At 47.9% G+C, this 561,742-nt stretch overlaps 19 protein-coding genes, 2 long non-coding RNA genes, 1 other non-coding gene and 2 pseudogenes across 89 annotated transcripts; 9 read left to right on the top strand and 15 right to left on the bottom strand.

Moving 5' to 3' along the window:
• Nucleotides 1-1,087: 1,087 nt before the first annotated feature.
• LOC128314997 (translation initiation factor IF-2-like) lies at nt 1,088-16,464 on the bottom strand. The gene is made up of 4 exons (XM_053220296.1): nt 16,452-16,464; nt 13,152-14,323; nt 8,557-8,670; nt 1,088-3,208 (listed from the first exon to the last, which is right to left on the bottom strand). Exons 1-3 carry the CDS (start codon nt 16,462-16,464, stop codon nt 8,581-8,583), a joined length of 1,275 nt encoding a protein of 424 aa, XP_053076271.1. The 3' UTR covers nt 1,088-3,208; nt 8,557-8,580.
• Nucleotides 13,493-83,370, top strand: DAG1 (dystroglycan 1). 5 transcript variants are annotated; one of them, XM_053219374.1, is made up of 4 exons: nt 13,493-13,637; nt 20,982-21,040; nt 62,759-63,143; nt 78,555-83,370. In XM_053219374.1, the coding sequence occupies exons 3-4, from the start codon at nt 62,868-62,870 to the stop codon at nt 80,955-80,957; spliced, it is 2,679 nt and encodes an 892-aa protein (XP_053075349.1). In that variant the 5' UTR covers nt 13,493-13,637; nt 20,982-21,040; nt 62,759-62,867; the 3' UTR covers nt 80,958-83,370. The 5 variants fall into 5 exon arrangements, with proteins under 5 accessions (XP_053075349.1, XP_053075351.1, XP_026894523.1 ...); XM_027038722.2 differs by having other exon boundaries at nt 13,631-13,807; XM_053219373.1 differs by lacking the exon at nt 13,493-13,637 and adding an exon at nt 13,849-13,948.
• A 5,439-nt stretch (nt 83,371-88,809) lies between these two features.
• LOC128314905 (uncharacterized) lies at nt 88,810-92,392 on the bottom strand. The gene is made up of 2 exons (XR_008297147.1): nt 92,006-92,392; nt 88,810-91,667 (listed from the first exon to the last, which is right to left on the bottom strand). It is a non-coding gene; the product is annotated as an uncharacterized LOC128314905 (long non-coding RNA).
• A 222-nt stretch (nt 92,393-92,614) lies between these two features.
• BSN (bassoon presynaptic cytomatrix protein) lies at nt 92,615-187,278 on the top strand. 2 transcript variants are annotated; one of them, XM_053219352.1, is made up of 12 exons: nt 92,615-92,889; nt 146,853-147,249; nt 158,431-159,315; nt 166,517-166,963; nt 167,364-174,011; nt 176,301-178,377; nt 178,666-179,465; nt 179,599-179,698; nt 180,247-180,378; nt 180,635-180,689; nt 181,043-181,135; nt 183,268-187,278. In XM_053219352.1, the coding sequence occupies exons 1-10, from the start codon at nt 92,648-92,650 to the stop codon at nt 180,673-180,675; spliced, it is 11,769 nt and encodes a 3,922-aa protein (XP_053075327.1). In that variant the 5' UTR covers nt 92,615-92,647; the 3' UTR covers nt 180,676-180,689; nt 181,043-181,135; nt 183,268-187,278. The 2 variants fall into 2 exon arrangements, with proteins under 2 accessions (XP_053075327.1, XP_026894524.1); XM_027038723.2 differs by having other exon boundaries at nt 146,841-147,249.
• TRNAN-GUU (transfer RNA asparagine (anticodon GUU)) lies at nt 100,687-100,759 on the bottom strand. Its single transcript has one exon. It is a non-coding gene; the product is annotated as a tRNA-Asn (tRNA).
• Nucleotides 187,279-189,376: 2,098 nt separating the features above from the next.
• Nucleotides 189,377-198,490, top strand: APEH (acylaminoacyl-peptide hydrolase). The gene is made up of 22 exons (XM_027038732.2): nt 189,377-189,527; nt 189,603-189,735; nt 190,304-190,430; nt 190,837-190,930; nt 191,037-191,112; nt 191,202-191,365; nt 191,533-191,670; nt 191,768-191,859; nt 191,937-191,977; nt 192,062-192,183; nt 192,724-192,784; nt 193,979-194,076; nt 194,710-194,761; nt 195,586-195,674; nt 196,126-196,264; nt 196,775-196,858; nt 196,939-197,019; nt 197,363-197,451; nt 197,540-197,730; nt 197,839-197,941; nt 198,027-198,133; nt 198,223-198,490. Exons 1-22 carry the CDS (start codon nt 189,516-189,518, stop codon nt 198,326-198,328), a joined length of 2,199 nt encoding a protein of 732 aa, XP_026894533.2. The 5' UTR covers nt 189,377-189,515; the 3' UTR covers nt 198,329-198,490.
• A 405-nt stretch (nt 198,491-198,895) lies between these two features.
• On the bottom strand, nt 198,896-203,816 carry MST1 (macrophage stimulating 1). 6 transcript variants are annotated; one of them, XM_027038733.2, is made up of 18 exons: nt 203,483-203,816; nt 202,701-202,848; nt 202,516-202,628; nt 202,318-202,432; nt 202,100-202,236; nt 201,901-202,021; nt 201,643-201,761; nt 201,294-201,462; nt 200,991-201,121; nt 200,806-200,908; nt 200,543-200,679; nt 200,422-200,457; nt 200,214-200,334; nt 199,970-200,047; nt 199,691-199,837; nt 199,503-199,609; nt 199,261-199,400; nt 198,896-199,133 (listed from the first exon to the last, which is right to left on the bottom strand). In XM_027038733.2, the coding sequence occupies exons 1-18, from the start codon at nt 203,574-203,576 to the stop codon at nt 198,972-198,974; spliced, it is 2,178 nt and encodes a 725-aa protein (XP_026894534.2). In that variant the 5' UTR covers nt 203,577-203,816; the 3' UTR covers nt 198,896-198,971. The 6 variants fall into 6 exon arrangements, with proteins under 6 accessions (XP_026894534.2, XP_026894535.2, XP_053075343.1 ...); XM_027038734.2 differs by having other exon boundaries at nt 200,806-200,927; nt 200,991-201,024; XM_053219368.1 differs by having other exon boundaries at nt 201,294-201,478; nt 201,905-202,021.
• A 99-nt stretch (nt 203,817-203,915) lies between these two features.
• RNF123 (ring finger protein 123) lies at nt 203,916-234,956 on the top strand. 11 transcript variants are annotated; one of them, XM_027038729.2, is made up of 39 exons: nt 204,330-204,465; nt 205,948-206,065; nt 206,347-206,431; nt 209,037-209,116; nt 209,262-209,356; nt 209,746-209,800; nt 209,922-210,007; nt 210,279-210,365; nt 210,593-210,660; nt 210,857-210,982; nt 211,365-211,479; nt 211,558-211,662; nt 212,081-212,206; nt 212,358-212,450; nt 212,523-212,596; nt 213,391-213,508; nt 213,702-213,801; nt 214,033-214,094; nt 214,278-214,349; nt 214,568-214,688; nt 215,319-215,420; nt 216,640-216,746; nt 216,991-217,189; nt 217,527-217,672; nt 217,961-218,044; nt 218,835-218,942; nt 226,424-226,601; nt 227,475-227,549; nt 227,699-227,786; nt 227,880-227,967; nt 228,055-228,139; nt 229,469-229,608; nt 229,708-229,896; nt 229,989-230,064; nt 230,276-230,360; nt 233,940-234,082; nt 234,232-234,326; nt 234,455-234,540; nt 234,617-234,956. In XM_027038729.2, the coding sequence occupies exons 2-39, from the start codon at nt 205,984-205,986 to the stop codon at nt 234,735-234,737; spliced, it is 3,945 nt and encodes a 1,314-aa protein (XP_026894530.1). In that variant the 5' UTR covers nt 204,330-204,465; nt 205,948-205,983; the 3' UTR covers nt 234,738-234,956. The 11 variants fall into 11 exon arrangements, 10 of the variants coding, with proteins under 10 accessions (XP_053075332.1, XP_053075334.1, XP_053075329.1 ...); XM_053219361.1 differs by having other exon boundaries at nt 212,033-212,206; XM_053219360.1 differs by having other exon boundaries at nt 204,328-204,465; nt 212,033-212,206; nt 234,232-234,540.
• On the bottom strand, nt 230,806-233,945 carry AMIGO3 (adhesion molecule with Ig like domain 3). 2 transcript variants are annotated; one of them, XM_053219369.1, is made up of 2 exons: nt 233,283-233,945; nt 230,806-233,111 (listed from the first exon to the last, which is right to left on the bottom strand). In XM_053219369.1, the coding sequence occupies exons 1-2, from the start codon at nt 233,318-233,320 to the stop codon at nt 231,698-231,700; spliced, it is 1,452 nt and encodes a 483-aa protein (XP_053075344.1). In that variant the 5' UTR covers nt 233,321-233,945; the 3' UTR covers nt 230,806-231,697. The 2 variants fall into 2 exon arrangements, with proteins under 2 accessions (XP_053075344.1, XP_014932554.2); XM_015077068.3 differs by having other exon boundaries at nt 230,809-233,945.
• GMPPB (GDP-mannose pyrophosphorylase B) lies at nt 234,926-237,482 on the bottom strand. 2 transcript variants are annotated; one of them, XM_053219372.1, is made up of 10 exons: nt 237,344-237,482; nt 237,049-237,182; nt 236,854-236,934; nt 236,714-236,762; nt 236,437-236,579; nt 236,063-236,221; nt 235,898-235,976; nt 235,696-235,823; nt 235,387-235,569; nt 234,926-235,304 (listed from the first exon to the last, which is right to left on the bottom strand). In XM_053219372.1, exons 2-10 carry the CDS (start codon nt 237,175-237,177, stop codon nt 235,173-235,175), a joined length of 1,083 nt encoding a protein of 360 aa, XP_053075347.1. In that variant the 5' UTR covers nt 237,178-237,182; nt 237,344-237,482; the 3' UTR covers nt 234,926-235,172. The 2 variants fall into 2 exon arrangements, with proteins under 2 accessions (XP_053075347.1, XP_053075346.1); XM_053219371.1 differs by having other exon boundaries at nt 237,299-237,438.
• A 292-nt stretch (nt 237,483-237,774) lies between these two features.
• Nucleotides 237,775-298,281, bottom strand: IP6K1 (inositol hexakisphosphate kinase 1). Of its 2 annotated transcripts, none has more exons than XM_027038738.2 (6): nt 298,143-298,281; nt 259,439-259,789; nt 249,420-249,630; nt 244,733-244,914; nt 241,586-241,761; nt 237,775-241,230 (listed from the first exon to the last, which is right to left on the bottom strand). In XM_027038738.2, the coding sequence occupies exons 2-6, from the start codon at nt 259,659-259,661 to the stop codon at nt 240,697-240,699; spliced, it is 1,326 nt and encodes a 441-aa protein (XP_026894539.1). In that variant the 5' UTR covers nt 259,662-259,789; nt 298,143-298,281; the 3' UTR covers nt 237,775-240,696. The 2 variants fall into 2 exon arrangements, with proteins under 2 accessions (XP_026894539.1, XP_053075345.1); XM_053219370.1 differs by lacking the exon at nt 298,143-298,281 and adding an exon at nt 289,930-291,020.
• Nucleotides 248,885-255,914, top strand: LOC113593603 (aminoacyl tRNA synthase complex-interacting multifunctional protein 2-like; annotated as a pseudogene).
• A 2,183-nt stretch (nt 298,282-300,464) lies between the features above and the next one.
• On the bottom strand, nt 300,465-311,514 carry CDHR4 (cadherin related family member 4). Of its 12 annotated transcripts, none has more exons than XM_027038741.2 (19): nt 308,602-311,514; nt 308,069-308,253; nt 307,782-307,944; nt 307,614-307,705; nt 306,988-307,098; nt 305,297-305,400; nt 304,966-305,102; nt 304,499-304,682; nt 304,247-304,400; nt 303,897-303,990; nt 303,389-303,592; nt 303,169-303,308; nt 302,797-302,947; nt 302,497-302,717; nt 302,125-302,267; nt 301,570-301,626; nt 301,378-301,468; nt 301,123-301,153; nt 300,465-300,626 (listed from the first exon to the last, which is right to left on the bottom strand). In XM_027038741.2, exons 1-19 carry the CDS (start codon nt 308,648-308,650, stop codon nt 300,571-300,573), a joined length of 2,367 nt encoding a protein of 788 aa, XP_026894542.1. In that variant the 5' UTR covers nt 308,651-311,514; the 3' UTR covers nt 300,465-300,570. The 12 variants fall into 12 exon arrangements, 9 of the variants coding, with proteins under 9 accessions (XP_026894542.1, XP_014932562.1, XP_026894543.1 ...); XM_015077076.3 differs by having other exon boundaries at nt 301,123-301,150; XM_027038742.2 differs by having other exon boundaries at nt 300,468-301,153; nt 302,203-302,267.
• Nucleotides 311,515-311,707: 193 nt separating this feature from the next.
• UBA7 (ubiquitin like modifier activating enzyme 7) lies at nt 311,708-323,173 on the bottom strand. Of its 6 annotated transcripts, none has more exons than XM_053219363.1 (24): nt 322,936-323,172; nt 322,683-322,851; nt 322,446-322,580; nt 322,241-322,347; nt 321,814-321,904; nt 321,611-321,740; nt 321,310-321,407; nt 321,078-321,224; nt 320,464-320,646; nt 320,178-320,285; nt 319,940-320,020; nt 319,704-319,859; nt 319,446-319,611; nt 319,160-319,365; nt 318,997-319,061; nt 318,471-318,654; nt 318,323-318,397; nt 317,893-318,076; nt 317,334-317,416; nt 316,960-317,052; nt 316,682-316,873; nt 315,058-315,156; nt 314,880-314,980; nt 311,708-311,895 (listed from the first exon to the last, which is right to left on the bottom strand). In XM_053219363.1, the coding sequence occupies exons 1-24, from the start codon at nt 322,989-322,991 to the stop codon at nt 311,853-311,855; spliced, it is 2,952 nt and encodes a 983-aa protein (XP_053075338.1). In that variant the 5' UTR covers nt 322,992-323,172; the 3' UTR covers nt 311,708-311,852. The 6 variants fall into 6 exon arrangements, 4 of the variants coding, with proteins under 4 accessions (XP_053075338.1, XP_014932558.2, XP_014932560.2 ...); XM_015077072.3 differs by lacking the exon at nt 311,708-311,895 and adding an exon at nt 314,171-314,387; XM_015077074.3 differs by lacking the exons at nt 311,708-311,895; nt 320,464-320,646 and adding an exon at nt 314,171-314,387.
• Nucleotides 312,185-313,997, top strand: INKA1 (inka box actin regulator 1). 2 transcript variants are annotated; one of them, XM_027038744.2, is made up of 2 exons: nt 312,185-312,412; nt 313,162-313,997. In XM_027038744.2, the coding sequence occupies exons 1-2, from the start codon at nt 312,200-312,202 to the stop codon at nt 313,951-313,953; spliced, it is 1,005 nt and encodes a 334-aa protein (XP_026894545.1). In that variant the 5' UTR covers nt 312,185-312,199; the 3' UTR covers nt 313,954-313,997. The 2 variants fall into 2 exon arrangements, with proteins under 2 accessions (XP_026894545.1, XP_026894546.1); XM_027038745.2 differs by having other exon boundaries at nt 312,269-312,490.
• A 5,850-nt stretch (nt 323,174-329,023) lies between the features above and the next one.
• Nucleotides 329,024-352,095, bottom strand: TRAIP (TRAF interacting protein). Its single transcript, XM_015076978.3, has 15 exons — nt 350,923-352,095; nt 344,325-344,382; nt 343,722-343,805; nt 341,399-341,438; nt 340,684-340,811; nt 339,364-339,458; nt 338,759-338,872; nt 337,688-337,775; nt 336,976-337,065; nt 336,490-336,578; nt 332,302-332,457; nt 330,418-330,466; nt 329,990-330,139; nt 329,820-329,870; nt 329,024-329,609 (listed from the first exon to the last, which is right to left on the bottom strand). Exons 1-15 carry the CDS (start codon nt 351,018-351,020, stop codon nt 329,490-329,492), a joined length of 1,410 nt encoding a protein of 469 aa, XP_014932464.2. The 5' UTR covers nt 351,021-352,095; the 3' UTR covers nt 329,024-329,489.
• LOC106979273 (small nuclear ribonucleoprotein G-like) lies at nt 349,126-349,635 on the top strand (annotated as a pseudogene).
• Nucleotides 352,096-352,500: 405 nt separating the features above from the next.
• CAMKV (CaM kinase like vesicle associated) lies at nt 352,501-367,766 on the bottom strand. Of its 2 annotated transcripts, none has more exons than XM_053219351.1 (11): nt 367,745-367,766; nt 356,872-356,980; nt 356,630-356,761; nt 356,375-356,449; nt 356,023-356,161; nt 355,767-355,887; nt 355,535-355,610; nt 355,312-355,448; nt 355,073-355,151; nt 354,751-354,838; nt 352,501-354,452 (listed from the first exon to the last, which is right to left on the bottom strand). In XM_053219351.1, the coding sequence occupies exons 2-11, from the start codon at nt 356,964-356,966 to the stop codon at nt 353,871-353,873; spliced, it is 1,524 nt and encodes a 507-aa protein (XP_053075326.1). In that variant the 5' UTR covers nt 356,967-356,980; nt 367,745-367,766; the 3' UTR covers nt 352,501-353,870. The 2 variants fall into 2 exon arrangements, with proteins under 2 accessions (XP_053075326.1, XP_026894548.1); XM_027038747.2 differs by lacking the exon at nt 367,745-367,766 and adding an exon at nt 364,156-364,487.
• Nucleotides 367,741-371,629, bottom strand: LOC106979282 (uncharacterized). Its single transcript, XM_015077125.3, has one exon. It carries the CDS (start codon nt 371,485-371,487, stop codon nt 367,741-367,743), a length of 3,747 nt encoding a protein of 1,248 aa, XP_014932611.2. The 5' UTR covers nt 371,488-371,629.
• An 8,176-nt stretch (nt 371,630-379,805) lies between these two features.
• MST1R (macrophage stimulating 1 receptor) lies at nt 379,806-393,523 on the bottom strand. Of its 12 annotated transcripts, none has more exons than XM_015076979.3 (20): nt 392,008-393,521; nt 388,979-389,167; nt 388,770-388,898; nt 388,422-388,592; nt 387,957-388,117; nt 387,428-387,593; nt 387,178-387,314; nt 386,586-386,747; nt 386,396-386,489; nt 386,028-386,240; nt 385,781-385,927; nt 385,539-385,701; nt 385,291-385,392; nt 385,009-385,215; nt 384,566-384,646; nt 384,233-384,414; nt 384,040-384,149; nt 383,609-383,774; nt 383,065-383,201; nt 379,806-380,578 (listed from the first exon to the last, which is right to left on the bottom strand). In XM_015076979.3, the coding sequence occupies exons 1-20, from the start codon at nt 393,238-393,240 to the stop codon at nt 380,323-380,325; spliced, it is 4,206 nt and encodes a 1,401-aa protein (XP_014932465.3). In that variant the 5' UTR covers nt 393,241-393,521; the 3' UTR covers nt 379,806-380,322. The 12 variants fall into 12 exon arrangements, 11 of the variants coding, with proteins under 11 accessions (XP_014932465.3, XP_026894554.2, XP_026894557.2 ...); XM_027038753.2 differs by having other exon boundaries at nt 385,009-385,212; XM_027038756.2 differs by having other exon boundaries at nt 385,315-385,392.
• Nucleotides 393,524-397,450: 3,927 nt separating this feature from the next.
• Nucleotides 397,451-410,732, bottom strand: MON1A (MON1 homolog A, secretory trafficking associated). Of its 3 annotated transcripts, none has more exons than XM_015077077.3 (6): nt 410,449-410,729; nt 401,781-401,920; nt 400,010-400,495; nt 398,694-399,459; nt 397,838-397,985; nt 397,451-397,738 (listed from the first exon to the last, which is right to left on the bottom strand). In XM_015077077.3, exons 2-6 carry the CDS (start codon nt 401,905-401,907, stop codon nt 397,598-397,600), a joined length of 1,668 nt encoding a protein of 555 aa, XP_014932563.1. In that variant the 5' UTR covers nt 401,908-401,920; nt 410,449-410,729; the 3' UTR covers nt 397,451-397,597. The 3 variants fall into 3 exon arrangements, with proteins under 3 accessions (XP_014932563.1, XP_053075323.1, XP_053075324.1); XM_053219348.1 differs by lacking the exon at nt 410,449-410,729 and adding an exon at nt 408,971-410,414; XM_053219349.1 differs by lacking the exon at nt 400,010-400,495 and having other exon boundaries at nt 410,449-410,732.
• Nucleotides 410,733-415,621: 4,889 nt separating this feature from the next.
• LOC113593560 (uncharacterized) lies at nt 415,622-416,767 on the bottom strand. The gene is made up of 2 exons (XR_003413788.2): nt 416,571-416,767; nt 415,622-415,812 (listed from the first exon to the last, which is right to left on the bottom strand). It is a non-coding gene; the product is annotated as an uncharacterized LOC113593560 (long non-coding RNA).
• Nucleotides 416,768-416,800: 33 nt separating this feature from the next.
• On the top strand, nt 416,801-521,086 carry RBM6 (RNA binding motif protein 6). 13 transcript variants are annotated; one of them, XM_027038761.2, is made up of 23 exons: nt 416,801-416,967; nt 417,736-417,841; nt 436,755-436,832; nt 437,929-438,037; nt 442,120-443,398; nt 444,817-444,906; nt 446,374-446,443; nt 464,614-464,687; nt 498,577-498,651; nt 504,708-504,768; nt 506,567-506,842; nt 507,673-507,833; nt 508,851-508,948; nt 509,622-509,664; nt 509,740-509,821; nt 510,068-510,153; nt 510,699-510,845; nt 511,918-512,013; nt 513,399-513,659; nt 515,377-515,451; nt 516,907-517,004; nt 519,967-520,096; nt 520,837-521,086. In XM_027038761.2, exons 3-23 carry the CDS (start codon nt 436,820-436,822, stop codon nt 520,960-520,962), a joined length of 3,450 nt encoding a protein of 1,149 aa, XP_026894562.1. In that variant the 5' UTR covers nt 416,801-416,967; nt 417,736-417,841; nt 436,755-436,819; the 3' UTR covers nt 520,963-521,086. The 13 variants fall into 13 exon arrangements, with proteins under 13 accessions (XP_026894562.1, XP_026894563.1, XP_026894565.1 ...); XM_053219340.1 differs by lacking the exon at nt 416,801-416,967 and adding an exon at nt 416,998-417,427; XM_027038762.2 differs by lacking the exon at nt 417,736-417,841.
• Nucleotides 521,087-526,580: 5,494 nt separating this feature from the next.
• RBM5 (RNA binding motif protein 5) lies at nt 526,581-552,754 on the top strand. Of its 2 annotated transcripts, XM_027038766.2 has the most exons (25): nt 526,581-526,718; nt 528,085-528,155; nt 529,805-529,970; nt 530,747-530,902; nt 534,959-535,028; nt 535,517-535,590; nt 538,057-538,140; nt 539,524-539,584; nt 540,221-540,286; nt 540,546-540,706; nt 541,301-541,398; nt 542,002-542,089; nt 542,250-542,327; nt 542,409-542,481; nt 543,790-543,875; nt 544,275-544,359; nt 544,575-544,666; nt 547,285-547,446; nt 547,906-548,055; nt 548,141-548,212; nt 548,837-549,016; nt 549,302-549,376; nt 550,869-550,966; nt 551,045-551,174; nt 552,108-552,754. In XM_027038766.2, the coding sequence occupies exons 2-25, from the start codon at nt 528,139-528,141 to the stop codon at nt 552,231-552,233; spliced, it is 2,448 nt and encodes an 815-aa protein (XP_026894567.1). In that variant the 5' UTR covers nt 526,581-526,718; nt 528,085-528,138; the 3' UTR covers nt 552,234-552,754. The 2 variants fall into 2 exon arrangements, with proteins under 2 accessions (XP_026894567.1, XP_053075322.1); XM_053219347.1 differs by lacking the exon at nt 529,805-529,970 and having other exon boundaries at nt 526,672-526,718.
• The last annotated feature ends 8,988 nt before the right edge of the window (nt 552,755-561,742 follow it).

Here is a 561,742-nt window from a genome sequence, read left to right as displayed (position 1 = left end):
CACCTACTGGGGAAATGGAGAGTCACCCCATTAGAATCAGGCTTCTGTACTCAAGGCTGGTGTGGGTGGCATAGGCTGGAGGTGGGCTCTGGATGTCCAGAATGGTATTCCTCACCTGAGCTTTGGACCTTCAACTTGCCAAAGGTCTTTTCCAGACATTATGTCTTAGCATTACCAAGGTAACTATTGTATTAAGAATCTCATCAATAATCAGAAACAAGGAGACTATGACAGTTTTCTCATTGCATGGTCCACACCTGAACTCTGGAAATAGCTGCCTGAAAGAGTCTCTTACAAGCCAACTCTCTGCCCCGTCCTTCTAAACTTCTGTTTGATTTAGGCCTTTTGAGAACCTGCTGAAAGCCAACCTCCTCCAAGATTGTGCCGTGTATATGTGTGCACCTGCATGCGTACACACACACACACACACACACACACACACACACACACACATCTACTTTCTCTTTCTCACATACACAAGTTGCTTTTGCTTGTAATGTTTGGGGATCCAGAAAGAGTAAGTAGGTATAAACTTGTATTGAATGAATGGCACCTCAGTCCAATGGCATAGTGGGTCTCCAATAGCAATCAAGTTTCTGATCCAGGTGGGGAATGTTCCTGGCAACACTGAATGAACAAAGCAGGATAAGAATGGTAACAATAGGGCACCTGGGTGGCTCAGTTGGTTGAGATTTGTGGTCTCTTTCTCTCTCAAAATAAATAAATACATTTTTAAAAGTTAAAAAAAAAGAAGACTAACAGTGATAACCACTAGCACTTATCTAGCATTTACTATGTGCCAGACACTGTTCTCTTGATGCTTGTATTCTTCACTCAATCCACTTCTCTTCAAGGTAGAAGTCATTACTCTCGTATTACAGGTAAGAAAGCTGAGTGGGAAGGTGAATGACTTGCCCAAGGCCACACAGCAAGTGAGTCGCCATACCAGGGTTCAATTCTGGCAGAAGGATACCACATTGTGTATACAATCTGGTATCAACCTTATGATTTTTTTATTTAATGAATCTTTAAAATAGACATACCACAGTGAACAAAGGCTCTGTTCTCATGGAGTTTTTATTCTAGTAGAGGAGATAAGACAAATCAATTAGTTTACATATAATGTCTAGTAGTGGTAAGTACTCTGAACAAAATGGCAAGAAACACATCCAGCATACTCTCTCCAGGATTCAGCCAGGGCACTTTATTAAAGGTCTCCCGGATCCTAGGGCAGACAGAAGTTGTTTCCCTCCCTTCCTGCCTACTATGCATCCAAAGTTGCTGGTTGACAGCAGGAGGTAACAAGAAATGATTAACAAGGGCAGGCTCTGCTTTGAGGTGGCTACACTGGGCAGCTTACCAAAAAGCTCCAAATTATTGGAAGAAGGATTTAGTTTCAAGATGAACCAATTGGGAGGGCTATGCTGGGTGGGCAGTCAAAGTTGGGAGGGCATGAGACTCGGGCAGGACCCAGAACTATGGGCATGATTTGGATTTATGCTACACTTAGCCCAAGGCCGGATATGTAGCAAGTGCTAAGTAAATGTGTCAAATGACTGTTAGAACCAATAAATGAAAAGAAAAACAGAAGGTGTGTTGATAAGTGTATGTGTGATTGAGAGGCCTCAAAAGCTCCCAGAGGCCCATGTATTGACTGCCAGACTCATCTGGGTGGGAGGAAGGTAGGCTGATAATAGATACTGTTGGGAAGCTGAGGAAGCCTAGTGTGAGTGGGACAGCCCAGCTCTGGTGAGTTCAGGTCTAGATTCTCAGCTGGGTTTAAAGATGTTCTTTCTTTTATAGTCTCCAGTAGGATGACTTGAAATAGCTCCAAGGAGATGGCAGAGCAGATGGGCCCCTAGAAGCTCCCCTAGTCCAACTTCTCAGGCTCTAGAGGGCAGTGCAAGTCAAGATGGCCTGGAGATGACCCATGACTCACAGCCAGCAGAGGCAGAAACAGACTGGAATTTCACTGACCTTAATTAAGCACACTCCAGAAGCTCCAAGCCTGATTAGGATCGATCGATCTATCTATCTATCTATCTATCTATCTATCTATCATCTATCTACCATCTATCTATATTTTTGAAGAGAGAGAATGTGTTAGTAGATGAGAGGGGCAGAGGCAGAGAGAAAATCCCAAGCAGGCTCCTTGTCCAGTGTGAAGCCCCACACTGGGCTAGATCTCGTGACCTTGGGATCATGACCTGACCCTAATTTAAGAGTTGGAGATTCAACCAACAGAGCCACCCAGGCATCCCAGAATCCTTTTAAATTATAGGCAAGATTGTGTGTGTGTAGGGAGTGATTGTCTGGGAAAAGTGTTAATAGCCTTTTCAGATTATGAAATTAAGGAAGGTTGGGGACCTTTGCCACAGGCTCTGTCCCATACAAGACCTAAGCTGCCTCCCCAAACGTTGACATGCAGCCCCACCTCCTCCCTTGGGGCCTGCCGTTGAGTACTCAGTCACCCCATCCAGGACTCTCTCTGTGTCCAATCAGAGGGATGGCAAGATACAAGACTTTTTCCTGTCCTTAGGGGTTGCTGGGCACAGCTGGGAGCTTGGAGCAGCTTCCTGCAGCTGCTGGGGACAGGAAGCCAAGGAATGTGTATGCTTCTCTGGCTTTCCTGGGACCCAACTGTCCTGCCACTGAAGTCACTGGTCTCTACCAGGCCCCACTTCAGGCCTCACTGTGGGTACATTTTATCCCATTATGAAAGGAATCTGGGACAGATGACTCCAGTGTTGGGCAATGAAGGTCCAGCAGGAGGCTGCCCAGCTGCCTGTCTTGTTAGTTCCCCTATCTCCTTCCCTGAGCTCCCCCTACTTGACCCCCATTCCAGAGCATTCTGCTCAGAGCCAGGCAAGTTCCAGCAAAGTCTAGGATGCCTGGTCAGGGCCTGCTTGGGCAGTCACCTTTGCCCCATTCTTGTCCATCTGGCCAGGCCTAGACAGGCTCTGCCACTGTTGAACCCCTCCCGGGAATTTACCAAGCCAGCAGGAAACTCAGCTGCTCCCTTCCCCAGAGTCAGCTGCAGTGACCCCTGCTCCAGGTGGCCTTCTCAGACCAGGCAGGTTGCTTGACTCCCCTCCACGTACCTTGTTTCCTGCATGCAGCTTTCCCCACTAAGGAGTGGGAATACACACTTCTTAGTTGTCCCGGCTGTGACTTCTAACTTTTCTGCCTTTGGTCTTCTATTGCATTTCTGGGGACAGAGTAGATGTTCAGTAAAGGGCTTTGTGAGTTGACTTGGTTACTTCCCTGCCCTCCACCCAGGTCCTTACCCTTTTACAATCAAGGACTCAAGTGAGTTTAAATGCCAGAGCTGCATAACCCGATAATCCTGCAGAAATGTATAATCGGGCTACCCTGAGAATACCTCTGTCCAGTCACTGTGCCCCCAGGCCCTTTCACTGCTCTTTGAAATGGGCTAGCTGATCTGGAGGCCTCTGCCTTGTCTTCCAACCTCTTCACCACCCCCACTCCCCTTACTCTCATAGCTCAACAGTGTCAAGACCCCACCAAGGTGAGGCCAAGGGGCCACTGGCCATGTGCACTAGGGAGGAAGACAGGGGCCTGGCCATGTTTCTCCCAAATCTGTAGGCCCATCTCCTGAGTCCAAGGCCTCTGGGTCCTGGGCTCCAGAGGTAAATGGGTCCAGCTAGTTGAAGTTTGGATACAGCTGTATCCATTTGTTCACTCATTCGGCAAACATCAGTGGAGTCCTCATCCCTGGGCCAGGCACAGTGAAGGCTATAAAGGTGAACACAGATCCATAGCTTGGGCACTTACTGTGTAACCTCTGGTAAGTGACTTAAATCTTGGGCCTCAGTTTCCTCATTTGCAACCTGGGGCCAAAAACTGCCATGGACGGTTATTAGGAGGTACAGAGAGATTTTGTGTGTCCAGGGGTGCAGGACGGAGCTCAATGATGGTAGATGTTATTATCAAAGTCCATCTTAACCCTCTAGGAGCTTGGGGTCTCATAGAGACAACGAGAAGTCAGATGCTGGGAAGCCTTGTGGGTGTTGTTCTTGAGTAGGATAAGCAGGACTTGGGTAGGTGGAGGAAGAGGGGCCCTCACAGGTGGTACTCTGCAGGGAGTTGAGGAAAGGGGATGAGGCAGGTCCCTATTGCCCAGGGTGGTATAGAGTGGGGCTTAAATTTATTCTGCAGGTAGCTGGGAATCCTGAAGTTATACTGGCTCTGGAGTTTGGACTCTAAAATGCCAATTGGATTCTCTGGGAGGTCTCTGCAGAAAGCTCCAGGAGGCCTCATTTTTAATCAAATGTCCATTCATTCCAATTTTATTAGGTACATTCTAAGTGCCCGGCCGTGTCTCAAATGATAGAAGTTCCCATGATGGAGGGAGGGAGTAGACAGACACAGGTTGTCCAGTCTGCTAGGGATAAACTTTATTTTTTAAAAATTTTATTCTTTTAAGTAGGCTTCATGCCCAATGTGGGGCCCAACGTGGGGCCCAACGCAGGGCCCAAACTCATGACCCTGAGATCAAGACCAGTGCTCACACATGCTCGCTCTCTGTAAAATTAAGATAAAGAGGGGCGCCTGGGTGGCTCAGTCGGTTGAGCATCCGACTTCAGCTCAGGTCATGATCTCACAGTCTGTGAGTTCGAGCCCCGCGTCGGGCTCTGTGCTGACAGCTCAGAGCCTAGAGCCTGTTTCAGATTCTGTGTCCCTCTCTCTGCCCCTTCCCCGCCATGCTCTGTCTCTCTCTGTCTCTCAAATATGAATAAACGTTAAAAAAAATTAAAAAAAAAAGATAAAGAAATAAAAGAGTAACTAAAAAAAAAAAAAAAAAAAAGACCTAAGTTGAGATCAGGAGTTGGATGCTTTTAGAAGTTTATTTATTTTTATTTTTGAGAGAGACAGAGAGAGAGAGAGCACCAGAAGGGAGAGAGAGAGAGGGAGACAGAGAATGGCAAGTAGGCTCTGCGCTGTCACCAAGAGCCCTATGTGGGCTTGAATTCGTGAGTTGTGAGATCATGACCTGAGCTGAAACCAAGAGTCGGATGCCTAACTGACAGAGCCCCTCAGGAGCCCAGGAATTGGATGTTTAATGGACTGAGCCACCCAGGCACCCCTGCTAGTGATAAACTTTAAATCTGATATAATAATATGGTGGGCTCAGCAGGTATCCAGAGCAAGGACACTTGTCCAGGCTAGACACTGAGACAGGGGATGAGCAGGAATGAGGTAGGCCAAGTGGGAAAAGAATGCTGTGGGCAGAAGTGGTGCATGTAGGAGGGCTTGAGAGGAGCTGACAGATGCCTGGCATGTTTGTAGCAACTGAAAGAGGCTCCACGTGACCTGAGTCATGTGCAAAGAATAAACTGGGGTAGGGGTGCCTGCCTGATTGGCTCAGTAGATAGAGCATGTGACTCTTGATCTCAAGGTGGGTCTTGAGTTCAAGCCCCACATTGGGTCTAGAGTCTACTAAAAAAAAAACAAACAAACAAACCTGGAGTAACAAAAAAACATGGGGGGGGTAGGTATTAAGAGAAATGGAAGTGGAGATGGGATATATGGGGAGGATGTAGGGTGGAGAGGTGGGGGTGGGTGGGTAAAGTTTTGACGGGGAGGGGCCAAAAGCTGGGCAGGTGAGAGGTAGTGAGGAGTCCCTATCCTCCAGCAGCAGAAAGTCAGGCAGAGAGCCCTGAGTAGGACAGGTAGATTTGGGTTTTGAGGTTTGCTCTGGCTGCTCCAACATGAGGACTGGGTTAACAGGTGGTGCTGAAAGCAGCCTCTAGCAGAGGACAAAGTCCCACAGCCCTTCCTCCCTGCAGCCCCCTCCCATTGTTCTATGGGAAGACCAAGGCCCAAGAAGACAAAGGGGACGTGTGGGATAGGTGCTGGTGCCTCACCCTCAGGCTGACAGGAGGCCAGGGGATCTTGGCTCTGGAGGAGCCTGGGAGAAATGGCAGCTGTTGCTTCTTGCAAAGGTGCAGGTGGCCCACAGCTGTGGTGGATCTCTAGGACTAGAGGTCACTGACATCTGAAAGACAGGGCTGTGGGTGGGCCTGCAGGGCCATCAAGACAGGGGAGGAGGAGGTGATCCTGGCAATTCAGACTGTGGCAGTGCCTTGCAGTAGTCCAGCTGTCAGGGAACAGCTGCAGGCCCAGAAGAGGGAGGGAGCCAGGGCAGCAGCAGGTGAAGAAGCTCCCTGGTTTCTGGGCCATGGGAATGGAGAATGGCAGCCAGTGAAGAGATGGGGGATGGGGATGGGATTGGGGGAAGGGAGCATCTGCTTGCTCCTTTGCATTCAGATGAGACTGGAAATCTACAGGGAAGGAAATGCTGGGTTAGGGACAGGAGCTAGGGAGGGAGCCAAGTGCTCTCCTACCCCTTCTATAGGTTTCCCCCAAGACCATCCTCCTAGGTTGCATTGCCTTCCTCAGGACCCCTCTGGAACCCTAGCCCACACTAGTCCCTGGGTTGCTTTTTCCCTCTCCTCTCCGCCTCAGCTCCTTATATGCACCCATATCCTGGGCCCTTCTAGGAAGGAAAGGAAACAACCATGGGCCTTTTGTTAAACTTTGGTTCACAAGGATCAGAAAGGGAAAAGGTCTGGAGAGGGAAAGGGGTTTGCCCAAGTGGCCAGTCAGAGGCAGGCCCCAGTGCCCCTGCCTGGGTGCACCCAGCCCTCAGGGCCTCAACTCTGGACTGCCCACTAGTACCCACGCACCTTAAAACAAGGAGGCCTGAAGTTACCTGCCTCCTGTGAGCTGAGGGGACTCACTGGGGGGTGGGATTGGTCCCAGTGTTTGTGGGTGCAGTAAAGAGGCCTGTAAAGAGGCCCCCTTTTTGGCCCACCTCAACACCAGGGCCACTGACATTGAACTAATTACCAAGGGTCCCAGGCAGCAGAGTACCAGGAAGTTTCAGGCAGAAGGAGGGTAGGGGGTCAGCTGAGGCCAGCCTTCTTTTTGGGGCCCCTCCAACATGGCATGAGCAGCTGCTGGGCCCTGGCTCTGAGGCCCAGGATATCCCTGTCCAGAGCAGCCTTCCCTCTACCCTCAAGTCCTCACCTTTGTATTATACCAGCTGCCACAATCACTTATGTGCCTGGGGGCATGGAGATGGGATGGGGGAGACAGATGAAATGTTTTCTTTCTTTTTTTTTTTTAATGAATGTTTCTTTTCACCTCTGAGGAAACTCTCCACCTGTCATGAATGGGTCTTTATATGGGACATGTCAATGCCTCTGCAGAGAGCCATCACCATGCTTGCAACAAGCCATGCCCATACCCAGAGCTCTGACTTTAAGCTGGGGTATCTCTTACCTCAAGGGCCCATGCTGAGCCCAGCCTCCAGTGCTTCCCACTGCAGGCCTTCCTGGTCTCTGGGGTCCCTTGTCAGGTTCAGCCTACTGATCCCTGCTGATGGACATAGACCCTCTCCTGTGCATTCATGGGTGACCCCAGCCAGGACCTCAGTCCAGTTTGGGTAAATGGCAACAGCAGAGATGGACCTTTGAAGGTCACTGGCCTTGAGCAGAGAGCAGGAGGGAGATGGATGGGACAGCTGACCAGGGCCTTCCTTGCCTGCCAGATGATACCCTACCAGTCCCCAGTGCCTTCTTTGTACCTGTGCCTGGCAGCATCCCAGGGGAGTTGGGTGAGAAACTGCCCTGGAACCTGTCCTGTGTGGCGGGACCTTCCCCCTATACTCCTCACTTCCTGCTCACCCTCATCCCCTCTTCTACTCTCTCCCACCTCCACCTTGGCCCAGCCCATGGACTTCCCTCCAACCAGGAGTTGGTAGTAGGCTCTGTTCTGCAGGGGGGCTCTGCAGGGTCTCTCTAAAGCTCTGACCTGCAGCATGTACCAGGAACTGCCCAAACCCAAGGGAGCGGACATTGTTCCCTCCCCCTCCTCCTTCTCTGAAGCTGGAAGGAGGAGTGCCACCTCTCTGCATTCCCCGAGAAGGTGGAGGCAGGGAAAGTGAGAAATGTTCTCTCTAAATGCTTGTTCAGACTTGACTTCTGTGGCGCCTGGTGCCCCTCCCCCACAAGTCCCCTTTTCTGCCCCTACCCCTGCCTGCTCCCTCACCTCTCTTTCCCCACCTTCCAGGGACAGGCGGGGCTCTGGGGGCTGGGGCCAAGCCATTGCCCCCCCCCCCCCCATTCCTCACCCTGCCACATTCCTTCCAGGAGGCCTGAGGGCACCATCCCCACTCCCCTCCTTCTTGCTCCCACCCTTCAGCTTCCATGTCCCTTGCTCCTGGGATCCTATACTCGTGGCAAAGCCCAACCTGGTTAAATCCAGCTCTGGCGCCTACCCTCCCACCACTTGTTCTTTGTCCTTTGTTCACTGTTCCATTCACTGCTCAGACCATGGCTACCTCCAAGGTTCTCAGACCTGCCTGGCCACTTCTTCCTCTGCCTTTACCATGGCCATTCCCTAGGGTTTTCTAGGGCTCCCTCATCCACCTCCTGCAGGATTCACTTCCCTGGTGCGCTGGACCACAGAGCAGACTCTGGCCCATCCTGGCATTCCCATCCCCTGATTATTATATTTTCATTTACTTACTAATTTAATCTTCATCCTGTTACACTAGAGTTTGGGCTCCACAACAGCAGTGCTTGTTCCTCTCAACCCTGGTTGTGTTCTCAGCATACAATAGACTCCATAAATATCTGTGGACTGACAACACATGGATGGGTGTTTCATCTTGGCCCTGACTCAGCCACATAAAGGGATCTTCTGTCACTTTCAGTGAGCAAGCAGGTCTAAAGTCCACACATGGGGTCACTTGATGATGGGATGACCAAAAGGCTCAGAAAAGGCAAGTGACTTATATAAGATCACACAGTGAACTTAGCTCTGGGGCCCAGCAAGAACTTATGCTTCATATGGACACAATGCAAAGTTTGGCTGAGGAGCTAATGTTCACTCTTTATCCTTTTATTAGCTTCCCTCAAATTGGCCACAGGAATCCTTCTCATTCTTTCCAGAAATGTTGGGGATTCCCCAGACCACAGTTGGGGCTCCTAGAGGCCCTGGCTCTCTCTGTCAGAACTCAGCCTAAAGCAAAGACTGTCTACTAGGGTCCAACACTTTCCAGTGTTTCAAGGGCATACCTAACAGACATAATACCAGAATGAAAATCAGTGATGTTGGGTAGCCCATTAATGTCTCTTGAATAGGGGCCACTAAGGGGAGCCCAGGCTGATGAGAGAAACAGGCCCAGATCTTAGGCCAGCTCTGAGTGGAAGAGGTGTTCCTGTCCTGGGGGAGCCAGTGGCAGAGCCCTGAGCCAGATCTGGACACATGGCTGAGAGCAGAGAAGGGAATGTCAACCTGGCTGAACCAGAACAGTATCTTATCGGTAGCTTCCCCAACAACTGGGGGCTAGCTGATCAGTGACCGAAGAGAATTAACAAATAAGACCTTCAGTTTGCTTGCTTCCACTGGCTGCCTAGCCAGACCGGACCTAATCTGGTGTTAGCCCAGTGTTCAAGGCCATAAGCCCAGTGTTTTGGGAACTGTTGCCCAAAGTCAGCCTTGGAGGATTGTCTTATTTCAGAGCCAGCAGGGAGTGGGATGTAGCTGAGACATGTGTGTCCACCCAGGAGGAAGAGGCGACTTTATTCATTCACTCAACACACATTCTTGCTGTGGGGTTTGTGTCCCCATAGGATGTTTATTTGTGGAAGGCCAGGTGTGGAAGCTGCCACCTGGATGACTGGAAGAAGGCCCTGTGCCAGTCAGGTATAAAAGGGTCTGGTGGAAGTGCTGGAGTGGAGGGCCCTGCAAGAGAGGAACTGGCTCCTGGGAAGGCTGGTGGTGGCCGGCAAACACTCCTACTGGCACTTTCTCCCGGATGAACTTATCAGCCCTTTCTTCCAGAGCTGCTAGACAATCTGTCTTCTGTTAAATCCAGACAAAAGGGATCCCTCCCTTGCCCTGACTTGGCTGGCCCTGCTTGGGCATTTGGGTCAGGAGCCTCCATCCTCAGCCAGCTCTGCCCCTTGCCCCTCTTCACTGGGTCTGGGGGAGTATCAGGAGCAGGAGCCTCCCTCCCTCTGGAAGAGTCTGAAGCTGGGCACCAGCCCTTAGCCTTCAGTTCCTTGGCAACAAGCCAGAATAAAAGTCCTGGAATCCTAGGACCAAAAGAAAGTTTGGTCCGTGTTGGTGTCTATTGGGTTTTGTCTGAGCTAGAATCAAGGCTTTAGGTAAGATCATATTGGCTCCAGGTAAACACTGGGACATCTTCCTTGGGCTTTACACAGGGTTTGGACCCTTGGTGATGACTACCAGACAGGAAGTGAGGAAAGCAACATCTCCGGATTTTCTTCCCAACCAGAAATTGAGTCGCTAGTAAATGCGAGCTGTTAGGTAATGGTTGCGATGTAGGGCCAAGCAGGTTGGTCTCTGGCCTCAAGGGCTCATACTCCAGTGGGAGAGACAAACCTTAATCAGATAATTTTTTTGGAGCCTCTGGCTTAGGGTCTAAGTGGAGGAAGCACTGGAGGCTGAAGGGCCAGGAGAGTTGAGCTGTCAGGTCTGAAGAGCCCCATTCTCAGCATCTTGATCAATCCCCACCCCCCCCCCCCCCCAGCCCATACCACATGGGCTTCTTCGACAGCTGTTCTTGGGTGTTCTCTGGGCCTCACTTTTGGCCATGCCCTCAAACTGGCTGCGAGCACCAAGCCTGACCTAGGGTGGCCTAGGCCTTCCTGGGATTCCAGAATAGCGCCCAAGAGTGAGTCACTGGGGACCTTGTGCTGAGCCCTAGGGTGGGTTATGCACTTTTCCCTGGGAGGGGAAAGGCTTTGAGACTCTCAGGACTACAGAGAGTAACAGGCTTTGACTTTACAGCCCCCACTTAACCTAGGGGCTCATAAAGATAGCTGTCTACTTCCCTCTTTACTTTCTTATGGCCTTTGGGGGTGAGGGGATGCTGATTGGGCTCTAGCTGGGGCTAGTTAGGCCCCAAAAGGCTGGTCAACTCTGGCCAGCCAGGACGCCTGCCTTTTAGAGTCTGAAGGAACAGGGGGTTGGGGAGCAATCCAACTCTAGACAAAAATGAAGAAAGCTAGTGGTGAGGCCCAGAGTTTAGAGGCTAGAGGGAGGAAAACCTGTGAGATGTGCCAGGACTGAAGGGCTACGGAAGGGGGAGAGCATTAGGGTCAGTGCCTCTAACTGAACCCCAAACTTAGAGAGGCAAAGATTGGAAAGGATTTGGTTGTGAGGGCTTCAGGCACACTCTGGTTGTTGCGCCATCCTTCCAGGACTAGGAAAGTCTTAATCCACCTTCTGGCACCAATTGGTTGAGGTCCCTTCCTTGGTCAGAAATCTGGGGGGTGCTTAGGCATGGGACACTGGCACTCTGGAGGCCAGAATAAGGCCTGGTGTTTCATTTAGGAAGATCAGGGCCAAAAGGGAAGAAGTGGAGTTACTCTGGCAGCCATGGATGATCAGTGAGGACTAGAATGGCCAGCAGCTTCTGTGCAGATGGTAGGAGGGCTGTGCCTCAGGAGGTCAGCACTCACTGCTGTCTTTTGCTTTGGAAAAACATAACATATACCTATACAGTGGGCACTAAAATACCCAGCAGAACCTAGGGCTACAAAGCAGTGCCTGGTGTATGTTGGAGGAGGGGAGGGGTGAGTGCGGAGACTTGGTAAAATGAAGGAGTGAATGAAAGAATGTATTTTATTTAGAAACCCAAAAGCAGCAGAATTTTAAATTTGGATTTGAGAGGCCACTAATTTTTTAGTTTTAACATGTAAAGGATGGTTTTGGGGCCTTTCCCCTGGGTTTTAGTTCCTTTTCTAATCTATGTGAATGAGGTTTGGAGCTTATGCATTTAAGTATAAAGAATCACAGGGGCGCTTGGCTGGCACAGTTGGTAGAACATGAGACTCTTGATCCCGGGGTTGTGAGTTCGAGCCCCACTTTGGATACAGAGATTACTTAAAAAAAACACAAAACACAAAAAACACTGAGCCTGGGTGGCTCAGTGGGTTGACCATCCAACTTTGGCTCAGGTCATGATCTTGTTTTTTGTGGGTTCCAGCCCTGGGTAGGGCTCTGTGCTGACAGCTCAGAGCCTGGAGCCAGCTTCAGATTCTTTTATTTATTTTTTATTTTTATTTAATGTTTTTAAATGTTTATTTTTAAAACAGAGACAGAGAGAGAGAGAGAGAGAGAGAGAGAAATGAAGCAGGTTCCAGACTCTGAGCTGTCAGCATAGAGCTCAATGTGAGGCTCAAACTCACAAACCACAGATCATGACCTCAGCTGAAGTCGGACACTTAACTGACTGAGCCACCCAGATGCCCTCTGCTTCAGATTCTGTGTCTCCCTCTCTCTCTCTCTCTGCCCCTGCCCTGCTCTCCCTCTCTCAGAAATAAATATTATTTTTAAAAAATCTTAAAATCAGACAGGTATGTGTATTTCAGAGATGAGACTTTCCTTTCAGCTCTCTGAGATTTATTTTTCCTAGACACTCCTTAAGGAGGAGAAAGCAGGGGAGACCCAGACTTTTCTGGATGCAGGGAGGACCCCCCGGCAGGCAGCAGCCAGTTCTGTGTTCAGAATGTGCTCTCTGACAAAAGTGTAGGCTTGGAATTCCAGCCTGGACACAGGCCCAGGAGGGAATGGACATATCCTGACTACGGTTTGGTAGCGAAACAGAGCAGAGCTCACCATGAGTCCCATCCCAACCCATCCAGTAATTATTCAGGTCCAGTGACTGTCAGGTCTGGGGACTTGGGGGTAGGAGGCCATAGGTAAACCCTGGGGGGAGAGCACCTTTAGGACCCTCCCCTTGAAGGGAGGAGGACCTCATCGGTAACCTCCGCTCCTTATTCCCTCACCCCCTGAAAGAATGCGGGCCACAAGTAGCGAGTGACCAGCGCCAGCGGGTCAGAGCTATTCCTGGCACCAGGAGAGGCAACGGATTCCGGAGTTCAGGGCGGGGGGAGGGGACGGGGGTCAGGCCTGAAGCGTTTCCCGGACGTCCTCGCGGGAAGGGTTAGGCCTTTGGAGAGCCGCCAGCTTCCCGCCCTTCCGGCCCTCGCCTCAGTTTCCCCATCCGCGTAAGGGCCACGCAACAGGGTAGTCATCCTTAGCAATTTAGAGGACGCTTTCTGATTGTTTTCATGGCTTAGAAATACCTCTCGATTTGCGTTCCAGGGAAATCGGAGGGCCAAACGATAGGTGGTCAGTTGTGGCAGGGCCAGTTCTCGAGCCTGACCACCCTGGGTCGGTTGGGAGCGTCTCAGAGGCCCCAATGCCTGAGGTTGGCGGGACGCCCCTCCCCCACTACCAGCCCAGAGGGCTGGGGGCAATCCGGACGGGCCGGGGCGTGTCCCGGGGACGGACGCTACTGGCCGGGGGCAGGGCTTCCAGGATAGGGCGTGTCCTCTTGGACAGGGGCGTGGCGGGCCAATGAGCGGAGCGGCGCGGATGAAGGCGGGGCCTGTGCGCGGGTGCGGCGCGCTGCGGGGCGGCGGACGCAGGCAGAAGCGGGCGTCGCGCGGACTGCCGGTCGGCGCCGCGCGGAGCTGGCCGCGGGATTGGCTGCGGCACTCGCGTGTCAGGCGGTTGCTAGGTTCCGGCCGCGCGCCCCGCCCTCGCGCTCGGCGCCCTCTCACCGCCCGGTACGTGCTCGCGCGGAGGCTGCGGTGCGGCGCTCGCGCTCCTCGGGCTCGGCTACGGCAGCGGCGGCGACGGCAGCTTGGCGCCGAGTCCCCGGGGAGCGGCGGCGGCGGCGCGGCGTCTTGCGGCCGGGAGGAGCAAGCACCTGCCGCGGCCCGCCCGCCGGCGCTCGGTGAGTGCGCTGCCGGTCCACTGCTGCCGAGCTTAGCAGCCCAGGCCCCTATCCCCGTGGCCGGCCGAGCCTTCCGAGGAACACCTGCTGCTGCTCGCGGTTTGGCCCGGGATAGGGACACGGTCGCGGACGTCCTTGCGGGTGAGGCAGCGGCGCGGCACGGAGAGAGCCGCCCCCCTCTTCTCGGTCCCTCGGGCGAAGGCTCAGGGCGTTCCGCGGCGGGGCCCGGGCTGCTTGCCGCGGCGATGGGCCAGGCCTCAGCCCGGCCCGCGCTCCGGGGAACGCGGGGCCTGCGCGTTGGCTGCAGGCGTGTGCGGCCTTCGGGCCGCCCCCTGGTCCTCCAAAGAGGGTCGCGCGGCTCAGTTGGGTGGAAGCCTGAGGATGGGGCATTGACCCCCCCCGCAGGAGGCGGGGAAGGGCGCTGCAGCAGCTGGTACCTGAGCTTTGGGGTCCCCCCTCCTGCCCCCGCCTCCACACACACTCTTGAGCTTCTTTGGGAGCCGCTTGTCTTTTCACCTTTTTACTTGGTGTTTGGAAAACCAGATTCACCCGCGGGTGTATTTGTAAAGTGTCTCCAGAGAAAATGCTGTCTTTGCTTAGAATCCTGCTATAAATTCCAAGTTAATTTCGTACAAACTCAAGTGCTGATTAAAAATGGATATTTTGTTCTCTATGACATGTGAAGCTTTTAGATTTGTAAACCGACTTCTGGATTAGTTTTAATGATGATCGTGAAGTTTGCCTTGGTGAAAGCTAGAGCCTGGGACAGCAAGCACGTTTATAGCCTAGAGTTCTAACTTAAGAGCCAGGCCTGCCATTTCCCTAAATAAGCAAGGAGAAACGATTCCTGGCATGGAACCCAGATTCAGTGCAGGGAGGGTGGTGTTTATAGGACAGAAGTCCAGATAAAGAGTTAGATGTGCTACCAGGTGTTTTGGAGTTTGTGTAGATGGAATATTGTAACTTTATCAGGTTGTTCTATGCTTAGTGCTCAGAGATAACGATACTTTTGGAATGTCCCTGTTTTAAAAAGGATTCATCCTTGGAGGCATAAAAGTCTCTAGTTGGAGTGTGGAGTTGAATTGGACTTTGTTTGCTGTGGAGCCAAGGCATAAGAGTTCATGGCCTGTATGTTTAAAGGAGGCAGAGGAGCCATTTCTTGGAGAAATCAGATTTGAGGAGAGTATGATGCATAGTGTGAACCTATTCAAAGCCTGTGGGATACTGTATGAAAGGAAGAGTAAGCAGTACTATATAAGCAACAAACACCTGGTTGGAACATAAAAGCTCTTGCAGATATGAGCTGCGGTTGAAAGAGGAAGAAAGCAAGTCTTCCCTGTTTTGAAAAGTTGATTTGACAAAATGCATTCATTCATTTAACTAATATTTGGCTTCACTACTTGCCTGGTTTTGTGGTAGGTTCAGGGGACCCATGTAAAAGCAGCTGGCTCTGCTCTGAAGGAACTCCGTTTCAGGGACAGTGAGGATTAGGGAACCAATGATTGATAGTATCTGCCCACTAAGTGTGCTCACATGGTGCTTTGAGAGCCTGAGGAGAGAGGGAATTCCTAAACCGAGCATTGCAGGGCCAGCAGGAATTAGCTGGGGGACAGCAAGGTCTGGACACAGGGAACCACATGTACATGTGCTCCTAAAATAGCACCTGTGAGTTCTCCAGCTTGGCAAGTGGGAGCTATAGGCCTTTCTTGTGCTCAGGAGTTCAGACTTTATACTCCGGGTGCAGAAGCCTGAGAAGGCTTTTAAATTAGTGGAGTGGCATGGTTCAGACCCATGTTTAGAAAGATCTTGGCTGGTGACTACATAGGTGGTGCAGGGAGGGGAGGGGTTCAGGAACTCTGGTCGTGAGGTCAGCCAGTAGAGGAGAGATGAGGAGGGAGGAGGAGCCAGCTGAGAGGCTGAAAAGGTTGAGCAGAGGGAATGCCAAGCTGGGGTTGGTGGGGGTTGGGGTGGGGGAGCAGGTAGGAGAAGGAACCTGCAATCAGGAATGTGTGGGTCAGAAAACTAAGCATGACCGAAGATTTAACTATGTCTTCTGCAAGTTTGCTGGTGTCTATTAAACGTTGAGAATGATGGGGTATGGTGGACCCTGGGGCCACTTTGACGGAGATTGGGAAAGAAGAGGCATGGCATTTGATTTTTTAAAAACCTTCTCTCTCCCTTGAACTTAGGGCATTGCATTTCCTGTTCTTATTGTATTGATTTTAGAGTAGAGGTGTGTTCATTCTTGTTGATGCAGAGGAGAGTATGTTCAGTCCTTTACTTCACAATTGTTCAGCCTTTCTTGCTTTCTAGGTTAGCGATATGTTGGAACTATATCAGCCATAGTCAAAGGTTCTGGTTCTGTTCTGTGTGCACCATTGCTAATGGTTATAAGAATCCTTTATATTGACTGTCGAAACAGAGTCACAGATGAAGGAATGTTCCCAAGGTCATACAGCTGTCATGTGGTAGAGTCACAGGTGGCTATGCCCACCTGCATTTGTGTTGTATCAAACTGATAATGGTAGCCTTGATTGGGTGCTTCTCTGGCGAAGACCAAGCCCAGGTGTCTGGTGGTAGGCACAATGCCAGGGTGATATGGGAGAGTTGGTCAGGGACTCCACACAGAATTCCAGAAACATACTGTGAGGGACCATTCTTAGAAATCAGGGTTTGTCTGAGCCTTCCTGGGCCTGTGCTGGTTGCTCTGGGCACCGTGCTGAAGTAAGCCAAGGATCTTGGGTCTTAGGCTGGCAAGGGCAGACTTTAGGGGAAGACTTCATTTGAGCTGGACCTTCAAGAAAGGTTAGTGGTTTGATTGGTGAAGGAGTTGATGGCAGGAAGATCACAACTCTGGAAGGAAAAGAGGTGGAACAGAGGCAAGGCGTGGGAGAGAGAAGACTGGCCACCTTTTCTGTATGTTCTGGAAGGTTGGGTTGGAACCAGAATGCTACATGGAGGAATTTAGAGTTATGTAGGAACAGGGATCCTTGAAGGTCTTGGAGCACAGCTGTGGTGGTTTTATGAAATGAGCCCCGGGATGCCTGGCTGGCTCAGTTAGTGGAACATGCGACTTTTGATCTTGGGGTTGTGAGTTCGATGGGCATAAGTTTACTTTAAAAAAATTTATTTTATCAGGGCGCCTGGGTGGCTCAGTCAGTTGGGCATCCGACTTTGGCTCAGGTCATGATCTCACGGTTTGTGGATTTGAGCCCCACGTCGGGCTCTGTGCTGACAGCTCAGAGTCTGGAGCCTGCTTTGGATTGTGACTCTCTCTCTCTCTGCCCTCCTCCCCTCTGTCTCTCTCTAAAATAAACATTAAAGAAACTTATTTTATTTTTCAATAATTCTTTTTTTTTTAATTAAAAAATTTTTTTAACATTTTATTTTTTTGAGAGACAGAGCACAAGCAGGGGAGGGGCAAAGAGAGGGAGACACAGAATCCAAAGCAGGCTCCGGGCTCTGAGCTGTCAGCACAGAGCCCGATGTAGGGCTCGAGCTCATGAACGTGAGACCATGACCTGAGCTGAAATCAGATGCCTAACTGACTGAGCCACTCAGGCGCTCCCCCCCCCCCAAAATTTAGTTTTTAAATATTAAAGAAGAGAAAGTTAGCTTCCAGTATGAGTTTGGAGACTGGACTGGAGGCAAGTTGGTTACTGCTGTGTTCCAGTAGGGAGATAGGGGACCTGAACAAGAATAGTGGTCAGCAGGGGAATGAAGGGGGAGAAAGAAGGTTCAAGATGAGTCAGTTCAGCAGACATTAGGGACCTGAATGGTGCTGGTACCATCAGGGATTTACCATTGAGTAGAAGGGGCAGAAGGTGGCAATGGAAAGATGGAGGAGTAAGGCAGCATCAGCTAAGTACTGGTGAGGACTTGCGAGAATCGGAATAAAGAGGGGCCCTTAGACTGCCAAAAGGGGAGAAGGATTGAGTCTGTGGCAGGCAGGCAAGATGAGGGGCTGTTCTTGGGTGAGCTAAAAAAGGTGGAGGAGGTAAAGACCAGGCTCTGCCTAAGGACCAAGGAGTAGATAGGCTGGAGCCAAATGAAGTATCCCTTGGGGAAAAGTGGGGCAAAAGACTGACCTGAAGGCTGAGGTGGGTCAGTAGGGTATCTCTGGAAGTTCTGAGTGGGATAGTGCTTGTGTTCCAGTTTTGACACAGGTTGCAGGGGGTGCAATTGCTGGAGGTAGAAAAGGTGGTCAAAAGAAATGGCGAGGAAGGGATGTACTTAGGGAGGAGAAACCATGATTTGTTGACCCACTTGGTGGGTAGGGGACTAGTGTGTTTTAAAATGTCTACAGTTTGGGAGACTCAGAATCATAGCAGGGATGATGTGGCTTTTGGCTGGATTCATTGAAAAATTGTCATTGACTTGCAGACTTGACCTGCGCAGGGCAAACTAAAGGTAGCCCGTGATAGTGTGAAGTTGATCCCCCTTTACCTTGCTTGCCTTTTTGAGTTGAGTTTATTTTGGTCATAGCCTTCTTGATAAGAGGTGTACAACTAGCCTAGTGGAATGGCAAGTGGTGATAGACCCATTTAGTGGATGGGTAAGAATAAGAGTGAGGCCTTGTGAGGTTTTTCCTAGCCTGTATAGGAAGTCAGTGATGAGAAGTTTGGTTCAATATGCAGGTCCTCTGGGTGTGTTGTTTAGATTGGAGCCACTACAGAGTGTGACTGCTTGGAGGCTAGAGGCTTCCAGAGTATTCAGAGAAGTAAGAAATGCTGGTTTCATTGTGGGGGCCCAAATGGGGACTATAGAGTATTGAACTCCAAGGGAACTCGAGTGAGAATAAATTCAGGTAGTGTGTTGTTCTTCAGTGTGTCCTGTGTATTGGTTAAGGATTTCTCTGTCCTTTTCTGGAGTTTTCTCTCTCCTCCCCATTAAAGAGTGTATCTGTGCCTTTGCCAGTGTTTCTGTGCTGTTGCTTCTTAAGCCTCCATCTTTTTCTGCTTTTTCTGTGTTGACATTCTAGGCCTGGAGTAAGGTGATAGTGGTTTTGAATACACAAGTGATTAATCTAGTTATTTCCCAGTGGGTCTTTTTGTGTCTATGCCTCTGGATAATAATTTAAAACAGTCTTCCTACGAGTCACATAACCTGCTTTGCCTTTTGACCGTTCTATTTCACTCTGATCATTAGTCAGTAATACTGCTCAGATAGCAATTTCTATAAATAGGATTTTAGAGTAGTTTACAAAATTACACCAGCCAGAGGGCTTAATTTAGCTTTAATGAATAGGGTTTCCTATTTTCCTATTTCTTGTGTTTGATAGCTAAGCATTTTCTTAACTTTGCTCTGGGTCTAGGCTGGAAAGATGGATGGGATGCAGTGGTACAATATCATAAACTGAAGATGTCTAAGTTGATGAAGCTGTTCTGTGTTCTCTGTTGGAGTAAATTAAATCTGAAAGAAACTTTAGCAGTATGCTGATTTAATTTATACTTATATTTTATTGTAATTAAAAATTTTGGGGGCACCTGGGGTGGCTCAGTCGGTTAAGTGTCCAAGTTTGGCTCAGGTCATGATCTTGCGGTTCTTGAGTTTGAGCCCTGCTTCGGGCTCTGTGCAGACATCTCAGAGCCTGGAGCCTGCTTCGGATTCTTTATCTTCCCTCTGCTCTTCCCCCACTCGCCCTCTGTCTCTCTCTCAAAAATAAATAAGCATTAAAAAAAAAAAATTAAAGGGATGACTGGGTGGCTCAGTTGGGTGGACATCTGACTTCGGCTTGGGTCATGATCTCAGTTTGTGAGTCTGAGCCCCACATCAGGTTCTGTGCTGATAGCCTGGAGCCTGCTTCGGATTCTGTGTCTCCCTCTCTCTGCTCCTCCCCCACTTGCTCTCTGTCTCTCTCTGACTCTCAAAAATCAATAAGTTTATTTATTTAAGCAGTCTCTGCACCTAACATGGGCCTCGAAATTAGTACCCTGAGATCAAGAGCTGCATGCTCTATGGACTGAGCCAGCCAGGTGCCTGGGTTTATACTTTGGCTTTATTTTTTCTAAAGTTTATTTATTTTTGAGAGAGAAAGTGCACATGTGCACATGTGAGTGAGTGGGGGAGAGGCAGAGAGTGAGGGGGAGAAAGAGAATCCCAAGCAGGCTACCCACTGTCAGCGTGGAGCCCAGTGTGGGGCATGAACCCACAAATTGTGAGATCATGACCTGAGCTGAAGTCAGGAGTTGAATGCTTAGCTGACTGAATCATCCAGGTGCCTCTACTTCTGTTTTATTTATTTTTTTTAATTTTAATTTAAATTTTTAAATTTTTTTTAATGTTTATTATTTTGAGAGAGAGAGAGAGAGAGAGAGACAGTGTGAGCGGGGGAGGGGTAGAGAGAGAGGGAGGCACAGAATCTGAAGCAGGCTTCAGGCTCCGGGCTGTCAGCACAGAGCCCGACATGGGGCATGAACCCATGAACCACGAGATCACGACCTGAGCCGAAGTTGGACACTTAACCATCTGAGCCACCCAGGTGCCCCTCTACTTCTGTTTTAAAAGCAGGCTCATAGGGGTGCCTGGGTGGCTCAGCTGGTTAAACATCTGACTTGGGTTCAGGTCATGATCTCACAGTTGGTGAGTTCAAGCCCTGTGTTGGGCTCTGTGCTGACAGCTCAGGGCCTAGAGCCTGCCTCAGATTCTGTGTGTGTGTGTCTCTGCTCCTCCTCGCTCGTGCTCTCTCTCAAAAATAAATTAACATTAAAAAATAAAATCAGGCTCATAGTGGGAACAATCAACTGAATATAAAAAAATCACTTTTATGGCTGACTTTGTCCTACACATCATGGGGTACGTTTAATAGCCCTGAGGTTAAAATACCACTGTCTAAATTTTAGATATTGGAATTGTTTATTATAATTATTTTAATTAAGTGATCTCCATGCACAACACGGGACTCAAACTCATGACCTTCAGATCAAGAGTTGCATGCTCTACTGATTGAGCTAGCCAGGTGCCCCTATTGGAATTATTTCTGTCTTTGAAATTGTTTACAGTTTTTGGTACTGGTTTAATTCTACAGAAAACATTTAGTTTGTCACTCTTTGACAAAGAAAGGTGACTGATTGGTGGGGTGGGCAGGAGACTGAGTGGCATTCCCCACTTCCTTTGGTGTAATTCTTTTTTGGTTGTGGGCATTCACCAATATTGGATCCTTCTTTTCCTGCAGGGCCTCTGCTCTTCAGGAAGATAAAAGACTTTTAAAGCAGCCTAGCACTAGAAGGCAAGGTAAGGTACTTGAAAAGAGATTGCTGCAAAAGAAAGATGATTGGTACTTGCATTCTTGGCAAAATGATTATGGGATTTTAAGACACTATAGTGGGGAAAAAGCTGTATCAAGTAATACATATAGTTAAAATAAGAAATTTTGAAAATGAAAAGAAAGGAAAAATCCTTTGTCCCCCAAGTTTAGTCTTTCTTTTTTTTTTTTTTTTTAAGTTTTATTTAATCTTTGCACCACACGTGGAGCTTGAACCCACAACCCCAAGATCAAGAGTCTCATGCTCTTCCAACTGAGCCAGCCAGACACCTGTAGTCAGTCTTTATTTTATTTTTAAAAATTTATTATTTTTAAATTAATCACACCCAATCTGGGGCTTGAACTCAGAACCTCAGGATCAAGAGTTGCTTGCTCCACTGACTGAGCCAGCCAGGCACCCACTAGTCTCTCTTTAAATAGGAAATGCCAACCCATGGTACAAACTCAGAAAGTTCAAAAGGATTATGCAAGGGAAAGCTTCTACCCATCCCTTTGGTCCCCAGTTCTCCCTAGGAGCAGCCATTATTCCCTGAGACCTGGGTGTCTTCCAGAGACCTTGGGCAGCACTTTTACGGAGTTTAGGTTAGAGCATAGACTCCATTTTTATCCTGCTTTTTTCTTAGCATTATAGCATGAGCTGTGTTTTAGATATACAACATTTGTAATGGCTAACCTGTTCGTAGTTCTTAGATAGTTGTTTCTTACTTTGATTATAATACGTAATGTTGCTATTAACATTTTTGGGCATTAAGCTTTTTTGGAATCTTTTTTTTTTTTTTTAAGAATTTCATTATTAAAAAAAAAAATAATCTCTACACTCAGTGTGGAGCTCGAATTCAACCCAAGAGCTGCATGCCCCACTGACTTTAGCTAGTCAAGCACCCCTAGAATCTTTTTTATCACCATATTAAATATAAAGCTTTTGAAAAAAGTGAGACATGACTTACAGTTTTGTAGGAGCACATCTGTATTGTAGGAGCACATCTGTAATGTCAAGTGAGGCTGGTTTGTATTCGTTTTTATTTTTAAGCATGGTGTATGTTTTCCCTGGTCCCTTTTCTGTGACTTGTATGGATATGTGATTTTTATAGCCATGCAGAGGCCCAGGCTCAATGTTCTCTGCCATTGGGCGTAGGTGTAGCCACAGATTCAGTCTTCCTGAGGCGGTCCCAGCTCTCAGATACCCTAAGTATAGGGGAGGGTGCCATCAAGGGGAGCTCAAGGACAAGTGAGACACTTGGAAGGATGTGTCATATTCAGGGGAACAATGACCAGTGCCCAGCTTGGCACTTGCTCTTCATTTCTATGGATGTTGAGTTTTTGTATGTGGAGTATGGGGATCTACAAACAAGAAGCATCTCTTACAGAGTTCTTTCTTTTTTCTTTAATTTATTATTATTAATAACATTTTTAATGTATGTTTATTTTTGAGAGGGAGAGAGAGAGAGAGAGAGAGAGAGACAGGACAAGTGGGGGAAGGGCAGAGAGAGAGAGAGAGAGAGAGACACGCAGAGTCTGAAGCAGGCTCCAGGCTCAGAACTGTCAGCACAGAGCCCAACATAGGGCTTGAATCCACAAACCGTGAGATCATGATCTGAGCCAGAGTCGGGTGTTTAACCAATTGAGCCACCCCGGCACCCCGAATTATTATTATTTTTTAAGTAAGCCCTACACCTAACGTGGGGCTTGAACTCATGACCTGAGATCAAGGGTCACTTGCTCTACTGATTGAGCCAGTCGGGTGCCCCAGAGTTCTTTCTAATAGTTGGTATCTAGGAGCACCTGGGTGGTTCAGTTGATTAAGCACCCAACTCTTGGTATTAGCTCAGGTCATGATCTCATGGTTGTGGGATCAAGCCCCACATTGGGGCTTGGATTTCTTGAATTCCTGCTTGGAATTCTCTCTCTCTCTCTCTCTCTCTCTCTCTCTCTCTCTCTCTCAAAATAAATAAGTAAACATTAAAAAAGTAATAATGGTATCTACTGAAATAGGTTAGTGGACTTGGAGATGTTTGTTTTTGCAAATGATATGGTCGTTTCTATTTTACCTCTCTCTGTGCTGGGAGCATTTCCCTCCAAGCATCCTAGGGATTGATAAGGGATTACTTAAGATTCCCAAGGCTGTCTATAGCAGAAGTGAACCAGTTCTGCCTTGGTTGTCATACATGCCTCTCTTAATTAGCTCAGTTCTCTAGGACTGGGTTGATACTTCAGCCAATTTTTGCCAAGAAAAATTATACAGTGAATAATGGAATTCCAAATAGCATTTCCTTTTTATTTGGCTATTAATCAGAACCTGGGACACCATCCATTTTCTGGGCCCTTATTTTACTATGGAATGCTTCCATAAAACACGCATCTCTCATCACTATAAATGTCACGTGTATACTCCTGTTTGGGCTGGTAGGTTATCTTTGCATCATAACTGCCCTGACCTCAGGGAGCCTTGCTTACTGGATTTTTTAATAGTGGAGACCAGCCTGATGAGTGGTCCTTGAGCAGGGGTGGGTTCTGCATCTTGTGGAAAATTAGGAAATGTAGAGAACTTTGCTCTACCTGTTATGTTAAGCATGCCTGAATAAGTGTCTTATATTTTTAGACTGAGCAGTGTTGGGAAGATTGAATTGCCTGAGCAGAGAAATTTGGTGGGAGGAGACTAGAAGAGAAGCTCTTTATTAAAGATCTAAAAATAGAATTCATTAAAGTCTCAAATAGGTAACAGTAGGATTCCTGTCTTACTCTCTCCTCTGGATTTGTGCTACCAGCTGTTGCTTCTGCTTACCTGGAAAAGATCACAATATTTTGTCAGAAGGGTCAACAGTATAGACTTAAAATACTGTGTTTGCCAGTCTGAAGATGTGCTTTTTCCAGTTTTAAAGTACTTTAAAAAGCGACTGGATTCTTTGGCGCTGGGAAGAAATTCTTAGCAGGAAAAGTTGATTCTTTTCCTTGGAATGCCCGCCCTGAGCTGAAGGGCCTGTGGGGTCCCCTCTCCCTTCAAAGCCTTGAGTTTTTTTCCTTCTGGTTAGGCATTGATGACGAGAGAGGGGACTCTTGTGTAAGGCATCTAATTTGCCCATCTAATGCTACCTTAATCAGATGGGACCTCAGGTCTCCCTTCTGATTTTTTAAAGAGGGGTTTCTTTTTGAATCAAAAAGGTGGAAAGGAAAATGGCTGCTCATGTGCCTGTGGTGCCCCGGGCTGCCTTTGCCCTTTTCCTCTGTGTGAGGGGGTGAAGGAATATCCTTGTCTCCCCTCTTCTCTCCTGCCATGAGCTTCCAGGGAGAATGGGGCTCATTGTGGGCTGTGCCTGCAGGCACAGTGTCAGGTCTGCTGTGGCTTCTGTCTGGTCTGCTGTGGTTTCTGGGTGCTGAGGGCCCAGCAAGTAGTCATTTCCTCACATGCTGCCCTGCTGTTCAGGACTGTTCTGAGGCATGGTGCATGTGTTTTGTTTGCTCCTAGGTCTGTCCTCTGATTTTGTCACGTCTTGATAAACATTCTTGTGGACCCTTTTGCAGGCCTGAGCTCACTCTTGCAACAGATTTGAGGCCATATTTGGAGAGGCAGGCCTGTTGCTCCCAAGGGTGGCTTAGTGCCTGGTCACAAGAGGCTAGGCACTCTCTCCAGGCCTTTCTTATGTTTGGAATCCTCTGGGAAGCATAGGATTAATCCATTTGTGAATGAAATAGGCTTTAAATTTTTAAAAATTTATTTTGGCCTTCAATTGTATCTCAATAAGGCTGGAAAAAATTTGTTTTAGCTTTAATCAACTATAGAACTTATTCAAGATGTGAAATGCTAGAGTATGATTCTCCAGGTAGGGGAAGCCAGAGGGACTCAGCTTTTTAAAAAACAGGTTTGTTTTGGACGTGGATACTCTCTCCTGATACCAAAGTGCCTTACCCATCAGGCGGTTCTTTTTTATTTTTTTAATGTTTATTTTTTGAAAGAGAGAGACAGAGCATGAGTGGAGGAGGAGCAGAGAGAGAGGGAGACACAGAGCTTGAAGCAGGCTCCAGGTTCTGAGCTGTCAGCATAGAGCCCAGTGCAGGGCTTGAACTCACAAACCGCGGGATCATGACCTGAGCCGAAGTCGGATGCTTAACTGACTGAGCCGCCCAGGTGCCCCCATCAGGCGGTTCTTTTGACCCTAGACCAGTGTGTCCTTGGGGAAAAAAAAGTATGAGGTACTTCTGTTTTTTGTGAGTGGACAGATAGAGGCTGCTTCTTTTTCAGGGGTGTTAGTTTCAGATGGGGAGCCAGATGTATGGTCAGCTGTTGTGCATTAGCAGGTTCTGTAAGGATCAGGTGAGTGAGCTGGTGATGGTAGGAGGATGGAAAAGCCCTGGTCACGCCCTCCTGGAGTTGGCAGAGGGCTTTTCTACATGAAGTCTATATGATTGCATGGATGGCTGCTAATTTTGTTCCATTAAAACCCAGATAGGGAGATTATTCGGAATGGTACTGGAAAGGTCATTTGAGTAAAAAAATTCCATTCTTTCCATGATGCTTCAGTATGTCTGATTTCTTCGTCTTCTGTGGAAGTGTCCTCTGAAAGGAGCAGCTGGCACTGGCACTACCCTGGGTGTTTGCCTTCCTCCTACCTTTTGTTTTTTTTCTTTTATTAGAGGGGGACAAAATCTAGTCTATTTTATCCTTCTGACTGGGCAAAATGATAGGTTTCTTTTCTCTGTTTTAGGATTGGGGGTGGCGTTTTGTTTTTATCAAATAAAAGAATAAAACATACTTACCATGCTGAGATCACACTGTCAATACCAGCACTTGTTATAAGATGGTATTGAGTTCTAATGGAGAACTCTTCTTTCAGATAGTGCCTGCTCATACATAGTGTTTTGGGTCATGAGTTCCCAAGAGGTGAGGTCTACCCACTGAAGGTTCTTACACTTTGGCAAGACCAGCAAGAGTTTGGCACAACCAGCAAGAGTTTGGCACAAGTGTGATGAGGTTGGACAAAGAAAACTGAGTATTCTCAGCAGTAGAAACAGGGGCCTGAGGAAGGAACCTACCAGATGTACTGAGTCCCCTGGGACCCTTGCATCCTAATATGGCCTAAGTAAGGCCCTTGACCTCTCTGCTTCAGTAAAACTGGGACAGTATCCTTCCCATAGGCTGCTGAGAAGGAAATAAAGGTTGACTAGTAATGTTCCCTGTACTGTTCTGTAATGGCTACTTGTTAATATTACATTTATCCTTTTCCTTTCCGGTGTAAATTAGGACTCTGATATTTAACAAAGGCTGGTTATGTTTCTTAGGTTGAGTTACGGGTTCAGGGGTGTTTTTTTATTATGTTTCACAATTACAAATATAATAGGTGATTTTAGATGTAGCTAGCATTTGATAGAATCAAACAAACCTAGATACAAGCCCATTGGTACCTCCCAGGAAGCAGCTCTACCTTGACTGCTCACTCATCTGTGGGGTTTTGAGTGCTACGGTGTCTTGTTGGGGTGTCTTGTTGGGGCGGGTGGTCCTTGGAGGCATTGGCCTCTGTCAAGATGAGTAAGAGGATGAAAATACTTTGAGGACCAAGGTCTCTCTCTGTTAACTAGACAGCCTTGTTTAGATTTTTTTTTTAAAGTAACCTCCACACCCAGTGTGGGGCTCAAACTCATGACCCAAGATCAAGAGTTGCATACTCTACTGGCTGAGCTAGCCAGGCGTCCCAACATTGTTTAGATTTTTAAGAAGTTTCTTCAGAGGTTGTTTGTGCCCAGGTTTGTTTTCTTGAATCTTACCAGTGAAGTAGAAGGAGCATAGGCTGACAAGGTTGTTGCATGTGAGTTGAGTGACTGGAAGTGCTTTGTTTCTTTTTCTGTACGCTGTTTATATCTTTTCAAGCTATCAGCAGCAGTGCATGCCTTAGAGTGAAAGCCCTTGGTTTTCAAAGGACTAGACGTGTACTTATTTTTTCCCCTCATGACCATATGACCTCCTGACTGGGTAACTTATTAAACTTTGGCTTTGCAGCCAACTTGCATTTTAAGAGACCAGGAGTTAGTGAGTGAGTGCTCCTGGTTATATGCTGGCAGCAGCAGATTCTATACCTGGAACATGTAATTCAGTAAGCTATAGGGTTGGAATTCTTTAGAACAGGAATTTTGAGGTGTTCTTATAATTATCATTGTTTTGGTTAATAGGAACAACTTAGTATGGAATGTTTGAACCTTACTCTGTAAAGTCAACATCTCCCTGGAAACCAGAACTGTTTTGGGCTTCCTTGACTCCTAGAGGGACAAATTGAGTACAAATTCTTTGGGGTGTGATGGGGCGAGGGTACAACCAACAGTGCCGAACTTCTAAGCAGAGAATAATTTTCCTAAAGGTAAAAATCGGGTTCCAGCCTCCAAGTGATGTAGGTAGGCACTGTGTTTTATGATTCTGTGTTGGGTGGGAGCTGCCTCTGGGTTCCCAGTGGGGCAGTCTCCACATGATTTCCAGATACTGGAGGCATCTGGTTTCTGACCTTTGTGTTAGAGGCACATGAGGGTAGAGCTGTAGGCTGTTATCAGATAAGAAAATGACATGATACCACCAGAGGGGAGTTGAAAATAAAGCTCTAAATGCTCACTCTAAATCCTCTGATAGGCTAGAGGGGAAGCAGAGCCCACAGGGTTGCTCCCAGCCTGGGAGTAGTTCTGGACGGTGCTGAACAGGCAGTCCAGAGAAGGCCACTGTATAGGCTGATTCTCAATAGAATAGAAGAAACCCCAGTATTGAAGCAAGTCCATTTCTACTGTAGGCACTCCAGACTCCTTGTCATTTTGGAGGGATTACTGACCTTGGCAGTTTTATTTCACATTTGGGTCTGAGGTGGAGAAACCAGGACACCCAGTAGTGTTCATAGCAATGCCCATGTTCTTAAGCTGGTCGGCTCATGTAGGTTGTCTGAGGCACAGAAACTACACTCATATGAGATTATGGGTGACTGGAATATTTGTATTTTGTGTATATATTTAAAAAATTTTTTTAAATGTTTATTTATTTATTTTGAGAGAGTGAGAGAGCAGGGGAGGGGCAGAGAGAGAGGGAGAGAGAATCCCAGTCAAGCTTTGCCCTGTCAGCACAGGGCCCTTTGTGGGGCTCAATCTAACGAACCCTGAGATTGTGACCTGAGCTGAAATCATGAGTTGGACAGTCAGCCGACTGGGCCACCCAGACGCCCCTGTATATATATATTTTAAAGTGTTTATTCTGTGTCAGGTCCTTATTGTAAGTGTTTTACATGCATTAGCACACCTAATGAATCTATGGTTATAATTGGAAAAAGTTAAAGACAAAAGGAATTTGATTTAGGAAGTGTTTAAGGTTAAATACTATTAAGCAGCCTTGTAAGACAGGCTAGCCTATGGACTGTGGAAAAGACTGTCAGCTGGCATTCAGTGGGCAGGCCCTGTTGGTGCTGGGTTTCAGTTCTTTCATTTGCAGGTGGTTTTTTAGTTCCTGTCATGTCCTGGGCACTGTGCTAGGCTCTCGGGATGGATCTAGTGATGGGTGAGACAGGTATGGGCCCTGCCCTACTGAGGCAAAAGAGGAAGGAGAAGTGAAGATTATTTCTTCTCAGTTGGTATTTTTTAGAAGAAAGTGTGTTTTGGAGAGGCTGAAGGTCACACCCCCGAAGTGAGCATAGGCAGTCAGTATGCCTCTGATTCATCTTGGGGGGAGGGGGGGGCTAGACCCATCTCAGAGAGTGATATGAGGCATCAGGAAGAGGACTTTGGAGAGCCTGGGAGGCAGTTCTAGGTGATGATGATGATGATGATGGAGGTGGTGGTGGTAGTGGTGATATTTTTACTGTAGTTGACACACAGTGTTACATTAGTTTCTGTGGAAACTAATCACTGTGTACAACACAGTGATTGGATAATTGCAGTTCTAGATTATTTTCAAAGCCAGACTGACATTTGGGCACACACAGATATGTCTGTGACCTGTTGAGCCAGTTCCTGGCGCTGATGCCATGCCTTAGGTGATCCTGGTAGGGCCTGCAAAATGGTGTTTCAGAGATTGGCCGAAGTGAACCATGGAAGCCCTCTTGGTTTGGTAGTGATTTGGATAAGGATGTGGGGGGGAATTTGGGGGTTAATTGAGGAAGCTGCAGGACCAAATGGGAGGGGGATTAGAGAAGATGAACCCTGGAAAGGAGAGGGGAGGGAGAAGATAACAGTGAGCAGAGGAACTTTGTTAAGTTTGCTCTGTTAATCTCCAAGTTGGAGGAGATGGGAGGCCAGGGGGACAGCAAGGGGTGGGATCTAGAAACCATTGTGGGGTCAAGTCGGCTAGGAGTAGGGATGGGAGACTTTGACCAGCCCTAAAATGATGGATTTATGGTGTAGATAGAGGTAGCTTCTGAACAGAAACTAAGGCAGTGAGGTTGGTCTAGGCCAGAGCTGAGGAATAGTGGAATCTGAAAGGCAGTGTTGGTGTGCTTTACCAGGGGAGCAAGTTAAAACCCTTCAGGCTGTGAGAGTCAGGAAAATCGGCAGTGGAAGGAGTAATGCCTGGAGGAGACGTGGGGATTTTTGGTTCCCCAGTTAAAAATAAACAATTTATCTCTGAGAACTGGTTGAGAGATGGATAAAGGAGCCACACAGGTGGCTGCAACATCAGCTTAATAACTAACAACTGTTGGAGAGCATAGCACCAGGGGAGTGGCCACTGGGGGTTCCTCATGCCGAACCCCAGAATTGGAGGTACCCACCTAGTTGGCTGTGGGGCTAACCTCTGTGTTCACTCTTCCTGTCTTTCTTTCTACATGTTCTGCTTTACACAGTCTTCAAACTCTTCCAGGGTTGGTTTGGTTTTATGATTATTTCATCTTTTGTTTGTTTGTTTGTTTGTTTGGAGAGAGAGAGAGGGAATATCTTAAGCAGGCTCCATGTTCAGCACAGGGCTTGACTGGGAGCTTGACATGGGGCTCAGTCTTAACGACCATGATAAGCTCATGACCTGAGCCCAAATCAAGAGTCAGATACTTAACTGAGCCACCCAGGCGCACCTGTTTACTTCATCTTATTGTTATTATTTTTTTTTTTTTGCATTTTTGCAAATTCTTTAATATCTGGCTTGTAGAAGACAGCTGAATTCTTATATTGTTTCTGCATTCATTCTGTTGCAATATCACTTTACCTTATTAAAACTATATATGTATGTATATACATATATATGTATATTTATGTATATGTATACATATGTGTATGTGTATAACATACGTATGTATACTTAAAGGAGGCTCCACACCCGAGGTGGGGCTTGAACTCAAGACCTCGACATCAAGAGTTCTACCAACTGAGTCAGCCAGGTGCCCCTAAAAATATTTTATTAACCTCTTTTTTAAACTTTACTAGTGTAAAATAAAACAAAAATAGAGAAAACAACCTCTCCCCCCCCAAAAAAATATAGCTTAGTGAATTATAAGGTTAAGAAATAGAGCTTTGCTGGCCCTACCAGAGACCTCTTGGTGGGTCCCATCCCTGCTACAGCCCTTCATTTCTTACCTTCCAAAGGTGACCCCCAACCTGTTTTTTTGTATCCATTTCCTTACATTTATTTTTGGTTTTATCTTCCACATGTGTATCCTTAGGCACTGTAGTTTAGTTTAATTTTATCTTTTCTTTTTTTTTAAGTAAGCTCCACACCCAGCATGGGGCTTGAACTCACAACCCTGAGATCAAGTGTTGCATGCTCAACTGACTGAGCCAGCCAGGTGCCCCAGTTTTGACCATTTTTAAAACTTGGTATGTCTTCTAAGTTTCTTTAATCTACAGATTCCCCCTCTATCCCCTTTCCTTGCAATTATCTGCTGAAAACCCTGGACACTTAAATTTGTGGAGTCTTCCCACAGTCCAAATTTTTGTTTAAGTTTTTTTTTTTTAATTTGTTTTTAATGTTTATTTATTTTTGAGAGAGAGAGTGTGAGCGAGAGCATGCACAAGTGGAGGAAGGGCAGAGAGAGAGGGAGACACAGAATCCAAAGCAGGCTCCAGGCTTCTGGCTCCCAGCTGTCAGCACAGAGCCCGATGCAGGGCTCAAACTCATGAACTGTGAGATCATGACCTGAGCCAAAGTTGGACGCTTAACTGACTGAGCCACCTAGGTGCCCCTCCCACAGTCCAAATTTAGCAGATGGTGTCTCAGGGTGCAGGCCACCCATGCTCTTCTTTGCATTTCCTGTGAATCGATGACTGGATCCAAAGGCCGATCAGCCTCAGGTTTGGACCTTTGGCATGGCTGGAGGGCTGCTTTCCTCTTGTTCCACATTGCTCATTGCTGGTACCCAGAGCACCACTTCTGTGGGAGGACGAGGGCCTGAGGAGAGGCCGGGCCCAGCCCAGCCTCTCACTGTCTCTGTAGTCCTTGTCAAACCAGTCTCTCCAGAACCCATGTGACAGGTGTTGCAAGAGGAAGAGCCTGATGTCTCCTCTGGCTTAATTCACCAAAGTGGACTCACAGCAACATCCACCTCTCAGGCCCTCCCTTCCCTCTAACTCCCAATGTTCCTGCCTTTCCCTGTCTGTCCATCATTTTATCCCCTATTTTCAACTTTCCTTCCTTCCTTTCCCCCTTTGTTTATATGGTGTTCTGATGGGAAAAGAGCTGTTTGAGGCTGAGGAGAGGGAATCTCATACTATTTGCTCACCGTCTGGGGGACTGTCGAAACCTCTGTTTACTCATCTGTAAAATGAAGGTGTTGATCCTGATGATTTAAATGGTTGCCTCATACTCTGTCCCATGAGTGTTGTGTTTTACAAATTTTCTCTGTGTTTGAAAGCTGTTTCAGATGATTTTCTTCTTGGGGGGCACAACCCCAGTGGTAAGGAAATGGAAAAATCTGGGTAGGGCATAGAGAGCAGCCAGAATCCCGTCTTTTCCTCATATCTGTGCCATTGGGCCAGTGGGCCGGGGGAACAGTGGAAGGCTCTGTGGGCTGTGGTCGTGGCCTCACATGCTGGTATCAAGCTCTGGGTACAGAAACCTGCCTTTCAGAATAGGGAAGTGTGCCAGCTGCCAGTGCTGCAACTGTGCCGGTAGGTGGCTAAAGCTGTGGGCGTGTGGAGGGCCAGAGATTGTTTCATTGTGAGACTAGGCGTAGGCTCCAGGCCCAGGAACTTGTCAGCTGGCCCTGGCTTTCTTGTTTGCAGGCCCCACTCAGCTTCCCTCAGAATTTGATGGGCAGCCCAAGCCTATGTTTGATGCGGGGGTGACTCTGTGCTCACCTCAGAGACAGCAGCTGCCTGATCCACCTTTGCTGTGAGGATCTGGAGGTAAAGGGCTGTACTAGTGGCTGGCCTACACCTTTGTATATACTGAGCTCATTGCCCTTCAAGTGGGAATTGCTACTGAGGAAAGGTATCATGTGCCGTCCTGGGGTTTATCTGGCCTTTCCCTAGTGCTGAGACACTTAACACGTGCATGTGGTGTTTTGTTTGGTGTTACTATTTCACACATTTAAAATTTCGTTTATGTTATACTTCATTTCAAAGCCAAATAAATTCAGATTTTTGTGTTGTTCTGTCCACTAAGATTGCTTAGGCCTAAGGAAGTAGACCAGGTTTTGTTTTCTTGTTTTGAATCCCAAGTTTTCTGAGAGTTTGTCCTTTTGGGAGGAGAATGTAAGGAATTCCAGTCAGGGAGGTGTGGGCTGTGCTGAAGGAAGGGCTGCAGAGGCTGCCTAGCAGTGCTCAGGAGCTGCCCATGGGAGTGGGTATCAGGCAGCCAGCAGCAGGCATGGCAGTGAGGGGAATGCCAAATCTCCCGTATGAGTGATCTTTACTATTACATTTAAAAATGGAATTATTCATGTTTTGATGAGGGCATAATTATGGCTACTTGCTTAGGGTGGTAAAGCAGGAGTTAAAGCCATGTTTCCTAGTGCTGGCTGCTCTGTTGGTGTTTGCTATCTATGATCAGCTAGCAGTGAAAGTAGTTAGGAGGCCCTGCTTTCCCCTGAGGTGTCAGCAGGTAGCAGGCGCTGGCCAATTTATCCTAGGCCAGAGCTGAATTTTCTCATTCTTGAGTCTTTGAAAATATATTCTTTTATAGATAAAGCTGTTTCACTGAATCACCTGGTAACTAGTAGCATTTAATTTTTTTTGATGTCACCAATTTTTTAAAAATTGAAGCATTATTTATACATGTAGCAAAATGCATAAATCATAGATGTACAACTCAACACATTTTTACGTACTGTATACGCCACTGAGATCAAGATCTAGAACATTTCCAGAAGGTTCCATTGTGCCTTTCCCCAATCAGCATCTCCCCCAAAGTAACCACTCTTCTTTTGTTTTGTTTTAAGGTTTGTTTATTTTGAGAGAGCGCAGGCAAGCAAGGGAGGGGCAGAGAGGGAGACAGAGAATCCCAAGCAGGCTCCATGTTGTCAGGGCATAGCTCCATACGGGGCTCAACCCGCGAACCAGGAGATCATGATCTGAGCCGAAATCAAGAGATGCTCAACAGATTGAGCCACCCAGGTGCCCCTTCACTAAAGTAACCACTCTTCTAACCTCTGTCCTTAAGCTTAGTTTTCCTGTTCTTGATCTTCATGTAAGTGGAATGAATAGAACGTGTGCGTACTGTCATTTGTTTTTTTTCTTGCTAAACATTAGGTCTATGGCGTCTGTGTGGTTCTATACAGCATTTTGTTCTCTTTTGTCGTATAGTATTTCACACGAATATATCACAGTTTACTGCTTTTCCTGTTGGTAAACATTTGGGCTGTGTCTAGTTTTTGACATCCTGAATAATACTGATGTAAATGTTCTTGTTCCTGTCTTCTGTTGGTATATACTAAGAATGAGTTGTGGATATATTTGATGTTTTAATAACTGGGGATTTTGTTTATATGCCTCTTGTTGTCTTTTATTTTTGAACTTTTTATTATGGGGAATTTCAAGTACACTCTTAATGACTAGCTTAGTGACTAGCGTAGCATAATATTCACGTTTCTAACTTTTGCCCCACCTCACATAATTTTGAAGCAAGTCTCAGATATCCGGTCATTTCATCCCTCAATAGTTTGGTGTCTGGCTCTAGAAGATAACATAACCATAGCATCTGCTAAAGGGCTTCGTGTTCCTTCTTTCTGGTCCTGGTGTTTTTCTCCAGGGTTTGTATCATTGTCCTCATGGTGGGGTGTGGCTCCCAGTTCCTGTTACTCCTCATCCTGGTGAAGTTGCCTAGGTCACTTGGTTTTTCCAGGCAGCCTTCGAACCAAGAACTAGCATGATAGAGAGTTGGGAAGGTCATCTTAGGAGTTTGGAATGTCAGTCACGGTTCTGGGTACCACTTTCTGTTGGGTTAATTATCCACATGTATAACTTAGGCAGATCTGAGAGAAAGAGGAGAGTGGAGTAGTGAGTACTTCTGTAGTTAGGCGCATGGCTGCCTGTCCCAGATGGCTGCATTGGCCTGGGATAGATGGCTCTTTCCCCAGGGCCCCAAGAGAGGAGGGTGCTACCTCCAGGACAGCTGGTCTCCAGCATTCCTGTCAGGCCCTGCCCTTCAGTTGAAGGACAGCAGGCATCAAACTTAGATTTGGAAGTAATGATTAGAGAAAGTTAATGTTTTTCAGAACAGTGAAACTACAGTATGAAGGTTAGACTCGGGAGCCCCAAAATACTCTCTAGCTTCCCTCTCCTCTCCTTGTGTTCAGCAGTTATGCCTGTGTTTCCCTGCTCTGACCCTGGAGTTGTTCTGGGGTGGGCTCAGGAGGTACCCTGGTCTGGAGGGCTGGTCCAGGGAAGAAACAATGGGAGCAAAGAACACCACAGATACCTTATTATTTGGAGTCATTCGCCCATAAATTCTCCATAGCAATTTTCCTCTGAGGTAGTCAAGTTTGACTAGAAAAACATAGCACCATGTTTTGATTCATTAGTCATCTAGATGCTCACCCTCCCATACTGTTGCACTGGCTGACCGTGAAGTACCACTACTCCCAGTTTGAGTTTATGACACCTGCTACCCACCGTGCCCAATATTCAAGGAATACGAGAGGGACAAATGGCTTTCTCATGCTGTTTCAACCTGTCCCATTCTCCTTCCTCTTCCTTCTTATGTTGTTAATGAAGGAGTTTGCCAATAACTTAGTTTTAGGGAAAGTGAGGGAAAAGTCACTTCTATCTTTAGGTGGGAATGTAAATTGAAGGCATTTTGCCAATATCTGTCAGTTCGAATGTATGTAACTTTTGACCCAGTAATTTCACATCTAGAATTTTATGCTCAGATTTCCTCCCAGAAGAATGCAACTATGAGAGTCAGAGCACCCTTGAGAGCAAAAGAGGCAGGATACTTAGACACTTAAATGTGCCGCAAGCAGCAAGGGTGAGTGTGAGGTGGGTCCAGCCACTGGGGCTGAGGTCTCCCAGTTCTAGTAAATTTGAAAAGTAACAATTATGAAATATGTGATTCCATTTGAGCTTTAAGAATGAATTAAAGAGAGATGTACTTGTGTATGGGTTTAGAGACAAATTAAATGTGTCATTTGTGGATAGCTGCTGAGGAAACCCAGCCTGCTCACCTGAGGCTGGGAAGGAAGCCTGCTTTTCACTTTTGTCCTGTTGTATTATTAGAATTTGTTTTACCCCCATAGGAATTACTTGTATTGCATTAAGCCCAAAGGTAAGGACCAGACAGCTGATGGCATCTTTGTGAGCTTGCCATGTATCTTCTGGATTGTGATCGGGAATTGTTAGTAGGGAATATGACTGAGAAACACTGGGTTAAGCCTGCCCAGACCTTGCGTTTAGCTCTGGGACCTCTGAACTTGGTGATGGTCTGGTTGGGGTTTTTTCCTCCAGGAGGGAAGGCTCCTGGGAAGGAAAGATGAAACTATTTTTAATCTTAAGCAAACATAACCCAGTGTAGTAATTGCAGGCCCCAGCGTGACATTTTCTTCCATTATAACCCAAGTCACTTTTAAAACAAAGTCCTTTTTTGTGTTATTTTGTGTTGTAGTGTTTCTGGAAGAAAATGCTTTTAAGATACCTTTATTTCCTCTTACAAACGTGGACGGCTTGGGGACCTGGTGGGATGTGTGTTTTGAATCATGCAGTCTGGGCATTTGGTGCCTGGACCCTGGAATGCTAGTGGGCAGGGTGCTAGGGTGTAAAGTAAGTGGTGGGGTTAGGGTTTCATAGGTTGTCACAGTTTATAGAGCTCATCTGCAGACTTCTGCACCTCTTCTGCACCACAACTGTTGGTGAATATTGCTGCTTTGCCAGGGAAGAACTGAGGTCTTGAGAGGGGAGGTGGAACATGCACCACATTCCTTTTTCTTACCACTTATTGTCTATCCATTTCACGTGGCATAGCATATATTTCTGTAATATTTATGTATGTACGTATGTATGTACGTTTGTTTATTTAGTTAAGTCTCTACATCCAGCATGGGACTCGAGCTCACAACCCTGAGATCACGAGTCGTATGTTCTTTGGATGTGAGCCAGCCAGGTACCCCTAACTTTCAAATTTTGGTATAATTTCAGACTTACAGAAAAATTGCAAGAATAGTATTAGGAACACCTAAAAACGCTTTCCTTTGAATCGCCATTTGTTTATATTTTGCCTTGTTAGCTTTATTGTTGTTCCCTCCGTTTTCTATCTATACATTTTTTTTCCTGAACCATTTGTATGATTGGCAAACGTCACATCCCTTTATTCCAAAATTCTTTTTTTACTCTGAAATTTATTTTTTTATTTTATTTTTTTTACGTTTATTTATTTTTGAGGGACAGAGAGCACAAGTGGGGGAGGAGCAGAGATAGAAGGAGGCACAGAATCCGAAACAGGCTTCAGGCTCTGAACTGTCAGCCCAGAGTCCGATGCAGGGCTCAAACTCATAAACTGTGAGATCATGACCTGAACCAAAGTCGGATGCTTAACCGACTGAGCCACCCAGGTGCCCCACTCCGAAATTCTTAATTATGTATTTCCTAGGAATAAGGACATTCTCTTACTACAGATCATCTGTCAAAATCAGCACATGTAAGGGGCACCTGAATGGTTCAGTCGGTTACATGTCTGACTTCAGCTTGGGTCATGATCTCCTGACTTGCGAGTTCGAGCCCTGGTTTGGGCTCTGTGCTGACAGCTCAGAGTCTGAAGCCTGCTTCTGATTCTGTGTCTCCCTCTCTCAGCCCCTCCCTTGCTCATGCTCCCTCTCTCTCTTTCTCTCTCTCTCTCTCTCTCTCACTCTCACTCACTCAAAAATAGATAGACATTAAGAAAAAATCAGGACATTTAAGGGGCACCTGGATGACTCATTTGGTTAAACACCCAACTCTTGATCTTGGCTCAGGTCATGATCTCATGGTTTGTGAGTTCAAGCCCTGTTTTGGGCTCTGATGGCATAGAACCTGCTTGGGATTCTATCTCTCCCTCTCTCTCTGCCCCTCACTTGCTTTGTTCTCTCTTTCTCTGTCTCTCTCTGCCTCTTTCTAAATAAATAAATAAATAAATAAATAAATAAATAAACAAACCTTAAAAAGATTAAAAAAAAAATTAGGACATTTAACATTGGTGTACCTATTTTATAGTCCGTATTCAGATTTCCAAAGTTGTTTTAGTAGTACCTTTGATTGTCCCATATGAGTAGGTATGAGATGCAGCTTGTTTTTTTTGGTTTTTTTTTTTTTTTTTTAGATTCTCAAGTTAGTTAACATGCAGTGTAGTCTTGGCTTTAGGAGTAGAACCCAGTGATTCATCACTTACATATAACACCCAGTGCTCATCCCAAAAGGTGCCCTCCTTAGTATCTATCACCCATTTAACCTACCCCCATCAACCCTCAGTTTGTTCTCTGTATTTAAGAGTCTCTTATGGTTTGCCTCCCTCTCTGTTTTTATCTTATTTTTCTTCCCTTCCCCTATGTTCATCTTTAAGTTTCTCAAATTCCACATATGAGTGAAAGCATATGACATCTGTCTTTCTCTGACTTACTTATTTTGCTTAGCATAATATTCTCCAGTTCCATCCATATTGTTGCAGATGGCAAGATTTCATTCTTTTTCATCTCCAAGTAGTATTCCATTGCATATATATATATATATACACATCTTAAAAAAATTTTTTTTTCAATATATGAAATTTATTGTCAAATTGGTTTCCATACAACACCCAGTGCTCATCCCAAAAGGTGCCCTCCTCAATACCCATCACCCACCCCCCATCAACCTTCAGTTTGTTCTCAGTTTTTAAGAGTTTCTTATGCTTTGGCTTTCTCCCACTCTAACCTCTTTTTATTTTTTTTTTATTTTTATTTTTTTTAAAATTTTTTTTTTTTTTAACGTTTATTTTTGAGACACAGAGAGAGCATGAACGGGGGAGGGTCAGAGAGAGGGAGACACAGAATCTGAAACAGGCTCCAGGCTCTGAGCTGTCAGCACAGAGCCCGACGCGGGGCTCTAACTCACGGACCGTGAAATCATGACGTGAGCCGAAGTCGGCCGCCTAACCGACTGAGCCACCCAGGCGCCCCTCTAACCTCTTTTTAAAAAAATATTTTTTTAATGTTTATTTTTGAGAGAGACAGAGTGTGAGTGGGAGAGGGGCAGAGAAAGAGGGAGACAAAGAATCTGGAGCAGGCTCCAGGCTTGGAGCTGTCAGCACAGAGGCTGACACGGGTCTTGAACCCACAAACTGTGAGATCATGACCTGAGTCGAATTCGGACTGAGCCACTTGGGCGCCCCTATACCGCATCTTCTTTTTTAAAAAAAAATTTTTTTTTTAATGTTTATTTATTTTTGAGAGACAGAGCATGAGCAGGAGAGGGCGGAGAGGGAGACCCAGAAAATGAAGCAGGCTCTAGGCTCTGAGCTGTCAGCACAGAGCCTGATGCAGGGCTCGAACTCACGAGCCGTGAGATTATGACCTGAGCCGAAGTCGGACGCTCAACCGACTGAGCCACTCAGGCACCCCTATACCACATCTTCTTAATCCATTCATTGGTTGTTGGACATCTGGGCTCTTTCCATAATTTGGCTTTTGTTGATAGTGCTGCTATAAACATTGGGGTGCATGTGCCCCTTTGAATCAGCATTTTTGTATTTATCCTTTGGATAAATTCCTGGTAGTGTGATTTTTGGGTCGTAGGGTAGTTCTATTTTTAATTATTTGAGGAACCTCCACACTGTTTTCCAGAGTGGCTATGCCAGTTTGCATTCCTGCCAACAGTGCAATAAAGTTCCCCTTTCTCCACATCCTTACCAACATCTGTTGTTTCCTGTGTTGTTAATTTTAACCATTCTTTTTTTTAAATATAATTTATTGTCAAATTGGTTTCCTTTTTTTTTTTTAATTTATAATTTTAACCATTCTGACCAGTGTGAGGTGGTATCTCATTGTGGTTTGAGATACAGCTTGTTTTGATGATCACCTCTGGTTAAGGATGTACCTGGCAGTTTTCTCTACTGTAAAGTTGCTGTTTTTCCCTTTGCCATTAATAAGTAATTTATGGTGGGACACTTTGAGACTGTGTAGATATTCTCTTCTTCATTGGACTTTGACCTCCTACTTTCAGGATCCATTGATGCTTCTAAGGTCATTCCTTCTGTATTGGTGTCATTTATTCTAGAAGAGCTCCCCCCTCCCCCCCCGCCATATATTTATTCATTGGTTATTTGGTTTATTAGTTCATATGGGTAACTTACTGTGATTCTTTTCATTATTTATTTTGATGTCCAGATTGTCCCAGGTTTGGTTATGGGAGTTTCTTCAGGCTGGCTCTTATGTTCTATTTATGTATGTATGTATGTATGTATGTATGTATGAGAGAGAGAGCAGAGGAGGGGCAGAGAGAGAGTGGGGGACAGAGAATCCCAAGCAGGCCCTGCGCTGACAGCAGAGCTGGATGTAGGGCTCGAACTCACAAACTGTGAGATCGTGACCTGAGCCAAAGTCGGATACATAACCGACTGAGACACCTAGGTGCCCCTCTTGTGTTCTTTTGACATGTCTCCATCATTGTTTGAGTACTCTCTGACTTGCTGATGCAACAAGATGTTCCAGCTTCCTTACCCTAGCCTCATATCAACCCTTTCCACTAGAAGCCTTGGTGCCTTTTAGTTGAAACCAAGATACAGATGCATGGTACATCTTTTTATTTACAGAAAGTCTTGTAAAACTAATTTAATACAGTTACTTATCATGTTGCAGTTGAATAAAAGAGTTTCATGAATGTCCAGTTTTTGATTTTTGTTATAAGTGGAGTAAGTGAACAAGAGTAAGATGGACTTTAGCAACGAGAGAAGGCCCTCTCTGCTCAAAAATAATTTATTACTACTTAATTGGTAGGGAAATTGTTAGAACCATTGAACTGATCTCTAAAGAAGAAGGATATACCTGGGTGTCGATACCAGGGACCCTAAAATCCAGCTCCCCAGGCAGTGCTCATGACTGTTGTCAGAGCTCTGAAGTGATGGTGCAGTGTCTCTTGAAGTGGTAGAGCACATGTATCTTGTGTTTCCTGTGGTCTTTGACATAATTCTCTCCCAGGCAGGTACAAGTGTCATGGGAAGACATGGGTTTGACCTGTGTCGTCCCTATGTCATCATTGGACTATGTGGGCGAATCAAATCTGAGAATTTAATGAGGGCTGAGTTTGGCAGGTTTTCTGAGGAAGTAACATTTGGGGGTCTAGGAGGTGGAGGGTGAGAGGAAGCTAGGAAAAACTCCACTAAGCGAACACTTATGAGTACTTCTTTTTGTGCCAGGCAGTGAGGGTGGACCTGATCCATGGGCAGCTGTCATGAGCTGCCTGGAATACCAGAGCCATGTGATGGCAGTTGTGGCTTGGGCATGTTAATCTGATGAACTGGGCCTTGGGTGCTGGCTTTGCCTCTTATTGTCTGTGGATTTCCATTTTTTTCATATCGCAAAGGAGACGTTAGGTGTTCAGTAGGGTCGCTATGAGGATCCAGGGTCACGTGTCAGTCTTCAGGTGTTGCAGCATCCAGAACACAACACTCCTCATTATTGAGGAGTTGAGTGCAGGGTAAACCATAGTAATTAAAAGAGGCAGTCTTTATAGAGTGCTTCGTCTGTGCAGGCACTGGGCTGAGACCTGATGTATCACCCTCAGTTCATCCTGACCGTGGCAAGTCAGTGACAGCATGGTCCCCATTTCACTGATGAGAAAACAAGCCTAGGTAGCACCTGGAGGTCCATTCAAAGGCTTGGGCTCATGCCACAGAATCAGAGTGGAGCCAGACACTGCTGCAGCCTCTGAGAGCTAGAGGAAGACTGGGGTCAAGGAGACTGGAGAGAGAACAACTCCAGTACCACTCCTGGGTGTTCACTGTGGTACTAGGACTGCCTCTGAGCAGCATTGATTTGTGAGGGGGCCAGGACATGTGGGAAAAACTTTGTAGAGGTTCTGGAATTGTAGGTCTGAGGCCCCAGTGAGAATTTCAGTACTGCAGTCCTTGCCCTCATCAGGATTGTTCAGATGTGGTGGGTCGAGGGTAAATTCCTACGTTTCCGCGTCCTCTTCCTCAGATGCAGCAGTTTCTAGTTCCTTCAGTATCTTGTGGTTTGGGCCCCAAGCCATACAGTCCACATCCTCTGTTCTATTTCAGAGCTGCTGTGTCTTTAGAGCAAGGTTTACAGTAGGTTGGAATCTATACCCCTAGTCAGTGACATCAGAATCTTTGGAGTGAGACCCAGGCATTAGTTTTCTAAGTCTCCTGGCCAGGGGATTTTAGTGTGCAGCCAAGGTCTAGAGCCACTGCTCCAGAGCTTAGCAGAGCTTGTATCCTTGGTTGAAGTAAGAAACTTAGCCTGTCTCATGGAGGTGGAACTGGGCATTGAGAAGGTGTTGATAAACCTGCCTGTTAGATGTACCAAAGCTCATCTGAGGAAGATCGTCACTGAGGAAGCCAGCTTCAGTTGGCCTTGGGTGGCCAGTGCATCAAAAAGGGATGTCTTCTCCCTTCTTCCTGAATAAGTCTTATGCTTGACACTGGAAATGTCCAGCTGTTTTTGAAGTGGTAAAGCAAAGGGAAAGAATGAACTTTGGTGTAATGCCACATTTGAGGTAAAATTGATTTGTATTTGTTGAACACCTGTCTCATTGAAGGGTTGGGTGGCATGCCATGGGTGTAAGCAGTCCAGGTTAAGTGGAGCACACTTGTGCTGTCAGAACGCCTGTGGCTCTGTGTTCAGGAGCATGTGCTGTGGAGTGTACTCATCATTAAATGAGTGGCAGAGATTGGACATGCTTGGATAGGAGGAAAAGCACTCCTGGGGAGGTGAAAGAAGAGCAGTCCTTGGGAGAAGACGACTTGGAGCTCAGTCCTGAAGATAATGAGAGAACCAGAAGGTTCAGTAGACATCTCAGCACTGGGCAGTGATGCAGTGTCCTGGCTTGTGGAGGAGGGGAGCCCAGAGCAGAGGACCAGAGGTCAGTTATGAACCAGGAATCTTGGACAAGGCATTAGCCAAAGCCAGTGGCGGGGAGCGTGAAGAGATGACAAGTGAGGCAGGAGGGACCCAGAAGGTGGGAAGGAGGTAAGGATCTAGTGCAAACTCTTTCAGGTCTTTGACCTATTTTTGAACTTGACTGGAAGGCTTGGTCTTGACTCACATCATTGGATGGTAACAGTGAGCCCATCTCCCAGGGAAGGCCAAGCGAAAAGCAAGTGTCTGCCTGGATCCTCCTGTCCCTGTCCTTCCCGGTTTCTTGGAAGGACTGAGAGTGGTCTAGGAAATAGAGGCCATACTCTGAGGCCTTGGCTTTCCTTGATTGGTGCTGACCTACATTTTCCTCCACCGTGGCCAGGCCTTGCTGTTTGTTTCCCACTGAACCAGTCTGAGCTCAGGACCCAGGTAAATTAGGCCCTGATCTGGCCCCCAGTGGACACTCAGTCTAGTGGGACAAGTGTTTATTGGGAAAAAAGAGAGGCTCATATAACTTTTTCTTGAGACTTTAATCTTCTAAGTAAGAGCAAGCATTTACATTTTATATTGTTCTTCATTTATGGAGAGATTGAAACACAAATGGAATGGAGTTGGAATTAAAGAGCAGATGGGGGAAGGTAGGACAGTATCTGATACTAAGTAGGTGGTCAAAATTTGTTGAATAAAAATGATCAAGAACCTACAATTCGTATCATGTATTATCTTATTAGAGCAAGGTGCTTATGGAGAAGGAAAAGTAATTACTGCAGAAGCAAACAGTATTGTTTCTGTGATATTTATCCAGTTGTCTTTCATCTAGAGAGCAAAACAAATACCAAGTATCATTATTCAATTTGCCATTTGCCCAAATTGTATCCGTCCATGCTGTTGATTGTTGTTGGTGTTATTTCATTCTGTATTTGCCTAAAAACAAGGTTTCTGAGACAGACTTAGATTTATTAAAAAGTTAAAAAAAACCCTGTTCAGCCAAAAAATTTGCTGTTGCTCCATTGCACCCACTGTGGTTCTACTCTCTGGAGTATTGGGACCTCTGATAGTTACTGGTCTCTTGCCTGTCCCAATACCCAGAGGACAGGTTCTGTTGGGCAGGACCACTGCTTTCCTGTTGAGGCGTAGATGAAGTTAGAACATGTTCACTCTCCTAAGAATGTTTTGGAAATGATTTTTTTAAAGCCTACTGTGTCCAGGGGTGCCTGGGTGACACAGTTGTTGAAGTGTCCGACTCAATCTCAGCTCAGGTATTGATCTCAAGAGTTGTGAGTTCAGGCCCTGCGTTGGGCTCCATATTGGGTGTGGAGCCTACTTATAAAAAAGAGGGGGGGGGGTACCTGATTGGCTCAGTCAGAGGAGTGTGTGACTCCTGATTTCAGGGTCGTGAGTTCAAACCCCACGTTGGGTATAGAGATTACTTAAAATTAAATCCAAAATACAAACAAAAAACTAAAAACTCAACCAAAGCCTGCTGTGTCCAGGCTTATAAGTGCTGCACACTGACCATTTGCAGGCCTTGGTACCCCAGGTGCTGCACTCAGTGCTGTGGAGTCCTCTAGCAAGGCATGCGTCACGGGGAAGTAACAGTACCAGACAGGTGCACACTGGTCCTGCGTGAGGTGCTCATTGAGTCGTGGAGGTTGAACCTTGTCACTTCCTTGGCCCCATGTCAGTGACAAATTCAATACTTAGTAGTCTATAAAAGCAAATGATAGCCAAGATCCCTGGATGCATTACAAGTAATCTAAAAAATGGATTTGCAGACATTAAATTAGCCTTCTGCGAATTACCTATAGTTGTTTACTTTATAGGGTGGACCGTCCCAGAAGCTGCTGCTCTGATTTGCAGCTTTACCAACCCCTGGAGTTTGAGAGGTGGAAACTTTGGTGTCAAGAGCATGCTGTGTGACTTCCTGTGTCTTAGCCTTTGTGCATGTAGAGAGCTTGAGTGGCTTTTCAAGGTGTCTGTGGACTGTGAGAGCTTTATTATAATAAAAAAAAATAAAAGACAGAACTCTAGCTCTCTAGATAAATAAATGTAACTGGTGAATTTGCTATATTTTTAGTTCTTTGTCCCAAAGAAATGTAGATTTTCCTGTAAGCATTTGTTTTGTTAAACATAGCAGTTAATGATCTAAGGCTATCAGAGGACTGGAGGGCTGCTCTCTCCCTTGGGGTAAAAATCATCTCTAAGGAACCTGTGGCATTCTGTTTGCTCCCTCTCCAGTTCTAAGGGCAGGTTGATGGGTGGGACATTTACTTGGGTTTGTAACAGTCAGCGAGATCCAGAGGGTTCCTGCAGAGGGATTGACAGAGAGAGAGAGAGAGAGAGCAAGAGAGAGAGAGAGAGCGGGCTAAGGTTTTTGTGGTCTTTTTCTCAACCAGGTAAGCAATGTCTCAAGGCCAGCTGGTCTTACTGCCTCAGGATAAACAGGTTGGCAGGGGTGTGGAGGGTACTCTCACTATTCCCTGTGGTTGCTGCTTTGACTGTTTTGTCTCTGCATCTCCTACTCCCCCATATAGAGATCTTATCAAGGGATAACTAGGTGGAGGGACAAATCCTGTCCCTCCAAAAACAGTCAAGCTCTGCAGGGCAGCTTAGTCTGAGAAGATAGCATCGCAGCTCTGTCTAGTTTACTCATACTCTCTTGCCTGTGACCCTTCCTGGTCTTTCCTCTTACTGACCAAGCAGGTGTTTTTTGTTTGTTTGTTTTGTTTTTGTTTTTTGTTTTGTTTTGTTTTTCTCCTGACAAAGCAAATTCTGAGTATGTAGGGCAGTGGCTGTTCCCATAGGGCTCTTTGAAGGGCCAGCCAGGTAGTGGGGCTATGTTGCCATGAAATCCTTGACGGTGTCCTTTTGATCCCTGCATGAAACAAATACAAAGAGGAGGTTCCTGACTCTTAATTAGGTCTATTCTTTTTTTTTTTTTTTTAACGTTTATTTATTTTTGACACAGAGAGAGTTAGAGCATGAACGGGGTGGGTCAAAGAGAGAGGAAGACACAGAATCTGAAACAGGCTCCAAGCTCTGAGCCGTCAGCACAGAGCCCAACGCGGGGCTCGAACCCATGAACTGCGAGATCGTGACCTGAGCTGAAGTCGGATGCTTAGCTGACTGAGCCACCCAGGCGCCCCAATTAGGTCTATTCTTAAGACCACAGAACTTTTGATTTAAGATTCATTGGCCTGGTGTACAACGAGAAGATAGAAGATAAATTTTCTGCTTACAAATGAGGCCTTTTAAGTAGTCAGTTCCCAGTCCAGATAACTACATAGAGCCTGGGAAGGGTAGGGTGCCTGTGCGCTCACTTTATAAATATTTATTTATTTATTAAGTTTATTTATTTTGGGAGAGAGAGCGTGAGCATGGGAGGGGCAGAGAGAGAGAGCCCAACAGGAGGCTGGAACTCAGCAAGCTGAGAGATCATGACCCGAGCCGAGATCAAGAGTTGGATGCTTAACTGACTGAGCCATGAGCCACCCAGACATCCCTATTTATTTATTTAGTCAGTCAGTCAGTCATTTCTGTGCCCAACATGGGGCCTCCAACTCACGACCCCAAGATTGAGAGTCTCATGCTTTTCCATCTGAGCCAGCCAGGCACCCCTGTATATGTTCACTTTAGAAGTGAAGCCAGTTGAAGATTCATGGGAAATAAAGGTAAAACATCTGAAAAATTAAGCTGGGGCTGGTGGGATCTCTGTCTTCCAGAGCTGTAGGAATCCATCTGTGCCTGATAATGGCCCAGTTTGGAAATTAAGGAGATCCCAACTCTGAAAGAAGAAAGCACCTTTCATACATCAGGAGATTCTGGCCTCCACTGAAAAGTGCTTTGTAGTTGCCACTTTCTCCCCAGTCCTTGGGGATATGTAAATTATAGTTGCACTTTTGTGATAAGATGGGAGATCTCTGGCATTTGTCCTTACCTTATCCCTTTTTGCTTTCAATTTTTAATCCTTAGGTTCTAAAATACAGGAATTAATTTTCAAATAATGACTACTGAGTGAAAGTGCACTTTTGCCTTTGTGCTAAGGGAATGATCAGAGTCTGTAAAAAGAGGAGGTAGAGACCTCGGGAGGTGAGGACAAGGGCATCTTCAAGGATTTCTTTAATTTTGCTAGCCTGGGTATAAATTCAATGTGACAGATGCCAGCTGGGGATCACCTGGAGCTCGGAGGAAGAGGCAAGCACTTGGGAGTAACAGGTTTTCTCCATCATACCTGGTGTGGAGGTGCCTGAACTAGACACATTTCTCTGAGTCTAAGGAGAAAGGAGATTTAGATTCTCTGAATCTCCTTGAGAGCAACCCAAGCATCCTCTTCTGGGAGACACTAGCAATGCAGGTGCTCACAAGGCCTGGCCCAGTTTTGCCTTCACCAGTTTACTGGGAGCTGGTGCCCCTCTAGGCAAGCCTGATTGCGAGGTCAGTGTGTCAGGCATCCCTGTCCTGCTCGGCATTGTCCTTGCCTCACTGCCTGATGGGAGAGTAGCCGTGGCTTTGCAGAGGAGGGGTTCCAAGAGTCTGCAAGGCCATCTTTTGGCCGTTTTCCTGTAGCCTTCAGAAGCACACCTCTAAAGCCTACCAGCGAAGTTTGTAATGATTTAGATTTTGTAGCTGTTGTAAGGCGAGGTGGGTAGAAAAGCCAATTAGAGCCATATGTGGGAGGGAAGGAATCCAGCTAGCAAAAAAGCCTGAGCAAATGGAGTGGGTGCTAGTTGTGTCTTGTCCTTTTATAAACAAGATTTGTTGGTCTGGCAGTTTCTGGCATGGTTGAAATATTCTTGATGGTTGAGCCTTAAGAATGTGGCCCAAAACAAGAATGCAGCCAAAGCAGGTCACAACTTTAAACACTGAAGTTTGAAGTATTTGCCTAAACACTTGGTGCTGTGGCAACCTTACAGGAAGGGTGCAAGAACTCCCGTTCACCAGGGCGAGGACACCCCTCTTAGGCACCTGTATTGTGAGGAGGCTGTTGGCAGGGCCAAGGGCTGTGGTAAGGAGGGATCTGAGTAGGGAGCTGGGGATGGCTGGGACCACTCTGGTATTTCATCTCACTCCTCTGTTTTGGAGTTTGATTAGCCAGTGAGGTCAGAAGGCATACTTTCTCTCAACTTAATTCATGAAGTCAGATTAGCATATTAGTTGTGAGCTATGGCACTTATTTGTAATCTTGTATAATGGGAAAAAAATCAGAAAACTCAGTTTTTAACTTCAAAGTGTGAAATCAGGTGATGACTGCTTTTGTGAGTCATTTCAGGGATTTAATGGAAACCATTTCCCTGTGCTCTGATGTCTGCCAGAGTGCCTGCTTGGTGCTAGGCATCTACTGTGAGAGAGGGCAGCAGAGGACATGCTGCCGAGACCCCAGCAGTGGACCCCTTCTGACTCTTTTGCTCTCTGGGCAGCCCTCGGCATCCAGCTTTGACCTGGACAGACATTGACCAGCTGCCCTCACAGCATAGTTCCACTCTACCTTTGTGCTGAGATGGGGAGGGGTTTGGATAGCCAGGGGAAGTTTGGGGAGACAGAAGGAAACTTTTTAGTTTCCAGTAAGCACTTACTTGGTGTTTGTAAATTTGCCTATTTATAATACATAAGTACTTAATTTTATTAGCTCTTGTGTTTTATGACTTAGTAATATATGTAAAGCTTAATTGAATATTTTTCTATGAAATTTGGGAAGGCTGCATGCATAGCAAATGAAGCTTCACACCTAGCCCAGGGTAGGTAGTCGGTAAATATGCACTGAAGTGTAATTATTGTTGGGCTGTCTTGAGATAATTGTAATTTGCTTTAATTGGGTTCTTGGATGCCACACGGGTATGCGGATGTGGTAATTCATTCTCACTTGGATATTGCTGAGTCTGGCTGCCCTCCTCTCACATTTACTCTCCACTTCCCAGTCCAGCTGCTACAGCCAGATGATCCTTGTTTTTGGGCTCAGTTTACCCTTTTCTTTTTTTAAAAAAAATTTTAAACATTTACTTATTATTTTTGAGAGAGAGACAGAGCATGAGTTGGGGAGGGGCAGAAAGAGGGAGACACAGAATCTGAAGCAGGCTTCAGGCTCTGAGCTGTCAGCACAGAGCCCGACGTGGGGCTCAAACTCACAAACTGTGAGGCCATGACCTGAGCTGCAGTCGGACGCTCAACTGACAGAGCCATCCAGGCGCCCCATCAGTTTACCCTTTTCTGTCTTCCGTGCCCTACCTGGGCATCAATGATTAAGACGGGACCTAAGCCTTATAAGTGTTTTTTCTGAAGTCTAATTAGTATGACTCTGAATAATGTGTTTTTTTAAAAAAAGATTATAATTGTGGTAAAAATACATAAAATTTACCATCTGACCCATTAAAGCCTTTTTTTTTTTTAAGTTTATTTATTTATTTTGAGAGAGAGGGAGCATGCACGCACACATGCAAGCAGGGGAGGGGTAGAGAGAGAGGGAGAAAGAGACTCTCCAGCAGGCTCTGCCGTGCTTTCAGCATGCAGTCCATTGCGGGGCTTGATCCCACAAATGATGAGATCATGACCTGAGCCGACATCAATAGTCAGATGCTTAACTGACTGAGCCACCCAGGTGCCCCATTAAAGTATTTTTTAATTGTGATAAAAAACATCTAACAGGATTTACCATCTTAACCATTGTTGAGTGTGAAGTTCAATGGTGAGTAATGTTTAACAGCAAGTGGCATACTGAGGTCAGTAGAGTGTAGAATGAACGGTTTTCTCAGTGAGTTTTGTCACAGAAGATGTGAAAAATTGACCCAGATGAAAAACCACAGTCTGGTGGAAAATGGCCTGCAGCCCTGGATTTTTGAACCTTGTCCTTCTTCTCTTCCTCTAGGACATGTTTGTACCTGAGTGAGTTTGTACCCAGGTATTAAACCTTTGCTTCCTTCCTGCCTTTGTTGAAAAAACCAAACCACCATCAGCAGAAACCATTGCCCTTCCTGTACCTCCCTCTACTTTTGGTATCTGTGATAAGTGAGAATTTGCAAGAGTTTTCCAAGTGAGAACAGTGTCGAAGCAGCTTTTCTGATAGATGATTGTATAGTGTTTGCCTTTCAGAGATGGTAAGTTTTTTCTCCCACATATTTTTACTTTAAGTCTCTTGCTGTGTGTGTAACCCTAGACTCCTTTGGTGGGTTCTCCAGCTCCTTGATGGTGTCTCTCTGGGTCTGCCCCCATACCTCTAGTGATATTCCCGCAGTGCACAAGTCAGTCAGGAACTTGCCTCATGTTTAGGAGTCCTCATCTGCTTCTGGAGCTGTCAGTGCTTTTGAGGTGACACCTTGAATCTTCTGACGTGGTTCAACACCTTCTTCATCTGGTGCCAAGGAGTGAAAAAGGCCCATTTTTAACTGAAAGCAGAGAAAGCTGCCCGTCTTTGGTATTTGGATCCCAAATAAACAATTACTTCACACTATTGTTTTCCACTGTGTGAAGTACATCCTGTTGGCCATCAGAGCAGTTAAAAAAAATGTATTTTTTTAATGTTTATTTTGAGAGAGAGAGAGAGAGACAGAGACAGAGACAGAGCACGAGTGGGGGAGGGGTAGAGGAAGAAGGAGACACAGAATCCAAATCAGGCTCCAGGCTCCCAGCTGTCAGCACAGAGCCCAATGCAGAGCTCGAACCCATTAACTGTGAGATCATGACCTGAGCTGAAGTCAGATGCTTAACCGACTGAGCCACCCAGGCACCCCTCAGTTTGAGCAGTTTTAAACTAGTTAACCCTGTAGAATTTTTATATTAACGTTAGACTGACATTTGACATTTTAATTTCTGAGTGTCTGAACCCTAAAGTGGTTGTTTCAGTTAGGTTTTTGCTTTTGACTTTTTCAAAACCATTTGAACTTTATTATCTCAGTTTGGTTTAAAAAGAAAATCTCATTTTCCTTAAATTATTTATTTATTTATTTATTTGGGAGAGTGTGTGAGCGGAGGATAGGGGCAGAGAGAGAGAGAGAATTTTTTTTTTAAGTTTATTCATTTTGAGAGAGAGAAACCATGGGGGTGGGGCTGAGAGAGAGGGGGACAGAAAATCTGAAGCAGGCTCCACGCTGACAGCAGAGAGCCTGACGTGGGGCTCAAACCTGTGAACCACAAGATCATGACCTGAGTCATGCTTAACTGACTGAGCCATCCAGGCACCCTGAGAGAATCTTAAGCAGGCCTCATGCTCAGTGCAGAGCGCATTGTGGGGCTCGGTCCCACAACCCTGGGATCATGACCTGAGCCTAAATCAAGAGTCAGATGCTCAACCGACTAAGGCACCCAGGCACCCCTCCTTAAATGTTTTAATTACTATGGTGAAAAGAAGCAGTTTGAGAGTTTAAGTACTATTTTTAGGTAACCTAGCTATTTGAGAGTGGTGGTTCCTGGGAGTGGTGGGGTGGGCTGCCTCTGCATCAGACTCATCTTGTGTGGTTAATAATGGGTTGAATCTCACAACTTTTCCTTCATTCTTAGAGAGCAGAAACTACTAGGGAGCTGTTCTTTCAGAATTTTAGTTAAGATATCTTAGTTTCATTCTCTGTGGGCTTTTCTGCATATGAGGAAACATTTAAGTTTACTATGAATTGAGTTGGTGCCACATACGCATTTGTTCTTCGTGTTTACTGAGTGGAAAGCATTTACTGACTGAGCTTCCTGTGTGCATGGGACATTCATTAGCTCTGGGGAGGCAGCCTGAGCAGAAGAGAGTTGTTTCTTTCCTGGAGCCAGGCTTCCATTGGAATATTCTAGTTTCCAGGGACCAAGACTGTCTGGACAGAGTAGGGTCATAAGAGCTTGTTCCTCATGGATGCATGTCCTTCCCTGTCCCACCCTCACACAAGGCATGTGCTTTAGTCATATATAGATAGGGGTTAGTATCAGTGACAGAAAGGGCCAGAAGGATTCTTTCCTGCTAAACTCGGTCCTTGGAAGCTTGGGGTCCTCACCTGTCACTGTATAATGCTTTTGATTCCCTAGTTGTGTTCCTGCTGATTGATTTGGTAAACTTGAAATACACCTGGCTCCAGGGCAGATATTATGTATTTTGGTATACAAAAGATAACACCTCTTAGGCATTGCTGAAAACTTGACTTTTTATTTCTGTGCATCACTGGAGAGTCCCCAAGGTCATGGTTGGAGAAAGGAAGTGTTGGTGTGGCCATTGGCAGATGCAGAGGATTACCAGCTCCAACCCCAACTAGATTTGGTTCCTCTGAGTGAGGGCACTTATCTGAAATGGGTCGCAGGGTCTGGGGCCCCCTGGGCTTCCTACCTCAGCCTGTCCTTTCGCTGTTGGGGACCCATGCCCCAGGAGCCTGGTGGAGGTCCCCTGCTCAGATATTCTTCATCTACCCCATAACAAGCTCTGTGGTGCTGTTTGGTGCTGAATGTTCACCTGGCCCAGGGAGGGGTGTGATAGGTACCTAGGGTACCATGGGCTCTCTTCCCTGGTGCTAGTGGGCAGGAGGATAGGCCTTTGCCAAGAGAAGAGGGAGAGGGCAGACTCATTGGCTGCTCTAGGATAGCAGTGTCCCAAAGGGCTATGCTGTGTCCAGGCTTTGCAGGTTATAACACTTTTAAGGTTTTTCTGCTCCCTAGGGTGAATTGTCTGGGACTAAGGGATGGAACTGCCTGGCAGCTATGCCCATTTTTCACACTGTATGTTACGACTGTTGAGCATGTGTTCAGAGAACAGGGGCTTCCACTAAGCTCTGGGAAGGTCCCTCTTCACAGAGTTGTATTTCACTGGGGTCAAGGGCAGCACTGAGCTCAGACTTAGTGGCAGACACTGCACTGGGTACTGGTACAGAGGAATGAGTTACCCATACCCACTACCCATTTTTTGGTAGGAGATCTTGGGCAGCTTCTGTTAGCCAGAAGGTTGTGAGTTCAGCTGAGACATACATATTCTTGGGCTTCCCTGAGCACTTCCTGTGTTCTAGAGGATATAATGTGAGTGCATGTATGCAGTATTAAAATGAGTGGCTGTGTCAGGAAGACTGGGTGATTCTGTCTGTAGTCTTTCTCTGGTTCCAGAGCACCTTCTCCATATTTTGGCCACAGGCTCTGTGTGAGTGACCATGGTTGAATGTTACCTCTCTTTGGGCCTTGTTCCCTGAAAAAAATGAAGAGGAGGATCTCTGGAGTGCCTCCATCTCTGAATGACCAAGTGTGTGAGTAAGAGACTATGTAAAGACCTTCCAGTGGGATGTCCTAGTTTGGGTGTTTGAATGCAGCCTGCCAAGTTCCTAGCACGGGGAGATGTGACCCTTGCTTATAGGAATCCAGCATCAGAAAGACACAAGGCTGCTTTTTGCCAAGTTTGAAAAAGATCTTTTCTCCCTAGTGCATGGAAAACCAACATACAGCCTCTGGAGTTGTGCCCTGGACATCGTCTGCTTGCTAAATGCAGAGGCACTTAGTCATACCCATGAAACAGATACTTCACATCATCATGTGTCCGCAGATAGCAGACTGAGCTTATGTTCCGGGTAGGACAGGGTGTGTCTCGTTCTGTTGCTGTTTTCAAATAAGCTGAGAATTTTTAAAGGGAGAATCCGATTAGGAAAGTAAAAGATCAACTGGGTCTAAGAAGTAGACAAATAAGTAAATTAAAGAGTAAAGAGATAGGAAGAAGCTAAAAAAACCATTCTTGTAGCCTCCCCATTCATTCATTAGGTGTGTATCTGGAACTATGTGTGATTAGCATGGGTCAGTGACTGTGACAAATGTGTCCCTGCCCCTCCACATCTTACAGTCTTGTAGGGTATTGGTCAAGCTGAGCCATTTACTCAATAAGAATTAAAATGTGTAATAAAGGAAAGGCCATTAAGAGAAGCGGTATGCAACAATAAACTCCAAAATTACAATTTAAAATAGTACAAAACAGGGACTCCTGGATGGCTTAGTCGGTTGGGCATCTGACTTCAGCTCAGGTCATGATCTCAGCCTGTGGGATCAAGCCCCGTGTCGGGCTCTGTGATGACAGCTCAGAGTCTGGAGCCTGCTTCGGATTCTGTGTCCCTCTCTGTCTGCCCCTTCCCCATTCACACTCTGTCTCTTTCTCTCAAAAATAAATAAACATTAAAAAATAAAATAGTATGAAACAAAAGACAGACATTTTTAAAAGTTAAGTGATAAACTAAGCTATAAAAGGGGTATGAAGGCACAGACTGTTACGAAACTGGGAGACACAAAAACACAGAAAAGAGTTCAAAGACAAACCTTTAACTTGGGGCACTTGATAGGGATCTGAGTAGAAGACCTTTACCCAGAGTACAGTGAACCTGGGTATCGAGGAGTCAAGAGTGGTTCCTTCTTTGCCTTTCCTGGTAGAGGACCCTGCAGCAGTCACTGGGAGTTAAGTGGTTTTTGGAGCCGATGCCCACAGGGCCCCAGCTTCTAAGTCCCTGGTCATTTGGTGTTCCCTTGAAGAAGTGTGGCACTTAACACTGTTGGTAAGTCTATAATGGGCAAAAGTGACCCAGCCATCTAGTGGTGGCTGGGAAGAGAAGTCCCTATTGAGGAATGGGTCTGAAATCCCATGAGAGCTGCCTGGTCACCTGTGGCCTTGGGATAGAACAAGGTAGTGGAAACAGGAAGGAGGACAGTGTTATATTTGTTATTTATCTAGCACTGATGAGAGTGTGGGATCATGCCAAATGATAAAACATCTTCATTAATTTTCTAAGGTAGGTGAATTTCAAATCCTTTTTCATACCTTTGCAGAGCAGCTCTATGTGTTTTTCTGAGCCTTGAGGAAACAAGTGCTGTCTTAGAAACTAGGAATATGTAAACCTGAGTGACATGTACACCGGGAGGTAGAGGTGGACAGTGATGAGGTTGGGACAGGGCAGTAACCCCAGGGGCTGCAATCTGGATGCTGTTCAGAATATGCCAGACACATGAATGAGGACAGGGCTTTTCAGTCCTGAGAAGGTGGTGAAGAAGACACAGAGAGGTGAAATGGAGCAGGAGTGCTGCTCTATTGTTTGCTCTGTTGTTTGCTGCTCTCTTGTAGCGCTGCTCTACTGTTTTAGAATTTTTATTAGTTTGAAATGATGGTAAGAGCCAAGACCTTTACCTTCACATGTTTTCAAGTCCTTAGCAGAGAACGTAGATCAACATTACACATAACCTGAGTATATCTGCCACTGAGCTTTTTTTTTATACCTTAATGTTCTATCGTATTTTTTTTAATGTTTATTTTTGAGAGAGAGAGAATGTGCGCAAGTGGGGGAGGGGCAGAGAGAGAGAGTGAGGATCCAAAGCAGGCTCGCTCAAATTCATGAACTGATCATGATCATGACCTGAGCCGAAGTCGGGTGCTTGACTGACTGAGCCACCCATGTGTCTCTTTGTTGTATTTTTTGTAAGGTCCTATTTTAGGAAGGAAAGCAGTTATCAATTTGGAGACCCTTGTAAATCCCTCCTTTTCCCTTAGCCCTCTCTTTCTAGAGTGACCATGATTCTGAACTTGGCCCTGAAGATCATGTGCATGATTTTATTTATTACAAACATATGAATGTATAAACTATATATAAACATTTTGCATAAATAGTATTTACATCTTTATGCAATGGGCATTTTCTGCTAAACATTTTTTGAGGTTTATCAATTTTGTTTCTTAAATTTTAGTTCATTTTAATTGTCCTACTGAGTTCCCATGGCGTGAAGTGCCTGTTGATGCTTTCTCAGTTGATGGACGTTGGCATTGTTTCTAGCATTTCAGTGTTCACTCTATCTCTGTATGTATGTGTGCATACATGTATCTCTGCCTGTATATTCCTCAGGGTGTGTGTCTAGGAGTGGAAGGGCCCAGCTGTGTGGTGTGTTCTCTGTTTCATCCCCTCCATGATACAACATTTGAACATTTTCACCCATTCACATTGGCATGGAATGGTTTTTCATGTTGCTTTAATTTTTTCCCCCCTGATTATTAGTGAGGTTGAACCATCTTTTTGTATGTTGACTGCTATTTAGGTTTTTTCTGTGAGTTTACTTCTTTTGCCTTCAACCAATTTTTATTGTTTTAGGGCACTTGATATATTTTGATGGAGATCCTTTAGCCATCATATGCATTGGAAAAGCTCTCTCCCAGGCTGGGGTTGGTCCTTCTAACTTTCTTTATGATGTCCTTTACTGTATAGAAATTTAAAATTCAAAATTTTTTTTTAATGTTCTAACTTTTGGTTCTTTCTTTAAAAAATTTTTTTTAAGTTTACTTACTTATTGAGAGAGAAAGAGAGGGGAGGGGCAGAGAGAGAGAAAGAGAATCCCAGGCCCAGCCTGATGTGGGGTTCGAACTCACGAACCATGAAATCATGACCTGAGCTGAAACCAAGAGTCAGACACATTACTGACTGACCCACACAGGCACCCCTAAAATTCAAATTCTAATTTATCTTTTTTTTTTTAAGATTAAAAAAAGTTTTTGAGATAATTGTGGATTTACATGGCAGTTGTTAAATAATACAGAGATCCTATGTATGCTTTATATCCAGCTTCCCCCCGTGGTAACCTCTTGCAAAACTATAGTACAGCATTACAACCAGGATACTAACATTAATACATCAGAATACAGAATGTGTTCATTACCACAGGATCCCTCACTTGGCCCTTTTATAGCTATACCTATTTCCTTCATGCCCTGAGCACCTCTTAAACCCCTGCAATCACTAATCTGTTCTCCATTTCTATAATTTTGTCACTTCAAGAACATTATAGGGGTCGTGGTGGGGAAAAAAATATTATAAAAATATAATGTATATAATATGTATATGTAATGTATGTATAAAAATATAGTATGTATTCCCTTGAGATTCATCCAAGTTGTCGAGTGGATCAATCAATAGCTCATTCCTTTTTTATTGTTCTTCAGTATTCCATGATATGGATATGCCATAGCTTGTTTAACCATTCATCCATTGAAGGACAGACATCTGGATTGCGCTATTGGTTGAAAAAGCTGTTTTCCCCCATTGAATTGCTTTTGTATCTTTGTCAAAAATCAGTTGAGGGGCACCTGGGTGGCTCAGTTGAGCATCCAACTCTTGATTTCAACTCAGGTCAAGATCCCAGGGTGGTGGGATTGAGCCCCACATCTGCCTCTGTGCTGAGCATGGAGTCTGCTTGGGATTCTCTCTCTTTCTCTCTCTCTCAATCTAAAATAAAAAAAAAAATAAATAAATACTCTATTTCTGGGTTCTCAATTCTGTTCCACTGATTTATGTTAGTCCCTCCACTAATAGCAGTCTTGATTTTTGTAACTAGCTAAGTTTTGATACTAGGTAGAATAATTCTTTTTTCTTCTTTTTCAAAATTATTTTTGGCTGTTATATCTCCTTTGCCTCTCCATATAAATTTGAGAATAGTCTTGTCTATGTCTACAAAATTTCTTTCTAGAATTTTGATAGGGATTTCATTAAACCTTAAATTAGTTTCCTAGGGCTACTGTAAACAATTACCACAACCTTAGTGGCTTAGGTAATATACATTTATTTTCTCACAACTCTGGAGACCAGAAGTCCAAAATCAAGGAGTTGGCAAGGGCTGTGCTCTGTCTGCGGACTCTGGAGATGAGTTTATTCCTTGTCTATTCTATTTTCTGGTAGCTGCTGGTATTCCTTGGCTTGTGGCCACATCACTCCAATATTCTCTTCCTCAATTTTCACATCTCCTTCTCCCTCTGTGGTGTGTATAGTCTTGCTCTGCCTCTCTCTTATAATGACAGTTGTGGTTGGATTTAAGGTCCACCTGGGCGGGCGCCTGGGTGGCTCAGTTGGTTGAACGTCCCACATTGGGTCAGGTCCTGATCTCAGTTTGTGAGTTTGAGCCCCACATTGGGCTTGCTGTTGTCAGTGCAGAGCCCCCTTTGGATCCTCTCTTCCCTTCTCTGTCTGCCCCTCCCCTGGTCGCACTCTCACTCTCAAAAGAAAGTAAATTAAAAAAAAAAAAAAAGTCCACCTGGGTAATCTCCCTAGGTCAAGATTCTTTTTTAAAAAAATTTTTTAATGTTTATTTATTTTTGAGACGGCGCAAGAGACAGAGTGCAAGTGGCGGAGGGGCAGAGAGAGAGGGAGACACAGAATCTGAAGCAGGCTCCAGGCTCTGAGCTGTCAGCACAGAGCCTGATGCGGGGCTGTAATTCACAAACTGTGAGATCATGACCTGAGCCAAAGTCAGACACTTAAGCTACTCAGGCTCCCTCCTTTTTTTTTTTAATATTTATTTATTTATTTATTTATTAAAAAAATTTTTTTTTAACATTTGTTTATTTTTGAGACAGAGAGAGACAGAGCATGAATGGGGGAGGGGCAGAGAGAGAGGGAGACACAGATTCGGAAGCAGGCTCCAGGCTCTGAGCCATCAGCCCAGAGCCCAACGCGGGGCTCGAACTCACGGACCGCGAGATCCTGACCTGAGCTGAAGTCGGACGCTTAACCGACAGAGCCACCCAGGCGCCCAATGTTTGTTTGTTTTTGAGAGAGGCTGTGTGTGTGTGTGTGTGCGCGCGCGTGCGCACGCTCACACACAGAGGAAGGACAGAGAGGGAGAGAGAGAATTCCAAGCAGGCTCCACACTGCCAGCACAGAGTCCGACATGGGACTTGGTCCCACAAACTATGAGATCATTACCTGAGTCAGTTCCATTACCTGAGTAAGGAACCCCACAATTTTGTATTTTGTTCTGCAACTCTAGTTCTGTTTTGCCTGACCTTTTGTTGTTGTTGTTGTTTTCTATTTTTTTTTTTTTTTTTTGAGAGAGAGAGAGCACAAGTGGGGTGAGGGGCAGAGGTAGAGAGAGAATCTTAAGCAGTCTCCACACTAAGTGTGGAGCCTGATTGGGGCTCAATCCCATGATCCTGGGATCATGACCTGAGCCAAAATCAAGAGGTGGATGCTTAACTGACTGAGCCACGTAGACACCCCATAACCTGGCTTTTTCGGATACTCTAGGATTTATCTTATTTATGATGGAGAAGGGAGAGAGGACCCTAATTGTATTTGGTTTTCTACATGAATGACCACTGGTCCGGGTGCCTTTGAACAGCTTCTTTGCAAGCTGATTTTGGGCTTTCCCTCTAGTTCCTCAGTCCACTTCTACTCTGCTGCTGACAGGGGAGGGTAAGGGAGGTGTACTGCCTCATTACTGGAAAGTAGAGGTAGAAGTCCAGGTTCCTTACTCACCTTTTTTTTTTTTAACTTTTTATTTATTTTTGAGAAAGATGTGAGCAGGGGAGGGGCAGAGAGAGAGGGAGACACAGAATCTGAAGCAGGCTGCAGGCTCTGAGCTGTCAGCACGGAGCCCGATGCGGGGCTCGAACTCACGAGCTGTGAGATCATGACCTGAGCCGAAGTCGGGACGCTTAACCGACTGAGCCACCCAGTCACCTTTTTTTTTTTTTTTAACTGAAGTATAATTAACTAACATACAGTGTTCTGTTAGTTTCAGGCATACAGTATAGTGATTCAACAATTGTATACCTTCCTCAGTGCTCACCACAATAAGTGTAGTCACCATATATTATTACAGTATTATTGACTATATTCCCTATGCTGTACTTTTTATCTCCATGACTTATTTATTTTATAACTGGAAGTTTGTACCTCTTAATCACCTTTATCTATTTTCCCCATTCCCCCACTTACTTCCCCTCTGGCAACTATCAGTTCTCTATATTTAAGAGTCTGCTTTTTGTTTGTTTGCCCCACTCAGCCTTTTTCAACACCTGAGGACTCGTAAAGTCCTTTTTAACTGCTGGGTGGGGGTGGGAATTCTAGTTCCTTAGGCCTCTTTATCACTGAGCACTGGTGAAAGTTCTGGCACCATCCCTGCAGGTAGGGGGAGACACTCCTGTTATATTGCTTGGATGGGCATAGAAATCTTGGTTCGGTTCCCATTGAAACCTAGGGACTAGAGGAGTAGGAGGGTGGTGCATTGTTAACTGGCCAGTGGGGATGAAAGTCCCAGCTCCTTACTTGGCCTGCTCTGACACTGCCCCAGTGGGGATATTAGGGAGCCTTATTACAGCATCATGAGGGTGGAAGTCTTAGGCTCTCCACTTGGCCTTTACTGGCACGGGTGGGAGTGGGGCCACAGTTTTTTTCTGTGGTGTTTGGCCAGAATAGAGCCTTTATTGTCTAAATGTTTTCTGTCTTGCTAGGCTACTCCCTTCCTGCTCCTTTGGCTAAAGAGAGCAGACTTTTGTTGGGACTGTTTTTTGTGTCATCTGTTGGCATTTCTAGGTTGCCAGCCTCTTCAGCTTCAATTCTGGGATATATGAGGCAAAAAGAAAACCCAGGGAACTCACCACAGTGTTTTTCCTTGAGTCCTGGGGTCCCTCATTGGTCTGCCTTCTTCTCTTAACTTTTTAGAGTCTGATGTTTATTTTGTATATACTGTCTAGGATTTTTTGTTGTGTTTAGTGGGAAATGGGAAAAAATACATCTATCTCATAATTCTTAGAAGTGGTAGTACAGTTTTTTTTTTTTATGCTTTTTTTTTTTAATTTTTTTTTCAATGTTTATTTATTTTTGCAACAGAGAGAGACAGCATGAACGGGGGAGGGGCAGAAAGAGAGGGAGACACAGAATCGGAAACAGGCTCCAGGCTCTGAGCCATCAGCCCAGAGCCTGACGCGGGGCTCGAATTCCCGGACCGCGAGATCGTGACCTGGCTGAAGTCGGACGCTTAACCGACTGCGCCACCCAGGCGCCCCTTATGCTTTGTTTTTTAATGTCTTGTTAAATGTAATCATTCTTTATCCTGACATTTATTTCACTATATTGTAAAATTTTTAAAGTTCTCCTTTTTTACATTTGTGTATGTAATCCACCTGGGATTTATCTTATTTACGATGGAGAAGGGAGAGAGGACCTAACTGTATTTGGTTTTCTACATAAATGACGACTGGTCATTTGAATAGCTCCTTTGCAAGCTGATTTTGGGCTTTTCCTCTGGTTTCAGAGTCCACTTCTACTCTGCCGCTATAATACTGCTTTAAATACAGTAGCTTTATGATAAGTCTTTGGTAGGTTAGGACTCCCAGCCTTCAAAATTGTTTTACTTGGGTTTTGGCTGTCTCATGAATTTTAGTTCAAAAACAAAGTAAGAATGGGAATGGCAAAATCAGTAACAACACAAACAAAACACAAAAAACCCAAACTATTGGAATTGGTTTGGATTTGATTGACCTCACAGTACACACTGCCCATTTCAGTGGCCTTTTTTTTTTTTTAAGTAATACTTTTTACTTTGTATTATCCTGGTCAGAAAACATTATGTAGCCCCTGGGCCGCTTGGCTCAGGTCAGGGCTTAATTCTTTTCTAGAATGGGAAATTGCTTGTTATGGCTGTGGTCACCTTGAGGACACCCAGCAAGTCCCTCAGTGCATCTATGTGGCTGACAGCCTTGGAGCAAATGTTCTGAGCTGCCTGCACTGAAGTGGGTGAGGGGTTTGAGGGACAATGTGCAGGGTTCTAATTTCTCTTTTGGGGGTGGGGGGCAAGAGGCCAAATAAGTTTTGTTTAGGGGCACGGAGTTTGCAAATATGTTTTTGATAAACAAATCCTATGATTAGTGTTTGGGGTGTGAGGAGTGGGCAGTTGCTGAACTTGTCTGTGCAAATTCTTGTTTTTTGGTTTTTGGTTTTTTTAGTCTCTTCAAAAGCATTGTTTTAAGACAGTAATAATTGTTACATTTGCCACATTGTTTGATCTCCACGTACACGCACAGCATTTTTTCCCCTTGAAACATTTCAAAGTAAATTGCAGAGATTTTTGATACTTCAGCTGTAAATCCTTCAAAATTGAGGACAGTCTCTTATAGAACCACCCCACCATTGTCTCACCTAAGAACATTAACAATAAATCCAGTCTCCAGCCCAGCGACGCAATTCCCAGTTACTCCTTTTGAAGCTGGGCTTATGTGTTTTCTGTTTTTTGGGGTTTAAAAAAATTTTTTTGTTTTAAGTAAATTCAGATCCAGTCAAGATACACACTCTACATCTGGTTTCTGTTCCTAAATCTAGAACAGCCCCCTTGTGTTTAGGGGTGTCAGCATTTGGACAGACCAGGCCAGTTATCTTGTAGAAGGTCCACATTCTAGACTTGTCTGATTGTGTCTTTATGACTCCTGTGTTTGCTGTAAACAGGGAGTTAGGTCTAGAGCAGCATTGCCCAACAGCAGTATACATGATGTGAACCACACACGTGATTTAATATGTTCTGGTAGCCACATTAAAAAAATGTTTCTTTATTTATTAAAAAAATTTTTTTAAATGTTTATTTATTTTTGAGACAGAGAGAGACAGAGCATGAACGGAGGGGAGGGTCAGAGAGAGAGGGAGACACAGAATTTGAAGCAGGCTCCAGGCTCTGAGCTGTCAGCACAGAGCCCATTGTGGAGCTTGAACTCATGAACCGCGAGATCATGACCTGAGCCAAAGTTGGACACTTAACCGACTGAGCCACCCAGGTGCCCTGAAAAAAATATGTTTAAATAAGAAGATGCAATTGGGGGATGCCTGGGTGGCTCATTTTGTTAAGCATCCCACTCTGGGTATCAACTCAGGTCTTTTTTTTTTTTTTTTTCCGACTCAGGTCTTAATCTCATGGTTTGTGAGATCGAGCCCCGAGTGGGGCTTTGCACTGACAGCATGGAGCCCACTTGGGATTCTCTCTCTCCATTTTCTCTCTCCCCTTCCCTGCTCGCACATGTGCATGTGCACACTCCCTGTCTCTCTCAAATAAAAGAAGATGGGATTTATTTCAGTAATGTGTTTCATTTCCCACATTTCTTTATTATTTATCATTTATTAATATTCATTATTTTCTTTATTTTTTAAAGTTTACTTATTTTGAGAGAGCGAGCACACACACAGCGGGGGAGGGGCAGAGAGGGAGACAGAGAATCCCAAGCAGGCTCTGTGCTATCACGACATGGGGCTCGAACTCACAAAACTGGGAGATTATTACCTGAGCCGAAATCGAGAGACACTCAACCAATTGAGCCACCCAGGTGCTGCTGTGCTAACTTTTAAAAACCCAGTATGTATTTTACTGGGCCAGCCACATTTCTAGTGCTCAGTGGCCACATGTTGCTGATGCCTTTGAACTGGACAGCACAGGGTGAGACTTGATCCAAGTCAGGGTAGATATTTTTGGCAAGAACACTTAAAGGGTAATAACTGCCTGTGTACAACTTTGAAACCATGGGGTTTGCTAAAGTCTGAGTCTACTCTTCTTCTCTTTCAGGCCCTGGGATGGAGCCGGTGTGCAGAGGGCGGTGAGGACCCAGCTCTGGGACCACATCACTTGCCTCCTTTCTTAGTGAAACTGTTGGCTTGAGTAGCCTCAGGCTCGGATGAGGATGTCTTCGGGCCTCTCGCTGCTGCTCCCCCTCTGGGGGAGGACCTTTCTTCTTCTGCTCACTGTGGCCGTGGCTCAGTCCCATTGGCCTTCGGAGGCCAGCAGGGACTGGGAGAACCAGCTTGAGGCGTCCATGCACTCAGTGCTTTCAGACCTTCACGAGGCTGTTCGCACAGTGGTGGGCATTCCTGATGGCACGGCTGTCGTTGGGCGCTCATTTCGAGTGACCATTCCAATGGATTTAATTGCTTCCAATGGAGAACTCATCAAGGTGAGATTGGATATAAAACTTACGTAAACGAGGGAGAATTCTCATCTGCATTTTAGTTGTTTTTTGTTTTTTTTAGTTTTAGTTTTCCATTCTAAGCTCCAGCAACTCTGAGCTCAGTTCTTCTAGGACCTGTGCAGTTACCTTAAGAGAGGGACAACCACTGATGTTTATAAGAGGGTTCCCAGATATCCTAGAATAGCATCCTAATCTTTTATTCTTGCTCTCATTTTGAAGGTGTTACCATTAAAAAGCCTTTGCATCTGTGGTTTGGAAGATTCTTGGTCATCAGGTTAGGATTTGATGGAAGAGCTTTGTGTGTAGGCAGAGGTCTTGACCTATCTTTAACCATGGGATTAAACCCAAGAAATAAGAACTGTTAAATGATTTGAACCTATTTTCTTTTTAAAGTTTTTATTTTTATTTGAGAGAGAGCGAGCACATGTGTTGGGGAGGGGCAGAGGGAGAAGAAGAGAGAGAATCTTAAGCAGGCTCCATGTTCAGTCAGGAGCCCGGTGTGGGACTCGATCCCATGACCCTGGGATCATGACCTGAGCCGAAAACAAGAGTTGGACACTCAACCAGTTTGTTTTGCTCACAATTTTGTGGCCAGGAATTCCAGGATTCGGAACTCATCTGGGAACCTCATTTCTGCTTCACATTGCACTAGCTAGAATGGCTCATCTGGGGCTGGAGGATCCATTTCCAAGATGTTGTTTTGTTTGTTTTTTTTTTTTAAATGCTTACTTATTTTTGAGAGAGAGTGTGTGTGCAAGAGCTGGGGAGGGGCAGAGAGAGGGAGACAGAGGATCCAAAGAGGGCTCTGTGTTGACAGCAAGAGAGCCTGATGCAGGGCTCAAACTCACAAACCATGAGATCATGACCTGAGCCGAAGTCGCTTAACTGACTGAGCCACCCAGTGCCTCCTAAGATGGTTTATTAATGGCTGGCAAGTTGGTGCTGCCTGTTGACAGGGAGCTTAGCTGGGGCTGTTGGTTAGGGTCCTAGGTTCCTCTCCATGTAGACCTTTTCATGAGCTGCTTGGATTTCCTTATAGCACAATAACTGGGTTCGAAGATTGGGTATTCCAAGAAACAGGAAGTGGAAGCTGCCAGTCTTTTAAGGCCTGGCTTGGTAACTTGCATAGCAACACTTCCATTGTACTCATTGGTCAAAGCACACACAGCCTTCGGTGGGTCCTTATCCTCTTTCCCCTCCCTGACCCATAAGCCCCAGGCATCTAGATTAGAAATGGTCACAAATGCTATGGCCACTCTTTCCATTGAGAGGTGAGTCTGTGCCCCTTTCCCTTGAATCTGGGCAGACTCACTCCTTACCCGCACCTTCTTTGTGCTCCTTTCCTTTTCCCTGTTGGCCCCCTTCTCTTTAGTTCATGGCTTGTTCCCAGGGTGGGCCTTGTGATCTCAAAGGTGGTCATATTTCTGAAGATCCTGGCTTACTTGCACAGAGCTCTTTCTAGTTTGCAGAAGATTTCCATGTAATCTTTGTAATGCCTCTGGAAGCCACAAGCTAGTTTGACCATTAGAAAAAGAAGAGTGGCAGTTTTGGAAGTACAGTCCTTGCCCAACTTCAAGTTTGAGCTTTTGAATATCCAAACCCTGCAGTGGTTGCCCTTGTTCAGTGGCCATTAGAATGTTTGACATGCATTAGTTTTGACGAGAGGTGCCTTGAATCAATATAGTGAGCTGGGTATTTGCTGTATCTGGCAGAGAGACATTTAACAGGCTTATTCATCAGGGGAGTAAAGAGATTTTACTGGGAAAACAGGAGTTTATCTGAGCACATTTATTTGTAGAAAGCAGACCATTTAGTAGCTGATTAGCCTGTGGAAGAACAGATGAAAATGTGTGATTCTTCTACCATCAGAGCTGTGTGGGGTGGGAAATCAGATCAGAAAGCCTGACTTCATCTCTGGAGCTTCCATTTCCCTGTATGTAAAACAAGATTGATAAATCTTTATATAAAAAGAGTTGAGGGGCGCCTGGGTGGCTCAGTCGTTTGGGCGTCCGACTTTGGCCGAGGTCATGATCTCACGGTTCATGGGTTTGGGCCCCGCATCAGGCTCTGTGCTGACAGCTTAGAGCCTGGAGCCTGCTTTGAATTCTGTGTCTCCCTCTCTCTCTGCCCCTTCCCTGCTCACACACGCTCTCTGTCTCTCAAAAATAAATAAACATTGAAAAAAAAAAAGTTGAGGTTTTTTTTTCTTATTATAACAATGATCTATAAATGTGTGTTGTAGGGGCACCTGGGGGGGGGGGGGCTCAGTTGAGCATCCAATGCTTTATTTCTGCTAAGGTCATGATCCCAGGATGGTGGAATCCAGCCCATGTTGGGCTCGGCGCTCAGCGTGAATCCTGCTTAAGTTCTCTCTCTCTGTCTTTCTCTCCCCGCCTCCCTCCCACCCCCCACGCTTGCACTCTGTCTCTAAAATCAAAACAAAAACAAGTGATTTAAAAAAATGTATTCTTTGGGAATGTGGCTTTTATTTATTTTTAATTAAAAAATGTTTATTCATTTTTGAGAGAGAGGGAGAGAGAGAGAATGAGCGGGGGAGGGGCAGAGACAGAGGGAGACACAGAATCCAAAACAGGCTTCAGGCTCTGAGCTGTCAGTACAGAGCCCGATGTGGGGCTCAAACTCACAAATTGTGAGATCATGACCTGAGTTGAAGTCGGATGCTTCACCGACTGAGCCACCCAGGCACCCCTTTAGTTTTTTTTTTTTTATGTTTATTTATCTTTGAGATAGAGACAAAGAGGGGGACAGAGGATTTGAATTGGAATGGCTTTGGAGCTTGAACTTACGAACCATGAGATCATTACCTGAGCCAAAGTTGGATGCTCAACCGACTGAGCCACCCAGGCACCATGACTTGCCCAGTATTCTTATGTATGTGAGGAATATTTCAGATCTTGGTCCCAAGGAGTGTTCTTGGGGTGACCTCCAAATTATATCCATCACTATTACCATCATCCAAGCTACCACTTATTTCTTCCCAGGCTGTCTCCCTCTGATCTTGACCCTTTCGTCTGTTTTCCACACTGAGGCAAGAGAGATGTCCTTATCTTTGTAAAGCTTGAATCTGCAAACACCTCCCCTTCCCCCAACCATTACTGAGCTGCACTTAGGATCAAGCCCCACATGATCTGGCCTCTGGTCTCCTCTCTCTCTCTCCTTTCCCTTCAGTGACTGTAAATCTCCTTTGGATTGTCAAAGCCTATGAGACTAAGCTTGTCCAAGCCTCATGTGGGGTTCTCAGGTGAGGGTTGGTCTTCCAGCCATTTTGGATGTGGTCAAATTGCCTAATGAGAACTCAAAGGCAGAACAGGGGCCTGTCCTGCAATCTGATGAGATTTGATAGTGTGGTTGTCATATTTGCTGTGACTAGTCAGGGGATATACATGGGGATTGGTGGTGGACTAATTCAGTGTTCGCAGTAGATTAAGCAATAGTCTATTGAAGGGATAGAAAAGTCCGTCACATTCTAAGTGAGCTGCCCTGGCCGCCTGCCCAAGTCTTGTTTGACCTGTGTGTGTCAAACCTGTGTGGGTATGCTGACTATTTCAGAAGTTTGTGGCAACTCTAGGAGTCACAGCAGAGGTTTGTACTGCTTCACATTAGCCAAGCGTGCTAATCAGGTGACATCAGCTTCCCAAAGCAAGGGCTTCCCTGTACTTTACGCACCAGGCAGAAAGGTAAAAGAAGAGGGGACCCACCTGTCTGGAGGAGGTAGCCTTGAAGTCCTAGACTCTCTGCTTTGCCCCACATCTGATACTTTTTAATGTCCAGACAGCCCTTGTCCGGTTTCAGCTTGGCCTGCACCCATTGCTTCTCCTGCTGTTCTGTAGCTCTGCCTCAAGAATTGATTTGCTGCTATTGACCTCAACTTAATTCCCAGATCGATTCCATTGACCTGATGATGCAAGAAGGGGCTCTGAGCTGCCTCCAGGCCCAGTGGCCAGCATGACCTTCTGGAGAGACTTGTGCCTTGGAGCTCTCTTCTCTCCTGTGGGCTTAGGACACTCTAAAGCAGGTGGTCTTTGCATGTGCTCTCTTGGACCACTCTGGATACCTGTATGCAAAGCTCACCCCAGGTTGACTGTCCTTTGCTCTCACAGCTGCCTGTGAACCCTAGAGCACCCTCCCTCTTCACCAGGGTTTGTGGGAATGGGTCCCACAGAAGCCAGCTTGGCCTTTGTTGGATAGATCATTGGCTGTCCCGAGCTGGCCACAGTGTAAGTTACCCGTCTCGACTCTTGCCTCCCTCAGGATTGGTGCCAGCTCCCTGCAGGTACCTCTCCTCTGACTTGAGTGAGCGAGGGACAGGCTGAGAAAGCTGATGATGTGCCGAGAGATGCTCTTACCACTCCTTTCTGGGGTGGTCAGGAGAGACATCTTTTGTGTCTCAGAATGATTGGCTGCCCCTTCAGAGCCCCCTCAGATGTCTCATTTTGGTAGAGCCTGCAAGGTTGGCTTTTCATTCCTGCTTCCCCTTATCCTCCTTGCCTGGAGACAATGTGGACTTTCCCTCAGCCCAAGATGTCTGCAGACTGGGAGCAGCCCTTCCTGGGACTGTGCTCTCAGCTGCTGGCATGGGCCCCCAATTGTTCCCCTGAGAACAATGGGTACTCTTTTTTGGCCAGGAAGGGGAACTCATGAAAGGACCGTTTCTTTGGATGCTTGAGAGCTTTGTGGCAACCCCGCCTGCATGAGATGAACTGCAGTTTCTTCCTGCCTGGAGTGGGTGTTCCCTGGCTCTGAATGGACCTCTTGTGAACACAGCACACCGGGAAATGCGGGTTGGCGAGGGAAGGCATCTTTGGGGGTGGGTTGAAGAATGACATTTGCCCAGATGCATCAACTCAAATACTTACTGAAATGTAGACTTCTATGTTTAAAAAAAAAATTTACTGACAAGGGCTGAAAGAACATGACAAAGTAAAAATAGATAACATTGGGATTGAGGAACTGATTCTGAGCATTTTATTAATGGCTGTAACTATGCTAAGCTCTTCCTTACTTTTGGGGAAAAGAGATTAATTTTTGTTTCTAGATGGGAACAGTTAACATCAAATAAAATGCTTCATAATTCAGACCTGAAGGGCACTGGCTGAGCTGAACAGGTTGTGTTCAGAATGTGATCCTGTGGCCTTTGTGGCAAGAGCCATGTGTTGGTTTGAGGCTTGCATGTCTAGCAGCAGGATCAATGATTGTCTTTCATGGGTATGGCTCTGCTTTAACTCAGCAAAGCAAAGGCCCCTCGCACCCACTTCCCCTATGGTTGCTCACCTTATGTGGGGACAAAGTTTTGGCTCTTTGACCTCAAGCCAGAGGCTCTTCCTGTTGACCTGTGCCATCTCCCTGCAGCCCATCCATGTGACTGTCCACATGTGACTGTGGCTGAACTTGGCCACAGAGTAGATTTGTTATAGTTCATGGCCTAGACACAGGATCACTCTGATGTGAATCAGCACCATGGGGGCCTCTGAAACTTAACTGGAGGCTCAGACTCCATCAGAGGGACCATTTCCTATCTCCCTAAGCAGAGGAGCCCACACTGTAGGCCTGCCCAAAAGATGCCTTGACCACCTTATGTGCAAGTGCCTCCAAGGTATTGCATACGGTACCCAGCCACAGATGGCTCTGGGTTGGCCCAGCCTTGCAACTAGCCTGAGGAATGGGGAGTTGAAACGTCAAGAGCCAGTGACCAGGTCTGAGGGAAGCAGGGACTTTGCCAGGAAAGGCTGCTAGAGGCCTAAGGAGTGGGGTGTCCCAGGGCAGCAGTCTGTACCACTTTGAAATGGACCACTGAGAAGACCCTCTGGCATCTGTGGGGGATGCAGGGAAGGTCCCAGCCTGAACTCCTGGGGCTGTCCTGTCTAGAAGTGTTGGTTGGAAGGTGCCACCACTTAGGGCCCAAAGGACCCTCCTAAAAGTTTGTAATGTGAAGGAATTTTTTCCAGATGCAGGTTTCTCAATCATAATTCCCTAGATCCCTCTTGGCTGGCCAGAATCACCTCACCCTGGGGTAACAGTGCTTACCCATCTTTCTGAAGTCTTTGCCATGTAAGTCCTACAACTCCTACATAGGTAACGTAACACCTTGTGGGTTCTGAATGATAAAGCTTAGGTTTTCTTGGTTTCAGAAGCGAGTGGTCATAATTAATTAGGCTCTAGTGAGAGTCTAGTTCTTTAGTTTAAAAAAATTTTTTTTTCAACATTTATTTATTTTTGGGACAGAGAGAGACAGAGCATGAACGGGGGAGGGGTAGAGAGAGAGAGGGAGACACAGAATCGGAAACAGGCTCCAGGCTCTGAGCCATCAGCCCAGAGCCTGACGCGGGGCTCGAACTCACGGACCGCGAGATCGTGACCTGGCTGAAGTCGGACGCTCAACCGACTGCGCCACCCAGGTGCCCTCTAGTTCTTTAGTTTTGCCTTTCAACTATGCCTAACTGGCTGGCACATACTGTGGGTGGAAACTTGCTTGTTTGTTTAAGTTTTTAATTTTTCTTCCAGTATAGTTATCATACAGTGTTATATTAGTTTCAGGTGTATGATATAGTGATTCAACACTTCTATACATTACTCAGAGCTCATCATAAAGTGTTACTCTTTAATCCCTATCACTGGTTTTACCCACCCCCCCCACCCACCTCCCCTCTGGTAGCCATCAGTTCTCCATAGTTAAGAGTTTGTGTCTTGGTTTGCCTCTCTCTTTTTTCCTTTGTTTTGTTGATTAAATGCCACATATGTGATTTCATATCGTCTTTGTCTTTCTCTGACTGACTTATTTCACTTAGCATTATACTCGTTAGCTCCCTCCATGTCGTTGCAAATGCCAAGATGGTCCATTGTATAGATACACCACTTCTTCTTTATCTGTTCTTCTATTGATGGACACTTGGGCTGCTTCCATAATTTGGCTATTGTAAATAATGCTGCAATAAACCTAGGAGTGCATATATCCCTTTGAATTAGTGTTTTTGTATTTTTTTGGGTAAATACCAAGTAGTGCGATTACTGGATTGTAGAGTAGTTTTATTTTTAACTTAAAAAAAATTTTTTTTAATGTTTATTTATTTATTTTGAGGTGAGGGAGGGGGTGTGGGAAGCGCACAAGCAGGGGAGGGGCAGAGAGAAGGAGAGACAGAATCCCAAGCAGGCTCTGCACCATCAGCACAGAGCCCAGTTTGGGGCTCAAACTCACAAACCGTGAGATCATGACCTGAGCCGAAGTCAAGAGTTGGATGCTTAACTGACTATGCCACCCGGTGCCCCTATTTTTAACTTTTTGAGGAACCTCCATACTGTTTTTCAGAGTGGCTGCACCAGTTTGCATTTCCACCAACAGTGCACGAGATTTCCTTTTTCTCCACATCCTCGCCAATACTTGTTTTTTGTGTTTTTGATTTTAGCCATTCTAACAGGTATGAGGCGATACCTCAATTTAGTTTTGATTTGTATTTCCCTGATGATGAGTGATGTTGAGCATTTGTCTGATGGCCATCGGGATGTCTTCTTTGAAGAAATGTGTGTTCATCTCTTCTGCCCTTTTTTAAATTAGATTATTTGTTTTTTGGGTGTTGAGTTGTATAAGTTTCTTTTTACATTTTAGATGCTAACCGTTCATCAGATATGTCATTTGTGTATATCTTCTCCCATTCAGTAGGTTGCCTTTTAGTTTTATTATTTCCTTCACTGTGTAGAAGCTTTTTATTTTGATGTAGTTCCAATAGTTTATTTTTGCTTTGTTTCCCTTGCCTCAGGAGACATATCTAGAAAAATATTGCTACAGCTAATGTCATAAATTACTACCTGGGCTCACTTCTAGGATTTTTATGGTTTCAGGTCTCACATTTAGGTCTTTAATCCATTTTGAGTTTATTTTTGTGTGTGGTATAAGAAGGTGGTCTAGTTTCATTTTTTTGTATGTAGATGACCAGTTTTCCTAATACCATTTGTTGGAGAGACTGTCTTTTTCCCATTGGATATTCTTTCTTCTTGTTGAAGATTAATTGACCATATAATTTGGGTTTATTTCTGGGTTTTCTGTTCTGTTCCATTGATCTATGTGTCTGTCTTTATGCCAGTACTACACTGTTTGATTACTACAGCTTTGTAATGTAACTCAGGAATTGTGATGCGTCCACTTTGCTTTTCTTTTTCAAGGTTGCTTTGGCGTTCAGGGTCTTATGTGGTTCCATACAGATTTAAGGATTGTTTGTTCTAGTTCCATGAAAAATGCTGTTGGTCTTTTGAAAGGAATTGCATTAAATCAGTAGATTGCTTTGGGTTGTACAGACATTTTAATGATGTTTGTCCTTCTAATCTGTGAGCATGGAATGTCTTTCCATTTCTTTGTGTTGTCCGCAGTTTCTTTCATCAATGTTTTATAATTTTCAGAGTAGAGGTCTTTGATCTCTGGTTAAGTTTATTCCTAGATATTTTATTATTTTGGGTACAATTGTAAATAGGATTGTTTTTTTTTTACTAACATTTTTTACTTATTTTTGAGAGAGCACAAGTGGGGGAGGGGCAGATAAAAAGGGGGGCAGAAGATCCAAAGCGGGCTCTGCGCTGACAGCAGCCAGCCCGATATGGGACTTGAACTCACAAACCATGAGATCGTGACCTGAGCTGAAGACAGACGCTCAAACGACTGAACTGCCCAGGTGCCCAAACGGGATTGTGTTTTCTTAATTTCTCTTCATTCTGCTTCATTATTAGTGTACAGGAAGGAATGCAACAGATTTCTCTACACTGATTTTGTATCCTGTGACTTTACTGAATTCATTTATCAGTTCTAGTAGTTTTTGGTGGAGTCTTCAGGGTTTTCTGTAGTTATCGTGTCATCTGCAAATAGTGAAAATTTTTTTTTCTTTTTGTTGTCTTTTTAAAAAAATATTTTTTAGGGGCGCCTGGGTGGCTCAGTCAGTTAAGCGGCCGACTTCAGCTCAGGTCATGATCTCGTGGTCCGTGAGTTCGAGCCCTGCGTTGGGCTCTGTGCTGACAGCTCAGAGCCTGGAGTCTGTTTCAGATTCTGTGTCTCCCTCTCTCTGACCCTCCCCCGTTCATGCTCTGTCTCTCTCTATCTCAAAAATAAGTAAACATTAAAAAAAAATTAAAAAACATATTTTTTAGTGTTTATTTTTGAGAGAGAGAGACAGAGTGTGAGTGGGGGAGGGGCAGAGAGAGAGAGAGACAGACAGAATCCAAAGTAGGCTCCAGGCTCTGAGCTATCAGCACAGAGCTCAGTGTGGGGCTCAAACCCACAGACTGAGATCATGACCTGCACCCAAGTCAGATGCTTAACCGACTGAGCCACCCAGATGCCCCCTCTTTTTGTTGTCTGATTGCTGTGGGTAGGACTTCCAGTACAATGTTGAATAAAAATTGTGAGAGTAGGCATCCTTGTCTTGTTCCTGACTTTAGGAGAAAATGTTGAATAAAAATTGTGAGAGTAGGCATCCTTGTCTTGTTCCTGACTTTAGGAGAAAAGCTCTCAGTTTTTCTCCATTGAATATGATGTTTGCTGTGGGTTTTTCGTATTAAGACCTGTATTATGCTGAGGTTATGTTCCATTTAGACCTACTTTGTTGAGGGTTTCTGTCAAGAATGTTGAGGGTTTTTGGGGTGTTGTATGGAAAGCAATTTGGCAGTAAATTTCATATTAAAAAAAAGAATGTTGAGGGTTTTTATCATGAATGGATGTTGTGTCTTGTCACATGCTTTTTCTGCATGTTGAAATGATCATGTGGTTTTTATCTTTTCTTTTATTGATGTGACATATCACATTGATTAATTTGAGAATATTGAACCACCTTTGCATCCTGGGTGATTGTGGTGAATTTTTTTAATGTATTGTTGGATTCAGTTTGCTAGTATTTTCTTGGGGATTTTTGTATCTATGTTTATCAGAGATATTAGCCTATGTAGTTCTCTTTTTTTGTGTGGTGGCTTTATCTGGTTTTGGTATTAGAAACTTGCTTTTTGAGTGAGGGATTAAGTACTGGAAGTTCCTCTGCCCTTTGCTCTCTCTCCAGGTTTAGAAGGATACTAATTTGGGGTGAGAGATGTTACTTGTGTTCCATGGTGTTTAGAACAGGTGCTGTATCTTTATCAAACTTGATGTTTGACGTTCTGTGTGAGAGAGGGCACCAGCGAAACAGTTGGAGACAGTGTCCCAGAGCTGAACAGGGAGTCAGTTACTAGTCATCTATTAGTGTAGACTAAAGAGTGGCCAGAACCTTCATGTTTGTCAGTTCCCCAGTCATTAGTTGTGGTGGTTCATTGTGGGTATTGCTGGGTAACCTTTGGAACTCCATATGGGTCTGCCCAAGTTTTGTGGTTTTGATTCTTAATGTTTTTGGATGCACTTTATGGATCAATACTTCTTTTTTATTATTATTATTTTTTAAGTTTATTTATTTATTTTAAGAGAAAGTGCAAGCAGGGGAAGAGCAGAGAGAGAGGGGAGAGTGAGAATCTCAAGCAGGCTCCACGCTACCAGTGCGGAACAATGATGTCAGGTTCGAACTCACGAATTGTGAGATCATGACGTGAGCTGAAGTCAGATGTTTGAGTGAGCCACCTAGGCGCCCCTGGATCAAGAGTTCTAAAACTCCGTGTATGGCTATTGGAGATCTTGTTTTCCTCACTGGTGGGCTTGCTTTCCATCTCAGAAGCGTGTCCTTTCTGAGGGTTGCTGAAAGATTTCTGGCTATTTCTATGTGAGCCTGTAAGCTAGAGCCTGTGATCTTCAGCTTTCCTCCTGCAGTTTCTGCCTCCTATGGGTGTTCCCACTAACAGCCTGAAGACTTCTTTCCAAGGTGGCTGCTTCATAAGGCCAGCAGGCCTTGCCTCCCCCAACTCAAAGACAGTGTTGGTATTTTGGCTGAGTGACCTGAAACCCTGGGGGAGTTCCATGGCCTGGACCAGCCTGTCACCCAAACATATGTGCTGGCACTGATGAGCAGCTCACAAGAGCTCTGATTCCTGCCTCTTGTCTGCCATTCCTAGTATGGCAGCCATTAAGGGTTAGTTGTAGGTGGTACGGCTAGGGCAGAGTCTATGGCCATACCATCCTGAACGTGCCCAATCTCGTCTGATCTCAGAAGCTATGCAGGGTCGGGCCTGGTTAGTACTTGGATGGGAGACAGCTAGGGCAGAAATCTTCCTATGAGTATCTCTAAGGTTAGTGAGAATCTCATGTGCAAATGTATCAGGATGGAGCACCCCTGTTTGAGACTGAAGAGCTGGATGCTGGTCTTTGGGTTGTCCCTGCAGCAAGTTCTCCTCTACCCCACACCCCTCAGGGTTTTCATCCACTCCTGACAGATAGGTCTTAAGAGGCAAGCAAGTCCCTGAGGGTCCCTGGGCTTTGTTCCCCTGTAGGAAGGATCCTGGCTTCCCCTTCCTGTAGCCTCCCCACTTCTCTTTGATGCTTTGAGCTTCTGCTCTGGGGGATGAACAGGGAGAAATGGCCACAGTGTATGCTGGGTCCAAGGCCAGAAGGAAGACTGGGAGTGGACCCTGGACATGTCAGTGCAGATGCCTCACAATACATACTGGGTCCTCTCTCGGCCCAGGAGTGTGCGGGGAACCAGCACCCACAGAGAATCCAATGTGTGCCTGGCCCTGTGATTGTGGCAAATGATGGCATAATTTTCTTCTTTTTGCAGATGAGAAAACTGAGGCTGAGGTTGGGTCAAGCCTCAGCCTAGCTGGAGCTGGAGTTCAGCCAAGGACTCCTGGAGATGGGGCTTCTTGTCAGATCATCTGCTGTTATAGGAAGAGTCCTGGCTTGTCATAGGGGCAGCATCTCTCAGGAGTAACTTTTATAACCTGCTTCGCCCTTAGGCCTTAAGAGAAAAAGTGTGTAGAACCTGGAAGTTTTGAAAGCTTGGAAGGATGTGTGGAATTCCCATGGGCTGAAGGCCTCCTGCTTTGTCAGCGTAGAGCAGGTGCTGCATTACAGAGCATTCCCTGAACTGGGTGCCCTCAGGAGCAAGGGGCTGTTAGTGGAATCCTTCAGGGTCTGTGGACAGTGCCAGACCTTGAGGCATGTTCAGACTTCCTAGATCAGGGGCTTTCCCCAAATAGCCTTGAGAATACAGAGATGCCAGCTTGCCTGTGACTTGGCTAGGTTCCTTGTGGAGTTCATTTGTTTTGCTTCATGTGGCCCTTTATTAAAGCAAATCATTGCCACCCAAAGTGCTGCCTGGGCCTGACATTCCCAGTACCAGGATGCTCAGAGATGCATGGATTTTAGACCATTCAGTTTGGTACCTTTCCTTCCTGTATGAGGAGTACCTAAGGCCCTGGGGACTGCCTGCTTTAGGGCTAGAGATCCACATTGGACACCTGTCCTGTGGCCGGGGCATGGCTAGCACCCCAGGATCCTGAGGAGCCAGAATCTGCAGAAAGGAAGGCAGGAATGTGGGTTGGAGAGGCTATTATATGTTATTAACGTGTGATAATGTTAGTTGGCATAGTTTAAATAAGTATACGTATTCCAACAGTGGCTGTGTGGGAACCTTGGCCGAAGAGTGGCTTGGGGCTTATTCCTTAGGAAATGTCTGGCAGCAGAGCTGTGGCCCTTGGGGTCAGCAGAATAGGAATTGAGCCAGGCTGGGAAGCTTGAGGAGGTGGGGCCCTTCTCTGTTTTCTCTGTTATAAAGTGCCCTTGTATCTCTAGTGAGAGACTTGGAAAAGCACTGGGCTATGTACTCATCTGTGCTGATGGAATACATAGGGCTGGGCACAGGCACAGATGCCTGGCTACTCAGGAATGTCCCAGGGGCCTGGCCAGCCAGTTGGTACCCACTTCCAGAGCCTATCCTGGTCTCTCCTGGCTCTGTTTGGTCTTCTCTACAGGTGACTTCTCCTTGGATGACTTCACCTTGAGCTCTTTTCTAGGCCCTCCCTCTGCTAGGTGTGCTCTTATCCCAGTGGTGGCCATTGGGATGGAATGGGGTTAGGAAACATAATGGAGTGGCTGGAAACCAGGCTATACTCTGGCTCACCTACTGTCTGCCTCTCAGGGCCATAAGTCATACCCCACCTTTGTAAAACATCTCATGGTTCCCTGACTACTCTATTTAGGCCTTAAAGATTTGCTTCCTGTTTTTTGCAAAATGAGACATTTAGCCTTTGCTTTATATGTTTATATATGGATGTGACAGTTTTCATATTTAATATAACTGAAAAAAAAGTGAAGCATAGACTTTTAAGCAAAACATTTGAAGTAAGTATTTTTGTAGCTAAAAAAGGTTTTAAAGGAAAAATATATTTAGCATTTTTCATGGATTTCAAGATACCCATATTTACAGATATTTTACCATTTCAGATATTTTACCACTGTGTTTGCAGTGGATGGTGAAGGACAGGAAGGGGGGTTCTTAGTGGTGCATTAATTAGATAGTGGTCACAAAAGAAATGCTGTTCACAGGGGCGCCTGGGTGGCTCAGTCAGTTAAGCGTCCAACTTTGGCTCAGGTTCTCACAGTTCTTGGATTCAAGCCCTGCGTCGGGCTCTGTGCTGACAGCTCAGAGCCTGGAGCCTACTTCGGATTCTGTGTCCTGCTCTCTCTCTCTCTCTATGCCCCTCCTCCACTCGCACTCTGTTTCTCTCTCTCAAAAACGAATAAACATTGTGGGGGGGGGCGTGTAAAAAGCTGTTCGTATACCCTCAGTAATCTCAGTGGCTCAGACAGCAGTCAGTAAAGGACAACCCCAATAATAGTAACTTCTAATAATGTCTGATGTCTTCTCATGGGTTTTTGCTGGAAGTAGGAAATCTGTTTATAGGGAGGTAAGTATCTGGTCACTGATAAGATTGGTGGAATGACATGCTGCCTGAACACTGGGTCCTGGCTGGGAAGATCAGGTATGAGCTCTGGGTCTCCTTCCCAATCAGGTACCTGACTCTTGGCGGGAGGAAGCCTGAGGAACCAGAGCCCCTATGGAGCCCTGCAGGCATGACTCTGGTCTTCCTGCTGTGGGAAGAGAAACATTTTATTATCCCTCTGCTGACAAGCAATGGCCATGAAGGACAATTCCTGGTGCCAAGGCTAGCAGTAAGACATGTCTGTTGGCCAGTGTTGTCTCTGAGCTTAGTGGAATGGTATAGTGGAGCTAAGAGTGCCTTTGGTTAGATCAGAGAGTGGGTGCCACCTTTCTGGCATTGGGGGCAGGAATAGGTGTTTCCTAAAGGTGAGAGTAATTGTGGATAGGGCCTGGGCAAGAGGCAAGTCTTGTTTCCCTTTGTCAACTGATGGTTGAAATTTCTCTGGCAGCATTCCTTTGCGTACCTTGATTATTACCAGTCATGCCCCTTTAGAAATGGACTTCTACCCTAAAATAGGAGCACCTGGGAGGTGCTGTTGGGTGGAATAAGGGGTGAGCTCCTCAGGCCTGCCTTTGTGACTGGGCTGTCCAAGGTCAGACATGGGTTCTGTAGATTTCCCAAACTTAAGTTGACTATAGAACTCTCCCTTAGGCCAGAGCTCCTTGGAATCTTTGATAAACACTTCCAGAATAATTGTTTCCAGTACCTAACCCTGGGTGTTGCAATTTTTCTTGAGTTTTAAAAAGCAGGGTTAATTAAGGCATTATATACAGGGGCACCTGGGTGGTTCAGTTGGTTAAGCGTCCAACTCTTGGTCTCATCTCAGGTCTTGATCTCAGAGTCATGAGTTTGGGCCCCGCGTTGGGCTCTGTGCTGGGCGTGAAGCCTACTTTAAAAAAAAAAACACCAAACATTAGATACCGCTAACTGTATTTGCTACCCAAATGCATCCCACTCTACTTGAACGCGCGTCCCACTGACGTGGTTGTACAGTTGAGGCATCTGGAGACATTGAGCTGTCTCTTGCACCCAGGCCCACATGCATTTCCACCCTGGGCAGGAAGGGCATACGACTTGAGCAAAATTGTGTCTGTAGAGGGCAGGGAGAAGGCTGAGATGAGGTTGAAAGGAGTGCTGAGGGATGAGACACTTGCACCTGATTCTGCAAGCCAAGTGGGTAAGTAGGTGGCAGGGTATATATCACTGTTGTAAAAACCTGCAACATTTCTTGAGCTCCATGGCATCTGCTCTCTGGGATGAGACGCGTGTTTGAGTGCCACCAGTGCTGTCTCCCCACAGTGTGGCCTTGGGCAAATCATTTGCATTCCAAGCTAGCCTATCTGGCAGCCCCAGTCTTTCGTGACAGGTGAATGAGAGCTCCAGGAGAGGAATTGGTCCCCCCCCCCCCCCCCCCCCGCAGAAATTCTCAATTCTACCTTAAGCCTGTCACACAATTCAGGCTGGGTCCATGATGAACTGTTGTGATCATTGTCAGGTTATTCATTGACAGTACCACTTAACTCATGCTGGTATCTCTTTTAGGTGTCCACAGCAGGGAAGGAGGCCCTGCCATCCTGGCTGCACTGGGACCCACAGAGCCACACCCTGGAGGGCCTCCCTCTTGACACCGATAAGGGTGTGCATTACATTTCAGTGAGCACTGCACGGCTGGGGGCCAATGGGAGCCATGTTCCCCAGACCTCCAGCGTGTTCTCTATTGAGGTATACCCTGAAGACCACTGTGAGCCGCAGTCTGTGCGGGCGGCATCACCAGACCCTGCTGAGGTGGTGTCATCTACCTGTGCTGCCGATGAGCCTGTGACTGTTCTGACGGTCATTCTGGATGCTGACCTCACCAAGATGACCCCAAAGCAAAGGATTGACCTCCTGCACAGGATGCAGAGCTTCTCAGAAGTGGAGCTTCACAACATGAAGTTGGTACCAGTGGTGAATAATAGACTGTTTGACATGTCAGCCTTCATGGCTGGCCCAGGAAATGCGAAAAAGGTGGTAGAGAATGGGGCCCTCCTCTCTTGGAAGCTGGGCTGCTCCCTGAACCAGAACAATGTGCCTGATATTCGTGGTGTGGAGGCCCCTGCCAGAGAGGGCACTATGTCCGCCCAGCTTGGCTACCCTGTGGTGGGTTGGCATATAGCCAACAAGAAGCCCCCTCTTCCCAAACGCATCCGGAGGCAGATCCATGCCACACCCACACCTGTCACTGCCATTGGGCCTCCAACCACGGCCATCCAGGAGCCACCATCCAGGATTGTGCCTACCCCCACATCTCCAGCCATTGCTCCTCCAACAGAGACCATGGCTCCTCCAGTCAGAGATCCTGTTCCTGGAAAGCCCACAGTCACCATTCGGACTCGAGGTGCCATTATTCAGACCCCAACCTTAGGCCCCATCCAGCCCACTCGGGTGTCAGAAGCTGGCACCACAGTTCCTGGCCAGATCCGCCCAACGATGACCATTCCTGGCTATGTGGAGCCTACAGCAGTCGCCACCCCTCCCACGACTACCACCAAGAAGCCACGGATATCCACACCAAAACCAGCCACGCCTTCTACTGACTCCTCAACCACCACAACTCGAAGGCCTACCAAAAAGCCACGGACGCCCCGCCCGGTGCCACGGGTCACCACCAAAGTTCCCATAACCAGATTGGAAACCGCCTCCCCGCCTACTCGCATCCGCACCACCACGAGTGGGCTTCCCCGTGGAGCAGAACCCAACCAGCGGCCAGAGCTCAAGAACCATATCGACAGGGTCGATGCCTGGGTTGGCACCTACTTTGAGGTGAAGATCCCATCAGACACCTTCTATGACAATGAGGACACCACCACTGATAAGCTGAAACTGACTCTGAAGCTTCGGGAGCAGCAGCTGGTAGGTGAGAAGTCTTGGGTACAGTTCAACAGCAACAGCCAGCTCATGTATGGCTTGCCTGACAGCAGCCACGTGGGCAAGCACGAGTACTTTATGCACGCCACAGACAAAGGGGGCCTATCAGCTGTGGATGCTTTTGAGATCCATGTCCACAAGCGCCCTCAAGGAGACAGGGCTCCTGCACGGTTCAAGGCCAAGTTTATGGGTGACCCAGCACCAGTGGTGAATGACATCCACAAGAAGATCGCCCTGGTGAAGAAGCTAGCCTTTGCTTTTGGGGACCGCAACTGTAGCACCATCACTCTGCAGAATATCACCCGGGGCTCCATCGTGGTGGAGTGGACCAACAACACATTGCCCCTGGAGCCCTGCCCCAAGGAGCGGATCATGGGGCTGAGCCGGAGGATTGCTGAAGATGACGGGAAACCTCGGGCTGCCTTCTCCAACGCCTTGGAGCCTGACTTCAAGGCCACGAGCATTGCTGTGACAGGCTCAGGCAGCTGCCGGCATCTACAGTTTATCCCTGTGGCACCACCCAAGAGGGTGCCCTCAGAGGCACCGCCCACAGACGTGCCGGATAGGGACCCTGAGAAGAGCAGTGAGGATGACGTTTACCTGCACACGGTCATTCCAGCCGTGGTGGTTGCAGCCATCCTGCTCATTGCCGGCATCATTGCCATGATCTGCTATCGAAAGAAGCGGAAGGGCAAGCTCACCCTCGAGGACCAGGCCACCTTCATCAAGAAGGGGGTGCCTATCATCTTTGCGGACGAGCTGGATGACTCCAAGCCACCACCCTCCTCCAGCATGCCACTTATCCTGCAGGAGGAGAAAGCCCCTCTCCCCCCTCCTGAGTACCCCAACCAGAGCGTGCCCGAGACCACTCCTCTGAACCAGGACACCGTGGGAGAGTACACGCCCCTGCGGGATGAGGATCCCAATGCGCCTCCTTACCAGCCCCCCCCACCCTTCACGGCCCCCATGGAGGGCAAGGGCTCTCGTCCCAAGAACATGACCCCATACCGGTCGCCCCCTCCCTACGTGCCCCCTTAACCCACAAGCGCCTGGATGGAGGCAGGGGTAGGGCAGGGCCCTGGAGACAACACGGTGTTGTCTGTGGAGACCGGTGGCCTGCAGACCATCGCCCACTGGGAGCCGACACCTGACCTAGCACACACTGACGCGAGGCCTGGACAAGCCCGCCCTCTCTGGTCCTCCTAAACCCCAAAGCAGCTGGAGAGGCTTTGGGGACATTTTTACTTTTATTTTTTGCCTAACAGCTTTTTGTTTGTTCATAGAAAATTCTTCGCTGCGGTTTTGATGGCTGGCTCTGAAAGCACTGTTTGGAGTAGAGGTAGATGGAGCGGGGCCGTGAATGAACTCGCAGGCAGTGCCGGGCAGCTTCCCGGCTCTCTGCGTTTTGCCTTTAACACTAACTGTACTGTTTTTTCTATTCACGTGTGTCTAGCTGCAGGATGTAACATGGAAAACAGTAGCTAAAGATTAAATTCAAAGGACTTTCAGAAGTTAAGGTTAAGTTTTTACATTTAATCTGCTGTTTACCTAAACTTGTATGTATAATTTTTGGGTGGGTATGGGAAATTGCTTTGCTAAAAATAAGCTCCCAGGGTGTTTCAAACTTAGAGAAGACCAAGGGACAGTATTTTTTATCAAAGGAATCCTATTTTTTCACACTATGTAAACTTGGTTGCTCTGATACCCCGGAGCCTGACTGGGGGCCTCCTGGCCCTGGCTCTGGGGCCAGGGTCCTGGTGCTGGGCTTGCTCTCCCGCTATTGCCAGGGGCTGGAAGCCGGAGGGGCCTCCTGGCCGTGGACATCCACACCCCTACCCCATGCACGCTGGTGGCCCCCCACCAAAGGGTCTTCATTTCCATGGAAAGAGGACTCCTAAGAGGCAGTGGTGGCCGTGGCCCCCAACCTAGGTGCTCCAGGGTGGGCCAGCTGCTCGTGGCGGGGTGGCTGGGGAGGTCGAGGGACTCGACCACATCAACCTATTTTCTTTTACCCTTCTTCTGTGTGTTTTTTTCCCCTTCCTAAAAGGAATATCATGGCTTCTGAAACACTCAGTGGGGGACATTTTGGTGAAGATGCAATATTTTTATGTCATGTGATGCTCTTTCCTCACTTGACCTTGGCCGCTTTGTCCCAACAGTCCACAGCCCCACCCTGTCCCACCCCACCCCTCTTCTCTGGCACTCCAGTTCCGGGCCTTGGGCTGGGAGAGGTCTGGTGGCTGGGGAGGAGTGCCAGCAATAGTTCATAGTAAAAATCTGTGGGCTCTCAAAGCTAATTTTTTACTAAAGTTTTTATACAGCCTCAAATTGTTTTATTAAAAAAAAAGATTAAAAACGGTGATGCTTACAGCAGTTTGTACAAGCTCTTAGTGTTGATTCCATGGAACTGATGGCTTTGCTCATTTTGATTTTTTTCCCCTTCTTTTCGTAACAGTTTAAATTCTGGAATTACACTGGGCTTCTTTTGCCTTTTTTAGCAGAACGTCCGTCCGTCCATCTGCATCTCTGTCCCATGACTCAGGGGTGCCCACTCTGCTTTGATTCTCCTCCTTTGGAAGAAACCATTTTGAGCATGACTTTTCTTGATGTCTAAGGGTTATTTTGGGTACCTTTTAGGGAGGAATGCCTTTTGCAATAATGTTTCCCTTCCTTGATGGAAGGCTGGTGGGTGGACCCAGGCTCCCTTTGCAAACCGAGCAGCCACTTCTAAGCCATATCGACAGTTTTGCAGAGGATTTGTGTGTGCTGCCTCAGGAGGGGAGAGCCGGTCAGAAAGGAGGGGTCTCCAGCCTGCCCTTCTCAGAAGGGCATTCCCTTTGCACCTTTTCCCACAGGGCCCAGCCTCTCTCCCCTGCTCAGCCCCTGGTAGGGTACTCAAGTGAGCAGTGCCCCAGTTGGGAGAGCCTGTTGATGAGGGCTCATTGGACCTCTGGTGACTGGGTCTCGTGCCTCTGAGCCCTGATCCAAGCCAGAGTTTCTTCCCCACTGCCCAGAGTCAGGAGCACAAGCAGGGTCTGACCTGGTGAGATTATTTTTGATGACCTCGTCAAAAAATAAACAATTCCCAGTGTTCCAGGTGAGGGCTTTGAAAGGCCTTCCAAACAGCTCCGTTGCTCCTAGCAACCCCACCATCGGGCACTGCCACGCAGAGATGTGGCTGGCCCAGAATGGCCTGTTGCCATAGCAACTGGAGGCGATGGGGCAGTGAACAGAATAACAACAGCAACAATGCCCTTGCAGGCAGCCTCCTCCCCTGAGCGCCGGGCTGGCGACGGCCGTTGGACTCTGTGAGACAGAGAGCCAATCTCGCATTCAAGTGTTCACCAACCACTGACATGTTTTTATTTCCTTCTATATGATTTTAAGATGTGTTTTCTGCATTCTGTATAGAAACATATCAAACTAAATAAAAGCAGTGTCTTTATTACAATGCCATTGCCTCCAAGCATCTATTTCCCTGGCCCCTACATTGTTCTAGGATGTGAATGGGGTGTGGGACTGATGTCCATTTGACAGAGGGAAGAGAGGACCCATCCACGCCCATTCAGAGGACTTGGAGGTGGTCTTCGAGCAGCTAACCTGATAGCCTCCATAACCTTACCATTTTTGTGCCCCTGGGAGGGGTGAGAGTGTGCCTCAGAGCTCTGCTAACACATGAGCCCTCCTTAGCCCCTCTAATGCCTGAGTGAGCAGAGCTTCAGCTTCCTCATCTGGCAGGATGGTGGGAAAGGTCCTGCCTGTCATAGGCTGTTTGCCCCTGAGTGAGTAAGCCCCCTGCAATGCCACCCCAGCTCTTGCCCCAACTGTCTTGTGGGCTTGGGGCTGGCCAGTCTCCTAGGTAGTTTCAAGGCAGGTTTGGCCTTCGCTTTTTAGTGGGAAGAAGGGGAGAATGGTTTCTGGCCACACTGTTATGCCCTGGTGGGGCCCAGAGATACTGGGGGCCTGCCCCTATGTGTCCTGCCCAGGATGGACAGACCAGCTGGGTAGGCTTAGCATGACTCAGTGCCCAGGAAAAGGCTGGGTTGTCCTGGGACACTGCCCAGGGTGTGGGAAGCAGGGGACATAGCAGCTGTGTCCAGTAGCAGGATCAGGGGCCATTGGTCACAGAACAGCTGGTACCTCTTCTGGGCTTGCTCGTCCCCCTCCCCCCACCCCCGGGGTCCTCACTATCTCCACCTATAGCCCCCAGGCTGTTTCTCTGCTCATAATCTTCAAGACTTGGAGCTGAGACCAGTCTCACTGTAGGTGGAGCTGAGTTCCAACAACTACTTGTGGAATACCACAATGGTAAGTGCGAGAAAAGGCTGTCCCTGGTTCAGGGACACATGCTTCACCCCCTAGTCCTAGCAGCAGGGGCTCAGGAAATAACCCTGCCCTTGCTCTCTTGGCCTCAGGAAGTTCTGTTTAATGTTTAACCTGAAGCCACTGGGTTATGAGTGGACTCACTGCTTTGAATTCAACCAAAGGGATCCCTGGTTTCAGCAGAGAATGGTAAGCTCAGCAGGGTCAGGAAGAAGAGAAGCCACAAGGGCCTCTGGCCTCTTCTTTGGGAATATCTGATATTTGGACTGGAAGACCCCTGCTCCCCAGCACTCCCGCAAAGTCTCTCTAACTCCTTGGTAGGAGTGGGACTGTACTCAGGTCTTCTGAACTGGAGAGAGGGTGGTGGAAGAAAGGGGCAGGAAGGAGGGGACACAGTTGGGGAGGGGACAGACCCACAGGAATCTGCCTTCCCACCTGCCTCTGATCAAGGGCAAGTTCCTGGGATCCCTCTGGCCTGGCTTCCTTATCTGTAAGGTGGGGGACAGCGCTGATCTCCAAAGGGTTCTGAGACCCTGGGAATTAGGATAAAGAGCCACTCCAAACACGTCTGCCTATAGAAGGGACAGAATCTAAGTGAGGCTAGAAAGATCTGCATTCTCTCCCAATGTAAAGGTCTGACCCAAGGCTGTTGGCGGGAAATATTGGGATGTCTAGGAGTTCCTGGGCAGCCCAGAATACCCATTAGTATGGTGGGAAGACTCCACATGACTCATCCTATTGCAGCCCCCAGCCTGGCCTCCACTTGTTCCCAGGCTAAACAAGCTCCTGGGAGAGGCCCTTCCCAGCTCCTCTAAAGCATGGAAGGCCCCCCTCTAGTGCCAGTCTTTTGAGGGTGAGGATCACGCCTCTCTATAGATCACTATATCTTAATAATAATAGTGGACTAATGACTTAACTCTTTTCCTGCTTTGCTTACCTTCTTGATCACCATCATGAGGTAAGGTGATTAAGGCCCAAAGAGGACAAGCATTCAGGTCCTGTGGCTAGTGCAAGGCAGGTTCAACACTGGTTCAAACACTTAATTTTTTTTCTGATTGTAAAATTTTGTTAATATTGTAGGGCAGCAAATAATTATTTGAAGTCCCCTCCCACCCCACTGGAAGGTGCTGGATACCATTTCCCTTATGGGAACCCTATAGAAGACCCAGAGAAGATAGGGCAAGGCATTTGAAGCTGGGGTTCCCATCCGCTGGGATTGCGGTGGGCCCGCCTATGAGCAGCCTGGGGTGAGGGCAGCATGAGACTTGGCCACTGGGGCTTTCACTAGCTCTACTGCCCCCAGCTTTGGTGAAGATGACTCTGAAGCTGGGATGGAGCGAAGTTGGTCCGTTTGGAAGGTTCCGTGTGGCCAGGACGATGCCCCTAGGTGCCCCTAGGTTGGTTCGGGGCCGTGATGAGGGCTGCCCTCAACCTTCGTTGTGGCTTCCAGGCTCCCTCACCCTCACGTGAGCCCACCAGAGTCGCAGGAGTCGTCGCCAGTCGCTCTGGGCCCAGGAGGCAGACGGTACCCAAGGGCTCCCACCAGGTGGCGCCAGAGGCCGGGGTAAGCCTGGCCGGCTGTAGGAGGGACTCAGGCCTCCCGGGGGGCACCCGGCAGAACCCCGCCTCGAACCGAGCTGAGGCGGCCCCAGAGTGGACTAAAGCCTACTGGAGGGCACGGCAGAGCGGGGCTATGGGCAGGGCCCAAGCCAGAAAGGAAGCGGCCGGACCGGGGGTACAACCGGTCTTTTTTCACTCAGCCACCACTGCACAGCCCCTGAAGACACTGGGACGAGTATAGCCGGGGTCCCGAGCCTGTCCTTTGCCGGTGCCGCTCTCCTTCGGAAAGGGAATCTGGCAGGGAATAGGAGGTGCGAATCTGGGGCCCAGGCTTCGGGATGGCCCTTGAATTCAGATGTACGTAGACAGGAACCAAAAAGTACACTTTTTTTTTTTTTTTTTTTTTTTTTTTGCGCACTCCCTTGCCTTAGGTTTTGTGTGTGGTGCCTGCACACAGTAGGACTCAGCGCTCAATGGATGCTTCCCAAGTCACCCCTTCCTCCAGCCTCAGAGCTACTGAGCGCATAACCTAAAGTACTATGGGGTCTGAGGGGGTCCTGAATGGAAGTAGGGCATCTTCAGTTGCGTGGTTGGGGGTCCCCCACTTGCCACTTGACATAAGAAGCAGACAGGGATGGAGCAGGAGATGATTGACTTTCTCTGGGTTGACCCTGGAGTAGGAGCACCCTGAAGCCCCAGGGAATACCTTAGGCAAAGTGCTTCCACAGCCCTGGGCACACACTAAGACAGCTGGGAACATCCAGTTGGCAGCTGGCCAAGGTTCCTAGGGTTGGAGTCTTCTTTCCTCATGGTGTCACAACCTCAGTCTGTAGAGGGCGGAGCCCAAGTTTGGGACTTTTGGAGATGGCTGGGAGCTAGGTCAGGCCAGGCCCTTTTCCAGGGATCACTTCTCACTTCACTGCCTACTTCCCTCAGCACCTCTGTCGCAAAAGGTGAAGAAAGGCCCTGGGTAGTGAGGCAGGGGTGGAGACGTCCTGTTGGGAGGTGGCAGCAGCCTGGCTCTGGATGTGCCTGGGGAGGATCAGCTTTGTCCTGGATGAACTCACCCTCAGGGAACATGGGCCTTGTTGGGTTGGGCAAGGAGTTGGGCTTGGGGGATACTGAGGGGGATGGAGTCCTCCTCTTGTTTGAAGAGCACATGGTGTACAAGCATTTGGTTAGGAGTTGGGCAGCTCTGCCTTCTCGTGTCCCATACAGCGATTAGTGTGAAATGAGAGGCTGAGGAGGCATCCATTGTGACCTGACTCAGCAACCATCGTGCCCCTTAAGCCCTGCCCTGGCTCAAGGCAGCCTATCAGCTTACTTCTGGACATCCAACCTCCTCAGTGAAGCCTTGGGCCAGCCAGGCCTAGGAGAGGGACATAGCCACCCTGTGAGCCCCAAGAAGATCCCTGGAGCAGATCAAGTCATAGGGGTGGGCTTGGTTGGAGTAAGCAAAGATGGGAGGGTGGGGGAGGCTCAGCTGAACACATGACCTTTCTGCTCTTTTGGTGGCAAACACCAATGTCTTCTGTCTAGGCTTACTAGGAATTCCTCAGTCTACACTGTCAGCTGTCAGAAAGACCACCTTCACAGAAAGCAATGGCCATGCCACGCCTCCCAGCTGGAAGAGTTATTAATACATAACTAGCAGAGGTAACCCAGATGTTGTTGCCCAACTGATACTTGCTGCTTCCCAAAACTGGGGGAGTCAGGGAGGACTCCCCTCAGGCAACCCTGATGCCCGAGTGTGTTTCACTCCTCACAGTTCTTTGGCCATGCCCACTGCTATAAGGATGGACAGTGGTCCTGAACTGAGGGTCAGCAGTGATGACCTCCAGGTTCAGGGCCTGGTTTGAGGAGCAGCCAGATAAAGATCAGATTTGGAGACTGCAAGCTCAGTGAGGGTAGAGGAGGCTCAACATTCCTGCTTTCTGCTGTATCCTGGAGCTAGAATAATGCCATCCTTGTCCTAGGGCTCAAAAGTACCAAGTTTAAGTGGAATTTAAACTTAATGGAATTGAAATCACCCACTCTAGCAGAGGCGTAAGAGACTATGGATCTTTTAACTTGTCACCAAGCTTTTTCTTCACCATCAGAGACCCCGCCCCATTCTGTCCATCTTTCCTGGAAGGCAGGAACTCTTTTGGTGGTTCCTGGAAGCTTCCTGGGTACTCCTTAAAGATGACAGGGCAGAAAAGCCCTATCACAATCTACTCTGATCGGGACAACGACGAAGCTCAGTGGAGAGAGTGGCTGGGTCCTGAAGACTGAAGTCTCTGGTGGTAAAGAGTGATTCTCAGTAATATGTTTGGGTTTGTCATAGTAGAGACACACAGGGGTCAGGAAGTAGGGTACTGTCTAAGAGACTTCCCCGAAGGCATGTGGAACAGAGTCTGATGGAGGGGCTGAGCAAGCTGCCCATTCCCCTGCACTGTCTGAGTCATGTCTGGGGTGAAGTCTGAACCTCTGTTGCCTGTGGGAGGACATGTGAGCTGGTTAGGAGAGGACATATAAGCATGACTCTCCACTTGGGCCTGTTCCCCACCCCTGCACCCACCTTCCTATCCACGGAACAGAGGTAGGTGAAGGGAACTACATGGGAACTGGGATCCTGGTGGGAAGGATTGCAGTAGGGATCAAGGCAGCATTTTGTATCCTTTATGGGAAATTATTTGTGTGCCTGTCTCTCTCCTATCAACTGACTTCCTTGAGGCCAGGTCTCAGTCTTCTCTGGACCTGGCACCAAGGAGTTGTTTATGCACTGGCTGAGGGATGAGTGCATGCACGCATTAATGAGATAGGCAAAGCCAGCCTGGAGGCCTGTCTGGGGGAGTGCCGAGGGGCAAGGAAAGCAGCATGTTTTGACTTGGACGCTTATAACTTGGAGAAACTGTGTCTTCGTTATTTTTTCTTGTCATAACAAGCCTTTGGAAGCACATAACTCTAATAGCAATGGGGCTTAATTAGCTTTCTTGGGAGCAATGCATGGGCGGTGGGGTTAGGCTGGTGGTAAACATTTCTGATGATTTTTTACTGGCTTTTTGCACATAACGCAAATAAAGATTTGCACATTACGATAGGAAAGGAATTATGCAGACAATACTCCAAGCAAATTCTATACCTTCCAGCTTTGTTCCCTTTTCCTACTCTACCACAGCCAGCTGGAGACCTTAGTATACAAACAAGTTTGTCCAGGCCAGCCTAGGTGGGCTGCTGAGCAGGGCGAAGAGCAGGTCTCTTGTTTGTAGCTTTATACCAGCCTGAGGCTTGCTTGGGAGCTGCCTTATTCCTCATGTAGTGAGTAGTGCTGACAAGCCTCAGCCAGTGGAGAAACGCTCTGTTTCCTTGGGCTTCTTTCCTTCCTCTTCAGTGCTGTTTCTCCATCCCAGAGGAAGACTGGGGACAGGGAGCCACATTCCTGAGTTGCCTCTCTTTGGGAGGGGAGACAGGCCTCAGCAGCAGCAGCAGCAGCAGCAGCAGCAGCACAACAAAAAGAAGAGTGCAGAGCCAAGGGGGCTCTGTAGATAGGAGCCAGCTCTCCCAGCCTCTCTGGAATAATCCGAAGCCTGCGATAGTTTGCCTTCTTCTTCATCCTCGGCAGCATCTTCATCTTTGGATCCTGAGCCTCCCTGTGGAGGTTGCCACACTAAAAGTAGCCACCTGGGGTGAAGTGGACCGTGTGTGGGGAAGCAGAGAAGCCCCAGAGTCTGCACTCTGCCCCTCTTTACCTTCCCGGGGCTCATCTGCATGTTGCCTTGCCTGTGGCCCAGCTGGCATCCAGGTGCCTCTCTTCATTCTCCCAAGATTTGCCTTCCCATGACTAAGCATCTCCTCAAATTCCAGTAGTGAGCTGGCTCTGACTGGGCCTTTCCCTACCTGGATGGATTTTTCAGATTCCCTTTTCCCTCTAGTATTTCACAAGCATTTGAGAGCACAGGCTGAAGAAGAAAGTGGACGTGTATCCATCCATCAGTTCTGTTGTGGCATGAGAAATGACTGTTTTCCCATCTGTCCTTTCTCCAAAATTACTGCCATGTGTCACATGTCACAGTGAAGTGGGAAGAAGATACCTTTGGCAAGTGAAGTTTAGGGGGCTGGGAAATTTCTGCAGGGCCTCTAGGTGCATCCTGTTCCAGGCTGGGAAGCAACTGGATCCAGGAAGGAATGGTACCAGACACACCACACAGCTGGTTTGCACAAACTGAGAGATTTGTTTGTTCACTAGTCATAAAGATAAGCCTAGTGAATTTTCCTAGGTGAGTGTAGACAGCTCATCTATGACCCCTCCACCAGGAGAAAGTCTGGACCCAGTCTTAGCACCTTCCCTGTTACTTATTACATCAATAACCTAAATGTGGTGATACAAGTGCTACAGCCAAAGATCCCTCTGGGGTGCTTTTAAGCCTGGTGGCTGGTGAACCCCTTAGAAGTTCAGGTGAGGGAAATGCTCAGAGTTATATGGAGAACCCAGCCCAACCATTAGCCCCTGAGGCCCCACTGAAGCCCAGCGCAGGGGATAGGACAAGTCAGACAAAGTCCTTCTGTTGAGGAGCCCCTGCTCTAGGTCAAGGGGAAGAAAACAGCCCCTGAACAGTGAATTAAAATGGGAGACTGAATCAGAGGTCCAGACAACCAGAGGCCAGCACCATCTCACAGCCAGCAGGAGTCCCTGGGCTGAATGCCAGGGCTGGATGTGGACAGAACAGGCATGTTTCTGGGTATGCTTTTCAGAGGAAGTGGAACTGAGAGTTTGAATGCAAGGTAGGGGCACCGCTAACCCACACTTCCAGGTCTCCTGGGTCTACTGTACTGTGTCCTCTGTCACTAAGGCAGCAGAGATCCTAGAGGTCTGCTAACAGCTAGGAATCCACTCTGAGGAGAGCAACTCCCTAGGCCTGCTGGCTGAGTAGGGCTAATTACCCCCACTGGAACCAGGGGCATGTTGATTTAAATCTGGAAAGCCATAGCTCCTTTGGCTTCTACAAAAATAGAAAACAAACATCCTTCTTTCCCCCACTTCCAAGTAGCCCAAACCACACTGATAGGTATCTGTGAAGCCAGAAGAGCCTGGGTTGAGCCAAGGTGAGGTCACTGGCCTGCCCATAGTGCTTGTGTTCGTGTTCTTCCCCAGGAGAGAAGGTATGGCATAAAACTCCCAAATCCCGGACCACCCACCACCGAGACAACTAATAATAAAGTTGGTTATGTGTATGCCAATCACTTGACTTTGTGTTTTAACTACATCAGCCACTTCACCCTCACAATCCCTGTGTGAGAGGCTAATATTATCATGACTTTGCAGGCTAGGAAATGGAAGGTTGGCAAGCCTAAGTTAGTTGTCTAAGTCCTACCTGGGAGGTGGCAGAGCTGAGATGAGGATTCTTGGGGAGCCTAGATGTGCACACATAGTCATCAGACACTCATAAAGATGAATCAACCCAGGAGGAAACACAGTAAGGGCCATGATAACACAGGCAGAGAGGCCCTCATCATTCCAGGCAGTCAGCGTCAGGCAGTTGGGGAGTCCAGGCTTCATGGAAGTTCCATCCTAAGGCCTGGGAAGAGCAACTAAGAGTGCATGGGGAAGGTCTGGCCAAGGTCTGTCCATCTGCCTGGCTATCAGTGTTCACTGGGATCCTCAGATTACTCCAGGTGAGGTTGGAACTGCTGATATCCCATGTGACATATTCCTCACCATTAGGAGAATTAAATGGGTTCTTCTACACAGTCATGATTTATGGAGCCAGGAATAGTTTGGAATTTAGTCTGCATCTTCTAGGAAATATTCACCCTTGGGAAAGCAAAGGTTTGTGTGAGAAGCCATGAGGCAGAGCATCCTGAGTAGCATGCAAATACTGAAATCTGTAAAAGTGAGGTAACAGAAAAGTAATTTGGTGAGCTCTCAGGTTAATGCAGAAGCAGACTGCAGCCTCTCATGTAGACAGTCTCGGGAGCCACAGCTCAAGGCCTCTGAGAAATATCAATTCCTCTTTCCCATCCTCAAGGTCACTGTCCCAGGGCCTACCGAGGAGGCCTTCCATCTGGCTTTAGGCCAGTCCTGACACACCCTCCACCTTTCCCAGAGATACTTCCCGAGACTCCTGTCCCTTGGGACCAGGCCCTCAGCTTGAATTCCAAATAGTTCCCATCGCCATCTGGATAAAGTCTCCACTCCCCCAGCTGGCCTTCGGGACCCTCACCATCCGGCCCCATCGCCGACCATCCTGTCTCCATCCTTCCATGACCTCTGAACATCCTCGTTCACTTGTCTAACTCCTAAACATTCTCTGAGGCCACACTCTGTGGCCCGTCTCTGAGGCCTGTCCCCACGAAGCCGGCTGGCTGGCTGGTAAACGAGGTTACCCAAAGGAGAGCCTCTACTTCCAAGTTTCCCGGGACAGGAAGTGCCCCTGGCACGAGGGCAGGGCACGGCGTGACGCCCTCAGGGCCGCTTCTTGTGGCAGGTGCCCTTCCATCCTGGTTCAGTGTGGGACGCTACCGCCAACTCCCGCTAGGCTCCAGGTAGCACACGCTGGCTGTGTCGGCTTCGGAGGGCGCATGCGCTGGCGCGGTGGCTGTTTCCCGGCGACCCCGCCGCCGGCTTGTGGACACGCGTCCTCGCAGCCTGGCTGGATCGCGCGCGCGCGCTCGGGAGGCGGGGGGTTGGGGGGAGGCGTGTGCAGGGAAGGGGAGCGCGGGCCGCGCATGCGCATGCGCAGCGGCAAGCGGCGGCGCGAGCCGAGCTGGGAGATGGCGGCGGCGGCGGCGGCGCCGAGCGTGTGAGCAGCCGCCCGGGAGCCGCCGGCCCGGGCCCAGCACGACCCCGACCCCGCCCGCCCGCCATGGGCAACGAGGCCAGCCTGGAGGGCGGCGCTGGCGACGGGCCACTGCCGCCCGGAGGCCCGGGCCCCGGCCCCGGCCCCGGCCCCGGCCCCGGCGCAGGGAAGCCGCCTTCAGCACCTGCTGGCGGCGGACAGCTCCCCGCTGCTGGCGCGGCGAGGGCGACCGCAGGACCACCGGGCCCAAGTCCTGGCCCAGGCCCCGGCGCGGGCCCTGGCCCTGGCCCTGGCCCAGGTCCCGGAAGGTAAGCGCGCGTCGCGGCGCCCGGAGTGGTGGGGGGGGGGGGGTAGCTGCAGCTTGAGTTCGGGGCCGGAGCCCGCGACCCCTCGATGTAGTCTGGACAGCGAGGTTCGGACGTCCGGCCACACTTTGAACCCAGTCAGATTGTCGTGAGTCTGGTGGTCGCAGGAAGTGGCCCTCCTTTTCAATCCGCCCTGCCTTGGTAAGGCAGGATGGTGAGTGAGCGCAGGGTCAGTCGGGGCCTGCAGACCATGACTCCGTCACGAACCCCAAATTTGCTTCCCCCCAACGCTGGGCTCAGGAGGGGCTTATGTAACCTCAGCCTAGTCCCTCTGCACTGGCGAGCAGTGGGATGGAAAACGTCTTCCTTGTCTGCTGGTGTCTGCATGTGTCCATTGTGTTGGGCCAAGGAAAGAGCACAATGGGAGTGGCTGTCAGGGAAGATAAGTGTCACTGCGAGAAACAGAGAGATAAGGAAATAGTTGAACCATGAACTTGGTCATGCGCTTTTCTCAGGCATTTAGTCACCATAATCACCTTTGGAGGAAGGAAAAATGCCACCAGACACCAAAAAGTATTTATTTAGCTCAAAATACAAACAGGGTCATGTGCTTTCACCAAGGTTTAGTGAAACACTCTGGGGTGAGGCAAAAATGCTATTGAATCATCTATCACCAAATATGTTCCTGTTGCCTTATGATTTCCATTACCACCTCAAAACCAGGGAAAAACGGAAATCCACATAGAATGCTTTCAACAGAACATATCTGATCAAATACTGTGAAACCAGCTTGTTTAAAATGTATGCCAACTGAAGTCCTACAAAAACACTCAAGTGGTAGTGAATGCAGTGGAAGGGAATGCCAATATATGATAGATTGATTAGTAGACTGAAAACTCAGGAAAGATACAAAGAGACAACAGGATAAAATGGAAGGCATTATCTTTCCACCAAATGGGACTAGGGAGTAGAAAAACCTGGGGTAGGGGGTGGGGGGTGCCGTGCTTCTGGCTCCATGAGAGTCTGCTGATAATTTTGCCTTGGCTTTTCTGTGTGGGAACACATAAACTGTGAGGGAGCATAATTTTTGATTCTTTGGCTGCCCAGCTGTGCCTCTCATGTGTTTATTTCCTCAGAAGTTATTTCTTAGACAACTAATCGTAATGAAAGGCTCTTAATAGCCTGAAACCTGACACAGACAGGTCAGCCTGTGAGCACCCCCTTTAAAGGGGAAATTTGCCCATTTTACATTAGCTATTACAGTAATGCATTTGGTTAGCATACGGTTCTTAGCACTGCAAATACTGTCCATTTTGCTGCGTGTTGAGCTGCTGTTTGAGTTTTAGCTTGAGGGAGCCTCACCCAGGCTATAGAGCTCTCTGTCCAGGGGAAGGCGTCTCCAGATGAATGGAAAAACACCTTGTTATTGGTAGTTCTCTGTATGGGGAATTTGACGTTTCTCTTCTGGTAACCAAACAGGATGCTCTGTTTATAGTTTATCTGATGCTGCAGAGCCAAGCATATGAGATTTTGGAAAGATCTGGGCAGCTCAGAAGGACAGGAAGGAGGCTGGTGTCTACTCCTCCAATTCCTTTCATTTCTACCCCATCTGTGCATTCTGGGGAACCATGGGCTCCTGCTCCATTTAGCAGTCACATAATATTGCTCCTGGCTGTGGGCAAGGTTCACACATGGGCCTGTGGTGATAAGGTCCTATGGCTGTCAAGCTCAGGGCAAGCTAGCTACTTGTCACCAAAGCTCAGGTGACCAAAGCCCCTTAGGAGACAGGATATACTGCTCCAGCTGATATTCAGCTTGTTACAGAATCTGAGATGAGTGGCGCCTCCATGGTATGTCTCTCCTTCAGCATTAGACTGGCTTCTACTTCTCACTAGAGCGTCTCAGGTACCTGATGCCAAATTTAGCATGTTCTGTTCAGAGATGCTGATGAATAGATTGGCCCATTGATGAAGAAAAAGCCCCGTGGCATAGGCTTTTGGGCATTCAGGAAAGAGCAGCGGCACAGTTTCAAGCAAGCTTGTGAATTTGAGGGGTGGAAAGCTTCATAGAGGTAGGTGGAGGGTCACATAAGGGGGAAATCATTTTGCTAACCCCACAGGGGAATGGAACTGAGGTTCTGGGGGAGTTGATTCCTGGCTCTTTCCTGTTGCGTTATCACCCCTTACTACCCCAGAATTAGTCTTTTCATCCTCATACTGAGCTGACTTGGGTGCTGTGAGGGCACAGTTCCACCAATTATGATGGAAGAGCCTGACTTGAATGCTGTAAGTAGCAGCACCACCACACCCACAGTGCAGCCTCTTAGCCCATTTCGATGATATGGCATTTTGGGCATCGGATAGTTCCTCAAGGCCAGGGGCTCTCTGTTTCTGGTCTCAGGGTCACGTGTACAGTTATATAGCTTGTGCCTTTCTCAAGAAGTGCCAAATCAGGGAAGGCTGAATTCTGTCTCAAACTCTACTCTCTGAGCTGTATGCCCTGGTGTGGGCTGCATCCTCCTAGAGAAAAAGACACTTATCACTCATTCATTCATTCACTTATTTTTATGCCTGTTGTACAGTGAAGTGCTCAGATTGATGGGATTTAATATATATATATATATATATATATATATATACACCCATGACACCACCAGTTCAAGATGAAACTTTATCAATACCCCCAGAAAGCATCTTTTATTTTTTTATTAAAAAAAATTTTTTTTTAACGTTTATTTATTTTTGAGAGAGAGAGACAGAGCATGAATGGGGGAGGGTCAGAGAGAGGGAGACACAGAATCTGAAACAGGCTCCAGGCTCTGAGCTGTCAGCACAGAGCCTGACGCGGGACTCGAACTCATGGACTGCGAGATCATGACCTGAGCCGAAGTTGGCCGCTTAACCGACTGAGCCACCCAGGCGCCCCCAGAAAGCATCTTTTAAAAAAATTGCACAAAGGAGCCACATAAACCAGTGGCAACCTGTGTAATCTATACCAGCCCTGTGGACTTTACATGTTCTGACATTTGCAAATTGATCTTCACTCAATACAGCCAAGGTGTATTTACTAGTATCAAGAGCAAGCACTGTTCTGGGCTTTGTGGAGGGTCTGGAAGGATATACGATGCTCCCCTGTCCTCTAGCACCTCACAGTCTGGTTGGTCAGACAGCTCTCGAAAAGCCAAATCATGGAGTCTCAGTCTGAGCAGCTCAGACTGAGAAGGCTCGGTGTCCGAGCAGCTCAGTGTCTGAGAAATGCCAAATAGACAGTGTTTATAGAAGGGTTGTCAAGTGAGAAGAGTGGAGAGGCAGAGCCAAGTCTCAAAGGAGAAATCTAAGGCATGCTGGAAAAATGGTGGGGTTATGAGAGATGGAGAGAAGGAGACAGCACGAGGAGTGTGGTCTACATAGGCTGGAACAGTGAGAATGGGGCCAAGGGCAGGAGTGTGGAGGAGAGCTGGGGTAAACCAGGTGAGGCCCTTTTCTCTCATTACCCGTCAAAATCCATGATCAATGCCCAGGTTGCCTCTCACTCACTTCCAGCTCAAATATTGTAGAGACATCTTTAGTCAAAGGCAGCTGGCACACAGAACTTGCCCGTGGGCTGGAAGGTGAGTGAGGCTGCTCTGAGAACCACATCCTGAATTCCTTTCTCAAAATGGGTTTGTCATAATTCTATCTCAATAAGAAAATAAAAATAAAAAGTTTGTCAGGTACAGTATATCTGCTCTGGGATTAACCAGACTTGTTATACTATATCAGCTAACAGTGAGTCTCTAGTAAAATCTGGGACTAATTTGTAAGGATGAAATGAAAGGATATAATTGCCAGGTTTAGAAATAATGGCCCTTTGTCATTTAGAGATCACCTTTGGCCCCAGGGCTGGATTCTCATGGAGGCATGCCAGGGAGATTATACTAAAGTGACCTAACATCTGAATGGTGATGATGTCAAAATTTCACCCAAAGGGGCAACCATTTTTCATCTTTTGCCAGGGAGAAAGGAGCAGCTTTGAAAATATAGCTTTTCCCAGCATTAGTAAGACCAATAAATTGCTGCTAAAAAAAAAAAAAAAAAAGTTGGGGAAGAAAGGCCATCTGTTTTCTTTTTAACTTTTTATTATGGAAAATTTCAAATCTACATAAAAGTTGAGAGAATAAGCTAATGAACTCTCATGTTCCCATTGCCCAGCCACAGTTATCACCAACTCATGGCTAGTCAAGTTTGTATCTTCTTCACCTGCCATCCCCCATGGAGGCCATTTCCAGACATCTTAATATTTCATCTTCTATGTTTCAGTGTCTGTTTCTAAGAAATAAGGGCTTTGTGTGAACATTACCACAACACCATGATTGCATCTAAACAGGGTAACAATTTCTTTTTTTTGAATTTTAATATTTTTTTAATTTTTTAAAGTTTACTTATTTTGAGAGAGAGAGAGAGAGAGAGAGAGAGAGAGAATCCCCAGCAGGCTCTGCACTGTTAGCACAAAGCCTGACATGGGGCCTGAACCCACGAATCATGAGCTCTTGACTCAAGTCAAAGTCAAGAGTCAAGCACTTAACCGACTAAGCCACCCAGGCGCCCCTGAATTTTAATTTTTTTAAAGTAATCTCTGCACCCTTTGTGGGGCTTTAACTCATGACCCCCAGATCAAGAGATATATGCTTTACCAACTGAGCCAGTCAGATGCCCAATAACAGTCCCTTCTTAATCTCAGCAAATATCCAGTCAGGGTTCAGGTTTTCTGATTATCTTATGAATTTATTTTTCCAGTTGGTTTGTTTGAATTGTGATCTAAATAGGGTCTACACATTGCATTTGTTTGATACATTTCTTGAGTTTCTTTAAATCTGTAGATGCCATTTTCTTTTTTCCCCCTTGAAGTTTATGATTGGAGAACTGTCATTTGTCCTCTGTTTCTCACATTCTGGGTTATGCTGATTGTGTCTCTGTGGTGTCATGTGAGATATTCCTCTGTCCCATATTTTTACTGTAAGCTGGGATTGTATCTAGAAGCCATTCAGATTCTAATTTCATTCTTTTGGCCAAGAAATTCTAGCTTTTTAATTTTATTTTTACTTAATTTTATTTTATTTGAGAAAGAGAGGGAGAGAGAGGGAGAGAGGGAGAGAGAGACAGCACAAGTCAGGGAGAGGGGCATAGGGAGAGGAAGAGAGTATCTTAAGCAGGCTCCATGCTCAGCTCTGAGCCTGATGCACGGCTCAGTCCCTCAATCCTGGGATCATGACCTGAGCTGAAATCAAGAGTCAGATGTTCAACTGACTGAGCCTCCCAGGCATCAAGAAATTCTAGCTTTCAAAAAAATTTTTTTAACGTTTTTTATTTGTTTTTGAGAGACAGAGACAGAGTGTGAGCAGGGGAGGGGCAGAGAGAGATGGAGACAGAATCTGAAGCAGGCTCCAGGCTCTGAGCTGTCAGCACAGAGCCCAACGTGGGGCTTGAACCCACAAACCGTGAGATCATGACCTGAGTTGAAGTTGGACACTTAACTTACTGAGCCACCCAGGTGCCCCTAGCTTTTTAAAAAAGAGTTTGTTGAGGTCTTTAGACATGAAGGGTCTAGAGCCAGACCTTGGACTAGTTTGGGAGCCAAAGAATGATGCAATGGGTCACTTTTCTGTTCTTTTTTTCTAAAGTTCTCCTTTCTCTTAGTAAGTTTGGTTCTGAGTTTAAGAAGGCAAAGCTTTCAGAGCCTGTGGGTCATGCCTTTACACCCAGCTATGGGGAGCCCTCACTGTATATTTAAGTAGTAGGCTGCTAGGATATAGGGTTTGGGGCTTCAATAAACCCTCTCTCTTCTCAGAGGTGCTGCATGTCTCAATAGTGCCCTTTCTTCCCATTAGTGATGGAAGTGGGGAGAGACAGGCCCTTCCATTGGGGGCTATTTGAGGGGAAATCTGTTCCTGGAAGCTGTAGCCCATGTGCAGCAGGCTGGGGCTGACTGGGGAGGTAGGTTGGCAAAACTGTCACAACGGTTATAACTACTCTTACTGGATATCTGCTTCACCATGGACATTCTGCTCAGTGTTTTGCACACACCTGTTCCTCACTCCACTTGCCTGGCCATTCAGCTCCTGTAGGCCCCGTCTGTCCAGGGCTTACTCATCCTTCCTGCCTGGGGACTTACTTTTTACAATGGTGAAAAGGTAGCTGAGACCTGCATGCCTACAGCAAGGGCCAAGTGTCACTTTAGGACTTGAGGCTCTCCTGGTGAGCTGGGACAGTCTAGCCATATGGGGACTCCTGCCTGGGCCTCTCAGTTGGTGCCAGGGGTATGTCACACTGGCATTGATATTTCATTGCTTGCTTAGGCTCCTTTCCAGCCTTGAGGACCCTCTCCTTCTCCAGTCACCAGCGTAGTGGTGGAAGCTGGTCATAGCTGGGGAATGACTTGGAACCATGGCCTCTGGGGTTGCACCTGTGGTAGGGTAGATGGAATTCTGGTGTCCCACTCTCTGTGGTTCCCTTCCTGCAGATGGGGCCTCTGGTGGGTGTCTCTTGCCCCGTGGCATGCCCTCAGCTCATAAGTCATATACATTAAGTTCTGGTAATCTGTGCCTGTGGGATGGAACTGGTAAGCGTGCACCCTGATTCATCTGTGCTGTACTTTGAGCTCCAGGCTGGTCACAGCCCTGCTGTGATCTCCCCATCTGTTCTTTGCTCTTATGGGCATCTAGGCTTCTTAAGAGAGCTTTGCTTTAGAAGAGACCCCTTACCTGGTACCCCCACTTCTTTCTAGCAATAAGGTCACATGGAGGCATATTAGGAGCCTCTAGAGAACTCTAGGTCACCCTGGGATCAAATCCAGAACTGTTTGGGCAGGCTGGCTGCCCCTGAAGTGTGTGGGGCTGCTGTTAGGGCCCAAGGTGAATTTTCCCTGAGGGGAAGTAGAAAGGTTAGCTTCTGGGTCTTGGCCCCAACCATTGAGGAGAATAAAAGCCTCAGCAGCATCTCAGACAAGGATCACCCAGAGGTGATTTCCAGGACCCAGTCCAGTGGACTGCCCCTGGACCCAGAGTTGCTCTCCAGTGCCATTGGCTCAGGGAGGGAGCTATACTTTCCCAGGATGCTGGAAGAATCAGTAAGGCATTTGGGTGCTTTGGAAGAAAAGGGGGTAAGGAAATTCCTTGATAGTCACACCTGTAAATTTGACACATTTGTAATGTATCAGGTAGGTAATATGGGTTGTCTGCCTTTTTTGTATATGGGGTAGTTGTGAGAGTTTCTACAATTAAGTTCTACTTAGAATAGGAGGATTTTATTATTTATTTATTTATTTATTTATTTATTCATTTATTTATTTATTTTCAGAGAGAGAGGGAGCAAGTGCAAGCAGGGAAGAGGCAGAGGGGGAGGGAGAGAGAGACTGTTAAGCAGGCTCCACACTCAGTGAGAAGGTGGACGCAGGGCTCGATCTCATGACCGGGAGATCATGACCGGAGTGGAAATCAAGAGTTGGACGCTTAACCAACTGAGCCACCCAGGCACCCCAGTAATAGGAGGATTTTAAAGTGAAAAATGTGGGGTGCCTGGGTGGCTCAGTCAGTTAAGTGTCCGACTTTGGCTTATGTCGCAATCTCGCGGTTTGTGAGTTCAAGCCCCATGTCGGGCTCTGTGCTGACAGCTCAGAACCTGGAGCCTGCTTTGGATTCTGTGTCTCCCTCTCTCTCTGTCCCTCCCCCACTCATGCTCTGTCTCTCTCTCTCAAAAATAAATAAATAAACATTTAAAAATTTAACAAAAATAAAGTGAAAAAAATATTTTAAAGGAGACTTCACACCCGACATGGGGCTTGAACTCACGACCCTGAGATTAACAGTCTCATGTCCTACCAACTGAGCCAGCCAGGCCCCCCTTACAGTGAAATTTTATCCATGTATTCAGGAAACTGTTCGCTGAATACCTACTAGATGCTTAGCCCTGGGTGAAATGTGAGGAACAAAGGAAGGAGCACGACATGGGCTGTACCCTCAAGGAGCTTCCAACCTGGTGGGAGAGAAAGAGGCACTTGTTTCGATTTTTACCCTGAACTTCCTTAAATTAGAGTTTGCTCCTGCTTTTTCTTTGTCTCACAGAGGTAAGATAAATGAGCGCATGATTAGAAGGGGTTGGATTATTTCATATTCTAAAATAGTAGAGCATATATTTGTATGGTATTTTACAGCTTACAAAACACATTCACAACATTAACTTACTCTGTTGGGAACTCCAGAGGCCTAATATGAGAGATTTAGAAGAACAGCCAGCTAGCTGACTTTAGCAAACTGAAATGCCATACACCAAGCACAGCTGGAGAACTGCATCACTTCCTTGCCTCCTGCTCCGAGAAGATGGAAAATTTAGCAAGAGGATGGGGAGGGCTTTGAGGATGAGAAGAGGATCAGGAAGTAGGACATTTGAACAAAGGACAGCATAGGGTGGGGTGGGGAATGAAGAATACTGGAAGCCTCCTGGGTAGGGGTCAGAAACTCAGGTTTTAATCAATCCTGACATTGCCCCAATCTGGCCGTACATATAGTAGGTCCTCACTATTTCTCATCTGTAAAAGGAGAGATTTAACTAGATGTTCTCCAAGGTCCCCTCCATCTCTGACAGCTTATTTTTGTTAGATGAGTAAGAAGGAAGGGTGATGCTTCCTGCTGTTCCTCAGCCCCACTGTGGAGAGAAAATAGGTACATCATGCAGCCTTTAGGTTAATTAGAAGAGATTTAAATGAAGAGGTTGGCTCTTCCTCCGTGCTCCAAAGATCTTTCAGGGTGGACAAGATGACCTCACAATCAAGCCTGGAGCCAGAAGAGGGACTGGCTGGTGCCTTGCACAGGAAGGGACTCTTGAAAAGCTACTGGCTTCCTTCTACTGGGTTGGCCGGCAAGTCAGCCAGGCTCCTACCTGGGCCTGCGGAGCCTGATGCAGGCTCCGTGCTTCCAGCCGTGCATGGCCACTTGCCTCCTGAGTGTTGTTCCATCCATATCCCTCAGGTGCACTGGCACCTGGTTTGCCCCCTCCAGTGGGCAGTTGTATAGAGTCCTCCATTTGGAGGTGATGGACGTGGTGCTCTCTGCGGTTTCTCCTGCAGCTCTATAGGTTCTGTGGGCTCAGGCCAGGTCTCCACCAACATCAAGGTCTGACATGTGAGGCCACTTCCTTCAGGAGCATGGTTTAGCCTCAGCGGGTGTTGTGTTTGCTCTGCCCTCCTTTTATTTTGAGCATCTAATCCAACCTCTAGTGGATGCCAACATGTCTGCTTCCATGTTCTCTGAAGGCAGGAGCTCTGCCTTGGTGTGAACACCCAGTGATCAGTGGCCTCTGGTCCCTTCTAGGCAGATGACTCCATTGTTGGAAAGTTCTTTTGGTTTGTCTGAAATGGGCTTCCTTACACCTCCTGTCTCTTGGCCTGGCCCTGCCCTCTGGCACAGACAGCTTATCTGCTCGCAGGTTTAGGAGGAGCTCACTATGCTCTCATCTTCTCAACTCTGAGGTTCTTCTCTATACTTGACTTCTCTAGCTCCTGTGCTGGGATGTGACTCTGGGACCCTTGCCGACCTGGGATGTGCTGCCCAAGGCTCTCAATATCTTGAAGACAGGGAGGTTCAGAGAACAGGACCCAGGGCTCAGTATGTCACATGGACTGAGTGACACCATCTGAAGGATGACTAGCCTTCACTTGCCAGCCTAAGAACACCATCATCCACCTTCCTGAGTGCTCTCTGGCACTACACCCCATACTTGGTCCAGCCTCATGCTGGGCATCTCAGCATGAAGGCTGGATTCCCTCCATCTTGGGCTTGTGCAACCTGAGTGTGAATCTGTGGGGGCCTGCATGGGTCCCTGCTATGTCTTCTTTCACTGTACTTGGAGATCCCTTCCAACCTAGTGAGACCCTTTGGATCCTGACTCTGTCTCCTGAAATAAGGGTAATAACTAAGACAGTGTACTTGTTTTAGGAATGTTGCTGGGAGAACTTCTCCCCTTTTATGGCCCTGTGAGCCCACTTTCCAAATCCCTGTATCTAACTTTGAGTGGCCAGTGTTAAGCCCTCCAGGCCAAAACCTTGCCAGCTCTGGTTTGAGGTGGTGTCAGCTGAAGGTAGTGGTAGAGCTGGGTTGGACTGGAGAGGCAACCACCCCTTGCACTCTAGCCATGGAATCCTCTGTGCACTGCAGAGGAAACTCTTTTGCGGGCCTGTTCTTCTCTGGTCAGCCATATCATTCTGGCCTCTTTTTGGGGTACACTGCCCTTTGGCTCTTTAGGGTAGATGTCCTTAGGAACAGTAAACACTCTGGAAATGAAAATTGTAAACACATGTAAAAGGAGAAAAGATGGTATGTATGGTGAACCTCTTCCTGTAAACCCATCACCCAACTTCAACCATGATCAGTGTTTTACTATCTTGTTTCATCTATATTTCTCCAGCTTTCTTTTTTTAGACTGGATTATTTTCTTTCTTTCTTTCTTTCTTTCTTTCTTTCTTTCTTTCTTTCTTTCTTCCTTCCTTCCTTCCTTCCTTCCTTCCTTCCTTCCTTCCTTCCTTCCTTCCTTCCTTCCTTTCTCCCTCTCCCTCCCTTGTTCCCTCTCTTCCTTCCTTCCCTCACTTTATTCCCTTCCTTCCTTCCTTTTTCATTTATTTAAATCCAAGTTAGTTAACATATAGTGTAATATTGGTTTCAGGAACAGAATATAGTGATTCATTACTTGCATGTAACACCCAGTGCTCATCCCAGCAAGTGCCCTCCTTAATGCCCATCACCCATTTAGCCCATCCCCCTACCCACCTCCCCTCCAGCAACCCTCAGTTTGTTCTGTGTTTAAGTCTTTCTTATGGTTTGCCTCCCTTTCTGTTTTTATCTTATTTTTCCTTCCCTTCCCCTGTGTTCATCTGTTTTGTTTCTTAAATTCCACACAAGTGAAATCATATATTTGTCTTTCTCTGACTGACTTATTTCACTTAGCATAATAGACTGTAATTCCATCCATGTTGTTACAAATGGCAAGATTTCATTCTTTTTGATTGCTGAGTAATAGTCCATTGTATGTATATACCACATCTTCTTTATCCATTCATCAGTCAATGGACATTTGGGCTCTTTCCATTATTTGGCTATTGTTGATAGTGTTGCTATAAACATTGGGGTGCAGGTGCCCCTTCAAATCAGCATTTTTGTATCCATTTTTGTTTTGAGAGAGAGAGAGTTTATTTTTGAGAGAGAGGAAGAGAAACAGAGCGTGAGCAGGGCAGGAGCAGAGAGAGAGAGGTAGACACAGAATCTGAAGCAGGCTCCAGGCTCCGAGCTGTCAGCACAGAGCCCGATGCAGGGCTCGAACTCACGAATCGTGAGATCATGACCTGAGCCAAAGTCAGCTACTTAACTGACTGAGGCACCCAGATGCCCCTCTTTAATTAAACAAAAATTTTTTAATGTTTATTTATTTTTGAGGGACAGAGACAGAGAGAGACAGAGCATGAACAGGAGAGGGGCAGAGAGAGAGGGAGACACAGAATCTATCAGCCCAGAGCCCGATGCAGGACTCAAACTCATGAACTGTGAGATTATGACCTGAGATGAAGTTGGACAATTAACCAACTGAGCCATCCAGGCACCCCAACATTTTTGTATCCTTTAGGTAAATACTTAATAGTGCAGTTTCTGGGTTGTAAGGTAGTTCTATTTTTAATTAAAAAAATTTTTTTTAATATTTATTTATTTTTGAAAGTGAGAGACAGAATGAATGGGGGAGGGACAAAGAAGGAGGGAGACACAGATTCTTCAGATTCTGAAGCGGGCTCCAGACTCCAAGCTGTCAGCACAGAGCCCGACGTGGGGCTTGAACTGTGAGATCATGACCTGAGCTGAAGTCAAGAGTCAGACACTTAACTGACTGAGCCACCCAGGTGCCCCTCTAGTTTTGATTTTTTGAAGAACCTCCATTATTTTCCAGGGTGGCTGCAGCAATTTGTATTCCTACCAACAGTGCAAAAGTGTTCCCTTTTCTAGACTGGAGTATTTTCTTTTTTCTTTTTTTAATGTTTTTATTTATATTTGAGAGAGAGTGAGAAAGAAAGTGCACGTGTGCACACAAGAGAGCTGGGGAGGGACAGAGAGAGAAAATCTGAAGCAGGCCTTGCATTGACGACAGAGAGCCAGATACAGGGCTCAAACTCAGGAACCATGAGATCATTTCCTGAGCCAAAGTTGGATGCTTAACAGACTGAGCCATCTAGGCACCCCTAGAGTATTTTCAATCAAAATACAATATCATTTCACTCATAAATACTTTAGGATGTACCTCTAGTTAAGAGCTGTTTTTATTTTAATCCAATGACATTATCACAGCCAACAAAGTTGAGTATAATTTCTTATATAACTTAATACTGAATCCATGTTCAATTTTACTTGAGTATCTCAAAAATGGCTTTTTAGGGTTGTTTTGTTCAAATCAAGATCCAAACAAACATTGCATATATATAGAATATTATACATATACATACACACATGTATATGTAATGTATATATGTATATTGGTTTCAAAATAATAATATATATATTTTAACTAACAATAATACTAGTGAATGTAATTTAAGATTTCCTTGTGGTTTCGTTTGTCCTTAGTTTATTTCTTTCCAGGGATGTGTAGTCCAAATTCTGTGTTTTAGAGTTAGTAGAAATAACTCTTCTCAGTGAGGTTATGCCATTAAGAAGATATGCAGTTAAGCTCTTTTTTTCCAGTTTGTGTTCAGTTTGTAAGGGTTGCTTTTTGATCACTTATCTGTTGCTATGATCATACTGCACAGTAAATCAGTCAACACTCAGTGGCTTCAAACAGCAATTTTTTATTCTCACTCGTGCATCTTCATGCTGGCTAGAATTCACTGATCTAGGCTGGGCTCTGGGCTGCAGTTGAGTCCAGGTCTGCTCCACATTTTCTTCCTGTGGTGATGACAGACATGCAAGAGGGCATGCCTAACCACACACACACACACACACACACACACACACACACACACGCACATGCACACACACACACTTCAGACCTCTGCTTAAAATGACACACCTGCTAATATTACTTTAGTCAAAGCAACTCATTCTTTTTAAGTGTTCTTTATTTATTTTGAGAGAGAGAGAGAGAGAGAGAGCATGAGCAGGGGATGGGCAGAAAGAGAAAGAGAGAGAGAGAGAATCCCAAGTAGGCTCTGCACTGACAGAGTGGGGCTTGAACCCAGGAACCATGCGATAATGACTTGAGGCAAAACCAAGAGTTGACTGAGCCATCCATGTGCCCCCACAGCAATTCATATTTAAGCCCAGAGTTAAGGGGTAGTCTTGCAGTTACTGTGACCATATAAGAAATTACCCTAAAGCTTAGTGGCATCAAACCACCACTATTGCGTTCGTAGACTCTATAGGTCAGGAACTCAGGCAGGGCACATAGGATGGCTTATTTCTGCTCTACAGTGTCTGGAGCTTCAGCTAAGAAGACTCAAAGGCTGGGGGAATGGAATCATCTGAATTGTCTTCCTCACTTACAGTCTTACAGTTGATTCTTGCTAGTAGCTGGGAGCCTCAGTGCTTCTCCACATGGGCTAGTTTCAGTTTCCTCTCAACATGGTTTCTGGGTTTCAGGGTTGTCCTAAGAGAAAGAGAGAGAGAGAGAGGAAACCAACTGGAGGATGTACTGCCTTTTATCATTAGTCTCAAGAGACATTTATTGTTATTTTTGCCACATTCTATTCATTGAGATGGTTCTAAAGTCCTATCCAATTTTTAAAAAAAGTTTTTGATGTTTATTCATTTTTGAGAGAGAGAGACACAAAGTGTGAGCAGGGGAGGGGCAGAGAGAGAGGAAGACTCAGAATCCAAAGAAGGCTCCAGGCTCTGAGCTGTCAGCACAGAGCCTGATGTGGGGCCTGAACCCACGAGTCGTGAGATCATGTCCTGAGCCGAAGTCAGATGCCCAACCGACTGAGCCACCCAGACGCCCCAAGTCCTATCCAATTTTGAGAGGAGGAGATATCGGCTCCAGCTCTTGACTGGGAATTTCCAGTTTCTAAAAGAGCTTGTGGGACTGGAAATCTTGTGAAGGCCATTTTTGGAAAATAGAGTCTGTCACATTCTGGAAAAATATACTTCACCCTCAGTGGGCAGAATTGCAAAGTCACATGGCAAAGAGCAGAAATCGGCTGAGAACAACAGTGCCATCTACCATATTTTTTCTTTCTAATTTAATTTTTTTTAATTGTGTAAAACTTTCATGTGATTTCAAATAAACCAAATGTACCTAGAAACCGAATGTATCTAGTTCTATCTTGTTCTTTTCCACCTTGTTTTCTTCCTTCTCTGATAAGAATTCACCTTTATCAGTTATTTTTCCATTGTTCCCTTTTGAAAATATAAGGAAAATACACACTTATTTACCTCTCTCTCTCTCTCTCTCTCTATATATATATATATGTGTGTGTGTGTGTGTGTGTGTATGTATATACATATATGTGTGTGTATATATATATATATATATATATATATATATATATATATATAGTAGCAAACTCTGAACCCAGTTCTGAAAATTTTTTTTCCACATAATATATTCTGAAGATCACCCTGTAGCAGAATGGAGAAATCTTCCTGATTGCTTTTTTTTTTCTTTTGCATCTGCACAGTGCTCTATCACGTGAGTGTGCCATAGCTGATGTATGGATATTGGCCTGTGGCCAGACTTTGCTCTTACAAGTAGCACCACATTGAGGGACCCGGTGTATGTGTCATTTTGTATTTTTACTGGTGTATCTGTGGAGTAATGTATCCATGGGATGATTTCCTGGTGTATCTTATGGGATATTTTGTATTTTTCCCAGGGTATCTCTGGGTTAGTTTCCTATGAGATGCTGAAACAAGATGGTAAATGCACATTTTGCTATGTATGCCAAACCTGAGGGGGAAGGGTAGAGGTGGGGTGCTAGTGAGGGGCTTGGACAGTGTTCAGGTATGAGAGGATGGTCACTGGACCAGGATGGGGGGGGGGTGGCAGGGAGTAAGGAGAGGGAGAAAGAGCTAAAAAGTGCTCAACTTCTGAATATATGCTGAATGTAGAGCCAGAGGCATGCTGAACGGCTGGGTTTGACAAGTTAGAGAAAGAGGAGTCAGGAAGACCCCTGGGTTCTGGCCTGAGCATGTGGTGTACACTGGGGACAACTGGATGGGGCCTAAGAGGAGGAGTTTGTTCCTGGACAAGTTGTGTTTTAGAGACACCCAAATGAGATATTAGGTAGGCAGCTGAATATTCAAGTCTGGGCTGGGAAAATAAAGTAGCACCTCACGTGCAAATGCATTAATATTAATGCCACTGGTTTCTACAAGTACGCTGAGAAAGAGATAAGGAGGAGGAAAAAATTGAGGCAATACCGGGGTTACAAGAGGGCAAGTCAAGTACATTGAATTTAACAAATTTTTATCAAATGAAATGCTGGAAATGAGAGCCCTCAACATGAGGCCTGGTATTAATTACCAACTGGTTGCCCGGTCCCTGCCCAGCCCTGAAGATATAAAGGTGAACAGGTAGATTACCATCCCTATTTCCTACTACAGAGCATACTTGAATTAAACTTGGTTAAGAGTTTGGTCCCTGCCCTCTGGGAGCTCTGATTGAATATGGGGATGCCTGGGGGGCTCAGAGGAACCACGGTGGTCCATCTTTCTCATCTTCACATATAGCTGCTAAAACATACGGAATTTGGGCCTGAAACTGGAGAGTTCACTTGAAAGGGCTGGCCCATCCCAGAGGTTTTCAGCCCAGGGGTTTCAGCCCACACCACCAGAGCCATAGAAAACACCTGCTTGCAATGGAGTGTCATTTTGCCTCTTAAACCGCATTTGTGTTCATGAAACTCTAGGAATTTTGGGCAGTGGTGTGGGACAGGGTTCCCTTGGTAGATTTTGGGGATTGGGAAGAGGGCAGGAGGGAGGGAGCTTCAGGTGTCAGGCTGCTGGTCTTGAGCGGTGATCTGCCAGTGGGCACCCAGGGCAGAGACACCAGTGTGACTCTGGGATGTGGGATGTGGGATTTGGGCCCAGGGCTCTGGAGGCAGGCTGTGACACACAGAGCTGGCTCAGAAGCCAGTGGACTGGACTGGAGTAGGGCTTTCCCAGGGTCCAGGGGCCCTGCTTCCCTCGTGTACTGAAAGGAGTTTTACAAATGATAGTGCTTAGCGCTGACTGCCAGGGGCAGAGGGGTTTCCTGCCAGGATGCTTTTGGGCCTGTGATGTAGGCCGAGCCTATGGAAGAAGGGCAGCTTGCTCTAGGTGCTCCCGACAGGCCAGGTCTGCCACACTGTCCCCTACCCTTCCCCTAACTCCCCTGCTTTGTCAGGGTATATAGTGGAGCCCACCCAAGGGTTCCTGCTCTCATTGGTACTTGACATCTCCTTGGCCACAGTTTCTGCACTGTTCCTACCCAGGTGCTCAGTCAGGCATGATGAGCCCTGGGAAATCCATCTAGGGCTCCAGGGACAGGTGTCACACAACCGTCTCCTGAATGTTGAGTGAGGAAAGGGAAAATGTTCTCCCTGTCCTCAAGTGGGAAAGCCTGGTGGGGACTCTTGGGGGTGACACTGCCCCCTTTCAATTACCAAGACCCTGGCTTACTGCTCTGGGTCTGCCTAGTGGTGCCGAGAACCTGTTTTCAGAGGCACGAAGAAAGAAGAAACTAGAAGCTTCGCCCTTTGGGAAAACATCTTTTGTTCCCTGTACTTCCTTATGAGCACTTACTCTGGGATTCCCAGGCCTGTGAAATGGAGGGGCAGTGACCCCAGAAGTAATCAAGGCTAAACCTCCTGGCAAAGTTTTCAGGGGACATGGGCCCTAGTTAGGCTCCTCCAGCTTCCTTTCCCTTAGTCGCTGCTGGTAGCTCCGGAAAAAACAAGCTGTTCCGATAAAGGCAAGCATTGCTTTTGAAAAGATAGTAATTGATAGTAATTAGTAGTAATTGATTTTGCTTATACAGTGATTTCCCCTCTGTGTAGCTCTGGCCAATAGAGGGTCAGGAACACTGGTGGGTGATAGAAAGACTGAGGCCAGAGAGCTTCTTTCTAAGAACCTCATAGCAAGGCCTGGCAGGACCGGGAGGAGGGATCTGGGTTTCCCAGCCCTGGCCTCTGCTTGGTGGATCACCCTGGCCACTTTGAGATGAGGAAACTTTCATGTATCCAGTGAAAAGATTGGACATCTGATGTGAAGACTGGTCTACTTGGCACCATCCCTGCCCCTGGATAGAGTGGGCTGCCGCTGGGGAGCGGTTGTCCCCAACAAATTAATTTCTCCAAAGACCCTGCTTTATCCCCAGAGAAGGATTTCCTTCCCAAAGATGCAGACTCATTGTTTGAGAGTGTTGTTTCTTTGTCCAGCATCTTTGTTCACTGTTTATTTTTGTACAGCGTGTTCATTCAACAAGCACTCCCTAGTCCTGCTGTGGAGCAGGGTCTGTGCAGATGCTGAGTTCACAGAGGAAATGCAGTCGCTGGCCTGAGTGGATCCCGCAGTCTAGGTGAGCAGGAAGGGCTCACCCAAAGCCACCAAAAGGAGCACCAAAACTTCTCTGGTATCCCCAACCCCTTCATGTTGTAGGGAGTTGCCCAGAACCTCAGATGATGGCTGCTTGTCCACACATGCACACACATGCACACACACACACACACACACACACACACACACACACATACACACACCCAGACACCCTGATTCCTTCTGGGGCTTCAGGGACAAGCTAATGGTCCAATCCTTTTTTTTTTTTAATTTTTAAAGTTTTATTTATTTAAGTCATCTCTTCACCCAGTGTGGGGCTTGAACTCATAACCTTGAGATCAAGAGTTGCATGCTCTTCTGACTGAGCCAGCCAGGTGCCCCCAGTGGACATTTCCCTGTTTGAGCTACCTACACCTCCCTGTGGACTTCTCATCATACTTCTCTTCTGCAAATTCCCTTCCTGGTTTCTGTAGCACTTCCTTGTTTACTTGTTGGTCTCTGTGACACCCTTGCGCTGCCTACCTGAGGTTCCCAGGACTCAGTCCTGAGCCATGTTTCTTCTCCCTCTCACAGGGCCCACCCAGGGCTTCTGCATGACAGGTGCTGCCTGCTGACAGCTCCCTAAACCCTCTCCAGCTCATTTTGTCCACCTTCCAGTGGGAGCCTCCATATGGGCACCCCTAGCCATGTCCTATGCACGGTACCACACTTCCCTGCTCTCCTCTCCCCTTTGGCTGGAATAGGACTTAACGTTGGGTTTGTAGGTTCTCTTTTTTTGGGAAAACCTGAACCCATACAAAAATGGAATTAATCTGTCATAAAGTATTTTTTTGAAGACAGGAATGTTGATGATTTTCTTTGGTGTCCACAAAAGATCTCAAAATCTTTTCTTTGGGAATGGAGCCTCTTCCCAGCCTCAGGCCTGGAGTCCCTAGGGCCATGAGGCCAGTGGGACCAGCTGAGCAGGGTGTGGATGCTCAAAGACCCCATTGGTCTGGCTAAATTCGCCAAGGGAGGGGAATCATGGGGTGGGGGAGATACTGGAGGTGAATTAGGGAGTGGGAGCAGGAAAGCCTGCATGTGGTGGCTTCCCTCAGATGACCATGACACCATGATCACAGTGCTAACTGCATTGTTGCTTAGCATGACAGGGGAGAAAGTTTACTATGTTCTCATCCCAGACTAGATCACAGAGGTGCCCTAGGCCACTGAATACCCAGCAGGGAGGGGCATAGTGGGGACCCCACGAATGGTGATGGACACTTAGGTGTGACTTTGGGAAGGAGTATTGCTTGGAGGTGGGGCCCCACCCCTCTTTGGGTCCTGTTACACCATGTGCTTCTCAGTGGTCTTGCCCAAGCAGGACTCTGATTGCCACTGAGTCTTGTTCTTTGTCTTTGTTCCCATGTTCTTTTCTTGGCATTGTTTTTTTTTTTTTTTTTTATTAATTTTTACTGTTTATTCATTTTTTAAAAAAATTTTTTTGGGGCGCCTGGGTGGCTCAGTCGGTTGGGCGGCCGGCTTCGGCTCAGGTCACGATCTCGCGGTCCGTGAGTTCGAGCCCCGCGTCGGGCTCTGTGCCGACAGCTCAGAGCCTGGAGCCTGTTTCAGATTCTGTGTCTCCCTCTCTCTGACCCTCTCTGACCCTCCCCCGTTCATGCTCTGTCTCAAAAATAAATAAACGTTAAAAAAGGGTCAGAGAGAGGGAGACACAGAATCTGAAACAGGCTCCAGGCTCTGAGCTGTCGGCACAGAGCCCGACGCGGGGCTCGAACTCACGGACCGCGAGATCGTGACCTGAGCCGAAGCCGGCCGCCCAACCGACTGAGCCACCCAGGCGCCCCTGTTTATTCATTTTTGAAAGAGAGATACAGACAGGCAGAGTGTGAGTGGGGGAGGGGCAGAGAGAGAGGGAGAGACACAGAATCCGAAGCAGGCTCCAGGCTCTGAGCTGTCAGCACAGAGCTTGATGCAGGGCTCAAACCCATGAACCATGAGATCAGGACCCGAGCGGAACGAAGTTGGATGCTTAACCAACTGAGCCACCCAGGTGACCCTCCTGGCATTGTTGTTTTTACATTACTCTCCTGACTTCTGATATGTTTAGGCACTTTTCAATTTTAACTATATTGATGAGACCCTTCTGGAATTTTTTAAAAAATGTTTTTTATTTATTTTTGAGACAGAGAGAGACAGCATGAGTAGGGGAGGGTCAGAGAGAGAGGCAGACACAGAATCTGAAGCAGGCTCCAGGCTCCGAGCTGTCAGCACAGAGCCCAATGCAGGGCTCGAACTCACAGATTGTGAGATCATGACCTGAGCCCAAGTCGGATGCTCAACCGACTGAGCCACCTAGGTGCCCCCCTTCTGGAATTTTTTAAAAGTTTTAGTTTACTTATTAAGTAATTTCTACACTCAACGTGGGGCTTGAACTCATGACCCCCAGGATCAAGAGTCTCATACTCTTCTGACTGAGTCAGCCAGGCACCTGTGGAATTTTTAAAAATTATACACCAAGACATAAGCATATTATTGATGTGAATATTTAAACAATCCAGTCATTGAGTAAAACTTCTATTTCCCCCTATCTTTCCTTGCATTATTACTTTTCTATGCATATTTCTAAGATCTTCCTCCATGTACATCCCTGAATCTATTGTGTACTTACACACAAACTTTGTTTTAGTAGCTCAGTTTTATTTTCTATATTAACAAAAATTTAATCATCAAACAAAACTTGTAGACCCTGAGTGCCCCAGGGCCATTACAGTCAAAATATTAGGTCACAATAATAAAGTAGCAACTACTCCAGAAATCCAGTGCTCTGGGGAGGAGTGTGCTGCCTAGGAGGGGACACAAAGTTAGGCTTAGCCCCCTTTCCCCTGCTGAGGGTTAATGAAAGATGGGGGCACAAAATTCTGCTAGGTCTGCACCACCAGAGGAAGCTGGCCAAAACAGGAGGGGATGGAAATTCAGAGTTAGCCAGGGTCTTCAGCAGTCAGATAGCCAGGACACTGCTGTTCAAGTTGAACAATTCCTCCTCCTCTTCTTCCTCCTCCTCCTCCTCCCCCTCCTCCTCCTCCTCTTCCTCCTCCTCCTTCATCTCCTTCTTCTCCTCCTCCTCCTCCTCCTCCTTCTTCTCCTTCTTCCTCTTCCTCCTCCTCCTCTCCTCCTCTCCTCCTCCTCTCTTCCTCCTCCTCTCCTCCTCCTCTCCTCCTCCTTCTCCTCCTCTTCTCTTCCTCTTCTTCCTCCTTCTCCTCCTCCTCTTCCTTCTCCTCCTCCTCCTTCTCTTCCTCCTGCTTCTCCTCCTTCTTGTCCTCCTCCCTCTCCTCCTTCTCCTTCTACTCCTTTTCCTCCTTCTCCTCCTCCTCCTCTTCCTCCTCCTCCTCCTCCTCCTCCTCCTCCTCTTCCTCCTCCTCCTCTTCCTCCTCCTCCTCTTCCTCCTCCTCCTCCTTCTCCTTCTCTTTCCCTTTGTCCTTCCCCTTCCCTTTTTCCCTTTCCTTCTTTTTACATTGAACTCCTTATCTGGCCCTTGGAGTTCAGCCTTTAGGGTCAGAGACTGGACAGCAATCTCTGTCTTCATGGGTAATAGGAAAGGCATGATGAGGGTGGATTGGAGCAGTGGGGTTACCCAGACCTCTAGCTGATGGGCACTGCTTCTCTTTCAGGCCCTGGTGCACGGGGTGCCTGCTGGATCTGGGGAGTACCACTGATTGTGGCATCTTCTCTTGTGACGCTGGGGTCTCTGGTATCCCTTGGGCTACCAGGGGCACTGGGGTCCCCAGGGCCACCTGGCCTGCCCTATCTCTTGGTGTCATCTGTTACACCCACTGCACTGGCTGGGGCACTTGTGCCTTCCTTAGCTCCACTCATAGCTCCTCCACCATCCGCCTTAGACCCCATCGTGAATCCGCCCATCCTCTCCACCCATCCTCTCTACTGGCTGCCAAAGGACTGACACATACTTTTTTTTAAAGAAATGGGATCACATTGAATACATTGTTTTACAGCCAGCTTTTTTCACAGAACAACATAGGGAAACATTTCTCCCTACTCTCCCACTTCTCAAAGAATCAGCAGTTTTGGGTCCCCCATAACTTTTTGTCACCTTGTCACTTCTTGAATTGGAGCAACCCATACTGCCTTTTGGAGGCTGTTGTCCACTCCTGTGCCTCAGGCATATCTCCAGGCAAGCTACCAGACCCTTTGTCATAGCTGGACACCTACTTGCTTAACCTTTGAGGGGAACTGAACTGAAGCAGCACCCTGCAGGGTAGGATACCGGCTTTGTCCCCGAGGCTCTGCCTCTGAACTTCAGAGAGTTTCCTCTGAAGGTTCTGGTCTTTCTGGCCAGGGCCATCTCCTGTATGCAGGCGTCTATGCAGAATTCCTTTTTCTTCCCCTGTATGTGGTATGAATTCACGTTTCTTTATTTATAACTTCTTCAGATTGCATTGCTTAGATTCCCAGTCATCTGAGCAGAAGACTGCATAGCGTGGCCACTTGCAGCATGAGGAATCATCTGTGGTTGGCATCTTACCTTTCCTCTTGGCTCCAGATGGTGCCCTATATTAGAACACACTGATTATATGCCCCTCCAGAGGCTCAACCCCAAATCTGAAGGGGGTGGACCCCATCTCTCTGTCCTCTTCCTTACTATGGGTTTGGTGTTTGAAATTTGAAGGTTTTTTTCTAGCGCGACCCAGCTCCACCTTGAATCAGACCTCCACTTCAGGGCAGGATAGTGCTTGGAGTCATTCATTCATTCAGTGAATATTTACTGAGCACATACCACATGCCAAGTACTATTGTAGGCAATCCTCACTGTTGGCTACTGATCATGTCCTGCTCCCAAATTTCTTTTTTGTCTTACAGGTCTTCCCGCTGCTTGTGGAAGACTTTTGCCTCTAAATTTGCCCTAAGTACATGATTGTGAATTTCCAACCAATCAAATCACAAGAATTTTCCCCTGGGTTTTTACTCAAGGTCTACCCTACTAGGTAGGAACATTTTAATCTCCTATGAAATGCCAAATGCCTAGGAGTCATGTTTTCTAGGGACTGGCTTTGGTGTGTTTCTGAAGAGGCACTTAGTTTTATAGGGTTAGGGGTGTGAGAGCAGGGCTTGGGACTCATAAGTGCCCAGGTCAGTTCCTAGACTCACTGCCCATTCTCCTAGCTCCTTTTAGTGGCTTTGTTTCTTTAATCTCTAGTTTTCAAATTTGAAAAAAATGGAAATGATAAGAGCGCCTACCCTGCATGGTTGGTAGGAGGTTGATTATGTGAAGAGGGAACCTGGCACATAGAGTGAGCTGAGGACACAGTAGGTAGCTGCTGGGGGTGATGGTGTTACTGTTTTGACTCCCAGGAACAAAAGGCATTGAAATCATTAACTATTTCTTCAACCAAAGTTTTAATATATATTTATGCCACTTTTTATTTTTTAATTTTATGAATGCTTAATACATTAGCACAGAAGTACAAGCTTACAGTTTAGAAATGGTTATTGCATATTTGAGAGTACAGGTCCAGATGTAATTTTTAAACTTTTTTTTTTTTGAGATATAATTCACATACCATAAAATTCACCCATTTAAAGTGTATCATTCCCTGGGCTTTATTTTTTTTTAAATTTTTTTAATGTTTATTTATTTTTGAGACAGAGACAGAGCATGAGTGAGGGAGGGTCAGAGAGAGAGGGAGACACAGAATCTGAAACAGGGTCCAGGCTCTGAGTTGTCAGCACAGAGCCCAATGCGGGGCTCGAACTCACGGACCGCGAGACCATGACCTGAGCTGAAGTCAGCCGCTTACCCAACTGAGCCACCCAGGCGCCCCATTCCCTGGGTTTTAGTACAGAGTTGTGTAATCTACAAAACTACAATCCAAGTTCACAATATTTTCATCACACCAAAAAGAAACCTCAAATCTATTAGCAGCCACTCTCATTCTCCACCCCACCCCACCCCCACCCAGCTTAGGCCACGACCAATCTATTATCTGTCTCTGTCAATTTGCCTGTTGTGAACATTTCATGCAATGGAACAGTGTAATATTTTTGTGTGTGTCTGGTTTCTTTCATTTAGCATGTTTTCAAGGCTCATTCACAATGTAGAGCGTATCAGTAAATCATTGCTTTTTGTTGCCCAGTAATGTTCTATTGTATGGGTGAATGACATTTTATTCTTCAGTTCTTGTACTTTTGGGTTACTTCTACTTTTTGGCTTTGGCTCTTATAAATAATTCTACTGTGACTATTTTAGTACAGGTTTTTCTGTAGACATGTTTTAATTTCATTGGGACAGGTTCCTAGGAGTAAAGTTGTTGGGTCATATGGTAACTCTGCATTTCACATGAAGAACTGGACTGTTTTCCAAAGCAACTGCACCATTTTACGTTCCAACCAACAATGAATGATGGTTCCATTTTTTTTCCCACATCCTTGTCAACACTTGTCATTATCTTTCTTTTTTCTTTTAGCCATCCTATTGAGTGTGAAGTGGTATCCACTGCAGTTTTGATTTGCACTTCCCTCATGAGTTGACCATATCTTCATGTGCTTATTGTCTATTTCTGGATCTTCTTTAGAGAAACATCTATTCAAATCCTATGCCTATTTTTGTAATCGAGTTGCCTTTTAATTGTTGAGTTGTGAAAGTTCTTTACCTTTTCTAAATAGTAGACTCTCATCAGATAATTGATTTGCAAATATCCTCTCCTGTTCTGTGGTTTGTCTTTTTACCTTGCAAATGATACATTTGCAGTACAAAAGTTTTAAATTTTTATACAGTCCAGTTTACCTTTTTTGTTGTTGTTTGTGCTTTTGGTTTCATATCTAAGAAACTGTTGCCCAACCCAAAGTCACGAAGATTTACTCATGTTTTCCTCTAAGAGTTTCATAGTTTTAACACTTACATTTAGGTCAATGATCCATTTGAGTTAATTTTTAAGTATGGTGTGAGCTAGGAGTCCAACTTCATTTTTTTGCATGTGGATATTCAGTTGTCCCAGCACCATTTATTGAAAAGACTATTTTTTTCTCTATTTTTTCTATTGTATTTTCTTGGCATCCTTATCAATAGGAGAGGAAGAAAGACAGAGGAGCAGTCAGAACACACACACTTATCTGGAGTGCCTGGGTGGCTCAGTCCATTGAGCATCCTATTCTCAACTTCTGCTCAGGTCATGATCTCACCGCCCCCCACATCCAGTTCTGCACTAACACTGGGGAGCCTGCTTGGGATTCTCTTTCTCTGCCCCTCCCCCACATGTGCAGTGCACGCAGCAGTCTCTCTCTCTCAAATAAATAAACTTAAAAAAAAAAGAACACACACGCTTATCAAGTAAGTTTGCCATCCTATATGGGCACAGCTTATGGTGTCTCAAAACAATTACAATAGTAACATCAAAGGTCACCGATCACCATAACAAATATAATAACGAAAAGTTTGAAATATCGTAAGAGTTACCAAAATGTGACACAGAGGCACAATGTGAGCAAAGGCTGTGCAAAAATTGTGCCAGTAGAATTGGTCAATGCAGGGTTGCTACAAATCTTCATTTGTTAAAAAAAAAAAAAAAAAAGGCAATACCTGTGAAGTACAGTGAAATGAGGTATGCCTGTATGTAGGAAAGTGTTGTTTAATTTACATTTATTTGTGAATTCCCCCCATTTCTTTCTGTTATTGATTTCTAGCTTAATTATGTTGTGTTCAGAGAACAAACTTTGTATGATTTCAATTCTTTTGGATTTATTGAGACTTGTTTTATGGCCTTGCCTATGGTCTAACCTGTAGAATGTTCCATGTGCACTTGAGAAGAATGTACATTCTGCTGTTGTTGGGTGGAGTGTTTGATAGATGTTTGTTAGATCGAGTTGCTTTATAGTGTTGTTCAAGTCCTGTATTTTCTTGTTGATCCTTTGCCAAGTTGTTCTGTCCATTATTAATAAGTATTGGTATTGAAGTCTTCAATTATTGTTGTTGAATTTTCTATTTCTCCCTTTAATTCTGTCAGTTTATGCTTCATGTATTTTGATGCTTAGGTATATATTTATTTATTTATAATTGTATGTAACTATATATATTATATATTGATAATAGATAATTATAATAATTGTATATACACTTAATCTTTCTAATGAATTGGCCTTTTTCTCAATCTTTATCTTCAGTAACTTCTTTTTGTTCTAAAGTTTTGTCTGATATTAATATAGCCTCTTATGGTTGCTGTTTGCATGGTAATCTTTTAATCTTTTCCCATTAAAAAAAATTCAAACTGGGGCACCTGGGAGGTTCAGTTGGTTAAGCGTCTGACTTTGGTTCAGGTCATGATCTCATGGTTCTTGGGTTTGAGCCCCATGTCAGGCTCTGTGCTAGCAGCTCAAAGCCTGGAGCCTGCTTTGGATTCTGTGTCTCCTTCACTCTCTGTTCTTCCCCTGCTCTTACTCTGTCTCTCTTGCTCTCAAAAATAAATAAAAGATTTAAAAAATTTTAAACTATTTGTACCTTTGAATCTAAAATGTGTCTCATATATAGGATTTAGTTGGATTTTTTAATCCAGTCTGAGAATCTCTGTCTTTTGGTTAGATTCTTTAATCAACTTTTATTTAAATAATGTTATTGATATGGTTGGATTTACATCTGCTAATTTGCTTTTTGTTCTCTTTTTGTCTCTTGCTTTTTTATTCTTCTCTTTCTCCTTTACGGCCTTCTTTTGTATTAAATGGACACTTTCTCTAGTGTAACATTTTAATTCCTGTGATGATTTTGTCTATATTTTAAAATTATTTGCCTAGCAGTCCCTCCAAGGTTACAATATCCAAGCGTCCAACTCTTGATTTTGGATTGGGTCATGATCTCACAGTCTGTGGATCAAGCCTCGCGTCAGGCTCTACACTGACAGCATGGAGCCTGCTTGGAATTCTCTCTCTCCCTCTCTCTCTGCCTGTCTCCCACTAGCTCTCTCTCTCTCTCAAAATAAATAATAATAAATAAACTTAAAAATAATAAAAAAGGTTACAAGATTCTTCTTAGTCTGTCAGAATCTACTTCAGATTTATGCTGACTTAATTCCACTGAAATTCAGAAACCTTATTCATATATAGTCCCATTACTTCCTCCCTTTTTCTGTGTGCTGTTATTGTTATACATATTACATCTATGTGTTACAAACACTGTTATCATCTTAATAATTATTCTATAAAATATTATTAATGTTATATATAACTTAAATAAGATCTTTTAAAGAAGCTGAGAGAAAAAAGGAGAGCAAGTATATATTTGTGGGGTTTGTTATATAAATTTTCCTATTTACCATTTCTGATTCTCCTCGTTTTTTCCTGTGGATTCAAGTTACTATCTAATGTCATTTCCTTATTCCATTACAGCTTTGTTCCCACCCACCTGCTTTGTGCTCTTTTTGTCAAACATGCTACATTCCTGTATGTGATGAGCTCAACAGTACATACACACACACACACACACACACACACACACACACACACACACAGACTCACTGAGTTTATCTAATTGCCTTTTAATCAGTTAAGAGAGCAAAAGAGAAGAAGTATGCAATTATACTTTCTTTTATACTTACCTACATAATTACTTGCACCAGCACTCTTTGTTTTTTTGTGTAGATTCAAATTACTGTGTGGTGTCACTTGCTGTCTGCCTGAGGAACTTCCTTTATTATTTCTTTCCAGCCCCCAACCCAGCTTTTTTGAAGTATAATTGACCTTTATTATTTCTTGTAAAGCAATTTGCTATTGACAATTTTTTTGGCTTTTGTTTATCTGAGAATGTCTTTATTTTTACCTCCTTTAAGAATTTATTTTTCCAGAGATTTTTTTAAAGTTTATTTATTTATTGAGGGAGAGAGAGAGAGGGAGAGGAGAGAGAGACAGAGAGAGAGAGAGAGAGAGAGAGAGAGAGAGAGAGAGAGAGAGAGAGAGAATCCCAAGCAGGTTTTGCACTGACAGTGCAGACAGTTTGACACGGGGCTCAAACTCATGAACTGTGAAATCATGACCTGAGCCGAAGTCAAGAGTCAGACGCTTAACCAACTGAGCCACCTGGGTGCCCCACTTTTTCCAGAGATTTTTAAGGTCATTTCTGTTTGTTATCAAAAAGATTGTTGGCTCTGATAAGGTTGAGAACCAAAGACGTAGAGTAATATTATGAAATGATGAAATGGCAACACATTTCCTATTCATAATTTTTATTTTTATTTTTTTAAGTTTTATTTACTTTGAGGGGGGAAAGGGGGGGAGACAGAGAGAGAGAGAGAGAGAGAGAGAGAGAGAGAGAGAGAAGGAGAATCCCAAGCAGGCTCTGCACTAACAGTGCAGAGCCAGATGCAGGGCTCATTCCCGTGAACTGTGAGATCATGACCTGAGCCGAAATATAGAGTTGAATTCCTAACCAACGTAGCCACCCAGGTGCTCCTGTTCACAGTTTTTAAAAATGGCAAGCCAATGGAGTAGAATAATTTGAGACCTATTTGACTTTTTTTAAAATTAAGATTATTGTAGATTCACATGCACTGGTAAGAAGTAATACAGAGACCGCCCTTTCACAATTTCCCTGGTTTCTCCCAGTGGTAACATTTTGCAGAGCTACAATATAATATCACAACCAAAATATTGACATTTCTATAATCCACACCAATCCTATTCAGTTTCCCCTAGGTTTACTTGTACTCGTGTGTGTGTGTGTGTGTGTGTGTGTGTGTGTGTGCTTATTAAGTTGTGTACCATTTTATCACCTGTGTAGATTGAGCCTCATACCACAGTCAAGATCCTGAACAGTTCCAGCTACAAGGTTCTCTAGCGTTGTCCGTTTACCACTATACCCACCTCCTTCCCACCTCTTTCCTTCACTCCATCACTACTCCCTGTCCACCAATCTGTCCTCATTTACAAAGATTTGACATTTCAAAAATGTTACATAAGCAGAATCATACAGTATGTAACCTTTTGGAGTTGGCTTTTTTCACTCAGCATAATTCTCTAGAGATTTACCCAAGTTATCCCTATTCATAGTTCATTCCTTTTTATTGCTGAATAATATTTCATGGTCTGTGTATACCACAGCTTATGCAAACCATTCACTGTTGAAGGACGTCTGGGCTGACTCCAGTTTTGGTGTATTACAAATAAAGCTTTTATGAACATTCATGCTCAGGTTTTTATGGGAGCATAAGTCTTCATTTCCGTGGGATAAATGCCCAGGAGTGCAATTGCTGGGTCATGTTTTGGTTGCATGCTTAATTTTTAAAAAAACTGCCAAACTGTTTTTCAGAGTGGCTGCACCACTTACATTTCCACCAACAATGTATGAATGATCTAGTTTCTTTGCATCCTCGCCAGCATATGGTATCAGAATTATTTTTTATTTTAGTTATTCTGATATTTATTGCGGTTTTAATTTGCATTTCCCTAGTGGGTAGTAATGCTGGACATCTTTTCATGTGCTTATTTCCTGTTTGTATATCCCCTTTGGTATATAGTCTATTCAGATCTTTTGCCCATTTTCGTTTTCTTTTCTTTTTTTTTAATGTTTATTTATTTTTAAGAGCACAAGAGAGGAAGAGGCGGAGAGAGGGGGACAGAGGATCCAAAGCGGGCTCTGTGCTGACAGAACCCAATGTGGAGCTCATACTCACCAACTACAGGATCATGACCTGAGCTGAAGTCAGATGCTCAACCAAATAGCCACCCAGGCACCCCTCTTTTGCCTATTTTCTGGTTAATTTGTTTTCTTCTGTTGAGTTTTTTTTTTAACGTTTTATTTATTTTTGAGACAGGGAGAGACAGAGCATGAACAGGGGAGGGTCAGAGAGAGGGAGACAGAATCTGAAACAGGCTCCAGGCTCTGAGCTGTCAGCACAGAGCCTGACGCGGGGCTCGAACTCATGGACCGCGAGATCATGACCTGAGCCAAAGTCGGCCGCTTAACCGACTGAGCCACCCAGATGCCCCTCTTCTGTTGAGTTTAAAAAAAATTTTTTTTCTTTAATGTTTATTTATTCTTGACGGGGAGAGATACAGAGTGTGAGCGGGGGAGGGGCAGAGAGACAGGGAGACACAGAATCCAAAACAGGCTTCAGGCTCTGAGCTGTCAGCACAGAGCCCAATGTGGGGCTTGAACTCACGAGCTGTGAGATGTCAGATGTCCAACCGACTGAGCCACCCAGGCGCCCCTCTTCTGTTGAGTTTTGAGAGTTCTTTATATATTCTGGACTCTAGTCCTTTACTGGTGTATGTGATTTCATATACTTTCTCCCACTCTGTATCTTGTCTTTTTAATTCCCTTCACATGGCCTTTAACAAAGCAAAACTTTTTATCAGTTTTTCCTATAATGGATCATACTTGTAGTATCAAGTCTGAGAACTCTTTGCCTAGCCTAGATCCTGAAGATTTTCCTGACATATAAGTCTGTTACCCATTGTGAGTGAATTTTTGTATTCATGGCTTAGGCCAAGGTTCTCCTTCTTTTCCCTTTCTCTCTCTCCCTCTCTCCCTCCCTTCCTTCCTTCTTCCATCTCTCTCTCTTTCTTTCTTTCTTTCTTTCTTCCTTTCTTTCTTTCTTTCTTTCTTTCCCTCTCTGCCTTCCTTCCTTCCTCCCTTACTCTCTCCCTCCCTCCCTCCCTCCCTCCCTCCTTTTTCCTTCTTTTTCTTTTCTTTCTCTCTTCTCTTTCTCTCTTTTCTTTTCTTTCTTTCTTTCTTTCTTTCTTTCTTTCTTTCTTTCTTTCTTTCTTTCTTTCTTTCTTTCTTTCTTGTCTATGGATGTCTGATTGCTCCAACACCATTTGTGGAAAAAGCTATCCTTCCTCCATTGAGTTTCATGCAACTTTGTAAAAAATCAGTTGAACAAATTTGTGCGGATCTATTTCTGAATCCTCTATTCTATCCTATTGATTTATGTGTCTATAATTCTACCAATATCATACTCTTGATTACTGTAGCTATATAGTAAGCCTTAATATTGGGTAGATTAATTCCTTGCACTTCTTTGACAAGTTTATTTTAGCGTTCTAGAGCCTATGCTTTTCCATATAAATTTTAGAATAAATTTGTGTATGTCTATAAAAACCTTCCTGGGATTTTAATAGGAATTGCATTAAATCTATAGGTCAATGTTGAGTCTTCTAGTTCATGAACATACTATGCCTTTCTATTTATTTAGGTCTTCTTTGACTTCTTTCATCAGCATTTTGTAATCTTTGACATGCAGATCCTATATATGTGTTTTGAACGTATACCTGAGTATTGAATTTTCTTTGGAGTGTGTTTATGTGTGGTAATGTGTGTTTAGTTTTGATTTTTTTAGAGTAAGCTCTGTGCCCAACATGAGGCTTGAACTCATGACTCCAAGATCAAGAGTCACATGCTCTACCGATTGAGCCAGCCAGGCATGCTTGCTTTTGATTTCTTCATGTTCATTGAAGATTGAATGAAAATCATATAGAAATATGATTGATTTTTATGTGTTTATTTTGTATCCAGTCACCTTCCTGAACTCAAGTTCTGTGATTTTTTTTTTTTTTTGGTAGATTCTTTGAGATTTTCTATATAGACAATCATGTCGTCTGCAAATATATACAATTTTATTTCTTCCTTTCCAGTTTGTACACCCTTTATTCCTTTTATCTGCCTTATTGCAGCAGCTAGAACTTACAGTTCTGTGTTGCCTATCAGTAGTAGGAGAGTGGCTGGAGGGGAGGGTTGGGCTGAGGGATCTCTGGACACCAGGTTATGTGGGGTGGTGAGGGCCAGAGACCAGAGGGTTTGGAATGGCAGGCAGGGTTTGGACTTGAGCCTAAAGGTGGCGGAGGAACTGTTGAAGGTTGGTGAGGTTTGTTAGGAAAATTCTTTGGCCACTTTATGTGACATGCATGGAGGAGGGGAACCTGGAGTCCTGAGAATTAAGTGGAGTCTGTAGTCACAGCCCAGAGCCCCACCTTGGAGCCAGTGACAGAGATTGTTGAACATGGGTCTAAGACAGAAGAATGGCCCACAGGGAATGAGGAAGGAGTAGATGAGGGGCCATCTTCAAGACTGGGTCAAGGCAGGACAAGAAGCCCCAGTCCATTTTTCCCTTAGCCCTTGTGATATAGTCATTGACCAATGGCAGACACCAATGCTATACCAGAGAAACCCCTCTGGGTTTCAGACAGAGTGGGTTCTCCAAGAGGAAAGTAGGTAGTAAGGGCCCTGGGCTCCAGAAAAAGGAAGCCAGAGGGTGGGTGGCCCGGAAATATGGCCAGAAAAATTGGAGGAACAGAGGAGGTAGTCTGCAGTGCAGGTAGCAATTACTAGCTGCCTAAATATCCACATGAGACCTTCTTCCTAAAGGTTGTGCAGAAGTTCAGGAAGTCCTTACCTGCACTCGTAGGCATGAAGTCTCCAATGGGCTCAACTCTGCTTTTCTTTCCAAGGCCTCATGAAATGTGTGAGTGACCAGAATCCCAGAAAGATCTTTAATAAGAGCAAGGTTTCTTGGAGGTTGGTCTTCTGTAACACCTCTTCCAGTGCTACCTTGTGACTTTGTGTCTTGGCTAAGAAGTTTAAGGATGAAGCCAAGTTTAGAGCTGGCAAACAGAGCCCAAGGGTCTGGTGGTAGTGCCTGGAGCAGATTCCCCTTGATATCATTTTCCTCTCTGAAGTCCCTCTGTGGTGTCTCTTTCTGAGGGAAAGCTGAATCTCAATCTAACCTGGTTTATGTCTAGTCTCGGGATGATACCAGAACAGTTTTTCAAGTTTTTTTTTTTTTTAAATGTATCACTAGCGCGGTTTTCTTCTAAAGAATTTATTCTTTTATTTTTTAATAGGAGGTAGTTATTAGATTTCTGAAAACTGTGGGATTTGTTTAAATGAGTCACAGCATTTGGCTGAAATAGAGAGGACTCCATCTGTTGCCTTTGCGTGGTCTCCAGTTCTGTTCTGTGTGACTGAGCTATAAGGGAAGCAGGAGAACGTGGTGTTCCGTGAGCTCACCACGACTGGCCCTGCCTATCAGACACAAGCCTGACCAAGTAAAGATATGGGGAAGTGGACCCTGTTTCCTGAGAGCTTTTCAATTTGAGATCCCAGCAATTAGCACTGTGTTTGGGTGAGAGGGGGTAGGGGCCAGCAGCCAAAGGACCCTTGTCCACTGACCTCTGTCAGCTCTTACATTAGAGTGCCCTTGAGTTTATTCTCAGATGTCAGAAAGGGGAGCATCCACTGCAGGGATGGTTTCCTCAGAGCTTCCTGGCCTGCTGAGCCCTGATGCTCTCCTCCATGTCCCTGGTGGGAGAGCAAGACAACTCATTCTGACTGAATTGGCTCTCTGAGGACAGGTGGCAATGCTTCAGGTCTGGAGGGGTCATGGGAGCATGAAACTATATGGGGGAAGGGGCACATGTTTGGGGAAAGAGACCTAGGTACCATGGCTTAGCTTTATGCCGGTGATTTCCTCTCTTTAAATCTTGGCTTCCTCACCTGAGCCTCCTCTGCAGAGCTCTTGGGAGGGTAACTGAAACGATGAATGTGAAGGGTCTGTCACGTGCTAGAAATGACCAGTTTTCTCGCCCCTCCCCCACCCTGGTCCACCTTGCTCTCTTCTGTGCACTGTCCTCTTTCATCAGTGACAGATCGTTCTGGTGTGCAGAGTGAAAGAAGAGGTGTGCTGTGAGTCAGGGGCACAGCACAGAAGATGCTGACATCCCACGCAGCTCCCTGCAGAGGGGCGGTAGCGCTGCGGGTGGAGGAGCCTCGAGCTCAATCAGCAGATTGGCCTGACCCACTTGGCCGCTCACGTACTTGCCTCTCACTGGGCAGCTGGGGCCTGGCCTTCCACACCTATAGGAGGGGCTGTGCCCATCAAGTCACGCCCCCTCCACTGCTGACTCCTCCAGGACGACCAGTCGGGGACTCTGGAGGGGCAGGGGCGCTGCTCTGCAGCTTTCCTGTTCTGCTCTGGTCCCCAAGACATTGTTCTCTGAGCTGTCACAGAAAGTGCTCTTGCCTCCATGACTCACTCTCTCTACCTCTAGGTAGTGTGCTGCCTGGCCAGTGTGGGGCCTCAGTGGACTCCTCCTCCTGTGGGGCCAGTTGAAGAGGCTGTGTGGCCCTGGGAGCAGATGCCACCAGCTTTGCCTGTTTCCTCCTTCAGTTTCTGTACTACACGGGGTGTACCACGGGAGTTGCCTGTTGAGGTTGCCACTCTAGGCGACACGGGCCTGTCAGATTACACCATGATTACTGACTTAGCAAGTGACCAGAGCCTTGTCCAAGGGGACCCCTGTGTGTGAGTAGTGCTGAGTGGCCCCTGCTGCATTGCTGGAGATGGCCCAGAAGCTATTCCCTGCAATGATGCCAGTAGCTCTGAAGGTCCAAGGAAACAGATTTCCTGGTGACCATTCTTGTAGCAGATCTTTGGTGAGCCGTGGCTGCTGTCACTCTGTGCCTAAGCTCAAGAACCAGCTCAGCCCAAATAGGCGATTGGCTGACCTTGCTGGCTCCCAGCTAGCGTAGAATCCCCCACACCCAGACAGCGCTGTATTTTGGGTTGGGTCTTTCCCTTTCCTGGTATATCCATGAAGCAGCTTTTCCTTCCCAGCAACCAGCACCGGCTTGCTTTGACCCTGTGAGTTGGTTTGAATCACTGGCCTCCGAGTAGGCCTATACTGGCCTTCCTGAATCCTCTAGCTTTCTTCATTAGGAATTAGGGAATTCCTTCCTTCAGTAAGAATTAGGCTTAACAATTCTGCCCCTGACTTTGTTTCCCTGACGATGATCCTAGGGATCATCCTATGGCAGTCTGCAGACACCTTCCTTTCCACAACAATGGAGAATTCCGTTATTGTGGCTGGAGCACAGTTTTATTCAACTAATGCACACCAAAGACATTGTGGTTGTTTCCTGAGTTTTACCCTTACAAATAGTTCTGCCATGTGTGCATGTGTCGTTTGTATTTTTGTACCTGGACCTTATAAGCTTGGGTCCATGTTCAGTTTGTGTCACAACTTCCAGAGAGGAAGCATGATATTTTTTTTAGCATTTAGGATCTTCAAGCCACTGTGCTACAGATAATTAAAAGACCAATAAGTGAAGTTCATTTAGAAGGGAAACAAATTGGAAGTGATTTAACTTGGGGGAAAAGGCTAGGTAAATACTCATCGGGTGCGGTAGAAGCGTCCAGGGTAACTAGAAGGCCCGACAGATGGTGGGAGGAGAGCAGGACTGTGAAGACTTCTGGCATTTCTCAGTGTTGGGTCAGGGAAGGAACAGGCACCCACAGGTTCCGTGGTGGATTAGCTGGGACCTGCCTCACTGCGGACAATGTGGCCAGAGGTGGCTCTCTGCAGCCCAGTAGAGGTGATCTCTGATTTTCCTCAGGGAGTCTTTTTTCCCCTCCCCCATCTCTTTCTTTGTTGTAGTGAAATTCCAATAACATAAAATTAACTATTTTTTTAAATGTTTATTTATATTTTGAGAGAGAGAGAGACAGACAGAGTGCTAGTGGGGTAGAGGCAGAGAGAGAGGGAGACACAGAATGCGAAGCAGGCTCCAGGCTCCGAGCTGTCAGCACAGAGCCTGACGTGGGGCTTGAACCCATGGACCGTGAGATCATGACCTGAGCCAAAGACAGACACTTAACCGACTGAGCCACCCAGGTGCCCCTAAAATTAACTATTTAAAAAATTTTTTTAACGTTTATTTATTTTTGAGACAGAGAGAGACAGAGCATGAACGGGGGAGGGTCAGAAAGAGAGAGGGAGACACAGAATCCGAAACAGGCTCCAGGCTCTGAGCTGTCAGCACAGAGCCCGACGTGGGGCTTGAACTCACGGACCGCGAGATCATGACCTGAGCCGAAGTCGGCCGCTTAACCGACTGAGCCACCCAGGCGCCCCTAAAATTAACTATTTTAAAGTGTACCACTCAGTGGCATTTAGTACATTCACAATGTTGTGCAACCACCACTTCTACCTAGTTCTCGAATACATTCATCACCCCATACCCATTAAGCAGCTGCTCCCCATCTCTTCTGGCCGTCAGCTCCAGGCAACCACTAGTCTGCTTTCTGTCTCTACCAATTTACTTCTTCTGGATGTTTCATATAAATGAAATCATAAAATATGTGTCCTTTTGTGTCTGGCCTCTTTCTCTTAGCATAATGTTTTCAAGGCTCATCCACATTGTAGCATTGTAGTATTTCATTCCTTTTGTTTTGTTTATTGAGGTAAACTATACATCACATAAAATTTACCACTTTCACGGGCTCCTGGGTGGCTCAGTCGGTTAAGCATCTGACTTCGGCTCAGGTCATGATCTGAGTTCGTTGAGTTCGAGCCCCGCGTTGGGCTCTGTGCTGACAGCTTGGAGCCTGGAACCTGCTTCGGATTCTGTGTGTATCTCTCTCTCTCTCTGCCCCTCCTCCTCTAGCACTCTGTCTCTCTCTTTCTCAAAAATAAATAAGCCTTAAATTTTTTTTACTATTTTCGTCATTAGTAAGTGTACAATTCGTCAGCATGAAGTGCATTCAGTGTTGTGTAACCACCACCACCATCCGTCTCCACAACTCTTTCCTCTTCTCAAACAGAAACTGTGCCCATTAAACTAGTTCCCCAGACCCCTCCCCACCCCCTGATAACCACTGTTCTTCTTTCTGTCTCTGTGAATCTGATTATCCTAGATACCTCATATCAGGGCAGTCATATAATATTTGTCCTTTTATATCTGACATCTTAGTTAGCATAATGTTCTCAAGGTTCATCCAGTGGTAGCATGTGTCAGAATTGCATTTCTTTTTTTTTTTTTAATGTTTATTTATTCTTAGAGAGAGAGAGAGAGAGTGAGCAGGGGAGGGGCAGAGAGAAAGAGGGAGACAGAGTCCAAAGCAGGCTCCAGGCTCTGAGCTGTCAGCACAGAGTTCCATGCGGGGCCCTGCACCCGCAAACCGGGAGATCATGACCTGAGTGGAAGTCAGACGCTTAACCAACTGAGTCACCCAAGAGCCTCAGAATTGCATTTCTTTTGAAGGCTGAATGATATTCCATTGTGTGTACATGCCACATTTTGTTTTGTCATCTGTTGACATTTCATCTGTTGGACATTTGGGTTCCTTCCACCTTTTGGCTATTGTGAATAGAATACAGGGATTCTTGCATCTCAGCAGCCTGAGAAGACACATGGATGGGCACTGAGACGGGATGCCAAAGCTTGGGAAGGAGTCTGGAAGCAGGGTCTGCTCCCACGTACCAGGCTTCCCAGCCCGACTTCTACGCATCCCCCTCCCTCCAGGCTTAGTGGCCTGCTGGCGGCTCCCTGCCTGCAACACACACTCGCTACAAAGCCTAAGCCCCTGACATTTCTTCCCCTGGGATGCCCCTCCCTGGGCCTCAGCTTGGCCCCTCCCAGGATGTTTGCATGACTCTGCTCAGGTGTCCCTCCTCCAGAAGTGCCCCCCCCACAACTCAGAGTCGTCTTTCTCCTTCCTTATTTCTTAGTATACTTCCTTGTTCTTATTATACTCTGGATAAATCAGACCTACCTGTTTATCTTGGTCTTTGCCTGTCTCCTGTACCATAAGGCAAGTTCCGGCCTTGTCTGCCTTGCTCACTGCTAGTAACCAGTGTCTCTAGTGCGTCCAGTGCCAGGCACCCTGTAGCTCTTGATAAGGATCTGGTGTTCACCGAAGCCTCCCACTTGTGCCATTCTGGCTGCCATTGGAGCCCTAATCCCTTCTGTCACTCCCTTTTGTATTTGGACCTGTATTCATCACATCCTCTATCCCAGATACCCCACCCTGTTCTCTGGAACCCCAAACTACCCTGGACCCCCAGCACCTTCCCCAGACGTTCTTTCCACCTTCTGCCAGGTGAGAGCCTGGCTATGCCTGAGTACAGCATTGCCCTCACCCTGCAACAGGCGTCCAGGTTCACATTCACTTGCTTGCTCCCCCTAGCTAGGGGGTCTTTGGGTCTGCTACACAAGCCTGGCCCTCAGACCTGGGTCTTTGCTGTCCTGTCAGCCATAGGCCATATGGTTCTACCTCTGTCTCTCCCTCAGCAATGCTGGACTTCTATTACTTCCCACTTCCCTAAAGACTTTGGCATCAAAATCCCAGGCTTCCTGCCCACTCTCCTTGCTTCAAGCCAGGGAAGGAAGGAAGGGAGGAAGGAAGGGCTAATGTTTTCCTCAGTGCCTACTGTGCACCTGGCACCGCTCTCCGTCAGGCTGGGGTGACCCTGGCCCCGCTGTTGGCTCAGTCTGGCCCAGGCAGTCTAGGCATTGTGACTCAGGGCTGGGCTAGTCCCTCAGGGCATTTGGCCTTCCCCTTGGGAGCTGGCCTCCTTGACAGTGTCTTACTCATTACACAATGGCTCGCCATGTGCCGTGAAGAGTGTGATCACAGGTGCTCACATGTGCTCACATGAGTGTGCATGTGCACACACACAGACCGGAGCGTGCATAGCCCTGTACACACATGCGAGCACGTGTGCACATGCCACATTCACACGGTGTCTTGTCGTGCTTTTTTCTCAGCTCTTAATCACCACTCTCAGACCCACAGGCAGGTATTTTCCCTATGAGAACATCTATCTTGATGGTGTTGAAGCCCGAGCAGCTGAGTTTAATGCTCTCAACATGTGAAAATGTGTCAGGTAGGAACACAGGCATCCCTGACCTTCTGTTGCCCAGACACAGAGCCCTGGAAAGGGGAGGAAGGGGAAGAGAATAGCAGAGGGAATCTGCTGGTGGTTGGCCAGAAGGAGGACCTCTCCTGGCCAAAGGTGGCTCTAGCCTCCTGAAAGGGACTAATGCTTTTTGGATGGGGGTTTGGGCCTTAGACTAGGCTGTGGGGCCTCCTGAGAGAGTTAGTTCCCCCCCGAACAGGCTGAGCAGTGAGGGGGGAGTGAGCATCAGCCCTTGAGCCAGGAGGGGAGGATGGGAAGTAGGAGTGGTGAGGGGGACACCTCCTGCAGGAAGTCCTCCAGCCTCTCACCTTGCTGGGGAATCTCTAATAGTGGGAGGCAAGCTCCCCGAGGGGCTGACAGGTGAGTCTCCCACAAGAGGGATCTTGAAAGGAACCCCCAGCACCTTCTGGATCCTCACAATGTACGGGAGGAGAGGCAGGAGCCAAAGTGCTTCAGGTAGATAGCAGACTTCTGAGTTAGACCCATAGGAAGTGAGAGGTGAGCAAAACTGCAGGGTAAAGACTGCGGAATTGGTGCAAACAGAAAATGAGCCACAGTCCGTGGACATTTGTCTGCAACAGGTCTAACAGGGCAGGTAGAACAATGGATGCAATAATGTTGAAGGCTGGAAGGGTACTGGGTGGCTTTCTTTTTAAATATCCTTTAATGTCATAGTGGGAATTACTTAGAGGAGGGTATGTTTTTCCCGCTGGAATCTTGAGTCTCACTTACCATCTCTAGATGCCATTCTTTGTCGTTCTGATTTTCTCACACAGGCCCTGTAAAGAATTGCATTCTGTAGATGGACACTTGCTCGGCACTGGCCCCCTCTGGGTCTGGGCATTTGGCCTTGGAGGGGAGAGAGGATGGGAGAGAGGGAGACCGGACCAGGGAGGCGCCCACAGGAGTTGTCCTGCCTGGGGCTGGAGGAGTCTGCAGGAAAGCATGGCGAATTTCAGGGGTTGGGAGCTCTGGGGAAGGCCCTGTCGAGGACAGAGTGCTTGAGCTGGGTTTTGAAGGTTGAATGGGTTTTAAGGAAAGGACCTTCTAGAAAGAGAGCAGAACACAAACTAGGAGAAGTGATGGTCAGGTGAGGAGCCTCCAGACTCCCTGCCTGAAGGCAGCGCCAGAAAAGGAAGCGGCAGAGATAGGAGAGACCCCATGGTGGAGTGCTTTGAGGGCAGAGGGGCTTTGAGGGCAAAGGGTGGGGTGCTTTGAGGGCACAGCAGCCTGCAGGGCTGCTGTGCGGTGACCCAGCGACACAGGGTGGGGCTGGTGGCATTTTCCTCTCTCTGGACAGGAAGAGTGAGTACTTAGCACAGGTGGCTTGTGTGAGGCTCTGGGGCTGTGATTGTGTAGTTGCCACAGAAAATCCAGGCTGCTTTCTTTTTTTTAATTTTAATTTTAATTTTTTAATGTTTATTTTTGAGAGAGAGAGAGACAAAGCGCGAGCAGGGAAGGAGCAGAGAGACACAGAATCTGAAGCAGACTCCAGGCTCTGAGCTATCAGCACAGAGCCCGATGCAGGGCTCGAACTCATGAACTATTAGATCATGACCTGAGCTGAAGTCTGATGCTTAACCGACTGAGCCACCCAGGTGCTTCCAGGCTGCTTTCAAGTGGGCTTTCTGAACAACACTCCTGAGCTGGGCCTGCCCTGTGTCTCTGTCCCAGACCTCAGACACCTTTGTCCCCCGCCATGCAGACTGTCTATCATCAGCTGGAGAAGTCTATAGGCCCCAGGATTGTGGCAACACATCCTCCTCCTCCACGGCCAGTGTGTCAGCCACTGCGGCCACAGAGGACCACCCATTCCCTAATCATTTACCTCAGTTCATTGGTCTTTCAGTCCACAAACACTTACTGAGCCCTGCTCTGTTCCAGGCTCTGTGCTGGGCTCCAAGGACCCTCATGGTGACTGTGTGTGGATGAAAGACAGATGACCACTTTTCTCTGGAACCCTCTTTCCTCCCCCCTGTCTTCCTCCATGGTTTTCTCTGATTCTGCCAGTCCACATTCATTTCTTTCTCTGGGGCCTCCTGAGGACCCTACACCCACCCCACCACACACACACACACACACACACACACACACACACACACGCACATTTAAGTTCTAATTACTTTGTGTATGGTATGTGGAGTTTTATGTGTGAGAACACTTGCTTTGAATTCTTTTAATTGTAATAAATTTGAAATTGTAAAAGGTATTGTTCAGAGGATTTCATTCTCATGTTATAACCTGTCACATCTAGTGCCAAGACTGCCTGGCCCCACACCAGGGCTGCTGGCCCTTTGTCCAAGGGCAGGATTCTTTAGCTGTTGGAATAGCCCTGGCCAAGAGCTAGCACAGGGACCTGGGCTATGGGGGTAACTGACAGAGGGATGAGTGCCAACAGGGTGGCTCTGGGAGGTGAGTGGGGGTGGGACCCCTTGTGATGATTTAACTCAGAGCTGAAACTAAGGGCCATGGATAATTCCCAATCATAATTCTCTTTTTAGGTCACTGACAAGTTTTCCCTTTTTCTTGTATAGAAACATAAAAAGCAAGAAAGGTATTGCTAGTAAAAAAAAGTTTTTAGGGGCGCCTGGGTGGCTCAGTCTGTTGAGCGTCCCGATTTTGGCTCAGGTCATGATCTTGCAGTTCGTGAGTTTAAGCCCTGCGTGGGGCTTGCTGCTTTCAGCCCAGAGCCCGTTTTGGATCTTCTGTCCCCCTCTCTCTCTGTCCTTCTCCTGCTCGTGCTCTCTCTTTCTCAAAAATAAATTTTAAAAAAACATTTAAAAAAGTTTATAAATTTTTAAATAAAAAAAATAGCAGTTCTGATTTCTGGACAGGGAGATTTTTTTAACATGGAGTGGGCAGACATTACTTTGGTATTTCTTTCTCTCCCAAAATACCCAATAGACATAGTTTTTGGATACTACCAGCTTCCCATGAGAGAGGAATCAAGAGGTCTCAGCCAGGTGGGGTTTCCTTAGGAGTCTGGAGGAATAAGCTCTGGGAAGCCTCATACCTTGGGGTGTTTCCAGGTCTAGCAGAGAGCACCGTACCCAGCAGGTGTTCACCCAATTCATGTATTAATGATGCAGATGCTGGGATATCTTGCTAACTGCATTGCTGGCCCTTGTCTTCCTGTGCTTGGAGCAGGGCTGGGTGTGAAGTAGGCCCTTAGCCATCTTTGTGGACTGAGGCTGTGTCCTGGCAACCCCCAAGGGCAGGCTGAGTGCTAAGTCCTCAGCCGTAGGTCTGAAGACTGGGCAGGAATTTGTGGAGTGTTCTGGCTTCTGCCCTACTGGGATTGGCATGGGAGAGTTGGGCCTGTGGCCTCCACAGTCGCAAAGACTTGTGGTTTTCTCTTAACTATCTCAACTTTCTGGTTTCAGCAGATTTTGGAAGAGAGCTAATAAGCACAACACTATCCCCTTGGTAAAAGGCTGTAGTAGTAGAATTTGCAGGAGCTAGAAGCTGGGAAAAGCTGGCTCAGCTTTATGTAATGACTTCTGACTCCTGATTAGAGCTTCCTAGCCTTAGGAGTACTCCCCCTGAGCCAGAAAACTGGGGCACTTCACATCTCAAAATTGTTCCCATGCAGGGTCCTAATGCAGGTGTCTATAAGCCTGGAGCTGGGTGGGGGGCAGGAGCCTCAGTGGCTTTGGCTGGATCAGAACTCCTAGGCCACATTTGGGAGCCATGGCACTTCCAGAAGACAGGGTCAGTAAATGTGAACAGAGGACCAGCACTGGGGCTGAGGCTTTTGAGAAGACTGTGGAGAAAGGACTAAGAATTTGCCTGTGTGGCCATGTGTCCCCTCAGGAAGCTGAGCCAGGTAGGGGAGTCCATGGGGGTGTCCGACTGGCCTGGAGGCACTCTTGAAGAGGGCTGGAAAAGCCAGGAAGTTCCTTGAAGTGCAAATGCTGTGGATAATGTAAGGCTTGGTGTAGGGGTATACTGTGATTTGCCCAGACAAGTGTCAGGGTCCTGGGCTCAGTTTTTATGGTGCTCAAAGGGACGGGTCCTAAGGTTGGTCCCCTTTTTTCTTCTGGTGTCCCAGGTAGGGTCCCTGGGAAAGCCTGGGAGGTGATGAGGAGAGTCCTTCAAGGAGCTGCTGACCTGGGGCTTAGCTCTGGGTGGGGACTCTGGTCTGGCCTCTCCCTGTCTCCTCTTCCTTTCTCTGGCCCTTTGAGCTCCCAGCATGGGCCCCCACCTCCCCTGGTTCTGTCAGGAGTCTCCTGTTGATGAGCTCTTACCCAGGTCTGTGAAATATGTGGGAAAAAAGGCATCAGGGCACTGAAAACAGTAACACTTCCCTCCTACTGATTTCTAGCTCAAGAAGCCAGCTCCTTTATGTACTGTAGTAAAACCCAACCTTTGGATCTCTTCCTCTTGGAATTTGTGATAATTGGCTAAACCAGATCTTTGTAAACTGTGAATGATGTAAATATGACTGATTAATTCACCTAAAAGAAGTTGCTTGTTTCAAGCCTTAGCAGGGTCATTTCCTACAAACCTTGCCCAATTACAAATTATTTTTCATCAATTGATTAAAAGAGCCTGTGGAACCTCTGTGTCCTTTGGCAAACACATTAGATTCTGGGCACCCCTGCCCTCATAGAGGGCTCAGTCTGAACTGAAAGACAGATAGTAAACGGTGCCTTGCAGGGGGGTGGCCTTGGGACTGGGCTTGGGGGCACATGTATAGGGAGGGAGGCCCAGGATGCTCCACATCTAAAGCTGGGTTTGAATGGCACTGAGGAGGTGTTCAGTTGTGCCTCTGGAAAGCCTGTGGGCATGGACACAGGAAAGCTGCTGCTAGCTTGTCAAGAGCTCCCAAGCCTCAGGCACTTGTCCTGGGGGCATGTGCGTGACAGGCCGGTGTGATAGGCTTGGGCCTGCTGGTCCCAGGCCAGGTTAGTCATTGAGGAATTTGGTTCCTAGGAGCTTCTGAAATCAAACAAAAATGCTCATGAATGTGTACTTTTTTTCTTCTTAGGGATGAAATCTAAGGTTTTGTTTTATTTTAATTTTTTTATTTTTTAAAGATTTCATTTTTAGGTATTACACTCAATGTGGGATTTGAACTCACAACCCCAAGATTTAGAGTTGCATGCATGCTTTACTGAGTGAGCCAGCCAGGCATGCCCTAAATCTAAGGTTTTAAATTCGATTTATAAAGGGGCCCATGCTTTAGAAAAGTTAGAACTTGCACAGTGGAAAGCCAGAGAAAAATGGTATTTGTTTTCGGTTGTAAAATGTCTTCTAGTCAAATATGATGAATTAAAAGAATCTCCTGTTCATTCTCCTTATTGAACTAACGAAAAACTATTGCACTGCAGAGGAAAGTGTTAATATACCTATAAGGGGAGCTAGCCCATCAGGCTGGCCCAGAACTCACCACAATAAGAGTTGATACCAGAAAGCAGAGGGGCTGGACCTGCAAAGTCTTCAGGGAAAGAAAGCATAAATCTAGAATTTTTAAATTTTTTAAATCTTTTTTATTTTAGAGGGAGCACAAGTGGGGGAGAGGGGCAGAGAGAGAGAGAGAATCTCCACACTGAACGTGGAGCCCGACACAGGGCTCGATCTCAAGACTGTGAGATCATGACCTGAGCTAAAATCAAGAGCCAGACGCTTAACTGACTAAGCCATCCAGGTGCCCCTAAACCTAGAATTTTATATCCAGACAAACTGTTGTTCAAGTTTAATGACCACAAAGATACTTTTAGATATTGAAGAGCTAGAGAATGTGGTTCCTATGAGCCCTTTTTAAATGAATGAATGAACAAAAATTTCTAGAGAGAAACTCCTTAAGAATGATGAAGGTATGATGAAAGGACTAGTAACCCCTCAATAGAGTCCTTAGAGCAGGAGGATGGTGTCTGCCACCATGTGCCTCAGGCAAGCCATCAGCCACACAATGCCCCCTGCCACAAGCACCATGGTACAAGAGACGTTCCCAGTTACACCAAGCTTCTGGCATTCGCTGCCCTAGCTGACTGATGCCTACATACAGCTGCCGTGGCTCTGGGAAAGCCATGGGATGGAGGTGAAAATGGGGCTGAAGGGAAGGTCATAGGTAAACACCACATGTATTCTCTGGTCTCTTTCTTGCGGGGATGGATTTGTCCTGAGTTGGGCCTGGCCCAGCTCTCAGTGAGACACTCCAGGATGTTGGGTGTCACTTTAGGCAGCTCTAAGGGTCTGGTTTTGTTTTACATCACGGATGACAGTTCTATGGCCCTACTCCCAGGTTCATGACAGACCTTACTAAGTGATGGCAACAGTCTTTCCCACAGATCTTTCCCAAGCCCAGTGCTCTATGCAGTCACTATCACTTAACAGGGTTAGAGGAAAGTTACCCTTATTTCCCATCCTTGTTCTGGATTCTGGAGATGGGCTGGATCTAAAGGGAACCAAGACCAAATGGGATTGTTCTGAGAGATGCTCAGAACATGTGGGCCCCAGGGCTGGGGAATGGGGTCCCCAGGGCCTGCTTTCCTCACAGTTGTGGACCGGCCCCCACCTTGCTGCCAGTGCTGGTGGTCTCTCCTCTCATGCTGGCAGCTCCCCTGGCCCATGCTGGATGGCAGCAGCTTGCACTCCTACTGGTCCCTCTCGTCACCCTCTCTGCCATCCTGACCCACCTGGCGAATCATCCCAAACTCTCCCTCAGCATCAGCAAAGCAGTCACAGCTCACTGCCTTAAACATGTTCTCTGCTGGCCCAGATGGACTGGCCTGGCACCAGCTGAAGCTTGTTGTTTGGTCCCAGGAAGAGTTCCAACTGCTAGATGTTCCTAAGTGGAAACGATGAGTGGAGGTGGTGGGGATCTTCACATGGGTTTGTCTGCTCAGGGGTGTGAGTACGTGTATGCCCAAGTGCACAAGTATATACTGGCTGCGGGGGCTGTCACCAGGATGGCAAGGTGCTTTGTCCTCATTTGTAGGAGAGGAGCTAATTCCCTGGGGTCTCTTGGGTCTTGGAACCTTACCTTCATAGTGGGGCAGGAGCTTCAAGGGGCTGGAAGTTAGGAGGGGAGGATGTCGGCCTCTTGGGGAGCTCTGCGTGTAGTATGACACCCTACCACCACCACCCAGGAACCCTGTGGGTGGTACCTTCCCTCCCCAGCCAGCAGGGCATCCCCTGGCTTCAAGAGAGCAACTCAGAGGCTCTGAGCCTGTGGTCTGGGTTTCCTGTCCCATGAAAGGCTCTGAGTGCTGTAGCTGAGTGTTATGGAGACCCTCACCTCTGTGCTGTTGGTCTCAGCAGAGCAAATTCTTTTTGGTTGATAGGTGGTCAGGAAGGGGCCTTCCTGACACTGACCTAAGTCCACCTTCAATGGGGCAGGTCTGGGGGCAGGAGAGAATCTGGTCTGGACCACCAACAGACTCCTTTTAAGATTGGGAGATTAAGAATTTCCTTAGCAGGGGGGGCGCCTGGGTGGCTCAGTCGGTTCAGTGTCCAAGTCTTGATTTCGTCTCAGGTCGTGATCCCAGGGTCGTGGGATCGAGCCCTGTGTCGGGTTCTGTGCTGAGCATGGAGCCAGCTTGGTATTCTATCTCTCTCCCTCTGCCCCTCTCCCCCACTTGTGCTCTCTCTCTCTCTCTCTAAAAAAAAAAAAAAAAAATTAAAAATAAAAGAATTTCCTCAGCAGAGCCTCCAAACTGGGGCACACGTGCCAAGAAGGGGAGGGAGATGAGGCAGCCAACTAAAGCTGTGAAAACATTTATATCCTATCTCATCCTTTCAAACTTTTCCATTTGGGGAGGTGTGTTTTATCAGTAATATATGTGTACGTAATCGGTGGATAAGTATTCATATGTTGGGGGTATGCAAACATACTTTATTGATAGGGATGCATGATCAGAAAGGCAGAAGGCCACTGGCCTGGAAACTGGGTAGGTCAAGAAGCTTTTTTTGTGTGTGGAAACTGGATTGTTTTTTCTAAAGTCAAACTTTCTGTGTTCTCCCATCCATTCATGAGAGAATTGCTCCAGAACCCACGACCTGATCGTGCTTCCCAAGATTCTGCAACCCTGAGGCGCCTAGCTGGCTCAGTCAGCAGTGCATACAACTCTTGATCTGGGTCGGGGTTGTGAGTTCAAGCCCCACGTTGGGTGTGGAGATTACTTAAAAAAAAAAATACACAGAAAAACCCAAACCAAGATTCTGCAACCCTTGCTTCTCTGCCTGAATCCACAGGTACCAGTGGGTGGCCCAGTGGCCCTTCCTGGCATGGGCCTGAAAGGAGAGGATCCTCCCACAGCATCTGCCCAGTCATAATTGCCTATTACAGAAAGGTCAGCCATGAATTTATCAAAACCTTGTTTGAAGCTGTGGGACCTCTTCCGGCTGCTCTGACTCAAGAAAAACAGTTTCCCTAAGTTCAATCCCCTCCTGGTGAACAAAGACAGTCATTTATTGGTGTGAAGTATTTCTTTTTTAAATATTCAACTGGAGGCGGTGGGGGGCATGCTCTAGAATGCTGCCATGTGGAACCCAGCCTGGTTTTCCCTCTGGAGCCCGCACTGTCTCCCTGCCTCCCTGCTTCTCCTTCTGTTAGTCTGCTTCAGCCTGAGCAGGTCCTCTCTGAGCACAGCTGCCGCAGTGGCTCTAGGCTCCTCCCCACTGTGGACCTGGGCAGCCACATCTCTCCCTGTTAGCCCTGACCTTACGGATGTACCTGGTGGCTGGGGCATCTTTGGTCAGTGGAGCTTGTTGGCTTCATGCCTTTCCTGGGATATCTGACAGCGGCGAGCCCAGGTCTGACCAGCACAGTCTGGATCATTTCTCCCAGTGGTGGTCATGGTATGGGACAGGAGGCTACTGGGGTACTGAGGAGTGCCGAGGGGGATGCCAACTGAATTGGCTCTGTGCCCCTCCCCAACAGCACCCATGTGGCCAGGGGGGTGGTCCTTCCAGCCCTGCTAAACAGCTTCAAGACTTGTTTCTGATCAGTCAATAGCCTTTAGTGCTGAAAGGGAGGAAAGCTGGTAGAAATCCAGCTATTTTTACCCCCTCTACCTTTCTTGGCTATCTTTTAAAAATATGTATCCCTGGATAAGCCATTTTTAGTCTTCCCTGCTTGGCTTCCAGCCACTCCTTCATATCTCTGCTCTCTCCCTCCTTCTCACCTACTTGTCCTCCTGTGTCTCCTCTGCTTTATGGCAGTGTCCTTCTTCCCTCCTTGCTCACCTGTGCTTATCGCAACCCTCACCAAGCAAGAGCGGTCCCTGGGGCTTTTGGGAGGACCATTGGCCTCATGGAGCCTCACTGCTGATGGTCCAGATCCATGAAACCAGGTCTTCTGTGGGGCTGAGCTGTGTCCTACCTGTGGACGTTTCCCTCCCCCTTTCCTTCCTCTCTCCCTTCTCTACCCAGTGGAGACCTTTATTAAGGAGGGCCGCCTGAAGAGGCCCAGGGCTACCCCAGCCATCCTGGTCTCTATGAGACTTGCATCCAGGGATGTGTCACAGATGGAGCTCCTGCATCTCCTGCAAGAGACGGGTGGGTCCTGTGTTGAACAGGATGGGGAGCCAGCCCTTCTCAGGTCGGTCTGGGTGGGAGAGGGCCTGGGCAGTCACAGGGTGCGGCCCTCATTGGTATAGACTTTTCTTCTGTGGCTTCTCCAGTGTTGCAGCCTTCAGGCACAGAGATTCTTCACAGCAGGTTGTTGAATGCTCCTCCTCTGGGAGCTTCTCAAACCCTGGGAGGAGGTTGTGTCTTTTTGTTCTTTCTCTGACTTCTCCGTTTCTGGCATCTCTTCTGCTCCCATAAACGTTGGTGCTCCCCACAAATCTTTCCTAGACCACTGCTCCCGTGTGATCTCTGAGGCTTGCCTGTGAATCGAACCCTTAACTCTCCCCAATAGAAATATCTAGACTTTTCTGAATTGAATCCAAGCCCCGACCCATCTCCTGATACCTCTTGTACCTACCTCCCCACCTCAACAAAACCAGATCCAACTTCATGATTTTGCCATTTTATTCCCCATTCTCTGCTCACTGACTGGCTTCTGTTCCTGGACCCCCAGTCTCAGTCAAAAGGACCATTCCTCCTCAGACCTCAAGCCAGAATACCTCTGCTGAAACTTCCCTCCCTCTCACCCCATGGACTGTCTCTTGGGCTATTGCCGATTTTTCAGTTTCCCTGCCTCTACTGTCTCCTTGACACACAGCCAGAGCACTCTCTTGTTTGAAAACCTTAGAGGCCCTATTATTCCCCTGGCCTTTCCCTTTTTAGCTCTAAGCTTGCCCATAGTTCAGGAAGTTCAGACCACAGGATTGCTGGGAGCTGTTCTAGGTGCAGGGGATAGCACTGGCTTAAACCTGCCGTGCCTGCCCCCCACAGCCACCCAGCCTGAGCATGCTCTGTCATGTCTCTGAGCCTTTTCATGTGCTCTCACCTCTGCCTACCTTGCCCTTTCACCTCAAGGAGAAGCCTCATCAGACTTCTGTCCCTTCCCTGGACCGTGTGGAGGCATGTCGTGCGGTGATTTGTTTGCACATCCGTCTCCCCTCTAGACTGTAGGCTCCCAGAGGACTGGATCCCTGTCTGATTCACTTTTTTAAAAATGTATTTCAATTAAATATTGAATAGGTATTTCTAAAGAATGTAAGAGTACTTATAAAATATGTATAAGATGTAAAGGATACAATACAATACAATGAACACCTGTAGACCCACCTTCCATTGTCAGAGACATAGTTTGTTCATACCGTCAGTACCTATCACGGGGCCTGGAACTATTCCAGGGGTCAGCAGGTGTTTGTGAATGACTACATGCCTGAATGAATGAATGAATGAATGTTAGTTTTCTCTGTGAATCTCTCAGCGTTGCTGGGCAAACTCCATGTGAAGTGGTCCCAACTGAATCGTGTTGCTGCCTGAGGTCAGTCCCACCCTGTGAGCTCGCTGAACCACTTACACATCTTTCCATTTACTTTGCATATGTTTATTGAGGGCTTGCTCAGTACCAAGAGTGGTGGGAGGACTGGGCTGCAGTGGGGAGCAAAACGTCAGAGACCTTCTCCTAGGGAGCTTCCACTTAACCAGCTCTTCAGAAGAGAAAAAAATAATCCAAAGAGCCCAAAGTGCAGTGCTGCCTACCTGTCCACAGCCTCACTGCGCTCCCGAGAGTGACAATGTGTGACAGTGGTTAAGGACAGGGACTGCAGGCCTTGATAAAAGTCATGATGGCTTTGCAAGTTATATAACTCCTATGTGTAGCAGTTTCCTTGTCTGTAAAATGGGCAAAATGGGTCCTGTCCTGTGGATTTGCTATGAGGCATAAAGGAGTTAATATGTGATAGGTGCCTGGCACACAGTGGGGCTCACAGTAAGGCTCAGTTGGCATCACCACCACCATGGTGAGCAGAGTATTCTGTATGGTGGGACCGGGGGTGCAACCAATAACCAGAGAGGACTCCACTATCATATCTGCAGCTCTCTCCAGCATGAGCTCAGATCCAGGGAAGGGCCGAGTGCCATGCTAGTCACGTGCCATGCCTTGTTTCCTCAGCTCTAACACACTTTTGGGCCACATTTGCTTTTCTGAGTCATGATGTGCCTACAGCCAATCTATTCTGGAAACACCAGTTGTGTGTCCAGTGTGTGCTAGGCACTGTGCTGGGCTCTGGGATGCAGCTATGGAGGTAGCACACAGAGGCCCTGCCCACAGAGCTGACGGTCTAATGCGGGGATCACAGAGGATACACAAAAGCAATACATATGATGAGTTGGAAGGTACTCAATGCCATGGAGAACAAAGAGGCAGGAGAGACAGAAGCTACGTTTTATTTTTTTTAAGTTTATTTATTTATTTGTTAGCAATCTGTACACCCAACGTGGGGCTCGAACTCATGCCCAGAGAGCAAAAGTCACATGCTCTTCCAACTAGCCAGGTGTCCCAGAAGCTTCATTTTAAATAGATCAGGGAGAGTGTCCCTGAAAGGATGCCACCAGCGCAAAGACTTGAGGGAGTGCAAATGCCTGCAGATGTGGATGCCCAGAGGAGAGTGGCCTGGCCTAAGGGAAGTAGAAGGAGGGAGGGAGAGAATAGTAGGGGATGGGGCCAGGGGGAAAGGGGCTGTATCTCGTGGGCTTGCAGGGGCCATTGTAAAGCCTTTGGATTTTCTTCTGGGAGGGAAAAGAAGTGTTGGAGGGTTTAGACAGAGGAGGGAAGTGGCTAATTTATGTGTGTAGAGGAGTATCCTGGCTGCCATGCAGAGAAGACCACAGAGGGGTGAGTGAAAGCAGCCTGGCTTGTGCAGAACTGAAAAAAAGAGGGGACGGTGGGGAGAGAGGAGGCAGTGGGAGTGGCCAGACTCTGAAGCCAACAAGATTTACTGATGATTGACGTGGATGCAGAAGAAGGGGTCAGAGATGGCGCCAATGGGAGGCTGGGAAACGCACATATAGGGGAAGATAAGAGCTCAGCTTGGACACTTCAGGTTTAGGATGCCTATGCATATGACATCTCAGTCAAGATGCAGAGTCTGCAGTTAGACCAGTGACAGGTTCAGGGAAGAGGACTGGGCCAGAGACACATATTTGGTAGTTGTCACTGGGAAGTGGGATTTCAAGCCTTGAGTCTGGGTGGGCTTTGAGACCCAGGATCGTGTGTACTCAGAGAAGACCAGGTTCCTCCAGTGTAAGGAGCAGGGTTCTGGGAATGGGAGAGAGTTTAAACAGGTGTGGCCAGGAGGGAGGAGGAAACCTGGGAGAAGGAGGTGTTCCAGAAGGCAAGTGGAAAACTTATCTCAGGAAGGAGGGAGCACTCAGCAGTATCCTATGGTGCTGCTGAAGTGAGATGAGAGATTGAGAAGGGATTGTTGGATTGATAATGTGGAGGCCGTTGGTGACTATGACCATAGCGGTTTCTGTAGAAGGGTGTGCAAAAGCCAGGTTGGACTGGGTTGAGAGGAAGGGAGGGGAGGAGCAGAGAAATGGGGCAGTAGCTAAAGGGGAAAGTGGGTCAAAGTTATTTAATTAATTAATTAATTAATTTTGCGGATGGGAGAAGCATGTTTGCATGGTTATTGAAATCATCCAATAGAGAGGGGAAATGGTTGATGAAGGAGAGGAGGTGGTTTGTGAAGGTAAGAAGTGGGCTTTGGGAACAAGAGACTGGCAAATATTGGGGGACAGACGTCGAGCGGCTGTGGATGTGCAAATTCTCCTCTAGTAGCTCCCACTTTCTTGGTGAGATGGCATGCAGGTTGTCAGTGACAGTTAAGAGAGGGAGAGACATACTGGAGACTTGAAGATCATGGAGAAGGGGTGAGGAATCATCCAGGAGGATGGAAAAGAGAAGGGATCGCGGACAAGCAGCTTGATCGCCAGGTGTCTCCTACAGCCACCGTGTTGGTGCGTGCACACGCATCAGGCCCAGGTGCAGGGAGCCCTTGCAGGACAGAATTTGCTGGGCCACAGAAGGCATTGTTTGCTTAGTCATTGTCACTCTGGCTGAGCTGAAAGTTAACTTGAATCTGGATCTCTGTCACACAAATTTTGTCCCCAGAAAGACTACATGGTGATACAACATTGAATTAAAATGCAACTGTGTACACAGAAGATTGCCTGTCACAGACCAGGCAACTCACAGACAGTAGAGATGGCTACATTCCTCAGAAAAAAAACTTCAGACCTTACACAGCCTGGGAAAGGGACTGCAGCCCCTCCCTCCACATGGTATAAAGGGCTCTCAGTAGCTTCTGATCAGCTTTCAGGGGCTCCTTTTTTTTTTTTTTCCTTTTAATTTTAATTCCAGTATAGTTAACATACAGTCAGGTGCTGCTTTTAAATTCCAGCCCCAAATCATTCAAGTAAAAAATGAAATTATAAATTAACCAAGTGGGAATCTTTCTTTACCATGCCTAGAAATTAGTCTGCTGGAAGGCCGTGGAGCCTAGGTTCCAAGTGTGGCCCAGAGATGCTGTGGCCACAAATACTGGGCCTCACAGCTGGTGGCAAGATGGCCCAGGGGGGCTAGACTCTCAGGTTCTGGAGATCCTATTGAAGACGAAAGTGGCAGGTCCGTGAGATGGGATGGATGGGTAGGTATATGCTGTTGTTGGTTGATGAAAGAAATGTTTGATAGACATGTAATAGTGTTTCTTTTTTCTGGAAGAGTCTTTATTAGACCGAAGGTGTGGCTCTCCCCCCACTGTTCCTCAGAAGGGAGGAAGAATTGCAGACAGTCTTGGAGGAGGCCTCCCCAAGGTGGGCTCCTCGCCCCCTGCCCCCCTCCCCCCCCGTCTGAAATGGCTTGTTTTAAGACATCCTACCAGTTGGCCCCTGAATCTTTTTTGCAAGCAGATGGCTTTCATCTAGGGGCAGCAAACTCAGAATCCCCTCCTGTCAGTCAGTCAGACCCTAGGAGGACACAGGGCACTAGGGCAGATGGCGCCAGGGTGGCCTCCCTGCAGGCAGCTGTGGTCCAGCCTCCACAGTGGCGCTCAGCCAGTCTGTCCTGTCTCCTGGGTGCCAGTATCCACCCAGATGAATACACACTGGAACAAGGATAGAATTTCAGGGAAGCCATATAAAACATTGCCTTTGGCTTTTTGTGCTCATCTTCTTTCAAATTGGAAAAGGAAAATGGGGAAAAGGAAAATAAGGAAATTGAGTTTAGCTTAACTTTCTACCTTACTGAACTACTCAATTCTGCGGGCTTCCCTGCAGCTGCGCCAGGTCAGAATGGAGATGGGGGTCAGGTACATTGGATTTCTCCTCAGTGGTTCCTCAAGGGCTGGATCCTAGGACCGCAACCCCACCCAGCCTGGTACTAGCGGAAGAGTAACACTTCACCCATCTCGATGGACTTGGTCTAGCATCAGGCCTGCTGGTGAGCTGCCAGAAAGTAGGTTCCTTTGTCACTGCTGGAGATGGCATTAACTAGGTAGGCATTGGGATGCCTCCCCCACCCATCTCCAACTGTCTGGGGTCAGCCTTTGAAGGGAACAAACCAGAACAGACCTGCCAGAGCAATAGCTCTGAACTTGTGCTGTATGTTGGGATCACCTGGGGAGGGAAAAATACTAATACCAGGGTCCTGCCCCCACAGATTCTTTTTTATTTATCTTTTATTTTTGAGAGACAGAGAAAGACAAAGTGTGAGTGGGGGAGAGGCAGAACGAGAGGGAGACACAGAATCCAAAGAAGGCTCCAGGCTCTGAGCTGTCAGCACAGAGCTGATGCAGGGCTCGAACCCACAAACTGCGAGATCATGACCTGAGCCGAAATTGGATGCTCAACCCAGCACCTCAGGTGCCCCTGCCCCCACAGATTCTGATGTAATTTGTCTGGGGTATAATCTGAGAATCAGAAATTTAAAAATAACTCCAGGTGTTTCTAACATATAGGTTTAGAGCCTTGGTTCTTAAAGTGTGGTCTGCAGACCACAGTATAGGTATCACCTTAGAGATTCTTAAAAATGCAAACCTCACACTAGACTTGCTGAATCTGAATCTGTACTTCATCAGGATGTAGGAGGGGAACTCAAGATTCTACCACATGACCTGGTGCTCAGGGTTCAAATGGGAGACGCTTGTCAGCGCTCAGCACGGGACACAATCAGCACTCAGCAAATGATAGCTGTGATGATGCCACTGGGCAGGAAGAGGAGAGCGGAATGGGGCTCGGCAGGGTCACCGAGCTTGATAGAGCCCCCTGCAGGCTGCTTCTCTGAGAAGTGTCTCTAACATAGTGATTTTCAATGTCATTTCAGCGTTTCCAGGAGACTGGACCCCAAGGAGCCCCCGGGTAGCCAGAGAGCAGCTTCCCCAACCCCGAAGCAGGCTTCTGCTACTGCTCCCGGCCGCGAGAGCCCCCGGGAGACGAGGGCACAGGGCCCAGCAGGCCAGGAGGCTGATGGCCCGCGCAGGACACTGCAGGTAGACAGCAGGACGCAGAGATCAGGGCGGTCGCCCTCTGTGTCACCGGACAGAGGCAGCACCCCCACATCACCCTACTCCGTCCCCCAGATCGCCCCCCTTCCCAGCAGCACGCTGTGTCCCATATGTAAGACCTCGGACCTCACGTCGACCCCCAGCCAGCCAAACTTCAACACCTGCACCCAGTGTCACAACAAGGTCTGCAACCAGTGTGGGTTCAACCCCAACCCTCACCTCACCCAGGTAACCACTTTCTGCGCCGGCTTCCCCCACCTACCTTCCCATGCCTCCCTCGGTTCCCTTCCCCTCTTTAACCAACTCTCTTTTCCTGGTTGTTTCCCTGAGCCACCAGCATTTGTGTCTTCCTGGCTCAAGATGTGGTAGCAGAGAACAGGCCTGGCCGCAGACCTCCTGAGGGATTCCTGCACCTCCTGAAAGCTTGGGCAGAGTCCCAGAGTAGAAGATGCTTTTGTAGCTGGTGTGAGTTTGACCCAGAAAAATGGCCTTAGAGAGGGCCAAAGACAGGCTTCTGGGCAACTTTTCTCAATGGATACTCATTTGGAGAGGGCTATAAATAGCCACAGGCTGGAGGGGAGGCAGATTTCCCTGGCTCCAGGCCAGCCTCTTTCCCTGACAGTGGGCACTGGAGGGGGATGCTGGTGAGGGAAGCAAGGTTTTAGGAGAGGCAGGAAACAGCCTTCCAGTTGGGCTCTGGGAAGCTTCTCCTCTGGACTTTCATTCCAGTTAGCTGGGCCTGAGATGACAGAAAAGCTAGCCATCCCCAGAGAAACAACCTCAGGGTAGAGACCCAGGCTGGGAGCCAAGCATTCACAATGGGTGATGGTGTCCTATACTCACTGAGCAGTTACTGAAGGGCCATTTCCATGAGATTGGCCTCCTTTGTGCCCCGGGTCCACAGCCCCATCCTGGCTTTGTTCAGGATGCTTTGAGTTGCTGTGGGATGCTCAGCCAAAACCCTGAAGGCTCTTTTTGGGGACCTGGAGGCTGGGTGCCCCAGTGTACTAGTGGAACTGGGGCCATGCCTCTGAAATGAACTGAGTGGGCTTGCCAGCTTCCTCCCTCTCCTCTGGGGTAACCCATAGAAGTCTCTAGTTCCTCCTCCAGGGCTCTGCCCTTGGGCAGGATGGAGCATGGCCGGGCTATAGGCACAGGCATGGCCGCCTCTGGGATTATCAGCAGCAGGAGCCATTTGGACCTCGTGGGTGGGGGAGATGAGTGAGAATAATTGTTCACAGGTCGGGGTCTATTTGTGACATGAGGTGCTGTGGGTGTGGGATGTGTGGTTTGCGAGAGGTAAGTGTGAGATTCCAAGGAAGGAGCTGCCGTTGTGGGGAGATGACTCAGTACGTTTGGAGTTGCTCCTGGAGTGTGGGGGCTTCCTTGAGGAGGCGTGCACACTCGTGATTATTACATCTGTGATTAGAAACAGGCCCATCCCTGAGCTGATCAGTTAGGTAAGTGTTTGCTCTTCAGTACTTAGAACAGTGTGATCCACACCAAAGAAACTCACCTGTGTGTTTGTGCCAGCACAAACCAGAAGCCAGAAGCCCTGGCCCCCCAGGAGTAAGGTTTGACAGGCAGGGGTGAGACGCTGCGGTGGCCCCTTTGTGGTGTTGCCCCTCTGGGTTTTAGCCTCCCTGAGATGCTCATTTGAGCTATAGGACCTGAAGGGCAGAGGTCAAGGGAGAGCCACATATGGGGCACTGGTTTCCTGGTGGGCACCCAGCCCTTGCCACACAACAGGCTCCCCCAAGCCCAGGACCTTGGGTGACGTGGGAAGGGAGCCAGCCTTTAATGTGCCAGGAAAAACAGCAGAGTGGGAGGACCTTGGCCACACTCAGTCCATCTGCCTCGTTGTGCCGGGAAGAAGCCGAGGCTCAGGGCCAGGAAGGAAGGGGCCTCAGACTTAACTGCAGATTCACAGTGTTTGGTGAAGAGCAGTCCTCTCAGCCAGGTGCTTCAAGCAAATCTGAGCCAGACAAATGCATTGGTTCTTTGCTGGGAGGCTTCTCAGGCCTTCAGCACCCTGAACGGCACCATGGAGCTCCAAGACAGAGCTGTAGCCAGCAGCCTTTCCCAGACTTGCTTTCTCAGAACATTAGGGGCCGCTGTTCCATGGCATCAGTTTGGGAGATGCTGACCTAGTCCATTCTCCAGGTTCTCGGAACCTGGTGGATGCCCTTTTCTGACAGGGTCTCCAAGCAGAACCTTTTCTTCTCCAGAGCTGGCTTTCAGTGGTGTTCCAGTCAAGGAGAAAGAGCCCTCAGCACATTTTCCTGAGAGGCTGGCAGAACGTAATTCTCGAGTCAGAGCGGTTGTCCATTGTCACTCTGCTAAAAGCAGATTCACCTTCCTGGTCCTTTTGCACAGAAAGAGAAACCCAGTTTGCAGGTTTTGTTCACGCACCTGCTGATCCGCCCTGGTCACACCATACCTGTCCTGACACACCTCCTAACTTGATGTTTTGCCAGCCAAGAAGGCCGTTTCTGGGATTACCCTGGTGTCTGTGGGCTGGGCTCCTGCCTGGCCTGAGATGCTGGGCAGGGTCAGGGGCTGGTTCTGAAGTAGGGTGTGTCTAGGTGGCAGGGCGTTCAGGCAAAGCGACCTTTCCCAGGACACCCAGGTCCAAGACTCTCTTCTCAGCAGGGGCCCTGCTACGGTGCAAGAAGAGGTGGTGCTGGTTCCAGCACCAGATGCACTGCAGACACTGGCCACTGGGGGGCATACTGGGGACCTTGTCTGCAGGGTGGGGCTGTGTGTCTGAAACTGCTTAGTGCAGTGATGCTGCGGTGGCGGGGCTGAGGAGGCCTGGGTCCCACATTCTGCCTTGAAGCTCACCGAAGCTCATCAGGGCATGTCAACATTGAGGCTGCATGGAAGTCAGGGAAGGAGCTCAGGGCACTCTCTGTTTATAGACAAGGAGACGAAGTCTTGGGAAGTCTTGGCTTATTCAGGGTCATTTTGGAGCAATAGACCTGGGGATCCAGAATCAGTGGCTAGGTCTCCAGTTTTCCCTCAGGGACTCTCAGCACCATTTTCCCTGTCCACAGTCCACTCTTCCTCCTCTTCTTGAGGAGAGTTCAGAACAAACAAGGCCATCTCAGCCACTCTTTGTGGTGAGGCCATTTCTTTCTGGAGTTTTGTGGTCCTGGAGCTCAGGGCAGGTGAATAATTTACCCTGTTTGAAATTGTGGCAAAAGACTGGGGGTTTCCTTGTGGGGTCTGAACATCTCTCACCACCCACAAGAGACCGTCCCTGTGAGGAGGAGCACTGATCAGGAGGCCAGAGGCATTAGGATGTAAGCCCATTCAGTACCAGTGATAGGGAAAAGACAGGAAGATTGTTCTCTTCTCTCCCTGGATGTGGGTCCTGAGAAAAGTACCTTAACTTCCCAAATGTCTGATTTCTCTAAAGGAGAGGCAGAGGGCCAGGGACCAGCCTCGGTGGCTTTGCTGATGCCTCATGCCAGCTCAGGCCTATTAGCCCACCTCTCTACTCTTCAATGACTTAATGTTCAGGCCTGCCACCCCTTTCTCCTGCAGGAGGGAGGCCCTTGTTGCACAAATCAGGCTCTATTCTGATAGGGGGGATGGGAGACAAGGCATGGTTGTGAGCCTGCTGGGTGGAATCTGGGAGGTGAGGTTTGGGTGGGCAGTGGGGGTGGGAGTGAGCTGCTAGAGAATACGAGTGATGGCCAGGGGCCATCAGCAGCACGTCCTGGCCTGGACTTCCTCCAGATGTGCGTCTGGCCTCACCCGGGGAAGAGCGTCACAAGAGCACGTGCTGGTGCAGACGCAGGGCTGGCTGCATGCCTGTGCTTCCAGATCTGATTGGCAGAAGCGTCCCAGAGCACCAGCTACAGTGCAGCGCAGGCTGCCCCTGGGAGGCCCACCGTCTGCCCCAGTGGGGAGCCATAGAGCTGCTACCCCATCTCTAGCCTTCCAGGTTCAGACAGCTCATCTGAGCTCATCTGCCTCCCATCTCCCTTGCCCTAGTCGGAATTGCTCAGAAGCCCCTCTGAAAAACTACAGAAGAATGATCATGGTCTTTCTTTGCCTGTCCTAAGGTCTAGACTTTGCCGAGACCAACCCAAGGATGTTTAATCCACTGTGCACTGGCCTCCCCCCTAACCTGCTCCATCAGCACTTACCCATGGGCTAAGTAAGGGCTCAGGCACTTACCCATGGTGGGCGGTGTGGAGAAGGGAGGGAGATGAAGCAATGGCCATAAGCCTTTCCTCTACTGCCTGCATCCCACTCCTTTCCGGCAAGGGCCGGAGCACCAGATGGCCCGGGGGAGGTGCTGTGAGTGCCGCACCGGATCCCTCCGCTGCAGCCACCAGCCTTGCCCCCTTCCCTCTGCTCCTCCATGGCCACGCTGCCTCCTGGGCCGGTAGGGAATGAGGAGCAGGTGTTAGGAGGACATAGATCAGCAGTGGGCTGAGGAAAGGCAAAGTTGTCTCCCTCCTCCCTGGGCCTAGGAGGAGGTGGTGTCTGCACACATGCCCAGGCTTCCCTTCTCCACCGCTAAGCCAAATGGAAGTTGGTCTCCAGGGGGCAGGCCCTTTGGGAAACCTTTCTCCCACAGTACATCCAGTCCTTGAGCAGCTTGCCTTCCAGAAGCCAAACAGTCTTCAAGTCAATAGGGAAATACCTACCAAGCTTCAGTCAGTCCTGGGCAGCCAGCCCTGCTGCCAGTCCGTGCTCCCAGGAGGCAGGACTCTTGGCCTCCTTGCTGGGACCACTGCGGGGCAGAGGCCAGAGCCACTGGGTACATGCAGAAGAGACAGCTGTGTGGGAGTGGGAGCTGTTTCATAGCTGGAGCTGTCAGGCATGGCACTCCAACTTTTAGCTACAAAGGGGGCTGTACAGTTATCTAAGAATGAATGTGAAATTAATTCAGAGCAGAAACCTGAGATTTTATTCTCAAAACACCTGCTCCTATATGTGTGGGCAAAAGAAACAGAATGAGAAGAGAATTGAGTAAAAATTGAGAAAAAAAAAGAGAAATAAATAAAGTGGGAACAGGGAGAAGGAACAGGGGGGAGAGACAGGAAAGGGAGGTGACAGAGAAAGCCAGAGGCAGGAAGAGGCAGGAGAGCTCAGTGAAGTAACCAGATGCTGGCTGGTCACCTTGGGCAGGTCTGCCTGTACCCACTGTCAGATGGTGGCCCTTTCCCTTCTTCCCATCCTTTCCTTCCCCTGCAAATACTTTTGAGCCCTTATGTTAAGCCAGGAACTGTCCTTGACACTGGAGAATCAGGCAGAGCTGAAGTATGTTGCTCAGCCCTGTGGAGCCCGCAAGCCAGAGGGAGAGGCGGCCCTTCCGCCAGTAACCGCCCAAGCAAACACACAGTCACACCTAGGGGTCAGGTGTGCGGAGGACCAGGAGGGAGGCTGGGGTGTTTGATATGCTGCTGCACCAAGACTCTTGGGGGCTTCTACAAGGAAGAGACATTAGACTGGAGTTGGCCTAGGGACAGGTGGGGCCCAGGGAGGCCTGAGGGGAAGTGCATGGGAACAAGCCAGGGCTGGGTGGCTGGAGTGCCGTGAGCAGGCCCAAAGGGCAGGCAGATCCTGCTGGGGTCTCTAGATGGGCTTCCAAAGATTTTGAAAAGTGGCAGTGGGAAGGTCAGATGTGCATTTAAAAACACCTCTTTAGAAATAGATAACGGCGATGGTTGTACATTATAAATGTAATTAATGCCATTGAATTGTACACTTAAAATGGTTAAATGGCCAATTTTATGTTATATTTATTTTATCACAAAACTCTCAACAACAACACCCCACTCCTCTGACTGCTGGGTGGAGAAGAGCCCATGCGGTGGGGCTGGATCCCCAGAGCAGGCTGGGGCTGGGGTGGTGGGAGTGAAGAACCTTGAAAGACTCCTGGTGGATTTCAGAAGCTAGATAGACAGATTTTGGAAATGTGTTGCACATGGGGGTTAGGGGATAGAGATGGAGAATTTTTCCATTTGGGCCACGTCAGGTTGGAGGTGCCTGTGAGCATCTAAGTGGGGTTCAGTAGGCTGACAAATCTAAGACCCTGGCATGCAGCAGACAAGTCAGGGCCAGAGAACTTTGAAATTCACAGGCATATTGACATCAGCATACTTCCCACTAAACACTTCAGTAAGCATATCATTAACTTGAGTTTAGTATGGGGGGGTGGGGTTAAGTAAAATGTACATGTATTGTAATGTTTAGAGCCCAAGTGTACCATTCAGTGAGCTTTGACAAAAGCATGGAGCTGTGTCAGCCAAACCCCTCTATCAAGGTAGACGTCCTCATCACCCTAGAAAGTCCCTTCAGGCCCCATTCCTGTCCATCCCCACCCTTCCTCCAGACACAACAGTTGTTCTGATTTTTATCCACCATAAACAAGTTTTGCCTATTCTAGAGCCCCGTATAAATGGAATTGCACAGAATGTGCTCTTTTTCGCTCTTTTACTCAGCACAGCGTTTTTTGAGGGCCGTCTATGTGGCCAAGTCTTGAGAGGCCTGACCGAGCAGGAAAGGAGAGAACACAAGACAGTGGTGTGCACAGGAAAGGTGCGCAGACAGAGGAGGGCTCCGAAAAGCAAGAGACAATGGCACTGGAGTTCTGAGAGGCAAGGGCTGCACAGGAATGTGGGGGGTGGAGTGTGGTTGAAAGAGCGGAGCCCCCAAAGAGGCAGGTCTAGATCCTCAGTGTGGAGGAAGAAGCCTATTGTGTGGCTCCTCTTGACGACATTGGAAGCAGGGCAGCGGTTTGAGCCAGAAAGCAAGGGAGGGGGACAGGCAGGGAGAGGGACACGAGAAATTGAACAAGCCATTGTGGACAAAAGCCTCCTGGGGAGATGGAGTGAATTAGTTAACCGGGCAGATATGGGGGTCCAGGAGAAGTTAGACGCAAGTTAATTTACAGCGGAGCCCGTCCGCCTGGTGCCCATTTATCTGTTTGGGTGTAGGCCCGGGGAAAAAAGGTATCTGGCTGGATCCAGTTCTGAAGCAGACATAGACCAAGAGAGCACAGACATTTAGCAGAGTGACTGCATGACAGACCATAGATTCAGCTGGTCAGGAAGACACGTGAAGGCAGAGGGCCTGTGGAAGAACAGAAAGCAGAAGCTCAGGGCAAGTAAGTTCAAGTAAGGGAGCAGCTGAGAAAGGCTCTTCTTGGGATGAAAGTCCCTTCGGAGCCAGAACCCATAAGGCCCTGCTTTTCTGAATCCCCAGCAGGCTCCTGGCAGGGCAGGAAGCGGCTCCCTGAGGGAAGCCACTTTCCTGTAGCTTCTGCTTCCCCCACTTCCAAAGCAGCTCTTGGCCTGCACACCACACTGAGCCTCCCCATTCCTATTGCTGCTCGGGCCCCACTGGGCTGGGATGCACAGGTGTCCCGCCTCTGAGATGACAAGATGGGTTTCCTTGCTGGCAAGAAGGGTCAGCCTGACAAAAGCTAGTGTCTGACAGAGCCATCCACATCAGTGCAGCCCTGGGCAGTCCCCTTAGCTCACCTCTGGTTCTTGGGACGTGAGTTCTGTGGCGGATAGCCTGCTCATCTCCTGGCCAGGTGCCAGGTCAGGCTCATGGAGGTACTGGACAGCATGACTCTAGGACAGGTTTCCCGTCACACTAGTAGAAGGCCATTCATTCATTGTGATTCTGGTGGGCAGCTGGATTGGAGGCTTCCAAGAAGCCACAGACACTGAATACAGTTAGATGAGGAAGGCTCTCACTGCTCTGGTCCCAGGGCTGACGAGTCTGCCACAGGCCTGGCCATGTATGCCCAGCCTAGGTGGGCAAGTGAGCTGGGGTGCATGGCCATCTATCTCCCTGTCCAGTAGACAGCATCCACCCCCCTAACACAGGGATGAGGACCTTGGAGGAGGGAGGAAGAGGCTAAGGCTGAACCCCTCCGATCAAGCTCCTGATGATCAGTGGGGGAAGCAGAGGGAAGTCTTGCTGGGCTCAGAGTGCTCCCCTCCCAGTGTCCTCCCTGGGAGGCCTTTCTGCCTGGGCCTGAGTCTGGGTGGGGCTGGGAGAGGGCGTGGTCAAGGCTCCTTGCCATCTAGAAGAGGCTGGATAGAAATAGCTGTGCCCATCTGGGCGATGAGTCACTGAGGGGCGTTTTAGCTGTTTCTTGGAGAGGTTCTATTTTAGGTGAATGCCTGTGACAGCCTGGGTGACGGAGGCTGGGTAAGGGAAGGTTCTGGTGGTGAGTGCAGGAGTTTTAGCACATGCCCTTATTCAACCCTGTCCAGAACCTGAAGGAGGGTCACTCTGAAGTCCCAGGATAAGGAGTTTTACATTCCAGACTCCTCTTGTCACAAGTCCCACCTCAGGGCATGCTATACCTGTGCAAGCGCACAGTGGAAATGGAGCCTGGGGTGTGCACTGGGCACCCACCCCAGAAAGTGGGTCTGTGACAGCTGCCCTGGGCCAGGGCCTGGGGCTCCCCTCAGAAGGCTAATCCCCTCCGGGGGACCATCTGAGGGTGAGCAGAAATAGCCTGCCCCTGGGAGCTCCCATTTTGATGGGAAGTGAGCCCTCCCCACCCAAGAGTAACTTTCTAAAGTGTCTTTGGACTGAGTCCCAGAGACCCAAATTGTTTCCTCTGAGGCTCTCTCTGTCCAAAAGTAGACAAAGCTCCCTTGGGTCTTCAAAAATACATAGGGTGAGTTGACAGTTCCCATCTGGGGGGGATGGCTTCACACCCCAGTGCTGTGGCATCACTGTTCTTAGGGTTTCTGGAACTGGGCTTGGCCTTTGAGGGCTCTGCCAGTGTTTTGCAGAGGGGACTTCTAAACCCATGACTTGACCTGCATGAGGTTGAGTGGCCTTTGGAAGAGGCAGGAATGCAGAAGGCACCAGACTCCAGGCCATAGCTCAGGAGCTGGGCTGGGCTGGCAGGGCTGGTCTCACCCACAACACCACTTCCTGGCTGGGTAACCACAAGAGTATGTGGTTAAATTAGATCAGACCTTGATTTTCTCTACTGTGAAAACTAAATGACAATGTGAACTGTGAACATGCCCTGTGTGGTCCTGGGCACAAGGGGGTGCTCACCAAAGTGCAGTGTTCCCCACTCCTTGGATGCTGCTTTTGGCCTGCTAGGCAAGACAGCCAAACCCAAGCTCTCCAGCTGGCAAGTCAGCTAAAGCAGCAGCTGCATAGCCCTGTGGCCTCAAGGAAGAGAGCAGGACTGGAGGTACTCCTAAGGGTGGACAGAAAGGGCTTTTTGCCTCAGGAACTGGATTGGACCTTTCCCTGGTGACTGGGCCACCATGGTGCTTTCAAAGGCTCTGGCTACAAGCACAGATGGAGCAGCCTTGGCCTGCAGCCTCAGTTCTGGTTGGAGAGGAGGAGCCTCTTCACCGGGGCACCAAATCTCCAGTCTCATGGCTTTGGCTTTGTGGGAACTGTGCCCCCCGCCCCCTGTTAATAGGTTGTTGGGATTAATCCCACAAGAAGTCTCTCTGGAATGAGCCCTGTTCTGTACTACACACTGTGCACAGTCCTGAGAACACCTCAACCAGAACTCACAAGCTAGGTGGGGAGAAAGGAGACACCCAAGGAAACAAATTGGTAGATACTTCGGGAAAGAGTAAGCACTGTGAAGAAGATGAAGTGGGTGATTCGATACAGAGTGCCTGGTGGGGGAGGCGTATGTTAGATTGTGTGGCCAGAGAGGGCCCTGATGGGGAGATCTGAGGCCTATATAGCTAGCTGGTCTGGGGGCAGAGAAAATTGTGAGGGCTGAGGCCCTGGTTACAGAAGTGAGCTTAGGGGACTACTTGGCAGAACAGGAGGCCCAGAATCTCTGGGGTAAGACCACTAAGGGGGGATGGCAAGGAAGGAGGCCAGAGAGAGGAATGCGCTGGAGTAGATTGTGGGATCTTATGGGCCCTGGTGAGTTCCCATGGCACACATGATGGGAATCCACTAAGGGATTTGAGCCTGTAATTGATAGGCTCTGGTTTGTATGTAGATTTTTTGAGAGAAAAATATTATTGGCTCATGCACCTGGAAGTCCAAGGGCAGACTTAAGGTATAGCTGAATCCAGGGAATTAAATGAACTCATCAGATCTGCTCCTCTCTCCTTACCTTGGTCCGCTTCTGACTGTCTATTGATGTTATCCTTAGCATCTCGCTGCATGTGGGGAAAGAGGGCTGCTGGCCACTCTAAGGCTACTTTTCTCTATGAGTAATTCCAAAGGAAAAAAGCCCCTCTTTCTTCTATTGTTCATTTACCAAGGGCTCTAATCAGCCCTGTTTGCAAGGTCACATACCTGTCCCTGCGCCCCTTGCTGAAACCAGTGATTGGCCCAACCTGAGTCATGCGCTCACTTTATTCAGGGAAGGGGTTGATGCAGAGAGAAACTACATGTCCATCACATAAATAGCAGCACATGATTTTTTGTTTTGGAGGCACAGATTATCCCATTTTCTTAAAAAATGTGTCTTGCTTAAGGAAACTTTTTCATTCTACTTACATCATCACTTACATTGCATTATTTTGCTGTCAAGATTGTTCATGTATATCTTGTGTCCTCAGCTAGACTCTAAGCTCCTCCAGGACAGGGAGGAAATTAAAAAAAAACAAACACGTTTATTTCTGAAAGAGAGAGAGAGAGAGAGAGAGAGAGAGAGAGAGAGAGAGAGAGAGAGACCAAGCATGAGCCGGGGAGGGGCAGAGAGAGAGGGAGACACAGAATCCGAAGTAGGTTCCAGGCTCTGAGCTGTCAGTGCAGAGCCTGACGTGGGGCTCAAATTCATGAGCTATGAGATCATGGCCTGAGCTGAAGTTGGACATTTAACTGACTGGGCCACCCAGGTGCCCCGGTTTCTTTTCTTTTCTATGCCTCCCTCTCCCTCCTGTTACTTTTCACTTATTTATTCATTCTGCAAGTTTTTAATTGAATATCTATTGCATACCAGGCACTGTACTAAGGCCATCCTTTTCTTCCTGGTTTAAAAGATCACTCTGGCTGCTGTCTGGAAATGGCCCAAAACAGGCAGCAGGGGAAAGAGAGTGACCAATTGGAGGCTTTTGGGGTCATTGGTGAGGCAGGGCATGGAGATGGAATAATGTACACAGATCAGAGGTACAGCCAGTGGGTGGTGGGGAAGACTCTTGAGCAGGAGGGTCTGGCAGGCAGCAGATTGGTGGTTGGGGGGTGGGGAGTGTGTGTGACTGCCCCTGTTCTGCTCCAGGCAGCTGGCAGCTCCCAGAGGTCAGGGCAGGTGCCATCAGCCCCTTCAGCTTTGCCTCCTGGCAGCCCAGAAACACCTGAGTGGTGCTTGCTGCTCCTGCCTATGCTTGGAGCTGGCCCTGGCTGCTGGGGGGCCTGCAGCGACCTGAGCTATGGGCACTGTCAGTCCCGACCACCCCGATGACCATGATACTTCCTCCTCAGGTGAAGGAGTGGCTCTGTCTGAACTGCCAGATGCAGAGGGCTCTGGGGATGGACATGACCACTGCGCCTCGCTCCAAGAGCCAGCAGCAACTGCACTCCCCGGCTCTGTCTCCTGCCCAGTCCCCAGCCAAACAGCCCCTGGGGAAGCCGGAGCAAGAGAGATCGCAGGGCCCAGGGGCACCACAGCCAGGCCTCCGCCAGGCTGAGACAGCCAGGGCCACCTCAGTGCCGGGGTCTGCCCAAGCAGCTGCCCCTCCAGAGGTGGGGAGGGCGTCTCCTCAGCCTCCTCTCCCCATCAAGCCTTCCACAGCGGATCCCAGGCCACCTGCAGGAGAGGCCCTGGCCAAAAGTGCCACCACAGTGCCCTCTGGGCCTGGTGCTGCTGAGCAGACCCAGGAGGGCCTCACTGGGAAGCTATTTGGCCTTGGAGCATCACTGCTGACCCAGGCGAGTACCCTCATGTCTGTGCAGCCCGAGGCTGAGCCCCAGGGCCAGGTGGCTCCCAGCAAAGGGCCACCTAAGATTGTCTTCAGTGATGCCAGCAAGGAGGCTGGCCCAAGACCCCCAGGCTCAGGACCTGGGCCTGGGCCAGCACCTGGAGCCAAAATTGAGCCTGGAGCCAGACCAGGTCCTGGATCGGGGCCTGGAGCCCTGGCAAGAACTGGGGGAACAACCAGTCCAAAACATGGCAGAGTGGAACACCAGGCAGCGACCAAGGCTACTGCCAAGCCAAAGACCACGCCGAAGGAAAGGGCCACTTGCCCACTGTGCCAAGCTGAGCTCAACGTGGGCAGCAAGGGCCCAGCCAACTATAACACCTGCACCACCTGCAAGCTCCAGGTGTGCAACCTGTGTGGCTTCAACCCAACGCCCCACCTGGTAGAGGTAAGAGAGCTGGACCAAGACCTGGAGTAATGGGGGGCCTGGGAGGCATGGGAGCCAGAAAGGGCTACAGAGAGCCAGGTCTTCAGCACTTGTGGGGCCCCTACACAGGTACAGAGGGGCTGTACTCCCTTTTCTATCCCTGCCCCAGGCTTGTTGTTCTTCTCAGAAAACTAACTGGCACAGCGGATGGGGTAATGGTGCCCGCTGCCTCTGACTGTCTAACCGGTGCCCTGAGGCCAGTCCTAGAGGTAGCTAGGCTCAGAGCACCCTGAACTGGCCTCCTCATTCCCAGCTATCCTGGGCATGGCCTGGATGGAAGATGCCAACCTCCCCTGCTCAGGTGGGAAGAACCTGAGGTCCCACCCTGCCCTCCGTCTATGACCCACACAGGGGGTTGAAGGGCTGTTAGGCACAGGGCTATGCCCCATTGCCCCAGGCTCCAGCCAGGTGGTATCCTCCCTCCATCCCCTCTTCTGAGGTCATGGGTATTGACGTCTACTTGTCAGAGCTAGTCTTTGGGCCACATATTTTCCTTTGGCTGGGCCTAGTTCTTCCTGGGGCTGCATGTGGGGATGCTCAGGGATGTTCTCTCAAACAGGGAAGTTTGAGAGAGTTCTGGGGTTAGGGCCTATCTCTCTGCATCCTTGCTCCAGGGAAGGGTTCTGGGCGCTGTGCAGAGCTGGATAGAAAAGAATAGGAGGCCCAGTGTTCTCTCAAAGCTTGGAGCCCACCTGGCAGGCTCAGAAGATACAGAGGTACCTGGGCAGAGTTGGATGAGCCTGGGCCTGGAGGCTGCTTCTGCTCCTCCCCTTACTCACTCTGCCCTGCCCACAGGGCCATCCATGTGAACCCTACCTTGGCTGCCTTGGGCATAGCTGGTGTGTCCCATTCCCTTAAATGCCCTTAGGGTCAAGATGAATGATTGGCTCATCTTAACAGACAGATATACCCCCAGCTATGTCACATCAGGAGATGATCAAGCCAAAGCCCTTCCTCCTGGACACAGGCAGCCACCTGAGTCCTTGGGGATTCTAGGCAGAGCCATGCACGGTCAGTGGTGGGGCAGGGAGTCTCTGGCACCTTGTTCTGATTTGCTTTGAGTCAGGCCTCCACTGGAGCAGCCCACTGTGGTAAAGAAGACTGCTTTGGCTGTCACAGGCCATATTTTCCAACATGCAGAAAGAGGCAGCTCTAAGCAAGAAAAGTGACCTCCTCACATGATGCCCATGTGGCCCTCGAGGCCCCATACTGCCACCTATCTCCTTAGATCCAAGGGCTCACTGGAGGACAGTTGGCCTGGCTGACTAGGGTGGGGAGGGGACACCAAGGGGCCACCAGAGAGCCAGAGGAGCTCCAGTCCAGAGACTACCAGGCACACACTGGCTGTCAGTTGAGTGGGGCACCCTGATCCTGAGGGACTGTGAGCCCTGTTGGACTACTGAGCTGGTGCAGCCTGGGGGATCCTTGTCCCTGAGAGACCTCCTGGCCCACATTTCCTCACTCAGCAAGACATGCACAGAGAGAAGGGGAAAACTGTCTCAGTTCAAGAGTGTAAATGTTCCTGACAACTCCTTCCAGCAGCCCCTGGGCCAGGCCAGAGGAAGTGCTGATTCTGCCCAAACATGTCTCAGTCACATGCTGACTCTTGGATGAGCATCTGGATTCTGATCCAAGCCTCTCCTTAGCCATTTGGTTGTCACCTTCCTGGGTTCCAGAGCTTCTGCTTCTTGATAGCCAACATTGCCCCCTGCCCTACCCCCTCCATGTCCTTCTGTCTCCATGTCCTGCCCCACTGCCACTTCCTTGGCCAACTTCTTGATAGCCAACATTGCCCCCATGCCCTACCTCCTCCATGTCCTGCTATCTCCATGTCCTGCCCCACTGCCACTTCCTTGGCCAGAACCACCCTTGTCACCACAGGATCTGATGGGTTCCATGGGCCTGACAGCAAACTTCTGGGTGTTTAGCACCTCCCCACCCCAGGGCCTCTTGCTCCTAATAGCAGTCAGAGGGTAGCCCAGCTTCTCCAACTCCTTTCTCCTTATGGCTCTACTTATTAATGCAGCTGTCCCCAGAGGGGTCCTGGGGAATGTGTGAGTAGACAGCCATGATGCCCCCCTCCTGTGGTTCCTGGTACCACCGTTGCTTTTCTTCACTGTAACCAGGCCATGGACCGTCTTTGATCTCACCTCAGCAAATGGCTACTTGACATTCGGCGCAATTGTGTGCTTCCCTATGACCTACTTTGTGTGAGAGACCTACTGTCTCTCCCACATCTTGCTAACTGAGGCCAGCCTGCCAGGCTCAGGATGACTGTGTGTCTCTGTGTACAATGTGAGCCAGAGGGACCCTGTCTGCATGTAGGCCGGGGGCTTGAGGGAGGGATGGACCAGGGCAGTCCCACTGCCACTTCCCCACAGGCCTGTTAGACCTGCTGTGACTCCACCTAAGATGAGAGTCAACGGTCTGGGCTGCTAGGTTGGGGATTTTCCTCAACATCTTGGAGCTATAAAACCTTTTACCTTCTTCCTAGACAGGGAGTCCAGAGCAGACAATGAAGGAAGCAGTAAAACTAGATCCCTTTTTGCTCTGAAATTCCCTCTGAAAAAATAACCATAGTGCTATTTAGTGAGTCATTTCATAATTAAGAGTTGTTGATTCCAAATTTTTTTACCTATTTATCTTTTGAAGGATAATAGTACTCTCTGGCTTAATTTTTAATTGGCTTTCAGTTCAAAATAGAGTTTGTGAAGAAATTAGTGGAATTGGAAATGTTACAGTAACACCACCAGTTTCTGATCTTATTAGAATTGCCAAAATACCAGCCATACCCTTGAGAAGTTGGGCCTCCCTGGGGAAAGGGCCCGGCACCTGTGATATGCGGGGCTGGGCTGGGCTTATTTGGGGAAGGGGTTCCATTGGGGGCACCAAGTGAGAGGCCAGCAGCTGCCTCTGGCAATAGTGGTCTCAGGAAGCCCTGTCTCCTCTGTGTGGAATGGGGGTGATAGCACTCCCTCTTAGGTTTCTGGGAGAACTAGTTGAGATGCCATACTTCAGATACTTATGCAAGGTCCAACACACAGCCAGATTGGAACCAGCATGTCCTAACAGGGAGTCTCTATGCAGGGAAGAAAGAGTCTCCTCTGGCCCCCAACTATCTGAGTGTGAGTCAATCCTGTGACCAGTGTAAGACCCTGGTCTCATGAAGGATGCCCCATGGGGAATGGACACATTTGGTACTGGAGCATGAGGAGAGCACAACCCAGCCAGAAAGAAATATGTTGGGGATATCAGAGAGGATTCCTCTTATTGGAGGCAGAGGCCCAAAAAGGAGAAGCTTAAGGATGTCCAGAGACAGGATGGGGCAGGGTCATAGCATCAGGAGAACGGCAGCACCAGTGACAGCCATGCCTATAGTCCAGGGTCTGGCCATGCCTATTGGGCCCTTTATGTCCAGGCATCCTTTCTCTGAATTTCTCATCTACTGCCCCTGGTCTTGCAGTGAGGCTGGGGGTATGTTGGGCCCAGCAGCTGGCCATGGGCTGTTGGTCAGGCTGGTGTCACGTGATCAGACTGACACAGGCCAGCTCCACATACACAGAGATTGTGTTCTGCAGGGTCATTCAGACAATGGCAGGCAGTGCAAGAAGGATGCCCAACATGCACTGCAGCCTCGCTGGGCAACCTTGGCCCTTGAGGCACAGTAGCCAGTGATCCTGGAAGGCAGCAGGGCTCATCCACCCGTGGAGTACTCCACCAACTCACTTCCCCTTCTTCACCTTGACCCCATCTCCCACCATTAGGTGGTGCTTACCCTGGGGCATTCCTAGCTGCCCCCAGAAAGGAACTGGACAGAGGGAGGCAAGGCAGAAGTGGTCATCAAGTGTCCCACTGTCCATTCCTAAGTCCCAGACCACCCCCTGCCCACTTGCCAAGGGGTCAGGCAAAGGGGAAGAGAAAGTAGCAGCTCCCTGGGGCTGGCTGGGGGCGGGGTTGGGAGAGTACAAGAAAGGGTGTACAGGTAAATGAATGAATGAGGGAATAAACATGGATGAGTGAATGAACGAACAAGGGGAAAAATGGAATGAATGAGCAGGGGGCGGGGTGAGGGAGGGCATGCTGTCAGGGGGCAGAGATGAGAACTGAGTGAATAAAAGGGCGCCTGGGTGGCTCAGTCAGTTAAGCCAGCTTAGATCATGATCTTATGGTTGGTGGGTTTGAACCCTGCATCAGACTCTGTGCTGACAGCTCAGAGCCTGGAGATTGCTTCAGATTCTGTGACTCCCTCTCTTTCTCTGCCCCTCTCCTGCTCATGCTCTGTCTCCCTCTCTTAAGAAGAAATTTTTTTTTAAATAAAAAAAAAAAAAAAAGAACTGAGTGAATAAAGAAATCAGGACCTGTGCTCCAGCCCTCAGGCATAGAACCTCCTCATGGCCAGCCTCCTACCCCATCCCTATTCTCCAGAAACTTAGGTCTGTGCCAAGTCTCCTCAGACTCCACCCGAACAGGCCCCAGTGCCCTGCACCCTTCTCCCCGCTCCCAAAGAGCTGGCAAAGGGCCTCCAGCAGCCAGGTCCAGTGTTTATTTTTAGCCTTTACCTCACATGCCTCCCCCTGCCTGCCTTCCCTCCCTCCCTGGCCGCCTGTTATAGCAGAGCCAGGAGCAAGAGGCCCAACTGGGCAGCCCATTCTGCAGCCTGGCTGTCTCTATGAATAAGCGTGGGAAGGAACAAAACCCTGTGGAGCATGTGACCACAGGTGACATGCTCTGCTGAGGGCTGGGCCTCTGGGCTCAGGTAAGCAGGCTGCCACACAGGCTGGCTTTGAACACTTGGCATTAGGTCTGCCTCCATCCAGAGCATCTTTCCAAGGTGCCCTTCACTGGCACTGCTTCACTGGGACTGTTGCTTCTGGGGTGGGGTCTGCAGGCCAGAGGCAGGGGTCAGAGGTTTGCCAAGCCCCTAAGGTGAGCCAGGGCAGGTGATCTGACCTCGAGAGACCTAAGCTGGAATGGCTGTGTGCAGGGTCCCAAAGTGGAGCCAGAACAGTGTTGCCATAGGCCAGCCCCCGGTCTGGGCCCAGATCCTAACCCCATCATGCTGATCCTGGGGGGCTTTTCTCATTTCCAAAACTCTCTTGGCCTCTGCCTACACCCCTCTTATGTCTCCAGGGTCTTTTTGTCATGTCATAATCCTCTTTGAGGTGGGGGGATTTCCACTGTGTCCCTAGGTGATGTTAGAGGCATTGGGGGCTCGGCTCAGGCTGAGCATCTGTGCTCTTCCGTGCCCCATCTCAGGGCTTGAGCTCAGCCTGCCTAGCATTCTCCCCAGGCACCTCTAGGGGTGACTAAGCCAAGTGAGCCCAAGACCCAACAAGTAGCCAGCACCCATTGCTTCATAGGGGTTTGTGTCAGGAATGCATAGAGGACCAGATAAGGTCAAAGGGAGTTAGTCGTGGTGCTAGGGCCAGGGAACAGGGTGAGTAGATGTAGGACCTCTGAAGGGTCACCCTCCATAGCTGGGCCCCTCTGCTTAGGGGCTGTGTGTAGGATTGGGCCTCAGGGCAGAGTCAGAGCTCCAGTCTCAGCAATCTCAAGGCTCTGAGTAACAAGCCTGTGGATCGGGCCTATCCTTAACACACACCAAGGGCCTGCCACCTGCCTGGTCTGGCCTCTGCTGGCGCCCAGGGCAGAGATGTGGTATGTAGCCCTGCAGGCAGGAAACCAGGGCAGAATCATTGATATGGCATCTGCCATGGTGGCCTGAGGATACCAGGCTGAGGGCAGGCCCTCTGGGGGTACTGTGGGAGTACAGATCCAAGGATCTGCCACATGTGCTAGGGTCTGACCTGGGCACAGGGCAGTGTGTGAAGTAAGGGTGCTGAGGCTGCCAGCCCACTTTAGGCTGGCGAGGGCCACAGGCTACCTCCTTGCCCTGTCTTCTGGCTCTGTGATCCTGTGGTTCTGGGTCTTGTGGTTCTCCTAATGGCCCATCCTAGTGGCCAAGCTGCTAGTGGGAGTCTGAGTGTCTGGGCACCTGAGAGGACCAGCAGCAGGAGGGTCAGAGTACCAAGGCTCTTCCCCCTCCTCCAGGGTGAGAGCAGACATAAGTGTGTGGTTATCCTCTTTTCCGCCTCACTCTGTGGGCCAGGGTGGGGCTTCCAGTCTTGCCAAGGAAGAGCCCTGACTCTGGAGGAAGTTCCTGGGAGACACGCCCCTGTCAGCCTCTGACCTGCTGCAGGAATCACCCATGCAGGGCCTGGGATGTTCAGACCTCACTCCTGTGCAGACAGCTGGAGCTGGGGAAGTAGACTTGGTTTCTGGTGTTCTAGGAACTTTGCCACTGATATCCACGTCATACTTGGATGACCAACTTGGGGCTGTGGTCTCCAGGAAGGCTACATGCCAGCCCCTGTGTCTGTCTTAATCATGGCTGTGTCTCCAGTCCCCAGCACTGAACCTGACAGAGGGGATTACCCTGAGAGTAGTGGACTGACGGTTGAGTGTTTGTTCCCCACCCAGATCTGGAGGAAGCAGGGCCCTTGGTCTAAGTGCCGGCACACACAGTCCCCATCGGAACAGTCCAGAGCCCTGGGGGCAGGAGGAGGCTTCCACCTGAGGGTCTTTGCTGGCCTTGGACAAGGTGACTTGGGCTGGGGGGTATAAGCAGAGGGGACTGCTTGGCCCCATCCTCCCAGCAGGGCTTCTTTCAGATGCCTCCCCTGGCCCCAGGAGCCTGTGGCCTCCCAGCACAGCCCTTACTTGGGAAGAGTGTGGGGAGGATGGTGTCTGAGGCCTGAGGGCTAGGAGGCCAGGGAGGAGCTGGGCACCTAGGAGGCGCTCCCTGTCTGAGGCTACTCCTGGTTTGCATGGGCTCTGGACTGATGGACTCCACACCAACTCCCCCTCTTCTCCAGACTCATGTGCTACCTAGTCTCCTCCTTTTCTTGCCAGGTGAAAAAGCTCTCTACAGGGTAATGAAGAGATCCTTCTTTTTGGTTTATCATTTGAACTCTGAAGGATGGGGAAGTCTGTCATTTGGGGGCAACAAATCTATTAGTCATTTTCTCCTTGTGCCTTTGGGGTCATGCTTTAGAAAACTTTCTCCTGCTTACACTTACAGAAATAGTCATAGAAATACTCTTTGAGTACTTCAGTGTCTTTGTGATTTTCATCAACCCCCTCCCCTCCCATTTCCTTACAGAAAACCGAGTGGCTCTGTCTCAACTGCCAAACTAAGCGGCTACTAGAGGGCAGCCTGGGAGAGCCGACCCCCCTGCCGCTGCCCACCTCACAGCAGCCCCCCTCGGGGGCCCCTCTCCGTGCAGCTGGAGCAGCCCCTCTGAAGCAGAAAGGGCCACAGGGGCTGGGCCAGCCATCGGGCCCCCTGCCTGCCAAGGCCAGTCCCCTGCCCACCAAGGCCAGCCCCCAGGCCAAGCCCCTCAAGGCTTCTGAGCCTAGCAGGACCCTGAGTAGTGCCCAGGAAAAGAAGACAGGAATCCCAGCTAAAACCGAGCCTGGGCCGAAACCACCTCCGGAGACTACCCTGCCCCCTGGGACTCCTAAAGCAAAGACGGGGACCCGGAGGACTGAACCTGCCACGCCTGTCGTCAAGGCTGTTCCAGAAGCCCCCAAGGGTGGGGAGGCAGAGGTCAGTCCCATTCACTTCCCAGGGACCTTAGCTCTCAGGTGGGATGGTCTAGAGAAGGGCTTGGTTCCTGGAGCAGGTCCCTTGGGGCCACAGAGGTGGTAAGGGATGCCTGGATGAGACCCTAGTGGGCCTGGAGCCTATGAGTTATAGGCTGGTCCTATGTCTGGCACTTGGTTGAATGCTTGGGTGGATTTTGCTACCATTAGATCTAATAAAGCTTCTCTTTGAGAATCTAGGGCTGCTTGGGGTTTTTAAGTCCAGAGAAATGGAAGGTGGTGGGCCCTCCCCTGGGAGGTGGAGGACCCCTTCCTCAGGGCCCTGGGATTGACAGAGAGGGCTGGGCTTCTCCAGTGAGCTGTCTGCCATGGGGAGTCAGTGTCTGCTTCTCACCCTGCTACAGGAGCTGGCAGGCAAGCCTTATTCTCAGGACCTGTCTCGGAGCCCACAGAGCCTCAGTGACACAGGCTATTCGTCCGACGGCATCTCCAGCTCCCAGAGCGAGATCACAGGCGTTGTACAGCAGGAGGTAGAGCAGCTGGACAGCGCAGGGGTGACAGGGCCTCGCCCGCCCAGCCCCTCCGAGCTCCACAAGGTGGGGAGCAGCCTGCGGCCTTCGCTGGAGGCCCAGGGCCCAGCCCCCAGGGGCGAGCAGAGCAAGCCACCCAGGAGCAGTGGTGAGGAGCAGAAACGGAGGCCCCACTCCTTGTCCATCATGCCTGAGGCCTATGACTCCGATGAGGAACTGGAGGATATCTTGGAGGAGGAGGAAGACTCTTTGGAGTGGGGGCACCAGAGGGAGCAGCAGGACACAGCCGAGTCATCAGATGACTTTGGCAGCCAGTTGAGGCACGACTACGTGGAGGACAGCAGTGAGGGTGGCCTGTCCCCTCTCCCACCCCAGCCCCCAGCCCGGGCAGCAGAACTGACCGACGAGGAGTTCATGCGACGACAGATACTGGAGATGAGCGCCGAAGAAGACAACCTGGAAGAGGATGACGTTGCCCCCTCTGGGCATGGCCTGGCCAAACATGGCACCCAGAAGGGTGGCCCCAGGCCCCGGCCTGAGCCCAGCCAAGACCCAGCAGTGCTGCCCAAGAGACGTCTGCCACATAACGCCACCACAGGCTACGAGGAGCTGCTCTCTGAGGGAGGCCCAGCCGAGGCCAGCGATGGCACTGGGGCCCTACAGGGGGGGCTCCGCCGCTTCAAGACCATTGAGCTTAATAGCACGGGCAGCTATGGCCATGAGCTGGACCTGGGCCAAGGTCCCGACCCCAGCCTGGAGCGGGAGCCGGAGCTGGAAATGGAGAGCCTGACAGGCTCGCCAGAGGACCGCTCCCGTGGGGAGCACTCCTCCACACTGCCTGCCTCCACACCCAGCTACACTTCGGGCACCTCTCCCACCTCCCTGTCCTCCCTGGAGGAGGACAGCGATAGCAGCCCCAGCCGCCGGCAGCGACTAGAAGAAGCAAAGCAGCAGCGCAAGGCTCGGCACCGCTCACATGGGCCCCTGCTGCCCACCATCGAGGACTCCTCGGAGGAGGAGGAGCTGCGGGAGGAGGAGGAGCTGCTACGGGAGCAGGAGAAGATGCGGGAGGTGGAACAGCAGCGTATCCGCAGCACGGCCCGCAAGACACGGCGAGACAAGGAAGAACTGCGGGCCCAGCGGCGGCGCGAGCGCTCCAAGACCCCCCCGAGCAACCTGTCCCCCATCGAGGATGCCTCCCCGACTGAGGAGCTGAGGCAGGCAGCTGAGATGGAGGAGCTCCATCGCTCCTCCTGCTCTGAGTACTCACCCTCCCCTTCCCTTGACTCGGAGGCTGAAGCCCTGGATGGCGGCCCCACCCGGCTCTACAAGTCAGGCAGTGAGTATAACCTGCCCACCTTCATGTCCCTCTACTCGCCAACTGAGACGCCCTCAGGCAGCTCCACCACTCCCAGCTCCAGCCGGCCCCTGAAGAGCGCAGAGGAGGCCTATGAGGAGATGATGCGCAAGGCCGAGCTGCTCCAGCGGCAACAGGGCCAGGTGGCAGGTGGCCCCTCTCAGCCCACTGGTACCCGGAGCCAGTGTGCCTTTGAGTACCAGGACACCCCCGACCAGGACTATGGCAGGGCTGCACAGCCTGCCCCTCAGGGCACACCGGCCAGCCTGGGGACAGCCGTGTATGAGGAGATCCTTCAGACATCACAGAGCATTGCCCGCATGCGGCAGGCCTCCTCCCGGGACTTGGCCTTTGCGGAGGACAAGAAGAAGGAGAAGCAGTTTCTGAATGCCGACAGTGCGTACATGGACCCAATGAAGCAAAATGGCGGCCCACTCACCCCTGGTACCAGTCCCACCCAGCTGGCTGCCCCTGTGTCCTTCTCCACCTCCACCTCCTCAGATAGCAGTGGTGGCCGAGTCATTCCTGATGTCCGTGTTACTCAGCATTTTGCAAAGGAGCCTCAGGACCCCCTCAAGCTTCACAGCTCTCCTGCCTCCCCCAGCTCTGCCTCCAAGGAGGTAGGCATATCCTTTTCCCAGGGCCCTGGCACCCCAGCCACCACAGCTGTGGCTCCTTGTCCAGCCAGCCTGTCACGAGGTTATATGACTCCAACCTCCCCAGCAGGCTCTGAGCGCAGCCCTTCACCGTCTGCTGTAGGCCACAGCTATGGACAGAGCCCAGCCACTGCGAACTACGGGTCCCAAACTGAGGAGATACCCCAGGCCCTCAGTGGCGCCACTGCCAGTGGACGGGCTGCCAGAGACAAGCCCCTGAGTGTGAGTGATGGCGAGAGCGGCCCCCACAAGGCCTCCCGGGGGTATTCCTACTTCGCAGGCTCCAGCCCACCTCTCTCTCCATCTTCTCCTTCAGAGAGTCCCACATTCTCCCCTGGCAAGCTGGGCCCAAGGGCCACAGCCGAGTTCTCTACACAGACGCCAAGCCCGACCCCTGCCTCGGACATGCCTCGGAGCCCTGGTGCCCCGACCCCAACACCCATGGTGGCTCAGGGCACACAAACGCCACACCGGCCCAGCACACCTCGCCTGGTGTGGCAGCAGCCCTCTCAGGAGGCCCCTTTCATGGTCATCACTCTGGCATCAGATGCCTCCAGCCAGACCAGGATGGTACATGCCAGTGCTTCCACCTCCCCGGTGTGTTCGCCCACTGACACCCAGCCCACCACCCACAGCTATAGCCAGACAACACCTCCGAGTATGTCCCAGCTGCCCCCAGAGCCACCTGGGCCACCTGGCTTCCCGCGGGCACCCAGTGCTGGCGTGGATGGGCCCTTGGCAGTCTATGGCTGGGGCGCCCTCCCTGCTGAGAACATCTCCCTGTGCCGGATCTCCTCTGTCCCTGGAACGTCTAGGGTGGAGCCAGGCCCTAGGCCTCCAGGCAGTGCCGTGGTAGACCTTCGCACAGCTGTCAAGCCTACTCCTATCATCCTTACTGACCAGGGCATGGACCTGACTTCTCTTGCCGTGGAAGCGAGGAAGTACGGCCTTGCCCTGGATCCAATCCCAGGACGGCAGTCGACTGCTGTACAGCCTTTGGTCATCAACCTCAATGCCCAGGAGCAGACCCATGCCTTCCTCAGCACCGCCACCACCGTGAGCATCACCATGGCCTCATCTGTGCTCATGGCTCAGCAAAAGCAGCCTGTGGTCTATGGAGACCCCTTCCAGAGCCGGCTTGACTTTGGTCAGGGTGCGGGTAGCCCTGTGTGCCTGGCCCAGGTCAAGCAGGTAGAGCAGGCCGTCCAGACAGCCCCATACCGAGGCGGGCCCCGTGGAAGACCTAGGGAGACCAAGTTTGCCAGGTATAACCTGCCCAACCAGGTAGCACCTCTGGCCAGAAGGGACGTTTTAATCACTCAGATGGGCAGTGCCCAGAGTGTTGGCCTCAAATCGGGCCCAGTGGCAGAGCCTGGTGCCGAACCCCACCGGGCTGCCCCTGCAGAGCTGCGGTCACACGCTGCTCCAGGTGCCAGGAAGCCACACACAGTGGTGGTGCAGATGGGAGAGGGCACAGCAGGCACTGTGACCACACTGCTCCCAGAGGAACCTGCAGGTGCCCTGGACCTCACTGGGATGAGGCCTGAGAGCCAGATGGCATGCTGTGACATGGTCTACAAGTTCCCCTTTGGCAGTAGCTGCACAGGCACCTTCCACCCCACCCCCAGCGCTCCTGAGAAGAGTGTGTCAGACGTTGCCCTACCTGGCCAGAGCAGCGGCCCCTTCTACAGTCCCCGGGACCCTGAGCCTCCTGAACCCCCCACCTACCGGGCACAGGGGGTAGTGGGGCCTGGGCCCCACGAGGAGCAGAGGCCCTACCCACAGGGCCTCCATGGCAGGCTATACTCCTCCATGTCTGACACCAATTTGGCAGAGGCTAGCCTCAACTACCATGCCCACAGGATTGGGCAGCTCTTCCAGGGCCCTGGACGAGATTCAGCTGTGGATCTCAGCTCGCTGAAGCATTCCTACAGCCTGGGCTTTGTGGATGGACGCTACCTTGGGCAGGGCTTGCAGTATGGCTCGTACACAGACCTGCGTCACCCCACAGACGTTTTGACTCACCCACTTCCCATGAGGCGCTACAGTTCAGTGTCAAACATCTACTCAGACCACAGGTATGGCCCACGGGGAGATGCAGCTGGCTTCCAGGAGGCCAGTCTGGCCCAGTACAGTGCCACCACTGCCCGTGAGATCAGCCGCATGTGTGCTGCCCTCAACTCCATGGACCAGTATGGAGGGCGGCATGGCAGTGGTGGTGGTGGCCCTGACCTCATGCAGTATCAGCCCCAGCCCGGGCCTGGGCTCAGCGCTCCCCAGGGTCTGGCTCCCCTCAGACCTGGCCTCCTTGGGAACCCCACCTTCCCAGAGGGCCACCCAAGTCCTGGGAACCTGGCCCAGTACAGGCCTACGGTAGGCCAGGGAACAGCAGTCAGACAGCTGCTGCCATCCACAGCCACCGTGCGTGCAGCCGACGGCATGATCTACTCGACTATCAACACTCCAATTGCTGCAACACTGCCCATAACCACCCAGCCCGCCTCAGTACTGCGGCCCATGGTGCGCCGTGGCATGTACAGGCCTTACGTGTCGGGTGGGGTCACAGCTGTGCCACTCACCAGCCTGACACGCATGCCCGTGATTGCCCCCCGGATACCTCTTGGGCCCACAGGGCTGTACCGATATCCTGCACCAAGTAGATTCCCCGCTGCTTCCAGCATTCCACCTGCTGAGGGTCCTGTGTACCTGGGGAAACCTGCTGCTGCTAAGGCCCCAGGGGCTGGGGGTCCACCAAGGCCAGAGCTGCCAACAGGGGCAGCTCGGGAAGAGCCTCTTTCCACAGCCACCCCTGCTGCCGCCAAAGAGGCTGTAGCAGCCCCACCCCCAGCCCCAGCCCCTCTGGCCAGCCAGAAGCCACAGGTAGATGCTGCTCCCGGGGGCGGCAGCGGGGCCCTCAGCCGGCCAGGGCTGGAGAAGGAGGAAGCTGCGCAGGAGGAGCGACAGCGGAAACAGCAGGAGCAGCTGCTGCAGCTGGAGCGGGAGCGGGTGGAGTTGGAGAAGCTGCGGCAACTGCGGCTGCAGGAGGAGCTGGAGCGGGAGCGGGTGGAGCTGCAGCGACACCGTGAGGAAGAGCAGCTCCTGGTGCAGCGGGAGCTGCAGGAGCTGCAGACCATTAAGCACCATGTGCTGCAGCAGCAACAGGAGGAACGGCAGGCCCAGTTCGCCCTGCAGAGGGAGCAGCTGGCACAGCAGCGTCTGCAGCTGGAGCAGATCCAGCAGCTGCAGCAGCAGCTGCAGCAGCAGCTAGAGGAACAGAAGCAGCGGCAGAAGACCCCCTTCCCCGTGGCCTGTGAGGCACCTGGCCGAGGGCCTCCCCCAGCTGCCACGGAGCTGGCTCAGAATGGCCAGTACTGGCCACCCCTGACCCACACAGCCTTCATCGCCGTGGCAGGGCCGGAGGGGCCTGGGCAGCCTCGGGAGCCCGGGCTGCATCGGGGCCTCCCTAGCTCTGCCTCGGACATGTCACTGCAGACAGAGGAGCCGTGGGAGGCAGGCCGCAGCGGCCTCAAGAAGCGGCACTCTATGCCTCGCCTGCGGGACGCCTGCGAGCCAGAGTCAGGGCCCGAGCCCTGCGCAGTCAGGAGGATTGCAGACAGCAGCGTGCAGACAGACGAGGAGGATGGGGAGGGCCGCTACCTCCTGAGCCGGCGGCGCCGGGTGCGGCGGAGTGCGGACTGCAGCGTGCAGACTGATGACGAGGACAGTGCCGAGTGGGAGCAGCCGGTGCGCCGCCGCCGGTCCCGGCTTTCCCGCCACTCGGATTCCGGCTCCGACAGCAAGCATGATGCTGCCGCCTCATCGTCCCCTGCAACCGCTGCTGCGAGGGCCACGAGCAGCGTGGGCATCCAGACCATCAGTGACTGCTCTGTGCAGACGGAGCCTGACCAGCTGCCCAGAGTCTCTCCAGCCATCCACATCACAGCCGCTACTGACCCCAAGGTGGAGATCGTCAGGTACATCTCGGCGCCAGAGAAGACTGGACGCGGGGAGAGCCTGGCCTGCCAGACGGAGCCTGAGGGGCAGGCCCAGGGTGTGGTTGGGCCGCAGCTTGTAGGGCCAACTGCCATCAGCCCCTACCTGCCTGGCATCCAGATCGTCACCCCAGGGCCCCTCGGCAGATTCGAAAAAAAGAAGCCAGATCCCCTGGAGATTGGATACCAGGCCCAGCTGCCCCCGGAGTCCCTGTCACAGCTCGTGAGCCGCCAGCCTCCCAAGTCCCCCCAGGTCCTCTACTCACCGGTCTCACCCCTGTCCCCACACCGGCTCCTGGACACCTCCTTTGCTTCCAGTGAGAGGCTGAACAAGGCTCACGTGAGTCCCCAGAAGCACTTCACGGCTGACAGCGCTCTCCGCCAGCAGACGCTGCCTCGCCCCATGAAGACCCTGCAGCGGTCCTTGTCTGACCCTAAGCCCCTCAGCCCCACCGCCGAGGAGTCTACCAAAGAGAGGTTCTCCCTCTACCAGCACCAGGGGGGACTGGGTAGCCAGGTATGGGCACAGGGGCTGGTCCAGGGTGGGACAGGGGTCTCTGTCTAGCCTGGGGGCCCCACAGGGAGGGGTTTCTCCTGGGGTGGGGGTGGAGTCACCTCCAGCTCCAGAGGCCCAGAGGAAGGAGTTGAGGATGAGGACTGGATCTTCCTTGATGCACACCTGGTGGAGCCAGAAGCCTGGCAAGGACATCTGGGCAAATACAGACTCACACACTGGCCCCCACAGCCACCCATCCAGACACTGCTAGAAACTTCAGCCTCTCCTCAGCACTGCCTCTTCACAGCCCATATCTGGTCCAGTCCCTACCGTGTCCCCCCGCCAGTCTGGGCCTCTCCCATTCCAAACCTCTACCGTGGATGTTTCCTTAGAAAATCAGTAACATAGACCTGGCTGGGCTGCTCCCTACTCCCCATCCCTGGCCTGGTTTCCATGGCCCCACAGGAAGTCCAAGCCCCTTGGCCTAGCATTCAAGGTCCATCCCAGTGGGCTGCAGCATCTCTCGGTCTCATCTTGTCCCCTGTCACTATCTGGCCCTCAGTAAATCTGCTCCCTGTCTGCTCCCCTAGGCAGGGAACCCTGGAACATCAATGTGCCCTTGCCTGTGGCTTTAGTTGCCAACGATATCCTGGGACTGGGCGAGGTGGCCTGCTGTGGGCTGCCATGCAAGGGAAGATAGGAGTTGCAGGGGCCTTCTGCCAAGGATTTTGAGTGCCAGACTAAAGAGCACGGGCTTTTCTTGTAGGCCCTTGGAGCTTCTGGAGGTTTGGGGCAGGTGAGACAGGCAAGATGGGTATTTTAGAAAGCTTCCTGGGCAGAATGTGGGTAGATAGGCTGAAGGGAAAGACTGCACAGTGGCCCTGGGGAAAGGGGTAGGAACCAGGTATGTTTTCTGGGCGTGATGCAGAGAGGAGAGGGTGAGGCCTCAAGGTGGGGTGGTGGAGGTGATGAGCTTGGGTAATGGAGAGCCCTGGGGTATGCAGTCCAGAGAGCGTGGGGGTGGGATCAGGAGTCTAGGCTGGCAGGGAGTGCAGGCCAGAGAGGCAGGCCGCCCTGGCTCCAGGCCAGGGTGGGCACAGAAGTTCCATGGGCCGGCAGTATGGTGCCATGCCATGATGAGCCCTCAAGGTGTGCAGCCAAAATAACAAAAGATGAACAATAGAATGAGGAGTTGAATAAGCGAAATGTATTGTGAAAGGCCCACCCATTGTTCTGAGGCTCTGGGACACACTATCATTTTCTTTGTGACAGATGGTGAGTGTGGGTGGGAGGTTTTTATGTAGTTTCTTGGCAAGGTAAAACGCAAGAAGCCCAATGTCCGGGCCTAGTGTATTTTGGGGATTTGGGTGGTCCATAAAAGCCCAGAGTCCCAGGGCACTCTGGGAAGGCTAGGAACTAGAGACAAAGGACCCAAGGTAGACCTTCCATCACCATCCAGTGATGTGGACCTTCAGGTAATGTGAACGGCAGGTGAGGAGAACTGCAGAGAGGGCAGGGTTAGGGAGTCTGGACCAGGAAGCAACACAGCCAGAGACAGGTTGGAGAGGCCCTGCAGGGTAGCTGGTAGTCTCAGAGAGTGGTGGGCCAACAGGTATGTGGAGGGAGCTGGGGGCCAGGCCAAGAGCACAGTCCAGAGAGTTTGGCAGAGGGTGGTGTAGGGCAGCTGGGAGAAGAGGGTGGACCAGGCGGCTGAGCTGCATGTCACTTAAAACAGCTGTAGGACGGGGCAGGAAAAGACCCAGAGCCTGCAGTAACTGACAGCCTGTGCCCCTTCTCATGATCCTCTGGGGATCCTGGTGGGCACCCAGGGACCACTCCATTCCTGTCCATGGCCCTCTATTGCCCTGGTCCCCACCAGCTTCTAGACCTGAAACCAGAGCCAGACTGTACTGTCCTCACCTCAGGACACTCAGTGGGAGAGAGAGGGTGGCAAGCCCACTGGATATGGGCAGGGTCCTCAGGGCCACTGTATGCTAGAAGTTCTCAGAGGCAGGCTAGTCCTAGAGACCAGCACAGAGGGGCATCTGCTCCACCCCTCCCCTGCTGCCTGGAGTGCTGGGAGAGAGAAGGCCTGTAAAACGGTCACAGGCCAGTGATGATGTCCACTGGGGGCGGGGGGGAGGGGGCGGCGGGCGGGGAGGCAGTCCTCAAGGCTGCCTGGTGAATCAGAGCACCAACTATATGGAGCCCAGCCTCTGCCCCAACCCAGGCCAGGGCTCTTCTACCTTTGCCCCACCAAGTCACCCACACCTTGGGTCTCAGTGCTGCCCGCCCTTCCCTCTGTCTCAGGTGTCGGCGCTGCCACCCAACGGCCTGGTCCGCAAGGTGAAGCGGACACTGCCCAGCCCCCCTCCAGAGGAGGCTCACCTGCCCCTGGCTGGCCAGGCCCCCCCACAGCTGTATGCGGCCAGCCTGCTGCAGCATGGGCTGGCGGGGCCCACCGCTGTCCCTGCCACCAAGGCCAGCCTGCTCCGGGAGCTGGACCGGGACCTGCGGCTGGTGGAGCATGAGTCCACCAAGCTGCGCAAGAAGCAAGCGGAGCTGGACGAGGAGGAGAAGGAGATCGACGCCAAGCTCAAGTACCTGGAGCTGGGTATCACACAGCGTAAAGAGTCTTTGGCCAAAGACCGGGGTGGCCGTGACTACCCGCCCTTGCGTGGTCTCGGTGAGCATCGTGACTACTTATCAGACAGCGAGCTCAACCAGCTGCGGCTCCAGGGCTGTGCCACTCCTGCCGGCCAGTATGCTGACTTCCCTGTCACTGCCGCTGCTCCTGCCACCCCCTCTGGCCCTACTGCCTTCCAACAGCCCCGATTCCCACCTCCAGCCCCACAGTACACTGCAGGCAGTGGTGGGCCAACTCAGAACGGATTCCCAGCCCATCAACCACCCACCTACCCTGGCCCCGGCACATACCCAGCACCTGCCTTTCCTCCTGGCACCAGTTACCCAGCTGAGCCTAGCCTGCCAAGCCAGCAGGCTTTCCGTCCCACAGGCCACTATACAGCCCAAACACCCATGCCAACCACACAGAGCACTCTTTTCCCAGTCCCAGCTGACAGCCGTGCCCCCCACCAGAAGCCACGCCAGACGTCACTAGCCGACTTGGAACAGAAGGTGCCCACTAACTATGAGGTGATTGCCAGCCCAGTTGTGGCCATGTCTTCAGCCCCACCTGAAACCAGCTATAGTGGCCCAGCAGTAAGCAGCAGCTATGATCAAGGCAAGGCTGCTGAGCTGCCCCGGGCCGGGGACCGTAGTGGTGTGAGCCTGAGCTCAGCCTCCACCTACCCCTCTGACTCCCACTACACCAGCCTGGAGCAGAATGTCCCTCGGAACTATGTGATGATTGATGACATCAGTGAGCTGACCAAGGATAGTATCTCCACTACCCCTGATAGCCAGCGAGTAGAGCCCCTGGGGCCAAGCAGCAGCGGGCGTCCAGGGAAAGAGCCGGGAGAACCCAGCATCCTTGAGGGGACTGCATTGCCCTGCTGCTACACCAGAGGGGAGGAGGAATCTGAAGAGGACTCTTATGATCCCCGTGGGAAGAGTGGCCATCACCGGAATCTGGAGAGCAATGGCCGACCAGCCAGTGCCCACTACTACAGTGACAGCGACTACAGACATGGAACTCGAGCAGAGAAGTATGGTCCAGGTCCCATGGGGCCTAAGCATCCCTCCAAGAGCCTGGCACCAGCTGCTATCTCCTCAAAACGTAGCAAGCACCGGAAGCAGGGCATGGAGCAAAAGATCTCCAAATTCTCACCTATCGAAGAGGCCAAGGATGTGGAATCTGACCTGGCCTCCTACCCCTCCCCTGCAGTCAGCAGCAGCCTAGCCTCTCGGGGCAGGAAGTTCCAGGATGAAATCACCTATGGGCTCAAGAAGAATGTGTATGAGCAGCAGAGGTACTATGGGGTGTCCAGCCGGGACCCAGTGGAGGAAGATGACCGCATGTATGGAGGGAGTGGCCGGTCCCGGGTGGCATCTGCATATAGTGGGGAGAAACTGTCCGGCCATGACTTCAGCAGCCGGGGCAAGGGATATGAACGGGAACGGGAAGCCATGGAGAGACTCCAAAAAGCGGGCCCCAAGCCCTCGTCCCTGAGCATGGCCCATGGCCGGTCCCGGCCCCCCATGCGGAGCCAGGCCTCTGAAGAGGAGAGCCCCGTCAGCCCCTTGGGGCGGCCCCGCCCTGCCGGCGGCACCCTCCCTCCTGGGGACACCTGCCCACAGTTCTGCTCCAGCCACTCCATGCCTGACGTCCAGGAGCACGTCAAGGATGGGCCTCGGGCCCACACATATAAGCGTGAGGAGGGCTACATCCTGGATGACTCCCACTGCGTAGTTTCCGACAGCGAAGGTAATGGCAGCCAGGGGTGATTTCTGCAGCCGCTCAGCACCCGGGGGGCCTGCCCGCCCATGGGGCCCTGGGCCCTGAGATGTCCCAGGGGGGCCTGGCTTGGCGCCTCATCCAGTGGGCTGCTCCACCTGCGCCCTGGCCCTGGTTGTGGGGGGGATGGGCTGGGGGCCTAGTGTTTATTGCTTGTGGCTGTGGTGCCCACTCTCTGGTTTCCTTGCATGGCTTCAGCTGGGCCTCCCCCTGCGGCCAGCCCAGGGGTTGATGGTGTTCTGTTTTTGGTCTCTGAAGCGTATCACCTGGGCCAGGAGGAGACAGACTGGTTTGATAAGCCCCGGGATGCCCGCTCTGACCGGTTCAGGCACCACGGGGGCCATGCAGTCTCCTCCTCCTCCCAGAAGCGAGGCCCTGCCAGGCACAGCTACCACGACTACGATGAGCCCCCCGAGGAGGGCCTGTGGCCACATGATGAGGGTGGCCCGAGCCGCCACACCTCAGCCAAGGAACACCGGCACCACAGTGACCACGGGCGGCACTCAGGCCGCCACACTGGTGAGGAGCCGGGCCGGCGTGCTGCCAAACCACACACTCGGGACCTGGGCCGCCATGAGGCCCGGCCTCACCCTCAGCCCAGCCCTGCCCCGGCCATGCAGAAGAAGGGTCAGCCTGGGTACCCCAGCTCTGCTGAATATTCACAGCCATCCCGTGCTCCATCAGCATACCATCATGCCTCTGACAGCAAGAAGGGCTCCCGGCAGGCCCACTCGGGGCCCACTGCACCACAGCCAAAGCCAGAACCCCAGCTGCAGTCACAAGGTCGGCAGGCAGCTCCTGGGCCACAGCAATCACAGCCGCCACCATCAAGGCAGACACCCTCGGCAACAGCATCACGCCAGCCACAGCAGCAGCAGCAGCAGCAGCAGCAGCAGCAGCAGCAGCAGCTACAGCCCCCTCAGCAGGCCCCAGCGCAGGCTCGGCTGCAGCAACAGGGCCAGCAAGCTACCCGGGGCCCAGCCTCTGCTGCCAGCCAGCCAGCAGGGAAGGCTCAGCCAGGCCCCCCAACAGTCACAGGCTCCCAGCCAGCAGGACCGGTAAGTAGGGCTCCAGTGCATGGATCCTACCCAGGGTGTATACTGCGGCCGCAGCTTGGACGTGCCCTTGGTTCCAGGCTGGGCAAGGGCAGAATCCACGCACAGTATCTGAGCTATGGGTTCTGTGTTGCAGCCACGGGCAGAGCAGGCAAATGGCTCTAAAGGGACAGCTAAAGCACCCCAACAGGGGAGGCCTCCTCAGGCCCAGCCACCACCAGGACCTGGACCTGCAGGTGAGCCTATATTTTGGTGCCCTCGGCCACGGCCCAGAATTCCTGGTCTGCCCTCTCCCTACACCCATGGGCGTCCTGAGCTCCCCTGCATTGCCACCCGCACTGCTCCCTGCGAAGGTGCCCAGGGGGCTGCAGACCTTTGCAGTAGGAAACAAGCTTGGGGTTAGAATGAGCCAGTTGGGGTCACCAGCACTGGGGACTTTGGGCCCAGGCAGCTCTGGTCAGGGAACCTGAGTACAGGGCCAGGACCACAGCTTCTTACTGTCTCTTTCCTTCCCCTTCTCTCCTCCCATCTGTCTTTCCATCCTCCTCTTCTCCTTCCTTGCTTTCCTCAACTTCCCTTTTTCTGCCTGCTCCAACCCCTTTCCTTCATGTTCTCTCTCTCTCTCTCTCTCTCTCTCTCTCTCTCTCTCTCTCTCTCTCTCTCTCTCTTTCATTTCTCTCTCCTCCCCCTCACTCTCCAACCTCACAACTGCCTGTATTCAGATTCCCTCAGGGCTGCTCTCCCACTCAAGCCTGTCTCCTGATGGTGGTTTCTTTCCCCCTAGGCATGAAGGCCGGAGCCAGGCCTGGAGGGACCCCAGGGGCTCCTGCCGGCCAGCCAGGCGCCGATGGTGAGAGTGTGCTCTCCAAAATCCTCCCTGGTGGGGCAGCAGAGCAGGCTGGCAAGCTGACAGAAGGTAGGCACTGCCTACAGCCAGGTCCATGGTGGGCGGCAGCTCCAGGGCCCTACTCTGGCAGAGGCTACGTCTGGGAAATGATTCCAGGCTCGGTCAGCCAGACATAGGCCAGCCTGAACATCCACCTGCTGCTGCCCAGTGGCTCTCTGGGTGGTCCTTGCCCCTTGGGGTGGGCTTGGCTTCACTGTGCCAAATAGCCCCAGCCAGGAAGGAGTCGAGTCCAATTTCCTGATGCCTCTCTTTTTCTTTGTCACAGCTGTCTCTGCTTTTGGCAAAAAGTTCTCCTCATTCTGGTGACCATGCCCTGCAGGGTAAGTATGGGCTGCCTGTACCCAGCCTCCCTTTGCATGGGGGGTCCTGAGGAGTCCTCTAGGAGGAGTCTGGTCTTTAGCAGTGGTGATGTGGCCAGAGCTGCAGTATTCTCTCCTGTGAGTGTGGGAGGAGGAAGAGGAAAAGGAGGAACCCAATGCATAGAGGCCTTAATGTGGGGCCAACTCCACAGGGGTCTTGGGAAAGGGAAGCTAGGGCCAACACTCCCTTGTCCTTCTCCACCACCCCTACCACCCCTCCCGGGGCTCTCACAACTTTGAACTGGCTTTAGTTTGTAGGTAGGGCCCCCTGGGATACAGCTCCTCCTCAGCCTTTCTCTGTAAATGCTCCACAGGCTCTTGAAGAGACGAAAGGAGATGATATCATTGCTGTGGAAAAATCTCTGGAGTCAGAGGCCTGGGCACAGCTCTGGACTCTGCGTATAACAGTGAGTGTCAGGTCCATGGTAGGGCGGGGCAGAGGAAGGGGTGAAGGTCCAAGGCCTGGCTGACCAGACCCATGTAGCTCCTACAAATGTGAGCTGGGAGGAGGCTGGTGGACTTCCTTCAGCTGTGATGGGCCTCGCAGCTACCCGAGGGCCAGAGACCACCAAGCTGGCTGAGATGACTCAGGCAGTAACCTCAGGGAAGGACCCAGCAAAGCCAACCATCTCCCACAACTTCGGGTCTGTGTTCTGGGCACTGATTCCAAAGCCCTTTCCCTGAGGCCTCGTGCTGGTGACTTTGCTCCAGACAGTCTGGTGAGGCCTGAGTCCCCAATGCTGCAGACCGTAGTAGCCATGAGCATGAACTTAAGACACTGTTGGCTTTCACAGGCTGAGCTCATGACCTGCAAGATGGAAGAGCAAAATGAGAAGTGAGGCAGACAGGAAGAGGACAGAGAGGAGAGGGAGGTCACTGGACAGGCAGTCTCAGCCCCTAGCCAGGTCAGCCCAGGGAGAGAGTGGAAGGGCCTCTGCGCAGGGGCCGTAGCTCTGCCTGGGCTGCAGTGGCCAACACGGGATGAGAAGCCTTCTCCTGGAACCCTCTCTGGTCCCAGCCCAGCCTCTGTGGCAGAGGAGGAGGTAGCGCATCGTCCAGGATGGCAGGGAGGGTAGCCTGGCTAGTGGCGCTGCTCTGTGCACGGCCAAGGGCCACCTTCTACCATTCCATAAACCTGGGGCCTTCTCCCTCCCCTTTCTTCACCACCTCTCAGGTTGAGTTTAGAGGTTTGTGTGCTTCTCGTGGTGAGCAGGCAGGTGTGTGGCAGGGCCAGAGAGTCAGCGAACAAATCACAAGGGAGCCCAGGCCAGGGCTGCTTGTAGGAAGGAGCTGGGTGTAGTGGCAGAAGGGCTGCCTGTCTCTGGAGGAACAGTGGGGGCCCTAGAAACGTCCGGTCTCTCATCCACTTAGCCGTTTATTCCACAAATGTTTGTCAAGTCCTAGGCAGGTGCCAGGCCCTGTTCCAGGTGCGAGGGATACAGCAGGAGATAAAACCAGGTCCCTGCCCTCCAAAGTGGACAGTCCATTTAAGGGGGACAGAGAAAAAATAAGTTAAAAAAAAAAACACTAAAGGTTAAAAGGTAATTTCTGAAGGTGGTAAGTGTTATGAAGCCAGTGAAGCAGGGTTGTGGGGCAGGGGGTCTGCTCTAAAGAAAGTAGTCAGTGTGAGGTAAGGCTTGAGGAGGGACGATGTTGGGATGGGACAGGTGGGCCTTCAGGCCAGACAAACGGCCAGCAGAGCCAGAGCCACAGCAAGGGGAGAGACGGTCAGGGTGAAGTCTGAGGGGGTGAGAGCCAGCTCGGGTGGGCTTTGTAGGCCAAAGTAAAGAGCCTGGAATTTGTTTTAATTACAGTAGCCACAGTGCAGCACCCCCAGCGTTCTTCCTGCCTTCACCCCACTACAGCGGGCTCCCTGCTGCTTTCCCGCCCAGCTGGATGTTTCCTTGGAGTTGCCCTGGAACAGATGTGAAATCAGAAATTGTGCTGAAGGGAAGGAAGGGCAGCCCATGGGCTGGGTTCACGGCAGAACCTACCTTGGGTTTAGGGCTAGGGCTGTGTCACTGAGGAGCGAAAGGAACCACGGGCGTGGTTCTATTCTGCGTCCTGCCACACAGCCTGGGTGGGCCAGTGACACCACTAACTTTGTAGTTAAAGGAATCTCCCTCAGGTTCTGGTATCTGGCTAATGATTGGGCTGCACGGCCAGCACTTCTCTGAGTGCCCATCTCCCGGTGTCTTCTATGGCCATTTCAGAAGCGGGCTGGGAGAGGTGGGCCATTTTAAACAAAATCCCATCTCCCTCACGCTCAAGAAACTTCTGTTATATTCAAGAAATGTCCCTTCCTGGCCACCTGGATACGCCTTGCTTCCTGTCCTTGTCTTCGTGACCTCAAAATTGCCCAAGCACCCATCTCCCCAAGACTCAATGGGTAGGGACCCCCTGGGTGAGGAAAAGTTGGTCCATCAGCACATGGGCAAATCACCAAGAGGAGGGCAGGGATGGAAAGCAGCTGTCCACAGCTCTTGACAAAATCCTTCTTTCTTTCCTTCTTTCCCCCTTCCTCTTTTTCTCCTCTAAGCATCTGCAATCTGGCAAACCCTTGGCCCAAAGACTCACACGAGGTGGGACGTGGCAGGCAGGCCTCCGTTGAGAACGGGATGTTTTCTAACAGCAGCTGTCTGGGTGAAGCATCTGCTGGACACGTTGAGACCACTGGCCCCGGGGGACCCGTGATTGTCTTTCCAGAGACACTGCTCTCCTCAGGGCGCCACCTTCAAGGAATAGCCTTCGCTGGGAGGGAGGAGCCTTCTCCGGACACCCTGCCACCTCGGCAGTCCTGCTGCTCTTCCCACAGCCGCCTTTCTGCGGCCCGGCCAGCCAGGCTTCCTATGCGTTATACACAGAGTTTGGGCACAGGCTGCCTCTTTTTGACGGACACTGCCCTCCCTCCATGATGCCAGAAGTTTTTCCACAGCCTTGGAGAGGGGCTTTGACTGAGGGCTGGGGGCCCCGGGCTCCGTTTCCTTCACATTCCAGCTGGCCCGGATCCCTCTGTGGCCACAGGGCCCTGCTCCCCTCACCCTGCCCTCTGGGTGACATCGGAGCAGACTTCCATGTGGCCAGCATGGGGTTGGGAGAACTTTACAAATATTAGGACCTAACACTGTCTCATCGCTGAAATAAGAGGCCATAGCACCGAAAAGCAGCGTGGGCACTGGCTGAGGCTTCTCCCAGCCCATGGGTGGCAGCATGCTAGCACGCCTGCCACCATCTCAAAGCCATCCGCCCCCCCCCCCCCCCGAACTCCCCAGCCATTGTGAGCATCCCAGCGACACCGCCATCATCTTGAGCAGCCAGCTCCTTGTTCATACACCTGGGGATTTCTTTTGATTTCAAGAACAGCCTTAATCATTTCAGTTTGATTTACGTGTATACCTCATAAGCAGTTTTCTTTTGTTTCTCTTTCTCCCCCTTCTTTTTCTTTGCTCGCCTCCTTGCCTCTCCCCTCCACCACCACCTGTGACCGATGGTTTGGTTTCCTCTCTGCTCTGCCCCTGATCAGCACAGGGAGAATGTTGACTCAGAAGCAATAGGGGGCAGCAGGCCACCAAGAGCACAACCCCAGGGCGAGGTCTAGGAAGGCCCCTCAGCCCGCCTCTGTTTACTGTGCAATCCAGTCCTTCTTAAGCCATCACCAGTGGGCATGCTCAGAGCAGAGGGGCCAGGGCTTCTGCCATGCGAGGGCAGGGCCCAGAGCCCTGTGCTGGGGAGTATGGCACCGTCCATCCACCTGGCGTACTGGGCGGCATTCCTCCCCAAGGCCCTTACCTTGGGGGCCTCCCTTCCTCTTGGGCACCCCCACCAGTCTCATCTCTAACGTTCTATGCAATGAAATATAAACCCTCAAAGACAACTGTTAATATTTAATAAATTCCATGTTATGTATAAGGAGTTAATTGCAAACATGCAATTGAGAAACTGGATAGATAAGCTCATATCAAACACCCCCCCCCCCCGCCCCCTGCTCCCACTGTGTGTGTGAAATTCTCAGTCTGTGGCATGTTTGACCTGTGGCAGGACTCGCTGCTGCCAGGTGAGTCACCGCCTGTCCTGCAGTGGAGCATGCACAGCTCGCAGCCTTTTTGCACGATTTCATCCATTTTAACTGCTCCACCCTCTTGCTTGGGAGTTCTTTTTGCCTCAGAACCTCTCCTTCAGGAGTGCTTCTAGCTGACTTCTGCACGAGCTAGTGAGGACCTGCTGGAATTGTTGCCTGAGTGTGCAGGCTGCGGGGCGGGCAGAGCAGGGCCTCGCACACCTTGCAGGTTTCTCGGACCAGGATAGCAGGTGAAAAGAAGCCTTTGGAGTAGACATGCTGCTGGAGCCCACACAGGAGTGTGTGGGTGAACATTCTGAAGGTTTGCTGTATGATTTCCATCTGTAAGTCACTCCCCCTCTTATCCCATCCCTGAGCCAGAGGCGTCTGGCCACCCCTTTCAGTGGGACATGGCTCAGGCACAGAGCTGGGCTATGTCTTTGGCCAGAGACACAGAGGCAGGGTCTGGCTATGTCCTAGGGACCCCAGATCCTGACTGTACCTGCTCCGTGCCTCTTCTTTGTAGCTCGGTGGGGGCTCCAAGGTCTGTGAGCCAAGAGATCTAGGCTGGGACAAGGGGATCAGCAAGTGCTCAGTAAGAGCTAGGTCTCTGGCACTTGTGGCAAGGACAGCTAACAATGTCATCTTGGACCAGAGCAGGTGTTCACATAGACAGTGGCTTCACGCTGAGTTTCTTGGGAAGCTTTTCAATAGCAAAATTCACAGAAGGTTCTTTTGTGACCCTCTTTCCATCTGTCTCCAGGACCTAAACTCCCTGCCCCCCCCCTCATCTCTGAAGCCCAAGTATCGTACTGCTTGTCAGCTTCTCTGTGACTGAGCCGGGAGTGCAGCAGGCAGTGGCTGTCCAACCCCTCGAGGCCTGGCCTTCCTCCAGTTTGCTCTGGTTTGCACCATGCATTTCTCAGGGGTCCACATTTCTCATACTTTCCTATAAGGTCTACACAGCCCTTCAGAGGGGGATCCTGGCCTACCTCTGGCAGCTGTGGATGGGGCAGGAGGCTGTTGACCTCTGTTTTGGGCCTGTGACCCTGGTCCTCCTGGATTTGGGCTTCGCCCATCCCCCAGGACACCTGCCTCATCCCAGCGATCAGGCCTGGGCTGTAAGAGCCCCATCTGAGCAAGGGCTAAGGGAGGCCACTATTCATCACCTTTGACTACCCAGGGCCAAGTCCGTGTGGGGATGTGCCTGTGGCTGGACATATGGGGGACCAAGGCAGTAATCCTTCCCACTAAAGGCCAGGGGGTGGGACCAGGAACAGGGAGCAAGCAGGGAGAGGACAGCAGGTCAGCCTCCATCGGGCCCAGTCTTAGGCTCTACAATGTTGACTTTTCAGCAAATTTCCTTTGTGACCAAGCCTTCTGAGTTTGAAATTTCTGACATCTGCCACTCCCCACTGTACCCCCAGGACACATCTGTATCCATCACCCCTTGTGAAGGTGGCTGGAGCAGGCCCCTCTGGGCCACAAGTGTCCCAGCCCTTGTGTAGATGCAGCTGTGACTCTGGAGGCACTGCAGCCAGAGACGGAGGGACCAGCATTTGGTACCTTGGCAGTGGGGGAGCATCGAGCCCATCTCCAAATGGGCAGAGTTTCTGGGATGTGGTCTAGGCCTTCTCCATACCTGCTTCCCCAGTGTCATGAGCAAGGGCATTGTCTCTGCCCACTCCAGGGCCTAATGCACTCACTTCACAGCGACAGTCCCCTCCCACCCACCCACTTAGTCCTTGGGAAGAGAATGTGGTCTCAGGGCCCATGATGAGAGGGCAGCAGTGGCAGTAACTATGGCCTGTCTTGTGGAACCTGTGTGGAGTTTTCTAGGCAGATCCTTTGCCATGGCAGCATGGCCCTTCCCCTGCCCTCATGCCACCCTCCCCCCATCTGTAAATACTTGTCATCGTGGACTCCGACAGGGTCAGAGGGACAGGCCTGACCAACTGAAACTCCTCAGAGATATCATCTCTGTCTCCCTGGGTACCAGCAGCCCTGCTGCCACGTGCACTGGGGTGGCGCTGGAGAGCCATGGAAATCGTGAGATAACTGTGTGTGTATGCATGTGAACAAGCGTGTGAATGTGTATGTGTGTGCGTGTCTGCCCCACTCAGCCTCTGGGATCAAATCAGCTCCTGCTCTCCAAGCGCAGTGCCCTGGAGAGTGGTGGCTGCCCAAAGCCTTTTCTCTGCTAGCTTCCATGTCTTGTTTTTGCTTTCCCCTCACTCCTTCCCTCCCTTCCTTCTTGCCTCTCTCCCTTTCTTTCCTTCTCTCCTTGGAGGGGGGGAAGAGTGCTGTACAAAGTGAAACAAACAAGTTTACAGTTGTAAGTGCAATGACCCGAGTCCTCCACATGACCTTGTGAATTGTGTGCCGTCCTCCTGTGCTCTGTGAGAACTCGTGGTACTTCAGTGTCCCTCCCCCTGTATTGTGACAAGGTAATTCTGTGGTATCAGAATAAAAGGACTTGATATAAACAACCTACAGACTGTCTCTGGGATGGTTTCTGAAATGGTAAGGCTTAGCCAGAGGAACAAAGCCTCAAACTTGTGACAGTCCTGTTTACAGTTAAAGGGAGAAGAGTAAAAGGGGTATGTTGTAGAAGTGTTGGCAAGGCCACAGCTAAGTCTACACCAAGCTGGCCAAAAACAACGGGTCCTCCACAAACATGCTCAGGGCAGGTCCCAGGTTTGGACCTGGAGGGAGCAGTTAGTTCACTGTGCAGGTGTTGAGGGATGGTGCCTCCAAGGCGGGTACGTCCAGCCTGTGCCTCTTTCTGGCCCCGGTTCCTGGTTAGCCAGGTGAGCAGGTGCTGCCCCCTGGTGCTGCCAACAAGCACCACACCTATCTACCTTGCTATGTCTACTCCCAACTCCTCAACTCTTGCAGGCTGCCAGACCTTAGTTCTTTCCCAACAGCATGGGTGAACCTCCTTACTAGAGTAACCCAGAGCTGCTAGAAAATTCTTAAGATACAGATAAAGGAAAAGAGTATCAGCCTCACCTCTGACCTTCCTCCAGAGTTAGTATGTTAACATATGTCCTTACTTCCTGTTTTTCTTTTTCATTTTAAACAGAAGCCAGAAGGTGCAGTACCTTCTGTTTTCTAGCCTCCTGTTTATTTCTACATGTTCATCCCAGGTACTTAGACATTTATTCTCCAATGCCCAGCCTCCAGAGAGTTGCATGATGAATTTATAGCCAGTCTACAGTACACACCCTGAAGGCTGGGCACCACAGTCCCGATTTTCCTTAAAATAATAAATAACACTGTGATGAACATCTTAGTTTTCAACCTTTCCACTCAGCTTGGTGGTTGCGGTCACTCTTTCCTCTCAGTTCTGGCCTTGACAGGCTTGTACAAACTCGGTGGTCACAAGTGCAAGTGGTCTCAGAAAGTAGGGACTGTTCTTACTTAACTAGTCCAATGTGGTTGATGGGGAAGGGGAAGCTGCAGTCCAGGCAAGTGGGGATCTCAGAGGCAAGGCAGAGTGCAGGAAGCCTGGTCCCTGAGGTGTGGAAGACCACCCAGGCTCAGGGTATATGGAGTAGGGGACATCCCTACTAGCCTGACTGCTGCCCAGTCTCTCCCGCCCTCCTCTGCCATCATAACCCACCCAGTCCTGTGCCACTGCACTGAGGGAGCCTACCTGCCCAGGTTCTCCTGTCCACGGGAAGTTTTCTGGTTCTGGGTGCGGCCTGACCCCCATCAGGCCCTCTGCACCCAAAAGTTTTGGATGAGGCCTGGGGAGGTAAGATCCACCCACCCTCTCATGATCCCCAGTAAGGTGCCACTGAGCAGGGCGGTTGAGGGCTGCAAGGACAGATAGCTCTTAGAGTAAGCCTGGTGGCCGATAAGCCCAGGCGACACCCGGAGAGCTCAGCATCCGCCCTTCTTTAACCCGCACCCCAGGGCTCTGCGCGCTCCGCCACAGGAGTGCACCTCGGTCCTTCTCTCCGCATCTACCTGGGAGCCCCTCCAGAACAGGGACTGGTACCTGCTGGTGAATGTTTGCTTCGTAATGGACCAGGAGGAACAGTCAGCCCCAGGGCCGCGGAAGATGCCTGCTGGGGCCAGCTTCAGCCCCTACCTCACCTCTCCTGGACACGCCCTCTTCGCCTTTTCGTGGATCCGACCCTTATTTGGCTCTGCCCCGTCCCGGCCCGCCCTTATCTTCAAAGATCTGTTGATCCGCGTCCCCCCCCCCCCCCCCAAGGCCCTGTCCTTCTTAGGGCCCACCCCCGTCCGACCTAGCTTCTTTCACCTCACTGGCTATTCCCGACTCAGACCTCACCTCCTCGCTCGAGCCACGTAACTGCTCACAGGCCCCGCACTGCCTACAGATCGATCCTGTATTCCGTTTCCTAGAGCCAGCCCCTCTACTCAGAGACTTCATTTCCTCCTCTCCTAGTACCAGGTCTGGGATTTGGCCTCAGACCAGTTCGCCCTCCCGGAAATGCCTGTTCCTTTCCTCCAGATACCTGCCCCCACCCTCCCGGACTCCCGGGTCCAAAGCTCAGACGACTCACAGAACTCGCGTCCTCACCCTTGAGGTTCCGCCCCTCTGCTTAGGGTCCTCGCCCATTCGTCAGAACACCCGCCCCTCCCACTATGCTCGGTGGCTCAACAGGCGGGGCCGTTCCTGGCTCCGCCCCCCGGAGCCTCACTTCCGGGCGCCAGCACGCGCCGCCCCGTCCCGCCCCGGCGGCCGAGCGGTAATCATGGAGCGCCAGGTGAGGGCTCGGCCCGCGGTGCCCGTGGCCCCTGCAGCCCGAGCCGGGCCTGACCCTGGTGTGTCCCCTGCGCAGGTGCTGCTGAACGAGCCCGAGGAGGCGGCGGCGCTGTACCGGGGTCTTAGCCGCCAACCCGCGCTGAGCGCCGCCTGCCTGGGCCCGGATGTCACCACGCAGTACGGGGGCCGCTATCGGACGGTGCACACCGGTGTGTGTATGGAGGGGAATCGAGTGGCAGGCCCATTCCGGGGCCGTGCGCTCTCGTGGAGAGAAGGGAGATGTGGAGGGCTTTATGCTTGACAGTGCACACGAGTGTGTGGAAGAAGACAGGGCTTGGAGAACGTGGACTTAGGGGTGGGAGGGTGCACCCCTCAGAGGACCCTACATACAGGTGTATGGGGGACGCTGCTCGGTGTGTTCTGGCATAGTGCCCTTGATTGCATGAGTTGAGCGTGTGGGAGTAGAATTCAGACCGGGATACATGGTGTGGGCCTTGTAGGCTCACCCCCTCAACCTATCCCCTACACGTGCCAGGCTCCTGTCAAGTTCTAGAGTGGAGGTGGTGGCTACTGGGAGCAGTAGTGATTTCTGTCTTGACATGCCATCGGCTCAGGCCTACACCTGAGTTGTGGCCAAGTGTTGTCCATCCTGCATCCAGTATATCTGGAGACAGACTGGGGAGGTGGGCTGGGCCTTCCTAGGGTGGGGGCAGTGTTGAGAGGAGCCTGTGCTGGGACTGGTCAGTCTTGTTAGCAGTCTCATGCCTGTCCTCACAGAGTGGACACAGAGGGACCTGGAACGCATGGAGAACATCCGATTTTGCCGCCAGTACCTGGTGTTCCACGACGGGGATTCAGTGGTGTTCTCAGGGCCTGCAGGCAACAGTGTGGAGACCCGCGGGGAGTAAGTTTGAGGGAAGAAGCTTGTGGGCAAAACCATAGCCATCTGCAAACCTTTAATGAAAGCCTTGTGTACCATGTGTCTTGGTGCAGGTAGGGCCCTGAAGGGAGGCCAGGAGCCAGGTTCTTGCCCCTTGTAAGCTCAGTAACATGGCCTGATAAGCACTGGAGGCTTTGTCCACATTTGGGCCCGGACTAGAGCCCATGGAGCTTCAGGGAGGCTGGGGAGAGTACAGCCTCTGCACCAGGCAGGAGAGGCAAGGCCAGCTGCCATGGTGGAGCTAGAAGGGCTGCAGGGGCTGATGTGGGACCAAAGTGTCAAGAATCTTGTCTAAGAGGTTGTGGTCAATAAGGGGGCAGGATGGGGCTATCACTGTATAATCCCGAACTGCTACCTGTGTTCTCTTCAGGCTGCTGAGCAGAGACTCTCCTTCAGGTGCCATGAAAGCTGTGCTGCGCAAGGCTGGAGGCACGAGCCCTGGGGAGGAGAAACAGTTCCTGGAGGTGAGTCTGCATGAGACCAGGTCGTGGGCAACTGGGGGCTCAGTCCCACAGATGAGGTTCTGTTGTGGGGAGGGGGACAGGTAACCTGATGCCCAGATGTCCTCAGGTCTGGGAGAAGAACCGGAAGCTCAAGAGCTTCAACCTGTCGCTGCTGGAGAAACATGGGCTTGTGTATGAGGACGGTGAGACAGCTGGCTGGTGAGCAGACAGGGTGGACAGGAGGGGCAGCCATAGCCCAGGGCTCCCCCTCATCAGCCTTCCTTGCACCCAGACTGCTTTGGCTGCCTGTCCTGGTCGCACTCGGAGACACACTTGTTGTATGTGGCAGAGAAGAAGCGCCCCAAGGCTGAGTCCTTCTTTCAGACAAAAGCCTTGGACATCAGTGGCAGCGATGATGAAATGGCCAGGCCGAAGAAGCCAGACCAGGCTGTCAAGGTGCTCATGTTCATGGCCAGTCCAAGAAGGCCCTTCTGGGCAGCCTAGGGCTCAGCGTGCTCCCTGCCCACATTGTGCCTGCCAGAACTGGGGGAAGTGGGGGGGGGAGCGCTGACTTCTAGGGGGCAGGCAAGACAGGCTGGGCATTGAGTGTCTTGTGTTCTTAGGGGGATCAGTTTGTGTTTTACGAAGACTGGGGAGAAAACATGGTTTCCAAAAGCACTCCTGTGCTCTGCGTGCTGGATGTTGAGAGCGGCAACATCTCTGTGCTTGAGGGGGTCCCTGAGAGTGTGTCCCCTGGACAGGTTAGCACTGACTTGGCCTACCCCACTCCTGGAGTCTGGAGGGCCCTGCTTGAGCCACTGCTCCTTGTTCACACTTGCCCTGGGGTTTTGTTTACAGGCATTCTGGGCCCCTGGAGACACAGGTGTGGTGTTTGTAGGTTGGTGGCATGAGCCCTTCAGGCTGGGCATCCGCTTCTGCACCAATCGCAGGTGAGGAAGCAGAGCAGGACAGGGGGCCTCACAGCTCAGGCTGGTTCTGAAGCTGAGTGTCTCTCTGGTGGTTCCAGGTCAGCCCTTTACTACGTGGACCTCACCGGGGGTCAGTGTGGTAAGTGCTGGTGCCCACCTGTGCTTTGTTGACACACGCTGGCCTTGCCAGCCTGCATGATGCTCACATTTTCATCTGGTCTAGAGCTTCTCTCAGATGACTCTTTGGCTGTGTCCTCTCCCCGGCTGAGCCCAGACCAGTGTCGCGTCATCTACCTGCAGTACCCATCTCTGGTCCCCCATCATCAATGTAGTCAGCTATGTCTGGTGAGCTGGAGGTGGGCGGGGAGCGGTCAGCAAGAGGAAGGGATGGTGGATGAGAGCAGAAGGGTCAGCTTCATCTCCTCATGGGCCCCTCATGGGCACCCTCTGTCCTGGGTGCTGTGATGGTGTGAGTTCTGCCTGTCTTCCCAGGGCCAGTCCCTGGAGGCTAAGCATGCTGGCATTGCGGGTGGGGGGGGGGGGGGGGGCTTTGCTGTCAGGACTCACCACCTTGGAGCACCCTCTGTCTACGAGAATGCTCCTCCTTTTTCTTCTCATCGGCCAGGCTCTGCAAGGGGCTAGGATAAAGTGTGCAGTTAGAATCTTAGTCCTTCCCCAAGAAGAGCTCTGGGCTCCCTGTGAAAGTCAGAGGCCCCTCCAGATGTCTGTCCAGGTCACCAGAAAGGAGATACATTGGGCTTGTCTCAGGTCCTCCCCTCCCCTGAGGCTACCCAGGGTTATCAGAGAAGAGGATGGGTACAGAGCTCTGGGCCCTCAGGACGCTGCCAGTCCCTTGGTGGGCCTGACCAGGGTGTTCTCTTGCAGTACGACTGGTATACCAAGGTGACTTCAGTGGTGGTGGACGTCGTGCCTCGGCAGCTGGGAGGTAAGGGGTGTGTCTTTGGGTGGATGCAGTGAAGCCTGCAGTTCTGTTTTCCCTCCATCTGTCATTTGCATGCAGGGCCAGCTGCCTCAGCTCTTCTTTCCAGGGTTCCGTCTGAAGTATCCCTCCCTGTCGGGCCAGCCCCATGACCAGCCTGCACAGGGAGTGGGGCCATCACCATAGGGAGCGGTTCTGATAGAAGGAAGTCAGCTGGACCAAAGCTGAGATCAGAGTGGCCCAAGCTGGCAGGGGATTTAGATGGTTTCATCCCCGTGCTGCAGCTCCTCGGTAGACCTTATGTTTCCAGTGGCTGGTTAAATCCTCTGTTCCAGTGGGGTCTCAGAAAGTGCACTAGGTTGGAATGTGCAACTTGAAATGCTCCAAGCTCAAGGGTACTGCATTGTTCCACTCCCAGTCCCCACCCTAGCGTTTGTCCCATCCAAGCCTTTGAGTCAGTGGGGTCTCTGGGTGGGTGGCTCTTGGCCAACAGGGTCTGGTCACAGTCTCAAGTGTTCACTGCTTTGTTTGGGATCCTGAACCATCCCAAGGACCTGAGGGGTTATAGTCTCTTTGTTCAGGACACCTGCTCAGTTCCAGGGGTCCAGTGAACAAGATATGTTGTCTTTATCTTCTTTTGGGGTTGCAGGGATACAGTGGTGGGGATCTGGTCTGAATCCCAGCTCTGTTCCTTATTAGCTATGGGTCCTTGGGTGGTGTCCTCACCTCTTTGAGCTTCATTTATTATCTGTGTGGGGATGGATCTGTGCTTCTTTATAGCATTGTAGTGAGGGTTAAATGAGTGATGTTGAAGTATGGAATTTATTCAGCCCTCTTTGCCAGGCACTCTGCTAAACACCATAATGGACAGAAAGGTGTCATCTTGGTTACAGCACTTGGTCCCTATCAGAGACCCAATAAGAGCAGTTCATAGGAGAGCCAGTGCTTTTCTTCCAAGCAGCTATGGTTTCTCTCAGAAGCTCTTGAACTCTGCCTCTCCTGGGTCCTCAGAGGTGTCCACCCCCAGCCCCCTCTTCAGGCACCCCCTCATCACCTAGGGTATCCCCATGTGTAAGACTGCCATTCTGTCACAGCTGCAGGGGCCTCTTGTGAATTCCTCAGCAGCCCAGCCTGCCTCATAGTCTTGACCTCCCATACCTCCACTGCCAGATATAGCCCTCAGCCCTCCCATCTTTGCAGAGGACTTCTCTGGGATCTACTGCAGCCTTCTGCCTTTGGGATGCTGGTCAGCTGACAGCCAGAGAGTGGTTTTTGACTCAGCTCAGCGTAGCCGGCAGGTAAGGGGCCCTGTGTTGAGAGGCAGACTCTCTGACCAACCTCCAGGAGCCCTGGGCCTGGGGCATAGCATATGCACACTGCTAGCTGGAATTCCTAGCCATAAGGTCTTGCGAGTTCCTTCCCTGCCTGCCCCTGTCCTGGATTTACTTTTTCTTGAGGAGGCTGCTGCCTGCCCTGGTGCCCCATGACAGAACCCTTGGCCTTTCCTCCTGAGGCAAATGTGTGATTCCCCTTCTCCCAGGCATTTCCAGCTGGAGAACAAGGGGGCTGCCACTAGGGTGGGTCCCCAAACACTATACAGGGAACTGACAGAGATGGGACAGAGGCTTTCTCCCAGGAATTGGGTGGAGACACCTACAGTGTGCCAGACTTTTGAGTGTGATATCATTTGTTCCTCGTGCTACTTCAGGGGCTCGGAGGCATTCCTTGCCTTGCCCAGAGTCAGGCAGCAAGTTGTGATGGGGCTGGGATTTGAGTCCAGGCCTTCAAGCCACTACTTACTGCACTGAGGAGCTGTTGCCATAATTGCTTACAGCCCTGCCCTGGCCCACAGGTCCCTAAGAGAGGAGGTGGGAGAGGGACTCATAGGGCTCTTGGATGTGGTGCCACATGTGGGCTCCCCTTTGCTTCAGGACCTGTTTGTTGTGGACACCCAGATGGGCACTGTGACCTCCCTGACAGCTGGTGAGCAGGGCTGGTGAGCAAGCCAGCCAGGCCAGGGGTGGGACTGGGACTCCAGCACATGGGGCAGTAGTGGCACTCTGGGCCACTCTGCACCGCTGACTGTTCTGCAGCCTTTACTGCATCTCTCAAGGACCCTGACCATGCAGGACCTTCCCAGCCAACAGAGTGCCTCCCTTCTCCACTCTGCTCTGCACATCCCGGCCCTGCTTCCGCACACCCCTGCTCCTCAAACCTACAAAGTTTTCTCTTGCCAAGATCTTCCAGAGTCATCCTTCCCTGGCCTCCAAAACCTCAGAGGCGGCTCTGCCATCCCAAGGCCCATGAGGAACCCTGTGTTGGCTCCCTCATCTTCCTCTTATGTGGGCCTGTGACGCTGCCACTAAAATGTCTTTTGAGTTCTATGCCTGCCCTGACAATAGTCATTCCTCCACAAAGCTTTCAAAGTATTGTTCCTAAACTGTATTGCATGATACACTCCCTGCTTAAGAATCTCCTTGGACCCCACTGCCCAGAATCAGCAGCACTCCAACCCCCCAGGCCTAGCTGCCAGCCTTGAAGACTGTAGTCATTAAGTGGTGGGTGGACATGCCATGGAAGTCTGTTGTGTCCCCAGATCTGGCAGTCCCTGGGCTTAGTTAGCATCTGCTGGATGAACAAGGGACTAAGCAGGAGGCTCGCCCATGGCTATGTGCAGTAGGGTGTCCTTTTGTGGGTATCCCTTTGTTTCTCAAGGTAAAAGGGACACCTTGGAATACAGCCACCAGCCTGGGACTCTGGTTATGCAGGGAGTGGGTGGGAAAGGTGGTAGCATCTGCCTTCTCCAGGGGGCTCTGGTGGAAGCTGGAAGCTGCTGGCAATTGACCGGGACCTCATGGTGGCACAGTTCTCCACGCCCAGCCTGCCCCCAAGCCTGGTGAGTGTTGGTGGGCCCCAGACCAGGAGGTGAGGGTTCTGAGTAGGCAGAGCTCCCTAGGTCAGAGAACTGGCCTGAGTCTGACTATGGCTGGTTAGCATTTGAGAGACCGAGACGCAGGCCCAGGATGGTCCACAAGGTCTGGCACCCATTGGAACTACCAGGTGTAGGTCTGCTCTATAAAGAACAGGGTGCCTGGGAAAGTGGCCAATACTCTGACGTAGCAGAGCACAAGGAGACAGTAGAACCTAAAGGCTCAGAAGGGAGGTGTGTGCGTGTTTGTGCCTCTGTATATACCAGCTCAAAACAGGAGTCTCTCTGGAGGATATACCCTCTGGAGGTGGGTAGAAGGCCCAAGCATAGTGAGAGCTGCCCACCTCCCACCCTGGGCAGAGGTAGAAGGGCAGGGAGGCAGCCAGACCACCTATGACACACTCTTTCCCCTTGGCAGAAAGTTGGGTTCCTGCCTCCTGCAGGGAAGGAGCAGGCAGTATTGTGGGTGTCCCTGGAGGAGGCTGAGCCTATTCCGGACATCTCCTGGGCCATCCGGGTACTGCAGCCACCGCCAGAGCAAGAGAATGTGCAGTATGGTGAGCTGGGCCATGGCAGAGGGACACCTTCTCCAAGTTCCCCAGCACACGGCTTCTGTGGTCACCGTTCTTGCCTCCGGTCTCACATTGTGGGGTTTCTTGGGATTACCTCTAAGAGATTTTCTGTTCCTCTTAGGCATGGTTATGGGGAATAGCATCTGGGTATCTGGACACCTACTCTGGGTATCTTGACACCTACTCTGGGTATCAGGGCTGGGCATCACCAGGCCAAATCCTCTGCGGTAGGGAAACCAAGGCTCAAAGAAGACAGGCCTTATTTGAGGTCTCTGGCCACCCCTCATCCAAAATGCTGTTCCAACTGATTGGGGTCCTTGATTAGGGCAGGAGTGTGACTCCTGGGGTCCAAGTGTCAGTGCAGGCTACCTTGGCCAGATCACTCTTCCAGAGGTCAGCCCCAGCTACAGCTACAGCTCAGGTAGCTGCAGCTACAGCTCAGGAAGCCCCTGGGCAGCAGGACTGGCTCTGCTGACTGCTGTCTTTTCCCTGCAGTTGGCCTTGACTTTGAAGCAATCCTTCTACAGCCCAGCAACCCTCCAGATAAGACCCAAGTGCCCATGGTCGTCATGCCCCATGGTAGGCACCTGGTCTAGGAGCCCCTGCCCTCTCATCACTCGTCCTAGCTGGCTCTTTCACCCTCTGCTCCATGTCTGCAGGGGGACCTCATTCATCCTTTGTCACTGCCTGGATGCTGTTCCCAGCCATGCTTTGCAAAATGGGTTTTGCAGTACTCTTAGGTGAGTGAGCAGGGCGCTGTGGTGGTGGTAAGGCTGTGGAGGGTGATGGAGTGGTCTGGTTTGTACAAGCATCATAGGTACCACCCTAGTGTCCAGGCTTCTCTGCAGCCTGGACCTGGCAACCATCACCAGGAACTGGCGTGGCCCAGCCTCAGGCTCCATGGGGACTTCCATGGAAAGTGCTGTGGTCACTGGGCAACAGCCTCAAATCTCTTGGCCCCTTCGCCTTGACAGTCTGTGGTACAGCTGGCCTCAAAGCCTACTTCACAGATGGGTGAAAAGAGTGTCCAGAGGGCTGGGAATGTCCCTTAATCACCCTGTCTGGTTCCTCTCTGGCTTCCAGTGAATTATCGTGGCTCTACGGGTTTTGGCCAGGACAGCATCCTCTCCCTTCCCGGCAACGTGGGCCACCAGGATGTGAAGGATGTCCAGGTAGCAGGGGCTGGGGGTAAACCGTTAGGGTGTGCTCCATTCAGCTGGGTGGGCAGCTGGCTGCAGCACACTCTGCCCCACCCTGTAGTTTGCAGTAGAGCAGGTGCTCCGGGAGGAACACTTTGATGCTGACCGAGTAGCTCTTATGGGTGGTTCCCACGGTGGCTTCCTCTCCTGCCACTTGATTGGTCAGTATCCTGAGACCTACAGTGCCTGTGTAGTGAGGAACCCTGTGATCAACATTGCCTCCATGATGGGCTCCACTGACATCCCTGACTGGTGAGTGTGCTCCACAGGTCCCTGCCCTTCTCTGTCTCACCTCATACCCCCATGGAGCCCCTACATGCTTCAGGGCTCCTGGGGCTGCATCAGCGCAGTCTCTTGCAGGTGCGTGGTGGAGGCTGGCTTCCCCTACAGCAGTGACTGCCTGCCAGACGTCAGCGTGTGGGCTGAGATGCTGGACAAGTCACCCATCAAGTATACCCCTCAGGTATACATCCCTCCTTCTGCCCAGTGTGCTGCCAATCTGTCCAGAGCCTTGGGGCCCTGCTCACTACCACTCCCCACATCCCCAGGTGAAGACACCGCTACTACTGATGCTAGGCCAGGAGGACCGGCGTGTGCCCTTCAAGCAAGGCATGGAGTATTACCGTGCCCTCAAGGCCCGGAACGTGCCTGTTCGGTGAGTGCATCAGGACAGCCCTGGCAGCTGGTGGGCAGGTGAGCAGGGAGAGCTGTCCAATCTCAAACATTGCTGCCCGACCACTACAGGCTCCTGCTCTATCCCAAAAGCACCCATGCACTTTCAGAAGTGGAGGTGGAGTCAGACAGCTTCATGAATGCTGTGCTTTGGCTGCACACGCACTTGGGCAGCTGAAGCCATGCCTCCCTGCATGAGCTGGTTGGCATAAGCCACACTTTCCTCTTGGAGAGCCCCAGGGTCTGGCAGATCGGCAAGAGGATTCCTGGGCTCTGGACTCCATGGATGGGTGAGCTGAGGAATGTAGGCTATACAGTCATAATAAATGAGGACACAGAATCTGGTTCCTGCTGGTACTTTGTACCAAGCTATCCCTAACTCCAGCCTCACCCTGGGGGTTGAGAGACCATAGGCTCTGGGTGTGGTAACCTTAAGGACCTCACCTACCTCCAATGTGAGAGGGAGGGGACAGTGAGAGGCTCAGCTGCTGCCTGTCAGGGCCAACTGGGATACTCCCAGGCTAGCTGTCTCTGCAGCAGCTCCTTCTGTTAGAAACTGCCCTACACCACCCTTCTCTTACCACCAATTTGTCTAGGGAACTAGTGAGGCCCTGCTCTTCCACAGTGGCCACAGGCTAAGGTAGTCCTAAAAACCAGGTCTACTAACCCAGCTATGCTGGGCTTGAACCACGTGCATACAGCAACTGATTTCCTAGCAGAGGCTAAGAAGCATCCTGCACAGGTGTAAAGAGGAGAGGCAGCTTTATGTCTGACAACAACCTTTGTTCTCTCTCCAAAGTAAATGGGATTGAAGGCTGGGCCTAACCCAGCCGCATGACCTTGTGAATCCAGTCCGTAAACACAGAGACACGCATGAAGATGGCTGGCCAGCGGGGCCGGGCGCACACTCGGTTGGGGATTATAATTCCCTCCAGGACCCAGCAGTCATGGGTAAAGCAGGCAAGTGGGCCTCCGTAGTCACCCTGGTAGATGGAAGAACTGGTAAGAGAGCCCTAGGCCAAGGCAGAGACTAGCCCCCTTGTGGATAAAGTAGCCCATTTTCAGCTTCCCAGACCCTCCCTGAGCTGGGAATGGGACCCTGGTACAGACCTCACAGGCTCCCACAGGGGCCAAGAGTCCCTCAGTGCACATCTCACTCTCCCGTATGCGTCCTCGGTGCTTGATGTTACATTCCTGGTTGGAGATGACATTCAGCGAGGCCACATTTAGGACTTTGTTATTCCCTGTACCTACAGTGAGAGGAATGGGAAGGAGAGGGCCTCTGGATAGAATTTGAGGCTAGGCCCCCTGGCCTGGGGTAGTCCATGCCGCTGTGCTGTGCTTTTTCTTACCTTTGGTCTCACCCCAGCCTGCGATCTCACACTTGGTACCTGGTGGCACCACATACCTCTCGGGGGGCAGGCAGATGAGTGCCACTCGCTGGTCCAGGGTCACAGGTCTTTAATGGGAAATGAGGGCACTCAGGATGTGAGCCCCCAAGGATCAGCCCCACCTCACACCTTCTTGACTTGTCACACACCTCTCCAGCTTGAGCAGAACAAGCTGGGAGCCGGAGGGCCCACACACCATCTTGGCCACTGGGACCTGCTGCAGGCCTGGCTCTCCCGGCTGTGGGTTCTGGAACAAGGTGCCCAACCACACCTCATAGCCCATGAGAGGCATATGGCTGGGGGAGAAGCTCTGCTAGATCAGTCATGACACGCAGCCTGCTGCCCCAAGGCTCACCTGGGAAAGGTGGCTAAGGAGAAGAGGAAGGCAGGGGGGTGGGACTGGGTCCCCAAATCCAAGGGAGGCTCACCAAGAGGAGAAGCACTGCCGGGCCGTCAGTACCCACTGCTCCTTCACTAGGGAACCCCCGCAGAAATGCTGGCCCTGCCTGGAGGAGTAGAGATTAGGAGAAAAGCGTGAGTACTGGGACACAGGCTGGACCTGCCATCTCTTGGCCAGGACCTCTGAGGCCAGGGACAGGTTCCCACTCCCCTGGCATTAGCACGGAGGATATATCCTCAGCTCCTCTCTTGAGGAGAGGCAGTGTGCCTCACCGATTGCGCAAGCTGACTGTCCAGGGCGAGTTCCCAGGCTGGCCCCCCACCACACGCAGCTTGGAGCGCTGCTGGTCCAGGCGGGTCACCCTCTTGCCACACTTCTCAAACACCACCTGGTCTGGGGGACAGGATGGGCCGCGGGAAACTCCCAACTAGATGGAAGGCCCCAAAGAGACCCCAACCCACACTTGGTCCAAGTGCATACCTGGGGGCTCCAGGATGGACGGTGGTTGGTCGTCATCTGAAAGAACCAATTCACCTGCATTGAGGGAGCCAGCCTTCATTGGTGGAGGCTGGGGGCGGGGCCCCGAGGGAGGGTCACTTACCGCAGCGCCGCAGTGCACAGTAGTCGAACGGAGTACCCGGGTCCGTAGTGTAGCACCAGGGCCCATGGCTATCCCTGTCCGGGTTCCGGCAAAAGTTCTCCTCCAGATGCGCGTGGGGGGCAGAGGTGGGTGTGAACCTGAGTGGGCAAGGGAGTAAAATCCTAGCAAGGTAATCCTGACCCTGCCGGGCTCCAGTTGGAGAGGCTACGGCGTACCGCTTTAGGGTTCGGCAGGGGAGGGGCCGGGCGCGCGGGCCGACTCACTGCGGCATGTGTGGCATCTCTGTGGACCAGTGCTGGCACGGGACACCTTTTCGGGTCCTGTTGACCAAGCCGCGGTACTGCTCCCCCACGCCGTGGTAGCAGTCTGTGACGGGCGGGGATGGCTATTGGCGAGTTCTCGCCCCAGCCCTCCCGCTCCAGGCCTCCAGTTTCAGCTTGGGCCTTACCCTCAGGCCGCACGTCGTCGGCGCAGCGCCGGATCTGGTAACAGAAGGCCACGCGCATGCCAGGCCGTGACGTAAAGCACCAAGGCGCTTCCGAGCCGTCGGGATTCCGGCAGAAGTTCTCCCGAAGGTCCCTGGGCGGGCGCTTCCCTCAGCTCTTGGTGGGGCCCATCCCGCGCGCCAGCCAGCCTTAGGCTGGAACCCCGCCCCCCCCCCCACCCCCGTCTTTCTTCAAGCGCCGCCCAGGACCCCTCTCCTAAAGTCCCCGCCGCAGGAGCACGCCCCCAGCGGCGGCCCGCACCTCACTTGCATGCGTATTTCTCCGGAGCAAAACGATGCTGATGGGGGTTCTGCGCGTCCCACCGCTGGCAGGGTACGCCTGCGGCGGTGGTGTTGGCCGTGCCCCTGTAGCCCTCGCCCTTCCCGCGGAAGCAACTGAGCGTCGTGGCCTCGTGGCGCGGCTGTGCCTCCAACCCTTGGATGGACCAAGGCTGGTCGGAGCCTGAGCGGGAGCTGAGACCCGGGCTGGGGCTGAGGCCGAGGCCAACTCCAGTGGGTCCACCTCCGGGTCACGCCCAATCGCTCCTCTTTCCGCAGTCAGGCCACGCCCCCACGTTTCCTGGGTGCCCTCCCAGGCCCCGCCCCCGTGCCCTACCGCAGCGAGGGAGGTCGCAGAACTCTCGCTCCACCTTCGGGTCGGTGGTATAGCACCAGGGCCGCTCGGAGCCGTCCGGATTCCGGCAATAGTTGTCGTCCAGATCTTTGTCAAGGAACCTGAGGGCGGTAGCAGGGCGTGAACAAAACCCCGGGACTCGGGCACTGCCTGTCCCCTGCTATTTACCTGGTCCAGCCCCTGGAGTCCTGGCCCCTCCCCTAGCCTGGCCTCCTAGGTGCCGAGCCCGCGCACACGTACTTGCCGGGCTCAAAGGGGTGCGCGTGTGGCCGCTGCAGGTCCCAGCGCTGACACTCGCGTCCCGACTCGGTGCGGTCCACTGCCCCGCGATACTCCTCGCCATTGCACCAAACGCAAGCGGCTGGAGAGACAGTGCCGGTGGGTTCGTGGACGGGCGTGGGCATGTTCCTCACTCCAGTTTGGACCCAGAGCGGCTTACCTTCCCGGCAGGACTTGATGCCACAGGTCTGGAAGCGCACTGCAGGGTCTGTCGTGTAGCACCAGGGACCTCCTGGGTCCCCGTCGGGGTTTCGGCAGAAGTTCTCCTCCAAGCCGTTCCGGAGTGTGGGCGTGTACCTGGTGCAGAGAGCAGCAATTCAATGCGTGTTGGGGTGGGGGCAGGAGCCAGCCAGCAAGGACAGAGGGGAGGTATCTTACTTGTGGTCATTGGGGAACCTGTGGTTCCAGCGCTGGCAGGGTAGGCCGCCAGTGGTGATGGCCACCGTACCACGGTACTTGACCCCATTGTCCATGACGCAGGTCCGCACATAGTCTGGGAGCAAGAGACCCATTGTCAGTAAGTCCTGAGGCCTCAGCAGCCCTATCCATGGCCCACCCTTCTCCACAGCCACTTACCTTTCTTTTGGAAGAGATCACAGCGCCCTGAACGTTGCAGCTGTGTATAGGGTGAGTATTGGGTCCATGGCAGCAGTTGGCAGCCGTGGCTGCTCACATTGTAGTGGAAGGCCCTGGGAGGACAAGGCACAGAGTCACCCAGGTTCCCCTGCCACCCAGTCTTATCTAGTCCTGTGGCCACTCACCTGCAGTCCAGTAGGGACCCGCAACGCCCTGCACACTCCTCAGCATCTGCCACATGTTCTTGCCAAGGCCCAGGCCCCACTGCATGTAGCAGGTGTTGCAGCTCTGTACCCCGGAGCACCTGGAAGTCATTCAAGGGCGAGCGCTGCCCTGCGGGGATGGGCATGCATGTCAATGCATTTATATCAGCACATCCATGCTTGGTTCATTCAGGGGATCAAAGCTACAAGGCCTCTGGGATGGACCCTGTGGGTACGTTCAAAGGTCACACCCCTGTACAGGGTGGGAGAAGCAGGCCCAGACATGGTAGTTATCAACAGTGGGCAAAGTACTAGGCTCAGGTCTAAAACCTACACTTTATGAGAGCAGTGGGTGGTGGTGCCTGCCCTATGGAGCTCATTTCATCTCCCAGATGAGAATGCTAAGGCTCAGGGCTGTTAAATTACCCTGCAAAGACTCAACCCAGGCATTCTGAGTCCAAGTCTGAGCTCTCATCAGCTCTAGGGCATATGTTAGGTTAGAGGGTTAGATCAGGCTCATGAGGGATAATTGCCTGCACGTGTGCATGCATCTGTGCCGTTTCAATGCTGCCTCAGTGCTACAACAGATGTTCTAACTCAGGCCTGAATAGGCAGGGGCTGCCCAGCTCCGCACAAGAAGCCAAGAGCACTCATTGCTCCATGCCTAGTGGGAAAGTGAGCTCCTGGCTTGAATGGCAGGCTGGGCCTAGCTAGGGCTGACTCCTTCCTGAAGGCAATTGGGGATCAGAGAGCGGGGCACTCACCAGGGACCCTTGAACACTGTGTCAGAAGCAGCAGCAGTGGGAACCACCCCATTCTCCTGGCTGGAGGCTGCACTGTGACCCACCACAGCCGCATCCGGGAAGTTGTGAAACCTGTCCCTACAGGATTGGGTGGCTCTGCCTCCACACCCCCACCCCAGGCCTGCTAGAGCCTGACCTGAGACCCAGTGGCAGGAATGGGGGTGGAGCCAGGCCTCAGGCCCCCTGGGTGAAATGTCAAGCCCCTTACTCTGGCCTATGTAGTGGGCAGGTGCTGGAAAGTTTCAGTGGGCACACTTGGGGTAGGGATGGAGACACCCTGAAGCTCACATTGCTCTGAAGGGGAAGTTAGTGTGGACATAATTGCTGCCAGAGGCTGGGGAGCCCCTGGGTGGTGTGATATTAATCTTTTCTGAGCCTCAGCTTTTCCTCGTAAAGTGGCAAATGTTCCCTGACCCAGCCTCAAAGCAGCCTTCCCCTTTTGCTGTCTTATCTGCCCCAGCTGTAGGCAGGTCAGCCCACGCCCCTGGCAGCAGGGCCCAGAGAGGCTCCCCTCGCCTTGCCACAGGTGCCATCCCAGGAAAGGTAAGCGAGGCGACCTGTCTGGCCTGAATGGAAGTGGGGGTGACAGGTTGCAGGGACCTTGGCAGATAGCCTTTCAAATGTCCTAGCAACCTCTGGGCTGGGCCTCCAGGTATGGGTAGGAGTTGCGATAGGCGGCCTGGGGCTCCAGTTAGTACATAGCATTCCGACCCGGCTAGGCTAGGTGCTTCTCTTGAGCAGGCGGAGGTCAGAGGCGGTTGGGCTGTCCGGCGACGCAGAGGCCCTGAACTACCCGGCTGGAGGCCGCGAGGGGGCTCCCTCGAGGACGCCCGGCGCTGACTGGTGCGCCTGCGCGGCAAGCGCGCGGTTTGGCCCTGGAGGCGCGCCGTAGACAAGAGGCTGGGCGGATGTTGTGAGCCGGGGCGCCGCGGCCGAGGCTGGGGGTGAGTGAGGGGCGGCTGGGTTCCGAGTCGGGCGGGTCCCCGCGGCTTCCCTCGCACCCGCGGCCGGCCCGGCGAGGGTGTTCACAGCTCAGGGCTTACAGCCTGTGATGCGAGACTCCGGGCTGGAGTTGACCTGAAGGTTTCTCCGGAGCTTGGGGCCGGGCGGGGGCGACTTGGGGGAGACATGCGCTGCTCTTCGCGTCCTTGGGCTCCGAGATGGGGTCGGTTCGGTCCGGAGCCCGGATTCCTCGGCGGGGCTGGACAGGATCGACGTGGCAGGGAATCCCCGAGCAAAGTCAAGGTCCGCCTATCAGCTGGGTCCTCAGCACCTGACACCCGGAGTGGATGTCTGGAAGGTTTGCTGATCAAATGAGTGATCAGGTCTAATCTGCCCTGCACCTACTCTGGTATGAGAGGCGCAGCGGTCATGGATGCCAGCGGAGGGCCCGTGGTAGGAGGCAAGGCGGGACAGTCACCTTCTCGAGGGGCGGGCGTGGTGCAGACTGTGAATGGGCAAGGGTGTGTAGTGGGAACGGAGGACCTGTTTGAGGTGAGATAAGGAACTGGGCTGCGGAGAAGGGAGTGCAGTCTAAGGCAGTGCTAGAAGGCCAGGCTGTAGACCAGCGCTGTCTAACAGAACTTTCTGTGATGATGGAAATGTTCTGTTTTTAGTGTCTCGTACAGTAACCACTAACCATATGTGGCTGCTGAATCCTTGAAATGTGCTTAATATAACTGAGAAGTTGAATTCTTAATTTTTATGTTTTAATTCAAATTTAAATAGTCACATATGGCTAATGGCTACTGTATTGGGGACAGCACAGCTGTAGATCAGTGAGGCAGTTACCAGCGACTTAGTGCGTCTGCAGCTGCAGCAACACCATGACATGTAAGGGATGGACAGCACTGGGAAGACCAGCAGGGTCTGCAATGATAGCTGGGTGGTGCTCTGATGGAGCTGAGATGATGGATGAGAGGCTGTGTGTGTGAGTGGGAACAAGGCCTTTGGAAAAGAGAAGGGAAGATCCTGGCCTTAGGTATCAGTAGGACTTGTAGGTGGAGATGGCCCCAAGCCCTTGGATGATGGACCACACTTGGGGAATGTGGTGTAGGGTTCTCTCTACTGGGAATGAGCTAGACCTAGTGTGGCTTACAACTGAGAAGGATACAGGGTCTCTGTCTCTAGGCCACCTCACTTTGGACAGTTTGGTCTGATTTTCCTGGGGTTGAGACATTTAGTTTGGTTTAACAAACCTATATCTGGCAACTGCTCTCCGTTGGGCCCTGTGCTGAGCACTGGAACATGGTGGAGCCCTGTGTAGGAAGCTGGGAACCCCTGGTTTCTTGCCCCGGGTTGGCTTGTGTGTGAGTGTGCATGTACCTGGTCTCACCTGCTCCCAAGCTTTCTTGCTGCCCCAGAACTGAGGTGGGTATGGGGGCCCTTGGCTGGCCTCAAATAGATAGGCTCTGCCTCCGGCTCAGCCCCCAGGACCGCTGGCTGCCCACAAGAAATGAAGGATGGCATCTAAGGGGTCCAGCATGTCTTTCTCCCGCAAGAGCTATCGGCTGACATCAGATGCTGAGAAATCCAGGGTCACAGGTAAGGGCTGACGTGTCTGGGAGGAGGCTCCTTGTGTTGAGGGAAGGAGAAGGAAAACACAAAGGCGGTAAAGTCCCAGGTCTGGTGAGCTCCAAACCTTGCTGCACCCCTTGTACCTGTGAGCCAGCTCTTCTCCATCAGCCGCGATGGAGCAGCGCACCCAACATGACTGCTCTTGTGACCCCTGTGGCTGGCCTAGGACCAGGAGCCTGTAGAGCCAGCCCAGTCTAGGAGCTTACACTGACTGTGTGACCCTTCTCTTCTTCTGCCCTGTGGCACAGGTATTGTGCAGGAGAAACTACTGAATGACTACCTGCACCGCATCTTTTCCTCTCCTGAGCATGCGCCCGCCGCAGCCACCAGCAGGTATGGCCATGTGGGTAGCCCCTGACTCCAAAGGACCAGCCCAGAGCCTCTGGGTAGGCTGGCTTGGGTTCTGTTCTCCCTCTACTGCTCCTGGCTGTGAGACCTCTGGCCAGAGAGTCTGCCTTCTGGACTCTGCATCTTCATCTCCTCTGGCCATGTTAGTACCTTCTTTCTGAGGGTGTTGTGGAGGTTAGGGAAGTGGTGCCCATTCAGTCCTCAGGAGAGCACCTCACTCCTACTCCACAATCAGCATCTGGTCCCCACATGCACCTGCCTGCACATCTGTCCCACCCCAGTCCTCCGTAGCTGCCACCTGAACCTATAAAGTGCAGACCCTACCAAGCCCCTTTTCCTTGAAAGTTGAGTACATTATTGTTCCTAAAAAAGTTACAAGTGCACTTGAGCAGAAACTTAGAAGAAAAAACGTCTGTGTGTCTTGTTCTAACTTGACCATTTGAGCATAATTTTTCTGTTTTTCTTATCTTGTGATGTGTATAGTTTGGATTATGCTGTATAGACTTTTTTTAAAGTTTTCTGTCACCTTCAGTTCTTCTTAAAGTTTTATTGAGAAATAATTGACATATAATGAACTACATGTATTTGAAGGGTAAAATTCAGTAAGTTTTTATCCAGATAACCTGTTAAACCATTATTGCCATTGAGATAGTGGATCAATCCCACACCTTGAAAAGTGTATAGAAGTTTAGACTCTTTGTCATTAAACGTTATCTCCTGAGTGTTTATTTTCTGTATTACAAATTAATCTTGGTGGGCATCTTTTAGGGCCAGGGGTCTGTTGTAGCCTTTAGCACTGCCCTGGTTTAGAGGGGCTTTTGCTTTTGTAAACAGTGCCGCTGTGAGGATGCCCAGGGTTGGAATCATGGGCTGGAGCATTTGAACTGCAGTCACTTTTAAGACTCTTGCTACATTACTTCTTCAGAGAGTCACGTGGATTCTGCCTTCCTGCAGTGAGGCATGGGTGTCCCTATCTCTCAGCCCTCCTACCAGCTGGGCTCTCCTGCCTTCCACAATCTCTGCTCTCTGGGCAGCCACAAAGGGCAGTGCTGTTGCGTCTTCCATTTAAATGTCTGTGGTGGCCATAGGATTCCTACTTATGGAGAGCTACTGCCCACCTCCACTCCAGCCCCATTCCTGGCCTGTTTCCAAGGCCATCTGATCCCTACCTCATGTGATATCAGAAATGGTCCTGCTGCCACTGCTTCTGTGGCTGCCAGGAGGGAGAGCAGGTGGCAGGGCCATCCGTCAGTGCTTGTGTGGATGCAGAGCCCTGGGCTGGGACGTAGGCGATCCAAAAAGGGCAGGCAAGTGCTGGGTTGGCCAAAGGACAGTGCTGCAGGCACTCGCTGAGGCTGAGCTGCCCCCAGCTGCTCTTGAGAGCGGGCAAACTAGAGCAGGCCTCCCAGGTGGGGGCCGGTAAGCACTGCCATGACAGAAGCCTTTATCCCTGGGCCTGTTGGGGTGTTTAGAGAGGAGATTGACTGGAACTTTCCAAGCTACTGGTGGGGCACCCCATTGCATGGCTGCCACTTGACCTTGGCTTGGGGGTTAGTAGGAATGGGGAAGAGGATTCACGCCTCTCTACCTCTGGCAGCTGAGTAGTAGCTCACAACTGGGGAACATGTGGTTCCTGAGCCAGTTGAAGCTACTTTGCCAGAGAGTTGGTGCTTTGGCCCATCTATGTCCCTTCCAGAGCCTACCCTCTAGACCATTGAAAGGAGAAAGTGCTGGGATCAGAGGTGGCAGAGAGGTGCCAGCAGTCTGTGGGCTGCGTCCAGATGGGCACTGGTCTCTGTTCTACTCGAGCCCTGCTAGTTACTGCCACCCCATTCCCTGCTATTCTTAGCAGCTGTACTCAGGACAGGGCTGGCCAGCATCAGACAGAGGCCTTTCTCCTCTGAGCATGTGTGCTGGGTATGTAAGGGGGCCACTCAGATTTCCCCAGCCCCTCTGGCTGGGGCTGATGGCAGACAGGCAGGCCAGGTGCTCTAGTTCCTATACAGGTGGTTACAGGACAGAGTCAGCTAGCAACTCAGAGGGCTCAGCCCTTCATCCTCCCAAGACATGTCTCATTCAACATAAACTTCCCTGGCTGGGACCACAGGCCTGGGATCAAGGGCTGGCCTAGCTGTCATTGGTATAGGCTGCCTTGGGGATTGGTACTTCTCCCAGCCTTCCTCTCCCAGGCAAAGCAACAGATCCTTCTTTAGGGGTGGGTAGGTTATGGGCCATGCAGGGAGCACACATTATGCCTTGGAATCTTCATAGCATCTCTGACATACAGCTATGTTCCCTTTTTACAGATGAGGGAATTAAGGTTGAGGGAGGGCTCTTTTTTTTTTTTTTTTTTTTTTAAGTCCTGAGGTACACATTGGACTGGTACTTTTTAGTTTAGTGGGTAGTCCAGCCTTCTGACCCCCCTCCCCCCCGCCAGCATTCAAGAATATAGGACTAGGCACAAGCCTTTTTCTGGAATTTAGGCAGCCACTGTCCGAAGCTCAGAGGAAAGGGAGTAGGAGAGGGGTTTAGTGTCATCTGACTGGTTTCAAGGACTTTTGGGCCCCTCGCAGCCTCTTGCTCTCCCCAGGAAACCCCTGAACTTCCAGAACCTGCCAGAGCATCTGGACCAGCTGTTACATGTAGACAATGAGGATGAGGAGAGCCAGGGTATGTGGCAGCTTCTGGAATGGGATTGGGGGAGCCAGGCTGGGCCCTGGAGGCCCTGGGGGCTGCCCTGGGGAACACAGTATCCTCTATGCATTCTGTCAGACCCTGTGCCCTGCCTGACCCCACACCTACCTCTCCCTTTCAGGACAGGTTGAAGGGCGGCTTGGCCCATCCACTGTGGTCCTGGACCACACAGGTGGCTTCGAGGGGCTTCTTCTGGTGGATGATGACCTCCTAGGGGTGAGTGAGGGCAAGGCGAGGCCCCAGGCCCAAGCCCCTCCTGACAGCCCCAAGCTGCTCCTGATGTGGCCTTGGTCTCTCTATCCTTTTTTATGGGGCTGCAGCCACAAACCCCTCCTGATGTGCTCATTGAGTCCTCAGCCCCCAAACCCTCCTGTTACAACCCTAAAACCTACTCGGTGCAACTCCAGCCCCAAGCTGTTCCCATCACAGCCGTGAACCCCTCCTCTCATGCTGCCACCCCTCCCACCTTGTTCAGGCTCAGTGCGGTATTGGCTAGAACAGGCAGGCACCACCAATACAACCCGAGTTGAGGATGGGGCCATTCCTCTTTGGGGAGGCACTCTGTGTGCCCGAGAGGAGGCTCACCATCTCTACTCTTCACCCAGGTGATTGGACACAGCAACTTTGGTACTATCCGCTCAACCACGTGTGTGTATAAAGGTGAGACCATGCTCTGGCCACCATGCTGTGGCCCAGGTAGTTGGGAGGGGATCTGTGGGCCCAGGTCTGAGGCAGGAGGCAGTCTTTTTCTATCTGCTAGGCCTGACTTGGTTTATTCCAGGGAAATGGGTCTACGAGGTGCTCATCTCCTCTCAGGGACTCATGCAGATTGGCTGGTGCACTATCAACTGCCGCTTTAATCAGGAGGTACGTGTGAGAGAGGCCCCCTCCTAGGGAGACATGCTGCTGCAGGCCTCATCAAGGCTCGGGCAACCCACCAGACCACACGAGGTCTGCTTGGAACTGTAACCCGACTGCCCTCTGGAGGAGGAATGCATCCCACCCCGCCCTAGGACAACAGCAACCCAGGCCAGGAAATCACTCCTTCCCTCAGAGCATCAACCCTTTTCTCTAGAACTCTGTGGGTGCAAGGTTGACGGCTGGTGGGCTCTGGACCTCACAGACCCTTCTTCCCTAGGAGGGGGTTGGAGATACACACAACTCCTATGCTTATGATGGCAACCGGGTACGCAAGTGGAATGTGACCACAACGAATTATGGCAAGGTGAGGGCCAAGACCCCTGGAACCCGCTTGCCCCATGTTCATCCTCACAGCTTGGGTGGGAGCCACCAAATAGCCACGAGAGACTGTAGGGCAAAGGGAGAGGGCAGAGATTCAGGTGCTCTGTACTTATGGCCACCTACCCTGAGGGGTAGTGGAGACACAGCCAGGGGGCAGAGTGGGCAAGCTGCTGGGCTTCTGTATGTCTGTAAGGCCTCCTCCCCTGGCAGGCATGGGCAGCGGGAGACATCGTGAGCTGCCTGATCGACCTGGACGATGGCACTCTGTCCTTCTGCCTGTGAGTCTCCTGCCTCTTCCCACAGGCCTGGCCTCTGGGACCTCCCTGAGCTGCCCTCAGCTTCCAAGTCCCTTTAAGGGGGCCAGGCCGACTTTAATAGCCTGAGGGTGGACAGCCGCAACAGAGCCTTACTTACTGGCCTGTTTCGGCTACATCCTTTTTAGCACGGGCTCACAGGCCTTCCCTTCTGCTCCAGGAATGGCGTGTCACTGGGCACCGCTTTTGAGAACTTGTCCAGGGGCCTGGGCATGGCCTACTTCCCAGCCATCAGCCTTTCCTTTAAGGAGTCTGTGGCCTTCAACTTTGGCAGCCGTCCCTTGCGATATCCTTTTGGGAAGAAGTCTGTGGACTGCCTGGAAGCTGTTGAGGAAGCAGGGATGAGGGGCTCCCTGCTCTGGGAGTTCTATGGGCTGGTGGTGGGCCATGGTTGCTGAGGGGAGAGGGGCGAGTACAGCTTAGGTGGGTGCCGGGAGGCACAATTCCTATGGCAACCTTATTAGGTGGGTACCGTGCTGTGTGGAACAGATAAGAATGTGAAGCGGCAGAAGTTGCACCCCACAGAGACAGAGAGCTGTGCCGCAGACCAGGCCTTGTGACTCCACAGCCCTGCCCTGGAGCCTAGGCCCCTCCTTGGGGATCTCAGTGGAGAGGGATGGGTGCATCTGAGCCACAGACCAGGTATTGCTGGCTTAACTCTGTGCCACCTACCCAGTGGCAGGTTACCGGCCCCTGCAGGACCCACCCCGTGCTGACCTGGTGCGGGCGCAGAAGTTGCTGGGCTGCTTCCGGGCAGTGCTCAGCGTGGAGCTGGACCCTGTGGTGAGCCAGGGACTGGGCCGGGTGAGCTGAGGGCCTTCTGCAGCCTTTGACCCCCACTGTCCTTTCTTCCCCACATAGGAAGGCCGGCTGGTGGAGAAGGACAGCTCCGAGTGGCAGTTGCAGGGCCAGCCCACCGTCCTCCTCACGCTGGCCCACATCTTCCATCGCTTTGCACCGCTCCTGGTGAGGGGATGTTTGAGAGGGGAAGAAGTGGGCTGTGGCACAAGTGCTGGTGCTAGGGGCTGGGAAGCCGAGGCGCATGAGGCTCAGCACCGTCACCTGGCAGGGGTCCCATGTGACCAGAGCCCTTAGACCTCAAGGATGTCACTCAGGGAAAGAGGAGATGCTTCCAGCTGAGGATATCAGGGGATGTCCTAGAGAAAAGATTGAGGGGTAATGACATCACTGGCTAAGGGAACTGCATGTGTGAAATGCCAGAGGAGCCCTGGGGCGGCGGCCCTTCTTGTGTCTCAGACCCTGGAAGGGCTCATCTGTGTCTTGGGGTTGCTTGAGGGAACCCAAGACTATACCTGTGGCCTTGGCCCCATGCCAGGGCAGGGGCAGAAGGCCACCACCTCACCAGTGCCCGCCCTTGGTGCAGCGCAAGGTATACCTGGTAGAGGCTGTGCTCATGAGCTTCCTGCGGGGCGTCGTGGAGGCAGGCACCCCTGCACAGGCCCAGTCCATGGTGCGTCAGATCCTCGACCTCCTGTGGCTCTTCATGGAGGTGAGGCTTCGGACTTCAGGCCTCAGGCCAGGATGTCAGGCTCCACCGAGATGGGGGAGGTACAGGGAGGGTTTGGGAAAGGACCCACAGATGGCTGTCCTGGCACCTGCCCTCTGCCAGCTAGGTGTGCAGCCCGGCATCTCTCCCCCAGGACTATGAGGTACAGGATTGCCTCAAGCAATTGATGATGTCCCTGCTGCGGCTTTACCGGTTCTCACCCATCGTCCCAGACCTGAGCCTACAGGTGGGAGCTCCTGCCCCTGCCCCTGGGCCCCCTGGGCCCTAGCCGCCCTCTCTGAGCACCCCATCCCCACAGATCCACTACCTGCGGCTCACCATCGCCATCCTGAGGCATGAGAAGTCGCGCAAGTTTCTGCTTAGCAATGTCCTGTATCCTTTCCTTGCTGCCAGACAGGCCAGACATGTGTCCTCTGGGGTCATTAGGGGCCAAGGAGGGCAGCGTGCCTCTGGCCAGGGGTCCCTAGGGAGGCTCAGAGGCCCAGAGCCATGCAGTATGTGAGTCCTTGTTCCAGGACCCAGCCTTCCCAGCACTCTCTCTACAGAGCAGAGAGGGTAAAGCAAAGGACCCCGGCCAGCTGGCCAGCCTGAGCAGGGATTTCCAGATGGCTGCTGACTCTTGGGCTACGTGGAGGTGTGGAGACGCCACCAGGGCCTGACTGCTGTAGCCAAAGCAGCACCGAACTTTTATCTGAGTCCCACGGCAGGGGTTCCCATGAGATCTTCTTTTGGGACTTGGCTCTTCCTGCTTCCCAACACTGTTGAGGACTGTGCTGCAGGAGGGAGGGTGCTGGTGGGGAAGCCTGTGCTGGTAGCTGTCTTTGTGTGGGGTCTTCAGCCTCCAAGAGTTAGAAACAGCTGGGAGACGGAGAGGCCGCCAGGCCCTCTCTCAGCCTGTTCCCCCCACCATCCTCATGTGTTCCTGTGACAAACCTTTTTAGTACATTTGCTGGGAATCAGGCTTAGTGGACTTGATGGCCACAGCTATTTTTCAGGGCTCATGGTCGAGGGAGACTGGCTTATAGTAGCAATGGTACCTCTAAGGGTAGGAGAATATGGTGGGCATATGGGGAGACAGGTGAGTTCGGAAGAGCTTCCCAGGGAGAACTCGTGAGGGTGTAGGGTACACCCCTTGGTGAGTGGAGCTCTGCCTTGACAACCACCAGCTTCGACGTGCTCCGGTCTGTTGTCTTCTTTTACATCAAGAGCCCTCTGCGAGTGGAGGAGGCTGGCCTACAGGAGCTCATTCCCACTACCTGGTGGCCCCACCGCTCCAGCAGGGAGGTGGGCCGACTGAGATGGGCAGGCAGGGTCACAGGGAGGGCTGACCCAGGGTATCTGAGCCACCTGGCCTTGAGCATGTGAGGCCCCTTCCCCAGCCTGGTCTCTGGCGTGGGAGTAGGGGTTTCCTGTCTGAAGCAGGCCTGGTTAAGTCCTGAGTGAGCTCTGCTGTCTTCCATCCCCTGCTCCTGCCCAGGGCAAAGACAGTAAGGATGTAAAGGATGAGACCGCTGAGGAGCACAGACGGAGGCGTGCCTACGAACGTGGCTGCCAAAGGCTCAAGAAGCGCATCGAAGGTAGCCCCCTGCCCAGGGCACTGAGTAGGGGGAGGACGATTTGTGTGTGTGTGTGTGTGTGTGTGTGTGTGTATCGGGGGCTCTTGGTAGTGACCATGTCTAGATTCAGCTTGGGGAACCCTGAGAGTGGAGCCCTGATCCAAACCTGCTGCCCCTTCCCATCCCTGGGAGCCTGAGAGCAAGGCTCTGCCTGAGGAGAGCTCAGTGTTGTGTTCCCTACCCCACCTCCAGTGGTGGAAGAACTACAGGTCCAGATCCTGAAGCTGCTGCTGAACAATAAAGATGATAATGGGGTAAGTGACTCCCAGACCCCCGCGTGGGTCCCTGGTAGGGATGGGTGCTGGTACTGGGGCCCTGAGACCCAGAGGGCAGGGACTGGCTCGGGTTCCCATAGCAGGGCCCAGGCTAAGGCACAGCACCGAGCCAGTCCACTCCAGGGCCAGCTCCTCACAGCCTCATTTTTCCTTCCCTCAAAGGGGGAAGCTTCTAGGTACATCTTCCTGACCAAGTTCCGAAAGTTTCTACAGGAGAATGCCAGTGGCCGGGGGGTAAGTGTCTACTCGGCCAGCCCACCATGGACACTTGGCTGTGTTGCAGGGTCTGCACCCCAGGCTTCCGGCACCTCTCAGCCTGCTGCATCCCTGCCTAATCTTGCTCTTCCTCTGCTGCCCCGCCCTCTGTGCTCACCCCAGGGTCCTGGGGCAGGCCTTGGATGAGGAGTGAGCAGGCTCTAGGCTGGCACAAATGCATGTCCTGTGCCCTGCAGAATATGCCCATGCTGTGTCCCCCTGAGTACATGGTCTGCTTCTTGCACCGGCTGATATCTGCCCTGCGCTACTACTGGGATGAATACAAGGCTTCGAACCCTCGTGCCTCCTTCAGTGAGGGTGAGTGGGGCCAGGCCTCATCAGAGAGGCTGGGCAGCGCTGTCCTGGTGATAGTGTAGAGTGTGGAGCTGGCGGCAGGGTGGGGGTGGAGCTGTCCCAAGCTTCCTAACAGTTGAGTACTCTCCTGATGGGTGGCTTTTCCACAGGGCAGCAGGAACTCCACTCTGTAGGAGTGCCAAACCCACATTCACTCTGTCCCCACAAGTTCCTGCCCACTACGGCCTCCTCTTCTCGGTCCCAGTCCGTCCAACCCTCTGCAGTCCTTTGTAGGGGACACCAGGGACAGGCCCTGAGGTGTTGGGGGCTATGTTTGTGTGGGACAGGGTCCTCAGGGCCAGTGGGAGCCGTGCCTGCCCTGGATTGGGGATGTCCGTGGGGCTGGGTCAGGGCCCTCTCTGAATGTGACTGCAGACAGAGTGCTCCCTTCATCCCAACTCGTGCAGTCACTGACACTGACCCCAAATGGTCGGGGGTGGGGTGGGAGGGAAGCCATGCTGTTTGCCTGAGCAGGGCAGGTAGGTGGCCAAGGCCAGGGGTCTCCTCTGGGCTAAGCAGCATAGAGCGGTGGCTTCTCAGTGTGTCTTCCTATCTGGCTCACTGCTGGCCCGGCCTCCCAACCCCTCCTTGCAGAGGCCTACGTACCGCCTCAGGTCTTCTATAATGGCAAGGTGGACTACTTTGACCTGCAGCGCCTGGGAGGGCTCCTCTCACACCTTCGGAAGACCCTCAAAGGTACGTGTAGGCTTGTGGGCAGTGGGCAGGGCCGGACCGGGCGAGTGTGTGGCGTACAATCCTCAGCCAGCTCTGCACTGGGTGCAGGGTTACCCTCTGCCCGCCAGAGGGCGCCCGAGTATCTCGACCTGCTCCTCCAGGGAGATGCCCTCTGCCTCAGGTCTTGGGTCCAGCCATCCCTTTCCTTGAGCTCCCTTCCCTTGAGCACCCGCCCCACGGGAAGCCTAGGGGTCCTATAAGGAACTAGGGAGCATATGTGGAGTGACCACGGGATCTTGGTGAGGTCACAGGGGTGAGAGGCGAGCGGGCACAAGTGCTGCCTGAGTGGCTTTCAAGGACGAGCACACGTGGCCACGGCACAGGGCACTACAAGCACAGTGCATGCAAAGGCAGGGATGCTCACAACAGCCTGGTAGGGCCTGGAGACGGAAGGCTGCTGGGGTGCTGGTGAGGAAACTACCAGGCGGGGAGTGGTGGGAAATAAGGCCAGAGTCGCACGGGTAGAGTCTGAGGGCCTTGTGGGGCACAAAGTAGGTGTGGGCTCATTCCAGGGATAGGGGCAGCTTTGGAAGGTCCTGAGGCAGGGGAGTGAGGTCAGGGATCTGCGTGTGATAATGGAGTCAGTACGTGGGCCAAGAGAGGAGATAGAGGGAGGGCAGGAGTGAAGGGGAGGAGTCAAAGATGACCCCAGGCTTCCTGCCCGAGGCTGTGGGGATGGGGCACCGTCAGGAAGGGGGCTGTAGGAGGAGGCTGAGGTGGCAAGTCCGCTATGTTTGAGGACCACAGCCTGGGCTGGAGGCAGAGGTGTTGCTGTTCTACCTCTCACTGACAGCTGAGGGAATGAGCCTACGGTGAGGCCTGTGTGCAAAGTGAGACAAGCAGTGGCCTAGACAGCCCTGGATCTTGTGTCTGTAGGTTAGAAAGTGCTGGGGAGAGAAGTAGGGGACCCTGGAGAGCGTGCAGTCACTGGAAACAGAGGGACCGACAGGAGTGTGATGGGGAACACCTCCTGCTGTTAAGGTCCCTGAGACAAAAGGCCTTGGGGCGCAGTGAAGGCTGGCGTGGAATAAGTGGAGTGCATAGGCAAAGGTGCAGTGGTAAATGTGGGGCCCTGCAAAGCCCCCCACTCAGCCAGTGGTGCTCTCTCGCCATTGTGGGCGGTTCCGTGTGACCCCTGAGCCCCCCACTGGCCTGAGAACCCTCCTGCCATTCCCTGCAGATGACCTTGCCTCCAAGGCCAACATCCTGATCGACCCACTGGAGCTCCAGGCAGCCACCATGGATGACCTGGACGAGGACGAGGAGCCAGCCCCAGCTGCGGCCCAGGTGCCGCGGTAGGGGCAGGCAGGGGGCTTGGTATTGGGCTGTCCCTCTATCATAAGGGCAGGGGTGTCACACGGGGTCACCTCCTTCTCCAGGCAGCAAGGAGCTTCTCACCAGGCAGGTTTCCTTGCTGTAGGTGGAGGCGCGAACCTTCCTGCCATTTCCCAACCCCACAAATCAAGGGAGTCCTACATGGGCCCTGGTCCTGGGGAGCTGAGTGGCGTCTGGCCTCCTCTCTCCTACACAGCGCCCCATGCAGGCTCTGGCCATGGGGGGCGTACTGCCCCTGCCCCGGCCCAGCTGGCTCAGTTCTCCAACCCTGGGCCGAGCTAACCGCTTCCTCAGCACAGCGGCTGTGAGCCTGATGACCCCACGGCGGCCTCTGACCACCTCGGAGAAAGTGAAGGTCCGCACGCTGAGCGCAGAACAGAGGACTCGTGAGGACAGTAGGTGCCAGGCAGGGCCAAGCACATCCATAGTTCCCCACCCTGGGCAAAGCCAAGCTACACCCCCATTCCTTCCCGGTCCTGTGGCCTGGCAATATCTCAAGGGCATGGGAAGTGCACTCTAAGGGCAGGAAATCGATGCTACAGAAATAGTCCTGGAGCTGCAGGCCCTTGCCCTACCCCTGCCCCCGTGTTCTCCCCTGCAAGTCCCTCCTCGGGCCCAGGCAGGGAGAAAGGGCTCCCTTCTCCTACTGTGAGGCCTGTCCTGGCACCACAAGCTTGGGAGAGAGCTGGAATGGCCTACGGCCCTGACCCTCCCCTTCCCCCCACTCCGTAGTTGAGGGCAGTCACTGGAATGAGGGCCTGCTGCTGGGGCGGCCCCCGGAGGAGCCTGAGCAGCCCCTCACGGAGAACTCCCTGCTGGAAGTCCTGGATGGCGCCGTCATGATGTATAATCTCAGCGTTCACCAGCAGCTGGGCAAGGTCTCCCACTGGTGGCCGATGAGCATGTCCTGTGGTCCCACACGTTCAGATGCTTGTGTGTGTGTTGGGGGGGAGGGGCGGATATCTACTCATGACTGCATGTGAATGTGTGCCACGGCAAGACTGATTGCTGCCAGTGATGTGTGGGCCTGACCTGGTTTTGTGGGAGGGGGTTGTCTGGGGCCGAAGGTTGGGAGCTTGGCAGGGCTGGGAGCCAGGCTGGGTCTGGAGAAACCTGAGTGACATGCCTGAGGAGTCACGCTGGACCTGTGGTGTCCGATGCTCTAGATGGTGGGTGTGTCTGATGATGTCAATGAGTATGCAGTGGCTCTGAGGGACACAGAGGACAAGCTCCGGCGGTGCCCCAAGCGGGTAAGACCTAGATGGGCAGGGGGGTTTTCGAGAGGGAGGGCTGTTGCAGAGAGGAGGCTTGCCAGCTCAGGCTTCCCAGGGCAGGCCACAGAGGGACTGTCCTGCCCCTGCTTCTAGGGGCTACACCGGTAGTTTTCCTGTCCCCACCCACCTGACTATGCCACGTCAGTGAGAGCAGGGCTGGCATTAGGGCAGGGCAGGGCTTAAGCCCCATCACTAGCTGCAGCCCGCGCCAAGGTGCCCCTGCCCCCTGCCCGCTAAGTGCTGACGCACACCCACTTTCCTCATCAATTATGAATTCAACTCTGAGTGCTTCCTCGGCCACTTGCAGAGTCAGCAGGAAGCAGGACCTGACTCTCACACTTCCCTGCAGCCCCTCTGCTGTAGCTCTCCTGGCCTGGGGAGTAGGGCGTCCTGTGCCTGGGCTGGACTTCCCCAGCAGGGCCCTTTCCCTGCTGTCTGCAGAGCCCAGGCTTGCCTTTGCAGCCAAGCGAGAGCAGCTACCGGGGCCATGGTCCCAGCCCAGCTAGGGGACATGGCCAGGGGCTCATTGAACCCCAGCTGTGTCTCATTTCCACGCTCTGCACAAACGACCAAGACCCTTCTCTGAGGCCTGCTTGGGCTTGCCAGTGGGTCCTAGGCAGAAGAGGGTTTTGAAGAGTAGAGCTGAGTCTGCCCAACCTTTTGCCTGCTCCAGCCACCAGTGGGGTTCCTACTAGGCTGCCTGGGGCAAGCAGGGTGGGTGTGGGTATGGTGCCATGGCCTGATTGTCTTTCCCCTTGGGTGGCAGAGAAAGGACATCCTTGCAGAGTTGACCAAGAGTCAGAAGGTTTTCTCAGAAAAGCTGGACCACCTGAGTCGCCGTCTTGCCTGGGTCCATGCCACTGTCTACTCCCAGGTGAGTAGGTGTGGGCTTGGCCAGTGACTGCTGCCCTCCCCGAGCTCACTGACTAGTCACAGATGGCCAGGCTGTGCCGGCCTCTCAACGCTCCCTGCCCTCCTGGGCCTCTGCCATGCACATGCCCCCTCTCCGCTCCCTATCCTCCCTACCTCCACCACATGCTATGCCCCCTGAACCTCTCCTGCCCTGTGAGCTTGATTAGATGTCATTGTAGGCATCCCAGGTCCCCTCCAGCTCACAATTCCTCCCTTGCAGGAACAGGGCCTGTCTGTGCCTGTCTCCCCTTCTTCGCTTCCCCTTCCTTCTCTCCTGGGGTGGAGGTGTCCTCTTAGGAGCCTCAGTCTCCTTCACTCTGCACATGCTTCTCTCTGACTCCCCTTCTTCCCTTGAAGCCACAGCCTTGTTTTCTGTTTTGTCATTCACTCATTCGTTGATTCAGTAACATGTGCTCGGAGCCTGGAGTATGCCAGGTACATCTTGATGCTAGGGACACCCAGTCCTGACCCATGTCTGAGCCACGTCTGCCCTCCCAAGGCTGTCAGCCTTGAGCAGTAAACTGAAAGATGGTGCACTCTCTCTGTGACCATGCTTTGACCCTAAGGTCCCGAGCCCTCCAGACTTGCTTCCACTCCCTGCCTGTCCTAGCATCTCTCCCCAGCTAGTGAGCGCCCATGTCAGGACATCCGTCTACCTTCTTAGGCATGCCCTTCCCTCATAACTGGGTGATCAAGGCCCTTGGTGTCCCTACCTCTACCCGCCATCCCCACTTGCTTTTTCTCAGGCTCCTCCCGAGCCCAGACCGCTTCCACCTGTTACTCCTCCTTTCTCTCTTGCTGCAGACCACCTTGCCTCCAGCCCCATGCAGGAGGCTCCTCTCCTCCCTTGACTGGGATTTCATGGCTGTCCACTGGCCTATGCAATCTTTTTTTTAAATGTCTGTTTATTTTTGAGAGAGACAGAACAGAAGTGTTAGTGGGGGAGGGGCAGAGAGAAGGAGACAGAGAATCCCAAGCAGGCTCTGCGCTGTCAGCGCAGAGCCCAACGTGGGGCTCAAACCCACAAACCATGAGAGCATGACCTAAGCTGAAATCAAGAGTCAGATGCTTACCTGACTGAGCCACCCAGGCTCCCCTGGCCTACGCAGTCTTGCTGCCCCTGCCGCACCATCTTGTGAGGAACCTAGCCCTGCCATCTTTATACCTTCTTTTCCTTCCTTTTAAATTGTGATAAAATATGCATCACACAAAATTTGCCATCTTAACCATTTTTTTTAAAGTTTGTTATTTTTGAGAGAAAGAAAGCATGTACACGTGCACTAGAGCAGGGGAGAGGCAGAGAGAGAGGGAAAGAGAGAATCCCAAGCAGGCTCTGTGCTGTCAGCACAGAGCCCTACTCAGGGCTCGAACTCAGTGAACTATGAGATCATGACCTGAGCTGAAATCAAGAGTCAGATGCTTAACTGACCAACCAAGCCACCCAGGTGCCCCTTAGCCATTTTTTTTTTAATTGTGGTAAAATGCATACAATATATTGCTTATTAACTTAGTCATTTTAAATGTATAGTTCAGTGGTGTTAAGGATATTCACATTGTTGTGCAGCCAGTCTCCAGAACCCTTTCATCTTCCCAAACTGAAACTTATCCCCCAACTCCCCATTCCTTCCTCACCTCAGTTCCTGGCACCCACCATTCTACTTTTTGTCTACTTGACTGTTCTGGGGACCTCATATAAGTGGGATCATATAGTATCCTGCTTTGTCACTGGTTTGTTTCATTGGGCATAATGTTCTCACAGCTTTTCACCCATGTTGTAGCACGTATCAGGATTTCCTTCCTCTTTGAGGCCGTATATTCCATTGTATGTATATACCACATTTTGTCCATTCATTCATCAATGGACGTTTGGGTTTCCACTTTTTGGCTATTGTGAATGGTGCTGCTGTGTTCATGGTGTGTACAAATACCTCTTTAAGATTCTGTTTTCAATTCTTTTGCGTATATACGCAGAGGTAGAATTGCTGGATTACATGGTAATTCTATTTCTCATTTTTTGAGGAACTGCCATACAGTGGCTGTACCATTTTACATTCCTGCCAGCAGGGCACAAGAGTTCCAATTTCTTCCCATCCTTGTTGCCACTTGTTACTCTATGTATGTTTTTTTCTTTTTTTGGTAGTGGCCATCCTAATTGATGTGAAGTGGTATCTCATTGTATTTATTTATATATATATGTGTGTGTGTGTGTGTGTATGTATGTATACATTTATTTTATTATTTTTAATATGAAATTTATTGTCAAATTTGTTTCCATACAACACCCAGTGCTCATACCAACAGGTGCCCTCCTCAATGCCCATCACACACCCTCCCCTCCCTCCCACCCCCCATCAACCCTCAGTTTTTAAGAGTCTCTTATGTTTTGGCTCCCTCCCTCTATAACCTTTTGTTTTTTTTTTTTTCCTTCCCCTCCCTCATGGTCTTCTGTTAAATTTCTCATGATCCACATAAGAGTGAAAACATGGTATCTGTCTTTCTCTGTATGACTTATTTCACTTAGCGTAACACTCTCCAGTTCCATCCATGTTGCTACAAAGGGCCACATTTCATTCTTTCTCATTGCCACGTAGTACTCCATTGTGTATATAAACCACAATTTCTTTATCCATTTATCAGTTGATGGACATTTAGGCTCTTTCCATAATTTGGCTATTGTTGAAAGTGCTGCTATAAACATTGGAGTCCAAGTGCCCCTATGCATCAGCATTCCTTTATCCCTTGGGTAAATTCCTAGCAGTGCTATTGCTGGGTCATAGGGTAGTTCTATTTTTAATTTTTTGAGGAACCTCCATGCTGTTTTCCAGAGCGGCTGCACCAGTTTGCATTCCCACCAACAGTGCAAGAGGGTTCCCGTTTCTCCACATCCTCGCCAGCATCTATAGTCTCCTGATTTGTTCATTTTAGCCACTCTGACTGGCGTGAGGTGGTATCTGAGTGTGGTTTTGATTTGTATTTCCCTGATGAGTGACGTTGAGCATCTTTTCATGTGCCTGTTGGCCATCTGGATGTCTTCTTTAGAGAAGTGTCTATTCATGTTTTTGCCCATTTCTTCACTGGATTATTTGTTTTTTGGGTGTGGAGTTTGGTGATCATTGTGGTTTTGATTTGAATTTCCCTGTTGAGTATCTTTTCATGTGCTTATTGGACACATGTATATCTTCTTTGGAGAAATGTCTATTCAAGTGCATTTGCCCATTTTTAATAGGATTGTTTGGTTTTTGTTGTTTTGTAGGAATTATTTATATACATTGGATATTGACTCCTTATCAGATTATGATTTACAGGTATTTTCTCTTCTTCTGTGAGTTGTCCTTCCACTCTGTAGATGGTGTCCTTTGCTGCACAGTTCATTTTGATAAAGTCCAATTTATTTTTTCTTTTTTTGCCTGTGTTTTTGTTGTCACAGCCCAAAAGTCGGTGTTAAATCCAAGGTCATGAAGTCCTCTCCCCATGTTTTCTTCTAAGAGTTTTATAGTTTTAGCTTGTAAGTTTGGGTATTTGATCCATTTTGAGTTAATTTTTGTTTAAGCTATAAGGCAGTGGTCCAACTTTATTCTTTTGCATATGGAAATTCAATTTTCTCAGCACCATTTATTGAAAAGACTGTCCTTTCCTCATTGAATGGTCTTGACAATCCTTGTCAAAAATCCTTTGACCATATTTGTGTGAGTTTATTTCTGGGCTCTCTGGTCTGTATGACTATCTTTATGCCAGTATCACACTATCTTGATTATTGTAGCTTTGCAATAAGTTTTGAAATCAGGAAGTGTAAGATCTCCAGCTTTGTTCTATTTCAAGGTTGTTTTGCCTGTTTGAGTCCCTTGGGACTCCATATGAATTTTAGGATAGATTTTTCTATTTCTGCAAAAAATGCCATTGGGATTTTGATAGGGATTGCATTAAATCTATGCTTTGGTTAGTATTGTCATCTTAACAATATTAAATCTTCTAGTCCTTGAACATGGAATATTTTTCCATTTATTTGTGTCTTTTAAAATTCTGTCAGCAACATTATATAGTTTTCAGTGTACAAGTTTTTCACCTTCTTGGTTATATTTATACCTATTTCATTCTTTTTGATACAAATGTAAGTGGAATTATTTTTCTGATTTCCTTTTTGGATTGTTCATTGCTAGTGTGTAGAAAAACAACTGACTTTTGTGTATGAATTTTATATCCTGCATGTTTCCTGAATTCATTTATTCTAACAGATTTTTTGTGTGTGTGGATTCTTTTTTTTTAATTTTAGTTATTAAGAATTTTTTTTTATGTTTCTTATTTTTGAGAGAGCAATAGGGCGCGAGTGGGGGAGGAGCAGAGAGGGAGACACAGAATCTGAAGCAGGCTCCAGGCTCTGAGCTGTCAGCACAGAGCCTGACGCGGGGCTTGAACCCATGAACCGCAAGATCATGACCTGAGCCCAAGTCAGTTTCTTAACTGACTGAGCCACCCAGGCAGCCCTAATTTTAGTTTTTTAACATACAGTACAATATTGGTTTCAGCAGTAGACTTTAGTGATTCATCACTTACCTACAACACCCAGTGCTCATCACAGCAGGTGCCTTCCTTAATACCTATCACCTATTTAACCCATTCCCCCATCCACCTCCCTCCATCAACCCTCAGTTCTCTATTATTATGAGTCTCTTGTGGTTTGTTTCCCTCTCTTCTCCTTTTTTTCCCTCTCTTCCCTTATGTTCATCTGTTTTGTTTCATAAGTTCCACATATAAGTAAAATCATATGGTATTTGTCTTTCTCTGATTGACTTATTTCGCTTAGCATAATACATTCTAGCTCCATCTACATCATTGCAAATGGCAAGATTTCATTCTTTTTGATGGCTGAGTTATATTCCATTGTAGATATACACCACATCTTCTTTATCCATTCATCAATCGATGAACATTTAGGCTCTCTCCATACTTTGGCTATTGTTGATGATGCTGCTATAAACCTTTGAATCTGTATTCTTGTATCCTTTGGGTAAATACCTACCAGTGCAATTGCTAGATTATAGGGTAGTTCTATTTTTTTGAGGAACCAGCAGTGCAAAAACGTTCCCCTTTCTGCACATCCTTGCCAACACCTGTTGTTTCTTGTTGTTGTTGTTGTTGTTGTTGTTGTTGTTGTTGTTGTTTTTAATGCTTATTTTTGAGAGAGAGAGAGAGCGGGGAGAGGGGCAGAGAGAGAGAGGGAGACAGAGGATCTGAAGTGGGCTCTGTGCTGACAGCAGAAAGCCTGATGTGGGACTCAAACTCATAAACTTCAAGATCATGACCCGAACCAAAGTTGGACACTTAACTGACTGAACCACCCAGGTGCCCCATCTTATGTTGTTAATTTTATCCATTCTGACAGGTGTGAGGTGGTATCTCATCATGGTTTTGATTTGTATTTCCCTGATGACAAGTGATGAGCATTTTTTCTTGTGTCTGTTAGCCATCTGGATGTCTTCTTTGGCAAAGTGTCTATCCATGCCTTCAGCTCATTTTTTAAGTGGGTTATTTGTTGTTTGGGTGTTGAGTTTGATAAGTTTTTTATAGATTTTGAATGCTAGCCCTTTATCTGATATGTCATTTGCAAATATTTTCTCAAATATCTTCTTCTGTAGGCTGCCTTTTATTTTGCTGATTGTTTCCTTCACTGTGCAGAAGCTTTTTATCTTGATGAGGTCCCAATAGTTCATTTTTGCTTTTGTTTCCTTTGCCTCCAGTGATGTGTCTAGTAAGAAGTAGCTGCAGCCGAGGTCAAAGAGGTTTTTGCCTGCTTTCTCCTCTAGGATTTTGGTGGTTTCCTGTCTCACATTTAGGTCTTTCATCATTTTGGTTTTATTTTTGTGTATGGTGTAAGAAAGTGGCCCAGGTTCATTCTTCTGCATGTTGCTGTCCAGTTTTCCTAACCCCATTTGTTGAAGAGACTTTTTTCCACTGGATATTCTTTCCTGCTTTGTCGAATTTTTTGCTAGATTCTTGAGGGTTTTCTACGTATAAGATCACGTCATTTGTGAATGGGGATAATTTTACTCCTTTATTTCCAATTTGGATGACTTTTACTTCTTTTTCTTTCCTAATTGCTCTGGCTAGGACTTCCAGTACTGTGTTGAATAGAAGTAGCAAAAGTGGGCATCTTTGTCGTGTTCCTGATCTTAGAGAAAACGCTTTCAGTTTTTCACCATTGAGTGTGATGTTCTCTGTGGGCTTTTCATAACACAGCCCTTGCTATGTTGAACTGCTTTCTTCTCCATCTTCAGTGCTCACCCTCCTGCCTCCTGCTCATTCACTTTCTCCCATTAGTAAAGAGAACAGTCCGTGATGCCCCTCCCTTGACTCTACATCTGCTTACAGAAACCACTCCCTTCCAACAACCATTCCCCTCTTCCTTGTCTGTATCACAGCTTCTTCATCTTCCCTTCACTCTTGGTCCAACACAGGTTCCTCCACCTCTCTGGAATAGTCTTGCACGGTCCCTCCCAAGCCCCCCGCCCCCTTTGCAGACACATCCCTCCCCCCCCCCCCCCCCCCCCCGCTGCAATGCAGTGGCTCCCTGGGTGCATAGGTTCCATCCCCTCTTTAGACTTGGTCTTCTCTGGCCTTCTGTGGCAGTATGCTCCCAGCAGGCCTTCTGGCTCAGGCCCACCCTCTGACCCCTGCTTGTGTCTTCTCGGGTTTTCAAGTTTGAGGGCACATCAGAGCTGGTGTCAAGTCCAGATGCTCCGACTGTGAGAGATTTGGGTGGTCTGGGCTGGGGCCTGGGACTTTTCTCTGCTCTGCTCGGTGACCCCTCCTGGGCACAGACCATGTGGAACAAGGCCCTTGGCAGGTTTGCTTTCTATGGCCTCTGTTGCATGTAATCATGCTCTTCAACACCACCTCTTTGGGGACATTTTTAGGCACCATATGCTGCACATATCCTAAGCCACATCCCCTCTGCCCTGGACCAGGCCTGCTTCTCTTCCGGTACTTCTGACCTCCACAGAGGTTCCATCACCCCCAGAAATGTGGGCCCTGTTTGGTGCAGCCGGTCCCTTGCCCCCACAGCCCATCGGTGCTTCCCCATTCCTGGCCTTCCAGTCCCTTGTCTGCTGTCTTGGGCCTAGATGAGGCCATGTAGCTTCTTTACTGTCCTGCCCCCACTCGTCCCTGCAGCTCCTTTTGCACTGGGCAGTGCTCCAACTCAGACTTATGGTCACATGACACCTTCTCACTTAAAACCTTGTGTACCTTTACTAATGCAAGCCAGAATTCTGATCTAGGCTGGGGTGTTGCCTCTCCAGGCACAGGGTGCACCCTCTTGCCTATCAAGCATGTGACTGCCCTGCCTGAGCCACTAACGAGGAGGCCTTTCCCGAGCCCCAGACCGTGCCCTGCCCCTTGCAACCCTTTCTACGAATAGCCTAGCAGCACCCCTTGTGCCTCCTATAGGAGAAGATGCTAGATATCTACTGGCTACTACGCGTCTGCCTGCGGACCGTCGAGCATGGCGACCGCACAGGTTCTCTCTTTGCCTTCATGCCTGAGTTCTACTTGAGCGTGGCCATCAACAGCTACAGTGCTCTCAAGAATTACTTTGGCCCCGTGCACAGCATGGAGGAGCTCCCAGGTGACAAAGCCATTCAGGCCGGGAGGGGGCAGGAAAAGGGCCTTTATTGTAAACCCTTAGCAACCCTGTTCTGCACCCTCATGGCCCAGCAGCACACATCCGTGTAGGAAAGAGGGTAGGTAGCCCCTGTTCTCTTTGGTCCTGTGTTAGACAAGCATCTGCAAAAGCCCCGCATGGTGGAGAGCCCTGCCCTGGTATTAGCGGCCACAGAGCCAACAGCTTCTCCTGGATGCTAGGAAGGAAAGAGACAGGATGGAGTGCCGGAGTGGGGGCCCCTCCGCTTTCACTTCCTTCTTGCTGTGGTACGGGAGCTGGTTGGCCTCACACAGACACCCTGGCACTGCACGTGGGATGTGGCAGCCCATGCAAAGGCAGAGTGGCTTGTGTTTGCAGATCGCAGTAAGGGGTGGTGGTACCCTGCTGGAGGCCATACGTAGGAGCTTGGGCTTCTTGCAGACCACTGATTTCAGGCTGGGTTTGGTGGTTTATGTCTGGATCAGGCTGTGGGCTGTCAGGCCCCTGGCCTGTCCCCTGCCCCGTCCCAGGCCTAGGTGCAGGCTTTGTCCTCAGAGGCGGAGCCATGGGTGCCCAAGGGGCTTTGACTGCTGAGCCATCAAGTGTGTGTGCGGAGATGGGTTTGAGCCCAGTCAGGACTCTTGCAGGACCCGTCCTCCCCCACAGTGAGTCTGTGCAATGGCCTCTCACAGTCAGTGAATGCCATGCCCAAAGTCCCTAGATGACAGCTTGGGCCCAGACTGGCCCTTGAAGTCAGCTCTGGAGCCCGCTGCCCAAGCCCACTCACCCTGCCAAGGGATGTGCCTGCCTCTGGAACCCCCGCTCCCAGCCAAGCACTCCTACTGCCCCATCCTGCAGGCTATGAAGAGACTCTGACACGCCTGGCTGCCATCCTTGCCAAACACTTTGCCGATACACGCATCGTGGGCACTGGTGAGGTGCCCTACAAAGGGCTTGGGGATATGGGGATGGGATGGCACTTCTGGCTGGCCGTTTTTTGCAGAATGCCGGCCAGGTGGGCTTGAGGCATGGGGGCCAGGGCTCATGCCAGCTACCTGCTGAGGCACAGCCTGTCCCAACAGACATCCGTGACTCGCTGATGCAGGCCCTGGCTAGCTACGTGTGCTACCCACACTCCCTGCGGGCTGTGGAGCGGATCCCTGAGGAGCAGTGAGTGGGGGTCGGAGCAGGGAGGCGGGCACTCTGACCTGCACAGCACCATGTCTGGCCTCACCCTGTGCCCACCACCCCTTGCCCTTGCAGGCGTATTGCCATGGTAAGGAGCCTCCTGGCTCCCTATGAGCAGCGGCCCTGGGCCCAGACCAACTGGATCCTGGTGCGACTCTGGAGGGTAAGTGTGGTTGGATGGGAAGTGGCTATGGCTGGCTGAAGGGGAGGGTTTCCCTGCCTCCCTGACCCCCACTGACCCTACCCACAGGGCTGTGGCTTTGGGTACCGCTATACACGGCTGCCGCACCTGCTGAAAACCAAGCCAGAGGACGCCAACTTGCCTAGCCTCCAGAGTGAGTGTCCAGGTTGGGTGACCCAATGGCTCTGGCCCACTGCTGTTGGTCTTCTTGGACTCTTCTCGCTTCTCCTGGCCTGTCTCCCGGACTCCTGTTGGGCCCCAGCTCTGCCCCCCGGCATTTCCATTTCCCTGCTTCCTCCCAGTCCAAGGACACTCTGGGACACCTCCCCCTTGCTCCCCTGTCCCATGTGTGTCCTTTGGGCCTGAATGCTGTGCATGGGTCATGGTGAAAAGGGGCAGCATCTTCTCAGGGTGCTGGCAGCTTACTCAGAGTGAGGACTCCGAACCAGCTCCCTGACCTCCAGCCTCATCCTGGCACCATGTCCACCTCCCACTTCAGTGTACTTGAGTCAAGGCAGGGGCACAGACTGGGGCTTGGTCAGGGCCCCAGAGGGTGCCCATAGCGTTCCCAAGAGGAAGGGGAATTTGGTTGGGGGCAGAGGTTGTACTGTCTCTCCAGGGGCCATGGATGGCCCAGCAAAGCCCTGTGAGCCTAAGGACCTTTACCTAGGCCCCTCCTGGGTCCTGGGTTTTCTGCCTTGCAGTCTGCCTGCCATACTCTGCACTCACCCCACTTGGTGGTTTTCCTAGGCCTACGTGATGTCTTTCTGCCTTCATGGGCAGGGTTTTTGCACAAAAGGGTCCCCAGAGACTGAGTGCCTTGTGTGAAGTCACTCATCAAGTCCTTGCCGGTTTTCTTGGATGCACCAGCGGGTGGAACTGAGCTGCAGTTAGAGTGGCAGTGGGACTAGATACTCATCCTGCTGGCTGTAGGAACTATTGATTTGCACGGGGTGGGGGGTGGTGTCCAGCCCGGCTGTGGCTTAAGGGCTCTGGTTACCGCTCCCCGTCAGCCCAGACTTGGCACCCACCACCTCGGACATATGCCAAGGCCAGGCCAAGGGCAGCAGAGGAGAGTAGAGGACGGCAGGGCTCTGACACAGTACGTCTCGGGGATGCTGGTCTTGAAATGAATGAGGAGAGGCCTAGGTCGCCCTGTCTGGGTCTAGCCCTCTCTGAGGGGCATGCAGCTGAGGACTTCTTTGGGGGCAGGCTATGGCTGGGGGGTTGCTCTAGGCCAAAGGGATGGTGTGGGGCCAGGAATAACTTCAGCCTGTGGCTTGCCAGCAGGAGGAGGGACAGATTTAGCCCTAACCCCCAGGCAGCACTGTACCCTGTCTTCCCTGCCTTCATGACCGGAGCATCCTCAGGGAGTCATCTTTTTGTCCTTACACCAATGGCCCAACAAGTCAGGACAGAGGTAGACAGGCAGGAACCACAGACCAGAGTCCCCAGTGATGCCACCGTGTCAATGCCCCTGCAGAGCCCTGCCCCTCCACCCTGCTTCAGCAGCACATGGCAGACCTACTGCGGGAGGGTCCTGATGTGGCACCCAGCTTCCTCAACAGCGTCCTCAACCAGCTCAACTGGGCCTTCTCTGAGTTCATTGGCATGATCCAGGAGGTGGGTCACAGTGGGTCGCATGGGCTGTGGTGTTGCAGAGGACCAGGCATGAACTGCAGTGTGGCCAGGCCACTGACTGCCCACCTGCTGGTGGCTCAGATCCAACAGGCTGCCGAGCGCCTAGAGCGGAACTTTGTGGACAGCCGGCAGCTCAAGGTGTGTGCCACCTGCTTTGACCTCTCGGTCAGCCTGCTGCGTGTCTTGGAGATGACCATCACGCTGGTGCCTGAGATATTCCTGGACTGGGCCCGGCCTACCTCTGAGATGCTGCTGCGGCGTCTCGCACAGGTGTGTCCATCTGGGCAGGGAGGAGGGCCCCTGGGGACCCCCCGGTGGTGAGCCCACCCATCCACTCCACCAATGGGCTCCTGCCCTCACAGCTGCTGAACCAGGTGCTGAACCGGGTGACGGCCGAGAGGAACCTGTTTGACCGCGTGGTCACCCTGCGGCTGCCTGGTGAGGACCCAGTGCCCTGAACCCAACATAGCACAAGCCTTGGTTCCTCTGCTAGGAGTTGTGACGCCTGATTGTCCATTCTGCATTGGGACAGGCAGGCTTGGTACCCTCAGCCTTAGGTCGCCCTTCTGTGGGGAGGACAGGGGGGCTCGCACTAGCCAGGAGGCCTGGATCCCTCTCCAGGATCCCTGGATCCCTCCTTTCCCTTCAGGCCTGGAGAGCGTGGACCACTATCCCATTCTGGTGGCTGTGACAGGCATCCTGGTGCGGCTCCTGGTGCATGGCCCGGCGTCGGGGTAAGTGTTAGGCACCAGGGCCCCATGGGAGCTGGCATGGCTGATGGGGAGTGCACCAGGCAGGGTCTCCCTGCCGCCCGCCGTTTCTTCATCTCTAAAATGGACCTCAGCATCAGGCGTTGAGGCCAGGGGGAGGTCATGAGGTACAAACTGCCTAAACAGGTGGTAGCAGCAGTAGCTCTGAGTAGGAGAATCGGGGACCCCAGCAGAACAGCCGAGCCGCATGGGCATAGCCACTGGCTTGTGGTTATACCTCGGGCATGGGCGGGGTGCTCTCCTGCAACATCCAGCACAGCACTGCTGGGAAGGGGGGCTGAGCGCACACACTGATACTTGTGTTCACGAAGGCTCTGGTGATGAGCGTGTACCACCTTTATTAAGGAACTCCATGAACAACTGGATCCAGGACTTGTAGGAGCCCCCAGCTCAGCACCTACGCAGGAGGGGTTCCCAGGCCCCCCGCCCCCTTCCCTGCCTCCCTGTGGTGGGTGGTAAGAGCATATGAGACCAGGGCACTGCCTCAGCCATTAGACCAAGATCAGTGCCAGACCTTAAGAGGCTTCTACCCTCGAGGGACAGCAAGTTCCGGCTAGGCCCTCCCATCTTGGCCATGCTCGGGCTTTTTACTGCTAAAAAGCTGGGGGCACAGGCCATGTTGCCCCTTACTGCTGTCTTGTGAGCCCATGGGAGAGGCTGTGCTCTCAGAGTGGTCTGTGGCTGCCCCTGACCAGAGGGAGCAGGGCCACTCTGGCTGATGCTCAGGCCAGGCCCCCTGGGGGTCTCTTGAGGAGCCCCACCTGTTTCCTTCCTGCCCAGCAGACTGCATGGAGTTGTGGAGCTTGAAGTAGGTTGGATGTTGGTGCATGTTTCCTCCTTCCACCCTGGGTGGGGGCCTAGGTCTTCCTTTGGAGCCCTTCTCCTCTTCCCCTGTGGGCCCACTCTCTTCCTGTCCCCTTGGGAAGGGGAAGATGGTTATGCTTCAGTACTTCACCACGGCTTGGTAGCTGCCTCGGCCTCTGAGGTGGTGTACCTAGGGCTCTCAGGCAAGGGCTCTTCCAGATGGCCCCAGTTCCAGTCCTCGTGGGACGTGTGGGCACCAGTAGGTCCTGCTAGGGTCTAGGGCCTTTGGGCCCTGTGTTAGAGCAGAGCAGGAGAGAGGGTGGGGCGCCCAGCCCCTCCATTAGTGAGTGGGGCTGCTGTGGTTGAGGTCAAGGCTGTGCAGGAGGCTGGAGGACCAAGCCCAGCGCTCCCACCAGCATCTGGCAGTTGTCAGGGCGGCAGCAGGGAGCAGGGCGAGCAGCGGGTGGCAAGTGGCCTGGCTCTGGGCCCAGGGCAGCCTAGGTCATCACCAGACCTTCAGAGCCTGTGGAGCTAGCAGACTCAGAGCCAGCCTTGAGCCGCAGGCCCACAGGATTGTAGAGATCAAAGTCCTCGGCTACTGCCAGCTGCACACGCCCATTGAGGCCCCTCCTGCCCGGCTCCAGAAAGACCACATGCTTGTGGACACTGGCTTTGCGGCTGGGCACATCCGGTGGTGTGCTGAGCACTGAGGACTGTGCGCTCAGCTCCTGGAGGGGGCTGGGTGCCCGGGGCCAGCGGCGGCAGTGGCAGGTGCGACGGTAGCAGCGGCGGCAGCCCGGGCAGGGTGGCGCAAAAAGGTAGAGCAGCACGAGCACCAGGCCCACAGCGCAGCCCAGCAGGGTGGTGAAGCCTGTGTTGAAAGCCTCGGGCTCAGGGTGTGGGAAATGCACGCTCACGTTGTACTCGTGCGTCTGGTTGTGATGCAGGCGGGGCCCGGCTGCCAGGCACACAAAGACCCCCTCGTGCTGTGGCTGCACATTGCTGATGGCCAAGCTGCCATCAGCCAGCACTGCGATGCTGCCATCTCGGGATCCTGGTGCCACCAGCAGCTCGTGCTGTGGTGACACCCAGGCGATGCGCACAGCTGGGGCACTGGTGTTGCAGTGCAGCCTCAGGGACCGACCCATCTGCACGTGCAGCTGCACTTCGGGCTGCTCTAGGCCCTGAGCCAGGACAGCTGAGCAATTCTCAAAGACACGGCTGTGCTCAAAGAAGCGCACACGGGATGTGGGTACCTTGAAGGCCAGGCACATGTACTCTCGGGCAAAGTCACTCACAGCGCTTAGGCCCCGCTGATGCCAGCGCTGCAGCAGGTGGTAGAGACGGCAGTCACAGGGTAATGGATTGTTGTGCAGGTAAAGGCCGTTCTTAAGAAAGGCTGGCAGTGCAGCCAGGTCAGGTACTGGGATGCGTCCCAGGCGGTTGGAGGAGAGATCCAGAGTACGTAGGTGGGTCGTGCCCAGACCGTGCAGGTGGTCAAAAGAGAAGGAGGAGAGTTCGTTGCAGCCCAGGTAGAGGCGGCTGAGTGCGCCCAGGCCATGGAAGGCGTGCTCATCCAAGTGCGCTAAGCGGTTATTGAACAGAAGCAGCCTCTCCAGCGCCCCCAACCCTTCGAGGTCGTGGCGGCCAAGCGCCCGCAGCGCGTTAGATGATAAATCGAGTAGCCGCAGGCCGCTGGCGTTGGTGAAGACTCCGTGACCTAGCACGTCCAGTTCGTTGTGGCCTAGGCGCAGGGCGCGCAGCCGGGAGAGTGGCGCCAGCCAGCCGGGGCGGAGGCGCTGGAGCGCGTTGTGGCTCAGGTCGAGGTCCGCAGCAGCGGCAGGCAACGCAGCCGGCACGTCCTGCAACCCCAGGCCCGCGCAGCTCAGCAGGTCAGCGGCGCACACACATCTGTAGGGGCAGTTATGGGGTGCAGAGGGCAAAAAGCCCTCTGAGCCCAGACTGCCCACCCCGACGCGCGGCATGCACAGCAGTGCGCCCAGCAGCACCAGCCAGGCCATGGTGGTGACTGCCGGGGGTGGAATGGGGCAGTTCTGTGTGGGGCGCGGCTCCAGGACTCACCCACTTCTGCTGGATGTGGGCTCCACCCCACACGCCATCCGCCCCTGCTTCCCGGGGTCCAGGTCGGGACTTGGGGCCGAGCTCCACTCTGCACTCCCTCCTCCGGCTTCCCCAGCTCTCCGGGTGCTTCCCCGATCGGCTTCTAAATACTCTCCTGGAGGAGGGCGGGGCCTCGGCCTCCCATTGGCCCCAGGCCGGAGGGGGTGGGGCACCCCCTCCCCCCCCCAACCTCGACCTAGGTCCCAGGGTGGCCGCCAGAGGGGGCGCGAGTCCGTCTCTGATATCCCAGTCTGTTCTTAGCCTATGGCTTTCCCCGGTGCCTGTCTTCCCGGGAATAGTAGCAGGGAAACCTGGGAGGCACACCTTTAAGCTGCTAGTGCTATTTATTTGTTTTCTTTGGAGTTAGTGTATATTAGGGGGTAGGTAGGGTTTCAGTATCTGCTAGTCACCCATTTAAACTGGTACAAGGGCTGTATGGTTCTTACTGGAACCCAGCACTGGGCGGGGAGGGTAGGGGGTGTGGCAGTGTGAGCAGCAGGGAGATGAGGTGGGACAGAGGCAATTCAGGTGGGCTGAATTGTCCCCCCCCCCCCCCAATAGGTATCGTTTTCAGATAGGCCCAACCTTCTGACTACCCTTGCACCCTCTCCCACCCAGGACAGAAAGAGCCACGTCAGTGCTCCTGGCTGATCCCTGCTTCCAGCTCCGCTCTATATGCTATCTCCTGGGGCAGCCAGAGCCTCCTGCCCCTGGCACTGTCCCGCCTGCCCCTGACCGGAAGCGCTTCTCCCTACAGAGCTGTGAGTGGGCCAGGGGTGGGTCAGGGAAGAGGGATCCGGGACTGGCCTAGGTGAGAAGTCTCCAGAAGAGCAAATTCCCAAGTTGTGGTATTTAAGAGGCACTGGGTCCTAGGGCCACGTTGGGTCTGACAACTGCCACCAACCCCCAGACACAGATTACATCAGCGTTGAGGAGCTGGCCCAGGTGGAACAGATGCTGGCACACCTGACTTCTGCGTCGGCCCAGGCAGCAGCTGCCTCCCTGGTGAGTGGGAGCCACTGCACACACGTCCACACCACCCAAACACACGTTAGCACAAATGTGCATACCACACACGTGTGGCATGTGTCCTTGTCTGGGTATCTGACCCCAGCCCACCCTGCACTCTGCAGCCCACCAGCGAGGAGGATCTCTGCCCCATCTGCTATGCTCACCCCATTTCTGCCGTGTTCCAGCCCTGTGGCCACAAGTCCTGCAAGTAAGTGGGCCCCATTGGTGCAGGGGGCTGGGGAAGCAGCAGGGATACACAGACCCTCCTCCTCCTCCCGTTGTAGAGCCTGCATCAACCAGCATCTGATGAACAACAAGGATTGCTTCTTCTGCAAAGCCACCATCGTGTCTGTAGAGGACTGGGAGAAGGCAGCCAGTACCAGTACCACTTCCTCGGCAGCCTAACCCACACAGCAGCAGCCTCCACCCTTGAACTCAGACCCAGGTTGGGCCCTATTTATGAGCTCCTCTTGCCCTATTCCCCATGTCCTCCCCCATCCCCGCCATGTCCAACCTCTTTGTCTGAGTGTAACCTCATTGGCGGGAACCCAGCCGTGTCCTAATTGTGCCTGAGCTTGACTTTCAGTCAGGGCCACAGTGAACATTAAATTATTATTCCATACAGCCCTGGCCCGGACCTTCTTGAGGGAGTAGGCTTTGTAGAGGATGCCCAGCAAGGATCCTGCCAGATTATGTCCACAAGAGAGGGCAGGTGTCCAACAGCTTCAGCCTTGTCTAGTCCTCTGAGATAACGGCGAGTCCAGGGCCTTTTGATGTGTCAAGCCAGAGCTCCCCATGCCAGTAGGGAAATGGAGATTCAGCCAGCCCCATGGTATCCCCTCACATGATGATGCGTGGTTCCGGCACCGACTCGCCAATAGACTTGTGGGGCAGCACACTGGCCCCGTTGAGGTAGAGCTCGTCGTTAACTATGACGTCCTCACCCAGCACTGTCACGTTCTCCATGCGCACCTCGAGGGAGGGGGCAGGCCTGGTCAGCAAGGCAGGCACATTCCCTGCCCCTCTCCCCATCTGGCCCAGCCCACAGGCTTACCCACTGGCCCACGCGGCAGCGCCAGCCCACAATGCAGGACTCGAGCCAGGAGTGGGATCGGATGTGGGCGTCTCGCAGCACTGTGCATCGCCGGATGCACACACCATCCTCCACTACCACGCCAGGACCCAGACTCACGTTGGGGCCGATGCTGCAGTTCTGGCCAATGCGGGCACTTGGGTCCTAAGGACAATGAGGGAAATACAAGTGAATCACTTGTCTCCCGAGATGAAGTCGGGGGGTGGAGGGGGTGGGGGTGGGGAGTTCGGGGAGGACGTGGGTTTACGATGGGCTGGGCAGGGGCCTTACCACCAGCACATTGCCCACAATGCCAGGGCCTGAGCACAGTTGCTCAGGCTGCTTCTGTCGCAGGGACTGTAGGAAGAGGCACATGCCAGTGAGAAAATCCTTGGGCTGCCCTATGTCCATCCAGAAGCCTGTTGGGAGGAAATGCATCAGGGGGCTCAGCCCAGCCACACCCCACCCCCAGCCTGTGGCCTCCCTGCCTCACCCTGCAGCTCCATGGCATATAGCTGCCCCTCCGTGGCCATGACAGGAAAGATCTCCTTCTCAATGGATGTAGGTTGCAGCTGTGGGAGTGGGCAACTCGTGAGCAGGGTCAGGGGGGTGGGGGCCTGCCCTGCCCCAGCCCACCCAGCAGCTGGCTTCTACACACCTGGATGCGCCGCAGCACTGCAGGGTTCAGAACGTACATGCCTGCGTTGATCTTGTTGGACACAAACACCTGCGGCTTCTCCACGAACCGGTGAATGCGGCCTGTGTCAGCCTCACATACCACCACACCATACTTAGAGGGTTCCTCCACTTTGGTCACCTGAGTAGAGGGGGACCTCAGGCCCAATCCAGTGTGCCTGAGCCTTGATATGCTATGCATACTGTCCTAAATCTCCGGGGCTGTGCCCCAAATGCTTAAAGACACATACTGCACAGCCCTGCACCCACAACACAAGCAGATAGTTAAGGGCCGCAGACTGGAAGAGACTGGGCATCGGGGCAGGAGTGTCAGAGAAGAAAGACCTGATCCCTTACCAGGATGGAGCCCTCCTGGCCATGGTGCCGGTGGAACTGCACCATGGCTTGGAAGGGGAAATCGCAGATCACATCACTGTTGAGAACGAAGAAAGGATCTGCAGTCTCAGAGAGCAAGTCACGGGCCAGTGCCAAGGGCCCAGCTAGGAGAGAGGTGCAGGTCACCATCTTTCTAGGGGTTTGAACCTTTGGAACCAGGCTCAGCATACCCCATCCACGCTGAGTCTCCCCCTTCTCAGACCCTAAACCCCAAAGGAACCTTCCTGTCTTTACTGACCTGTGCCTAAAGGCTCTTCTTCGTGAGACATGGAGATTCGGATTCCCAGCTGAAAGGGATAAGCCGCCTGTCAGGTTCCTCCCAACAGGATGGGTGGTTGCGCGGGGAGCAAAGAAAAAGGTCAAGAGTCCGAGCCTCACCCTCTGCTCCTGCGCCTTCATTTCCTTCTCCAGCACCTGAGACATGTAGCTCACCGCCAAAATCACGTGGTCTACGCCTGCCTGTTGGACAAAACAGCGCCGGCCGACAGAAGGTCTCAGCCAGAAGGCACGGGCATTCACGATCTAGTCCCTCGTCCCGCCAGGTCCCACCACGACACCGACCCCGGGTCTTACCGCGGCCAGCGCCTCCACTTGGTGCAGCAAGATGGGCTTATTGCAGAAATCCACCAGTGGCTTCGGGATGCTCAGCGTCAGCGGCCGCAGACGCGTCCCATAGCCGCCCACCAAGATCAGTGCCTTCATCGCGCCTGCGGGCGGCCGGAGAGTGAGTCCCTGACTCCGAAGCGTCCGCGGCCCGGCCCGCCCGGCCGAGCCCTGCCGCGAACTCCCGCCGCAGCCCGAGCCCTTCACCTGCCAGACTGACCCACTCTGGCTCTGCCTTGGCCGCCCAGTCCGCCCTGACGCCTACCGGGGACCGCACACAGAAAGAAGCGACGCCAGACGGAGAGCTGCTGGCCCGGAACTCAGGCCGGACCTAGGCGGGGGGGTGACGTTGGCCCGAGCCGGCCAATCGGCTGCCGTATACGTGGCACGGACGCCGACGTCGGAGCGCCGGGGCGCGGCGTTCTGGCAGACGTAGCCAATGAGAGCCCGAGCACGCCGAGCTGCCATGGGGACCGGGACGGGGTCTGCGGGTCAGCTGCCTATTGGCGGATCCAAAGGCGGAACTGGCGCCAAGGGCGAGGCTCTCTCGCCGACGGGTGCCGGGGTCCGCTGCCGCGCGGCCGTTTCCGGCCCCGCCCCGGCGCAGCGGCTCGTGGGACTCGGCGGAGGGACGCGGGGCAACGGGGTTGGACCTGCCTCCCGGGAGCCGCGGGACTGCAAAGACGCGGACACAGCTCAGTTTCTAGCGGCTTTATTTTGACATACACGACCTCAGACACAAGCGGGGCGGGCAGCGCTAGGTGTACAGAAAGGGGCCGCCGGGCCCAAGGCCCGAGCACCCCTCCCCCGCACGCAAGGTCCCAAGGAGACGCAGTGGCCCAGCCGTGGGCGGAGCCGAGAGTGGAAGAGGGTGCAGACCTGGGGCAGCTTGGGCAGGTTTAGGCAGCTTCCAGGAAAGTGGAGCAAAGAACGATTCCTAGAGACGAGGCCTTACGGTGCCCCGAGAAGCAAAGGAACTACGTCCTTCCCAGGGTGCTCCAATTTTTCTCAAAACATTTTTTTAAATCAGCACAAACAAAACCAAATTGAACAGCTTTAAAGTTCCAAGCAATCTGCATCTAGGGGGCGTGCACGTGGCCAGATGTGCGCGAGTGAGCAGCGGCTACTGAATTAGCCCAGGGCTTTGGCCCCTGGGGAAATCCCCACACCCACTGCACAGGCCCCAATGTGAGGGGAGGGAGAGGTGGGGTCTCCTGCAAGTTGCTACACTGGTCCCCTTCCTCGTTAAGCACCACCGGTCCCACCCCACCCCCCCTAGCCCAGGGGGCTGGTGTTGACTTGGCCCAAGTAAGCACTATAGAGGGGGGTCACTTGAGCGCCCCAACCCATGATCCCGCGTTGTACTTTGGTCCCAAGTTGGGGTTTGGGAAGGCAGGGACAGGGCTCTCTGGCAAGGACCAGGGAGAGAGTAGAGGCAGAGAGAGAGAGCATGTGTGCACACACAAGCCCAACACCCACCAGGTAACAGAGCTGGGTCCCCCCAGTGTCAAAAGTGCTGAAAAGAGGGGTCCTGCCCTAATGGAGAAGCAGCAAATCCCAGACCCTTCTGCTCTTTTTAGTGCCAGGAAAACACTGAAGATAAGTAGGTATAGCTCTCTCACTACGAAGAGAATGGGGCAGCATCTGCTCCCCCAAATACAGGAACTGAGGCGGCACAGCACATCCCCAGGCTGGAGAGTTTCAACTGAAGGGAGTCCCAAGCAGCCCCTGACTCTGTCTTGGCCTTTGCCCTGCCAGGAAACGACGGTCTGCACTAATGAAGAGCTACTACTCCTATGGCTGAAGCCACAGAATGGTACAAGAAAGATGGTCATTATTGACCAGAAACAGGCAAGTTGTCCCTCCCAGCCCCAAGGAATGGGAACCTGCCCACCACTGGCACCAGGATCAGAGGGCCGAGAGAGATGGGATCCATCAAGGAGCCCGTTTAAAATGTGTGAGGCTGCATCTCTAAGGACTAGGAAAGTAGTCCACCAGTTATCAAGGCTTCTCATATACAGACTGGCAGGCTTACCTTTAATGCCCAAACAAGGGCCATGCCAAAAGTGACAATGACAGCGGCCCTAGGCCCAGAGGTGAGGGCACTAACCATGGCAATGGCTGAGTGCCGTGTCACCTCCTGGCCACATGTTAGAGGTGGCAGGTCTCTGTGCCATTAAGGGCTGGCGGCAAAAATTACTGAAACCACAAGAAGGGTTGCCCCTTGGGCCTTCACTGTACCACACTGTTGAGCAGGGCCACACTCCAGGCCTACAGACAAGGTGCTGGGCCAGCAGGGAAATACCTCATACAATTCATCTGCTACCAGTTCTTAAAGGTAGCACCTGCTGACAACAGGCACAAGGGCCAAAGCTCACCTCAGAAATGGAAAAGACTATTTTGCTGAGGAAAGCATGATGGAAATCAATATTTACTAATAAACAAGGCTACAGCCCAGGGGAAAGATCCCAAGTAACAAGGGCTGGCAGATGGAGAAATGGACAGACTGATGGATCCCAGGAATGATAAGACAAAACTCATTAGCAGAATCTGGGCACCTGCACCCAGGGCCCAAACAATGTCCCTATGAGAAGACAAGCTTAAAAAAAGCTCTCCCTCCCACGACTGGAGCTCCTTACAATGGGCTGCTGCCTTGAGCTTAGCCTGGGGAAAGGTGACACCCTGAGCGGACCACAGCCCTTGAGCCCTGGGACGGGCAGCCCATCCAGAGGCAGCACAGCTGCCCAAGCTAGAGGAAGAGGACTCCCACCCATAGCCCAAGAACTGCAAATACTGTCTGGGCCAGAGCCACCAGAGGCCCTGGAGCCTGCTGGGACATTAACTCTCCTTGGTAAATACAGCAGGGACCCCTTCAGTGGGGCAGGAAGGGGTAGCCTCTTCAGGCAAGGGATCTTGGTGAGAAAGGCTGGCTGGGGTGTGCAGGCAGGAAGAGTAGCAGGCTCAAGTGCCAAAGAGTGCCTGGGAGTCCCATGGCCTACTCTCTGTCAAAAGCTGGCTTCAGCACAGCTTCATGAATCTAGCCTCACGCCAAGGTCAGAACTGAGAAGGACGGGTCCAGCTATGTGCAATTGGCCCTGTGGTATCCTGGGGGCATCTGTTAAAGCACTGGCTGATGCCCGCACCACCAGACTAGAAAGTCCCCAAGAGCTGGGCACCCAATCCTCTACTTCTGAGGAACAAAGGATGAGTGAGCACAGAGGGACCCTGCACCAGTCCAGTGCTTCACCCTAAAACCTGCAGGGCCCTATAGCCACAGACCCCAAAGACCTAGGCCAGAGAAACCAACGTCCAAGGGCACCCTGTCCCTGCTGCCAAGCCCATCCACCAAGGGCACCTCTTCCTTCCTAAGTCAGCCTAGACACAGCAGTCAGAACTGTAGAGCTAAAGAAGCCTGGCTGTGAGGATGTGTGTTGTGCCCTCCTTCACTTTATATATATGGATTCCAGGCTACAGCTAAAAACATTTCTTTTAGTTTACACCAAAGAGAAATATAACCCTTTAAAAGCAAGTCTGTGTGTCCTCACGGCGAGTTCAGTCAGAGCAATGGTCCCTGCCTGCGGGTGGAGAGGAAGGGGTTCCGGGGGCCCAGGGCGGGGCCTACTGGTTCTCCTCCCGCATCTGTTCCATGATGCTGATGAGGTTCTCCAGGCCGAACACATAGCCTCGGTCTGGCCCATCATGCACGGTGGGGTCATCCCGGAAGCCCTTGAACGTGCTATGTGCAAAGTCGATCATGCGGACATCCACCTTGGGTGGAGAGGAGGGGCCGGCCTCAGGGCTGGTGCTACTGGGGCTGGTGCTAGGGCCACAGGGTGGCGCCACCTCAGGGAGCCCAGTATCCAGGTGCTTGAGACGCATCTCGGCCCGGCGGTCCAGGAAGGACTCTGCCCGGCACTCCCTGCCATCGTAGATGACAAGCAGGGAGCTGGAATAGAAGCGGTAGGATGCCTGCCGCTCCAACACAGCTTTCAGGCCCCGCAGTTTGCTCAGGATGGGCTCAAAAAGGTCACGCCTCAGGTCCAGGCCATTGTGCAGGTACTGATAGAGGGCGTTGCGGAAGCCTTCAATGGAGAGCCCACGGCCATAGTACTTGTTCCTGCAGAGGTAGTGTCCTGTGTCCAGCTGGTATACCTGAAAGCCCAGGAGACAGAGGGGGTGAGCACCAGAAAGGTCTGATGACCGTATAGTGCCCTGGGCAGGCACTGTCAAAAGTACTTCTGACCAGCCTTAATCGTCCCAATGTCAAGGCAACAGGCTCTCACAGTGGCTCTGTGTCTGGAGCCCAAAGGTCATCAGGTAAGGCCGAGAGGGCTCAGGGAACATACCTATAAGGATGCACTCAGCATCCCATGGGGCACTCACCCTCTCGGAGGAGATTCTGGACCACTGTGGGCCCGGAGGACACCTGGCATGGATAGCAGGCAGGCACATGTGCAAACCCAAACACGTGGGCGGCAGCAGCTAGGCTCTCACCAGGGCAACTCACCTGCATGCCACAGACCCTGACACCCAGTGTGGCTGACGTACTCTGCTCGCACTTCCTCATCTGCCGGGCCGCCTTCTCAGCTGATGCATCATCACCATGCTGCCGGGTGCCCATCTTCAGGTCCAGAACACAGGGGTACTTGAAGTGGTGCACCACGTTCTCAAGCAAGAGGAACTCTGGACCACGTCAAGGAGAGTAACAGCCACACTCACCATCAGCCCCAACCATGAAACCACAACCAAGTTTTTCTATAAAAGGGGGCATTCTCTTTAAATGTAATCTGTATTCACCTCACAAATTCTCAATTTGTGACCTATCAAATTATTGATAGGCACCACAGGCCTATCAATTATTTTCAAAAATGTTTCTACTGTGGCAAAATACACATAACAAAATTTACCATTTTAACTATTTTTTAAAAGTGTTTATTTAGTTTTGAGAGAGAGAGAGCACACACGTGCAGTAGCTGGGGAGAGGCAGAGAGAGATGGGGACAGAGGACCTGAAGCAGGCTCTGCACTGATTGCAGACAGCCCGACTCAGGGCTCGAACTCACAAACTGTGTGATCATGACCTGAGCCGGAGTTGAACGCCTAACCGACTAAGCCGCCCAGGCACTGCCCGCCCCCCCACCCCCGCGCCATTTTAACTACTTTTAACTTCACAGTTCAGTGGCATTAAGTACATTCACATTACTGTGCAACCACCATCACCCTTCATCTCTGGAACTTTTTTATGTTCCCAAACAGAAACCAGAAATTGTACCCACTACACACACTCCCATTCCTCTTCACATCCCCATGTCTGGGAACTGCCATTCCAGTTTCTGTCTCTATGAGTATGCCTATTCTAGATACGTCATATTTGTCTTTTTGTGTCTGGCTGTTTCAGAGCAAAATGTTTTCAAGTTTTAACCATGCTGTAGCATGTGACAAAATTTCATTCCTTTTTTATGGCTGAATAATTTTCCACGGTATGGATCTATGACAATCTGCTGATACCATCACATTTATTTTATTCTACTTTACTCTGTCTGGTAGGCATACACAAACTAAAGAAGGTCTGCCAGATTCACATGCATCCCTGGCACCGTAAGTAAACCAAGGCCCTGCTCAAGCCATACCGCATCCAGGCCTAAAAGAAATAGGGAACACATCTTCACAGCACTATCACAAACACGAGAAATCAGGTTTACCACTTCCAAACAGGAATCTTAGGAAAAGATGGATTTAAATTTCTACCCTGTCAGGGCACTTGGGTAGCTCAGTTAAGCGTCCGACTTCGGCTCAGGTCACAATCTCACAGTTCTTGAGTTCAAGCCCCACATTAGGCTGTGCACTGACAGTGCGGAGCCTGTTTGGGATTCTCTCCCTCTCCCTCTGCACCCTCCCACACTCTTCTATCTCAAAATAAATTAAAAAAAAAAAAAACTTAAGTAAATAAATAATACATTTCTATCCTGCCATTTACTGACTAAACTTCAAACCAGTGGACTATATACTTCAGCTTGTCCCTTAGTACTTTTAGGACCTTCTGCTGAAAATGCCTCTATGGTCCTGGGCGGCTGGTATTTATACCCATGTCCTCATTTAAATCTGTGGTCTGCAACCACCCTGGATAAAGGTACACAGGCTAGTCACAAGGCTGCCAAAAGTCATCAGGGCCCAAGCCTGGACCTCAGTTCCATACTGGAGGACCATGAAGCAACCACAGTCTTGGATGATAACATACTTGGCATTGCTCGATGATGCACATATTAACATCTGCTAATTCTTTAAAGAAGATCTACTAGAAAACCATTAAATTTGGCTATTAATTTCATCATCTGCAATAACTTATAAACAAATGACAATAAAACTTAAAAAGAGCTGCAGAAATATCTCATAGTGCCCGAGAGCATGGGCTCTTGAATCTTGCTTTGGCCTCTCATGGGCCTGGGCACAACACTTAACCCCCTTGGGCTTCCATCTCCTTATCTTTATTTATTAAAAAAAATTTTTTTAATGTTTATTTTTGAGAGAGAGAGACACAGAGTGTGAGCAGGGGAGGGGCAGAGAGAGAGGGAAACACAGAATTCGAAGCAGGCTCCGGGCTCTGAACCGTCAGCACAGATGCGGGGCTCGAACTCACAAACCGTGAGGTCATGACCTGAGCCGAAGTCGGATGCTCAACCGACCGAGCCACCCAGGCGCCCAGCCATCTCCTCATCTTTAAACTGGCATCGTAACATTTTCTCCTTCAAAAGACTGTTATGAAAACTGAGTAAACAGGCCTCAACACATTCCCCTCAGTTTCTCAGTATTAGTCATTTACTGCCTACTGCTTCAGATAGTAACTGACCAGCAGAATTCCCATTTTATAATATTTCTTTGCGTTTACCATCTTAAACACTATTATACGCTGTTCTGGTATGGTGTTTCTCTTTGGACAAAAAAAAAGTACCACTTTGTAATTATTATCTTTTGGGAGTGGAGAAATGTATGTGTGCATATGCACGTGTGCACACAAACGCAGATCCCTGATTCTAGACCTGCACTGACAAATCTGGTAGCCACTAGCCACATCTGGCAATTTGAATTTAAGTGAGTATAAAATTCTGTAACTCAGGCACAGCAGCCACATTTTGGTTACTCAATATGGCCGGTGGCTGCCATACTAAACACAGATACAGATACTTCCATGGTCTCAGAAAGTTCTACCAAACAGCACTCTTCTAGACTGCCAAGTTGAAGCTTCAGGCTTACCAGTCCCAAAAGGCAGAAAAAAACATGTCAATAAAACAAAGAACGACAGGGGTGCCTGGGTGGCTCAGTCAGTTGGGCATCCAACTCTTGGTTTTGGCTCAGGCTGTGATCTCACGGTCTGTGAATTCAAGCCCCGAGTCCAGCTCTCACTGGCAGTGCAGAGCCTGCTTGGGACTCTCTCTCCATCTCTGCCCCTCCCCAACGTGTGCTTGCTCTCTCTCTCTCAGAATAAATAAACTTAAAAAAAAAAAAAAAGAACGACAAAGAGCCTATGAAAAAGGGAGATAAGAACAAGTGGGGCTCCTGAACAGAGAGGGCCCTGGCCATGGTACTAGAAGGTATCCTGACACAGGAGCTACCCACAGTCGCAGCAAGGAACACCGCTGAAGTAGTAACAAGGATACTGTACAGCTTTCGGTCCTTGGACTCCGAGCGCATGCGGCTCAGCTGCTGCTTGTGACAGCGCAGACTCCAGGGATTATGGCTGATCTTCTCAGAACTCAGACCGCTGTTGCCATCCAGCATCTGGAAAGGGACGTCTGAGTGGCTGTGGAGCTCCACCTTCGGACTCTTTGCCTCCTGGGAGCTAAGAAGGAAGAACATAACACATTGCTGAAGGGGCTCAGACGAGTCACCTTCTGGGGTCTCAGTGCAAAGGGTGAAGGAGACCTGGATCAGACCTAATCTGCCACCCTGGTGGCACCAGACCCTGGTGACGGGTGACACAGGGACCCCAGATGCAAGAGTGCATAAAAGTGAGCAGTAAGTAGTGTTTATACTTGTGTCTCTGAAAACTGTCTGAAAAATAACTCTTTGCACCAAATTACGTGATGAAGATACCACTCCGGATCCATTAGGAAGGCTATCACAAAAACAAACCAGAACAAGTGTTGTAGAGGATGTGGAGAAACTGGAACCCTCAAATATTGCTGGAGAGCATGTAAAATGGTATAACCGCTATGAAAAAGTCTGGCGGTTCCTCAAAAAGTTAAACATACAATTATCATATATTACCCAGCAATTGTACTCTTTGGTATATACCTGAAAGAACTGAAAACAGAACTCAAATAGAAACTACACAAATATTTGCAGCATCATTACAATAAATAAGAGGTGAAGCAACCCAAGTGTCCATCAGTGGATAAATGGATAAACAAAACATGGTGTGCCCATACAATGGAGTGTCATTCAGCAATAAAAGGAATGGAATTCTGACGCATGCTATAACCTGGATGAGCCCTGAAACATCCTGCTAAAGTGAAATAAGCCATACACAAAAGGAGAAATGCTGTATGATTCCACTCATCTGAGGGAACTGCACATTCACAGAAACAGAAAATAGAAACGCAGTTGCCAGGGGCTGGGGGGAAGGGGAATGGAGAGTTATTTAACAGGTGTGGAGCTTCTGGCAGAGATAAAAAGGAGTTCTGAGAACGGACAGTAGTGATCGCTGCACAACAGTGTGAATGTACTTAATACTACTGAACTATACACTGAAAAAAAGGTGAAAATGATACGTTGTTAGATGTACTTTACAATTAAAAAAAATACAAAAATTGACAAACGTGCAGTCACACACTTAACAAATATAGGGTGGAGCACGGGACACCACTGTCAAGAACACGAGTAACTATCATATTTCTGTCCACATCTACAACCAAATTTTTAATAAGATCTAAAGAAAGCATATGCTGACATTATACGCTTATGAATGTCTGTCTGCTTGTGTATCAACCTGGAAGAAAGAGGAAAACATCAAAGAAAAAAAGGCAGGATAGGCCCCAAAGAAACTTTCTCAGCGGACAAAGTTTGTGCCTGTGGAAGTCATGAAGCCATTTCAGTAAGGGGATTTTATTTCTAAAATAAGTCAAACCACAAAGGGGTTTTATTGAGAAGGTGACTCCAACTGAAAATATTAGGACTTTACTACAACTTCCTTTTTCCCACCAACACAAAAATCTTTGAAGTAACTTGCAATGTTCCTTCACCATGCCAAGCCAAGCCAAGCACTGGAGAAGCCATGTGCGCTGCAAACAGCAGAGCAAGCCTGCAGCTCCGAGCAGAGGCAGAGCACTGCAGCAATATCAAATGCCACCGTCCTCCCCAGAACTTCTGGCCTCTCCTTTAACTGTAGATGGAGTAAGTCATGCAGAGTTGAGCTAGCCACTAGGGCTGGTGTGTACCAGAAATTGCTGACATTCCCCTGCAGGGTGATTGGACAGACTGGGTGAAATGGCTGAGAGACACGGGCAGAGATCCCTTTCCCCTTTAACTGAAAGTAGAGGAGCCACCAATGCCTCTCAGCGTCAGAAAACTCTCATTTTCTTCTGGTGAGGGCATGGCTAAGGCCATTCATGGATGCTTTCTTTGTGATCCTCTTTAAGAAACAATAAGGCTTACTCATCTGCCAAGTAAACCCAAATAAGTCCTCTGTGCCCGCACGGGGCACCCATTCCTCCTGGCATTACCCTTGGTATTGTAGCTCTGGTCCTGGTGAAGAATAAGCTGCATTCCTAGAAGTGACTTAGTGCCTCTGAGAACGGGCCAGAGGTCTGGTCACTGCACACAGAGCTGTCACTTTCAGAGCAGAGCCTTGAACCTGGACATGGGTAGACTTTGATGTTATTCTATGTTCATTGGCTTTTCACCAGATGACTCGAGAAGCAATTTCTGTACCTTTGGCGGACCAAAGAAAGCCCACTCTAAAGAGCTATTGAGAGAAAGGCTTCAATGCCAGCTATGGGCTTGAGGACTTGGGGAACATTCCTTGTCACATGAATGACTAAGCTTAGGTCCCACAATCATCAGTGAAGAGGAAGCCCCTTGGGGAATGAACAAGAAGCCCTGAAGAAGTGCTTCTGCAGACCAGAGTCTATTTTACACACACACACACACACACACACACACACACACACACACACGAATATTACTCTATCAAAAAGAATGAAATCCTGCCATTTGCGATGACAGGGATAGAGCTAGAATGTATTATACTAAGTAAAATAAGTCAATCAGAGAAAGACAAATACAATATGATTTCACTCACATGTGGAATTTAAGAAACAAAACAGATGAACGTATGGGAAGAGGGGGGAGACAAGAGAGGGAAACTAACCACAAGAGAGACTTGATGATAGAGAACAAACTGAAGGTTGATGGGCGGGGGCATGGGCTAGATGAGTGAGGGCACCTGTTATGATGAGCACTGGGTGTTGTAAGTGATGAATCACTGAAGTCTACTCCTGAAACCAATATTACACTGTATGTTAAATAACTAAAATCTAAACTAAAAAAAAAAAAAAAAAAAAAAAAAATGCTTAACTCCTGGAGACCCTGCTTACTCAGAGTGAAGGCCTCTCCTCTCCAGAAATGCAGATCTGGCCCAGAGAGGAAACATTACACACTCAGCGAGAGTCTCGTGGGGTTCTGTGCTCCTCGATGTGAGTGTGTCCTCTTCCATCAATGGGAGTAAGGAGAGCCGGAACCCTCTGGGCTCTTACTGCTTCAGGAACTAGGGTGCACAGCACGTGTTGCTCAACTGACCTGATGTCAGAGATAAACTAATGTGCTGCCACACGCATATAAGAAAAGTCCCAAATCTAACTTCTAAGTTGAGGCACAGATCTTATTCACTGAAACTTATTTTTAAGTGAAGTTAAATATACTTTAAAAAAAGGGTTTTTTTTTCAAGTAATCTCTATACCTAGTAACATGGGGCTCGAACTCACAATCCAGAGATCAAGAGTCGCATGCTCCACCCACTCAGCCAGACAGGTGCCCCCAAATTAAATAGAAAGTAATTTAGTCATAGAATTTTGATTTTACCTTGTTTCAGGAAGCTCACATTATTTTTAGCTTACGTTAGTTTTATTAAAATTTTTTTTTTTTTTTTTTTTTTTTTTACAATTCAGTGGTTTCTTTAGTATATTTATAAGGTTATAAAACTTCACCACTATCTAATTTTTAGGACACTTTCATTACCCCCAAAACAAACACTATCACCATTAGCAGTCACTTCCTATCCTCCTCTCCCCCTCAGCCCCTGGTATACCTTAACTTGCCTTCCTGTCTCATGTACTTGCCTATTCTGAACATTTTCTATATATGGAATCACATGTGTTTTTTTGTGACTGACTTCTTTCACTCAGCACTTTAGTTTTTGAAGTTCATCCCTGTCGTGGCTCATATAAGCATTCCATTCCTTTTTATCACTGGATAATATTCTATTATATGGATACACCACATTTATTTATCCATTCATTAGCTGATGGACACAGTTGTTTTCATTTTTTGGCTGTTAGGAATAATTCAACTATAAACATCTGTTTACAAGTTTTGTGTCTGAATGTATTTTTCCAATTCTCTTGGTAAATACTCCTATTCCTAGGAGTAGCATTGATGGGGTTAGCTTTCTGAAGAATAATTATTTTTCCAGAGTGGCTGCACTATTTTACATTCCCATCAGCAATTTAAGAGGGTTCCAATTTCTCTAAATCTTCATCAACACTTTTATTGTCTGTCCTTTTGATGATAGCTACCCTATGAGAGTTCACATTTCTTGCATAAAATATCAAGAGAGACAATGCTTTATACACTATTTTCCTAATCTACAAGAAAAATAATTTCCAATGCAATAAACTAAATTTTAGTTGCAGGGAAAGGGTTAACAGCTGACCTCATAGAGGTCAAAGAACCTTGTACAGAACCCTTAAAGAACACTGGTCTGGATGGCCTCTCACTGCGCTTGGGCAGTCCTACAGGTCTGAAAGCAGGTGCAACCTCACCGTGGACCAAGGCATTTCGACCTTATGTGTGAGACACAACAAAGCTGGAGAGCACAGAGCATGGGGAGTCCTTGCTTCTGAAGGGCTGAGATCTTCACCATCACTCTCTCTTGACCAGCTACATCCATACACAGAAGGCAGCATCACTGGGGTGATGTGACACACTCAGGTGGTAGCCAAAGAATACCAGCCATCTTTCCCCAAGCTTGGGCCCTACTTCCCCATGTGTCAGGACTCTAGAGAGGTCTTGAGTGTTTGTAATGCCAGGACCAGTCATGCACCTTCACCCTGCTCACCACCCCCTTACCTCTCAGAGGTTTCAAGGGACAGGCTGGCTTTCTCTTCCTTGTGGTCACTGCCACTGCCTGACCGGTGCAGGCTCCGGCGGGAGTGTTTGCGCCGAGGTTGCTCCCGCTCTGGTGTGTCATCCTGCTCCACAGTCTCACTTTCCACATAAGGGTAGGCCACCAAGTTGATGTAACCATCACTGTCTCCCTCAAAACAGACAGACACCACGCCTGTTGAAAAAAAGGCAGCCAGTCAACAAATGTCTACACAGGCTGGGTCTATGCAGCACAGACTGCTGGCACTTGCCGTCTCACAGCACATCACCTGCCATGAACCAACTGAAGATCAATGTAGGAACAATGACCAACAGACCTCTTTCCAGAAGACAGCTGACCACTCACCCCAACTCTAAGTCTGCTACTTAACCTCTGATCGGGGGTTAATCTCTGTTTATTTCCCACTCTCCTCTGCAGCCCTCTGATTTTCAATGACTGACTCCTGTACCATTCAAAAGAACTGTGTTCACTGGAGACACCCACACCTAACATGATTTAACCCTCTACTTATACAACTGCTCTGTGATACTGCCATTCCCTGTGTCATTTTCTTGCTCTGTTTCTCTCTGCCTGGCAGAGTCACCTAGAGACAAGACTTCTTCCAGCAAAACAGTCCCAAAAAGAAGTGTTCTGCCCACACTAAGCATCAGGCGATTCTAACCTCACCAGACAGAACTTCTGCCTGTCACCAAACCACCAGCATTCCTAAGTTGACACCTTTCTACCCTCCATGCTGTACTCAGGGAAAACAGCTTACCGTGTCCATTTTTTACCCAACAGGTTATCCGTTATTTCTTCTGAATCGTTAACAAAGGATTTAAAACACAATACCTAGAAACCTAACCCAAGGAGATTAAAACAAAAAACAAAAAACAAAAAAAAACAAAGTCCAGGCTGCCCTTTGTCTAACTTCCACATCTAACCTTCTGTCACTACATGTCTCCTTTACACTCCCGGTGTACAAAATTGGCTCCATAATCTGAACAAAAATGAGGCATTTATGAATAAATCAATGTCAGACTAAGAATATCCTTCTCTTTGGTCCATTTCATCCTCATTCCCTAGGCCCTTTTAGAAAAAATTCCTTAAACTTGAAATTCTTTTTTCATACTTCCCACTATACTGCTCAAATGTATGCCACACTTCCATGGGCCTCGCATCTGTACCCTGGCTTGCTTTCATAGATAGCTACCTCTCCTGCAGGTTTTCACCTTTGTAACTTCTTGTCTTCACTAGAACCTCAACTGTTCCAGCTTGAATGCTCTCTGGTCTGCCAATCTTCTCTGTCTCCTGGGCTCCCCTTGTGCTCTGACCTAAAGTGTCCTCCAGGCCTGCCACACAGCTGTCACGCTGACCAGGGTGAGGGTTGAGGGTCATTCCTTCTATGGTCCTCTACTTCTCCCACTCTTGGTTTACTCCTTAGAGTGGAAGATGTCTTCAAAGTAGCTTTCTAAGAAAGGGCGTTCAGGAGGTCACTTTTGAGTCCTTTGCAGGATTTTATTCTGCTCTTACACTTGACTGACTGAAGACAAAATTTTATGTTGTCTGCAAATAAAGAGTTTTACTTCTTCCTTTCCAATTGGAACGCCTTTTTATTATTTCTATCTTGCCTAACCACACTGGCCAGAACCTCCAGGAAAATGTCAACTAGAAGTGGAGAGCATGAACATCCTTGTCTTATTCCTGATCTTGTGGGGCAAGGCAACTGTTTTGTCATTATGATGCTGGCTAGAGGTTTTTCATAGATGCCCTCAGGTTAAAGAACTGTCCTTCTATTCCCAGTTTGCTGCTGTTGTTGTTTTATCAAGAACAGATGTTGGATATTGTTGAATGCTTTTTCTGCATCTGCTAAGATATAGATGGTTTTTCTTTTTTTAGATTATTAATATGACGAATTCCATTTAACCTTTGAATGTTAAATCTGTAATCTGTATTACTCAGATAAACCTTACCTGGTTATGGTGCAGTGTCCTTTTAATACACTGTTCTAGTCAATCGACTAAAATTGTATTCAAATTTTTTACATCTAGGTTGGTGAGGGGCATTTATTTTCTCATAGTGGTCTTGCTGAATGAGTTGGGACATACTCTCTAATTTTTTTGGAAGAGTTTCTGTAGAACTACTATTTCTTAAATGTTTGGTAGAATTCACCTGAAGCTGTGTGGGCCTGGAGTTTTCTCTACTAGAATGTGTTGAACTCCAATTTCAATTTATTTGATAGGACTATTCAGAGTCCCCATTTCTTCATGAAAATTTTCATAGCTTGTATCTTTCAAGAAATTGTCTCTTTCATCTAAGTTGTAGAATTTATTGGGATAAAGTTTCTCAAAATATTCTTTTATCTTTAAGTAGATCCTAGTGAAGACACATATATCATTTCTGATATTGGACATTTATGTCATCTCCTTTTCCTGACCAGTCTGGCTAGAGATGTTCTCAAAGAATCAGCCTTTTGTCTTTGGTTTTCATTTATTTTCTTAATTTGGTCTTTGGTTTTCATTTATTTTTTTAATTTTTGCTCATTTTCATACTGAACTATCTTTTCCATACTGATTCACATTAATTTAGATATAGACCTATATTCTGGAAACTAATCCTTGGTCAGTTATATATGTGGTAAATATCTTTACTCATTTTCTCTAAAGGTGAATTTTAATAAACATAAGTTTTAAATTTTATATAGTCAAATATATCATTTGATCTTTTACGATTAGCTCTTTTCTGTCTTGAAGGCTCATCTAAAGCTATATTGGAAACCTTTCATTCTCTTCAGGTACATACTTTTGAGTACCCTGACAGACCACTGGCAGACACAGAGCATCATACCTGATACGGGGAGATATGGCTATGCTGTGCATAGGGCAGGAAGAAGTTCTACAAATAGTAGATGAAACTTGCCAATTAAACAAATCCTGCAATCTACTACTAGTTTAAGAAGAAAATATTTTTGATCCTGACATTATTTTTTACATCAGTACTCACACCTAGGTAGAATGCAGATGGGCAAATGAAAAATCAATGGTCTGATATAAGCCCCAATTTTCTTGGCAATTGTAAGACTAATTTCAATAGACACTAAAGATTACATTTGGTGGAGGTTTTGGTATTTTTAAAAAATATATTTTTAGAAATTATAGTAAAAAAATACATAACATAAATTTATCATTGTAACCATTTTTTCCTAAATGTTTTATTTTTGAGAGAGAGAGACAGAACATGAGTGGGGGAAGGGCAGAGAGCGAGGGGAAACAGAATCTGAAGCAGGAGCCAGGCTCTGAGCTGCCAGCACAGAGCCCGACGCAGGGCTCGAACCCACAAACCATGAGATCATGACCTAAGCAGAAGTCGGATGCTTATCTGACTGAGCCACCCAGGTACCCCTCATTTTAACCATTTTTAAACATACAATTCAGTGGCATTAAGTGCATTCACAATGTTGTCTACCATTATCATTATCTAAATCCCAAACTTTCTCATCACTTCAAAAATTTCTATACCCATTAAATAATAACTCCCCCTCTCCTCCTCACCCAAACCCAGGTAACCTCTAATCCACTTTGTCTCTTTACACACTTGCCTATTGTAGATATTCTATATAGGTGGAATCATGTAATTTCTGTCCTTTTGTGTCTGGCTTATTTCACTTAGCATAATGTTTCCAAGATTCATCCATGTTGTAGCATGTATCAGAACTTCATTTCTTTCTAAATCTGAATACTATTCCATTGTGAATATATATCCCAATTTGTTTATTGATACACTTACTGCTGACACATGGGTTGTGAATATTGTGAATAATACTTCTGTGAATATTAGCTTTGTGAGCATCAGTTTGAGTCCCTGATTTTAGTTCTTTTGGGTACACACCCAGGAGTGGAACTGCTGATCATATGGTAATTCTGTTTAACTTTTTGAGGAACTACCAAACTGTTTTCTGTAGTGGTTGCACCATTTGACATCCTTACCGGCAGTGTTCTATTTCTCCACATTCTTGCCAACTCTTACTTTCCTTTTTCTTGTTTTTAATTATTATAGCCATCCTAGTGTGCACGAATGGTATCTGATTTGTGGTTCTGATTTGCATTTTTAAAAATTGTATTTATTTTGAGAGAGCGCACGCAAGTGGGGAAGGGGCAGAGAGGGAGAGAGAGCGAACCCCAAGCAGGCTCTTCACCACCAGTGCAGAGCCTGATGCAGAGCTCAAACTCACTAACTCACAAAGTCACTAATCATGACCTGAGCTGAAGTCAGATGCTTAATTGACTGAGCCACCTGGGTGCCACCAATTTGCATTATCTTAATGACTAATGACATTGATGTGTTGTTGGTCATTTGTGTATCTTTTTCTGGAGAAATGTGTATCCAACTCCATTGTGCAATTTTGAATCCAATGGTTTGCTATTGTTTTTTTTTAAGTTTATTTATTTTGAAAGCGAGTGCATGAGAGCCAGCAGGGGAGGGGGAGGAGGAAGAGAGAGAGAGAGAGAGAGAGAGATAGAAAGAGATAGAGAAAGGGAAAGGGAAAGAGAAAGGGAGAGAGAGAGAGAGAGAGAGAGAGAGAGAGAGAGAATCTCAAGCAGACTCTACATTGTCAGTGCAGAACCTGACACGGGGCTGGAACCCACAAACTATGAGATTATGACCTGAGCCAAAAACAAGAGTTGGACACTTAACCGACTGAGCCACCTTGGAACCCTGCTACTGTTTTCAAAACAGAACCAGAAGAATATTACATTTGAAGGAATATTCTAGGACTACCAAACAAGAGAGAAGCCAGAATCAAACACATTGCTGTCTCTAAGTGGCTAAGAACAGTTGCAAATGCTTTATATGCAGCTTCAGCCACCAACTCATCCACACTCAACACATCCATGGCCAAACCTTCTGCTATAAATATGCCAAAATGAGATAGAGAACTATAAGCCCTGTTAGCTCAGAGTCCTTCTGATGCTAAGGAAAAAAAAAAAAAAATCTTAAAAGGGAGTCAAATCCTGGCTCCAGAGAAATGTTTTCTAAATCACAGCCGACAGAACTGGGACAAGTTCAAACCTCCAGGTGGCTCCCAGGAAAGGACTGTCAGTAGTGGTTCAGTTTTTCCCCAACTTTTCTCAGACTGGGAAACAGAAGTCTTTAAAAGCCATAGCAAATCATTAGTATCTATTTTCTTTTCTCGGGCTGCATTTTCACTAGGTAAAATAAATATACTTTCTCAAATATACAATTAAACCAAAAATTGACCCTTTCTTATTAAGTCAAATGAAGCCCAATTTATCGAAAGAAAATTGAAGATATTATTGGTCCAATTAATATATATCAAAACCCAACAGTACAGGGTTTTTTTTTTTTTGAAATACATTTAATATTATACAAAGTTACCAAAAATATAGAATTCCCATATACTCGCTTCCTCTAATGCTCCCGTGAGGCCAGTGTATCAAAGCCCTATCACAAAGTGACACATCTCTCCTTCTCTGGTTGCAGGCCATGTGCAGGAAGACTCTCTGACCCAACTCTTCAAGCTCTTGAATCCCATCAAAGTATTTTAAAATGTCTGTCTGAACTGAAAAGCTATGGTTAATGGTCACACCAAGATGACTGACATGTCAGATGTAGACTTGGATGTAACCAACACAATCCAAGCTGATGAGCCAACTGCTTTACTAACCAATGCATTGGACTTAAATTCCATGCTTGGAAAGGATTATGGAGCACTGAAAGACAAGGGCACTGAAAGATCATGATTAACACAAACCCCACCTCCCCCCCCGCCTTGTGCTGTACTGCAGGGGTCCTGTTCACTGTTCTCACGCATGCAGCAGTCAACAGCGAGCCCAATGTCTTATCGAGTGCTTTGGCAAGCACACCAAAAAAACCAGCCCCTCATGAGTATCACCTGGGGTTTATTCTAATTGGGAAGAATGTGCTGAAGATTAAAATGCAGTTCAGTATCCAAACGATGTGTCCCATCAAAGGAGAAAGAAACACTGCACATTTTTTCTTTTGTTTGGCCAGAAGCATAATGCTATAAATTTAACCCTTGTAAAAACCTGGGTAGATAATAGCTATTTTTCAGCTAAAAGAAGGAAGCAGTAAAGAAGAAGCCACTATATGGGGGTACCTGGGTGGCTCAGTCGGTCAAAATCCAACTTTTGATTTTGGCTCAGGTCATGATCTCACAGTGGTGAGATCAAGCCTCATGTCAGGCTCTGTGCTGAGCACAGAGCCTGCTTGAGACTCTCTCTCCCTCTCTCTCTGCTCCTCCCCTGCTCACATGCGCACACCCTCTTTCTCAAAAATAAATAAATAAATGAACATTTTTTAGAAAGAAGAAGCCGCCACTATGTTCCACTCCATGAAGGCTACTCTTGGGAAGAGCCCCTGGCTTGCTGGGAATGAACTCGCTTCAGCAGATGTTGTGCTGTGGTCTGTGTTCCAGCAGATGGAAGGCTGCAATATGATGGTGCCAGCCAACATGCAGAGATGGATGGATAAGGGCCTGTGAAAACCTGGCCCCTTTTTAACACTGCCCCCAAGCTCCTTAAGTGAATTTCAGTAATTGATTTTAGATTTTAAGAACAGTGCTGTTTCATGCATATTGTTGATAAACTGACTTATTCTAAAATCATCAATACTGTCTTCATTTAAGCCAGTTGTTGAACATCAATAAGAGCATATTAAAAAAAAATTGTTAAAAGTGAAATCGTAATTTATAATTACCAAAACCAAGAAATGAACACTGACATAATAATATTAAGTAATCTGTATACTTTATTTGAATGTTGGCAGTTTTCCCACTTATATTCTTTTTCTGGTTCAGGATTTCACTTCACATTGCATTTAGTCCTCCTCAGTCTCCTCCAATCTGATATAGTTTCTGTCTTTCTCTTTCATGACTTTGACACTTTTGAAGAATACTAACAGTTATTTTGTAGCATGTCCCTAAATTTGGATTTGCATTATATTTTCTCATGATTAGATTGATATCACTCATTTTAGGCAACAGAAATGATCTTGTGTCCTCCTCAGTTCTTATGTCAGAAGGTACAGGTCTTGTTACTGGTGATTTAACTTTGATCACTTGGTTAAGGTGAAGTCTGCCAGGTTTCTCCTTTGTAAAGTTATTATTTTTCCTATTGTAATTAATGAATAGCCTATAGGGAGATACTTTGAGACTTTCTAAATAATTCTGTTTCTTATAGTATGTTAGCCCACTCATTTTAGAATCAATCATGGTTCTTGCCGGGGACAATGATTACTGTGTTGTGTGCCTAATGGTGACTTCTGTTTCCATCATTCCTTCTATATCTTTTAATTAAAAGGAATTACAATTCTATAAGGAAGAAATGTCCCTTCTCACCCATTTATCTATCAGTATGGAGTTAGGGATATTTTATTTCTCATATTCTAGATTTGACCACTGGGATTCCCTGATATCGGCTCTTGTGTGCTTGTAACATACACTCCCATCATTTTTGACCATTTCTTTACTTTTAGTTACCAGGGGATGCTCCAGGCTCATCTTTTATTTTCCTGCCCCAATTCAGAAACCAATCATTCCTCCAGGGAGTTCTGCTTCCCTTTACTGTAGGAATGGTATTTAGAAGGACCAAGATCTTGGCCCTATGATTGCTACTGGAGTATCATTGTTTTTAGGCCCTTTCAGCAGACAGATCTGGGAAATACATGTATAAATACTAACCCACACATACACATATATCTCTTTATTGCCAGGAACACAGGTGTGTTTAAAATTCAACCAAGCTAAGGAAAAATGCCAATAATATTCTGTGTTTTGGTAAGTTTCAAGAGGGATTTTTATGTATTTAGTATTACCAGCGGTAGTCATCAGGGGTTACCACATATAGTACCAAATATGAAGTTCTAGGCTTCTATATCCTTATGCAAAACTTTCCTTAATCCATTAGTCAAGTATTTATTAAGCATCTACTAGATGCCAGGCCCTGTAACAGTTTGGCAGTTCTTCAAAAAGTTAAACAGAATTACCATATGATCCAGCAGGTTCCACTCCTAGGTATGTACCCAAAAGAAATGAAAGCAGAGACTCAAACAGATGCTTATAAGCTAATATTAACAAAAGCATTATTCACAATAGTCCAAAGTGGGAACAACCCAAGTGTCCGTCAACAGATAAGTGGATAAACAAAATGTGATATATATTCACAATGGGTATACAGCCATAAAAGGACATGAAGTTCTGATACATGCTACAACATGGGTGAGTCTCGGAAACATTATGCTAAGTGAAATAAACCAGACACAAAAGGACAAAAAATTACATGATTCCACTTCTATGAAATATCTACAATAGGCAAATGTGTAAAGAGACAAAGTAGACTAGAGGTTACCCGGGTTCGGTGAGGTGGAAAGGGAGAGTTATTATTCAATGGATACAGAGTGGTTGTTTGAGGTGATGAGAAAGTTATGGAAGTAATGATAATGGTAGACAACATTGTGAATGTACTTAATGCCACTGAATTGTACATTTAAAAATGGTTAAATTTTATGTTATGTATATTTTGCCACAATAAAAAAAATTATGGATTTTTTTAAATCATTTTTTAACCATTAGTAACATTTAAAAATTTTTTTTTTATGTTTATTTATCATTTTTGAGAGACAGAGACAGAGTGTGAGTTGGGGATGGGCAGAGAGGAAACACAGAATCCAAAGCAGGCTCTGGGTTCCGAGCTGTCAGCACAGAGACCTATGTGGGGCACAAACCCACGAACAATGAAATCACGACCTGAGCCAAAGCCAGACGCCCAACCGACTGAGCCACCAAGGAGCCCCTGAATTGATTTTTCTAAACTGAGGATCTCTTGGGGAGCCTGGGTGGCTCAGTCAGTTGAGAACCAACTTCAGCTGATGTCATGATCTTGCAGTTCATGGGTTTGAGCCCCACCTCAGGCTCTGTGCTGACAGCTCGGAGCCTGGAGACTGCTTTGGATTCTTGTCTCCCACTCTCTCTGCCTCTTCCCAACTCACGCACGTGCGCTCTCTCTCTCAAAAAATTAAACATTAAAAAAATTTTTTAAATAAAATAAATTGAGGGTCCCTTAAGTAAATAATGATGTAAACATGACTAAATTCATAACAGCTTTGGGAAATTAAAAAGTAGAATACAAGGAGCACCTGGGTGGCTCAGTCGGCTAAGCATCCAACTTCAACTCAGGTCATGATCTCGCAGTTTGCGAGTTCAAGCCCTGTATCAGGCTCTGTGCTGATAGCTCAGAGCCTGGATGCTTCAGATTCTGTGTCTCCCTCCCTCTCTGGCCCTCCCCTGCTCATGCTCTCTCTCTCTCTCAAAAATAAATAATTATAAAAAAATATTTTTAAGAAGTAGAACACAAAAATATAACTTATCCATGGCGGGCAATGAAAACGTATAAACAGAGTAACAAAAATCAAATTTTAAAATAAAGTGACTTAATTCTGGTATATATTCATGGGGTTCTATTCTATAAAGTTAATTTACATTTTCAAACACTATTTTTCCTTCAAAAGTTAGGACTTTCAGACCTTCTCAATCCTTCTGTAAACTCCTTATCATCAATTCATTCCCCCAGCACAGACAAAGGCTCCACACAGCCTCCTTGCCAGCTGTCTCACTGCCTTGGCCTGGAAAGCATCCAACTCTTCCTCCTCCGGAACCAGAGAAGTACTGCCCCTCTCCTAGAGCATCCCAGCAAACAGGGGAAACCACCTTGCTAAGAGCATGCTCTTCACCAACAGTATTTAATGATGTGAATTCTTCCAGGTTTACCTATTGGTGAATTCAGATTTTCAAGATCTAAAGACTGTGCTGGTGCTTTCAGTCTCAAATTGTGCTTAACAAAGTGATTTAGTTTGAGACAAAAGAGACCTACAGTCATATCACCTGGCCCACAACACAAGGAAAACTGAGCTGAAAACCTGCAAAAGCCCAAGGCTACTGCTCTCTCCAAACTGGCCAGTGACTGACCTTTGTATTCAGGGGTGAACTCCTTCATTTCGGGAGGGAGGGACTCATAGAACCGCTGCTCCCGGGAGATGAGAGGCTTGCACACAGTGTGGTCGTCGTAGCGCATCATGCTGCTGTGTCCGCCCACCTGGTGGATGAAGGGCTCCAGGAGGACTCCCCGGTCTCCGGCCCGACTTGCATTCTTGCCATACTGCCCCACTTCCATGGTTTGACAAACACACATTGCGTTGGGGGCCAGCTGCACACTGAGGGCAGAGGATGCAGCACATGGGCCACAAAAGGACAGCTAGGCAGAAGATCCTGGCGAACTGAAAGCCAACAGTCAGAGTCTGTTCAGCTTATTCTTCTTTCCTAACAGAAAGGAGAGAGGAAAAGAGGGAATCAAAACACCCGGCAAGCACAATTTTCCTACAGTTCAAAGAATATCTGCTCTATGAAAAGAATGGGATTCTGGGGGCACCTGGCTGGCTCAGTCAGTTGAGCATGTGACTTGATCTCGGGGTTATGAGTTTGAGCCCCACATTGGTCATAGACATTACTTTAAAAAAATAAAAAATAAAAATACAAAAAAAAAAAAAAAAAAGGGGATTGTTTTGTTTCCTGCTATATATTCCCCCAAGCATGTACAACGCTGCCTGGTGCATGAGAGACAGGTGGTAAGTTTTTCTGAATGATACAACTTTGGTCTCCTCCATCCATTTTTTTTATGCACAGAAGCCCACATTCTCTTCCCTTCCTAACTGTCATATACCCTCCATGTTCCCTATAGGATTTGATTTTAGAGCTGCAGTATGTTAACAGCCGTCAGAAAGGCAACTCTCCCTGCTTATTCCACATTCAAAGATAAGTGTTCAGGGAAAAAAACAGAAGGCAACACAAATTCATTGTGTTCAGACTTCTCACCATATCCAGTAATGGTAAGGGTCTCGGGTCTCTCACTGACTCAAGGAAGGGTTTTTGTCTGGGAAATCAGGTCACACTTTCCAACTTTTCTGTTGAAGGTGCCAAGGAGCAGCCAGGGAAAGTCATCCCTTGCTGAGTTGTAGAATCATAAAAAGGGTTTGCTTTTCCCAAAGAAATTCAGGCTTCTGATTTCTTCTACTTTAAATCTGTGGCCATCAATTTATAGCCATGTCTGGCACCACAGAGCTTGCCTTTCTGTCTGACTCTACACCAACCAGTGGGACAAGGAAAGGCCCTTTGTACTTAAATACCTACCCTGTAATGTCAATTTTCTCTCAAGAAAGTTAAAGTAATGGGCAACTTCCCTAGTACTGAATATATTTTGTGATTAGGAATGTAGCAGGCAAGACTACATCTGAAAGATCAAGACGAAAGAAGAAAAATTAAATATTTGTGAAAGCAGGAATATGGCTTTACCTGCAAGAGATGAAATATTTTCTTCTGAACCTCATAACTTATGGGCATAATAGTCTACAGAAGAAAACTGCTGCAAAACTGCAGAAGTTCTTTTTTTTTTTTTAATGTTTATTTTTGAGAGAGAAAGAGTGCTAGCGGGGGAGGTACAGAGAGAGAGGGGGACAGAGGATTCGAAGTGGGCTCTGTGCTGACAGCAGAGAGCCCAACGCGGAGCTCGAACTCACAAATCCTGAGACCACTACCTGAGCCGAAGTGGGGCGCTCAACCAACTGAACCACCCAGGCACCCCTGCAAAAGTTTCTGAATTCAAAGCTGCCCACAAGCTCTATTTCACAGCTATCAATAAAAATAAATGATTTTCCATTCCCCTAACTGATCAGCACCACTTCAATAAACACACACTTTTTTGCTTAGCTATCCACTTTCCACTCCTCCCTACCCCATGGAGTTTTCCCCAGACTCCATTCTCCCAAACAGGAGTTGGGTGCACACCTCTATGGCTCCTAAGGTACCTGTGCCAACTATCTCAGCCATACATCACTGTATCTTCATCTACTTGTCTGTCACCACCACCAAACCATTCCCTTTTATCTCTAACTAGGGTCCAAAGCAGTACCTGGCACACAGGAAATGCTCAAAGACAGGTTTGTTGGAACAAATGAAGTGATTCCAGGAAGATGGCTGCAGGGAGTAAAAGCACCAAATGAAAACAGAAGGAGTCACACAGTGGTAGTGTTAAGTGGAGAAGCAGCTTGAAGGGCCTCTTCTCGAGGCTCCTGGAGGTGCCTACGGTGGCAGTGGACACAGCTTAGCACTGTCAATCAGCTCTTACCCTGGCTCAGTTGTTCACTGGGATTGCCCCCGTGGGGGACAGGGTACCCAGGAAGGTGCCGAACTTTCTATTCTGGGTCAGTGGGTGTCTGGGAAAGGAGAGGGATGGACAGTGCCAAATGCCCCAGAAGAGCTGGACTCAGAGATGCGTGCCCAGCTTTGCAACCCCCACAGGACAGAGAAGCACAAGTCCAACCTCCAGTCAGATCTAGACTTTTGATCTTTTGTTTCCACATGATAGACACATAAAATTATAGTACTGTTTTTGTGTTTCAAATATTTTCTTAGAAGTAAACACATAAAACATTCCATATTTCTATGGCTTTGTTTGGCATTTCTTTTTAAATAAACCTAGAACCTAAAAAATTAAAGTGCCCAGAACTCTCCAGCCCTCGCTTACAAAGTGTGGAGCTGTGGGCAAGTCCCTTAACTGCAAATTTCCTCATCTCTAATTTGAAGACATGCCCACCGCTAACCCTGTGGGATATTCTGATGCAGGTGAAGGGGCCTGGGCTAGCCCTGCCTACTTCTAGCCTTGGAAGTACTAGAAAGAGAAACAGCTCAGACTAAAAACAATCAGAGGTTGCTCCTGAAGTCTGGTGTCCACGAAGGCCCACTGTGAAAACCATGGAATGAGAATGCTGTAGATGATGACGTCTTTCTCCACTATTTCCTTACTAACAGAATCCCAATCAGGTAGCCCACCTTCACGGGAATGTGAAACTGCATTCTAGTTAAGGGAGAATCTTGAACAGTGGTACTTCCTTCTGATCCTAAGAGACGGCTGATTTAGGAAAAGGGCATGTAACTTGTCTTCTAACCACGAGACATGAGGGGAAGTTGGCCAGGGGTCCTCTGGGAAAAGTTACCTTGCTCTTAAAGAACAAGAAGATGTCCCTTCACTTCCTCAAGATATTATTCTGTCTAGATGTGTATCTGAGACTACTGAAGCCAAGACACCTGGTGACCCTAAAAGATACTAGCCTAAAGACAAGGCCAACATGTTGAACATGCAGCACAGAAGAACAGAAATCAGGGTCACTGATGTTGTCACTAAAGTACTGGATATCTTGTTATGTAACAAAAATAAATTTCCCTTTATGCTTTTAGCCAATCTCATTAGGGTTTTCTGCTACTTGTAGTCAAAACCATCCTAGATGAAGGGACAAAAAAAAAGCATCAAAATCCCCAGATCTCCAGGTAATACACTTTGCACATTAAAGAAGTGTCTTCTGATAAGGAAACTTCCAACAACTGAAGAACAAGCCCTTCAGTGATGACAAAGGACAATCTTCCCAAGCTCCAAAAGGAAAAATGTAGCTTTATAATCTTTAAACTGTCAGGGGCGCCTGGGTGGCTCAGTCGGTTGAGTGTCTGACTTCGGCTCAGGTCATGATCTCTCAGGTCTGTGGGTTCGAGCCCCACGTCGGGTTCTGTGCTGACAGCTAGGAGCCTGGAGCCTGCTTTGGATTCTGTGTCTCCCTCTCTCTCTCTCTGCCCCTCCCCAACTCATGCTTGCTCTCTCTCTCTCTGTCAAAAATAAATAAACATTTTATAATCTTTAAACTGTCCCCAAAGGCAGACAATCTGAATTATGTCTGGTCTATTAGGGCTGGCACCAAAATATTAAAAGAGAATCTGCCAAACACAAAATCCATTCTCTCATAAGTAGTAAGGAATCTACCCAAATAACCAAAATTAGCTTAGAACAGGCAAACCATAAAAGAAATTTATACTCCTGCCACGTCAGGACCTTAATTGATCATTATTTTTCACAAACACATCTAAATACAATGGAGCCAATAAATCCTATTTTTTTCAGAGTGTAATTAATCCTCAAAGATTTTCCAGGCCATCTTCTGCAAAATCAATGATCTGATTTCAAGTAGTTTATGCCATTCAAAGTGTCAATAGCTTCTGTCTTTTCTAGACTTAAATAAGGAACTACTAGTATGAAGAAAAATGTGTAAATTCCTTAAAAGCTACACAGTATCTGGGGCGCCTGGGTGGCTCACTCAGTTAAGCATCTGACTCAATTTTGGCTCAGGTCATGATCTCATGATCAAGTTCCATGTCAGGCTCTGCCCCAACAATGCGGAGCCTGCTTGGTATTCTCTCACTCTCTCTCTGCCCCTCCCCTGCTTGTGCTCTCTCTCTCAATATAAATAAATAAACATTAAAAAAAATAATAATAAAGGAAAAAATAAAAGCTGCAAAATATCAAAAACATGTCATGGGGCACCTGTGTGGTTCAGTCGGTTAAATGTCCGACTTCCACTCAGGTCATGATCTCACAGTTTGTGAGTTCAAGCCCCACACTGGGCTCTCTGCTGTCAGCATGGAGCCTGCTTTGGATGCTCGCTCGCTCTCTCTCTCTCTCTCTCTCCATCCTCAACTGCCTCGCTCTCTCTCTTAAATATAAACATTAAAAAAAAATTACTAAAAAAAAAAGTCATAAAGCCCAAATCAGGGTTTCATTGCCCTGGGTTAAACTAACAACAACCAACAAAAAACAAAAACAAAACAAAAACAAAAAAACACCCATCAGTATATGTGTTGTTTTTTTTGTTCTGTAAACAACTCCAAAGGTTTCCCTGGGGGAAACTATAAATGATATGCTTTTTCCCATGTGGCAACACATGGAGGTTCTCTATTTGGTTTATAATACAACAGTGTTTCCTATGCACCTGATCTGAAATTAATATCGTTCAAGTATACAATGCACAAAAAAATTGGGGGCTATGACAATGGGAACAGAATGACTATGACTATATCATATATCATACCACATCATATCATGTGAGAGAGACCGCACACACACACATGTGAACACAGGAGAGGGGCAGAGGGAGAGAGAGAATTTTAAGCAGGTTCCATGCTCAGCATGGAGCCTGACACAGGGCTTGATCCCATGATCATTACCTAAGGTGAAATCAAGAGCTGGATGCTCAATCAACTAAGCCACCCAGGTGCCCCAGAATGATTTACAAAATGTTAATTCCAGTGGTTAATATACAGTGTTATATTAGTTTGAGGTGTCCAATACAGCGATTCAACAATTCCATACATTATTCAGTGTTCACTGTGGTGTTTTTTTAACTTTTTTTTAAAGTTTATTTATTTTGAGAGAGAGAGAGAGAGCATGCGCATGCTAGTGGGGGGCATGGGGGGAAGGGGGAAGAAGGGAGAGGGAGGGAGGGAGGGAGGGAGAGAAAGAAAATATGCCAAGCAAGCTCTGCACTGTCAGCGCAGAGCTCAATGTGGGGCTCAAACCCATGAACCTGAGATCATGACCTGAGCCGAAGTCAGATGCTTAACCAACTAAGCCACCAAGGCGCCCCATGATAAGTGTATATTCTTAATCCCCTTCACCTATTTCACCCATTTCCCCCCTGGTAAACATCTGTTTGTTCTCTACAGTTAAAAGTGCTTTTTGGTTTGTCCCTTTTTGTTGGTGTTCATCTTATTTATTTTTTATTATTTTTTAATGTTTATTTATTTTTGAGAGACAGAGAAAGTGTGAGCAGGGGAGGGACAGAGAGAGAGGGAGACACAGAATCTGAATCAGGCTCCCAGCTATGAGCCATCAGCAGAGCCCGACACAAGGCTCCAACTCACAAACCATGAGATCACAACCTGAGCTGAAGTTGGATGCTAAATTGACTGAGCCACCCAGGTGCCCTGAGTTTGTTCGTTTTATGTATTAAATTCCACGTATGAGTAAAATCATACAGTATTTGTCTTCCTCTGACTGGCTTATTTCACATAGCATTATACTCTCCAGATCCATCCATGTTGTTGCAAATGGCAAGATTTCATTCTTGTTTATGACTCAATAATATTCCATTGTGTATATATACCACATCTTTATTTTTTTCTCTTTTCCTTCTTTATTTTTTTAAAATATATGAAATTTATTGTCAAATTGGTTTCCATACAACACCCAGTGCTCATCCCAGAAGATGCCCTCTTCAATACCCATCACCCACCCTCCACTCCCTCCCACCCCCCATCAGCCCTCAGTTTGTTCTCATTTTTTAAGAGTCTCTTATGCTTTGGCTCTCTCCCACTCTAACCTCTTTTTTTTTTTTTTTCCCTTCCCCTCCCCCATGGGTTCCTGTTAAGTTTCTCAGGATCCACACAAGAGTGAAAACTTATGTATATACCACATCTTTATTCCTTCATTTACTAATGGACACTTGGGCTGCTTCCATAATTTGGTGTTGTAAATATGCTGCAATAAACATAGGGGTGCACGTATCTCTTCGAATTAGTGTTTTAATATTCTGTGGGTAAATACCTATGGAATGATCTTTAGATTGAAACTAATAAAAAATATTTGTTTAAAAAAAAAAGAACAACTAGGGGCATCCGGCTGGCTCATTCAGTGGAGCATGACTACTGATCTAGGGGTTGTGAGTTCAAGCCCCACACTGGGTGTAGAGATTGCCTAAAAAAAATAAAATCTTTTAAAAATTAAAATTAAAAAAAGAACAACTAGATAATCCCTTCCTTGCAAATGTCACAGAACTCATTTAGGAGGAGAAAAAGTTTAGATATAATAATCTGAACATTATAAAGACCGCACAGGTCTATCCACTGAAATACATTAGGATTTGCAATCTTTTTTTTTTTCCTTTAAGTCACTATGCTTTGTAATTAACACAGATCAAAGAAAGATACTCTCCCTTAGCACCAAAAATATTCTTTGATCCTGGGGTGCCTGGGTGGCTCAGTTAAGTGTCTGACTTTGGCTCAGGTCATGAGCTGAAGCCCACACTGGGATCTCTGCTGTCAGTGCAGAGACTGCTTGGGATCCTCTGTCTCCCTTGCTCTCTGCCCTTCCTCTGCTCACATGCATGCACTCGAGCTCTCTTTCTCTCTCTCAAAAATAAACAAAAAAAAATTTCTTCAATCTCTTAAGCACAACTACCATTTCTCATCCTGTGGTTTCTACATAAGACTTGTCCACTCACAGGGCACCTGGCTGGCTCAGTCGGTACAACAGGGAACTCTTGATCCTGGGGTTGTGAGTTCAAGCCCTGTACTGGGCATGAAACCTACTTAAACAAACAAACAAACAAATAAATAAAAGACGTATCCACTCTTCTCATGAGGAAGTAAGGGCTCATTACACAGTTATACTTGTTTCAGACAAGAGCTACAAAGCAGACAGAATCTTCCCTTCCTGTGGAACCTCTGAAGCATGTAAATACTATAAGAACAACAGGAACAGAAAGGAACCTAACAGTCTAAAACCGTGCCAAGAGACTAGTAAGAAAAAAGGAAAAGGCTGGAGCCATTTCTTGCAATCACTGCTAAGCTAAACAAGGAAGAATAAACAGCAAAAAAACAATCAAGAACCAAGTTGTTCAGGGGTGCCTAGGTGGATCAGTTAGCTTATTGTTCAACTGTTGATTTCGGCTCAAGTCATGATCTCACAGTTGTGAGATCTAACCCCACATCGGGCTCCATGCTGGGCATGGAACTTACTTGAGACTCACTCTCTCTCACTCTCTCTCTCTCTCTCTCTCTCTCTCTCTCTCAAAACAAATAAATAAACTTTAAAAAATAATTTAAAAATTTTTAAATAAAAATAAGGAAGTAAATAAAAAATAAGAATAAAAATAAAAAGAACCAAGTTGTTCAAAGTTCCTCAAGTTTCTGGGAGAGAGATACTTATAAAGACAATATTTTCAAACCCTTTGGCAAGAATGGTTCCAAATGAGCCTACCTTTGAGCACCTGGACAGCAGTCCGATCACCAGCAGCCTCTACTGAGTACTAACATATCTGAAACTCCATTCACAACATAGACAGAACCTCCTCTTCCCCAGTGGTGCATTTGTCACCTGGAAAGTATCTGAAGGAAAGTGACGCCTAGGTTTATCCTCCACCCCACTCCAGAATTAACTACAGTCAGAGGCTTCTAGTACATCCCATTACAGTCTCAGTCCTTCTGTAGGTCATGACCTGACTGCAACGCCCAGTCAAGTAGTACCCTGGACACTCCTACCCCCAGCTACCACTGTCAAAGCCTTCTGTAGCTTTTTCCACAACACCATTGCCTTCAGCATCTTCAGCCTCATCAGCCCTCAGAGCTATTCAGTTGCCAATGCCATCAAGAGGATCATGGTCACCACAACATTCTGATCACGCAATGCAACATGGTCACTAGCACTAACATTCTGGGCATAATGACAGCCATCCTGAGGATCTTCCTGCATAATAAGACCAAGTAACCAAGTATGATGCAAACCAGTAAGATAGGAAGTACCTACCTTCTCCCTGTCATGACTTAAGAACCTGAGTAATCAGTATTATCAGAACACACCAAAGCAAGGCTGATGGAAAATAAAGTTTCTAAAAAAACAAATCAAAGCAAAACACACACCCAAGAAACCCCTCACTACTTCCAAATATCATCACACTGGAATCTGGGGAGAGGGAAGAGACACAAACAGTCTATAGCAGAAATCATGATCAGTGTTTTAAGCTCTGCTTCCCGAGTACCTGTTCTTTTTGATGAGACTTCACCCTTTCTGTGATGATTTGCTAGGATATTTGGTAAAGAAATCTTGTTTTTGAGAAGGAGCTTGTACTTTTTTTCTATTGAATAGTTTATAGCACTATGTATATTGGATTGAAAATTATTTTACTTTTAAATGTTTAAAAATAAGAAAATTCCCACAGCAGAAGCCTGACACATTTCAGTATTTAGTAGTAAAGCTCCTTTCTAACAAAGACAATCTTGAAAAATGGAAACTAATCAGGATTATCTAATATGGATGCATTACAGTAGACCAGACCACTGTGTGTTTATTACCAGGTCTGTTTTTATTGGGTTGTTTCCATTAGAGTCTGAATCAGGTCCTAAGGGAAAGTGAAAAAGTATACCACAAAGCTAGGCTTTGGTTTGCCAAAACAGATAGTTGGGACAAGATTAAGTTCTGGGTTTGGCAAAATCTTTGTGACTGAAATTATATGACCCCGTAGATAACGCTTATGCCCAAAATGCAAGATGTGGCTTGGATTCTTTTTTGTCTTATCATATAAAAAACTGGGCCCCAACCAAAGGACCACTGGGACTTGACTTGTGGGGTTGCCCGCGATAGCTCCATGTCCTTCAACACCAACACCAGCCATGGGAGCAGAGCAGAGGTTTAATACTTATAGAGAGGGAGCAGCAGGTGTTCTTCACAAATGTGGACGCTGGACTAAGAGAGGCTAAAGTAACTGCAATTCTCTCCATATATTTTTGGTGACTGATGTTCAGAGAGGAAATAATGTAGTTTGAATCAGTTATTTTAGATCACTGGAAGTTTATATTAAAATGGTTAAAATTTTGTCAGTTTATGAATGGACTGCTCCCCCAGAGGTCAAGGGGTTCCACTGCTCTACCTATGAGTTTGTGTACCACCAGCTACTGTGCACCAGTTTGTTTGTCCTTCATTTGCTTTAAGACACTTTGGTTTCTGGGAATGCAAGCTGGTGCAGCCACTCTGGAAAACAGTATGGAGGTTCCTCAAAAAACTAAAAATAGAACTACCCTACGACCCAACAATTGCACTACTAGGCATTTATCCACGGGATACAGATGTGCTGTTTTGAAGGGACACATGCACCCCCATGTTTATAGCAGCACTATCAACAATAGCCAAAGTATGGAAAGAGCCCAAATGTCCATCGATGGATGAATGGATAAAGAAGATGTGGTATATATATACAATGGAGTATTACTTGGCAATCAAAAAGAATGATATCTCGCCATTTACAACTACATGGATGGAACTGGAGGGTATTATGCTTAAGTGAAATTAGAGAAAGACAAAAATCATATGACTTCACTCATATGAGGACTTTAAGAGACAAAACAGATGAACATAAGGGAAGGGAAACAAAAATAATATAAAAACAGGGAGGGGGACAAAACAGAAAAGACTCTTGAATATGGAGAACAAACAGAGGGTTACTGGAGGGGTCGTGGGAGGGGGATGGGCTAAATGAGTAAGGGGCACTAAGGAATCTACTCCTGAAATCACTGTTGCACTATATGCTAACTAATTTGGATGTAAATTTTAAAAAATAAAAAAATTAAATTAAAAAAATTTTTAAAAAGACACTTTGGTTTCACATTTTACTGCATAAAATATGAAGGATCATATTCTTCTTTTAATGTTTATTCATTTTTGAGAGAAAGAGTGCGTGTGTAAGCAGGGGAGGGGCAGCAAGAGAGGAGGACAGAGGATCCCAAGCAGGCTCTGCACTGACAGCAGAGAGCCCAATCTGGAGCTCAAACTCACAAACCACATGATCATGACCTGAGCCGAAGTTGGACACTTAACCAACTGAGCCACCCAGGCGCCCTGGGGAGGAGGATATTCTTTTATTTATTTTTAAAATTTTTGTAATGTTTATTTATTTTTGAGATTAAGAGAGAGACAGAGCATGAGCGAGGAAGAGGCAAAGAGAGAAAGAGACACAGAATCTGAAGCAGGCTTTAGGCTGTGAGCTATCAGCGCAGAGCCTGACACAGGGCCTGAACCCACAGACTGTGAGATCATGATCTGAGCCGAAGTCGGAAGCTCAACCGACTGAGCCACCCAGGCGCCCCTAAGGATATTTTTAAAAAGAACTTGCTGAGACTGACTTTTTTTTCCACTTGTGGACAGTAACAAACGGAAATAAATGTACACTGCAAAGATACTAATTACAATAGTTAGGTCTACCTTCTGGGTATAGAAACTAACTCCTTAAACACATAATTGAACTTCAAAATTAATTACATCTCTCTTCAAGTAAAATAAATTACAAGAGTACAAGTAAATGTACTCTTCAAGTACAATAAATGCTGCTAAAATTTGTATAATTATTGTTTTCCTTAAAAAAAAATTTTTTTAACGTTTATTTATTTTTGAGACAGAGACAGACAGAGCATGAACGAGGGAGGATCAGAGAGAGAGGGAGACACAGAAGCCGAAACAGACTCCAGGCTCTGAGCTGTCAGCATAGAGCCCAACGCGGGGCTTGAACCCACGAATCGTGAGATCATGACCTGAGCCGAAGTCGGACGCTTAACCGACTGAGCCACCCAGGCGCACGTTGTTTTCCTTTTTTAAAGCAAAAGCACTTAGTGATGTAAAATGCCTGTCAGATTTATTATAGTTTATAAATAAATAGGATACTTAATTTTATTAAAAAATTAAAATGGATAAACTGTGGTATATTCATTTTTTCTTAAATTTATTTATTTTGTGGGGGTGGGGGGAGGGAGTGTGTGAGCCTGCGAGCAGAAGAGGGGGAGAGAGAGAGAAGAGAGAGACTCCAAGGAGGCTCCACACTGTCAGCGCAGAGCCTAATGCGGGGCTTGATCTCAGGAACTGTGAGATCATGACCTGAGCAGAAACCAAGAGTCAGACACTTAACCTACTGAGCCACCCAGGAGCCCCTGTGGAATATTCATTTGATGGATTACTACATAGAAGTGAAAAAGAACCAACTACTGCCATACACAACACAGATGAATCTCACAGGTGTGATGTAGCAAGAGAAAAGTCTAGACTCTAAAGAGACTATGGGGTGTGATTCTACTCCCACAAAATTCAGAATGATAATGGAGACCACAATAGTGGTTACTCTGGGAAAATACTAATTGAAAAGGGGCACAAAGATGGAAGTGACACTGTTGAATACTGTTGAGGTGAGCTCTGTACTTGGATTTGTAAACTTTACTGTATGTTAGAGGTTAATTACAAGGAAAAAAACCAATAGTGTTCCCCTGTACCAACAAAAAACAAATCAGAAAATAAAAACTGTTTAAATACATCCCATTCAAAACAGCAACCAAAACTATAAATTACTTACAAACCTTTAAAAATTATGTTAGACCAGTAATAAAGCTTTACTGAAGGACTTAAAAATTAAGAGACACAATATAAGCACCATTTCTGTTTTAAATCAACAACACAGCAACCCTAGAAAGTGGCAATGAATAAAAAGCCCTGGCCAAGAAAGAGAAATTGCGATCAGATACGGTGGTGAACAAGGTCAGGACTATTTTAAGAAGTAGTAAGACACTGTCTCCACAGCATAGCAGTACCTGGTCACCAAGTCCCTTAGCTGGGCCAGCACATTCAAAAATGCAGATCAGCAGACATGCTCTCTAAGAAGCTTGGTTAGAATTTCAAATTCTATGGACAACATATATTTCTAACTTCAGATTAAGCACTTGGGTTTGATATGTAATCTTTTTTGTAAGGAGAAGCATACTTGATGCCTTCAGACTGCATAGGTGTATTTGCAGATTTCCTCAAAACTGGTTTATAAATTCAATTATTTCTACTACCTCTTCTAAAATTTGGGGTGCTTAGCTGGCTCAGTTGGTAGAGAATCCAACTCTTGGTCTTGGGGTCACTGAGTTCAAGCCCCACATTGGGCATGGAGCCTACTTTAAAAAGTAAAATTAAAAAACAAACAACAAAAAACCCTAGGGGCGGTGAGTGGCTCAGTCAGTTAAGAGTCCTCTCCCGCTTGCATGCTCTCTCTCAGAATAAATATAAACTTAAAAAAAAACAACTAAATTTAAACAGATCCACTTAAGCACTAAAAGGATGATGACAAAGTATGATGCCCTTAAAAAATAGTACGAAATGTTTAGTTTTTTAAAAATTAAACTTGTGGGGCACCTGGGTGGTTTAGTCAGTTAAGTGTCTGACTTCGGCTCAGGTCATGATCTTGCGGTTTGTGGGTTTGAGCCCCACGTTGGGCTCTGCACTGAGAGCTCAGAGCCTGGAGCCTGCTTCAGATTCTGTGTCTCCCTCTCTCTCTGACCCTTCCCTGCTTGTGCTTGTGCTCCCTCTCTCTCTCTCTCTCTCTGTTAAAAATTAAAAAAAAAAAATTAAAAATTTAATTAAAAAACAAATTTTTTATTAAAAAAATAAAATTAAACTTATTAAGAGGCACCTGGGTGGCTCAGTTGGTTGAGCATCTAACTCTTGATTTTGGCTAAGGTCATGCTTCCATGTTTGTGAGATCAAGCCCCTGGGGCTCTGTGCTGACAGCAGGGAGCCTGTTTGGGATTCTCCCTCTCCCTCTCTCTGTCTGCCCCTCCCCTGCTCACACAAATGTGAGCATGCTCTCTGTCAAAATAAACAAGCAAACTTAAAAAACAATTAAACTTGTTAACTCAGGAATGCTAAAAAAAATTATGGCAATACTGTATCTTTGGTTTACTTTTTACTGTCTGATACAATCCAAGTGAAAAAATAGCAAAATCATTCTTAATTGAAAAGAACACAGTGCACTGAGAACTCACTCCAACAGAAACAAACACACAAAGCCTGGGTTACGTAGCTCTGGACTTTAATTTCTAACCAATTTCAGAAATTAAAAAAAAATTGATATGGACTCTGACAGGAAAAGATACCAAAATACCCTCAAATTCATAGACGAAAAAACTAAAGCAGAAAACTAACGTGAAAGCATATCTGTTCTCTAAAGCACATAACCAAGGGAACCTACTGTTTTCTTAAATTCAAGTCCATTCTTGCTTTTACATATGATAGTGGGCACTGATACAGATTAGGTCATTTGTGAGAGAGTGACAATTCTGCTTCCCCTGACCCCCTCGGGATTGTTTTAAGCACATGCTCACAAACCTCTCCTTTGAGGAGGAAGAAAACAAGGAATGTTATGAAGGTATGTAGGGCTTCCAATCTGAACCTGCCCTACCCATCTAACCAGGGACTGGCATATCACCTAGAAACCAGAAATGTGTACAGGGGCCTGGGGCCTAGAGCAATCTGGGAGATTTGAAATAAGAAAGAAAAAAGGCTTAAAGGTATCTATTTTGTTGTTTGTCCTCAGAGAAGAGATGAATGATTCTTTAGACTTTTGGGTCCTATCCCAGGAGCAAGGGACACAGTGGCATACTCCTGAGGACACCAGGCTGAGAGCAAACAGGGAGCAAGGAGAAAAGGAAACTTGGCAGGAGGCCTAAAATGTGCCAGCCCATCAAGAAACAGCCAGAACAGAATTAATGTAGGACAAAGACAGAATCCCCTTTCCTGTTTTTACTGGATTTTAAAGATTAGAAACCCATGCTTCCTGAGATATATAGATATGTAAGTTTAGTAAAGATCCTTTTGAAAGTGTCTCAACTGTGCTAAAAAGAGGGGAAAGAGGGGAAAAGGAGGTTTGAGGACAGAATTTTATGAATACAGGTCTGAAGTGGCAAAGGGGAAATCAAAATGAGAAAACACTAAAAGAAAGGAGAAACAAAGGTGCCCCATACTTCTTACCTGAAACCCTGTCTGTTCACAATTTGTATGGGGTTATTCTTTAACAAGAAATTACAGAAATACCTCTGCGGTGACTAAATAGTTAAGGTGAGCCATACCTAAACCAGGTAAATCTCTGCCTGGCACATTTACAAGTGAATCTAAACATGGTGAAGCCTAGAAGGCACATATATAGGATAATAGGAGAAATGATTCTCAAACAAACAAACCCACAAAACACTGAAAATGAGACTGTCTGAAATGCTAAAATATGAAATGAGGAGCTTCCTAGACACATACTACTGATCTCACTGAAGACCCAAAGCTAAAGAGAGCAGCTTCTGCACAACTGAAAAAAAGATGCAGAGGGACAGTACCATGCTTGTTCTCACAACCGAGGTTTTGGATGGGGCTGCTAACTCTAGTTCCTTTTCTTCACACCTCCATCCTACTGTAGCTCAACTGAAAGAGAAGCTGAACACAGTGGGGGCAAGCTGACAAGACTGAGGCAGAGGTGATCTGAGGTGACTGGGAAACTGATGTAGACACCTCTCTACTTGGGATTTCCCTTCACTGTAACATCTTTTGAACAAAATCTGCTCTGTTGCAGAACAGAAACCAAAGAACAATATTTGTCACTCACCAGAATTTCAATTAGCTGTAACTGGAAGTCACTCCAAGTACAATTCTGCTACCTTGTACTAGGGATATTCACACGTGTCCTGCTATTAAAGAGGTAAAAAGTAGAAATAAAATCTCCTACACCTAGGAGAAATGAACCCAAAGCTCCAGTTACAACATTGAGCTTTTGAGATTACTTGGGGACCTCATTTAGAACCCACTGCCATTAAAAATGATTACCAGCTTCAAACAAGAAAAGTCTCCCAAGTAAGTAGTCTCCAGAGTAAGGAATTATGCAACCATGAAATAGCTCTTGTCTTTCCTGTGATGTCTCCATGATACCACAAAACTGTTACAACTCCAAAGGAGTTTTAAATCACTGAATTCTGAACTATTTTAAAAGATGCACCAAGAAGCAACATACACCCAAACATCAGATACGGCTACACCTCAGAGGACTCTTCATTTGGCCGTGATATCACACACTTAAACATTTTGATGCTACACTACTCTGCAGATTATTGGAAAATACAATCAAAGACCAGATCACTCAGACATGGACAATGGGCTGTATTCAGCTACTATTGGATATGATGAAGTGTCCACCACAAAACAGAACTCCACTGAGCTTTGTTTGCTCTTTGGGAATAATCTGCTGCTACATATGTCCCACACAGGGGTTGAGACCAACTCAAGTTATCTCCTCCAAAGACTATGTTCTTGGTATCCTATGTTCCTGCCTCTGGTGAGACATTTCTTCCTCAAGGCCAACGGTGTAATTCCTTATACACTCACACAGTCAGAAAATAATACAAGGAGATTTCAGGGCACAAACTTGACAGACAGCCCTCCATTTAAAACCACACGCCACTGGGGGCAACACAATGACATATCTCAACATCCATCGGGTATATAGACTTTATTAGCAGGTACCTAGAAGCAGATGAGCAACATGCAAAGTGTGGGGAAAACCTGTAAACAGAGGAGGTAAATGACCTGTTTAATGCCTCACAAAATGCAAGAGTTTGACAGTTTCAAGCGGACTTCAGGAAGACTACATTCTGTCTTCTACCCTCCAGTGAAACACTAGAATTACTACTTTTAAACACTTTTAATTTTTTTTTAATGTTTATTTATTTTTGACAGAGAGAGACAGAGCATGAGCGGGGGAGGGACAGAGAGAGAGGGAGACACAGAATCTGAAGCAGGCTCTAGGCTCTGAGCTGTCAGCACAGAGCCCGGCATGGGGCTCAAACTCACAGACCGCAAGATCATGACCTGAGCCGAAGTCAGACGCTCAACCGACTGAGCCACCCAGGCGCCCCACTTTTAAACATTAGAAAATACTTCTATCAACCTCACAGACAACCCATAGTTCCAAATAGATGGGGACCAACTTTCAACCACACAAGCCCAACAATAACCTCCCAAATTAAACAAGTGTAGAGAAACCTCCAAAGAGACACCATTCCGGGGCAGGTGGTGGCTCAGTCGGTTAAGCATCTGCCTCTTGATTTCAGTTCAGGCCTTGATCTCATAGTTTGTGAGTTCAAGCCCTGCTTGGGATTCTGTCTCTCCCTCTCTCTCTGACCCTCCCCCACTCACGCTTGCTCTCCCTCAAAATAAATAAACTTTAAAAAGAAAGAAAGAAAAGAAAAGAAAAGAGAAGAAAAGAGAAAGAGAAAGAAAGATCATTCCATAAGACTGGTTTCCAAATCTCTCTACTCTCTCAGCTTCCTTTCCTGACCTTCAAGTGACATAAGGAACTGAAGAGCCTGAACGTGTGAAGCTCTCAAGATTCTGGGAATCGGGACTACGTAAAAAAGATAATGGAACTCAACCTGGAAACAAGCATCAATCTCATGATTAACAAGCTGTGCACCTGACAATGTACCAATACAACTATTTTCTCTGTCAAGAACTTAAGACTATCTGTCCTGGGTATTTTTTAGGGTGAGGTAGTATATGAGAAAACATTTTAGAAGTACACACAATATCGATGCAGCTAAAACCAATGCTAAAATTTTTAATATTTTAAGGTATCAGAAATATAGGGGTGCCTGGGTAGCTCAGTTGGTTGGGCGCCTGACTCTTGATTTCAGCTCAGGTCATGATCTCACAGTTCGTGAGTTCCAGCCCCACACTGGGCTCTGTGCTGACAATGCAGAGCCTGCTTGGGATTCTCTTTCTCTCCCTTCTCTCTCTGTCCTTGCCCTATTTGTTCTCTCAAAATAAATAAGTAAAATAAAAATAAGGTATTAGAAATATAAAACTAACGACTTTAGGTTCTCCTTAGGAAGCCAGTAAAAGACCAAAGTAAGCAGAAGAAAGCAAATAATAAAAATATATGCAGACTCAAAAGAATGGACGGGGGAGAGAGAATTAAGGAAACCAAAAGTAGATCTTTAAAAAGAAAAAATCAGGGGCGCCTGGGTGGCTCAGTCAGTTGAGCGTCTGACTTCAGCTCAGGTCATGATCTCACAGCTCGTGAGTTTGAGGCCCGCATCAGGCTCTGCGCTGATAGTTCAGAGCCTGGAGCCTGCTTCAGATTCTGTGTCTCCCTCTCTTTCTTCCCCTAACCCACTTGCATTCTGTCTCTGTCTCTCTCAAAAATAAATAAACATCAAAAAAAAAATTAAAAAGAAAAAATCAGTAATATTCATGGATCCTCTACAGAAACTGATCAGTAAAAAAAGAATATACTAATTACTACTATCAGGGATGAAAAAAGGGGTATCACTACAGATGCTACAAGCATTAAAAAAAAAAAAAGGTAATACTATGAGCAACTGTGTATCAATAAACTCAATAACTCAGACAAAATGGACAAGCTCCTTGAAAAATACAACTTACCAAAACTGACACAAGATAAAATATAAAATCTGAATGGTCTTGTGTCTATCAAAAAAACTGAATTTATCAAAAATCCTCCACAAGGAAAATTCCAGACACAGAGTTTCACTAATGAATTCTATCAAACATTCAAGGAAGAAATAGCATCAATCTTGCACAAATTCTTTCAGAAAACAGGGAGCAAAAAAAACCCAAAAAACAAAAACAAAAAAAACAAAAAAAACCCAAACAAACAAAAAACCCCACATCTTCAAACTTATTTTATGAGGTCAGTTATCCCTGATAACAAAACCTAAAACAGAACCTTACCAAAAATATAACATACATACATACGTAAAAAAAGAAAAAAGATTATAAACCAAAATCTGTCATGAACAAAAACAAAAATCCTTTAAAATTTTTTTAGCAAAACGGGCACCTAAGTGGTTTGGTTAAGCATCTGACTCTTGATTTCAGCTCAGGTCATGATCTCACAATTTGTGAGATCTGGCCTCAAGTTGGGCTCTGCACTGACAGCACAGACCCTACTTGGGATTCTCTCTCTCCCTCTCTCTCTGCCCCTCCCCTGCTCTCTCACTCTGTCCCTCAAAATAAATAAACTTTAAAAAAAAATTTTAGGGGCACCTGGGTGGCTCCATCAGTTAAGCATTCAACTTCAGCTCAGGTCATGATCTCACAATTCATGAGTTCAAGCCCCGCGTCAGGCTCTGTACTGATAACTTGGAGCCTGGATCCTGCTTTCAATTCTGTCTCTCTCTCTCTGTCCTTCCCCCACTTTTGCTCTCTCTCTCAAAAAAAATAAACAAAGGTGAATTCTTTAAAAGAAAAAAAAAGAAGTTAGTTGTTTTGTAGATTCCTAAGTATTTTCTATGTAAACAATCATGTTATCTGTGGATTGAGAAAATCTTATTTGTTGGTGCGCCAACAACTTCCAAAACTAGTATGTAAATTTAGCAAAGTCACAGGATACAAAAAGCCAATATACAAAATTCAATCATATTTTTATATGCTAGCAGTAACAAAAAGCAAAAATTAAAAAATAATTTACTGGAGTAAATTAATGGAAAATGACAGAGTAGGAAGCTCTAAGAATCCATCATCCTTCCACCAAAACAGCTACTGAATTTGGAAAAACTGAAGTAACTTTTGGAACTCTGGAGTGTAGATGGAAAACATAAAGCTTCCAAGGTATAGATTGATGAAGAGGCTAGTGAATTTTGGTAAATTTCAGCCTTTTGGGTAGCAACTACCCAACCTCCAGCCCTCATTCCTGGGTGCAGCTTGCTGGAGGCTCAGATGGGCAATAAAGATAATTTGATTGATGACAACTGCTTTTGATCACTGAGGAGCTGAAGGAGGCAGTGACCACTACTTCAACACTCATAGGCTGAAGCGGCTTCCAGGGGCATTTAAGAAGGCAGTACTTGTTTTTACTGTTTTCCCCTTTAGGGAGCTAGTCATTTAAGGAAATCTTTACCAGGTCACTAACTGCAGAGGTAACAGAACTAGATACACATTTCCAATATTAGTTTGAAAAAGCCACAAATGGAAGTCTCTAGCACTCAATGAGCAAAAACTAGCAATTCCTGGGAAGTGGGAGAATCAAGATTTGCAAAATTACCAAATACTCAAATGTCCAGTTTTAACAAAAAATTAGGCAACAAAGAAACAAAAAATTAATGACCATTCACAGGAAAAGGAAAATGATGGAAAAAAAAATCCTGAGGAAGCAAAGCCACTAGAATTATTATTAATCAAAGACGTTAATGGAGCACATGGGTGGCTCAATTAAGTATCTGACTCTTGATTTCAGCTCAGGTCATGATCTCACAGTTTATGAGTTCAAGCCCCATATCCAGCTCTACACAGACTCTGTGAAGCCTGCTTGGGATTCTCTCTCCCCCCTCTCTCTCTGTCCCTCCCCTGCTTGCACATTCACACTCTCTCTCTCTCAAAATAAATAAACTTAAAAAAAAATAAAAAAAAGATGTTAGGGGCACTTGGGTGGCTCAGTCAGTTAAGTGTCTGACTCTTGGTTTCAGCTCATGTCGTGATCTCACGGTTCATGGGTTTGAGCCCCATGTCCAGTTCTGTGCTGACAGCTTACTTGGGATTTCTCTCTCTCTCTCTCTGCCCCTCCCCAGCGTGCTCTCTCTTCTCTCTCAAAATAAATAAATAAAATAAAACAAAACAAAAAGATGTTAAATCAACAGTCTTAAATACATTCAACAGACTAAAGGAAACGATGGTCAAAGGAATTCAGAAAAATGTGTGAACAAAATATAATATCAATAAAGAGATAGCAATTATAAAAAGGAGAAAACAAATTCTACAATATCTGAAAACAGAAAAGTAAAATAATTGATATGAAAAACTCATTAAAGGGATTCAACAGCAGATCTAAGCATATGTAAGAAGTATCAGTGAACCTGAAGGTAAGATACTTGAAATTATTCAGAGAGGCAAAAAAAGAGTAAAAGTAAAGAGTCTGAGGGACCTGTGGGACACCACCAAATCTAACAATATATGGTTATAGAAAGAGAAGAGAGGAAACGAGGAAAAGAAGGGCAGAAAAAAATAATCTGAAGATAGTGCCCAAAAACTTTCCAAACTTGAGTAAAGACATGAATATACATGTGCAAGAAGCCTAATGAACCAACCCCTCTTTGAGGATTAACCAAGACACATTATAAAACAAAAATGTACTATTAAACTGTTAAACCCCAAAGAGAAGGAGAATATTTGCAGCAAGAGAGAAGCAGCTCATAGTGTACAAGAGATCTTCAATAAGATTAACAGCTGATTTCTCTCCAGAATCCTCTAAAAGGCAGTGGGATGATATATTTAAAGCCCTGAAAGAAAAAAACTGTCAATCAAGAATTCTAGATCCTGCAAAACTACCCTTCAAGAATGAAAGAGAGGGGCACCTAGGTGGCTCAGTCAGTTAAGCATCCAACTTTGGCTCAGGTCATGATCTTGTGGTCTGTGAGTTCGAGTCCTGCATTGGGTTTATATGCTAACAGCTCAAAGCCTGGAGCCTACTTTGGATTCTGTGTCTCCCTTTCTCTCTGCCCCTCTTCCTCCTTTGAGAGACCGATGCTATGTCTCTCAAAAATAAATAAACATTAAAATTTTTTTTTAATTTAGAAAAAAGAATGAAAGAGAAATTAAGATATTTCCAAATAACATAAACTAAAGGAGCTCATTACCAATAGACCTGTCCTATAAGAAACGCTAAAGGGAATCTTTCAGGCTAAAATGAAAGGATAACTTAAAGCCATAAGAAAAATATACAACACTGGTTAACATGACTATATAGATAAATATAAAATCTAGTATTATTGTACATTTGGTATTGTTTATAACTTTTTTCTACATGATTTAACAGGCAAATGTATAAAATTTTAAAATCTTTGTTAAAGGCATACAATATAAAAGGATGTAATCTAATGACAATAAAAACACAAATACATATATGTATGTGATATACATATATACATATAAAAATTAAACATTAAAAATTTTTTCTAAGTTTTTTTTTAACATTTATTTATTTTTGAGACAGAGAGAGACAGATTATGAACGGGGGAGGGGCAGAGAGAGAGGGAGACACAGAATCGGAAGCAGGCTCCAGGCTCCAGCCATCAGCCCAGAGTCCGACGTGGGGCTCGAACTCACGGACCGCGAGATCGTGACCTGAACTGAAGTCGGACGCTCAACCGAGCCACCCAGGCGCCCCTAAAAATTTTTTCTAAAAAAGTATAATGTCCTTTGGGTCTTGAAATCCTTAATGATTTAAGGTCTATTTTATCTGGTATTAGGATAGTCATCCCAGCTCTCCTTTGGTTACTATTACATGGAAATATCTTTTTTCATCCTTTACTTTCAATCTTTTTGCGTCTTTATATCTAATTTGAGTCTCCTATAGACTGCATATAGATGGATTGGGTTTTTAAAAAATTTTTTTAATGTTTTTATTTATTTTTGAGAGAGACAGACAGAACGTGAGCAGGAGAGGGGCAGAGAGAGAGAGGAAGACACAGAATCCGAAGCAGGCTCCAGGCTCTGAGCTGTTAGCACAAAGCCTGACACAGGGCTTGAACTCGTAAACCGTGAGATCATGACCTAAGCCGAGTCAGACACTTAACCAACTGAGCCACCCAGGCACCCCATATTATGAAAGGTTAAACCCAGGCACCCCGTGATGAAAGGTTAAACACAACAAGAAGAAATAACAATTATATGTTCACATAACAGAGCCACAAAATGTGTGAAGTTGACAGAAGTGGGAAAAAGACCACTGTACAATAGTTGGAGACTTCAATATCCCACATTCAGAAATGAATAGAACACCCAGACATAACATCAATAAGGAAACAGAATTTGAACAACCTAAAACCCAACTAGACCTAACAGACATATACTCAACCCAACAAAAGCAAAATACATACTTTTTTCAAATACACATGAAACATTCTCTAGGATAGTTTATAAATTAGGCAGAAAACAAGTCTGAATAAAATTTAAAAGACTGAAATTATACAAAATATCTTCTTTAATCATAACAAAATGAAACTAGACGTCAATAAGAAGAAAACTGGAAAATTCACAAATCTGTGGAAATTACACAACATATCCTTAAACAACCAATAGGTTGAAGAAACTACAAGGGAAGTTTCTGCCAGAGCAATTAGAAAAGAAAAAAAAATAAAAGGCATCCAAATTAGTAAGAAGGTAACCATCTGCAGAAGACATGATCTTATATGCAGAAAACCCTAAAATTACCCAAACACACACAAAACCACTGTTAGAGCTAATAAATATATTGAGCAAATTCGTAGGATACAAAATCGCCACACAGAAATTGGTTGATTTCTTTTTTTTTTTTTTTTAAAGGTTTACTCATTTTTGAGAGACAGAGTATGAGTGGGGGAGGGGCAGAGAGGGAGGGAGACACAGAATCTGAAGCAGGCTCCAGGCTCTGAGCTGTCAGCACAGAGCCCAACACGGGGCTTGAACTCACAGAGTGCAAGATCATGACCTGAACTGAAGTCAGATGCCCAACCAACTGAGCCACCCAGGTGCTCCGAAATCGGCTGCATGTCTATACTTTAGCAGCGAACGATCTGAAAGGAATATTAAGAAAACAATCCATTTACAATAGTATCAAAAAGAAATAAATGTAAAAAAAATTTTTTTAATCAAAAAAATCCAATAGTATCAAAAAGAATAAAATACTGAAGAATGAATATAACTAAGAAGTTGAAAGATTTATATTCTGGGGCGCCTGGGTGGCTCAGTCGGTTGAGCGGCCGACTTCGGCTCAGGTCATGATCTCGCGGTCCGTGAGTTCGAGCCCCGCGTCGGGCTCTGTGCTGACAGCTCAGAGCCTGGAGCCTGTTTCAGATTCTGTGTCTCCCTCTCTCTGACCCTCCCCCATTCATGCTCTGTCTCTGTCTCAAAAATAAATAAACATTAAAAAAAAAAAAGATTTATATTCTGAAAACTACAAAACACTTCTGAAAGAAACATCTAAATAAATGGGAAAACATCCCACGTTGACAAATTGGAAGACTTAATATTGTTAAGATGACAAATACTACCCAAAGAGATGTGCAGCCTAAATGTAATCCCTAACAAAATACCAATGACAATTATTGCAGGGAAAAAAAAAAAAAAACTATCCAGAAATTCATAGAGAATCTCAAGGGACCCTGTATAGCCAAAATTCCTGAAGAACAAAATTGGAGGAATCACATTTCCTGATTTCAAAACTTACTGCAAAACCACTATAATCAAAACAGTGTGGTACTAGCATAAACACAGTCATACAGACTAATAGAACACAACAGAAAGCCCAGACATAAACGCTTGGACATATTGGTCAAATGATTTTCTTTTTTTTTTTATATTTATTTAGAGAGAGAGAGATAGAGAACATGCATGAGCAAGGGAGAGGCAGAGAGAGAAAGGGAAAGAGAGAATCCCAACCACACTGTGTCTATCAGCATGAAGCCCGACTCAAGGCTTGAATTCACAAACTGCAAGATCATGACCTCAGCTGAAATCAGGAGTCGGACATTTAACCCACTGAACCACTCAGGCACCCCGTCTTTTCTAAGTTCATTTATTTATGAGAGAAAGTGTGAGTCAGGGAGGGGCAGAAAGAGAGGCAAAGAGAGAATCACAAGCAGACTCCACACTGTCAGAGCAGAGCCTGACGTGGGGGTGCTCAAACCCACAAACCAGGAGATCATGACCTGAGCCGATGTCAGACATTTAACTGCTTGAGCCACCCAGGTACCCCAAATTAATTATATTTTTATGGGGTTTTTTATACTTATTTATTTTTGAGAGAGAAAGAGAGAGCAGGGAGGCAGCTCTCCACTGTCAGTGCAAAGCCCAACGCAGGGCTCAAACCCAGGAACCGTCAGATCATGACCTGAGCCAAAGTTGCACACTCAACCAACTGAGCCACCCAGGTACCCCACAGTCAAATGATTTTCAACAAGGGTGCCAAGACTATCAATGGGCAAAGGACAGTCTTTTCAACAAGTGGTACTGGGAAAACTGAACGGCCATATGCAAGAGTGAAATTGGAGCATTCCTTCACATCATATACAAAAATTAACTCAAAATGGATCAAAGACCTAAACTTACAAGCTAAAATTATAAAACTCTTAGAAGAAAACATGAGGGGGGTATTTCATGACCTTAGATATGACAATGATTTCTTAGCTATAACAACAAAAGCACAGGCAAGAAAAGAAAAAGTAAACTGGGTATCATCAAAATTAAATACTTTTGTACATCAAAGGACACTGTCAAGAGAATGAAAAGACAACTCACAGAATGGGAGAACATATCTACAAATCATACCATCTGATAAGGGATTAATATCCAATATAGAGAACTCCCACAACTTAAAGACAAAAAAATAAACAATCCAATTCAAAAGTGGTCAAAGGACTTGCTTGGTTAGACATTTCTCCAGGGAAGATATGCAAATACCAATATGTGCACGAAAAGATGCTCGACATCCTTAGTTATTAGAAAAATCCACATGAAAGCCACAATGAGATACTACCTCACACCCATTGGAATGGCTATTATTAAAAAAAAAAAGTTAGCAAAGATGTGGAGAAACTGGTCTTACACACTGCTGGTAGGCATGTAAAATGTTTCAGTCACTGTGGAAGACAGGATGGTAGTTCCCCAAAAAATTAAACACAGAATTTCCATGTAGTGCAGCAATTCCACTCCTAGGTATTCCACTCCTACCCAAAAGAACTGAAAGCAAGGACTCAAACCAATTATTTATACACTAATGTCCATAGCAGCATTATTCACAATAACCAAAAAGTAGATACAACTTGTGTCCGTTAACAGATGAATGGACAGATAAAATGTGTTATATACATACAATGGAATATTATTTAGTTATAAAAAGAAATGAAATTCTGATACATGCTATAACATAGATGAACCTTGAAAACATTAAATGAAATAAGCCAGGCATCAAAGAACAAAAATTATATGATTCCATTTATATCAAATATCTAAAACAAACTCATAGAAGTAGAAAGTATATTAGAGATAGAAAGTATATTAGAGGTTACAATGGACTGAGGGGAGGGGAAAATAGGACACTGTACAATAGATACAGAGCTTGTATTTGAGATGATGGAAAAAGTTCTTGAAATAGTGATATGGTAACACAACACTGTGAATGTACTTAATACTACTGTATTGCACACTTAAAAATAGTTAAAATAGTAAAATTTTGTTTTCTACATTTTACTATAACTTTTTAAAAGACAATTCATTTATGAGGCACCTGGCTGGCTCAGTCAGTGAAGTATGCAACTCTTGATCTCAGGGTTGTGGGTTCAAGCCCCATGTTGGGTGCAGAGATTACTTACTTACTTACTTACTTACTTACTTACTTACATACATACATACATACATACATACATAAATAAAATGAATAGATAGATAGATAGATAGATAGATAGATAGATAGATAGATAGGGGTGCCTAGGTGGCTCAGTAGGTTAAGTGTCCAACTTTGGCTCAGGCCACGATCTTGCAGTTCATGAGTTTGAGCCCACGTCAGGCTCTGTGCTGACAGCTCAGAGCCTGGAACCTGGAGCCTACAGCCTGCTTCGGATTCGGTGTCTCCCTCTCTCTCTGCCCTTCCCCTGCTCACGCTCTGTCTGTCTCTCTCTCAAAAAAGTAAATAAACATTAAAAAAATTAAATTAGTAAGTAAAATCGAAAAAAAAGACATTTCATTTACAATAGCATTAAAATAACATCAAACATCTTGGGATAAATTTATAAGATATGTGAAATCTCTGCAGTGAAAACAACCAAACAATCCAGAAAAATTAAAGAAGACATCAATAAATGGAGTTCTACACCAGGCGTATGGATTAGAAGACTTGATATGGTTAGGATGTCAATCCTCCTCAAATGAACCAATAAATTCAATGGAATCCCAACCACAATATCGGCAGGCTTTTTTTAGAGAAATTGGAAAACTAATTCTAAAATGTGTATGGAAATATAAAGAACCCTAAATACCCAAATCAATCTTATAAAGAAGAATAAAGTTGGGTGACTTATATACTACTGACTTCAAGACTTATCAGTGGGTATTAGCATATAAACAAATAGATCAATTGACAGAACAGAGATCCCAGAAATAGGTCCATACCTATAGTCAATTCATTTTTTACGTAAGTGCTAAAGCAAATAAATAGAAAGTGAAAGTTGTGATAGTTTTAAACTGTCAAATTTTTTGATAGTTCTTCCCCCAAAAGGTAGAGCCTTCTTCTCTCCACCCCTTAAGTATGGGCTGGACTTAGTGACTCAATTCTAAGGAACAGAATATAATATGGCAGAAGGGACAGTCTGTGACTAGGTCATAAGAAGCTTCTTCTTTACTCTGTCTTGGATCATTCATTCTGGAGGAGGATCATAGAATGCCATGAGGATACTCAGAGAGCCCACATGTCAGAGAACTGTGGCCTCCTGCCAAAAGCCAAGTTAAGTCATCTTAGAAACAGATCCTCCAGTTCCAGGCAAACCTTCAGATGACTGCAGTCCCACAAGACATCTTAACCTGCAACTTCATGAGACACTGTGAGCCAGAGCCACCTGGCTAAGCCACTCCAAATTTTTCATCCTCATAAACTGAGGCAATAAATGTTTGCTATTTTAAATTGCTTAAGTTTTGGGGCGCCTGGTGGCTCAGTTAAGTGTCCAACTTGGGCTCAGGTCATGATCTCATGAGTTAATGAGCTCAAGCCCCACATCAGGCTCTCTGCTGTCAGCACGGAGCCCGCTTCAGATCCTGTCACTCTCTCTCTCTCTGCGCCCTCCCAAAAATAAAATAAAATATTTAAACTACTAAGTTTTGGAGTCAAGAGATAACAGATACACATCTTTTTAGCAAATGGTGCTGGTATTAGAACAAGAAGACATCCATATAGGAAGGAAAATGAACCCCAACCATGGGATCATGACCTGAGCCGAAGTCGGACACTTAACTGACCAAGCCACCCAGACAACCCAAAAGTTTCTTTTAAAACTAGACACACATCTACCTGTAACCCAGCAATTCTATTCCCCTCTATTCCCCAAGAGAAATGAATATATGTGTATATCCCCCAAAAACACTTGTACGAAAATGTTCATAGAAGCTTTACTCGTAAGTCAAACAATGGAAACTGCCCAGATGTCCATCAACAGAACAGACAAACCGGAATGTTTGCACAATGCAATAAAAAGGAATGAACTACTGATACAAACAGCAGGGAATTCTCAAAACATTATACTGTGTGAAAGAAGCCCTACATGAGAGTATTATTCCATTTAGTATTATTTATTATACAAGTATTATTCCATATAGTATTATTCCATTTATATGAAATTTTAAAACTGGATGACTAACCTATGATGAAAAAATTCAGAACAGAAGTTGTCTCTGGCTAGAACAGAACAGCACTTACGCACTTAATTCCTACATTAACACAAATTTAAAAACAGATGGTAGCAACAACAGTATTCTGTCAAGAAAATACTTATTAAATTATTAACAACCTGTTCATATAACTCTGACAAATAGCAGCTTACCAGTTATCAGTGTATTATCTCTTGGCTCCAAACCCAACCATCACCACCCGCTCTGCAAAAACGGAGCTGGACTCATTAAATATTTTTCCTTTGCCAGATATTAAGTTTTGTCAGTGAAAGACACTAGGGAAAGTCTGCAAAAAAATATGCTCCTCTCACCAGGCCTCTGCCACCCAGTCAGCTCCTTTCAGTGCCCAGCCACTGGTGGCTGCCTGACTCCCAGAATGTATCACGGTCAGCAGCACACAGTGGCCAGCAGCTTCCTCTGACACCTCACTGAAGTAGAGAGTGCTTCCAGCAAAACGCCTCTCCATAAGTGGCTTTCTCCAACATCTTAGAGGGTAGACTTCTAGCATGATCTACCAATGTGGCACCACAATGACTTTCTCTGCCATCCAGTTAGGTATGACTACCCCCATCTCCATGATACGAATCTCAGCCCTCAGAAGGTATCTTCCTTGAGTGCTCTGTATCAATGCTAGGGGTAATGGCTGCTCCTACATATGCTATTTCTATATGACTTAGAGTTCACTCTACTTTTTACTAGCCAAATTCTCATTACTCCAATCCTCAATTACAGTTAACAATTCTTTATATTAAACTTTACCTGTTCAAATTCCTGTGTGGTTTTTGTCTCCCAAAGGGTCACTGACAGTTGTTTGAAGGAGTTGAAAAGGTTAAGTAGTATAGACCAAAAGTGAGAAACGTTATTACCTAAATAAAATCCACACAGCTCTGCTTTATTCACAATTTACCGATCAAAAGTAATACAACACTGTAAACAGCCAAGTTAACATGCTTAAGGGTCCAAGCAGCCCTGCCTGGTATACTCTGCTTTGGGGAGTTACTCAAGCTTAATATTCAGCTCCCTGAGGCCAAAGTTAGGCACTTTCTTTAGAGAGACTCATAAAATAGCTAACACAATCACATATTTTATAATACATTTTCCCAAACACAGAAGAAACTTCTAAGCATTCATTGTTTTATGCTAAAGAAATCATTTTAATCTTCATGCAGAATATTTAATAAATAAATAAATAAATAAATAAATAAATAAATAAATAAATAAAACGGCCTATGCACATCTTGTGCTTGCCTAAAGTATCTAGTGTGCTACTTGGCCCTGACCCACACATCTTCCAGTTGAGCAGAATCTTTATAAGTAAGTTTCAAAATACTCTCCACTAAATCAGGTTTGTGACCAAATAGCAACTATAAAGTCTCCAAATCAATCCAGGACCATTAAAGTAAAATCTGCAAAAAAAAATTTAAAGTATATAATTAAGTATATGTTGAGTGGCTACAATGAATGAGACCCCATAGAACAAATACTGTACTAAGACAAACACAGTTCTTGTCCTCAGAAAACTGAAAGTGAGGATGCAGGACAGGTAGAAAGGAGAGACAAATAAGCAAATTTAAGTCTATGGTAAATGTTACAATGAGGAATGAAACACCAAGAGTGGCCATTAACAAAGATGGAAGGTGCAGGTCAGGAAAGGGTTTGTAGAACATACCGCATCTAAACTGAAATCTGAAAGATAACTAGAGTCTGACAGGAAGCGAGATGGGGAGGTGGGGTGGGGGAATAAAAGCATGGGCAATGGCCCAGAGGGAGGAAAGAGAGTCACCTGAAACATCTGACGCTAGAGGGTCAAGAGATGCAGTTAGAGACCATTAAGAACCAGGTGAGGAAGTTCCTCATCTACATTCCGGGGCTGGGACCTGACCCACTTCCTACTAGGAGGTCACTGAACAGCTTCAAACAGGCCAAGGACTCAGATTTGCACAGCCCACAGTGTAGAGTGGACTGGATCGGGCAAAACTATGGGAGCCAAAGGAAACTATTTCCAAATATTTTTTGAGAAATTAAAGTAAGTCATACATTAACCATTTGACAAGTTTTCCCTTTATCTGATCAACTCCATGAGGTAAGGGGAGTAGGTGTGATTAACCAGTATTACATGGATAGTAGTAAACAGAGAAGTCAGTCAGCTGACTTGTCAAAGTAAGGTTCCACAGCTAGAAAGTACTTAAAAATACCAGCATTCACTCTCCTTGACTGCTTCCTAGGAGAGCTGAGGTAGGCATCACTTGTTGCATGAACTTATTAGCACTGTCAGCAGTATACCTGAAGGTTCATTTGCTTAGAAAGTTTACTGCCTTTACAAAATGATGTGGGAACCCCAAAACTTTCAGACTAGTGAGACAATATTCCTTCCGTTCCTTGTCATGCTGGCAGGGAAGCAAGGCCAGAGTTTCAGAATCAGACGTTCACTTAAGAAAATCACTTATTCTCTGCAACTGTAGTCACCACCTAGAAATTGAATACAATAATTCCTGAAGTCTCCACACTCTAAAAAATGTCTAAGATTCCATAGCTATCCCACCTGAAGAAAGCACGGTATCCTGGAAAACTTCACAATATTTTCAAGAATGGGAACATAATCTTGGAGGGTTTCAAATTCTCCCAGAAACACTTTGGGTGCTAACAATCGGCATCAATGTCCATGGTCAGGAGAAACCTTTCTGAGAACAGCATCTGAAAATGTTTCCTTATCTGGGAATGCAAGCTGGTGCAGCCACTCTGGAAAACAGTATGGAGGTTCCTCAAAAAATTAAAAACAGAACTACCCTACGACCCAGCAATTGCACTACTAGGTATTTACCCACGGGATACAGGCGTGCTGTTTCGAAGGGACACATGCACCCCCATGTTTATAGCAGCACTATCAACAATAGCCAAAGTATGGAAAGAGCCCAAATGTCCATCAATGGATGAATGGATAAAGAAGATGTGGTATTTATAGGGGCGCCTGGATGGCTCAGTCAGTTAAGCGTCCGACTTTGGCTCAGGTCATGATCTCGTGGTCCATGAGTTCGAGCCCCACGTCAGGCTCTGTGTTGACCTGTCAGAGCCTGGAGCCTGTTTCAGATTCTGTGTCTCCCTCTCTCTCTGACCCTCCCCCATTCATGCTCTGTTTCTGTCTCAAAAATAAATAAACGTTAAAAAAAAATTAAAAAAAAAAGATGTGGTATTTATATACAATGGAGTATTACTCAGCAATCAAAAAGAATGAAATCTTGCCATTTGCAACCACATGGACAGAACTGGAGGGTATTATGCTAAGTGAAATTAGTCAGAGAAAAGACAACTATCACATGACTTCACTCATATTAGGACTTTAAGATACAAAACAGATGAACATAAGGGAAGGGAAACAAAAATAATATAAAAACAGGGAGGGGGACAAAGCATAAGAGGCTCATAAATATGGAAAACAAACAGAGGGTTACTACAGGGGGTGTGGGAAGGGGGAATAGGCTAAACGGGTAAGGGGCATTAAGACATCTACTCCTGAAATCATTGTTGCACTATATGCTAACTAATTTGGATGTAAGTTAAAAAAAAATAAAATTAAAAAGTAAAAAATAATTTAAAAAATAAAACAAAGGGATCAAAAACATTATTAAAAAAAGAAAATGTTTCCTTATCAATAAATAAGAGGAAAAAAAACACATCTAAATCCTATAATAGTTACTTGCATTGTAAATCTAACTTTAAGGGGGTGCCTTGGTGGCTCAGTCAGTGAAGCATCCAACTTCGGCACAGTTCATAGGTTAAAGCCCCGCATCGGGCTCTGTGCTGACAGCTCAGAGCCTGGAGCCTGTTTCAGATTTTGTGTCTCCCTCCCTCTCTCTCTCTCTCTGCCCCTCCCCCACTCATTCTCATTTTCTCTCTCTCTCTCTCTCAAAAATAAACATTAAAAAAAATTTTTTTTAATTTTTTTTAATGTTTATTTATTTTTGACAAAGAGAGAGACAAAGCATGAGCGGGGGAGGGGCAGAGAGAGAGGGAGACACAGAATCTGAAACAGGCTCCAGGCTCTGAGCTGTCAGCACAGAGCCTGATGCGGGGCTCGAACTCACGGACCGCGAGATCATGACCTGAGCTGAAGTCGGCCTCTTAACCGACTGAGCCACCCAGGTGCCCCTAAAAAAAATTTTTTTTAAGAGGACTCTGATAACCAAGAAACTAGCCACTGACCACTGGCCCAAGAAGTCAATGGTAAAACAATGCAGATGCTATGAATAGGCAAAATGTGGAAATGACTTTTAATGGGTGGTGGGGGGGTGGACCTAAAGGATGAATACTCCTCACAAAAATCACTGCTTGCTGCTCCCAGAAATTAAAATCTAGAACACTTAACTAAGACCTCTGGGTTGGTACCAGTTTTCTAACACTACACATGGAAGATCATAGACAAAGAAGACTCAAACTTTAAAAAGTTCCATGTGAATTAAAATTCACAGTATCAAAATTAAAATTTAAAGTAGCAAATACACCCCACTTGACTAACAGTCTAAAGAGGCAGTGTCGGGGCACCTGGGTGGCTCAGTCGTTGAGCATCCGACTTCAGATCAGGTCATGATCTCACAGTCCATGGGTTCGAGCCCTGCATCGGCTGTGCTGACAGCTCAGAGCCTGGAGCCTGCTTCAGATTCTGTGTCTCCCTCTCTCTCTGCCCCTCCCCTGCTCATGCTCTGTCTCTCTCTGTCTCAAAAATAAATAAAAACATTAAAAAATAAAATAAAAATAAAATAAAAAATAAAGAGGCAGTGTCCACCGTGGTAAGTAGGCCTGAACACTTACAAACGCAAAAATCACCAAGGCCAAGCTCCATAGAGAGATGAAAGATGAATTCTGTGAACCCTGTGAATGACCAAGAAGCCTCCTGGCCTGCATCAATTAAAGAAATCCAGAAGGTTGATAAGCACTGACGTAAGTTTTAAAGCGAACAGACCCTCTCCATCTAGAAGCTTGTGTGTACCTGCAATAAACTGTTCCTGGTTACTTCAACTTCCCACCTCAATGGAGCGTCCATTAGTTCTTGTCTCATGATGGGAAGGTATAGAAATCCCGCAAAAGCAGAAAATGAAGCTTGGAGCTGAAAGCTATGAGGGATGAATAACAAAACTGGGCCCAGAGTCCAAAGGACTCTTAACATTTCCTGAAACAGTGTTCCTCTGATGTGCTGACAGCTCCAGAGTCTGGAGCCTGTTTCAAGATTCTGTGTCTCCTCTCTCTGCCCTTCCCCCACTCACACTCTGTCTCTCCCTCTCTCAAAAATAAATAAATAGTCTGTAAGTCAGAGCCATTCTACTCTCAGATACTTACTGAAGAGAAATAAAGGTATGTATACACACAGACTTGTATGAAAACATCTATCGCATCTCTCTCTATTCATAAGAGCCCCAAATTAGAAACAACCCAAATGCCCATCAGCAAATGGTATAGCCATAAAAAGGAATACTACTCAGGAATAAAAAGTAACACAACAAAATGGATGAAACTCTAAAATATCACATTGAACAAAAGTAGCCTGATACATAAGACTTCTCATTATTCTCAGTAGCTACATTTTATAAAGTCACTGCTAACACCAAATTAGCAAATATCAAGCCCCTATCCTAGGGGAAAAATAGGGTTAGGTTTCTGTGAGCCTCTGGTCACATGTTTGTCAACCAATCAATTCATAACCTTCCAGAGCTACATACATAAAATATATAACCTGTACATATCTATTTAAAGACACTTTAAAATACAGTAGTCCCCCCACTTATCCATGCTTTTGCTTTCCATGGTTTCAGTTACCCAGAGTCAATCAAGGTCCAGAAGCAAATGGTCCAGAAGCAAAGTATGTTCAGAAGGTCACTGGTAGCTTAACAGCTACGTCACGATGCCTACATCATGTAGCTCACTTCATCTTATCATGTAGGCATTTTACCATCTCACATCATCACAAGAAGGCTGAGTACAATACAAGACATTGTGAGAGACTCCATCCACACAACTTTTATTACAGTATATTGTTACAACTGTTCTAATTTATTATTGTTGTTGTTAGTCTCTGACTGTGCCTGATTTATAAATTAAACTTTATTCTAGGTATGTATGTATAGGAAAAAACATAGTACATATAAGGTTCAGTTTCAGTTTCAGGCATCCACCCGGCGTCCTGGAAGTATACCCTATGGATAAGGGGGAACTACTGGATATTACTGACTCATTAATACTGAACTCTCAGTCAACAGTACTATAATTCATTTCTGAATAAAACTTATCTAATACACAGATTTTCTCCATATTCTTTTCTTGTGCTTAGGAAGATTAACAGCACTTCAGCAATACACTTGAGAGCCATTTTAAGCAGCACAATTCCCAAAAAGCACAAAAATATTTTTAAAATATGGTACTAAGCAGACCACTAAAAGGACACTTGTTTACAGTGTTAGAGCTGAAACAAGAAGGCAGACTGTCACCTTGCTCCACTTTAGCTGGGAATGTACACAACAGGCAATTCAAATTTTTTGCCATTTCTGGTCTGCAAAGGGATTTTTTTTCACTAGCACAGTGGCTCAAATTTCCTTAATTCATTGCCAAATTAAAAAAATCAGGCGGATATGCCTGGATGGCTCAGTTAAGCATCTGACTTTGGCTCAGAGCACGATATCACGGTTCATGAGTTCGAGCCTCACATCAGGCTGTGTGCTGACAGCTCAGAGCCTGGAGCCTGCTTCGGATTCTGTGTCTCCTTCTCTCTCGTACTCTGTCTCTCTCTCTCTCTTTCAAAAATAAATAAAACATTTTTTTCATAAATACATAATCATGAAATTTCACATAAAAATTCAGATTTCTTGTTTTCTTTTAAAAAAAAAAATCACAAGATGTGGTACACCACTGGCTGGAACTGAGCAACAGTGACCCTTCAGATAAGCCTGCGCTTGCTAGTTCACCCTAGTCCCTTACATTCTGCTTCCCTCAATTTGCTGCCAACTGGCCCATGATGTAAATGCATCATTTACCAACACGGATGTTTATAATATATTGCTGACTGCAAAAAGGTACAAGTCAGGATGTATGGCATCATCTCATTTTTGTAAAAATTAAAGACAAAGGGAAAAAAAGTCTGGTTATACACTAAAACAGTGAAAGTTATGGATGTTTCTTTATTTTTATTTCTTCCTGTTACTCATATATTTATCTTTTTTTTTAAACTAGTGAATATATATTACTTACATAAGTTGTTTTTTATAGCAGCTTTAAGTTAACAATCACACACCATACAATTCACCCACTTAATGCGTACAATTCAATGGTTTTTAGTATATTCATAGGCATGTGCAGCTACCACTACAATTTTTAAACATATTTGTCACCTCAAAAAGAAACCCAATAACCTTTAGCCATCATTCCCCTATGCTCTCATCTACCTCCAAGCCTTAAGCAATCACTAATCTACTTCTGATCTCTATTCTGGATATTTCATACAAATGGAATCATTTAATATGTGATCTTTTGTGTCTGGCTTCCTTCATTTCACATGTCCAGGTTCATCCATGTTGTAGCATGTAACAGCACCGCATTCTTTTTTATTGCTAAACAATATTCCATTGTATGTATACACCACGTTTTTATTATCAACTGAGAAGATGGTTGAGTTGTTTTCCTCCCTGGCTACTATAAATAACACTGCTATAAACATTTATATACAGGTTTTTGTGTGGACATTATGTTCTCATTTCTCTTGGGTAGATAACTAGGAGTGGGATTGCTTGGTCGTATGGTAACTCTATGTTTAAGCAGTTCAAGAACTGCCAGACTATTTTCCAAATCCAGGCAAAAGCACAGATCTACTGGCACAAACATAAAAAATACCTGATTTGTCCCTGGCTACATTATTTTACATTCATACCATTCTCTGTGTATGAAGGCTCTGATTTCTCCACATCTTCACCACCACTCGTCATTACCTGACTTTTCAATTACAGAATAAGTCATTTATAAGTGTTCATTTAATCCTAACACACCCAGATTTTTATGGACTTCAAGCTGATTCGTGGACATCAAATTTTAGACTTGAAAAGAGTCCAGTCCTAACCTACTCACCTAGACTGCCCATCTTCTGTAAAATGAAGGGAAAGGAATAAATGATCTAAACCTCTACCCACAAATGAAACTTTTACAGAAGAGATTAGCAGATTTTGTAAGCAACAAAACAATGTCCCTAACAGGGATCCAGCCCTCGAACAGGTTTTCCCATCAAAACTCATTTGTAATACCTCCTACATAAATGCAACTTCAAACCATAGCAGCAAATATGACAGCCTTGATCTATCACTTTTCATAAGAGAACCAACATGTCTTAGGCTGTCCCACTCAGAATCCATTGCTCACATTCTGCTGTAATAGAGGAAGAAAATAAAATCTGATTTAAAACCAAGGCAAAAGCACACATCCAGTAGCACAAACAAAATCTCTGACTGCTCCGTTGTCTGAAGTCAGAGATGGAGAGCACTGTGCGGCCTTTCCCCAGCTCTCTCCTCACTGCTCCTTATAGCCTCAGGGCAGCCCTGGGACCAAGGCAAGCAGCAAATAATAGACACATTTACAGTAGTCCAAGGTGGCTGTGAGACCAAGACCCACCCAAGAAGGGGGTCTAAGAATCTCAGCACCCAGCCCTATGCTCACCCTATACATGTTTTCTCCAAGAATCAATATGGCATCTTAGCCAGGGAGGGGATGGGCCACACAGCCTCTTCTGAGATGCAGAATTACTTTGTTTTCAGGCTTCAGTTCTGCACTTTGAGCAAGTTCTGCCTCTGTTCTACAGCACTGAGGTACAAGCACTTCAGGCAGGACAGGAGGTAGAGATCCATGGCCACCAAATTCTCATTTCTACGTGCCTATTCTCTCCATTTCCCTGTTTAAATACAGAGGGTGTTACGAACTCAGACAAATTTAACACACTCTCATAAACGTTTAGTTCTCATCTACTACATGCAGGTACAAGAAGACACAAAAACACAGTCTCTGTAGGAAATGGGTTAGGTCTTAGAGGAAACAAACAAAATATTCTTAAAAGAGCAAATACTATTTTGTTTTTTGAATAAGGGCAATAATGCTGCTGCAGGTCAGAGTACCCTCTGGGACTGGAACATCTGGGAAGTGTTTCGCTGAGCTGGACCCTGGAGAAAAGAGAAGTGGAGATGAAGAAAAAGGATATTCCAAAGAGGAGCAAAAGTCACTGTACTCAGCTGGCAAGAGAACTGTGTAGGGAAATTCCATGTATGGAATGTCTAGCAAATCATTTGGTTAATGGGGATTAGGATAAGCCCTGGAGAGGTGGGCTGGGGCCCGCTGGGCAGCAGCACCTTGACTGCTTGAATGCCACGTTAGGACATCAGATCTCATCCCAAGCCTGCAGCAGTTTCTGACTTCAGTGTAGGATCTCCAGAGCGTCACAAAGTGTGTCTGTTGCTCATGATAGTTAAAAGTGCTGACATTTACAGGTGAATTACATAAATACAAGGAAGAGTCTTTGTGTTCTCACAAGTAAGGCCACAGCAACAGGCCTCTTCTGGTTTCAGCATCTTCTCAAAAAGGATCTCCTGATTAAGGAGCTAGTCTCTTTCACAAATTAAAAAAAATAAATTAAAATTTTTTTAAAAAGGAGCTAGTTTATTTCAAAATTAAACATTCTAAGACGACAAGATCCTGACACAAATGCACAAAGTATTGTTGCCTCACTTCTTAGTTCACTCATGCAGGCTTTTTCTATGACCACATACAAAGAGCCTTTGCAGAGGAGTCAAGGGACCACATGGAAAGAGCAATGTGTTTTGGAGCACTCAGAACTCTTCCTAGATCTAACACCTTGCCCAAGGTCTCTAACCCTTTCACCCTCACAGGAAGGAGGCCTGACAGTCTGTTTTCATTGGGCAAGATACACTTAGCCTCTTAAAAGTTAATTTGGCAGTTCCATACCATCACAACGACAAAAATTAAGTTTCATTTCTTTTTCTGATTCTAACACAGTACTACTTTTCCTTTGTCTCCTGATTACACTGGCAGAATATCTCTTCAGGAGATAAAATCAACCAAGTCATCACCATAATACTCACTTTCTTCTAGAGCAAAAAGAAGACTTTACAAGACCAAAAAATGGTCACAAACCAAAGAAATTATGTTCCAAAATAAAACTCGGGCATCGTGAACATTTAAGCAGGCTCTTCAGGAAGAAGCAAACAGTGAGCTCCAAGGAGCACAGGAGGCAGGAGCCTGGCAGAGGGCCTTAGCCCTGCCAGAATCACAGGGCCGTGACACTGGCCTGCCTGGGTTCGCGGGGGCTTTAGCCTGGTCCGTCTAGTCTAAGTTTCCAAGCAGTGTGAAAAACACTTGCAGGAACCACATCTAAGAAAGAGGTAAGTGTATTTCTCACTTGGCAGCAACAGAATACCCCAGAGAGCATCAGGCTGGCAATGGACACGTTTCAGCGGTACCGGTCAGCGGAGCTATTTCCCACTACCCCGCCGGCCGGCCTTCGGGCGCGGGGCTCAGACCTCAACCCCGAGGCTGTCCACCCGCCTCAGCGCCGGTATCCGGGAGGCGCCACGGGAAGCGGGTCAGGGCGCTCGAGCACTGTTCGAGCGATGCTTGGCGGATGCCTCAGCCCCGCGCATGCCGGCTCCAACCCCGCGCCCGCCGCCGCCAGCCCCGCCGGCGTCAGGCCGGTTTTTCGGCCCGGCTCCTGTCACTCACCGGCCCAGCCCGGGCAGTGGGCGCCCACGGCTCCCCACGGGAGCTGGGCCCCCCGGGCCTCCAGGTTTCGGCCCGCCCCTGGCAGGCAGCGCAGGTGGATGAGCCCCGCAGTAGCGGCCCCGCACCGGCCGCTCGGTCCAGCTCCCGGCGCTGCCCACTGGGTACGGATCAACAACAAGATGGCGGCCAGCCGAGGGGGCGGGGGCCGGGCGTCATAGTAACCAGGACGGCAAAGAACCCGCCCCCGGCTGAGGCTATCCCCAGTCAACAGCATCTTCGTCCTAGGCCTAAGGGAGTGCTTCTCGCTGACAGGTCGGCTGGCCTGTCAATCAGAGCCTGCCTCTCACGGCCCTTGCCGATCGCCTCAGGACGTGACTGTGACGGCATCGCTTGGCGCATGCGCCTCGTTCCTGGAGTCGCTGGAGGCAGAGCTTTTGCTGGCGATTCTGAGGCTCTAGCGCCCTTGGCCTTTTTGCGTGTGTAGCCTTTTTGCGGGAGCCCACGGCGTCTTCTCATACACGCGCACACACTTAGGGAGTGCCTGCTGTGTGCTATATGTTTTTTTTTTTGTCACCCATCCTGGAAGGGAGGGGTTGTTGTCCAGGTTCACTGGTGAGGAAACTGAGGCGCAGAGGGGGAGGCCTGGCCAAGGTCACGCCCCTTCTGGAAATGGAGGCACCGGATCTCATACCTCCTCCTACTGGCATCAGAGTATAATTCCCTATTCCCAGTGGTTTCTCCACCTTTGCCCCTCATCAATGGCGAGGTGCAGCCCTGTGTGCTCCTCCAAGCAGTCCCTGGCCCGTTGCCCACGTTTGTCCTTTTGCCTTGAGTTCGGTGCCCAACACAAGCCCTGGCACACAACAGAAATTCGTCTCTTCCTCCCCTAGAGTATCTTGTCTTTGAGTACCTGTGACACAGCTTTTGCCCTGGACTGTCATGATCTATCTCAGAGGCTAGGAGTCCCAGGAAAATGGTTATCCCTGGCCCCCCATTCAGAGCACCTAACCCTGGGCTTGGTTTCAGGGTTAGGAACTCAAATGAAATCACACAGCCTGGACCCACATCAAGTGCCAGAACTAGCTAGTTATGTGACTTTTGAGGCTTAGTTGCCCCATCTGTAAAACAAAGATAACAAATGAGCCCTTAGAGCAGGGTAAGTGCTCAGAAAAGTCTGCCTGTAACACTTCCAGCAACAGCCTGCTCTCAGGTTGTCCTGGGCAAGCTCTAACACCCTCACTTTTGGGGGAACACCATGAAGCATACTTTTCCCACAGAAGACACTTGGCTTTTTCCCTGACTGGGACACCATAACTGGCTCAGGAAAGGAGGTCCTCCATTGCCCTGAGAGGGTTCAGGTCCACAGACTTGACACGGGGGAGAAGATTGAAAGAACTTAGGGATACCTCAGGAAAGGTAGCCTCTACCCAGACAGCAGGTCCTCTTGGAGAGCTGGCAATAACCTGAGACCTGATTTGAGGCTGGGCAAGGGGAATGAGCTAGCACTGCATCCAACAGAACCTGCCCTCCTGCACGTTATTGCAGGCCACCTGGCTAAGTGCAACAGCTCAGCTCAGCATAGGGAGGGATAAGGGCCAAGACACCAGAAGAAAGAGATCAGGAAGAAATAGGAATATCCCGTCTGAAGGGGGCTACCATCAATCCCTCATAGCCATCCATGCCACAAGGGTCTTAAGTCTGCCCCAACCCTCACCTCAGTGCAAAAGTTCAGATCCTTCCCAAGAAAACCACACACAGTTGGCAGAGCCCTAGAGGTGGGGGGGGGGGGGGGGCTTCAAACAGCAACAATGTATTCCTTTCAGTGGGAAAAGGAAGTTCCTGGGCCCTCCCCGTCTGCTAGAGCAGGTGGTCTTTGAAGGAACAGGCTGATTGGAGGCCTCTGTCACAAGGATAACAGCCTCTTACCTCTGCGTTAATCATGATCAGTCAGAGCATCATACAATGCCTTCTTAAAAGAAAACTAATCTTGGGGTGCCTGGGTGGCTCAGTCGGTAAGCGTCCGACTTCAGCTCAGGTCATGATCTCACCGTTTGTGAGTTTGAGCCCTGCATCAGGCTCTGTGCTCTGTGCTGACAGCTCAGAGCCTGGAGCCTGCTTCAGATTCTGTGTCTCCCTCTCTCTCTGCTCCTCCCCCACTCACACTCTGTCTCTCTCTCCAAAATAAACATTTAAAAAATTAAAAAAACAAAACTAAACTAAACTTACTACTCCCTAGAGGCTTCCCAGAAGGCAAGGCACTCTCCAAGTGAGAACAAGGAAGCTCAGATCCCAGAGCCTCTCCCACAGATGGTTTTCAAGGCTGGGACTCTTCTTTTGTAATTTTGTTTATTATTGAATCAACTTAAAAACTCAACAGCATGATCATGGGAAGAAAAAATTCCACAAACAGTGAAGCAGCTTCTTGGCTTCAGAGCCAGCGCCGGGCTCCTGTGAGCGTGTTGAACAGGTAATCTCTGCCTGTGCCTGAGTTCAAATGGTCAGGAGGGAGAGAGGGCACTGCTGGACTCAGCAGAACAGCCTCCTTCCCTTAAAGGTAGGGGAAGACATTCCAGAACCCTTGGTGAGACCCTCCTTCTGCTTGATCCAACTCGTCCCTTCCCTCCTTTCTCAGCACTCCTGTGAGGTCTAGCTCAAATGCACAGGAAGCATCCTTGATTTCCCCAAACTGAACACCAGCTTCCCTAAGCCCAGTGCCAGATTAATCTGCCATAAATCACTGATGACAATGTAATATCTGGGGGACTTTCCCCTCACCACCGCTTCTGCCATGGGCAGGAACCAGACCAGGTCTGAGTTACCTTCTGGCCCAACAGATGTTTGAGAAACATTGGGGTGAGAACAGACCCCATTCAGGGAAAGAGTAGATAGTGGATGCCTGGTGGTAGGAGGAGACGCTGAGATGGGGTAAGGAGAGAAAGTGGACCCAGGTGAAGAGTAGTTTGGGAAAAGGGGGACTCACGGGAGTCCTGTGCTCTGCCATCAAAGTGCTGCTGATGGGAAGAATGAGAGGGGGTAATAAGTTGAGCCCTGCCCCCAGGAGCAGGTGGAGGTCTGCTCCCATAGGGGTCAGGATCCCACCTCCCTCCTCCATTCTGATGGTGCTGGCATGGGCTCTACCACAGAGGTAGCCAGCCACAAGGAAGGAGGCAGGCTTGGGAGGGGAGTCCTCTAGAGCAGCCCAGTGCCCACTATACAGGATGGTATGTTGACACACCAAGCTCAGGTCGACACTGCTGGGTGCCTGGGACATCTCCATTCTCGGTGCCTCCATGAACCCCTGAATGGACTCCTCAGTTCCCTGGATGCTGGGGCAAAGTAAAAGCACGAATACAGGATAAGGCTCTTGGCCCCAGGCTGAATTTAAGAGATGGACTCTCAGGCATAGAGGTATGCAAAGGAAACTGACCCGTTTAGTAGCAAAGCCTGGGCTGGTTTGCTTGGTGTCTGATGCATCTGGACCAACCTAAAATGACAGGAGGAGGGACCAAGCAGTGAGGGCTGCAGACCTGCTGACTCCAGGAACCAGCACCATCCATCTGCCCCTGTATACTGGAGATAGCCAATGTCCATATGCAATGCCCACACTGTTACCCCACCTTCCCCTGGGTCAGTCCTGTGCCCATAAAAAACTCACCCTTAGGGGCAGAACAAGTGTCAAGTGGAGGATAGGGGTCAGGAATAGGGGCAAATGCCCAGTGCATGATAGACTCTGAGTGTCGAGCACTGGGTCTCATCCACACCCACTCCATTCCAAGACCAAGCTGTGCCAACAATGGAGACAATTTCCCCCTAGTGCCTCTCTGCCTCTAACCTGATGACCTCTGGAGGGAGAGCAGCCCCCATTAATGGCAGTTTGCCTGCTCATCAACTTGGGCATTGTCACCAAATCTTGGTGAAAGCACCTATCACAGATGAGGTCCATTAATGGGCTGGGGCAAGAGCCCAGGAATAAGAACCCTACCCCTGGAAGAGCCTGAGGAGGAGCCAGCCCAGAGCCAAGACAAAGAGGGCGCTGGTCACTGTCAGCACCACCACAAACCAGGGCTCCGGCTGCCAGAAAGCCTCTGTGTCGGTCACAAGCAGGGGTGTCATCACTGAAGGCACCTGAAATGGGGGCCACAGCCCTGGCAAAATGATCATCCAGCCTTCAAATCACTCCAAGGGTTGGGCTACCCCACACCCCAGAGTTGCTCTTCTGTATTGCCAGGCTCCTTATGTTCAACGGTTCCCTCTGGAATGCCTTCCCCCATAGTTCCACTTGGGGAAACTGGATCTCCTTGCCCTTCAAGATCCTTTCGTCCTACCCCCCAAGGTCCCAAGGACCCCCCCTCACTGTGGATCTGTGGGTGCGGGTGGCCACTGTGCTGGCGCTCCAGGGAATTAGATGCACACTGACGGTGGCTGTGGTACTGAGGTGGGGGATGGAGGGACCTGCATCGGCCACACGGATCAACAGCTCATAAGTATAGAACTGCTCTGGCCAGAGAGGCCCCAACAAGATGTTGTTGTACACCAGGGTGGCTCCTTGCAGGCTGAATCGGCTCTGACTATTCCCTGAAAGCAGAACAAGGGGACCGTTGTTGGCCTTGGCCTGCTCCTTCCCCAACAGCCTGGTGGCCCCCATGATCCTCACCTCCCACAATGCTGTAGGAGAAGGCCAGACGCTGTGGCTCCTGAGGAACCCAACATGACACCTTGGTCACCTCCACACTATGGCCCAGGAGAGCGTAGATGGTGAGTTCCTGAAATGGAGGCTGACATTCCGGGGCATGGTCGTTCACATCCTGCAGGAATATAGCCAGGTCACCCCAAATCCTCAGGCCAGCCCCTCAGTCTCCTCCAGAGCCTAGGTATCAGGCAACAGGCTCCAAAGGTTTCCATAATGAGGCACCATCCCTTTTCAACCAACTAACGGAGGAAACTTAGGCACAGGGTGGAAAAGCAGAATGCTAGAGGAAGATGTGAACACTTTCCAATTTTTCCCAAGGCCTTGGGGCTCAATTACCTCAACCTCAATGGTAATTGTACAGGAACCAGAGCGGTGGTGAGTGGGGTCCTGGTCTTGGCCATGGTCAATCAGCAGGACATTGAGCCTGTATAATGTCTGCAGCTCATAGTCCAAAGATCCCAGGAGATGAACCTCCCCTAAAAGAGATGCCCACAGCCTCAGCCTGCAGAGTCAACTCTGGTTCCAACCCTCCATCCCAGCCCTGGGGTGGGAGTACCACTGAGACGGTCCACAGAAAAGATGGTAGGCCCTCCAGAGATGTAGTACTCAATGTTGTTGTGTGGGTAATCCTTGTCCATGCCCACCACAGAGCCCAGCAGAGTGTGGGGCCCTGCATCTTCCCGGATCCGGAACTTGTGTGGGACACAGGCTGGGGAGAACTCGTTCACAGGAGTCACCATCACCAGTACTGGCACCTCAGCTGGAGGCCATTTGACAGTCAAGGAGCTGGCATGGGGTGCCCAGCCATTCTCTAGGGTCTAAGGGGGGAGACATGGCCCTGCCCTGGGGGTTTAAGGAGGGAGAGGGTCTGGAAGGAGGACGAACAATAGCCATTCCTCCCTGGGTGGGGAGGTGTCTAGGAGAGGAGACATATGTCCCACCCTAGGGAGACAACTGTGCCCTATTGATTTCTGTGGGAGGAGAGGTGACCCTATCTTAAGGATGGGGAGAGAGGTACAGAACAGCCCTGTCCTGGATGTCCAGGCCTGGGTATGGTTACTCACTGGTCATCAGGGGCTGACCACCATCGAGCACCAGTATGGAGGCTGCATGCTGAAAGCAGGCCCCACGAGCATCACAGTCCAGTGTGGCATTCACCTGGCCAGAGGGGCCACAGAGTGAGGCTGAGTCAAGGCCTGGAAAAGTCTAGAGCCACACTGGGCCACCTCAGGTCAGGGCAACCACACATGGTCAACCCTGAGCCTCTGCTTTCCAGCTCTGTGGGTGCAGATTGGCTCCACCACCATCTCCCTCATGGCATTGGTCTCAGCTCCCACAGACCTTTGCCCCCCGACCCCTCCACCTTACAGTCCCCAGCACCCTGCATGTGGGTCAGGAGGCAGGGGCTGGGCACCTCCAGGACCCTGTCTCGAAGGCAGAGGCTAGCTGAGCCAGGAGGGCTGTGGAACTGCAGCTGGTAGTCGAGGATGGAGCCGGGAGAGTCTGGATCAGCACAAGTGAAGGTGTTCAGCACGGTGCCCACCGGCGTCGTCTCGGGGATTTGAGTCCTGGGAGCAGAATGCCGGCGGCAGGGCAAAAGTCAGTCTGGACCAGGAGAACCATGGTTCTCACCCCTATAGCTTACGTAAGGTTCCTGTATACTCACACCAGCATCGCTGGGAGGCAGCGCGGAGGCCAGCGGTTGACCGAGCGCACGTTCACCGTGAGCTCGAGCTCCACGCTGACCCACGGCCTGAGCCGTTCGTAGGCCTTCACTCTCAGTCTAGTGACCGCCGCGCCCGGGGCCTGCGCTAACTCCAGAGGCGCGGTGGTGCGAATCACACCGTCGGCTGGGCGGCGTAGGGGCGGGGAATGCTGAGTTTAGACCCGCCCCCAGGTCGGTTTGGTCCCCACCCTCACACCTAATCCACCCTCAGCGGGAGGGGGCTGAGTCTGGCCACCCCAGCTGCCTCCTCCAAGGCTCGCCTCTAATTCTAGCCCGGCCCCCAAACGGCACCGCGCCCGTGTCTGCCTGGGTTTCAGCCCCGTTTCTCAGCAGGGCGAGGAGGTAGTGCGGATCACTGTGGACCAGCCTGGGAGGCATCCCGCACCGCTCCCCACTATGCCCCTCACCACGTCCGATGGAGAAGAGGGGGCAGGGCACCGGGGAGAGGATTTCGTAGCGCACGTCGAAGCCCCGGGCCCGAACCTGAACCACCTTACCCCCGGGGGGCAGGTCCTCCAGGATGGTGATATTCGAGGCTTGCTTCCTGGACCAAAAGGGGGAAACTAGCTATGCCCTCTCCCGCCACCCCTGGCCCTGCCGGCGTGCCCCTCCCCTGGGGCTTCCCTCATACCCGAGCTAGCTGGGGACACCCCAGCAACCCCACCCCTTAACCTCACTCCCAATTCCCTGGGGCTAGGCCATGTCTCGTTCACTGTACTCAGGGTAGGGGAGCCTTACAGGAAAGAGATCAGGCTGGAGGGAACAGGCAAAACTTTCACCTTGAGCATCCCAAGGCAGCTTCGATTTTGTCCAAAAGTCACCAAAATCTGAAGCTGGAAGACCTGCAGTGCACACAGAACAGTAAGGGAACTACAGTGTGTGTATACCTGTATGTCTATGCCCAGTCGTCCCTTCAAATAGCAACCGCCCCCCCCCCACCTGGGGCCCTCCACAAGGAGCCCCCACTCCCACCCCATGATCTCTATGCTTACAGGCACTCCTTTAAGTCCCATTCTTGGGGCCATAAATATTTCCTTTAGGATGCAAACAGCTCAAAGAAGTGTGATATCTGAGTTATACACAATGAAACATCATTTAGAGTTACTAAGAGCCAGTCACTAAAACATGGAATTTTAAAGAAGGAACTTCTCAGGGCACCTGGGTGGCTCAGTAGATTAAGCATTGGACTCTTGATTTTGGCTCAGGTTATGATCTCACAACTCATGAGTTTGAGCCCTGCATAGGGCTCTGTGCTGACAGTGCAGAGCCTGCTTGGGATTCTCTCTCTCCCTCTCTCTCTTCTCCTTTCCCACTTGCACTTTTTCTCTCAAAACAAATAAATAAACTTTAAAAAAAAAAAGGCATGGAAATTTTAAAGAAAGAATTTCTCAGGACTCCTGGGTGGATCAGTTGGTTAGGCATCTGACTCTTGATTTCAGCTCAGGTCATGATCTCACGGGTTGGTTCGTGAGTTCAAGCCCCACATCTGGCTCTGCTCTGACAGTGCAGAGCCTTCTTGGGATTCTTTCTCACTCCCTCTCCCTCTGCCCCGCCCCTGCTCACACTCTTTCTCAAAATAAATAAATAAACTTCAAAAGCAAAAAACAAAAACAAAACTTTTAATGTTTAATTTTTTTAATGTTTATTTATTTTTGAGAGAGACAGAGACAGAATGCGAGTGGGTTAGGGGCAGAGAGAGACACACACACAGAATCCGAAGCAGGCTCCAGGCTCCGAGCTGTCAGCACAGAGCCCGACGCGGGGCCCGAACTCACAAGCTCATGACCTGAGCTGAAGTCGGACGCTCAACCGACTGCGCCACCCAGGCACCCCGAAAAAACTTTTAATGTTTAAAAAAATAATAACAGGGGCGCCTGGGTGGCGCAGTCGGTTAAGCGTCCGACTTCAGCCAGGTCACGATCTCGCGGTCCGTGAGTTCGAGCCCCGCGTCAGGCTCTGGGCTGATGGCTCGGAGCCTGGAGCCTGTTTCCAATTCTGTGTCTCCCTCTCTCTCTGCCCCTCCCCCATTCATGCTCTGTCTCTCTCTGTCCGAAAAATAAATAAAAAACGTTGAAAAAAAATTTTTTTAAATAAAAAAATAATAACAACGAAGGAATTTCTCTAGCCTTCTCCAGACTGTACTAGCCACTTTACCCAGAACTTTCTCTTCCTGTGTGAATGTTTTGAACATTCTCAATTCTATTAGAGGCATGAGGGGCTCCCTTTTCTTTCTGGAACTCCAGAACCCATCACAGAACCAGGCAAATGTGGGAGAATAGCCATCATGTGGCAGCATGTACAGGTGGCTATGTCTGAACACGAGGCAGCAAAATCTAGGAGGCCAAGAACAAACAAACCTCCAGGAAGTGGTGGCTCTGTCCATTGTGCGCCCCATCCATGGGTATCCCCAGGTCCCAAGTCATGCTCACCTTTTCAGCCTGGCCTTTGAGGCCCTGGGATGGCACCAGCAGCCAACCTTGACCATTGATGGAGAAAGGTCCAGGAAAGTATGGAGGGTCCTGGGCACTGATGATATTTATCTGACAGGACAGAGATTCTAGAAGCCCCAGCCTCAGCCCCCAGTGCCCCACAGCATCCCTGCCAAAACCCCCCAGCAACCTAGCAAGTACCTGTCCACACCAAACCCTCCCATACCCCGATACAGGGTGGGTCCCCAACCTCCACCCCTGGCCCCGATCCTCAATCTTCTCTGGTTTTAAACCAATTATTTTGCTTTTTAAACTGCATTTATTTTGGGGATTACAAAAGTAACACAATTTTCAGGGAGAATTCAGTACACACAGAGAACATGAAAGAACACATGAGATGTCCTTATAGGAACAGCCATGGTCTTTGGGGATGGGCAGCCAACAGCGGCTCTCTCCAAGAACATACATCACGCAGAGGCTTAGCTGACACTAAAGTGTTCCTCTGCTGGGCGGGGGGGGGAGGGGGGGGGGGTGGCTAGAGAGGGGCTGGGACAAGAAGGGGCCCAGTTTGGTCTCCCCATGTGCCTCCCTCATTCTGTCCCCCACTACCTATGTGCTGGGCTCACCTGGGCACGCTGGACTTCCAGGCCTGGCAGCAGCAGAGTGTACAGTCTGGCCCCAGGTGTGACTGTTTCCAGAACCTGAATGATTTCTCCAGCTAGCCAGAGGAGAGGTCAGGGAGGCTCTGTTCAGGCCATGCCTGCCCACCCCCTGCCTGCTGCCCCTGGCCTCACCTGGGCTGGCAAATCGGCCAGCACATGCACTATGACCAGGGTCCCGCCGCACATCCACAGAGAGTGGTCCCTCCATCACATGGTTGCCGCATGTGAACCGCAGCTGCAGCTTATAGTGATTCACCGATAGAGCATCCAGCCGGGCCGAGCTGCTTAAGGTCACCTGTGGCAGGTAGACAGCGCATGTGGGACTGTAGGCTCTCCACCCCCCTATACTGCCTGTGGCTTTGTGAATTTAGGGACTGCCCGTGTTCCCCCATGGCTCCCATCTGTGCCCATGACCCTACCATGCCCACATAGATCCCCTGCCACCTGGTCAGGCTGGGTGGGTTGAAGAAGGTGGTGGGTGGCTGCACATGGACCAACTGTAGGGTGGGCATGTGAGAAGTGCAGTTGAAGGAGAAGGACTGAAGGATCGTGCCGGGTCCCTGGCTCTCAGAGACATTTATGAACCAGGGCAGGCAGTGGAGTTCTGTGAGGAAGAGACAATTCAGACTGGAGGTCCCCCCACACACAAGCATAGTCCTGACCTTCTCCCTCAGGGCCTGGTCACATCTAGGGGCCAAGCAGCCAAAACTCTTCCTTGTCCCCCATATCCAACAATGGCACAGCTCATTTCACAGACCTGAGCACTTGGTTGAGGAAGCAGCCATGATAAGAAATGAGGGTCAGGGAGTTAGATCTTTGCCCTTTTCCCTTGCTCTCCCCCAGCCCCTGCACTCCATGGTAGCTTATCCAAGAAGGGTCACAATTCCACTCTAGTGTGGAATGGGGGGGCTGGGCGTGAGAACTGGAGTTCCCCCACCCACCAGCTCCTCACCAGAGACAGTCAGAGCAAGCAGAAGCGCCAGGATCCTGAGCAGTGCCATAGTGGCCTCAAGACGCAGACAGCAGAGGAGACTCCAGAAGACCAGCCGTGTTTGTCAGGCTCACCCTGTTGTCAGGTGAGTCGCTTAAACACAGCTGGGCAGGCTGCACTCCTGAGCCTCCCAGATTCTAGCTCCGCCCATCCCTGGTGACTTGAGCTCTAGACTCCAGACAGGCATTAAGAGGTCTGGACAACCCCAGGTTTCACTGCTTCTGATGAATCCCCCCGTTCTTACTACAACCCAAAGGAAATGTTAGGGGAAAAGGATCAAACTTCAGGTAGGGAAACTGAGGTTCAGGGAAGTAAGTCTCAGTCATGCAGTCCTTGGAGACAGCACAAGCACAGCATCCAGGAAAACTGGGCTCAGGATTTGCTACCCCACAGAGTCCAAACCCCAGTTGCCCACTTCCCCTCACCATTAAAACATTATCTGTCTACAAAATCTGAGCCCAGCCATCAACAAAATCTCTTAAAAGTTGTCTACATTCAAGAAGCAAAAAGAATCCTTGGTGATATAAATCAAATTAGTGGTTATGTGGGGGGAGGATATCAACTGGAGGGGGCACAAAGTGGCCTCTTGGAGGAGCTGGGGACAGTTTCTACCTTGATCTAGGTGACAGATGCATAAGTGTCTACAGACTTTAACATTTATTGAGCTGGGGGCGCCTGGGTGGCTTAGCCGGTTAAGTGTCCAACTCTTGGTTAGGCTCAGGTCATGATCTCATGGCTTTGTGGGTTGAGCCGTGCATCAGGCTCTGTGTTGCCAGCATGGAGCCTGCTTGGGATTCTCTCTCTCTCTCTCTCTCTCTCTCTCTCTCTGCCCCTCCCTCCACTTGTGCTGTCTCTGTGTCTCTCAAAATAAATAAATAAACTTTAAAAAACATTTATTGAGGGGTGCCTGGGTGACTCAGTCAGTTAAGCATCTGACTCCAGCTCAGGTCATGATCTCACGGTTTGTGAGTTTGAGCCCCACGTCGGGCTCTCTGCTGACAGCTCAGAGCCTGGAGCCTGCTTCAGATTCTATGTCTCATTCTCTCTCTGCCTCCCCGCTTATGCTCTGCCTCTTTCTGTCTCTCGAAAATAAATAAATGTAAAAAATTTTTTTTAATTTATTGAGCTGTACCTTTGAGAGTTGTCCAATTGTTATATTTATGCTATATGTCAATTTTTAAATTTTTTTATTTTTGAAAGTTCATTTATTCTGAGAGAGAGAAAGAGAGAGAGAAAGAGGGGCAGAAAGAGAAGAGAGAGAACATCCCAAGCAGGCTCCGCACTGTCAGCCCAGAGCCTGATGTGGGGCTCAAACTCATAAACCTGTGAGATCATGACCTAGGCCAAAATCAAGAGTCAGACATTTAACAGACTGAGCCACCCAGATGCCCCAAATTTATATGTCAATTTTTAAAAAGTTGTTTACACTTGCTCTTTCCAATTCTTCATCTCTCACTTGCTTCTGCCCACTATCATCAAGTTCGTCTCTCCCTTCATGAAACTGCCCTGTTGGAGTCCTCAGAGACCTGCATACTACCAGCTTCAGCAACTCATTCTCCAATCTTATCTCCTTGGTAGCATTTGACACTTGCTCCCTTGGCTCCTAAAGTGCCCACACTCTGTTTCCTCCCACCTCCCCAGCTGCTCCTGCTTAGCTCCTTTGCTGGTTCTGCTTTCCTACTACCACCCAGAGGAGTGCTCCAGGACTCAGTCCTGACTGCTGCCCTCCTCTGTCTATACTCACTTCTCCCATCTCCAAGTCAATGGCCTTAAATACCATCCACTCACTTTGCCTCCCAGATCTAAGGCTTCAGTGCTGATTTCTCTCCCAAATTCCAGAGTCACCCAGTGGCTGACCCGGCATCTCATATAGGATGTCTAACAGGCATCTCAAGGGTCACATGTCCACAAATAATCATTTGGTTTTCCTCCCCAAACCTGTTCTTCTCCAGTCTTTCCTGGATCAATTCACAGCAATTCCATCCAACCAGTTGTTCAGGCCAGAAATCTAGGAGTCATGCTAGATGCTCCTCTTTCCCTACTCATATTCATACATCAGCAAAACTTGATATTAACTCCAGAACATACCCCAAATTCACCCCCTTCTGTGCCCCAGCCCCACGCAGACCCAGGCCCTCCCTTCTCTTGGTGGATGAGGGCAGGAGCCTCCACTCTGATTACAGAGTGGTTCTCCTAAAGCAGATGGGATTATTTAAACAGGAGCCAGCCCAGGCCATTCCCTGCTCCAAAGTCCCAGTGCTCCCCCATTGCACCACAAACAAATCCCTGTATTTCTTTCTAAGGCCGCTAGGAGACTGGTTTTGCTGATCTCCTCATTCCCCCAACTACCACGTCTAGACACTTGGTCCTTCTTTGTCTTAAGCCCTGTCGAAATCCTCTCTTGTCCGGGCCTTTAACTGGCTGATCCATCTGCCTAGAATACCCCTCTTTTTTTTAAGTGTATTTTTATTTATTTTAATAGAGATATAGAGAGCAATTGGGGGAGGGGCAAAGAGAGAGGGAGACAGAATCCCAAGCAGGCAGTAGTACGCTGTCAGCGCAGAGCCCCATGGCCAAACCGTGAGATCATGACCTGAATCAAAGTCAAGAGTCAGACCCTCAGCCGACTGAGCCACCCAGGTGCCCCTAGAATACTCTTCTTTATCTCCCATGATGGCTCACTCAGATCACATACAGAATGCTGCCTCCTCTGAGTCCCCTCTCCCAAACAAGCCCGTCTGCCCCCCATTTCCGGTATTTTTCTGTCTACTGATTAGTCTTGTCTCAAGTTAGACTGTATCCTCGAACAGCCTTGGATCCTGGAGTGGTCTCCAGGAACGGACTCGGACCATTCTGGGCAGAGAGCGCCGCCCTAACCCTCCTGCGCTCACTCTCCGTAGTGGTGGCTAGTGGTGCGGGCAGAGGGAATGCGGATGTTGCGGCAGGAATCGCGGCTAACCGAGCCCTCCCCACTAGAGGGCGGCCCCGCCTTGCTTGGCCCAGATGCAGGACCGAGAGGGTGCGGGCTGGGCTTTGGCTGAAGCCCCTTCTCAGTGCTGCCGCAAGGTCCAGAGCTCCTGGAGTCCTCATTGGGGCCGGACCCTCCCATCACTTCCAGGGTCTGTCGAGGCCGGTTTCAGGACCGAATACAGTAGGTCGCGCCCGGAATGGGCCACAACACTGCTAGATCAACGACTGGGGGCGCTCTGCCCTCACGTGGGCGTAGCCACCGGATCCGCGAGCTCTTGAGGCCCCCTGCGAGAGGGACTGCAGTTCTATCCCGGGAAAAACGGGGAAGCAGAGGCTACTGCGGGGAAGTGACTTGTCCTAGGTGAAGCAGCGAACCTGGAGTGAGCTGAACCGCCCAGGGTGGTCGGGGAAGTCCCAGGCCAGACCCGCCCGGCTTCGAGACACAACCCAGCCCCTCGCCCCCAGAGCTCGCGGGGAGTGGGGAGTGGGCGTCAGGCACAGCTACCCGTCAGTGCCCTAGGGGCGGGACCACTTCAGTCCCTCCCCGGCCCCATTGGCTGCAGCACCAGGGGCGGGGCGCGGCTGCCAGATGTTGGGGCGGTGGCGGCGGCGGGAGCTACGGAGAGCGAGGAGCCGCGGCGCCAGTCAGAGGGCCAGGGTGCCGCTGGCCGGCCCGCTGGGCCCGTTCCGCGCCGGTCCCGCTGGAGTTCGAAGAGGAACTGGCAGGCCTGGCGGGGGCTCCGGCACGGGCATGCATAGCGCTCGGCTTGACAGCTTCCTGAGCCAGCTCCGCTGGGAACTGGTGAGACTTGGGAGCGGGTGTGGCTTGTGAGGACGCGTGTGGGGTGCCCAGCTGCCGTCCGGCCCGAACGACACACGGGTAGGGGGCCGTCCCGAGTGCCCATCCAAGGCGGGATGGTGGCGGGGAGGCGCAGATGGCCCAGATGGCCCGCATCGGGTTTCGGACTGTTGGGGGCTGCCCTGGGCATCAAGTAACAGCCGCCCAGCTGGCCAAGCTGCTGGGGCGGCGGAGGGAGGTGGCGGGGAGAAATTTATTTTGGGGCTGAGCAGGGGGCTGCGAGGGACTAAAGAGGTGCTAGAGCTGCTATGGATGCCTTCTACTCCAGGCTGACCTGTACTTCTTCTACCCCCCACCTGGCAAGTGCTCTTTCTCTGAAAGACGCTGTGAGCTTTGGGGAGCTGAATCCCTCATGGAAACAGGGGATGCTCCCCCACCCCCAGCCCTGAACAGGACTTACTTCCCGATGCAGGCGGGCCCACAACCCTGCCTCCCTCCCTGGTGGCGGGTACCGACTTGCCCAGCTCTGCGTGCTGCAGCCTGCCGGACTGCCACCAGGTCGGCTGACGCGAGTCACACGAGCTACGTGTGCCAGCGCCCCCATGCCGGCCCTGTGCCCACTAGAAGCCTTGCTGCCCAGGCCTGCAGGCCTATCCAGTCCTCCTGGGCCTTCTGCTTTGGGACTAGTTTGGCTAGGTAGGCAGGGGTGACAAGCACTACCCTTCCAACTTGGGCCCTCTCTTCTTCCACAGCTGTGTGGCCGGGACACTGGCTCACCCCCCATGTCTGGCCCCCTTCCACCATCCCCCAAACCTGGCCCAGGTGTTTGGCTTAGCCATGGACTCAGGGCCTCAGATGCCTTGGAAGAGGACTCAGTCGGCTGTGTGGAAGAGGAAGAAGGTATGGTGACAGGAGACAAGGGTATTGCCTTGGGGAGCCCAAGGGAGCATGTCCTGGACTGGGACTCTGGCTTCTCTGAGGTGTCGGGCAGCACATGGAGAGAGGATGAGCTGCCTGTACTCCAGCACCCAACACCCCCAGCATGGCCCCCCCATAGACAGCGCCTCTCGGCCAGTGGCATTCCCCTGCCTAGCAGGGCCCCTGTGGCCGGTGCACCACCTGCCCGTCGACCACGGCCCAAGTCTACACCAGACGCTTGCCTGGAGCACTGGCGGGGCTTGGAAGCTGAAGACTGGACTGCAGCCCTGCTGAACAGAGGTCGCAGTCGCCAGCCCCTAGTGCTGGGCGACAACTGCTTTGCTGACTTGGTGCACAACTGGATGGAGCTACCAGAGGCAGCAGGTGAGGGGGATGATAGTGGTGGTCCCCGTGCCCGTGCTCGGCCCCCTCAGTTCCTGCTTGGGCTCTCTGAGCAGCTGCGGCGCCAGCTGGCCAGGGCACGCAGGGCTGCTATGGCAGGAAAGCGACTGTCATGCCCACCTCGCCCGGAACCTGAACTGCCTGCAGATGTCTCACGATTTGCAGCCCTCATGAGCTGCCGAAGCCGTCAACCCATCATCTGCAATGATGTCAGCTACCTCTGACCCTGCCCTCCAGCCTGGGACAATAAAGGCCTTTCTCTGGTCTATCCTGGTTCCATACCCCTGAGGCTCTAGGAGGTGGCCCCAGCCCTTTGAGGCGCAGCCCAGGCAGGTGAAGCTAAAGAGCCTTTTCCTTCCCTGCAGGGGTCCCTGTCATGCCCACATCACCCACCCTGTGCATTACTGCCCCATGTTTTGCCATCCATCCTCTCCACTTACACCCTCCTTCAACAAGCATTTATTGAGTGCCTACTGTGGGCTCAGGATGCAGGGCTTGATACAGCCAGGTGATAGGGCTGCTGCCTTGTCACAGCTCGTAGTGCAAGGGTGGGAAGGTAGTGTCTTCCTCCTCACCCTCACAGCTGAGCTCCAGCACCAGCATCCGCTGCCCAGGCTCAAGCATCCGGCTTGTCACCTGCTGCACCAGTTTGGTCACCCTGGTAGTGTGGGGTGGGGGGAAAGAGGTTGGGAGAGATTGGGTAGGTGAGCAGTGGTAGGCAGAGTGACCTGACATGGACCAGGGGGTGCTGATGGGCCATAAGGAGCCCAAGCCAGGGGCAGGAGCAGCTTAAGACAGGAAACATCTGAAACTATTTTAGGAGCAGCAGGCAGGGCGGGCAGGAGGCAGGAAGCTGTGAGTCCCCTGGGAGTGGGCCGTGAAAGGGGGGCTTAACAGGGTGTGGAGGAGCTAATGGGGGGTGTGGAGGAGCTAATGGGGCCGGCCAAGCAGGCAGCTTGGAGGCCCCTCCTCAGGCTTTCAGCCCTCACCCCACCCCCAGCCCATTTGCCGGCTCCATTTGGCAAAAGAAAGCTTCAGGAGGGTGTGAGAGGCCCAAATGGGGTTGGGAGGAGGAAAGACTTCATCATGTCTCCCACCTCCAACCTCCAGGGACAGAACAAGTCCTGGCTAACGCCAGGTGCGGGCTCACCTAAGGGCCAGGTGCTGGGCCTGCTTTTCAGGTGACCATCCTGCTGAGTAGAGTAGGGCCTTGCCGTGCAGCAGCATCTTCACCCTCAGCCCATACCGTTCCTAGAGAGAGTCAGGTCAAGTGCCAGCTAGACTAGGCTGGGCCAAGACTGAAGGCGAGGAGGAGGAATGGGGCTCACCTGGAGATGGGCCAGCAACGACTTCAGGGTCCTTTCTGGCTGCCCAGCAGGCACCTTCAGGCGGTCCCAACAGGTCCAGGTCCATGTCAGGTGATGGCACTGGGGGTGGCGGGGGGAGGAATGAGAAGCTTCTCACACACACCCTCCCCCTACCCATTACCAGCAGCTGATGGCCCCTTTCCTAGGGGAGGAGCTGGACTAGAGGCAGGAAGCAGAAGCCCCGGGGCGGGGGGTTGGAAGGTGGGATCTGGGCCCAGAGTCTCAGTACCCTCCCCGCCTATGCTGGGGCCAGCACAGGAAATGGGGCTACGGGGCCCCCGCACAGGGAAACAGGCAATCCATCACACAGGCTGGTTGTATGTGTGTGTGTGTGTAGGGGGGGCGTTGCTTCCTGAGGAAACAGGAGCAGGGCCGCTGCAGTCTCCGATAAAGCAGCTTGATCCTCAAATGCAAGGCTGGAAGCTGGGGGGTACATCCTGCCCCCTCATCCTGTATTGCCAGGGCCTTGGGCTATGTGGGCACAGAGTATCAAGGGGCACAATGACCACTAGGGCCCCACTGGCTGAGACCCCAGCAGGGACACAGTCTGCAAGGGCCTCCTCTTCCTGTCCCCTTTCCTTCCCCATTTCAAAAATCTTGGGATTCTGGTGACTGGAGCTGAGGGTGGCAAGGCAGCCAGGACAGACCCCCGCCTCCAGAAAGCACAGTGGGGTCAAGCTGAGATGAGGCCAGAGGTGAGTTGGGGGGGATCCTCCCTTGCTCCCTCCCCCTCTACCGCAGACAAAGGCAGCTTATGTGCTAGAAGCCCTTCACAAAGGGGCTCTGTGTACTGTGCCCTGAGGGACCCCAGCAAAAGCCCAGTGCTGGCCCATGACCTCTCCCCTCTCCCTTGGTGAGGGTATTCTCTCCACCCCCTCTCCTGTGCCCCAAGAAAATGCCAACTAACTACTGCCTAGCCTGGGCACACAGCCAGGGGCATCCACAGCCCTGCACTTGAAGGAACACACATGGACACAAGCCTGGGAATGCCTGCATGTGTACTCACATGCACATCCATGCAAGCCCACATTGAAGAAGAGTCCTGTACTCCCATCTGGCACACAGATGTGCCAGCATCCTCCCTCCATGGCCACAAACCTCAGGGCCAGGGATGCCCAGACCCCTGTGCACTTAGACGCACACAACCCTCCCCCCTCCCCTCCACCGCAACTGGTGAGCTCAGTGGCCTTTAACTCAGCTTGGAGAGTGTGGGCCAGGATCCCCATGCCATGCAGGCTGAAGTTAGGCTCTGTTTGGGGCTAGGGCTCTAGTCCTCCCTCCCTACCACCTCCCCCTTAGGGCTGGTGGAGGCTGTGAGGGATATCTGGCTCCACTAATGAGTTAAAGCTGCAGCTCCCCCAGACCCGGGCTGTGGAGGGATGGGGGTGGGGGTGGCTGACGGCTGCTTCCTGTGTCTGACAGGTCCCAGTCTGGCTTCACAGCAGGAAGGGGGCTGGAGGGAGTCTTAAGTACTCCCCCAGAGTCTGGGTTCTGGTACAAACCCAAAGCCAGAGTAGAGCCTGTTTTGGTAGGTGCAAGGAGAACCCAGGCCTCGTGTTGGGGGGGGGGGGTGTCAAGGGCTCACCTTCTGGATGGCTGGGGCGCAAGGCACCCAGCGGCTAAAGCGGTTTTCAGCCAGATGCAGGTGGCTGTGGCGAAAAGCACTGAGGGGCCGTGGCCCATTCACCACCTTATACAGCTCCAGGCCCACCAAGCCAGCCACAGCTGCTGTAGTGGTGACAATGGCTGGAATAATCTGGCCCACAATTCGCTTGCTCTGCCAAGGACAAGAGATTTGGTCTGGGCCCAAGGTGTAGGGCTAGGGTTTGACCTCCACCTCTAGGCCCCAAAGGGCAGGGTTACCTGGGCGTGGTTGGCAGGGGGGATCCCATAGTTCTGAGCTCGCAGGCTTGCTGCCGCTGCCACAAAGTCCACATGGAAGTTGCTATCATTGTCCTGTGAGGCCCAAGTCACAGTCATGTTAACACTGCCCCAGAGTCCCTAGCCATGGCTGACCACATGTCACTGTACAGGTCTTCCCATAATTCTGTGGGATGGATGCTTACATCTCCCCACTTATCAGGTAAGGAAGCTGAGGCTCAGGGAAGGTGATCTGCTTTTGGGGTCCTGCTGGGAGGAGGATTCAGGCCAAGGGACTTCAAAGCTACTTTCCTAGCTCTTGAACTTCCCCAAGAATCTTCCCCAACTTGTCCCTTCACCCCTACTTGGACTCCCACCTTCTCAAACTTCAGGGGCTCGAGGGGAGGGCTCCCACTCCAGACTTCCAGGACTTTGTGCAGTTTCTTCAATTGCTCAGGGCCTGTCAGAGGAAGGGGTTAGAAGTTCTTAGCCCCTACCTTCTGTGTTCTGCCTGGAGCCTGGTGCCTATTCTTGGTCTCTCCTAAGACTAAACTTGCCACTTTCAGGGAGACCCCCTGAATGATAGTGCAGTCTCCTCTCAAGCAGCCCCAGCCCTACTTGTGTGTGTGTGTGTGCCTGCATGCGTGTACCAATTATCTCCGTCCTCACCTGGGGAACATAACTAGGTTTGTGGGGGGGGAGGTTGCTGAGAATCTGCCATGGGAATAGAGGTGCAGGGGTATGGGTAGCAGGGAGAGTGCCTACTGAGGGGCTAGAGGATGAGCCCAAGCCTTGAGAGAAGCAAAATCAGAGGGCCTGAGAGATAGTGATTTGGCTGCGGGGTCCCCAGGCCCCATCTTCCTTCTGCAGCATAAGCTGAGGACAGGGCTATGCCTTTGGATGGCAGCATAGGGGGCCAGAGGTCAGGAGCCTCACCAAACTCAGCAGAAGCCCGAGCTAGCTCCAGGTCGTTAGGAAAGATGGGGACCAGGTTCTGGGGGACGGGCAGTGGCAGCAACTTCAGTAGTTCCCTGAGTGCAGTCTGGTCCCGTGAGCCAGGCAGTCCATGCATCTGGGCATACAAGTTAGCGGCCGCCAGCACATAGAGGAGGTGTGTGTCCTGCAGTCAGAGCAAGAGCATGGGAAGACGCATGGGTAGAGCGAGCATGTACAGGTACATGGGGTAGGGGTCACCACCCATTTGTGGATCTGTTTGAGTGTCTGCCTCTGTGTCACACGTGGACACCCACATGCGCACAAACACAGCAATCTCCCTCAGCATCTGCTTATCTCTGAAGAACAGGGGCCCACTTCTGCTCTGAGGGGTCACATCCCCATCTTGGGGTTCCTAAGGGACCCCACTTACTTGGCTGGCATCAAACTGCAAGGGCTGTGGACACTGTTTGGAACCTGACCAGAAAAGAGTTCCATCCTCAAGCACCTAAGGAAATGGAGGCTGCTGGGCTCGGTCTGGTTCCCCTGAGCCCTCAGCCTCCCAATCCCTAGCTACCCACTTTATCAGGTGGGAAACGATTCAGGAGCTGCATGATGCCATCATGGAAGCATAGTTGCCAGTGGCCAAGAGCCCACACCACACAGTCTTGCCAGGTCTGTGGACGCTGTCTTAGGACACCCAGCACCTCCTGCAGCAGGGTCAGCACCTTTAGCCCATCTGGTTCTGCCAGAGAAGTGGGTGCCCTGCGGACAGAGGAAGGGTTTCGAGGCTAAAGCCCTGAAGATTCTGGTGCTAGGGGCTAGCTAGGGGTAGCCCTCTGGTGCTAGAGGGCTCCCGTCCACCCCTCTTTATTTTTTTATTTTTTTAAGTTATTTATTTGGAGAGAGAGAGAGTACACAGGAGGGGCAGAGAGAGAGAGGGAGAGAGAGGATACCAAGTGGGTTCTATGCTGTCAGCACAGAGCCCAACAAGGGGCCCCAACTCAAGATCCATGAGATCATGACCTGAGCAAAACCAAGAGTCGGATGCTTAACCGACTGAGCCACCCAGGCGCCCCTCCCGTCCACCCCTCTTGGTGGCCTTACTGTTGGTGGCGGTTGATGGTCTCAGCAGACAGACGGAAGAGCCCCTCAAACTCATCCCGGGCCCACTGTGGGGGAGAGAGGAACCATGAGGTGTCACACGGGGAATCAGTCTACAGCTGAGGACTGAGCTGGGTGGGCTAGGCCTTTCTGGGGTGCGTCCTACCTGCACGGTGTGCTCGACTGTGCTGGGGAAGTACCGCAGGGTGCAGACAGGGTAGGTAGCATTCTCAGAAGCTATAGCTGAGGCAGGGGCTCTGTAGGTCTCAGTCACACACGGCATGAACACTGAAGCATGTCCCAAGGTACCATGTGTCCCCGCCTCCAGCAGTGGCTTCAGATAGTGGGTGCAGCGAGCAGCCACATAGCGCCCTAGCAAGAGGGGCAGAGGGTCAGGAATGGGGCTGGCACTGCCTTGACCAAGGGGCTGAGTTTCAAGGGCGAGTGCTTACGGGCCTGGAAACTGTCCAGGGCAGCAGCCACACCGTCCACATGGGAGAAGAAGTTGTTCCCATAGATGTGCTCTGTAGTGGGATCCAGTGGGTAGATGAGTGGGGTCACCTGCAAGTCTGAGTTCAGGTGGCGAGCAGCCTCTGCAGCTACCTCTGCCTTAGGCCTCTGAAAAGAGAGCAGGAAGATGCTGGGGGTGTTGGGGGGCACTGTGGGAGGACCGTCCAGGATGCTAGGTGTGGGTAGGGGCCGGCACTCACACCAATGTCCTGGGTCCTGAAGAGGAACTGACGGCTGAGATTGGAGCGCTCTATGTGGTCCATGTCGGCAATAGTTACTCCCCCGCTGGCGCCAGCCCCGAGGCCCACTAGGGCAAAACCTTTGAGCAACTCACAACCGATAGCTCCAGCACCCACCTGCCAGCAGGAGCAGCCTTAGCCAGAGGGCCTGGCCTGGCCCTCCCACAGACATCTCCCAACTGGACCACAAAGCTCACCAGGAGGTAATGCTGGCGGCTCAGCTTCTCCTGAAAACCAGCCCCAAACACTGCAATTTGCCCATCATAGCGACAATGTCTCTAGAAGACACAGACAGGGGTCAGTGATGGCCACTGGCCTGTGCTGTGTCTCCGTCTTACGCTAACTTTTCCAGGTCAGGATCTCTGGATCGTTCTTCCTGTTCCTTCCCTAGTTCTGAATTTGGAGAAAGCTTGCACCCCTACCCCAGGTTCTTACCGGAGCACAGTCCTCTGGTTTGAGATGGGGCTCCCCGTCTTCTGGAAGGCAATCGAGGGCATCAAAGTAAAGCCACTGGTCCAGGGGCATGAACTTCCCGGAGATTGCCTAGAGGCCAGCATTTTAGTGTAGGGACTCCTGCCAGCTCCAGAGCCCCTAGGATCCTGGCTGGGCTTCACCAGATTGGCGAAGCCTCCAAGGCCACTGTCTGGTACTGGGCACTCTCTGGCACCCACACTTACCTCCACACCCTTCCCAGTCCCACCCTGCCTGTGCCTGTGCTCACTTTCAGCACTTCCTGGGCGGCCACCGCACCCAACATGGCTGCCATGGGGCTCAAGCAACCAGCACTACTCAGGGCGACTGTCTGCAGGAGAGCCTCATCCAGAGGCTCTTCCAGCGGCTCTCCTTCTGTCCCCTTCAGTGGTTCCAGGGACTGGGCCAGGCCCACCACCATCTCTGCATCAACCTGTGGGGTAGAACTCTGTGGGCACGGCAGCCCTGGCCTGAGCTCCATTCCCTGCTCAAACCCTTCATGCAGCCACCCCCCATTTCCAGAGAAGTGGAAGCAGAGCCTAAGTGTGAAGGCCCAAACCAGTTGCCAGACTGTGCAGCCCCACCAGAGAATGCCTAGACAATGCCCTTGAGGGCTTCATCAACACGGGTAGAGATTTCACCTTAGAACTGAGTGGTTAGGAGGTGGCGGGGTCCCCAGCCTTTGTGCCTGGTACTTTCAGGGACCCTCTCTCTGGCCTAGAGACAGTGTTATCATTTCCTATATGTAAGTGGGAAAATGCCTCTGGGATTATAACTTGGGTCTGTGAGATAATCATTGTTGCCTCCTGGCAGGTGAGACCCCAATAAGACAGAGGCTCAAGGAAGAGCAGAGGGGCCACTCACAGGATCCCAGGGCCGGGGCAGGCGGCCATTGAGGTGCTGGAACTGGTGCAGGGCACGGAAGGCCTGATGTAGGCAGCGGGCGCGGCGAGCTTCCTGGGAACTCTGGGCCACCACACGGGGCTGGAGCAGAGCTACATCCAGGGGCTTCTGTAGCAGGTACTTAGCTCAGGGTCAGGTTCAGAAGACTGTGGGCCCCTTGAAGCTCCCCTACTTCAGATGCACTTGCACTCACATGGCTCACAGTCTTGGGCCTCTTGACCTCAGTGACAGTCCCACCACTCAAGTAACAGGAGAAATTTGCTGTGTCCCCAATCTCCAAGGTTCTGTCCCCTAGGGGAGATCCAGCCTCGTCAGTATGATCTCTGAACCGGAGTAGTTCTTTATACTCTATCCTGTCTTGCATCTGTGTCCTTGACCTTGCTCCATGCTGAGGAAGGTGGAAGAGAACCTACCCCCAAGGACCAGAGCCAGGCTGTGTGTGCCCCCAGTTGGGGCTTGGGTGCTGGGCCTGGAAGTGGAGAGGGTTGGCTTACCGTGCACGTGGATAGGCCGGGGATCACAGCCATTGAGCTCCACCATGCCCTTAATGCCCGAGAAAGTCACCAAATCCCCATCGCAGAAGTTGTGGGCCTCTTTTTTCAGAGTAAGAATTCCAGGGGAGCCCTGGAGAAGAGGAGGCTTGGTTCAGGGGTGCCCTCCTTGGTCAGCAGGTGAGCACCCACACTTCAACACCCACCTGGGAGATGTGCTGGATAGCAGCTGTCAGGGGTTCTGCCTCTGTGGGATCCTGCACAGTGAAGTCCTCACCAAAGTCACAGAACAACTGCCTGTGGTGTGGTGGCAGGGGTCACTGAGACGGCTCAGTGGCTAATCGCCATGCTTGTGGTGAAGCGTGGGAGACACTAGGGCAAGCTCAGAGAGCCAGCACTGGGAAGGGATACTGGGAGAGGCTTGGAAGCTAGAGTTTGAGGGACTTACTGAGCGGGTCTGGAGGCTGGGGTGGAAGAAGCAGAGGGGTGGGACTGGGGACCAGAACCAGAAGGGGATGCTGGGACAGGCCTGGGGCTGGGTGGAGGGGCACTGGAGCAAGCCTGGAGCTAGGAATAGCACTGGGACCAGTTGCTGCCTGTGATGTGGTAGGCCAGGCAGGGAGCCTTGCTCACCCCACAAGGCCCCGGGTATCGGCCACCAGAAAGCAGACTCCGAGCTTGTGGCATAAAGTGCCCAACTTCAGCTGCTCCTCCAGCTTCGAGGTGGTCAGCACCACTACCTGGATGGACCCCGTGATCAGCAGGGCCAGAACCGCTGCTCAGCTCAGGGCTAGAGGAAGGGACTGGGCTCACACAGAGAGGGGGGCAGGGAGGGTACCTGGAAGTCCAGCAGCAGCTCCTCGGTGATGTCACCTGTGTGGATGCATACCTGGACAGCTCTGTTAAGCTTAGCCACAAGTTCTTGAGATGCCTCAGCCCTGCTTCTTTCCAAGTCCTGCTCTGAGAGGAAAAACTAGAGAGGGACACAGTAGTCTGGCTTGAGCACGGAGATTTCTCTCCGGTCCTTGGTCTGGGAAGCATAGCCACCCACCCCACCACCCCAGCTGACCCTCACCTGGGCAGCCAGGTCAGACCAACAGGTAGGGTGGGGATCATGCAGAGTGAGGCTGCCCACACCCATCAGGACCAGGTTTTTGGCCACCTCAGCCCCCAGGCCCTGAAGGCCTGACAGCAGGACCTTCGCTCCCTGAATCTTCTGCATGGCCGGCAAATCCAGCACATACCTGCGGATGGGGAAAAAGAAGGTAGGCGATCAGCGACCAGAAGTCAGAAAGACACCCCATTCCCTTCCCCGCCTCGGGCCTCACAGCTGCCGTGAGTATCGCTCCTTATCCAGCAACTTGGAGGTCTCCGGGACAGCCATCCTGCGGCTGGACAACAGGCTGCAGCGCTTATAGACGCGGTCGCTGCGTGGGAGGCTGTGCTAGCAGAGGCCAGTGCCTCACTGTGGCTAGTGCACACAGGCACTTTGTCTACGGGACTGAAGGACGATACCAGTCACAGCTTTCTTCCTGGCTCCTCCGTCATTTCAGGGGAAATGAAAGTGAAAGTAAAACTAGACTGAGCCGGCTTAGTCCTGCTAGTCCTGCCTCCAGACCATCCTGAACGATTCTGGCAGCTGTAAGTCACAGGCAAAGTGGGACAGAACTCCTGTGTCTATTTGGCCTCTGTGAGAGCAGGTATCTTTCTTGAGGAAGGAAGCCACGGGAGGGATCCATGTGGGCTGGAGGCGATGGTCTCCTGTGGCTCTCTAGATGTCCCAAACCTCAGGCCCCATCCCCCGCAGTGTGGCTGCCTGAATGGGCTTCCTGCCCACAGAGTGCTGGCAGGAACCCCCGTGTCCTGAGGACTCACCTTGTCCACCACACAGGGTAGAGCCAGTCCCATCCCAGAGGCTGTGGGAGCTTATGAAATTACATTGTCCTGCCCCCGGGGCCCAAACCACAGACCCAGGTGGAGCCTGGCATCTTTGGGAATACCCACCTGCTTGGCCCTGGGCCAACTCCTCAGAGGATAAGGATTCCCCCTTGCCCACAGCTGCCAGCCTAGGACAGATTGCAGTCCTAGGTGACCAGTCAGGGATGAGTCTTAGGACTCAAAGAGGGTGGTCAGTCTCTGAGTGCCAGACCTAAGAGTGGCAGCCATGATCACGTGTCCTTACTTTTCATTTGAATTTTTATTTTGAAATAATTATAGACTCCAAGGAAGTTGCAAAAAACATAGAGGTCCTGTGTACCCCTCACCCACGATGTGTCCTTCTGCCTTCTTTAGGAGCCAGGGGCCAGTTCTCCAGACGACAGACCACAGTTCCCCACAAAACTGCACAGTAGCTAAACCAGATGTGGTCATAAGTTCTTTTTTTTTTTTTTAATGTTTATTTATTTTTGAGAAAGAGAGAGAGTGTGAGAGGGGAAGGTGAAGAGAGAGAGGGGGACAGAGGATCCAAAGTGGGCTCTGAGCTGTCAGCACAGAGCCCGATGCAGGGCTCAAATTCATAAACCATGAGATCATGACCTGAGCCGAAGTAGGATGCTCAACCAACTGACCCACCCAGGCGCCCCATAAGTTCATTTTTTAAACTGAGGTAACATTCATATAATGTTAAAATAACGATTGTAAAGTGGCATTTAGTGTACTCACAATGTTGTACAGCCACCACCTCTCTCTAGTTTCAAAACTTTTTATTAAAAAAAAATTTTTTTTAATCTTTATTTTTGAGAGAGACAGAGTCAGAGCATGGGAGGAACAGAGAGAGAGGGAGACACAGAATCCTAAGCAGGCTTCAGGCTCTGAGCTGTCAGCACAGAGCTGGACGCAGGGCTCGAACTCACAAACCGTGAGATTACCATCTGAGCCGAAGTCAGACGCTTAACCGACTGAGCCACCCAGGCACCCTGAAAAACTTTTTCACAACCCACTGAAGAACACCCCCACCACATTAAATAATCACTACTTATCCCCTACCCCAATCCCCTGGCAAACACTTAGATTCTTTCTGTCTCTAGGGATTTGCATATTCTGGATATTTCTGTGAAAGGAATCATACAAAATGTGACTTTTGATATCTGCTTTCACTTAGTGTATTTTTGAGGTTCATCCAGACTGTAGCATGTATTGGTACTTCATTCCTTTTTTTTTTTTTTAATTTACTTATTTTTGAGAGAGAGACAGAGAGAGCAAGTCAGGGAAGGGCAGAGAGAGAGAGAGAGAGAGAGAGAGAGAGAATCCCAAACAGGCTCCACATTGTCAGCACAGAGCCCAACACCGGTGCTGAACCCACAAACCGTGAGATCATGACCTGAGCCATAAACCAAGAGTCAGACGCTCAACCAACTGAGCCACCCAGGCACTCTGGTACTACATTCCTTTTTTATGGCTGAATAATATTCCATCACATGCATATATCATGAATCGTTTATCCAGTCACCTGTTGATGGACATTTGAGTTGTTTCCACCTTTAGGATATTATGAATAGGCTGCTATGATCATTCTTGAAAATGTATTTGAGTATTTGTTTTCAATTCTTTGGGGAAATACCTAGGAGTAGAATTGCTGGGTTGTACAGTAATGCTTACTTTTTTTGAGAGACCAACAGCTGTTTTCCACCAGCAGCGTACAAAATTCCTATTTCTCCACATTGTTCTCAACGCTGGTTTTTCCTTTAAAAAAAAACCTTATACCTGGACTGCCTGGGTGGCTTAGTTGGTTAAGTGTCCGACTTCAACTCAGGTCATGATCTCACTATTCATGGATTCAAGCCCTGAGGTGGGCTCTGCACTGGCAGTGCAGAGCCTGCTTGGGATTCTCTCTCTTCCTCTTCCTCTCTCTCAAAATAAGTAAACTAAAAAAAAAAAATAAAACATACCCATCATAATGAACATGAAGTAGTATGCAATTTTCTTTTCACTCAGTAAACATTTACTGAGTGTGTCATATGTACTAGGTATAGAAATTAGGGCTAGAGTGTCTTTTTGTGACTGGTTTATTTCACTTAGCAACTATCTCCAAGGTCCATCCATATTGTAACATATTACAGAATTTCCTTCCTTTTTAAGGCCACATAACAGTCCTTACATGTATATACATTTCGCTTATCCATTCATTAATGGATGGCTATTGGGTGGCTTCCATTTTTGGGCTATTGTGAATATTGGTGTTATGAACATGGGTGTGTGTACAAATATCTCTTTGAGATCCTGCTTCCATTTCTTTTGGATATATACACAGAAGTGGAATTGCTGGATCATATGGTAATTCTATTTTTAATTTTTTGAGGAGCCACCATATTGTTTTACACAGTGGATGTACCATTTTACATTCCCACCAACAGTACACAAGGGTTCCTATTTGTCCAAATCCTCCCTAGCCCTTGTTTTGTTTTTTAGATAGTAGCCATCCCAGTGGGTGTGAGGTGGTATCTCATGGTAGTTTTGATTTGCACTTCCCCAATGATTTATGGTATTGAGCATCTTTAATTAAAAAAACAACAACAACCTTTTTTTACAGTTTACTTATTTTGGGGGAGGGGGAGGAGAGGAAGAGAGAAGGGGAGAGAGAGAAACCCAAGCAGGCTCTGTGCTGACAGCACAGAGCCCAATGTGGGGCTTGATCCCACAAACTGAGAGATCATGACCTGGGCTGATATCAAGAGTTGGATGCTTAACTGACTGAGCCACCCAAGCGCCCTGATATTGAGCATCTTTTAATGGGCTTATTGGCCACTCAGATATCTTCTTTGGAGAAATGTCTGTTCAAGTCTTTTGTCTATTTTTGAATTGGATTTTTGTTGTTGAGTTTTAGAAGTTCTCTATGTATTCTGGATATTATCCCTTATCAGATATATGGCTTGAAAATACTTTCTCCCTTCTGTGGTTGCCTTTTTACTATGCAGATAGTGTCTTTTGGTGTGAGTCTTTAAGTTTTTTTTTTTTTAAATGTTTGTTTGTTGTGTGTGTGTGTGCGTGTGTGTATGAGAGAGAGAGAGAGAGAGAGAGAGAGAGAGAGAGAGAGAGAGAAGGTGTGAGTGGAAGAAGGGCAGAGGGAGAGAATCTTTTTTTAAATTTTTTTTAATGTTTATTTTTGAGACAGAGAGAGACAGAGAGTGAACGGGGGAGGGTCAGAGAGAGAGGGAGACACAGAATCTGAAGCAGGCTCCAGGCTCTGAGCTGTCAGCACAGAACCTGATGCGGGGCTCGAACTCACAGACCATGAGATCATGACCTGAGTCGGTCAGACACTTAACCGACTAAGCCACCCAGGCACCCCGGAAGAGAGAGAATCTTAAGCAAGCTCCATGCTCAGTGCAGAGCCTTATGTGGGGCTCCATCCTACAACCCTGGGATCATGACCTGAGCCGAAATCAGGAGCCCAACACTCAACCAACTGAGCCAACCAGGCACCCTGGGAGTTTTTTGAATACTGATTCAATCCCCTTACTAGTTGTAGGTCTATTCATGTTTTCTTTCTCTTCTTTGAGTCAGTCAGTGTTGTTGGTTTCTGTGTTTCTAGAAATTTGTACATTTTAATTAGGCTATCCAATTTGTTGGTGTACAATTGTTCACAATCCTTTCTATTTCTGTAAAATTGGTAACAACGTCCCCATTTTCATTTCTGATTTTAATAATTTGTCTTTTTTCTCTTAGTCAATTTATTTAAAAGTTTGCCAATGTTGTTGGCCTTTTCAGAGAAGCAGCTCTTGGTTTTCTGTTTTTTAGGATTCTGACACCAATTCCAATGTGTGCATTTATTCCACACCACCGAGCAGTTCTCCAACACTAACTGGGAGTCTAACAATTCAACTCAATTCTGAAACTACCTGGAGACAGCATCAGATCCACTGCCTGCCTTGAAATCAGTCAGCCGCTTTTGGGGAGCTGCTATCCCCATAACCCTGAGGAATGGGGGATGGTGGCTGGTTCAAGCCCCACTCTTCCTTCATCAAGTACTTTCCTTGTTGTCTGATCGGGTACCAGAGTTCTGAAATAGTTGATGACAATCACTTTTTCCAGCTCTTTGTATTTAGGTCTGTCATAGTTGTTTTATTGTTGTTCTGTAACCATCACCACTATTTCAAAAACTTTATTTTTTAAGATTTTATTTTTAAGTAATCTCTACACCCAATGTGGGGTTCAAACTCATCACCCCAAGATCGGGAGTCACATGCTCTACTGACCAAGCCAGCCAGCTTGCCCCAATTTCTAAAACTTTAAAGTCACTCCAGGCAGAGGGGGGATGGGTGAAATAGGTGAAGGGGATCAAGAGTACCCTTTATCGTGGTGAGCACCGAGTAATGTACAGAAGTGTTGAATCACTATATCGTACACCTGAAACTAACATAACATTGTATATTAACTACACTGGAATTTTTTTAAAAAGGGAAAAAAAAGTTTATGTAGAGAGAAAACAAGTCACCTCAGACAAAAACTCTATAACCATTAAGCAACAACTCCATTTTCTCCTCACTCTAGCCCCTGGCAACTTCTATTATATTCTACTTCGGTCTCTACGAATTTGTCTATTCTAGATACCTCATTTGAGTGGAATCATACAATATTTGTCTTTTGTGTCTGACTTATTTCCCTCAGGGGTCATAAGTTCCTAACCTGTAACGCTGACTCATTAGGTTCCCACAACTGGGAGTTTAGTGCTATTGTCCCTACTTTAAAGAAGTTGGACACAGAAAGGCTGGGTAATTTGCCTAAGATCACTCAGCTGATAAGGAGCACTATTGGTCAGCCGCTGGCTGCACCCTTAACTTGGTGCTGCACTTCCCCTCACCAAACCTCCTTGGTTCAAGGCAGCAGCAAAGGGGTCCAGATCCCGTAACCAAGAGCATTACTTCCTCCCTGTGAGGCTCACTCCTCCAGATGTACTGGGGGCAGCTGGGCATGCTCAGCCTGAAGCATGAGGGCACTCACCCTCATTCTCTGTGCCAGGCCCATGGTGGGCCCTGCAGAGGCAGATGAACTCCCATGCAGTAGTCAGAGAGGGAAGTTTAGGAGGCCTCACCCAAGCTAGAGGTCAAGAAAGGAAGTCTTCTAGGAGAAAGTGCTCTTGAAGTTAAGACCCAAAGGTCGCTGATTATTTGTCTTGCTTGCTGTGAGCCCCCTGTATGGCTATACCTGTTTACCCATTTGCTTTCCTGCCTATGGCATTTGGGCTGTGCCTAGGCTAGAGGCTGTGAACAAAACTGCAGTGATAGCATTCCTGCTGGAGTCACCCTGTGTCCTATGAGGGGACACATGCCTAAGGATAGGATTTCTCAGTGTGAGCCGAGGTGAAGGTCCCACTTTAGAAACTTATGCGAAATGGTTTTCTAAAGTGTTGGTGCAAATTTATACTCCCAGAGCCAGGAAGAAAGTATTCTATCTTTTTTATTTTACATAGAAATCTTCCCCCCTATCCTCTCCCACCACCATCCCCTCGTTCCCCACCCTGCTTGGCTCCGGCCATGCCTAGCAGCAAGTCAGAAGCTGGCAGAAGCATGGGCAGGCTGAAATTGCCTGAGAAGCCTTGAGCACTTTGGTCCATACAGTCAACAAAAGACCTGGAGAACCAGAAGCAGCCTGGCTACATCTGGCTATACACAAGAGCCTTTAACAGACAGCAGGTCCTGCTGGTCTCACATCGGCAACCACATGTAGGCCCAGTACGGTAGACCCAGTATGGTGGGGGTGGGCAGGGTAAGTTCAGGAAAAGCACAGTTCCTGGGCCTCACCCTCATCCCCATCTTTTCGTCTACCCTTGCCCTCAGGGCTGGTCCCGGAGGAGGGGCCGTGCCCCCAAAACCTCCTGCTGAGCCAGTCCAGGCCTATAAGTTGGAGGCGTATATCTGGCCACTGATCAGACTCACTGTTCTCACTACCACAAGAAGGTGTCCAGTTTGGCCTGGGAGGGAGGGAGCACTGTCCTTGTCTTGACTCTCTGCTTAGCCTTGGGCTTGGGCTTAACAGGCAGTGGGCGGATCATAGTTGTGTCAGTCTGAAGAAGATGTCAAGGAAGAGGCCTAAAGAAGAGACTGAATGCAGGGCAGCAAAGGCTCAGACTTGGAGGGGGGAAGCTCTGCTATACTGAGCGAGGTCAGTCTCTGCACACCTGAGGCTGCAGCCACTGCCAGGCTAGGGTCTGAGGGTACAGGTAAGGGATGGTGTGGGTAGCTCAGCTTAGCCCAGTGCCACAGAACAAGGATACAGGTTGGATGAATTTTGTCCGACCTCCAAGACCATCGAAGCCGGTCCTTATCTAAGGCGGAAGGAAGAAGTGAGTGGGCCAAGTTAAGAAGCTAGGAAGCTGGCCCCCCACTGTCCCCCCCCCCCCCCCCAGAGGGCTGGCATTTGCCACTTGTGGGAAGCCATACTCACGGCATCTGTGCTGCGACGGGGCTCTGCTTTGGCCCTCTTGGGCTGTTTCTGGCCTAGGACAGCATTCCGGATGAAGACAGGAAAGGCACTAGCCAGCTCCTCATCTGGCTCTCCCATACAGCGCTGGCCGCCCAGCGAGAGCTGGGACTCCTGGGGTGGGGGAGTCCCCAAAGGCAGACTTGACGAGAGAGATGGCAGCAAAGGAGGGGGCGGGTAGGGGTGGTGGAGCAGGACCAGGATCTCTGATGCTTCACCAGGAGGCAGATAGGATAATGAATAGAGTTCCCAGGGTGGCTCCATAGTGTCTTAGCCCCAGGCCAGGAGTCAGAGGCCTCTGGCAACACCCTGCCCTTTCAGAAGTCCCGCTTTACACTCAGTTCTGGCAAGGGTTGGATGGTGACTGCTTGACTTCTTCAGGGAAACCTTACCTGCTTGGGGTCATTGGGCATCTTGTTGGGGATGTCCTGAACAGGAGAGCTGTGAGAGCAAGACACAAAGACAAGAGGCAGGTGAGCAAGATACAGGGCCTGGTGAGCCAGGCTCAGCACATGGCCCTTGGGGAACCACCATGTGGCATTGCTGCTGTAATGGCTGTGCTGGGCAAGGCACCTCAGTCAGCCCCACCCCAAGTGCAGGTCTGTGAACAGCTGCCAGAGTGGAGGAGGAATGGGAAGTTGGACCATTTTTCAATTTTGTGGCTTCCACTCGGGGCCAAGCCAATTCCAATCCTCCCCAAGGCCTCAAATGCCTCACTATGTCCTGGGTTCTATGTGTGGCTGGAGGCCCAGCTGATTCACCAACCACAGGGGGAAAGCTGATATAGGCAGAGGGCACCTCGTGATCTCAGACTTAGCCTTGTCTGCCCAGAGAGGGGCTACCATCTCCACAATACCCTCAGTAGATAGTCTATCAAGTACTCTCACAACACAGGGCTAGGCCATCTTCTTAGGTGATCTGTGCAGGCACAGTCTGGGGTATAATGAATTATGGCCCCAAGCCCCGGCCCTTCACTCATAGCTCCAGAGCTAGACACAGTGTTTCCACCCAATCCCTGGGGACACTAACAGCTGAATACCCTCTCCTGGTATTTTCCCAGAGGGGGTAGCAGGAGGGTGACCTAAAGGCTGACCCTGTGGTTTCTCATAGCCATGAGGACAAGGGGAGGGTCAGTCTTGTCAACTCTGGATCCCTTCATTCCTGTCCCTATAGCCTGTGGTGAGGCTACATGAAAGCCATGGGAAGATTCTCCACTTGCTGCAAGTTTGGCTCTGGGGAGGCTGATCCAAGGGGGAAGCATCCTGGATTCCCTCACACTCACTGCAGGCCCTCAAGATGATAAAAATGTCTCTAAAAGGCCTGGCAGTCTGCAGGCCCCAGGTGTCCACTTTCACCCTTTACAGCTAGAGAAAAGACAACATGAAGAAGCCAGGGTGTGCAGCAGGCACTAACAGGCCCTGTGACTACAGCCCACATGCCCAAGGCTTGCTTCCCACTGCTACCAGGCCTGGCCCTGTACAGCACGGGTACCTCCACCCCTGAGGGTGGGGAGAGGTGAAGAGCTCAGCTGGCTCTCCCTTTTGCTTTCTCCCTGGGCCTTTTCCATTTTCACTGCCTAACACCTCAATTTCTTTCTCTCACGTCCAAAGGTTTTGATTAGGAGGAAACCACTCAGCCCTTGACCCCCTCACCTGAGTAGCATATACCTACACGTACGTAGGGGAGTAGTTCTTGTCTTCCTGATGAACTATACTCGCCCTGTGTGGCCAAGGAGACAACCTCCCCATTCCCAGTCCCACTGGGTCCCTTGTGCAGGTCCTGCCCATCCCACTACAGCTCCCCACAGCTTCTCAAGCCTGCCCCTGTGGGCTACCCCCTTAGATGATGGGGCCCTGGGCACCATGATCTGAGATGGTCCTCAAGCATGAGCCCAAGAGGCACACAATGGAAGAAGAACTTCAGAGTCCCTGGCTCAGGACTCTGGTGGGCAGGCATTCAAGATATGGGGAGTACACACATACCCCAACACCATCAATCTAGACCTGCCCCTACTGGGACCCCTGTGTTCTCTCCAACTCACATCCCAACACCTTTGCTTGAAGGGTGATAGTGATGACTGAAAGAAGCGAGAAGGGCTTTGCCCACAGTGAGTACTCAGGAAAGGGAAGAAGAGGTGGCTAGAACCAAAGTAATAGTCAACCCCAGGTGACCCTCACTGCCCTGTCAGCCACTCAGAGCAACTATGGCAGGGCCTACACAGACCTCTTGGTCATCCTGCCTCCAGGCTGTGGACATGGCCAGGCACTACCACTTACTGTGCTATCTCTTGGCAGAGCTTCTTGGCACGGCCCTGCTGGATGCTGGCAGGCTGGGCTGGAGGGGTGTCCACATCAAAGGTGGCATTGAGGTCAATATCATCACCGAAGGCTGGTCGGCGAAGCTTCAGGTTCAGCATTTCCAAAGGGGCTGGGCTATAAGCAGAGATGGCGTGGTTACTCTGGACCACCGCGGCAGTTCAGAAGGACAACAGTCTCTGCAGCATCAGAGATGGCTTGGTTCCAGGGGTCTGGAGCCCACACATGGCCCAGGGCCACCTTGCAAGGAAGCCTGAATCTCTACAGAAAAAAAACCACTTGGCTTAGTGCTTCACACCATAGTGGGACCAGTGAAAGTCTTCAAGACATGGAAGGAAGCAAGCAAAACCACACACAAAACCCAAGCGTACAAACAAAAGGTTACTGCCTTTTGACCAAACAGCCTCATCTCTCAGAATGCAGTACAAGGGGCCAGAAAAAAAACCACTTGGCTTAGTGCTTCACACCATAGTGGGACCAGTGAAAGTCTTCAAGACATGGAAGGAAGCAAGCAAAACCACACACAAAACCCAAGCGTACAAACAAAAGGTTACTGCCTTTTGACCAAACAGCCTCATCTCTCAGAATGCAGTACAAGGGGCCAGAGATGTGACCACAGATTGATGTAGATGGCACATAGCCCAATATTGGAAATGGTCAAAATGACTCTCCTAGGGAGCTGGCACTTTCATAGCTTGACTATGATACAGATATTATAGTAGTGTTTCTGGAAAGTAAACTAAGTAACATGGGGAAATGCTCATATGTTGCATTTATAAAGTAATATGAGGGGTACCTGTGTGGTTCAATTTGTCGAACATCCAACTCTTGATTTTGGCTCAAGTCATGATCCTAGGGTATGGGATCGAGCCCCGTGTCAGGCTCTGTGCTGAGCGTGGAGCCTGCTTATGAGTCAGTCTCTCTCTCTCCCTCTCTCTCTCTCTCTCTCTCTCTCTCTCTCTCTCTCTCCCTCTGCTGCTCTCCCCAACTTGTGCACTCTCTCTAAAAAAAATAATAGTAATAAAACAATAAAAAGTAATATAGAACTCTGGGACACCTGGGTGGCTCAGTCAGTTAAGTGTTAAGTGACTCTTGGTGTTGGCTCAGGTCATGGTCTCACAGTTCATGAGTTCGAACCCAACATCAGGCTCTGTGCTGACAGTGTGGAACCTACGTGGGATTCTGTCTCTCCCCTTCTCTCTCTCTGCCCCTCCTGCACTTGCTCTCTAAATAAATAAACTTTAAAAAAAGAGAGAGAGAGGGACGCCTGGGTGGCTCAGTTGGTTGAGCGTCTGACGTCGGCTCAGGTCATGATCTCACAGCTCTGTGAGTTTGAGCCCCCAAAGGGCTCTGTGTTGATGGCTTGGAGCCTGGAGGCTGCTTCAGATTCTGTGTCTCCCTCTTTCTCTGCCCCTAACCCACTCGCGTTCTGTCTCTGTCTCTCTCAAAAATAAATAAACATTAAAACAAATTTAAAAAAAATAAAATAAAAAAGAGAGAGAAAGAAAAAAAGAAATTTGCAGCCAATAGGATTTTTCTAGCCCATCCAGGCCTGGTGGCGTTCCCTAGCTCCTGTGGTCAGAAAACTCTGGGGAATGGCAGGGCAGCCCCAAGAACATCCCTATTTCCTTCCCTTAGGAAGGAACCTTTTCAGGGCTGCCCAAAGCCCTACGCCCATCGCTCAAGGACAAGGAGATGCACTGTGAGGGTATTAGTCACTGGCCAGGAGCCCAATGGGGCATGCAGATTGGAGAAAAGGGAATTACCTACACTGATTTGGATGGGTAAGCAATGTGGGAAGATTAGACTCTCTCTTCCTTTCCCTGGCCAGGTCCCTGAACGCTCTACCCTCTCTTGCCTGCAAGTGAAAACAAAGGTTGCACAAATGCACCTCAAACCAACGCCATGCTGGTTGTTTTGCTTCCCCCACTGGGATCCCCAGCATAAAGCAGCAGCCAGGAGCACTCATGACAACGTTTTTGTAGTATCTGTTATTCTGCCAATATCTACCAACCCCAGCAAGTCCTCTGCTACTGTCTACCACCCCAGAGGGTCAATAAACCTCATCACACCCTGCTCTCCGCAGCCATGCGACAACCCCCTGCCAGCCCGAGCTGCATGCCCTGGTGGCTCCTGTGTGCCTCAAACCTGAGCCAGGGCTCACCCCTCACTGAAGCTTCTAGATACAAATGGCACAAGCGCCACTTTTCTTGCCATGGGATTTGGCCTGTCGTAGTATGTGGTCAGGGGGTTTTGGGGCTTAGCCATCTAAGCCCCCAGCTTGCCTATCCCACCAGAACACAAGCTCCAAGAGAACCGAGAGGGCCATACATGCAGCATGCACTCAGTAAGAACCTGTTATGGAAGTTTAGGCCTCACTCCATCCTGGAGTGGTAAACAAAGTAAGCAAAAGCAAGTATGCAAAGTCTCTGGGAGCCTGGAGGCGTGCCTCACTGTGGATGCTGGATACAGAGGACAAGCATGTGGAAACACCCTGAGGACCATCAAATGGGAAGTGTAGGGAGCACCGTGGAGCTTGTAGATAGCAGCCTTGAGTGATTCCTAGCAAAAGAATTTTTACTTCCTGCTGAGAAAGCTTAAATTCTAAATGTTTGAACACATGAGATGGTCTTTGAGACTATCAGCTCCCTAACTGTCAAGCTTCTGACAGGGCCCTTGTGCTACCTGGGGGTCCAAGCTGGCATGGCCAATGGGCTCTGAGGGTGGAGTGCAGAGGAAGGACCAGACACACAGGCTAGTTCATCAAAATCAGCCATACACTGGACTTCACAGTCAGTCATGTGCCCATCACATCCCCACAGCCATTTCTCAGTCCAACCCAAGCTGGGGTGGGCAGGCAGCTCTGGCTCCATAAAGAGACATGGAAGGTCTGAGGTAAGAAAGAAAGCAAAGGTTGAAGAACTAAAGGTCCAATGAGAATGAGAAGCTGGCTTGTTGGCACTCACTCCTCCGTGCAGATGCTACGGTGTAGGGAAAAGATGGTGCATGTAAGGAGGCTGGTGGTGAGGGACACAGATTAAGATGTGGCTCCCAGTCTACTTATAGCTGGGTGTGTATGTATTGAGTGGTCCAGGCTCTGGCAAGACTCTAGAGCACCTCTGTGGCCCATGGCACCTGACACAACATCTAAATAAATACTACCTGTGCAGAGGAGGATGAGCTTACTCCTGCTGAGGAGGCTAGGGAAGGCTCTGCAGGGCAACTGACCCACCAGTGTGAACAGGAGCTGACATACAGAAAGGCCCAGAAATGGGAAGGCAAGGGATATTCTGCTTGGTTTGACAGTATTATTTGGCTGAAGCCTAAAGATCTACTATAGCTCCCAGGCTGGCTCTAAGAGTGCGTTGGCATAGTGCAAGAAGGTCTGGGAGTGTTTGGTGGGGGAGGAATGATGTGATACCCAGGGGCTGATAAGCTGGGCAGACAAGAGGAGCAGGAAGACGGATCACAATCCTTACGTGGGGGTGGTGGTAAGGGATAAGATCAGGAAGTACCCCGGAGGTTAAATGGGCAGACTCCAGCAACTCATCAGATATGGGGAAGGAGCATAATGATTTTCCAAAGGACATTGAAAAGTGGCTCAAATACAAGGCTGGGCCGCTGGGTTACATGCTTTCTGTCTGGGCCATCAGCTGGGCAACTAGGTAGGACATCCCTGATGCTCTCACCTAGTTGGCTTCTGTGAAACACCCAGAGAGGAATGGGCAGCCAGTCCTGGCAGGGACACCCATCCCCCTGCCTCTTGGCTCCCTCTGCTGGAAGCTTTAATGCACACATTCCTGAGACCATAGGGGAATTATTTTGGTGACTGGTTTCGTGTTTGTTTCAGAATCTGGGGTGGACAGATGCATTCAGTAAGCATTCCATAAACAGGATTCCTGAAGACAGCCCATGCTCCTTCCCCTTCCCTGCCCATCCCTAGGTCCCCTATGGCCTACCCTGGCCTCTCGTTAGAGCCCAGAACTTGCCTCAAAGCTGTTTTCCCACCAAATCTTGGCTGTGTCCCAGGGCAGGAGGCCCACAGCCTACAGGCCCACATAGACCACCCACCCAACCAAAGCCAGGAGTAGTGAAGACCCTTACCAAAGAGTTCTTCCAGCTTATGACCACCCCAGAAGGTCAACAAACCTCTCTAAAACCAGGCGGTTCACAGTCTCACTGTCCACTGGTGGCAGGTTCAGGGTTTCCTGCAGCATCGTTAGCTTTTTTTTCAGGCTCTTGGGAAAGGAAAGAGAAGAGTGTGAAAGAGAGGCTGAGGCAGCAAGACTGGAGAGACTGCCAAGGACACGAGCAACATGCATCCTGGGAACAGACCAAAATCTGAACCCCAACATCAGGCTCAAGAGGCCAGGAATACCCAGCCTCAGAACCCCTCTCTGGGGAAGCCTCCCCTCTGGTGACCCTGGGGACATAGGTACAGGACAGGTGCTGTCTGTCCCCTACTGAGAAGGCCCAGGCTCCAAATCAGGGTCAAAGTGCATATCCTGACCCACTCTGACCCAGGAAGATAAAGGGAACCCACAACCACTGCCACTGACTGGGGCACAGGTTCCCAGGCTTTTGGAGCACACACAAAATACTCCTCATTCCCGTCTGGCCAGGGATGTCACTTACTGTGATTTCCTTGTCAGCACTCTGTAAGTCCTTCTGCACTGACCTCAGCTCCAACCTTGTCTGGTCTAGTTCAGAGTAGACTGTCTGCAACTGTAAGAAAGTATAGGGAGTAAAGGACAAGCCAACAGGTGGCCCTGTGCTCTGCCTCCACCTGCTGCTACCTAGTGCATGCTCGTAGGAGCCCAGGGTCCAGAAGAGTCTGAGGACACAAGGAGAGACTCTGGCCTTGTGGGGCAGGGCTTTAATCCGTCAATGTCCATCTGAAGCTGCCCAGGAACAAGGGCTTCGTTCTATGCCCAATAGTCCATGGATGCACTGGGCCCAGAAATAAAACAGCTCTGCTGACTGAACCAGGTTCCAAGTAGGTTCCTCCTACTTTGGGCCTGGTACAAAAATAGGCCTCGGACACTGGCACCTTAGGGATCTGTGCTCTCCAGCCAGCTAAGAGGTGCCTAGGAACCAGGAAGAATAGAGGGGAGTGTAACCGTGCGCATACTGGGGGAGAACCCTGTGTGAACTGCCGGCCTTGGTGGGCCAGCCACAGAGCCAGAGCCAGAGCCCAGTAAGGCCCAGTAACCAGTCTCTGTGAGTCACCCAAGAGCCCCATGGAGTCCGTTGTGCCATCCAGCCCCATGGCTTTGCTCAGGAGACAGGAACGAGCATGACAAAAGGACAGCCACCTCTCCCCTCATCTTCTGCTCCCCACTGTTACCTTGCTTTTGGAAGAAAATAAGTCCTTCTTCAGTTTGTCAGCCAGCTCCCCTGAGGCCTTCCGTGCCTCTTTTAGATTCTCATACTCTCTACAAGGGGGCCAGGAAAAGAGATGCCAGAATCGGACATGCTGCTGGTCAGAATGAGCCACAGCACCAAGCAAACACAAAGCCCAGGCTGTCCCCTAGGCCGGTTCTCATTCCTACTCTGACACCTGAGCACAACAGGGTAATGTTTTGGGGGGTCCTGCAAGAGAGCTGGGGAGTCTCTATCCCCTGCCTGTCGTGCAGGCACCAGTGATTTGAGAGGATGCGCAGCAAGCCCTGCCCTCGTTAAGGTCTCACAAAGAGGCTCCCTACCTCATCTGGGTCTCACAGGAGATATCTGGGATCCCATGCCTGTCAGCCAAGTTGTCCCTTTCCCCCAGTCTCACCTCCATGATAATGGAGAATCTGAGCCAAATTTCTGATTCAAATCAGGCAGAGTCAATAAATGCCGATGGGAAATAGGCTCCATTTATCATGATGGGGTTTATATAGCTCAGAGAGTGGTGCCGACCCTCTTAGAAATAACACTTATAGGGGCGCCTGGGTGGCTCAGTTGGTTAGGCGTCCGACTTCGGCTCAGGTCATGATCTAGCAGTCCGTGGGTTCGAGCCCCGCGTTGGGCTCTGTGCTGACCGCTCAGAGCCTGGAGCCTGTTTCGGATTCTGTGTCTCCCTCTCTCTCTGACCCTCCCCCATTCATGCTCTGTCTCTCTCTGTCTCAAAAATAAATAAATGTAAGAAAATAAATAAATAAAAAGAAATAACACTTATAATTCACACTCATTCTTTCAATAGCCCTATGAGGCAAATTATTACTATCTCCATTCAGGAAGCTGTGGGTCAGAGGCTAAGAGACTGGCTCCTGGCCACATTGTGAGAGGTGGGGTCAAGGTGCAAACTGAGGCAGCATAGCTCCTGAGCTTGCCCCTTAGCTCTGCCTGCTCTGCTTTGCAAGAGATGGAGAGCAGACGGATTGGGTGCCGTGGCTTAGCTCCTGGGCTGGGTCAGAGGGGCCAGAGTACACACTTCTTGAGGGACACGCAGTACACAGCCAGCTGCTCCACCGCTGACTGTCCCACACCCATGTCTCGGATCATCTCCTCCACCTCGGGCCGCTGGCTCTGGAGTAGGAGCTCAATCCTGAAAAACACCCAACCCACGGCATTTAAAATCTGGAGGCTGATGGGTAGGTACCCAGTACAGCTCTGCTTCCCTTTGCTGCTGTTGCTATGGTAACAGCCTGAGCTGCCAGCATGCTCTAGCAGGCGGGTCTATCCAAAGAAAGGCCCCACAGCAGAGCTGAACACAGCTGTAGGGATGCTGCTGGGGAAGAATGGGTGCTGACAGCTCCTCAAGGTCAGGAATCCATAGAGAAAGGTTTTTGGAGCAAAAAACCTGACAGGTTGTCAGGCCACAGGCAACAGAACAGGGAGGAGTGAGGCAAGGGCCCCCATGGGAAGCAGAGGTCAAGCAAGGAGACCTGTGCCCATACCCAGCTGGCCTGAGCCCCATGTGGCCTATGGAGAGATTTGAACCACAGAGGTGACCCAATCCCCCTGTAGTCCTGAGAGTTGTGCCACCTGGGAGCCACAGGAGCAAGGGCAGAGGGCAGTCCCTAGCTCCAAGCTCACCTCTCCATGGTCTTCATCTTGGTCCTGAGCCGGCGGGCCTCCTCCTGTGCTTGCTTGGTTTCATCCTGCTGCTGCTCCAAGTACTTCATCTGTTTCTGAAGAGCACACACATCCATACATACCTGTTGCTTGGACAATCCCAGGGACGATGGCTAAAGTCATCAGGAGAACTGTCTCCTTTTCAAAATGCTGATAACCATGTGTCCCCAGCCCCCAAGGGAGGAAGGCGCCTGGGCCCCTCTGTTTGTGCTTTTTCTGCTACGAGGCCTTAGGCCAACTGTTTCCTTAGCTCTCTGCTTGCTTCCTCCTGAGATATATTATCACAGGGACAGCCCACTGCAACCATCTACAGGCCCATTGTGGGCTGCCAAGGTCCTGTGACTTAAGGGCTCATGGTGCATGTTGTATAGGAAGGTGAAGAAACACAGATCCAGGCCTTGCTATCCACCATCTAGACCCATGGACAGTTACCAGGATAGAAGAGCCGAGACAGAGGCAGCTGGCCAGGCTGTCCTCAGCACAAACCACTCCATCTCTGACCTGGGAATGCCATCAAAGACTCCTGCTGTGCAGCTAGGTACTGATTCACTCCTTCCCTCCCACTGGCCAGGCCATGTGATCCAGCCCAGCCACCAAGCAGGAACAGAGACAACGAACACCTGGGGCCCTATCTGTTCATAAAGATGGCTCCCTTTCCCTTACAAATGGCATCCAGCAAGGACTGCTCCTTCCTACGAGGCCAGCATATCAATTGTGGGTTCAGATCAATCACCTCATGCCCCTTAGAGAGCAAGAGGCTCACCAACCCAGGCTGATACAAAATTCATCTGGGTCTAGAGCTGCTTGCTCTGCAGGCTTTGATCTGCCTGGTCAGCTCAGCACAGCCGACTTCAAAGGGCCCCTGCTCCTCCCTGGGATGCTGTTTGATCTGGCTCCAGAGAGCAACCCAGCCAAGGACTAGAGTGCTAATGGAAGGTTCTTTGGTCTGGCTTCATCAGTGGAGTACAAACCACTTTTGGAAACAAGGTCCAGCCTCACCTAGGTCTTGGCTGAGAAGCCCCTCCAAGAAGCCCTGGGAAGTCCTCACCTGTCCGAACTACCTAGTACAAAATCCAGAAGTGTAGCCAATATGGCTCTTTGTTTATAGGCTGGATGGGCACAATATGGGAGGCCTGGGGGAAAAGGGATTTGCCTCCATTTTACAACTGTATAAATGAAGGTAATGACAAAGGCAGAACCAGAAGATAAGCCCAGAGTGGTGAGCTCAGGACCAGGCTATATCTCCCAAACAACTTGTGCCCACAGAACCTGGGGACCAACCTTGAGGGTGGAGCATAGCATTTCAGCCTTGTCTAAAGCCTTTTGCAGAGATTCCACAGTGGCGTTGCGCTCTTCCAAAGTGTCCCGCAGAGTGTCGATGATGACCTGGCTATCCCTTTTCTCCTTCTCTGGAGTGGGGGGTGGGGGAGGGGAAGGCCCATTCACCCATCAGCATAAGAACCTTAGACCTTAGGTTCCAGCCCCCCACCCCAGAGCCAAGTAAGGAAAAGTCTCAGGTCAGCAATTGGGTGGCCCGCTTCTCTCTCTGGCATGCACCAAACCAGGGAAGCTGAGCCAGAGTTTCTTCATTCAGGGGATGAGACCCTCTTTCTGCTGCTTGGAACTACTTGAGTAAAGATTTCACTGCTCCCCACTCCCATGGGTAGAGTTAATTCATCATCTCAGAACTCAATCAGGTTTCCAGCCAAACCCTCTCCTACAAATACTCTGTCCCATTAGGTAGCTCCCTCCCGGCCTGGGTCCTGGCAGGAAGCCTCAGACAAAAAGAAGCTCACCTAATCTAGGTGGACAGCTTTAGGCACCTCCTTTTCCTTTCCTTTCCTGCCAATCACAAGACCTGGCAAAACTCTTGGAAATACAAAGCAGGGAGAGCCCCTAGCTTCACCAGAAGACTGGAGGCCTTCCTCCCAAGGATCTCTCCCTTCAGGACCTGGGTCAGGGACTTCCCAGGGCCACCTATCTCCTACTAACTCACCTTTCTGGGAAAGCTGGGCTCTGATATTATCCAGTTCATTCTGTAAGGCAATAGCCACAATAAGCAATAGAAAGGCATCATAGCTGGCTTCCACACAGCACCCCAAAAGGCATGCAGGGAGATCCAGGAAGGGACAATGAGGTCTGTAGGTCCAGGGAGGCACAGACCCTGCTGTATGTCACAGCCAAGCCAAGCCAACAGTGTAGGGATACATCTTGCTTTATCTCTGTACTTTTCTGAAAAGTAGGTGAGGTGGAGAAAAATAATCTCTGGTAGAAGACCCTGGGACAGGGAGAGAGGGAGAAGAGGGGCAAGAAAAGTGAAGTTGGACCTGTGTGATCAGTCTCACAGCAAAGGATTCCATCATTTCCTTGGCCCTGTGTTGGCCTGGCCCTTTCCCTCTCCAGGCTTCAGCTGCACTCACCAGGGACACAGAGTTGGGATGCCCAGGGACCTTGGGTCATCACTCCTTCCCTCCACCCTTGCTTCACAATCTACTTCTCTTCAAGCTCTAAGCTGGCTCTGTATACCATGAATCTCCCAACCCTAATAAGGTAGGTGAGCTGGGACAACTTTGTATCTCTGGATGAAACCTCACATGTGCTAGGCTCTAACCAGACTATTCTGAGGGTCAAATGAACCTCTCAAAGCCTGTGCATAAGTTACACAGCCACTGCCGTAGAACCACTGAGAGGCTGGGGCAGAACTGAGCCCAGACTCCATTCAGGAATTCAAAGCACTCAACACCCCCATAGGCAAGAGAAGTACCTACTGCATAAGCAGGAAAACCAGGCTCTGCAGAACTGAAAGGCTTGGCCAAGGGTTCAGGATGGTAGCTGGATGGAATCCAGGCAAATCCTCCTCCAGATCACCTTTCCCGGGTCAATACAAGACTCAGGATTTTACATGTGACCAATACTAAAGCCCAGCCCCAGTGGGTGGATAAGCCCCCTACTGTCAAAATCCCCACCCAGGACTCTGGGGCAAAAGCTTTTGGTAGCTGGACTGGTCACTGTGGGAAGAACATCCTAGAGTGCACGTGGTGGGTAGAGAAGGGCATGCACGGGCTGCAGAGGACAGACACCAACCCAAAGCTCCCCCAAGTCCCCTGGCTTTTTTTTTTTTTTTTATACCTGGCAGGGTACCTTCCAAGCCCTTGCTCCAAACTACTCAAGACATTGCCTCTCCCTCTCCTAGATCTGGCTTTGAAAGCCAGAAAGAAACGAAACTGCCTTTGTTGTCTTTATCACAGGGAGGATGCGGCTTAAAACCAGGAGCAGTTACCATGACAATGAACATGTTGGCTTTAAGCACAAAACCTCTACCTTCTTGAAGCAGTAAGGTTCCAAGGACATCATGGTATCCACCCCCCCACCCCACCCCGACCCAAAGCCAAATGAACCCAGGACTGACAGATGCCCAGCAAGTTAACCCTCAGAGTCCAGGTTCATTGTGAACCCCAATCCCACTTTCTTGAGAGGTTTCTACCAATCTAGCCCTCTGGTACACAAAGAAAGCTAAATCTTGGACTTGGGGGAATAAGTGTAGGAGGGAATCCACCCATTCTCCCCAGCAGTGTGGGCTCACATCCTGATTCCAGGGGTTCTGCCCTCTATTCCTGATCTGGGAAAGACTCAGTCACCTGGATATACACCAAGCTTTCTCACAGTTTTGAGGCACAGCCATGTTTGTGAATAGTGGGTCCACACATCTTCTCTGTGTGGACTAGAAGAGTTTTCTAATCTGTCCAAGCAGCAAAGTGGGCTGCGAAGGATGGCTGTAGAACCTCTGCAAGGTGAGAGAAACTCAGGAGAGACATTTTGGCCTTTGTTGGGAATTACTCTAAAATCCCAAAGGGAAGGTTCACAGTCAAGAGGCTCCCTTCCTTCAGGGGCGCCTGGGTGGCTCAATTGGTTAAGTGTCTGACTTTGGCTCAGGTCATGATCTCATGGTTTGTGAGTTTAAGCCCTGCGTCAGGCTCTGTGCTGACAGCTCAGAGCCTAGAGCTTGCTTCAGATGCTGTGTCTCCCACTCTCTCCCCTTCTCCACTCACTCTCTGTCTCGCAAAAATGAATAAACGTTAAAAAAAATACTTTTTTTTTTTTTAAAGAAAACAGGCTTCCTTCTTCCCTAACAGTGTATTTCTCCAATGACTGGGTCTTATCATCACTTCTCCTCTGCTCTCCTCCCCTCTGCCTTGAAACCTCTACAAAATCTCCCTCCAGACTCCCTCGTGACACTCTAGGTACCCACCCTGGGTGGGAGCAGAAAGTAAATTCTCAAGGGGCTTGGAGTTCAGTAGAATGACATAAATCCCAGGTACCTTTAAGAATTCTGCATCTAAGACACTCTCCTCCTCTTGGGCAAGGTCAAAGAAGAGCTTATTGATAATGGTTCTTTTGCCAACCTGGATGGAAGGACAAGATAGAGTATGAGTATATAGCTGGGTCACGTGCAAGGACAGGGATATACATGCAACCTAACGTGCAGCCAGGCCTATTCTCAGGCCCAACTTTTCACAACACTTCCCTTGGAATCAGATGAACTCTGTAACCCTATAGTTTCCCTAAGCTGGCGCCACCACTTTGGTGGTTACTAAAGTCATATCACCACAAACCTATGTGGTAACTACTCAAAAGATACCCCAGCTCTAAGTGCTTTGAGGAAATGGGGAAAGGTAGAGAAGGAGGCCAGATTTACCTAGGTGAAGACTAGCCCAGGCAATAAGTCCACCTGCTAGCTACTCATAGGCATAAGCAGGCCTCCTGAGCCACTCAAAAGCATAAGTAAGGTTTGATCAGCCTCAAACCATGAGGGTTCAAAAAGGTCAAAGATATTGCTCAGTTTCAGAGATCTTTCCTTATTTCTGCTTCCTGGCAAGTAAAAGATATCTTCAGCTGAAGTGTTTTCAACCCACCACCCTCACCTGGATTCGGCACTGTGGGCAGGTCCGACTTGGTGCTGTCTCAAACCACTGAATTAGGCTGGAATGAGAAGCAGAAAAGCAGACTGGTGAGCCTTTGCTTGGGTAGAGACACATAGAGCAGGTAGCCACCCCAACCACAACAGGGTCTGACTTGTTCTTTCTTGACCCAGAGCCTGCCCACATAGGAGGGCCGTTACCACAGGTGGTACAGCACATCCCATAAGGCCTGACTGGGACAAGCACTCTGGGACAAGTCCTTTTTTTTTGGCCCTGTTGGTGTGGCCCTCCTTACCGCTCAGCTGCTCTTTTGTCAACATTCTAGGCTTGGACTAAAGAGCAGCAGTCAAAGCACAGGATCCCTCAGAGATAGGGATTCTAATAACACACCCACTTTAAGCTAGGATTCCCAAGGGCTACACTTTCAGAGTAAGGGTAAACTAGAAGTAAATGCAAGTAGTGCTAAAAGTAAAATACTGTCCAGCTTTGCATCGTCTATCTGAGTGGTCCAACAAAACCTCAAGCCTTAAACTTTAATTAGTCTCCTACTAGTAGACTCTCCCACCAGGGAACAGGGAGAAACAGAGGTCTTTCTGTTTCTGGGATACCATCATCCCAGGCCTCAAAGTTTTTCTATAAATAATTTTTCATAGGGGTGTCTGGGTGGCTCAGTTGGTTGAGCATCTGACTCTTGACTTCGGCTCAGGTCATGATCCCAGGGTCATGGGATCGAGCCCCACGTCAGGTTCCATGCTGAATGTGGAGCCCGCTTAAGATTCTCTCTCTCTGCCCCTCTCCCCTGCTCATTAACTCTCTCTTAAAAAAAAAAAAAATTCATATGCTATGTACAAGATATAATCAAAGCTAGCCATGCGCAATGGAATACTATATGGCAACAAGAAAGAATGAGTCTACAACTAAGAACAATATTACAAATGAATCACATATACATAACATTGAGGAAGACAAACCAGATACAAAAAAGGTATACTGCATATGACTCCATTTACATAAAGTAAATGCTTTAGTTTTCTTAAAGTAAAGTCATACAAGGAAAAGAGCATTACAAGTGCAAACCAGAACATATCCAGCAAGACTTCAGATATGGGAATTGTCACATACAACATAACACATTATACTAAAGAAATAAAAATCAAAACTGAAAATATCATTAGAGGAGTACCTGTCTGGCTCAGTCAGTAGAGCATGTGATTCTTGATCTTAGGGTTGTGAGTTAGAGCCCCATGTTGGGGGTAGAGTTTACTTTAAAAAAGGAAAAAAAGGGGGTGCCTTGGTGGCTCGGTCAGTTAAGCATCCAACTTTGGCTCAGGGCATGATCTCACGGTTCGTGAGTTTGAGCCCCACATTAGGCTCTGTGCTTACAGCTCAGAACCTGGAGCCTGCTTCAGATTCTGTGTTTCCCTCTCTCTCTGCCCCTCCCCTGCTTGCGCTCTCTCTGTCTCTCAAAAATAAATAAACATTAAGAAAAGAAAAAAAAGAAAAAAACAGGGCACCTGGCTTAGTTGGTTAAGTGCCTGACTATTGATTTCAGCTCAGGTCATGATCTCACAGTTCATGGGTTTGAGCCCCACATTGGGCTCTTCGCTGACAGTGTGGAGCCTGTTTGGGATTCTCCCTCTCCTCCTCTCTTTCTGCCCCTCTCCCATTTATACATGTTCTCTCTCTCTCTCTCTCTCCCAAGAATAAATAAATAAATTAAAAATCAATCAATCAATCTATCAATCAATGGAAAACAAAGAAAATATCAGTAGAGAACTACAAAATAAAAGGTGACATGGCAGAATTTAATAAGAACCAAAGAAATTCTAAAACAAAAAAGTGGCGAAAATCAATAATTAAATGGATCAGTTTAATGGCAGTTTAGGCATAATTGAAGAATTAGTAAAACAAAAAGATAGGTTAGAGAAAACATTGAGAATTAAAAAGATGGAAAAATGGGGGTGCCAAGCTGGTTCAGTCGGTAGAGTGTGCAACTCTTGATCCCAGGGTCACGAGTTCAAGCTCCATGTTGAGCATGGAGCCTCAAGATAGAAAAATATATAAGAGATTATAAAAGATATAGAAGATATTGTGAGAAGATCTAGCATACATATGATAAGGAGCTTCACAAAGAAAGTATTAGGTAGAATTATGCCTTTTCCCCAAGAAGTCTATGTCCTAATTTCTCAAACCTGTGAATATGTTACCATACATGACAAGAGTAATTTTACAGATGTGATTAAGGATCTTGAGATGGGGAGATTATCCAGGTGTGCCCCCACGTAATCACAAGAGTCCTTAAGTTAAGTGTCAGAGTCATACAGAGAGATTTGAAGATGTAACCCTGCTGGCTTTGAAGATGGGGAGAACAGGGCCATAAGCCAAGAAAGGTATATTCCCACACTGACTATAACCCAGTAAACCCATTTTGGACTTCTGACCCCTGGAACTACAACATAATAAATTTGTGCTGTTTTAAACCACTAAGTTAGTAGTAATTTGTTATAACAGAAATAAGAAACTAATATGAAAAGAAAAGAGATAATGGGATAGAAGCAATACATGAAGATAATAATAATGGCTGATAACTTTCCAAAATTGAAGAAACCATTCCATAAGTTAAAGAAATATAATGAATCCCAAGCAGGATAAGTAAAAATGGTAACAAAAAGAGAGCTGAAGTGGCTATGTTACTGTAAGGCAAAATAGACTTTATATCAAAAAAAGTTACACAGGTCACGATCTCACAGTTCGTGGGTTCGAGCCCTGAATTGGGCTCTGTGCTCACAGCTCAGAGCCTGGAGCCTGTTTCAGATTCTGCGTCTCCCTCTCTCTCTGCCCCTTCCCGACTTGCCCTCTGTCTCCCTCTGTCTCAAAAATGAATAAACATTAAAAAAATTTTTTTTAAGTTACAAAAAACAAAAACAAAAATAAATAAATTAATTAAAAGGGGCACCTGGGTGGCTCAGCTCATTAAGCCTCCAACTCTTGATTGCAGCTCCAGTCATGATATCACGGTTCGTGAGACAGAGCTCCGTGTTGGTCTCGGTACTGGCAGTGCAGAGCCTGCTTGGGATTCTCTCTCTCCCACTCTCTCTGCCCTCCCTTCTCTCAAAATAAATGATCTCTCTTTCCCCCTGCCTCTGCCCTTCTCCCCTGCTCCCATATTCATTCTCTCTGTCTCTCTCTCTCTTTCAAAAAGAAATAAATAAATAATAAACATATATGAACCTAACAACAAAGACCAAAAATATATGAAAGAAAACTGGACAGAATTAAAGAGAACAATAGACAGTTCTACAATAAAACTTGGGGAGGTCAATACCCCACACCTTTAATAATGGGTAGGACAATCAGATAATCAATAAGGAAATAGAGGACTTAGACAACACTATAAACCAACTAGATCCAACAGACAAATACTCCACCCAATAATAGCAGAATACACATTTTTCTCAAGTGCACATGAAATATTTCTCCAGTATAGACCATATGTTGGGTCATAAAACAAGTATTAATAAATTTTCAAAGGTTGAAATTACACAAAGTATCTTTTCTGATCACAATGGAACAAAACTGAAAATAAGTAACAGGAAAAAAAATGGAAAATTCACAAAATATGTGGAAGTTAAACAACACACTATTAAACAACCAATGGGTCAAAGAAGAAACCACAGGGAAATCAGAAAATACCTTGAGATGAATGAAAATGAAAACACAACATACCAAAATTTATAGAATACAGTGAAAGCATACTAAGAGGGAAGAGACAGCTGTAAACACACACACTAAACAAAACAAAACAAAAACAAACAAACAAAAAACACACCCATTAGGATAACTATTATGAAAAACAAAACAAAAACAGAAAATACAAGAGTTGACCAGGATGTGGAGAAATAGGGCCCTTGCGCATTGTTGGTGGGAATGTAAAATGGTGCAGTTGATGTGGAAAACAGTAAAGCAGTTTCTCAAAAAATTAAACACAGAATTACTATTTGATCCAGCCATTCCACCTCTGGGTTTAGCCCAAAATAAATGAAAGCAGGGACTCGAACAGATACTTCTACACTAATTCATAGTAGTGTTACTCATACTAGCCAAAACATGTAAACAACCCAAGGTCCATTAACAGATGAAGAGAAAAACAAAATGTGGTATTTCCATATAATTGAATATTATTTGGTCATAAAAGGAATGAAATTCTGATGCATGCTACAACATGGATTAACCTTAAAAACATTATGCTTGGTGAAGTAAGCAAAACTCAAAAGAACAAATATTGTATGATTCCACTTATATGAGGTACCTAGAATAGGAAAATTCAAGGAAACAGTGTTAAGGGGCACTTGGGTGGCTCAGTTGGTTAAGCTTCTGACTTGATATCAATTCAGGTCATGATCTCATGGTTCATAAGATGGAGCCCCAGATGGGGCTCTGTGCTGACAGTATAGAGCCTGCTTGGGATTCTTGCTCGCTTGCTCTCTCTCTCTCTCTCTCTCTCTCTGCCCTCCCCCACTTGCTCTCTCTATCCCTAAATAAATAAACAAACAAATAAATAAATAAACTAAAAAAAAAAAAAAGAGACAAAGGGTGAAATAGAAGTTTCCAGGAGCTGTGGGGAGCAGGGAATGGAGAATTGTTGTTTAATTGGTACAGTGTTTCTGTTTGGAATGATGGGAAAGTTCTGGAAATAGAAAGTGGTAATGGTTACACAGCATTGTGAATGTATTTAATATCAGTGAACTGTACGCTTAAAAATGGTTAAAATGGAAGGCATCTTTGAGCTTACCAATTAAACATCATGAGCAAAGCTCACCCTCCCAAATTAAAAAAAGAATTATGGACAAGAAGTTATTGTTGAAATTAAATGGTGGCAGATATGTCCAAGGAATGCTGCAGGGATTTGATCCCTATAAGAATCTTGTAATAGATAAATGTGTGCAGATGATAACTAGCAGGCAACAGAACAATACTGGAATGGTGGTAATAGGAGGGAACAGTATAATCATATTAGAAGTCTTGGAACGAGTATAAACAAAGGCTGTGTTCACCAGAGAAATCAACTGCTTCCACTTGTCCCCTCTCCAAAGGATCCATTTTACTATAATAGAAAAACTGGGTCATGTACATTTTCATATTGAAATTCTTTGTTAAATAAACTTTTGTGATAGTCAAAAACAGTTGACATGGCAAATCTTATGTGATGTATAATTTACCAAAATAAAAAAACAAAGAAGGTTTTACAATAGCCAAGGTATGGAAGCAACCCAAGTGTCCACTGATAGATACACAAAGAAGGCATAGCATACCTGTGCACACGTGCACATGCACAGACACGTGCACAGGCGCACACACTGGAATATTACTCAGCCATAGAAAAGAATGAGATCTTGCCATTGGTGACAACATGGATGGACCTAGAGGGTATTATGCTAAATGAAATAAGTCAGAGATTTCACTTTTATGTGGAATCTAAAAAACAAAACAAACAAAAAACCAGACTCTTAAATACGAGGAACAAACTGGTGGTTGCCAGAGGTAAGGTGGGCGGGGGATGGGTGAAATAAAGGGAATTAAGAGGTACAAATTTCCAGTCATAAGATAAATAAGTCATGGAAAAGTACAACATAGGAAATATGCTCAGTAATAACTGTTGTATGGTGAAAGATGGTTACTACGATTATCGTGGTAAGCATCAAGTAATGTATACAACTATTGGATCCAAATGTTGTACACCCGAAACTAATATAATATAGTATGTCAATTATATTTCAATTTTTAAATAGGAGCTCTGAATCAGCCAGTTCACAGCTGCTGGGGGAATCTTTCCTCACCAGCTGTACATTCAACAGAACGGTCCTATAGGGACAGCAGGACTTGACCAGGGAGCACCTCCTTGCCCTTCCATGTTAACTTGGGTTACCTGGCATCAATGAATACTCTGGAGTGTCTGACCAAGGAGATGACTCTGGATAGAATCATCCCAAACCATCAAGCAAACCATAACAAATCGGATAGCCAGAGGCCTACCAGGTTATCTCAAACAAATAAAAGGGCTCATTAATTTGGCAAAAGTTGGGCACCTAGGTTACTCAGTCAGTGAGGTGTCCCACTCTTGATTTCCGCTCAGGTCATGACCTCACGGTTCAGGAGATAAAGCCCAGCACCCAGCTCTGTGCTGACAGCGTATAGTCGGCTTGGGATTCTCTCTCTACTACCCCTCTCCTGCTTGCTTTCTCTCTCTCAAAATAAATAAATATATAAAAAATTTTTTAATCTTTTTTTTTAAATAAAAAAACAGCAAAAATTCACCTCCGACCAGATTAATAGTTTTGAGGTCACATCACTTTGCAAGCTGACCAAGAAATCCTCTACTCTATCCGCACTGAGCCAACTCTGTTACCCTGGACTCAGCTCAGTTGTTACCTCCTCTGGGAAGCCTGCCCTGACCTGCCTCTGCCCAGGTGGGGAATCTACCTTGGGGCTCCATCTAGTTCCGTCTTAATCACCTGTTTGGGCTCCGCCCAGAGACCCGACACCCCACAGTACTGTAGCCATACTAGGCCGAGCGCCCAGCCCCGACACAGCAGTCACTCACCACTGTAGGTGGAAGGTATGGCCGCAGTGGATGGCGGCCACATCTCGGGAATGGTCGAAGAAGTCGGAGCAGATGGTGCACAGCGCACGGATAGGCATGATGATTGGTCCTAAGGGGGTCAGGCAGCCAAGGAAACCTCGACGGGTCCAGCTTTGCGACCGCGCCCCACCCCCGTCCCCGCCTCTCCGCAGGCTTCAAATTTGGCTCCACTGCGGGACTTCCGGGAGTGGACCGGAAGTGGTGGCAGCAACGTAGAGGCGGAGCCTGAAGGCTGGGTCCCGATTGGACGAACCATAGGGGGCAGGGCTTAACGGCCGTAGAGAATCCTGGGGCTGAGCGCGAACCTGGGTCTGTCAGCGGTAACTATCTAGTGGTTCCCTTAAGGATTTGGCAGGTAGCGGCAGCAGCCACGCCGCCAGCCGTTCCCCTTTCTGGAGGAAGACACGGCATTATGCTCCTAAGCCAGATCTGGTGCCAGGAACGCCGGGCACGGCGCTATTCTCTCAGGGCAGCCTTCTCTGCATTTCGGGAGTGTGGACAAGACCGAAGCTGTAGGGGAATGGGACGATGGAGATCAGTCCCCTGGGCTCTGGGCAGTGCTCAGCCGTACACCGGAAGCCCGTAGTTCCCGCCCTCTCAGTCCTCAGCTCTGAGTGATTTTAGAAAGATGGACACAGGTCTAACCACTCAGGACACCCTAAGCTCACTCTTGGCTTTATTCAAGCAAGTCATGATGATCCCTCAGTTTGGAGGTGGCAAGGCCTGTACCCTGACTTTAGCTCTTAGCTCCCAAGAGGATCAGCATGCCTCCGAACTGTACTAGGGTTGGAATTTTAGAAGCCCAGATGCTTCACAGAACAGTGACTAACAAACCCTTTTTCTGATTTCCACATCAGAGAAGTTATCTTTGGAGTCCTCCCTGAGTAAGAGCAGCATCCCTGGTGAATTCACCTGGGCAAGTCAGGGCTGGAACAATTCTTCCTATGAGTTCTCATGCTTAACTCTTTTTTAGCAGTGTTAATAGCCTCTCCCCAGAAGAAACCTTCTGTAAAGCCCCATGATATAAAGCTTATTTTTCCACCTGAAGTAGACCCAGAGTGAAGTTCTTTGAGCCTATGTGGAAAGCACAGGTGTTGTTCACAGGGAGGAGGAATCAACACAAAGGGTAGCATAGAACCTTTGTGCAATGCCCACCCTGCACCCTCTCCCCAACTCTGGGAAGCCCACTTTGGCCATGGGCAAGGTCTCTACCTACGGTGGTTGCCCCATGGTGGCCTCCAGTTGTATGCCTAAGCCAAGACAAGGGCTCTTGTTCAACAGGACTTGTTAGAACAGCAGCCCAGAGGTTATTCTTTGGCACAAGCCCAGGAAAGGACTCCCCATCCATAAGGATTTCTAGAGTCCGGAGGACCCACCACAATCAAGGAACACACAGTGGTAAAGGATGATCTGCACTCTCAGCCCAAGCAATCCTCATGGCACTGAGCACAGACCAATACCTGTGAACCTGCTCCCAGCCTCTTCCCTCCCCATTGCCTTCCAGGGGCCCCTCCCCAGTAAGACAGAGGAAGCAACGGCGAGAGGATGGCCAGAGGCTTTGGCAGGGTGACATTTATTTGCCAGGTTCAGCAGGCACACAGTTAGCCTACCAACCTTCATACACCAGAGCAGACCCACAGGCATGCAGGGAGAAGGGCAGGACTGACACTGGAGTGCCGAGCAAAGGCCGGGACCAGTGTGGCTGCCTGCCCAAGCTGTGGTGGGGTCTGACAAAGGGCACCTGCCAGGAGCCTCGATCAGGAAACGGGGAAGCCTTATTCCACTTCCTCATCCCAGAAAAAGCAACTCAGCATGGCTCAGAGGCACCTGGGCCTCTGTTTCAGCCATGATAGAAGGGGAAGTGGGTCACAGACGTAGAGGGGGTTCCTCTCTATTTTGTTGTTGGATTAGGAGGGCAGAAATCTGCCCTATGAAGGGCAACCCCCTAAATCAGACTATGGGACACTGCCATGCAGCAGGCCCCCTTCAATGGAGAGGACTGTAGACTGAACCTAAGGGACTCCATCAGAAAAGAGCCAGGGGATACCAGCCCTCCCTGTTTGGCTCAGGGTAAGGACCAAGCTAGGCTGGTGCATGACGTGCTGGGCCTGCACTCTGCCTTCCAGTTTTCACTGCCACATCCCAACTGCTCCTCCTTCCCCTTACAGGCTCATGAAGCTCAGGGCACAGGGCAACCCACTGCAGAACCCAGGAGGGCAGGAAATAGCATAAGGGTGTTGGTGAGAACTTTCCAGGGACAAAGATGGAAGCTTCTACCCGCCCCCCCACTCATTCTCTTTCACTTCTGAGGGCCCCTAAAGCTACCAAGCAGTGCCCCCAACCATGCGACCAGTCTTGTCTTAAAGCATACTGCCCTAGATTTTTGAATTCTCTATACAAGCCTGTGTCCATTCTTAGAGCAGCCCACATACCACAGGCACATACCTTCATGTGCAGGAGCCTAAGACCGCTGACAGGGCCTCGCTGGAGGACCAGCTCTCAGGGCAAGGCCACCCAAGATTAGGGCCTGGGAAAGGATGGGACCTGCAGGGCCTGCCTGGGGAAATTGTGAGGCAAAAAGGGAAGGGGAAGGGAGCAGGGACCTCCTGAGTATCCCTAGAGCAGCATCCCGCAAGGAACAGAAACTGGTGAAGCTAGCGAAAGACAGAAAAGCCACAAGGAATCCATGCAGGGGCTGGGGCCGGTCCTGCCTCTGGCCTGCCCACCACTCACGCACATACACACAGGAGATGAGACTGCTCTCCTGTGGCCCCCAGACATGCCCCACACTGGGAGGCAGGGGCAGGGGGAGCAAGGGCATCAGGCCAATGACTCTATGTACAGTGAGAAGCCCCTCATCCACTCTCCCACCCTCCTGCCCATCCCCTGCCCCACACCAGACTGCCCACTCAGCTGGTCTCCTCCCTCCGAGACTCCTGGGCATAGCCAGCAGCCTCTTCCCCTTTACTAGAGGGTGGAGCCTGGCCTGTTGTGCCCCCAGGGGCTGTGCTGTCCGGCTGGGCCAAAGCCGGCTCAGGGGTGGCAGCTGCCTTGGTGGCCGGTGTGACACTGCTTTGAGAGGTGGGCATGATGCTCTCTTCTGTGGCTGGTGTGGCTCTCCCGTCGGTGGCTGGAGTAACACTCCTGTCGGTAGCTGGGGTGATGCTCCCATCGGTGGCTGGGGTGATGCTCCCATCGGTGGCTGGGGTGACACTGCCATCAGTGGCTGGGGTGACACTGCCATCTGTGGCTGGGGTGGCACTACGGTCTGCGGGGGCTGTATTATCACTCTTTGCAGCAAAAGCAGCATCACCCACTGTGGCTGAGGTGGCGCTGCCCCCAAGGGCTGGGGCAGCTCCACTTACAGCTGTGGCCCCACCTGCAGCCCCAGCGGTGGCAGTGTCTGTGGCTGGGGCAGACTGGGCTGTAGCTGTGCTGGACTGCTCTGGTGCCCGGAGCCGTTTCATGAGGGTGGTCACTCGGACAGCCTTCTGAAAGGAGGGCAGTGGAGAGAGGCTCAGAGTGGGGCTCACAGAAGCTGGACCCGTTCCTTCGCAAAGGCTAAACACAGACCATTCTATGGCGTCCCTGGCTGCCTCTGACCACCCGAGGGCCAGGGACCCAGCTGTTCAACACACCCACTTAAGGTAGTGACAGTGGCTACAATCACACCTGATAGCTGAAGAAACGCCTGTGTGTGGCTGCAGGGATATGATATAGGCAAGAAACTGTGTGTGCCAGAAGGAGCACTTGGGATCAATCCAAGAAAGGGAGTCATCCAAGCCTTACCTTCCACTTAGCCCTGGCAAAGTTCTTTTCAATCTGGGCACAGACACCATCCTTGATGTTCTTATCAGAAGCAGCATTGCCAGAAATCCTAGAAAGGGTACAGATGCATCTGGATCTGAGGGTGTATAGGCCTTCAGGGAGACTGCCCAGTCCTTTTCTCTTAAGATCCAGAAGTTACCAGGCAGGCCTCTGGGCTGGGCCTGAGCTCTGGGCACCCCCAACCCCTACTCAAAGCCTCAAGGATGGGGGCTACGAGATGTGAGGAGGGCAGAGGCCAAGGGAAATCTGGCCTCTCCTTCTGTCCTCCATGGGCCCTGCTCACCACTCATGGGAGATGGCCTCTTCTGCAGTGATGCGCTGGTCTTGCTCCACCTCCATCAGCCTTGTGACCAGGTCTTTGGCTGGGGACAAAGCCAAGGAGAGGTGAGGCATTGGCACCTCATATCACTGTCTAGAGGTGATGAATAGGCTGGGAGGTAGGAGTAGAGTCCAACAGAGAAGGCTGAGAGCAGGTCCCCCATACCAACCCTCCCGCTACCCACACACTGGGCACCTCCTCACCTGCCTGGGAAATGTCATCCCAGTATGGAGAGTCAAACTCGTAGTCGCCAGCTAGGATCTTGCGGAAGAGGTTCTTGTCGTGGTTCTCATAGTCATCTTCCTCTACCTCCTCATAGAAAGGTGGGTTCCCTGAAAGCCTACATGGGGGCCAAAGGGCAGGGTCACTAAAGAAGGCCATGGACACAGAACCCCACCTGGCCTGGCTACAAACCCATTCACTCACAGGATGTACATGATGACTCCAATGGCCCAGCAGTCCACGGGGCGTCCATACCGCTGCCGGCCTACCACCTCTGGGGCTGCAAACACAGTGTCCATCTGGTGGTCAATATCAGGCCTGGCCAAGCCTGGGACCGCTCATACCCACTTCCTGGGTTGGAGACTTCCTTCCCCCTACCCAGAGCCACTCCTTGAAGGTTGTCCCCCACCCTGTCCCTGCCCCACCCCCTGCTTGCCCAGGTACTCGGGAGTCCCACAGGGCTCCTTGATGAGGCCATTCTCTAGCTTAGCCAGATGGAAGTCGCTGATGACAATCTTTGAGTTCTTCAACCGATTATAGTAAACCAGGTTCTCCAGCTGCTCCGGGCAGGAATGACATGTGGGTGGGCAGAGAAAGACTCCATGAGGACCTCAGAGGCTAGACCAAGACCCCAAGGTGCTGCCCACCTCAGCCCCAGGCCGGGTGCCAACAGACCTGGCTCCTGGCCTCACCTTGAGGTTCCTGTGCACGATCTTGAGTGAGTGCAGGTAGGCCACGGCCTCCAGGACCTGCCGCACCACATTGCTTGTATCTCGCTCCGAGTAGTAGCCCTGGTCCAGGATCCAGTCAAACACCTCCCTCCCCGTGGCCCTGAGGGACACCAGCCCCTGAGCCCGCGTGGGCAGGATCGGGGGTGGGGCAGGAGTATTTGGGCAGGCTGCCTACACCAGGCAGCTAGCTGGGCAAGGCACGGGGACCCAACACCCCAAGGGGCCAGAAAGGGGGCTTTCCCTGGTTGCAGAGGGCAGAGCAGGTAAAGGCCCTGGGGACTGAGGAATCCGGGGACCCCAGACCCACACTCACAGCTCCAGGAAGATGAAGTACTCCTTGCGGGTCACAAACACATCCACCAGTTGCAGGATGTTGGGATGCTTCACCCTGGCAGCGGAGAGAGGGGCCAACAGTTAGGGCTGGGTAAACCCCTAAGAGAGGCTCTGGTTGCCACCGTGGGCCACAGCAAACTAACTGGCCAGAGCCTGGTACTGCTTGAGGTCACCTGCCCTTGAAACCATTCCCTGCTACCTCCTATGCCACCCCATCCCGAGGCCTCACACTCACATCTTGAGGATGCCTATTTCGTTCTTGGCCGCCTTCCGCACCTTGCGGCCGTCCCGTTTCTGGAACTTCTTGCAGGTGTGCAGCTTGCCCGTCGTCTTGTCCTTGGCCCGGAAGATCTCACAGAACTCCTCACTGTAGCCAGCAAGCACCCCACTCAGCCCTGGCCTCAATGTGGGCTGCCCTCTGCTCTCCTTTCCCAGGCCCTTGCCCACCCACCCTTGACCACAAGACCCCGCACTCACGTCTTGATGACCTGTCCCAAATCATATCTGTCAGTCACCTCCGACGGCTGGTTATAGTTCTTCTTATCGCCCAGAGTCACACACCCAAACGGCATTGCCAGTCTCTGAGCTGCAGACAGGATGGAGTCTGGCTCAGCTGTACCACAACATGGAGGCTTCTCCCCACAGTATGGAGGCTGGCTCTGGGAGACCCCAGCATGGCTCAGGACAAGGCAAGGGGCAGAGACTGCACTAGAAAGGGCTAGAGGGTGGTCAGCCTCCTACCCCTGCTTTTCTGGCCACAGCTCCTGCCACTCAGCTTGGCTGCCTGAACTACAACAGCCCCTACTTACGAAAAACATATTAAACTGACATATCAGGGAATCACTTTCTATTATGTACATTAAAAATTTTTTTTTACCAATTTCTTTAAATTTCAGCTATTGCACAGATGATGGGGAATATAACCACCCACCCAGCAGATAGCCATCTCTGAAAGTCTGAAGATACCAAGTGTTAGCAAAGACTTGAGCAGAAATGCATACATTTTTGCCACAGGACACTCATATTACACAGCAATGGAAATGAAGGAGCTATAGCTATAGCCAACCACATGGTGAATCTCACCAATACAGTGTTGAGTGAAATAGACACAAAAGAATACATACAGCATAATCCTATTGATTCAGAGTTCAAAACATGCAGAACTAACTTGTACTAAGGATACAAACATTCTGGTAAAACTGTTTTCAAAAAGAGCTAGGAAATAAGTACCATGAGTCCTTCCACAAGAAAGAGAGTGGTTGCGATTGAGTCAGGACACGGGGAGATTCTGGAGAGCTGATTTCTGAACCTGAGTGGTGGTTTTCACAGGTGTTTGCTTTATAATAATTTGTAAAAATGTACATACAAGTTTGGGGCACATTTCTAGATTTTTGATATATTTCACAATTTTAAAATGTTGATAAAAATTATAGCTATCTGTGGGGGTCCCTGGGTGGCTCTTTCGGTTAAATACAGACTTCGGCTCAGGTCATGATCTTGTGGTTTGCAAGTTCGAGCCCCACATCGGGCTCTGTGCTGACAGCTTGGAGCCTGGAGCCTACTTCGGAATATGTGTCTCCCTCTCTCTCTGCCCCTCCCCTGCTCATGCTCTGTCTCTCTCTGTCTCTAGAAAATAAATAAATGTTAAAAAAAAATTTAAAAAAAAGAATACTGGGTAGCTATTACAAAGAATAAAGTATGGAAATGCACTGCTGTTGGACGGTTTCTGAGATATGTTAAGTAGAAAAGCAAGGGACAGAATGCTGGGTCAAGGGTGCTGCTATTTGGGTAAATTTTTTATTTAAAAACAATTTTTTAAATGTTTATTTGTTTTTTGAGAGAGGGAGAGAGCATGAGCATGAGTGGGGGAGGGGCAGAGAGAGAGAGAGAGGGAGAGAGAGAGAGAGAGACAGAATCTGAAGCAGGCTCCAGGCTCTGAGCTCTCAGCTCAGAACCCGACACAGGACTCAAACTCATAGACCATGAGATGGTAGCCACAGCCAAAGTTGGATGCTTAACCAACTGAGCCACCCAGGCTCCCCTGGGTAAATTTTTTAAAGTTTATGTTCCAGTGTATACTCCAAACTCCATTCTGGAAAGACAGCTAAGAAAATCAGAGTGCTCTTTGGGGCAAAGAATTGTGTGTTAAAGGGGCAGATTTATATCTTGTATTGTTTTCTGTTAGAATTTTTACTATGATTACCTTTATTGATTTAATAAATGTTGCATTCAGGCACAGTCCTTGGAGAGTTTCCTCAGAGAGACCCCATTTGGGTGGAAGTGAGGAAAGGCTTTGAGGAAGAAGCAGCAGCAGGGCTGAGCCTTAGAGGAGAAGGATTTGCCAGGAGGCATGCAGGGGTAAACGGTCCAGAAAAGCTAGACAAGCCTGCCAGGGCCTCACTGCCAGGGCCCACAGGAGACCTGGGCAGTCAGGTCCAGGGAATAAGATCCTGGCCAGGGGTGGGTGTCACAAAGGTGACCACATGCAGCTGACTACAGTGGGTTCCAGGCACTCTGGCACCTGGGACATGGCACCCATGGGTCTGCAACCTTGCCAACCCAATCCTCACCTGCGGTGCTGGGTGGACTGGCTCCAGCACCCAAAGGAAAATGCACTCGCAGCTCTTGCTACAGGTAAACTTCAGGAGGGGAGTTAGTGACTGTCTGGACCTCCATAACACATGGTTAATGTGATACTGAGGCCATGGCAAAAGCTCTGCATGGAGGCTGCAAACGACCCTGCTGCTGCTGGCTGTGCCTACCGTCCCTCCATGCCGATTAGCACCTGCTGTGCACCTAGATGCTCCCCTATCTGGACTCACTGCAACTACACGGTAGTAGAGAAGGAAAGAAGCCATCCCCAGAGGAAGCCGCTTGGGTCACAGGGACTCTGCCAGCCAGGGTCAAAGGCCAGGACCCACACAAGTCCCATGGCTAGCCCTGGCTTTTGCTTGATTCCTCCCAGGCAGAGGCCACTCCCTCCCCAGGGGTCATAGTCCCGTAAGTTTTCCCTCAAATTTGTCCTCAGCATTAGGAAACAAATTTCATCCTTCCCTCATATGGGTTATTTGGGCTCAGGAAACACAAATGCATTTCACTGGTGTAATTTAAGCCAGGGCTTAAGCCATCTTGTGAGGCACTGCAGAGGCAAACAAGAGAAGCTTTGAAGATTGTCCCCGACTGTGTGTCTTTGCCACCATGGTCACAGCCCTGCTCCTGCGTCTGCCGGAGAGGAGCATGTGGCTGGAATCCCACACTCACAGCTGAGAGCAGAGGCACAGCCACCCACCACTGCCGGCCACTCATCTCTGTGCCCTAACAATCTGGGGGAGGGGGCCTGCATCAGTCCCTCAATGGCTCTAACGCACTGTGATTCCCTTTCCGGGCTGGAATCCAAGAGCCATGTACTGGGCAGGAGGGTGGTACCTCAGCCTGTGGGCCCCCCAGGAGAGGTGGGAGGGACCTGTGTCCCAGCTCTGTTGCTTTGCTTACACCGTTCCCTGTGGCAGGAATGCCCTTCCCCCAAAGCTTCCCATCAGTATCCTATTTGTCACGGCAGAGTTATTTATAACGTAAAAAAAAATCAGCAACTACCTAAAATCCAACAACAGGTGACTAACCAGCTCAACTGTGTCCATTCAATGGCAGGAAGTGTGGACACTGACAAGGGTACTGCCCACCTTGGCCTCCCTGTGAAGCAGCCTCCACATGAGCTTGGTGACAAGACCGGTGCTTAATCTGTTTCTTGGTTTGTTGTGATTTCTGACATTATAAGGTTGTTTGTGCAACCAATTGTCTAAAATGATTCTGATGTTCCAGGCTCAAAATGGCCCTTCTCTGAGATACTTTCCACAACCTCCACTTCCCCCACCCTATCAGCTCCTTGCTCTGCTGCATGGTGTGGGAGATTCTGTATATGCCCATCCCTGATATTGGCCCAGCTTTCAGCCATACATATTCTCTTGTGCTCGCAAGGATCCAGGGTTAGTCTTGTGGTCTCCTCCACCACAGAAATCCAGGCCTCTGCTCACAGTCACATCAGCCTGGATCTAGATCCTAAAACCTCATGAATGGGGCAGGGACAGATGGGCCTCTCTCCCTACCGTGGGTGCCCTGATCTCAGTTGGTTACTGCTTCCCTCACCAAACTGTACCCATTTGCCTCTACCCCCTTTTTAGCCCCAGGGCGAAGAAAGGAGAAAAGGGGTCCCCTCTACCCCCACCCTCTCTACCATCTGCTGCCCACTGCTGCTGCCTGGGAGGTTGCTGGTGTGCACACCAAGCCCCTGGCACCTGCTTGCAACAAGGGAGGCCCTGGTCCTGAAGCTAGGGGAACAGTCAAGGGACAGCTTCAAGAATGGTGACAAGCCAGGCAGAAAGGGGTTTGCATTTCTCACCCCCCACGGCCCAGTCAGCCCAGACCCAATACCCAACAGTGGAGAACTATCCTCCCACTGACACAGGGGCAGAGCCCAGGTCCACACTGGGACATGGGAGGACACAGAAGCCCCATAACGGCCGTTTCCCTAGAGACATGGCTCTTTTCATTTCCTGCAGAGAAACGGTGTGCACAGGGGGCTGTCCAAAGGGAGCTCAGGGGAAGCACAGAGCCTGGCACTGCCAGTGCCCTCCAGCTGACTCTAAGGATGCCTGATGGCCAAGCACTCCCAGTTACTGCCTGCTCCTCAGGTCTGACCCCTGGGCTTGGGCAATCGAGCCTCAGGCAAACCTGAGGGACACTCTGCCTGTTGGTGCCCTGGTAATAAAGGGTCCCATAGGGGCCCTGCTGCAGCCTTAAGCAAGTCTGGCTCCAGAGGTGGTCCTGCATTGGAGTCTTGTTCCCTCCTCCACTGGGGTCAGCCTGGTTCAGGCCCCACCTTTCACAGCAATAAACAAGTTTCCCACTGCCCTGGACCTCTCCCATGTAGAGTTCCAGAGCTTGCAGTAAATCTTGGGAGGCCAGGAGGGGCCCAAGAGGCCTCCTGTTACCTCCCAACAACTGTGGGCAACACCTCCCGATTTAGTGGCAACTGTGAACACCAGCCTTCAGGTACCCCCTCCCCTCCCCTACTCTTCTCTCTCAGGGACTGGGGCTGCATTTCCTGCTGCAAAGGACATGCCTAGGCCCAAGCCTTGCCTGGCTCTCACAGCTGAGGTCTCACTAGAAGGACCAGGGGAAATGGAGACTTCATCCTCAGGGTCTGGTGTCAGAAGGCACAGCCAATCTTCTAGCCCACTGTCCAGCTGCTTCAGGGACATGGGCAGGGGGCCGCTGTGGCTGGGCCTCAGGCTCCAGCTAAACCACGGTCCATAGTTCCTGCTGCTGACTCTCCCGTCTAATGACGGAGTAAGGACAGGGGGCCTCTCCAGCCTCAGCAGTGGGCATATAGTCCAGTGGTGCCTCCAGAAAGTTCAGCCTTGAACTTGGCATGACAGGACTAAGAACCAACTGGACCCTCCCAGGCACCTGGGGTCCCAGTCTTTGAACCCCTGAAGGAAAATCCACTGGCGGCCCTGCTGCCCTGTGGGTGGAGGAGGGAAATGCAGGGGAAGGCCCCAGAGTAAAGGATTGCTATGGTGATGGAAGTTTTGAAACAAAGGGAAGGGGAAGGGGAGAGGTGTTGACCAACCCCTTTTCTAAGAATTCCTTGAGATTTTGGCCCAACTCCTTTCCCATGGGTTCTGGCACCTGGCCCCATCAAGGAAGGGGAGGAGGGGGAATTGAGAGACTTTAGAAAAGAGAGAGGGGGGCAGGAACAGTGACGGACAATGGCAAAAAGTGATGGAAGGGTGACAATAAAAAGGACACAGGCACAATGACACAGGCAAGAAAGGTGGGTAGGGGCTCTGAAGGGGTCTATGGGCACCCAGCAGAGCCTTAAGGCCTCCACAGCCATATGCTCTGAACACCTGGGCCATGAGCTGCCCATGGTGCCTGGACCTTTGACACTGAACCCTCCTGTATCCCTCAGAAATGCACTGAACTTGGTGTGGGAAGCACAACCACGCCTGGGGGAAGAGGCCAGCTGTTGCAGTCCCCTCCGAACAATTCCATAGCCCCTCTCCCAATCATTAGGCAGCTTAGGTAAGGCAGGTCCATCAGGTGGAGGGTGCATGCCTGGAGAAGGGGACTAGAATGAAGCTTACAGACCTGGCTGCTTCCCTTTGTAGCCCCTTCTCTCAACTGGCCCAGCCCAGCCTAGACTAGCTACGCCCCCTTTACCTGCCATCCTCCCCAGGCCTTGGGTCCCCAGGGCCCATCTTGCAGTTCAGCCTAATTCCCTGCTGCAGCCATCCCACTTTCCAACAGTGGATCCCGTCAGGGGGGGCAGAAACAGCACCCTAAACAACCCAGAAACAGGATAACAACTGCACAGCACCAACCCCCTGCCTCAATTTCCCTAGATGGAGATCATGAAGTCTGTGGCCTTCTTCCAGGGCAAGGAATGGTGGCCAGGACATGGGCTGGAGAGGAGGGCCAGCAGCAGATATGGGGAAGGCAGCCTTTGGCACCTGGGGGTTCACACCAAATGCTATGAAAGAAGGGCAGAGACCTCTGCCGCACCCTGAGCCCAGCCTGACACTGAGGGGAGGAGAGACAGGAATTTCCCAGTGGAGAAAACTGGGGTCTATCAGGTGGCTAAAATTCAACTGAGGAGGTGTGGAGTGGGGGGAGGGGGAGAATCAGGTCTCTCTAGGTGGTCCTGGGGGGCTCAGAGTCTGGGCCTTGGAGGGGGGCAGCAGGACAGGGGCTGGACTGCTGCAGACTAAGCTTTTGGTGAAGGATAGAGGGCCCTGCTCCCCAGAAGGGAACCTGGTGGAGCAGGCTCTGTCTACGGGGTGCGGACAAAAGCAGTTTGGCACAGCTATGGGGGGCTGGGAGAGCCTAGGGTCTCTGACAGACACTACAAGCTGGGTAAGGCAGAAATTCATTTGTTCATTGTCCACTGCCCCCCCACACACACCAGCCAGGGACCCTGCTCCCCAACGTGGCACCACCCTGACCCCCTTCCCCAGCGCTGCTGACTCGCCCCCGCTGGCACAGCAACACACATGCGGGAGGCACACGTGTGAGCACCAAGCCCCGCACCTCCCAGCAGAAACATGTGCGTCCCCTACCCCCACCGCGCAGCGCTGGGTCGGTGCCCTGAACCCCCAACTGGCCCCCACGTTAAGGCTTGGAAGCTGAATCTTGGCTAGGGGGCTGCGGGCCCCCAGGGGCTTGGGGCCTCCTCCCCCACCTCGCGGCAGCCCCGCCCAGCCCCCTTCAGGTTGTCGCCTATAAAGAACTCTCCGTTGTCATGGAAATTAGTGACTGCCTAGCTGGAGGAAGGGGACCCGGGGGCAGTTGGGAGGGGTTGAAGGCGGCTCTGGGAGTCAGGAGGGTCGGCTTAGCCCTCGGCCCCTACCCCCAAGGGGCACCACGAACCTTGGAGGGTTAAGGTTTTCACAGTTAGGAGCCCAGCAAGACGTGGGGGGAGGGGGGGGCGAAAGGGGCGGAGGGGGGTCGGGGGGAGAAAGATTCGCCTGACTTGAGTCTCAGAGGCTTCCCCTGGGACCCCCGAGCCGTGAGAGGTGACGGGGAACTTTAAGCCCAACCCCGCTCTCCGACCCCCGGATCTCCAGAACCCTCGTGCTCTGCCCCCCTCGCGGAGCCCCCGCGCACTGAGCGACCCGAATCTTGAGCCAGAGACCCAATCCCCCAAGACCCCCACAACGTGCGTTCAGGGGGCGCCCCCCCCCCTCGCGGCCCGCCCCGCACCTGCAGCGCCGGTCGGTCACACGGAGGAAGCGATCTCGGGTTCAGTGGGGCGCCGAGGGTTCCGGGGGCGGCGGGCAGAATCCGCTCCGGGCACGCGGGGCAGACGCGGCGCCAGCTGCAGCCGCTTGGGCTCGCAAACCTCCAGCATCTCCCGCCGCTCGCCGGCACCGGATTCGCACCCCGGGCCGGGGGCGGGCTGGGGGCGGGGCCTCCCTCAACCGGCTCCGCCCGGGCCCTTGAGGAGCTTGAGGCCAGAAACCCACTCGAAGGGGGGCGGACGACCAGCGTTAAAGAGTTGTTGAGCACTGGCCAGCCTGGCGCCGGCCTGGCTCTCAAAGACTCCCTTAGGCCCTGGGACTGACTGGGCAACAGGGGCCAGAGGGGCCTTCTTATACACATGGCAGGGAGTGGGGAGTAGGAGGTGTGGGGAAAGCCAGAGTCCTGGAGCTGCACAGGAATCTCTTGGCAGGTAGTAGTCCCCAGGGGACCAGCACTCTGCCTAGCTCCCAAAACCTGACCCAAAGGGTGGAACCTACTTACAAGAACAAAGTGTGCAGTTGCTAGGGCAAGCTGCATTACAGATTGGCATCCTCTAGCTAAGAATAGTAAGCACATGGTTGAGTATGTGGGCAAGTGGTCAGTGAGGGCTCCAGACCATGGTGGCAGAACCTCCTATTCCCCCACCCCACCCCAATTCAGCCTTTCTCATTCCGAAGTCCCAGCCAGGGTGGCTAGCCCAGCCCACAAGGCTGGCCCCCCTCCTTGTGCAGCACTGAATTTCCCAGCCTATAAAAGTCACCCATGACATGGTATGGATTGTGCTTTCCAGTTTAATCACCCTCAAACACTTCATGAGCAGCATCACCACCAGCAGCATCACCACCAGCAGCCTAGGCTGGGATGTGGGGATACAGGAGAACTATTGCACCAAGGGGTCCCACCAGTCCCGTCCTCTGATGGGAAGAGGCTAAGAACTGCCTGGAAGAAGATTTGAAGGAAGTCCTTGGCCATTTCTTTGTCCTTTGTCAGGGAGGCACATAGACCCAATGCTTGCCCCTTCCCCCTCACAAGCACTGAGAACCATCCTGAGGCCCATGTCAGAAGGCCAGACAGGCTTCTTGGTGCCTGGAGCTGGGTTCCAGCCCACCCCAAACCTCCCAGTGAGCCTTCTGACCCCATCCTGGGTAAGGTCATTTCCAAACCCTTGGATTTGACTGAGTCTTCCCTGTATGGCCCCCCATGGCTGCTGACAGGAGTGACTGCTCAAGTGAGGAAGTTGGGGCTGGAGTTGGGAAGGCTAGCCTGGGAAATGACCACTCAAACAAGGCCCCTCGATATCTTCCTCCAGACAAAGGTGTCAAGGAGCTCTTTACATCCTTCCCTGGCTTTGGGTCACCTCTTCCAGGCCAGGCTGATGCCACCTCTGGGCCCTCTGTGCTCTGGGTGGTCTCAGTCACAGCACCAACCCCACCACTGTGTAGGAATCTCCTGGCAGGCTAGGCATCAGCAGGGCAGAGGCTGTGTTTCATTTCAGTATGCTCAGTTCACGTCTGCAGAATGAATGAATGGCCTGGTATTCGGTCCTTCCTGCTGTCTGCCCACTGTCCTTGAAACAATGGTTTTCTGAGTTGTATAGTACAGCTGAGCCATGGCTTGCTGACCCCACACATGTGACATACATTTTCTGGCTTTCCTGAAGGTCATAGCTCTCTGGGTATGAAGAAGCTGGGCTAAGGAGAAACTAGAATGGGGGATTTAGAGGCAGGGGAAGAGGTGGTTTGCTAGAGCCCTGCCTGCTGCTGGCAGTGCTCCACCTCTTCTTGGTCGTGTGCACACTCCATGTGCCTGTGGGTGAGTGCACGTGGTGGGGTGTGTGTGTACACGTGTGAGTGTATGTGTGCGTGAGCTCTCCTGCTGAAGGAGACGGCAATAGCACAGTGTGTGCAGTGGTGCCCAGTGGCACGTGTATCTGCATTCTGTGTGCACCCAGGCGTGCTTGCTCGCACATGTACATGGACACTGTTGCTAGTCTGTGAAGCCACTGGTCCCTGGAGCCACCGGTCCCCTCCCTGCCTGACACAGGCCTCAGGACTGTGGAGGCTGAATCAGGATATGGGAGCAGGATGTGGGAAGAGCCTGGGCCATGCCCGAGGGCTGGTAGGGGCTGTGATGACCCTACATAACAGGCTATTTCCAGTCTCCCCACCCAGGACAGCCCCTCACTGTCAGGCATTTGCTGGGGGGTGCGGGGGGGGGGGCGGGTAGCCGGGTCTTTGCGCTTTGTGGATAGAGCAACCTAAAGATGAGAACACAGTGTTGGGATGGGAGCACGCTTGTCCCTCAGCCCCCAGCCAGAGAGACACAGGCAGGGTAGGTCTTCAGTGTTTTGGCTTGAATCTCTAGCCACCCTCCGGGCAGGAGGTAGCAATACCAACTGGATGCCATCCTCTCAACTCTTCCAGGCCATGGACTGGGCCCACGTGGAACTTTATTCCCACCTCTACTATTTAGAGCTAGACAAGGTCAGGGGACATGGCTTCTAGCCAACCCCCTGGCCAGAGGAATGGTGGAAAGCCCTTTAGGACAGGGCAGAGTTTGGGAAAAGAGCAGGGGCAGTTGGCATTGACATTGTCCAGTAGCCTCTATGAAGATATCCTGAAGAAGCCAGTACCCTAGGCCAGTGGGCAGGGAAGCCCAGGTCAGGAGGCTGAGGAGGGGAAAGGAGCCCAAGGTTGACAGTTCTGGCTCTCACCAGAGATAGACAGTCAGAGAGGCAGGATAAAGTGTGAGCCTACCTATCCACAGAGCCCACAAAGCGAGTCAGATCCTCATTGCCCAGTTCAGGTTGTATCTCCCACCCAAGATCCAGGACTTATCTGACACCTGCATGACCCTGACTTCCTACCCCAGGGCACCAAAGGCCAGCACTCCCATACCCTCATACTCTGACTGGCCACAGAAGCATAGAGCTTTAGGCAAAGTTCAGACTTTTCACCAGGCCAGCTACCCCAAGAAGCCCAGACTTTTATAGGTACCCTCTCTTGGAAGCAACAAATGTTCCAGGTCCCCAGCCATCTTTGGAACTGTTAGGCTGTTGTCCGTGTTGCTGTCCTTAGCCCCCCATAGAGGGCCCAAGATGGAGGAGGGAGGAGGGCAAGCCATCTTTTCCTCTGGAGCTAGGGGAGGGGGCTGTCCCCCCCCTTCATGACTCACTCCAGGCTGTGTGGGTTATTACATTATGTTTGAAATTGCCATGACAACCAGCTGGCAATCAAGGGTAATTGCACTTGTCGCCAGGGCAACGGGGCAAAACCCACAGCAGCCACTGTCTATGATTGCCCTTGGGGTACAGTAAAGGTCAGACTAGACCAGAGCCAATGCCAGCCAAGGGACTCTGAGGTTCTCTGGAAAGGATAGGATTGCCAGGGCCCATGGAGTTCCATTGTGCAGAGGCAGGGTGTGCCTTGGGAGTGCCAGGGTCCCCATCTCTAACTCCATGCCTGGACCTCTGTCCTTCCCCACACCACTCTGTGCCTAAAACATGCCACAGTGCTCGAAGTAAGCAGAACCAGAACTTTTATATGCTCACAGATGGTACTTGTAGATGGCCCAAGGGCCTTCCTCCTCGTACTCACGGCGGCTGAGCCACAGACTCTGGAAGGAGTCCCGGGATGCCATGATGGAGCCTCCAAGCCAAGCAGCAACAGCACGGTGGGGAGAGCCCAGCACAGTGGCTCGGGGGCCCAGCTCCTGACTTAGGCGCTCAGGAAAGCCATTCACCAGGGTGGTGCCACCTTCCAGCACCACATTGGCCAGCAGCTGCTCCTGCTGCTTGGCATCCAGCCGGCCAATGCTAAGGAGGGCTAGTTGTGGGAGGCCAGGCTGGTTGAGGCCTAGCAGATCGGGCTGGAAGAGGGCCTCAGGGCAGCAGAAACGCTCAGAGCCCAGTGTGATGACCTGCTTGTCTGGAAGCATGAAGTCCACTCGGGCCTGAGCCTGGGCGCGGGCCATCTCAGCTGTCATGTCCGTGGCCACATAGCAGCAGGCCTCTTTAATCTGGTTGACCAACCCTGCCTTGGGTGGCGAGTGGCCACCTGCCAGCAATAGCTGAGCCAGGTATTCAGTGAGGTCAGCACCAGCCACGTCCAGCCGGTAGGTGTCGAGGGGGGCCAGATCCCCCGTGAGGATAGGCGCCACATAGGAGGTACCATGGCCACTGCCCAGCACCAGCCCAGTGGTGCGCCCGTAAGCATAGAGTGCCAGGAGGGCCTGATGCGCCGTCTGCATGGCTGGCACGTGGAAGCGCTCAAAGAGTATTTCAGCCACCTTTTCTCGGTTGGTGCGCGGTGAAATGGGTGAGTCAGCCACGAGGACAGCCAGCTCCTCCGGCCGCATGCCCAGCCTGCAATAAAACAAGTGCTGCCACAGCACCTCCAATGCATCCCAGTCCGAGACCACTCCTCGATTCAGCACCGAACAGGAGCCCTCTTGGTCCTCGGGCACCACATACCGAGGCTCGTCCTGGGCTGGGTGCTGTAGCAGTTGGACACGTGAGGACACCACACTGAGGACGTGGTCCTCTCCAGCCAGTCCACATTTGGTGAAGCCCGTGCCTGTGTCAATCACCACAGCCGCCATGTCCTGGTAGGGACCCAGTGAGTGGCGGCAGAGCACCAGGGACTGCACTGGCAGAGCATCCGTGGCGGGCACCAGTTCGTAGCAGGCCCCACGGAGCAGGCCAAGTTGTGCAACCACTGGTGAGAGCGTAATGTCCTCAGCCATCAGCTTGAACCGGGGACCCTGGGGGTCACTGCCCACCATAGCCACGGGCAAGACATTGCAGCCAGTGCCAGGTGTAGATAATGTGACCAGGGAAAACTGCTCCTCTTGGGTCCCAGAGGAGCTGCCAGGTTGCCAGGATGAGAGCTGATGTGTGCTGGAGCTTTGAGTGGCACCGACACCGACCTTTTCTCTACTCACGTAGACACGGGTCTCCTTAGGGGCCAGGGGCACCTGAAGTAGCCCTACGTGGGCCGGCAAGCCCAAGGGCTCTCCTTCCTGATGCAAGGTGGAGGCCTGGCCAGGTTCTCTGGGGATGGGGGTCCCTCCTGAGATGATGGGCTCTTTGGAAATGGGGGGTTCTTGAGAAAAGGGATGCTTCCCAGTGAGAGAAAGCTGCCTGGCAAGAGGGGTTCCAGTGAGAGGGGGCTGACCAGGAAGGGGGAGCTGCTTGGTAGAAGGGGCTTGCTCAGCCAGGAGTGGCTGACCAGAAAGGGGGGTCTGCCTGGTGAGGGGGCACTGGTCGGCAGAGGGAGGCTGAGCAGTTGGAGGGGGCTGTCCAGCCAGGGGACACTGCTCAGCTAGTGGCGGCTGACCACTGAGGGAGGCCTGCCCAGCACCTTCTGCCCTAAGGTTGTCAGGGTGAGCAGTAAGGACCGCTTTCTGGTTGTGGTTGCCTGTATCCACCTGGAGTAGGGATCTGGACATCACCTGGGGTTTCGCTTGTGGCGTAGGCTCTGGGATCAGCTCTGAGTTCATCCACTGCAGTTTCTTGGGCTGGACCATGGAAGTGTCCTGCATCCTGGCTGTATTCAGCATCCAGATGGTGTGACTAGCTTCATTTTTTTCAGCATCAGGTTTAGACCAGCCAGGCTCATGAACATGGCTCAATATCCTCTCACCAAATTGGAGGGGCATCCCCAGTGGAATGGGCCCAGTGAACAGTCTGATGGGTGTCTCAGTACCAGGGGAGTCCCATGACTCCAAGTTGATACTCCCTTCCTTGGGAACCAGGGCCACCTCTCGATAGCTTCCCGACGAGAGGCTAGAGGGCACAGGGCTAGACAGTACGGGTGAAGTGGACCAGAATCTGCAACGATTGTTGTCAGGGGAAAGGATTGGCACGGGTAATGGTCGAGTGGACAACACATTTTCAGGGACATAGATGGATGGGTGGCTGGGCATGAGGCCCACGAGCACTGCCCGTGAACCCATGGGGTCATGGCACAGTAGCCCCATCCTGGTGTTGCCTGTGGCTATATCAAACACCAGCACACGGTCTTCCACAGCATCCGGGAGCTGGCAGGTAGGGGCACTGGAAGGGGGAATCTGTATGGCTTCCCTGGGAGACTGGACTGGGGACTGCTCGTGGCAGGATACTTGGTAGGCAGACGCTGGCACATTGGAGCAGGTATTGTTGCAAACATTGAGAGGCTGCTGGTCTGGCTGAGAGCTGCAGATCTCATGGCTACTCCTCTGGGACTTGGGGGGCCCTGGGAGTCCTGAGCCTGGTGTTGGGCTGCCTGGCCTGGAGGTGTAGACCAGGGGCTTCTCTGCTGGGTTCTCGGGCTGGTTGGGTAACACCTGCATTCTGGCAACCTCAAGCTCCTGGACATGGTCTGAGGACTCCTCTGGAGTGGGCGCTGGGGCAGGAGTCTCCTCCCGAAAATGAAAATCCACTTTGTCCTGGCAGGGTGTGACCACTTTGGAAGACTCCAAGACAACTGACCATCGATTGCCACACTCCCTGAGCAGGAGGTCTTGGGACAGGCCATTGGTGATGGCAAGGGTATCTGTCGAGTGGTCAGGGTTGGAGGTGTAAGGTTCAGATACTGCTGGCATTAGGGCTGTATCCACAACTGAAGTATTTGCCTGAGATGGAGTTGGAGGAGCCTGGGCTGGACACGGGCACTTGCCCTGGCCCTGACCTTGAGTTGGAGCCAGAGGAGGATCTTGGGCTACAACTGAGCCATCCTCCCCTGACAGGAAATAGGGTAGCCACCGGCTCTTTCTGCTGCCCACGGGGGCTCTCTGGTCAGGACTGCAAGGGCCTTTGCCCCAGCCTACCAGGACTTTAGCTGGAGCCTTGCCCTGCCCTGCAACCTGCACCTGAAGCCGGGAGCAGCAGAATCCATCCTGGGCCATGTCACTGGTGCTGTCACTGGGTGTGCACACGGGTAGGGCCAGGGTCCTGTTCTCCACGATGAGATGCGTTTGGGTTCCCACGATGGAGCTTGGAAACGGACTAGTAGAAGGGAGCCTCAGAATATCTTGGGAGGCCTGCTCACAGCCACACTGGGAGCTAACCTCAGCAGGGTCCCGGTGTAGCTGGTGAATGGGCTCAGGGGCATGGGCCTGGGAGGCAGGGCCACAGGTCCCATCAATGATGGCCTCGGTGGACAATGACAACCCCTGCCTGAAGTATGCAGATCCTGAGTTTATCCATGGTCCCTGGGACCCTCTGAGGCCACCCCCCGGCTGCTGGCTGCTGGCCAAGGAGTGGTCTTGGGGGCCGGATGTATCAGGGCCCCCCACCTCCTTGGTGACTTCCATAGTCCTGCTCCATGCCCTAGGTGCCCTGCCCCCACTTCGTTGTCATGGTGACCCCACACATCACAGCCCCCAGTGACCTGGGGGGGGGGGCGGTGACAAAGTGTGGGAAACCAGGGGCCCCACCCCCCTGAGGAATGCGGTCTGCCCAGGGAACCTTGGGAAACAGAAAGGCCCAGGAACCTTAGTGAAGTTCACCAACCCTAGGCCAGCCTCCTCTCCCCTTACCAGCCAGGTGACTACTCTACCCAGGCCTGCCATAGAGTGAGGACAGTGCCCCTTGCGGCAGGGCCTAGGAGTGGCAGTGTAAAGCCAACAGAGAAAGGTAGGCAGGGGAGACTCTGGATTCCTAGTGTACTTCAGATGCCAGACTTGGTTCTTTCTCCTCACTTCTCAGGTGTCAACTTGAGGCTTAAGGCCTGACCCAGGGATGAGTTCCAAGTATGTGACTCAAGGGCCTTTGGTGGATCAAAGCCCCTTTACCACTCAGTCCTGGGAGACAGAAGAGGGTGAGGGGCCCAGCTCAGGCCCATGCTCCTCTCCCCCATGTTCCCTGGCTCCCACTCCAGGGACAGCAGCTCCTTGGCAGTCTTTCTGCTCCAGATGGTTCTCCTCTGCCTGTGCCTCACAGAGCCCCCTCCCCAGAGCCACATGTCTTTGAAGCCTAGAACCAGTCAGTATCCCACAGAGGTGACTATGGGAGCCACAGGGGTGGGGTGGGGCCTTTGTTCAGAATCCTCAAGTCAGAATGTTCTAGCTCTTGTCACATTGTGTCAACTTCTCCTTGGCCATGAGGGGGGCAGGGCACTTGGCATAGGGCTAGGCCACAGTGGACACAAGGCCAGCCAAGTGGCAATTACAGAGGGGGCACAGTAGGGATACAGGGGACACAGGGCTGGCTACAGAGTGGAGGTATGGTTGGTGCAGGACTGGGCATGCAGTGGGCACAGCTGTATATACAATGAGGACAAGCTGGATAAAGGACTGGACATAGGGTAGGCACATAGGAAATGTAAGCTATTAGACTGGGTGGGCACTTTCACCCTTCATTTCTTAAATGGGCAAACATAAGGCAGGGAGGGGTGGGACCTGCCAGGACCACCAGCACCAGACGTGACCTACTGCGACACAAGACAGGCCTAGGCAGCAGTTTGGGGAACCACCTGTTAACCACAGGCCTCGTCTGGAGGTTCTGACCTGAGGCCGCGTCAGTTCTCCTGCCTCCTGCCAGCTGTCAGCTCTGAACCTCTTCCGTCTGGTCCCCAGGGCTATGTCCTTTCAGGCCTCAGTCTTTCTGCCCAGGAAACAGGTTTGTGGAGAATGCAGCTGTAGGCTCGTCCTCTGAAGCAGTGTTTTCACAAAGGTTAAAAATAGTACTTACAGTTGGCAGTGGGGTGTGAAACGATGTGACCGGGGACTAAGGCTAGCACTGTGCTGCAACCGCACCTTCTTGACGCAGCATGGGGCAAAGCCTGACTCAGCCACGTTCAGGCCCCCCAGGTCCCCTCCCCTCTCCCCAGATGCTGCCTTCAGTTAAGAATGGGGACAGATTTCTCTGAACACTACTGTGTCACCACACACTGTGGCCCAGGAAGGTGGCAGAGCCGAAGGGTCTGTGGCCTGCGTGTGTATACATGCACACGCACATACATGCTGAACACTATCAACTTCATTTATCTCTTGCCCTGAGCAAACTGCTTTTTCCCCAACAACAGAGATGCTGGTAGCAGCCTCTGGCGCATGTGCAGGCCTTGAGCTGGGCTGAACCTGGGAGGGCTGGGGAGGCATGGAGGGAGGCCCTGAGAGCCATCCCTCTTCTCCTGCAGAAGTGAGGCATAATCCTCCTTTCCAGGGCTGGGAGCTTTGTGAACAACTGACCTGGGGTTGTTCTCCTGAGGTAACCTGGGGAAGGGAGCAGAGCCAGCTGAAGGATGTGGGCCCATGAAGGAAGGCCCAAAGAAAGCAGTCCTGAGAGAGGAGAAAGCTCTTCCCCTCCTGGGAAGCAAACACCCCCTTATAACAACAATAATGACGACTGATACCGATTGGGCTCTTCTTCCGAGCCAGGCGGTGCTGAATGCATGTAACCCAGCCTCATGATAATTTGATGAGCCGGGCACTACCATCCCTATTTTACGAATGAAGAAATCAAGGCACAGAGAGGAGAAAGAATTCACAGAGGTCTTAGCTAATTAGTAGTAGAGCCAGAATCTGAAACCAGACCACCAGGCTCTGGCCCACTTCAGAAATCTATGTACCACCGCTGGTTACCACGCCTAGGACTTGTACGCATGGACCCTGCTGGAAAGCAGTCAACATGCCTCCCTTCTGAGTGCGGCAGCCCCAAGCCCCCACCTAAGCTGTGTCCCACATGAACCTTCTCCTCCTCCCAATAGCTTAGCAGGTGGCTTAAGCCTGGGAGGACCATTTTCCCTAATGGCACCCCTAAGCCAGTGGCCTCCCAGAAGCCTGGCAGTGCTGAAGAGGGGCCAGCTACACACCCTGCTGAAGCAGGCTGAGTCCTTTGTACTCAGAATTCTGGGCTGGTCAAAGCCCAGTGCATTTCATCCAGGTAAAGGGAGGGGCAGCAGGGCAGCCAGAGAGGCTCCCAGGCTGGACCCCTTCTGCCCAGCCCCCAGGGTTCAGGCAGGGACATTGCCACTGTACCCCTCCCCCCTACATGTTTTTAAACAGTCTCTCCCCATGAAGAAGGGCATCCAATTCTATTTCTGATTCTGGAAAGTGAGGAGGGCCAACATGTTGCCATGGCAAACTAGAGAGCCCCTCCTCGAGGCTGAGCCCATTCCCCAGGCTGAAGGCTCTCTAGGATGGAGGGGCCAAGAAAGAACTGAAAGGAGCCTAGTCTGAGGGCAAGGCCATAAGGAGTCTCCTCTGGAGGGCAGGTCCTGACATTACCTCTTCTCACACCTCACCTGACCCCCTCTGGGCAGACTTTGCGGAAAAGGCCCCAACTCCCATGGACAGGGTCAGATTTCAGGAGATGGAGTCAGGACGCTCTGAGAAACCATTCTTTCTTGTGGATCAGGCTATAACCCTCCCACCTAGGAGGTCTTGAGGGTGGAGGGCAGAAAGGGCACCAAGGGGAGAGGGAGGGTTTCAGGACTAGCCAGGTCTCCCAGACCTGATTCTCCAATGCAGATGTATTTTTGGCTTCTTTGTACTCTCAGGAAACAGCTCTGTCAAATCCTTGGCCCTGCACTCCTCCAGTCTACCTGTCTTCCCCCTCCATGTGCCCAGGGAAGACTCTGGATATCGCCAGAAAATCTAGGATCAGAAGGAACCTTAGAGAGCTCCCAGTGGAGGCAACCACTTGGTAAATAGAGTAAAAAGCAAGGCGTGTTTCCTGAGAGATTTATGCCCACTGTCCAGGGTCTCATACTCCAGCCCTTCTGCCCCAGAGGGTGCAGCTAGGTAGCATTTAGACCTGTGAAGGGAGGGCATTCCACATAGGAGCACAGCCCAGGTACAGGAAGGCTTCAGAAAAGACCTAAAAGGATGTTTTGACCCAACCCTCTCTGGGTAGTGATGGGAAACCGAGACCCCCACAAAGGAAGGAGGCATTCTTGGTCTCCTGGCTCCACAAACAGCTCCACAGTGCTTTCTCTGTATTTTCCTCTCCTGACTCTCTACTCTGGGCCTGTCCAAATGACCCATGAGCACTAACTTCCGGCTTCCCTGAAGTCTCTCCTGGCCAGAATTCACCCATTCCCTAGAGATAGCCGACCCCTCCTCCTCCCTGGTCCCCATGCCTGACCCCAAAGGGAGACAGCCAAGGGTTCAGAGAACAGCCCTAGGGGAACCAATGGTGGGGTGAGGGGTGATAATCTACTCCTAATCTGGGATGTGGAATGCAGATCCAAGAGTGCCGGGAGGATGTGGCTTTTGAGCTCTAAGGCACAGGGAAATTTAAATAACAGATGTTTAAACAACCTTCCCTGCAAGCCTCGGTGCAGTGACCCCTCTGCTGTAATGTGTTACAGCTTAAAAATAGCCCACAATGAACTGCTTGAGCTCCAATTGACTCAAGCTTACGTAACTCTGCGTGAAAGATGGCCAGCCGCACCAGCCTGGAGGGAGGGCAACGGCAGAGACACCCTGACTGCTTCGGGGCCAGGGCAAGCTCCTCACCGTCCCTGGGAGCAGCTCCCCAGCCAGGAGCCAGCATAGGTGGGGGCAGAGGAAGTGCTGCCAGAAGCATGCATAACTTCATGACTATTGAGAAGAGACCTCCAACCATATCTGCAGAGGGGAGGTGAGATCTGCCCTCCCTCAGGGTCCTTGGAGAACCCGGGCCCAGTGGAGGGTGGGGGCAACTTTAAGAACAGATGGCTGGGTCAGAGCCCATGGGCAAGGAGCCATGTGGGAAGGGTGACTGGGACTGCCCAAAGGATTCCTTTCCCCCTTTGAAGAGGGAGCTCCCCAGCTTGGAGGAAATGTCAGCATAATCGATGCCTGACTGGAGCTGGCACTAGCACAGAGTCCAGGAGTGAAGCTGACTCCTTTGGGACCTTTGGGACCAGGCTGCACTGGTGGGACTTGTGACATGAGAAAGCGAGCACTGGCTTCCAAGCAGACCGAATCCTGTGCTCTTGGCTGACAGCTGCTTTGAGTCCCCTGCCTTTCCTGATATGTTCCCAGATCCCAAGTGCCCAGTCCAAGACATTCCACAAGTGTGCAGGTGGCTAAACCAACCTAAAAAGGAATAGAGAGGAGAGAAGGCAAGGATGCCCCCGGCATTGAGAGCCTCTGGTGCTCCCTCTCCTGAGCAACTTCCCTCAGCTCCCACCACCTGAGTTCAAAATAGGCACTACTGCGGGCCTTGCCTCTGAGCTTCCACTGAGCGACAGTGAGACTGGTGACGGCTAAATATAAGGGCCTCCTGTCAGGACCCTCTGTCTGGGCTGTCAGGGCCACAAGTACCTCTGCTTTCCTGACAAGGTCAGGGCTGCCAGATGGGAGGAGCAGAAGTTGCAGGGGAATGAGTAGCAATGGTAGGGCAGACGCAGGTGCTGGGATCCTCATCCTACAAGAGGAGAGTGTGGTGGTGTTGCCTCCCTCTCCAGGCAGCACTGCCATCCCTGCTAGACCTAGCATGAATATCCTGGAACTGGAGGCAGAAGATGTTCGGGGCACTGAGGGGGATAGAGAACAAGATGCAGAGGCTGTCGGGGAGGCTCAGGAACTGAGAGTTCCTATCAGAGACAGACTGATTGGGTGGGTGGGGAGCAGGATTCAGGAGAAACAGTCATTTTTAAGGGGGTCTGAGGATATCAGTGTGAGGTGGCTGGGATCCAGGTGCCACACCTATGTTCTGAGCTGGGTCAGGCAAGCTCTGCCAGCTGCTGGGCACCACCTGCCAAGTTTTGGGCCAAGGACTCCCACCAGGGGAGGACCAACTGTGAAGGCCATGCTCATGCTCCAGGTCACCATCCTCAAACCTGAAGAACCCAAGCCCAGCCATGAGGCCACCTCAGTCAGATGTGAATGTCACAGCTGCCCAGGATCTCCTGGCATCTACACTCATTGGGTTAGAAACTCTAGCTAGAGCAAACCCCAAAGGAGTAGCAGGAGAGAACGAGGCTCAGCAGGCCCCTGTGCCAGATGGGGAACACCGGGGGCCCTTCACGGAGTCATCCCCACTCCTCTAGGCTGGCGTAGCCCCACCTCTTGGCTAGGACCCTCATCTGGGCAGAGCAGAGGCTCTGAGTGAAGAGACGCTCAGTTCCTGGGGACTTCACAGAGGGGAGTTTTCCAACGCCGCATGGAGTAAAAGGTGTTTCTCGTTAGGGCCTGGTAGATAAGGCTCAGTGCTCAGCTACTGATTCCTGGGACTGCTTCTCCCCAGGCAGAGGCAGTAAGTGTAAGATGCAGCCTGGGCCTCTTGGAGCCTCAGACACTCCCAGCAGTGCCCATGTTTCCCCCGACCCACTCTACAGGTAAAGGGAGTTAATTTCTGAAGTAGGTGGAGCTCTGGCCTCATGAGCTGCATTGAGGTAGTGACTGGTGAGGCCAGTGTCCCAGGAAGATCCCAAAGTTTGGAATGGGGCAATATCTGGGGCCCTTGTGTGTGACCCCAGAGGGCCTTTGGGTCCCTGGGAAAATTCTCTGAAAGGCTGGGACTGAGGCATAAAGAGGATCTCAGACCAGACTCATGGTCCCCCATCAAAGCGGGTCGGTCTACCCCATGCATGCTCTCCAGGTGCCAGACAACAGTGACACCAATGGGCAGTCAAGAGGCTGTGAGTCATCTGCAGCTTCCTCAGCCCCAGCTCCCATCCTAGCCTCCCTCCAGCCTTTACTGGCACCTGTTACCCCCAGCCCCCCCTGGGCTGTGATAGGGGGAGATGAGGCAGGGGAGCTGGTACCTTCTTTCCACAGCTCATGGTGGAAAGACTGGACTCCCAAAGCCCCAGAAGAAGCCTCTGCTCACCCCATCCCATCCTAGTGGCGGGCCTAGGCCCACCATGGCCACCAGTAAACTTCCCCTTGCACCAGCCACCCACCATGCCTGAGATACTAGTCAGGCCTCCCCCAGGGGAAAGGCAGCTCAGCCTTCACTGGCTTGGAAGCCACTCAGAAACGTTCTAGTTCCCCCAGCCCATCTGGGGCCTAGAACTAACCCTCCCTTCTTCTTCTCCCTGGTGGCCCAGTCAGGAATTTGAAACCCTGAAACAGTTCCAGTTTCTGACACTACAGCTGAAATTGTGACTATTCGGGTGGCTCTGAGAATGGAGCTCAGAGCTTGGGGGCTGCAGCACTGGGAGGGGGTGCAGCTGTGCCATGATCCAGGAGCCCAAGCACCTGCTTAACTAGGCCCCTTCCCTGGAGAATCCTGGGAAGCCCAGAGGCCCAGAGGCCCTTGGCTCAGAAATATGTCCAAAGCCCCACATTCTGGCTGCACAGGAGAGCTGATACCTGGAGCAATCCTCCATCTGCCTTCTCTGAGAGTCCTCTCCTGCTAAGCTCCCCTCCCAAGCAGAGACCCCTTCTTCTCCAAGCCCCTCTCTCATGAGCAGATGAGACAGTGGTCCATGAGTTTCAAGGGCTCGATGGAGAAGGAGCCTCAGTCCAGCTTCAGAGAGGCCCCTGGGCCTTCTCCTCACTCCCCACCCAGGGCGGGGAGCTCTGGATGATGTTCAGATCCCCAGCATGAGGTCAGAGCAGGAGGACTGCAAGTTGGAGGGATGGAGACAGCCCTTTCCAACTAGTATGGCGACTATGGCTGTCAGGGGTACTCTAGGACATTTCACTCATCTCTCTTGTAGCCTCAGGGTGACACAATTGATTCCCCCCACCACACGCACACAACACGCACACACAGGGACCAGGGGTCTCTGGCTGAATGTGCAAGGCTATAAGACATCCTCTATGACTGAGTAGGGATCAGAGGTACAGTGGTAAACAGGCAGATAGAGTCCATCTCTCCAGATCAGAGACCCCTGATCTTTGGAACCCTGCACTTGAGCAGAAGATCCCCTTTTAAGCTTTACCCACATGTCCTCAGGATCCTTAGTCTCCCCATGGCAGGGCCTCCTATGGGTAGAGAACAGTTGGGCAGCTCCAGTCCCAAGGAAACCCCCACTCTATTTACCAGGGAGCTCTTGCTTCAAACCCAGTGTTACATGTGTGACAGGGCAAAAAGTTGGCAACTCACAGGAGAGGGAGCTTGCTCCCCTTAGGATGAGCTGGGGTCTCCCAACTGGTGGGAGGGAGGCTATAGGGGTCCTGTGTAAGAGAGAAGAACCACCATGATGCATGCCCTGGGCCCAGTCACTGACATCCAAGCTGTGCCCTTAGCATCAAGGGTGTGGGAGAAGAGTGGTACAAGGAAGAAACTGTTCTCGCTCTCCAGTGGAGTCTGCCCCTCTAGTGGCTATTGTGCAGTGGTCTTGACAAGTATAAATAGCCTGGGCAGTCTAGCATCTTGAAGCTGGTGCCTTAAAAGTGTGGTGAGGCCTTGCTGTTGGCTCATCTCTCTCAAGGCTATAAGGGCAATGCTGGTAGGCTTTGAGGTAGGGGAGCCAGTCTCTATGTCCTGACAGTGTGTGTGTGTGTGGGGGGGGGGAGCTGCAGGCAGAGCAGGGAGCCCTGAGAGCAGCCGGGGCCTGGGGAAAGGGACAGACATGGGCTGGGCAGTGGGAGAAGCCATTCTGACTACTGCATGCCTGGGTACTCAACCCACCCCTCTTGGTTCCATCAAGAAGTCCCCAGAGCCCTGTAACCTGAATTAGCACCTTGCCCTACCCTTCCTGTTCTCTGGAGCCTTCTTACTGATCCAACCCCTTTCCAGCCTCAGAGTCTTTGCATGTGCTGCTCACTTTGCCCAAAACTGTCTTCCCCCACCTCTGCTTCTGGCACAGTTCCTACCTGACAGGGTTATAGCAGAAATGTCACCTCCTGGGGAGGCTTCTTTCACCTCTATTCTCTCTCTAAAGCTGACCTCCATTCCCTCAAAGCAGCCTGTCTTTCTTTCATAGCATTGACCACAATTTGCACTTGATGATTCGTTGGTGCATTTACTAGTTCAAGGGCCAGTGTCTGTGCGGTCACTGTTAAGTCCCCTGTGCCCAGAAGGTCAAGCACACACCAGGTATGCTGTAAATACTCCTCGCATCAAGGATCGTTCTCACTGCTCCCTCTCTGGAGTGAAGGGACAAGTGCCTTGCTCCCTCCTGTCACCCCTGAAAGTTAAGGGGGCAGGGACAGGGCAGAAGCCAGCTCAGGCTGCCCCTGGCCTGGCATGGCCTAGAGACAGTTTGGGATTAACTCCCTGGCTGCTAGGCAGGTCCAATCCCTGGGGCCTGCCTAGGGCAGAGGTCATGTGGGCTGTGGTGGCTCTGAGGAAGGCCAGGGCCAACGTGCGATCCTGTGCACGGGTGGGGTCTGCGACTGTTCTGGGTGCATGTTCGCCTCATCCGAGGCACCAGGACCCAGGTTCACGTAGGCTGCAGGCAGCTGCACGTAGTGGTCCCCAAGCAGCCTGGCCGCCACGTGCTCCACTTCCTCCACCAGCGCTGAGAATGTGGGTCTCCCTGCAGGGTCCGCAGCCCAGCAGCGCTGCATCACTGCGTACCTGTGGGGAGAGGGGCATGTCAGAGGCAGGGCACATCCCCACCCAGAGATTCCGGGCTGCCCACCTGCTCTTAATCCTCTGGCAGGCCGCACAGGAACGAGAACAGGTAACAGGGCCTAGTGCAGAGCATTGCCCAGTCAGAGGCAGCTCTTCTCAGCATTGTGATTGCTGTTCCAGTCTTGCCTCCCCACCGTGGCAGAGGTTGAATTGCCCCAGGGATTAAGAGCTTGGACTCCTGAGCCCCGGTGTGACCTGAGCAATGTGATCTTGGGCAAGATTCTTAACCTCTCTGTGTCTCTGGATCCTCCTCTGATCACAGAGCTGTGGCGGCATAGGGTGGGAGGATGCCTGTGAAGTGCTTACTTAGCTTAAGGCGCAGCTCACAGGCTATCAGTTATCATCTTAGGTCTTCTAGGAAGGAAGCCCATGTCCAGCGAAATGGAGATTAAAAGTCCTGAGACATGGACATGTGGGATGCCCAGCCATTGTTTCTGTGGGTTTACCTGGTGGGCCCCAATACATGCCTCTTCATCTTGGAAATGCTGCCTCTGCCTTAAATGACACTAAGTGCCCTACACACAATAATCTCATAATTCTCAGACTCTGAGGGTGGTACTGTCATCATCCAAACTTTACAGATAAGGAAACTGAGGCCTCAAGTGGAAAAGAGACTTGGTCTGGTCTAGTGGATGCTGTGATGGTCCACCCAGATCCCCCTTCATCCTCCCAGTGGGTGCTGCTGACCCTTGGCTAAAGCCCTCCCTAGGAATCACCCCAGGCAGAAAGTAACTGCCTCCCCCAAGCTCACACTATGACCAGTGACTTATTAATGTCCAGTACAAGGACCTGGCCCCTTGATCTAAATTTCGTAAAACTCTGGGGCTCCTGGATGGCTCAGTTGGTTAAGCGTTTGACTTCAGCTCAAGTCACAATCCCGCAGTTTGTGGGTTCCAGCCCTACATTGGGCTCTGTGCTGACAGCTCAGAGCCTGGAGCCTGCTTCAGATTCTGTGTCTCCCTTCTCTCTGCCCCTCCCCTGCTCACACACTATCTCTCTCTCTCTCTCTCTCTCTCTCTCTCAAAAAACATTAAAAGGGGCACCTGGGTGCCCAGTCGGTGGTCAGTTGGTTAAGCAGCCAACTTCAGTTCATGATCTTGCAGTTTGTGAGTTCAAGCCCCACGTCAGGCTCTGTGCTGACAGCTCAGAGCCTGGAGCCTGCTTCAGATTCTGTGTCCCCTCTCTCTGCCCCTCCCCTGCTCATGCTCTGTCTCTCTCTCCCCCAAATAAATAAACATTAAAAAGCTTTTTTAAATTAAAAAATATAAAATAAAAAATACATATATATATACATGTATATATATATGTATATATATATGTATATATATATACATATATATATACACATATACATATATATATATATTTCTTAAAACTCCAAAGAGCCACCCCAGATCAAGCAGCCCCCTGGGCTATAGCCCAAGGATGGGCTATAGCCTCTGCGGCATCTGCATGGCAGCCCAACTTCTCCACCTGCCCAGTCCTGCTTCCCTGGGCTCTCTGCTTGCCTGGCTCTGACTGATCCTTTGGTTGACCTGGAAAGGGACCCTCTCTGGGCCTCAGTTTCCTCATCTGTGGACTGGTTCCACCAGCATTTGGGGCTGGGAGGAGATCACAGTTGCCATGGTAATAGTACTCCCCACTCAGAGGACTCAGGTTCCCCCAGTCTATCAATAAACTCCCTGTATATATAGCTCCAGGTGAGAGTCTGTTTCAGGGAACCTGACCCAGGGGCAGATGGGTAGTAAAGATGATTTCACTTACTTCAAACCAGAGGCATTAGTGAAATGAATAATAAAGATCAAACCCAAGGCAGGCAGGGGCTGGGAAGAAGGGTTACTCGTACCCTTCTAGAGCACAGTCTGAGATTGGAATCATCAACTACCTTTACCTGTGACCTGGTTCTTCCTGTTCTAACCACAAAGATCTGGGCACAGACAAGGCACGTGTACTGCTTCTGAAGCTGAACCCCGGCACAGACCCACTGGGCAGGCACAGTGACTGTTTCATAGTTGTTACCATGCCTTGGGATCAGGGAATCTGAAACTATATCCAGTAGGGAGATGTTGGGGGTGGGGGCTAGTGTGGGAGCTAATGGAACCTCTCTTTGAGGTTAAATGAATGGAAAAGATGGAAAACAGGCCCCCCTTAGCGGGGGTGGGGTGAGGAGTGCTGAGAAATCAAATCACTGGCCTCAACCCAGACTCTGAGTGGGGAGTACTGTTACCATGGCAACCATGATCTCCTCCCAGCACTCAGCCCCAAATGCTGGTGGAACCAGTCCACAGATGAGGAAACTGAGGTCCAGAGAGGGTCCCTTTCCAGGTCAACCAGAGGATCAGTCTGAGAGCCAGGCAAGAACACTGTCTCCTGTCCCTTCCTTGTCTCTGGGGCCCAGCTCCCTCCCACTACCACCTCCACATACTCACAGAGAATCAGGACAATATTCAGGCTGGGGCAGGCGTCGACCCTGGGCCAGGAAGTGAGTGAGGTCAAAAGGGTCAATGTGGGGGTATGGTGGGGCGCCCCGTGTCAGCAGCTCCCACAGCAGCACACCAAATGACCACTGTGGGAAGGAGAAAGGAGACTCAACTCTTACCCCAAATTTGGGGATAGGTGGGCCCCCCAGGTCTTCTATCTCCTAGAGTCCTCCAGCTGGAAATCAATCAGAGCCCGCTCCTCAGTATCTCATACGCATCTTTCCTCAGTCTCCTCTCATCACCAGACCCTGCCCAGAGTTGGGCCTGTAGGCCCTGTATTGTCTGCAAGGAGCCAATGAGTTCAGAGCCCCCTCTTGCCGTGGCAAGAGGGCTCTATCTTAGACCTGCTCAAGAGGTGGGCAAATGGGCTGCGGGGGCTGCTCAGCTTAGGGATTCCCTGGGCTCAGATCATCATCTGGACCTAAAAGGGCAAGGCCAAGTGCTCTCCCAGGACACTGAGGCCATGTGGACTCTGGGGCAGGTGGGGCCTCACCACATCAGACTTGGTGGTGAATCTGTAGGTCTGCAGGCTCTCCAGTGCCATCCATTTGACAGGGAGGCGAGCATGGCGATGCTGTCGAACACTGTAGTACTCCTTGTCCAGGATACCACGGGCCAGGCCAAAGTCAGCCACCTTGACTGTGAATGACTCATCCAGCCTGAGAGCAGGGGATCATACTCAGGACTGGCCCCCACCTGGCCCTAAACCCATTTACTCCAGGCCTTCACAGGGTTTCAGAGCCACCGTGTCCAATCTAAGCCTGCACTGGGCAGATAGGAGAACTGAGGCCCAGAGAGGGGAGGACATGCCCAGGGCTGCACAGCAAGGGCTGGAGCGTGGGCCCTTCCCTGAGATGCCTTTGGGCAGCTGTGCACCCTGGTGCCCTGCCCCCTTCCTTCACCCCAAATGCTCCGGCCCCTCACATGCAGTTCCGAGCAGCCAGGTCTCTGTGCACAAACTTCTGCTCTGCCAGGTACTCCATGCCACGGGCTACCTGAAGGCCGAAGCTGATGAGGTCCTTCACCGTGGGGTTCTAGGGGCACAGGTGGGTCGGTAGGCAAGGGCATAGCAACTCATCCCCAGCTGCTGCCCAAGTCTCCTGACCCGAGCACTGACCCGCTGGGGTGAGCGGATGAACTGAAGCAGGTCTCCATGATGCATATAGGGTAGCAGCACCTGGGGCAGCCCTTCAGGGGGCAGCACAATACCGATGAGAGCCAGCACATTTGGGTGGTGCAGACCACGCATGAGCAGCCCCTCGCGCAGGAAGGCCTCCACCTCCTGCACCTCTGTGATGCCTGTGGAGTGGCTTGAGTCAGACTCAGGGCAGGAAGACCCTTTGCCAGGGTCAGATGGAGAAATGGAGAAGAAAGTTCTCCTGTTCAGGGTTACTCATCAAGGTGGTAGCACAGCAGGGACGGGGATCTTCCTAGCCTCTTCCCTACTTACGACTCAGCGACTTTATGGCACAATGGATTCGATTCTGGTCCTTGTCTGTGCATTCTCCATGGTAGACAACTCCAAAGTGGCCTGGTGAGGGGGAGATGGTGAGAGGGCCCCAATGCTCAGGGTGCACACCACAGCCTCTCATTGGCAACCAAACCTCAGAGCACCAACTGGCCGATGTGATATTAAAAACAAATAGCAGCTACATAATGACAGAGCCTGCACCCCTCCCATGCCTACTTAATCTGCACCAGAATCCACTGAAGACAGAACTAATTACTATTTCACAGATGAGCAAATGGAGGCTCAGAGAGATTACGTGGTATTCCCGAGGTCACAAAGGTTGGTGGAAAGGCCAGAGCAGAGTCCTGCCCAAATGCCCCTTGAGTCCATGTCATCTCAGGACTCCATCTCTGCCCCAGCCCCACCTGGCTTGGCCCCCATACCTTTGCCAATGATTCTGTCCCTGTGGGTGACCACCTGCTCATGTGAGATCAGCACATCCTTGACCTCGGTCAGGAGTGCAGAGTCTAAGTCCCCAAGCTGGATGGACTCTGTCTGCAACAGTGGGACACAGGACCCGTCCCCACTGTCTGAGACGGATGCTTTGTGGCTCTGTGTGGTGGAATCCAGACCATGAGTGGCAGGGGCTGCTGTGGAGGAGAGGAAGTGAGGGGCCTGTGGAACAGAGGGTGTGGCCCCAGCTTTCAGCACCTCCCCCGTCTCACCAAGGCCATTTCTGTAGTCAGAACCTGAGCAGAGTGCAGGCAAGGGGATGGCTCCAGTGGTCCGGTCCAAGGATGCCAGGTCATCTAGGTTTGGAGAAAGGACTGTGGAAAGACAGCCCCTGGTGGCCAGCCTCTCCAAACTCAGTCCCCAGGAGGTATGGGCAGACCTCCAAGGCCTGGGCAGAAAGAGGACTTGGAGATGCCATGGTTTGGTATAGGCCAAGTCAGGAGGGGAGTGGAGAGCTCACCCAGTTGTTTCCTCTGCCAGTAGTTGAAGATCAGCGCAGCGGCCAGTGCAGCCACAAGCAGGAGCAGGGCCAGCAGGACACCAAGGAGTAGCCTCTGTGGGACCCCCTCTGGGCCTGGCCGTATCACCCTGCCCAGGATGTGACATCCATCATCCACACAGACCTGGGGGCAGGTGGCAGCTCAGGCCCAGCCTGCAAGCCCTGGCCCATGTCTCATGTGGAGAGCCAGCTGAGCTGCCTACCTGCAGTGGGGCTCCATCCTTGTCAAGTTGCAGGGAGGAAGGCAGAGGGCAGATGACCACATCCCCCCGGAGCTCATGCTGGCAGCTCTTACCACCCACGGTCACGTTCACGTCCACACAATCAGCCACAGCGCCCAGCCCAATATACTGCAGAGAGTCATAAGGACTGGCCAGTGCCCCCATCTCCTCTGGGCAAGGCTTCAGCCCTAACCCTTCACCGTCCCTGACCTCCATCCCCCACACTTACCTCAAACTTAACAGCGTGCTCCTCGGGCTTCAGTGGGGCAAAGTCAGTGGTGGGTGGATGGGGTGGGGGCAGGAAGCGAAAGCCAGGCTGCGTGAAGCCAGCAGCTCCATCCCCCCAGGCACTCAGGTTCCCTGTTACCCACCCCTGGGGGCTTCGGACGACATATTCGGGCAGGCGGCACCGATGCTGCTCCGGGAGGTGCCCTGTACATTGCTAGGGCCCATGCGAGAGTGGTTAGCTAGGCATCCCACCTACGGCCACCCCAGTCTCCTCAGCCCAGCACGGGGTAGAGCTAGAACTCAGAGGATTGATCCAGCCTTCCTCCCTCCTGGCTAGTGTCCATTTGGCAGCTGCCAGTGACAGCTCACCCTGTCTTCCACTGCCATAAGCCCATCATGGAATGACAGCACTAGGTGCCACGCTGAAGTCAGATGCTGGCCATGGATGGTGACATGGGAGCCACTGTGGAGGAAAGCAATGTGGTGGGCTTGGGGTGCTCTCTGAGGCTGCCTCCCTCATTCCTTAGGAGACCAGAGTGGGCAAGGGTGTGGCACTTACATGTAGCCACAGTTGGGGCTGATGCCCAGCACAATGGGGTCTTCCAGGTAGTGGAAGGTCCAGGAGCCTGGCACCACAGCGCCCCCCACCTGCAGGTGAATGGGAACCCTGGCCATAGCAGCCCCAGGGGGCGTAGTACATAAGAGCTGCCCCTCGCTGACCCTGCAGAACGGCGTGGGGGTAGGGGTGGGAGGATTGGTCTCAGGATCACCCTCCAGGTGATGGCCAGACCCACCTCCTTTAAGGTCTGCCAATCCCTCTCAGTTCTTCTGTTGGTCATCTTCCCACCCTGCCCATTATCAATGAGTCTGTTTGAAGACAGGGTCTTTAAGGCTTCCAAGAAGAAGGCAGGGCAGAAAAGGTTCCCCAAAGCCTTGGCTAGAGCCAATTAACTCTGTGATGGGCTCTCTCACCATCCCCAAACCACCCGTGGGCTGGAGGGGGCAACAGACCCTTCCTCCTGGACCTGCTCCCTACACTGACCATTTGAGCTCTGCTCTCTCTGCCCTGGTAGGATCCAAGGCCCACCTGGTAAGGGCTCCCTGAGTGGGGAGCCCTGTGGCCTCCCCTCCCCTTGCATGTTGGCACTTACTGTTCCAGTGGGCACTCAGTCCCATTGACCAGCACCATCTGACTGGTGCCTAAAGACAGGCCTTGGCCTTCAAAGGTGAGGCGGGTGCCCCCTGCCCGTGGGCCAAAGAGAGGTTTTACTGCTGTCAGCACTGGCTCCTAAGAAGACATAGAGGTGGCTTAGCTTGGCATAAAAGGCCTTCCACTCCAAGCCCTTCCTTGCCCACGTTGCCTGGCTGGCCAAGGGTACAGACAAGGCAAGGTGGCCTCACCATGAAAGAGAAGCCTTGCAGCATGGAGGTGCCATCCACTTGGAAGTGCTTGCCTGGTGGCATGTTGGTCACAGTGAGGCTGATGTTGGCGGGCCCAGCTGGCTGCATGCCCAAGGGCTCCAGCTCACACTCAAGCTCCTCTACAAAGTCTTTCCGGGGCACTGGGCTAGGGTACCAGGGGAACCCAAGGTCAGCCAGGGGTCACACAGGCCTGGCTGTATGCCTGATACATACCACAGGTCTCCTCTGAGCCTGAGGATGGTATCTCTTTACTCGTGCCTTCCTCCAAGGCAAGCAGGATCTGGTGAGGCAGGGACTAACCTTGCCCAGTTCCATGCCTCAACAGACAGGTAGGGCATATGCAGGCTCAAGCAGGGACAGAGAGGTCTCCTTAGACACCAAGCAACCAGAGTCACTGCAGTTTGCCTGATATCTCCTTGCCCCCAGTAAGCAGAAGACAGGGTCTCACAGGGAAGGGGCTGCTTGGTCACCCCTGTCAGGGACAGGAAGCGCAGAGACCAGCTTGTACCTGAGGTTTGGGCTGTCCTTGGGTAGCAGTCGGCAGGGACTTTGGCCCACGGTGACCTGATGGGTGCCCTCAGGCACCAGATCAGCAGGGCGCAGGTAGAAGTTGGAGCCACACAGGGTCAGCCTTGTGCTGCCCCTTAGGGGTCCACTCTGGGGGTAGAACTGAAGAGAGGGAGAGAGCCTGAGTCCCTGTGTGCATCTGGGCTCTCAGCTGTCTGCTTTCCCCAGAGTTTTCTGCTATGCCCCTTGCCTGCCCTCCCTCCAAGTCTCCTAGGTCACTTGTAGTCCTCAGTCAGGCACTTTTCTGCCTCTAAGTCTTTGCATGTGCCATCCCCTCTGACAAGAATACCCTCCTTGTTGATATTGGGGACATTCCAGGCCTGAGGATCATGGTTAACACATGCTGACCCCCACTCCAGGCCCAGCTTGTCCCACCCTTACCTGGGCCCTGCCAAGCAAGTCATACCTCAGTAAGCTCAGGTGGACAATGATCCTGTTGCCAGGAGCCAGGACACTCCTTCTGCCGGCCACACATGCCCCCACACCAGCCACAGCCCATGAAACGCTGTGCCCGCAGACAACTCCCACAGGTGAGGAAGTGGTGGCAGCCAGGGCCCTGGATAGGTACCTGGAAGACCTTGGAGTGGCAGAGGGGTGGTTCAGGGGTGGCTGGAGGGAGAACTAGACCCAGAGACTGCCTGGTCCCATCGTAGGTCAGGGTGGTGAGACCTGTATGTCAGTGCCTCCCTGGATTAGATGGGGAGGCTTTGTTTCCACAGCCCTGGCCCCAGGCCCTACCCTAGTCCCACCTTACCTGCTCCCCGGAGGAAAAGAACAGGTGGTCTCCAAGGCGACTGACATCTCGTTGTATGGGCTGCCTGTTGCCACCCAGTGAGAAGTTGGACACATACAGCAAGTAGTTGAGAGATCTGGCCAGCTCCACCTGGGATAGGTTAGCTGTGAGCAAAATGGAAATGGGGAAGGGGACCCAGGAACAAGGAGCTGTGGAGATGGGGGTCCTACCTGCAGGATGCGCCCATCAGTTGTGCCCATGTGGGCCACTGTGACATTGTCAAGGCGTGTCACATGCAGTGCAGTGACCTGTACTGGTCCTAATAGCCCGTTGAAGAGGTCCACACGTGATAGGCTGCTGCTAACCAGCAGAGGAAAGTGATGGCAGCTGGTGTTGGGGCTGGGGGCCTCCAGGCCAGGCTGAGGAGAGTCGGGTAAGGAGTCAGGGCTCATCCTCACACATTGACCCCTTGGGATCTCTGTCAGTGACCACAGCAGCCCAAACCCCCATCCCTTACCTGACTTGGCTAGATAAGACTCCAGGTCTGCCACTTACCCACCCCCTCCCACCTATGGGGCTCTCAGAGGTAGTAAGTCCAGGAAGGAAGGCCCAGGCTGGAAGGCCAGCGTCTGCTATGCCTTGCCCTGACCTGCCATGTCCATTCTGATAATGACTTAGAGTCTCACAGACCCAACCTCATTCTTGCCTCACAACCACTGTGTAAAGTGGGTGCTTTCAACACCCCTATTTTGCAGATAAGGAAATGAGCTCAGAAACCGTTTGGTCACTTGTCCAAGGCCTTATAGGCCCTCAGGAGAGGAGCCGGGCAAGAAGTCTGAGCTCTTGAGCAGAGTCCTCTTCTGCCCCCTGCTGGTTATTCCCTGTACTTCAGCAAACCCTGTCCCCTTTGGGGGCTTGTTTCTCTCCAGCCTAAGGTGGCTAAACTCTGAAGTTAATTGGCCAGCATGGGGCTGGTAACATGGTTCTTCTCCCTGAGACTCCAAAGATCTTCCTGTACCTCCAGCTGCAACCTGAATCCCCTTCAGATACAAAAGGGAAAAACCAAGGCCTGAAGGCTAGGCCCCAGGGATTGGGAAACACCTGTCACCTGTTCTTAATAGGAAGGTGTTTTGGGGGACTGCACTCAAGGCACCAAGGCAGGACTGTGGAAGCTTCTGGGAAATCATATCAGGGTATGATGCAAGGCATTGGAGCTGGGTGCAAAGCACAGGCAGGGCTCAGTAGCCTTGGGGCTTGCCACATTCCCTTGCCAGCCCTGGGGCTCCCATCAAACCAAGTATGCTTAACCTAGTCCTGAGACCTCAGTGCTGATCAGGAGCCCTGGGGGTGCAGAGCTGGGCACAGAAATTCCACACACTCTAGGTCTGTAGCCTGGATGGGTGGGAACTGGGACTCTGTCCTCACTTGAGGCAGGAAAGGGGCCTGACCTTAGCCGGAAGCCAGCGGGTGTTTTTAGCATGACTCAGGAACAGGTGGGGCTGAGGGGTGGCAAAGAGGCCCTACCCTGATCAGGACCACACCCCTGTCTGCTTGCCCCTGGGTCCTAGGACTTAGCTCTGGGTTTTCAGGTTTGTCTATAAGCCAGCCTGTGGCTCCTAAGAGCATGACTCAAGTGTCCAGTGCCCCACAAAGGAGGGTGACTGCTCCAGAGTCAAATCCCACCTGAACCCATGGAAGGCAGGTGCCAGCTCAGAGTCCCACAGGCTCCCTGAGGCCAGCCACAATCAGCACACAGTGGGTGTTGCCCTGGAGGCTACATGCCCAGTCACTGGACAAACACTGTACAGGCTGGTTCACACACCTCCCTGGCCAGCTTGTGGGCCATCTTGAGATCAGTCCTCCTCGAACCTAGCACTGCCAACTCATGCTGGATGTCTTCTGACCCACTGACCACCAGCCAAGTCCGTGAGAGGTTCAGACTCCCCCAGAAGGAAGAGAGGAGGGCAGGCAGGGCTGCCCAGGCCCTGACGAGGGATCTCCCCCCCTAGGGCCTCCTCAACCCAGATGGACTCAGCTGAGGGAGGGAGGCTGGAGATGCCCTACTCCTCGCTGTTCGTACATTCTCCTTCCACCTCTGAGGCATTAGTAAGAGCCAGAAAGGAGTCAGTGGGGAACGTCACAGAAGTAGCAGAGCCACAGGGCAGCCAAAGACTCAGAGCAGTGACTGTGAGTGAGCTCACTGAAAGACTACTTATCCAGTGCTGTTCACCCCATTGTCTTGGTTTTACCTCTTACAAGCTAGGGTAGGACTGTTTCCATGGCTCTCAGTTTGGGTTTTGTCCTTAGCATTTTAAGGAATGTCCTGTTTGTCTCTGTTCCAGCTCCCTGACACCATGGCTGGAGAGAACCTGGGTAGGATCTGCTGGGAAAAGCCCCCAATTCAGCGATGGCCGGGAGACCTCTTACTTGGGGTGAGATGGGGAACTAGAGCAGGGCCCCAACCATAGTGAAAGAAAGTCTGGGACTCCTTCATGGTGAACCACTTCCAACCAGCCCCTCTTAAGCCTTTACTCATCCCCAGATGTTTACAGTTGTTTGCACAAGACTGGGGTGAGCTTCCTGGAATCTACTAGAGCCAAGTTGCCTTCCCACCATGTCCTTGGTCCTCCCCCAGTCACTCCACAGAGGACAATCAGGGACGAGTGTGTCTGTGAAGCCCAAGCCATGCAGGCTCTCTGACAAGCCCCCAAACTTCCAAGGCCCAGGAGGCTCCCTGGAATGGGGTGGGGGCATCCTCTGACAACTCTTGCCCCACCCTCTTTGGAAAGCGGAACAAAACAGTGCTTCCAAAGGGAAAGAGAAACTGTGTTGGTGAGCAGCCGTATCTGTGTGAATCTGTTAGCATCTCTGTGTATGTCCTTGAGGGTATGTGTGGTGGGCAGGTAGGAGGGGATCATTGTACCGGAGTTAGGCAGTGTCTCTGCCAGACAGTTGTGATGCAATCTGCTTCTCACACAATCTAGGAAACTACCTAAAAAAATCAGAGGCCATAGTACCTAAGAGAGTGAAAGAGCAAAATGGAGGAGAAACAGAGACTAGTCTGGCTAGTAGGTGAGCCTCCAGTATAGCCTGTGCTTGGCTGATTCCCTCACGCCCTCCACACCCCCACCTGCCCCCAGCACTAAGGAACTGGGTGGAAGAGAAAACGTCTTCCTTCCTGCCCTTCTCCCTCCCTCCCAGACCCTCTTACTGGATTCTACCACCTGCTCACAGGTGAGGGCCCCTTCTTTCTGCTCACCGGGTTGGGGCAAAAACTAGGCGACTGGAAGAAGTCGAGGCCTCGCCGGATGCCAGGGGGGACAGGAGGCTCACAACAGCGCTCCACACCATGCTCGATGAGAGTGTCCACTAGGTCGATGGGAAAGGCACAGACGACAGAGTTGGGATTCACACCGGGACTGCTGTCTCTGCTAGCCACGAAGACACCAAATAGCACTTCTTGGCCTTCAGCGATGCTCAGCTCAGCAGCTAGCTTGCTGCCCACTGGAGCTGTGTGGGCCGCCCTCAGCACTGGGTAGGGCTGTCCTCCCTCAGTGGCCCTGCGGCGCCGGCGTTTGGGTGCGAATCGGCAGTCGAGAACGAGTTCGCGGTAGTCGCCCAGCTCGGGCTCAGCAGCGCTGAGCCGTGCCAGGCGTGTGTGCAAGGCTTCCGGGGCAGCTGCCACGCTGGGCCGCTGCACCTTCAGGAAATAGACAAAGGCTCTGGAGCGGAAACTGTACACGTACTGGATAGGATAGGAAGCGAGGTGCTCCGGCAGCACGGACAGCGCGGCAAACCCCGGTGCGAATCCTGAGGCATCGGCCTTGAGGCGCCGGATGGACACTGAGCGGGGGCTGAAGCTCGAGGCCACCGTCTCATCCAGTGAGGATGCCACGTAGAAGTAGGAGGCATGGCCCTGCTCAACCACGGTCACGAGGGTGCCCAGAGGACTGGCCACACAGTCAGGGCAGTCCTCGGGCTGGTTGTGGTTGGCGGAGAAGAGGCAGGCTGGCGGTGCCAGGTGCAGGGCTGTCCCTTGGGGCTCTAGCTCGTGCAGGAAGCAGCGCCCATGCAGGCTCGAGCCACAGCTGACTAGTGCGGGCAGAGCTGGCTCCAGCACCAGCACCTGTGCATCTGTGTCTTCCTGCGGGCTGTGGGGGCCCGGGCCACAGGCCGCACACGTCTGACAGCCCGGGTCTCCAACAGGACCTGTGGCCAGGCTCTCTACTGGCTGCAGGCCAGGCCCAAGCACGTGCAGGCGATTGCGTGTAGCCACGAACACGGCACTCCCGTCCCTGCCGCCCTCGTAGGTCGCTATGGCCTGTACCGGACCTCCGGCCGAGAAGCTGGGCACCTTGTACTCCACGTCAAAGTCGCGCAAGGCGGCATAGGAGGTGCGCGGACACTGCCAGGACTCTCTGGCCAGCAGTGGTGGCAGCAGTAGCAGCAGCAATAACAGTGAAGGCTGTGACGGCGGCGAGAGAAGCTCCATCGAGGCCCACCTGGGCCCCTGCAGGGACTCTTGGAGGCCTGGGCCTGGCTGGGAGCAGACTCAAGGTCCCGGTTGGGACCTGAGTCCGCAGCCGGTCCTGAAAGCCCTCGGGCAGCTGACCCACCCCCAGCGTGATGTCCAGCGCCCTCCCCTGCCCTCGGGTCTGAGCACCTGGCACCAGGTGGACATACACACCGCCAGTGAACGAAGAGGTCCCCTCACCTGCCTGCCTCAGCTGCTGCTCCAAGCAGGCACTCTGAGCAAAGTCGGCAGGAGGGCGCAGGGCGGGGCTGGCGGGGCCAGGGTGCGTGGGCGGAACTGTGGGCGGGGCCCGTTGAAGGCTCGGCCTAGCCAGCCCCTCCTCCCACCCGACTCTCCAGGCCTTCGAAAGCCTGTTACCTACACCTTCTCTTGGGGGCGTTTTTCTCAGTGGCATGTGGTGAGTGTGCCTGGAGTGGCCCAGAGAGAGGTAGGAAAGTCTGAGCCTTCCCTTCCCGCCGCTCACGACCGACTGGGCTGAAGTGAGGAGGGGTCGGAAGTCACCCCAGCACCAGTGAGGGTTTGAGGACCACCTGGCTTATTTTTGCCCTTGGCACCAGTATACAGCCAACACACTCAGACGCTGGTTCCAGAACAGGGCCTGGAGGCCCCTGAGAGACCAAGAATGTGTGGAGGACCGGAGGGGAGAGGTGGGGGCCCCCGGGAGTAGTGAAACCCTCTCAGGGCAGGGGCCATCCTTTTCTGGGCCTGCCCTGGGATGTCAATGACTGGATGGTATCACAGGAAGATGCATTGTCTCCTGCCTGCCCAAGGCGGTAGAGGTTATGAGTTAGGACCTACCCTGCTGGCTGGACATTAGAGTCAGAGGAGAGGCAGCTTATGGGGAGGCCCAACCCTAGCTATGGTCCCTCCACCACTGCCTCAGTAGGCAGAAGCTGCAGGATGGGGCTAACAAAACACACAGTGCTGGCTGCCTTTGCTGGCTGTGCTGCAGTGCCCCCCTGATATGGGGGAAACATGGGCTTTGACAGGGCACCTCTAACCTGCTCTGTAAGCTATGCTGGGCCTGAGTCTCTCCATCCCTGAAATGAGGATATAGTTCTAACTAGGTGACTGCCCACAGTTCTCTCTTCAGTCTGAGTGAGGCATATGGGGTTGGGGGGAGGAGAGGCAACCTTGCCTCTTGTACATGGACTTCAGCGGTTGCTCCTTGGTAACTGGTTCTTCCTAACATTTAAAGGGGGCTCTGGGGGACCTTGTCAGCCTGACAGCCCCCTTAGCCAGGTGGGCCTTAACCCTGGAGGGAGGGGAAGCTTCATAGGGTGGCCCTACACTGAGGTCTGAGGGACCTGTGAACTGTGGGTCCCAGGGCTTTGGAGCATAAGAGGGGTGGGGGAGAGAGGAGTTTTCAGCCCAGCAGGATTCATTCAGCCTGATTTTTGGAGCTGTATCTCCTCTACTCCCCTATCCAGACAATATTCCTTGTTCCTCCTTCCAGGAGCACCTTTTTCCTTTCCTTCTCTTGCAGCTTAGATGGCACCACCTCCAGGAAGCCCTCCTGATCCAGTCAATGCCTGGTCCATTTTGTGGGTCCCACAGATCATATGCTATACCCACTCTAGCACAGCTGACTCTGAATACCTGAGTCCCCACTTTCCCCATTCCTAGTGCTGAACTCCCCTCCCCCTTGGGGCTGGAGCTCAGTGAGCACCTGGGAGAGAGAGGAAACAGGATTGGGCAGCCACACCCAGTGCTGGGAGGATTCAGAGCCTCAGGCATCATAAATGGCACTCCCTTCTCTAACTAGAATTGGCCCGGAAATGAATAAATACCCATAAAAAAAATCATGTGTTCCACAGTCAACATGATTAAAGACACTCATGCTGGGTAAAATTGAAATGAAACATTCTCCGCTGGCGCTGAGACAGTTTCTTGGGTCCCGGTACTACATTCGGAGAGACTTCTGTAGGTTGGGAGGAGACTTCAAGGGCCCTCCTTGATCACCCTGTCCACTCGTTTTGAGGATTGGGGTGCAGCAGTCAGCAGTTGATTCTCTGCTGCCACCATGTGGCCAAGATGTTGGCTAGCCCCAGAACAGCGTCCCCTGGTGGACAACCCCGGTCCTTGAGAACCGGCATCCACGGGAGCACCCCTTCCTCCTTCCCCCTCTGCCCACTCTGCAGGAGCAGGGCAGGCAAACCATGTGGGGGAAGTGGGGCCTTGGAGTGTTAAGTATAAGTGCTCCCTCCAAGCTGAACTCACAAGGCCTGGCCTATATTTGGTTTAGGACCTGCCCAACTGCCCCAGTATCTATCACCTTGAAGGAGTGCCCTCTTTTCCCTTTTTGGCTCTCACATCCCTCTGAACACTACTCCAAAACAAAAACAAAAACGAGAACTAATGCCAGCCTTTTTCTCCAACCCAAAGAGATCATCTGAGTGGCAGCAGTCTCTAACTACAATATGACCATATCACTCTGCAGCTTTAAAACAAATTCAATGGCTCCCCACTGCCAGACTTTTACCTGGAGTTCAAGAAACCTAGGCCTTGAAAACTCCTCCAGCTTCACTTAAACCAGTAATACCAGGCTCTTTACCAGGTCCTTCGCTTTGCACATGCTGGTTCCTCCACTAGGAACACCTTCCCTGTTTGGCCTGTTATTCCTTCCTTGATCCCCAGACAGATAAGCCCACACTCCAGGTGCCTACTGTCCTAGGTACACACACTCACCTAATTGTGACCACCCATTTCCACACCTACCCAGAATAGGTGCTAAACTGCAGAGGTGCTGAGAGTCCTACAAGAATCACAGTAGCCAACAGGAGTATCTAGGGGCTGACCACTGACCAGAGGAATGCCAATAGCAGCCATGGACTGCTGGCCTGGCATCACCCTGGCCCCAGAGGCAGTGATTTGGTGCACTGGCCAGGATCAAGGGGAGAAACAGCAGCAGGAACAGGCAGAAAAGAGACCCAGGGCACATGTGCCGGGCGAGCAGCACCGCCAAGCCTGTGGCTGTTCCCCACGCGCCTTGGGGTCTAGGCAGGTGGTTTGCTGCCATATCCATTCTAATATGATCCAGGATAGGGCCAAGGGCAGGGGCTATCCCATTTCCTGGGACAGTAAGTAGAACCATTCCAGTGTACCCTATGCTACCCACCAAATATATTTTCCAACATGGGTTGGTTTTAGTGGCAGAGTATCTTAGCCCAGCTCTCAGAGACTGCATAAGAGTGATTTACTCTACAGTCTGAAGACCACATTCAGTGGACACTTTTCTCCCATAAACATTTCCTAGGTCTTTTGCTCTCCTAGCCAATGAGATGGTTAAGCTGTGGCAGAACTGGGAAAGCCCCCCAGCAGCAAGATAGAGGCTTTCTGTACTGTGCCTTGGGCTCTGTCCAAAGAGGGTCTCAGGACAGAGTGGAGGGGTCTGGGCCTTCACTGCTGAGCCTCCTGAGATGTCCACAGTGACCCCTGTGGGCTGGAAAATGCCAGGGTGGCGGAAGAGGGCCCCATGTGCCTAGCAGCATCTGCCCTTCCTAGGGCAGGGTACACCCCTGCCCCAGAAGTCAGCTGGCTCTTCCTGCAGGCCCTCCAGCTCACTCCTGGGGACGTTCTGAGGAATGCACTGGCCAAAAGCACAGATGCCGAGGTGGATAGCCCTTCATGAGGAAGACCAAGCTGGGACAATTTCCCCAGAGGTCTAGGGCTACATACACTGAGGCTGGTCTCTGAATTTTTCTGTGCTGAAAACCAGACCACCTCACCAAGGGATCTTACCCACCTGTACCAAGCCTCAGACTCTCCCTAGTTGGCTGTCCTTCTCTTACTCAGCCTTGTCACTGCTGAGCTACAGCAGCCCTTTAAGCAGAGCCACAGCTCCCAGGGTATATGAGTGGTCCTTTGGGGCACAAAGCTGGGGGCCCCTCCTAGGAGTGAGAGAGAGGGGCTGTGCCCTTCTAGGAGGCACCAGGGACTCAGACTGAGTATTGGGGTGGGGCCGTGGGGGGCAAGGCCAGTGGAGTGCTAGAGAACATTTTATGTATGGCAAGACTTTAGCTGAATGAAGAGACCCAGCCCAAGGTTCGATTCTGAGTGCTTGTGCTCCAGGACATGGGGAAACACAGGTAAGGACTAGGGAGGAGGATCCAGTGTCTGTAGGAGTGAGAATGCATGAGTGAAGGGACCAGTGACAAGGCCCAATGAGTGTCTTCTCCAGAGTACTTTAATGCACACACCAACCCACAGTCCCTGCCTGCTTGCTGCCTGGGCAAGAGAGGCCAGCCCATGTGGAGGCTCCCATAGCTTCCGTTGCCCAGGGTGCCTAAGAGGGCTGAACCCACACACATTCCCATCAGTAGGTGAGCGGTGTGAGGATGAAGAGGCGATCTTCTTCTTTGCGGATCCAGCGCATCAGCTTATGGATGGCACTGACAGCAGATGCCTTGGTCCCCAGGGGGCTGTAGCACATGTAGAGCTCAAAGGCACCTGTCACCTGGAGGAGGGGGCACAGGGTAGTCATCGAGGTTAGACATCTCGTGTGGCCCCTGCCCGGGATCCCGATGAAGCTGAGCCCATCCCAGGGCTGCCTTACCCAGGCCAGGAGGTTCTCATTGGGGCCCGTGTAGTAGATGGTCTTGAGTGGGCGGGAGGCATTGTGGGCCCGGCTGTGCAGGTATTGGTAGAGGCCCAGCAGCCGCTCCTGCTCCTCTTCACTGGTGTACGGGGCCTCAATCTCAGGGCTGGAGATGGGGGAGTGGGTTGGCAAAGAAATAACTTTCATTGCCTTCTCTGGAGATCTAAAAACAACTCTTCCTAGCCAGGGAGACTCTGACATGTGTCTTACCCTCCAAATGTTTTCCCAGGACAGGGCATGGCCTCCCTACCACAGAAGACTCCCCAGGACAGGGCTGGGCCCACCCAGAATGGAGCCCTGTTCTTCCCCCCTCCCCCAAGTTCATGGCATCTTTGGTGACTTCCCTTGGAGAGGCCAATCTGAGTTTAGGTGTCCGAAACAAAGTGACAGGTCTGAAGTGGAGGAAAAGTGATCTGGGAACCCAAGAAGGGGTAATGGGAGGACAGAAGATGCCACATCTGGCCACAGCCCCTCTGTTGGAGGAGGAATTCTGCATCCTAGATGGGACCAAAATGACCCCTAAGGCAGACCTGCTCCAGGGCAGGAGATCCAGGAGACCTCTGTTCCAGCTTCCTTCCCTGGGTGTACTGGGCATTTCAAGGCTTTGTGGGTAACAAAGTAGAGAGGTACATGCCCATAGGGGGTGGAGTGATAGGGAGTCTGGGTCCCTGATGTCAGAGTAAAACAGACCCAACATGTCAGTCCATTCACAGACGGGTCATCAGCTCCAGGACTGCATCAGGGCTGAGGGCCAACCGCCTCCCCTCCCTCGCCCCTGTCTCCCTCAAGTTGTGCTCCCAAGGTCCTCCCTCACCTGGTGAAGAGTCCCGAGCTCTTTGATTTATAGAGGAAGTGGCGCAGGTCCGGGATGCCCACTTGGGCAACACTGTAGTAGGGCGTGCGCAGTGCCTCTCGCAGCGCCAGGTGGGCTCCACGCTTCCGCAGGCGCTCCTGAAAGCGGCGGCGGCAGTCAGAGACTGCAAAGAAGTCCTCCCGGTCGGTGGAGACGAGCAACAAGCAGAGGTCGGTGTCAGGCTCCAGGTAAGAGATGTGTGCATGGAAGAAGCCGGCTGCATTAAATTTGGGTAGGCACACAGGCGTCCAGGCTTCTCCCTCACGGAAGGATGAAGAGGAACTTATGAGATTGAAGAGCAGGTGCAGGTCGATAGGGTGCAGGAATTGGTCCTTGCGGCGCACGAGCGCCACCAGCTGGTTGCGTGCCAGCAGGATGGAGAAGACAAGGCTGCGCGCTCGCGCCTGCTGCAGGCTGGCACTCACCGCGTCGCGCACGGCCGCAGCCAGGGGCAAGCAGCGCGCTGCCCCCATGAGGAAGCTGGGGTCTCGCGCCATGAGCTGCAGCAGGTTGTCGGTGATGCGCTCCGAGCCCGAGAGCAGGCGCCGCAGGTCGTAGTTCTGCTTCTGCTGGAAGATGTGGCTCAGCTGGGCACCGGTAAGAAGGCTCAGGATCTGGTAGTAGATGTAGAGCAGCTCCTGCGCCAGTTCCTGCGCCGATTGCCGCGTGCGCGCCACTGCCACCAACACCAGTGGGCTCCGGCGCACGAATACTACCTTGTAGCCATCTAAAGGTGGAGGGAGGGGATGTCAGCTTCTCTGGGGAGCCCTCCGGGATTGGCCTTGCCCAGCTCCCTCGGAGCCCCAGCTTCCTACACAGCTTGTCGCTTTCTACATCCTCTCCACCCTCCCTCAGATCTCTGCACACAGTAGGGGCTTAAGGATGATGAAGATAAAAACAGCAGCCCACGGTTCCCTTTCCCTGAGGATTCCAGGCTGTCCCTGCCACTTGCTTCACAGAGTGGCACCAGCCAAAATGCAGTGAGCAATTGAAAAAAAACATTCTTGTGTTAAATGTCAGAGCTGGGTGGGGCTCAGGGCCTGGGACTTCTAGTTCTCTCCAAGGGCAAAGCCCATGTCAGAGCCACCTTTGGCCCTCACAATACCCCGTAAGGCAGTCATTGTTGCTATCTGTGTTCAGATGACAATATTGAAGCCCAGTGAGGTGGAGGGGCTGCCCTTGGTCACACAGCACATCCCAGCCCTCTAGTCCCTCGGGGACTATGAATTAACCCTGGTCAGGGGAGCCCTCCCTGCCCCCCTTTTCAGGTGGCTCACCTGCGTGGATAGAACGAATGGCGTTCTTGTCTGCCTCCAGGAAGGACACCAGGGCCACCATGACACCCATGGTGCTGGAAAGTGCCTCCTCTGACCCATAGCGGGAGTACACAGGCTTCCCCGCCTCGCTCAGCACAAAGACGTGCTTCTGGTGCAGTCGCCATGCCTCAGCAGCCTCCTCCTCATCCCCCTCGCCTGTGCCCTCCCTGGGGGGTTCTGTGGCTGGCCGCCCAGCTGCCCCTGAAGGCTCTGGCCAGTCCTCAGAGCTTCCTGGCAGCATCTCCTCCTGCAGGTCTCGGGCCACACCCGTCAGTTGGGTGCTCAGCTCGCTGAAGTCCTGGCTGATCTGTCGCATGTCTGCAGGCAGTGGTGGAGGACCCCCAACACCCTCCTTGGGGCTGTCCCCAGAAGCTGCCCCATCCTCCGATTCAGTCAGGTCCTCATAGGAACGGGCATGGACGAACATGGCACCCTCCTGCCCAGCACCTGCCAGCCAAAAGCACTGGTGCTTAGAGCAATAGCCACTGGCAGACCACCTTACCAGAAAGATGCGTAATATGGCACTCTAGCTTTACTGCAGAGACAAGCCACTGTTCCCTCCTGCTACTGCCTACTACAAGTTATGCCTCCCTGCGGCTTACAGCCCACCAGTTTCCTCCCATCACACTGGGAATAAAACCCAAACCCCTCATGGCTGCGGGAATGACTTGCTTCTACTTGCTTCTCTCAATCTCATCTCACAGCCCTTACCCATTCCAGTCACACTGACCTTCATCCACCTGCTCTTTGGACACCCTCAACATGCCCTCACCTACCTCAGGGCCTCTGTACCTACTGTTCCCTCTGCCTGGAATGCACTCCCACCTCCTCGCATGGCCAGCTCCTTGTCACACTTCAGCTCTCAGCAAAGACATAAGTTACCTCCTCACCTGACCTCTGAGCCTGGGCACTCTATCATATCTCTCTCTTTGATTTCTCTTGTGCCACTTGTCAGTTATTATCCTCCTCCCCAACTACAGTGGGGTCCCTCCTGAGGGGCAGCAAGGTGGTTGTTCACTGCTGTGTGCCGAGCACCTTGCCCTGTGCCTGGAATACCTTTGTTCAGTGACTCTCTATCCCTGTGAGAAGTCTCCCTGACCCAGTTCAGGCCATAGTTCCTAACCCACTCCACTGTAATGACTCCACTAGCCTATGGCTCCCCTAAGGCAGGGGCCATGTCAGTCTTTCTCTACTGATTTTTTTTTTTTTTTTTACACAGAATAATTCAAAAGATGTATTTTGAGTCTCTATGATGAGTTTGGTACCGTACTAGGCATTTGGGATACAACCACTCTGTGCTCAAAGAGCTCACAATTTTGTGGACAAGAGATGGGCAATATATACATAAACAAATAAAATTACAAAATAACTACTGTCCTGTACAGAGCATGGTCAGAGCAGGCAGGCCTAACTCGTGCAGAGGTGACATTTAAGCTGAGAGCTGAGGGAGGGAAAAGGAGTCAGGAAGGCGCAATGTAGACCCAGGGAACGGGAGGAGAACCCATGCTGGCAGCCAGACAGCACAGGGGTGAGTAGCCCAACATGAAGTGGAGAGGAAGGCTGGACACAGACCGAGCCCATTTCCTGCGGTATCCCCAGCACCTAACAAGTAGCCCACGAGTGACTGAACGAGTGCATGAATGAGTGGGAGTGAAAGACTTGGTGGGAATCCCAGTTGCCCTGGAGGCTGCTCTCGCTGTCAGCTGCCTGGAGCTGCACACCCTGCCCGTACCTGGCTCCATTCCCTGAGCCAGTCCTGGTGTGGGGCTCTCAGCTCTCTCCATACTCTGCCCATCAGAAGGAGCCAGGGTGCCATCGGGGCATTCGCTGCTCCTCGTCCTCTGCATGTCAGCAGCCATCCCTTGGACTTTCCTGTGGGCAAACAAAGACATCATCGAGGGTAAGGAGGGAGGTGCTGTTGGCAGGGGTCACTGCTAGTACAGTAACAGTGGTTAGTTAGTACAGGAAAGCACCAGGACCCAGCTAGCTCAAACCTCTGGGAAATGGGTTCTGAGTATTCCCCTGTAAAAAATGAAGTATGTTGTTCTTTTTCTAAGTAGAAAAGGAAAAATTCATTGTACCTATTCATTGTAGAAAACTTGGAAAATAAAAAAGGATAAAGAAAGAAATGTCACCATATCCCCACCATTCAGGATCTTTCACTGTTCACATTTTGGTGTATTTCTTTCCAGTTTTTTTTTTTTTTTTGAATGCACATAAAATGGAAATTTTTTTTTTTTTTTTAACAAACTGATAACAGCAGCTAACACTTACTGAGCACCAAGGTAGTGTGCTAGGAAGTATAAGTGGACACAGTTATCTAAGCCTGATCACTACACTCTGTGGCAGGTGCTCCTGTCTCAGGCTGGCTCTACAGATAAAGGGACTGAGGCTGAAAGAGTAAATGTCTGCCCAATGTCACAACAGGGTGGAAGCTTTGGGAGCTGGCAATTGAAACAATTCTGTATCCTGGTATCTTTCACTGCACATCCTACCACAAACACTTCCTCATTCAAAACTGAATTGACCAATAGTTCTTTCTGAATACTTAGGCATTTGCAAAGAAAGAGCAAACAAGCTTGTCTTCAGGCTTGCTTTTTTCTGAGTACACTTTTGTACTTTCTGAATTTGGCACCAGGGCTTGCCTTACAACTATACAGCTGTACAACTATAGACATAACAGTTCTCAGTGCCCATCTGAATGCCAGGACAGACTCAGTTTCATCTCCCAGTCCTTCTGCAGCCTCAGAGCCAGGTGGAGGTGGCGATGAGTGGATGGCAAGGATAACAAAGTTGGATGGCTCACCTGGAGTCACCCCTAAGGGCCCCTGAATGGCAGGCTGAAGGAGCCTTCATTTGGCAAGCAAAATACATTCATAGGGGAGGGGTTCCATTGAGGCACTGATCCTTTCATGAAGAGAAATCTGGGTAGACAGGCGAGAAGGACTGCAAAGACTAGTCAGAGACTCATGAAGAGGTCATGCGGGCAGGCCAGGGGCCTGGGAGGGACTGGTGTTAGTGTGAGCAAAGTAGACCCTGTCCCTGCCCTTCTAGGACAGAGTCATAGGAAATAACTGAGGCCTTGTTTCTCAGTAGCTCCGCAACCTTGGGCAAATGACTCTTCCCCGAGCCTAGCATGAAGTAGGTGCTCAAAAATGTTCATGAAGAGTGACCTCAAAGAGAGAGCATCCCCATCACTCTCATTTGTGTGGTCCCAGGTTGTCCATGTCCAAGAACACCCTCTCAGACTCCTTATCCTCATCCCACCAGAGCTCCTACCAGGCAGCTCCTGTATGCACCCAAAGAACTGACTTTCAAGCTCTTTTTTTTTGTTTTTTTTGTTTTTGTTTTTTGGTCATCTTTGTTCTAAGCTATGGAATCCTTTTTCAAATGCATCTTTTGCAGAAGTTCAACGGGCAAAACAGACAGGGAAGCCTGGTAGCCACTCATGCACTGAACCTGGAGCATCACAGAACAAGTGAAGGTTGGGCACCATTGGCCAACAGCGTCACCCCACTTAGAGTGGGACCAAAAAAAGATCATCTGGGAGAACATCGACCTCTGGGGATTTTCTAGGCCACTAATCCCATCCATTAGGACAGTCAAGAGTGATGGATCCTAGCATGAGTCAGAGCCCAGAGGACCAAGGCATGGGCCACCTTGTCTGACAGAAGGCCAGAGTAACTAAAAGGCTACTTGCCCTCAACAGCTAGGTTGTTCAGAAAGGTCCGCTCAGAGACAGAGACCGAGACCAAGAGGAGTAATCCCAGACAGGCCAAAACAAGCACTGTAACACCATAGAGGCTGGGGCAGTGGGTGCTACAGTAACTAGGGCATGCTTAGGTCTTCAGCAGGAAGACACAGGCCACATGAGAACCTCATAGAGCATTATTTCACAAGCTAACCTGAAAGTGAGAGTGGGGTCTGCACTGCTATGTGAAGATGGAGTGACTCCAGAGAGATGAGTCTGTGTCCAGGCAGAGAGAAAGCTGCTACTGACAGTCCCAGGGTTGTGGCCAAGGCTTCTGGACGTGGCTCCCTGGACGGAGACCTGGATTGCTCTGTGTTTCTTTCCGGGAAGTAGGTCCAGAACCATTGCTTCAAATTACTGTATTTCTATGGAGACTCACTTTCCTGCTCCCTTAGTCAATAAGTTCACACCTCTCTTCTCAAACTTCCATCACTTCCTTCTCCCACGCTCACTCAGCATGACCCATGATCTCACCGAGGAAACAGAAGTCAGCAAAAGAGAACCTCCAAGATTCCCACCACCACCTCGCTCACCTGACAGGCTCTGCTTTCCTTCTTCTCACTGAAGATGAGCTGTCCTTGCTCCACTGGGAGCAAACGCCCCCACTGCAGTCCCTTTCACCCGCACAAGCACAAGCACATGGCTTCAGCAGCTGTCCCTCTCTCTCCCAGATCATTGGTTTCCCCTTCTCCCCCATCCAGCACCAATATGCTGATGCTTCCTCCATTTTCAAAACACTTTCCGGGGCACCTGGGTGGCTCAGTCGGTTAAGCGTCTGACTTCGGCTCGGGTCCTGATCTCACAGTCAGTGAGTTTGAGTCCCACATTGGGCTCTGTGCTGACAGCTCAGAGCCTGGAGCCTGCTTTGGATTCTGTGTCTCCCTCTCTCTCGGCTCCTCCCCCACTCACGCTCTGTCTCTCTCTCTCTCTCAAAGATGAATAAATGTTAAAAAAAAAAAATTAAAAAAAAATACCACCTTACTTTGGGTGTGTTCACTTGTTATAATTCACTGAGCTGTACTTATGATTTGTGAACTTCATGTTTGTTTTATTTCAATTAAAGAGTTAAAACAACCCCCCACCCCCTTAACTCTACATTCCCCTCTAGGTTCCACCCCATTTTTTTGCTGCCCTTTATAAAACAGACCTCAAAACAGTAAATAATACTTGGAATATAATTAGTAGGCTAGGCTATGCTGTGTAACAAATCAATGTCAAAATGGTAGAGGCTTCACACATAAAGGCTTATTTTTTGCTTACACAAAATTTACCTTGGATCTGGTAGTAATTCAGCTCCCTTCCAAGCAGTGATTCAGGAATCCAGGTTACTAGCATCCCATAGCTCTGCCATCTGGAATACATGCCTTTTCCACATCACTGGGCAGTGGAAGACAGGGCTGGAAGGTCATGTACCAGCTCTTAAATACTTCAAAGCCCAGATTGGCCAGAAGTAGTCACATGGCCAGAGGGACTGGGAAGTGTGGGGAGCTCACGGGTATCTGGTAATCAAGAAATACATCTGCCGCAGCCTCTCCACTTCACTCATTTGGGTTTTTTTTAAGATTTTATTTTTAGGTAAGCTCTACACCCAATGTAGAGCTCGAACTCACAACTCCAAAATCAAGAGATGCATGCTCTACTGACTGAGCCAGCAAGGTGCCCCTTTCCCATTCATTCTTGAAGCCACTCCAACTAGACTTGCGCCTCCATCATTCCAGCAACACTGCTCTCATCAAGGTTGCTAGTTGACCTCAGGATCCATACCTCACTCAGTAGCAGTAATGGATACACACTTGGTGATTTCCTCTCTTAAAACACTTTTTCTTCTTGGCTTCTGGTACACCACTCTCCTTTCTTGGTTCTTCTCCTACCTCATAGACCATGCCTGCTAAGTCCTTTATGCAGTTCCTCTTACAGTTAGGGGACCCAGATTTCAGCCCTTGGATCTCTTTTCTGTCTTCATTCAAACCACTGGTGATCTCATTCAGTCTCATGTTTTTGTTTTTGTTTTTAATTTTTTAATGTTTATTTTTAGAGGGGAGAAGATGCAGAGAGACAGAGAGACAGAGAGAGTGAGAATCCCAAGCAGGCTCCACACTACCAGTGCAGAGCCCAATGTGGGGCTCAAACTCATGACTGTGAGATTACGACTTGAGCCAATATCAAGAGTTGGATGCTTAACCGACTAAGCCACCCAGGTGCCCCCAGTCTCAACTCCATTGATACATTAGCGATTAGCGATACATTGTGATTCCAATTTTTATTTCTAGCCCCAATGTCTCTTCTGACTTCTAGAGTCACACACATTTAACTGTCTACTTCATGTCTTACAGTATCTCAAAGTTATATGTCCAAAACTGAGTTCCTGATTGTCCTCTTAAAAACGTATTCCTCCCAGAGTTTTCTCCATCTCAGTGAAAGACAATGATTTTCAGCAAATCTTGGAGTCATCTCTTTTCCTCACACCCCATATATTGAACCACTAGCAAATCCTGTCACCTGTACTTCTGAATACCCAGCAAAATGTCTCTCTAGTTAATATTTTCCCTATAGAATTCCTCTTGGTTTTTAATACCCAACTGTGGTAGCCAGCCTTCAAGCCAGTCCCCAATGATCCTCAACTTACAGTGTATATGCCTTTGTGTACTCCCCTCCCACACTGAGCAGTTATGTAACCAATAGGATAACGTGAAAATGACAACATGTGATTTCTGAGGCTAGGTCATAAAAGATACTGTGGCTTCTGCCTTGCTCTCTTGGATCACCCTAGTTGGAGCCATCAGCCATGTTGTGAGGACACTCGAGCAGCTGTCTACAGAGAGAACCTCAGCAAACTTTGAGACATGCAAATAGCCAGTACCAAATGTGCCAGTCATGTGAGTAATCTTCTAGCCCCTGTCAAGCCTTCAGATGACTTCAACCTCACAAGAGAAACTGAGCCTGGACCATCCAGCTAAACTGCTCCCAGATTTCTCCCAAATACCAAAGGAACTGCATGAGATAATAAATATTTATTGTTGTTTTAAGCTGCTAAGTTTTGGAGTAATTTGTTACACTGCAATAAATAACTAATACAACAAACTTGTATTGTTTTGTCCTATGTTTATATAGAAAAATGCTATTTACTTCATCAAAACTTGATCTATATTTTAAACAAGTGATGTACATTTAAGTCCTCAAATTACATTCCAAGTTGGATAGAACATCACTCACTAAGTGGCAACAAAACGGGCTTACTTGCATCATGGCTGTTGAAGGTACTGAAAGAGGCCATGATACTCATCAAAGCAGCAAACTCTGGTGGTCAGGAGGGTACGTTTTTCAGCATTTTATATCCTAATGCTATAACCTACTGGGCATGTATTAGGTATATATTTTCCTGTGTTTTAGTACCATTTTAGAAAATTGGGGTTGTGGTCGATGAGGGAAGCATTATACTTTTTCCCATTTAAAATAATGGTGGGGGGAGGCGCCTGGGTGGCTCAGTTGGTTGGGTGTCCGACTTCAGCTTAGATCATGATCTCATGGTTTGTGGGTTTGGGCCCTGCGTCAGGCTCTGTGCTGACAACTCGGAGCCTGGAGCCGGCTTCAGATTCTGTGTCTCCCTCTCTCTCTCTGCCCCTCCCCCTGCTCACACTCTCTCTCTCTCTCTCTCTCTCTCTCAAAAATAAAAACATTTAAAAAAATTTTAAATAGTGGAAACAGGGGCACCTGCGTGGCTTAGTCAGTTAATGTCCGACTCTTTGTTTCAGCTCAGGTCATACATGATCTCATGGTTTCGTGTGTTTGAGCCCCATGTCAGGGTCTGTGCTGGCAGAATTCTCTCTCCCTTTCTTTGCCCCTTCCCCACTCATGTTGTCTCTCTCTCAAAATTAAATAAATAAATAAATAGATTGATAATAAAAAGATATATGAAATAATGGGAAACAGATACTCAGTTAGTGATTCCAGATAATGTCCAACTTTTGTGGAACAGATTACTAATGTTAAATGGGAAAAGCCCATATCCAGAATCTGACCATTGCTCATCACCACCACCACCACCACTACCACATTGGTCCAGGCCACCATTACCTCTCTAGGGGAGTGATGCACCAGCCTTTTAACCAGTCTCCCCACATCTACCTTTGTCCTTGCGCAATATATCCCTCCCACAGGACTCAAAGAGATCCTCTTGAAAAAGGAAGTCAGGCCGTGTAATTCCCCTGCTCAAAACTCTATAATGGTTCTCACTCATTCAGTGAGACAGCCAATTTCCTCAGAACAGCACACAAAGCCCCACTCTACCCCTTCCTTTTATTTCTTTGACTTGATCTCCTTCCCTTTCCCCTGCTCCCTTCACCTCAGCCCAGCCACACTGACCTCATGGCTTTCCTTTAGGATAATATAAATGTGAATCCTAAGTACTTCTGCATTTCAGAATTTTGCCCTTGCTGAACTTTCTGCACAGACCACATCTCTCTGCTTTTCACTTTGTCCCTCATTCACCTATTCCACTGATGGGGCTAGATATTGACATGACCTACTCTCTCACTTCCTTCCGGTTGCTGCTCAAGTGTTACCTATCAGAGAGGCCTTCCTACAATATCCCTGATCTTCCCTGTCTTGCCCTGCTTCATTTTTCTATGAAGCATTTCAAGTTTCAGTATGTCAGCTCCACATGCAGGAGGAGTTTAATCAACATTTGCCAGATAAATAACTTTGGAAGGGAAAAGGTGAAAGATCCTCAAAGAATATCCAGTTATAATGCAGTCTCTGGAGACCCCTGCCTGTGGAGAAGACTTGTTTTTGGTAGTAGTCAAGTGTTCAAGAACAATGGTCCTAGAATCAGAGGGACTTGGATGGACCTGGTTTGGTTCCATAAGTCTTAGTTTTCTCATCTATAAAGTGGGGATAATGATAATGCCAATTCACTGGGTTGTGGAAGGATTAAATGAGATGTTCATGTAATTTGTTTACCCTGGCACACAGTAAGCACTTGCACACTTAATGGCTACTGCCATTAATATATCATGATTATTTTTACTTAGCATTCAAACCATATGTAGCTGCACTTACACACAAAAAGTGGTCTCTGCCATGTAAATCAGTCCTTTGAAAGTTGGCTCACCCTGAGCAAACATGATTATGACCTCATGAAGCCAGGTAGCTTCTGGCCTGAAGTGACCCACCTGTGATGTCCAGCCAAAGAGATGTCTGTGTGCCTTGGGCTGGGGGTTCCTCCAGGCTTACTGGCTATTCGTTGGGCCTGACATTGCAGGAACAGACCATTGGTTCTCTGCTGCTCCTGGAAGTTTCTCCCAGGTTGAATCCTTGGTCTGCCACATGCCCCTGCTCTGTGGCCTTGTACCTCTGGTCAAAGACCCAAACATGGTCTACGGCAACTTACCCAAGGTCCTGGGGGCCCACTACCCACCGATTCCTTGTGGACTTAGGTGACTGAACCCAGTATGGCTGAGTGGTACTCAGCATGGTAACTATATGGAATGAGGGCAGGGTCAGCTGGCTGGGGCTAGTGGACGCTTCCTTCACAATAGTTCCCCAGCTACCTGACATCATGTAGCATCTCAACATCTCCAAGGCCAATCGGGGGATCCAGCCAGAAGTCCTGATGAAGCAAACAGTTCTCTAGACACTTACTCTGGAAACTAGGCAGCAAACCCCACCCTAGCCCCCACTGGAGCCATAAACCTTCACGACAGAAGCTCCTGGGAGTCTGGGCCTGAAGCAGTTAAGCGAGAGAGGTCTCTTGGAACCAGTCCCATATGTGCCCTCAGGGTCCCTTCTCAGGCAGCCTCTCTAGAAGCCCCCAGGGCATGCTACTTTCCCTAGATGTGCTCTGCTGTGCCTACAAGCAATGTCTCCAAACAGGTTGTCTCAATCAGCCCTTCTTGTGTGCTTCCCTCCCTCAGGTGCCCACCCTGGAGCAGGCAGAACCTTTAAGAGCCCCTCCCTACTGACTCCTACCACTGTTGCTCCCTCTTCCTGCTTGGATAGTGCTCCATCCTGCCCTGACCCTTTTGGAGTGGGCTATCTGGGAGGGTGGTGCCAGAATGCACGGGTCTCTGGCAGACAGGGCCCTGGTGAGGCTATGCTGTAGCTGGTTCAGCAGGATGCCTACTCCGTGAGCGTCGCCTGGTACTTGTCACTGCTGGTGGCCACTCCCCTCTCTGACAAAGGCTGCTCACCCTCCCCCAGCAAACTGGAACCCAGAAACGGTGGCTCACCCAGTACAGGCAGACAGGTTATCCGAGCCAGGGCACCCTTGAGAGCAAAGTCCAAAGCCCCAGGACACTTCCAGGAGTTGCCCGCTCACCCCACAGTCCTCTGCAGATCTTTGAAAGGATTCTGCCTGGGGGAAGGGGAAGGGGGGAGCGGAATATGTGTGCCTTGAGGGGCGGGTCCTACCAGGCCACTGCCTCCTACAGGACTTTGCTCTCCCAGCCAAAGGAAGGGTTCTGGTCTTCGCCTTTTGTATTCTTCAGCTGGGGGGACAACTGGCTAAGGCACCCCAAAGAGACTAAATCCTCCTATCGCAAGTGAAGCGTAGGTGGCAGGGGCCCCCAGTCTTCAAGCCCCTGGCTCAAAGGATGACAGCTCTCCAGTTTCTCGGTACCCCCTGGCCACGTGGGTTGGCAGTCGTACTCACCTGTTTCTCCGGGGGCGCCCAGGACGCACAGAGACTGCCGGTCACTACTCTCTGCCGGACCCCCAGGAGGGCACGGGTGTCCGGCCGAGTCCGGCCGGAGGGCGCAGGTCAGACCCTCGGACCCCTGCGGACGCAGACATGGCCACAGTGTAGGCCACCGCCCCTCCCACCGCCCCTCGCCCAGCAGCCGATCCAGGAAGACAGCCCTCTCCGGCCTCTCGTGGCGGAGGCCTGACTCCAGCCGCTCTGCCTCTGGCCCTACCCGCCCCGGGGTGCATTGTGGGAAATGTAGTCGGCGCTCACCGCTGCCTGCGGCACTCTGAGGCGGGGCTGGGCGCCCGGTCCCGGCAAAGTCGAGGGCGGGGCCTCACCCGGAGCAGGATTTGTCTCATCCGGAACCACCATCTGCAGCGTCGGGCCTGGCCCAAATGCCTCCTTGGAGCCCAAAGGCCAGGGTGGACCGTAGGCCCAGACTCCCTGGCCCGTCCGCCCTGGCCATCTAGAGGTTTATTTCAAGGCAGAGTAAGATACTTTGGGATTGTTTCCTCTATTGATTGTGGAAGGGCAGTGCAAGTTTGGGAACTGGATAAATGTTACTAATGACTCTAGCTACGCTGGTTGCAAAGGATGTAAGCACACCAATTGTTGCTGAAGACGTCCTTTTAGCCACGTTTTAATATTATCAGTATGAGGCTCTAAAACAGTTCTCAGCTTTGCACATAGAATGACCTGGGGAAATTTAAAAAATCACTAATGCTTAGAGATTTTGATTACTCCCAGAGAATTCGATTTAATTGAACTGGGATGGGACTCAGGCATTGGTATCTTTTTAAAAGCTTCCCAGGTGATGTGCCAGGGCAAGGAATGATTGCTATGGGCATTTGTAGTGTCCTAGACACAAAACAATACAAACGACAGGAAAACATAAAGCTTTCCCAATTTTTTTTTTTAAGTTTATTTTTATTTATTTTGAGAGAGCAAGCTGGGGAGGGGCAGAGAGAGAGGGAGGCAGAATCCCAAGCAGGCTCCACACCTTGAAATCAGGAACCGTGAGATCATGACCTGAGCCGACATCAAGAGTCAGTCGCTTAACCGACTGAGGCACCCAGGTGCCCCCCCAAACAATTTTATTCTTTTTTTTTTTTTTAACTTCTTTAAATTTATTTTTGAGAGACAGAAACAGAGCATGAATGGGGGAGGAGCAGAGAAAGAGGGAGACACAATCTGAAGCAGGCTCCAGGCTCTGAGCTGTCAGCACAGAGCTCGATGTGGGGCTTGAACCCACAAACTGTGAGGTCATGAGGAGCTGAAGTTGGAGGCTCAACCGACTGAGCCAGCCAGGCACCCCAAAACAATTTTATTCTTAAAGATCAGTTTAAGGAAGTAAAATCAGAGATTAACAAAAATACTGCTCATGTTTTCTCTGAAGAGAAATCACTTTATAGCTTTTCTGATTAATTTCCCCAATAGTTTTAGGATGAAGGAAAAAGTCTGAAATCACTCCTTTGATTCTCTCTGCTGCTTGGAGCACCCCAATGCAGTATCCTGTCTCCATCTCAGCCCTACACTGGAATTGGGAAAGCTCTGCCCTGAGCTTCTCTTGTGGTCTCAGATGGCTGTCACCTGGAGCCTACCTCCACAACAGTGGTCTATGACTGAAATGGTGACAAAGCTGTAGCCTTTTACTGGAGATGGCTTTGCACAGGGCTGAGACCCTTGCATATAATTTAAGGGAAGACTTCTCCCTTTTAGGTTAAGAAAATGTGAGAAAATGTCCAATTCCTTCACTATCTATTCCCCCTGGAAAGGAGAGTGGAAGAGGAAAGAGGAATCTCTCCAGGTCATCACTGGTCACTCAGTATTTTCAGTCCTCACTACCTCAGGAGTTCAGGCTCCCTCACTTAGAATAAATATCATTTATACAGTTTGGCTGTCATGAATCCCATCACATTAGTTGTGATGAGTTGTGAGAACAAATTGTGTGAACTTGTAAGAGTTCAAGCCATGGGGTGCCTTGCTGCCTCAGCTGGTAGAACATGCGACTCTTGATCTCAGGGTTGTGAGTTCAAGCCCCACATTGCGTGTAGAGTCTACTTTAAAAATTTTTTAATTTAATTTAAAGAAAAAGAGTTAAAGCCAAGAAGATGTCATATTCTCTCATTGGTGCAGAAATATCCTGGCTATATCCCATTAACTAGAAACTGTCCTCCATAGAATTGATCTTCATAGAAGACAGATTTAAAGTTTCCTAACATACCTACCCAGTCTCTTCAATAGTCTGTAGGGTGACCTCAGGGTTTTTTCTAGAGTCTCACTCTTGCTTTCAAGAACATCAGCTCCACCAGACAGCACCACTGTCATTAGGAAGTACAGCTGACCCTTGAACAACAGGTGTTTTATTATATGCAAATCCATTTATATGCAGACGTTTTTCAATAAGTATATTGGAAAATTTTGGGGGGATTTGTGACAATTCAAAAAAACTTGCAAATGAACCATGTGGCCTAGAAGTATAAAAAAATTAAGAAGTTAGGTATGTCATGAATGCATAAAATATATATATATACTAATCCATCTTGCCATTTATTACCATAAAAAATATACAAATTATAAAAAGTCAAAATTTACTAACTCCCTCCCACACAAATACTTACAGACTGTATGTACGTGGTGCCATTTGCAGTCAGAAATGTAAACAAGAATAAAGATGTAGTATTAAATCTTAACTGCATACAATTTACTATAGAACATACTGTTCTACTGTGATAATTAGTTAGCCAACTCCTGCTGCTTTTGTGGTGAGCTTGTGTTGCTAGTATCCACTTAAAACCCCATGCGATGCTAATCATCTCCTTCTGAGCAGTTAGTCTCTGGTAAATTGCTTATCACAGTAAAAAGTGACTGACCTCTCATGGTCCTCACCATTAAGTAGTTAAGTTTTGGGGGAGTCCAAAGTTTTACGTGGATTTTCAACTTCACAGGTAGGGGGTGGGAGTGGAATTGGTGCCCCAACCCCTAGGCTGTTCAGGGGTCAACTGTATTGCATCTACTTAGCCAAGCAAGTGATTACATCCATGTGATTCTGGCTAAGCCTTGTGCCTAGGACACTCACAGAGCAAACCATTGTGGCTACTTAGTAAAACATTTTAAGGTTATCATTCCAAACTCTTTTTTAATCCACTTACTGACTTTTATTTGAATATTGGGACAATCCTTTCCAATGTCACCTTTTTGCTTATAGAATTACCAAGAAATAAATCTTAGTCTTTTGGAATAATAACAAATGCCAGTCCCACGATGGCTCTGCTGCCCTGCAGGACAATGCTTCAAACCTTGGGCGTTGCCATAAACCACACACTACCCTGCACCTTCTGTCACCCTCTAGGTCTGGGGCTCCTCTAAACCTCAGCTTTCTATTTTGTCTGGGTGCATGATTTTCATGGACTCAGCATGTCCTCTCCATAACAGTAGCAGCAAGGACTAGTGGGGACTGGAGCAATGGTAAAATAAAACCTCTTGTTCTTCCCCAGATCTCTTTTCTTTCATAGTTTTAGGGGACATTTCAGAACTTGAGGTGCTGCTAAAGTGAAAATGCCTAATTGTGCCCAGAGGCTGGGATCTGTTCCCTGCCCTGTTGCTATCTTACTTGTGTGACTAGGGGAAAATCCCTTAATGACCCTTTCAGCACTTTCCCCCTCCTACAAGTACAAGATATCTAATGTGAAATACTCTGAGCTAATAATGAGAACACTCAGTCCCTTCCTGGAAAGTCTGAAGTTTTTCTTCCTGCCTTTATTACTTTGAAGGTCCTGGTAAGGCAGATGGTTTTTTTGCTCTGCTGGAAAATTTTATCTGTGGTCTTGTATCATCTGTGTCTCTCCTGGTTCCTGTCTCTCATTTTAACATTTGATCAAACCCTACTTTCCATGCCAGGAGCCATGGCCCCAAATGAGACCAATGCAACAAGGAACAACATACAGGACATGGTCTTTCTCTTTGCTGGGTCCTCCCCTGTGAGCATTTAGGGGCTTGAAAGTGGGCGCACCTCCCTGACTAGGCCTTGTATTCCCCATTTCAGGTGAGGATTTTGCTCAGATCAGCTCTTCTAAATAGCTCATACTTCCTGTTATTAGGCCGGGGGGGTGGGGGTGGGGGGCAAAAACCTTACTAATACAATGAGCCCTTGTAAGTTTAAAAAAAGAAAATTCCAGATGCTTTCTCTGAAAACCCTCAATAATCACCTTAAGGAAAAGAGGAAAATAGTCAGGAGCAAAAACCTTGGAATAAGACTGGGGTTGGAATCGCCCCACCCTCTACTTTCCAGCTGTGGCAATTACTGTCCTTACTTTAACAGGTCTTTGGTTTCCTTACCTATAAAAGCGGTTTTCTCATCTGGTTATTGTGAAAACTAAGTGAGATAATAAAGTGCCAGCCCTATAGTTTGATAAAGAGTGGCAATTATTATTACCCAATGAAATTGGGTAGAAGGCAGGAATAATTAGCCTTAATATGGCTTACCTCTCCAGAGAATAAAGTACTACCTGATAAGAGAGAGACCCACCAACAATGGTCCAGTTTGGAAGGTAAAGTCAAAGTACCCACAGTTCCGTGTAGCAGTTCCTCCTCTTCCTTGTAACCTGTGTTGGCGTGCCCCAGGGCTCAGGGCTGGAACTCTGTTCTGTCTACACTCCCTCCCTCATTCCCTTGGTCATTTCATTCAAGCCTATGGCTTCAGACACCAACACCAACAATATGCTGATACCTCCCAGATCTGTAGCTTTAACCCTGACCTTTGACCCTGAATTCCAGACTGATGTATCCAACTGTCAATTCCACGTTTCACTTGAATGTGAAGCATCAAAAACTCAACCTACCCCAAACTGAGCTCTTGTTCTTCCTACCAAAACTGCTTCTCCCACATTCTTCCCTCTCTGCCCTCATCCCAGTCCATGTCTCCTGTTTCCACTGTGGCCACACAGGTACAAGTACCATCCTTCTGTGGCTGCATTATTGCAACACTCCTAACCAGCTGCACTGCTTCTGCCCTTCCTACCTTTGGCCTATTTCCACATAGCAGCCAGAGGGATCATTTAAACATGGATGCCAAGTTATATTATTCTATTTAGAGCCTTCCAATGGCTTTCCATCTCCCTCCTTACAGAAACCAAACTCATTTCACAAAGAGTGCATATCTTGTTTAATTTGTTGTCCATCTCCAATAATTACCCCACACCCATCTCCATTTGGGCAGCAAATTTTATCAGCTTTGTTTGTTCCTGGATCACCAGCACCTGATGCAGTGCCTGTCCCACACAGGCCCTTCATACAGTTCTTGAATGAAGGAATGACTTCCGGACAAGATGCCTGAAAAGTGGAAAGGTAATTTTTAAGACTACTTAACCCAACAACCTCCTTTCACTGCAGATAAAGATTGCTTTATTTTAGGACGCTTTATTGGCTTTTCTGGCAGATTTCTTTGACACCATGATGTTGGATTTGGGCTATACAATCAGGTTACCTTTTTTAAAGGTCCACTGATAGAGACACCAGGTGCCGGTAACCAGAAAGCATATCAACAGTGTAGACAATCCACCTGGAAGCTTAGAGCTTGCCGTTTGAACATTAGCTGTAAGGAGATTCTGGAAATGAGCTGCAAACTGAAAGCTTTCCTGCTAGATTGGGAGATTTGCAGAGAACTCTCCAGTTCTGAGACCTCGCACAAGTCACTCTTGGCTGGATTTATTGCCTCAGATCTAGAAAGGCCCTGGGGAAGCTGGGTGGAATTTCCCTCATAAGTAGGACTACTGAACCTTTAACAGATGGTATTTGCCTGAAATACCTGAAGAATGCCTAACTTGGAAATCCATTAGAAGAAAAGGGGACGAGCCTCTAATTCAAGGGCTTCTCTTGCACCTATCCTCGGGTCTTGGGCAAAAAGGGCTAAACCCCTGGACTGAGGGGGTCAGGAGTTAGGCGTTTGGGTGGGCCACCAGTCACTTTCCCGGAAAGCTTCGACCGGAGAAGTTTCCCTTCTACTGCCTTCGCAATGACGGAAAATACGGCGGCCTCGAACCAGGCGGACTAGGGCCTTACCCACGCCCCTGGGGCAGAGAAGAACAAACCTCGCGGACGCCAAATCAACAGGGGAATGCGCGCCTTGCTCTACTCCAGAAACAGCGCCCGAAGACCAGTCAGGGCCTAAACCACAACCCCCTGCAGACCCCGCAGACCTGGGGAAGAGCGCCCTCCCATTGGACGACGGCGAGCGGCGTGCCCTCACGCTTCGCTCCCGTAGGCAACCCCGCCCCCCCCCCCCCACGCGCGGGGCACGGCGGGAGTGGAGTCGGCGCAACCTGCAGCTGTACTCCATCTCCCGGCGGGCCGAGCGCTGAAAGCGGCAGCGCGGCGCCTTTGTGGAGCAGCGGCCCGGCGCGGAGGAAGTTCCGGTCTCCGCGACGCAGGGTCGGTGGCGGCGGCTGAGGATTAGGAGGAGCGGGCCGCGGAGGCCGCGCTGCCTCGGTAAGGGCCTGGGGCGGTAGAGAGGGCGTGCCGGACCCTGCGGGGAAGGAGCCGGCCTGCCAAGCCGCTATGGAAGTCGCGGGTCCTCGAGGCCTGGAAGCTGTGGCTTCGGTGTCGCGCGGCGGCCGCGGCCTCGCTTGGGAGGAAGAGAGCCAAGTGGCGGTGTGGTGAGGGAGGCGCCGCCCTCGGGAGGAACGCCCCGGAACGGTCGCGGGCCCGGGGCGGGGCCCGGCGGCGGCCGTAGAATTACCGGTCCAGCCTCGGGGCTGTTAGCTGCGGGGTCCCCGGCTAGCGCGTGGTTACGGCTTGGTGCTTCTGGTCTGCGGAGCCTCAGGCGGGCCCTTTCTTCCGCCTGTTTTCCTGCTTTTGCGGGAACCTGATCCAGTTCTAAGGCATCGCTCGAGAAGGAGGCCTTCTTGTGCCTAGCACGTAGCCCCGTTTTAGACCTGGCCAGACACGGGTGGGTGGGCTCAGCCCGACCACAGGGCAAGAGATCTCCGAGCCCAGCACGCGCGGTGGTAGAACTTGGTGGCGGGGGGGAGTGGTCTGGTGGATTCTGCGTCCGTTGGGAGAATGTGGGAGGAGGGATGTTTCTTAGTATTTACTCTTCAGAGTCCTTTTGGCGTTGTAATTCTGTTTTTCTTCTAACTTTATTATTGATGTGCTACTGGATTCAACTCTAGGGGTGCATTTTTTAATAAATAGAAAAGGCCTGGTTTTGTAAGGTACATAAACTTTAAGGGTAATTGTATTTTTTACATATTTCAGGTTTGCTTGTGAAGGTCACAGTTGCTGGATCTAAGTGAAGGAGTTCAGTAGACTCTGATGTGCCTGGTCACCTGGCTCATTTTCTGAACTCTGGATTGTGCCCTAGGTTTGTTAGTTTTCAACTTCCTGTTGAGTAATGCCACCAGTGTGAATAGTTTAATAATGTCAACATCAGCAAACTTGTGAGGATTGTAGAGAGAGCTCTGAAGAACTGATGATGGGTGACGGTAGGACTGGCAATGTCTAAAGTAACTAATGGCATGTTAGGTGAAACAGACAAGTTGGACCTGAACCTTGTCTCATTTAATTAGCACCTAACTAGGTACTTAACCTATAGGATAGGTACTAGGTCTGGACATCTGTAACACCCTTCTTTATAGAATTCTGTTACCAGACTTGGGTTTATTTTTGTTGCCTTTAGGATCCTAGGTTCTTGAAACCTTTCAGAGGAGACTTGTCAAGGCCTGGGTGGGGGAGGTGAGTGTGTGTTACTAAATGAACTCTTTTATTGTGGGTACTTGAGCAAGGTTATACTCTTCTGCCAATGTTTAAATGTATAAACTGCTGTTGCTCATCTGATTCGGGGTTGTATTAAGATTTGAAACTATCAGCGGGGAGCCTGGGTGGCTCAGTCGGTTACCTGGCAGACTTGAGCTCAGGTCATGATCTCCCAGTTCATGGGTTTGGGCCCTGTCGGGCCCTGTGCTGACAGCTCAGAGCCTGGAGCCTGCTTAAGATTCTGTGTCTCCCTCTCTTTCTCTACTGAGCTTTCCCACTCACTCTGTCTCTCTTAAAAATAAACAAAAAACATTAATAAAAAAAAAAGATTGAAACTATCAGAAAGTTCTGGAAAAAAAATTTTTTTTAAGTTTATTTATTTTGAGTGAGAGAAAGCGCCAGTCAGGGAGGGGCAGAGAGAGAGGGAGAGAGCATCCCGAGCCTTTAGCACAGAGCTACATGTGGGGCTTGAACTTCAGAATCATAAGATCATGACCTGAGCCGAAGTCAGATGCTTAAGCAACTGAGCCTCCCAGGTGCCCCAGAAAGTTCTGAAATTTTAAAGATCATAAATCATTCCTTGATGGATTTTTTTTTTAGCTGTATATACCAAGAGCTTAGAATTAATTTTTCTGTTACACTCCCACAATACCTTCTTCATCTCATTCACTTAGTTAATGGGCATCCATTGAACGTATTTTATAACCCTCCTATCACACTATGGGACTCAGAATAGCAGAGCGAATGACTAGAGGAGCTCTGGAATCTGATAGGGTTTGAATCCCTGACTCCTTCACTAACCCAGTGACATTGGATAAATTACTTTACTTCAAATTGTGAATTACCTGACTTCATATGTGAAATGAGGTTTTTGTGAGGTTTATGTAATGCTATTAGAACAGTGCCTTGTGTGCAGAAAGTGGTTACTAAATGTTAGTTTCTTTTTTTAAAACAGATTTGTTCAGATATAATTCATAATTCATACATCATGCAGTTAACCATTTAAAGTGTATAATTCAATGGTTTTTACATATTGCTAATTTTTTACAGAGTTGCGGTAAATATATTTTGTTATGTATATTGGAACAAAATTTGCTATTTAAATCATTAAAAAAAGGGGCGCCTAGGTGTCTCAGTTGATTGAGCAACTGACTCTTGATTTTGGCTCAGGTCATGATCTCACAGTTTGTGGGTTCAAGCTTCGTGTTGGGCTCTGTGCTAACAGTGTGGAGCCTGCTTGGGATTCTGTCTCCCTCTCTCTCTCTGCCCCTCTCCTGCTCTCTCTCTCAAAAGTAAATAAACATTAAAAAACAATAATAATCAGGTATACACACAAAAACTTAGTTACAAAAATCTCAAAAATAAACATTAAAACAATTTTTTTTAAACTTTATTTGTTTAAGGGATCTGTACACCCAACATGGGACTTGGACTAATGACCCCAAGATCTAGAGGCGCACACTCTTCCAATTGAGCGACCCAGGTTCCCTTAAACCGTTTTTAACTGTAAAATTCAGTGCGTTAATTACATACACTGTAGTGCAACCATCACCACTCTCTATTTCCAAAATTTGTTCATTACCCCAAACAGAAATTCTGTCCATTAAGTGACTCTCATTGTCCCCTCCCTCCAACCCTTGGTGACCTCTAATCTATATTCTGTCACTGTGATTTTGCCTGTTCTAGGTACCCCATATAAGTGAAATCATACAGTATTTGTCCTTTCTTATCTGACTTCTTTCACTTACCATGGTGTTTTCACAATCCATTCATGTCCTAGCATGTATCCAAACTTCATTCTTTTTTTACAAATTAAAAACAATTTTTTTAATTGAGATATAATCAACATCTTCATTCTTTTTTATGGATGAATAATATTCTGTTGGTGCGTATAGACCACATTTGTTTATCTCTTGATTTGTTGGTAGACAACTGTTGTTTCTACCTTTTGGTTATTGAGAATCATGCTGCTATGAACATTGATATATACATATTCTGAATATTACTCTTTTATCAGATATGTGATTTGCAAATATTTTCTCCCATTCTATGGGGGTGCCTTTTTACTTTATTGATAGTGTTCTTTGATGCAGAAGAGTTTTTCATTTTGATGAAGTCCAATTTGTCTATTTTTGTTGTTGACTATGCCTTTGATATCACAGCCAAGGGATCATTGCCAAATCCAATGCATGAAGCGTTTCCCCTGTGTTTTATTGTAAGAGTTTCATAGTTTTAGCACTTACATTTAGGTCTTTGATCCATTTTGAGATAATTTTGGTATATGGTGTTAGGTAAAGGTCCCACTTCATTTTTTTGCACTTGGATATTCATTTTTCTATGACCATTTGTTGAAAAGACTGTCTTTTTCCCTTGAAAAATCTTGGTACCCTTGTTGAAAATACCCTGACCTATACGTGAGGATTTATTTTTTGGTTCACTATTTCATTGATCTCTGTTTGTCCTTATAACAGTACCACACTGTTTTGATAACTGTAGCTTTGTAGTAAGTTTTGAAATTGGGAAGTGTAAGTTCTCCAAGTATATTCTTTTTAAAAATTGTTTGGGCTATTTAGAGTCCTTTGAAATTCCATATGAATTCCAGAATGGGTCTTTCTTTTTTCTTTCTTTTCATTTTAAGTTTACTTATTTTTGAGAGAGATAGCAGGGGAGAGGCAGAGAGAGAAGGGGACAGAGCATCTGAAGTGGGCTCTGCGCTGACAGCAGAGAGCCTGACATGGGGCTCAAACCCATGAACCGCAAGATCATGACCTGAGCTGTAGTCAGACACTTAGACTGAGCCACCAGATGCCCCAGGATGGTTTTTTCTAAGCATTGACTTTGGAATCAAGTGATCTTGAGTTTGTATATTTTCCTCATATCAGTTACATTGTTTGGGGGCAAGTCTCTCAACCTATTTGAGTCTCAGCTTCATGGTCTATAAAGTGGGAATAGTAACAGAGTTTACCCCATAGAGGATTTGTGATTAAAGGAGAGTATCCATGTAAAATGCTTAACTGTGACACAGCACTCAGCTATGCTTATCTTTCTCTCTCTCATTTCCGGGAGTAGGAATAGACATACTCAGGAAGGTCCTTTCCAGCTTGATGTTACTATGATTTAGTTTATTAAAAAAACTGTTTTTTAAAGAGAGATAGCATGTGCAATGGGGGGGGGGGGGGGGAGGTAGACTATCTTAAGCAGGCTCCAAGCCCAGTGCAACACGGGGCTTGATCTCACGACCCTGAGATCATGACCTGAGCTGAAATCAAGAGTCAGGCACTTAACTGACTCAACCACCCAGGTGCCCCAATGTTGTTATGATTTTAAATACCAGAGCATAGTAGCAGTAATAATATTTAAAACATTGTTTTAGAATTCTTCAAAACTCTTTTTTTGGGGATGTAGTTTACATATCATGAAATTCCTCCACAGTATGTGTTCAGTTTGATATAGTCGTCACTGCTGTTCAGAATTAGAATATTTCTAACACCTCAAAATAATCTTTAGTTCCTGTTTGTTGTTTATCTCCACTTTTCATTTCACTCCAACTGCGAGTTCTAGCATCCACTGATGTGCTTTCTGTCTCTGTAGTTTTATGTTTTCTAGAAATTGCGTGTAATTGGAGTTACACAGTTCTCAGTCTTTTTTGCCTGGTTTCTTTCACTTGCATTGTTTTTTGTGGTTCATCCATTTTGTTGCATTCCTTTTTATGGTTGTATCTCGTTGTGTTTATCCATTCACCTGTTGAGGGACATTTGAACTGTTCCAGTTTGAGGCTATTGTGAACAATGGGGCTATGAATATGATTGCTTCTTATGCAATGATCTCATTTACTCCTGATAGTAATCATATGAGGTAGGTACCATTATTCTTATTGTATAGGAGAGCTTTGAAGCATATAGAAATTAAATAACTTATCACGGGTGCAATAGTTAGAAAACTGGAGTGTTTTTTTTTTAATTTTTTTTAACGTTTATTTATTTTTGAGAGAGACAGAGTATGAGCAGAGGAGGGGCAGAGAGAGAGGGAGACACAGAATCTGAAGCAGGCTCCAGGCTCTGAGCTGTCAGGACAGAGCCTGACATGGGACTTGAACTCGTGAACCATGAGACCATGACCTGAGCTGAAGTTGGACGCTTGCTTAACTGACTGAGCACCAGAAAACTGGAGTTTTGATCGAAACTCAGGCATTCTGACTCTAAAATACATACACTAGGCCATTGGTCTTGAAACCCTTTTATTCTTGGACCACTTAAAATTTTAAAAATTTGGGGTGCCTGGCTGGCTCAGTCGGTTGCGTGTCCGACTTCGGCTCAGATCACGATCTCACGGTCTGTGAGTTCGAGCCCTGCGTTGGGCTCTGTGCTGACAGCCCGGAGCCTGGAGCCTGCTTTGGATTCTGTGTCTCCCTCTCTCTCTGCCCCTAACCCACTCACATTCTGCCTCTGTCTCTCTCAAAAATAAATAAACATTAAAAAAAAATTTTTTTTTAATTTACTCCCCTAAAATGCTGAAAAACCTATTACCACCTTGAACATGTTTAAGTTGGATTTGGAAATAATCTCCTCGATAATGGCACCAAAGGCATAGTCAACAAAATGAAAAGTAGACAAATTGAACTTTATCAAAATGAAAAACCTTTCATCAGAGAACACTGGCAACAGAGTCAAAAGGCAACCCACAGAATGGGAGAAAATATTTGTAAATCACATATCTGATAAGGAATTAACATCTGGAATATACAGAAAACTTCTAAACTCAACAACAACAAAAATACGGCCTGATTTAAAAATGAGCAAAAGACTTGAATAGACATTTCTCCAAAGAAGGATATATAGATGGCCAATAAGCCCGTGGAAAGACTCTCTACATTATGAATGATTAGGGGAAATGCAAATCAAAATGACAGATGCCACTTCACACCCATTAGGATGGTGATTATCAAAATAACCATTTTGATTGTTAGAATCCCAAGTAGGCTCTACATTGTCAAAACAAAAACACCTCCAAAACAGAAAATAACAAGTGTTGGTGATGATGTAGAGAAATTGAAGCTTGTATTATTCTGGTAGGGCTGCTATACCACAATACCACAGATGAGGTGAATTAAACAACAGAAGTGTATTTTCTCCCATTCTAAGATCAAGGTGCCAGCAGGGTTGGGTTTTGGTGAGGCTTGCAGAAGGCTGCCTTCTTGCTGTGTTGTCACACAAACATTCCTCTGTGCATACATTCGTAGTATCTCTTCCTCTGACATCAGACCTATTGGATTAGGGTCCCACTCTTAAGACCTCATTTAATCTTATGTCCATAGAGGCCTTCTCTTCACATACTGGGCCACCTGAAGCTGAGAGTTAAGCATATGAATGGGGGGGGGGGGCGAGACACAGTTCAGTCCATGACTGAAGGTACTCTGTTGGTGGGAATGTAGAATGATGTAACTGGTGTGGAAAACAGTATGGTGGTTCCTCATAAATTAAAAACATTACCATATGATCCAGCAATTCCACTTCTGGGTATATGTCGAAAATAATTGAAAGCAGGGTCTCAAAGAGATATTTGTACACCCAGGTTCATTATTCACAGTAGCCAAAAGATGGAAGTAACCCAAGTGTCCATCAGTGGATGAATGGATAAACAAAATGTGGTATATACATACATTGCAATATTACTCGGCCTTAATAAGTAATGAAATTCTAATAGATGTTGCAGTGTGGCTGAACTTGAAGATATGCTAAGTGAAGAAAACCAGTCTCACGAAAGGACAAATATTGTATGGTTCCACTAATATTATGAGGTACTTAGAGTAGTCAGAATCAGAGACAAAAAATAGAACGGTGGTTTCCAGGGGCTGGTTTGAGAGGGGAATGAGGAGTTACTGTTTAACGAATACAGATTTTCAGTTTTGAAGATGAAAAAAGTTCTGTGGATGGATGGGGGTGATGGTTACACAACAGTGTGAAGATACATAATGCCACTGAATTGTACACGTAAATATGGTTAAAATGGTAAATTTTATATGTATAACAATTTGTAAAAATCGTTTTTTAAAGTTTATTTTGACAGAGAAAGCGTGAGTAGGGGAGGAGCTGGGGTGGGAGGAGAGAACCCCAAGCAGGCTCTACATTGTCAGCGCAGAGCCCCATGTGGGGCTTGAACTCAGTAACCGTGAGATCATGACCTGAGCTGAAGTTGGATGCTTAACCAACTGAAGCCACCCAGGCACCCCTGTAAAAATAACTTTTATAAAAGAAGGATCTTACTGATTCTCCTTTTCCACCTCCCCTTTCTACTAATCATTCTCTCCAGTTTACCAAAAAGGCATCGCTCTATTTGAAATCTAACTATATAAAGTACACTACCCCAGGGATGGAAACCCTCAGAACATCAATCTGTATGTGTTTATTTCATCTTTTGAAGGATGTTTGGGTTGACTTCATTTTTAAGCTATTATGAATAAAGCTTTTGTGAACATTTTTGTACAAGTTTTTTGTTTTCACTTATGTAAATACTTAGAAGTGAAATTGCTGTGTCATAGGGTAGTGTTTGTCAGACCAATTTCTAAAGTGGTTGTACCATCTTACATTCTTTCCAGTAATGTATAAGAGTTCTGATTGCTGAAAATCCTTGTTTATTTCCTTTTGTAAGTCTTTTTAATTTTAGCAGTTCTGGTGGGTGTGTACTAGTATCTCGTGGTTTTATTCTGTTTTCCTTATGACTAATAATAGTAAGCATTTGTCAGATATGTGTTATAAATATTTACTCCTTTTCCCTAGTTTGCCTATTTATTTTTAAGCAGTGTCTTTTGAGGAACAGGTTTTAATTTTAATCTTTTTCTTTTATAAATGCTTTCTGGATCCTTTCTGTTGATACCAAGCTCAAAAAGATTTTATCTTGGGGCACCTGGGTGGCTCATTTGGTTAAGCATCCAACTCTTGATTTCAGCTCAAGTCATGATCTCAGGGTCATGAGATTGAGCCCTGCTTTGGGCTTTGTGCTGGGCATGGAGCCTGCTTGAGATTCTGTCTCCTCTGCCCTGCTCGCCGTCAGGGTGTGTTCGTTTACTCTCTCTCTCTCTCTCTCTCTCAAAAAAATTTTTTTTTCTCGTGTGTTTTCTTTTAGAAGCTTCATAGTGGAGTTTCTACATTTATGTCTGATCCATTTTTAATTAGCTTGTAAGTGTAGTGTAATGGTAGGCAAAGCAAGTGCCATCAAAGGGGAATCAGGATATGGTTCTGGAGAAGGAGACTGAGAAACAGATGTCACATCTAGGGATGGCAGCAGGCATGTAAATTCCCCATTCCAAATCTGAGGACTCTTTAGAGGCCTCATAATTGGAATTAATACATTTAAATCTTTTTTTGTTTTTAAAGCTTAGTCCTATTTAAAAAAATAATTTTTTAAAAATGTTTATTTATTTTTGAGAGAAAGAGAGCGTGAGGGGGAGAGTGACAGAGAGAGGGAGACACAATCAGAAGCAGGCTCCAGGCTCCGAGCTGTCAGCCCAGAGCCCGATGTGGGGCTTGAACTCACAAACCGTGAGATCATGACCTGAGCTGAAGTCGGACGCTCAACCAACTGAGCCACTCAGGTGCCCCAATACATTTAAATCTTTAAATGGAAAATTTGTGAGGGACATGGGTGCTGCCAGCAGTCACTAATTCCATCTCCCATAGTGCATATTAAAGTTGCTACTGTTTAACAACTCTGGTTGGGTCTTACTTGGGTAGGTGCTTAGACCAACCGTTGACTGTTGATGCCCCCTTAATGTTCTTAACTGAGACTCAAAGCATTTACTTTGGAAAAATTAGAGTGTTTGATGCAGGATCAAGCTGCTGCATTCGGCAGATACACTAATAGAATAGGACTTCTGGTTCTGCTTTGTTGGCTTTTGGAACTGAAGTCATGATTAAAAAGGATGGTCCTGGGTATCGGAATTAAGTTGCTAGAGGTGAAATTCGTGGACCTTTGCAAGATGGACCAGAGTGGAAGCATTTGCCAAGAATATTTTTATTAAAGGCGGAGGAAGCTTGAAAATAATCAGCTACCATCATAGCTCCAACCATAAAGAATGCTGACCTACCTTGGGGAGGCTTTTCTGCCAAACAGCTTCCAGGAAACCAGTCTTTAGGTTCTAGGGGAGTGTGATTGCAAAGTTGAACGTAAAGGATTTGAGGGAAGAGTATCACTAGGAGTATAGCCTAAAGCTTAGTATAATGCTCACCATCTCCAGAACAGGCGACCCTGTTCAACCGCTATTCATTTGGAACCATTTTTCACTTCAGTCTTCCAAAACTCTCATTTGACTATTTACTACTTATCCAGATCTGTAACTGCATTGGTTTCATATGCTAGTCTTCAGAATTCACCAAAGGGACCTATTACTGACTGGTGAGTAGCATGTGTTGGAGTGGGATCTAGGCAGTTGAGGTGGTAGGCCCTTCTCAATCCCACTTGACGGTTCATGGCCAGCCACAGTTTGTATGGAATTGATGTTGTAATATCATTTATTTTCAGGGTTAAATGACATGGTAGGTAACTTGTTATCACTCCTTAGTAGATTTTGACTTTCTTGGCTCCTGTCTTTATGCATATATCAACCAGTGTTTTTGCTGGGATCTGATAAGCTTCAGTGTTTAAAGCTTTGACTTGGCATTGGGTTCACTCTCCACTGCCAATTCTGCTTACCGGAAGTGGCCCTGGCTTCATGCCTGCAGCTCAACAGTTTTTGCCTATTTAAAGTTTGAGAACAGTTTGAGATCTTTACAGCCCAAGACCATAACCACTTGCTATGCTGAATTAACTGCCTGTCTGTAAGAACTCCATCCATCCTGAGTAAAACTTTGGAGGGAACTACTACTAGATGGTTTCACAAATCTTTCGCCCTATTCCCACCAGCAGTGTATGGGCATTCTAATTTTTCCACATCCTCATCAACTTACCTTTTTTTCATAGCCACTCTAGTGGATGTGAAGTGGTGTCTCATTGTGGTTTTGATGTGCATTTCCTTTATGGGTTATGTTGAACATTTTTACTATGCTTGTTGGCCATTTGTATGTCATCTTTAGGGGAATGTCTACTCATGCCCTTCTCCCATTTTGTTTATTGGGTTGTCTTTTCTTATTGAGTTATGGAAGTTATTTATATAGGGACGCCTGGATGGCTCAGTGGGTTAAGCACCCGACTCTTGATTTCTGCTCAGGTCATGATCTCACAGTTGAGATCGAGCCCTGTGTGAGGCTCTGTGCTGACAGTGTGGAGCCTACTTGGGATTCTTATCTTTGTCCCTCTCTCTGCCTCTTCTCCGCTGATGTGCATTCTCTCTCTCTCTCTCTCTAAATAAACACTTATTTTAAAAGTTATTTATATATTGTAGATATAAATCCCTTATTGAGTATATGATTTGCACACATTTTTTTCCATTCTGTGAGCTGCCTTTTTACTTTCTTGGTATCTTTTAAAGCACTAAAGTTTTAAATTTTGATGATTGCCAATTTATTTTTCCTTTTGTTATTTTTCATATCTGTCTTATCTATGAAACCATTGCCTACTCTGAGGTCATAAAGATTTATGCCAGTTTTTTTTTTTATTTTTAAAAATTTTTTATGTTTTTTTTAACTGTTCATTTGTTTTTTAGAGAGAGGGAGGGAGGGAGAGTATGAGCAGGAGAGGGGCAGAGAGAGAGGGAGACACAATCCGAAGCAGGCTCCAGGCTCTGAGCTGTCAGCACAGAGCCCTTTGCGAGGCTTGAACCCATGAACAGTGAGATCATGACCTGAACTGAAGTCGGACGCTCAGCCAACTGGGCCACCCAGGTGCCCCCCTTTTATGTTAATTTTTTAAATATGTTTATTTATTTTAAGGTGGGGGAGCACAGGGAAGGGAGGGGCAGAGAGAGAAAGAATCCCAAGCAGGCTCTGTGCTGTCTGTACAGAGCCCAAGGTGGGGCTCAATCCCATGAATCATGAAATCATGACCTGAGTTGAAATCAAGAGTTGGACACTTAAAGGACTAAACCACCCAGGTGCCCCATTGAGTTAATTTTTATAAATGGCATGATACAGGGGTCCAACTTCATTCTTGTGTTTGGTGACATGTTGTCTTAGTACCATTTGTTAAAAAGACTGTCCTTTGTTGAATGGTCTTTGGCACTCTTGTCTAAAATACTTGATCCTAAATGTGAGGATTTATTTCTGAACTCTGAATTCTGTCCCACTGATCTTACAGCCATCCTTATGCCAGTGCCACACTGTCTTGATTAGTGTAACTTTGTATTAAGTTTTATAATCTGCAAGTTTGAGTCCTCGAACTTTGTTATATATACAGGCATATCTTGTTTTGTTGCATTTTACAGATACTGCATCTTATACAGATTGAAGGTTTGTGGCAACCCTGAGTGGAGTAGGTCTATCAGCACCATTTTTCCACCAGTATTTGCTCATTTTGTCTCTGTATCATAGTCTGGTGATACAGTATTTCATACTTTTCACTATTATTTGTCATGGTGATCAGTGATTACAGTTTGCTAAAAGCTCAGATGATGGTTAGCATTTTTTAGCAATAAAGTATTTTTAAGGTATGTACATTGTTTTTTTAGACATAATGCTATTGCACACTTAATAGATGGCAGTACAGTGTAAACGTAACTTTTGTATGCCCTGGGAAACCACAAAATTCATTTCAATCACTTTACTGCAATATTCACTTTATTGCAGTAACCTGGAACCAGATCTGCACTATCTCCAAAGTTTGCCTGTATTCTTTTCTGTTTTGCACAAATGATATGATGTTACAAATAGTTATTTTGCACATATTTTAAAACTTAATGTATAATAACATCCTAGATCAACTAGCATAGCTACCTTATTTTTTGAGAGTTGCGTGGTATTTTAATAGTGTAGTATACTCAATTGATGTACGTTTAGATTTTATAATCTTTTGCTATTATAAACAGTGCTGCAATATGTGCATTTGTAAATATGTTACCTCACACTGTAAGTTTCTAAGGAATGCATTCCTAGAAGAGGAACTGGAAAGTCAGGGGCAATATGTATTTAAAAGTTTGTGAATTGTACCCCTCTCTCTCTCTGCCCCACCCCTGCTTGCACTCTGTCTCTCTCTTTCAAAAATGAATAAACATTAAAAAAATTTAAAAAGGGGGGGAGTGTCTGGGTTGCTCGTTGGTTGAGCATCCGACTTCAGCTCAGGTGATGATCTCATGGTGTGAGTTTGAGCTGCGTGGGGTTCTGTGCTGACAGCTCAGAGCCTGCAGCCTGCTTCGGATTCTGTGTCCCTCTCTCTCCACCCCACCCCTGCTTGTGCTCTCTCTCTTTCAAAAATGAATAAACATTTAAAAAAACATTTTTAAGTTTGTGAATTGTAGTTTTCCTTATGTTACTGACTTTTAACTTCATCCCCATTGGTCAGAGAAGATACTTAAATGGTATCTTTTTTTTTTTAAGTTTATTTATTTATGTAGTGAGGGACGGAGACAGCGTGAGTGGGGAAGGGGTGGGGTGGGGAGAGAAACCCAAGCAGGCTCTGCACTCAGTGCAGAGCTGGATGCGGGACTTGAACTCATGAAACCGCAAGATCATGCATGACCTGAGACAAAACCAAGAGTCTGATGTTTAACCGACAGCCACCCAGGTGCCCCGGTATCTTTTTATATCTATTGAGACCTATTTGTGGTTTAACAAATGGTCCATCCTGGAGACTAGTCCGGGTGCACTTGAGAAAATGTGATTCTGCTACTTTTGCATAGAGTGTTCTGTTTGTGTCTATTAGATCTCTAATTGTGTTAAGCTATTTCCTTTTATTCTGTCTGGTTGACCGATTATTGAAAGTGGGGTTTGAAATTTCCAGTTATTAGAGAACTGTTGATTTTTCTCTTCACATTTTCAGTTTTTGCTTCATATATTTTGAGAATCTGTTATTAGGTGCTTAATATTTATGATTTATCTTCTTGCTGTATATTTTGAACCTTTTAATATCTGATGTCATCCTTTGTCTTTCATAAACTTTGGACTCAAAGTCTGTTTTGTCTGAGAGGTGCCTGGGTGATTCAGTTGGTTAAGCATCCGACTCTGAATTTCGGCTCAGGTCATGATCTCACGGTTCATGAGTTCGAGTCCCACATTGGGTCTGCACTGACTGCAGAACCTGCTTGAGATTCTCACTCTCTCCCTCTTTCTCTGCCCCTTCCCCACACGCGTGTGCGTGCAGTCATTCTCTCTCAAAAGTAAACATTAAAAAAAAAAAGTCTATTTTGTCAGATATTAATCTAGCACCTCAGCTTTCAATTGGTTACTATTTGCATGGAATATCTTTTCTGTCTTTTCACTTTCAACCTATTTGTGTCTTTGGATCTAAAGTGAGTCTCTTTAAACATATACAGCTTATACAGTTATACAACATATACACAGCATATAGAGTTGATACTTGAATGGCATGGTGGGTTGGGGCACCAACTCCATGCACTGATGAAAATCCATGTATAATTTTTAAATCCCAAAACTTAACTACTAATAGCCTATTGTTGACTGGAAGCCTTACTGACAACTGAAAAAGTCAGCACATATTTTGTATGTTATATGTATTATATCCTGCTGTATTCTTTTTTTTTTAATGTTCATTTTTGAAAGAGAGTGTGAGCAGGTGAGGGGCAGAGAGAAGAGGGAGACAGCAAATCTAAAGCAGGCCCCGTGTGGTCAGTGCGGAGCCTGATGTGGGACGATCATGACCTGAGCTGAAACAGGCTGCTTAACCAACTGAACTACCCAGGCACTCCAGTATATACTGTATTCTTAAGGATGAGGTAAGCTAGAGAGAAAATATTATTAAAATCTCAAGGAAGAGAAAATACACATAGTACTGTTTTTTTAATCAATACCATCTATTTAATTGTTTACAAAAATGAATTGTTAGTACCTATATCAATATTGTCTTTTTATCAATAGTAACCTTATCAGTATTATCATAACCTCTATGATAAAAACAGTATAGATGTTTATACATATTACTAACAGTAGATATCAAAAACAAAAAGATAATGGGGCGCCTGGTTGGTTCAGTTGGTTAAGTGTCCAACTTCGGCTCAGATCATGATCTCACTGTTTGTGAGCTCGAGCCCCCTGTTGGGCTCTGTGCTGACAGCTCAGAGCCTGGAGCCTGTTTTGGATTCTGTGTCTCTCTCTCTCTCTGCCCCTTGTCTATATGCGCTCTGTCTCTCTCAAAAAATAAACATTTAAAAAAAGAATATATAAAAAATACGTATTTATTTACAGGTACTGATGATTCATGCAGTGGCACCAAGGAAGCAGCAATATGATTGCTTTATGGTAGCCTAGCCTGTACACTAATGAACGAATCATTATAAAATTTTTGTGGCATACAGTATTACAGTCATATTCATAATATAGTATTGGAAACACTGTTAGATTTTTAAAATATTTACCTGTGATGATAGGCTGATAATGCAGTTTCTCCAGTTATGGGAGAGAGAGGCATACTGTATGGTAATGTAATTCTTTGAAAAAAATGTTATAAGATAGCAAGAAAACTAACATATTATTAATTTTCTGTTAAATGTCACTCACATTATGCCTATGTAAGGATAGACTGTCCACTTCATACAAGTCTTGCACATGGTGTTCTACACCATGAATACTTGGGTGACGACACAGAACATCTCATATGGCTCTTGCCATACAGTTATTATATTTTCATACAAAGACACACATACAACAGGCTTGTTTATTTATTTATTTTTTTAAAGTTTGTTTTATTTAGAGAAAGTGTAAGTTGGGGAAGGGCAGAGAGGGAAAGAGAGAGAATCCCAAACAAGCTCCACACTGTCAGTGCAGAGCCTGATGCAGGGCTCAAACTCAGGAACTACAAGATCATGACCTGACCTGAAGTCAGACCATTAACTGACTGAGCCTTCCAGGCGCCTCCTTTCATGGCTTTTTCTATAACAATGGCATCTTCAGTGGTGTAATCCTTCCAGACTTTCATGATATTCTGTCAGGGTTCTCTTTCATAGCATTGACAGTCCTTTCCATAGAGTACCATGTTTAATAAACATTAAAGGTCCTCATGATTCCCTGATCTAAAAGCTGAATTAGAGATGTGTTTGGGGGCAGGTAGACTACTTTGGCACCTTTGGCTTTGAACTCATGGGGTTCTGGGTGGTCAAGGGCATTGTCCAATATGAAAAGGACTTTAAAAGTCAGTTCTTACCAGCAAGGTACTTCCAGACTTCAGGAACTCAGCATCAGTGGAACCAATCCAGAAAAAGTGTTCTTGTTCAGTCTTTCTTGTTGTATAACCAGAAGACTGGCTCAGGGGTTAGCAGCTTTACAGCTCATGAGCTTGACTCAAAACAGTAGAGTTAGCCTATATTTCCCTGCCTTATATCTTGGTGCTCTCTTCTCTTCCTTAATGATAGATGTCCCTTGTGGCATTTTTTTTTTTTTTCTTTCTGGAGTAGGACCCATTCATCTGGGTTATTATAAACCAGACATTCTTTTTCCCTCAGTGATTTTATTAGTGATTCTGAGAACTCACCTGCTGCTTCCTGGTTGGCAGAAGCTGCTTCTTCCATTGTCTTGACTTTTTTTTTTATTAAAAAAATGTTTAAAAAAATTTTTGTACTGTATATTTTTTTGAAGTTTTATTTTATTTTAATTTACATCCAAGTTAGCATATAGTGCAACAGTGATTTCAGGAGTAGATTCCTTAATGCCCCTTATCCATTTAGCCCATCCCCCTTCCCACAACCCTTCCAGTAACCCTCTGTTAGTTCTCCATATTTAGAGGTCTCATGTTTTGTCCCCCTCCTTGTTTTTATATAATTTTTTCTTCCCTTCCCTTGTGTTCATCTGTTCTGTCTTAAAGTCCTCATATGAGTGAAGTTGTATATTTGTCTTCCTCTGACTAATTTCGCTTAGCATAATTAATAGCCTCCAGTTCCATCCACATAGTTGCAAATGGCAAGATTTCATTCTTTTTGATTGCCAAGTAATACTCAATTGTATATGTATACCACATCTTCTTTATCCATTCATCCATCGATTGACATTTGGGCTCTTTCCATACTTTGGCTGTTGTCGATAGTGCTGCTATAAACATTGGGGTGCATGTGCCCCTTTGGAACAGCATACCTGTATCCCTTGGATAAATACCTAATAGTGCAATTGCTGGGTCAAAAAAAATTTTTTTAATGTTTGTTTATTTTTGAGAGATTGTTTTTAAATAATGTGGAAAGTAAAAAGTGGAGTTACAAACCAAAGTTATAATAATACTAGCTTTTGTAATTGCCCCTGTATTTATCTTTACCAGAGATCTTCATTTCTTTATATGGCTTTGATTACTATTTAGCTTCTAAAATTTTCAATTTCAACTGGAAGAACTCCTTTTAACATGTCTTGCAGGGCTCATCTAATGGTAATGAACTCCCTCAGCTTTTGTTTATCTGGGAATGTGTCATTTCTTGGAGGACAGTTTTCTCAAATATAGAATTATTGATTGACAGAGTGACTGAGTGTCTTGGTTGAGTGTCCAACTCTTGATTTCAGCTCAGGTCATGATCCCAGGGTCGTGGGTGGAGCCTGCTTAAGATTCTCTCGCTTCCTCTCTCTTGCTTGCTATCCCTCTCCCCCACTTGTGCGCATGCACTCTCTCTCTCTAAAAATGAAAAAAATAAATTCTTGACAGTTTATGTTTCTTTAGTATTTTACTTACTTAAATATTTTTTTCAAGTTTTATTTAAATTCTAGTTAACGTATAGTGTAATACTGGTTTCAGAAGTAGAATTTACTGATTCTTCACTTAAACCCTTAGTATTTTAATAAATTGTCTACTGCTCTGTGGTCTCTAAGGTTTCTAATGAGGAATTAGCTGATAATCTTTTTTTTTTCTTTTTTTTTGGCTGGTAATCTTATTGAGGGTCTTGTCACTTCTGCGTTGAAAATTCTTTGTCTTTTTAAAATTATTTTTAAATTTATTTTTATTGTTTTTTTTTCTTTATTTTTTGAGAGAGAGAGACAGAGAGCAAGCTGGGGAGGGGCAAAGAGAGAAAGAGAGACAGACAGACAGACAGAATCTGAAGCAGGCTCCCGGCTCTAAGCTGTTAGCACAGAGCCTGATGCAGGGCTCGAACTCACAAACAGATCATGACCTGAGTCGAGGTTGGAAGCTTAACTGACTGAGCCACCCAGGTGCCCCCCAAAATTCTTTGTCTTTTGACAGTTTGATCATATTGTGTCTTAATGTGAGTTTATCCTACTTGTACTTCATTTAGCTTCCTGGATTTATATATTCATATCTTTCATAACATTTGGTGGATTTTTTGTTTTTTGTTTTTTGACCATTCTTCAAATAATCTTTCTGCCCTTTCTCTCTTCTCCTGAGACTCCCATAATCATTGTCCATTTGATGGTATTTCCAGGCCCCCTGGGTTTTGTTCACCTTTGTTCATTATTTTTTCTTTCTGTTCTTCAGATTTTATAATTTCAACCGGCTGGTCTTCAAATTCGCTAATTTTTCTGCCTGCTCAAATCTCTTGAACCCTTCTAGTGAACTTTTCATTGCACTTGTTGTAATTACAGCTCCAGGGTTTTTAATTTATTTTTTTATTCCACTGTATAAATTTCTGTCTCTTCATAAATATTCTCATTTTGTTTATACATGGTTTTCCTGGTTTCCTTTAGTTCTTTAAGCATAATTAACATAGTTGTCATAAAGTCTTTGTCTAGTAAATCTGATGTCTAGGTTTATTAAGAGATAGTTTCTGTTGACTTATTTCGTTTTCTTTGAATGGGCCATATTTTCTTATTTCTTTGTCTTGTGATTTTTTTCCTTGTTATTGAAAATTGGGCATCATAATTTGATAACTCTGAAAATCACATTCTCCCCTTTTGTTGGGGTTTACGGATTTTTTTTTTTTTTTTATTGTTGAAGGCTGTGGTAGTCTGTTTTGAGGCTTTTTCTAAACTGTTTTGCCAAGACTATTCCTTGTCCTCACTATGTGATCACTGATGTCTGTGTTCCTTTAGCTCATGTTCATCTAATATTTAGACCAAGATTTCTGGGTATGCCACAAGCTCAAACAAATGAAAAACAAAAAACACACTAACAAAAACAAAAAAAGAGAAAAGCAGAAAAATGTATAACCACCTGTGTTTTTGCAGAGTGGCTCTGTGCTGGGGCACTCCTTCAACATTTAGTAGCCTTCCTCTGGGCATTGGGATCAATCTGAGGTGAAAGGTTAAAGGTCTTTTCAGGTCTTGTCTCATCATGTGTGTTGCCTGGGTGTGTGTGTAGTTTTCTAAATTTTCCCATATACCTGTTGCTTTGAAATGTTGTAATTTCTCAAAGTGTTTTCACCCCAACTTCCTCATTATCTTTGAGTAGGCTTTGCAGCTTTTATTAGCAGTGCTTGCTAATATCAGGTATCTCCCAAATAGATTAGAACAGATATACTCAGTAATTTGCAAATCAGGTTTCCCTCTGATTTGAGGGAGGGAACTGGGCTGCCACTTTTTCTTCTTCTTCTTCTTCTTTTTTAATGTTTATTTATTTATTTTGAGAGAGAGAGGGAGGGAGGGAGGGAGGGAGAGGGTCCGAGTGAGGGAGTGTGCATGGGGGAGGGGCAGAGAGAGAGGAAGAGAGAATCCCAAGCAGGCTCTGAGTTTTCAGCCCAGAGCCCGACATGGAGCTCAAAAATGCTGAGATCATGACCTGAGGTGAAATCAAGAGTCGGATGCTCAACCGACTGAGTCTCCCAGGCGTCCCTGGGCTGCCACTTTTTCAAGACCAGAACCACTGCCATGCAAGGGTGAGTGGGATAGGGATGAGTAAAAACACCACAAAAGTTGCCTATTATTTTGAAGAGATTTTTCTTGATTGAACAGTCTCTTGGTTGTTGTACACCTTTGGCTGTTTTCCAAGCTCCATCACAGCTGGTTCAGCCATTTGCTGCTGTTTTTTGATGTTTCTGTGGAAGAATGAGGGTTTGGAACTTCCTCATCTGCCATTTTGTTGAAATGTGGATTGTTTTTTCACTCTTGGTAGTGTACTTTGTGTAAAAGTTTGGATTTTGATGAAGTCCACTTTATTTTTAATTTTTTCCTTGTGCTTTTGGTGTCATTTTAAAAAGCCATTGCTAAATCCAATGTAATGAAAGTTTGCATCGTATGTATGTATATATGTATTTATTTATTTATTTGACGTTTATTTGAGAGAGAGAGAGCATACACACGTGTGTGGGGCAGAGAGAGGGAGAGAGAATTCCTAGCAGGCTCTGTGCTGTTGGCACAGAGTCCAGTGTGGGGCTTGAACTCAGGAACTGCGAGGTCAGTGACCTGAGCAGAGATCAAGAGTTGGAGCCTTAACTGAATCAGCCACCCACGTGTCCCTTAATCTTTTTTAGTAGCTGCAGCAAAAATCCTGGAGATGGCTTCTAAGCTTGCCTTGGGTTACATGCCCATTTTAATTTTTTTTTTTTTATTTTTTAACAGGAGAAAATTAAATTTAGTGTCATACATATGAGGAATCCATACAGACATGAAATTCTCAAAGCAGTATGGCAACAAGAGGTTTGTAAGACATACTGAATAAGGAGAAGGGTAGTGGTCTTAAGGTACAAAGGGGAGGAAGACCATTAGCAGAAAGGTGAGAAGAGAAACAAAGTTTGCCTTATTATGCAGATAAGTTTTTGGTAAAGAGGAATCTCTCTTAATTGCTCTCTTCCTGTACAATCAGGCAGTTAAGAAGGAGATAAAAAGTTTTTCCTGCTAGGTTTTGATTTCTTTTAATTCAAAATAATGTTTATACCATAGTGGTACATCTTAGTACATGCCCCCGCCCCCTTTTTTTTTTGAGAGAGAGCAAGCTTGCAAGCTAGCTTGAAAGCGGGAGCAGGAGCAGGGGAGGAGCATAGGGAGAGGGAGCAGGCTCCATGCCTAGTGTGGAGCCCTGACTTGGGGCTGATCTCACAACTGTGAGATCGTGACCTGAGCCAAAATCAAGAATCTGATGCTTAACCGACTGAGCCACCCGGACCCCCAGTACATGGCCATTTTTTGAGCAATCACTGATGAGGGCGGTAGACTGTTCTAATTGGCCAGGCTGGATTGTGTGGGCTCAACCACAGACTGAGAATGGTGTCAATGTTGAGATGCTGTTTCCAAAAAGGAAGGTGAATGGATGCTGGAAAAATTAGTAAGTATTTAGTAAGTGTAAAGCATTCTTAGTACATTGAGAAATTTGTGATGCCCCAGGGTACACATATTTAAAAGTGAATTTCTTGGGGCACTTAGTGGTTTAGTCTGGTTGAGTGTCTGCCTCTTGATTTTGGCTCAGGTCAGGGTCATGAGATTGAGCCCTGCATTGGGCTATGCACTGAGTGTGGAGCCTGCTTGAGATTCTCTCTCTCTCTCTCTCTCTCTCTCTCTCTCTCTTCTCTCTCTCTCTCTTTGCTTCTTTCTCTTCCCTACTCTTGTGCGTTCTCTCTCTTGCTCTAAAAAAATATTTTTAATGTATTTCTCTTGTTATAAAGTAATAAGTAAATGTTTACAAGTGACTTCTAAAAATATCCCTGCTGTTGTTCCTGATAAGCCAGGGTGGCAGAAATTAGTTTAGCCTTTACTTCATGTTCTAATGTGTTTGTTTTTTGTGGTTTGTTATATACAGGTACTACTATAACCACACAGTTTGGTAGCAAAAGGATCTATTTACTGGGCCCTCTTGACATAGAGATGTGGGGGGATTCTCGATCTGCTAACAGAACAGGACCTTTTCGGTAAGTCTTGAAATTTGAACATTGAAATTTTGTAATGATGACATTTTTTGGTCTGCCATAAAGGGGAATATTTTCTTTGTACAAAAACAGCTCTTGTTTGTATATTTATTTAGAGAGAGCGCGCGCGCGCGCACACACACACACACACACACACACACACACACACGAGCGAGCAGAAGAGAGAGATCTCAGTCAGGCTTCATTCATGCCCAGTGCAGAGCCTGACTTGGGGCTTCGTCTCACAACCATGAAATCATGACCTGAGCTGAAACCAAGAGTCAGACATTTAACTGACTCAGCCACCCAGGAACCCCTAGAAATTTTTTAAATAGTTTCTGTTATTTTTAAAAAACCAGAGCAGCTCAGGTCATGATCTCAGGGCTGTGAGTTCATGCCCCCTTGCTGACAGAACAGAGCCTACCTAGGATTCTCTCTCTGTCCCTCCTCCACTCATGCTGTCTCTCTCTGTCTCTCTGTCTCTTTCTCTCTGAATAAATAAATAAACAAACAAACAAACAAACTTAAAAAAAATTTCCGGTCCTTTCCAAAGTGACTGTGAGGTTGAATACCAAACTTACCAAGTGTTTTGTGTTTTAGTGCCTTTTTCTTTTTTTTTTTTTTAATGTTTATTTATTTTTGAGAGAAAGAGTGAGTATAGGCAGGGGAGAGGCAGAGACAGAGGGAGACACAGAATCCAAAGCAGGCTCCAGGTTCTGAGCTGTCAGCACAGAGCCCAACTTGGGGCTTGAACCCACGAACTGTGAGATTGTGACTTGAGTTGAAGTCAGACGCTTAATTGGATGAGCCACCCACGTGCCCCTTAGCACTTTTTTTAAATATTAAAAAATTATCCCCTGATCATTATTTTTCTGTTTCTTTTAATAAAGTAATACATAATGTGGCTAAAAAGGAAAGCTAGCAAAAACGTACGTAAACATTTATATATGTACATAAACATTTTATTAATTTCACTAATTTATGTCTAGAATCCAGAGCTATGTTTTGCCCACAGCACATTGTGTTTCAGTTACCAAAATAGTTACCAGGAAAAAAAAATTACTTAATGCAATTTTCTGAGGTACATTTCAATTTTAGGGATTACTGGGTACAAAGAGAAGTTGAGAAAGTAGTACCATTCAGTTAGTAGTAGATTATATTTTAGATTTGCAGGGAGTTAATTTTTTTATAGCCAATATAATAAATACTGATGATTGTATTTTTAAAACCTTTGCATTGTGCTGACGATAAGGTGCCAAAGGAATGTGATTTTTATGGTTTTACTTTGTGTATGGCAAAGAAATCCAACCTTTAAAATTACACATTAAAAAATATTGATGTTCTCTTGAAACTTCTGTTACTAGTAAATTTTCTTTTGGATTGGCAATCTGCAAAATGTATCATGCAAATTCAAAAAGTGTTCTCACTATTCTGAAGCTTGGGATTCCAATGAAAAATTTAGGTTGAGAACTGGGTTTCTTAAATCCATATGATATTTAGTAAAGCTAGTGTTTCATACATACTAAATGATAGGGTCTTTCTGCTCAGCGGTCTTTAAATTAAAGCAATGGTGGTGATGCTGGGTATGTTTTTCCTTTTAAAATTTAAGGTGTGTGTCACTGGTCAGTAAATTATAGCCTGCAGCTCACTTTTGTTTTATTGGAACACAGCCATTTGTTTCTGAATTGTCTATGATTGCTTCCATGCCACAATGGCAAAGTTGAATAATTGTGATCAAGACTGCAAAGCCTAATATCAATACTGTCTGGCTCTTTGTGGAAACTTCACCAATCCCTAATCTAGATCAGTGGGCTTATACTTTAACATTTTTAAATATTTAGATTGTAATTTTTCCTTTTCTATCCATATTTATGGATGACTGTTTTGTAAATAAGGCTGTTTCTTATACAAATTAACCTAATTTAGATTGTTTAGATAAGCCTCAAGAAATGTTGGGTAACCTTAGCTCTATTGCACAACTTAAAAAAAAAAAAGTTTTCAGAACATTTTTCTTTTCACCAATTTATTATTTAAAATTCTATTTCCCCACCTTCATTTTTTTTCCTTCTGTAACCAGAAATGTTTTACTAGTTACTTTTTTTTAAAATATGAAATGTATTGTCATATTTCCCCACCTTCATTTTAAATAAGTTATTGCATGCTATTTTTAAGATCTTTGACTAAAAGGGAGACATAGTTTATATAGCATAAGTTTTTGGAAGACTTATGCTATGGATTTTAAAAAAGATAATCTTGTAGGAAAATGATTCTTTCATTTTAACTTCTTACGTTTTATCTTATTTGGTTGAAAATGGCTTTTGTAGTCGCTGCTATTTTACATTAATAGAACTGTATCTTGCATAAAATACAGTTCTAAGAACCCTAAAGTACGGTAGGGGTAGGTTACTGTAGATGAATTTGATCTTCCCAACTTAAGAGAGTAAGATAATCTTAGGGCAGTATTCAAAGACAGTGTTAGATGCATTCTGGTCAGAAAACATGTAGATTTAGATGCCTCAGCACCCATAAGTGTCTACTGAGGCTTACTGTAAGCTAATTATTGGGATTTGATGATTTTAAATAAAACACTAGAGTTAGTGGTAATGCATCAGTTTTAGTGCAATACTGTATTATGAAGAACATTTAAACTTGCTCCTCTTATGATGAACCACATAGACATAATTAATGTTAATGGGAGCTGATAGAAATCATCATGTTCTGGAAATCCATTAAATATACATCATTCTAATGTTCAGGTTACTGTTGTTGAAGTCCTATTATTTTAAGAAAGGATTTGGCCTCGTAACTGTTTCTCCTGAACCGAGTGTCCTTCAAGTCTTTCTCTGGTGGTGTAGTCTGTGCTCAGAAGGGTCATATAATAGAACCTATATATTCTGGAAGAAGATAACTGATTTGGACTTGATTTCCTAATATAATACTTTTGTTTTACTGCAAAATAGCAGATAACCCTTCAGATCATTTCATGTTTTCCTTTTTCATGCTCTCTCCTTCCCCTCAAGCTTAGGATCTAGGTATCTAATTGCAGATTTAAATTCCCTTTTACCAAAGCCAAAGCATGTAAAATGGTCTGAAGGTTAGGGAAGATTTGGGTAGAATGAAAGACTAGAGCAGTTCTCATTTATCTCTTGAGTTTTGTAAACTGAGAATGTGAATTTAATATGTACTTTGCTTATTTTTTAAATATATTTTATTACTATTAAAAAATAGCATGAGGCATTAGATTCTGGAATATCAGCTTTTGGGACTTGGAGATAATACTTGAAGGCCTAATGCTCTAAGTCCCTTTCAGCATTAAGCTTCTGGATGCTGTTGCTTGGCTAGGTTGATGTATGAACGCTTCGTGGCATGATTTCATGCTGCCTTTTGTGATACTCTTGGATAGTATTAATATTAGGACCCAGGTGAGAGTGCTTCTAGGTGGAGCCACTGTAGAACTGGATTTTAGATACAGCCAGGGCTGATGCTCAGCTGGTATACACTTGTGTTCTCCTGCTGGTGATATACAGCCAGTGTTCTTTCATTTTGGACCTGCATTCATTCTGATCTAGGTAGTGTCCCTGCTGTAGCTGTAATCAAATATTTTGGAATGGTATCCCTGTATGCTGAAATGAGAAAGACACTGCCTAAAATTTACTGTCATACATTTATGGTGCATTGATTTATTTGATGTATAGGAATCATCATGTTGATCTTGGAATTCTAAGTTCCCTGGCTGTAGGAAATGGAAATTTTTGTAGTGTGTCACCATTGCTAGCTTATCTGGTGTTGCGGATTTTCCCTGTTGCAGGACTGGGTGAAAGCTTTTTCTGCAGCAGTCATGTTGAAAACCTTGTGTTGACTTTCCTCGTGTTCTGAAATGGGAGCATAAAAGTTTACTCCGCCACTTCGTCTTAAAATAGCAAAACATTGCTGTTTTCTGCAGATCTAGGACCTTGTTACAGAACTCTGCCAAAAAAAAAAAAAAATGTTTGCAGAAGAATGTGCTGTGATTAGAGAAGAATATGCTGGTGTGTAGATTTCAAACTCTCTGGACAATATGAATAACACTGTCTTTGTTTCTACAGTGGGAGCCAAGAAGAAAGGTTTGCTCCCGGGTGGAACAGGGATTATCCTCCTCCTCCCCTTAAGAGTCATGCTCAAGAGAGACACTCTGGCAACTTTCCTGGCAGAGATTCACTTCCCTTTGATTTCCAGGGGCATTCGGGGCCTCCCTTTGCAAATGTAGAGGAGCATTCTTTCAGCTATGGCGCTAGAGATGGACCGCATGGTGACTATCGAGGAGGGGAGGGACCTGGACATGATTTCAGGGGGGGAGATTTTTCATCTTCTGATTTCCAGAACAGAGATTCATCACAGTTGGACTTCAGGGGTAGGGACATACATTCTGGGGATTTTCGGGATAGAGAAGGACCACCTATGGACTATAGGGGTGGAGATGGTACTTCTATGGATTATAGAGGTAGGGAGACATCTCACATGAACTACAGAGACAGGGATGCTCACACTGTTGACTTCAGAGGTAGGGATGCTCCTTCATCTGACTTCAGGGGCCGGGGCACTTATGATTTAGATTTTAGAGGCCGGGATGGATCCCATGCAGATTTTAGGGGAAGAGATTTGTCGGATTTGGATTTCAGGGCCAGAGATCAGTCCCGTTCTGATTTTAGGAATAGAGATGTATCTGATTTGGACTTCAGGGACAAAGACGGAACACAGGTGGACTTTAGAGGCCGAGGTTCAGGTACTAGTGATCTAGACTTTAGGGACAGGGATACGCCACATTCAGATTTCAGAGGTAGACACCGGTCCAGGACTGATCAGGATTTTAGGAGCAGAGAGGTGGGACCTTGTATGGAGTTTAAAGATAGGGAGATGCCCTCTGTGGATCCAAATATTTTGGATTACATACAACCCTCTACACAAGATAGAGAACATTCTGGTATGAACGTGAACAAGAGAGAAGAATCCACACATGACCATACAACAGAAAGGCCTGCTTTTGGCATTCAGAAAGGAGAATTTGAACATTCAGAAACAAGAGAAGGAGAAAAACAAGATGTAGCCTTTGAACATGAGTCTTCATCGGACTTTCAGAACAGCGGAAGTCCACTTCAAGACCAAGACAAGTCACAGCTTTCTGGAGGTGAGCAACAGAGTTCAGATGCTGGTGTGTTTAAAGAAGAAGGTGGTCTGGACTTTCTTGGCCGGGAAGACACTGATTACAGAAGCATGGAGTACCGTGATGTGGATCACAGGCTGCCAGGAAGCCAAATATTTGGCTATGGCCAGAGCAAGTCTTTTCCAGAGGGCAAAACTTCCCGAGATGCCCAACGGGACCTTCAGGTATGTTAATGAAGTAGATTGCTTTTCTGCTGGATGAAGTGTAGAGTCCAGGATCCTTGGTCCTGGGGGGCTCCTGGCTTGCTCAGTCAGTAGAGCATGTGAATCTTGATCTCAGGGTTGTAAATTAGAGCCCCAGGTTGGATGTAGAGATTATTTAAAAATAAAATCCTAAAAAGAATAAACCCAAAATGTATATTCAAGAATGGAATGTACATCTCTAGAGCAGCTCATGTATCTCTTATTTTGCTTTATGGTGCTGATTGAAATGCATTGGGATAATTTAGTTAGAAAGTATGTCTTTGGGAGTTGGTTCTCTAAATTCTTGCTAGTCAGGCCTTGTGGCTATTTAGGGAACATTTTCTTTTTTTTTTTTTTAAGTTTATTTATTTTGAAAGAGAGCTCATCTGTGCAAGCAAGCAGAGGAGGGGCATAGAGAGGGATAGAGAGAGAGAGAATCCCAAGCAGGCTCCGTGCCATCAGCTCAGAACCCTACCTAGGGCTTGAAGCCACAAACCTGGAGGTCATGACTTGAGCCAGAACCAAGAGTCGGACAGTCAACCGACTGAGCCACCTAGGCACCGTAGGGTCCATTTTTTTGTTTAAACTCATTTAGGATATACAGAATACCTAGGAGTCTTCCTAGTCGTAAGGAAGTGATGGTAATATTGCAGGTATATTCTTACAGTTAACTTAATTAACTTAATTGTTGAATTTCAATATATAATATATAATTTAACGTATATAATCTAAGAGAAGAGAGTTATGTTTGCAGTTGGTTAATGCAAATATTATCTTTGAAATAGACTTTACTCATCTCTACTCAGGGTACTGTTATTTTGGATAGTAATCCTAAGACATGCTAACCAAATGGATTTTGAGAATGTTAGAGCTGATTGACTATATAATTTATCGTTCACGATATTTTCAAGAGTAGAAGACATTGGGGTTAAGGCTTTTGTGAATATGGAAAATGTGTATTTCTCTGAATTGTACTGTTAAATTGTATGGTCAGATGACACCTTTTGGTCTTTTTCTGAAATTTGTTTATAGTTGACATCTTTGACAAATGGCATCTGGTTTAAGAATTTTTTCTATTTTCTCATTCAGGAAAAGAAAATTATATTTTTGAGAGTATATATTTTTTCCTTAATTATAAGTCCTGTTCAGTGTTGTTTCTCTTAATGCTCTGCTTTATATTTCAAGACTCTTCAGTGAGCCTTGGTTTTAGCACACTTGTATACTAATGATTTGAAATTAAATTTTGGAACTCAAAAAAATAGAGAAAATTACAGTTTTTCATACCTTATATGATGCAAGTCATTTTGATTTTGCTCCTAAGAACCTGTATTTTACCTTCACTTTCATTTGCATACTAACATATACTCATTTCTGAAATAATCTTTTATTGTGGATTCAAGGATCAAGATTATAGGACTGGCCCAAGTGAGGAGAAACCAAGCAAGCTTATTCGATTAAGCGGGGTGCCTGAAAATGCCACAAAAGAAGAGGTAAGCCTCTTTCTTCTTTTTCCTTTTTTTTTTCTGTCAATTAAAAAAATGTTTTTTGACTTTGTATTTTGAAAAGTTAATAGATTCACAGGAAGGTGCAAAGAAATGTACATGGAAGTTTTGGGTGTCCTTCCTGCAGGGTTAACGTCTTGTATTACTACAGGACAATAGCTAAACCAGGAAATTGGCTTTGGTACAATCCATAGAACTTATTTAGGTTTCAGCAGTTATATATTCACTCACTGAGGTGGGGTTTGTTAAAAACAAACAAACAAACAATTTTGACAAATAATTGCTGTCCTCGGACCTGATAATCATCCTTTAGGGCATAATCTAAGAGGGAGGATTGGATTGCATACATAAAGAGGCAGTTTATTTACAACAGTAAGAACTGGGAGCTGCCTAACTTGTCATTGTTAAAGGACTGGCTGACTAAATTATAGCTGAATTTACAGGGAAATCTGGTCAGAATATTACAATAAGAAGAGCAAACTGCTTACTCTGTGCCAGGCATCACGTGACGTCTACACGCATTAGTTCTTTAATTATCACAGTACCTTATGAATAGGTACTCTTTATTCATTCCCTCCAAATATTAAGCATATGCTGGGCACTGAATAATATAGCAGTGGATATTGTAAAGTCACTGCCTCCATGGATAATAAAAAAGTAAACAAAACCCCATAATTTCAGGTAGTGATAAATGCTCTGAAGATAAATAAAGGTGTAGAGCGTAACTGGGGTAGGGGCTGTTTTCGATCGGGTATTTGGGGAAGGCATCACTAAGAAAATGACATTTGAGCCAAGCCTGACTGCTGGGAGAGAACAATCCATTTGAAGATGAGGAAAAGAACTGACTAGGTGTAAGGGAGTTAAGTGCCATGGCCCTCTACTGACTTGAGCCCAGGGCATCATCTTCTCTTTAACAGATGAGAAGCTTGGCACTGAAAAGTTACACAGCAAGAGAGCAGGAGAGGCTTGAAGTGTAGGCAGTCTGATTTCAAAGCTCAAGTTCTTGACAGTTATGCTCTTTCTGCCTTTTTTACGTACTTAGGAATTTTTTTTTTAATTTTTTTTTTTAACATTTATTTATTTTTGAGACAGAGACAGAGCATGAATGGGGGAGGGGCAGAGAGAGAGGGAGACACAGAATCGGAAGCAGGCTCCAGGCTCTGAGCCATCAGCCCAGAGCCCAACGCGGGGCTCGAACTCATGGACTGCGAGATCGTGACCTGAGCTGAAGTCGGCCGCCCAACCGACTGAGCCACCCAGGCGCCCCAGGAATTTTTTAATAATTATCTTCTACTCATTAACAGTTTTGAGTGCCTAGAGTATGCATGGGCTAATTTTGCCTTTATAAAGTAATGATTGCTTTAAATTATATAGAATAAAAACAAAAAGGGAAAGTTAAATATTCAGTGTTAGATAATGATTTGTGTCATTAGTGTAAACACCGTATTCTTGCAGATTCTTAATGCCTTTCGGACTCCTGATGGCACGCCTGTAAAGGACTTGCAGTTGAAGGAGTATAACACAGGTGAGTTTCTGGACATGCATGTGGCCTTGGGTTAGGAAGGGTATTTGTCAGATCTCTGCATCATGTGCTACTCAAAATTTTTTTAAGAAACCACAGTTAAGATTTCCAGAAGCCTCCTGTTGATGTCTTCAAATAACAGCCAGCTTTAGTCTTAGCTGTGGTTCTTTGTGGCTGTTTGTCCACACATGGGCGATGAGGATGCATTGTTCCAGTTCTTCTGGGTGCCTATGAGATCTAAAGTGAGTGTTGTAGCATTTACCCCTGAATATATTTTATATAATCATTAAACTTGCTATTTATGTTCTTCATGGTGGTGGTGTTTTTATGTATGAGCCCATAGGATTTAATGAACTTACTGTATTTGAAAATTTATATTTCATTGCTTCAGCGTGACATTTACAACTTTCCAGAGAAATTGTACAAATTAGTGGTTTCTTGAATTTTCAGTCTTGCTCTGAGAATGAAGTCCTGCAACAGCTGTTTTGTTGAAATTCATGGATAGATCCAGAAGAGCTTTCTCTTTGACCTCTGCTCTGTGGTCTGAACTGCAGATTAAACTTTTCATAATATCCTCCTAGTGTCTTAGAGTGCCAAGTTTGGTCAGTTCCTTCAAATCTTAATACATTACAGAAAAAGTGGAAGTGAAATGTTAGGCATTCAAGGTATCGACTGATATTTTTAGGTTACATAATATGAAATGATTTAAATATGAAAGTAATCTTTAAGTGATGTCTTTTGCAGAATTTTCAATTGAAGAAAGTAGACCATTAATCTATTTACAGAATTTTAGTAATCCAAATTTAAGAACTCTTCAAGAAAGAGTATGCTGTGTTTTGAGGATATAGTTTACTTCTAAACAATTTACATGGAATAAATTTTTCATGTTAACTAGGTAGCTGCTTTTTCAGTTTGGTTCCGCAGAGGGAAACTATCCATAAAAATAAATTTTTGTGCTTGAAATAATTTGATATTTGTGTCATGTCTAGAAATAGTTGGTCTGTAAATTGAGAATAAACTCAGAAACATCATTTTTTAGAAAGCTAATTATTTTTTTGATTTAAAAGCATCAATTCTGAATTTGTGGAGACAGAAGAGTAGTTATGTTCTTACACATTCACGTCTTTGTGTGTGTGTGCGCGCGTGCGCATGTCTCATACACACTTTATTCATTCACTATTATCTTTAGGAACTAAAAGAATTTATAGGCTGCAGTTATTTTTCAACTGACAGCAGTAACCTCAGCTTTGGTCTTGTTTCCTTAATTGTGTTTTCGTTAAGCATTGGTATATTTGGAAAGGAGATGTCTTGATGTTTAAATAGCAATTTAAACTCTTCATTTCTTTAGTACTGACTGAATTTATATATTGTCAGATTTATTAGCAGAGTAATGCTTATATTAATGTATAAGGCCCATAGAAGTTCTTAAATTTGCTTACTGTAGTAGCTGTTAGAGTAATAATTGGCAGATGTAAGACATTAATTAATACTCATGTAAAATAATTTAAGACAGTGGTTAAAAAAAATCACCTTTCAGGAAATACACTCTCTTCTTGGCATTTTATTATATGAAGTAATGATGTGTTAAAAGTAGATACATGGTTCTTTTTTTTTTAAATGAGGTAATTGGATTATTAGTCCCATGTTATCCATTTCTTCATGACAAGTAGAATGAAATTTTGAAAATACCTGTCAGATCATGTTATTACCATGCCAGAAATCGTCTAAAGGTTTTCCATCTCACTTGCAAGAAATTTGCAACTCCTTGTTCTGACTTACAGAATCCTGCATGAGCTGGCCCTTAGCTGTTTGACCTCATCCCGTACTGCTCTCCACCTTTCTTATTATGCTCTAGCCACACTGAGCCTTTCTCTAGGCTTGACCAAATACAGACTTCTTTCTCTGTCAGGGCCCTTGCACTGTTCTCCCCTCTGATCCTCACTTGTCTTCTGGGATTTAGTTCATGGCTTCAGTTTCACCTCTCAGGGGCTTGCCGCACTATCTACTCCAAAATCACTCCTTAGTTATTTTCATCATATCCTGGTTTGTTGTCATAGGATCTATCACTTTTATTTTCCAGTGGTTTTGTGTGTCTTATTCCTCCCACTAGAAAGTTCCATGACAGCAGGAGCCTTGTCTGTCTTGTTCCCTCCTGTTACACTTGCCCACTGTGTCTGGCACTGATGCGTTCTCAGTATGCATGGAATGAGTGAATATCTGTGAAGTATATAGAGAGCAGCTATGATCTCCTCTCAGGTGATCAACAGTAAAGGGTCATTTAGGTTCCATAGCAATGCAGTCTTATATCTGCTGAAGAATATGCCTTGGAGCAATCAGATGTTTTAAGAACTTTAACAGTTGCTTGTTAAAAGACTATATGTGTATTTTAGCAGAAAAGGTGACTTTTATGAATGGCAGTTAGTTTTTTTAGGTTGTGTGATAACCTGCAATGATCTTGTGGGATGGACATTGCTCATAAGGGGACTGTAGGGTAGAGTTGGTCCTTTTCACTGGTGAATGGGGTGGGGGGGGGTGCAGTCTGTAACAGAAAAAAAGATTAATGCCTGCTCACTGACTTTAGTAATTATCAATTTAATTTTTGTTTCTTTAGAGCTGTGTAAGTACAGGGCTACAAGTTTTATCCAAAATCTGTGGGATCAAAAGTCAAAATTATAACTTTTTCTGAATATAGAAAGATAATGTGGTACGTAGATCATATATGAATTCTATCCCCCAGTGGGATGTATATCAAACATAGTAATACTTCAAAATATATGAACATTCTCACTAAGGGGACTGACTAAAGACAGTAAAGGACTCAGTATAGTTCTGGTCAGGATTTGTTTCCAAATGACTTCACATGACCTGAAAATTTACCAAAAACCTTGATATTTAAGAGATTTTGGGCTTTTAGAATTGCAGATAAGAATTGTGAACCTACGTAATGTTGTGTATATCTGAGGTTTTTTTGCCATTTGTAAATATGTTATAACCCCATTAGTTGTAAATTACCTTGAGTAACATTACACTCCTGGAAAAAGTATCAGGAGTGACATGTGTCTTGGTGACTGGATGAATAAACTTTGGTATGTACATACAATGGAATACTATTCAACATTAAAAATGGATGAATTTCAGGTATTATACTAAGTAAAAGAAATCAGATTCAAAAGGCTACATGCTGCATAAAAAGGAATGAAATACTGATACATGCTATAACTTGGATGAATCTTGAAAATATTGTGCTGAGTGAAAGAAGCTGGACACAAAAGAGCACATACTCTCACATGATCCCGTTTTTTAAAGTGTTTATTTATTTTGAGAGAGAGTGCACAGGAGCGGGGAAGGGCCAGAGAGAGGGAGAGAGAGAATGCCAAGCAAGCTTGGCACTGTCAGTGCAGAACATGATGTGGAGCTCAATCCCACAAACCGTGAGATCATGGCCTGAGTCTAAATCAAGAGCCGGAGGCCTAACCGACTGAGCCACCCAGGCACCCCTGATATGATCCCATTTATATAAAATATCCAAAATAGACATATCTGTAGAAAAAGAAAGCAGAGTGGGTAATTTAGTTGTTACCAAGGGCTGGAGGAGGGGAAATGGAGAGTGACTGCTTAATGGGTATAAGGTTTCCTTTTGGGGTGATAAAAATGTTCTGGAAATAGATAGTGGGGATGGTTATATAACGTGAATGTACTTAATACCACTGAATCGCATACTTTAAAATGGTTAAATGGTAAATATTATGTTATATGTATTTGATCTAATTTTTAAAAAGACTGTATACAATATGATTCTATTTCTGTGACATTCTGGAAAAAGCAAAATGATAGGAATAGAAAATCGTGGTTGCCAGGGTGTTGGGGGAGGATTTGGAAAGTAGAAACATGGCAATTTTGGGGCACAATGGAACTGTTCTGTATATAGGTTGTGGTAGTGTATCAATGTTAAATTCACCGAAATTGGTTAACTACTGTATCTAAGAGAATTTAAATAAGAGTAATAAGAGAATATCCTTATTAAGAAATAACTCGCTGAAGTTTTTAGGAGTGAAGGACCATGGTGTATACTTTTTTCTCTCATGTGGTTTAGAGAAAAATATTTGATGCATATGGAGAAGGGAGGAAGAGAATAATGATTAAATAGACACAACAGGATATGTCAGTAGCTGAGTTTGGGTAACAGGTGTATGCATGTGTTTGTGCTATTATTCTTGCAACTTTTTTGTAACTTGGAAATTATTTTCAGTAAAAAGTTGAAAAACTGATATGCAACTGGGGTGCCTTGGGTGGCTTAGTCAATTAAGCATCCTACTTCGGCTCAGGTCATGATCTCACAGTTCGAGATTTTGAGCCCCCTGTCAGGCTCTGTGCTGACAGCTCAGATCCTAGAGCCTGCTTTGGATTCTGTGTCTTCCTCTCTCTCTACCCCTCCCTCGCTCATATTCTGTCTCTCTCAAAAATAAAACGTTAAAAAATTTTAAAAACTGACATGCAACTGATATATTTTATTGTTAAATGATTAGAAATCTTGCAAGATAAAGACTACAGCGAACAGCTTCTGTGAACAATAGAGCAGTGGTTCTCCGGGTGGCTGCTGGACCAGCAGTGTCAGCACTACTTCAGACCTTGTTGAAATACAAATTCTCAGGCCTCACTTTAGACCTGCCAGATGATAAACTGGGGGTGAGGCCCAGCTATCTCTGCTTTAACAGGTGTTCCACTTGATTTCGATGTGCCCTGAATTGTGAGAACCACTGCATTAGATTGACTATGTTTATATTCTTTATTCTAGGACTTTTTGGCGCTATTTAAAAGAGACTTAGTAAGCAGGTACACTTTCTTTAAGTCAAAAAGACTAATGCTTTTGTGCTTTTGGAGCCTATGGCAAACACTTGCCTTGTCTGCCTCATGCCAGTTCTGCTGTACTGAGCTGGGGTGGGAGCTAGAGTAGGGTTGATGCTGTTTTATGACCTTAGTTGTACTTTCTGTTTATGTAGCATATCTCCTCCAGAGATCTTGGAATGGTTGTAGATGTTCTCATTCTCAAAGTGTTTCTGTGACCTATGAATATAGAGAGAATTGCTCTTGGTTTTTAGATGGACTTACTACATACTATATTGTATACAAACTTGCTGTGATACTTTTTCCAAAGGAATTTGTATTATTTAAGCAACAGATGACATAGTTTTTGGATTATGTTTCCCAATGTTTCTGTGTTTGAGACATAGAAAGTAATTCTTCATTTCTTCATAGAAGTGAATTCTTCAATTCACTGAAGTGTTACAGAATTATTATTTAAAAATTGTTATTTATTTATTTATTTATGTAATCTCTACACCCAATGTGGGGCTCGAATTCATGACCCTGAGACCAAGAGTCACATGCTCTTCTGACTGAGCCAGCCAGGCACCCCTATAGAATTATTGTAGTACTGTTTTATTAATCAGTATAGCAAAGATAGAAGGCTGATGGAAGTGGTGTTAGGAAGAAGGACTATCTTGCTTTGAATCTTTCAGTGTTCATTCATATAATGAATGGGTCCAATTTCTGTAACAGGCTCATATCCTATCCTTTCATTTTGCACAATTGAAATGGTTTGAGGGTTTTTGTTCTTTTTTTTTTTTTTTTTTTTAACATTTATTCATTTTTGAGAGACGAGAGAGACAGAGCGCAAGCAGGGCTGGGGTGGAGAGAGAGGGAGACACAGAATCTAAGCAGGCTCCAGGCTCTGAGCTGTCAGCATAAAGCCTGATGCAGGGCTCGATTTCAAGATCTGTGAGATCACAACCTAAACCTAAACTGAAGTCGGACACTTAACTGACTGAATCACCCAGGCGCCCCTAAAATGGTTTGAGTTTTTATGACCATGTTGATAAAATAGAAGTTTTAAGAAAAGAAAAACCCAGAGACAATCTGTCACTTCAGGGGCAGAAGTCCATTATGAAATGAATTGACACTGATACAAAACATGTATAGTTTATGGTAATTCAAATGGGGTAGCTAAAGACGCAATAGCTTAACATCATTTAGAAAAAGTGAGTTGGAAAATGCAAATGAATATTTTTTTACATTACTTTTGGCATTTATAGAATAGACAAGTAAATATTTTTAGTTTTTAAGGAAATACCATAGGCTAATTGGAAAATATCACATTTACTTGTCAATTTGTGAAACTGAAGAAGGTGTTGTTTTCAACCAGGAATCTTAATTAGGTTTGGTTCCACATTTGGGGAAGATGTTTACCGAGAAGCCTTAGGCAAAGGTGGCAGATCTTTAAAAACAGGAATGCCTAGGAAGCCAAGGGACACCTTTTAGGGCTGGATGAGTCTTGTGGAGGTAGTCGATAGACCCTGTGGCCAAGTGCAGACAACACACCTAGAGGAGAATCCCATGTGATGCTGGAGGGGTCAGGTAAGTGTGGGGAGAGGTGAATGCAACTAGAATTAATTTTAGTCTTGTTTGGAATTACCTGGGATTTGCCTTATTTTTATTTGAGGGAGAGAGAATGTGTGAGAGGAGGAGAGAGAGGATTTCTTTTTTTTTGTTTGAGTTTTTTAAATTTATTTTGAGAGACAGCACGAACAGGGGAGGGGCAGAGAGAGAGAGGAAGGGAGAGAATCCTAAGCAGACTCTGTGCTGTCAGTGCAGAGCTCGATGTGAGGCTTGAACTCATGAACCGTGAGATCATGACTTGAGCCAAAACCAAGAGACAGATGCTTAATCAACTGAGCCACCCAGGTGCCCTCAGAGAGAGAATCTTAACCAGGCTCCACGCTCAGCATGGAGACACGTGGGGCTTAATTCCTTGACCCTGGGATCATGACCTGAGCGGAAATCGAGAGTTGGACACTCAATTGACTGAGCCACCCAGGTTGCCCTGCCTTCATTTTTTTAAGTTTCCTGCCCTAAAGACTGAATGGAAGGTTCTGTTAGAGAGTGTGGGTGGTTTGTGACCCTTACCCTCATTTGAGGGGGTTACCTGTCATATGAGAGATAGCACTTCCTGTGCCTTTGGTTGGTTAGTAGAAACTCATGGAAGAGTTTCTTCTGCTGGAGTAGCAAGAATAAAAGGGTCATTAATCAGCCTGAATAGTGCAGCAGCCTGGTTGACTCCCAGCTTCAGTCCAGGTAGGAAAAGTCATTTATACAGTTACCTTCAATAGGCAGAAGATAGAGGCCATCCATACAAACTGTTTACAGGGTATAAAAATACATTGGTGGGGCACCTGGGTGGCTTAATCTGTTGAGCGTCCGACTTTGGCTCAGGTCGTGATCTTGCGGTTCTGGAGTTCGAGCCCTGTGTCAGGCTCTGTGCATATAAAATTAAAAAAAAATACATTGGCTTCTTCCTTTAACTTTCCCCTTGCACAAGAACATCTCTTCTGTGTTCACCTTTCCTAGCTTAAATTGTCTACCCTCAGAATGTAAATTAAAGCAGTATTTACCTGCTTCCATGTTTCTTATTTTTTCACTTCTAATTTACACGTAAGCTTTCTTGGAATTACATAGTGGCACTACTTTCTGAATATACATACCACTGAATTGTACACTTTATTTTAAGTTTATTTATTTTCAGGCAGAGTGTGCCAATGGGGGAGAGGCAGAGAGAGAATCCCAAGCAGACTCCACACTGTCAGCGCAGAGCCGGAGGTGGGGCTTAAATTCAGGAACTATGAGATCATGACCTGAGCTGAAATCAGACGCTTAACTGACTGAGCTACCCAGGCACCCTTGTTTTGTTTTGTTTTGTTTTGTTTTGTTTTGTTTTGTTTTGTTTTGTTTTGTTTTGTTTTTACTATTTTTTAAAAGATTTTATTAAAAAAATTTTTTAACATTTATTTATTATTGAGAGACAGAGAGAAACAGAGCATGAGCATGGGAGGGGCAGAGAGGAGGAGACACAGAATCTGAAGCAGGCTCCAGTCTCTGAGCTGCCAGCACAGAGCCCAAAGTTGGGCTCGAACCCACGGACTGTGAGATCATGACCCGAGCCGAAGTCGGATACTCAACCGACTGAGCCACCCAGGTGCCCCTTTAAGATTTTATTTTTAAGTAATCTCAACAGCCAATGCGGGGCTTGAACCCACAGCCTCGAGACCAAGAGTTGCATGCTGCACCAATTAAGCTGTCCAGGGAGCCCCTGAATTGTATACTTTAAAAGGTTGTATTTTATGGTATGAATTACATCTCAGTTTTAGAAGCTAAGCCTTCTTAAAAATCAGTTGACAAGTCATATAAAGATTGATTTCTTAAAAGCATTTTCATGAGTATATAGAATATTTACCAAGTTTCAGCACAGATGTTAATGGCCTACTGACTGGTACTTGTAGAGTTCATAATTAATTGTTCCTAGTCTCAGTTCAGTTCATTATGCTGTGCTTAGAAAATGTTGTTATATTTTCATCTCTCTCTTTTTTTTTAATCATTTAAAAATAAAACAACACCCTATAACCTTGAAAAGCTTATGATTCATTCTTTGGTGTTACCTACCAAGAGTGAGTGCAAGCAGGGGAGGGGCAGAGGGAGAGAAAGAGAATCTTAAGCAGGCTCCACACTCTGTGTAGACGCTGATGCAGGGCTTGATCTGAGCTAAAATCAAGAGTCAGACACCCAGCAGAGAGCCACCCCCTTTTTAATCAAGAGTCACACACTACTGAATGAGCCAGCCAGGCGCCTCTGTGCCATTCTGGTTAGTATATGGCTCTACCTTTGAAAATATTGGACAGTGTTCAGTGTTATTGTTTATTGATTTATTTATCCAAGTAATACGTATAGCATGTTGTGGTGCAGAGGATATGCTGGCCGTCATGAGTATTGTAATCTTTGACTTTAGAGACTTCAGTTTCTGTGGAAAATGGGTATATGGGATGAGTGTTCTGTATTCCTCTTCTGACTAGGCCACAGAATCTTATAAATCAATTAAGGGATCTGGGATAATCAATCAAAGGAATCTGGGAGTTCTCGTGCATCATGGGTTCTTTTGGCTTTAAGTTTGAAGTTTACTACTCTGGGTAACTTGATGAAAAAATGTTCAGTTATTTTAATCCTAAAGTCGTTAGAGGATGGCAAACATAGGACTTTTAGAGGCAATAGGCTTTAAAAAAGAGTAGCACCTAGGGGTGCCTGGGGTGGCTCAGTCAGTTAAGCGTTCAACTTCGGCTCAGGTCATGATCTCGTGGTTCGTGAGTTTGATCCCCACGTCGGGCTCTGTACTGACAGCTCGGAGCCTGGGCCTGCTTCGGATTCTGTGTCTCCCTCTCTCTGCTCCTCCCCTGCTCATGCTCTGTCTCTCTCTCTCTCTCCTTCAAAAATAAATAAAAACATTAAAAAATATATAAAAAAGAATAACACCTAAATGAATGTTTGGAGGTAATTATTGGTCAGAGAGGTCAGTAAATAATTGTTAACGACCTTCCCTAATTTTCAGAGGAGGTAAAATAAAATAGGACTCTGCATGGATGTTACAGGAAGTGATCAGACAAAAAGAGACAATTGTACACAGATGCATGTGGATGCTTTCACTTACCTGGAAACTTTCCAGATCTTACCATTGAGGGGTTTTTATGGAGGTTCCATTATGCAGGCATTGTTGTTTAAATCATTGACCTGCTGGTGATTAGCTTAAATTCCAGCTCCTTTCCCCTCCCTGCAAATTGAGGGGTGGGAGTGGTGAGGCCAAAAGTTCTAAGCTTGCTTTTATTTATTTATTTGTTTATTTATTTTTGAGAGAGTGTGGGTGGGGGGAGGGGCAGAAAGAGAGGGGGAACAGAGGATCTGCAGCAGGCTCCCCGCTGACAGCAGTGAGCCTGATGCAGGGCTTGAACCCACAAACTGCAAGGTCATGACCTGCATCATAGTTGGACACTCAACCAACTGAACCACCCAGGCGCCCCCAAAGTTTCCAAGCTTCTAATCAAAGCTTGGACAGTTTGATCACCAGGCCCCATCCTGATGCTGTCTAGGAGCCTGCCAAGAGTCACCTCATTAGAACAAAAGACATCATATCACCCTATCACTCAGAAAATTCCAAGGGTTTTAGAAACTCCATGCCAGGAAACTGGAACAGAGACCCAATATCTTTCTATATTACCACAGATGGGGCTCTCAAAGGTGGATCTGGCTGGTATCCAGTAAATTTAGTTGGGCATCAGTTTTCTGTTATAAGGCATAGGTGACCTAGGCTTATGATCTGGTCAAAGTGTGAGTCTCACAGAATGCCAGTTGTTTGACCCTTCTCTGGATGCTATTTTAATTCTGGAATAGGTGAGAGGCTGGGCCCGTGTGATCTGTTAATTTGAGCAACTTCTAGCTCAGAAGCCATTATCTTTGTGGAACCTCCCAGAGCCCATTAGAACAGTGTTGAGTTGTCCTCTAATTTGGCACTAGGGCCAAGGCAATGGGAAAAAAGTTGATTGGGACATTTTCCTCCCACTTGAAATGAAAACAGCTTTGTGATCTGTGGGAGAAGCAGGTATATTCTTAGCATCAACTAGAAATCAGTGCTAAAATGTTAATATTGGGGCACATATGAGGAACAGCAACACAGGTACTGTTTGATCTTTAGTCTCTAATAATGCTTTGTTCTTTATTTTTCTTTTTTAATTTTTTTAATGTTTATTTTTGAGAGAGAGAGAGAGAGACCAAGTGCAAGCAGGGGAGGGGCAGAGAGGGAGACAGAATTTGAAGCAGGCTCCAGGCTCTGAGCTGTCAGCACAGAGCCCCATGTGGGGCTCAAACCCATGAACTGTGAGCTCATGACCTGAGCTGAGGTCGGACACTTAACCAACTGAGCCACCCCGGCGTCCCCCTAATGCTTTGTAATAGAAGCACAGGGGTACTGAAATGCACTCCTGAAACCACTCTGCAAAGAAGTTACCATCATTGCAACTTGGTGTATGGATAACCCAAGCCCAGAGAGAAGTGGCTTGACTGGGAGCTTGTGGTGAGTTAGCTTCTGCATATATACAAACTGTAGAAGTTACTTTTCTTGTGTCTTGCTCCAGTGAAGATACTCATTACAATTGATGTGGTGTTGACTGAGCAGCACCATGTACCAGGTATTATGCTAGTGTTGGGGATGTAGGAATGAAAAGACGTCACCCCTAACCTGGGACTTCTCTTGTTCTGGGATTATCTCTACATGGGCAGTTTGCTACAGCATTCAGTGTTGCTGTTCTTCTCTTCAGTGATCCTTTCGCCACACTTACACGATCTTTCCTGCCAGGATAGAGTGTTATTGGCTGGGGAAAAAAGTAGATCTGCAGAGGTTCCTCTTTTACTCCAGCTGTTCGCTCTGTAGATTGTTTGTTTTCAAGTGAACAAAAATTGAACTAGATCATTGGCTTTGTAAAGAATAATTGTTCCCAGGGGCTCCTGGCTGGCTCAGTTGGAAGAGCATGTGACTCTTGATCTTGGGATTTTGAGTTTTAGCCCCATATTGAGTGTAGAGATTACGTAAATAAATAAAGTTAAAAAAAAAAAATTGTGCCCAGATAAGTAAGTCCTGAGGATGTAATGTATATCATGATGACTGTAGTTAACAGTACTGTTTTGTATATTTGAAAGTTGCTAAGAGAATAGATCTTAAAAGATCTCAAGAAAAAAAAATTGGTAACTGTACGTGGTGATGGGTATTAATTATAAACTTATTGTAGTAATCATTTTGCAGTATACACATATATTGAACCATTATGTTGTGTACCTAAAACCAGCACAATGTTATGTAATTCTGTCTCAATAAAAAATAATAATTGTTTCCTTTTCTGACTTACATAGCATCTTGAGGTGGTCTATGCCTGTCTGTTTTATAAGTCTTCCTTTAGACCAGACTCTCTGAGGGCAAGGACCCTCCTCTTCCGCCATGCTTACATAGCATTATTAATGTCATTGGAATTGAAATGAATTAAATAAGGGTGAGAATTTCCTAACAAATGGTATCCCGGGGCCAGAGAACCATCATAAGGATGAAGTGACCCTAAGATTAATTTTGAACTTTGAAAACTACTTGAAAATGAAACCCACCCCCATTTTTTTTTCTTTTATAATCAGTTGGCACAGATGGAGCACTAAATAAAATAGAACCATATGCAGTTTTAAAAAATTTAGCAAGTAATCATGAGTGGGTATCTTCCTTGTTTCATCTTTTTCTGTTAGAAACCAGCAACCCTTATGTGCATAGTTGAGGGGGAGAGGATTGAAAGTGCTTATAAGATGTCAATGTAATGAATTTCATAGGTCCGGTTCTTTTTTTTTTTTTTTTTTTTTTTAATGTTTTGTTTATTTTGAAAGAACATGATTGGGGGAGGGACAGAGACGGGAGGGGGGGGGAGAGAATCCCAAGCAGCCTCCTTGCTCAGCACAGAACCTGAGGCGGGGCTTGATCTCAGGAACAGGAGATCGTGACCTGAGCCAAAATCCAGAGTTAGACGCTTAACCTACCGAGCCACCCAGGGGCCCCTCCTGGGTCCAATTCTATTCTTCCCACACAATAGGTTGACATATAAATCAGATATTTTCCTAATTTTCATAACGCAAGCTGCAGGTGCATATTCACCTGAGGGTTTAGCAGGCCAAAGTACCTCTTAGAAATCTTACACACCAGCCTCTTTTGGTATATTATTCCCATTGATAGGAATTCAAATACCTGGATCAGTTCTGTTTTGGTTTTTGTTAAAATCTCTAACTTGATAATATTTTACTTCTAAAAACCTGTAGCCCCAATGAAATGGAATTACGAAAATAGGACCTTTAGCCCTCTTGAATCTCTATTAAGATTTGTCATGGTGTTTTTTATATTCATAATGCTTTGTTCTCACAGAAATAATAATCCTTGTTTAGAGAAAAAAAAATGTGTTTTCTTTTCCTCAGAGATACCCAATAAAATAAAGAAACCTCTTTGCCCCTCTATGTCTTCTTTTTGTTTTTTAATTATTCCAGTATAGTTTCAAGTGTAGAATATAGTGATTCAACAATTCTATACGTTGTACTCAGTGTTCATCATGATTCCCTGCTGCCTATGTCCTTTAAAATCCTTTAAAACTCTTTACATTTCATAGTTGGTATGTATATTCCAGGCTTTATCAAAGTCACTTAGTCCTCCTAATAGGGAATTGAGCCAGAATTGTTTATGTTAGTTGAGTTTTTCTAGACTAGTTTGAATGTAGGGCTGCTCATCTCATTTGCTTAAATAAATATTGCTGTGTAATTGTTACAAAAGCATGGTTTGGTATAGACATTACAGTTGACTTGAACAATTGAGGGCCATCTTTGTCAGCGTCTCTGAGTCAGCTTTTTTAGGAGTAGAGACTAAAAGATACTGTATATTATTTGTCAGGGCTTTGTTTTCTGTACTTTTTAAAAACCTTATTAATAAGCACTTATTAAGCACCTGGTTAGTTTTTATCACAGGTACTTTTTTGGAGAATAGACAACCACGTGATTAGTGAATATGAAGAAGAATTGAAATTTTATTTATTTTTTTTATTAAAAAGTTATTTTTTAATGTTTATTTTTGAGAGAGAGGAAGACACAGAATCTGAAGCAGACTTCAGGCTCTGAGCTGCCAGTACAGAGCCCAATGCAGGGCTCGAACCCACAAACCATGAGATCATGATCTGAGCTGAAGTCGGATGCTTAACCGACTAACCCACCCAGGCGCCCCAAGAAATCTACACATTTGGAATAGAAAATGGAGTAAAATACGCTTTTTAATAGTCCTATAAATAAGTGCAAAGACCCATCAGGCCACCAGGCTTCTTCCAGCATGTGGTGGTAGAAGAAAAACGTAATAAAAGAATTTTTTACACTTTAGGTAAGAATCTTTTTGTGGGACTGTTAACACTGAGTTTATCATCTTAATGATTCCAAATGGTTCCTAGCAATTCTGAATGCAGAGTTTGTTGGTTGTTTTCAGAATGTTTAGGTCTGTGGTGGAACAGGTCTACTAGAACTTTTTCTGTGAATTATAAAAAAATCCCCAATTATCCCACTATAACAATACAACCATTGTAATCATGTTCATGTACAGTTGTGTTGCATTACATCATTTTCAAATTTCACCTGTGCTTGCTCAACCCCTCTCTACAACCCCATCTTCCCTCTCATGAAGTGAGCATGAGAGGTGGGATGTGACTCGGCCGTGGCTTCAGTTGGTCTCTGTATCCAAGTTTCTCTAAGTGTGAGCATTCACTGTGCTAGCTGTGATTCTGTTATTTAAAGTGATATGTTTTTCATACATTATGGCCCTTAAATGCAAGCCAGCCTCTTCATCTGGTGTCAACCAAAAGAAAAGCGATCTGTTGCAACGCTGGAGGAAAAACTGGCAGTGTTGGACTTAACCTATATTGAGAGATGGTATGTTGTTCTTCACGTTGGGGTGTTCGAGTATGATTTTGACAATGCATGGTTTTCATCTCATATGCGGACTTTATGTCTAACCTAGGAGTTAGATGCAACTTCATTGTGTTTAATTCTGGTTCGTTTTCCTATACACGTTTTATATAATTGTCCTCATTTTTGAAGCCTTTAAAATATGTTATATTAAGTTTCCTATATCAAGTGTCTTACTGTATTGTAATTTTTGTAACCATCATTACAAGAGTTTCAGGTTTTTGTCTTTGCAGAAGACTTTTGGTAGCCAGTATAGCAGTCCATGAGTGCGAATGCTTTCTAACTTGCATACTCTGGCCCACTCAAAAGGTTTTGCTATAGGTATTTTAGAGTAAGGATAACTGGTATGCTGATTTCAGTATTTCTTTATTTCATTTTATGTTATTTTAAGTTTATTTATTTATTTATTTTTGAGAGACAGAGACAGAGAGACAGAGAGAATCCCAAGCAGGCTCCACACTGTCAGTGCTGAGCCTGATGTGGGACTCGAATTCATAAATTGAGAGATCATGACCTGAGCTGAAATCAAGAGTTGGACACTTAATTGACTGAGCCACCCAGGCACCCAAATTTTATTTTATTTTAGAGAGGGAGGGAGGGAGAGAGAGAGAGAATGAGAGAGAAGGAGGGAGGGAGGGAGAGAAGGAGAGAATCCCAAGCAGGCTCCACACTGACAGCATGGAGCCTGATAGGGGGCTTGAACTCACAAAATGAGATCATGACTTGAGCTGAAGTCAGATGCTTAACTGACTGAGCCACTCAAGCACCCAGATCTGAGTGTTTCTTTTTTTTTTTTTTTAATTTTTTTTTTTTAACGTTTATTTATTTTTGAGACAGAGAGAGACAGAGCATGAACGGGGGAGGGGCAGAGAGAGAGGGAGACACAGAATTGGAAGCAGGCTCCAGGCTCTGAGCCATCAGCCCAGAGCCCGACGCGGGGCTCGAACCCACGGGCCGCGAGATCGTGACCTGAGCTGAAGTCGGACGCTTAACCGACTGAGCCACCCAGGCGCCCCCAGATCTCAGTATTTCTTAACGATAGACACGGTCTTATCTGTCTGTACCCTTTCTGTGATTGGGCTGTAAAATTCAGAATTCAGATTATCTGTATCACTCTTGGATTTTATTAAAAGGTGAGAGGCTATTCAGTGTAGCAGTTAACAGCATCGATTTGAATCTGTACTGCCTGGCTCTGAGCCCATATTGCTACTTACCATTGAGGTGATTTTAAGCAAATTACTTATTTCTTTGCCTATTTCCCTATGCCTATAACCCCATGAACTTAATAGTACTTACCTCATAGGGTAGTCTTGTGAGGATTAAATTAGTGTATGTAAAGTGTTTCGAGTGCAGCCTTGCACCAACAAGTGCTACGTAAGTATTAGTATTGTCCATTTTGGCAGTTTCTGAAAAATCCTTATACAGCTGTGAGACACAAAAAATGCTTAGGATCAAGATTAGGTACTTTTTTTTTTTTTTTAAGTTTTAGGCATTATAATTAAACTTTAAGTTTTTGTTACTGTGTAATAGCTAAAGTTTCAGGCAAAGAAATGGAATGTTGGGCTTGTGATTCTAATATTAAATCTGAAGCACATTGTAAACATAAAGTATTACAGTGTTGATGTATAAAGATGCTCATAATGTTGCTTGCAGACATATCTTTTCCCTTTCCAATGAGTGTAGTATCAAAGTCTTGTGTGTCCTTTAGCAAAGTATGAAGGTTGTCATGAATCTTCTTTCTTTCTCTGTCTATAGATTCTGTGGTGTGCCCTTCTGGGCCACAATAGTTACTTCTTTAAGTACAGAAAAGAAGCTCAAGGCTTTCCCAATTGGTGTTAGTTCCCTGTGTTGTCCATTTTGGCAGCTATAGAGAGAGTTGCTTTCCACACACCTGAACTTTGATATGCTTTGTAGAGGTGATCCCCACACTTGAGAATATATCTGCTTATTCCTTGGGTACCCCCTTCTGATTGTGGATATGCATTTCAATGTTTGCAGTAGATATTTGGTGATAAAAGGGACCTTAGTTGCTTCTGTTACTCTCCAGTGTTTCCCAGGAACAATCAGAGCCCTTTACAAAATTTCCAGTGTTTTCTGTAGATGTTCACCAAGTTTGATCAAGAAAATCCACTCAAAAGGAATTAAGTAACAAAACAATTTCCATTGTTAACAGGGCATATGTAAATATATATACCATTTCTTTAGAGTAGTTTCATTTTTTCAAATAGTTACTAATCACAGGAGGCTGATTTTTGGTAAATTTAGGTAGAGGTTGCAGGGGTTAATGTTGGTCAAAGCTGTGAAATCAAATAGAAAATCTCTCTCAGCCTAAAGTGATGCTGAGATTTCTAATAGATTTGTTTTTTCCTTCCTGGTTAACTCCTAAAATTCTAAGCAAGAATCAGCCTATACCATTGTCATATTTCATAATGAACTTGGAGTATTTAACAAGTCTGAAGTCAGTTTTATTCTTATCATAATAAAACATTTCAGGCCATTCAATCCAAGTGACAAAGAATCCAACCCATGTCACCATGTTTGGTCTTTTTTTTTTTTTAAGTTACATTTTCTGTTGCTCTAATTTTTGTCTGTTTTGATTTTGATTTTTTTACTTTTTGACCTTTGATACCTTAATGTAATGATACTTAGTTTCCTATTATATATACTTACTGCTCAAAATTGGCCTGGGTTTGTGTTGTTTCTCTTTCTCTTTCCCTGAGTTTTTTTCTCATCTGAACAAGTCACATCTTTTTCTTGCTGTTCATTTGCACAGCGTTGCTTCTAAACATGAGTGTCTTTATCCTGGGAGGCAGTGGAGGAAGCATGGAAGCCCTTGTGGAGCATTGCATTGCCAAGTGTGTTTTGTAGTCATGTGGTGCCAGTATCTGGGAAATTATAGGATGGGTTAGTATTAGAGCTTGGCAGCCTGTAAATCCCATGAGCTCCCAGTCTCATGGGTCATGAGAGTTGCAAATGACACTTGCTTAGGAGAAAGGTGAAGGGTATTCTGTAACTCTAATGGTTCATACAGTTCTTGAACATGTACTGATTGCTAACAACTGCTGTCTCTCCCCCAGCCTACCCCACCGCCAATCTTTGTGCACAAGCACAATTTTGGACCCAGCTATTTGAATTTATTTATGCTTTTACACCTTCTTCCTTTCATAAAGATTTAAGCTGGTTTATGAGTTGAGTTGAAACAAAGAAAAAAAGAGGAGACCTGAAATGGTCTGTCCCCTGCCAACCAGAAGCCTCCTGTGGTATCCAAACAGAATAGTTGCCTCAGTCTGTCAGCACTTCTGTCTTTGAAGGTGGTTTCTGCTTGAAAAGTGGTGACTATTAGCATAGCTTTGGGATAATTGCTTCTCCTTCCTCTCTTGGGATACATTTTTTTTTTCCAGATACTTCCCTGTTCTTCTTGACTTTGTTTTTCCAGAAGATTCACCTTGTGATTAATATGTTTTGGGTGCCCACTTGAACTTAACTGTGGGATTACCTAATTCTGGGGCACCTTCACCAGACCATCAGTGCTAAAGAGAGCAAAGGATCTTCTTGGTTAATAGAAAAAGCCACTGTGGAATGACTCTCAAAGTCCAGAAACATCCAGATTTTCTTTCAGTACTTTTTTCTGTTTGGAATAGCAGCTTTGCCTAGTATAGGGGAGGGAGGGGCTAGTTGGGAGGGCTTGTATTAAGGGGTTCAGAAACAGGGGATTTAAGTGTGTCTTTTGTGTTTGCAAGGCACTAACACCACTCCCGTCTGTATTTAAATGCTGTCCCCAGGTTACGACTATGGCTATGTCTGCGTGGAGTTTTCACTCTTGGAAGATGCCATCGGATGCATGGAGGCCAACCAGGTTGCTTTATACTTCGGTCAAATGATGCTGGAAGGATATATTTTTTCTATATGGGGAGGGAGGGTTTCTCATGATTGAACTTTGGAAAGGTACCAGAAATCTGTATTTGGAGCATACCACATTCCAACTAGAAAATGGTTGTAAGGAGAAACTCTAGAAGAGGCTGGGAAGGTTTCTTTAGAAGAGTTAATGGGCACAAGTATATTTTAAAAACTGGAGCCTAGTTGCAGTTGGACTAGATGCCAAAGACAGTAGATGGGCAAAAATGACAGGTCTGGAGTGCCTCCCTTTGGAGTGTGACTGATATGGAGAACCTAATGCAAAGAATAATCCTTGACTGTGTGTCATCTCAAGGATTTGCCTGGCACAGGAATTCTAGGTCAGTACTTACACCCAGACCTAGGGTGAAGACCACTGATGGCAACTCCTGTGACACTCAGGTCCTGCCTGCATGTGCTGCTTTCTCAAGAGGGCCATCGGGGAGGAGAGAGGAGTAGATTATTCCTGTGTATTGCATTCATCATGGTTCTTTACAAATTGGAGTTTCATACTCAAGTTCTTGGCTGCATATAGACTGAGCTGGTGAATCTGAATCTGGACTTACCTTATGTTTGAAATATCTAGATGTAGGCAGCTTGCCACCTAGAGCTGTAATCTGGATCTTTAATAGTTTTGGAAGGAGTTATGAAATGGATAGAGTCCTTCTTGTCATGGTGTTCCCTTGGAGAAAGTTATTTTCTTTGTGGTGTCTTAGTTCCTCTGTCTGGGAGAAAGAAGCTTAATGATACTGTTTTATTTTTATGTACCCACTGCCTGTACTTAACAGTGTGAATCACAGCTGTATGCCCAAGATCTTAAGGCTCTGCCAGAGAAGAGTAGTAGTGCATGAGAACTCTTCTTCTCTTATAGCTTGATGGCCTTTCATCAGCTTTGTTCCATTCATCATGGCTCATGACACTTAACCTTTTCCCTTCTTTGGCCATGTTCTCCCCTTATGGGTATGGAGATGACATGCTGTAACCCTTTGGGAACAAGCACTAATTAGGGGAAACTTCATGTATCCATACCTATTGTTAGTAGTATAAATACTGTTAGATCCTCAGAAAATGACCGGATTAGGACTGTATCCCCTTGACAGAGTTCTTGTTGACTGATTTGTTCATTGCCCATCAATAAGCCAGTCATTTAATAGATGCTAATTATATGTTAGAAACTGTGCTACCTAATGATATTTTGAGAGAATGAAGATCCCAATCTTTCTGCTTATGGTCAAGTCCATTCTAATTGTCTGTCCTAATTTGAGAACACTCATTTAGTTTATGAACATCTTGTTCTCAGTGACTAATCATTAAGTCCTTTGCCACTGTGTTAAATAATACTGTGAGTGGTGGAAACATAAACGGGGGAGCCGTGGCAGATGCTATTCTTTTGTACCATTCTCCCAACTGTATGTGTTTCCTAGAAGAGTGTTACTTTCTATCAGAGTTATTTAATCTTTGATCTTAAAAAATAACAATATTGTGTCTTAATTGCCTTTTCCCTCTATCCCAACAAAATATCCTGTCTGAAATCTCTAGCCCCTTGAAGAGAAATGTCAAATAGAATTAAGACAGCCTTCTTTAAAAACAGGGTTTATCCTGAGGCAGGGTTTCTTTTGGAGCCATATCTGGCAAAATGTGCATTTACACAAGCAGTATGGAGGGAGAGCGGCCTTTAGACATCTCTACTCCCAGCCTCCCCACACATTCTGTGAACATGCTTAGGGCTCCTAGATTAGATCCCTGATGACCAACCCTTGCCTAGTGAATGAGATACCAGAACAAAGGAAGAGGAGTGCCAGAATTCTTTTGGGGTGAAATAGGATGTTTTGACAGCCATCTTTATGCATATAGTATCATGAGGTACTCTGTGCAGCAGTACAAATAAGAGACAGCCTCTATCTTCCAGGAACTTGTAGCAGACTAAGAAAGGTGACAGGCATTTTGGTATTCATAGATCCCAGAGGGTATTCTCTCAAATACCAATTTTTTGTGTGATCTCGTTTTTAATATTCACTGGAGTTATTCCTTAATAAAGTAGCACCATATCCTTATTCAGTCAACTTCCTTTCCTAGCTTTTTATTCTTCCCCTAGTCATGGGACAGAGGGCATACTGCTTAGCACTGCCACACAACAGAATCCTCTCGCTGAACTGCATAGGTTTTACGATCCACTCAGCATCCTCCTAATGATCTTTAGCACAACTCAGGGTATATGCAGGTCATTTTGGTGGAAATATTTTTTTTTTAATTTTTTAATGTTTATTTACTTTTGAGAGAGAGAGGCAGACAGCATGAGTGGGGGAGGGGCAGAGAGAGAGGGAGACACAGGATCCGAAGCAGGCTCCAGGCCCTGAGCTGTCAGCACAGAGCCCGACATGGGGCTCAAACCCATGAACCACGAGATCGTGACCTGAGCCGAAGTCGGATGCTTAACGAACTGAGCTACCCAGGCGCCCCTGATGGAAAGATTTTTAAGAGTCGGATCTCCAGGGGATTTTTTTTTTTTTTCAACGTTTATTTATTTTTGGGACAGAGAGAGACAGAGCATGAACGGGGGAGGGGCAGAGAGAGAGGGAGACACAGAATCGGAAACAGGCTCCAGGCTCTGAGCCATCAGCCCAGAGCCCAACGCGGGGCTCGAACTCACGGACCGCGAGATCGTGACCTGGCTGAAGTCGGACGCTTAACCGACTGCGCCACCCAGGCGCCCCACCAGGGGATTTTTTTGTACCTATATAGTATAGCACAGCAAAGAGGAGTATAGGTTCTGCATTCAGATGTTACTTCTTAGGTGGGTTGTCTCTGGCAAGTTTCTTTACCTCCCTCAGCCTCAGTTCCCTCTGTAACCAGTACCTCATGGGGCTCTGGTGTGGACTCAGTGAGATCATACATTCATGAATGCCTGCTGTGTGCCAGGCACTTTTCTCAACGCTGGAGATGCTGCAGTAAACAAGATAGATTATATAACCTCTGTCTTAGTGTTTGAAGACAGAGCATAAGCAACTAGACAAATTTAAAATAATATATGATAGTCCTGAGTGCTGTAAAGATAACAGAGCAGGGTATTAAAGAATGCACGATGGGGGCAATTTTAGAAGGGGTAGTCAGGGAAGCTTCTTGAGGAGTGACATTACATTTGGTGAATAATGTATACAGAACACTTAGCATAGAATCTGGTACCTTATAAGCATTTGAAATTAGATGATCATCTCCTCCTCCTACTCCCTCTCCCTTCTTCGTGTCAAGTAATTTTCAATCATAATTCTAGGAAAATAAATTTATTTCTTAAATATCTGGGTATTCTTTAAGAAAATGGATGTGGTTCAAACTCCCAGTAACACAGTACAAAATCTTAGATATAAGTATGTGAGAGAAGTCCTCAGAGTGGATAAACCAAGCAAGTGTTTATGGAAGATGAATGTCTCTGTCTATTCATTCATTCTCCTACCCTCTAGGTTTTACTTTAGATCAAATTGGTACAGATTCTGAGTCACCATCTGCTGGGCACCTCTAAGTAGAATCTGTGTATATGCTTCCGAAGAGGTTTCTGTCAAATGTTTTGGGTTGGTATTTTTTGGTTTTTCTTATTGTTTTATAATTCTTTTTATCCTGATTCTTGATGTGAAATGTCTTTTATTTATCATTGACTGATACTAGCAAGTCTAGGGTAAGGGAGTAAAGGAGGCTTCTGCCAGCTTGCTTTGTCAAATATTGTGGAGTAAGTGTGCCTTAGAGAGGCAGGATGATAACCAAGGCCCCACTAGCCCTTTCCCAGCGCCTTCGTGGAGGCATCAGACAGTAGGACACTCTGCAGCAGTACTGAGCATTGTGGTCAAGAGGACTCCTCAGGGCATCATTTAGCCAGCAGCTGTCTGGGGAAGTAATTTCCAGCAGAGGTCTGTCAGCTCATACCTTCACCTCTCTCTGTCTAGGAGATGTAGAAAGCCCAAAACACTGTGAGGCAGGGTTTTTTATTCCACCCCTACTGGGAAAGTTATTTATAGCAGTGTCACTTACCCTGGGCTTTCTCTGTTGTCCAAGTCCCTGCAGGTTGAGGGTGAATATTACCTCCTCTTGCTGTGTGTGCCATTTCACTGGGACTTAAGGAAAGGTGTAAGAGCATGTGTTAGTATATCGAACCTTTTCATCAGTTACCCAGTTGTGAGTATACTAGCTCTTTCACACTGTTGTCAGTTGGTCTAAAGGAATTAGCATTTCGTTTTCTTCAGTTAGTAGGTGTGGTGTTTGTTGCCTGTTCCCATTCAGCCAAATGTTTACTAAAATGCCCTTATAAAAGATAGCTTTGGAAGAATTCATTTCTCTGGAATTTTTACTCAACTTTTGTAGCATCATTGGCCTTCTTTAGCTGAAGATGACATGGCTGTATGACAGAATTAGCCTGACTTTATAAAATGCAAGGAAAAGATGCCATTATCACCTAACATGAAAATTCCTTCAGACTGGCATGGGGGGGGGGGTGGATGGAGGCTATAGAATACGTGAAGGTTTATGAGATACTGTTTTTTGTGTCAACAAAGTTAAGAGAATTTGGGTTTTAGAAGATACCAGGATGTCCAAGGTGTTTCTGAAGGTAATGTGAAGGAAGCCAAATCTTAAATGGTATCTGTCTTTATGATTAAAATGAGATCAATGGGGAAAGCTTGTTTAGGGGGATAGGAAGACTGTGGGGCCGATGGGAAAAAATGGGTGAAAACACCATTTGTTGGAATTTTATTCAAGTCGATAGCAATATTGTATGAAATACTCCGGTATTGAAGTTGTGTGCATTCCAAATAACAAAAAAGTATAATCTTATAAATTCCTGCAAGATTGTGGTGTTGTCTAAACCCACTCCCCAAATCTACTTCACTGAAGAGAATGTGGCACCCCAGGCAGAGCTCAGCTTTATAACTTGTGGTTGAATCATGCCATCTTCCTAGAAATATCAATTTCATTGCCTTCTCCTGATTGCCCTCAGCAGAGGTTATTGGTGGGAAACAGAAAAGAAAATGCATTCTAAAATGAGTGTAAATCATTAGTTACTGAAGATTCTTGCTGTCAGGGTATTTGGAAGAATTACCTATCTAGTAATTGAGTCTTGGCTGGCATGAGGCAGTATATCCTAGTAGTCACATACATGAAGGCCCGACTGACTGCCTAGGGTTGCATCCCAGCTCCGTCACCTTCTCCTGTGTGATTTGGACAAGTAGCTTAATGTCCCTGTGTCTCCGTGTCCTCTCACACTTCTAGGAATTAAATGAGTTAATGCATGATTAGAACTGGCTGGCACACAGTGAATATTGAGTGTGTATTTATTATTATCACAGCAACTTCACATCTGAGTGGAACAAGAAAGTCTTAAGTTACAGTAGCCTCAGTCCATCTGGGCTTTGTGGAGTAGCTAGCTAAAAAGGGATTTGGTGGTAGTGCGCAGGAGAATTATTTTTACATCAACAGTACTTCCCATTTAGCCTGTTGACTGGGACCGATTATCAGGGGACTGCCTCCAGGTCTTTTGAGGAGCTTCTGCTGCATTAGCCTTCAAATCTTAAATTCTCTCAAGAGAAAGAGCCAGAGATGCACCATATGAGGGACATAGAGTATAGTTAGACCACCCTAGAAATCCAGCCTGTGGCTTTAAAACCCTAAGCTCTGATGACCAGCCCCTGGCTTTGCCATATCTCAGACTTTCTACAATAATTGTAAAGGGTGTTTTGAAGTGGATTCAGTTTAATTTTCCTGAATCTTTTGGCAGTTTTAAGGGGGAACTTTCAGTGTGTCTCCTGTGATGAGGTTTATAATAATTTTTGTCATAAATATATATATCATGGCTCATTTCTGTGGTAATTTCTGTTCATTTCTTGAGGTAATTTAGTTCTTAATTTGTTCTAAATTGGGAATGTACCTATAGATTTCAACTTTGTTCTTTGATCTTGTTATCTCTTTCAGCTGATATTTTTAGTTAATGTTTGTACTTTTTATAAAAACGGGGTTGTGCAAAGTGCTGATTTTCAGCTTTGTGGCCTTTGGAACTTGATTACAGTTATTGAAAAAAAAAAACAATATGTATATTCTAAATACTAGCTCAGGGGTTATACAAAAGCACAGTTCAGTTTGTGATCTTGATTATAACTTTGGTTTATGATTTTGTATACCTCCAGAGAGTATAGGGTTAGGAGCACGGAGAGATTTAGAATTCCAGCTTTGTCACTTCCTAGTTCATTTGTAACTTCATAATCTTAGTGTCTCATCTGTAAGATGGAGGGATAATCACAGTACCCAACTCAGAGCAGTTGTGAGATTAATTGCGTGTGAAGTGCTTGGTATAGTGGCCAGCGTGTGGTGCGTGCTTACTACCAGAAGAGGTACTGAAGAGAGTGATTCTATAACACTAGACCCTGCTTGGTTGTCCTCCTTTTCCTTGGCTACTTATCCACCTCTTGGGACTCAGGGATGCCTGAGAAGTGGTATTGCTGCTTTGGGTGGCACCTAGATCTTTGGCAACCAGTTCTGATGGTGGTTGAAACTAGGATGCATAGACTGAAAGCATCTGCGGGATGATTGCACAGGTGTCCAGGTATGTGAGGGAAGAGGACCATGGCCACACCACCACTCCCATGGGTGGGGAGCCTTGTTTCTGAGGCTAGCTAGCATTACTGCTAGTTCTCCCATTACAGAATTCTCTTAGGCTACAGGTAACATTCAATGTTAGTAGGCATCTTGTCCATCTTGATGAACCTGAAGGTTACAAAGAGTCTTTGTGTCTCATTCTCCCTAGGCCAAGTGTTCGGATGCTGTCATTCCACCTTCTAACTTATTTACATATGAGATAAATATATATTCTATATAATATGTATTTCTTATTGAGAACATTGATGGTATGACTGATAATCATGGATAAGCTTATCTAGATAAATAATTTTTAATCTCACAATGTGAGATTAGCAATGCTAACATTGTATACTAATGATGTGTATTTTTCCAAATTCTATGACTACGTGAAATTTGTGTTTAATCTGCATAAATGCTATTTTCGAAGGAAAATCAATAGAGGAAGAAGCTTATCACAGAATCATAGATGATTGGTTTTACCAGCCACTTAGGGGGAAGTGCTCTCAAGAGGGAATAGTGAGTTGGGATGCCTGGGTGGCTTAGTTAAGTATCAGACTTTAGCTCAGGTCACGATCTCACGGTTTGTGAGTTTGAGCCCCACATCAGCCTCTCCACTGTCAGCATGGTGCCCACTTTGGATCCTTTGTCTCCTTCTCTCTCTGCCTGTCCCCTGCTCATGCTTTCTCTCTCTCTCTTTCTCAAAAATAAGCATTTAAAAAAAACAAAGGAATGGTGAGTGACTGCTAATGGGTAATAGGGTGATGAAATGTTCTAGAATTAGTAGTAATTGTTGACCAACCTTGTGGATATACTAAACCCATTGCATTGTATAAAGCACAATAAAAGAGTGAATTTGGGGTGCCCAGGTGGCTTAGTTGGTTAAGCATCCAGCTTTGGCTCAGGTCATGATCAAGCCCCACATTGGACTCTGCTGAAGGCTCAGAGCCTGGATTCTGCATCAGATTCAGTGTCTCCCTCTCTTTTTGCCCCTCCCCCACTCTCTGTCTCTCTCAAAAATAAATAAGTAAACATTAAAAATTTTTTTTAAAAGAGTGAATTTTATGGTATGTGAACTGTCTCTCAATTAAAAAAAAAAGTATTTAAACTTAGCATGGGAATTAGTTCAGGGTCCCAGTCCAATGGGAATGAGTGCAGCTCTAAAAATAAAATACAGATTAGATTCATTTACCAAAAAAGAAGAGTGTATATAATTTTGTGTGAAAGCTAGAGACTTAGAATTTCATTCTTAAAATGTAAAAGAATTTCTTTGCTAATGGTATCAGCTTACCACAGAAGAACACTTAGGCTGAAAATCTGAAAGCTGACGGTTGGAATTGATAACAAACCCCATTTGAAGTGGCCACATGGCTTGTGTACGGTAGTTGTTCAGTAGAGTTGAGTGGGCTTTCTGCTTTAGTATGCATACAGTTAGAAATTCATGAAAGGACCGTTTGAAGTAGATTTGAAATAAAAATGCCATTTAGGAGGCACCTGGGTGGGTCACTTGGTTAAGCATTTGACTTTGACTCAGGTCACGATCTCACGGTTTGTGGGTCTGAGCCCCATGTTGGGCTCTGTGCAGACAGCTCAGAGCCTGGAACCTGCTTTGGATTCTGTGTCTCCCTCTCTCTCAGCCCCTCCCTCGCACTTGCTGTCTGTCTGTCTGTCTCTCTATCTGTCTCTCTGTCTCTCTCTCTCTCTCAAAGATAAATATACATTTTTTAAAAATGTCATTTAGAAAATCCTTGGACTACTTTTTAGAGGCGGTATTCCTGTAACCGGATGATTAGTAGGTACCAATGTGGATCTTTACTATTTTCCTGGAATTTTTAACCAGAGCTCAAAGTGAGGGTGAGGGTTGGGGGCAGAGGACCAGATCCCAGCTGGAATAGGTTCCTTTCCTGTATATCTTTCTTAGAGGTTTCTTTCCAGCAGCATTGATATTGTGATTGTCATCTTTGATCTCTAGTACGAGGGGAATTACAGGGGTCTTTTTTTGTTTTTGTTTTTTAGAAAAAGAATTACTGTGATAATTTAGATACCATAGAATTCACTTATTTTAAGTGTACAATTCAATAATTTTTAGTAAGTTCACCCAGTGTGCCTCTATCATCATAGCCTAGTGTTAGAACATCTCCAATAAGATCACTGTTTGAGGTTCATTTTTTTTAATGATTTCAGACTCATTGAAATGTTACAAAAACAATGCAAAAACTTGCTTTATGCTTTGTACTCTTATTCACCAAATGTTAACATTTTACCACATTTGAATGCAGAGATTTTTGAATAGTAGTGGCCCCTTCTTTTGGAAAGAGGCATCCTTTGACTTGTCCTTCCCCCAGACCCTCTTTTGGTAGTTGGAGGTGCTCTTTGGTAGGGCAAGGTATGCGAAGGTCTGGTGGGTTGAGTAGATGCTTTGGAAGATGTTTGGGGCTTAAGCCATCTTACCAGTGCTTCCAAGAAGGTCCCCTGCTGGGCACGGGCTGAGGTTGGGGTTGAGGTTAAGGGATGAGAAACAGGGCCAGATTCAAATGTCCCACTCTTGGGCACTGTGAGGTTTTTGTGGAGCTTTTCAGTAAACCAACAAATGTGTTTCCCCTATGTAAGAGCTGGCATTTGGATGCCTGATACTCAAAGAGAGACTACATGCTAATCAGCATTAAACCAAGAAGCAATAGCAGCCAGGGAAAAGGGGACACAAAGTTACCTGCACTGGCTTGATCATGTTTTTGCAAGACAGTGGTTCTTAACAGTGGGGGAATGGTGGGGGAAACAGTGTTGACTCCCTTTCCACCCCTCCCCAACCATTGGACAGTTGGCAATTCTGGAGACATTTTTGTTGTTGCTACTGGCATCTATAGGGTAGAGGCCGGGAATGCTGCTAAATATCCTAAAACGCACAGGACAGCCCCCATATGACTTAATCTGCCTCCAACTGTCAACAATAGTGCTGAGGTTGAGTAACCCCGATTTAAAGGGATAGGAATTGTGGTTAGCCAAAGAGAAAACGATCCATCTTGCCATGGATTGTCTCTTAATGAGTCTTTCTCCTTGCCTTCCTCCTAATCCTAACAGAGTGGGGAGTGATTGGTGGGGTTAGAAATGTAGCAAGAGTGCAGACACTGCTCCTGTTCTCCCTCCAGACTTGCATTCCCAAGCCTAGCTTGTGCCCTTGGGAGAGGAACTTTAGAATAAGACCTGTTGGGGGCACCTGGGTGGCTCGGTCGGTTAAGTATCCAACTTCGGCTCAGGTCATGATCTCAGAGTTCATGAGTTCAAGCCCCATGTCGGGCTCTGTGCTGACAACTCAGAGCCTGGAGCCTGATTCGGATTCTGTGTCTCCCTCTCTCTCTGCCCCTCCCCCGCTCATGCTCTGTCTCTCTCTCTCTCAAAAGTAAATAAACATTAAAAAAAAAATTTTTTTTTTTTTTAATTAGAAGAAGCTTTCACAGAGCCATATAACTGGGGCCAGTGTACTGAACTAGTTATACAGACTAAACTCAAAATAAAAGATGCATATATTTTATCTTAATATAATAGCACTTTGCTGTAAACAGCACCTGCTTTGCTGGGTAATACCGACTGATCTGTCTGGAATCACATTGGAAATATCAGAAGCAACTCATGATGACTTTTGTTAACATGGTGAATTTTGAGCACCCACCATATGCAAGGTCCTAGGCTAGGTGGTATATATTTAATAATGAATAAAATGGGCACGTCTCCTTAGGTTCTAGTGGGATGAGGCTATTTCAAAGTTTTTAATTTTGGTGGGCATCTGGGTGCCCGCTGTCAACACAGAGCCTGCTTCAGATCCTCTGTCCCCCTTTCTCTGACCCTTCCCCACTCATGCACGCTCTCTCTCTCTCTCTCTCTCAAAAATAAACAGTTTTAAAAAGTTTTTAATTTTTTAGAACTTCCATTTTGGAATAATTCCAGACAATAAACAAATAAGTAAATGAATAAATACATATATTTTAAAAAGGGGAAAAAAAAGGAATACCAGATACTCTTTACTCCTACATTTCATAGTACAGTCATCACAACCAGGAAGTTAACATAGGTATAATATTATCTGCAGAATTTTGTCAGATTTTGCCAGTTGTTCCGCTGTCTTTTTTCTGGTTTAGTATGCAATCCAGGATCACATGTTATCCTATCCTTTTTTTCTCTGTGACATTTTCTCAGTCTTTGTCTTTCATGACCTTAACAATTCTGAAGAGTTACATTGTAGGACATCTCTCAGTTTGGATTTGTCTATTTTCTTATGAAATTCAAGTTAATACATTTTTAGCAAGAATACCACAGGTGTTGGGGCACCTGGGTGGCTTAGTCAGTTAAGTGTCTGACTTCGGCTCAGGTCATGATCTCATCATTTGTGAGTTCAAGCCTTGCATTGGGCTCTGCGCTAAGAATCTCCGCTTGAGATTCTCTCTCTCTCCCTCTCTCTGCCCCTACTCCACTTGCTCTCTCTCTCTCTCAAAATAAATAAACTTAAAAAAGAAAACCACAGGTGATGTGGGGTCTTTCCATTACTACTGATGTTAACTTAGACCATTTGGGTAAGGTGGTGTTTCTCTACTATAAAGTTGCTATTTTAGGTATAATTAACTTAATAATTAACTAATTAGTAAGTGTCTTATAGGGCATACTTTGAGATTATATAAATGTTCTGCTTCTCAGTATACCCTTTTCACTTAATTATAGCATTCACTGATGATTCTTGTAACAGTTACTACTGTGGGGTTTGTGTAATGGTAATTCTCTATTTCTGTCATTCTTTACATATTTGTTAGAATTCTTTTATGAGAAAGAACCATCCCTTCTCCCTTATAAAACTCTGATTTCATAACGATAATTCCAATTCCGGTTCAGTATCACAGTTCTCCGGCTTTACCCCAATCTGAATTATAATTCCTTTCCCTAACAGTGAAAATCTTAGGTCTCATTATCCGCAATGTATTTACTTATTTGCTCAGTCCTAGAGTATACATAAAGTAGTTTCAGAATTGTTTGTTCATACCCCTGTGAAAAACTAGAGTACAGTACTTCAGGACAGTTCTTTTTGTTATCAGCCTGTGAGTATGTAATCAAAATTCTGTGTTCCAAAGTTACCTAGGTTAGTTCTTCACCACCTCATCGACTCTTGAGTATGTTGTTATTCGCTCTGTAGAAAAAGTGGAGAACACAAGTTAAAGAAAAGAGTTAACATTTCCAATAAACTCTGTCCTGCTGTTATTCTTTTTCTCAGTGTTCTTTATCAAGTTGAAGAGATTCCATTTATTCCTACTTTGCTGAGAGTTTTTATCATAAACATGTGTTGGATTTTGTCCAGTGTTTTTTCTGTGTCTAATGATAGGACTATGTGATTTTTTTTCTTCTTTAGCCTGTTGATGTCATGGAGTACATAAATGGTTTTTGAAAATTGAACCTGGCCTGCATACCTGGAATAAAGCCCAATTGGTTACGGTGCATAATTTTTTTTCATGTTTATTGATTTATTTTGAGACAGTGAATGAGAGTGTGTGTGTAGCAGGAGATGGGCAGAGAGAGAATCCCACGCAGGCTCTGCACTGTCAGCTCAGAGCTCCACGCAGGGCTGGATCTCACAAACTGTGAGATCATGACTTGAACCCAAATCAAGAGTTGGTCGCTTGGGGCATCTAGGTGGCTCAGTCAGTTAAGCATCTGACTTCAGCTCAGGTCATGATCCCGAGGTTTGTGGGTTTGAGCCCGGTGTCTAGCTCTGTGCTGACAGCTTGGAGCTTGGAGCCTGCTCCCTGCTTGTGTGAGTTCTCTCCCTCCCTCTCTCTCTCTCTCTCTCAAAAATAAACTTAAAAAAAAAAAAAGAGAGAGAGAGAGACACTTAACTGACTGAGCCACCCAGGTGCCCCAGTATAATTCTTTTTATGCGTAGTTTGTTTTGATTTGATGTTACTCTGTTGAGGATTTTGCATTATCATGGAGATAATTGATCCGTGGTTCTTTTCTTGTAGTGTCTTTGTCTGATTTTGGTAATGGGTGTTGCCTGCTACATAGAATGAGTTAGCAAGTATTCTTTCTACTTCTATCTTCTGGAAGAGATTGTAGAAAGTTAGTGTAATTTCTTTCTTAAATGTTTGGTTGGCTTCATCAGTGAACCCATATGGGCTTGGTGCTTTCAATTTTGGAAGATTATTAATTAACCAATTTCTTTAATAGATATAGGTCTATCCAGATTGTCTTTTCCTTTTTTTTTTCTTTTAATGTTTATTTATTTACTTACTTACTTATTTTGAGCAGGAGTGCGTGTGATGAGCATGAGTGGGGAGAGGCAAGAGAGAGTCCCAGGTTCTGTGTAGTCAGTGCGGAGCCTGACAGGGTGCTCGAACCCACCAACCGTGAGATCATGATCTGAGCCAAATCAAGAGTCAGATGCTTAACCTACTGAGCTGCCTGTCTTTTCCTTTTTGTATGAGTTTTGGCAGATTGGGTTTTTTTTGAGAATTAGACTTTTTCATCTAGGTTATCAATTTTGTTGGGCATACAATTATTCATAACATTCCTTTATTATTTTAATGTTCAGGAAGTCAGCAGTGATGGCCCCTATTTCATTTTTAAAGTTTTATTTAACTGGGGCACCTGGGTGGCTCAGTCGGTTGAGCGACTGACTTCGGCTCAGGTCATGACCTCCCGCTCTTTGAGTTCCAGCCCTGCATCGCGCTCTGTGCTGACAGCTCAGAGCCTGGAGCCTGCTTCAGATTCTGTGTCTCCCTCTCTCTCTGGACCTCCCCCATTCATGCTCTGTCTCTCTCTGTCTCAAAAATAAATAAACGTTAAAAGTTTTATTTAAGTGATCTCTATACCCAGTGTGGGGCTTGAACTTAACCCTGAGATCAAGAGTCACATGCTCTTCCTACATATCCAGCCAGGCGCCCCTCTGCTCTAATTTTTATCATTTCTTTTCTTCTGCTTACTTTGGATTTAATTTGTTTTTCTTTTTCTAGTTTCCTGAAGTGGAAGCTTAGGTTATTCATTTTAGATATTCCCTTTTTTCTATTATGTGCATTCAGTGTTTTACATTTCCCTCTAAGCACAACTTTCACTGCATCCCACAAATTTGGTTGTGTTTACAATTTCAGTTAGTTTAAAAAAAAAAAATTCTTGAGAGATTACTTCTTTCCCCCTGTGTTACTTAGAAATGTGTTGTTTAATCTCCAAGTGTTGGGAGATTATACCTGTGTTTGTTATTGATTTTTATTTTAATTCTTTTGTGGTCTGAGAGCATACATTGTATAATTTTCTATTTTAAATTTGTTAAGGTGTGCTTTAGGGCCCAGAATGTTCCATATGAGCTTGAGAAGAATGTGTACCTTCTCTTGTTAGATGACCTATTCTGTAAATACTGATTAGACTACTGCCGTTATTTTGATGTTTGCCTTTCCCAATTTTTCTGTGCACATATCATCTGTGATCACTATATTTACAAAGTAGGATAGTCTTGTGCATATGATTTATAATCTTTTTATTTCAAGTATTGTGAACATATTTCCTTGTCATTAAATACATTTTTATCACATCATTTTTGTTGGCGATATAATGCTCCATGGTTTAGATCACCATGATTTAACTAGTTCTTCATTTGACATTTTGAGGACTTTATTTTTATTAAATAATCCTGTCATGAATACCCCCATAGCTAAATAGTCACACATCCTTCATTACTTAAGTGAATTTCCTCTAGGTAAACTTGTCAGATTAAGCGGTAAACATGTTTTATGACTTGTTCAATGTAGTCAGACTGCCATCTAGAAGTTTCCTGATTTATTCTTCTATCAGCAATGTTTGATTGTACCTGTCCTCCTGCATCCCAACCAGTGCCAAGCATTAATAACAGTATTTATACTGCTTAGTGGTACATGGGTATTTGTTATTGTATTCTCTGATTTTGTGTGTGTGTGTTAGAAACATTTCATATCTGGCCATTTGCAGCAACGCGTATGGAACTGGATGGTATTATACTAAGAGAAATAAGTCAGGCAGAGAAAGACAGATACCATATGTTTTCACTCATATGTGGATCCTGAGAAACTTAACAGAAGACCATGGGGGAGGGTACGGGGGGAGCGGAGAAAAAAGTTAACAGAGAGGGAGGGAGGCAAACCATAAGAGACTCTTAAATAACTGAGAACAGGGGCGCCCGGGTGGCTCAGTCAGTTGAGCGTCTGACTTCGGCTCAGGTCATGATCTCGCAGTTTGTGAGTTTGAGCCCCGTGTCGGGCTCTGTGCTGACAGCTCAGAGCCTGGAGCCCGTTTCAGATTCTGTGTCTCCCTCTCTGCCCCTCCCCTGCTCATGCTCTGTCTCTCTCTGTCTCTCAAAAATGAATAAACGTTAATAAAAATCTTAAAAAAAAAATACTGAGAACAAACTGAGGGTTGATGGGGGGTGGGGGAGAAGGGAAAGTGGGTGATGGGTATTGAGGAGGGCACCTGTTGGGATGAGCACTGGGTGTTATATGGAAACCAATTTGACAATAAATTTTATTAAAAAAAGAACATTTCATATCTTTTAAAAATGTTGCCAGTGTTGGGGTACCTGGGTGGCTCAGTCAGTTAAGTGTCTAGCTCTTGGTTTCAGCTCAGGTCATGATCTCACAGTTTGTGAGTTTGAGCCCTGCATCAGGCTCTGTATTGACAGCATGGAGCCTGCTTGGGATTCTCTCCCTCTATATCTGCCCCTCCCCTGCACGTACACCCTCCCTCCCTCCCTCCCTCCCTCCCTCCCTCTCTCCCTCCATCCCTCCCTCTCTTTCTCTCTCAAAATAAATAAGTAAACTTTTAAAAAAAGTAAAAATAAGAAAAAGAATGTTGCCAGTGTAGCAAAGGGAATGATTTGATTTTCCTGTCTTAGGTTGTTAGTGAGATAGAACATTTTTACATTTGATTACTAGTTATTTGTATTTCTTTTATAAGTTGTTGGTTCTTGATACATATTCAGCTAAAAGAGAAAAGGCAGAACATCTTAGTTACTGTGTCTAGTCTTAAGGTAAATACGTAGGGAACATCTGCTAGACTTTTTTGAAATGCTGAAAATTAGTATATTACCTGAATATGAGATGGGGTTACCTAAGAACTTACCCCTCAGAAAAGATTTTTTTTTTTTTAAAGATCTTACAAAGTCTTCGCTGTTCTGAAGTCTTCCCAATTCTTTTGAGTCACAAAGTATTATTTGAGGACGATATATTAATCACCCACTTAAGCCCATTCTAATTTTAGATTCTGATGTTTTCAAGAAGTAAAGAAATTTTAAAATTTCAGTGATGATTCTGAGGTTATAATCACACAGAATGTTGGATAACTTTTTTTTTAAGTTTATTTGTTTTGAGAGAGAGTGTGAGTGGGGGGGAGGCAGAGAAAGAGGGAGCAGCATATCTGAAGCAGGCTCTATGCTGACAGCAGAAAGCCATATGTGGGGCTCAAACTCAAGAACCACAAGATCATGACCTGAGCTGAAGTCAGACACTTAACCGGCTGAGGCACCCAGGCGCCCCTTGTATAACATTTTTAATAAAAGAAGTATTCAGGGAGCGCCTGGGTGGCTTAGTTGGTTGGGCATCTGATTTCGGCTCAGGTCATGATCTCACAGCTTGTGAGTTCGAACCCGATGTCGGGCTCTGTGCTGACAGCTCAGAGCCTGGATCCTGCTTCAGATTCTTTCTCTCTCTCTGCCCTCCCCTTGCTCGTGTTTGGTCTCAAAAATAAACACCAAAAAATTTTTTGAAAAAAAAATTAAGTATTCAAATTTACTTACAGGGCCAACAAAAGAATTGACTATTGCTCTCATAATTTTACGCCAAAAGGTACTGTGGCTTAGGATAAACTTTCTTACAATGACATTATTCTCAGATTCCAAGTGGTACACCTTAAGCATGTTCGATGGCAATTAAAATGATGTGCTCTAGTGGCACCTAAGTGGCTCAGTGGGTTAAGTGTCTGACTTCTGATTTCAGCTCAGGTCATGATCTCACGGTTATGAGATCAAACCCTGTTTCGAGTTCTGCACTAGGCATGGAGCCTGCTTAAGATTTATTCATATTTTCTCTCTCTCTCTCTCTCTCTCTCTCTCTCAAAAATAAATAAATAATTTAAAAATGATGTGCTCTAGGAAATTGCTAGATGACCTAAAATGGCACTATCAGTGAGGGAACTGCAGCATATAAGGAGCTTGAATAAAATAGAAGGGTACACATGGAAAGGCCAATGTCTTGAAATCATTATTCCTTTTCTTTCTTTGTCTCTCTCTCTTTCTGTATTACATACATACAGAAAAGAACATAGATCATAAGCATTACTGTTCAGTGAATAATCACAAATTGTATATACCTATTGTTTCAGTTTGGGCTGCTGTTACAAAATAACCATAGACGTGGTGGTTTATACAGTAGAAATTTGTTTTTCGTTGTTCTGGAGGCTGGAAAGTCCAAGATCAAGGTGCCAGCCAATTCATTTCCCTGTGAAGGCCCTCTTCCTGGCTTGCAGATGGATGTGTTCTTGGTGTATCCTCACATGGTAGAGAAAGATGATCTCTGTCTCTTATCTCTTAGAGTAATAATTCCATTCATGAAGACTCCACCTTCATGACCCAATTACCTCCCAAAGGTGCCACTTCCAGATACCATCAGATAGGGGGTTAAGGACTTCAGTATATAAATTGAAACAGTGGGGGAGGGTGGTTCACAAACATTCTATCCATAACACCTGTTACTACCGCCCAGGTTAATAAACAAAATGTTGTGTTATATGTAGAAGTCCCTCCTGCCTCTCCTGGCTGTTTTCCTTTCTACCCCTACCAGAGGTAGTCGCCGTTGTAAGTTATAATACTGAAGAGTCCTTTTACTTGGTTTTGAGCCTTATGTATATGGAATCACACAGGATCTATTCTTCTACCTGACTTTTTTGTTTAGTATTATTTTTAAATTCATCTTCTGTATAGCTGGGTTCATTTTTTGTTGTTATACAGTCTTACAGTGTAAGAGTATATCACAGGATCCCTGGGTGGCTCAGTAATTTAAGCATCCATCTCTTGATCTCATCTCAGGTCTTGATCTTAGGGTCATTAGTTCAAGCCCCATGTTGGGCTCTTTGCTGGGCATGAAGCCTACTTAAAAAAAAAAAGAGAGAGGGAGAAAGTATATTACAGTTTATTCATTACTTCTGTTAAAGGACATGTAAGGTTGGAGGTGTTATTATTTCAAAATTAATTCTCTTGGTGAATAGGTATACTCATTTCTCTTAATATAAACCCGTGAGTAGACTTGCTAGATTTTGTGTGTTATCTCCAATCCGTAACCCAGTAGTTTAAATTTTCATTGATTGGGGCACCTGGGTATCTCAGTCAGTTAAGTGTCCGACTTAAGCTCAGGTCATGATCTCATGGTTCGTAGGTTCGAGCACTGCATCGGGTTCTGTGCTGACAGCTCAGAGCCTGGAGCCTGCTTCAGATTCTGTGTCTCCCTCTCTCTCTGCCCGTCCCCTGCTTGCACTCTATCTCCCTCTCTCAAAATAATAAGTAAACATTAAAAATAATAGTAATAAACTTCCATTGATTGCTGCCTAGATATAATCATTCAGTAGCTATTGATCCCCTACTATGTTTATATGTCTGCCATTGTGTAGGTATTGGGGGTATAGTCATAATTATGATTATATTTTATAATTTAAATGTATAAAACTAAGTTAAGAAATTAAGTGTAAGTGGATGTTTGTCTATTTCATTCATATCCCTGAAAGTTCATTCATTCAAGGTCAGATTGCTTTTTGGCCGTCTGTTTGTTGGAAAAATAAGTGTTCCTTTCTAGTTTTCTCTAATTTTCAGTTATGTGGTTATTAGGAACCAGAGCTTTGGGCAAAAATAGGGGCACAGTAAGGAGGATGCGTGTGTCAGTGATGTGCATGGTTAGAGGAGGCTAGCTGGAGGCAGATGCTCCCTGAGAGGCTGTGGGGTGGGGGCAGGTTAAGTGGGCCAGGGTATGGCAGAGAGGGAGGAACAAAATAACTGAATGGCTTTGTTCTGGCAATAGTCTTGTGGCCCTGAAAGCTTTTTTTGTTTGTTTTTTAACTGAGGTTTAATCTACATACTATAAAATTAGCCCTCTTAAAGTATACTACTTAGGAGTTTTTAGTACATTCACAAGGTTATGCAACCGTAACCACTATGTAATTTCTGAACATTTTTATTTATTTCAAAAAGAAACCCTGTACCCATTATCAGTCACTTTCCATTTCTTTCCACTCTCCCCTACCCATGATCTAAATGTCCATGAGTCTACTTTCTGTCTCTATACATTTGCCTACTCAAGATGTTTCATATAGGTGGGATCATACACTTTTTTGACTGTCTTCTTTCACTTAGCATCATGTTTTCAAAGTTCATCCATTTTGCTGTATGAATTAGTACCTCATCTCTTTTTACGGTTGAGTATATTCCATTGTATGGATGTAACACATTTTCTTTATCTGTTAATTCATTGATGGACATTAGGTTATTTCCACTTTGGGATACACACACACACACACACACACACACACACACACACACACATATAAAATGCTACTATGAACATTCATGTACACGCTTTTGTCTGGGCATGGGTTTTTCAAGTCTCTTGTATATGTATCTAGGACTAGAAATGCTAAAGCTTTTGTTTGTTTTTTTCAGGAGCTTTCTCCAAATGAATAGCTCATTAGATCCTGTATTAGAGTGGTGTAGTATTGAAAACATGGAACACTCACAGTTCCAGTGGCCAGGTTTCATTTTTATTTTGTACATTCATATTGTCATTTTTAATTCTCCTTTGGGCTGTTTTGTTTGTTTTTTACTGGATGTCTCAGGGTACTTGCTGCCCTGGATGTGGGTCTGTCTTTGTTATTTAGGTTTTGAGCATATCCAGGATTTGCAGTTGACACTTTAAGAGCTAATTTTCTTCTTTCCATTCCTTATAGATTCTCCTGCAACTATTAAATTGCACATTTATTGTTTCTGCCTATGTATCTAATAATGCTTATGTTGTCTAGCTCCTGAGGTATTTATTTTAAAGTTATAGGGTAAAGGTCTCTTTTTTCTTTGACTTGATTCTTGGGTAATGTGAATCTACACCAATACAGGATATGTTTGGCTCCTACAATCTGGAGGAGCGCCAACTCAGAGACATATTTTTGTTTGTTCCTATCAAGGTTCCAGGGTCAGGAGCTCTCTTTAAGATCAGGGAACATTATATTGGCCACCTTGCCTAGAAGAATGCTTCTGTGGCTCTTCTAAGTGCTTAAATGAAGAGGCTCTCCATTGTCAGGCATTTGCTTAGGTATTTTAAAGATAGTACCAGACCCCTGAGAAATATGGAATAAAGAAGTAAACCGCTAAACCAGACAAAGTACCCAGATAATGACTGGCAAAGATCTATGTACAATAAAGCAAATGCCACCAGATATAATTGGACATCTCTAGATTGAAAGGTTCGTGAGGGCAGGGACCGTTTCTTTTCTTTTTTTCACCTTCTTTTTCCTTCACTACCCAAATGGTTTGGAGCTATACCTGGCAACATATGATGTGTTAAATAAATATTTGTTAACTGGATTAATAACTTTTCAATAGTTTCTGACTCCATATTCCTTCTTTATAAGCTCTTAGCAATCTTTTTAGTTCCTGCATAATGTAGAAGGCTCTTGTCCTTCCAACATGAGCAGCCTCTTGACTTGCCAGATTCTGGTACTTCTATTAGCTTTCTGCCCTATAATCTTTGATAGCAGATAGTAATATGCTGTTTCTGTTTTTGCCAGAGGTAGCCACATCTTGTTTGTTACAGCTTCCAATCTCCTGTCTGATTCTTGTCCTCATACTCTGGGGAGTAGTGAAAGAAACAACTTAGAAAGTGCAAGGTAGGTTATCAAGAGCCTTGCATTTAATCTTTAATTTGAAGGGGCGCCTGGGTGGCGCAGTCGGTTAAGCGTCCGACTTCAGCTCAGGTCACGATCTTGCGGTCTGTGAGTTCGAGCCCCGCGTCAGGCTCTGGGCTGATGGCTCAGAGCCTGGAGCCTGCTTCCGATTCTGTGTCTCCTTCTCTCTCTGCCCCTCCCCCCTTCATGCTCTGTCTCTCTCTGTCTCAAAAATAAATAAACGTTAAAAAAAAAATTTTTTTTTTTTAAATTTAAAAAAAATCTTTAATTTGAAGACATGGGAGAGCCACAAAACTGCAACAAAATCAAGATTACGCTATAGGGAAACTCTTCTTGGGTAGTATATGGTCTTGACTAGACGGGAGAAACTGCAGAGAAGGCCTTAGGATCTAGGGCAGCAGTTGAAATGTGAAGAGGTGATGGTTTGCACTAAGGGCTGACAGCAGCTATGTAAGGGAAAAGTTAGGTTTGAAAGGCCTTTTGCACAAAGAATCTCTAATGTCTGTTAACACTGAATATTGGACAGAAAGGCAAAAAGAGGGCAGATTCAAAGGGCCACTCAGGTTAGAAGAATGGTAGTACCTTAAACAGAAATAAAGCATGTGGAAAAGGAAGGCATTTGGGAGGCAGGGATGAAGATGAGTGTTTTAGATATATTGAGCGTGAGGTGACATCAGAACCTTATGAGACTGAAGCGTAGCAGAAAAATCGTGAGGTTTTTCCATTGCCACGTTTTGTTCCACTACGTAACTAGTTTATTCTACAGCTTTCTCTTTATTTCATAATCTTATGTTTTTTGAGCAAAATACCTACCTCTGTCTATCCCAGGTAATTTCTTTATTTTTTAAATTTTTATCCCGTGTGTGTGTGCGTGTGTGTGTGCACATGTGCGCACAAGTGCTGGAGGGGGACACGGGGTGGAGTGGGGGAGAGAGAGAGGGAGGAAGGGAGGGAACATGAGTCTTGAGTAGGCTCCATGCTCAGTATGGAGCCTGACGCAAGGCTCGATCCCACAACCCTGGGATCATGATGGAGCCAAAATCAAGAGTCAGATGCTCAACCAACTGAGCCACCCAGGCACCCTATCACCCTATCACCAGTAATTTCTAAAAGCATCTGTACCAATTAGGATTAGATTGGTTTAAATGAGTTTCTTTCTTTCTAATGTAAATGAAGTCTAAGCTATCCAGGCTTTCTTCTGTGGTTTCATGGTCCTCAGAGACCCAGACTCCTTCAGTCATGTAGCCCTATCATCCTCAACATATGACCACTTTAAGATGGTTTTTTTCTTTTTAGTATAGTTTTTTATTAAATATCTACATGCCATAGAAATTAATTGAAAACTACCGAAGAAAGTGCAAAATCACTTAATAACTGGTTTTTTGCACCTCGGTCTGTATGAGAAACTCTTATAAGCAAGAAGAAGGTATCTACTAAGTACTTATTACAATACTTACTGCACTGAGCACTTTTGAGAACAAGAAGAAATTCTTTAACTCTGAAGACTGTTTTATATCTTGTTCATAGATTTGTTAAGCCAAAGTGATGGCTTCAAGATGGCTGCTTGAATGCTAGCCACCACTTTGACTTGCCAACCAATAGGAAAGAAGCAGGAATGAAAGTGGACATGCCCCCCCCTTCCCCTTTAAGAATACTGCCTGGACTTTGCACACACTATTATTTATGTCCAGGTGATTAGAATTTAGTCATGGCCACACTTAACTGAAGGGAGCTCTGGGAGACTTCTTTATTTCAGGTAACCATGTGCTCAGTTGAAAATCAAGGGTTTGCTTCCAAGGAAAAGGAAGCAAATAGGCATTGGGAGACTCCTTGAAGTCTCTTAATTATCCAGAGTAAGAACCAAATTCCAAATTCTTCTAGGTTACAGAATTTTGTTTCTCCAAACCTTAATTATCCTTATAATAATAAAAAATATATTAAATAATAAAATATATTTAATAAATTTAATTTAAAATGTACATTTCTGTTCTTGTATTCTTTTTTTTTTAATGTTTATTCATCTTTGAGAGGGAGACAGAATCCAAAGCAGACTCCAGGTACCGAGCTGTCAGCACAGAGCCCGACACGGGGCTGGAACTCAACAAACCGTGAGATCATGACCTGAGCCACACACTTAACCAACTAAGCCACCCAGGCGCCACTCTGTTGTACTCTTTAAAAAACATGTAGACTTGGGGCACCTAGTCTATGTGCTCAGTCAGTTAAGTGTCTGACTCTTGGTTTTGGCTCAGGTCATGATCTCACCGTTTGCGAGTTCAAGCCCCACATTGGGCTCTGTGCTGACAGTGCAGAGCCTGCTTGGGATTCTCTCTCTCCATCTCTACCCCTTCCCTGCTCAAGCTCACGCCCTCTCTCTCTCAAACTAAATAAATAATCTTTAAAAAATTTTTAAAAAACCCACATAGACTGATAGCTAGTAGCTATAGCATATGCTACGGAATAGACCATTGTTGGAATCAATGTCTAAAGTTTGAATTTAAAAAAAAAAAAGAGTTTGAGGGGAGGGTGGGTGATGGGTATTGAGGGCACCTTTTGGGATGAGCACAGGTGTTGTATGGAAACCAATTTGACAATAAACTTCATATATTGGGGAAAAAAAAGTTTGAATGTAAGATCGGTAGATCCAGAAGCTAGAAAAGTTGCAGTGTGATAAAAACCATGTTTTACCTTGGCAGCTTTGGATGTAGTTTTTCTACATGAGTTCTTCTGAGTCTTAGATTTATTATAAATATACAGGATTAAAGAGGATAGAAGCAGAATGCCTCTGAAAGCACCAGCATTTCTGCTAGGCCTTTCTTAGCAAGAAGAAGAGTATATGTTGATCTTAACTTATTTCTGGGCTTTTTTACTTTTCTTAAGTGTAGTCCTCTCTGGGTCACATCCAACTTTGCCTATTATACGTGCTGCTCACAGTGCACTTTATACCTGGTGAACCATCAGCACAGTTGACCTCTGAGCATAAACTTTCTCATTTCCTTCTGTCTTCACTTCCAGCAGTGTCGAAGAACTCTTTCCATTCTGTAATTTTCCTCTAAGAATTTCAGATAGAGATATGGTTTCCCATTTGTTTATTGTCTTTGTGCTTTAAAACATAATCTCCACGAGAGCATCATTAGGTTTTGTTCACTACTGAACTAGTCTAGTCACCACCATGCCTAGTCAGCTGTGAGAAAATATTTTTGTGGATTAAGAATACATATCCTATTCTGGTTAATGTTTTGGGGGGATGAGGAGGTGGTAGGGAAAGGATAAAGGCATTTTTTAAATCTACAAACCTCTAGAAGTCTTCCCACAAGAAGAAATAATCTCAGTACATTGAGTTGAAGTCTTTTGGAGAGGAGCCAGCCACGTGTTATAATGTTGACCATCTTCTTGAACCTCAGATTGGTTTGTATTGCTTAACACATCACTTTTCAACGGGCCAGAACATGAAGTTGGAACTATCTTAGAAAATCTAGGTGTGCAGGCTATTGTGTGTAATAGAAACCTCAAGATGCTTCCGTTTTTTGTTTTTTTTTTTCTTTTCCTAAAGAAGATCTTTTACTGAGACCTATTTAAAACATTTCAGTCTTTAACTCAAATAAACTTCAACTCAGCTGAATGGCTAATCTAGGTAAAGGCTTCATCGTGACAAGAATACACCCCACCCAAAACAATAATAATAATAATAATAATTCCCAGGGCATCTGGGTGGCTCAGTCGGTTAAGCGTCCGACTTCGGCTCAGGTCATGATCTCGCGGTCTGTGATTTCGAGCCCTGCGTCGGGCTCTGGGCTGATGGCTCGGAGCCTGGAGCCTGCTTCCAATTCTGTGTCTCCCTCTCTCTCTGCCCCTCCCCTGTTTATGCTCTGTCTCTGTCTCAAAAATAAATAAACGTTAAAAAAATAATAATTAAAAAAAAAATAATTCCCCACCTACAAAGACATTAAAGTAGGTTCCTAACTAAAGAGGCCTCCTAACACTGCTCAAGGATGGCCCTTTTTAAATATTTCTTTCCCAGTTTTTATTTATTTTTTCTTTTTTTCTTTTTTAATGTTTATTTTTGAGAGAGAGAGTGCACGAGCAGGGGAAGGGCAGAGAGAGAGGGAGACACAGAATCCAAAGCAGTCTCCAGGCTCTGAGCTTCAGCACAGAGCCGATATGGGGCTCGAACTTATGAACTGTGAGATCATGACCTGAGCTGAAGTCAGACGCTTAACTGAGCTGCCCAGGCGCCGCCCCCCCCACCCCCCGGCTTTTTTTTGTTTTAATGTTTATTTCTTTTGAGAGAGAAAGCATGCATGCAAGCAGGGGAGGGACGGAGAGATTGAGAGAGAATCCCAAGCAGGCTCCATGTTCAGCGCAGAGTCTGACATGGGGCTCAGTCTCACAACTGACCTGAGTTGAAATCAAGAGTCAGACACTTAACCAGCTGAACCACCCAGGGGCCCCTCTTCCCAGTTTTTCTTATAAAAAAGAGAAATTTTCAATTATATGATTACTTGGTTAATTTTGACAACCTTTATTTATTTTTAAATGTTTATTTTGAGAGAGAGAGAGCATGTAAGCATGAGAGGACCAGAAAGAGAGGAAGAGAGAGAATCCCAAGCAGGCTTCATATTCAACTCAGAGCCGTATGTGAGGTTCTTTCCTACACCCATGAGATCATGACCTGAGCCAAAACCAAGAGTCAGAAAGCCCAGCCTACTGAGCCACCCAGGCGCCCCAATTTTGATCTCCTTTAAACAGGTATAAAGGATGCCTTTTATTTATTTATTTTTTTAATGTTTATTTATTCTTGAGAGAGAGACAGTGCATGAGTGGGAGAGGGGCAGAGAGAGAGGGAGACACAGAATCTGAAGAAGGCTTCAGGCTCTGAACTATCAGTACAGAGTTGGACGCTTAACCAACTGAGCCACCCAAGCTCCCCAGGATGCCTTTTAATACACTGGATAGTATATTTTAGCTCTGAGGGTGTTTAAAGGTGTTCAAGGGTTAAGGCTGTATTAGATTCTCAGAGCATACAAGTCTGATCAGGGAGAGTTTCTTGATTGCTGAGGGCTCTGCCTTTGTAGCACTTGGCAGCAACTCTAGCTGAGACATTGTTAGAGACCTCTTGGGTTTGTGTTCTCTCAAATTCATAGATTACCTGAGATTTCTGCCCTGTGCAGAGATCATTCCCTCATTCTCAGTGTGTACCTGCTGCAGTAGCAGCTATTATATAGCTCAGTAAATGTTGCTTCCTCAGTGGTCTAACTTGTTTTTTTTTGTTGTTGTTTTTTTTATGTTTATTTATTTTTGAGACAGAGAGAGACAGAGCATGAACGGGGGAGGGCCAGAGAGAGAGGGAGACACAAAATCTGAAGCAGGCTCCAGGCTCTGAGCTGCCAGCACAGAGCCCGACGCGGGGCTCGAACTCACAAGCTATGAGATCGTGACCTGAGCCGAAGTCGGACGCTTAACCGACTGAGCCACCCAGGCGCCCCAAACTCAGTGGTCTAATTTGACTTGAGCTTGCCTTACATGTGAAAAGCCACCCCTCATTTTTATTACGAACTGAAGTGAAGTTTGATAATTCTGTTATTTGCAAGTGAGAATGAGTAGACCGAAAAGGATTAGGCAGTTAATCATTTGTCCCGTTGGACCTTTTCTGACGCAGAGCTTCCATTCTTAGTCTTATAGCAGCTGTCAAGAGTGGCATTGGGTCTGTAGCGCTTTTTTTTTTTTTTTAATTTTTTTTTTTTCAACGTTTATTTTTTTATTTTTGGGACAGAAAGAGACAGAGCATGAACGGGGGAGGGGCAGAGAGAGAGGGAGACACAGAATTGGAAACAGGCTCCAGGCTCTGAGCCATCAGCCCAGAGCCCGACGCGGGGCTCGAACTCCCGGACCACGAGATCGTGACCTGGCTGAAGTCGGACGCTTAACCGACTGCGCCACCCAGGCGCCCCCTTTTTTTTTTTTAATTGTTTGTTTGTTGTTGTTGTTGTTGTTTTCTTTAGTAATCTCTATACCCAACATGGGTCTGGCTCAAACTCACAGTCCCAAGATCAGGAGTCGCATATTATTCCAGCTGAGCCAGCCTGATTCTGTACCTTGGATCTGTAGCTTTTTGCCTAAGAAAAAAAGAATGGTGGGTGTTTACCGACCTAAAGTGGCAATTGAACATTGTGTATTCACAAGTCTGGCACTGTATTTTATTCATCTTTTCAGGACATTGTTTCTGCAGAAAGTATGTCAGCAGGGCTTTCTGAAATGTCTGAGCAAGGACACTGAAAGCAAAGAGACTAATAGAGACAGTCTTCAAGAAGCTAAGGTTCTTGGGTGGGAGGTAGCAGTAGAAATAATGTTTTCAATGGGAGGCCGGAAGAAGAGCTGCTGGCTCTTTGGGGGATACCTGGGGAACACTGTAGCCTTCGTGGTCGCCTCAGGGTGTGATCTGCAGTGTCTTAAGACTTGTGGGCCTCTCTTGGCTTTTCCTTCCACCTCCCAGCATGAGCTCTGCATACAGAAAAAGAAATGAGAAATGTTTTGATTATGTCACTCAATAAACAAAATAAGAAACTTTACATTTACCACAATGATTTTAGAAACTCCCTTTTACTTCCCCTACAGTGACTTGATTTAGAGCCCTAGACATTGAAGCATAACTATATGTTTAATTTAGGGTCCACTTTTTGCAGAGAAATGAGCAGGGGGAGCTAGAGCAATAGTCATCTCAGGATATGAAAGAGTGTTTATATATATAGTGTTCTGTTATTCAGCAGTGTGGGGAGAAAATGTCCCTAACTGCAGTAGGCAGAGAGCCCCTCTTTTATCTGGGACTAAAACCTCTGCTCTGCATACCTCACAATTTTTTTAGGGTTAATTGAGAAAATCGTTAGGAAGGAACAATCTGTATCTTGTTTCTGTATCTGTTCTACTTTATGAGTACTTTGATTTCATCACAATGCAATTGAAACCAAGTGAGAAAAAAAAGTGAAGGTTATAGAAACCTGAATTCTGAAGGGAATTCTGAGGATTATCAATAAGATCTGTTCCAATGTGATCTTCTACTTCCATTAAGAATTTTTTGGAAATAAGTTATTGATTAACCAGGGAAATTGTTTAACTAGACTGAGGTCCTTATCAACATTGAATGAAATAATTACTTTAAAACATACACAATTCTAACAAAATGAAATTTTCAAAAATGTTTGCAGTTTAGTGGTTCACAATTATTCAGTTATTGTAAGTACCAGTTGCTGGATCTAGTAATAATTTCTTTAGAGCAATATGTTTGTGGTGAAGGAGCTTACTGAGTGCCCCATCCATCTACCTGGTCTCAGCCTCTGCCAGGAGCCTCACCTTCTCCCAAGGAAAGAAAAGACTTTTGGCTGTTTTGATTATTTACTTATTTGCTTACTCATGTATTTGTTTTTATTTTGCATCTTTGTTTTTGACCCAGATGACTCTTAGGATAGGAGAGTTTTGTGGATCCCTTGGTAAGCAAGTCTTCCTTAAGTCTTCTGAGGAGCTAAGTTGTTGAATTACCTCCAAGACCGTAGATTACTGGTTTTCTTTCATAATTACAAGAGGCGTTTTCTAGAAGAACTGGGATCTTAAAAATACACCAAAGACTGGGGGGTGCCTGGGTGGCCCAGCCTGATTCTTGATTTCGGCTCGGGTCATGATCCAAGGGTCATGGGATCGAGCCCCGTGTTGGGCTCCTTGTGGAGCATGGAGCCTGCTTGAAATTCTCTCTCTCTCTCTCTCTCTCTCTCTCTCTCTCTCTCTCTCCCCCCCCCCTTCTGTCTCTCTCTTTCTCTGTCTCCCTCCCCCCCCTGCCCCATGCCTCTGTTCCCCACCCATGCTCTCTCTCTCTCTCTCTCTCTTTATTTAAAAAAAAAAAAAAATGCACCAAAGACTATCAGGGAATGGTGATGAAGGGGGTGGAATATGTTTTTAGCACCAGATACTTTTGCAATAATCAAGTTGCTCTATGTCAGGGCCTGGTCGAGAGTGTATTGTATTCCTGGTACAGAGTTCATCTTGAGACCCTGACTTTGCTGAGCCTGGTGGATTGGGCTGAGTGAAACACAGGCCAGCCATATTGCTTCAGAGAGCACAAATAAGGTTTTAGCAAGATGCTGGTTGTGTCCTCTTAGGAAATGATAAACTGGTCTGGTAGTGAAATGTATATTTTAGGAAGCGTTTTAGAAAAAAAAATTGTGCTTACATCTAGACAAGAAAAGATATCAAGATGAAGTAGCAGCTGAGACTGCAATGTCTTCTTGCCCCTCAACTTTTTAGAAAAACTTTTAATTTTTAAAGGTTTTATTTTTGTTTAAATAATCTCTGCACACAATGTGGGCTTCAGACTAACGCCCCTGAGATCAAGAGTCACATGCCCTACTTACTGAGCCAGCCAGGCACCCCAATCTTGTCCCTCAACTTTAAATTGGACCCTGAAGTGGGTTTCTGTTTCCAGTGGAGATCCATCAGGGCCTCATCTCCTGGCTGCTCAGTGGGGCACTTAGACCCTGTTCTTTGAAAAGCCAGTGTAACAGAGGGTATGGAGATCACTGGACAGAACTCCTACAGAGTTGTCACAGAGCATTTCTTCTTTGAATTTCTACCTCTACTTACCTCCTTCCTCCCTTTCCTCCTTCTGTCTCATTTTGGTTTTGGCCTTTGGAAATACTAAGTTTTATAAAATGTTTGAACTAGAGCATATCCTTGCACTAGAAAAATTGATCCTGTCTGCTTTGCAAAGATTTCTATAAAAACTACACTTTTATACTAAGGGGAATGACATACATCTGTTTTTAAACCGTTTTGTTCCTCTTGCTGTATTCTTTCTGTGGGACCATTTGATTGCTAGGTGGTTGAAACTGCTGGTAGCAGCTACTTACTACCAACTGTCTTTGTCTTAGGCTTGTGCCTAAAGTAATTGTAGTGCTTTAAGAACGTAAAGACCACTTGAGCAGGCCACTTGGGGGGGGTTGGCAACACAGTCAGGAAGCAGGGTCTTTACGACAGTCTCTCTAAAAAGTCCCTACGGGGCCATTGCCTGCAAATTTCTTTAGACTTTATGCATCTTTTCATCAGAAGCCACCTTTCATGTGTCAACTATTATAAGATGGCTGACTCCCTGGAAGCTTAAAAACAAAGAAAAACAGTATGGCAAAAAGAAAACCCGACTTTTGGTTCTATATGTGTTGCTAACTAGCTCTGTAACCTTGGGCAAGCTGTTCCATGTATCCCAGCCATTTTTTCCCATGTGGAAATAAATTCTATATATGCCCTACTTGTGAGGATTGAGCAAGGTGACATTTATGAAGAATGCCTTTGTAAACTGTAATTGCCTTGTGAATAAAGATTACTATCTCTGATAAACAGTACCAGTTCTCAGCCACCAGTAACCTAATTTTCTCATCCTGTGTTTGGAAGAAGCACAAATCTACGAGGAGGGATTGCTGATGTTTCAGTGTGAGTTGTACACAAGGCTCACATACTTTCTCCCTGCCTTTTGATCCTGTCTCACTCCACGCTTTAACGGGATACCAGTTCTCCTGCACAGCCGCCATGCTGTCAGTACAGTGTGACTAGGACTGCACTTGTGTTGGAGATCTTCAACACACATGCCGAGCTGCTGGCCAGAAATGTTCTTCCCCTTCCCATGTGCTCTTGTACCTCCCCAGTACCTTAAGAATTCTTGGGGCTTGGTTATAAGCCAGGTGAACCATGTGGTAGATTCTTATTTAATTCTCTGACCCAAGTCCTTTCCACAGGTTGACAGTCACAAAATGAAGTTATGAATGAAGTCTCTGGGAGCAGCAGCTGAAAAAGGAAATGGAAATGATTGTGTTGAGTTCAGCAGCCCTCAGACCCAGAGTGTGCTCTTGTCTAGTGTCCCCGAGGTGGAGAATAAGGACTTGCTTTACTCTCCAGGAGTGCAGTTGTCTCTAGCTTCCTGCAGCTTCACGTTAAAACCCCTTGAGATTATAGTTAAGAACATCTCTAGATGACTTTGTCAAGTGAGGGCTTTGGTCTTAGAGAATTTTAGCAGGTTTTAATCTAATTTAAGCCCAGTCTAACACTACTGAGAAAGGAGGTGTCTTTGGTTTTACTTTCAAATGTAAAATTTGACATTTCCTCTTCTTTGGGAGCCAGACGTGGTTAGTTAGACTTGTGGTCTTCATGGTACCTTTGCCTGAGTAGCTTAATAATTAAAACTCAGTAATTCAAATGATGAATAAAAGCCCTAATGTGTGAAGATGGTAGATGATAGACAATTAAAAGTAGACAACCAAAAAGTGATGAAATCATTTTTAATGACTTATTATTTTTTACTTATTAATATTTATCTAAATTTTTACTAACTCAACTCCCCACAGCTTGCTTCCTTAGGAGACACTGGCAGATTTGTACGCAGTCTGAAGAAAGGGCCTGGCCACAGGATAGGGAGGGGTATAGTGTATATCACACCTGTGCTTGGTATATTTGGGCAGACTAAGTGTGATAGCAGCTGGGGAATCAATCCTAGATAAACCTGATTGTTCTCATTCACATGATTTCTGTGTCTGTTTATTCTTATTAAAACAATTGGCTGTTCTTCAATAGTGATGTTAAAACCATTTCATATTCTTTAGCAGTGGTCTCCTCTGGCAGCTTTATGTCTACCATGTGCAGGTTGAAAAGAAAGAGTCGTCCTAGCTGTAGAGGACTCTGAGGAATTGGGAATCATTGCCTTTGTAACACATGAGGTGAAGGCAGTCTTCCTAAAGTTGATATGCTAATAGTGCTCCTGGCAGGAGGAGTTTCCTACCCTGGACAGAAAGTCATCCGTGATTCCTGGAGTCACGTGTTTGTTACCCTGGAAGTATAAAGGCTCTTTGCCTTAGAAATTCCTGAATCTACTGATGCCTCAAGTGGTAAAATCAAAATTTGCAATTGACTGTATTCACAGTAGTGCCTTGTTCTGCAGCACCGTTCACTCTTCGAATGGCAACCCACACATTTTGTGGATTGGGTGTACAGATGCACACTACGACAGCAGTACCTCCCTCCGGAGCCACTGTGTGCTAAGCACTTCAGTCTTCCAGGGATGGTTGGATCCATTTAGTCTTTTGTTCATTCCCCAAGTGCTTAAGTTCCTTTTCTATACCAAGTACTGCACTTGGTACGATAATAAAAGGCCAGCAGGATTTAGCCTGGACACTAAGATCTGGCCCAGCAATTGACAACTAACATTAAGTGCTATCATGAAGATATAGGTTCTGATGTGTGGTGACCATTTCCTGTGAAAGCTTTAGTCTTTTAGTAGATTGAAATGGGTTGTGAAATATTATATTAACCTGTCAAGCAAATGAGGTGAAGCGAGTGGCATTTTGACCTTGTCTAGTCTCACCTGCTGATTCTAGTCCTTTTTTAGCACTTAGGAGTTGAAATACATTTATTGAGCCCTCACTGTATTCCATTCTAAGCTCTTTACATGTATTAATTTACTTAATCTTCATAACCACCTTATGAAATAGGTACTGTTATCCCTACTTTACAAATGAGGAAACTAAAGAACATGGAAATTAAGGTCCTTGTTAAAGGTCATGAGGTAGAGGCAGGATTCAGATTTAGGGAACCTAATCCAGAGTCCATATTCTTAAATGATGTGATACACTGCCTCTGGGTGGAAGGGTACCATCTTGACCAACCTCCTGTATGGGTAGAGCTTGGCAGAGTGATAGTTCCCTGACCCTCTGTGCCTGCAGAGTTTTGCTCTTTCCTGGATTGGTTTCTGAGAGCAGATTGCTTGTGCCTAATACAGAACAAGAGTTGATGAATGCTGCAGGAGGTCCCTTATCTACAGCCCCACATGTGAATCTGGCTCTACCTTTTACCATCTGGATGACCTTGACTCTGAGCATGTTTCCTCATCTGTAAAGTGGAGATAATGTTATTTTATGGGATCATTTAGGGGATTAAATAAAATAACATACTTAACAGTTCCTGGCTCTGAGTAAATGCCTAATAAACGTTAGCAAATTTTTATTGCCATCATCCTCTAACCTTGAGAACGAGCCAAGAAACAATTTCTCAGAGACCAGATTCTAGGACCTAGGTAGGTGGGCAGATTTCCTTTGGTTTTGACAAGACAATAATTTTATTCTATGTATTTCTCTTGACTCTTTTGGTGTGAAAAGCAGAGAGGTAAAGCATTATTTGACAGATGTATGGATTCAAGCAAGAAACTGAGGTCCAATTGCAAAGAAATGCCTTGTAGAACTCAGAGCCCTGTCTGAGGAGACACAGAGGACCCTAGAGGGCGGAGAATGAACACAGCGCAGGGGCTAGTTCCAGAGTCGCATTCTCGGTTAGTTCACTTACCAGTGTGGGTGAGGGTCTCTTGTCAGTAGGCAGAGATTTTTTTCCTCTACTCTAACACGTGTCTGCTGGCTAGTGTTTATTAAAACTTAACTTTTTCTTAATATGAAATAGAATTTGTGACTTTTCTAAAATGCAGAGGCAAAGGAACTCTGTTAACTACAGGCTTACTGATCCCCTTTCCCCACCTGTTCCTGTGCCAGACTTCCCCAAAGTGCTTATTTGCCAATGGTTGCTCCTCAGATCTCATGGCTAGCTCACTCCATAGGCTCCAAGCCAGGGTGATGCTGCTGCCACCACTGCCGCCAACACCTCTGCTGCCACCACCAGCCATTCAGGTTCCTGCCATAAGGATGTGACCTGCCGTGAAGCTTTCACCTTTCTCCTTTCTGCCTGTCATTGTGGTTGTGCCTCTTTTCCTGGTGCTTTTGCCATGCGGCCAGTGTTCCAAAGAAAGTTTTCAGGCACCAAAGTTAAGAGCCCTACCTACCTCTCCCAAGGAAATTTTTGAGTTAGCCATGGAAAAGAAGACAATTGAGAGGGCTCCTGTGCCTCTGTACTGCAGAAGGAAGAGTTTGCTTCTTGATAGTGTGCTAGCGCCAAGCCAGGTGGGGGAGACTTGCTGGGATTCATGTGAAAGTGCACTACATGACCTCTGGAGAAGTAGACTGGGCCTATCCTGCCCAAGGACAGCACCCTGACCCACAGGAGCCAAGGCCGAAGACTGATATCACCTTCTGCCACGCCCTTTCCTTAAGCTTAAGCTTGCTCTGCCACACTGCCCCAAGTCTGTGGCTTAAAACAGCCATTTCCTTTTGTTGATGAATAGGCCACTCTTTGTAAAATGTTTCAGCTTGGGGACTGGAAAGGCGGTCTGTGCCTTCCTGTCTCTCTGTTTCTCTGAGAGTTGACGTTGATGGCTTCTGTCTTTGTCTTCACAGGGAACTCTAATGATCCATGACAAAGAGGTCATCCTTGAGTATATATCAGGCCCGGACTTTTGGTACTGCAAACGGGTAAGTGCCTGGAATTCTGTTCCTTAGAAGTAAAGATCCAGCATCATAGCTCCTCCGTGTCTCCAGGAGTGCTATCTGGTAGTATGCATTGCTGAGCACTGAGCTCTTCTTCCTTAGTTCAGATGAACTGAGGGTCAGAGCAAGGTCAGCCACCATTCCTGCTTCCCAGGCTGCTGTCTGTGGCCATAGAGGGTTCTGGGTCTATTGGCCTGTTGGAGGCACCTTCTCAAGGGACATATGCCATGCTTTTCTATTGATGATGAACTGAAAGCAGTGCCTTGACTTACAACCTCTCCTTGGTTACCCTTCCTGGGGGTGGTTACAGGGGAATTAGTGTTTTGAAAGGCTGGTTCTGTGGGAGTTATATATTTTTTGGATATTAAAAGGTTTCCAAGGATATGGAACTTTAGGTACTGTGGCATCATACCTCTGTTAAACTCTAATATTCTTCTTGAAAGGTATATTTAAAGATTTTAGGCCATACTCTTCTTAGAAGTCTAGCCGGATTGTAAACGAGCATGAAAATAAAATTTGTCATTTTTCATTGCTGCTTAGTTTCAAAAATAATTGTGAAAAATTTACAAAGTTTCAGGGTGTCTGGCGCCTCAGTCAGTTAAGCAGCCAACTCTTGATTTTGGCTCAGATCACAATCTCACGGTTTGTGAGTTGGAGCCCTACATCGGGCTCTGTGCTAACAGTGCAGAACCGGCTTGGGATTCTCTCTCTCTCCTGCTCTCATGTGCATGTGCACTCTCTCTTTCTCTCTCTCTTTCTCAAAATGAATAAACTTTTTAAAAAAGTTACAAAGTTCCTGAACCAGGATTCATTAAAAAGTTCATTATAGAACTTGGTAAAATTCAGTAAAAACTTTAGTTTGACATTTTGTTAATCTCAATGAAATATAATTTGAATAGCTGTGGTTGTCATCGACCACAGTATCATATTTCATGATATACTACTTTATGGTGTCATTTTATGAAAACATTTAACTTTTTTAAAAATTGTGATAAAATACACATTAAATTTATCATTTTAACCATTTTAAAACATACAATTCGGTGGCATTAAGTACATTCACAATGTTGTACAACCGTCAACACTATCTAGTTCTAGAACTTTTTCCATAACCTCAGAAAGAAACCCTGTATCTATTAGCAGTCACTCCTCATTCTCTTTTTCCTCACTTCCTAGGAAACCACTAATCTACTTTCTAGCTCTGTGGATTTGCCTATTCCAGATATTTCATCTAAGTGGAATCATATAATATGTGGTCTTTTGTGTCTGCCTTCAAACTCAGCATGTTGTCAAGGTTTATCCATGCTGTGGATCAGTACCTCATTCATTTCTAGGCCGAATAATTATTATCTGGCTATACCACATTTTGTTTATCCATTCATCAGTTTATGGACATTTGGGTTGTTTCCACATCTTGTCTATTGTGAATAAGACTGCTGTGAATATTCATTCATGTACAGGTTTTTGCTTGAACACACATTTTCAGTTATTTGGGTATATACCCAGGAATTGTCAGGTCATATGTTACTTTTATGTTTTAACTCTTTGAGGAATCAACAAGTTGTTTTCTATAGACGGCATCTGCACCATTTTACATGCCCACCCTCAATAAATGAGAGTTCCAATTTCTGCACAGTTCTTGCCAACATTTGTAATTTTTAATCCCCTTTTTAAAAAAGATTATTTTTAAGTAATTTCTACACCCAAAGTGGGGCTCTAAATCACAACCCCAAGATCAAGAGTCAGACACTCTACCAACTGAGCCTGCCAGGCACCCCAACCCTTATTTGATAAATAGCCATCCTGGTGGGTGTGAAATAATATCTCATGATTTTAACTTGCGTTTCCCTGTGACTAATGATGTTGAGCATCTTTTTTATGTGCTTATTGCCACTTATATATCTTCTTTGGAGAAACGTTTATTCAAGTCCTTTGCCCATTTTTAATGAGTTGTCTTTTTGTTATTAAGTTGTGAAAGTTATTTATATATTTTGAATATAAAACCCTTATCAGATATGTGATTTGCAAATATGTTCTCCCATCCTGTGTGTTGTCTTTGACTTTCTATTTTATTTTTTTTATTATTTATTTATTATTTTTTTTATTTATTCATGAGAGAGAGTGCAGACAAGCAGGAGCAAGGGAGAGGGACAGAGGGAGAGAGAGAATCTTAAGCAGGCTCCACACTCAGCACAGAGCCTGATGCATGGCTTGATCATGGGTGTCCTGGGAAGCTGAAGTCAAGAGTTGGATGCTCAACTGACTGAGCCACCCAGACGCCCCTGTCTTTCACTTTCTTATAGTGTTTTTTGCATAAAAATTGTGATAAAGTCTAGTTCAGCTGTTTTTTCTTTTGTTGTTTGTCTTTTGGTATCATGAAACCATTGTCAAATCCAAGGTGATGAAGATTTACCCCTGTTTTCTTCTGAGAATTTTATAGTTTTGGCTTTTATATTTAGATGTTTCATCTGTTTTGAGTTAATTTTTGTTCATGCTGTGCAGCTTCATTCTTTGGCATGTGGGTATCCAGTCGTCCCAGCAGTATTTATTTAATCACAATTCTTTTCCTATTGAGTGGTCTTGCACTCTTGTTGGAAATCAATCGACAGGGGTCTATAGGTTGATTTCTATCGACACTCAATTTTATTCTTTTGATCTATATTTTTTTCCTTATGCTAGTACCATGCTGTTTTGATTATTGTAGCTCTGTAGTAAATTTTGGAATTGATAAGTATGTCCTTCAGCTTTGTTCCTTTTTTTCTTTTTTTTTTTTTAGAGTTAGAGAAAGCACATGAGCAGGGAAGGGGCGGAGCAGGCGGGGTGGACAGAGGATCTGAAGCAGACCCTACTCTGACAGAGAGCCCGATGTAGCACTTGAACTCATGAGCCATGAGATCATGACCTGGGCCAAAGCTGGACGCTTAACCAGTTGAGCCACCCAGGCACCCGATCTTTGTTCTTTCTTAAAATTGTTTTGGCTAGGGGCACCTGGGTGGCTCAGTTAAGCAGCCAACTCTTAATTTCAGCTCAGGTCATGATCTCACAGTTTGTGAATTTGAGCCCTGTGTCGGGCTCTGCGCTGACAGTGCGGCACCTGCTGGAATTCTCTATCTCCTCTCTCTGCCCCTCTCCCACTCATGATTTTTCTCACTCTCTCTCCCTCTCTCTGTCTCAAATAAATAAACATTAAAAAAATTAAGTAAAATTGTTTTGGCTATTCAGGATCTTTTGTAATTCCACATAAATTTAAAGGAAAACTTTTCCATTTCTGCAAAAAAAAAAAAAAGCATTAGGATATTGATAACATTTAACATTTTAATAGTGATTACCTCTACATTTTGAGATTACGGGTGATTCCTCCCTCTTTTATACTTTCTTAATCAGCTATAATGCACAAGTATTATTTCTTTTATAATCAGAGTTGGAGGAAGCTAGCATTAAAGGGGCAATTTTGAACTCTATTTTCTGTTAACTAGCAGAAAACAGATGTTGATATCTGATGTCAAAATTATATAGCTGTTGCCAAAACTATTACTTGAAAGAGCAGAGTAGCTTGGTTACATTGTCCCCTAAGATGACAAGCCACTTGCTTAGCTGTTTCAGGAGTACTTTATAATTTCTGCGCTGTTTTGGAAGGGTTGAGGGATCAACCCTGCATATGTGACCTTTGTCCTTATGTGGAGTGCACCAACTTTAAAAACAATATTTAGGGGCGCCTGGGTGGCTCAGTCGGTTAAGCGTCCGACTTCAGGTCACGATCTCGCGGTCCGTGAGTTCGAGCCCCGCGTCGGGCTCTGGGCTGATGGCTCAGAGCCTGGAGCCTGCTTCCGATTCTGTGTCTCCCTCTCTCTCTGCCCCTCCCCCGTTCATGCTTTGTCTCTCTCTGTCTCAAAAATAAAACGTTAAAAAAAAATTTTTTTTAAATAAAAACAATATTTATAGCAGTATGATTTATAATGGCCCAGGAGTGGAAACAACTGAATGTCCATAACTGATGAATGGATAGACAGACAACATGTGGTACAGCCATATAGTGGAATGCTATTTGGCAATTGAATGAAGTACTGAAACATGTTACAACATGGATGAACTTTGGAAACACTATGCCAGACACAAAAGACATTATATTGTACTATTCCATGGGACTGGTGAGAATGGGGCCAATGAAGACATTCTAAAGTTAGCCTGTAGTGATGGTTGCACTCCCACATATACTGGAAATTACGGGACATGTGAAACAGGTGAAGGTTATGGTACTTAAAAAAACCAAGGTGACTGGGGGGGTGGGTGGGAAGGTGGACAAAAACAACCAAGGTTAGGCTTCTGACCTACCACTGACATCTCTTCTGTAATAACAAGCAGCCTCCAAATCCTAGTGACTTAAATTGATATACATATTCTTTTTAAAATTTTTTTAATGTTTGTTTTGTTTTTGAGAGAGTCCGAGCGTGAACAGGAGAGAGGTAGAGACAGAGACACAGAATCTGAAACAGGCTTCAGGCTCTGAGCTGTCAGCACAGAGCCCAATGTGGGGCTCGAACTCATCAACTGCGAGATCATGATCTGAGCTGAAGTCAGACGCTTAACTGACTGAGCCACCCAGGCGCCCCACATATTCTTACTTTGAATTACATGTTTGGAGCTATGGGTCATTATTTCAGTTCTCCACAGCCTCTCTTTCTGGGATGCAGGTGGATGGAACAGTCCCAATGTGGTATTGCTCTCCCCGTGGCTGAGGGAGAGAATGAGAGGCTCGTTCTCACAAAGCGATGACTCTTAGAGCTTTTGCCAGGCCCACTCACACTGTTGGCCAAAGGTGACAATAGAGAGGGGAGGGCAGTCATGTTGCAGAGAGGTACCACAGTCACTTGACAGTAGACAGGGGCTCTGACACAGAGACGGGAACAACAAAGTAATCAATTATAATGACTTTACTCGAGTTACTTACCCTCTCCAAGCCTGTTTCATCTTCTACAAAATGAGGAGATAATAGTTGTCCAGATCATTTAAGTGACGATGTTTGAAACAGGCCTGGTACCTGGTGTGTGCTGTTTACTCACTAGTTTCTGCTTCTGTGATTATTGTTCTCTCCTCCATCTGGCATTCCTTACTTGCCCTACAAGGCCCTGCTCAAATAGCAGCATTTTCTTCATGGTTCCTGCTCTTTGGTTTCCTGCCAGTCAACTCTCTGTCCTCATACTACTTAGAAGCTCATTGGCAAAAGTTCAGGGTCTTTGGGGTTGGGCAATGTGCTTAACTTTTTATTCATAGGTTCAGACAAGAAGAACTACATTCACATTGCTTCAGTACGTTCCTCCTGTTTTGTTGCCCTTTTTTAAAATCAGTGTTTGACTAAGGGGAATTGATAAATGAATTCTCAGTTCCAGCCAAGCTTGGTTGGGGCTGTCATAAGCAGTTCAGAATGAAATGTTGGATGCAGACTGTGAATGGCAATGGCTTTGAGGCAGTAGTATCCTATAAACCATTTGACAACCAGTTTTCTTTTCTTTTGTTTTTTTTTTTAATTTTTAAAAATTGTCTTAATGTTTATTTATTTAGTTTTTTGACAGAGAGGAAGCTGAGGATGGGCAGAGACAGAGAGGGATAGAGAAATCCCAAGCAGGTTCCGTGCTGTCAGCACAGAGCCTGATGCAGTGCTCGAACTCATGAACTGTGTGAGATCAGGACCTGAGCCGAAACCAAGAGTCAGATGCTTAACCGACTGAGCCACCCAGGCGTCCCTAACAGTCCAATTTTCTTAGTTAAATTTATTTCCTATAGAAGTCTTTGTTCTGGGCAAAAGCATTTGGGGCTGCTCCAGAGCTAGGTGCCCTGTTGGAACGCAGCTCTCAAACAGCAGCTCACCAGATTCTGTCTGCCTGCTCTGGTGAATGGGGGGGACGTCAGATTTGTTAGGCTTTATGGTGACCTGGGATATGGTTTATTTCTTTCATGTTTGGCAGGTACTGTTGTGTTCAATATACATAAGATTTTTAAAAATGCATTGGGTCAAATTTAAAGTCTTTCCCTTTCCCATGCAGTGTAAGGCCAGCGTAGCTGGGTACCGATCTTCATGTTCACTCTGCAAGTGCCCAAGGGAAGGTGAGTGGTGGCAGAGGTGGTGGTGGTGGCTTCTGTTTTGTGTACTGAGCAAAACAAACTTCATGTTCTCTTTGACTTTAAAGAGTGGTCATCCCTAAATACAAGTTGATCTGTAAAGCTCTTCAAAGTGCATTGTGATCTCTGCCCTCATGTGACCTGTTTCTGAATGGTACTGGATGTCAGAGTTCCGCCAGGGGAAAGAGCTGGGTTTGCAGGATCCTCACACTGAGGGGGCTAAGTGAGCAGCTGACTAGAGGTCAGTAGTAGTGCTGTTTAGAGTACAGTTAAGGATGTTAAGTTGAGAAAGAGTCCACGCAGCATTAGTCCATGTGACCCTTACCCCCACTGCTTTGAAGTTACTGCGAATCATTTTTATCGAAATGCTGTTCTTATTTACACTCTACCTAAACATTTCAGAATCTTCAACAGAAAAATATTTGTTAAGATAACAGTAAAAATATGAACAAGAGAAAATAGGATTGAGAGTATATGTTGTTTTTATAGAAGGATAAACCTAATAGCTTCTCAGTCCCTGAACTTCAAAGTAAATCTCTGCAGAGAACCTTTAGTTAGACAACCTCCAGGAGTCTGTCAAGGGCATCTGTAACAACAGTCCTAGAGTGGTGACTGTTATGTGCCTTTTTCTGATATTACCCCTTCAGGAAAGCTAGGGCGTGACCATAAAATACAGTTCAGTGTATGGATCCAGGTAGCCTTCTGAAGGACCTGTTGGTTCCAAGTTTAGAACTTAAATGCCTCAAAGAGTTTCTTAGCTGGGATTTTGAGCTGTAGTGGAGAGTTTGCTCCCTAGTGAGGACTGTGAATCAGCTGTTCTGAAAATCTTTTAAGGAAGGCCCTACATGCTGTAGAGACCAAACCAACCTCTGAGAAGGTGAGTAAATGAGATTTTTAAACTTGTATTACTTCAGATTAGGCAAAATTGTGTTTTTTCCCTCAAGAAAGATTTCTTTCTCCATATATTCTAACAAATGAAAGGATGGTTTATAAAAATCCTTGGGTACCATACCACCAAGAGGGCTGAGACGACTTTAACCTGGAAACATGTAAAGCAGGTATTCGCTAATTGCCTGTCACTGCTATTAAGCAGTCTATATTGCTCCTATAGAATGTCTTTTTTTGAGCCACATGACTTTCTGTGAACCCTCCAAGACTGAATTAATTGCAAAACTATGCTCCTAGTTAATTGGACTAATTGTCCTGCTATAGAAAGAGATTTGAAGTGAATCAGTTATATTTTGAAGGACATTTGCTCATTATAATTATTTGCATGTGAATGAGCCATATTCAGGTAGGTCTGTTAACTTCCTAGAGAAGAGGGGGCCCACCCATGGTCTTGGAGAATTTGAAGCAGCTGTCGTATCATAACACTGGAAGAAGCAAGGCTCCTAGACATAAACATTTGGAAAATAGGTTTCTACCAAACTTCTGGCAATAATCATATCTTTGGTAATTTTGTTGCCAAATGTATTCTTATCATTGGTTTTAGTATTCAGGCCTGGAGTCTCATGAAGGATTTCTTATATTTAAATGTTTGGAAAGTAATAGAGAACTCATAAGATGAAATTTTTTCAATAATTGAGTGGTTTCTTTGAAGTATAACATATGCAGACTCATTAGCCTTATTTAAAATCTGTTAGAGGGCTTTTTTATAGGTATTTCTAAGACTGTTAAAAGCATTCCAATATGAGTATTTGGTGGCAGGTAAGGAGGAATCACAGCAGTAGTGTTTTTTGGATGAAACCTGCTGGAGATTCTCTTTCTGTTTCTGTTCCTCTAGTGACAGAGGCCAAGCAAGAATTAGTAACCTATCCTCAGCCTCAGAAAACATCCATACCAGCAGCATCAGAAAAACAACCCAACCAGTCTCCAAGGTCAGGTGATAAAGAATCTGAACCTAAAAAGCGGGAAGAAGGACAAGAACCACGCTTGGGACATCAAAAGAGAGAAGCAGAAAGATACCTGCCTCCTTCTCGAAGGGAAGGGCTTACCTTCCGAAGAGACCGAGAGAAGGAGCCATGGTCTGGGGAGACACGCCAGGATGGGGAGAGCAAAAGTAAGTGGTTTGTCAGGGGGTGTACTAGATTTTGACTACCTCAGTTGGAATTTAGATGGTCGGTTTTGTGGTTGGGGACCAGCTCTTTCCCACACCCTATTAAAACTGCTCACCTTATGGTGGAGGCTCTTGCTTTCTGCAGGCCTTGCCATACCAGTCAAAGGAATCTATATCCTCCAAATAGCAAGTTGCTATTCAAATTTCTGAGTATTGGTGAAGAAACGTTTGAAGTATATGACCAATGTTGTTTTATAGAATCAGCCTTGCTAGAGCAGAATGGCATCTGTAGTATAAAAAGAACAATCAAGGGCACCTGGGTGGCTCAGTCAATTAAAGCTTTCGACCTCAGCTCAGGTCATGATCTCACAGTTCAGGAGTCAGAGCCTCGCATCTGGCTTTCTGCTGTCAGGACAGAGTCCACTTCAGATCCTTTGTCCCCCTTTCTCTCTGCCCCTCCCCTGCTCACGTGTGTGTGCATGCGTGCACATGCGCGCTCTGTCTCTCAAAAACAAACATTTTTAGGGGCACCTGGATGGCTCAATCAGTTAAGTGTCCAACTTCGGCTCCGTCGTGATCAAGTTCATGGGTTTGAGCCCCGCATCAGGCTCTGTGCTGACAGCTCAGAACCTGGAACTTGCTTCGGATTGTGTGTGTGTGTGGGGGTGTCTCTCTCTCTCTCTCTCTCTGTCCCTCTTCTGCTCATGCTCTCTCTCTCTCAAAAAATGAAATGAAACAAACATTTTTTTAAAAAGACAATCAGGCTTTGAGGGCTTTGAAAATTAACCTTTCTCTTTCTTTGCTCCTTTCCCATTTGTGCATGGTTCGTTTAGCAATCATGCTAAAACGCATCTATCGGTCTACTCCACCTGAGGTCATAGTGGAAGTGCTAGAGCCCTACGTCCGCCTTACTACTGCCAATGTCCGTATCATCAAGAACAGAACCGGCCCCATGGGCCACACTTACGGCTTTATTGACCTTGACTCCCATGCGGTAAGTTTCCTCTGCTTTGGAATAGCCAAGGGACAGCTGGCTATAGAATCCTTAAGGATATTTGAGGGGCTTCCTTATCGTTGGAATACTCATGTGCTATCTGGCATCACAACCCCCCTTGTTCTTTCCTTTGGGTTTAATGCTCACTCAGATGAAGGGACTATCCTTTTAAAGTTAGAATTCTTGAGTGTTTTTCCAAATCTGGTTTTGTTTTATGGCATTTACAATGTCCAATTAAAATAACATGAGACCTGGGGTGCCTGGGTGGCTCAGTCAGTTAAGCGTCTGACTCTTGATTTTGGCTCAGGTCATGATCTCCCAGATCGTAAGTTCAAGCCCTGCATCAGCACAAAGCCTGCTTGGGAGTCTCTCTCTCGCTCTCTGCCCCTTCCCTGTTCACGTGTGCCCACTGGCGCACTCTGGATGGATGGATGGATGGATAGATAGATAGATTGATTGATTCCTCACAAGTAACTACGTTCTTATGTTACCTATGTGCTGAACCTTTCAAGATTTAGTGAATTTTCTTGTTTCTGAAATTTGTTTTGCTTAGCCATAGATGGTCTTAATATTTGATGGTAATAGGACAGTTCGCTCTTTTCCTCAAAATGTTGCTTTAATAGATTCTTGTGGCTTGAATTTTTAGTTGTTGGGCTTTCTATCTAATATTGTGAAGGTAGTAATGAAAATCATTGGTATTTCTTAGATTTCATGCTCAGAAATCATAAGGGACTTTGTAAACTGGATCTGATGCAATGACAATTGCAGAAGAGAATTTGAATTTGAATTTCTGATATCAATACCAGAGAAACTGGTGTCTACTGTGACCACTATTCTGATCAACACTTCATTAAGACTTGCCTGTTTTTGCCAGTGTGCTCTTACTATTACAGTTATGACCAGAACATAATGTTCAGTACATTTTTCTTTTGAGAAGGAAAATCCATGTTCAGTTCTCTTTCAAAGGACATGGCCTTTTCTCTCTCCCTGTGCTGAAATGTATCTTTGGTTCCCCAGGAAGCTCTTCGTGTAGTGAAGATCTTACAGAACCTTGATCCGCCATTTAGTATCGATGGGAAGATGGTAGCTGTAAACTTGGCCACTGGAAAACGAAGGTAAGGCAGAGGAGTGGGCCTCCTTTGTGATTCCCCTACTCAGGTTTTTGGGAGGAAACTGATAAAAGGCAGAGATAGTAAGACATGGTATCTTCTGATATGGGTTGCTTCAGATACGTATGCGTGTTTTCTTTTTCTGAAGCTTGCCTTATTCTGACTCTAGATTTTTTTCTTCTCCCCCTTAAATAGCACTACTAGATACTTTAGTCCCTTTCCTCTTCACTTCCTGGTATCTTTGGGTCTCAAATGATGATACTGTCTTGGATGTGCAGAAAAATCTTGATTTATCCTTGCCCCTTGGAATCCTAAGAAAATGATGTCCTGACGCCCCACTTCCCTGGCCCTGTTCATATACTCCCACAGTACTAGGAAACGTAATTCCTCTTTACTCCTGTATTTATCTTGCCCCAGGAGCGGTAACTGGGAAGTGGCTGCGTTGGAGAGGCAGGCTTACAGGGATGGAGCAGATCTTGCTCTAGCACCCTCACTTCCTTTGCTCTTTTGCTTCAGCAGTGGCTTTGTAGGAGCCTCCATACTGCCAGGCCTGCTTGCTGTCTGGGTTGGTAGCTTTCCCTGCAAAATGGGGGAAAGAACGTTTCTTGGCAAATCTGTAGGCAGTCCTCAGGGATTTTTTTGGTAGCAGACTCAAGACCTGTTGTATTATTTGTTACAGAAATGATTCTGGGGACCATTCTGACCACATGCACTACTATCAGGTAGGTGTCACCAGTTGGGGAGTACTCTGAGAGCTATCAGAAGTTCCATAATTTTAACTTGCCTTTCTGTGATAGGGTAAAAAGTATTTCCGAGATAGGAGAGGAGGAGGCAGAAATTCAGACTGGTCTTCAGATACAAATCGACAAGGACAACAGTGTAAGTGACTTGTTTTATTTCTTTTGGTCTTTTTGGCTTGACTACTCATTAACTGAAATCTTTGTAGTCACAAAGTTAGCAAGAGATACTGTTGACTGGGGTGCTCCTTCAGAGAGAGCACCATCTATGGGTTCTGCACCTGTTTGGGTTGGCCAACCCCATTCTTGGGTTGTTCTTGGTAAGTTCCCAGCAAGGGCTTCACTGGGCAAGGACTAACTAACATTGGCTTGGTTTTGTTCCCACTAGCATCATCTGACTGCTACATATATGATTCTGCTACTGGCTACTATTATGACCCTTTGGCAGGCACTTATTATGACCCCAACACTCAGGTGAGTTTTTGGTTGGTTTACTTGGTCACTGATTCTTTGGAGAAAAGTACCTGTAATTTGTTACTGTGAAGATTTTATTCCCTGATTTTCTGGTTGCTCATTACATGAAAAGTGACAATGTTGAAATTTATAGAAGTTTCACTATTTCTCCATTCCTGGCAGCTGCTCTGTTATATTGTCTGTACCTCATGTCTAGTTGGGTGTCTTTTAGAGTCCACATGTTATATCATGTTGTGTTTATTGAGTTGTGTTCATTCAGGATTTAAAGATGGTGACCTTTCTGTTAACTGTTGCCTATATGGAAAAGCAATGCTTTGTGGCATTATAGGTAAGAACAGTGCTGCTCTTGGAAAAATGGACAGTGAGTGGTCTGGATGTTTCCTGGCCCCTGGAGAGAGTTTCTAGATTGTTTGATGTGGTCTCTTCTTAGGCTTGTGAGGAAGAGAGCCATTCTTTCCCCTAGAAGGAAACTTGCTCCTTAGACCTAGAATTAACTGAGAAAGTGAGATATTCTGCAGACTTAACAGTTTGTAACCGTATCGCAGCAAGAAGTCTATGTGCCCCAGGACCCTGGGTCACCTGAAGAAGAGGAGATCAAGGAAAAGAAATCCACCATTCAAGGAAAGTCAAGTAGCAAGAAGGAGGCATCTAAAAGAGATGGCAAGGAGAAAAAAGACCGAGGAGTGACAAGGGTAAGAGGGCTTTTGAATCTGCTCTTTACCAGATAATTACAGATTCAAATAAAGGAGTCCTAGAGGAAATCTGGGGTTGAAGAGACAAGTGACCAAAAAAATGCCAGTAATCCACTTGTCTTTTTATAGGCAGTGGGTAACTCTTTCACAATCATAAAAATCATGGCTGGTAGAACAAAGTGGCTGAGTTCAAATCCTAACACCTGGGCTCCGCACAGTTTCACTCTCCTGTTCCCCCTCTTCAGTGCTTAATGTTTCTGTAGGTGTAATTGTGGTAAGGCTACCAGTTTGTGTTCTCTGCTCAGTTTATATTTGATCGTAAGTAGCTTTTCCCTGGTTCTATAATACTCTTTATTATGTTAATGCCTGTATGGTAAAAAAACTCACAGTAAAACTGTACCATCATTTTCTTCATCGTTCCTGCATAATTTGTCTCTTCTTTTTAGTCTTATTCTGTTGTAATGTGCATCATTTAGTTAGTATTTTATTTCTCCTTCTAAATTACTTCCTTAGGATAAATTTTCAAAATGGAAGATGTTGAACATTTTTGTGTCTCCTGACATAGAGCCAGATTAGTTTCAAAAGAATTCTATTGATTTGCCCAGGCACCAGTTAAGCATTAGTGAAAATGATGAATTTGCTTGTGGTTCAATTCATAACTTACCTTTTTTTCCCCCTTCTAATACTGCTGGTTGTTTATCTAGAGATACAGGCAGAAAGAGAAAGTATGTGTGTGTTTCTGAGAACCTAGACTTCTGCTTTGCCACTTATTCTTTCTAACAGTATTCCCAATCATTTGTAAAATGAGGATATTAATGCCTATCCTGGAGGGTTGTAGTAAAGACTAAGGATGACAGTGCATAAAAATGCCTCATCTGGTTCCTGACATATAGTGACCACTCCATATACACTGAATGTTATGTTTTTAAAGGCTTTTTTATTTTGAAAGCATTATAGCAACATTACAGATACTTCACAAATTAGGAGGTTTGGAAAATCTGACTAATTTCAACAGGGTTAACTCTTAACCAGCTTTTATGAGTATCATAAGAATTATCATGGGTTTGATCAGTTTCAGGAAAATGCCAGTGAGGGGACAGCCCCCCCAGAGGACGTCTTTAAGAAGCCCCTGCCTCCCACTGTGAAGAAAGAAGAGAGTCCTCCACCAGTAAGACTAAGCCAAGGCCCTGGGCTGAGAGGCTGGGGCTGGTTCCATATGAGAAAAGAAGTTCAGAGGCTGATGCCTCACTTTGGTGTTGGTCCTTTTGTTCTCTCTGTCTCACAAACAAGGACTTTTCTTGAATATGAACATGAGATAAATGTTCCTATCTGCTAATAGGGATATAACTGGAGAATCAGAGGCAGTTATCTGTCCTCTTTCTTTGTACCCTGTGCCATTCCCACCAGACCAAGGGAGGACCTGGCCCTTTTTAAGTTATAATCTTGGTCTTGTTAATTCTTCTTTTCTAAATGACCCAGGAAACCCATTTCCCTGGCTCCATTTTTTCCTGCCTTTTTGGTGCTGCATAAGAATCGCAGATGGGGAATGCATGCATGGTCATTTTGACAGTTTGCCTGCCTGGCCAAAGTGAACAGTTCCAAACTTGGTACCCATTTTTTTAGATGCATTAAAGTGATGGTCTCCTCCAATTGCAGATGATTCTGGTTAAATGTAAATATATAACAATAGTGGCCATGCTTTATTTTTATTTTGATTGATCATAGGCCACTGACCATGCGTCATTATTTCATAGTTCCTATAAACTACTGGTAAATATTCTTTGCCTGCACCGTATTACTAGTACAGTTCATTGTAGCATCAGTCCTATCCATGCCTTTGCCTTTGCCTTTGCCTTTGCGTCACTCAGGAGCTGTCTACCTGAGAGCTTATCCTTCATTTGCTTTTTTTTTTTTTTTTCAACGTTTATTTATTTTGGGGACAGAGAGACAGAGCATGAATGGGGGAGGGGCAGAGAGAGAGGGAGACACAGAATAGGAAACAGGCTCGAGGCTCCAAGCCATCAGCCCAGAGCCCGACGCGGGGCTCGAACTCACGGACCGCGAGATCGTGACCTGGCCGAAGTCGGACGCTTAACCGACTGCGCCACCCAGGCGCCCCCATGTGCTTTTTTAATCCTCCTCCTAAATCCCTTTTGCTATAGCCTTACTATAGCCTTAATAAAGTTTATCTTTCCTTTTCTGCATGGGTTACAGTGACTTGGGGGTTGTTGCTATCTCTTCCTCTTTGTAACTCGTAACTTCCATGTTTATGTCAGTTCCCCTTTCCCTTCTTTCTCTTCACTGTTTGTTGCTAGAGTCACCTCTAACGGAACCTTTCTGGTTTTATCTCAGTGATCAAGGAGAAAAATCAAGCTTAAACCATGTTGCCTTCCATCTGGCAAGGAGCAGTGCGGTCAGTGGGCCTATTTTGAGCCCACTGTTCATTATTCAAACTAAAAGAAGAAATGAGATATACCCATATTGGAATATTCAGAAAACAGGCCCCACAATATAGATTGAAGTTAGTCTTAATCTCTGGCCTTCTCTTTCCAGCCTAAGGTGATAAACCCACTCATTGGCCTCCTGGGTGAATATGGAGGAGACAGTGACTACGAGGAGGAAGAAGAGGAGGAACAGACCCCTCCTCCACAGCCCCGCACAGCACAGCCCCCACAAAGGGAGGAACTGACCAAGAAGGAGAACGAAGAAGACAAACTCACTGACTGGAATAAACTGGCTTGTCTGCTCTGCAGAAGGCAGTTTCCCAACAAAGAAGTTCTGATCAAACACCAGCAGCTCTCAGACCTGCACAAGGTATGGGGAAGGGACTCTGACCTTTCAGACTTTGGACTCTTACTATCAATGAGCATCACAGCCCAATTTCAAAATGAATTGTTCCTCCACCTTTTGTTACGAGTTGCTCTGCATTAAGGCTGTGCTCACCTTCCAAAACCTCACTTTGTAGACCCAAGGCAAGCAGCATGGCTGGGACTGGGACACCAAACACGGAGGCTGCACTGAAGACAGGAGGAGAGGGGGTCGTGGAGTAGGAAACTAACTGGCTGAGTGTCTCATCTTAGCTCTTCCATTAAGCTAACAATTGGACCTCAGATAAGCCCCTTCTCTTCTGTGATACTTGGTGCCTTCACCTGGTTCTGTCTAGCTCTGATACTGTGCAATTTTCCCCAAAGGTGGGTCACATTCTGCCACCTCTTCATGTGGTAAAACACCTATAAATCATGGCACGACATCTGTTGTTGGGGTGCTAAACTGACATACACTGGCCCTCCCCTGCAGTCTTCCCATTTAGATGTACTGACCAAGGAGCCAAATTCTGGACAAAGAAAGCCCATAGACAGATCCGTGTTTTCAGTATAGGGTGATTTATTTCACACTCCTTCTCTAGCAGATTTGCTAGAGCCAGTGAGGACATTGGATTTCAACTTTCCCTTAGTATAAAACCCAAAGTCTTATGTAGCTAAAAGCTGAGAAACTTTGCTTTTGGTAATAGGCACACCTCTTCTCCCAGCTGCCTCAGTGGAGGCTCTGCAGAGTTTCTATGGGGGTGAGAGGCTCCTGACACTCCCTGCAACAGATTACTTCCCAAGTCCCTTTGCCCTTCTAGAATTCTGAGTCATGAGACTGACACATTTAAATTCCAGCTCTCTGGGAGTTCTTGGCTGGCTCAGTTGGGTAGAGCATGTGACTTTTGATCTTGGGGTCGTGAGTCCAAGCCATATTGGGCATAATTTAAAAAAAAAAATAAAAGGATAAATAATTTTTTTAAAAATAAAAATAAATTTAAGCTGTCTAATGAAAATGATATTAAATGTCTAATGTCAGGAAAGAGGAGCCAGAAGTCTGGTGAACTGACCCTGGGACCGTGGAAAGTGGACTGTAGTACTTTTTCCTTTCCTTGCAGTGATCCAGTGCAAAGAATCCCCTATCCATACAAGAGATGCTCTGGACACCTCAAGTTTCTTATATGTGCCCGAGAATATTGTGTAGTAGAGCCATGCTTAAGACGTGGGGGACCCTCAAGGAATACAGGACTCTCAGAGCAGTCTGTTTGTTCTTTTAGGAGCTTGGGTTCTCCTTTTCATATTTCTCTGAGGGTTTGAAAAAGTGAATAGTGCCTGAGAATGGTGGTGGGGGGCAGGTGGTATTAGGCAGAGCATTTGTTGGCATTTCATTTTCTTTACTGGTGTGCTCAGATTCCCCTCTGTCATAATTTTTACCATATAACCCAGATTTGTGTTTTCTATGTTTTGGAGAGTAGTAGAGTAAGGTCTCTCGTGCCACACCACATAACTAATCTGTGTGACAAGCCAGCAGTTGAACTTGGGGTCTCATTGGTGAGCCTAAAGCCAGTCTAGCTAAGAATTGTTGCTTGCAGGGTAGACAGATCATTCAGGAAAGTTGGTCAGTGAAAGGAGCCACAGTCCTAAAGCAGCTATTGGGAAAGGCCTAGAAACACTTTCTAGGGCCACTTTTTCTAGACCTGTACTCCTAGAACTTTTTCTCTTCTCAGCAAAACCTGGAAATCCATCGGAAGATAAAACAGTCTGAGCAGGAACTAGCCTATCTAGAAAGGAGGGAACAGGAGGTAAGCTTTGGTGACCTGTTACTCCCTTGACCCCAACCCTTTATACTTTCTGGTGTGGAATTTGTAGGCTGTGCTGAAGACACAGAATGAATAGGCCCTAAAAGATGGTATATACATTTATCAGAACTCCTCAAACTGGGAGTGGCTCAGTCGCTTGAATGTTGACTCTTCGTTTTGGCTCAGGTCATGATCTCGTGATCTGTGGGCTTGAGCCCCACATCAGGCTCTGTGCTAACAGCTCTGAGCCTGGAGCCTGTTTCAGATTCTGTCTCCCTCTCTCTCTGCCCCTCCCCCACTCTCTCTCTCTCTCTCTCTCTCTCTCTCTCTCTCTCTCTGTCTCTCTCTCCCCCCCCAAAAATAAATACTAAAAACAAAAAAACCTCCTCAAACTACATTAAAATGGGTGCAGTTCATTGTTTATAAATTATATCTTAATCTATTTTTTAAAAGTGGTGTTAGTTTAGGGTCTCCAGATAGGTCAAATAAATAGCATTTCTTTCCTGCACAGCTTTTTTTTTTTTAAGTATTTTTTTTTATTTTAACGTTTATTTATTTTTGAGACAGAGAGAGAGCATGAACACGGGAGGGGCAGAGAGAGAGGGAGACACAGAATCTGAAACAGGCTCCAGGCTCTGAGCTGTCAGCACAGAGCCCGACGCGGGGCTCGAACTCACGGACCGTGAGATCATGACCTGAGCCGAAGTCGGACGCTTAACCGACCAAGCCACCCAGGCGCCCCCCTGCACAGCTTTTAAAATCAATGAAGGAGTGTTGGATAGGGCTGCTGAAATGACATCTTTTACTATGAGAGGCTAGGTTGGAGGAAGTAGTTTAGTTTAGAGCTAAATGGACTTGCTGCCTAGATCACATAATTAGGCAGACTCACCTACACAGCCGCAGGCTTCACTGACCGGGCCAGGTCTTATGTGACCATTAGGAATCCTCCTTTGGAGTTCTACTGGAGAGCACCTCCTCCTCAGAAGAGGAAAACACAGCTGTGAGTCAAGCACAGTAGCTCATTCTTCTCAAATTTACCAGTTGGAGGAGCCACTGCTTCTCAAGAAGAGTATTTGAAGTAGCAAGAGATTCCAGGAGTTACCAGTTGAACTCCCTTCACATTAGAAGGAATATCAGGAGGGGCGCCTGGGTGGCTCAGTTGGTTAAGCGGCCGACTTCGGCTCAGGTCATCATCTCACGGTCCGTGGGTTCGAGCCCCACGGCGGGCTCTGTGCTGACAGCTCAGAGCCTGGATCCTGTTTCAGATTCTGTGTCTCCCTCTCTCTGACCCTCCCCCGTTCATGCTCTGTCTCTCTCTGTCTCAAAAATAAATAAACATTTAAAAAAAAATTTAAAAAAAAAAAAAAAAAGAAGGAATATCAGGAGTAAAGTGAAGCTTCCCCACTACCCAACCCCCTTAGATGGAAATCTCAGATCTTTTATTCTGCTTACCAACAGGGAAGGTTTAAAGAAAGAGGAAATGATCGCAGGGAAAAGCTCCAATCTTTTGACTCTCCAGAAAGGAAGCGAATTAAATACTCCAGGGAAACTGACAGGTAAGCCGGGAACTTTTCACTCAGCCTAGGCCACAAGGCCTAATGGTGAAACCATCTTTCTCCAGCTGTGCTGCTCTTTTTCTTTTAGGGGTAACTGAGGTTAGTGGGAGCAGGTTCTGTCTGAACTCCTTGAGCATAAGGTTCACTCCAGCCTCTGACCACCTGGCTTTACTCGGGAAATATGTATGTTTGCATGGAAGATGCCTGGCTGCTTAGCTGCTTGAAGCCAGGGCTGGAGTGGCCATGGCTGGTAACTCTTTCTCTCCTCATCAGTAATGCTATGCCTCCTATGGACCTGATAAGAACGTCACTGTCTGGGGCTTTTTCTCTAGGGAACCTCCATTCTCACACATAGGCACTGAATGGATAGTCGGCTGCTGATAGATGTACATGATCTCTAGATTCATGGTCTTGTTTCTAGTCAGATAGTCCTGAGTCGTGAGCCCAGAGTTATGTAGAATTTGTTGATAACCCATTGTGTACAGGTACTGCACTAAGCGCCAGGAATATTCAGGTGGACAAGACATATATTATCCTTGACCAACTGAACATAGGACAAGGAAGGTTTAGGTGATGCTGTGTCTTGTACGGCAGACATAGAAATCCAGTGGAGAAGGAACGGGCATTTCAGTTGGAGGAAACTGCATACACTGTGGATGAAAGTAGCTTGATGGAGGGACGCCTGGGTGCTTTAGTTGGTTAAGTGGCCAACTTCAGCTCAGGTCATGATCTCGCAGTTTGTGGGTTCGAGCCATGCATCGGGCTCTGTGCTGACAGCTCAGAGCCTGGAGCCTCTTCGGATTCTTTATCTCTCTCTCTCTCTGCTCCCCACCTACACTCCTGCTCTGTCTCTCCACCTCTCAAAAGTAAATAAACATTTTAAAAATTAAAAAAAAAAAAAGAAAGTAGCTTGATGGAACTGGACACTGGGGCTATATGGCTGAGTGACAGGAGATGAGGCTGGCTCAGTAGACAGAGGCCAGTTCATGAAGTTCATACTCCTTGAACACCATGCTAAGACTTTGCCTTAGGGCTGTGGGAGGTTATGAAATGATTTTAAGCAAGGCATTGTTCTGGTGAGACTTGAACAGGTATATGTGTTGGTAGGTGAAAGAGCTAATAGCCAGGGTAGGTTATGAACATGGGAATGGGGAAGATCACTGATGGAGAAAGGCCCCAGAGAAGAGTTGATGTGGTCTGGGGCTCTGGCATTCCACTTATTTGCTGACCACCCACAGTAAGAGATTTATTTAATCATGGCCCAATAATCATGTGTGTGTAAGTACCTGAAAAAGAAATCTTCATGGAAAATACTTCCTAGGGGCACCTGGGTGGCTCAGTCAAGTGGTCTACTCTTGATTTTGGCTCAGGTCATGATCTCATGGTTCATGAATTCGAGCCCCCGTGTCAGGCTCCATGCTGACACTGTGGAGCCTGCTTGGGATTCTCTTTCTTCCCTCCCTCCCTGACCGACACTCACTCTCTCTCTCTCTCTCTCTCTCTCTCTCTCTCTCTCTCTCTCTCAAAATAAATTTTAAATAAACTTTATTTTAAAAATATTTCTTTACTGTATGTAATAAAACTCTGATATTTTTATTCTAGTTTTTTCTGTTTGCGTTCTTAGGAAATGCTAAGGAAGGACCACTTAATCAATGTAACCCCCTATTAGGTCATTCTCCACAATTTGAAATATACTGGACTAAGGCAATGGTAAAGGGGTCCATTAGGAGAAGGAAGAGCACCTTAGCTCTGAGTTAGTTGGGCTGGGTGCAGGAGGACACCCTTTTGTATTCTGGCACCAATCATACCACATTCTACAGGTTCTCTTCCTTCTTAGTCTTCTCTCCTGCTTCTCTTGGTTTTCTGGGAAATTCCAGATCTTCTCCAGGACTCTGCCCTCAATACTTTTATTCTTGCTGCTCCACCCTCTTGACCTGGACTGTCTGAGGTACCCAAAACCTCAGCCATCACTAACAGGCTAACAGGTCCTGTGACTCCATCCCAAGGCCGTTCAGGTTTCTGGGTGCAAAATTACCCTTTGTATTTACCTCCTGGGCATGTTCTTTTAGAGACCTCTTAGGGTCTTCACATTAAACAATTACTCAGTATTGTATCATATATCATACTCCAGCCCTGCTAAACCTGCTGTGTTCCTTTTTCGGAGTAGTAACGTCACTGCATCCTGGTCTACCTGGTCTGACCCAGTCTTACTCCTTTATCCCCTGTGTTGTTACTGGCCACATCCCTAATTAAGCTTTGTCCCCCTTTCTAGCTCACCTCCAAACTAGACTCCTTACTCTCAATCTCTGTTCTTCAATCCTCAGTGTACTCTCTACCCTGCCACCAAAACCATCTTTATGAACAGAAATCTCTAAAACACACTTTTTTTGTGAAGGTATACCTTGCTTAGAGGGAGGCCTAGAGTTCAGGTGTTGTGTTGTTTTGTTTTGTTTTGTTTTGTTTTTTGTTTTTACCTGAAGGATGCAGTGCAGAGTCACGATTGAGCATGACGTTCAAGGCTACTTCTCCTCTCCTGGACAAATTGTATTCTTTCACTTCTTACTTGTGGCCTCCTTTCCTCTCATGCTTTTGGTCCGTTCAGATGTGCCTTCTTGTTGAAATTCATCATTTTTGGTGATACACCTTCAGAGTTTGTGTTTTCTCTGCTGTTTCCATAGGAGATATCTCCTGGTGCCACATCCATGGCTGAGCTCTTCAATGTGTTATAAGCATCTGTGGACATATTATCCTCCTTATATCCTTCCCCATGAACAGGGTCAGGTCTTGGTCATCTCTGTACATCCCCAGGACAAACCCTGTTGCATAGACAATAGACACAAAAATATTGTTTAAAATACTTAAGAGGAAGCAAATCTGAATCAAGAGGACAGAGGTTTCTATTAGGCTCACAAATGGTCACTTTGAAAGTGTTGGTGTCTAAGTATTTCTGCTGCTTTTACAGTGATCGTAAACCTGTTGGTAAAGAAGGTATTGACAGTAGCAACAAAGGAGGCTGTGTCCAACAGACCACTGGCTGGAGGAAGGGGGCAGGCCTTGGATATGGCCATCCTGGATTGGCTTCAGCAGAGGAGGTGAAATGGTTTCCATCTTGTTGGGGGTGGCGTGAACCTGGAATATACTTTCTCTCACTTTGGCTTGGAGCTGTCTTTGCCTTTTAGCTAGGCTTTCTCCACTGCTGGTGAAGGACACAAGAGCTGAAGGAGCCCATCAGTCTTGATTACTGGATTCTAACTAGCATTCTGGGCCCTTTGTAGTTTGGTTGGGAGTGGGAATGGGGCTCATCTCACTCTTACATGGAGTAAGATGGAAAGTATGGGAATCAGGCAATTTGAGACTGACAGATCGTGTGGTGAAAAGAACCAGGGAACCCATAATAAAAAGTACAGAAGCATCTCTGAGAGGCATTGTCATCAGAGGAGTTAAAATGGCTACAATTTAAGGAGCATGAAGTTAGTTCTGTTCCCATGAAGGGCTTTGCCCCTCATATTTCAGAAAGAGAAGAGAGAAAAGGTGATAGGAGGGAACATTGCCCATTTTGTGTTGGTTTGGTTCCCCTCTGAAACACCAGCTATAGGAGATAGGAGACTGGTTTCCCCTATGTCTGGTATTGAATCCTGTATCCTGAGGCCATAGCTCCACTGCCCTCCTTATTCATCTTGGGTGTTTGTTTTTTTTTTTTAATTAATTAAACATTCTAAAAAATTCTCCTATATCCTGTTCTTTACTGGTCCAGAAATGCTTGTGATCAAAGGCCAGCCCTGAGGCTAATTAATTCATAGAGCTCACTTCATTGTTTGTCTTTGTGTTACAGACTGAAGGCCGGATGAGGGGGCCCAGTGTAGGGGCTCCAGGAAGAACCAGCAAGAGACAGTCCAACGAGACTTACCGAGACGCTGTGCGAAGAGTCATGTTTGCTCGGTATAAAGAACTAGATTAAAGAATGGAGGAGAGGCAAGTCCCATAGGACACAACCTCCTTCTTGTTTTGTTTGTCCGTCTCCTTTTGTTTTGTTACTGTTCTTGCTGCTAGAACTTTTTTAAATAAACTTTTTTTCAATGTGATTTTTTTGGTTGTTACATTTTTCTCCCATAGATGGGTGGGGGTGGGGCTTATGGTAGGAGAGAGAGTGTGCCTTGGTGCAGCCCATTTGAGGTGACATTTAAATGGCAGCAAGTACTACCATGAGCCCTGGGACATGGCCTGCTGTCAGTGTGAGTGGAGGCGTTGCTGTGACCTTTGAACTGTAACTTGTGTGAGTACTGTCAGGTTTTTAAAGTTACTTTCTGTATCTATTTAGTGGAAATAGCACCTCATTAAGTCCTCTTCTGACTTCCCTATTTTTGGGATAGGGGCAATGTGACAGTTCTTTTTCTGGGGACCTGCTGGGTGCTCAGTGCATCACAGGTACAATGACCACAATGAGTTGGCATAGTAAGAATTATCACTGGGACCCCTGGGTGGCTCAGTCGATTAAACCTCTGTCTCTTGATTTCAGTTCAGGTAACGATCTCATAGTTCTTGAGATCAAGCCCTACATCTGGCTGTATGCTAGGAGATTCTCTCCCTTTCTCTCTACCCCTCCCCTGCTCACTCTCTCTCTGAAAATAAATAAATAAACTTTAAAAAAAAAAAAAAAAACTCTTCTACGGGAGGCCTACATGGTGCCGCTGGAGCCACCACCGTGTCTCTAATGATCCCTGAGAAGTTCCAGCACATTTTGTGAGTACTCAACACCAATATCGATGGATGGCAGAAAATAGCCTTTGCCATCCCTGCAGTTAAGGGTGTGGGGCTCATGATATTCTCATGTGGTGTTGAGGAAAGCAGACATCGATCTCACCAAGAGGGTTGGAGAGCTCACTGAAGATCAGTGAAATGTGTAATCACCATTATGCAGAATCCACACCAGTATAAGATCCCAGACTGGTTTTTGAACAGACAAAAGGATGTGGAGGCTGGAAAATAACAGCCAGGAAAAAGAACTGTCACTACCCTCCAACCGCTATCCCAGATTTTCTTTCCCTCCATGGCTAAAACTCTCCAAAGAGGTATCTTTGGACACCTCTTTTTTTTTTTTTTTTTTAAACGTTTATTATTAAGAGACAGAGCATGAGCATGGGAGGGGCAGAGAGAGGGGGAGACAGAATCCAAAGCAGGCTCCAGGCTCTGAGCCGTCAGCACAGAGCCCGATGCAGGATTCAAACTCATAAACCATGAGATCATGACCTGAGCCAAAATAGGACGCTCACCTGACTGAGCCACCCAGGTGCCCCTAAGAATGTTTTAAGAGCCTACTCTGCTTGTCACTGGGGCTTATAGCAAGGTCAGTGTTGGTCTTTGTGCCCGTGGGAATCAGTGTACTGAGGAAGATTGACACTGAGCGATTACTGACATGATGAGAGAATGAGTACAGCAAGCTATTGATAGCATCTTCCCTGAAGAAAGTGTTTAAGCTCAGACCTCAGACTTCGCCTGGTTTTGTTTTCTAGCTTTATTTTGCCACTTTAAGGGAAATACTGCTATTGGAAATAAGGTGTAAAGTATTCCATATATTTTTAAGGCAGTACTTTGGGTATTGATCAAAAGTAGTAGTGGGTGTGAAAGGTGTGTCTGTCACCCTACGATGTCTCTGGGCAGTTCCCTGAGCCTTTGATCAGGATGCCAGCTACATAAGGGCAAGATCTTGGGTAATTTTCTTTACTACTCTATTCCTAGGGTCTAACAACAGTAGGCACCCAATAGATGAGAGAATAATGCCTCATGAATAATACTAGTTGAATCCAGTTTTGATTGCATATCTCTGTCAGTTTATCAAAGCCCATCTCTTGACAAAAGAAATCAGTTTCTTGGTATAGGCAAGAGTTCTCATATAAGTCTACTTATTCTGGAGTAGCCTGAGATCAAAATACGTTAACTAGTTTTTTTCTTTTGCCAAGTTGTGGAGAATTAAGGAAAAAAAGATAAGATTATTTCATTAAGGTAACTTTGTTTTTCATATTTACTTAATTTGAGAGAGGGAGGGAGTGTGCATGTGTTTGAACAGAGGAGGAACAGAGAGAGAATCCCAAGCAGGCCCCATGTTGTCAGCGCAGAGCCTGACGCAGGGCTCAATCCCACAAACTGTAAGATCATGACCTGAGCAGAAACCAGGAGTCAGACGCTCAGCTGACTGAGCCACCCAAGTACCCTGAGAACTGTTGTTTTGTTTTGTTTTGTTTTGTTTACTTCAGAATATTAGGAAAAGCAGTCTTAAAGGACTTTGCTCTATATTGAACATATGTGGCTTTATTTAAAACAAGAAACGGGTGCCTGGCTGGCTCATTTGGAGCATGCAACTTGATCTCAGGTTGTGGGTTTGAGCCCCATGTTGGGTGTGGAGATTATTTAAGAATAAAATCTTAAACAATAACTATTGACTTTGTTTCTTTATTAGCTGGGAACTTGTTAAACTTTTCCAGACCCACATCAGCTGCCAGACAGGCCGTTGGGGGCACTGCTCTGGAGCTCAAATGGGCAGTGTCCACAAAAAAGATCAGCTACCAGAGAATTTGGGAGGGTGGCACTTCCTTCTGGATGGAGTCCATCTTTTTTTTCTAGGCAACTTCTTCAAGTTTAAGGATGATTATGTGCCATTTATGAACAGCCATACAGCTTTTATGGCAGGTAATGAGCCCAATCCAGCAAGCACCTCAGGGATACTCAGAAGTGCTTGTTGAACTGCTTTGGGAACGAGGCAGTCAAGTGCTAGTGGCCATTAAGTCTAGCAGGTTCTGGAATCTTGGCATCTACATCATCCATTTTGGGGTTTACCTTTCTCTATGTTTAACTTTTATATCTTCTTTTTTTAAGTAGGCTCCACACCCAGCGTGGAGCCTAATGCGGGGCTTGAACCCACAACCCTGAGATAGAGACCTGAGCTGAGATCAAGAATCAGGCACTTAACCTCCTGAGCCACCCAAGTGCCCCTATGTTTAACTTTTAAATTTCATTGAACACATATTTGAGTCCCGTGGTCACATACTTTTACTTTTATCTGGTGATGGAAGTTTTACATACATCTACTCTTCCCCTGTGACTTTGACACTATATATAAATACATACATACGTGTGAAAAGGTGTGTGTGTGTGTGTGTGTGTAGATACTGCGATGATCTGCATGTGTCCCCTCCCCTCACCAAATTCATACATTGAAATCCTAACCCCCAAAGGTAATGGTATTAGTAGGTGAGGACTTTGCAAAATGATTAAGTTCATGAAGATGGAGTCATTATATATGGGATTAGTGCTCTTGTAAAAGAGATCCCACAGAGCTTCCTAGTCCCTTCTACCATGTGAGGATACAACAAGAAGTCTGCGACCCAGAAAAGGACCTTCATTTGACCATGCTGGCCCCTGCTTGGACTTCCCAGCCTCCAGAACTGTTGAAAAATAATTTTTTGTTGTTTATAAGCTACCCAGTCTGTGGTATTTATAGCAGCCAGAACCAAGACAGACAGACAGACAGATAGATAGATAGATAGACAGATCGATAAAGAGGAGAGAGGAAGAAGGAAAGAAAGCTATGTTACCCATTGTTCCAAAATCAGAAATTTCTACCTTTCCATCTGTTGTTAGGTTTTTTGATTACCCAGAGTTTCCAGATAACCCACAGTTAAAACATGTTTAAAGAACGTGTTTCCGGGGCGCCTGGGTGGCTCAGTCGGTTAAGCGGCTGATTTCAGCTCAGGTCATGATCTCACGGTCCGTGAGTTCGAGCCCCGCGTCGGGCTCTGTGCTGACAGCTCAGCGCCTGGATGGAGCCTGTTTCAGATTCTGTGTCTCCCTCTCTCTGACCCTCCCCCGTTCATGCTCTGTCTCTCTCTGTCTCAAAAATAAATAAACGTTAAAAAATAAAAAAAAAAACATGTTTCCTAGATGCTTTTCCACGAAAAAGATTTTACAGTATATTTGAAGCTTCTGGCTTGGAATCTACTCACCAACATCCTTTTACTTACTCTTTGAAGATCTCTTATCCAAAGAACATGGGTGCAGTTTTCTATAACCGATATCTGCCTTGTCATGGTCTAACTTTTAATACTTTTTTAAAAGTAATCTCCACACCCAATGTGGAACTCAAACCTACAAACCAGAAATTAAGAATCACATTCTCCACTGACTGAGTCAGCCAGGTGCCCCTAATTTTTCATGTGTGTATATGTGACCTGAAAAAAACAGTTCCACTAAAATATCTCTATAAATAATGCCAAAGGGCAAATTATGCTAACTAAATGGCACTGGAATACCACCGTCTCTCTGACCAGTCCCAGGCCAAAATACCTCTTTTAATTACCCAAGAACCCTTGCCTTATTCCACCCCAAATATTACACATTTGGCTTTGGTAGTGGATTTATTTGTTCACTCACCAAATATCTATTGTGTACATACCATGTACCAGGTATCAGTAGAGACACTGGGGATAGGTACAGTAGTGAATGAACTAAACAGACACAAGTCCCTGCCCTTCTGGAGCTTTGGTAGCTGAGGGCATGGACTCTGAAATCAAGTTTATTAATTCAAATCCCAGTTCCACTACTATTAACTCTGTGTGACCTACTCTCTCAGACAAGGTTACTGATGATGGCTTTGACTAGGTGAACAGCAGTTGAAGCAGTCTAGAAGTGGTCAGATGCTAAATTTACATTTTGAAGATAGTCAACAGGATTTACTAATAGATTGGGTGCAAGGGAGAAAAGACATAGATGACTGACTCCAGGGTTTTTGTCCTGAGTAACTGGAAGTAAGGAGTTGCCATTTATGAGTTGAGAAGGGCTGTGAAGGGGATGATGGTGAGTTTTGACTGTAATTTTGAGATGCTATTAGACATCCAACTACTAACTGTTAAATTAACCCTGGAAAATGACTTTCAGGAGCCTGTGCCTTGGATTGGAGAATATCAATCAAATGACACTCTGAAGATCTGCCTTCAAGAATTCTCTTAATTTCAGAGTGCCTGGCTGGCTCAGTCAGAAGAGCATATGACTCTTGACCTCAGGGCTGTGAGTTCAGCCCCATGTTGGATATAGAGATTACTTCTAAAGAAAAAAAAATTTTTTTAAGAATTCTTTTAACTTCCACAAACCTCATTTTCCTCACCTGCAAACTGGGTTTAATAACCATCTCATAGATTATAAAAATGAAAATAGGTATTTCTAAAGCACTTAGCCCAAACAATCTAGAGTCCAATAATGCAATAGTCGGTCAACTAACCTTAGTTCTCTTAAAACTGGGTTACACGTGACGTTTTACATCGTGTCAGTGAACACAAACTGTACTCTTTTAAGGCCTTTGTAACAAAGGCAAAGAATTACCAATAAAGGTAAGAGTTCTAATCTGGGTCTGCAAATGGCAGATTGGCAACTCCGCCCTTGGTTTTGAAAAACAACAACAACAACAACGAAATGCGCAGGAAATTAACACAGGGCGTGAGTGACAGGATGCCTTAGCGACCACACTTCCCAGCAGTCTACGCGCAGACACCGTCGCGGATTGGACGCCACCTCAAGAGGCTGGTGGTGCGGGGGAGGGGACAGGCGCGAGGTACTGTGGGTAGGAGACGGCCGTCGGCCGAGGCGCCATTTTGTGAGGCAGCCGTACCCTGTTGGAGATTCTGGGGCACAAAACCGCTACTTCTGCCACTTCGGTCTCTCCTGGGGGTAAGTGCGGCAGCCACCCGTAAAGACCGGCAGTTCATGCTTTTGAGGCAAGCCTCGTGCAGCTTCCCTGACAGCCGCGGGCGGCGGCCGATCAGTCCCAGCCGCATCTCTAGAGTAGCTACCCGAAGCATTGGAGGGCCGCGCCCCTGCTCGCCGCCTGCGCTGTCAGCTCTCGGAGGGCGTCCTCCCGCCCAACCTGAGGCCCACTTTTTTTCGGGCGCTTGACTGTACCCCTGCCGGAACGCATTTCCAACTCCCCAACCCAGCTGAATGTGGAGCCATCGCCTGTCCTTCGGGTACTTCTCGGGGGTGTCCGGCAGTTTTTAGCCGCCATCGCCCCGCAGCTGCAGTTGAATCCACCTATCCAGGAGGAGGTTCGGTGAAGGCTGATCTGCGGGCTGGGAGCCTCTTGGGGTTCGGGAGGGGCATGTGCAGGCAGAAAGGGAAAGCCGGACGCCGGAGTGGGTCGCGCAGGCAGTGGCGCCGCCATCTCGGCTGCAACACCCCACGGAGGTGGGTCCAGGCGCTGCCCGAGACACAAGGGGCGGCATCTGAGATTCTGCTCAGGACCTTATTTCTCCCAGGTGGTTCTCTTCCATTTATTAATTCAGCAAATGTTCGTTGAGCGCCTGCTCCGGAACAGGCGCCAGGGACGGCTGTAACTAGTTTCTCAGACCTTGCACGCATCGAACGCGGTCTAGCTGTGTGATGTTTTATTACCACCAGGGCGCTGCGGGGCCTAGTTGGTCGCCTCAAGGGCTTGTGGTGGTTATTGTTGCTGAGGAATTAAGTCGTGTCGAGGTTTGCTCTTGTCTTACTGAAATATGAAATAGCTTTGGATCAGCCGTTACGTTATAAATGGAGTAGATTTCAATCAGCACGGCATTCTGGCTTCTAAAATGTTTCAACTTTTCATCAGAAAATACTGAATTTCATGTTGCTGCTTGTATTAATAAAGACACTTTGATTAATGTTTTGAAAAGGTCAACTACCCCGTTGGAGTTGCTTTGATTAGAACACAGGGAGCTGATTGCATCTCTGCCTTTTTTGCTTTGTAATCCTAAAGTAGGGGAAGGGAAGGAGTTTTTTTCCTGTATTCTTTTATGAGTTTGTTATCAAATAGAAAATCTAATATTTTAAAGTATGCCTTATCTTCCTGTTGTGCTCATTTCAGTAAAACCTTAGTGTGATTTTAGTATTGACAGTTGATTTCCACCTCCCTCCTCTCCTACCTCCCCGCCGCCACCTTGTATAATCACTGTTAATAATTTGATGAAATTCCAACCTCAGCAGTGTCCTAGCTTATGGAATGATGGCCTTAAGTGATCTCTCAAATTTTCAGTGATCAGTCTCTCTTATTTCCTAGAAAAAAACAAAACTTGAACCTTTTGGAGCAGAGTGCTACATCTTCAGTAGGACAATGGGTTCAGACAAACGGTAAGTTACTAGCGTACCTGTCTTTGTTCACAACATTTCATTGGGAAACTGAACTACTTGTTAAAAATTGATTGTTTATCAAACAAATGTAAGGGACTATTTTGTGCCAGGCATTGCTGTTAGCCCCTTCATGAGCCTTGCTCTCACAAGCAGGTGGCTTAGTGAAAGAATTGAAGTACTGTGTGAACTCTGCTATATAAAAGAAGTCGAGGGTGCTGCTAGAACACATAGGAAGCATGTGTTTTCCTGGAGACATCTAGGAAAGCTTCCTGGAGAAAGTAATCTTTAAGGTGAAGCCTGAGGATAAGTAAGAATAAAGGAGGGCAGGGTGGAGTGGTTCACTGAGAGTTCCCAGTGTGGAAAACAGCCTGTTCAAAAGCCAGGAGAGATCATACAGTCTGCCACTTTACATAGTACCCGGCTGTAGCAAGCAATCAGTGAATGCCAGTTCTTGTTACTGTCCACTCCATAGCAAGATGATCCAGATTTATAGAAGCTCTGGACTATGGATTACATGAAAAATAAATGAATTGAAAAATTGCTAAAGAATTAGTAGAAAATTAAGATGACAGCATTTGGCTGCTCTGTCATCTGGGGATTCTCCCACCCAGACCATTTGATTTGAATACTCGACTTTTACTTATTCATTCCTCCTCCTCAGTATTCAGGCTGGTCCCAGTGGTAGATCAAATCAAATTAACAGCCCAAAGAGACTCGGGAAAAGTTCTTGTCACGTGATGTCATTGTTCTAATGCTGTGTTAGCAGTCTGTGATTCCAAATAACTTACTAAACTAACATTTACCCTTTTAGGGTTTCCAGTCCCTATAGTTCACATCATGAAGTAGTCCTAGATTACTTGTTCTGTTGGTTTCTTTTTAGTAAATTTGTATTCTCTAAATGAGGCACTTCTAAGCCTTTCCTTTGTCTTATCCTTACACGGTTTTATGAACCTGATAAACAGTTTATGAAAAAACTAGATCTTTGGTCAAATGGGATTAAGCCTCTTGTTATTAGATTTTCCTGTGAGACCTAACGCTGCCGAGTAACCAAAAATAAACCAGATGTTCTAGGAAATGATGTTCTCTGCTGGTGCTAGTTAGTAACAAATGAACTTGGTTAACTGCCTGATAAGGAAAAAAAAACAAAAAACAAAAACTAATTTAATTCATCCAGGTTGTTGGTCCATTTCCCAGTAGTGTGATACCCTGGAGAGTGGATGAGTCAGAACACTCTCTCCTTTGAAATTGGGTGAAATGCTAAAAATTGCATTCTTCCTATTTTTGATCACTAAGATCTGAATCAGGGATGGAAGGGGTGATACGTGTGTAGACTACAGGCTTGGGAATACGCAGGATAAACTTGGACAACCTGACCTTTGTAAAAAAATATTAAACCCAGACATTTGATATCCATATTTTCAGATTTAGCATTATCTCCTGAAAGTTATTTTTTCCTTTAAGGAATTTAGATGTTTTTCCTAGTAGTTGTCTTTATAAACTAGAATTTGGTGATCACATTTTGAGGGATACTTTAAACTATTTGGGTATCTTATAAACTGAGCTGTAGGGGTATGTGTTTTCTACCATGTTTTCTAAAGGTATAAAATGTGATTTACTTTAGAATAAATGAAAATTATTTTCCCTGGCAGAGTGAGTAGAACAGAGCGTAGTGGAAGGTACGGTTCCATCATAGACAGGGATGACCGGGATGAGCGTGAATCCAGAAGCAGGCGGAGGGACTCAGATTACAAAAGATCTAGTGATGATCGGAGGGGCGACAGATACGACGACTACCGAGACTATGATAGCCCAGAGGTAAGTGGTCAGCAATTGGTGTGAAATAGTTAGATTATGAATTGTATGCACAAAGCCTTTAAGATTCTGGAAATGAAATAAGTATACCAAGTGTAGAACTCTCTGTTGAGTATTATATTCAAATTCTATTATTCTGAAATCTGTTGAGATAACTCTAACCCTCAAAGACAGCTGAGCCTCTGGTAATAGAAATTACTGGCCAGGATTTACATAGGGCTCACTGTGCACCAGGCACTCTTTTGAGCACTTGACTTACATGAACTCGTGTAGGTCTCATTACAACTTACGGTACATGTCTTCCCATTTTAAAGATGAGGCAATTGGAGCGTAATAATATACCAACACTGCGCCTCAGATGCTATTTCTGAAAGTTGTAGTTTCAGTCACCATAGTTTTTTTCTCATTTCTCTTCTATATGTAAATAGAGCTTTGTTTAGAAGTAATTGTGTTGCCCATATAATTATGCAGGGCTTTTTTTTTCATGCATACAATCTTCATATTGTGACAGGTCATGTAGTATTTCACTGTGTGTTAGTGTACTGTACAGTGAGTTGTTAAACCGTTCTTCCTGAACTAATGGTTATGGCCCTTCTTTTTTTGTTGTTGTTTTTTTTGTTTGTTTTGTTTTTTGTGTTTGTTTTAGAAACACTACAGTGAACATCATCATAGAGTTCCAGTATCCTCTCTGTTGTTCCTAAAGATAAATTCCTAGGGCCTGGATCAAAGAATATAAACCCAGTGTGATTTTAATTGTAATTTTATTTATTATAAATCAGAGAGAACGCGAAAGAAGGAACAGTGACCGATCCGAAGATGGCTACCATTCAGATGGTGACTATGGCGAGCATGACTACAGGCATGACATCAGTGATGAGAGGGAGAGCAAGACCATCATGCTGCGCGGGCTTCCCATCACCATCACAGAGAGCGATGTAAGGGGAGACAGCAGTTATAATGAGCAGTCCAGTAGGCACAACCGATTTGGAACTTCTGCCATTTTTTGTGCTATTGTTTTATCTCAAGCTAACATCTCAGCTAGTGAAGTATATTTCTGTCTTTAGGATGGAGTTCTTTCAACTTGGTTCAGAAGTTAATTACCATTTATATTTAGACTTTGAAGCTCAACGTAGAGGAGGTCTTATTCCTTCAATAGCCCTTAGAAGGTAGTTTTTTATTTTTATCTTTATTGAATTGGTTACTTACTCAGTGAGGATGTATCAGCAAAAACATTTTCTTCATGATCTGGCCACCTTTGATTTGATGAAAATTATACTATCCATTTGAGACCTAAGAACCCTGTTGAAAAGGAAGGCCATTACTTGGCTCCCCACTCCTAGAACTGGCCAACAAGGGCCTTGGTATACTGGGCGCTATCTGACTTTCACTGGCATCTCTGGCCCTCACCCATTCCTTCTAGCCACATCCACCACCTGCCTCCCCTGCAGGCCACTTCAAATATGTTCATTGTTCTACCAGTGTGCCTTTTTCTGCTTGAAGTCTCCATTATGTGAAGCCTTCCCTGATCTACTAGGCAGACTGGTGTTAGAAGAGGTCCTGTTGAAAGAGGTTCTGCAGAATGTCCTGGTGGGGGGAAAAAGAAAGAAAGAAAAAGGGCTGCCTGGCTGGCTCAGTTGGTAGGGCATGCTACTACTGAACTTGGGGTTGTGAGTTCAAGCCCCATGTTGGGAGTAGAGGTTATTATTACTTAAAGTTTACTTACTTATTTTGAGAGCGAGAGCAGGCATAAGCAGAGGAGGGGCAAAGAGAGGAGAGAGAGAATCCCAAGCAGACTCTGTACTGTCAGCTTGGAGCCTGACTCGGGGCTGGAACTCCTGACCCTGAGATCATGACATGAGCTGAAACCAAGAGTCAGACTCTTAACCAACTGAGCCACCCAGGTGTCCCTGGAGTAGAAATTTTTTTTTTTTTAATGTTTGTTAATTTTTGAGAAAGAGACAAAGAGAGACAGAGTGCGAGCCAGGGAGGGACAGAGAGGGAGACAGAATCCGAAGCAGGCTCCAGGCTCCAATCTGTCAGCACTGAGCCCGAGGTGGGGCTCGAACCCATGAACCGTGAGATCATAACCTGATCTGAAGTCGGACAGATCTGAGCCACCAGATCTGAGCCACCCAGGTGCCCCCCCCCCCTTTTTCTTAATGTCTCTGGAGGTTTAAGGGAGGTTTTATTAGTGGAGGATAAAGAAGGGTTCCAGGGAGATCTTAGTTGAACTGATTCTTGAGGGATAGAAAGAAATGTTTGGGTTTGGTGGAGAACTGGGGGAAAGGTAGACTGCACTTCTAGGCAGTAGGGTAACATAAGCACGCCTGGAAATAGATTCTGAATTTAGTCAAGGCATTGAACCAGGTTGATTTGGCTGATGTTAAAGGCTTTTGGCAGGGGTGAGGGATGTGGGAAGGTGCTGTTGAGGCCAGGCTCTGGAATCTTTAAAAGCCCAGCTAAGTATAAAGTTACTGGGGCACCTGGGTAGCTCAGTTGGTGTAAACACTAGAGCTTCTGACTCTTGATTTCAGCTCAGGTCATGATTTCATGCTCAGCATGGAGCCTGCTTGAGATTCTTTCTTCCTCTGTCCCTCTTGCCCGCTTGTGCACGCACAGTCTCTCTCTCTCTCTCTAATAAAATTAAAAAAAAAAGGTACTAAGGGCTTTTCCTAGTAGCAAAAGCTATGCAAGTTAGAATGTTGGAGGAAAGAATGGTAGTGGGTAGACAGGGAAGGCAGAGATGAGCACAGGTATAGCATGGAGAAGCAGTGCTCTAGCTGACTTGGGGAACCTCCCTGCTGGCAGTGAAACAAGATTGTAATGCTTTTGTATTTCAGGCTTCTTCAGGGAAATAGAATCGCCTACCATAAGAAGGCTGGTTTTCAAAGTAGAATTTCTCAGGCCCCCAAATTATGTAGTATTCTTAGCAGATTCATTTGTTGAGGTTGTAAAACATTTTAAAATTATAGTATTTAATCTCCTGGACTTCAGTTTATCATTTTCATTATTGTTTATCTTTTTTTGTTTAGCCCTCCCTCCCCCTGACTGACATGAACTCTTACAATAACTATCTTTAGTTACTATGTTACTATATGTTACTGTTACCACTGCTTTTGTAGTAACTATCTTTAGTTATTCTGATGACCAGTTAGTTATTACTAAGCATGGACCTGAGTCACATGGTGGGGTCTGGCTCTGTGTAGAACTTCTACTCTGTGGAAAAAATAGACATAGTCGATTCTCTTTCTTTGGGGTGGTTATTGTCGGTTTATAAAGTCATTGCAAATAGAATACAGAATACTGAACTATCACTCCTAGAGAAGATACAAAGTTAGGTTCCTGTGAGCCTCTGATCACAACATTTTCATCAACAGATCAATACATAACCTTGTTTTAGGTGCATTTTGGTTTAGAGATACCTTATTTAATATATATTGTTGATTCATAAACCTTGAACTCACATCTAGCCACACTATAACTTGTGCCTGAATGAAGCTTGTCTTACATACATATTTTTTCTGTAAGGGACATCATAGCCTTCTTGCATTCAGGAACACTAGACAGAAACTCCAGCACTACATTTGGAGAGCCATTTTATTCTTTATTTTAAATTGTTTTTTTGTTTTATTTTAAAGCACAAGTGGGGGGATGGCAGAGAGAGAGGGAGAATTTTAAGCAGGCTTCACTCTCAGCTCAGAGCCCAACACAGCACTTGGTCCCATGACCCTAAGATCATGACCTGACCCAAAATTAAGGGTTGATGCTCAACTGACTGAGTCACCCAGGTGCCCCTGGAGGGCCATTTTAGATAGTGAAATCACCAGGGCGCCTGGCTGGCTCAGTTGGTAGAACATGTGACTCTTAATATCAGGGGTTGTGAGTTCAAGCCTCATGTTGGGTACAGAGATTACTTCAAAACAAAACAACTAGGTAGATATATGGATAGTGAAATCAACCAAAGGTACAAAAATGTGATACACTTGGCACTAAATAGATAGTGAAAAAGATACTTGCTTACATTATGAAAGCTGAAACCAGGCAAAACATCACCCCGGCCTGGGACAAGTGCATCAAGTGACTCAAACCTTTCCTTCTGCATATGTCCACAGATGACTTGGAAGTGCCAAAAGTATTGATTTGGAGTTACAAATTTCAGTGAATGGGCAAATTTGCAAACACAGAATGCACAAATAATGAGGATCGATAGTGTATAATCAATCCCATAGCCTTTGCACGTAATTATGGAAAGTTGGAGACTTCGTCTCACAAATTTGGCCCTGGTTTTTTTTTCCTAGGAGTATTGCTACCTGGCATGATTGATAAAGAGATTAGGGTATTTCATTGCCTTTTGTAGTAAGGGCTTGGTCTGACATCAGTAACAAACCTTCTAGCCCAAATTCATTTTTCTAGGCCCAGTTATTGCTTGACCTATTAGGAGCCTAGGAATGTTATGAGCTTTGTTAGTTTTCACCACTAATGTAAATATAAGAAAATTATTTCTTTCATATTGTGCAAAAAATGTTTGAGAGAGTTCCTTGTGTTTTTGGCTATTGATTCTTGATCATATACTTCAGAGGACAATAGCACATTCTTTGCCTCTTCTAAATTTCATTTTCTTTCTGGTCCTTTAAACAAAGGACAGCAAAGTGAGACTAGAGGAGAGAAGCTTGCAGGACAGCATGCCGTGGGCAAGACTGTTTATAACATAAATACTTGTACCTCAGGGAAATCCCCAGGCAGCATATAAAGAATGCGTTTGAGGGGAAAAAAAAAAAAAAAAAAAGAATGCGTTTGAGGCTGTTCTAATGCATTTCATTTCTGTGAGAAGCGTTCCCTTTTTTCCATGTTTAGAATAATTGCATTTTGGTGATAGAAGTTAAAAACTTGGCTGATTAAAGCAGTTGATGCAGTTCTTGGTCCTTGAATTTTCTTCGATGTGGAATAGTTTGTGGCTGAAGCTTTAACTATAAACATGTAAAACTCTGCAGATTCGGGAAATGATGGAGTCCTTTGAAGGCCCTCAGCCTGCGGATGTGAGGCTGATGAAGAGGAAAACAGGTGAGAGCTTGCTTAGTTCCGGCGGTTCTGGCTCTCTTCCCCATTCCCACCTCAGCCCCTAAAGACCATCCTGATTCCCCCAGTCTTCAAGCACATGAATTCAGAATGAAAGGTTTGCCATGGCTAAGGAATGTGACTCTTTGAAAACGATATTAGAGAGCACCTGAGGACCTTTTTAAAAACTTTGTTTTTAGGGGCTTTTTTTTCCTTCGGTAAGTAGTGATTTATAAACTCCTTGTTTGACTGTTTGTAGTCGGTTGCATGGTTACTTTTTAAGCGTGGAATCAAATCGAGTGGCACTTAGTTCAGGCGGCTTGGTTCCTTGCCATGGCAAAGTATCAAGAAGATCCCCAAGTCAAGTCACATTTGTAAAGCTGCTTCCCAATTGGCTTTGTCACGCAGTGTTGAAGCAGTGGGAGAGAGATTCACCTGTTATAAAGGAACTGACTAACACGAGTATCCCGTCTATATCTGAATGCTGTCTCTAGGTGTAAGCCGTGGTTTCGCCTTCGTGGAGTTTTATCACTTGCAAGATGCTACCAGCTGGATGGAAGCCAATCAGGTTGCTTCACTCACCAAGTCTAGATATTCATGAAAATGGAACAAGTCTGTACAATTTAAAAAAAAAAAAAGGTTGAAGGAGTGGTTTGTTCCAAAGGAGTGATTTTTTTTTTAAAGAAAAGCTTTGTATATATTAAAATTGATATTATTAGAATAAATAACAGCAGCAAGGACTGCATTGCAGAATGTGCTCTGCCTTTAAACATGGCTGCCTGGCAGGACTTTGTTAATCACTGAATACCTGTCTGGTGATTACCAAAACATCTTAATGTTCCCTTTTCCCCTACTGATTATGTTCCTATTCATTATGTCCATTGAGAGTAATCTTAAAATACCCACTCTCGATTCGACAGTAAAGAGAATATAGTAGAAGTCTGCTACTGGCATTTTGTAAGTGATTCCTTATTTCTACTTGGAGACCACAAGCCTCCTGGAGGCATAACTGTTCGTATGGGTCTTCAGGACTATTTAAGGACCTCGGTGGAATTTATGAACAATAAGTCTGATGAGATTAGCCTGGGAGCTAGTGTCCTGCTGCTGTCTAATCTAGTTAAACTGGCATTAACGTTCTAATCTCCCTGAGAATGCCTTTTAAAGTCCGTTGAAAGCAAATCATTGATGGTTCTTTGATGTAGCATTAACTGAAGTGTTCTACAGTTTGTCAAGAAAACGTTCAGTACTTGGCACTTCAGTAACATTTTTTGCCAGAACTCCATAGCACAGTGTTGAATGCCTTAACCAGATGCGTTCTGAGAAGTTTGCTTAACTCATTATGTTGCTTTTCTGCAGCATTTTATTTGTCACCCATAAATAAGAGTTACATTCTTTAGTAATATAACAAGACTCACTAATGAGGGTATCATTTTGATTGATTTGTTAGATTTTTAAGCCTCTCATTTTCTTAACCCAGAGGTGATAGCCTGATCTTAACAAAAGTGAAGCTTCATTTCATACCATGGACATCATACTAGTAAATATAGAATATAAACACAAGCTTCATGTGAGTCTGCTTTCTTGATGTGACAGCATCTTTTGATGCAGTGGAGGTATCAGAATGACTTGCCTGGGAGTTTAAAACTCCAAAGAAATTAAAACCCACAAGACATTTAAAAAGATCTCCACAATTTTAATGTATACAAAGCTAAGTTACTGTGTAATATTTCATTACAGTTCAAATTCACTCCAGAAATAAAAGGCTAATAGGATTAGGGACTCAGTGATAGTTTGGAGTCTCCCCCAGCACACACCCCTCCTACTGGGATGATATGTTGACATATCTCCCAGCTTCATTTTTGTTTCTGTACAACACAGTGAGTGGATGGCCCTTCAGCTTTTTCCTTCTTGGCCAGACATGCAGTCTTGCCTTTAGATAATGCAGAGACAACATTCACAGCATGTCTTAACTCTTCCAGGATTTGCAAGAACCAAATTGCTCAACAGTATGTATATTTAGAGGGGTTAGACTCCTTTTAAAAATTTGGATATCTAACCTCCTACTAATTCTGTTCTGATATTGTCAGAACATCCCATTCCCTCCCCCCTCCTGCCCCCCCCCCCAATAAAAAAAAGAAGAAGAAGAAAAGATGCTCTGTTAAATGAAGGCTCTTTGGGGGCAGGTGCTGGATATACATACTCTTGGCTAGACTGATTGAGCTTGGAGTTTTGACCTTCAAAGTTGATTCCCTTTTAGTCACATGGTTGACCTGAAGGGTAAGGTGGTGTATGCATTTATAAACTCTTCCGACCCCCCTGAAGAAACTTCATTGGCCTCCTGGTTACTCATCCTGAAGAGAGTACCATGTATTTCAGTGAAAAACACATCCATCACTTAGGACGTGACATGGTTTCAGTTGGCAGGAAGAAATCTCATTTAGCTGCTTTAGAGTGGATGGCATTCAGAATAGGCCCTCCTAAGAAAAAGTTGTAACCAAATTCCCTTTAAAAATGAGCTCCCCTCCCCTCGTCCCCCAGAGGACAGACACATGCTGAAGCAGGAGTTTGGGGAAAGGGAAAATAGAAAGGCTTTTACTTTACATAAGGACGGGGGACTGGGGGAAAAGTGAAGCGAAGCCCAAGGACACCATGCTGAGGCTAAAGTAGGCAATCTCAGAACTGGGAGAGTTGTGTCTTCTGCTTTTTGAAATAGACTGTCACTCTCGGGCAGCCTGGCAATGCTGAATGTTAGGACTTCTGTCTCTGCTGGAGACACGGCCTGGTGCATGTCAGCGGTTAGAGTTTGGCAGCTTTCTCAGCACTCCCTGACTCCGTTTACCTTTACTCCGCATCCCATTCTCTTACTGCCTATCTGAAGGATTGGATGGGCAGAGTATAGGTGGCGGTGGTTGGTCCTCCCCGTATGTTGTCCATTTAATTCCAGAGCACTGATTTTTCCGAAGTGTGCTCTGCCCTGGGAAAATGGACACATGTTCCTCACAATGGGAATAACTAGTTACTTCTTTTTTTACAGAAAAAGCTAGTGATTCAAGGAAAGCACATTGCGATGCATTATAGCAATCCCAGACCTAAGTTTGAAGATTGGCTTTGTAACAAGGTAAGCATGTGTTCTTCCCAGATAGACCAAACTCCTTCAAGTTTTGTTTTCTCTTTTGTGTCTGAACAAGAAGCTAGAAAGTATACAATCACCAGCTTTTATCATAGGGTGATTTTCCTGGTTCATGACTTTCTTTTCATCCTCCTGTGCAGGTACTAGAATCCCTAGAACAATAGAGATTTTTTTAAGATCCAGGTTCTTGAACACTTGGGTGGGTCCGTCGGTTAAGCCTCCGGCTTCAGCTCAGATCATAATCTCAAGGTTCACAAGTTTGAGCCCCAATTGGGCTCGTACTGACAGCTCAGATTCTGTGTCTTCTCTCTGTCTTCCCCTCCCCTGCTCACACTGTCTGTCTCTCTCTTTCAAAAATAAACGTTGAAAAAAAAAAAAAGATCCAGGTTTAGGGTTGCCTGGGTGGCTCAGTTGGTTGAGCGTCTGACTCTTGATTTCAGCCAGGTCATGATCTCACAGTTCATGGGTTCGAGCCCTGCATCAGCCTCTGTGCTGACAGCGTGGAGCCTGGTTGGGATTCTCTCTCTGCCTCTCCTTCACTCATGCTCGCTTGCTCTGACTTCAAAATAAGTAAATAAATATTTGGGGGGTTGGGGGGAGATCCAGGTTCTAAGCTCAGTGTTTCAATTAGGATTTAAGGTGTTCCACTTTACTGTTTCTTGATTTCTAGAGCTCTCAACTTGTGGCATAGTCCTTAATTACATTAACAAAATCCTTCTGACTCTGCTCAAGTTATGTAAGATCCGTTATGGTTCTGTCAGGGCATCTGGCTGGCTCATTCGATAGAGCATGCACCTCCTGATCTCAGAGTCGTAAGTTCAAGCCCCACATTGGGCATACAGCTTACTTACAGAAAAAATAATAATACTAAAAAGAAATTTAAAAGCAGAAATATTGTAGTCCTGTCAGCATTGCACCATTTGAGCTTGCCATTCTGAGAGTATTCCGATTCATTGTTCTTCACGTCTGCTGTTTCCAGAAGGGGGCTTGACAGTATTCCATTCACATCTTGCTTGTGTGTATAGAGTGGTCCATATAGTGAGTGCTCTTCTGATTGAAGAACAAACTTTGCCACTCTTTGCTGTCGGGTTTTTGGGTGAACTTAAACTTTCCCTCAACTTGATAAAAAGGGAATTCTACTTCAAACTATGTCAAGATTTGTTTTTCTTGTTAGAATTCACATACTGAAACATTTTACATTTAAAATTTTTAGGTGAATGCCCTTTTGTCTTGGTTACATGTTATCACTCTCTGCTTTTTTATTTGCTTACTGGGACTTGTCCATGGCCCTGTAGCCCCTAACCCACCTCATCACTAGTAAGCCTGGCCTACTGTGAGAAATAATTACAGAGAAAACTTTTTTTCTTCCAGTGCTGCCTTAACAATTTCAGGAAAAGACTAAAATGCTTCCGGTGTGGAGCGGACAAGTTTGGTAAGCCCAAACTCAGCTATTTGGAATATGCATTGCAAACCTGACTAATTAGGGGGCACCTGGGTGGCTTAGTTGATTGAGTGTCCAACTCTTGGTTTGGGCTCAGGTCATGATCTCATAGTTCATGGGTTTGAGCCCCAAGTTAGGCTCCATGATGATAGCGCACCCCTGCATGCACACTATTTCTCAAAAATAAACTTAAAAAAACAAACCAAAAACCTGACTAATTAGGTTGTCTGTGGTATAGATTGTAAAGCATTTCAGGAAGTCATGTATCTTCTGTAAACTTGCTTACCTTGTGTTAGGGAGATGCTTCTGATGACTGTGTGTGCAGAGAGTTCCTTTATTTTCCAAATTAAGTCTGCTCACCTGGTTTGCATTTTGAATCTGTTTTTCTGTAGTACCAAGGTAATGTCAGTCCTCTCCGGCCCAGTTTCTGCATTCCACATGTATCATGTCAAAATTAATGATGTTTTATTATAGCCACAGATGGTTTAAAAAGAAAAAAATGGCTACTACATTTGCTTACAATTAAAACTTCGGGGTTTGAATGTATTTCTTTACTAAAAAAAATACTGGTTTATTATTTGTTTGTCTTCAGTAACTGACTCCCCCTGTCTCCTCCCCTTCTTGTAGACTCTGAACAGGAAGTGCCCCCTGGAACCACAGAATCTGTTCAGTCTGTGGATTACTACTGTGATAGTAAGTTCCAGTATATTCTTGGCCTTTATGGTATTACTTGACCTCAGTTGGAAGTTTTTGTGCTCTTACACTTTTTTAATGACCAACATTAGCTTTAGTTTATCCCATGAAAGATTGGTTTTTAGAATCTTCTCTATGTCAAAGTACAAGATATACTAGGAACCTCCCAAATGGATTTATGTGTTTGTACTTGAGCCTGCCTTCAAAAGCATTGGTGGTGGTAATGCACATACATGTTATTTGTCTCTTTCACCTCCAGCAATCATACTTCGAAACATAGCCCCGCACACTGTGGTGGATTCCATCATGACAGCGCTGTCTCCCTATGCATCCTTAGCTGTCAATAACATTCGCCTCATAAAAGATAAACAGACCCAGCAGAACAGAGGCTTCGCATTTGTGCAGCTGTCCTCTGCAATGGTGAGCTCACTGAATCTTTTCTTTTAAGAGAAACTGGGCTTGGAGCACCTGGGTGGCTCAGTCAGTTAGGCAGCTGACACTGAGCATGGAGCCTGCTCAAGATTGTCTCTCCCTCTGCCTCTCTCCTCTGTTCATGTTCTCTCTAGAATAAAATTAAATAAACTGGGCTTTAAGAGACAAATGTGGTTCATCTAAAAGTAGTACTCTCTGTAAGGCTCCTGGAACCCAAAGTTGAAGACTACGTAATGATAGTTATTGTAGTGCTAAATTAGAGGACCAGTTACTTTGATAAGTGGTAAAAATAATGCGTATACCTGTGAATGATTGGCAGAACTGAAGTTTTGAGCCACACTTTAATTTTTCCTTCTTGCTTTGTTTTAGATTGATTTAGCATTTACTCCTTTAATAATATGGAATGCCTTCATGTGCTGGAGGACAGAGGGCTGTATTTTTTCCTTGAGGTTTCGTGTGTACAAACAATTATGAATTACTGTTCTTTTTTAATAGAAAGCTGTATTTCTTTGAATAGGGTAGGTGGTAGGGAGAGATTTTAAATTATAGGACAAAATGGTCTTTCTTGACCTTCTCCTTCAGGATGCCTCTCAGCTTCTTCAGATATTACAGAGTCTCCATCCTCCTTTGAAAATTGACGGCAAAACTATTGGGGTTGATTTTGCGAAAAGTGCCAGAAAGTGAGTAACTTCATTGTCCTTATTTCAAACTGCCGTACTTGCACACTTGCCCAGGGATGCTTTGCTGACTGTACCCTAAGCCCATGTTCTCCTCCCTGAGACACAATCCTCCCTGGTTGCCAAGGTCAGGAGGGAGTCAGCTGTCTTTCTTAAAACATATTCTTTCCTGTCCTGAGGAACCAGTTGCTGGAAAACTACAAAGCAGGACAGAGGCAGACATGGCAGTTGGGTTGAGAATATGTGCTATGCAAACAGCTTCAAGGTGGTGCAAACCCATCTGGAAATAATCTTTTCCTTCCAGAAGCTTCGTATAGAGAAAGCTTTAGTCTAGAGATATAAATGTCCCATTTGAAGTGTCATTACTCATCCAGCAGATACCTTACTAGATGGCAGGATACAGAGTAAAATGGTGACACTACAGAGACATTTGCCCACTGAGGAATTGGCCCATGGAGACCCCTTTCTGCTCTGAAATGAGGCCTTGCTAGCATTTGAGAGTTTCCGACAAAGGCTAGAGTGAATTGATGTTTCCTTGACAGTATGGGAGCATGGATAGGAAGCATACTGAGATAGAATCACATGCTTGGATTTTTGTGGTTTCAGAGACTTGGTCCTCCCAGATGGTAACCGGGTCAGCGCCTTCTCTGTGGCTAGTACAGCCATTGCTGCAGCTCAGTGGTCATCCACCCAGGTAAGATAGATATTTTTTGTCAAAGTAGTGTGTTGGTGCCCAAATTCACAGAAGTAGTCTTAGAAGCTCTCTAAGGACAGTTTTAGGGAGTACTTCCTGGCTTCTTTCCTTGGTGTCTACTAAACTCACCTGTGTGTCCTCTTCTTTTGACATGCTGTAGTCTCAGAGTGGTGAAGGAGGCAGTGTTGACTACAGTTACCTGCAGCCAGGCCAAGATGGCTATGCCCAATACGCTCAGGTAGGTAGATTTGACCAACATCCACCTTCTCTCCAGAGCATGTCTGAGAACAGCAGCTTTTAACAGGGCACTTTTCTTCAGTACTCACAGGATTACCAACAGTTTTATCAACAACAAACTGGAGGATTGGAATCTGATGCGTCATCTGCATCAGGTAGTAAACTTCATCTGTTTTACCTTTTGTTTAAGTAGCTGTGGTTGAGGAGATAGAACTAGATGTCCTTGGCGCTTGGAGGGCTCAGTTGCTTAAGCGTCTGACTCTTGATTTTCCGGTCGTTAGATTGAGTCCTGCAATGGGCTCTGTGCTGTTAGCACAGATCCTACTTGGGATTCTCTCTCTTGGCCCCTCCCCTGTGTGTACTTGCTCACCCACGTGCGCGCGCACTCTCTCTCTCTCTCTCTCTCTCTCAAAACAAATAAATGTAAAAAAATAATAATTAGATGTTTTAACTAGACCCCAAGCCAGGAGTCCATTTTCCTGCAAGGTGGGGGTGGGGGGTGGTGCACATTCAGTGCTGTCTCCATGTGTGTAAGGTTCTGAGGAAGATTAGAAGTACTTGAGTCGCTGAGAGTGTGAAACCCATGTTGTGATGAGTATTCGTTCTTGGAATTCAGCTTTGTATCTCCCCTCTCTGTGTTGTTTGGAATCATGGGTGCCCACATAGGTTCAAATGAGCAGGGAGGGTGTGGCCCTAGGTTCTGGTGACCAGAAATCAATCGCAAGGGTCATTATAAGAAGGCCTTGCTTTACTTTTTGTTGTAGAATTCTAAAAGTCTTATGGGTAAATCTTTTCTCAACCCCAGATATGGATTCCTCTTCCTTTTTTTCAGTTGTCATACAGAATATTTAACTTTGTGACATTCTAGTAGGATTATAAAAATGAAAATGTCATAGGTTCCAGGATGCTTAGTAGGAATTAAGAACTGATACATCAGGGCACCTGAGGCTCAGTTGGTTGACCGTCACACTCTTCATTTTGGTTCAGGTCATGATCCCACAGTCATGAGATAAAGCTCTACATCAGGCTCTGCACTGAGCGTGGAATCTGCTTAAGATTCTTTCTGCCTTTATCCCCACGCCCGCTCATATGTGCACATACATTCTCACTTGTTCTCTCTAAAAATTACAAAATAGGGGCACCTGGGTGTCTCGGTCACTTAAGCATCCGACTTTGGCTCAGGGCATAATCTTGTGGTTCATGGGTTCAAGCCCCACATTGGGCTGTGTGCTGACAGCTCAGAGCCAGGAGACTGCTTTGGATTCTGTGTCTCCCTCACTCTTTGCCCCTCCCCCACTCATTCTCTGTCTTTATCTCTCCAAAAAGGTATATAATAATAATGATGATAAATAAGTAACTGACCTCACGACAGAAGGCTAGTTTGGGTATTACAGATAAAGATATTTGGCTTTGAGTTCATTGCCTTGGCCCTTTCTAACCCTGCATGCATCATTTATCATCAGGCACAGCAGTGACCACCACCTCAGCGGCTGTAGTGTCCCAGAGTCCCCAGCTGTATAATCAGACCTCCAATCCGCCTGGCTCTCCGGTAATCCTGTTATCCTAAATACAGAACTGGTGACTGTTGGGGAAACTTTATTTTGTTGTACACGTATTATCCTTTCCTGCTGTATGAGCCAGGATTGAATAATACACAGACATTCCGACCTTACTTCTCTCTGTTTGGTAGTATTAGATAATGAAATAATTTGGAGTGTGTATTTAAAACATAAGATTCCAAACAAGGGGTATTTATACATTCTGCATGCTTCGACTTGACCTTTAGGAAGAAAGTTGTCAGCATGTGTTTTGCTCAAGGATTGCCTTAGATCATTGCTACAATGTGTCTGTCAGGGGAGCCCTTCCTCCTGGATGGATGATTGCAGTGATTTAGTTCTCTTAAGAGGCTTTACAGTTGAAATTATATTGAAGCTGCTGTTCTTTCCAGACTGAGGAAGCACAGCCTAGCACTAGCACAAGTACACAGGCCCCAGCCGCTTCCCCCACTGGTGTAGTTCCTGGTACCAAATATGGTAAGCCAAACCTCATGGGGCTGTTAACAGTTGGAAGGTCCTAGTTGTTGTCTGTGTCTAGTAAGAGTTCCTCTCCCTTTGTGGGTGTCAGAGGGACACTTGGGGATATGAGAGAAGACGACCATTAAGGCCTGCTGCATCTCCGTGGCTTAGAATTTGAAGTAAAGCCAGTTTCTTTATCTGGAATGACCGTGTGCTGGATTTTGTTTTTGCAGCAGTGCCTGACACATCCACTTACCAGTATGATGAGTCTTCAGGATATTATTATGATCCGACAACAGGGCTGTACTATGACCCCAACTCGCAGGTAAATGCAGTTTTCCTCCCCAGCGTCACTAGAAATATCTTTGTTTCACCTAGTCTGTCTATGAGGCATGAAATGAAATACCTTCTGCAAAGGAGCAAGTGACCCAGATTAGTTTTAAGTTCTTCAGAACCACCAAGATGTAATTTCTATTTTAGGATTTTAATTTTTAAAGGTTAAAAAAAGATGTTTTCAGGTACAACGTACATACAGAAAAATACACGAGGGGCGCCTGGGTGGCTCAGTTAAGCATCCAATTCTTGATTTCAGCTCATGATTTCACAGTTCGTGAGTTCGAGCCCCAGCCTTCTTGGGATCCTCTCCCTCTCTCTGCCCCTCCCCCATTCATGTGCACTCACTCTCTCTGTCCCTCTCTCTCTCCCTCCCTCTCTCTCAAAAATAAACTTCAAACAATAGAAGAAAAATATACAGAGCTGAAGTGTACTTTTTTTTTAATGTTCATATGTATACACATTCATATATATCAGCACTGAGAGGAGAAAACATTCCTGGCATGCTGAAGGTTCCCTTACGCCCCTTGTCAGTCAGTACCCATCCCCTTCAGTAACCACTAGTCAGACTTCTAGTACTACCGTGGATTAGGTTGTCAAGTTATTACAGGTGGTTGTTAGTCATTATGTAAAGACCTAGATTGAAGTTTCAAATTGTGGTTTCTCTTCCTATGTATTTTTTAAAACTGAGATGAAATTCACATGACATAAAATTCACTTTTTTTTTTTTAAGATTTTATTTTTGCATAGGGGCGCCTGGGTGGCTCAGTCGGTAAGCATCCGACTTTGGCTCAGGTCATGATCTCGCAGTTTGTGAGTTTGAGCCCCACGTAAGGCTCTGTGCTGACAGCTTGGAGCCTGGAGCCTGCTTGGGATTGTGTCTCCCTCCCTCTCTGCCCCTCCCCCGCTTGTGCTCTGTCTCCCAAAAATAAATAAGCATTAAAAAATAATTTTTTTCAAAAAAATTTATTTTTGCATAAACCCAACGTGGGGCTCGAATTCACAACCCATGAAATCAAGAGTCTCATGCTCTACTGACTGAGCTAGCCAAATACCCTTAAAATTTACCCATTTTAACCATTTAGAATGTATAATTTGAATATACTGGCAGTGTTGTGCTACCATCACCACTACAAAACATTTTTTAAATTTATTTTTAGTAATCTCTGTACCCAACATAGGGCTCAAACTCATGACCTTGAGATGAAGAGTTGCATGCTGCTACTGACTGAGCCAGGCACCCCTTAAAGTTTATTTGTTTGTTTGTGTGTTTGTGTATTTATTTTGGTAATCCAAAATACTTTCATTGCCCCAAAAAGAAACTGTGTACCCATTAACAATCACTCCTTTGTCCCTCCTTACCCCAGTGACCACTATTTTCTTTCTGTCTCTACAAATTTGTCTCTTCCAAGCATTTCATATAAATGAAGTCAGATGACATGTGACCTGTTGGTGTCCAGCCTCTTTTACTTAACATCCTGATGTTTTCTTGAGGGTAGAAATTAGCAGATCTGTGGGGTGATGTTTTATTTTTAGTAGTGGTAGATTATTTTGAAGAGGGAAGGCAACACTAACACTCCATAAATAAACAATTACTTATGACCAGGAGCTGTATATATAGAATAGGAAAATAAGTGCTTTTAACAGGTACTGGGTATTGAGAGCTTGTGGTTTCTGAGAAAGAGGTGTGAAGCAATGAGGGACCCACCTGAGCAAGCCAAGCCTTGCGTGGTTCTTCCGCTCCTCTTGCTTGGTGAAGAGGTGAAGTCTGACCATTATCCAAGCCGTTCTTAGTGGCCATGTTTTTGTTGTGACTTCTGCGTCTGACCCATACCACCTTCCCTAGAAGAGACATGACAGATGTCTCTCCTGGGTCCCTGCTGAGTGAGTAGAGCGAATGACTAAGGAAGAAAGAAGTGGAGAGATAGGTGCTACCTATCTCCCATTGCAGTTCATCCGACATACATCAGATCTGGTCTTCCAGGCTCCCAAACTGGCTTTTTACAACCCTGTGTTTGGTTACCTGGGTTTCCAAAGGGTTTTGATGGTTGGACCCAGTAATGAGCTGTTAACTGGTTGTCACAGAGGATGTGTGATTTAAAAATTCCTTCTGAACAAGGGGAGTCTGGCTGGCTCATTTGCCAGAGCATGCGACTCTTGATCTCAGGGTTGTGAGTTTGAGCCTCACGTTGGGTATAGAGATTACTTAAAAAATAAAATCTTGAAAAAAAAAAACAACCTCCTGCTGAACCACTTGTTCTGGCCTCCTGGTTTGTGTAAACAGTCTATGGAAAGGAGTGAGACACATTGCTCTTCGGGTGCCCTCCAGGCCCACGGATTAGATTAATGGTATTACACTGTTGAGAAACCATATTCTACTTTTGTCTAAGAAGTTCCCGTACCTCTTCACTGGCCAGTTCATCATCCTCACCACACCAACACATACAGCAGCTTCTCTCTGAGCAGGAGATACTACTGCTCTGCAACATGTTTTATGTTTATATGTTGAATTTTTTTTTGACAAAACAATTTTGTGTGCCTTTTTGACAAAATGATCCTTTAATGGTTTGACAAAGCAGAAAGTCTGCATTAATTGTGCTTTGTTTCTAGTACTACTACAATTCCTTGACCCAGCAGTACCTTTACTGGGATGGAGAGAAAGAGACGTATGTGCCAGCTGCGGAGTCCACCTCCCACCAGCAGACGGGCCTACCTCCTGCAAAAGAAGGGAAGGAGAAGAAAGAGAAACCCAAGAGCAAAACAGCCCAGCAGGTGAAATAATGACCCAGCCAGGGGACTTCGAGGTCTTTCTGGGGTATTGGGCTTAGTTTGGTTTTTTTTGGGTTTTTTTTGGTTTTTTTTTTTTGAGTTGTGGCCTCTCTGTCAGCTTTATTTGGATTCTCAAAAGCTGGGCCGCACGTTTAATTTACATTAAGTTCGTAAAGCATTTTTAATTTTTTAGTTGTTTGTCAGTTGCCCATATACATACTTAGAAGGAAGTATATTTTGGAACACTGCACAGGCTTTCAAGCAGTATTCGTTAATGATTTTTATTGTATGCAATAGTGTGTCATGAAGAGATTTGTAGGTACAAGTAAGGGCAAAGGGGGTTTTGTTCCAGAGCACGTGATTGAGGTGAGATCCTTAATGGCTTCTTACTGTGGCACAGGGGCTGACTATTGTCTAAACTCACATATCTAAATGGTTTTTTTCATGGTTATTTGTCATTAGATCGCTAAAGACATGGAACGCTGGGCTAAGAGTTTAAACAAGCAGAAAGAAAATTTTAAAAACAGTTTTCAACCTGTTAATTCCTTGAGGGAAGAAGAGAGGAGAGAGTCTGCTGCAGCAGATGCTGGCTTTGCTCTTTTTGAGAAAAAGGTAACAGTAGCAGGACCATGACCATACTTCTTCATGGGAACTTAAGTAAAACTTGAGGCTTATGACTTGTTTCTCTGTTTCCCAGGGAGCCTTAGCTGAAAGGCAGCAGCTCATTCCAGAATTGGTGCGAAATGGAGACGAGGAGAATCCCCTCAAAGTAAGGAAGGACCACCAGTGTTTTAAGGCCATTTTTGTGGTTTGTGTCTTCCTGTGATTTTCAGCTTCATCTTGGCTAATGTGATTCCTACTTAAAACTGGATGTGGTCACTGTTGGTGGGTATTGAAAAGCTTCTGCACATAGAATCCATGTCTAGGGCTTTATTTTCTGGGTGAAAGCCAGTGAGATGGAGCATTGAATGAAGCCTGAATTTGAATTCCTAAGCTCAGTTGAGTTTTATTGCATTTGTAAATAGAGGGTTTTAACAGTTTGGAAAGAGAAAACTAAGACAATAAAAAGTGTTTTACTTGATAGATACTGGTCTGGGTGGGCCATTACCCTGATCTGTCGTATTTGGGGTTTTCATCTATAATGAGTAGTTTGAAAACAACCATCCAGGAACTTTTCCTGGGCCCCAGGAGTTTGGTGCCAGCAGGCTGTCAGGCCCAGCACTTGAGGACCTGACTGTTCTGTACAGCCAGATAAATGCAATTTCACTGTTGAAGTATGGCATGGGGCATTGGGAGTTCTCACACATCTTGGATTACACGTTGCTTTATCCAGATACATAGTCATCACTGCTTCCTGCTGTACATTTCCAATGACCCACCCTTTTGTCCCCAGAGGGGTCTGGTTGCTGCCTACAGTGGTGACAGTGACAATGAAGAGGAGCTCGTAGAGAGACTTGAGAGTGAGGAAGAAAAGCTGGCCGACTGGAAGAAGATGGCCTGCCTGCTTTGCCGGCGCCAGTTCCCTAACAGAGACGCCCTGGTCAGGCACCAGCAGCTCTCAGACCTTCACAAGGTGGCCATGATTCTCTGAGCTGATAAGAGGCAGGGAGGGGAGGCAGTGAGGCAATATGGGTGCCCTGATGTTGAGTGAATGCCTTTCAGAAGACTGTTCTGATGGTAGTCTGTTCTACATCATAGAGTGGCAAAGAGCATGGCAGCTCCATATACACCAGGCTCTGGTTTTCATGCTGTAGTGCGTCGATTGGGCTTTGACTCTTAGACTAAATAGGTGTTGATAATGTTATTTCAAATGGGGATGGTCCGAATTCTTACTACGTCTGTCAAATCTCTTGTACAGCAAAACATGGATATCTACCGACGATCCAGACTGAGTGAGCAGGAGCTGGAAGCCTTGGAGCTAAGGGAGAGAGAGGTGATTGAGGGTCACTGTGCCACTAGAAGGAGTATCTTGTATTTGCTTTTAGAATTTATTTGTAGCACTTAATTCCAGGTCCCAGGGGCAAGGTAGGATTTGTCATACCACATGTCACCCGGCCATTGTGGCTCATGTCAGGTTATAGGTGCTTTGTGAGCACTCTGCACCCTCACTTTATGAGGATGGACAGAAGCACATCCTCAAGGTTGCTCACAACTTGTGAATGCCAAATACTTACTGGTGAAGTATACTGGATTTTAGTAAAGAGAAGGTGATCTCTTCTGGCCTGCAACGAGGGAGGCTTCAAATTAGGCCCAGAGGATATCAGGGCATAAGACAGACGCAGTGATACAGAAGGAAGTAGTGGGCAGGACTGGGTTTGGGGTGAAGGCAGCAAAAGCAGGTGAGGCCAATAATGGACAGGCATTTGATGGTTCATGAGGCAAGTTGAGGGCCAGCCAGGCTTTAAAAAGAAATTGAGGGGGGCGCCTGGGTGGCTTGGTCGGTTAAGCGTCCGACTTCGGCTCAGGTCATGATCTCACAGTCTGTGAGTTCGAGCCCCGCGTCGGGTTCTGTGCTGACCGCTCAGAGCCTGGAGCCTGTTTCAGATTCTGTGTCTCCCTCTCTCTCTGCGCCTCCCCTGTTCAATGCTCTGTCTCTCTCCGTCTCAAAAATAAATAATAGTTTAAAAAAAAATTAAAAAAAAAAAAAAGAAATTGAGGGCCGTTGGTTAGAAATCAACCAGTGGGCAAGTTACTTGAAATTTTTCACCACGTGATAATTTTGTAGTTCGACTATCTGTAATTAGGGGTTTTGCTTTTCTGTTATTTTCCACTGTTTGTGGTGCCATCTGTCCCTGGAGATGGGCCTGTCCCACGTGGTAAGGGGAATGGCATCTCTGCCCTGCTCTTCCTCTAGGACCCTGGGAGCCTGTACCCACGGCCTAGCAGGTCTGTTGAAGAGCTTGACAGGTGACGGCTAATTAAATAAAATTCCTTGTTGGAGATGTAGGTGGGCCCCAGGTTCCACACACAGTTAATCCCTACAAACCGACCATTTTCTCAATACGTTTTTTTTAAGTTTATTCATTTTTTTGAGAGAGGGTGTGCGTACACGAGCAGAGAGAGAGAGAGAGAGAGAGAGAGAGAGAGAGAGAGAGAATCCCAAGCAGTCTCCATGGCTCCACGCCGTCAGCACAGAGCACGACGCCAGGCTTGATCCCATGAACCCGTGAGATCATGACATGAGCCAAAATGAAGAATCAGACGCTCAACCAACTGAGCCACCCAGGGGTCCCCAAATGTACCATTTTCGGTATTGAGTGCAGTAAGGGGGAAAAAACAAAGGTGTTAGGTGTTTCAGACCACTCAAAAAGGCCAAACTCCAGACTAAGGAAGTGTCTGAGGGTGGTAATCACAAAGTCTAGGTGCATTAGGTTGTTGCAGCTTCAAGTCTGAATGTCTTTAACAGCGTTTTTTCTCGCACGTAGATGAAATACCGAGATCGAGCCGCAGAAAGACGGGAGAAATACGGCATTCCAGAACCTCCAGAGCCCAAGCGCAAGAAGCAATTTGATGCTGGCACTGTGTATGTGTTGTGTACCTTTTCCACTTCATTAGCAGGGGCTGTGGCTGTGTTAAGTAACTGTGTGTTTGCCACTGGCAGGAATTACGAGCAGCCCACCAAAGATGGCATTGACCACAGTAACATTGGCAACAAGATGCTGCAAGCCATGGGTTGGCGGGAAGGTTCTGGTTTGGGAAGAAAGTGTCAAGGCATCACAGCTCCCATCGAGGTAAGCAGTGAGATTGGGCTCTGTGGTTTGCAGGTTTATTTTGGTGATGAGATGAGGTCAAAGCACCCAGACAGCCTGGGACCCAGGGGCCAGCTTTACCTTTACCATAAAAGGCCATCTCCTCTGGCAAGCCCAATGGAGTCTGGTTCCTGGCCGCCCTCCTTTATGTCACTCTTCTTTTAAGATGTCATTTGAGAGGAATGGGTGTGGTACCCTACTTGATTTTTCTGGTCTTTGGTTTTCTTGGGTAAAAGCTGTCTTGAGAACTGTATATTCCTATGTCCTGTTAGAAACAGCCCCTTACTGAACACTAATTCATCCAGATAGCTTAGATTAGGTTTTTTTCAAGGTACACTGTGCTTTAATTTCTTAATCACCATGTAGGTTGGTTATGTATAAAACAAGTTACAATTTAGTAGGATTTTTATCCATGATAAGAAATTTTTTTAGTTGCTCAAAGCTCAGATTGAGATGTAATCTCAGGGTCAGGAGTCCCCCACCCACTGGCCTTCTAGACAAGAGCACCACCAGGGACTGTTCCTTCTCTAACCTGGCAGCCCAACTTAGGTCAGACTCCTACAGGCCATGTTTATCTTGTGCAAGCCAGTTCTGCCATTGGGGTGTCCTGCTACAATCTGCCCATGATTACCAGACCTTCCTAGGCTTCAGTGGAGTGTTTTGGGGCCCTTAATAGGTACAGAAGCCTGCTGAGCAGGCACTGGGGGACAGGGTTGGGGGATGTGTCTCCATCTGCCTGTGTTCCTTAGCACATTTTATTCCTTCAGTCCTTAACCCTACTCCAGGTCTCCAAAACTTCCTCTCTTCTGTCCCCTGGTGGGTGGTCCTTTTCAGTTGGGAGTCTGCTGGATGAGCAGGGGTTGAAGCGGTCCACACCCTACCTGCCCTCTGCTGACAGAAATTCTGTTCCCCTAGGCTCAAGTCCGGCTAAAAGGAGCTGGCCTAGGAGCCAAAGGCAGTGCATACGGACTGTCGGGTGCGGATTCCTACAAAGATGCTGTCCGGAAGGCCATGTTTGCTCGGTTCACGGAGATGGAGTGAGGTTCAGAGAGAGAGGGAGGGCAGGAAAGATGATGAGCTCCTCGGAGCACAAGGAGTGGTCCATCTCCTGAATTCACTCTTAGCGCCTGTCTCTTTAAGGGCATGCCTTGTGCTGTTAATAGTTTTTAGGGCGAACCACTCCATTCTACAAGGTTCTCCCACTTAAAGGAGTTCCCCTTATATGGGCTGTCTGGTGAATGGCCTTCCTTCCTGCCAGAGGGCTTGTGAGCTGGCCAGGGGGACAGTGAGTCTTTTATACTTCAGTGTACATAGTGTAATGTAGTGTGTTTTACATGTGTAGCCCATGTCGTGGTCCGTCAGCCCCTCTCATTGCTAGGGGGTGTTGAGATGCCCTAGGTGGTATGTGACACCAAAGCCACCTCTGTCATTTGTTGTGCTGTCTTTTCTTGGCAAAAGCCTTGTGTATATTTGTATATTACACATTTGTACAGAATTTTGGAAGATTTTCAGTCTAGTTGCCAAATCTGGCTCCTTTACAAAAGAAATACCTTGAAAAATGAGTGTCTGCGTCTCTTTATTCTTGGGTGACCAGGTGTGCAGAGCGTGTCTAAGCCAGTCAAGCCTGTTGGTGAGGTAAGTGTGTTAAAAGTTATTTATAAGTAGTATTTTATGCTGTTTTCCTTTCCCCAACCTTGCTCAGATTCTTAAGTTCAAGAGTTTGCTAACATGCTTTAAAATTCTTCATGGAAACTCAGTCATATCTGAGTCAGCTTTTCCACTTGCAGTTTCTAAAGACCAAAGTGAGTATGAGCACTTGTGTTTCCCAGTTGCCACAGATTGTATTCCAGCATGCAGCATTGGGCTGTTACTGCTCTACTGGGGTACAGGGGCTGAGGAGGAGGCCCTGTCCCCCGCCCCCCACTGCACTCCACTTGCCTTCTGTCCTCACGTCAGGTGCTGGGGAGCTGTGTTCAGTGTGTTGCAGGGTTTACCATTATCTGAATGGGTCATCCCATCCTTGTCATCTTGCCCAGCAAAGACCGCGCCTGATGAGGGCAGGAAGCATGCCTGTGTCTGAGAGGCTGCTCCAGGACCCGATGTGATGATGGGGATCCACGCTGCCAGGCTGGCTGAACTGAGCACACGGGCTCCATGTTTTGCATGTTGTTGGGGGAGGACTTCGCAAAGCTAGAGTACCATTGCTTTTGTGGGCGGTCACGTTTTCTCTTCAGGCAGGTCTGGCCCTTGTAAAAGGATGAAAAGTGCTCAGGTGGCACTTGAAGGTATATGGGCCCTCAGCCTAGCCTCCCCAGGGATGCTTTGGAAGAAATGGAGGCAAATACAGAAGCCGCACACTTGGGCTTCAGGGTAGCGCTTGGGAACCTTACAAAAATGGGTCCAGCCTACAGATTCCTGCCTTCCAGGGTCAGCCTTGGGGAGCGGAGACCAGCCCCACCTCCAGAGCCCTCATGCATCATGGACGTGCTGCTGCTGCTGCTCTTTGCACCTGGGAAGCAGTCACAAGCAACCTAGTTAGGCACATCCTGACAGCCAGCCTGGAAGGTTCTTCCAGGTGAACACACACATCCTGAGATTGGGAAGCTCTTAATTACACACACCAACTCCTCAAAGTTTGAATGGAAGCCTCTATCCTGGGTAAGCCATCTTGAGTCCATATTGGCTGCCGCACATCAAGAAGGGCACTGTCCCATACTACTGCATACTACTTGGTGCAGGTACCATTTTCAGCTGCTCTGGGTTCCCACAAAGACTGCTCTGGACCATGGCATCTTTCAGCTTTGTGTGGACTTTCCCACAAAAGTGAAGTCTGTGTCCTTAACAGCTGGAGGCAGCCCCTCAAAGAAGGTGGAGGCCCCCTATCCCACTTCTAGCCTGCCATACAGGCATACCTGTCACTAGCATACCCATCCAGGTGATGACAGCCTTCACCTTGCTTCTGAACCCATGAGCCCATTTCTTGAAGTTTGACAGGCCGTACATACCTTTGGCTCTGGTCTCATGCAAGGCCAAATTTGAGAGCTCCTGGGGACTGAATGGCTCTCATCCCCAAGGACCTGAGACTGAAACCCCAAGGGCCTAGGTATCCCCCCCTCCCCCTACACACACCCGCATCAGCCCATCATGGTCTGCTCCAACCCCAAGCCAAGAGATCTTTGTGCTGCGCTGCCCTGCTCACAGAGTTGCTGCCCCTCCCCGTTCCTGATGGGGTGCTGTGAGGGCAGTGCAAACATCCTAATCAGGGAAACCCAAATTCCAAATTTGCAGGGTCTCTTACTGAACTGGAGGGATCCTCCAGGGATCCCAAGTCTAGCCTGCCCTTGGCTGGGACAACTGCTACAATATTCAGGCTTTGAGGGCCATCCAGGGGCAGCTGTCATGGCCATGCATCAAACAAGTTTCAAAGCCCAGATGAGCAGCCAGGCCTGAGCTAAGCTCCCCAGGCATGCACAGTCTGCCCGGGGCGTCTCAAGGGCACCCAGAGCCCAGCCACTTACCAACCTGATGCCGAGGGATGAGTTCTCAGGGACAGGTGGGGTGTGAGGGGGAGAAGGCCCTGGAGAAGGGCACTTTGCTGCTGGCGGCCACCAGGTGGCAGCACTCCATCATCTATCGTTCCAGGCTGGTTTTGGGGGGGGTTCTCCCCAAGTTCTGAGGGGTCAGAGGATCCAGGGCCTCTTCCAGGTCTTTGAGATTCAGGGAAGACCTGACTAGAACTCTGGCCTTGAAACTGTGTGGAGCTAGGCAGGCAACAAGTTTTCAGACCCTGCAGGTTCTTGAAGGTCCCCCTACCCCGTTCCCACCAGTTAGAATTGTTGCCCAGACGTGGGAAATGGGCCAGGCTGGTCCCATGCACAATGAGTGCTTCAGTCTCAGCAATTCTTTCCAACCCAGGTAAATAATTTCTGCGGTCGATAAAATGCATTTCTGCCTCTCATGCTCCCTTTACCCATCAGCCTGATTATTGACTCAGAAATACTCTCTTGGCAGAGCCCAAAACAGATCCACAGCCAGGGGAAATTGGGGCAAGCTTGCCCAGGGATCTTGGCTGAAGGCAGGGGGTACCCACGCACCCTCACCCAGCCTCCCAAAGATGAATGGGAGGGGGGAGCTTTCCAGCAGGAGGCACAAATCAAGGGTAGGGCTCTCCCGTCTCGCTTAGTCCCCTGCACTGCTTTCATCTGGTTTAAAGAAAAAACAGGCTCAAAGCAGAACAGCTGCTGGAGGTTACCAAACTGGCAAGTGCTGAGCCTGGGTTACAAGCTAGGTGCCCCAGCCCCAGGGCAGAAGGAACTTAGCAAAGATGGGTCCTTGGCTGCAGACACAGGGTCAGGCTCAGGTTTGGGCAGGATTATCGGAGGAGCTGGGCCTTGGGACTCCCCCACCACCACCACAACACCCTGGGGAGAGAGAAGACAGACACAGAGAAAAAAAGACAACTGCAGACAAAGCGAGGCCTAGAGGATGCTGGGAAGAGGAGCAGGAAAGGTCTGCGCTGTTGCAAAGGGCGGGAGGAGCCTGCAGGGGCAAGATAACGTGGGGTAGGGGTGGCTGGGTCTGGGGGAGTCAGTTCCGCTCCACGCCCTGGTCTCAGCCGCCCAGATAAGACAGCTGAGCAGCAGTGGTGAATTCTACATGCTGCATGGGGGAGGTGAGGCCACAGCAGGCAGAGAGAGAGGAGGGGCCTGGAGGCCTGGCCCAGACCCCCACTTTCTTGCCAGACTGAAAGGCCCCCAAGAGCCTGGCGCACCCAGGCTGGCTCCCAGCTCCAAGCAGGCAGCACCACCCCTGAGTCCGGCTGGACAGGAGCTATTTGAGAATGATTCATGGATGTAATTAAGTGTCCCCCCATAATCCCTCAGCTCAGGCCCTGATGGGGGTGGTGCAGATGTGGGAGCCCAGCCTGCTGTGCAAGGGTTGTGTTCAGTGCAGAGCGCCCCAGGATGCCCATCTGTGGAGCCTAGAGCAAGGCAGGGCTGGGCCCAAATCCTGGGGGCACCAGGGTGGGGGGCTTCCTCTTTTTCTTTCTGCTCGACTCCTTGGGCCAAGAGTCAGCCTCTGTACTCAAGCATTCAGCAAGAGTGCGCATGCACATGCTCACACAGGCCCAGACAGTCATCCAGCAGCAGCAGCAGGCGTTCAGCAGCAGCCTCTATGATGCGTGTGGGGTAGGACACTCAGATGCCTGCAGACCCCAACACCCCACACACACGTGTATGAAGCGTACCTTCATACAAGCTCACACGTACCTCTCTCCCTGACCACCCGTACGTGGGCAGGCCAGGTCCAGTCGGGAAACTCATCCCTGCACACCCTTACAGCCTGTTCTGGTCCAAGGGGGTGGAAATCAAACTGCCTACCCCTGAAGGAAGGATGCCTGGGGTGGCAGCCAGGTGAGAGCAGGCTGTCAGAGCACAGGCACACCCTTGTGCATGAATGCACTCACTCTGGCTCCCTCCTCCCCAGGTGGGAGGATTTGGGGGTTTTCACCCTGAACAGGCTCTTGAGTTCACTTAGCAGAGTCCACTGCTCAGCTCTAAGGTTGAGAGGTAGAGCTGAAGTGGAAGGAGAGGCTGATGAAGGTGGCATAGTGCTCCTGAAATAGATTGGCTCAAAGCTCAGAACCTTCCCTCCTAATACCTGCAGCCACACCTAGTGGGAAGGGGAGGAAGCAGCCTTCTCAAACAAACTGGTTAACTGGGGCTCAGAGATGGGCAGCAGCAAACCCTGGCTAATAGAGTTCATTAACAGCTCGTGGAAACCCAGGGCTCCTGCCCCTAGTCATGCCCCTAGTCATTCCCATGATTTGGTGTCCTATCCCACCGAAGACTGGGCTCTGCTATCCTCTCAGACAGGGAGACCCTAGAACCAGGTTGGCTCTGCTCCCCACCAGCACCCCTTCAGGCTTTGGGTCCCCAGAATCCACTGGGCCCTGCCTCCTCCCTCAGACAAGGATCTCGAAGGACTGGATAGACTGCCTTCTCCCCTTGGACTAGGCACCCCAGCACTAGCATGGTGAGGCCTCTCCTCTAAATCTAGGAGCCCCCAGCTTGAGCCCCTCAGGCTCTACCAGACTCCGATGCAAAACATGAGCAGCTACCACACGCCGCTGTCGCCCCCCCAACCCAGATTTTTCTGGTTCTTATTAATGTAAATGAAATCTGCTCCGAGCAAGCGTCCTTAATGGAAAGCGTTCCTGGAATTTGTGCACACGTGGTGGAGGGGGGGGGGGTGCACCCTGAGATTAACTCTTGTGCAGCCAGACGGAGACGCATGAGGCTGCAGTGACCCTCTGGCCTCAGGGTGGGGCTTGGGGGAACTGGGATAGTCACTCAGTTCCTCCCAGAAATGCATCCCCACAACATCAAGGGTGGCAGAGCACCTTATGTATTCTACCCTTGGCCCTGGGACAGCTGGGCAGGTCCAGAGGTTTCTCAGAGCCCGAGGAAGGTGGCCTTGACAGGAAACGGGCGTCTTTGATCAGGGAGGGGTCCAGCCAAAGAGACTGGAGGGACAAGGAGGCTGAGAAGGTGGGCGGCTGACATTCCAAAGCCCATCCTGCCCTCATCTGGCTCTATTCCTGAGTTGGGAGCCTGGACCCATGCAACAAGACCCCTTCTCTTTGAACCTTCCCACCCTGCAGGGAGACTTCACCTCTTTGTTGCCCCCCATCCCTTCTCCGCTTCTTGGTCCTGAGCTAGATATCTTCCCAACTGGGGGTGGGGGGCAAAGGGGAGTTGGAGAACTCAGAGTGGGCACCCAGGAACGGTTGCTTGTGAGGTTGGGGGCACAGAGAAGCCCTGGCCTGGAGCCCACAACGCGCCCTGCCCGGCTCCCGCCCCCAAATCTGGATGCTTGTTCTGGCACAGCCCTCAGCCGTCCCCAGTGGAGCTGTGTTTTACTGCCTTTTGTGGCCAGGACAGGGATGTCTGTTTCATTGGCGGGGGTAGGGGAAGAGTCTAAGATTTCAATTTCTCCCAGGTGTGGCTCAGTCTGGAGGATGCCTTGGGGAGGCTGGCTGAGGGGCCAGCACCTGGGGGAGGGGATGGTAGTGGGGGGGGGGGTAGGGGCTCAGGAGGGGTTTCTGGAAGGGGAGGAGGCCACAGAGGGGGTCTCAGAGAGGGAATGGGGGCTCCAAGGGGGAAGCGGATTGGAAGGGTGGGGACTCAGGAAGGGGGGGAATTCAGAGTGGGACCGGCTTCAACGGGGGACAATAGGCTGGCAATCCTCCCTCCCACCCACACCTGTCAGGCAGGCTGGGGGAGGGAGACTGACCCACTTAGCTGCCTCCCCTCCCAGGCTTCCACTAATGAGCGCTCTGGGCTTTGGGAGGCAGCCTTCCCCCCCAGGCTGTGCCTGAGGCTGTCCCTTCCCCCACAGCCCCTCATTATCTACTGGGGGTGCTCACTGGTTCAGTCTGCCCTCCCTTATCTGCAGCTGTGTCTGCCTGCAGCAGCGAGGAGAAGACTCCAGGGCCCCAAAATATGCCCTCTCTGCCCCTGGCTCCCTACACCCCCAGGGCTGGGGAGACAAAGGCTCCCAGCTCCCTGCTGTGCAGCTCGGCTCCAGCTCCGAGCAGAGGGCTTTGATTCCACCTGTGGGTCCCACTAGCATGCCAATGAGGGAGGCAGGGGGGTGGCTGCGCAGCACACAGGCTATCAGGCTATCGGGGACTGAGTGCGGGCTCCACCCCTAGGATGGGGAGTCCGCTCTGCTCACCAGAGCCCCTGTGGCCAGAGTCCCACTTGGCAAGGAGAGGGGCACATAATGGGGGCATGGGGGGCTCCCAAATGTGTGGAGAACATAGCTCTGGAGGATGGAGAGGCGGGAGTAGCCTTTTGGGGTCACACTTCCGGAAAAACTCAGTTCCAGGAGGCAGGTGTGGGGCCAGGAGAGATGGTGGGGGAGAGGTCTGTATGGGGCACAGCTCCATGCGGATGGACAGTATTCAGGGAGCACAGTTCTGCAGGTGTGAGAATGTGTAGGAGCACGAATCTGGGAGGATGATGGTGGGAGCATCACTTCAAAGGATGTGGTTCAGAAGCACGGATCTGGAGGATTGTGGGGAGAATTCAGAGAGCAAGAGCACAGTCAGGGGGCTGATGTGGCAGGGTGGGGGGCGGGGAGTAGAGTTCTCAAGAACACTCAGACTACAGTCTAGGGAGGAGGCTGCCAGGTCTCCCCTGGTCTTGGCCTCTTCTGACTCCTCCCCCACATTCCTGGGGTGCATGAGGAGGTCTGGTTGCTGGAGCATGCCCAAGTCCCCCCAGACTCCCCCTGACTCTGTCCCGCTGTCCATCTGTCCTCCCCTCCCCAAGGATTCCAAGGCCCAGGTGGCACACTCCCCTCATGGCACCCTCATTAGGAAAGGGCTTTGAGATCCTTCTGAAGCATCTGCCCCCCCACCTCCCCCTCCAAGCCAGCTGCAGGCTCTGGCCCCTAGAGCCTGATAAATATTTATGACAAGATAAGCAGGATCTGCCAGGTCCCAGCCCAAACCATTGTCCTGGGAACCAGAGAGGGGAGGCAGGGTCAAAACTTGAGTTTCTCAGGGCAGAGCTGGGTCTCCAGGTTCTGGGTAGGGGCAGGTCTGAAGGATAGGCTCCCAGACTCTATACCAGTGAGGGGGCTGGGATAAGACCTTGCTCAGAATTCAGAGGTGAGTGAGGAAGTTTCTTCCAAGGTGCCATACTGGCCAAGGACAGTCCCCCCAGCCCTGGCAGGTCTTGTATGAGGGCATGGGTACATACTTGAGACACATTGAATTCCTGATCTGGAGTGGACAGGATGGTTCCCTCTCCAGCAGTGTACCCAGGGCTGGGTTGAACCCACATTTAGGGTCAGTCCTTAGCTCAGCCTGAAATTCAGCAGCCCTGAAATTAAAAAAGAAACATCAGGGACACCTGGGAGGCTCGGTTGGGCGTCTGATTCTTGATTTCAACTCAGGTCATGATCTCACGTTTCATGGGTCGGAGCCCCACATCCACAGTGCGGAACCTGCTTGGAATTCTCTCTTCGTCCCTCTCTGCCCTTCCTTCGCGTGCGCACTCTCTCTCTAAATAATTTTTTTAATGTTTATTTATTTTTGAGAGAGAGACAGAGAGTGAGTGGCAGAGGGGCACAGAGGGAGGGAGACACAGAATCCAAGCAGGCTCCAGGCTCTGAGCTGTCAGCACAGGGCTCAAACTCACAAACCTTAAGATCATGACCTGAACTGAAGTCAGATGCTCAACCGACTGAGCCAACCAGGCACCCCTTAAAAAAAAAAAAAAAAAAAAAGGAAACTTCAGGGGCATCTGGGTGGCTCAGTCAGTTAAGCATCCAACTTTGGTTCAGGTCATTATCTCACTGTTCATGAGTTTGAGCCCCACATTGGGTTCTTGGATCCTCTGTCTCTCTCTCTGGCCCTCCTCAGCTGGTTCTCTCTCTCTCTCAAAAAATAAATAATAATAATAATAATAATAAGGGAACGTCAATAATGGTGAATCCAGTGAGACTCTGACCCAGGGAGCGGGGTCACCCATAGATTCTAAATGTGCCCACAGGGTGCAGTTCCACAAGGCCACCCACTCAGTTCTGCCAAGCTGAGCTAAGCCCTGGTGATGAAGGGGTGGGGGACCTGAGATAGCAGTCCCCACACCTCTCAGTCTCTAGGTGCTGCCTAGTGGGCCCTAGATCTTTGTCCTTCTGGCTCACTGATGCTGAGAGCCTAGCTGCCATGGGCCGAGCCCTCTGGGAGAAAGGCCAGGCTTCTTTTGCTGTGAGGCAGAGGCTGAGGTGGACTGGCCCAGGCTGGGGTCCTCAGATCCTGGACTGGCCTCTTGCACATGGCCTGAGATGCCTGGGGCAGTGGCAACTGTGCCCTATTTCACATGGCCCAGGGTGAGGGTGGGGATGGAGACTGATGCAGTCTTGGCCTGGAGGCAGTTGAGGGTCCCTGCTCTGAAGAGGGCTCAGCCACTTTGGGGCAAGTGCCAGGAAGTCAGAGGTCCTGAGTCTCCCTGGGCCAGCTCCACTGTGCCATCAGTCCCTGTGTGTGCCCATGTGTGTGAGTGAGAGGCGTGGCCTGGGGGCACCCCCCCCCCATCAGGGTCGGTGCCCCCACCCTCCCAGCCATCACCCCAGCTAAGCGTCAGAGCTACCTTTGCCCCTTGTGATGAATGAGCTTCCTCCCCACAGCCTGGCCAAGTTGGGGTGCACGGGGCCTTCACCAGGATGGTTTTTTGTGTTTAGCGGGATTGCTATTGCCATACCTCGAAATTTGTTAACCTAGAGTAACTTGCGCTAGTGGGAAGGCAGGATCCTGTGGGCGCTGCCCTGGGCTGGATCTCCCCTCCCAGGGCTCCATGGAGGCCCCTCTGGCTCAGCCCTCCTACCTGTGAGAGGGGCAATTGGATTGGGGCCCCTGTCTGAAGCACTAACTTGCCCTTGCCCTGGCAGAGCTGGTGAAAGAATGCTTCCCTTTCACCAGTGCTGAGCAGCCACCCAGAAGAGCAGGCCAAGGCAGCCTTGAGGGAGGGCAGGAGGCC

The sequence above is a fragment of the Acinonyx jubatus genome, chromosome A2 (assembly GCF_027475565.1).
Source record: "Acinonyx jubatus isolate Ajub_Pintada_27869175 chromosome A2, VMU_Ajub_asm_v1.0, whole genome shotgun sequence".
NCBI classification, from domain to species: domain Eukaryota; kingdom Metazoa; phylum Chordata; class Mammalia; order Carnivora; family Felidae; genus Acinonyx; species Acinonyx jubatus.
Note: the sequence above shows the minus strand (reverse complement) of the source record. Positions and strands in the feature narration are given on the sequence as shown.

What these genes read in the sequence shown, in the direction of transcription:
- RBM6 (XM_027038762.2), top strand. An exon ending in GATGCATGGAGGCCAACCAG is followed by an intron (nt 464,688 to 498,576) that starts GTTGCTTTATAC and finishes TTGTCTTCACAG; the next exon opens with GGAACTCTAATGATCCATGA. An exon ending in AGCTCTCAGACCTGCACAAG is followed by an intron (nt 513,660 to 515,376) that starts GTATGGGGAAGG and finishes TTCTCTTCTCAG; the next exon opens with CAAAACCTGGAAATCCATCG.
- APEH (XM_027038732.2), top strand. An exon ending in CGCTTCTGCACCAATCGCAG is followed by an intron (nt 191,860 to 191,936) that starts GTGAGGAAGCAG and finishes TGGTGGTTCCAG; the next exon opens with GTCAGCCCTTTACTACGTGG. An exon ending in GCCCGGAACGTGCCTGTTCG is followed by an intron (nt 198,134 to 198,222) that starts GTGAGTGCATCA and finishes CGACCACTACAG; the next exon opens with GCTCCTGCTCTATCCCAAAA.
- MST1R (XM_027038749.2), bottom strand. Translation starts at nt 393,240, where the DNA reads ATGGAGCTTCTCTCGCCGCCGTCACAGCCTTCACTGTTATTGCTGCTG. An exon ending in CTGATGGGCGCATCCTGCAG is followed by an intron (nt 388,899 to 388,978) that starts GTAGGACCCCCA and finishes AACCTATCCCAG; the next exon opens with GTGGAGCTGGCCAGATCTCT. An exon ending in GGACAGAATCATTGGCAAAG is followed by an intron (nt 384,647 to 385,008) that starts GTATGGGGGCCA and finishes CCCCCTCACCAG; the next exon opens with GCCACTTTGGAGTTGTCTAC.
- AMIGO3 (XM_015077068.3), bottom strand. Translation starts at nt 233,221, where the DNA reads ATGGCCTGGCTGGTGCTGCTGGGCGCACTGCTGTGCATGCCGCGCGTC.
- RNF123 (XM_053219357.1), top strand. Translation starts at nt 205,984, where the DNA reads ATGGCATCTAAGGGGTCCAGCATGTCTTTCTCCCGCAAGAGCTATCGG. An exon ending in TCCTGGTGCGACTCTGGAGG is followed by an intron (nt 227,968 to 228,054) that starts GTAAGTGTGGTT and finishes CCCTACCCACAG; the next exon opens with GGCTGTGGCTTTGGGTACCG. An exon ending in TCATTGGCATGATCCAGGAG is followed by an intron (nt 229,609 to 229,707) that starts GTGGGTCACAGT and finishes CTGGTGGCTCAG; the next exon opens with ATCCAACAGGCTGCCGAGCG.
- LOC106979282 (XM_015077125.3), bottom strand. Translation starts at nt 371,487, where the DNA reads ATGGAAGTCACCAAGGAGGTGGGGGGCCCTGATACATCCGGCCCCCAA.
- RBM5 (XM_027038766.2), top strand. An exon ending in TGCAGCTGTCCTCTGCAATG is followed by an intron (nt 540,707 to 541,300) that starts GTGAGCTCACTG and finishes CTTCTCCTTCAG; the next exon opens with GATGCCTCTCAGCTTCTTCA. An exon ending in ACTATGACCCCAACTCGCAG is followed by an intron (nt 544,667 to 547,284) that starts GTAAATGCAGTT and finishes CTTTGTTTCTAG; the next exon opens with TACTACTACAATTCCTTGAC.
- UBA7 (XM_015077072.3), bottom strand. Translation starts at nt 322,991, where the DNA reads ATGGCTGTCCCGGAGACCTCCAAGTTGCTGGATAAGGAGCGATACTCA. An exon ending in GATACCCGGGGCCTTGTGGG is followed by an intron (nt 321,905 to 322,240) that starts GTGAGCAAGGCT and finishes ACCACACCACAG; the next exon opens with GCAGTTGTTCTGTGACTTTG. An exon ending in GCCGCCAGCATTACCTCCTG is followed by an intron (nt 319,860 to 319,939) that starts GTGAGCTTTGTG and finishes TCCTGCTGGCAG; the next exon opens with GTGGGTGCTGGAGCTATCGG.
- BSN (XM_027038723.2), top strand. Translation starts at nt 92,648, where the DNA reads ATGGGCAACGAGGCCAGCCTGGAGGGCGGCGCTGGCGACGGGCCACTG. An exon ending in CCAAGGGTGGGGAGGCAGAG is followed by an intron (nt 166,964 to 167,363) that starts GTCAGTCCCATT and finishes ACCCTGCTACAG; the next exon opens with GAGCTGGCAGGCAAGCCTTA. An exon ending in GGCTGGCAAGCTGACAGAAG is followed by an intron (nt 180,379 to 180,634) that starts GTAGGCACTGCC and finishes TCTTTGTCACAG; the next exon opens with CTGTCTCTGCTTTTGGCAAA.
- LOC128314997 (XM_053220296.1), bottom strand. An exon ending in CCTGGAACGCAAATCGAGAG is followed by an intron (nt 8,671 to 13,151) that starts GTATTTCTAAGC and finishes ATGTGTTGTCAG; the next exon opens with TCCACAGATATTTATGGAGT.
- IP6K1 (XM_027038738.2), bottom strand. Translation starts at nt 259,661, where the DNA reads ATGTGTGTTTGTCAAACCATGGAAGTGGGGCAGTATGGCAAGAATGCA. An exon ending in TCCCTTGAAACCTCTGAGAG is followed by an intron (nt 244,915 to 249,419) that starts GTAAGGGGGTGG and finishes CTTCCTTCTTAG; the next exon opens with CTCCCAGGAGGCAAAGAGTC. An exon ending in TCAGGGTCTGTGGCATGCAG is followed by an intron (nt 241,231 to 241,585) that starts GTGAGTTGCCCT and finishes CTGGGCTTTCAG; the next exon opens with GTATACCAGCTGGACACAGG.
- MST1 (XM_053219367.1), bottom strand. Translation starts at nt 203,576, where the DNA reads ATGCGGCTGTGGTGGGTCACAGTGCAGCCTCCAGCCAGGAGAATGGGG. An exon ending in GGGTCCCTACTGGACTGCAG is followed by an intron (nt 202,629 to 202,700) that starts GTGAGTGGCCAC and finishes TTGTCCTCCCAG; the next exon opens with GGCCTTCCACTACAATGTGA. An exon ending in CTGTGCACTGCGGCGCTGCG is followed by an intron (nt 200,458 to 200,542) that starts GTAAGTGACCCT and finishes TGGTTCTTTCAG; the next exon opens with ATGACGACCAACCACCGTCC.
- CDHR4 (XM_015077075.3), bottom strand. Translation starts at nt 308,650, where the DNA reads ATGGCACTGCTCAGGATCCTGGCGCTTCTGCTTGCTCTGACTGTCTCT. An exon ending in TTCTGTGGACCGTCTCAGTG is followed by an intron (nt 303,309 to 303,388) that starts GTACTCCCACCC and finishes CATCTCTTTTAG; the next exon opens with GGGAGGTTCATCTCCTGGGA. An exon ending in CAATTACCATTGAGGTTGAG is followed by an intron (nt 302,948 to 303,168) that starts GTAATTGAGCCC and finishes ATATTCCTGCAG; the next exon opens with GATGTGAACGACCATGCCCC.
- TRAIP (XM_015076978.3), bottom strand. Translation starts at nt 351,020, where the DNA reads ATGCCTATCCGTGCGCTGTGCACCATCTGCTCCGACTTCTTCGACCAT. An exon ending in CTCTGCCAAGAGATAGCACA is followed by an intron (nt 330,467 to 332,301) that starts GTAAGTGGTAGT and finishes TTGCTCTCACAG; the next exon opens with CTCTCCTGTTCAGGACATCC. An exon ending in CCCGTCGCAGCACAGATGCC is followed by an intron (nt 329,871 to 329,989) that starts GTGAGTATGGCT and finishes CTTCCGCCTTAG; the next exon opens with ATAAGGACCGGCTTCGATGG.
- INKA1 (XM_027038744.2), top strand. Translation starts at nt 312,200, where the DNA reads ATGTTGGGGCGGTGGCGGCGGCGGGAGCTACGGAGAGCGAGGAGCCGC. An exon ending in GCCAGCTCCGCTGGGAACTG is followed by an intron (nt 312,413 to 313,161) that starts GTGAGACTTGGG and finishes CTTCTTCCACAG; the next exon opens with CTGTGTGGCCGGGACACTGG.
- MON1A (XM_015077077.3), bottom strand. Translation starts at nt 401,907, where the DNA reads ATGGCTGCTGACATGCAGAGGACGAGGAGCAGCGAATGCCCCGATGGC. An exon ending in GGCTCAGGGAATGGAGCCAG is followed by an intron (nt 400,496 to 401,780) that starts GTACGGGCAGGG and finishes TTTGGCTGGCAG; the next exon opens with GTGCTGGGCAGGAGGGTGCC. An exon ending in AGCTCGGGACTCTTCACCAG is followed by an intron (nt 397,986 to 398,693) that starts GTGAGGGAGGAC and finishes CCCCATCTCCAG; the next exon opens with CCCTGAGATTGAGGCCCCGT.
- GMPPB (XM_053219372.1), bottom strand. Translation starts at nt 237,177, where the DNA reads ATGAAGGCACTGATCTTGGTGGGCGGCTATGGGACGCGTCTGCGGCCG. An exon ending in TGAAGGCGCAGGAGCAGAGG is followed by an intron (nt 236,763 to 236,853) that starts GTGAGGCTCGGA and finishes TATCCCTTTCAG; the next exon opens with CTGGGAATCCGAATCTCCAT. An exon ending in GCTGCCGCGTGGGCCAGTGG is followed by an intron (nt 235,305 to 235,386) that starts GTAAGCCTGTGG and finishes CCCTCCCTCGAG; the next exon opens with GTGCGCATGGAGAACGTGAC.
- DAG1 (XM_053219374.1), top strand. Translation starts at nt 62,868, where the DNA reads ATGAGGATGTCTTCGGGCCTCTCGCTGCTGCTCCCCCTCTGGGGGAGG. An exon ending in CCAATGGAGAACTCATCAAG is followed by an intron (nt 63,144 to 78,554) that starts GTGAGATTGGAT and finishes TATCTCTTTTAG; the next exon opens with GTGTCCACAGCAGGGAAGGA.
- CAMKV (XM_053219351.1), bottom strand. Translation starts at nt 356,966, where the DNA reads ATGCCGTTTGGGTGTGTGACTCTGGGCGATAAGAAGAACTATAACCAG. An exon ending in TTGGGACAGGTCATCAAGAC is followed by an intron (nt 356,762 to 356,871) that starts GTGAGTGCGGGG and finishes TGCTGGCTACAG; the next exon opens with TGAGGAGTTCTGTGAGATCT. An exon ending in GGAGTCATCATGTACATCCT is followed by an intron (nt 355,449 to 355,534) that starts GTGAGTGAATGG and finishes GCCCCCATGTAG; the next exon opens with GCTTTCAGGGAACCCACCTT.